Source organism: Saimiri boliviensis, chromosome 7 (genome assembly GCF_048565385.1).
Source record: "Saimiri boliviensis isolate mSaiBol1 chromosome 7, mSaiBol1.pri, whole genome shotgun sequence".
Classification (NCBI taxonomy): Eukaryota; Metazoa; Chordata; class Mammalia; order Primates; family Cebidae; genus Saimiri; species Saimiri boliviensis.
Window position 1 is genome coordinate 125100602 of NC_133455.1, and position 427288 is coordinate 125527889.

A 427288-nucleotide genomic window follows, 5' to 3' on the forward strand; every position below is an offset into this window, starting at 1 on the left:
CACTCACTTCCCTTCTCTGAGCATTTGTTTTTCCCTCTTCAGAATAAGTAAAACCATCCCCCTCCCCTCCCAACCTAAAAGTCAGGTACGATAGTTACTGCCATTTTACCAATGAGAGAACTGAGGCCCAGAAAAGGTCAAGTCAGTCTTTGCTGTCTCAGAAAGAGGGTTTAGGAGGTCAATTCTGCCCAGGAATTGAGAGCAGAGAAAAACACTTTGTGGATACGTTTTGAACAAGAATCTCAGCAAGTTGTGTTCTCACTTCTTGTAACAGAGAGGAAAGTGCCCCTACGCTCAGCTGGGCCCCCATCCCCTGGTAGGGCAGAGTGGGACTTCCATCTGTTCCGTGCACAGGCTCTGTTCACGTGGGTCTCTGGTTTACTAGAAGAACTTTCAGCCTCTAGGAGCTCCAAGGCCTGCACTTCCCAGAGCCTTCTCATGACGCACAAATAAACAGTTGTTAATGTTTTCCTGGGCTTATGTGCTTGAGGTCATCACAGCTAGGATCTCTGAACTTGGCACAGGCCAGGGTGCAGACACCCAAGGCCTCCAGGCTGGCAGCTGCGTGGAGTCATTTTCAATTAGAGAATAACTTGGAAAAGAAAAAAATCCAGCCTCAAAGCCTATCCTGAAGCCTGCCTGCCCAAGGCCTGAGGACTCCCAGGTGGAGCCAGGGCCCTGTCACTCCTCTGCTTGCAAGGAAAACAGCCCATACTGTGCACAGCAGGGAAGGGGCAGGGGAGGTTTGTAGAATCCTGCCCCTGGTGCAGGCTCTGTTTCCAGACAGGAGAAGAAGGCACAGGTGCCTTGGTAGGCCAGCTCACTTGGGAGGAGAGGCTCACTTTCCGCAAGCCCTGGTTCTCCCAAAGGCGGTCACAGCCAAGAGGAGTGAGCTAGAAATGTAGAATTCTACAGAATTGAATGTGAGCACTGGCCTTGCTACATGCTGGCAGTGTGACCTTAAGGCACACGCGTAGGGAAGATGCCATAGCTTAGAGCCAGAAACAACAGGCACCGTTACCCAGCGCTGGGACCAGGGTAACACAAGTGAGGCGTTTGCCTTGGGTATAAAATTTAAGGAAACTTCAAAAAACTCAGGAATCAGATAAATTATATTTTAAGTCAATATTTTTTTAAGTTAAAATTTATGTTAAAAAAAATCCATGATGAAGAAAATATCAAAATTTTAAATAAAAACAGGCTCTAGCAATGCCGTGCCAAGCCATATTGGAGCCTGAGGCAAAAGGAGAAACCGTGCTTCCCTAGATATGTGTATTTGTGCATTTTTAATGGTTACTATTTTCCCAGAACATTAAATGAGTTTTTAAATATATTGAGAGGAAAGTGTATAAAACTCACAACATTATTTTAAATTTAAATATTGTATTTATATCAAAACCAGAATGCATTATAATTTTACTTTCCTGGCTTAAAACAGAAGCAAACTCATCAATACTATTTTCAAAACCTACTTACTTAGGCCATTTTCAGTCGAAAGAATTGCTGTTTAAAAATTCCTACTGATCAACTACCTTAAATACTTGTTAATTAACTTTAACTCACTCAAATTTCTTTTTTTTCTTTTTCTTTTCTTTTTTTTTTTTTTTTTTTTTTTTTTTTTGAGACAGAGTTTCACTCTTGTTACCCAGGCTCAAGTGCAATTCAAGTGCAATGGCACGATCTCGGCTCACCGCAACCTCCGCCTCCTGGGTTCAGGCAAGTCTCCTGCCTCAGCCTCCCGAGTAGCTGGGATTACAGGCACGTGCCACCATGCCCAGCTAATTTTTTGTATTTTTAGTAGAGACGGGGTTTCACCATGTTGACCAGGATGGTCTCGATCTCTTGACCTCGTGATCCACCCTCCTCGGCCTCCCAAAGTGCTGGGATTACAGGCTTGAGCCACCGCGCCGGGCCCAAACTTCTTTCCCCGATAACACTGTAACTAGTATTGTTTAGAAAAAGGATTCTCGAGGCCATGTCCAAGTTTAGATAAGATGACACTAAGCAAAATTCTCAAAAATCTGTTTTAGAGATTTAAATCTAATACTGATTTCGTATCGTCAATTATTGGTATTATATGTTAGTTAAAATTATTTCGGATGAAATTTCAACAGGACTTAAATTACCAGAATATTTAGGAGCCCAATCAGTGACTGATTTTAGTAAGTAAGATCTATTCATGAAAATGTTTCTGCAGTTTTCTGACTTTTCTACACTTAAAAATTCAAAATCTGAAGATAATGTTCGCATGTCTATTTCAAAGGTGAAATTAAGACATTTAAAATTTTAATTTCTATTTGATCTGAGCTGGTTTCATTGCAATTGATACTCTTAGCCATGAATCATATATTTCCAGGGTTTTTTTTTGTACTTTTCTAAAATTTATTTCCAAATTCAGGAAGCATGTTTATATCTCATGCTAAAGTTTAACTTTCATCCAACATGTCTTTAAAGTTATTTATTCTCATTTGTTATAACTCACAACTCTCATCTGAAAAAAGTTGAGCAAAGTAGATTTTGAAAGTGCTGTTGATGAATTTGCTTCCGTTAAAGTGAGGAAAATAAAATTATAACACATTCAGTTTGGTATAAAATAAAATATCTAAGCTTAAAATAATGCTGTGAGTTTTGAGACATCTACTTCCCAGATTTTCAATATTTTTTCAAGTCGTTCTGGAGGCGGGGGAAACCATTTTACAAACATGTATGCGGGGGCACTCAGTTTTCCTGTAGCCTCAGGCTCCAATGTGACCCTGCAGCACACTGCCATTTCCACTAGGAGAAGAAGGGTGTTTACCGGAATTGCAGACACTGCAGGGAGTGTGGAGGGGGGTCATTGGCAGGAGCTGAGACCTCTTCAGGGAAGGGAAAAGAGCTGGGGGACATCCTGACCTCACTCTCCGCCCTCCCTTGCATCTCCTGCTGGTGTTCTGCTTGGGCTGGACCAACTGCATGCCAGCGGGCACCGGGGCCTGTTGGTGTGGTCCAAATGGGTGCTCCGGCAGCACCAAGCAGGTGGAAAAGGGTGGAGAGTAGATCTGGAGCAGCAAATATAAACTCCACAGGACACTCTTGATCTCCGTGGATTGACTCAAAAGCAGAAGATGATGATAACTACCTTGCAAAGTTTTCCCAGGAGGGAAATAGGGAAATATATGTAAATTGCCTCAAACGGTTTGGCATCTCCGCAATCAGGGCCTACATTACAGCTGAACGACAGGCGGAAGCAGGCGCTGCCGGTGGGAGGGGAGAGTGAGGGGGAGGCGGGGCGGGACACCTGACGTGGTGTCACTTGCTCCTCACTCAGCCCGAGGCCGCATGGGGCCACCTGGGCAGGACCGAGCCCAGCAGGACCAGCTCTGTTTTCAGAGAAACAGAGTGGTGGGATGGAAGAAACTTTAATTTCCTGAGCCAGCTTCCGTTTCCTAAGAGTCTAACAGTGACAGAATGATGCCTATCTTGCAGGATTTGGGGGGCTGAGAGATAACGTGTGTTAAAGTATTTTGTAAACTGTGAAACATGTCAATGTTGTACTTGGGGTGGGACGGCTGGCGCCCATTTCATCCTCAAAACAGAAAACCACGAAAGACCTGTGCGGACATACTGTCTTCTTTACTATGAAATCAGATGCAGAAAAAAAGTCCTCACTTTAGGAGGCCATGTGTATTGTCCTTGTTTGACAGACTATTCAATTTACACAAGTAAGGAATTAAGAGATTCTAATACCAACTCTGTCCCTGTTTCACTTGAGATACTTTAAATCTGGGTGCTCCTTTTGTCTCTCAACTTTTCTGGATTCAAAACATGGACTGTGATATTCCACAGAGTGCTTTGTACCTTGCAGAAGATAAAGAGAGTCATCTTGACAGCTTAAGCCTTTGCCGGCCCAAGTGACCTGGCCCCAGAGGAGCATGCACTCCAGGGCAGAGTTCAGAACTACACAAGAATGCAGACACATTTAAAAAGTTTCAAAACTTGGAATGGCACATGGAATTATTTTCCGTGGCCTGTTCTCTTGGAGACAAAATTAGCTGGAAAGATCCCATGCTGGGATCCCACTGGCAGAGCCCAGCACCAAGCCCCCTGCGCAGAATCAGAGGAAAGGTGAAACTGCATGGCCACTCACCATTTACAGATGGAAGATGGGACCTACAGTTGCTACATGATCTCAGAGCCCAGCCCTCGTGGCCATAAGCACACCTGTGCACAGGAATAATCTGACAAGCTGAGGGCAGACGCTTTGCAGGGCAAGAGAAGTGGGATCATGGGGCAGGAAGGGGAGCCAGGGGACCTCTCTCTGGGTTCACCCGGTTCTGCCGTGCTTGAACCCGGCCATGTCAGCCGCTGCTCCCCATGGCCTCCATGCCTCACCTGGACGGTGAGGGGTTTGGACGAGCAAAGCAGTTCCACAGTCTGGGTGCTCTGGAGAATGACCTGGGAGTCTTTTAAAAATTCCATTTCCTAGCCTTCTTCTTCTGAAAATTCAGTTCCTAGATAAGGAACACAACCCAGGAATCTGCATTTTTCACAATCAGCTGTAGTGCTTTTGATCAGCCCAAGTGTTCTCTAGGGTCCTGCCAGCTTGGCACCATGGCAACCTCTTGCTCCATGGGTGAAAGGTCTAGAGATAATAGGCTGGAACAGCATTTCAGTGGAAGGGTGAGGAGGGAGGTAGGGCCCCCCAGGCACAGGAATGTGCAGCTAGCAGAGGGGCAATGACGGGACCTTTTTTTACCTATTCCCTGAGTCCTTGCTGGGTCTTATTACTGACATCATCTGAGATTGTTATACTGTCTTGGCTGTGCCTGTACGTCAGATACCATAATGTCTCACCTAACCCCAGTAAAATTCAACCTTCATTGACCAAAACAGGTTGTAATCATATGGACGCTCAAAATGTTCTTCTGCACCTTCTCAGTCTGCCAAGAATTCCACTGAAAACAACTTACAAGGTCCTCGTGTTTGGCTCTCGGTCCTTCCTCAAAGGATCTGCTTCATAGACAAGCAGGTGCTCCCGGGGGCTGTGTCTGCACATGAGCAGTGGTCTGTTTCCATGGGGAGACTGCAAGAGCTAGAGTGACAGGGGTGAGAACGCAGAAGATGGAACAAAGTAATCACACTGTGGGAGAATGCAGAGGCCCAGGGGTGAGGTCTGGGTGTGGGTAGGACAGCTTGGTCCCCCAGGGCAAGTCAGGAGGCTGCAGTCCTACAGGGGATGGGACTCATGCTGCAGAGACAAGCCCTAGAGAGGTATTAGGAGGCCAGAGGCACACATCAGTTGGGCTCCGTCCTGAAGACACATCGGTGGACAGGGCTTCCAGGCAGCAGGCAGTGATAAATGTCACTGCCCCAGCCCATGACTGGACATGAAGGTCTAGCCCCAGACGTAATGACTGCTGTACCCCGGGCTCTAGGTCTGGGCTTTCTGGAGAGGGAGGTCAGTGAGAGGAGTTCCCCTTAGCCAGTCCTACCTCATGCAATGACTGTGTTGAGCTGCTTTGTCTTTTACACACTCTGAAGGGCTGTTTCCCACTGCCTGGGGGAAGAACTGAGGGTGGAGAAGCTCCAGGATAGAGCAGAGTGGTGCTGGTGTTGAAAACTGAGACGATGTGACTACCAAGCCTGTGCCCTTGGCTGGGAGGCTAATCAGAATCTAGGAGTGAGAGGCTGGGAAGAAACCAGGCCAGGGTGCGTCCCCTGAGGCAGGCTGGAGGTGCTGATGGGAGTGGGGACTCCGCAGCAGGTGTGAGTCTCCTCAGCCTTCCAGGCCTTGGGTGGTGTTAGCTACACAAAGACAGGGAAGCTGGGGTGAGGGACCAGAGCCAATGTGGCTTCTGGATCTCTCTCCAGTGGGATGTGCACTGCATCCCAGGCTTGGTGGGCAGATCTGGGTGCAGGAAATCGAGACAGTGGGGAGGTCAGCAGGGCCACACACGTGTCCAACCTCTCCCAACTGCAGATGAGAAAATACCACCCAGGATCTGGCTGAGACCCCGTCTGGCATCAGTCCACATTAACCCAGTGTCTGCAGGGAAATTTTGCAGTAAAGACCTGCACAGTCTGGTACGAACCAAGGAATAAGGAGGCTGCTGGAAAAGCCATCACTTTGCCGAACTGTTGATGTTGTTAAGAGTTGATCACAGTTTGAAAGGTGGAGAAGGCCCTGCCTGGCAAAGACACAGATGGGAGACCTCTCTGGTTGGGGCGAGAATGGTGTGTGGGATGGCTCAGGGTGGAGGTCAGCAAGCCTGTGCTGGAGCCCGGCCAACCGAGGGTCAAATCTCAGGCTGCCGCATGTCAAGTGCGGTGCCCATGGGTCCATCTGTGACTTCTCTGAGTCCCCAGTTCATTACCTGTAAAAATGGAAGCAATAACACAGACATCTTAGGTTGTTTTTTTTTTTTTTTTTTTTTTAGAAATAAGATAGATCACATGTGTAAGGCATTCATCACAGTGCTTGGCTTGTGTAGCGCTCCCAAAGCGAAGCTATAATTGGGTAATTACTGATGGTGGTCAGATTCCAAGGTGAAAGGAGAAGAGACGCAGGGATGCTGAGGGGGAGTTGAGGAGAGGTCGCTGCACAGTCCAGGAGGACCATACAGAACATGACAGAGGAGGCACGTGGCGGCTGCCTCACACTGAGCAGGGAGGGCAGAGCCAGGGCATGCAGCTGGCTCACAGAGGTGGGCTTTCAAATCCCAGTGGACTGGGCTGACAGAACGGCCCGGGCTGTGGTTGCTCCACACTGAGGACTTGGGATACCCACCTGCCTCAGCTTCTTGGATGATCTCCAGAATGCCAGGCAGCCAGACATGAGGTCATGTATTTAATGTAGGGAGCCATGCAGCTGGGTGAGGGGAGGGGGCTATGAGGCACGGGCTCTGCCTGCCCTAAATTGCTCCAGAGGTGCTGGGTGGGCCCCAGAGTGTTCAGAGGGACTTGTTCAGAGGCCCTTGAGCAAAGTATGCCTTAGGTGTCAGGTCAGAGGAAAGGGCCCAGCCTCTCTGCCCTCCCATCTCCAGCCTTATTTACTTCTCACAGGCCTGGGCCACATGGCTGCTCCTGAATGAAGCTCCTGAGCTGGGCGCCTGTTGGTGCAGACACAATGAAGGGGTCTGACCCGCACGTGTAAGAACACACGCTGCTCCAGCAGCCTTGCTGTTACACACCCAGCACCTCACGCAATGGAAACCCCCCAGGAAATAGCTTTGTGTGGGAAGGAGGGCTTGACCCCAATCTCAAACACAACCTCCAGGTTTGAGAAGAGAGGCAGGACCAGGGAAAGCCTGCCCCAGCAGACTGGGTTTTGAGATGAGGCAAACAGAGTCATCGTGACAAAAGGGCTTCTAACCCAGCCCTCTCTATTCACAAGTGGGGACATTGGCCCAGAGAGGGCAAGTAAACACACAGCATGAGGAGTTTGTGGTTGTGAAAGGTTGAGAAATAACCTCTCAAAAGATACCCACGTTCTAATACCTGAAACTTGCCAGCATTACCTTGCATGGGGGAAAACAGCAGTGTTTGCCAACGTGAGCAAACAAAGGCTCTTGTGATGGGAAGATTATCCCAGGGTATCCAGGTGGGCTGTAAATACAGACACATGCATCCTTATAATCAGAAGGCAAAGAGAGTTCTAAAAACGCACAGAGGAGGTCCCAACGTGAAGACAAGTAGAAAGAGGCTTGAGAACGCTGACCTCGACATCAGAGTTGATGTGGCCATGAGCCACCGGACCCCGGAAGGGCCACTCCCCTCCAGCCTCTGAGTGGGTGCAGGTCTGCCAACTCTTGATGTTGGCCCACTGAAACTGATTTCAGACTTCCAGCCCTTAGAACTGCGAGAGACTAAATTACTGTTGTTTTAAGCTACTACGGTTGTAGCAATTTATTACAGCAGCCACAGGAAACTAATACAGTGCTTTTTCCCGGCCTGGCCCAGCCTTGAAACTGTGCCATCCTATCATGACCCTGGACCCAGAAGAGGGAGGATGTCAGGGGCAGAGAAGGCAGGGACTCCGTTTTCCATCACAAGCCCTATCCACCAGCCCCGCTAAGGGATGGTGATGGAGAAGTACCACTTGGAGGAAGTGGGACGGGCTGGTGGAGAAGCCAGAGGAAAGTAACGGCAAACGTGTGTTGATTCCACCCTGCGTGTGCAGCGAGACAGCCGGCAAGCCCAGGGTGCAGGCGGGGCCCTAAACCCCAGCTTCCTGCTGCTAACTGGGCCTTTTATGTTGTCTAAACACAGTTCGGGGTTTTTACAGTTGATGTGGCTACTGTGCAGCAGGTAGCATTTGGAGTGTTGCGTTCAGTATCTCTCTGTGGCCCAAGGGGGAGCCCCTGGGATTGATTGGGAAAGAGCCGTTTGGGGAAGGCATTGTTGAAACTGTTTGGTTTTTTCTGACTGCTGGCTAAGATGGCCCTGAAGGGGTCCTGCTGACAGGGTAGGGTCCTGGGCCAGAGAACTGGCTTAGAACTCAAGGTAGCAGCCAGTGTGCATTTCCACTCCCAAGAAAAAGGCAGGGTCAGTGAGCTTCAGAATATCTGAAAGAATGGTGATGTCAACTCAGAAGACAGGAAATGAAACCTGCCTCAGTGGCCCACCAGCCGCGTGGCCTTGGGCAGGGTGCTCAGCCTCCTGGAGGTGGGCACAGTGAGATGGAAAAGTGGATGTGAAAGGGCTTTTGTCAGCTGTGCCGGTCCAGACCGCCATGTGAGCGTGTGGGTTCTCCTCCACAGCTTCTACTCCACCCTGCTCAGGTCCGCCGCCATGGAGAGAGAGAGCTGGGACCGGAAGGTCCTCGGGGCTGGCTCTCTCAAGACTGACAAATCGCAGAGCAAACGTCATCCTAGGGCACACGCACACATTTTCAAGGAATTGGGGATGGGATGGCCTTGTCCCTTGAGAGCTATCAGTCTAGCAAGGGACACTAAACACATATTCAGGAAATGATTTTATGAGAAAGCAACACACTGGGAAGAGCCAAGTGACACAGCTCAGACCCAACATGGAAATGCTCGAAGCCCACACAGCCAGAACGCAGGAGCAGGCCAGGCCAGGGCAGAGGACACTCACACTCTCCTGAAGTCTGACCCTGTGAACGTCAAGGCCCAGGGCCAGGCCTGTGTGTGAGCCGGAGAATGGGAGTCCGGTGTGGTGTCCGGGAGAAGACTCTCTTATCCAGCTTAGGGCAAAAAGCGGGAAGGGCAACTCTCTTCTAGTTACTAGGATGGAAAGGAAAAGGGACGTTCTGGGTTGGTGACACTGTGGTCCTCTGAGCAGGGGAGAGCCCAGCAGTAAAATATGGACAGTCATTCTGCTGGGAGGAACCGGCTGAACTTAGCACCAGGTGCGTGGGGTAGAGTGGGGTAGGGCCTTGGCAGGGAGGAGCTGGGCTCCCCTGGAGCATATCTCTGGTGGGGCAGAGCCCAGCATCAGCTTTGGTCACTGTGGACAGAGGCCTAGCCCCAGGTGGGAGTCTTTGATCAAGCCCAGGGTTCCGCCTTTTAGGGCTCACATAGCTAAGGGGAGCCCCAGCCTCAAAGAAGCCACAGCAGCCAGACAGAAATCACGGGACTGGCCCATATGGGCAGGCAGCTTCAGAGCCATGGCCTGCCATTCTTGGGGACAGGGTCATGGACCATTAAGGATAGAAGTGATGGTTAATCATACTCCTCAGATTGTGGTAAAATATGTTTGTGCAAAGGCTGTTACTGCTTCATTCTATTCATCTGTCCTCTCCGTTCTTGGTTACCTGTTCTCTTACCCAGTCCTGATGTGTTCGGCATAAATCTTTGAATGGGAACATACTTTAAAAATTACATTTTAAATGGAGTGTGTGTGTATGTGTATGTGTGTGTGTGTGTGTGTGTGTGTGTGTATTAGAGAGAGAGCGCTACATAAATGACATTGTGCTATGGACTTTCTGGTTTTTTTTTTTCCTTTTTTAAAGAAACTTAGCATTATTTTTAAAGATCTGCTTATGATGCTGTATGACCTGTAAGTCTTGATTTTAACTGTGGCTGCCTGGTGTTCCATGGTCCACCCACCTCCTTCTGTCTTAGCCACACCCCTGGGGATAGGTACCTTGTCTGCACCCAACTTCTTGTTCGCATCCCCTGGTGAACAGGGCTTGAGTCCTCCGGTCACAGGATACTTAGTTGAGCTTGACTTTCCCAGGCTTATCTCAAGGACACCTGTACCAGTCTATACTCTGCCAGCAAGGCATGAAACTTGGCTTCCCTGGTCCTTACCAAGCGCGGGTTCCAGTCTTCACTCCATCACTCAGCAGCTATGTGACCACATAAAAGCAGATAAGCCCCATCTACATGCCTCAGTGTTTGCATCTATAAAATGGTGGTATTAATATAATTACCATGTGGGGTGGTTGTGGAGATCTAATAAATTAATGAAAAATGTGGTGTCCATAAGTGTTCAGTAATTACCACTACTAGGAGTAGTACAGGTAGTACTTGGTATTGCTACTAACATTATCAGTTTTAATGAGGTTTACCATCCCTTCTTATACTTGTTACCCATTTGGCTTTTCTCTATTGTGAATTGTCTGGTTATACCCTTTTCCCATTATTCCACTGGGTCGCCATGTTTTTGTTGCTTATTTGCAAGTGTTTGTGGAACGTTCTGGACACCAATACCTTGCTTATTTTTGGTTCTTGCAAACCATCTCTCAATCTGTTACTGGTTTGTTAACATTGACAGTGCTATCTTTTGTTGAACAAAAATTCTGATAAAGTTAAATCTGTCAGTTTTTTATTTCCTTGTGCTTTGCATTTTTGGAGTGTTGCTTTGTAAGTCTCTTTCCAAGACAAAGTTACAAATACATTGTCTGTTTCTGCTATTAATATTATGATTTTATTTTTCATATATAGATCCCTATTAAAAGTTAACATTTATTTTTGGTCAGGGAGGTATATAATTTTATTTTTCTCAATATAATTCCTTTTATCTTCATGATTTTGTAGTGATTAATATGTGTGAATCAAAGTAAGGAATATACAATATGCATATAAGTAGCTTTTTTATCACTTAATTCTATTGCACTGTTCTCATCATCTATCACACTGATTTTGTTACTACATTACTATGGATCTGTCGAAATTTCTTATTTTCCCATTGAGTAAGATGACCTGTCCTAATTGTTTTTTTTTTTTTTTACAAAATATAATTAGCTATTTTTGGATCTATATTATTTGATACATGTTTGGAATAAATGTGTCACGTTCCTTAAAAGATCCATATGAGATTTATATTGAAATTGCAATGAATTTATAGACCATGTTGGGGGGAGTTGGCATCTTTACAACATCAGATTGTACATTCATGAACAAAATACATTTCTTCATTTATTTTAAGTCTTTCTTACTTAATTGAATTTTAACATATCTACATGAAGATCTTAGACATCTGTTTTAAAAGGCTAATCCTAGTTCTTACTGCTATTTTAGTTGTGTCTCACTTATTTCTATACATTTCTAATTAGATTTTTACAGAAATTATATAATACTACTGCTTTTTATTAATTGACCTTTTATCTGTAAGACTTGGTGAACTCCCTTGTTAGAGCCAACAGGTTGACTGATGGTTCTGTTGGTATCTCTGTGGTTGATTCTACCACCAACCAATAGTGTAGTTTTGGTCTCCTCTCTTTCTAGTGTCACTTCTCATACTTTTTGTTGTTGTTTTATCGCATAGGTCGGTCATTTCAGTACATGTTAAAGAGTAGCAAGGACAAGCATTCCTTATGCTGAGCCTCAGCTTAAACACAACCTGTCTAAATTTTCTCTCTTGGGAATGTTTATTGTAGAATTTTCGTATATATTCTTAATCAAGTAAAGAGATTTCTATTACTAGTTTTGGGGAGAACTATTACTATTTTTATGATTATTCTAAAAAGTAGTTGAAGGTTATTTAACCCTTTTTTTTTTGCATTTACCAAAGATTGCATTTACCAATAATCATATCATTTTATTTTCTTTAGTCCATTAATTTTGTGAGTTTTAGTATATGTTCTTAATCAAATAAGGAGATTTTTATTACTAGTATTTGAGAGAACTATTACTATTTTTATGATTTTTCTAAATAGTTGTTGAAATTTATTTAATGCTTTTTCTGCATCTATCAAAGATATTATTTTATTCCGTTTAGTCCATTAATTTTGTGAATTACTTTGAAATAACTTTTATATTGTTACTCTTTCCTGGAAATAATCACTTTAATCATGATATTTAAAAATATGGAGCTGGATTCAGCTAACAAATACTTTTTGTGATAGAGTAATCATATACATGTTCAAAAATGAAATGAGTCATTTGAACTATCATTTGCTGACTTTGGAATCAGGGTTATAGCAGCCTCATAAAAAGTTGGGCAGCTTTCTCTCTTCTTTTTCCTGGAACAACTTGCATAAGATAGATTATTTATATGTTGTTTGAGGTTTAATAGCACTCTCTTCTATAAAACTTTCTGAGTTTGATCTTTGTTGAAGTGTGTGAATTTGGGAGACCATTTAGTATTTCAATTTCTAAAATTAAAGTCTGGGCACGGTGGCTCATGCCTGTAATCCCAGCACTTTGGGAGGCCAAAGTGGGTGGATTTCTTCGGTCTAGGAGTTCCAGACCAGCCTGGCAACATTGCAAAACCCCATCTCTACAAAAAATACAAAAAGTCAGCCAGGTGTGGTGGCATGCGTCTGCAGTCCCAACTACTCACGAGACTGGGGTTGGAGGATCACCTGTCTCGATCATTTTTTTAAAATTATGACTTATTTATTTAACTTTTCTCCTGCCAGTTTTGCTTTATTTATCAGGATTTTGTTAATCATACCTAAGTTTTCAAATGTTTTTCTATAATAACTTATGATAGTCTTTTTATTGTTTTTAAAACCAGTCTTTTTTTCATTCATTTTGTATTTTTTCATTTGTATATTTTTTTTCTTAAAATTTGAATGGCTTGACAGAGACTTATCAGAAATGTAAACTTCTTCATAAAACCAACTTTGGGCTTTGTTTTTCCACTTTTGCCCTCATTTTTATTTTCTCCTTCTTTGTCATTTGGATTCACTCAACCTTTCTTTTTCTAACTTCTGAAGCTGAAATCTTAGATCATTTGTTTTTGTTCTTTCTTGCTTAGTGATAAATACACTTAAAGCTATAAATTTTTCTCAAAGAAATGATTTTGTTGCATTTCATAAGTTTTGAAGTAACAGTGCTTTTATTTTGTTCAATTCCAAGTATTTCATATTTTTCCCTATGATTTCCTCTTTAACCAAGCGTTATTTATTAGTATGGTTTTTAGTTTCCAGGCATATGGGATTTTCTTAAAGTTATCCTTTTGTTATCGACTTCTAATTTTATAGCATTATGGTCAGAGAGTATAGTCTATGAGGTGATGTTGGCTCTTTGGAATTTATTGAGACTCCTTTGTCACCCAAGTTCAATGTTGACTTTTGTGAATGTTCCATGTTTTCTTTAAAAGAATATGCATTCTATATTTATTAGGTGTGAAATACATGTGTATTAGTTCAGGCTTACTAATTGTGTAATTCAAACCTACCATTTCTTTTCTTTTCTTTTTGTTGGTTTAATTGATTAGTTTCACAGAGGAAAATGTTAAAATTACCAACTATAATAAATGATTTACCTGCTTATTCCTATAGTTATGGTATTAGTCCATTTTCATACTGCTGTGAAGAAATTCTTGAGACTGGGTAATTTATAAAGAAAAAGAGGTTTAATGGACTCATAGTTCCTCATGGCTGGGAGGCCTCACAATCATAGCAGAAGGGGAAGGAGGAACAGAGGCACATCTTACATGGCGGCAGGCAAGAGAGTGTGTGCAGGGGGATCTCCTCTTATAAAGCCATCAGGTCTCTTGAGACTTATTCACTGCCATGAGGATAGCATGGAAAAACCCTGCCCCCGTGATTCGGTTATCTCCCATAGGGTCCCTCCCACAACACATGGGAATTATGGGAGCTGTAATTCAAGATGAGATTCGAGTGGGGACACAATGAAATCATGTAAGTTATGTCTCAGTTTTTAAATTTATGTACTTCAAGACTTTATTATTAGGTACCTATATGTTAGGGGCCGTTGTATTGTCTGTAGTACCAGGTACTATTTTACTGCTATACAGTAGCTTTCTTTGTTCCTTTTGATAATATTTACCTCAAAATCCATTTTGTCTGATAACACTGACACCCTTGCTATGTTTTTGGTACATATTTGCTTGATACATATCTTCCATACATTATCATATATTGAATATATACAAAGGTATTTCTAACATAATGAGGGTATAAAAATAAAAAAGAAATACTTACAAAGCCACTACTAAGCTAAAGTAGTAGAACATTAGCTCCCTGTGTGCTTCTCCCTGATCCCATTACTCTCCCTCAGCTTCTAAAGGTAACCTGAATTTTATCTATTGTTTCTTCACTTTTCTTTATGCCTTTCAAATATTCATATATTCCTACACAGTAAATCATTCTATTTTTCATTCTTTTGAACTTTGTATGGATGAAAAAATATCATATATATCTTTCTGTGACTTCCTTTTTGGTTAATATTATTTCAAATTTGCTTATGTTTATGTGTAAAATAGTAGTTCATTAATTTTCCCTTCTAGATAGTATTACATAATCACAATGTGATATATATATAATATATACATATAAAATAACTATCACAATTGATTTATCTGCTTTTCTATTTTTTTTTTTTTTTTGGTTTTGATGTTTTAGTGGTGTTGCCTTTGCTATTTCAGCATTGATGCGATGAATATTTTTGTCTGTCTCTACTAATGTACATGTGCAAGAGCTCTTCTACCATGGTTGAGATTTATTGGATTAACTACAGCTTAGACTGTAATTGCTGGGTATGCAATTCCTCAAAGGTAAGAACATCCTCAAAATACCATTTGAGTATCCCTTATCCTAAATTCCTGGGACCAAAAGCATTTTGGATTTTGGAATTTTTTTGTTTTATTTTCAGAACACTTATATTATTACAGTTTTAGAATTGAGCATCCCAATCCTAAAATCTGAAATCCAAAATGCTCCCATGGACATTTCCTTTGAGTGTCACATCAGCACTCAGTTTCAGATTTTGGACCATTTTGAATTTTGGATTCTCAAATTAGGGATGCTCAACCTATAGTATAAGTATTGCAATTTCTTATTCCATATATTTTGACCTACCTTTCCTAAATTGTTTTTGACTTTCTATGCCTCGTTTTGGAAAAAGTTTTTGAATCTGCCTTCTGAGTCACTAATTATCTCCTCAGCTGTCTAATTTACTGTTTTATCCATCCAATGAGTTTTACTTTTAATTGTTATATTTTTCAGTTTCTAAAAGTTTTATTCGACTCACTTTTTAAATCTAGTTGGAACCTTTATAATCTTTGGTTGCTAATTTTTTAAAGTCCAATTTTCATTTCTTTAAGCATAGCAAACTTTTCTTTCTATGCTTCACATGATGATTCCAATATCTAAAGCATTTTCAGATGTGATTTTGATATTTTTTTCTGAGGCTATAGATTAATACAGAGAGAAGCAGTAGTTTGCTGTGTGAGATTATTCCAAAGAAAAGAGCCTCTTTCTGGGATGGAATTCCAGCCTGGAGTGGAGAGTATAATCCTAGAAACTAGGTTTGAGAAGAAGGTCAAAGGACCCCAGCTGGGCCTTTCTGTCCTTTTCTCCTTCCTTATCATATCTACATTGAAAAGCATAAAATGGGCAAGCCATTTATCTCTTAGACCACTGGGCCAGGCTCTCTGATCCTCTAAGAAATAGTCATCCTTTGGAGCCTGAGAATGCTTCCTGATTGACTCTTTACTGAAACACTCAAAAATAAATGAAACTCGCAGAGCCTAGGATTCATCTTATTTTCTATTTGCAGAGTCACATGGGGAAGAAGTATGTCATTTTCATGCTGGTGATATCTTTCCAGTACTCTTAGAGTTCTGCTAGAGAAATATCACATTCCCCACCTCTGCTAGCCAGGTAGCAAAAAGAACCAGGGGTGGGAAATGTCTTAGGAAGAGCTAATTCTTTTTCTTATTGATTGATTGATTGATTTAATATTTTACTTTAGGTTCATACTACATCTGGTATTTCTCTCCATGTTATCCCTCCCCACCCGCCCTACCCCCTGCTGTCTCCCCTACCTCACTCCAACTGCCCCCAGTGTATGATGCTCCTTTACCTGAGTCCATGTGTTCAACACCTACCTGTGAGTCAGAACATGCAGTGTTTGGCTTTCTGTTCTTGTGTCAGTTTGCTGAGAATGACGGTTTCCAGATTCATCCAAGTCCCTACAAAGGACATGAACTCATCATTTTTTATGGCTGCGTACTATTCCATGGTGTATATGCGCCACATTTTCTTTGTCCAGCCTATTATTAACTGGCATTTGGATTGGTTCCAGGTCTTTGCTATTGTACACAGGGCTGCAATGAACATATGTGTGCATGTGTCTTTATAGTAGAATGATTTATAGTTCTTTGGGTATATATTCAGTAATGGGATTGCTGGGTCAAATGGAATTTCTACTTCTAGATCCTTGAGAAATCGCCACACTGTCTTCCACAATGGTTGAACTAATTTACACTTTTAAATGGGAACTGTAAGCAAAGCTTGTTTAACGCCTGTCCAACAGTCATTTCGTCTTTGACCCTCCTAAAAGAACCTGACATTGTTCAGCTATCCACCTTCAGATGGCTTATTCTTCAGGAGAGACTATGACATTTTCTTCATTCTTGACAAGAGATACCAGATTCTTCTTTTGGACGTTGTTGTGTCTGGAGAGGATGCCTGGAAGGACTGCAGCCAACTCTGACCACAAGAGGAATCAGCCTGAAGAAGTAGCCAACCAGTGGAAGAGATCAGAGCCAGGAGAATAACAAGGAGAGGGACCAGGGTCCCCACAAACTAAGCTGACTCTGCCTGCAGCTTCCCAGGTCAGAAAATAGATCCCCTTATTGTTTAAAAGTCCTGAGTCAGGATTGTTGTGTGACTTGTAACAAAAACATCCTAACTGATTTAGAGGTAGGCAAGAACAGTTTAAAATCAGAGCCATAGAATGGAAGAGAACTAAGAGACTGGTTAATGCCCCACAGACTTTACATATCGGGAAACTGAGACTGGGTCCATTGCTAATTCCTCTCACCACAGTTACTACTGGATTTGACCATATGACTGGTTTGGCCCACGGAAACCATTGTAAACATTTGGCCATTGTCAGCTGAAGTGATATATGCTGCCACTGAGCAGGAACTGGAAGAACGAGTGTGTGCTTTCAGAACTGCCTTTTATCCTCTTCTACAAGAAAGAGATGATTCCATTAACCTGGTTCAGAAGTGAAGACTGACATAGAGAATGGCAACCTTCCTACCCTGTGAATGACAGGTATCATGGGTAAGAAATAAACCTTCATAAATGTAAGATACTGAGATTTTGGGGAGAGTGTTGTTACTGAAGCAAAATCCAGTGAAAGCTGATCTATACATTAATTAATAGGTCAATGAATTATGTTTTCTTGAACTAGCCTGAATTGTATTCTGTTAATTCAGCTATAAAGTTGTCATTAACATACTCTTTTATGTTGTTCTCTTTTCATTTGTTTATGTTTCACATTCCCCTTCAGAGTCTGAGCAGAGACATCCTCTGGCTCATCGTATCTCCAGGGCCAAGGATGGTGTGAGCTCCTTATGTGTCTGTGTTTTGATCACTTGTTCCCTGCCTGTACAGTGAAGCCATTAGAGATGGAGGCAGGTGAGGGATCTTTCTGCTCTTCTGTAACTCCATATCACAGGTAGTCACGATCAGCTCTGGACATCATTCCACTCTGCCATTTTTGTCTCTTATCTCCACTGACCCAATCCATCTGATTGAAATGACAAAACAAACAAACCAACAAAAAGCAGCCAAGGTGGCGTCTCAAGCAGCTTCAGATTGAGCAGTTCTGTTCGTGTGGTCACGGAAGCACGGATGGAGAGGTCACGGAAGCACCTGGAGACAGACATCAGTAAAGCTTCCTGGGCTCTTCAGAAACACCCACCTCTTTATATAGGGACCTAACAATTGACCAGTTTTCTACTGAGGGTGCCATATTTTGTTTTTCTAAGCGGAGTGAAGTTCTTGGATCGAAAAAGAAGCTCAGCCCTTCTGTGTAACAGATGGGGAAAGATGAGCAAGCTCAGGGGGATAATCAGTGCCAGTGTGGTCCTGGTGAATGGATGATGACAGCACCAGAGAGATGGGCCCAGGGAGAAGGAGTCCACTGGCCATGCCAGGCAGCTGGGGAAGGAGCCAGCGATGTCACAGCAGTCTGGGGACACTAGGACACGATGGGCAGCAGAGTTATCCTCCAGGTCCGCTGACACCAGGCAACCTAGTTTGCAGCAGGAAGAAGGGATCAAAGTTTGACATGTAGGACAGTGTTCCTGAAATTAGATTCATGGTTTGTTTCTGGGTCTGAAAACAAGCACATCTATGTGAGTGTACAGTATACACATGTACACACAGCACAATAAACATCTGCCTGTCCCTTTGCGATGGTTTAGAGAACGGTTTTGAGCCATGGATCACTCTGGCAGTATGCTGAAGTCCACAGACCCTTCTTAAAATGATGTATTTAAAATATATGGAATATATTCACACACACAGGATTAAAAATGAAACCAATGACATTAAAATACAATTGTCAATATAACAGCAAAGTATGATGAAAAATCTATTTAGTAATGTATTAGGTAAAAAAATATTGCAATGATTCTCTACAATTCCATTATTTCAAAGTAATGATAAATATGAATTATATTTTGAAATATCAGCAACAACTAGAATATGATATGGAACTATCTCCAAATTCTACTGCTGACAAAGACATCAGTGCCCCAAATCATAGTGTGACTTGTTGCCTATATTCAAAATAGAAGTATAGGCCAGGCGTGGTGGCTCACGCCTGTAATCCCAGCACTTTGGGAGGCCGAGGCGGGTGGATCACGAGGTTGAGAGATCGAGACCATCCTGGTCAACATGGTGAAACCCCGTCTCTACTAAAAATACAAAAAAATTAGCCGGGCATGGTGGCGCGTGCCTGTAATTCCAGCTACTCAGGAGGCTGAGGCAGGAGACTTGCTTGAATCCAGGAGGCGGAGGTTGCAGTGAGCCGAGATGGCGCCATTGTACTCCAGCCTGGGTAACAAGAGCGAAACTCCGCCTCAAAAAAAAAAAAAAAAAAAAATAGACGTATATGCTATACTTAATTAGAGATTAGTAAAAATAAGGGTTTTTTTTTAACCATTTTAATTTTGGGGCCTTCTGAAATCTATTCTAAGGTGCCTGGGGAGTCACCAACTTTTGGATATAAATTCTGGATTTAGAGATAGTCCATCTAAATTTTTTTCTTAAAAAAGGAAGATGCCATATATTCTTGGGGTCACATCCTGCCCTATTAGTTCAGACCTGAAAGGCCCAGTTTCTCAGAACACTATTCAAGGAGGCAAGCTGTTACCTGCTTTCTTGCTCTGGCCTGTTGTGCCAGGGAACCAGACCGGGCTTTGAATATGCATGATTTGGGTTAGCACTTGTCACTACTCCCAGAGCATCACAGAAGGGCTGGTGGCACAGATGGGGTCTGCTCTGTGCCCTCCAACTCGGCAGGCCTGGGAGCCATCCCAGCAGGAGCAATGGCACCAATCCCTGCCTCTACCCGCTTCTCCGACCCTTGCCTAACTCTATGTCTTACACCTACTCTTGAGTCCTTGAAGCCCTATGTCCTTCTGAGGGCCACCAAATGCCTGCGAGGGTGAGAGAAGGTGTGGGGGAGGAAATCAGGACTTATTATGCACCTAATATGTACTGAGCATTGCGATAAGCACTTTGTGTACAGGGTTGCCACAACCCTGTGGCATGGGTGCTAGTACCCCATCTTGCAGAAGAGAGCACATAGGCCATGATGAAGTATGTTGCATACGGTGAATCCCAGGTTAAAGGAGCCCTGATTTCCCAACATAATGCACAAATTCCCAGAAGTCAGAGCACACCGGCTCTGTGAAACAGCACATTCCATCTTTGGGTAGCTCTGGCTCTCCTAAAGCTCTTCTTTATTCTGAGCAGTAGCTTTAGGAGAGGGGTGGATGGCACTAATGATTAGCTTTACTTGATGACAAAGTGCTCATTTATCTATAATTCATTCAATAATGTATATGAGTGTTTATTAGGTGCAGGCACTGGAGATGCAGAAGAGAAAAGTCAACCCTTTCCCCCTGAAATTCACATTCTAGTATGGAAAGACAGGGAACAGAAAATAAGCAAGTAAATACACAGTATGCCAGGTTGTTGGTAGACTTCTGAAGAACAATGCCCATAGAGAAGACATCAGTGGTGGGAATGCTTTAGTGGCCACTATGGGCTCTTCTGAGGGAGGTGAAACTTGAGCAGAGATCCTCAGGGATGAGGGAAAAGCATAATGGGAGAGGAGCCTTCCACACAGAGGGACACCTGCCAAATGACAGTACGGAAGCCAGCGGAGCAGGCGTGAGCAAACGAGGAGGAAGCAGGTAGCAGCAAGGCTGGTGTCTGGCCAGGGTGCACCTATGTGAGAGCACTGATGGTTGCACCACTGACAAATTTCCACACTGGCTGGAAGAAAGCCACTCTTCTGAGCCCTCACATGCCCCCACCTTAGACTCCTCATATCCCACAGGTATAGGACGTGATATTGTGAAACATATATTTGGTCTTCATCCCATTTCCTGGCATACCACTCCTAACATCCTCGGAATATCCAACATGAAGTCTTTTTGAATACTAATGAGTTGACTGAGGGCTGGCGGCCCCGGGGCAGCTTCAGGTTGAGGGCTGATCACAGGAAAGACGAAGGCAGGACTAGAGGTTGGAGACTTTCAGCCCCACTCTTTAACCTCTTGGAAGGGGAGAGGGGCTGCAGGTTTGGTTGACCACCAATGGCCAGTGGTTTAGTCAACCGTGTCTACATATTGAAACTTCCCTTTAAAAAACCCAAAAAAAGGATTGGTTTCTGGGAACATCCAGATGGTTGAATACAGAGATGTTCCCTGGAAGGTGGCACCCAGAAAGGGCATGGAAACTCTGTGCTGCTTCCCCATCCCTCACCCTATGCATCTTTTCATCTGCATCCTTTGTAATATCCCCCTCCCCCCCCCCTTTTTTTTTTTTTTTTTTTTTTTTTTAAGGCAGTGTTTTGCTCTTGGTGTCCAGGCTGGAGTGCAATGGTGCTATCTCAGCTCACTGCAACCTCCACCTTCCAATTCAAGTGATTCTCCTGCCTCAACCTCTCAAGTAGCTGGAATTACAGGTGCCTGTAACCACACCTGGCCAATTTTAGTACAGATGGGGCTTCACCACATTGGCCAGCCCGATCTTGAACTCCTGACCTCAGGTAATCTGCCTGCCTCGGCTTCCCAAAGTGCTGGGATTATAAGCGTGAGCCACAGCGCCTGGACTGTAATATTCTTTGCAATAAACTAGTAAATATAAGTGTTTCCCTGAGTTCTGTGAGTCACTCTAGAAAATTAATCCAACTGAAAGAGGGGGTAGGGAATCCCAACTTGAAACTGCTAGGTCAGAAGTTGGGGACAGAGACCAGCACTTGTGATGTGTATGGAAAGGAGACAGACAGTCACGGGGACTGAGCACTCAACCTTGAGAAACCCCCACACATTTGGTCACAGAAGTCTTTTGTGTTGATTGCTGTGGTGTGAAAGCAGAGGAAAAATGGTCTGTGTTTCCGCACTCCTCCATGGTCATGCCTGGCAGAGCTGGAACGCTTCAGAACCCTCCTCAAGACCTGTAGTGGGCACCACTTTTGAGCTGCTTGGTGTCCCGGCCATACCATTTTGTACTGTTTAGGATTTTGAATATCACCCAAAGTGAGGGAGGAAGTTGGAGTCCAGATGGGGTGGTAAGACTGTTGTTCTTCCCTTTGAACAATCAGGGAATCCCTCTGTGGTTATGAGCAGGCGTACAGTATGGGCGCTTCCACGTTCAGATGGCCACCCTGGCTGCCAGGAGGAGAACACAGAGAATGGTCTGTAAGGGGTAAGGACAAGCAAGGAGGCCAGGAGGCAGCTGTTATAGTCCTGCAGAGACAGCAAGGGCTTAGGCAGGGTACTGTTGATAAAAAAATAAAAAATAAATAGTAAAAAGTCAAATTCTGGATATTTTTTGCAAATAGAGCTTACAGAATTGGCTAAAGAGAAAAATGCAGAGTATAAAGAAAGACAGGAGGTAAGGATGATGCCAAAGGTTTTTATCTGAGCAACTGAAAGGATGGAGTTTCCATGAACACACACGGGGAAAACTGTGGGTGGCCTTTTTAGCTTCGTCTGGCACTTGGACGAAAGACTGACCCCTGGACTGAGAAAGGCATTACAGGGTTGAGACAATTAAATGTTTTTGAACTAAGCAATTGGAAATCAGAGTGGCCATTTACTGTGATAGGAATCCTGTGGGAGGAATTTGGTTTGGGACACATTAAATTTGAGATCAAAGTAGATATTCTTAGAATGTCCAGTAGACAGGTTTCAAATCTGGAGTTTGTGTTTAAAACCCTGAAACTGGATGAGAAATAATGGAGTAAAGGTAGGGAAGAGAAAAGACCCAAGGAATAAGCCCTGGGGCAACTTAGATGAAACTGGGAAAGGACATAGTGCAGAGCAATCAGTGAGGAAAAAGAACAAAGAGAGAGGGATGCCTTGGTGGCCAAATGAAGAAAGTGTATCAGGAAGGCGCAAAGGGTGACCAGCTGTCCCACCTGCCACGCCACTGGTTATTCACTCAGACAGTGGCTTCTAACCTTGACAAGAGCTGTTTAGAGGAAGTAGTGGGGATAAATGCCTGATGGGTGAGACTTCAAGAGAACATAAGAGAAAAATTGTTCCCAGGGAAATTACAATTTAAAACTCTGTGGATGAATTTTACTGTAAAGAGGAGCAGATAAATGGGGTAATAGAGTAAGAAAGTTTCTTAGATTTTTATTTAAATATGGGAGATATTAGGTCTTCTTGTATGCTGATAGGAATGATCTAAGAGACAGAGGAATGTAGTGATGCAGAAGAAGAGAGGCCGGCTGCCTCCTGGAGAAGGATATGGAATCTGAGGCCAGGGAGGGGCACAGATGTGACCATGCAGAGGACAGGAGGGCAGGCTGTGCAGGCTCAAGGCAGGCAGGCTGGAGGACCCGGGTCCAGAGAGGAGAGAGGTTATCCACCATGGCTCCCACTCCCTCAGTGAAAGAGAATCATGGTGAGGGAGGAGGTGTTGAGGGCTTGAGGCGAGAAGAAAGACAATGAAACTTTTACTCTGGAGAGTGAATAGACTAGGGAAACACACTGGGCCTGGGAAAGAGACACTTCCAACCCGAATTTCCAGGATCCATAGAACAGGGCAAGGAAAAAGTCTGCCGAGGAAAGCAACGGGATGGAATGGGATGGAGTGGTGGAAAAGGGGGAAAAAAAAATAAACAGAAAGAGGACTGAAGATTCAGGGACTGCAGATCCCATCCTTTGCACAGTTGGACAGAGGCTGTTGCATGGGCAACATGAGAATATGGGCTTTGGAATCAGAGACAAACAGGAAAAAGAACCGGCTGCGCTACTTATTACCTTCAGCAAGACACTGGACGGCCTCTATTTCTTTATCTGTAAGATGAAAACCATAAAGCTTACCTCACGGCATTGTTATTAGGATTAAATGAAATCAAGGCCCTTGAACAATATTGAATTGCACACATCCAATTATTTTCTTCTGCCTCTGTCACCCCGGAGACAGCAAGACTAACCCCTCCTCTTTCTCCGCCTTCTCAGCCTACCCAACTTAAAGATGACAAGGATGATAAGGTTTATGCTGACCCGCTTCCACTTAATGAATGGTAAATATATTTTTCTTATGATTTTCTTAATAGCATTTTCTTTTTCTCTAGCTTACTTCATGGTAAAATACAGTATATGATACATATACAAAATGTGTGCTAACTTTTTTGGCACTATGGACTTTTTAAATTTTTGATTATTTTTATTGCAATAGTTTTGGGAGAACAAGTGGTGTTTGGTTGCATGGAAAAGTTCTTTAATTGTGATTTCTGAGATTTTGGTTTACCTGTCAGCTGTGAGCAATGTACACTGTACCTAATGTGTAGTTTATCCCTCAACCAGCTCCCACCTTTTTCCTCAAGTCCCCAAAATCCATTATATCATTCTTATGAATTTGCATCTTCATAGCGTAGCTCTGACTCATAAATGAGACCATATGATGTTTGGTTTTTCTATTCCTGGGTTACTTCACTTAGAATCACAGTCTCCAACTCCATCCAGTTTCCTGTAAATGCCTTATTTCATTTCTTTTTATGGCTGAGTAGTATTCCAATATATACATTAATACATAAATATATGCCACATTTTCTTTATCCACTTATTGGGTGATGGGCATTAGTCCCATAGTTTTTCAATTGTAAATTGAGATACTATAAACCTGTGTGTGCATGTGTCCTTTTCATATAATACTTCTTTTACTCTGAGTAGATGCCCAGGAGTTGGATTGCTGGATTGAGTGGTCATTCTACTTTTAGTTCTTTAAGGAATTTCCATACTGTTTTCCACACTCATTGTACTAGTTTATATTTTCTGTTCCCTTTTCACCACATCTGCACCAATATCTGTTATTTTTATATTTTTAAATTATAGCCATTGTAACATTGCAGAAGTAAGGTGATATCTCATTGTGGTTTTAATTTGCATTTTCCTGATGATTAGGGATGTTGAACATTTTTTTCATATGCTTGTTGGCCATTTGCATATCTGCTTTTGAGAAATGTCTATTCGTGTCCTTTGCCCACTTTTTCATGGGATTATTTGTTTTTTCTCACTGATTTGTTTGAGTTCCCTGTAGATTCTAGAAATTAGTCTTTTGTCAGATGCATAGTTAATGAATATTTTCTCTCACTGTGTGGGGTGTCTGTTTACTCTGCTAATTATTTCTTTTTCTGTGCAGAAGCTTTTTAATTTAATTAGGTCCCATCTGTTTGTCTTTGCTTTTATTGCATTTGCTTTTGGGTTCTTGGCCATAAACTCTGCCTAAGGCAAGGTCTAAAAGAGTTCTTCCAATGTTATCTTCCAGAATTTTTATGACTTCAGGTCATAGATTTGAGTCTTTGATGTATCTTCAGTTGATTTTGTGTAAGGCAAGAGGTTAGGATCCAGCTTCATTCTTCTACTTGTGGCTTGCCAATTATCCCAACACCATTTGTTGAATAGGGTATCCTTTCCCCATTTTATGTTTTTGTTTACTTTGTTGAAGATCAGTTGGCTGTACATATTTGGCTTTATTTCGGGGTTCTATATTATGTTTCCTTGGTCTACATGCCTATTTTTATACTAGTACCATACTGTTTTGGTAACTATGGCCTTGTAGTATAGTTTGAAGTTGATAATGTCATGCCTCTAGATTTGTTATTTTTGCTTAGTCTCTCTTTGGTTATGTTGGCTCTTCTTTGGTTCCATACAAATTTTAGAATTGTTTTTCCTAGTTCTGTGAAGAATGATCATAATATTTTGATGGGAATTACATTGATTTTATAGATTGCTTTTGACAGTATGATCATTTTCACATTACTGATTTTACCAATCCATGAGCATGAGATGTGTTTCTATTTGTTTGTGTCAGCTATGATTTCTTTCAGCAGTGTTTTGTAGTTTTCCTTGTAGAGATCTTTCACCTCCTTTCCTAGGCATAGTCTTAAGTATTAAGTATTTTATTGTTTGGAAAATGGGTTCAGTTTTTAATTTGATTCTCAGCTTACTTGCTGTTGATGTATAGCAGTGCTACTGATTTGGGTACATTGATTTTTTATCCTGAAATTTTACTAAATTTATTTATCAGATCTAGAAGCTTTTGGATATCTTTAGGGTTTTCTAGGTATATGATTATATCATTGGCAAATAACAACAGTTTGACTTCCTTTTTACCTATTTGTATGCCCTTTATTTCTCTCTCTTGTGTCATTGCTGTGTCTAGAACTTCCAGTACAATGTTGAATAGTGGTGGTGAAAGTGGGCATCCTTGTCTTATTATAGTTCTCAGGGGTAATTCTTTCAACTTTTTCACTTTCAGTATATTGGCTGTGGATTTGTCATAAATGGCTTTTATTTCATTGAGGTATGTCCCTTCTATGCCAATTGTGCTGAGGATTTTAATCATAAAAGGATGCTGGATTTTATCAAGTGCTTTTTCTGCATCTATTGAAATAATCATATGATTTTTAATTCTGTTTATGTAATGTATCATATTTATTGATTTGGATATGTTAAACCATTCCTGCATCCCTTGCATGAAACCCACTTGATCATGGTGTATTGTCTTTTTGATATGCTGTTGGATTCAGTTAGCTAGTATTTTGTTGAGGATTTCTACATTTATGTTCATCAGGAATACTGGTCTGTAGTTTTCTTTTTTTGTTATGTCCTTTCCTGGTTTTTGTATTAGGGTGATACTGGCTTCATAGACTAATTTAGGGAGAATTCCCTCTTTCTATCTTTTGAAATAGTTTCAGTAAGGCATTCAGTTCTTTGAATGCCTTACAGAATTTAGCTGTAAATCCATCTTGTCCTGAACTTTTTTTTTCTTGGTTATTTTTAAATTATTGTTTCAATCTCTCTATGTGTTATTGGTCTGTTCAGAGTTTCTATTTCTTCCTTATTTAATCTAGGAAGTTAGTATATGCCCAGGAATTAATCCAATTCCTCTTGATTTTCTAGTTTGTGTGCATAGAGGTGTTTATACTAGTCTTGAATGATCCTTGTATTTCTGTGCTATTGATTGTAATATCTCCTGTTTCATTTCTAATTGATCTTATTTTAATCTTCTCTCTTCTTTTCTTAGCTAATCTTGCTAACGGTCTACCAATTTTGTTTACCTTTTCAAAGAACCAGCTTTTTGTTTCATTTATCTTTTGCATTATTTTTTGCTTGTTTGTTTCAATTCCATTTAGTTCTTTTGTTATTTCTTTTCTTCTGTTGGGTTTGGGTTTGGTTTGTTCTTGTTTCCATAGTTCCTTGAGGTGTGACCTTGATTGTCTGTTTTTTCCCTTTCAGACTTTTATGTAGGCATTTAATGCTATCAACTTTTTTTTTTTTTTTTTTTTTTTTTTTTTTTTTTTTTGTCTTTTTGTGGAGAATGGGATCTTGCTATATTGCCCGGGCAGGTCTCGAACTCCTGGGCTCAAGCTATCCTCCTGCCTCTGCCTCCCTAAGAGCTGGGATTACAGGCATGAGCCACAGCACCCTGCAATGCTATGAACTTTCATCTTAGCAACACTTTTGTTGCTTCCTAGAGGTTTTGGTAAGTTGTGTCACTATTATTATTCAGTTCAAAGAATTTTTAAAATTTCCATCTTGATTTTATCTTTGACCCAAAGATCATTTAGGAGCAGATTATTTAATTTCTGTATATTTGTATAGTTTTGAGGGTTCTTATTGGAGTTAATTTCTAGTTTTATTCCATTGCAGTCTGAGAGGATACTTGATATAATTTTGAAGGAATCAGGAAGGTAATTCTGGTAATATGACAAAAACAAGGTTCTGTAACACCCCCAAAAGAGCACACCAGCTCCCCATCAGTAGAACCAAATCAAGAAAAAAAACTCTGAATTGCCAGATAAATAATTCAGAAGGTTAATTACTAAGCTACAAGGAGATACCAGAGAAAGTTGAAAAACAACTTAAAGAAATTTAAAACAATACAGAATATTGATTTTAAAATTCTCCAAAGAAATAGATAACATAAAGAAAAAAAACAATCACAACTTCTGTAATTAAAAGGCACAGTTAGAGAAATACAAAATGCACTAGAAAGTATCAACAACAGACTAGAACAAGTAAGAAAGAACTGCAGAGTTCAAAGACAGGGCTTTCAAATTAACCCACTCAAAGAAAAAAGATGTAAAAAATGAGCCAAGCCTCCAAGAAATTTGGGATTATGCTAAACAGCCAAACCTAAGAATAATTGGTGTTACTGAGGAAGGAGAGAAATCTGAAAGTCTGGAAAACTTATTTGAGGGAATAATTGAGGAAAACATCCCTGGCATCGCTAGAGATCTAGACATCCAAATACAAGAAGCTCAAAGAACACCTGGGAAATTTATTACAAAAATAGTCATCTCCTAAGCCCAGTCATCAGGTTATCAAAAGTCAAGATGAAGGAAAGAATATCAAGAGCCATGAGGCAAAAGCATCAGGTAACCTATAAAGGAAAACCTATTAGATTAATAGCAGATTTATCAGCAGAAATTCTACAAGCCAGAAGGAATTGGGGTCCTATTTTTAGCCTCCTAAACCAAAATAATTGCCACCCAAGAATTCTGTATTCAGTAAAATGAAGCTTCATAAATGAAGGAGAGATAAAGTCTTTTTCAGACAAACAAATGCTGAGAGAATTCACCACAACCAAGCCAGCACTATCAGAAATGATAAGAGTTTAAAATCTTGACACAAAACTTTGAAATACACTAAAATACAACCTTATTAAAGCATCTCACAGGGCCTATAAAGCAATAACACAATAAAAAAAAAACCTAAAATATTCAGGCAACAAGTAGCAAGATGAATAAAACAGTAAGTACCTCACATCTTAATACCAATCATGAATGTAAATGGCCTAAATGCTCCACTTAAAAGATACAGAATGGTAAAATAGAAAAATATCCACCAACCAAGTATTTGCAGTCTTCAAGAGAGTCACCTAACACATAAAGACTCACAAAACTTAAGGTAAAAGGATGAAAAAAAATACTCCATGCAAATGGAAAACAAAAATGAGCAGGAGTAGCTATTTTGATCGCAGGCAAAACAGACTTTAAAGCAGCAACAGTTAAAGAAGACAAAGAGTGGCATTATACAATGATAAAAGAATTAGTTCAATAGGAAAATATCACAATCATAAACATATGTATACCTAACACTGGAGGTCCCAAATTTATAAAACAATTATTACTAGACCTAAAAAATCAGATCGATAGCAACACAATAATATTGGGGGACTTTAGTACTCCACTGATAGCACTAGACCAGTCATCAAGGCAGAAAGTCAACAAAGAAACAATGGACTTAATCTATACCCCAGAACAAATGGACTCAGCAGATATGTACAGAACATTCTACCCAATAACTTGGGAATATACATTCTTTTCATCAGCATATGGAACATTCTCCAAGACAGACTACATCATTGGCCACAAAACAAGTCTCAATAAACTTAAGAAAACTGAAATTATATCAACGACCCTGTTAATCAACTTTTCATGTTATTAGTAAGGTTTCTGGTCAACAGTAAGCTGTTAAGTTTTGGGGAAGTCCAAAGTGATACACAGATTTTCAACTATGCAAGGGGTTGACACCCCTAACTTCCATGTTGTTCAAGAGTCAGCTGCATATAAAAGTCCTTGACACAGTGAGTTCACAGCACAAGAGCTATGCATCTACCTGAAGCTTGATGAGCCAATCCTGGAGTGCCTCTGACTCTGACCATGGCGTCAGCATTTGATGTGACCTCCTTTCTCCTGGATTGGCAAGCTCACCTCCCACTAGCATTTCTGTCTCATTTACCCTCAAGTTCAAGCTCGGCCTTTTCCTCCTATATTGAAAGGCCCAGAAGTAGAAGGAGGAGGGCAGAGACTACTGCTTGCCTCTGCAAAACCTATCTTCCTCTTTCCCTCTTCAGTAGACCCCTCCTGTGTAGGGAGATGGGGAAATGTGTCCTGCAAATAAAATTACTGTTCCCAGACTCCCATTAAGAGACAGGTGGCTGTGTTACTAAGTCCTGGACAGTAATATGTAGATAGAAATTATCAGGTGGGGCTTCCAGAAAACTCGTTTGGAAATGAGTCTTACTCAGCAGGCAGTCTCCTGTTTCACTCCCCACTTCTTCCTTTCTTTTCTGTGGAATGAGGGATGACTGAAGCAGAGGCCACCTGGCAACCCTGATGTAGCCTTGAGGAGAGGAGTCGGCACCACGACTACTTCTTGATCCCTGCCAGAGGAGCTGTGTGTTTGTTCCAGCTGCCTTCCAGCCGTGCCCCTACCCACACAGTGAGAAGTGCCCCCTTCTAAACCACTTGGCATATACTCAGGACCTGAGAATTTCCTGACTGTGTGGCTCCAAGCCCATTTGCAAGGCTGCGTGGTCTTCCCTGGGTCTGTCTTCCCAGTATGGGCCATGTCCTCAGTGTGTGCACTCCTAAGTCCCAAGAGGTACCCTGGGAAGATGGCCAGGGAAGCCCTCCCTAAGAAAATAATATTTGAGCAGCGAACCAAATAAGGCACAGAAACAAACAATGTGAAGATCTCAGCAAAAGACCCTAGAGCAGAGAGGCCCTACGTGCAGGAGATTGGCAAGCCTGAGGAGGCAATGGGGCGTGCCCCTCTTGGGTGCTGGCACTGCAGGATTCACCTCAGAACCCACCCCTCCTGCTTTCCAAGCAAGCCAGCCCATACCCCTAGACCTTCTTCATAGTGGCCATGGAATTCCATTTCCTAAAAACAATTTTGAATCAAATAAATTCTGAATTTAAGTTCAAAATGTTAGTTTTTCACCCTCTCCAAATATTTCAAGTATTCTGAACACTGCTCCCACCCTTGCCAAGGTTATAATGATACTGGCTGAAGGCTGGGGCAAGTTGGTGTTGGAAGGCTGGTCTGTTTTATCTGTCCCAGTTGCCATTCTCTCTTACTCAGAACATGGTTTCCTTTCATCTCAGACTAATTTATCCCAGGTACTGAGCTCATTTGTCCATTTAGTCTCTGTCATGCCAGTCTCGGATGACTTTGATATAGTTCCTGGCCTGGAGGCAGGAGGATGAATGAGGTGACCTCCAGATAAATCCACAAGCTGCTGGAATCATCGGTGTCTCTGAGTCATGCCACCACCAACTGGGCCAGAGTTTGGCACATTTCAGCATCTTGGGGTCCTTTCTTAGCAGGAGGGAGAGAATTAAGTGTAAGCAGGGAAAATGCTGTGAGTGCTGTCCTCCCACTCCTGGAAACAATTTACTGCATGGAGAAGATAGCAGGTGTTCATTAAAGTGGGCTTCTCGGCACATAAATCCATGAGGTAGCGTTGAGACAACGTAAGCTGCCATCAGTGCAGATGTACCTTAGCTACTTTGTCACCCTTGGGGAAGACCCCAATTGACTCTGAGTAAATTCACTTGAACATAATAAAGGCCGAGGCTGTCTAGGGCTCTGAGGCTGTAATTAACACATCTCCACAGGATCACATTAGAAATGATAAGTACTTGCATTTGGGGAGGTGGGATGGGGAAGGGGGGGACATAAGGGAAGCACACAAACCTTTGTCTTCACCTCTAGTCTTAACAGGAAATCGGGAAGGTCCAAAATTTTTTTGTAAGATTTCCACCAAGAAGCCAAGTTTATAGACATCAAAGGTTTTCCCATCTTGGATCTAATTTATGTTCTGTAATCAAAGCACAGGTAGGCAGCTACCCCACTTGTTTCCTTTGGAATGAGCTCAGGTACAATCCTCACGGTTTTGTTTATGTTGACTGCCTGCAGTGACTTAAGAGCCTTGAGCCAAGAGGCGGCAACTCTCCAGTGCGTGGTGGGGCAGGGCAGAGGGAGAGTTGGGAATTGATGGGACTTCCAGGATTAGGTATTCAAAACTTGGTAGCTTTGAGTGTGGAGATATTTTAACATTTTGCACTTGGTGCAGTTAAACACCTAGCAATTAAACACCTTCCTTTCTTACAGCAATTAAACACCAGAGCCTACCTGCTGTGACAAGCATCACTCCTTCCTCTACTTCCAGTATCCCAGAGAGGACCAGGGGGCGTCCAGGGAGGAGCTGGGATGGGCTAGGGGCAAGCCTGGAGAACTTGTGGGATGACAACAATTTACAATCTAACACAGAAATATTTCCGTAGTCATAGACCCTGGTATGCTCCTGCTGTTACGCGTCAGCCAAATTTCAATCTCCCTGATATAGCAAGGAAGAGAGGCATTGAGCCTGGGAAGAGGAGAGCACTGTTACTTCCCGATGAAAACCTCATCACAGAGCCATCTCCTAAATACCCCACAGCCAACTCCAGCCCCACATTTCCTCTTCCCTCCCTCCCTCCTTTCCTGCCTGCCTTTCTTACAGCAACCAACCTTTACTGAGCATCAGCCATGTGACTGTGTTCCAGGGACGATATCAGGCTTTGGATCCTATTGATAATGAATGTACGCCCACTTCCCTTAAGGGAAGTCACGCAGATGAGTGGGCTGTGTGTGCCTTTCCACTGAGTGGGAGCTCTGCTGGGAAGCCTGCCAGTGCTCAGGCACAGCTGCAGGGATTTGGTGGAAGAAGGTGGAAGAGTGGGAATATGTGAGAAGGCTGTGGCTGAGTCTGTGAAATCTGGTAGAAAGGAAGGAGCCGGCTATGCACTGTGGAGCCGAGAAGTGAGCGGCCTTGAGTCAGGTTGGTGTAAAATCATAGGCTGTGACTTGGCAGCAACCCAGAGACAAGCACTCCAGATGCAGTGAGGGCACAGGGAAAGAACGGGAGGCAACAGCAGAGGCTTTATGTAATTAAACAGTGGAAAACAGGACAGGAAGAAAATTGGTAGCAGGCTGGTACTGAGGAAATGGCATGGCCTGTGAGACAGACCGAGTTTCGCTTCTGGCTCTTGAATGTATTAGCTACCTGCCTGTGGGTGAGTTACAGAATGTTTTAGAGCATTAGCTTTTCCATCCTTAAAACAGAGTTAATATGTAACTTCCGGGTGTTGCAGGGATTATAAATAGTGATATGATGTGCCTCCTACAAAACGTCCCAATGCATCGGTCCCTATCTACCTACCTCACTCTCAGTACACGGCCTTTCCAACCCCCCACCCACACTCGCTATGGAGTTTCCCTCACAGAATGAAGGAGGTGATGGGGAAGGAGTTTATTGAGGGAGTTGGTAGAGCCTCAAGCCTGTGCCACATGGACATGACCACAGCAGATCTGAAGTCTCCCTCTAGTCCTAAGGAGCACGCGGGAAGGGCATGCCCAGGGACGGAGGATGAGGCTGGCATAAGACTGTGGAAGGAGCCCTGGGCATGGAGCTGAGGGAAGGCACAGAGCTTAGCTGAGTGAAGACGATACAGATGCAGAGGGAGGCCAGGTCTGGGATGGGAACAAATGAAAGCTGGGCACTGGGGAAAGCTCAGCAGCAGGACCCACAGCTGAGCCTTTGGAGTGGCACTGCTCCTGCTGGAACAAGAGGGATGGTGTCCTCAAAGGGCCCAGCTAGATATTCAGCAAAGCAGTGTAACCTCTATTGTTTTAGTGAACTTAGTGAATTGATAACCCTGTTGTCAATCACCTGACACGCTCGGTATATAGTCTCTTATCTCTCTCTCTAGTTCAACTATCTTCTTTTTGTTTGTTTTTAGTCTAGAGATGGGATCTTGCTACATTGCCCAGGCTGGAGTACATGGCAATTCACAGGTGCCATCATTGTGCTCTACAGCCTTGAACTCCTGGGCTCAAGGGATCCCCCACCTCAGCCTCCCATGTAGCTGGATTTTGCTTATTTTAACAGCAACTTCAAAATTTATTATAATAGCAACTTCAAATCTCTTTTGAAAGTGGATAATCTATTTTAAAAAGGATATTCTGTTCTTAAAAATCTCTTTAACAATGAGACGTGCTTTCATCTGATCCTTTGCTTTCAGAACCGCATCCCAGCCACTTCATATCCCACTAAAAAGGGGCAGAGAGATACCTACATAATATCTATTCAAATGTAAATTCTTATCTGAGTTGGTGCTTTTTAATGTGCGTCTGATCCTTCATTTCCGCCTTTACTAGGAGTGAATTTGACACTGCAGACCCTCACTGATCAATGGAAGACACTTTGTCAGGAAGTCAAGACGCTCTTCCTCAGTCACCAACTCTCTAAAGGTGCTTGAGCGTTTTCTGACTAAGAGATCCTGGAAAGTAACTGCACCTGTGTGGCATCTGATATGGGTTGGATGTGTGTCCCACCCAAAACTTCTGTTGAAATCTGACCTTCAGTGTTGGAGGTGGGGCCGGGTGGGAGGTGTTTGGATTATGAAGGCAGATCCCTCACGAATAGCTGGTGCCATCCTCACAGTAAAGAGGGAGTTCTCCCTCTGACTTTACACAAGATCTGGTTGTTTAAAAGAGTGTGGCACGTCCTCCCTCTCTCTCTTGCTCTCTCCCTTGCCATGTGATACCTGCTCCCCCTTCACCTTCCTCTATGAGTGGAAGCTTCCTGAGGACCTCACCAGAAGCACATGCCAGTACCGCACTTCCTGTACAGCCTACAGAACCATGAGCCCAAATTGACCTCTTTTCTTTATAAATTACCCAATCTTGGCTATTTCTTTATAGCAATACAAACGCACTAACACAGCATCTCTAACAAGTGGTGGTGTGTCTAAAGTCACCTCTTGTTTTTTAGATGTCTCATGAAATTACAGAGAAATCACTCCAAAATCAGTAGAAAAGCTGATTTCCTTCTGAGGGAGTTCAGTCTTGATGAAGCTTTTCAATACAGAAGTTACCCTTTCCCACAGTAAGCTCTCTTTTCTTTGGTCGATATTTATAAGGAGCCACTCAAGGAAACCACAAAACCGTGAAAAATTAGTTTAAATTAATGTATTTTCTGAAAATCATGGTCTAGTGACTGAAATTTATACTTGAGCACCACTCAATATGTTTTTAATGAAGTCACTGCAATGTTTTTAAGAAACCCCTACATATTTATTCGACGTCAAAGCAAGGCATTTGTTTTAAAAGTCAAGGCATTGTTAACAGAAGTTGGGGAGAAAGACAACAATTATTTAGTGAATCCTGGGCCATGTCATTGCATGTGAGGTCTTCCTCAATATTGACTGATCTGGAAACCCAATCCTGAAATAGAGTTTAGCAAGCATAGTGATGGCAAGAATATTAACCAGGCGGGGTCATGGCCTCTGCAGAGATGGTTCTCGCACACAAATGTTTCATTTCCTGGCACTTACACTCACCGCTTGAACTCACATCACCTGGACTTGAAGCTCATCATGGGCCACAGCAGTCTCTACCAATGGATCTTATCCTAGACATTAACTTATTTTGGTCATTGACAATAACGTTTGTCTTCTTTGATTTGCACCTGTTCATTACAGTACCCCTCCTCATATTGATCTAGTGCTCTATGGCTTACCAAAGGCAGCCGTGAGAAGAAGGCAGGGAAGGGATTTCCGTGCTCCAGTTGGGGAAAGCAGCTCAGAGAAATTATGGCATTTGCCTCAATGGAGAGCAGGAACTAGGACCCAAGTCTGACTCCAAAACGGAGTGCATTTTCCACTAGAGAATGCTTCCTCATCACCACATATGAAAACCTGCTGCCATACTTCACCCAAACAGGGACAGCTTTAGAAAGGCTTTATGCCTTTCTCTTTTCTCCAGTGAGTGTCAGGGCTGTGCTATTCACTGGCTTTGGGTTCTTGAGCAGAGACGGAATTTCTCTGAGCCTCTATTGCCTCACCTGCCTGTGTGTGACAGAGTGTTAGAATTCTCTCCTCCCACCCCATGCACCATCCCTGCCCAGTCAGATGAGACACTCTAGGTTCAGTGAGGGCTGCCATTTACATAACTGTGGGATAATACACCACCCAGAGTGGAGAGAGAGTGGGATCTTCTGTAGCTTGAGATGGGCAATCTCTTAAGATTCATCTTGGTTTGGAGAGCTGCTTGCTGGGAAGGAACTAGACTGATTCTCCTGGACACTGTGAGATCCCCAACTCCTAATCTAAAAGCAGTCTTTATCAGAGTGAATCCACCTCAAAGGGGATGTCTCTGCATAGAAGAGGAGTTTAGGCTAGTGAACTTGGCTTAATACAAAGATCTGGGAGTTCCTGGGGAAGAGCTAAATTTGGGATGGTATGTGGTGAGGCCAAGACCATCCAGGATCTGGTCCTTGTGGTACAACCTTGGAGCTCAAGTGTGGCTCATGACTCCTTGTGATTAGAAATCTATTCCTCAAGATGGGACCTAATTAAACTAAAAAACTTCTGTACAGCAAAATAAATAATCGGCAGAGTAAACAGACAACCCACAAAGTCGGAGAAAATATTCACAATCTATGCATCTGACAAAAGATGAATATCCAGACTCCACAAGGAACTCAAACAAAGCAGCAAGAAAACAAATAATGATAATAATAATAATAATAATAATAATCACATCAAAAAGTGGGCAAAGTACATGAATAGACAATTCTCAAACAAAAATATACAAATGGCCAACACACATATGAAAAAATGCTCAACATCACTAAAGATAAGGAAAATACAAATTAAAACCACAATGAGATACCACCTTATTCCTGCAAGAATGGCCATAACTGGAAAATGGAAAAATAATAGATGTTGGCATGGATGTAGTGAAAAGGGAACGCTTTTACACTGCTGGTGGGATTGTAAACCAGTGCAAGCACCATGGAAAACAATGTGAAGATTCCTTAAAGAACTGAAAGTAGATCTACCATTTGATCCAGCAATCCCACTCCTGGGTATCCACCCAGAGGAAAAGAAGTCGTTATACGAAAAAGATACTTGCACACGCATGTTTACAGCAGCACAATTCACAATTGCAAAAATTCAGAACCAGCCCGAATGCCCATCAAACAACAAGTGGATAAAGAAAATGTGGCGTATAAACACCATGCAATACTACTCAGCCATAAAAAGGAATGAAACTAATGGCATTCACAGCAACTTGGATGGAACTGGAGATCATTATTCCAAGTGAAGTAACTCAGGAATGGAAAACAAACATGGTGTGTTCTCACTCATAAGTAGGAGCTAAGCTATGAGCACACAAAGGCGTAAGAATGACACAGTGGACTTGGGGACTCAGGGGGAAAGGGTGGTGGGGTAAGGGATAAAAGACTACACATTGGGTGCAGTGTACACTACTTAGGTGGCAGGTGCACCAAAATTTCAGAAATCACCACTGCAGAACTTATCCATGTAACAGAAAAAGAAGAATAAGAAGAAGAAGAAGAAGAAGAAGAAGAAGAAGAAGAAGAAGAAGAAGAAGAAGAAGAAGAAGAAGAAGAAGAAGAAGAAGAAAGGAGAGGAGAGGAGAGGAGAGGAGAGGAGAGGAGAGGAGGAAGAGGAAGAGGAAGAGGAAGAGGAAGAGGAAGAGGAAGAGGAAGAGGAAGAAGAAAAACAATCTGTTCATCAAGAGCATCAACATGGAGAGGGCAAATGTCTCCAAAGTGCCACACAGAGAAGTTGCCAAAGAGGACTGAAGACTCTTCTGATATTTCTTTAGGGCAGTCTCTGAAAACCTCCTCTGAATGAAGTATGCCCTGGGGAGTTTGGATGAATCCAGGACATGAGACCTCAAGAGGGAAATGTGCATGACGTCTTGATCTAGCTTTACTGAAAACCATGTGAGCATGCATGTGATGAATAGGGGAAATGGGCTTGTAATCCAAGTCGGTGGTGTGGATCACACTAGGTAAGTGTAAAATGAGCCATAAAAACTGTTCATGGGATCTTGTGAGGCTGAACGAGGAGATGAGTGGGGAGTTCTCAGCACAGAAAATGGCTCCTTGTAGATGGCATTGTGGTGGTACTAGCGTTACTCCAGCCTGTCCATTGGCATTTCTCCACGGGCCTACAGCAGAGAACCCAAGGGTGGGCATGTTCAGTCCAAGGTGGGCAACCTATTCATAATCCCAGGCCAGCGTCTAAACCCTAGCGTGAAAGTCCCTGTAGCTGTGTGACTTGGGTAAGTTGCTTACCCTCTCCAGGCTTCAATTCAGTGACTATTCAAACAGAGTTAATGATGACAGGTAAATTTACAGTGAAGCTAGTATAGCTTTGGCTTCAAGGTGCCTTTCAAGGGTGCCCAGCACTCTGAGGACATATGGATAGTGGAGGAGAAACAACTTTCTTAGAGCTTATATAGGGGGAAAAAAAATTGATAGACATTTTCCCAAATTTGACAATAAGATTCACATGAAATTACCAATAATGAGTTGTGGAATGGAAAGAAAATTTTCTAAGTTGATATTTTCTCCAGAAATACAAAGCAAATATTGATCAAACTTCCTAGAAGACTGAATTATCTTTTCTTTTCCTTATTGAAAATATCATCATGAAAAAGCAATCAAAAAGCAAGGTGCCAAAGATGTGGAGGGGAAAGCACTGAAATATTATAAACATATGTGTCAGTTAATCAAACGTGAAGTTATTTGTTTTCTGATGACATGTGTGATATTAGTCTAAAATTTATATTTTGTTGCGACTTCTATTTTCACGCTAAATAAATATTCATAATTGTACCTTATCCTATTTTATAATTATAGGTAGTTTTTTTTAAAAAAGTCTCTAAGATTGTAGCAACTTCCATCCCCGCAAAATCAGGACCTGCCCACGTTAGCGATACTACCTGCTTTTGACATAATGTACGTGGAGAAGTGCTATACCTCTGCCGTCCACATACATGCTGTAAAGAAAAACTCTATAGGGGTATCTAGAAGGAGACTAGGGTCACTAAGAAGACAGATAAAATCAAGGAAGGAAAAAAGAATCATAAGAGACAAGTAGATCTAGAGAAGCCTGGTGTTGGCAGATGAGAGAGTCAAGTCTGAAGCTGACAGGGCAGGGAATGAGAAGAGTTTCCCAGAGGCACAGGAAGGAGGCTGGTCGGAAAGCCACAGGAAGGCCTATGCTAGCGCCTCATCTGTTTCTCAGCTAGCAGCCTCACCCAGGCCAAGCACATGTGGTTCTTGATGGAAGCTGACATATGCTCTCTGAAGAATTCGATGCAGGCCCACCAGAGTCCATCATGGTGGGAGAAAACTAGGAGCAGGTTATGATGCGGGATCCATGTCAAAGGAATGTCTCTTTCGTTTAGGGCCTGTGGCTTCATCCCCCCAGTTAGAGAGAACATCTTAGCTCCGAAGCCTCAGTCCTCTCCTCTGGGCCGACAGGAAGTGAGGAAAGGAGGGACAATCCGACATGAAGGTTCCTGAACTCATGTGCAGAGCTGCCTTTTTGAATTCCCCTCTGGCTCTTGCCTTGTACTTCCTTTCTGGAGATAAAGCCACACAAGCCTTGGAAATGTCAAAGAGTTAAGTGGGTTCCACTGGGTCAGGTCGCAGATTCCCGAGAATGACTTCCAGCCTGGCTCGGAAGGGACCAGTCCCCGGGGACACTACCATTTGCTGCTGTGGAGGAGGAAAGAAGCGGATGGGAGCAGGAGGCTCACTAGATGTGCAAGCAGAGCTGCCTTCTTTTGATGATGATGATGATCATCATCATAGTTTCAGGTGCCGTTGGGTTTCATGGATATGTTTTTAGGTGTGATTTCTGAGATTTTCGTGCATCCAGTACCTGCACAGCATACGCTGCACCCAGTGAGTAGTCTTTTAACCCTCCCTCACCCTTCCCCCCAAGTCCCTAGAGTCCATTATTTCATTCTTACGCCTTTGTTTCCTCATAGCTTGGCTCCCACTTGTAAACGAAAACATGTGAAGTTTGGTTTTCCATTCCCGAGTTACTTCACTTAGAATCATAATCTCCAACTCCACCCAGGTTGCTGCGAATGCCATGAGTTCATTCCTTTTTATGGCTGAGTAGTATTCCATGGCATATATGTACCACATTTTCTTTATCCACTTGTTGGTCGATGGGCGTTTGGGTTCCAGATTTTTGCAATTGCTAATTGTGCTGCTAGAAACATGTGTGTGCAAGTGTCTTTTTAATATAATGACTTCTTTTCTCTGGGTCAATACCCAGCACAGGGATTGCCAGATGGATTGGTAGATCTACTTTTAGTTCCTTAAGGAAACTCCATAACTGTTTTCCATAGTGGTTGTACGAGTTTACATTTCCATCACCAGTGTAAAAGTGTTCCTTTTTCACCACATCCACAGCAACATCTATTATTTTTTAATTTTTAAATTATGGCTGCCCTCTGAAGAAACGTCTGCTGTTCTTTCCAGACCTCCCGGCTGAGCCTGAAGGGGCGGGTTCTGTTCTCTGGCGCCCCCTGCAGAACGGATCAGATACTGCGATAGGCAGGGTAAGGCGGAAAATCGTGGTCAATTATTACCTCCGCTTATTTGGGTAGGGATAGCTCAGACACAAATGCCCGGGACCTGAGTTGCAGAAGACAATGGAAGTGTAGAAGGTCAGACTGAGTCATTGACAGTGATCCACACTCTTCACTTTGGCCATACTATAGAGAACCTGTAGGATTGTACCTGACAGAACAGGAATGAATATTAGAGCTTACCCAGCCCAACCTCCTGATTCACTAAGCAAGGAATGTGTTTTGGAAAATACACACTGCAGGTACATGTTAGGGCATCATCAACAAAGGAAGTGCAGGCTAGTGGGGCTACAGGTGGTTAGCCCTATTCTCTTCCAGAGGAACTGTGAGAGTTGCATATGAGTAAGAGTTTAGATGCTGCTTGGAAAACATAGTTGAGAGGATAGATGGATTGATTCAGGGGAACGGGACAGAGAAAAGAGTAACATTGGGAGGAGTGTGATCCTGAAGTTTAGGGGAATGGGACAAGGATATCACATGTTGAGAAAGAAGATGGTGGGCTGAAGATTAAAAACTGGAGAACCGGCTAAAACTGGTGTTTTCCCAAAGTATCCAAAACAGTCAGAACAGGTATGCTGAAATCCATTCCTGTACTGGAGGAATACTTTTCAGAGATGAAAAATAAGTGACTGCAGACCAAATATGATCATTACATTTTAGGCACATTAAATAAAAGAAACTCACATGGAGACATATCCCAGTGAAATTTTTGAGTTACAAGAATAAATTTCAAACCCTGCTAGCACCAAAGCAGTAGGGAGACAAGGCTTACAAAGGCACGTCAATCAGGCTTCTTCCAGAGGCTCTTCCTCTGAAATCCTAGAAGAGCATGGATTAATCACCATAGCCACAGTGTTTTGAAAGGAAGGATGGTGACCTGAGAATGGTAAATCAGTCAAGTCATTGTTCCAACATAAAAGCAATTTCAGAGATGTGTATGCTCAGAGAATATACCACCCAAATACCCTGTGTCTTAGGTCAGTTTCTCTGGAAAGCAGAGTCTAAGACCCACAGAGCTTGCATGCAGGAGATGACTGGGGCATGCGCTTAGTGAGGGAAGCAGAATTAAGCAGAGGGAGAAGCTGAACTGCAATAAGTTGCAACAGAGGCGTCAGCCAATCCCACAGAAAGCTCTGCAGCAGGAGTAGCCTTTAGAGTTGGACTCAAGGCAAAGTGGGCCCAATCCCCCTGCAGCGCTGTCACTGGATGTGGGCTGCCCCAGAGTGGGACAGTGACGTTCCCTTACACTGGAGGCAATTCCAGAGCGACACTCACCTGTGGCCATCACCAGCCTGAGGGACTTGGGTGGCGTCCTTAACACCGCCTTATTAATTTTTTTCATCCTGAAGGCATGCTCAGGTGACCTAAGGGATAGATATGACAATATAAAAAGACCAAAGAGTTTTTCTAATTCATTTTTAACCATAAACCCTGCATGGCTATATGTTTCAAAGAAGCCATGGAGCAAAGATTGGCTCCTTCGTTTCCCGTCTCTTTCTTTTCCTTGCTCCTAGAAATACCTTTCACAACCTGCTGGAATTGTAGGGAAAAAAAAACAAAAAACAAAAAACAAAAAAACAAAACAACAACAACAAAAAAAACGGTTCTTGTCACATGATCGGGATAATTTAGGCATGTGGACACATTGTAGGGTGAGTAGGGCAGGGTTTATTGGGTGAAAAGGAAAGAATCTCTCAGCAAAGTGAGAGGGGTTCCTGTTAACAGATCTGCATCTCACAGATTGAACTTCAGGTCACCACCCAGAACTGGAGAGGCCAGGCTCTTTCCCTCTGCAGACTGCGTGAATTCCCAGGCCCCCACCCACTCCTCCCAGTGCACAGGCCGGTGGAAGATTCTCCAGGGACCTTCTCCCTTATCTTCTTCCTGCATCTATCAGAATGTCCTACTACAATTTATGACCACTCAAAAGGGTCACTGGCACATTCCCTTTCTATTTTTCTTGACAAAGACTTTTTACAGAGTTAGAACGTTGGGCTGGGAGGATTAGCAAAACAGAAGACTTCCATTTCTCTCACAGAAAAGCAAAATCAGGCCATTTTATTGAGCAGAGATTTAATGGTAATTTTCTGCATCTTTAAAAGCTTTCTTGAGGATAGAATAATTCTATCATCACAAGTGGGATATAGAAGGCCAGGTAGATCTGGAAGGGCTGTGAAGGAGGGCACGTGAAGGAAAGCCTCATCCCTTACTTGATGCTATTCTTTTTCACAAAGAGCACATAAAGAAAAATACCCCCAAGATTATTTATTTGAATCAACCATCAAGTTGATTCCATTTATTTTTGTTTTTCGTAAGAAAAGATTGATGAAACCACTCAGTGACAGACACCATTTGTCAATAAACCCTCCATAATAGCCTTTACATGGGGCTGGTAGATGTTTCTCGTTAACTAAGTCTAAAAGTTAGTGTGTGTGGAGTGACTGCAATTGTACATGAAAATACGTGAAAAACAGCACAAAAAGGCTGATTGCAAATTAGTTCTTGGAGGTAAAACTTCAGGTAATTTAAACTTTTTAATTGACATTTTACTTCTTGCATTTTCTAAGTGTTCTTCAATGAGCATGAATCACTTAAACAAAATAAATGCTGTTCCAAATCAATGTACGTTATCGTACATGCACCATGGAGACACAATTAATCTTAAACCTAAATATTAGTTACTATTATTTTCAGAAAGGAGGAATTGGATAATGAGCAATTTCTTTTTCTTTCTTCAGTGTTTCAGATTTTTGCTCACAATTTTTTTTTTTTTTTTTTGCGTGTCACAATGGAATAAAAAATTTTCATTATTTCCTTTATTCTTAGCTTTATTTTTAAATTAAAAGTGCACCCAGGTTAGTAAGTCCTTCAGAAGGTTCTCCTTACTTAGCCCAAACCCCTGCCACTGCTGGGGTAAAGCAATCACATCTGGTTGTCAGGCTAGCAGCATGAGTGCTACTGAGACTTCAGACCTGGGATGGGGGCAAATTATAAAATTCCTGTATTACTTCTAGTGGAAGAGGGGAAGAAAGTTGAATCCCTCCAGAGTGTAAATCTATGGTCTGTAATATGGTGAAGTACATATTTCATCTTCAACCTTGTTTCTTGACATACAACTCCTAAAATCAGTGGAACCCCAAAGAAAAGTGTCATTTTGTATGCCAATGAGCTGACTGATGGCTGGCAGACCCTGGGTAGCTTCAGAATGGGGCTGGTCACCAGAAAGACTGAGGCAGCATTAGAGGGTTGAGACTTTCAGCCCCACCCTCAACATCTGGAGAGGGGAGAGGGGCTGTAGGTTAAATTAGTCATCTGTGGGCCATGATTTAACTAATCCTGCCTACTAATGAAGCTTTCATAAAAACCAAAAACAGCTGGGTTCCAGAGCTGCCAGAGAGCTGAACACTTGGAGTTCCTGAAGGTGGCACCCAGAGAGCCCACACCCCCACTACCAATACCCCTACCCTGCTCGTCTTTTTCTTTTCGCACAGCAGTGATCACCTTCTGACACACTGTGTATTAATAGTTTGCTCTGTCTCTCTGACCCACACCCAGAGCATAAGCTCCTGAGGGCAGGAATCTGTGTTTTGTTGGGTGATGTACCCAAAGCACCTTACAGAGACTGACACATAGTAGGGACTCAGTCATACTTTTGAATGAATCTATGTTTACTGAAATGAAAGGACTGAGGAGATACATGAAGCGAAAAAAGATAACAAGACAGCATATATAGCATGAAAGGAAAATAAAAACTCAGGACCCCAATGCACTCTGCCAAAAGGAAAAAATTAAGCTGAAAGCTGAGTCATGCAAGAAGCTGCCTTTCCTTTTGTTCCTAAGAAGCGAGTTACAGAGAAAAGGCTACATATCTCCACAGGGACTCGACGTTCACCTTATCTTATGGAAAATGTTGATTTACTGAGTACCAAAAACACACATGATCGACCGCTCTCCTACCCGCTCCTTTTCCCTTGTAATGTGGATTCAGTAATGAGCTCATACACCCTCCCTCTTACCCCTCCAGCCCACTTTTCTTCTTTAAATACCGAAGCCCTCAACATCATCTTCAGAAAAAGGCAGAGACCACAGACGTTCTGTGATCCCATGTTCTTTCCTTCTGGGAATGTCCTTCAGCTTGGCAAAATAATCTTCCAAGTTGATTGAGACTTGTCTCAGATATTTTCTGCTTTAAAATAGCATAACTGTGATTAAAATAAATTAGATGTGTGTGAGGGGGACTGACAGCAGGTGCCAATGTTGATTATAGATTTGGGGATTGTGGGTGATTTTATTTGCTTCACAGTTTGTTGGACTATCTGAGTATTTCTTGCAAGGTATGCAAGCTTAACCTTTACGATAATACAAAAATTCTTTTAATTTAAACATGAGGAAGAAAAACGGGTGTGTCCTGAACCAGCCATGAACAGCCAATGGGCCTGAAGATGGCACAGTTGGAACCAAGTGGGTGTCTTGGTGGTGGAGGCAGCCCTTGACCTTGACCATGGATTGTCACCGCTTCCTGCAAATGTCAACGCCACCCACACTGGCAGTCATCCCTGGGAACTGCTTCCTTTGATAGACCTGGAATCTCCATGTCATCAACGCTCCTTGAAATAACATCTTCCTCCCACTGATCACCGTACTCTCCCCAAATCAGGTGAAGCCTGTTGTCAGATGACGCAGTGTTCTATACTGCTGTAGTCTGAACATCAGCACAAGTGGTGAGTTTGCATATTAAGATGAGAGGAAATTAAAACTGGTTGTAAGATTTCCTGTACAGCAGTGGCCTGGAGCATGGTAGCCTACTGCTCTCACTAAGAGCTGTATCTGTGCCCGATTAACCCCACAAAAGAAGAAGCCTCTTTCCTGAGCAAGGGTTGGCAGTCAGTGCAATTCTGCATGTTCCTACGCGGGAACCAAAAATGTGATGGGCAGCTCTGGTGACCAGCCAGCACCTACAGGCCCACACATTGCCAGGTGTGCTGAAAGAGCAGAACCATAGCTCTCGTTTTTCCTCTGGAGTACCATTCCCCCTGCAGCTTCGGCTTCCACTTAGGCATTCAGGGTGACCTGCAAGGAACTAGGATGAAGCAATCGTACAACAGGTTTCTGGGCAGCAGGTGGGCCTGAGGTGTATGAATGGCAATGATGAGTGATGTTTGGCCAGCTTTACATGATGATCTCAGCATAGAACTCTGGGAAGCTGCTACCAGTTGATTATGTTAGTATTGCCAGATACAACCTCTTCACCATCCAGGGTTTTTCATTAAATTGTATTTAGAATGGCAAACTCCTTACCTCCTGGGCTTTCACAGTTCCTATTTGCCTTACCTAATATTTCTCCACAGCATTTATTACTATCCAAAACTCTGGACATTTACTACCCTATTGCCTGTCTTTCCCCAGATTGTAAGCTTCATGAGGCAGGGGTTTTGTCTCCTTCATCCTCTGCTGTATCTCTAGTCTGATAACAGTGTCTGGTACATAGTAGAAGCTCAATAAATATCCAAAAGAAAGGAAAGGAAAGGAAGGAATGGGAGGGAGACAGAGAGGGAGAGACAAGGCACCAAAGACAACAGATGCATCTTTACAAATAATGTGTCCATTTATTTTATTATTTTAAATCTGAACTTTCGTAAAATGATGTTTACTTGCATTTAGCTCCAAGCATCCTTGTGACGTGCACTGGAGACAAGCCCAGGTTTGGACCTTTGTACCTCACTATCAGGTCCAGTGGCTGCACCATTCAGCCCTTCAACTTAATTTGCATCTGCTGGGACTGTGGCAGCCCCACAGTCTGGGGTCACTTCTGCAAGTGACTCCGCTTTCTTATAGTGGTAGCAGGCGGGAGATGCAGTGCTCCTGAATGTATTTCTCTTGCAGCTGGCTGAAGTCACAAATGATGGTGAAGTATAAGAGGGCACCCCAGGGCACATGGGAATGCTCACAATGCCTGAGAACTCCGGGGTGAAGAGACCCCAAAGGGGGTCCAATCCCTCAAAAGGATACAGCTTAAAAGAGGACCTAAAAGAAACCTAAGCTTGAAGTTTCTGAGATGTAGCATCGTTTCTCTTCCTTCGGGCACTCTTTCTCTCAGGCTCTCTCTTCTTACACACACTCCCTCTTCAAGACCCCATCAAGCCAGGTCCCTGCAGACAGACAGCACGCCGTGTGGGTGTAGGAACATGCTTGTATGCGCGTGTGTGTCTCTGCTGCCGTACCCTCCTCTGCAGGAGGCCAGACTGCTCACACGTTGGTGTGCTGAGAGCCTGATGACATCACACTGCCCGGCTGGCTTTGGCCCGAGGGTGCTGAGCTGGCTGCCCGGCTCCTGCTTCGATCCCCACCTCCTGGGCTCCTCAGCGCCGGCTCATCCATCAGCTTGAGCTTCTCGTGCTCCTCTTTCAGGAAGAAGTCCACTAATAAGCTCTTCTCTTTCTTGATCTGGTCGCTGATGTCTGTGGGGATATCTGGAATCATCCAGTCCACGAGGACGCTCAGGAACATCACGAGATTCTGCGAAAAGCCAAGGAGAGAGGTGCTGAGTGGAGAGGCCTGGCCTGGCGGGGTGGCAACAATGGAGCAGCATGCCTCCATGTCAATCCTGGCTCTGCAACTTACCAGCCCAGTGATCACAACCAATGAGCATAACTCTACCTCGATGTCCTCGCCCATAATAAGACGGGGCGGCAGCAGTGCCTACCCTGGAGTGGTTGTCAGGATGGAATGGGTTAATACACGTGGAGCATCTGCAGCAGCGCCTGGCAGAGCAGGGCACCATCATTAGTAGCTGCTGCTTCCTGCCTTCACCAGGACTTGTGCCCCACACTACCCTCGGAGCGCCCCCACGTGTCCAGTTCTTGCTTCTTGGCTTCTAAGCCTCCAGGCCCTCCCTGCTTTAGAAAATGGAAAGTGACTTTCTAGAGAGTGGCCACAAAGCCCAGTGGCTTCTCCTGGGCTGTCACTGTGCCACTTGCTCCTGCTGTCCCTCCATCTGGCTCTCTCTATCCTCTACACCAGAGACGAACTTTTCTGCATTAACTCTGGGCCTTTGCTGACCCCGCCCACTGCTGACATTGACTTTGTACCACTCTCATTCACTGCAGCCGCCCCGGCTAACCCAGCCTGTCTGGGAATCCCTGCATCCAGCTTGCCTCGAGCAAGTCTCGGCTTTGGTGCACACTTGCCGTCCTTCTGGCTGCTGAGCCACATCCCTTTGCTGGTACAAGCAGTAGGCTAGGACTACCTTTCCCCGGAGCGCTTACTGTCTCAGTGAATGAATACATGACAACAGTGCCTGGCCTGGCTCAATGAATGCATCTGATTCCCATCCATTTCCCCAAGCCACACTTCACCCAGCTTTACCCAATACACCCACTCCCATTGTGATATTCTTCTCTGGCTGCCAGTTTCATGCTCACGTGCTTTCCGCTCTGAGACTGGGACTGAGCCCTTGAACCCTGTTTGTTCCTAGAGGCTCAGGGGAAGACGCTGGGCACCAACTGCTGCTTCCAGAGGCTCCTGGGCATCTTGGGCACTTGGGAGCTGCTTCACCAAGTCACAACTCTTTCTCTGAATCCACTCCTTCCGGTGGGAGTGAAATGTGACATGTGACATATGTGAAAGTGAGGAGACTCCTGGGGGTGGGGCAGCACGGGATGTCTGAGCGATCATTCAAACGTATCAGCCCCATCTCTTCAGAGGAAGAATGGTTGTCTTCTTTAGGTGAAAGACTAGCCGATGGGCTTCTCCACTTTCTGGGCTGGGGTCTGGCGGCAAGATACTTTAGAGCCCCCCAGAGACCAGCCTTCAGGGAATACAAAAGCCTGAGGGAGCTGAAGAGAAAAGGATCTGCGCTTGTTCTCCAGCCCTGCTTGAAGACTGGGGGCACCCAGAGTGGGAATTGGGGGCCCTCGAGCTTGGAGAATCTCAGTGATGCAATTGGAGCTGTGGCTATTGTCTCAGATAGGAATCACTGGGCTCGAGTTTGCTATTCATTCAGGGATGGCTCGATGGCTCTGGGGGCCCTTCCCACCAGATGTCTCAGTGGCTAAAGCAACACTAACAAAGGAGGGAGCCCAGAGTGCAAGAAGAAAGGTTCCAAACCTGAGCTCTTTTGTGGCTGCAGAGATGAGATGGGGCTGTTTGTCTGCCCCAGGCTGGGACTCTGGTTTCAGGGGCTCTTCCCCCTTTCCATTCTTTGCCTCAGGTTTAAACAGGAATCCATATCCACACTGCAACTTACTCCACATCTGTCTTGTAACCTTACTCCGTGTTTTATTCTCTGTCTGCAAAGTCCACCCATTAAAGAAAGCCCTCTCGAGAGTCCTGCTTCACCCAGGAAAGGAGCCCTCACTTTCGCCTGCCACACATGAAGCTTTCTCATGTCCCAGGGTACCACGGGAACCTGGAGGGAGGTGCAAGCGGTGAGTGCAGTGTCCTACCCCTGCAGCCTGGATTCGAATGGGCTGGTCCTATGCCAGCAACTCACCTGGAAGATTATGACAAAAGCCAGACGGGCGGACAGAACAAACCAGTACTGTTTGGAAAACTCATAAGGGTTCGGGGCCCATGGCGGCTCTCGGTAATCCTTAAACCTGCCCGAAGAGAAATGTGGTGTTAAGATGGGGAGGAGATAGAGAACAGGATGGTAATTCTCTGCGTGAAACCTCGAGGGCAGGCTGGAGCATCGGGCACGCCCTCGGCGCTGACTTGGGAACTAAAGGGAAGTGGGGGGAATCTGTGGTATAACCAATGAATGTCCAAAAAAGACTAAAGTTCAAAAAAGCCACGGTCAGCCTAGAAATGACCTAAAAAGATGTTTCCACTCTCCAATAGCTCCCAAAGCTTACTCTGGTGTCAAGCTTCAACTCCCCGAGGAGCCCAGGGCATCTGAGGGTAGACCAGGCCAGTGGGTCCACCAGGGCCTCCCGCTAGCCTGTGGCCTCTGCGAGGGTAGGGGAGAGGCAGACACCCTGCAGGGTGCTCTGTAGCCCGGGATTCGGGGAAGATGCAGGCACCAGCAGGCAGCCTTGGACTTCTTCCCTTTCCAGCTGCTTCAGGACTACGGCCACCAGAGGGGCTGGCCTTGCTTCATGGACGCATTTGTGAACCAAAAAGAAGTCTTATCCAGACCAAGCTGGAGGCTGAGTGAATTTGGGATGGGAGCCTCATCAAATATCACAGTCCCTCAGTATTCTGTTTTGCTAATCATCTTCCTGATCTGTCTGCACGGTTGAAACAAAATGTTAATGCCTGACCTGAGCTCATGGCTCTTTCTCAGACCCATAGAGAAAGCTTGGGTTTTCCCTCACCCTTTTCACCCCCATTCCAGAATGATTCATGTGAAAACTAGTTCATTTTCTCAGACTCATTTTTCTAAGACTGGAAAAATGACAAGGGGCTGGTACTAGATCTGTGACCCTTCCTGGAACCGTCTTCTCCATGGAATTTCAACAAATCTTTGCTGCTCAATGAAAGCAAAGCAAGTCCTGGGCTGGAGGAAGACGCAGGCGGTGTGAGGCCACCAAGCAGTGATAGTCACTGCCAAGGAAGGCAGGTAGGGACTGTGCCCAGCTCAGTCCCTGAGCAAAGGGCTTTTCTGGAAGGTTTCACATTTCATCTTCACTACAACATTCTCAGGCAGGCGCTGTTACCCCCAGCATAACATAGGAGGAACCTGAGCTTTGGAGAAGCCGAAGTGTGTGGCCAGGGTCTCATGACCAATAAAGGTGGAGTCAGAATAGGAACACAAGTCTGACCGAATCTGGGGTTTCTTCCCATTACCACAAAGTACCTTACCAAGGGGGGGCATTCAGAAGTGGGTGCTCTTTGATCCTCTCCCCTGCCATAAACGAATTAGCTGCTCTAAAAGGCCCATATAAAAGCCTGCTTGTTTCCCATTGCCCAAAGAGAGATGAGAGAAGAAGAGAGGAGAAAAAGGAGGAAAAGAGATGTACACAGGAAGATGGAGAAGGGCACAGTGACAGTCAGCAGCAGAAAGACGCAGCTGAGAGGCAGCCACTGAGCACGCACTAGGGTTTGGCAGGAGGCCAGGAGCTACCCCCTCCCTGCCCGACTCCCCCTCTCCCAACAGCTGATCACAGCTGCCACAAGCTTGGTTTGACATCCAGATGAAAAGCAAAGCTAACTGCAGCCCAGTGGAGCACCACGGGATTCATGACAACCATCCTCAGCTGAGGACAGAAACACGGCCAGTCGCATATCATCCTTGCTGAAGGGAGAGAGGGAGAGCATGGCTAAATGAGTAAGGACATCTTGGGGTGGGAAAAACCTCAGACTCACCTACCTCCTGTTGCCCCCAGACAGGATGCCACAGCAGAAGGCAATTTATCTCTCTTCTAGAGACCCCCAGAGGAGGGTGCTACACACACACACACACACACACACACACACACACACACACACTCTCCTTACCATGGGGAAATCCTTCCCCAGGTTCAGCCCAATCCCTACTGCTGCAATGAAAGTCTATTTCTCTTGTTCTCTAGCTCCATCTCTGCAGGAACAGCTGCTCACTGACCTCAGTATGCGAGCCACTGCTCACCCCTCTTTTTTCCAGTCTGAAAAGAATCCATAAATAATCTAATTCTGGTTCCACCTCTGCTATTAACTCACCCTAGCTTTTGGAAATGTCACTTTGTTCTCCCTCAGTGTCTAAAACATGTTTTGAGTCTCACAAGCATATCCATCTAATCGAGGATCTGCAGAAAGATTACCACAGAGATCTGTTCAGAAAACTCTACTTGAAAATTCCTCGATGGAGATGGGCTAAGTGTGGCTGCGTTAGGAGCTAAGGGTAAGCCATGCTACAGAAAAGAAGAGTGAGCAATTTAATATTCGTCTGTTCACATTTCTTTACAATGCTAACTTTATAAAAACTATGACTTACAGTGAGAAATATATTTCGTATTCATCCACATACACATACCACAATAAAAATTACACCAAACATACTTTGCTATGCTCAATGCACTAGTATTTTCCTATGCTACTCTATCCTAGTCTAACTCCCACCCCTATTCTTTAAAATGCCAATCATGACCCACTAAAGTGATTTCATGATTTGCTAATGAACCATGACTCACAGTTTGTAAAACCTTGATTCTCATAAGCCTCTACTACCAGGTAAATGACTGGTTGTTTAAATTCCAACAGAAATTCAGATTTCACAATTGTTTTTAAATTTTACCCTAAGAAGTTGGGCTTATCAAATGTTTCACTGAGTAACTTAGAAGACACTGATTAAATGAAGAGATAATTAGCTTTAAGAATAGAAGTGTTCACCAAAGAGAGTGGCTAATCAACCTAATTATTTCCATCACTGTGATGCTGAGTGTTTTGTTTCTAAACCCAGAGCTTAGCACTGACAACGCTTTGTGCTTTGGAGGCAGCAGGTGAGGGGTTGAAAGCCCTGTCCAGCACTGTAGTCCTCTGTCCTCTTGCAAGTTACTTGTGTTCTGAGGCCCAGCTTTCTCATCTATAAAATGGGCCTGAACTTTCTACCACAGCTGTTCCGAAAACGGAGGGTCAACCCTAAGAGCTCCACACGGTATCTGGCCCTTCAGAGGAACCCAATAAATAGCAACTATTCTTTCTCTTTTTACTGGAGGTTACTTATGGAATACATCTTTTCTGTTAAAAGAGGACAGAGCATGTAGCTGGCAGGTCCCAATTCCTCCCAGCTTTCCAGGAGAATTTTCAGCACACAAGCACTAAATACTGCAAGCTTTAGTGCAAATCAGGAGTCAGCCAAGGGCACAGCTACATGGAGCTTCTCTCAGGACCTCTGTCCAGGTAAATAGCATGAAATGGGCAAGCACTGGCTGCTGGGTGGAGGCCATGAGACAGCTCCAGACCAGACCAGATCCTATGGCTCTGGGAGCTCGAGGCTCCCGAAGTCCCACTGAGTGGCCCCAGCACTGGGTGAGTCCTGACACCTGGTCAGCCTCCTGCATCTGCCGACTGTGGCCCCCAAAGAGAAGCAGTGTTTTATTCCTGAGCATGTCATTTTAGAGAGAGTCCTGGGTCTCACCCTCACCTCTCCAGTCCTCCTTCATTTTCCTTGGGGCTTAACATAAATTTTGAGAGTTCCCCTGAATTTTCTAATAAGGAGAGACTTCCAATAATGAGACAACTAGCCTGTCTAAAAAGCTAGCCTGCACCTGGAGTGGCTCTGCCACTTACTACCTGTAAGACCCAGAGGAAGTCATTCCACATTTCTGAACCTAGGTCCCTGATTACAGAGTGGAACTCCCAAAATGTGTATCGCAGTGCTGAGCATATATGAGCTGTCACAACCCTAGCCAGGAGTGAATGAAGAGATGTGCGTGCATGTGTGTCTGCGTGTGTATATGCCTCACATGTTAAAGGAAGACACCGTGAGAATTAAGTAAGACAATATATGTGAATATGATTTCTGGAGCTTTTGCAGAAAATGAACACAACAGTTTCTTCTGGGATACAACAGCTGTGGTGAGGGCTGAGAAGAGACCCTTTTCTTCTTATATACAGACACAATATGTGTCTATGGGATTACTTTTATAATTAAAAAGTTGAAAATTGTAAAACATGAATGTAATTAATGGCAATACACAGTGGATTCAAGTGCATTTTTGTAGTAAGCTTTGCTGAGCAAAATTATAGTGTTAATTTGGACAGACTCATATAATAAATGAAACTGATATGGAAATCAACATATTTTAGCTTTAAAATTATGTTAATATTTTATCTAGATTGTTCTAACTTTGTAAAAAATCACATTGATTGAAGTTGTATACGACTTAAATAAGATTTCCATTAACTCAAAATATATTTGATTATAAAACAAACCCATGAAACAATACCTTAAAAGTTCTACAAGTTAATATGATGTTAATGCATAGAAAAATGCTTGGAAAACATTCACCTATAAGTATGACCCTATTTCTCTTGGAAGGGTGCCTGGGATTGGGCAGGGGTCAGGGTGGAGGCATGGCAGAGGTGGGGTGGTTACCTGTAATGTTTAGAATTTTTGTAGGACTAGATTAATAAATGACATGTTAGTAAACCCAACGTTTAAAAAAGAAAAGAAAAGAAAAGAATCTTTGAAGATGTTTTACTCCAAAGCCCCATTTTTACAGATGAAAAAACTGAGGTACAGAGAGGAGAGAGAGACTCAGGGCTCAGATGTCCTCATCCTGTCCTCACTTGCAGGGTGACAAGTGACAGTGATATCTGCCACAATTCATCACAACACAAAATCACTGAAGTCAACAATCAGTAACGGCCTTTTAATGAGCTTTTGTTATGTAATGAATCAGCTAGTGAATGCATTTCCCAACTCCAAATAATGGCACATTAAAAAAACTTTAATAGCCCCAGTGGAAATTAATGTCATGTTAATGCTGAACACAATTACATACAATATTTTCATACCATCTGAGCTACTTAAAACGGAGTTCTGGAATTGGCCCTTAACAAAGGAAAACAGTCCAGGCAATTAGGAACTAATGAGCAGCATGTCAATCCAGCGTTTGATAAGAATCAGGAAAGGTGACACCCAGAAAAGCTGACAGCCTCTGGTTTTGGTGGGGAGCAGATGGAAGGCAGCTGTGGGGCTAAGTGGGAGCACACTTCTTCAAAGACTTTTCTCAGGACGTGGGGTATGCGAGCCCTCAGGACCTGCAGGAAAACCTGGCAGGAGCCACCCAACCAAGCTGCTGCTGGATGCTCAACAAACATATTCAAGCAGACCCGCTGGGCTGACAATGCCCAGGTAGGCTCTGAGCTCTGGGACAAGATCTCCCTGCTCCCTTCCAGCTGAGCTGAGAAGTCAAGCCCACATTTGTCCTCCAGGCCATGGTGGTCCCTCGACCCTGTCAAATGGCTGCTAATGATGCCTGCAGATTGATGTCACGGGACTGTTTATGGAGCTGCTCTGCCAGAGCAGTCAGAGGACTGAGGCAAGCATCGCTCCAAAATGCTGGGAATGCATCTCAAACGGGCAGCCAGAGACTTGTCCTAACTTTTACTGCTATTTTTAAGATACCTCTATCCCTGGCAAGGCTGGAGACCTCGGTTTTATTTGACCACATTTATCTCCAGAGGTCACTGAAAGCTAAGAATAAGAAGGGTCAACAAGTTCCCAACGCTATTTGCCAGAAAAGCATGGCAAACCTCGCTTCCCACCGCGGAAGCAGTTTTAACTGGCTCTAGGATTAGCTGAAGAGTTATCTCTGTTTCTCAAAATATTTCTCTATCATAGTCCCTTCTCGTCTTCCTCCTCCTCCTCCTCCTGCTTCTTCTTTCTTTCTCTCTCTCTCTCTCTGTCTCCCCCACGTACATATATATGTATATGAAATTATCTCAAGTATCTCAATTCCTGGCCCAGAAAGACATCCTTAGAGGTTATGGCTCTGCTTTCTAAATCCCCAGAGAATTGAGTGACCCAGACAAGTTCACACAGCATGCAGTGGGCAGGAATCACATGAGGCAGAGATTTCTAGCAACAACCCTTAACAATCTAGGAAATGTAGCCCCCAAAGCACACCTGTTTGACATATTATGTCTAGATCACATGCTGACCCTATTTTCTGGACATCTACCTATATTTCACAGTAGGGCATCTCTTTACGTTAAATGTAACCCTCCGTGTAACCCAACAGTCTTCACACTGTAGGCAAACACATAATACCAGTAAAAAGCTTGATCTCATCACTGTCCTCTGAGACCCCTGCCGTGGTACCCCATGGCCCTAAGAGAGATTCCATGCATCTCAACAGGACCAGCATCCTCTCCTTAATATGGAGTTTGTTTCTTCTTTCGGCCCCTCTCTCATAGCTTACCCCTCACGCCTGAGCCTATCTTTCTGGAATACAGTGTTCTCTCTGAACCTCCGTCACCCTCTGACATTTCCCTTGCTGCCTCATGGCCCGCCACCCTCCCCACCCTGCTTACCAGCCAGACTGACTTGGCCATATGAATGAGGAGTTTCAATGGGCTCATCTCCATGGCCATTCTTGTACTGTTCGTTCTTCAGGCTTCGTCTCCCTTGAAACATCCTTGGAACACTTAAGTCTGGGTTAGGTACAGGGCCCCCCTCCTCGGGGATCCCATAGCTCTCTGCAGTTACCCTATTGCCAATCACTTTAAAGCTATGTTTTAATTTTAATTCCTTATTTACTTACGTGTCTGCTCCATCTAGACTTCTTGAGGGAGGCACTGTATCTTGCTCTCTATTATATAACCAGTGCCAAGCCTTTAGTAGAGCCTCAAAAATACTTGCCTAATGAATCTGTAATCCTCACTGGTACTGAGAGGGAGAAGGAAAAATGATGGATGCTTCAAAGTCACTTCAGCTTGATCTTGGAATGATTTATTTTCTGCAGATAAATTTTCTTGGCAGAAATATAGAATGAAAGTCCACTTTCTATGCATGTGCCCACTGATAACTCCGTCATTCAGTGTCAGATTTTCTTCCAAAACAGGCCACAAGTAAGTCATGGCTCTTGTCTGCTTACATGGGAATAATGAGGAGACGACTATCAGAGCTTTACAGCTGGCTGCAAAAGCCAGTGACTCTGAAGGCAGATACAAGAAAGCTCAATCTCATCTGCACATACTCAATACCTGGTGTTCTGGGCACTGGTGTCTTGGCTGAGCAGCACCCACTTGCCTTCTTTCTCACCACAGTTCCTGGCAATCATGTGGAGCTTTAAAATGCAGTCACCGTTGATTGAGTGGAGCTGAGAGGTGGGGAGAGACTGGATTTGGGCAGACTGGATTGAATGAAAGCTTGCCTAAGATTAGACTTACCCTCCACTTCCCACAGGGACCATTACAATCCCTATTAATTTAAGGAAGTTTAAGCCAGTGATATATCTGCAAAGCATATTCGTAAGTGTTGGTGGAAAATCTGATGGTCAAGGGCAAGATCAGAGATCCTTGTGGTCTGTTGAGGACAACTGCTACTAGAGCAACTGAAGAAACAGATGATGTGAGCCTGACTGTCTCACATGACAAGCCGCACTGGTGCTGCTTCCCACCGCATACGGAGGTGGAGACCTGGGCTCTAAGACGGATGTGAGTTTTAGACCCTGCTAGAGAAGACCTAGATGCTACTGGAAAGGCCTTGAGCTGGTCCAGAACCGCCGTGCTGTGGAACTATGTCACTGGGGTCTGCAGACCCAAGTCCGACACCATGGACAGTCTAGAATGCCAGCCATACAGAGGGGTCCCTGGGCAGTGCATGGCCGTCAGCAAATCTCCCTGCAATGTGATTTTAGTATAAGAGTCAGATTCTTTATAGGCCCAGATGCAAAAAATCCTGAAATACCTAGGCTAATAAAAACTGATCCTTATGAGTAAATTTATTCACCCATTCTGGGGTCTGGTTCCTCATTTTTTATCTTTCCTTGGTTGGCTAGAATAGAAATCTGAAGTTATCATTCCTGGAACCAGAATATCCTTCTGTTTAAACCATAGATTGGTACAATTGTTTTACTCAGCCACCCAGGCTGGGAAAACCAATGGGTGTTCTCTCGCTCATGGTCTCAGACTGTGAATCTGAACCTAAGTGGCTGTCTTACAAAAGGCTGGCCTTGGACACCAGGGTCCCAGGTGGGAAAGCACAGCAGACATGTCCAGGGCCATCACTGCTGCAAACACAACTAAAAACACCACTTTCACGTCAAACATTATTGGGGATAGTCTAAGAAAGCCCTATATTGGTCCTGCAATACCTTCTTCTAGATTTCTGTTATTGTTGTACTTAATTATTCTGTTTTATATATATGAGGTAGGATCCTTGATCAAGTGCTTCATTGGGACTATCTTTTAACCAGGGTACAAATGGGTTGAATAAATTATTCCCCTTTCCTCTTCTTCTCTTTATTTGCCCTTCTTGGGTAAGTAGTGGAGAGTTCTCCATTATTTGGCTTCAGTGACCCTTGTGGTGATGACCTTCAATCAGGACTCTAAGCTGGATGTCCCCAGAAGTCCAGCTTAGTTTGTCAAAGAGTTGGGTGAAAATGGCCACTTGGAATTTTTAACATCGTTTTAAATGTAACATGATTGAAATCAAATCATCATATGTAGCATAAAGTTAGACTCTCTCTGCATCTTCCCTATAAATGTAACCGCTTCCCAGTCCTCTGACTTCAGTCCAAACTTTGGAGATTATCCTAGCCCAGCCACACCCGTACGTCTCCCGTCACCAACTCTGCCATGCTTCATGTGAAACGGCACGTCTTCCCTCTTCCTTTTGATTCTTCCCACCACCCTGGTCTGTGCCCAGCACAGTTTGTGTCTAAGTGATGCAGCAGACCAGCTGCCCTCTCTGGGTCCTACCAACGCTATCCCATCGTCCTCACTGTGACCAGATCAATTTCTCTAAACCTACCCTTTATCCTATCATTCCCTGACACTAAAAAGTCCAGTATCTTTCTACTGCATCACATTATAATTTCTATCACATTTCAGGACTTCCCATTATGTACCTCATCCCATCTATTCAAATTCAACAACCTTATGGCTTATGATGTCATAGGAGTTTCTACATTTACTGTAATTCCTTTTTAATCCCTTTACTATGTCTCCTTGCTAGCCATATTGCCTAACCCCAAGTGTTTATCCAACAGCCCACATTTATCCCCACCCCATGACTTTGCCCATGACAACTCCCCACCTAGAATGGGTTCCTTTTCTGTCTTACAACTCCCAGCAGCCCCTCCAGGAGGTCCGCCCTTTCCATTCTGGTCCCTCAAGTAACCTCCCTCTCCTCTGGGCATCCACAGTGCTCATGAGTCACACAGCAGCTCACTGAATAACCTGCTATTTCCTATCTGTTCTGCTTGTTTTCTTCTCAACCAGACCATAACTCCCTTGATGGTGAGGACAGGGCTCTTTGTCTGCTCCATAGTGTCTAGAAAAAAGCAGTCAATAAATACTTTTTGAGTCATCAAAACTGATTTATAACAATTGATTATAAATAGAATCAATTGTTATAAATTGGTTTATAACACAGCAGGAGACAGAGGGAAAGGAGAATGAGGTACAGTCATGTGTTGCTTCACGACGGGGATATATTTTGAGACATGCATCATTAGGTGACTTTGCAAGCATCGCAGAGTGTGCTTATATAAATCTAGTTGCTGTATAAGCTGCAACACACCTAGGTTGTAAGGTATAGCCTATGGCTCCCAGGCTACAAACGTGTACGGCATGTTACTGTACTGAATACTGTAGGCAGCTGTAATACAGTGGTATTTGTGTACCTCAAGATATCTAAACACAGAGGAGGTATAGTAAAAACATGGCATTATAATCTTATGGGACAATTGCCATATATGTGGTCTGTTGTTGTCCAAACCATCATCACGCTGTGCAGGGTTGTAATTCTAGGTCATCCCCGTAATTATTTGGATCTATTGCATCTGGTCCTCCGCTGCTCTCCTCCTAAAGGTTACTTTACCTGCAGAACTGAACCTCCTGGTCAAACTGTGAGTTTTCTGGCTGTGTCCCCTCCTTCAGCTGGCTGACGTTGAAAAACGAGAGGGTGTGGTTGACAAAGCCATGCAGAGTCCCATTGTGACTGTAGGAGTACTGGTACACCAGGCGAGGGATAAAGTCGGAGGTGATCGCAATGACAAAAGCCTGAGGGACAGAACCGTAAGTACTGAGTAGCCAGGATTGATGCTCAAAAGGACTGTCCACTCTTAGGTTCTCCATCAGAAGGAGCTGCTCTGATAGACACAGAAGCTCATGCAGCATGCTCAGGTCCCTGAGCTCGTGCAACTGAGTCACCTGGCTCTTCCATCTTCGATGTGTCTCAGTATAATAAGTCCACCAGACAGTGGCTATCAAAAGAACACAAGTCAACCACTGCAGCAAAGGATGCTAAGTCCGTCTGGACCGTCTGGTGCTGGAAGGATTAAACCACTTCTGAGATATCTAACATTGCTGTTGAGCAAGCCAAAACAGAGTGCACGCTTTCCTGAGAAGATTACCTATAGTGACGAGGGTACTATGTAAGCATAATGGGCAAGGAAATAGAATGCCCATGTCCATCTGCCCCTGAGTGGTACCAGAAAGCCAGGAACACCAAGCATAGGATTCCACAGTTCGCTTAATTTGACCATTATCGCTCAATGCTTTTCAGCATGTCATGTAACAGACGCTATTCTTGTATCCATTTTACTTAAGAAAACTGAGACACAGCAGAGAAAGAAGCAGGTCCTGCTAGATGGAGCCACACACACCCAACATAGCGTCTGGCACATCTAAGTGCTCTATAAATGTCTGTGGAGCAAACCAAACGACAAATGAATGATTGCGTGTTTGAACACAGAGGTACTTTCTGCAAAGAAAGTCTTAAATCTTGTTGGCAGGTGTTTATACTGCATCCTGCTCCAACAATGAAAGCCCTTTACCAAAATGCAGTTCAGATATTGTTCTCTAAAAGTGTATGTGAATGTGAATGGCCATAACCATATTTGAGAACAAATAGCATCACAATCTTAGCTACAACTTACTGGACACTTGTTATATGTCCTTTCATCATCACATTTAGTTTCTCAAATGATCTTATTTGGTGGGTACTATTATTATCTCCTGTTCGACAGATAAGTAAGCAAGTCTTAAAGAGGCTAGGGAGGTGAGACTGCACGTCATTTCATTCTGCGCATGGAAAGTGATTCATACTCAGGGATCCTGTTCTAGCAGTCACAACTTCAAAGTAGCGGACTGATCTGTTTTCCAAATTGCACCTTCTAAGCCTCAAGATGTGCACTGCCTACATCACAACATTCAAAATACAGTGGGCTGATTTTCTCTGCCTCACCTCACACCTCTCCAGCCATTTTTTGTGATCTCAGTAGGAAATCAGGTCAGAGCCAAATCCCTGTTTGCCTCCCAAGGGAAAAAGGCTGCGGCTTTCCTGGTGTGCACTGAGCTGGCTGATACATTCCTGGGAGGTGGGACAGGAGGCCCTGCCTGGCCACTGTTCATAAAGAACACAGTAGAAAAGAAGCTGGCTGGGGCCCAGCAGGATTTCCTCTGCAGTGTAGACACGTCTGGCAAGGGAGTTAAGGAGGTCACTACAGGTGGGACCCTTCTTCTGTGTCCTACCTTAACCTACGCAGTGCCAGAGTCCATGGGATAATTAAGACTTTGCACTGACAACCTGGAGGAATCGTAATTAGGGATTACAGCCTGGGCAATGCTCCAGGTATTGTTTAACTTGGGAGTAGAATAAGAAAGGAAAGAGATGAATAGATATGTAGAATTCTTTCCCCATTATTCTTGGCTCCGAAGAAAGATCTGATTTTGACTGCCAGGGCCAAGGTACGCATTCTGATGGATAATTGCCTTTCGTTCTCTTTGCGAAATTAAAAATAAACCTGCACAGCCTCGGCGACAGCACGATGAGTTACAAGGCATTTGTGAGCCGTTAACCCGAGCACTGTCACCCATAAAGCTCCAGATGGAAAAGACTGGGAGGTGCAAGGTCCGGCTTCCCACTTTGAAGACCTCAGCTTCTCTGGAAGCCCTCCCCACAAAGCGAGTGTGTCATGGATATAAGTACTTACATTGCTGATAACAGAGAACTTGCCGATTCCAGAGAGAATGTCAAACCAGATTCCTGCAAGACAGAAGGGAGAGCGTCTGGCTCACTCCCCGCCTCGGCCCAATGATGATGCCACTGAAGCTCCAGGTGATGTTTCGCAGGTGAACTACCGGGCAGCTTTGCTGGGCCCCCCAGATGGGCTCGTCTGGAAAGGCTTAGGTGCCCCCCTGTCTGGAAGCTTGGGGCACAAGTCGGGGTGGCTAATGTGGCCTCAGAAGGCCTCCCTGCACTTCAGGATCTGAGGATGAGGGACCCAAAGGGAAGGGAGGCTTTCCCAGCCCTCTTGATTCCTGGTGTGGTGTGACTGTGGCCAGAGAGGACAGAATGGAGGGCCTGGTGGGACCTCTGAGTGGGGCACATACCGATGTCTTTGGTTCTTACAGCATCCGGCCGTCTCAGCTCTGTAACAAACTTCTTCGCATCGAGCCGCACTTCAATGACATTGTTGAGGAGGGCGAACACAGGTGCCAGGGGAAAGGAGGCCACGAAGAGGGTGACGAAACCAAACTGGATGACTGCGAGAGAGAACAGCACGAGGGCTTCGGCAGGGACAAGTAGGACTCAGGTCCCTTCTGTCTTGTAGCTATAGGCCCTTGTCCTTTCTCCCTTGGGTCTCTTTCCCATGTGGGGTGCTTCTTAGTCTCCCTTCCCCTCCTGTGCCACATATACGATACTTCTTTCCAAGTACCTGCTGGCCTGTTGGTCAATGCCATCACTTGGTAGCAATGCTCTGGATTAGGCACGGTGGGAAGATATGTGAAAAAACAGTCTTAACTCCTCCCTTCCCGCTTTACCGCCAGTCACTAATCCTACTGATCCAACTCAGGGGTTGGTAAACTTTTTTAGTAAAAGGCCAGATAGCAATAAACATTTTTGGATTTGCGGGCCATATGGTTTTGTCACAACGACTCAACTCTGCCATTATAGAGTAAAAGCAGCTATAGACAGCACGTCGACAAGTAGGCTTGGATGCATACCAATAAAACTTTATTTACAAAAGCAATAAATAAAGCAGGCTGGATTTAGCCCATAGGCCACAGTTTGCCTATCCTTGACATAGCTTTTAAAACCACCTCCCAAATTTGGACTCTTCTTTCCACGTCTACAGTCACTGACTTTGTTTAGAAAGTTTATTCATCCATCATGCATTTATGGAGAGCTAGCTGAATGCCAGACCCTGTACGAAGTATTTAAGGAGGCAAGGGTCTGGTCTTGGCTGCAAGAAGCTGGGTTTGAAAGGGGAGAGGTAAATGTAGGCAAACACGTGCAACAAGGTTTTATGTGTGCCAAGCAAGAAGAAAGAATGTACTAGTGCTAGAGAGGACCCAAAGGGAGGAGAACACACATCTGTTCAGGGCATGGACTGAGTGCGGTTTCCACATGGAGCCCCTGAGCACAGTCTTGAACAATGGGCATGCAGTTTTCATTAGGATTAAGTCAAAGAGGCCTTGCAAGCTGCAGAAGCAGTGTGAGCAAAGGCATGGTGGGGCAGCCCATGCCCATCAGACAGTTGGAAAGAGTCCTGCCCTACCTGGACCATCGCCAACAGCCTTCTGATGGGGTTTCTTGTCACCAAGCTCCCAGGATGCTAGAGAATCTATCCAGCACACAGCTCCTGTCATGATTCTGCTATACACCTGCTTATAAAAACTCCTGTTGGCTCCGCTCTGTTCACTGAATGTAATCCAAATTCCCTAGCTGGGCATACAGGTGCTTTACAATCTGCCTCCAGCCTGCCTCCCTAGCTTCATCTCCCAGCATCTCCCCAGCAATGACTGTGGTCCTGCCTTCTCACCCTCTGAACTCCTCAGTCTCCTGATTATTCCCTGCCACATTAGTTACCTGCGCTCATTTGTGCAGAAGCATCCACTCTCCAGCTGGCAAGCTTCTATGCATCCCCAAGATCACTCAAATGCCACCTCCTTGGTGATGCCCAATTCCTCCCACTCTGGACCCCACCACCTGTGTTCAGGCCTCTGTTGCAGCACCACTGTGTGCTTCTGTAACTGATTTGCTCACACCTCTTTATTTCTCACTGAGAAGGCAAGGCCTCCATCCCTTCTAGGAGTTCAGTACATATTTGCTGATGGAAACACAGCCCAGAGTCCTGGAGAGTTACAGTCCACTAGGACTTCCCTACATACTAAGGGCAAATTATTAAACTTGTCTGTACCTCAGATATTCAACTGTAAATTGAAGATAATAGTAATACCCACCCATTAGGGGTCCCAGAAGGGTAAATGATATTATACACAAAATATACTCAAAACAATATCAGATACATAATAACTGTTTAGTAAATAGTATTTACTAGAGGTATGACTATTTACTAAAGGTATAACTTTGGCCAACCCTGTCTGTTTCAAGGGGCATCAGCATCCTCATTGATAAATTGAAGGGACTGGTTTAAATCCCCTCCAAGTCTGATTTGCTATGATGCTATGATTCTCATTGCCTAAGAGAATGAGTCTGAGATGAGTCTCATGAGTCTGAGATGTTCAAATACAGAATGAAAAAACACAACCCGAATGGGAAAAAAATTCCGTTTCTACAGAGGGATAAGAGTAACCACAGTAGAAGTTTCAGGAAAGGGAACAGGCATGGAACTCTCTGCAGGCCAAACTGCTTTTGATCTGGCAGTTTGCTCAGCCCGCAGCTGTGGGTCACTGCTCTTGCTGATACAACCTCGTCCACTGCCATTGTCCTTGGTGCCCAGTAGCCAGACACTCGCACTGAAAGACACAGATTTGTCAAGGTTGGGACCTTAGAGTGACCACCTGGCCAGCTGGCTGGCCAACAGGGATTGGAGGATGGTGGAGAAATCCCCGAAAACCAGCTCTGGGAGCCCAGTTCAAAATGCAGGATCCCGCCCATCTTTTAAATAAGGCTTTGCCGAGGAATTCACTTTGGAGTCAGGGATGGGCTAAGGCCAGGGGGGTGTGGGGATGAATGGAATTAACAAGGAAAGCAAAACAGATGTTAGACTAGCATTCTGTAGTAAATGCATGTCTGTGTTTAAGTGTATGGATGAATGTGTTTTTATGGAGTTCTAAGTTGGTCTTCTTGACTCTAATGAGCTCAGTTCAGCAGGGCAAATGTTCTTATCATGAGTGACTTCCTCCAGCAGAATTGTGCAAACTCCCCAGAGCCTCTGCAAGTCTTTGGCAAGGAGACTGAGGGGGAGGGAGAGGGGTAGTTTACTTCTGAGGGGTTGCAAATATACACAGCATGCCCTTACCACATTCGTGCACGTGGTGCTCGGAAATCAAACTTCCTTCCAGGGTTATAGGGAAAATGGGACTTTCCACTTCCTCTTACTCTCTTTATATGAACTCCTGGGGCAGACATGAATGCTGTCTTCTAGGGCTTCCCTGCTGGTTTGCTTCTTTACCTTCACAAACTCTCCAGACATGGGCTTTCTATTGTCCCTCTTCTGTCAACACAAACATCTTCCATTGCTGGCTGGATGCTCTCTAATAGCTCCTGTTAATTACTCCACTCCCATAACAAAATGTCCCTCCTCTTTTCCCTTGCCATCTAAGTCTCTATGTTCAGCACTGAATGACCTCAAGAGACTGGGCTCAGCAAAGGCTATGATGCTGGACCTGAGTGACAGGATCCTCCTGTTCCCTCCTCTGGTGTTATTCCAGGGTATCATGGGCCAAGAATAGTCCCACCCTGCAGGAATCCCACTGCTGCAGGTGTTGCCTGCTCAGGCTGGGTAACCTGAGCACTGCCAAGATTCAACCCAAAGATGCAGAAACAAATAGGAAGTTTTGCTTTATTTTGGGGAGATAAAAACATAAAACCATAACTCTCTAGTATGCAAATTCCAAATCCAAGACTTGATCTTTTCAGTCAAAGGTTTAAAATGCTCTATCAGATGGAAGTCCTTCTGGGCTCACTTCAGAGGACACAGTGATACTGGCCTTTGCCAACACAAAGAATTGTTTCTAAAAGCAGCAAGCCTCCATTAGGATAAGAGCAAGACCAGAAATCCTCAGTGCACTGCATAGCAGAAGCCAGCTTGGCCTGACCAATAACATATTAAACCTGGCCAAGCCAATTAGGGAGGAACCTTTGAGTTGATTCTCAACCAAATCTTTATAAAGCCTTCTGTAAAGTGCTCCGGTAATGCTGACCTCAAAGACTAGAAACTTCTCCATGTAAACCCCATTGTTTTTCTCTTCTCTCCCTCCAGCAGCCAAAGATCTTCTAGAATAACCAGCAGCCCTACACTGCCTGATGCTGGAGACATTTCCTGCATCCGTGATTTCCTGAGCTTAGGTTAAAATAACAAGGAGGAGTGGGTGAAACTAACCACGACAACATTCAGCAAGGACACTTCAGGACAATCTGCTTAGAGAAGACAAACAGTATAGTAGATAAAATAGAATGGACTTGCCAGGATTGGTGGAGAAGATTTTAACGGAACACAATTCTGATTTTTTATTCATTTATTTAAAAATTTTCAGTAAGCATATCTACCCTCTCACAGTGTGATGATAAAGTCCAGACCCTTGGCCCAGCATTCAAGGCCCCTTGTGATCTGACTCGAACTTATTTTTGCAGACCCATTTCCTCCCCACCCACTTTCTGTGCTAGGGGCAAATACTTAGCGAGTGTGTTGGAGATCAACTCTGCCTGGCTCCCAACCATTCCAAAACCATGTGTACTTCCTCAATCTCACCACCCACCATGATTTCTACACTTCTGAGCCTTGGTACGTGCCACTACTGACTGTAATTTTCCTTCTTTTCTGGTTTGCTGAGTAGCATGCTGTTCATATCTCAGGCTCAACTCAAACTTCACCTTCTGTGTGAAGACTCTCCTCCACCACCATTTCCCACGAGCACACCCAAGTGGAACTGGGTACCGTGGGCAGCTCTCCTCCTCACTCCCATAATGCCTTGCACGTGTCTCTCTGTTTATTTGACCTGCTCCCTAGATGGAAAGCTCCTTGAGACCAGGGACCTTATTTGATTCTTTCCCAAGTCCTTGCTCACCCTCTTTGGTGATGCCTATCACATAGCAGATGCTCAAAGGTTTCATAAATCTGAACTGATTTTCACCAGCTGTGAAACATACACACAGACACACACACGCACACACACAAAAGGCCAAAAATGAAAATGTGGGAACTGAAAGCGTTGCACTTGATGATGGTGAAAAGAGATGTAGACATGAAGTATTAACACCTCTACGTCATAATTCTTATTGCTGCATTCTGCACAGAAGACTTTGAAGGAAGTTACTGTCAAAACAGTTGGTTAGGAGAGTCCAATTCTAATAAAAATGATTATAGTTTTTTTTTAAGAAAACCTTTCTATTATTTAATAAAAAGCAACACAGTCTGCTTAAATAAATTGAACACTGGGGGCTTAAGAATCCTCCTTTTTGAGTGCTGGCAATGCAGGGCTACCGGATCAGCCATAAACATCAGAGGCGGAGGAGACTCTGAAGTGACTTCAGTACCAGAGGGGAGTGCAGAGAATCATTGTGGTGAACACAGGAGGCATTCCCATCAAGAGCACCATGGACCACCCCACCAACCACACAGTATGCCAGCCGCATGCACAGCTTCATTCTGAAGGCACAAAGCACTGTGCTCGAAATTGACCCCCAGAATGATCTCACCTTCTGTCAAATTTGCTCCAAGAAAAATAAAATTATGGTTGCACCAGATAAAGACAATTTCCTGATTGTGATTCGGAATCCAACCAAATAAGTAGCTCTCTTGGCTCCCTGTATCATTCCTTAATTTAATGTCTCCGAAGATTACTAATGTCAACCATGTCAACAGACTGGCACGTGACAGTCCCCTTAGAGCCCACTCCAACCAACCCAGTGACCACGTGTGGGCTGGCAGCTCTGCCTACCCCACCAAAGGAAGCCCTGTGCTGCGCCAACCTTCCCCAGAGCTCCAGGAGGGCCCTATCTCCTCACTACCAGGTTTTGGAGCGAGAGCTTATGAGAAACCCACACTCAGCTTCCTTCTGACCTTTGGTTTACTTTGTTGCCCTTGGAGAAGGCTGTTTCTCTTTAGTTTAAAATAACCGAAATGCTTAAAAAAAAAAAGAATCCTCCTTTTGGTGAGCCATTAATGAGCAGTGCTAGGGAATCATGGAAGAACATACTGCTATGAGCTTGTCTTTTCACTCAGGAGGCAGTGAGTGAAAGATTCAGCTAGAAACAGCCCATTAATAAATACTTACGTAAGATCACAGCAGAGGAAGGTCATCACTGTTTATTTCATCAGACAGTATTTTAAGGCTGTGCCCAGAGATCCCCTTTTCCCAAGAGCAAGGGAACCCAACTATGCTCTGGGCTGACAGTATCTGGCATGAAAAAAGTTGCACGTGTCAGTTGAACACATAAATAGGAAGAGACAGTGAGAAGAAAAGGCATGAGCTATTACAGATCCTCAACACGGACCTCCACTGCTTAGGAAAATGGCAAAACCTTGACAGAAACGTAAGAGAGTTCTTAGTGTCCATCACTCCCCATCCACTCACTCATGCATTCATTCAACAAGCATTTATTGAGCATATTCCATATAGTGGAGACCATGTGCATTGCTAGAAAACAAAGACGAGCAGATTACTGTGGCATCCTTCCAAGGGCTCAGAGTATGCTGTGGGAAAGATGGGCATGGAAACAATCCTTGACAGCCTCACGTGGTGAGAACAAAACGCCAGCATTAACAGTGCTGTAAACTGCTGGGCAGGGGTAACTGACTCTCACCAGGAGACCCACGGAGGCTTCACGGCATTTATCACTGGGCTGCACGTGAAAGACAAGTAGAAGAGGCATATGAAGGTTTGCCATATGGTTGGTAGTTAGGGTTGTTCCTGCAAATTCACTGATCTAAATTCACAAACAAACTACTTAGGAAATAAAGACAATATGTGGAATTCCCTTTCAGTCTGCATGGAGTCACCTGGGGGTTTACACAATGGATCGGGTCTAAATCAGAAAGCCTGGGAAGTCATAACAGGAAGGGACAGGCTTGAAGTCACAGCTTAGGTATTAAGAGTTTACTCATGCAAAGCAAAGCAACACTGGGACAGATCAGCAAGGCACATTGGCTCTGAGTTTTCATTTCTTTGTGTTTAAGGCAGACTCAGTCCCTGCTTTTTCTCTAGCCCCCACAGCAAAACTAAAAAGACTTGAGTTGGCAAGATCTACTGATTCACTTCCTAGAGCACACACTGGTGAATTTCCAGTAAATATTTACAGAAAGAACAAATGAATGGCCTGGCTTTCTCACTTCTTGTTTACATTATCCACCTGCAAGACAGGAGTGTGAGGGACAGTTATTCATTCATCCTTCCTCCTAGCCCTCCACCCTCTCATTTGGACTGTGGTAATGTAGTGTGTGAGTTAGAAGGACAATAAAACCACTCATGACTGGAAAGAATTTCCCAAGCGACAAATTATTACTGAGCAGCTTTCTTTGCTTTCTTCTTTTTCCTCTACCTCTTCCCAAAAGGTTTGTGCAAAAGTGAACAAAATGAAAATAAAACTAGGCTTGTAGGATTTTAGAAAAAGGAAATAAAGAGCACAGAGAAGAGGACCAAACAAATAAGCACACTTGGGGAACCACAATGTAGCTATGTTTGCGCAATAAAGTTTACCCTGAGCTTCCTGGCTGTTAGAGCAAGAACAGAAATGGGGCAGCAGTAGAGGTCTTCATCAGTTTTAAACTAAAAGGCCGCCTTCTCTCTGTTCCTTCCTTTCCTCCTCAAGCACCGACTAGGCATCTTCTGCATCCCAGAAGCGGTCTGTGGTACACTGAGAGCTGTGCTATCCAGATACACTTTAGCCCTTTTTCTTAAGTATGCCTGGGGAAGGAGTCTGGTGCAGGTAACCACCAAGCAATGTATGCCTCAGCAGCAAAAGGAGAGACATGACCGGGGACTCAACCTACTTCCCAGAAATGCTGGAAGCAGCCCCTGGGTGCTGCCTCAATTGTGTTTCAATGCCGTTTGGAGAAGACAGCAGGAGCCTCATCATCCAGCGGAATGACTCAGCGGATGTAAACAGGATGCCCAGGGAAAGGAATTTCCTGGCTCTTTGAGACGTTGGCTTGTAGCACACACACACTTGGAGTTCTCTGTGACAGACTATGTGGGCCTCAATCCTGATGGTTTCTTAGATATTCCAGAAAATCTGGGTCACTTGCATCTAGCCTCTGTTGGAAATTTGGAAATTAACCATTGAAGCCTTCACCATCCACTACCGAAGAATATCAGAGTTGAAAGGGAATGTGGTGTCACCTAAGTTACTCCTCCATCTGAAGCTCAGGCCATCCGACTCCTTTAATAAGTGGCCACTTTCACCTGATCATTGTCAGGCAGGGAACTCGGTACCAGAGCCTGTCATTTTCATTGTTCCTGATTCTCTGTCTCAGTTTTAAGTCACCGGGACTTTGGAGTATTTGCTATAAAGCATTATCATAGCAGTAGTTGTCTGATACATGGGGTAGTTTGCCTGAACTACCAGATAATTTTATAAGTTCATCAGTTTATGCTGCTATAGGAGACCTGCTCTAAAGATGACAGCATTCTCTAATTACCAGCACTTCAAAATAAGGAGACTTTGCACTGCAAGGGGTGGAATAGGTTGTCCCAACTAAATCCATACCACAAGGATACCTGGAGAGTTTCAATGAAAGGTACTGTCTGTAGGGTCCACCGACAGCATGTCCCCACCCCCACTCGGCCCAGAAGGTCCTCACTACAGGAGAACTTCTTACAGTCTTCCTTCTTAAGCAAACATTTATGGAGCACTTACTGTATGCCAGGCCTTGTGGTTAAGTGCTGTGAATCAATAGGACACAAATCTCACCCTCAAGAAGCTTCCGTCACAATTTAGTGAGTATCATGACCCTGGGCCACTGGTCTTCGGGTGAGAAGAACTAACAATCACATCATTTATTTATCTGAATAAAAACAGTGATAAAACTTTTCCAAGAGATTCTTTTGGGACTTGTCACTAAACTCTTACGGGATTAAACTTGAACCTACATCTTTCTCTTCTGGAGGAAAAGTCAAATGGCTGCAAGTGTGCAGAGAACGTAAGCTTGCAGCTCTTAAAGCAAATGAAGAATTTCCTTTCATCAGGCTCTGAGGAAAAGCCCATGATAGGGCTGGAAGAGGCCTGTGGCAATGGAGCTTTGAAGCCCCACTTTGGGATCAGGGACAGTGATGATTAATGTCATGGCAAACTCCTGGGCCAGCTTTCTTTCCTCCCCTCCGAGATGGGGGAGTGGGAGACTATTCCTGAAGTCCTTCTTAGTAAGCTCTTCAGGAAAAGGTTTGATATTGGAGATTCCCTCGAAAGCCCGCTGCTCCCCTCCCAGGTTTCTCCAGCCTAATCCCTCACTCTCAGGTTTCCCTTTGTCTGGAGCCAGCCCATCCCCACACCCACTGGCCCAAGGGGGCTCTCGGCCCCCAAACCCCTCCTCAGGCTGATCCCAGCCTCCCTTCACCTCACAGCCCCTCCCCCAAGCCTGCTAGGTCCCAGCCCAGGTTCCAGCTCAATTTAGAAAAATGTAAATATAATACATCTCCCCCTGCTGCCTCCCTCCGCTGACGACCTGCCCCACCATTCCTACTGACAGGCCGGAGTGGGCTCAGCGCACTTCCTGTCTGCATGGGTGGTCCTGGAAATCTCAGGGAAGTAGGCTGACAGCTGAGAGCAGGGCCAGGGATCACCATGTCAGGCACACCAGAGGCAGTGGGCAGCTTTGGTTTCATTGCTCTCATTTTTGTTCAAAGTCTAAGACACAGGCCCTTCTGGAATTGGTGAGGTCTGGCCAGTTGGGAAGGAAGGAAGAAACGTCACTCCATTCCATCCTTCCACGGAAGCCCAAGTTCCTATAGGGCTTGAAGAAGGTCTTCCATAGGAGGGTCTGGAGAGGGACTCTAGGCTCAATTCCGCTAGTGAGCCATCTGGGTGACCTTAGGCAACTCACGTCACCCCTGGACCTCTTGGCTTCAAGGTGCATTGTTCAACCAGGATGTATGAACTAGGATATCATCACTGGAAGGGTCCCTGCATGTCATCCGGCTACCTGGTTTGAAACTTATTATTCCTGTCAAGACACTCAATGAAAAATGATGACATGCACTTCCATTTGTGTATGCTGAAACTTCTCTTGCTCAAAAAACATCTAGAAATCTAAGAAAGAGGGTGACACTGACTCTGTTTGGCCTTATATTTCTAAAACATTGGCAGTAGTGAATTACTCGTGGCACACTGCACAGTTGGGTTTGACCACAGACCAGTGGGTTGCATCACTGCAGGGGAAACCTCCTTCTCTGGTCGATTTCTTTATGATTTCCAGGAAGAAAGGGAAGCCCAGGGAGATGATACGGTGTCATGCCCAAGGCCGCACTGCTAGATAGAAGCAGAGCCGGATGTGCACCCGACTCTCACCTGACACCCTGGGAGCATGGGAAGGAGAGACGCTCGCCCTGCCTACACTGATCATCTAAAGATAAAAGAGGCAGCAGATGTGAAAGGGCTTTTACTTCAAAGACAAGGGTGCAGAGAAATCAGAAGTCGTGATACGGTGACCAAGTTTTAGTTATCCACGGAGATGGCAGAAACTATTGCCCCCAACGAGGTTTTGACATCTGCTGTGGACTTCAGTCTTCTCTCCCACCAAGCTATTTCCCAGAGCTGCTATCGATGAACTGCGCGGGTGGGTTCACGTTACACCTTCTCTTATTTCCCTGGCTTACTCTCCAGAAAGGAGTGCTTAACAGGCCTAGGGTGGGGGAGGGGAGGGAGCCGAGGAAGGAAAGGGGTGGCAGGAGAGGGGGACAGGGAAGGAGGAAGAGGAGAAAGAGAAACAAGGATAACCACCTCTCTTGATAATCCACTCACTGGATTATCAGCCCATAAATGAATGAGAATTGACCGCAGCTCAGCATCCCTAGAAACTGAGATTCTGTTAGCCTAGCTAAGAGAAAGCTGGCGACATCAATGATTCGCTCATTTATTCAGTTACCCCTTCACAGGCTGACACAATAAGTTTTAAGTGCCCATGCCCTAGGAGGGCACTGGGCAAGGCCCTGCAATTTGAAGAATCTGTCCTTGGGAAATTAATTACCAAAGGCATCTCTATTTTAGGAAACAGCTTATCTGAAACCGTGTGGGGCAGGGGCGGGGGGGAGGGGTGAGGAGCAGGTGACATGAGAGCCGGCTTTGGATACCTGCATGAGACAGTGCAGGCAGGTCCAGGGCCAGGAGCGCACTCAGGACAAGCAGGACGGGAGGGAGCTGTAGGATGCGGAGGATTCACTTTCCTGGACCACAGGACATGCGGAAGGACCTAGGATTAAATAAAGGGGAAGCATGCTCTGGGAGAGCCTCACTAGGAGCACGGGAACCCTGATGGTTTTGGACAGTGGAGGATATGACCAACACTACACCTCAGAAAGAATAAATGAGGCAGACGAGAGACGGTGGTGGCTGCAAGTGGCTGCACTGAGGATGTAGTTTATTTTTTTATTTTTTCCTTAAAAACAAAGCACCGCAGAGGAGGCAGAGCAGATAAGAGCAGATTCCTAAGATACTCTAGAGCAAGCTTGTCCAACCCTGGCCCACAGGCCGCACCGCATGCAGCCCAGAACAGCTTTGAATGTGGCTCAACACAAATTCACAAACTTTCTTAAAACATTATGAGATCTTCCTTTGCAATTTGTTTTAGCTCATCAGCTATCATTAGTGTTACTGTATTTATGTGTGGCCCAAGACAATTCTTCCTCTTCCAGTGCAGCCCAGGAAAGCCAGACAATTGGACACCTCAGCTCTAGAGGAAAGATCGTCGACACAGCAAACCCACTGGATGGGAGGCATATGGAGACAGAACGGAGAATGAACCGTGATGTTAGATTTCTCAGCCAGGGGCCTGGAGGATGGCGGGGCCAGTAATGTGGCAGAGAACTCAGAAAGGAGTTAAGGGGATGAAACCTGCAGGCAGAAAGCCTTCGGAATGTCTCCCCTGAAAGGGATTCTCCTCTGGGCCCTTTCCTGCCTTGTCTGAAGTCTTGAGGCAAGCCTGGGGCAGTGAGAGGGAGAAGAGCCTCCTGTTCAGAGTTTGCTCGGCCAAAAGAATGAGAAGAACAGGCGACCGTTGAGAACAATCTGCTGGTCAGCTGGAAGCTGCAAAGGCCTAGCCTCTGCAGCAAGCATCACCAGGCAAACCATTTTCCAGAATAGTAAGGTCCTTTCTTGTAACTGTCTGTTTGGCCATATGAGGGGCCAATGGAATTTCTCCTTTGTCCTTGGAAGGTCTGCTGAAAAATCAACTCACAATAAGGCAGATTAATAAGAGAAAAAACTACCGGCCGGGCACTGTGGCTCATGCCTGTAAACCCAGCACTTTGGGAGGCCAAGGGGTGCAGATCACCTGAGATCAGGAGTTCAAGACCTAGCCATGGTGAAACCGTATCTCTACTAAAAATACAAAAATTAGCTCGGCATGGTTGCGGGTGCCTGTAGTCCCAGTTACTCAGGAAGCCAAGGCAGGAGAATCGCTTGAACCCAAGAGGCAGAGGTTGCAGTGAGCCGAGATTGTGCCATTGCGCTCCAGCCTGGGCAACGAGAGTGAAACTCTGTCTCAAAACAAAACAAAAACTACCAATTTATTACTGCTATACACACGGGGAAAATCACAGAGCGATTGCCCGGTGTCCCAGCGCAGCACAGGTACTTACGTACCCTGCTTCTTAGGGGAAAGGGGGTGAAGAAGTGTGATGATTTTAGGAGGACAGTAAGTGATTTCAGGGGAATTTCATGGGCTTAAAGAACACGCAATGGTTTGGGCCAAAGTCCGGTGGGTCTGCAGATCAGACAATGATTTGTGACAAAAGTCTGTCCAGGTTTGTTGGCCAACTTTAGTTTTCTTTCCTGCAATATGGGTTCAGTTCATGAAAACTCAGGGAAGGGATTAGTGTAATTGTTATTTCCTTTGGTAGGTGCAGACTTCTAGGTGGCTAAGGGAAATTCAGCCTGTGTTTCGGGAGAGGTAGAGGATGGAAAGAAGAGTGGGAGAGATTGTTTTCCTTGGTGCGTCTGTCTGGTCTTATGTAGATAGGAGAAAAATCTCTTCTAGCATTTGTTCATCTCTAGGGTCTTCAAATCAAAATAGTTACTATGCCAGAGTGTCAGACTTTGGGGTAAAGTTCCCTGAGCCCCTCCACACATCTCTCTCTGACACCAGACCCTTAAATGCTGGAAGTCACAGGCCATGTCTGTTGTCTCTGTGTCCCCAGTGCCTGGCAGCAGTGCAGACACCACAGCACTGCCCTGGGGAAGGGCAGGAGTGGGGGTCACCGTAGAGGGAGGGATGTGGCCTTGGAGTTGAGGTCAGGCCAAGTCTGAAAGAGATCATCCCATCCTGTCCACTCACACTAATGACTTGACCCCTTAAGTGAAAGGAATAAATTAAGATCAGAGGTGACTTTTCTGATAATAAACAATAAACATGGTTCACTTTGGTCTTGGGAAACTAAATTTTAAAAATACACAAATACGTCCACAGTGAAGAAGGTGGCCCACATGTCATGGAATCAAAAGAAGCAAGGCTGCTTCTATTTTCTTCTACCAAGGAAGAAAAAAGACTTACGGGGCCATTCATTGAATAATCATTTGATTGAGTTACTAGGTTCTAGTACCCATGCTGAGTGTTGTGACTACAGAGGAATAAGCCACCGCCCCGTCTCCAAAGCACTCACATTTTGAAAGTGTGCAGGTATGGGAAAAGACGGGAAGAGACAAACTGAGGATGGGAGAATGAGAAAATGGTGTCGAGAGCAAACGTGTCTGAGCCTGAAACACTCAGCAGGAATTCACAGGTAGGCGGCATGGCATAGGCAGATTGGACATGGGAGTGTGAGATGACCAGGCACACACACGAAGGCCTGTCGAAGATGCGAAACAAGAGCCAGCTGGGGGGTGCTCGCATCTGCTGCACTGACGGTGCGAACTTTACCTGAAAAGAAGTCAGTAGCATTGAAGGATATTAAGTAGAAAAATGGATACAGTCTGGTTTGCATTTTTTTTTTTGAGATGAAATCTCACTCTTCCACCCAGGCTGAACTGCAGTGGCATGATATCAGCTCACTGCAACCTCCATCTCCTGGGTTCAAGCGATTCTCCTGCCTCAGCGTCCTGCGTAGCTGGGATTCAGGCACATACCACCATGCTTGGCTAATTTTTGTATTTTTAGTAGAGAATGGGTTTTATCACATTGGTCAGGCTGGTCTCAAACTCCTGATCTCATGATCTGCCCACCTCGGCCTCTTAATGTGCTATTACAGACATAAGCCATGGTTTGCATTAAAAAAAAAAAATTCTAAAAAACAAGAAGGAAAGGTAGAAGGAGCGAAATTTTAAAAAGCCGGGAGACAACTTAGAGGGTATTTGCAGTAACTCCAAAGAGAAATGGTGAGAGTTCAAGTAAGAATCCAAAATTCTCAGTAGAGACAAAGTCAGCGAGGTAAGTATTCACAAATAGAAACTCTCCCCAGTTAGAGCTGATGCAGAGTCAGAAAGAAGTCACGGAGATTAACACCAGTCCACGGACATTTCTCCTGAACCCGGAGGCTCAGACTTGCCATTTCAGGAGCCAACTCGAATGCGACCACAAGGTCTTTAATGCCTGGTCTCTGAGAGGAAACTGCCTCATGTATTTCCCTGCCAGGGTGATTTCTGCCTGGTGCACATTTCCAGAGAACAGTAGAGACTGGGGGCCCTTCGCCCTTTAAAGCAATTATCTGGCTTTTACTCCAAATAAATGAATCAGTAAACATACAATCACTGAGGCACTTCCCTTTCTGTTAGGGTTTAACAGCTCATGACCAAGAAAAGTAAGATCTGCTCTCATGACTGTGTGAATGACAAGAAATTCATCTCATCACCTACAGAAATAGCCCAAAGGCTTCAAAATTCTGGTTACATTTAAGAAGCTGGGGGAGGAGGCATCCCAAGATGGCTGAATAAGAGGCAGGTCCGGAAAGCTTGCAGCAAGAGAGATGCAGAAACCGAGTGGTCTCCACAATTCCAAACAAGGTACCCGGTTCATTTTGTGGGTCCAGTTGGACAGTGGGTATAAACCAAATAGGGCAAGTTGAGGCAAGGCGGGGCACTGCCCCACCCAGGAAGTGCATGCAACAGACCGGAGGACCGGGAACCTTCCCCTATGGGACTTCGGTTTGGATACAGTCCTCCTCCCAAGCCCTCTACAACCCACAGAACAGGAGATCTTTGTCAGGCTTAAAAGCCTCAGCGAGCTGCCTGAACAGGGCAGAACAGCAGCTTCGGCCAGTGCCGGGGCTGTCAGCACAGATCTAGGCAGAAGCACTGAAAAGCCAGAAAGCTGGCTGGATGGAGTCACCCGCCCCTGAGAAGGAAGGGGAACTGAAAACAGGGAAACAGCCCATATGGCAGGACAGGCCCCCTGCACAAAGCCCAGAGGCTAAAAAACTCTCACTCCAGAGTTTTGCACCCAGAACATCAGTTAGAGAGTGACCAGGAATGATGGAGTTCGGCGGGGGGATGGGCAGCCGCCACTGCAGAAGCCAGCCTAATTTTCCTTAGTAAATAAAAGACACAGCAGCTCCACTGAATCCATGGCAGCCCAGCAGTGCCTCTGCAGGCAGACAAAGGAAAGGCCACCTCCCCAAGCAGCTACCTGAGATCAACACTATTTAAACCCAACAAGATGAGAAGAAACAAGCACAAGAAGAATGAAACCATCAAAAACAAGAACGCCTCTCCTCCACCACGAGATCACAGCTCCTCACCAGCAAGGGAACAAAGCTGGACAGAAAACGAATTTGATGAATTGGCAGAAGCAGGCTTCAGAAGGTGGGTAATAACAAACTTCTCTGAGTTAAAGGAATATGTTCTATCCCAATGCAAAGAAACTAAAAACCTTGAGAAACGGTGAGACAAAATGCTAACTAGAATAACCAGCTTAGAGAAGAACATAAACGACTTGATGGAGCCGAAAAACACAGCACAAGAACTTCGAGAAACATACACAAGTTTCAATAGCTGAATAGATCAAGCAAAGGAAAGGATATCAGATATTGAATATCAACTTAATGAAATAAAATGAGATGGCAATAAAAGAACAAAGAGTGAAAAGAAATGAACAAAGCCTTCAAGAAATATGGGGTTATGTGAAAAGACCTAATCTACACTTGATCGGTGTACCGGAAGATGACGGGGAAAAAGAATCCAAGCTAGAAAACACTCTTCAGGATACTATCCAGGAGAACTTCCCCAACCTAGCAAGGCAGGCCAACATTCAAATACAGGAAATACAAAGAACACCACAACAATACTCCTCTAGAAGAGCAACCCTAAGGTTTGAAACGAAGGAAAAAATGCTAAAGACAGCCAGAGAGAAAGGTCAGGTCACCCACAAAGGGCAGCATATCAGACTCACAGTGGATCTCTCAGCAGAAACCCTACAAGCCAGAAAACAGTGGAAGCCAATATTCAACATCCTTAAAGAAAAAACTTTCAACCCAGAGTTTCATATCCAGGCAAACTAAGCTTCCTAAGTGATAGAGAAATAAAATCCTTTACAGACAAGCAATTGCTGAGAGATTTTGTCACTACTAGACCTGCCCTACCAGAGCTCCTGAAGGAAGCACTAAACACAGAAAGGAAAAATCAGTTCCAGCCACTGCAAAAAAGAACCAAATGGTAAAGACCAATGACGCAATGAAGAAATTACGTCAACCAAAGGGCAAAACAACCAACCAGTAATAAAATGGCAGGATTAAATTCACACATAACAATATTAACATTAAATGTAAATGGACTAAATGCCCCAATCAAAAGACAGAGACTGGCAAATTGGATAAAAAACCAAGAACCATCGGTGTGCTGTATTCAGAAGACCCATCTCATGTGCAAAGACACAAAGAGACTCAAAATAAAGGGATGGAAAAAGATTTACCAAGCAAATGGAGAGCAAAAAAAAGCAGGGGTGGTGATCCTAGTCTCTGATAAAACAGACTTTAAACCAAAAAAAATCAAAAGAGACAACAAAGGGCATTGCATAATGGTAAAAAGACAAATACAACAACAAGAGCTAACTATTCTAAATATATATGCACCTAATACAGGAGCACCCAGATACATAAAGCAAGTCCTTAATGACCTACAAAGAGACTTAGACTCCCACACAATAATAGTGGGAGACTTTAACACTCCACTGTCAATATTAGACAGATCAACAAGACAGAAAATCAGCAAGGAAATCCAGGACTTGAACGCAGATCTGGACCAAGCAAACTTAATAGACATTTACAGAACTCACAACCCCAAATCCACAGAATATACATTCTTCTCAGCACCACATCTCACTTACTCTAAAATCAACCACATAATTGGAAGTAAATCACTCCTCAGCAAATGCAAAAGAATGGAAATCATAACAAACAGTCTCTCAGACCACAATGCAATCAAATTAGAACTCAGGATTAAGAAACTAACTCAAAACCTCACAACTTCATGGAAAATGAACAACTGGCTCCTGAATGTTGACTGGATAAGCAATGAAATGAAGGCAGAAATAAAGATGTTCTTCAAAGCCAACAAGAATGAAGACACAACACACCAGAATCTCTGGGACACATTTAAAGCAGTGTCTAGAGGGAAATTCATAGCAATAAATGCCCACAGGAGGAGCAACATTTTAGGATCAAAATTTAAAGAGTTAGAGGAGCAAAATCAAAAAACTCAAAAGCTAGCAGAAGATAAGAAAAAAGTAAGATCAGAGCAGAACTGAAGGAGATAGAGACACAAAAAAACCTTCAAAAAAATCAACAAATCCAGAAGCTGGTTTTTTGAAAAGATCAACAAAATAGATAGACCACTAGCCAGACTAATAAAAAAGAAAAGAGAGAAGAATCAAATAGATACAATAAAAAACGACAAAGGGGACATCACCACTGATCCCACAGAAATATAAACTACCATCAGAGATTACTAAAAACAACTCTATGAACACAAACCAGTAAATCTGGAAGAAATGGATAAATCCCTGGACACTTGCACTCTCCCAAGACTAAACAGGGAAGAAGTTGAAACCCTGAATAGACCAATAACAAGGGCTGAAGTTGAGGCAGCAATTAATAGCCTATCAACTAAAAAAAGCCCAGGTCCAGATGAGTTTACAGCCAAATTCTACCAGAGGTACAAAAAAGAGCTGGTACCATTCCTTCTGAAACTATTCCAAATAATGCAAAAAGAAGGAATCGTCCCCAACTCATTTTATGAGACCAACATCATCCTAATACCAAAACTGCACAGAGACACAACTAAAAAAGAAAACTTCAGGCCAATATCCACGATGCACATCAACGCATAAGTCTTCAGTAAAATACTGGCAAACAGAATGCAACAGCAAATCAAAAAGCTTATTCATCATGATCAGGTAGGCTTCATCCCAGGGATGCAAGGCTGGTTCAACATATGCAAGTCTATAAATATAACCCATCACATAAACAGAACCAAAGACAAAAAAACACATGATTATCTGAATAGATGCAGAGAAGGCCTTCGACAAAGTTAAACAGCCCTTTATGCTAAAAACCCTCAATAAATTAGGTATCGATAGAACATATCACAAAATAATAAAAGCTATTTATGACAAACTCACAGCCAATATCATACTGAATGGGCAAAAACTGGAAGCATTTCCTTTGAAATCTGGCACAAGACAAGGATGCCCTCTCTCACCATTCTTATTCAATATAGGATTGGAAGTTCTAGCCAGAGCAATCAGGCAAGAAAAATAAATAAAGGGTATTCAATTAGGAAAAGAGGAAGCCAAACTGTCTCTATTTGCAGATGACATGATTGTATATTTAGAAGACCCCATCATCTCAGCCCAAAATCTCGTGAAACTGATAAGCAACTTCAGCAAAGTTTCAGGATACAAAATCAATGTGCAGAAACCACAGGCATTTCTATACACCAATAACAGACAAATCAAGAGCCAAATCAAAGTGAACTCCCATTCACAATTGCTACAAAGAGAATAAAATACCTAGGAATACAACTAACAAAGGATGTAAAGGATCTCTTCAAGGAGAATTACAAACCACTGTTCAATGAAATAAGAGAGGACACAAACAGAAAAACATTCCATGCTCATGATTGGGAAGAATCAACATCGTGAAAATGGCCATACTGCCCAAAGTAATTTATAGATTCAACACTATCCCCATCAAGCTACCAATAACCTTCTTCACAGAATGGGAGAAAACCACTTCTAACTTCGTAAGTAACCAAAAGAGAGCCTGCATAGCTAAAACAATCCTAAGCAAGAAGAACAAAGCTGGATGCATCATGCTGTCTGACTTCAAACTATACTACAAGGCCACAGTAATCAAAACAGCATGGTACTGGTACCAAAACAAAGACATAGACCAATGGAACATAACAGAAGCCTCAGAAGTAACACCACACATCTACAATCATCTGATCTTTGACAAACCTGAGAAAAACAAGCAATGGGGAAAGGATTCCCTGTTTAATAAATGATATTGAGAAAACTGGCCAGCCATGTGCAGAAAGCAGAAACTGGACCCCTTTCTGATACCTTACACTAAAATTAACTCCAGATGGATTAAAGATCTAAACATGGCCGGGTGCGGTGGCTCAAGCCTGTAATCCCAGCACTTTGGGAGGCCAAGGCGGGTGGATCACGAGGTCAAGAGATCGAAACCATCCTGGTCAACAAGGTGAAACCCCGTCTCTACTAAAAATACAAAAAATCAGCTGGGCATGGTGGTGTGTGCCTGTAATCGCAGCTACTCAGGAAGCTGAGGCAGGAGAATTGCCTGAACCCAGGAGGCAGAGGTTGCGGTGAGCCGAGATCGCACCATTGCACTCCAGCCTGGGTAACAAGGGTGAAACTCCGTCTCAAAAAAAAAAAAAAAAAAAAAAAAATCTAAACATAAGACCTAACACCATAAAAACCCTAGAAGAAAACCTAGGCAAAACCATTCAGGACATAAGCATAGGCATAGGCAAGGACTTCATGACTAAAACACCAAAAGCAATAGCAACAAAAGCCATAGACAAATGGGACCTAATCAAACTCCAGAGCTTCTGCACAGCAAAAGAAGTAAATATTAGAGTGAATTGGCAACCAACGGAATGGGAAAGAAATTTTGCAATCTACCCATCTGGCAAAGTGCCAATATCCAGAATCTACAAAGAACTAAAACAGATTTACAAGAAGAAAACAAACAAACTCATTCAAAAGTGGGCAAAGGATATGAACAGAGACTTTACAAAAGAAGACATCTATGAGGCCAACAAACATATGAAAAAATGCTCATCACCACTGGTCATTAGAGAAATGCAAATCAAAACCGCATTGAGATACCATCTCACACCAGTTAGAATGGCAATCATTAAAAAATCAGGAGACAATAGATGCTGGAGAAGATGTGGAGAAATAGGAGGAACAGTTTTACACTGTTGGTGAGAGTGCAAATTTGTGCAACCATTGTGGAAGACAGTGTGGTGATTCCTCAAGGACCTAGAAATAGAAATACCATTTGACCCAGTAATCTCATTACAGACATATACCCAAATAATTATAAATTGTTCTATTATAAAGACACATGCACACATATGTTTGTTGCAGCACTGTTTACAATAGCAAAGATCTGGAAACAAACTAAATGTCCATCAACAATAGACTGGATAAAGAAAATGTGGCACATGAACACCATAGAATACTACAGAGCCATAAAAAATGATGAGTTCATGTCCTTCAAAGGGACATGGATGAATCTGGAAACCATCATTCTCAGCAAACTGACACAAAAACAGAAAACCAAATACCACATGTTCTCACTCATAGGTGGGTGTTGAACAATTAGAACACGTGGACACAGGGAGGGGAGCATCACACACTGTGGTCAGTTTGAGAGGGCTAAGGGAGGAACAGCAGGGCATGGGGAGGGTGGGAAGGAATAATGTGGGGAGAAATACCAGATATAGGTGATGAGGGGATGAAGGCAGCAAACCACCTTGCCTTGTATGTACCTATGCAACAATCCTGCATGATCTGCACATGTACCCAGAACCTAAAGTACAATTCAAAAAAAAAGAAGAAGCAGCAGCTGGAGGAAGGCTCCAAGGGAGATAATTGAATTCCTGAGACAGGATTATAATAGGGATTACTTTCTGGATGGCTACAGAAACAAAAGCTTATGTGTTTTAGATAAACAGATGACAAAGAGAGCCCATTTGAGATTCCAGACTTGTCAACAGAGCCCTAAGGGCTTAGCGTTTTCTGAAAGGACAAACATCCTGGAGTGCTTAGAGCTCAGGCTTCTGATTCTTAGGGGTGCCTTGGGGTCTGGTATGCTCATTCTTTAACCATTAGGGGACAGACTACACTAATGGGATGGGAAGAACCTTCAAGGTCACTATATTCAGGAGCTTCAAACTGTTTTGAGTCAAAAACTTTCTAGATATGAGAGAAACTGAACTCTGACAATAACCACGGTGGCCAATGTTCATTGAGAGTCTACATGTGCAAGCACTGTTTATCACTCTGCATGCGTCACCTGATTCCCAGAATAGTCCTATGGGGTAGGTGCTATTATCATAAAACTTGTTTTTCAGATGGGAAAAACTGGGCCTCCCTTACTTTAAGCCTCAAAACCAGAGTCATGTAGCTAGAATGCAGCAGGGTTAGGATCAAAAGCCTAGTAGTTCAACTGCAGCGCCCATCCCAATCACGCTTAGCTGCTCGATGAACTTTGAAGAGGTTATTCTGCAGCCCAGTCTTTGATTGTACATGAAGAAAAGTAAGTTCTTAAAGTGTTAAGAGGATAGTTCAGAGATGAAAGAGATGAAAGAAACCTAATTCAGAAAGCATTGTCCTCACACTTAAATAAAATACAAAACAAAATAGCCCTGTCTCTAGAACACGTCTCTAAGATTGAAAGTCACAGCAAAATGAACTAAAGAATTCTGTGAGTGAATCCAATTTGAAAAATCCCTGTGTGATTCCTCTTCCAGATAAGACCGCATCAATATCAACTGAAATTTACTCAGTCAGTATCAGGAACAACCCAAATTGCTAAAGAGACTGTCCGGTCTCCAGACTTGTTCCTCCCTTTAGGGGCTTAATAAATGTTTGATGAATAAATAGATAAATGATTTGTGCACCTGTGTTTTCTGTTTTCCTCCCAAGCCTTACTATGCCTCTTCTGCACTTGCTGTCCAATTCCCAAGCAAAGAGTATGCAGTCACAACATTGGCCAAGATTTTACAACTGCTCCATATGGCCTGATGTGAAATGCAAGCCTGTCTGGTCTTCAGAGTTCTCCACTAATCCCAGGTCTGTATCTGAAACCTCCATACCTCAAAACTACCATTTGCTTTTCTTTGTCAACAGTTACTCGTGGCAGGGTATAGTGGCTCATGCCTGTAATTCCTGCAATTTCAGAGGCCAAGGTGGAAGGCTTGCTTGAGTTCTGGAGTTAGAGACCAATCTGGGCAACACAGTGAACCCTCACTGCTACAAAAAAATCAAACAAATTAGCCGAGCTTGGTGGTGCATGCCTATAATGCCAGTTACTAGGGGGGCTGAGGAGAGAGGGTCGCTTGAGCCTGGGAGGTCAAGGCTACAGTGAGCCATGATAGCGCCACTGCACTCCATCCTGGGTGACGTAGAAAGACCCTGTCTCCAAACAAACAAAAACAAACAGTTCTTCATGGCCAGGAGACTCACTGCACTTGCCAGTCCTTGTCCTTGGAATGCTCTTCTCCGTTCTTATCATCTATATGGAGATCTCCAGAATCAGAAGAGATCTTGGGGATCACTAAATTAACCTCCCACCTACAGCCGGAAACCTCTTCGGAATATCTGTCGTTCACCATCAACCAAGCCCTATTTTGAAAGTGTAAACTTTCAAACCTTGTCTTGTAAAGTTATTATTATAGAGTTACCTCTGTCGAGAAAACTTCTCTCATTAATTAATACATGCAGTTATTCATTCATTCTCTCAGCTTTGTGTATCAGACATAGCGAGGGTTTGTTGTTGTTGTTGTTGTTGTTGTTGGAGATAGGGTGTCACTCTGCCACCTAAGCTGGAGTGCAGTGGTACAATCATAGCTTGCTACAACCTCAAACTCCTGGGCTCAAGCAATTCTTCCACCTCAACCTCCCCAAGTGGCTAGGACTATAGGTGTACCACACTACAGTCTACTATTTTTCTTCTTTTTTTCTTTTTTCCTTTTTGTAGAGACAGGGTCTCACTATGTTGCTCAGGTTGATCCTGAGCTCCCGGCCTCAAGCAATCCTCCTGCCTCGGCCTCCCAAACTGCTGGGTTTACAAGCGTGAGCCACTGCACCTGGCCTGCAGTGTCTGTTATACGGCAGGAAATGTGCCAGACTCTGGAGGCTGTGAAGATTAATAAGCCATGGTCCCTACTCACTGCGCTTTAGAATCTAGTAGACTGGGTCTGTTGAAGAACATATATGTAAGCAATACTATCATAATTCAGTAAGATCCATCAGCATGTGTACCAAACACAATATTAGGACTGCAACAAATAATGATTTCTCTCAAGAGAAACCGGGGCTTACCTGGGAAGACTTCCTAGAGGAAGCACCATGTCAAACTAAGCTAAGGATGAGTCTAGAATATTCAGGTCAACAACATGGAATGGAGTGGCGTAGGGGGCTGGTAATCTCAAGCTTCCCATATGCTGATAATTCTTTCATATCACATCACTTCAGGATATTAAGTTTTTTACACTCACTGAAAGAGTATTCTCATAGATTGTCCATGCCTGGGTGAGCTGGTCTTATTCTTTCAGAAAGCAGTTTGGTAAAATGAATCAAGAACCATATAATGACCACACCTAATCATACCTGTGTGAATCCATCTGGATGAAATAATACTATAAATAAAGATTATATGCACAAAGGTAACGCTTATGAGAGGACTGAAACAGGAGAATTGTGAAAAAAGCCTCCACCGGAAGACAGGCAAGTGAACTATGGCATGCCTACTCAAGGGATTATTACACAGCTATTCATTTTGAATGTTACGTGACAACTTGGAAATATTTATTTGTATAATGGTAAAAAAAATAATAAATGTGTGAGTGTGATCACAATTTTATTTTTAAATTCATGTACATAACAAAAAGGGTCTAAGAAATGGCACCAAAATGCTAAAAAAAAAAGTTAAAAAGTTGGATTTGGGAGACATGTTCTCTTCTTTTCTCTTTTCAAGATTCCAGGTATAAGATTGTTTTATTCATTTAAGTTGTGGGGTTTGTTTTTGTTTTTGCTTTTTCAGTCTATGGTCCGAACCTCACTCTCTACAATCTTGGTGTAAATTCCTTCCCAATGTCACCAAGTAAATCTTCTAGTTCTTTACTTTTATTTCACTCTTCTCATTTCTTTGTAAGCACTCGAGTTTAAACACATAATAACATGGTAGATGTGTATTCAGTGGCATAGCCCTGATACAACAGAGCATATTTCCCTAACTCTGCCTTCCTCAGGCTTCAAAACCATTAAGATAAATAACACTGGACACTTAATACACAGTTTTTATATGTGCTAGGCCTTCTTCTAAGCACTACATTAGCACTAAGCACTAAGACCCTCTTCCATTCATTAATTACTCACAACAGCCCTATGAGGGAATATTATTATCTTTTTTAATAGCCAAGCAAATTGGGAGACACAGCGGTCTTGATAAGAGTAAGTGGATAACTTACTCAGGGTTATCCAGCTAGTTGGTCAAAAGCTGGGATTTGAGCCCAGAAACTATGGTGCAAGAGTCTCCTCTCCTTTTTGTTGTATTTTAATGTTTTATTTCTCTTTTTTCAACTCTAAAGTTCAGGAGTGCAAGTGCAGGCTTGTTGCATAGGTAAACTTGTGCCATGGGATTTGTTGCACAGATTATTTTATCACCCAGGTATTAAGCTTAGTATCCATTAGTTATTTTTCCTGATCCTCTCCCTCCTCTCATCCTCCACCCTCCAACAGGCTGCAGTGTGTGCTGTTCCCCTCTGCAGGTCCATGTGTTCTCGTGGTTTAGCTTCCACTTATAAGTGAAAACATCCGGTACTTGTTTTTCTGTTCCTGCATTAGTGTGCTAAAGATAATGGCTTCCAGCTCCATCCATGTTCCTTCAAAGGATATAAGCTCATTCTTTTTCATGGCTACATGGTAGTCCACAGTGTATATGTACCACATTTTCTTTATCCAGTCTATCATTGATGGGCATTTAGGTTGAATGCATTCTTTGCTATTATGAACACTTCTATGTACATAAACTAGAAAACTTTAGGGTCTCTGCTGTAATCGCTCAAAAGAGGAAGCTGTGAAATAGCTGAACAGACAGGCTGACAGACATATAAAACCCACACATCTACTTGGTGGTGGCGACGGTGAGACCACTGGGTCAGAGGGTGGAGGCAGACAGACAGAGCTCAGGGATTCTTAACGTAAGCCCCTTCTCAAATGGAAGTCTCAATCTCTAGCAGCACTTTCTTTCTGGGTAACAGGATGGCAGATGAAGAATGGCATCTGAAATATGAGCAATCACCTTTGTGTAAATACAGCATCAGAGAGGGATTAGAGGTAGCTCTTAGCCAAACATGAAAAGCATAAAGGAGCTACACGTTTTCTTAAACCAGGTCTTGATATTTTCTTCATCTATTATTTCTGAAGCAGACATAATGATGGTTTCTTCTCTGGTGAGTTGTTCCAGATTACCACACTGAGGCTTTGCCTAGAATTTTAGAAATCCCAGGGCTAGGACAAAATTTTCATGGCCATCTGATCTAGGCCCTGCCCGTTACTCCACTGTTAACATATGCATGCAACTTCTTATAAGAGAATAGGAGAAATGTCCATTAGAAATGATGAGTGAGGTATCCTGTGCACACAAAGGTACTGAGGCCCTCTGCTGCTGTCTCAAACCCCTGACCTCAGGTGATCCTGAGGGTACTGAGGGTACCGAGGGTACTGAGGTCCTCTGCTGCTGTCTCAAACCCCTGACCTCAGGTGATCCTGAGGGTACTGAGGGTACCGAGGGTACTGAGGCCCTCTGCTGCTGTCTCAAACCCCTGACCTCAGGTGATCCACCCATCTTGGCCTCCCAAAGAGCTGGGATTACAGGCGTGAGCCGCTGCACACAGCCTATACCTAAGCTCCTAATCTTTGGTATCCTATGCTTCCAATTCATTAGCTCCAAGTCTTGGAAAGAGGCTTCTCAAACACCCATTCCAATAGATGATCAGGATTATGGTCAAGTAGTCAAGCGTGCAAAGGCAGAGAATTCATGGCTTCCAAGCCACATTTAACACGATTGTGTTCCATAAGCCTGCAGTGACTAGGGGAAGGGAGCGGGAGCCAAATGCAAACACAATGATAGGTGCAATGACACTAAGTATTGAATTAAATATTGAGTGATTCTTTTGTGGGATCTTATTGATGTTTCCCTATAAACCGAAGATTGAGTACAGCTAGTGCTCGACTTATGACCACGGTCGGGACCGCGGAACGGTCGTAACACGATTTGGTCGTAAGTTGAGTAGGCTATATGTACAGTTGAAATGGTGCATGCGGAGATGGTAGTGCTGCCGGAAGCTGGTCCGCACTGTCGTATGCCCAGCTGGGCAACGTTTGCGCTGCCAGACACGGAGCAGTCGGGACTAGCGATTGTGGTCGTAAAGTCGAGTGGTCGTAAGTTGCATAGGTCGTAAGTTGATCAATACCTGCAAATATTTAGATGCTATACCTAAGATCTTTCTTTTTTTCTTTTTCACTCTGTTGGCCAGGCTGGAGCATAGTGATGCAATCTCGGGTCACTGCAACCTCCATCTCTCAGGCTCAAGCAATTCTCGTGCCTCAGCCTCCCGACTAGCTGGGATTACAGGCGACCGTTACCAAGCCCGGCTATTTTTTGTATTTTTAGTAGAGACAAGGTTTCACCATGTTGGCCAGGCTGGTCTCAAACCCCTGACCTCAGGTGATCCACCCGTCTTAGCCTCCCAAAGTGCTGGGATTACAGGTGTGAGCCACTGCACACAGCCTATACCTAAGCTTCTAATCTTTGGTATCCTATACTTTTAATTCATTAGCTCCAAGTCTTGGAAAGAGGCTTCTCAAACATCCATTCCAATAGATGATCAGGATTATAGTCAAGTAGTCAAGTGTGCAAAGGCAGAGAACTCATGGCTTCCAAGCCACATTTAAAATGATTGTGTTCCATAAGCCTGTACTGATGGATGCTCCTGCCTTCGAGCCTTATCCAAAACAATTAGAGGCTCTGCAACTAAAAATACACCTCTCACTCCCTACCGAAATAGACCCAACTTTTTATTTAAAAGCTTTAATCTTACCCAACCTTGTCTGATCAAAGTAGGGGACTCTCCTATATTCTCCAAGTCAAGGTGTAGATATCCTTGACCCAAGTGTCATCGGATACTTTACTCTTCTTTCATGGAAACTGTATTTTTAAATTTCAGATTTTACTATTTCCCTTTCAGCTTTATCAGTAATAGAAAACACGGGAAGGGGCCTGAGAGATCGAACTTCATTTTACAGATAAGGAGAGGCGTGCCAAGGAAAAGAGAGCATCATCCGAGAATCATCCCCCAAACTGTTGACTGAGCTGCTCCGGGTTCTCCTTCCAGGGCTCTTTTTGCCCCATCCTTCTCAACTTTCATGTGGCACAGAAGGGGGCACTGAATAGCCATGAAGCTCATGAAGAAGCAAAGGCTGTCCCAGTCATTTTCCCCCGTCCTCTACCTTCCCCGCTCAACCCCACAGATCACATGTCTGAACCCGCCCCCCGTGGAAGGCAGGACCATGGGGTCTCACTCATTTCCATGTACTCTGGAGTCAGCCCGGTGTATGGTTCCAAGCTGTAGTCCAGGTCCCACTGCTCTGGATGTTTTGAATGGGCAGAGTCAGTTTCTCCAGCTTCTGTCTCATCTTTCAGCTTTCGAAATAGTTTCTTCAGCTTCCTAGAAAAGAAATGGATTAAGTTACGAAAAGCCTCTGGAGAACAGGGTTGGTTTTGCAGACAGAAAGAAGGAAAACAACACGAAGTTTTCACACTAAAGCCATCTCTGATCCAAGAACAAGTAGAGATAGAGAGACACTAAAGAGATTACTTTTCTCCTAAAGACAACCTGAGGAAGTCCTTTATGAAGATCACGCAGACTCCCTCCACAGAGGATCAGGTTTTTTCAAATCCCAGAAACCTTTGAATTCTTCCTGCTGTTTGACAAGCCACAGGAGAGTTGGCCCTTCCTGCTACTACTGAGACTGCTCCGGTCCTACTGTCCGACAGGTGACCTATTTGCCTCCTTCATGAGGGAGCACAGGAGTATCCAGTAAATAATGAAAAGATGGTCTCCTCCCAGGTGAAACGTTTTTCAAGTCTCAGTAACATTAACAGTGTCATGTTTCCACTAAAGCCAAGCTAAACATTGCCCACCATTGCTATGGACTGACTGATGTCCCCCCAAAATTCATTTGTTGAAGCTCTAACCCCTAATATGACTGTATTTGGAATTTTGACTTTTAGGAGGTAATTTAGATTAAATGAGGTCAAAAAGGTGGGGTCCTGATCCAATAGGATTGGTGGCTTTATGAATAGAGGAAGAGAGAAAAAGATACCTCACCACCATGTGAGGACAAGGGAAAAGGGCGGCTACCTGTAAGCCAGGAAGAGCCCTCATCACAAATTCAACTCTTTTCGACCTTGATCTTGGCCCTTTTAGCCTCTAGAACTATGAGAAAATAAATCTTTGTTAGTTAAGCCTACAGCACTTTGTTACAGCAGCCTGAGCAGACTAAGACAACCACATTCAGGATTTTTTTTTTTTTTTTTTTTTTTTTTGGTCTAGAATGATAATAATGGCCCACCTTCTCAGAATTAAGTGAAACAATGTTTAGACAGTCCTTAGCACAATAACTGGACACTGTGAGCAGTGAATAGATGATACCTATTATTATTTTTAATACTAAATACTAAAATATGCCTTAGGATTGAGTTATTTCATACTGCCCATTGATGCACGATGTATACAGGATGAATATAGGCAAATGAGTAAGGTCCCAGTTCTCCTAATTGATCTAACAGAAAGGTTCCAGGAGATATTGTGTCGGTGCAAAAGTAATTGCAGTTTTTGCAATTACTTTTTAATGGCAAAAAAAAAAAAAAAAAAAAAAAAAAAAAAAAAAAAAAATCAGTTACTTTAGCAGCAACCTAATAGTTGGGGGACCTAACAGTAAAATAGTCAGAATCACAGACTTGAAGAGTTTAAATGGAATTTTGAAGTCCATGTTTCATCTGGATGTAGGAAACTCCCCAAGTCCCCCAACACTCTTCACCCAAAACCACCCAACCCCTGTGTAGATATTTCCAGAGGAGCATTCCTGGTATGATTAGGCATCCCGCCCTTGTTTGAAAGTGCCTTTAACAGTTAATGGAAATCTAATAGTTCAAAATAATGTTTTAATCTCTGGTCTAATATTTCCCATCAAGAGCACGTAGTAGAATATAGTGGATAAAAGTCTAATCTTTGGTGGCAGAAATTGTATAAAACTAGATTTCACAACTCACCAATTATATGCCCATGGGCAAGTTATTAGTACTCTATAAGCTTTAGTTTTCTTATCTTTAAAATGAAGAAATAAATATTAACTTGCTCATAGGGTTAGTTAAAAGATATAATCTATATAGCATATTTAATTTCGAGCTTGATAGATGTTAAGAGCATGTTAATCAGATGGCTGGGTAAAGAATTAGTGATTTTGATTATATGTAGAAAATTGAATATAAACATATATTAATCCACTGCTAAAATGCCACTAAAATTACAATGAATGAATAAAAAATGTATAAAACCAAAGGTTAATGAAAATAGTCATGAATATGGTAGTGTGTGAGGAATTTTAATGAATATCTTGAAGATGGACAGTGTATGAGGGAGTTCACAAAGCTGTGTGGCTGATACCAACTGTACACAGTGGAGATGGCAGAGAGAAGCCAACTCATGCTGTAAAATTTCAGAAAGGCTCTGGAGTTGGAGGCACTAGGTATCCCCAAGGCAAGGGGTGGTGACTTGTCAAAGCTCTGCTTAAGGAACAGTAGGCCCCAATGTCTCTGTACACGTGCTACTTAGCTGACTAGCACTTCCCAATACCAACAGGAGCAAGAAGTTTATTCTGAAGAAAAAATGAACGAGGAAAAATCTATAAATTCAATAAAATGACAGGAAGACAAAAATCAACAGGCTCTCTCAGAAAAAAAGTGGAACAGACATAGAAATTAATAACAGAAAAAAAAGATTAAAAAATAATTGATCAACCAGCCTGACCAACAGGGTGAAACACTGTCTCTACTAAAAATATGAAAATTAGCCAGACATGGTGGTGGGTGCCTATATTACCAGCTACTCAGGAGGCTGAGGCAGGAAAATCACTTGAACCTGGGAGGTGGTTGCAGTGAGCTGCGATCATACCACTGCACTTCAGCCTGGGTAACAGAGCAAGACTCTGTCTCAAACAACAACAAAAACAGGAACAGACTCATGCTCATGAGGCTTAAATGATCTACTGCAACCAAAGGACTGAGCTGAGTGTTTGGTACACAGTATGCTGCTACTGCAGGTACAGAGTTACCACGATTACTTCTACACAGGTACCTGGCTTGAAATGAAGAAAAACCTATTCCAGTATACTAAAGTTTCAAGAGACAATTTATAATTCTTTATGTGCCAGCTTCTCAGATCCAGAATTTAGGAAGTAGGTTAAGAACAGTTACAACGTTTCGTTTCCAAATGATGGAGATAGGTTCTGTCAAAAAGAAATGCCTTTAAGTGAATTATATATAAATGTGGACACATCAATAAAATATATCTTTATGACAAAAAAAATAATTGATCTAGGAACTCCTTATTTTTTTTGAGATGCAGTCTTGCTCCATAGCCCAGGATGGGGTGCAGAGGTGTGGTCTCGGCTCACTGCAACCTCTATCTTCCAGGCTCAAGTGATCCTCCCACCTCAACCTCCCAAGTAGCTGAGACTACAGGCATGCACTACCATGCCCAGCTAGTATTTTTTGTATTTTTAGTAGAGACAGGGTTTCACCATGTTACCCTGGCTGGTCTTGAATTCCTCAGGTGTTCCACCCACTCGGGCCTCCCAAAGTACCAGAATTAAAAGCATGAGCCGCCACACCCGGCCTGAAACTCCAAAACTTAATCAGAAAAAGAAGATGAAGAAAATGATGGGGAAGAAAGTACAAAAGTCATATAAGAAAATGTCCCAGAGGTGAAGAACACGCATTTTCTGATAGGAAAGATCCACTCAGCATAAAGGTGATAAAAAAAAAGCCTCCAGCAAAACACATCATCATAAGATTTCAGAACTCTAGGAATGATGAAAAGGATTCTAAAAGCTTCCAGGTTTAGAGAAATAAACATAGATCCTCTACAAGTAATTGGGAATCAAAAATAGGCTACAATTCTCCAGATCAGTCCCTTGACACTAGAAGACTGCAGAAATGTATTCTCATTCAGAAGGCAAATAATTTTCATCATAGAATCCTTTACCCAGCCGAAGTATACAAGAAAGCCAAAGACAGACTCAAGACACTTTTAAATATGCAAAGTTTAAAAAAAATTAACTTTCTATGCATCCATTCTCATGAAGTTCCTGGAGGATGAATTTCATCAAGGATACAAAGCAAGGAAGAAAACATACAGAATCCAGCGAACAGAAACCCAATCAAAGAAAGAAAGTATTGAAGCTCATTAAGATTGATAGCTCTGCAGAAGGTATAGCGAATGAGGAGTTCTGGTTTGAACAGGAGAACAGAGGATTTCTAGAAATCATTTCCAGTAAAAAAAAAAAAGGGGGGGGGGACTAATAAGACATCTGGTGTGTTTCGTGAAGCAATCTCACTGGGAATGGGGACATTTAAACAAACGTGACCAATAATGTGTAATGGGTGTCATAAAGGGAGAAGTTTAAGTGATTATGAGAACATGAAATAGAGAGTCCTAACCTGACCTAAGGCAGCAAAGTTCTCTTTGAGGAAGAGACGTGTGAACTCATTTAATTTATTAAATAAACAATTTAGTCTTATTATTTAATAATGAAAGATGGTAGAAGACAGAGAAATGTGGAGAGAGTGTGCGGGGGGAAGGGGTTATTCTACGCAGCTGGATTTACTTATGCAACGGCCAAAGGCAAATGTGAAAGCAGCTCATAGAAGGAACTGAAGGGAATGCAAAATGCTTGGAGCATAAAGTAAAGACGAGAAAGTGAAGAAAGGCAGTGTAGGCTCATGTCAAAGGCCTTGTACACCATATTACGCAGTGGTTCAGGTGAGGGATTATGACAGCAGAGTCTGGGGTGATAGCAGCGGACATGAAGGGAGGCAGACATATTTGAGACACGCATGAGAGGTAGAATTAAAAAGTGGATGGTGAATCGGACACAGAAGGGCAAGGACAATGAGGAATCAGCGATGATTCTCATGGTCTTAGAGCAAATGTGTGGAGGGTGGTGCCAACTGCCATGATAGAGAACACAACGGAAAGAGGCAGTTCTGAGGAGGATAAGGAGGAGGAGGGGGAGTAGTTCTTGTCATGTCTAAGTGGAGGAACCCACGAGACGACTAAGCAGATATGTCCAGTAGGCAATTGCATATCTGTGCCTGGAGCCCCGGAACAGTCTGGGACTGATGGAGATCTGAGAATCATCTTGGAGAGAGCAGCGGAAGCCCTAGCAATGAACAACGCCCACTGTGGATAGAGCATGCGTCAGAGAAGTTATGGGATGCGGTAGAGGGAAAGGAGCCTTCAAAGGACAAGGAAGAAGAGTCATGGGAACAGAAGGCCAACTAAGTGCAAGACTGGGAAAGGCAAGGGGAGACACAGGGGCTGCGGGAGGGGCTTTGTGGTCAAAGTGCCATCAAGTGTGGGTAGGTCAAAACGAATGCGGGGGGAAATATCCACAAATAGTCCTGTGAATTTATCATTCCCAGATTTCCTCCTGGATATCTCAGTGACCATTAAAAAAATTAATAAAGTCCCTCCAGAGCAGAATTTAACAGGAATCCCACAAGTTGTATAACATACAGATGGGCTATTGGAAAACCCCAGATTATGATTCCGACTGTATGATTCACTCACTCATTAAAATATCTCCTTTGATATTACCCCCCCTTTTTTTTTTTTTAATTTGCTATTTTTCCATCCCTTTTCAATGACAAATCTGAGAAACTCTTTCTGGAAAGCTCAGAGCTTTCTCTCTGCCTGTGCCCCACAGGGTCACCCCAGGACCATAGTGAGTGTCCGTCACACCTCGAGCGTCCCTGCAGCAGGAATCTGGGCCCCAGACAGGTTCCTACAAACCTGGCTCCACAGATCTTTAACCTCATTAAATAAAGAAGGCAGAACCTAGCCCTACACGACCAAAGATGAGGAACACATCAGCCTCTAAGCCTATGTATTCCTATTCCTTTTCCTGATACCTGACAAAGTTCAAATTTGTTCCTTAAACTTCTGATTTATGGCCAGATTCCAGTGTATTTGAGGAGAACACAGACCTCCCTCCTGTGACAGCTTTAAAGAGAGACTGTTTTATGTCTGGAAATATAACATTTATCACATTTACAAAAAGAAAGCAGAAAGTTTATGAAATCTTACTAGCTGTGTCCAGGGGTATATTTAACAGCTATTTTTGGATATGATCTGGAGCTTTTAGTCAGAATAGGGATGGCAAGACATTTTGACCGTGGAAGTATTGATCTATTTGCTCTGTCTATCTCAAAGCATGCCCAGGAAAGAACCTAGCACATGAAAAAGGTAGCATTTATCCTTTCACCAAAAACCAATCTCTCTGAATGAGAAGAGGCTGATTTCCAAATTTGCTTCAATGTGTACTGGAACTAAATTTGAGACAGAATTACTGCAAGGAGTTTGGCTGTGGTATGGTGTGTGTTTCAGGGGCACTCTGCAGTTTGTATCCAAAGTTTATTTTGCATGAACATATATGGGAAAGGCATGGTGCAGGGAGGGGAGGAGGGAAATCTCCATCTATGAATTCAGATAATAAATAGCACAAGGTCAGATTCAGCCATGCTGCTCGCCATGTTTGAAGTAATCTCAGAAGAAGATGCCTATGAACATGATACTGGGGGACCCATAATGTTTAAAACCACCCGATTCTCTCTGGGAAGCATCTGTCACAACTCCATCAGGCTCCAGAAGCCTGGAGATGCTTGAGTGGGAACTGTCCAAAGCCAGATCACTCAACCAAGTTTCATCTGTTATCACGGCATTAGTCACAGAGCTGCCTTTCAACTCAGTGACCCCATTGTACTGTCTTCATTTGAAGCATTTTGTTTTCCATCTCCAGGGTCTCTGAGCCAGGCCTAGCAATGGTCGGGGCGACTGCTGCCTGATGGAAGATTCCTGGACAGAGTGGGGTTTCCACAGTGGTCCTGTCTGGGGCACCTGCCAGAAGTAGAGGTGGCCATGTGACCCTTTGGACGATCCTTGCATCTCATTAGAGCCCCTTGGGAAGGAGTTATTTAGTTATTTCCTTTGCTGCCCTTGTTAAGTCTCTCTCATTACCGTCAAGAAAAAAAACTTTGGATTGCTACTGGTATGCCTTTGACAACTCTCTAGACTGGAATATTTTTCACAAAGAAAAGACAGATCTTAGTCTAAAATCATTGGCAAGGAAATGTCATTGATTGCTTAATAATAATGGTTTGTTTTTGTTGCTTTTCTTTTCACATTATTTCCTATTTATGAAAATTGATGGTGTTACTTTTCCAATTTCAGAAATGTTAAGATTTTAATTAAAAAGCGAGTTGGTTTAGAGGATACTAATATGCAAATAGCAGATGGGGGAGGAGAATTTAAAAGCTGGTTCAAAAATGACTGAAGAGTGAGAAGCAATGTTCTAACTCAAGAAGCCTGATAGATTGTAAGGTTCTCAAGGCCTTCCAAATTATGTTGTTATTTTTTCAATATACATACATGCACACACACTTGCACGTTTGTGCACAAGCACATACAGAATCTAATGAGGATGTTGCACCCTCAGGGAGAGAGATAAATTATAGCTGACCACCTCGCCTATTAATAAGGATCAATTAGACACTCTTCAATCAACATTTAAAAATTTTCTTGGAAGAATCTTAGAAAATTGCTTTCAGAAGTAAAGGATCAACTAAAGATGATAAATCTTATAATTGTATATTCTTAATACATTTTTATTCAAAAATATTCTTATCCAGCACAATCACCCATCTAACTCCCCAGACTTGCCTCTGTTTAAAAAAAAAAAAAAAGTCAAATCTGGCCTTTAAAATGAATATGTACCTCCCTTGGGGAAAGAATTCCATGTAGGCTCCGAAGGGACATAAGAGCTACACTGCCCACTAAAAGTCGCTGAGCCAGGAACAGAAGAGAAAACAATTGTCCCTGAGTTGCTCTTTCCGGTTTCACTTCCTGGAGTTGAAACACTTCCAAAGCATCACCTTTAATCATAAAAGCCTATGCCACAGAGTAAAATGCTGGCTGCCCGGAAACCCCAAGAGTGGGTCTTCCTTTCTCAGATGTCCACATTTTATGTTTGTAGATAGCTACACATTTATCCAAGCTGGTTTTCAGTTTTGTTTTGTTTTGTTTTAATGTAAAAACCTATTTTCTTTTAAGTTGGATGGAAATCTTTCTAGTATAACTTTGCCAAGGTCACAGAGTGAGTATATTGTAAAGCCTGGGTTAAAACCCAGATCCGGTAGGCCAGGGATCCCCAATCCCTGGGACACAGACCAGTACCAGTCCTTGGCCACACAGCAGCCAGGACACACAGCAGCAGGTGAGCAGCAGGTGAGTGAGTGAAGCTTCATCTGTATTTACAGCCACTTCCCATCACTCGCATTACCACCTGAGCTCCACCTCTTGTGAGATCAGTGGTGGCATTAGATTCTCATAGGAGGGGGAACCCTATTGTGAATTGCACAAGTGAGGGATCTAGGTTGCTGGCTCCGTATGAGAATCTAATGCCTGATGATCTGCCACTGCCTCCCATCACCCCCAGATGGGACTGTCTAGTTGCAGAAAAACAAGCTCAGGTCTCCCACGGAGTCTACATTATGGTGAGCTGTATAATTATTTCATTATATATTACAATGCAATAATAACAGAAATGAAGTGTACAATAAATGAAAGGCACTTGAATCATCCAGAAATCACACCCAACCCCTCTGGTCCATGGAAAAACTGTCTTCCACAAACCTGTCCCTGGTGCCAAAAAGGTTGGGGACCACTTTGTTAAACTACCAAATCTTTGCCCTACAGATATGTTAAAAACTACCGGGTCCAATTTGTATAATCTACGTGATTCCTTCCTCACTGGCAGGCTCAACCACCATTTCTCTTCTGACTATGGAAGACTTTTTTTCTTGTTTATGTGTCATCTGTGTCATCCATGCCAGGGACCTGACCTCTGAATGGAAGGAGTCTGATCAATTGAGAGTGGAGGATTCAGTAATAATAATCATAGTGATCTCATAGGACCAAACTCGAAATATCACCTTCATAATTATACAAATTATAAAGAACTTTGGAAATAAAAGACCCTAGTATTTGGTAGAAGACTTTTTGTTCTACAACCTTGAATTTAACTACATAATTATCATGCTCTAGCAGAGCAGAAATGGAAAGAAAACATCTTTTGAAAGAGGAGTGGCTTCTATTTGCAATCAGCAGTGACCAGCTTCACTCATTAGAGAGAAGTTCATAGGGTGTTAGAGCTTGAAGACACCTTACATATGATCTTAAGGCCACCATATTCATTAAGAGATGAGGACATTTAGACTTGGAGAAGCAGCTTGCCCATGGCTTTATGAGTTACTAAGCAATTGTCATTGTTTAAAGCGGGGCACATTTTAAAACATCCAAAGTATTAGGTGCACATCCATCATAAACAAGAAAATTTAGCTTTCAAGGCATTCAGCCATGTGTTATTTTCATCTGTTATGGAGTGGATGGAGTTGGGGGATGGGACATGCCAACATGTTTTCCAAACACATGCCTGAGTTCATGCCTCCCTTGTATTCTATAAAAGTCATCTGGGTCCAGAGAAAATGGGCTAAGTGGTAGACCAGATGACCAGGGATGAAAAAAGGGGCATTCCATGCTCACAAGCTGTAAATAATTCTACCCAGAGCAACATAACAATATACTGAGAAGGCAGGTGTTTTTCCCAGATATTTGAATGGGGACGAAGACTTTCCCTTGTAGCAGTTGTGGAGGGGCTGGCCTCATGGCTTCAAAGGGGCTGAATGTGGCTTTAGATGTGGCCTTAGATGTATTCTCTGTGTATTGTCTGGGTGTTTTTCCATAGCAAATGATGTCTCTCTAAGATGGCGAGCTCCTAGGGCACAAGTGTCATCTGTGTGTAACAAGAACAAGCATCATCTAACTTTGCTCGACTTTATCACTGAGTGACTTTCTGTCAGAAGTTGGGGAACAGGGCAGAGCTTCAGAGGCTGAATTTCTTGAGGTTGCTGAGTTCCTGACTGGTGACTAGAGGCTGGTTTAGGCAGGGAGGTAGAGCGAGGCACCCAGACACCAATGATTCCGCCAATGCTCCCCAAAGAAAAGCACGTGCCAAGTGCCCTCTGAAGCTGTCCCAGTACGTGGTCAGAAAAACACCCTGCATGCTTAGATGACACAGTGTTATAAGAGAATGTTGTGGATTCTCATTCCTCAAAGTAGGGCTCTTATTTAAAATAATATTCTTTCCAGGTAAATTGAATTTTCTCCATTATGACTTTAGCTCTAAAAATATCTTTCTGAGGAAGACCAAAAGGTAGCTTTCTTTGGGGACCTTTCAAATAGTCACAGCCCCCAAGGGAGCAGGTGGCTCTAGTATAATTTTAAATGGAAAAGGTGATATACATCCTCTAGTGATTCCATTAGGCCCAAGGCACCTAGGACTCCACAATCTTTAAATAGATTTAGAGGGATTCTGGGCTCTTGCTCTTGCCAGATCCCTGATATGACCCAAGACCCTGGTCAGAGAACTGCCAGCTCACTGGGCCTTACTTTCTCCACCTGTAGCACCAACTGGGTCATAGGTGTTTGTGATAAAACCAAAATCAGCCTGTTGTTCATTTCAAAAATTTATATATATATACATATATATACGTATATATATATGTATATATATATATGGAAAGAGAGAGAAAGAGAGATGTTTTATATATACACACACACACATATATATATGTTTTATATATATAAAAATTTGTGACCAGGTATAGTAGCTCACGCCTGTAATCTCAGCACTTTGGGAGGCTGAGGCAGGTGGATGATCACAAGGTCAGGAGATCAAGACCATCTCAATCTAAAAAATTAGCCAAGTGTGGTGGTTCATGCCTGTAGTCCCAGCTACACAGAAGGCTGAGGCAGGAGAATCACTTGAACCTGGGAGGCGGAGGTTGCAGTGAGCCAAGATCATGCCACTGCACTCCAGACTGGGCAACAAGGAAAAAAACTTATTCTCAAAAAAAATAAATTGTATCTATTTATATACAAATAAATATATGTATATATTTATATACATAAATGTATATATATACACATTATATATATATAATTATATATTTATATATATAAATATCTACAAATGCATATATTTATGCATAAATCTCTGACCAGGGTTTTGGGACATGTCAGGGGCATGTAAGAGCAAATATATGTATGTGTACATACGTGTGTGTGTGTGTATGTGTGTGTATATATATATATATATACATATATGTAGACAAATAATACGGAAAAGGCCCAGCCTATCAGAGTTTCCCATACACACACACACACACACACACACACACACACACACACCCCTAAGGGAAATTGTTTTTTTGAAGAAAATAGCCCATCTTATAACATGTGATGATGGCAGTCTTCTTTCAAAACACAGACACACCCTGGAAGAAACCTCTCTGCTTTGAAGGCTTCTTTGGCTACTCCCAAACTCCTGACCTTTACTTACTCTGAATTCTCAATTCAAACACAGAATATGCAGTTATATGTAGTCCATTTTGTCTCCCAAACTAAAACGGTAAGCTCTGAGAACACGGGGGCCATTTCATCTACATTTTTCTTTTGCGTCTTAGCCACATGAGCCGTGAGGTAGAGGCAGTGGTATCTCCTGCAAGTCACCCTGCAGTGAAGACAGTGTTATTTCTAGTTATGTAGCCTAGGGCCTCCTCTCTGGCCTTTAAAGAACACAGTATTCTCTGTCAGTCACTTTATTCTGAAACAAACACCTTTGCTGCTTAAAGTAGCCACACAGACTTCCAATACCTGTAGCTAAGAACTGTGGGCAAACATGAAGAAATATCTTTGGAAAGAAAGGGATTTTAAAAGGTTCATGATTGGAGGGATAAATAAAGGGATTTTTAAAATCCCTTTATCCCATTATTCTCAAAACAATTCATGTATATATAAGAAGGTGAAAAGTGTGTCACAGAATCTTATGGCTACTGTCTGACAATTACTTCCATCCCAGAATGGTCATCTTTAAAGTGATTTACAAAGAACCCCAGGCCTGGAACAAGCTGTCCATCCTATCGTCCTAAGCAGAACAGGCCCAGCCTCTCAGTTACCCTTGAGCATCTCTGTCATTCCCTAGCTCTCTGATGCTGGGCTGCCTAAAAGCATCGCCTGAAACAGATTCTTCTTCAAAACCGCAAGGCGATAGGAAGGAAAGGCAGCGGCGGTTACAATTTTCTTTGACCTGTAAGCATATTCTAACTTGCTCCATCCTTCTTTCTTTTAGGTCCAGTACAAAGTGAGTTTGTGTTTATTTTTGTGACTATCTCAATGCAAAACCTAATTGAAAGAAGTTCAATGACATTTTCATAAAACCCTGGGGAGCATGCGGGGAATCCACATGATAACTCATTCTGTATTTCATCAGCGGTCCCACCCTCCCCTCCTAAGATTAGGTATTCCACATTTTCTTCTTAGAGATTGTCCTAAATGATTCCATTACATTTCAATCATTCATATTCATCTATCCACCATTCTGAAAATCTCTTTTACTCCCTTACTGGAAGGACAAATCACATTAAAATATTATGCAGTCTGGGGACCAAGAGATCCAACTTCTGGCTCTGCTACTTACTAGCTGTGTGTACTTAAGCAAAGGGCAAATCTTTCTGAGCCTCCAACCATCCCAAATCAGACTGGCAAGCAAGGTTTGCCCCATGGGGAAAGCGACTGGCAAATTGGTAGAGAAGTAAATCGCCAAGCTATCTAAGAACAGGAAAGGCCATAGATATCCTGCTGGAAGCCTCGCACTTCTGGGCTAACCCCTGGCAGCAAGGAGAGAGGTCAGAGGAGTTCATTACGTACGGGACTCCAATCTCAAAGATGTTGTTCTGGATCAGCTGCTTCCCCAACATGATGATGCTGAGCTGAATGCAGAGCTCCATGAGACAGCCCCCTGGAGCACACTGCAGGGAGAAGATAAGGAAAGGACCCGTTAGAACAAGGAGAGCTCTGAGAAGTAGGGGCATGGATGAATGAAGCCATGCTGTGCTGGATATAAGAATGGGGCTGGGTTGGGGTGCCAGGCATGAAACCCCAGTGGCTATACTTGCCTCTTCCATGCGGTAACCATCGAATACATAGACGTAACTTCCAGGCCTGCCCACAAACCTGCAATCAAACAGTGTGGGAAGAGTTAGGGGAAGAGAAAGCACGCAGGGGTGCTTGAGGACAAGTCTTCTGGGGGCAATATCACCACCAACGTCCTCTTTGAAAGCACTGGTCAGGGGGAGTGCTAGATCACTCAGGGATAGGATTGCACACCATTATCAACAAGTAATCCCCTATAACACTTTGGATTCACTTCTCAACCCAGTCAAATGTCAGAGGATAGGGGTAAGCTGGGCAGAGAATAAAGCTGGGCCTGGAGTGAGTGAGTGAGTGAGTGAGTGTGTGTGTGTGTGTGTGTGTGTGTGTGTGTGACTTCTGAGCCTAAACACCATGCAGTCTGGATTATCTCTAAGTGTGCTGTCATCACACCTTCTTCCCTATCTAGTGTCCAGAACTTAGCTCTGGTTTCAACTCCTTAGTAAGAGTTTCTGATTCCCAGCAAAGGGAGGGTGAGACAGACTAAAGTTGCAAATAGAGATTCCTGGAGTCAGAAAAGAAAAAATCTTGATGTCTTGCTGAAAATATTCAAAGGAATAAAAGAAGCTTGTCTCATTCCTCTTCTAAGGAGAGTCTAGTTTATTGCGGGATAGTAAGACTGTGCAGCTAAGGGAAGCAAAATGCTAAAAGCCCACCGTGGAACCAGACAAACAATCAAAATAGTCCTACTTACTTACAATGACATCCCCTTGTTCGCCTGTTGAAATCCTACTCATCCATTTAAGGCTGAGTGGGAGCCTTTCCTTCGCTGAAGTCTTCTTGCTGTCTCCATTCATAACTGTTCTCCCAACGATTTCTTTACACCTCCTATTATATCACTTACTGGGTATAATCACTTACTGGAGATTACAGTGTGCTGTTGCTAAGACTATCTCTTCCAATACACCACAGTTTATCTAAGGGTCAGGATCCTTTTTTCTTGCCTAGAATGTCATATGCATGTAATTTGCTCTTGCCATTAAATCTACACTGAAAGCACCAGTGAAGTATGTACTTATTAATATGGACAGTCTCTCTGCTTCTATAATTTTAGGACAGCCAAGGGCAGAGGTCCTGAGAAGGGGGCTACGGTTTGGATGAGAAACACCTCTATAAGAAACTACCAAGTGTGGATGACGACAGTTTGCGCTATTAGTGCCTGCTTAATGAGCTTTTAGTTCCAGGGAAGCTTTCCTGATGTTGCTGGTTGATATCTACTGGGATATTTCCTTGTAGGCAGCCAACTGGCTTACCATAAAAAACATTCATCAAAGTGATTTTACATCCAGACCGATTGTATAATAAAGAATTTCACTGGCCTTTGTCCCTGGTTTCTGCAGGAGCATCTAAATCCTTAAAATTTCCCTTGATGGGAGTATCTTTGTTATTCCTGGTAGGTTCCTAGGAGTATACCTAAATTTATGCTAATGAGATTACTCAGGATGGGGGCAGGCCATGCCAGAAAGATCAACCATGTTGGTTGAGGCTTTGAGTCATGTGATGCTAGCCCAATCTCAGGGCAAGGAAAGGGCACTGGAAGATTCAGTTCACTCAGATGGCAAATGATTCTGTCAATCACGCCTGAGGAATGACACTCCAATGTGCCCAGAGGGTGATACATTTTGAGGACACAGAAGCTTCATGATTAAGAACCTCCTAAACCTAGCTCTATTTCCCTCTCCCATTTACAGGATTGGATTTACATCCCTCTACTACTATGAAACTTCAGTTGTAAGTATAGCACATTTCTGAGTTCTGTAAGTCGTTCTAGTGAATGATTGAATCTGATGGACTAATGAGAACTCTGTAACTCTACAGCGAGTGGGTCACAACTGCCAGTGGCCTGAGAACCCCAGAGCTTGTCACTGGTGTTTAAAGTGAGGGAAGTCTTGTAAGGGGCTGGGCCCTTAACCTATGAAATCTGTATTAACTCCAGGTAGTTGGCATCAGAATTGCACTACAAGACCCAGGAGCCACCGGCTCGATGTGAAATTCCCTCCTGCCTCACCCTCAAAGTTCAGAGACACAAATTCTATCAAAACTTGAAAAGGCCACATAGAAGATGGAGGAGTAGGCCCCTTCAGGGCCCAGAGTCAGATTCCTGTAAAGTGCCAGGGTCATCAGAACCTGAAGATGCTAATTCAAAATCTCTGTGTGCTAACATTCCTGCTTCATGGAAAGTCCGATGGAAGTGGCGTGGAGAAGGGACTTAAGATGAGTGGAAAATGGGGAGAGGCTGACCCTATTTTCCTGACAGTAGAGAACCCAGCCTCAGTGACAAGTTGCCTTTCTACTCATGACACCGTTATACTCACCTCCCCTTGAAAAAGGCCACATAGAAGATGGGGGAGTAGGCATTAACGAACTTGAGCAAGAAAGCTTTGAGGATCAGGCGCTCTTCGAAAGTCTGTTCTGTTTTTGGAACCTCTGCAAGAGAAGAGTGAGGCTGATGAGATTGGGGTAAGATTTCTCACCTCTCCAGAGTTTTGACCTAGACACGAGCTACTGTGTCTTAGCTGACTCCTTCAGAGCAAAAACCACGGGACTCACCCCTCTGGCACATTAGAACTGAAGTCATCCGCGAGGCCTCAGGTGGTCTGCCAGGTTATACAAGGTTACAGAAGGGTAAGAAATATAGGATCACCACCTTTCTCCATCCACCTCCCTCCTCTTGCCCACTCAAGCAGTGGTTTCACATCATGCTCCTCAAAAAGGTGCATGAGCTTGCAGTCACCACCTCTACTTCATCAAGGGGAATTCAGTTTTCACCTGTGTCATTCCCACTTCCATGAGATTTTACTTGAGCCAAGGCCCCTGGTCAAAAAGCTTCCTAGCCACTGAACTAGAGTTACAAGGGCACCATGACATGATTCCTCTTTCTCTCCTTCATTTTTAGCAGGAAAAGTGCTAAATAAATTTTAGCATGAATTTGGATAAATGCAGAAAAGCATTCATCTGTGTGTCCTCTAGGTAACCTAAGACATTTTCTGGTCATTCCTTCAAATGATGAAGGCTTGTTAGACAAGATAAGTGAAACAAACAGCTTGAGCCTAAGGTCTCAGACTCACAGGTCATAGGCCCAGCGTGTTCTATCAGGTCCAAGCAGAGGAGTCAGCTTGCATTCCCAGAAGGACTCAGAAACAGAGCAGAAACTTCATAGGTGCCTCCCGAAGTCTAGAGACCCAGGAAGCTCCAGTGGACAACTATGCAGGCCGCTTAGGAGGGACTCCACAGACCATGACAAATGGCATGGCAAGGATAAGAGGTGACAGGGTATTCTTAGTCCATCTTGGCTGCTGTAACAAACACCGTAAACTGAGTGTTTGTGAAAGCCTGACATTTACTTCTCAAATCCTGGAGGTTTGGAAGTCCAAGATCAAAGTAGATTTGGCGTCTGCTGAGGGCCTGTCTTCTGGTTCATAGACATCTCTTTCTCACTGTGTCCTCTCACGGTCAAGGGGAAAGGCATCTCTCCCAGGCCGCTCTCATAAGGACTCTTTCCTATGTATGTGTGCTCTACCCTCAGGACCTCATCACCTCCCAAAGACCACACCTCCTAATATCATCACTCTGGGGGTTAGAATTTCAGCATAGACATTTTGGGGAACACAAATATCAGGCTTATACCACAGGGCCACAGTCTTCAGAGTCAGAAGAAAAGCACTAATGTAACATCATATGGACCAAGAAGCATAGCTTGAAAGTATGCTGAGCACAGAGGCCTGACGACACGGCCATGCCAGCTGAGGAGTTCTGCGTCCAGGTGAGACTGGTGTATGGGCCCCCGCAACTTGCCTGCTGCACAAATTCACATTTAGCTTTTGTAAGAATCACTGAAGAAACGGACACAAAACCTTGTTTCTTCTGTGGAATACCCTTCCATGATCCATCTGCTTATGCACAAATCCTTTATATCCTGTATTATCCAGGTGAATTACTACCACACTCTCCAGATCAAACAGTACAACACTCTCCAGACCACACAGTACCACACTCTCCAACTCACACCATAACAAACTCTCCAGTTTACACAGTGCCGTGCTCTCCAGATCACACCATAACACGCTCTCCAGATCACATTGTACCACCCTTTCCAGATTACACAATACCACACCCTCCAGACCACACAATACCACACTCTCCAACTCACACCATAACATGCTCTCCAGATCACACCATAACACATTCTCCAGATCACATTGTACCACCCTCTCCAGATTACACCATACCACACTCTTCAGATCACACTGTACCTCACCATCAAGATCACACCATACTACATTCTCTGGATCACAGTGTACCACACTCTCCAGATCACACAGTGCCACACTTTCTTTCCAGAAGCATTGCTAGATGTCTTCAGCAGGTAGTTATTTTTTGTTTCCTTCTGTTATGCTTTATATGTCCCTCTGTTAACTACCCACACCCATGCCCTTTGAAAATTTATAATAGTCATTATCTTTGATTCTTCCAGTCCATGAGTTAGGATTCTCCCTAAGGCAAGGATTTAGGAGTAAGCAGTTAATATTTGAGAGGGGCTCCCAGGAAGCTTTGTGAGGGAGTGAGATGGTGAGAACGAGGAGAGTAGAAACCTAAGAAAATGTGCTCATAAACGGGTTAACACTGCATCAACTGGGGTTCAGTCCCACTGGAGATCTCCTAAGAAACTGTGTGAAGCACAAATGTGCACACTGAGGGGAGATCTAACAGGAAGCCCTTCCTGGCTGAAGGTCACCTTTGGGCCTAACTCCCTGGTTCTTCCAGCCTGTCCTATGCACGGGTGAACCTGCTCCCACAATCAGAGAACTCCCATTGACAGAGAGTGGCAGGAAGTCATTGGTGCAAAAAGGAAACATCTGAAGGTCACCTCCAGGGCAGGCCAATGGCAGGTGGGTGCTGCACAAAACCATCTGCTCCCATCCTCTGTGTATCACAGAAGACATCACACATAGGCGTGCACTGTCATTATCTCACTTAATCCTCACCTCCCTGTGTGAGGAAGGTATTACATTTCACTTCTATAGATGAAGCGAATTGAGACCCAGACAGGTTACAGCCTTGCTCAAGATCACAGGTAAATGACAGATGTAAGATGTGAACACAGATCTGTCTGCTTCAAAAAACAGTTTTTAACAACAGCACCCTTTGCAATCAGAATGTCTGACCCATTATTGTTTTCATCACACCCTCTCTTTCACCTCCCTACCTTCCACTCCCAGGCTAACGCAATGCGCCTAAGAAATATTTGTCACTTGCAGGCCACACTCATCAAACACAAGCTGTGTATCAGATGCCAGGCCCAGAGGAATAAAGGCTTCCCCCTTCCTTCAAGGAGCTTCACTGAGCAAGGTCTCTGTGGAGAGGTTTTGCTCACCGCCAAGTCTCTCCCAAATTGACCTGTCAGCAGCAGAGCGTCATCTCCCATCTCACAGCAGAAAGAGTCTTAGAAGGAGGCTGCATTGCTGTGTTCCAGTTTCCCACACACGACAGTGAGCCCCTCATTCACTGCCAGTCCTGCAAAGCTGTCTTCAGTATTAGGAGATGATGTCACTGGCAGCGATTTCTGCTATTACTGGTTCATTACCAACAACCTTCTCGCACTGCACAACTGCACGTGTAAAGATGGCCCTTTAGAGGAAGACCAAAGCACCTAGGACTCCGCTGAGTCTTGGAGAGCCTCCATTGTGTCCAAGGCTTGAAGACCACCAACTTAGGGGTCTCTGGGTGGGGACTAAGCTGCCAGAGAAAACTCAATGGGATTGAGAACCATAGTGAACAGGATTACTTTGCTGAGCATCTTAAACTGCACAATGCATTATTTAGGAAATACTGTAGTTGGTAAAAACGTTGTAAAAGATTTAATAAAAACATATGTAGACACGTACAGATTTTAATATTAAAAATTCATCTATAGCAAGAGTTACTGCAGAAAGAAGAATGCTGAATAACAAGATCAGACCCCCAAGAATGACACTTGTATGAGGTCTCCCTGGCCTCCTGGGTGAGACAGGGAGGCAGAGACAGCCAGGAGCTCATCACACACATTCCTTCCCCCTAGATACACAGCTATATGGAGCAATATGAAGAAGCTGTGGCCAGCGAGACATGAGTGGAGGTGACATATGCCGCTTCCAAGCCTGGCCCTCAGTGTTTCCCGTGAGGTCCTCTGCTCTCTCTCTCTCCCCTCATCTCCCGGGGAAAATGTCGATAGTATCACTGGAAAGAGAAAGCCCAGATTCCTGAATCGCCATGTCGAAGGCTGTCCTCCAAATGTTTGGCTTAACTACAACAGGAGCAAAAACGAAATTTTCGAGGCTTACAACATTTCTCCTGAACGTGCTACAACATCTAGACTTGCTGAAACTGACTACTGCAGGTGGCGAGGGAAACAGGGACAGGCAGGTCCTGAGATAACGCTTGTAACTTTTCTAAATGGAGAGAAAGACTTGCCCCAACTCAAGCCCTTGGGAAGTACGGATGGTGTTTCTGAGCAGGCCCAGAGGCCACTGAGCGTGACTAGAGCCCAAGTCCAAGGTCTGTATGCCTGTTGAGCCAATGATCAGTTGTCGTTGAGGAGACGTGTGTTAGAGAGAAACAGTATTTGAGTGTGACACTCTAATACCCTCCAGTATAAATCACTGGGAATTGATTCCAATATCTTCCAAATAGCACATCCTCCAAATTGAGCAAGGTAAACAACATCTGGAGTTCTAAGAAAGACCTGCGGTAACTCAAAGAGGAAATTTCTAAGCTGTAGAAGCAGCAGTTTAAACAGTATTAGTGGAGAATGGCAGCAGAGCTGGGGTACCAAAGCATCTGACACAGTACAAGCCTGATCAGAGACCTATTAAAGAGACAGGCAGGGGTGAGACCCCAGGACTCACGGCCCTGGAAAGGGAAAGCTAAGCGATCCTTTGGTGCTATTTTGCAAAGAGCATTGCCCACAAGGGAATCTGGAGACAGCAGCATAATTCTATAGAAGTTGAACTGGAATTCTATAGGGGTTGAACTGGAATTCTACAGGAGTTGAATTGGAATTCTACAGCAGGAATTAAATTGGAATTCTACAGGAGCTGAACTAGAATTCTACAGGAGCTGAACTAGAATTCTGTAGGTGTTGAACTAGAATTCTACAGGAGCTGAACTAGAATTCTGTAGGTGTTGAACTAGAATTCTACAGGAGCTGAACTAGAATTCCACAGGAGTTGAACTAGAATTCCACAGGAGTTGGAAAAGCCTTCCGTGATAGTCCTCTGCTGGTAGAAAGCTTTGTGGTTTTCTCCTTCCTGGCCCACCTGGGTGGGCACGGCCCCCTGAGATAAAAGACCTGGGCGATCCTGCACTGCTTCACCAAATAATCACCTGGATAATGATTTGTGCTCACCGTTTACAGCTAGCACTGCTGCTTCCGTCATTTCTTCTTTAGTTATGCATGTTAACAAACACCCCATGAGATCTTTCGCTTCTTGGGCCTTTCCCCTCCCTGCCACCAAGAGGCCAGGTCCTCCCTGCCTGATTTGTGCATATCAGGTCCTCACCTGCCTGAAGGCGCCACATCCCCATCTTCGGCCTGATTCTCATTTCCCCTAACTACAGAAGACAATTCCGAGGCCCGGTGGAAGTGTCTGCCATTGAAAGGTCACTTTCGGTTTCGAGATCTCATAACTCTGCACCCTCATGTGGCTCTGAACCCTCTGACTCACCACACTCCCACTCTTGCCCACCCCCATGTACATGATGAGCAAGGTCCCGAAGAGACAGCTTCCAGGCAGACCCCACCTGTTGCCAGCTGTGCTCTACTATAAACATGCATGAATGAATGTGTGAACGGATGACAGGAAAAGTTTGCAAGAATAAAAAAATTTTTTGGTCCATATTAAAAATTCCCTGTCACATTTCAAGAAGGACAAATTTTAAGGAGGGACTGTTTATCTGAGCAGATGACAGGTGTAACCATACAGGACAGGAGCAGCCGAAAGACTCAAACTCTCTGACCTAACGTAAGAGACGGGGATGCTGTAGTTGGAACCAGGACCCAGAAGGGTGAGAGCCAGTGCGATGGGAGGGGCAGGGCAGGGAAGAAATTGACTGACAGGTGTGGGGAGGGCCCAGTGGGCGTTTTCATTAAGTGCTGCTGCGAGGTTTGCAGTGTGAACTCTTCCTGTGCCTCTCCACAGACTCTTCCACAATGATTCCTTGGAAGTGTTCTGAATTTGCTCTTGGGCAACTGTTGAAGAACTGGGTTCTACTTCAAGGTGAGCACAGGGAAAGGAGCAGGGACTGCCTTTCGGGTCTTGCTGGATCTGGGTGACAAATGAGAGAGATTAGGGAAAGAGGTAGACACCACAGGAGAGCGGAAGGCAGGGAGGGAAGGAAGTGTTCCCAGAGGCCAGGTGGGGCGGGTGACGTCTGAAGGTCAGGACTGGCTGTCTGCATTTAGGCAGGACTCCTCACAAGACAGACTTCTGGAGGGGTCTCAATCAGAGAGCCCCATGAAAAAAATGGTCCAGGCTTGTGGTTTGAACAACTCCAAATAAAGTGCCTTTGGATTCCATGGCTATGGGGATATGAAGGAGGGGAGCCTAATGGAGAGGGTGAGGAGGTAGACAGGCAACCTTCTCTATTATTCATGTGCCCCTAACATCTCACTTCCCCCAGGAAGCACCCCAGGTTGATTAGAGGCCATCTGGAAGTTTCACCTGCTTCCAACCTGCAGAGCAAGATCACGACAAAGAGGGCAGACTCCCCTTCCAGCCACAAAGGACAATCAGAGGGAATTTCTGTGCAGCCATTCCCACCATCAGCCCTTTTCTCTTAAGTGTTAATCCTCTGCTGCATCATGTCATGAAAAAATACGAGTGCAAAGGACCCAGCTGTAAACTACCTTGGAAAACAATTAATATAAAAGCCCAGCTTCATCCCAGGGGGCCAGCTCAGGACTGAAAGTCCCCAGAGCTCCATCTTAACAGCACGGCCAGAAGAGAACTCCTGCTGCAGACTCTGAATCTTGGAAAAGCAGCTCCTCCTGACCGGTGTCTTCAACAGCCCAGCTGGCAAATGCATAGCAATGGGAGCACAACAGAACAAGAAGATGGTCAAGCAAGAGAGCCTGCTCTTCCCTTACCTCTCCCTAAGGCAGGCCAAGCCTTTGCAAACAGCAGTGTTTGCTGACATCACAACCATGCCCTTCATTTGGGAATGGGGGGCGGGTGGAGGGACTGTCTGGGTACCTGGTGTGCCACTATTGCCTTATCAGTGCCATGGGCAGGGTGGGAACCACCCTAGGAGAAGCCAGCCAGCTGTGCAATGAGGTGGCCGGTGCATGGCCTGAGGGAGCTGAGAGCCCCTGAACTGGGGATCCTGAGGGCGTGCCTGTGATATTCCTGCAGCCCCAGAGAGCTTCCTAGCACAGGGGGGCCTATCCCTCAGAGTCAGGAAGGTAACTCTTGTCCCTAAGCAAAGGAGCACGAGACCTAGTATGCTGGCTAGCAGCCTAGGCCAGGATGAGAGCACCCCAGCACATCTCCTTTTAAGAAAAAGGACCTACACAGGAAGGGAGCACTAGAGAGAGACACAGACAGACAGACAGAGAGTGAGGCAGAGAGACATATTCTATTATGGGCCAATCATGAGAATCCTACTATATTCAGCACCTACTCTTTGCCAAGCACCACACCAGCACTTGACAACTTCCCTAAGATTTTCTCCCAGTAGCAAGGACAGGAGTGAGGAGAGAGCAGGAAGGTGTGCCCTATCCCTGATCACAGAACACCCCCCACACCCCTAGGTCATCTGGCAAATGCACACACTGCTCTAGAACCAGAGGGAGAAGCTGTATAGTCACTCCATCCTCAGCCCACCCCTCATGTCTTCCCAGGGGGGATTCTCCTTCCTTTCCCGCTATTATCTTTTCTCATTCAACAAATACCTATTCAGGATGATAAAAGGCCAGGTGCCGGGCCCCGGGTGTGCAGTGGTGGACAATCCAATAAGCTCCCGCCGTGTGGAGCTCCCAGTCTAGAAAAGGGAGGGAGACAACTGCAACCATTTTGGAGAGTGGGGAGAATTGAAGGGATACATAGTGAAATGAGAAGCAGAAGGAGGGGGTGATGGGAAGGCTGTTTGAGTCAGAGCGGTCAGGAAAGGCCTCTGAGAAGGTGACCTCTAAGCTGAAACCTTCAGGGTAAGGAGGAACCAGACCCCTGGGGCTGAAGAGAGTGCCAGGGAGAGGCATGAGCCTGGGCAAAGTCCTGATGGAGAGCCCCCAGGCTGTGCAAGGAATAGGCCGGTCCACACAGCCAGAGCCTCCTGAGCCAGGTGGAAGTAAGTACTGGGATGGGGGATTGGAGAGGAAGGCGGGAGAGTCAATATGGAGCTCTGTGAGCCATGGGAAGTACAATGGGAAGCAGAGAAGGGATGTGATGAGATTACATTTTTAAAAAATCACAGAAAGTGAACTGTGGGTGGGGAGGGGTGGAGTGCGGCTGGGAGGCAGAAGCAGAAGCAGAGACAAATTGTGAGTGTGTCTTCCAGGCACAAGCCAGCCAATGTGAGGATAAAACTTGAAAAGTAGTCAGATCTGGGATATGTTTGAATGTAGAATGAAGAATACTTACAAGCAGACTGGATCCTAGGGGTAAGAGAGCTTGCTCCAGGGAGCGAGAGTGCCAGGGAGAGAGAGAGAGATAGCCAGGATGGTGCTTGGGCTTTGAACTGAGCATTTGGGTGGCTGGTGGTGCCATCTTCCGAGATGGGAAGAAATGGGTGAAAGGCACCAGGTTTAGGGGGAAAATTAAGTGCTCAAATTTGGACACATTACATTTTTAGCCCCTGTGTTCTCCTTGGCCCCTGTGATTCTGCCTCCCATAAACCCAAAAACCCCCAAACCCTGACTCATGACTCATGGCCATTAGAACATTGTATGAACTGAGAACCATTCTTCAAAGTACCCGGACAGCTTGGAGGAGTCAGCACCGCAAGCAAGTCCAAGTCTCAATGTCAAGGTTGGATTGGGGGATTTCCTGGGTCCTTCCCACTTCCGGTCCTCTGTGCTCTACAATATGATTCAGGAGGCTTTGATGGAAGAATAGAAGGCGACCCTGGGCTGGAAGTCAAAAACCTTTCTGTCCAAGAGTCCCCAGATGAGGGAATTTGTCTTTCTGAGCTTCAGTGTCCTAATTCATAACATGAGACCTTCCTTCAACATGTGTTGGGAAATACAGTATGGAAAGCAGCAAGCATGGCATAAGGGCTCAAAGATTTGTTCTTATTATGACGGCACAGCAAGGCATTCCAGCAGAGATTTGTACATTTATGTCCACTTCTTTACTGAAAGAGATGATAGCAAGTTAGCTTAAAATCTCCTACAGAGCTTAGAAGGTTGGGTGGGCGGTGCATTTTGGTATCAGCTGGGGTGATGAGGTCCCTAGGAATCACTGAGGGCCAGGGAAGTGAAATAGGCAATCGTAGGATCTGTTGCATTTTAAAGATTTAAGGTGGCAAGCTGAGGGCTTCCAGAGTGGGCTCCCAGGGAGAGCAGGGGCCCTTGCTCTGGGTCTATGTGTCGGATGGCATCCTGGAGATGAGGGTGGAGGTAACACACGCGTCCTAGAAACAGGAAACCCTGACAGCTGCAGTCCCTAGACTGAGCCCAGCCTAAAGGAGAAGAGTGTCCTCCCTTAACAAGCCCGTGCCGTCCAAGCCTGGCGTAAGGAGGGGCCAGCTTAGCAGCAGTCCAGCCTCTCCCATCAGAGGGGTGGGGCCAATATCCAGCAGCAATGTGGCAGTGAGACCCGAGGAGTGAAGGGCAGGTTCTACACAGGCATCTCCCTGTTTAACTTTGGGTGCTGGCCTGACCTCTCTACCACTCAGGATTGCAGCGGGAAACAATTCCCCTTGGATGGTTCAAAGGAAGTAACTCTCAGGAAGCCCTTAACTCACAGCAGTGAAGAGACAAGGAGAGGAAACGGCACAGCTGATGCCCAAGAAGAACCAAGAGGGAGAACTCATCCTGCGAGAACTGCAGTCAGGAAGAGATGCAGCTTCTCCAGAGGTGTGGGAGGACCAGGGAGAGGCACAGGAAAGCATCCCAATTCCCTAGTGTGATGGAGGGGGATCTGAGGAGAAAAGGTGCAAACAGGAGGAGCCCCATAGCCCTTCCTTCTCTTCTGAACGTTTCAGTCCCTGGCCTCCTAGAAAATCCAAAGAGAGGGAGAGGAAGATATTGGACTTCTTGCTAACAGGAGAGATGAGTGCTCCAAGGACTTAGCAGGGAAATGAGAGACGTGTTGATGGTCACAGCTCATGTGTGGAAGAAACTCTTAGCAGTTATGCTAAGTGTTCTAAACAGCAGGACTACGGACGGTAGTCTCATATAACTGGTAGGGGGCTCCACAAACGTGGGCTATGACCGCGCTCCCATCGTCTTAGTCGTGACAGCCTTCTGCCATCCTCTCTCTTTCCCAGACAACGTTTAGAATAATTTAAGCCAACATCGTGGAGGGCCACCCCACCAACAATCATAGAATAACCCCTGGCCACACCCTGGGAGGCTCTTTCTCCCACACTGCCTGAGGCCACCCAGAGAGCCAGGATCCCGGCGCAAAGCAGGAAGAGAATACAAACCAGCAGACCTCACTCTCAGGCCGGACTGCAAATGACCAGCATTGTGGTGTCCCCCCAGGAAGGCATAAGGCCCCACTCTCCTCTCCAGCCCACGCCAGCCAGACCCACCCGTGTCCTGTGCTGAACTCTGGCCATGATCAGCCTCCAATGCAGAGAGCAGAACCCCCCATCCCAGAGCACCACATCCAATAAAGCCAACACTTTCACCTCATGCTCCAAAAAGCACACACTATGCGCATTTAGAAAATTAGATTCATCCATTCATGCCCAAATGTTCTTTTTTAAAGAATGTTTTGTGCCCCGGCAGCCATTTTACCTGTGATACTGATTTTTTTCCCCATTCTTTTCCTTTCTTCCCGCTCTTCTCTGCTCAGTAATAATATATTGTCTTTGTTAGAGTAGCTTAAGTTTGGAGGAAAGGTTTAGTCTCAAGACTTCCTGGTCAGGGTCAGGAATGCGGGTTCACACCAGTAGTCCCAGCACTTTGGGAGGCTGAGGCAGGAAAATCCCTTGCGCCCAAGAGTTCGAGACCAGCCTGGGAAATAAAATGAGATCCCCTTCTCTATAAAAAGTTTAAAAAAAAAATTAGCCAGACGCTGTGGCACACACCAGTCGTCCCAGCTACTCAGGAGGCTGAGGCGGGAGGATCGCTTGAGCCCAGGAGTTCAGAGCTGTTGAGAGCTAGGATTATGCCACTGTGTCCCAGTCTGGGCAACAGAGTGAGACCCTGCCTATTTTTTTTTTTAAGAGATTCCTGCCTTTCAAATTTTTAAAAAATGTCTTTCTTTTTTTAAAAACTTATGAAGCATGCAGGACCCCAATGCCTGCGGAGCTCCGCGCTCTCTGTGCATGTGGGACAGGAGGCTGCACTCAGAGCTTGCCTCCCTGCTGTCCTCCCGGCCTGGGGCATCTGACCCACATGGCTGTCCCCAGCCCCAGAAACACCGGACCTCTTGTCATTCACCTATGTGAGTGCACTCCATTTTAAATCTTCTGGAGCCTTAGTGGTGTTTCCTTTTGCTTTCCCAATACATTTAAATTTTTCTGGGGAACAAGGACAGCTACGTATTAACAGAGAGCAGAGTGTCATGGTTTCAGCAAGGACAATGAGGCCAGGCTCACCACTTCTCAGTTCCATGACCTTGGGCCTCACAGTTTCTGCTGTGTCCTCAGTCTTCCTGTCTCTAAATGGGAGTGTTAAGATTGCCTGCCCCGCTGGGGCTGTTTTAAGGATTAAAGGTGCCGATATATATAAAGTGCTTAGAACAGTGTTTGGTACAGGGTAAGCCGTGTGTGTGTGTGTGCATGTGTGTGAGATACGGGGTAGGCAGGGTGTACATCAACACACACTCATGCACACCACTAACTGCCTGCTTCAGGCAAGTTTCTAAACCTCTCCAGCCTTCTCGTAAGTAAAATGAAAGCAATGACCCATCCCCAGTGTTACTGTCATCGTGCGGGACAAAGTATGCCAGCCAGTGTTGGTATGAAGTGGGCACTCAGTAGGACTCAGGGCCGTTCCCCATCAGTCCTTTCACTCCCACCCCCGGTCCTGCTTCAGGAGCATCCGGGGCAGTGACACTCAGAAGCAGGCTCTCAGCAACGGCTAAGCACCTCCCAAGCACAGATATTCTCCTAAGAACCTTGACTTAATACTCTTTTTTCAAGCACCTACCATGAGCCCAATCCTGTGACTTGGGAGAGGCTGGACGACGAGAAAGGGGTGAAGTGCACCACCCCACACACCAGTCAGCCTTCTGCACAGAGTTTTGAAAGAAAAGACAGGAAGAAAAGGAGGTAGCAAGCCAGCGGCATTTTGAGTATTCAGTCCAGAAGCCTCCCATCAGCTGCGCCTCCTCCACCCTGCTTCCTATTTGAAGACTTCTCCAAAGCTAGAGTTCAGACAGGCCCTCTTTCCTGGCCAAGCCTGACCACTGCCTGTGTTGGACATGCTAAGAGCCTATAGTTTTCCTGCTCCCAGATGTATGGCTCAAAGGCACAATACAACCCTGGGTCCTGACCCGAGAGGGAAGCACGCCTTGCAGCAGTCAGCTCCATTACTCTTTCTTTTTGCCTCACGCCCTATCCTCCCACCATGCTGCAGCCCTGTCCTGTATGTCCAGAGGTCCAGCGACCGGCCCAGATTTTGCCTGTTTCCTCCTGCAGGACCTGGACCCTTTCTCTACAGCCACCACCTGTATCCCTCCTGGAGTGAAAAGATCACTGGGAACTCAGAAACCTTGTCCCACCCATCCACTGGAATCCTACCCCCGCTGTACTCAAACTCCGATACTGATGCTTGCTAAAGCTGGCAACACACTCTGTACACTGTGCCTTGGCCAGCCGGACTCCCTCTCGGACACAGTTCCAAAGTTTCGTGCATTTACCTAGAAAGCCCCGTTCCCACCGCCCCAGGGTTCAGCTTAGCCCTGCTTCACCAGTGCCGTGCTGCCTCCAGATTCCAGCATGCCTTGCACCCCAGCTCCCGACCATTGTTATGGCAGCCAGGGGGATAATCATTGTTTTTATCTGCCACTGCTGCTAGCGTTAGACATCATTTTCAAGGAAATTAACAAATTCTGCCTTTTGTGATATATATCTGTAGCAAGAATGGATCTCAGATAGGCCTGACACCTCAACCTCGTGAGGGATACTCCCAGGAAATGGGTCTTCCATTATTCAGCCCTGTGGGAAACACTTGGGAACTTATTGGGGTTGTTGACACCAGCTGTTTGCACCTGGTGAGCAAAGGGTAGACTCACAGCCTCCTCAACTATCAAGAGATCTGGGGCAGGAAGCCAAGTGAGTGTTAAACCCAGCGTGAGAATGGCAAAGGAAGTCTTAAGCCTGGCTGACTTCTCATTCCATTAGGTGGCATTATCCATAGCTTTATGTCCCCATGGAGCCTGGGGGACCCCTGAAACTGTATCTCTGCCTGCAGAGATACTGCTGATCTCCTATTTTATGGGACCATCTCTGTTTTGTGAGTATTCTTTGCCATTAAGAAAACTTCAAGTCTTCTGATACCCTGGGTGCGTCTTTCAGTCACTATCACATCGTGTCAACTATGCACTGGTCTCATTCCTCTCAATAAGATCACATTCTTCTGCAGGCAGACAGAGTTGAAATAAGGAATACATAAATGCTCGCTGTAGCCTTTACTGTGACTTAAAAGATACCTAGCCTTTGGGCATTCCTTGAAAATTTTCTTTGTCCTGCATGAATGAAGAGAGAGACTTATTTCACTAATAACTGCATGGACAAAACTGTGCTAAGATCTGCCATGGGCCAGGCACTGTGCAGGAAATAAAAATAAATGAAAGGCAGGGTCACTGTTTTCAAGAGCCTTGAAGCCTGGTTGGGAGCAAGTGGCAGAGACCTTTCCTGCTTACAGAATGACCATGTACTTCCACACATTTCCCAATTTCTTCATAATTCGGCTGATTCTAGCCAGTGAGCTGTGAGTAGACGGGATGAATGATGACTCTTGGAGTCTGAAGCATTTAACAGCCCCAGTCAACTCTCCAGCTGTCTTTCCCTGACATAGTGTCCAAGGCAGCCCCCATCAGTCTGGGTCCCTGAGCAACTGTGTGCAACAGAGACCTCTGCCTGATTGCACTAGATATGTGGGCTGAGCAAGAACACAGATGATTTTTTGTGATGCAACCAAGATTTTAAGACAAAGTTATTATGCCAGCAGAGCCTAGTGGGAACACACATGTATGTGCAATGCAAAAAGATCAGACAGTACCTTATCAGCACCCAATAAATGGTGTGAATAAGACACTCCAAGCTTAGCCTTCATCTGTAGGCTTTGCCTGTGCTGTTCCATCTTCCTAGAGTTCTTCCAGATCTTTCTGTGGCTGGCGCACTCCTACCATCCAGGTCTCAGCTATAAGGTTATCACCTTGATCCGCCTTTCCTGATCACCTGCTCCAGAGTGCACAAACCCAAACCACTGTCTATCTCATCACACCTCCCTGATATTCTATGGAATGCGTCTGCTCGCCGTCCATCTTTCTCTTGCCACAGTGTAAGCACAATGTGAACAGGGACCTTGTTGCTTGTCATTGCTGTGTTTCCTAGAACCGTGCCTGGCATAGAGCAATTACTCTATCAGGAGATGACGGATGAACCCATGAACAGAGAGTGTGTGCCAGGGGAGTCTGGAAGATGAGGGTTTATGAAGGAGGAGGCCTTGAGAAGCCCTTTAAAGGAGGGTCACTGAGGTTGTTTTGGCTGTCACAACAGCATGAGCAGGGCCGGGGCAGGGACACAGGGGAGGCTGGGATGGCCATGAGCTGAGCGGGTCAGTTGGGGTGAAGGAGCATAGTGGGAAGAAAATGGCAGAGAGCCTCAAATGCTAACTATAGCTGACCTAGGGCCAAGAGAAGCTATCTGAGGGTGCTGGCTGGGAGCAATGTCCCCAAACCTACTGTTCGGGCAAGGTTGACTGGATGGGGATTTCCTAGCTAGAGATCCATTGAAAGGGGCTGAGGACAACAGCATAGGTATTAAGCTGCGAAAAACCGTCCAGAGAGGGGTGATGGCCAGAGGACAAAAGGCGGAAAATGATAAAGGAAGGATCGGGAAAGCTTTGTCTAAAAACGTCCCCTGATGCCCAGTGCCACGCAGTTGCGGGGCAGGAAGAGAAGGAGCCAGGTCTAGAGCTCAAAGGTTCTTTCCACTAGACTCTCAAATTCAGCAGTCCTTCCACAGACTGCAGTCCCTCTCTGAGCCCTCTGAGGTACCCAGGCTAAAGGAAACAAGAGCAATGTCCCAGAACAATGCCCGCTCAGGTTCCTGAGAGAGACCCAACAGACATACCACTTCAGTACAGACGGTGAGAAACTGACATCAAACGCACACGAAAGAGATTCACATTTTCGAGGCAGAATCCGAGTCTGAACCTTAGTAAAGTGAGGGTATAATGCTTCCCTCGCTGGCCATGCAGTTTTTGTGAAGATGAAATGGGGTTACAAATTTTAAGTTTAAAAATACTTTACGAGTATCACTCTCATAAAAAACAAACTGTACTTGTTAGGATTTTTTCTCTTTTCCAGGGCACAGACTTTCTTATGGAGTCCTGGGCATTGATTTGACAGTCCAGGGTAGCTGCTTTGTTCTGGGCAAGGGGGTTGTGCCAGTAGAAACTGAACATAGTTTCATGATGTGAAAGCTGTGTTACAGCCCATTTTGTTTATGACTTTAAACAGGAGAGTTAAGGCCACGCCTTGCACATGGGAAGTACTCACTAAATACTTATTAATGAGTTTTCTATCGTTGCCCACTCTATCTGTCTTCCTTCTCTATCACTATCTAAAGCAGTGCAAGAAATCATGTCACACAAATGAACAGCAAGAAGAAAGGTCTACATCACCATTGACTTCCTGTCTCTCTTCTCCCTACGTCCTGCCCACACACTCAGCGATGCCCTTTACATTGGATCTCCTGTCTCTCCCTATTCTGTCACATCCTATTTCCCCGCTAAGTAATGTTGCAAACAGCTCCCATCATGCCACGTTCTTAAAACGATCCTCAGTGGTGCTACATCAGGACCTCACGCAGAGGGTAGGGAATTTATTTCTACTCCCGATGTTTCCTCCACGTGGTGGGAGTGTGCTTAATTGTAATGCCTCAGCTTGTCTTCCCCAAGTTTAGCCATTTCTCCTCTTGGGGGAGAAGGGGAATTGCTTATCTTATTGTTGAGTCTGGTAGAGGATGCTGGCCATTCCTTGCGTAGCCTCTTTTTCTGCCCTTCCTTGGTGGAGCAGTGGGCCTCCAGGAAACAGGTGTTCTTCTATGCCCCTCCAAGTTCTTAGTTCACAGGGCTGGCCCATCCACCACTGCCTGCCATGGAGAGAGAATGTCTATTTGGCTCTCCACCTAAGCTACCACCTCCCATGTAGCCTTTCTCAGTTTTACAGCTGATATTTTGGCTTTGTCTACTCTTGCCTTGATCTAATTTCTCAGCTGGCTCATCAGGCCAGGAAGATGATACTGTTTTATTGTTGAATGCCCCTGGGAATTCCAGCAAACATCCATGGTCTGTGAAAAACTCTGGAGTCCTCAGCCTGGCATTTTACATTTTGCATCAAAAAGCAAAACAAGATAAAACAAAACAAAAAAACACGTATCGGTCGACTCCGCGGGCCCAGTTCCCACTCCATCATGCCCTAGATGTGTCCTGGACATAGAGCCCGGTGCTGGGCTCCCCTGGCATCCTGAGCACGCTTCATGCTTTCTTGCTCCCACACACTGAGCTCAGCTCCCGTCCACCGGTGTTTAGCTCCACCAACACTCTCCCAACCACCCAAGTGGCTCATGTGCCACTTTCCTGCGTGCCTTTCCTGACCCCGGAGATCTGATCACCGTATTTCTCACTTGGTTTCCTTTGTCAGGAATCTTCCTGTCCTCCTGCCCAGGCTCTCCTCCCTATACACATGCCTGTCTGACTCTCACTCATCTCTGAGCTCTCCAGTTAAATGCCTCCCCCTCCAAAGCCTCCTGAGTCCCCAGGAGTGTTGGATGTTCTTCCAAAGTGCTTCCATAGAACCCTGTCTATCATTAAACATGCTGACTTAAAATGCTCTGCTGATTTTTCTCAAGAAACTTATGAAGAAACACAGATGACACTCATAAATATGCACATGCTGGAAAGAGCGGAGCTGCCCCTGAGGATGGTGAGCTGCCGACAGCAACACAGAAGTCAAAGGAAAGTGCTCACCATGGGTACTGTTACACCAGAGGCCAAGCAGGGGAAAGGCACAGACAGATCAACTTTCCAGAATTCTCTAGTCATCAGGAGAAGGCTCTTGAGGAGGTGATTATCCTATCAAGGGTCCGTGAATTAAAGGTATCATACATACCATGAATGCAACCCCCCTATGAGGTTAACACGAAGCTGGGACTCTTCGTCCCTAGAGTCAAGGAGGGAAATCCCTACATTCAGAGAGGCAAAGGATGAATCCAGGCCACCCAGAATAAATACAATGGGACAGGGTCTCGACTGTCAGCCTCCCCCCATCCAGTAAGCGCGAATGCCAAATGCCAAAACGTGGTGCTCAGGCAACAGGGGCTTGCAGCTCAAATGACACGTCTGAATATTGAGGCGATTGCGTTTTTCTCACCGGCTTGAAGCTTGGGAAGTCTGATACGCCTCTTTGAAGTCTACTCAGTGCCTGGGGAATGTGTGGATTTTCTGGGGCCTTTGACAATACAGGGATAGATAAGACCGATAAGACCCTCTTGGGCTCAAGTATCAAGAGGCTTTCCTCAACTTTATAGATGCTGCTGGGAAAGTGGGAGCTAAAGCTCTGTAATTTTTAACAGGAAGTCTTGAGTCTGCCTTGCTTCTAGGTTAGGCTAAAAAGAACAGACGCCATGGTTTATCCTTAGGGGACAGTGAGCGTCCTGTCACATGAGACAGTAAGCATAGGCTAGAGGGCTTGATCGAGAATGTTACAGGAAGGATTCCTGCCTTTAGAGAAAGCCCTTTGGGAGCCCTACAAATACACACACACTGTACTTCCCCATTCCTCCAATTAAAATGCGTGGTACAGAGCAACTCATGCCTGTTCCTTTTTAAAAAAATTTGGGGTCATTATCACCAAAAGCTTTTCACACGTTGACTTAAAGAGGGCCTAGGACAGCCAGAAGGTTTGGTGACACAGTACCAATTTTGGTGAGCCACTTGGCCACAGCGCCGTAGATCTCGTCCAGGATGAGGATGACCACGAGGTTGATGATGACTGCTGTTGCTGTCACTGTCACCCGGACATTAGAGCGTGTAGCCTTATTGAGAGACAGAGCGGCTGCAGTTGTTATTCGATACACAATCACCCCAAAGACAATTGAGAACGTCAGGGCAATCTGTTGAGGGGAAACAGAGAGAAGAGCACATCAGCAGACAATTAGTGAGCACCTACTATTTGCTCTACCAACAGTAGCATTTGCTGTTATCAGATGTTATTAGTCTGGAATCTTTCAGTGGGTAACAAATTTTTAGGCAGAATTCTGAGTGGAGGTGCATTTACCAGGGCAGGATGTATTTAGTTTTTTATCGGATTCCAAATGGTTTATCTCACACACACACACACACACACACACACACACACACACACACAATAAAGATGAACATGCTGGACCCTGTGGAGTGTTCAACACACATAATGCACTTTCTTTCATTCGGGAGCTTTCCCTCTTCTATGGAAATAACATGAACTCCTTTTAAATAAACGATAGTAAATAATGCCCAAGAATGTCTTAAGTGCTAAATGAACAGTGCAATTGCTGAAGGAACGCCACGTACATGGGAGCAAGGAAATCTGTGTGGTCAGGGAAGAGTTTGTGGAGAAAGCAGGATTTAGAATGGAGTTTCCATGAGAAGAAACAGAGAGCCATTGAAGGTGTCTGAGCTGAGAAGGGATGAGTTACAGCTTGGCAAGTAGAGGCAAGAAGGTCACTTAAAGAAGAAAAGAGGAAATACATCGGGAGCGAGATTTTAGGAATCTCAGTCCTCAGGATGAACAAAATATCATTGTAAGATTTCTCTACCAGGTGACTTGAAGTGGAGGACTCAGATTTCTCATTTGGTACAGAAATCTCTAGGTGCTATGCCCCAAAAGGAGGCTTGTAGCCACATGGCCTCTAAGGGTCCCCTCATTTCCTCTGTCTAGAACCAGGAATAATAAGGGCCTCTCCTAGACCTAGATCTGCCCAACAGTCCCTCTCCCTTTTTCTTCCCCACATCCCTTCCTGTCCTCATCACAACCAAGGAAGAATCATATCCAGGAAGCACAAAGATGCTATGAGAAGAAAGTGCCCTGAGTCAGCCTCTTAGAGCAGACAGAAAGAGGAGAGACAGACGCTAGGTGCATGCCCCGCTCAGAGCAAATTCTAACTTGCTTCAGTCAAGCCAAGACTTCTTCATGAAAGTCTTCCTTCCTAGTTTCTGTAAAGAAAGCTGTGCTGTTTCCTCTGTGGGACACGGACTGGGCACTGGCTATAAAGGACTAATAGAAAATGTGGCCAGAGAAAACAGCAGGTGGAAGACTCCCCTGAAAAAGAATGAGCTGTGCTGGACTACACACACACACACACACACACACACACACACACACACACACACACGCCTGCTGGGAGGGGGCGGGAAAGATGGAAGGAGAGGCACAGGAGGAAAGGGGAGGGGACGAAGGGGACTCTGGCTTGGGCAGTTCTTTGCAAGTGGTGTGAATGACACTGTAGTGGCTTGCCAATGGGTTGCAGACGTGTCCAGGTATAAATGTTTTCAGACCTCTGGTGGGTGCCTGGGGTGTGCCGGTGGCACACTCAGCTCTTTATCCTGGCAAGCTTCGGAAATACCAGTCGTTGCCCCAGGGCCATGATGTGAAAAAGAAGCCCTTGATAAGGAAGGCAGAAAGGTGGCGTTCTCTGGGTAGAGGAAGGCTGTGTGTGTTTGGGTGTGTGTGGGTGTGGGGAGAGGAGAGGTTAGATGGGAAAAGCACTCTGTGTGAGGCCCCTCTTCTGCTGCAGGGTGGGGGTGGGGAGCGGCAGAAACACCAGCCTCCAGGACTAAGTAAGGACTACTACTGTGTAACTGGGAAAACCTGGACATGACATCACCCACTCCAACAATGTAGACATTTTCACTTCCCACTCCTCTGGGATTGTCACTGCCAGACAGTCAGGGCCTAGAAAATGTGGTGTGAGATTCTTTTCCCAAAAAATCGCTTTTGCAGTGAAGACCAGTGATGAAAGTATTGATGAGGCTGGAGAGGTGAGGGTATCGAGGAGTGAGTAAGTGTGTGTGTGTGTGTGTGTGTGTGTGTGTGTGTGCGTGCGTGTGTGTGTGTGGGGGGGGGTGTATTTGGGGTTGGGATTGGGAGGACAAGTGGGAAAAAAAATGGTAAAAACATCCTTTTGCTTTAGGGTCTTGCGGGAGGGAAATGGAGGAAGACGTGGAGAGAAGATCAGCTTCTGTTCTTCTCTAAGAGGCCCAGCTGCTAAGCTAGAGAAGGAAGAACACTCTTTGCTACTCAAAGTGTGGTCCAGGAACCAGCTGAACCAGCTGGAAGCTTGCTTAAAATGCAGAATCTCAAGCACAACTCCAGAACTACTGACCTGGAACCTGCATTTTAACAGGATTCCTATTCAAATTCAAGGAGCACTGTTTTACTTACCTAGGAAAGCCTTATTTCCCATCCCCTCTTCCTCCCTAGCTATAGCCCCAGCACACCTCACTTCAGCTCTCTGGTTCTTTGCAGGCTTACCTTCTCTGGTCTTGATTTCCTAACCCACTATAGAAATCAAGCTCTGAACCTCTCCTTTGTTTTTTTCCAGAGTATCTCGAGATTCACAGAGCATTCAAGCTGCAGGGACTTGCAGACCACCAACCCAGCCACGTGACCATTTTGCGGATGAAGAAACAGGCATGGAAAAGTGAAGTGATTTGCTCAAGGCCACAAGGGTTGGACTACAACTCTAGTCTTCCGGAATATGTTAGAAATTTTTAAATCTTAGCGGTTAGGAATCATCTCCATACAGTCTTACGTACAGTCTCATATATAAGAAAACTAAAGCCCAGGAGGCAACAATGTGATTGATCCAAGGTCTGGAGGGTATATGGCAGAGCTGAGATGTTAATGGTAATAACATCACCAACACCAGCTGATCCATTTGTGTCTTCTAGATGTCTTTATTCGATGCATATCTTCACTAGCACTGATTCTTTTAACAACCATGCAAGATATGCCTTTAATAAATGAGATTTAACGATGATCTAGGATTTGAGCCCTGCTCCATGCTTCCAAAGTCTACACTGCCATCCCGACATTAGAACCCAGGTTTTCTGGCACTATATCCAGTACTATTTCACCACTTCTGGCTACATTCCTGACTTTCTTGATTAAGTTCAATGCATGTTTTCTGGTCGCTTATTGTGCAAACCTCTGCACTGGGTATATTCCATGTTTGTGATCAGTATCCTCCAACTAGGTCGAAAGGAAATTTGTCTTGTACCACACATTCTGTGCCTTAAGCCACTTCATAGCAGCGCCTCCTGTAGAACTGGTTTGGTAAAGATTTGCTGGTCAGCAGCTCTAGGGGATCTGGCTGCCGTGTACATGGTCATTTTATTATGGTTTCTGTTGCTTTTGGTGTTTTCATATCATAACTTTATTTCATGGGCATAAACGAAGTGCAACATAAGCCAGGCTACAGAGTCTGGAGTCCTATGTGACACTGAGGGAGACAGGAAAGAGAGGGGCCTCTTCACCACCCTCCAGAACTTGCATTCTGAAGCAAAGTTGAGAAAATCATTGCACACACACAACAAAGATGAGCCTAGTAGCAGCTGGATGGAGTCACGGGCCTCCATTCACAAGCTTCTGGTATGCTCTCAGCAGAGAGCAGGGGAATAAGTCAGAGAAAACACCACAGAAAAAGTTTTGGGACAGTTTCCTATGGGAAAGACTCAGAGGAAAGAACAAGAATGAAGGACTTTCCAGAAAAGGGAAGAGGAGCAAGTTGCAATGCACGAGGCACAAGTAACCCCTGTGATCCAGTGGCGCAGCGCCCAGGGCATGGCACACGACAGTAGCTCAAGTATAAAAATACAAGCACGTGCACGCACCAGCAACTTCATCACTGACATAATCTGCTCCCTATGACATCCACCTAGTGTATTTACTCACTCAGTCATTCATAACATGTGTCTTAAGCTCCTCCTTGTGCCAGTCTCAGTTCTAGGTTCCAGTGGAAAAAAGCAACAGTGGATCTTCTAGTGGGAAAATATACACAATAAACTAATAATAGTAAAATATGTAGTACCTTCAGTGTGAGAAATACTGTGTAGACAAAGAAAGCAAACGGTATAGGGTTCAGTTGTAATTTAAAATAGGGTGGTTGGGAAAGAGACAGGTGAGAAAGTGACCTTTACCAAGGACCTAAAGGAGGGGTTTGAGGGAAGGGTGTTTCAGGCAGGCAGTGGCTCACACTGAGTGAGCAAGGGGACAGATGGAGTGGGAGATGGGCGTGCAACCAGGAGGGGAGCTCTGCAGTGTGAGGATGTTGGCTTCCACACCTCAGGAGATGGGAAGCCATCAGAGAGTTGAGCAGAGGAGTGATGTGAGTTGGTTTCGTTTTTTGTTTGTTGTTTGTTTTTTGAGATGAAGTTTTGCTTTGTTGCCAGGCTGGAGTACAGTGGCTCACTGCAACCTCTGCCTCTCGGGCCCAAGCAATTCCCCTGCCTCGGCCTCCCAAGTAGCTGGGACTACAGGCTTGTGCCACCACGCCCAGCTAATTGTTTTTAAAATATGTTTTAGTAGAGATGGGATTTCACCATGTTGGCCAGGATGGTCTCGATCTCCTCACCTCGTGATCTGCCTGCCTCAGCCTCGCAAAGTGCTGGGATTACATGTCCCTCCCGGCCAGTTTCATTTTTTACAAATGAGCATGCTGATGATCTGTCAGGGACAGTGTGCAAACAGAGAGTTCGGTGAGGGGGCTATGGTGAGAATCCAGGCTGTGGAGGGGGATTTCTGACGGTGGACTCCCGATATCCAAGTGTAAGGAAATGACTATCTGGGGCACAGGAGGAAAGCTCAGGCACCTAGCTCTAGAGGAGGGACATCGCCTCTGACAATCCCCTCCTTTGCAAGAAGAAAACAGGAGGGCTCATTCAAAAAGGAAACTTTAGCTGAACACACTGGATTGGAGAAGAGAGAAAATTCATCTTTGTCCATGCTGGCCACTAACACAAGGAGGCAGATGAAATAGCACTGGGCCCTGTCTTTGCTCTCATCACCCCATTAAAAGCATTCCCAACTGACTTGGTAGACTGGCATGCCTGAAGCCTTCCTAATGTCCATGGTCCTGGCATCTTCTGCACAGGTTCAGGCACAGGGGTGAAGAAAGGAATGAGATGAGAGATATAGTAGGTGTCTTTGGCTTACCCTAACTTCATGACAGAAAATTAAGTTCCTAAGCACCATCCTGACCCCTTCATCTCAGGCCCCACACCTTGTTCTAGGGTAATGCCAAGCTCCTTTTCTTTAGAAAACTGGGCTTTTATTAAGTGGGAAAAAGAAATGAGGACAAGTTAGTGTCAAATAAGGATTCTCAAAAACCACATAAGCAGGAAACAATATAATGTATTGTTCAATCTGGAACACCTTTTTTTTGAGAGCAAAAAAGAAGTGCTAGTAACAATTCTCCCTGGTCTGGAAGCTTAAGCCTGGAAAAGCTTGAGCACCTGACTGTGAAGGATGATGTGTAAAGGGGGCGCCCCTCGTTCCCACCACTCTGCTCCCAGCTCCTGCCCAAATGGTCCAGTCCCCAGAACTTGCTGGTGGCAGTTGTGGGACCCCAGACATAGTGAGGTTCTCAATTAGTTATTGGTTCTGATACAGAATCTTGCATTTCTATCAAGATTTGGAGTTGGGTGGGGTTGGGAAAGGGAAGATTCTACAAAGGAAATATAATTATATATTATTTCTGAACAATTAAAAAATTTCTACTTTCCAGTCTAGGAGGTATCAATGGAATTTTTTTAAAAAAGAAAAAACTTAGAACTTTGGCAAGATGACCCACCATTGACTCCGTTTCTAGTATTTGTTGAATGGTGGTTCAGTGATCTATTTGTTGCTTAATGATGATGGTGATGATGATGACGATGACAATGATACAGCTTTTTTTCTCAGGCAGCAGACAAGCTCCTAGTTTCAGTCCTCTCCTTGCCTGACTTGTCAGCAGCATCTGATACCATTGATTGCCCTGCCCCTTTGAAACGCCTTCTTGACTTCTGAGACTCCCTGTTCTCTCCCGTCCCTTTTCAATTCTCCTTTCTGGCTCCTCGTCATTCTCCCAAACTTCAGCACTGCAGTGTCCTGGGACTTGGTCCTGGTGCATTTTCTCTATCTACTCTCATTCCCTTGGTGATCTCGTTCTATCTTATAGCTTTAACTGCCTTCTATAGGGATTAGGTCTCCGGCCTGGATGTCTTCTCTGAACTCCAGATTCATGTCCATCATGAGGGCAGCTGAGTAAGGAATAACTGCAGATTTGGGGCTGCCCAGAACAAAAGCCTTAGAATCATCCTTGACTTCCTTTCAGTTTCATACCACATGATCAAATTCTTTCAGTCCACTTTCCAAATAGAACTAGCATCTAAACACTCTTCACTCTCACCCTGCCCAGGCCACCACACTTCCTGCATCATCACGACAGATTCCTACTTGATCTCCCTCTTCCCACCCTTGCCTTTCTCCCAGCATTTTCTCACTCCAGCAGCCAGAATGATCCTGTTGAAATGCATGTCAGGTCATGTCACTCCTTGTAGAACTAGAAGTTCTCATCTCACATAGAATTAGCCCACATCCTAACTGTGGCCTCCAGGGCCCTGCTACAGGGCTCCTCAATACTTCTCTAACTGTGTCCCACTCTGCACTCCCCTCTGCAGGGTGCTGGCTCCAGCCACACTGTGGCTCTTTCTTGCTGTCCCTCCTGACCCCAGGCATTGCTCCCCTTGGGCTTTTCCTCTTGCTGTTTCCTCTGCCCAGAATGTCCTTCCTAGAATATCCGTGTGGCTGGCTCCTGCTCCTCCTCCAGATCTTTGATAAAAACATCATCTTAATGAGAACTTACCTGACCAAACTATGTAACATATGCATTTTGTGCTTTCTAAATTTTATTGTGAACATGCAGAAAAATCCATTTTACAGACACACACACACACACACACATGCACACACACACATACACACACACACACACACAGAGTTTAATGAATAAAATAAACACAAGTATAGCCCAGACCAGCACTGCCAGCAGCTCTGAATGCCCTTCTCCCTGGCACACACACATGATCTCCCATCCCTCCTTTGACCCAATCACTGTGCAGAATTTTGTGATAATCATTCTCTTGCTCATTTGATAGTTTTAACACTGAGGTATGCATCCTTAAACAATGTAGTTGAGTGTTGTCTCTGAACTCTCAACGAGTAGAATCAAACTGTAAATATTCTTTCATCTTGTTTATTTTTCATCCTTGATATTGTATATATACAACATTACTTTGCTCATTTTCATGACTATGTAGTATTTAATTGTATAAATATGCCTCAATTTATATATCTATTCTGGTGGTGACAGGCTTTGTGAACTATAGTTGTTGCAAATACATTATCCCATTTGGATAATTTGTCTTGTCACAGAGTTCATCAGGTCTTTTATGAACTTAAATTCTGAATTTTAATCTAGTCAAATGTACCAGCATTTTATTATTTGGATTGTTTCCAGGTTGAGTTATTGTAAGCAGAGCTTCCATAGACATTCTTCTACATGTATTTCGCCACTCACATAGACGAGTTTTTCTAAGGCAGATAGCCAGGAGTAGAATTTCTGGGCCCCAGGATATACGTATTTTCAGTTTCACTAGATAATGCCAAACTGTATCCAAGGTGTTTTTGCTTTTTCAACTTATACTCCTACAAGGAGAGCATAAGATTTTTTTTTTAATCTATATCTTTTCCAACACTTGTTATTGACATAATTTTGGGTGTATATGGTATCTCACTGTGGTTGAAATTAGAATTTCCAGGATTACTAATGAGATTGGATACTCTTCTATAGGCTTACTGGCCATTTAGATTTCCTCTTTCGTGAAGTACATATTCATCTTTTTCCTATTTTGTACTGAATTACCTTCTTCTATGTTTTATATTCTTTATATATGTTGAGAATAATTCTTTGTGAGTTACAGTTGTTGCAGATATATTATCCCATTCTGAAAATGTGTCTTCTCGCAGAGTTTATGAGGTCTTTGGTGAAATTAAATTCTTAATTTTAATATAGTCAAATGTACCAGCATTATATTACAGCTGTACTTCTTGCATCTTGCTCAAGAAATTCTTCCCTGCCCCAACGTCATGAAAATATTTTTTCTTATATATTTAAAAACTCTATTTTTTGCCTTTCACAGTTGATCTTTAAGGCCCAGTTTTATTTTCTTCTGTATGGACACCCAAGTGTCCCAGAAGCACTGACTGAGAAGTTCATTCTTATACCCACTAACATACAGTGCCAGTTGCATTAATCTGGTTCTTTATTTTCTATTTTGTTCCATTGGGCTAATTAACTCTTCCCACAAGAATATGGCATTATCTTACTTATTGTAGTTTTATAATTACAGTAACATATAATAGTCAACAAACTCTTGAACATCCTTCAAGAGTTTGTTGACTATTCTTGGCCTTTGTGCTTCCATATAAATCTTAAAATCTGTTTATCGAGTGGACAGTATAAAGACCTTAGAAAATTACTATTCTATTTACTGCCCACTAAACTTACATATTATTGTTGTGTACACTTTAGTTCTATCTTTTTTACTCTCACGAGAATTGGCATTATTATTTTCACAGTCAAGGTCTTCAATCTTCTATGGAAGACCGTGGTTCAGTATACGATCCCTGGTCTTCCATATAAGATCCCTGGTCTTCCATATACGATCCCTGGTCTTCCATATACGATCCCTGGTCTTCCATATAAGATCCCTGGTCTTCCATATAAGATCCCTGGCCACTTCTTAAGGACAGAATTTTGTTTCCCTTTTTCTCCCTTCTCTGCTTAGATCCGTAATAATATTTTTCTGTAGTCTCATACATGCTCTGGAGATGGCCCTTTGGAGTTCAGACTTAATTTGGTGAGGATGCCCTGTTAAAATTCCCATTCTGAGCCATCCGTCATCCCTGATTTCTGCCCTCCTTGCTCCCATAAAACCACCAAAACCAAAGTCTGAGTTTGCCAAGATGGGAAAACGTTCTCGAGGTAAAAGCAGCTCTAGTGCTCAGGTATTTGTTTCCTTGGGTCCCACGTTTCTTTAGATTTTAGGCCAGTATTTCTTCCTGTCCTGTCAGCCCTTTGAGGCCTTGAGAAGACTGAAAAATGCATTTATCCAATATTTTTTGTGAATTTTAGCAAAATGGGATGTTAAAAATACCCTAACCTACCACAACTGGGGATAGAAGTCTATTTTATCTATTTTTTTATTTACTTATTTATTGTCTGTACATTTTTTAAGAGAGGGACTATTTTGTTTTGTTTTCTGCTGTATACCAAGTGTCTAAGAATGGTGTCAAGCCCATCATCTGACTCATTAAATATTTCTTGAATGAATGAATAAACTCTTTGACAATTATATGCATATTGTGGGAGGCTTTGAAGTGCTAAATTAAACTTTATATCATTACAGCTTAACACACTGCAACTAACCACATATTCTTGAATAAATTCCACATTCCTTGCACTTGTGAAGCAATGAGAAGAAAACAAATTTAGACTTCTAAGCTTTTGCAAGTCACCTATCAACTCTGAACTTCACCTGCAAAATGAGAAGTTGAATTGGTGGGATCTAAGTTTCCTTCACATTTTAAATTTCTGAGACAAAAACACAGCTCCTGTATTTAATGGTCATGATGGCAAACATAACAGCAGTGGTAATCTCAGGCCAGAGTCAGAGTTACAACAATTTCCAGGCCAATTTTTGGAATAAGTAATCCCTCTTCCCCCCTGAAACTAATGTGCAGGTCTACTAAGAAATGCTCTGAGCTGTGAGTACACACACTTCTTTACAAAGCAGAGCCTCCAATCTTGAGTACTGTAAGGAATATTTCCATAAAGAGATATGAGGTATTAGTAACCCTAACTTAGTCCTCTGACTTTTGCCTTCTTCTAGGTCCTCTAGCTCCCTACGCTGCTGTCTTGCCCATGCTGGCAACCAAGAATGCACTATACACAAAAGTCAGAGAGAACCGCCCCGAAGCCCAAACAGGCTGCTGCAATTGCAGCCATCCTACCTGATTCCTTCTCCAAGTTCTTGGGTTGTCTCGATGTGGAAGCACCATCTCCCTACCCACTCCCTGGAAGTTCCAACTTCTAGCATGTGTGGTCAATGGCTTCGCTATCCCACAAGATCCCACCCGTCTTTACAGGACTGTGGCTTCCCCTTTACCAGCCTCTCCTTATTTTCATAGCAGAATATAATATCCACAAGTAGTCACATGACAGCAACTACATGCTTGCAGTCACAGGCAAGTGGTCCCTCAAAGAAATTACCATGAATAAGATGGAGGCAAAGTTCATCAGGTAACCAGGGAAACGATCCTTCCATGTCAGTTTGTCTTCATCATCCTAGGGAGACATGGGAGAGCAGAGACAATCAGAAGACACAAATAACAGATACTAATTTGCTCTCGATTTGCATATATTTGCATATGATTGATCATTATCACTCTATATAGATCTATTTCTCTCGTCATTGATGCCTTACTCTCCATATCAACAACAGCTCTCCTAATTTTGAAATTTCTAGATAAGCCGGCATAGCCTGGAAAAATCACAATAAAAAAACAACAAGATTTGATTTCAGCCTCACAGTGGGCTAAAGTTCTAGTTCACCCACTTATCAGCTGTGTGATCCTGGATATGTCTCTTACTCACATTTCTGACCTTTTATTTCTTCATCTGTAAATTGGGCATGATGGCGATACCTGCCCTGCCTATTGCACAGGACAGTTTTGTTTGTTTTGTTTTAGTGAGAAACATGTGACTGCGGTAAAGAAATAGACAAATGACAGATACGCCCCATCCCCAAGGCAGCATCTTATAAATAGGTCATTTGTTAAATAAAATATCAACCACTCATCTTAGAGCCTAGCAATTGTGTAAATCACCCACAATGTTGTTCTTCAAAGAAGCTACATGTAGTGTTATGTGCTCCCCCTTGTCACAATCCATACACTTTGAGGCACAGATTAAGCTGATCCATTCAATCAACTTAGCTGAGAATCCTGCCTTTTTCCCCTCAGACAGGGTCCAGTTCACCCAGGTCATTACCCTGGGACGATCACATCACTAACCACAGTCCTCCTTCAGCATGCTCTGAGGATCCTCATTTGATAGGGGGGTGGGGTGCCAAGCCAGCAGCTATGAATGGTAAACAGCTCTGCTAATTAAACAGCTCTTCTGTATAAATTTAGTTCAGGCACTTGATTTTTCTGAGCTGCAGTTCTATAAAATTAGAATTGATACAGCTGTCCTGCCTGCTACACAAGGTAGCTGGGAAGACCATCTGAAGCCGTGTTTATGAAGGCACAGAGAATATGGCAGAGCGCTCCCTGCCAGGAAGGCAAGAATCCACCAGTACTTCTGCAAGGTGTCTGAGCGCGGCTCAGCAGTGAGTACTCCAGGGCCCCTGCTCTCTCCTTTCCCCTCCTCACCACTGACATTCAGAGCACACCTGATTTGGTGCTAGCAACAGTGCCATCTAGCCTTTGAAAGCTTGTACTGTAAGCGAAGGACCTCCTTATCCTAATTGATTTCTTTCTAAAAATCATTCTTGGGCCCACAGTGCGTGGATCTTGGTGCCAGGCACAGGGAAGACAAAAGAAAATTGACATGATCACTACTTCTGTGGAGCTCACAGGCTGAGGAAACAGAGGCGACATCCACACGCCAAAAGGTTTAAGAATCCCTGGCCAGTTTGGGAGTGAGGGTTATCTTGGGAGTGAGCCTGAGGAGATCTGAGAAGAGGAACAATTCTCAGTGCATGCCTGGAACTGAGTAAAGGGTCGAGTTGGCTTAATAAATTGTAATAGAAACGAGTGTTATAGCTGAATTCATTTAGTAATTAGCACTTGCATTTACAGATTATGTAAACAAGCAATAGATTCAGATTTGCACACTTAGTGATAGAATCCGGTTTCTGGACTCTTATAGTGCAACAAGCTGTCCGTCACACAGCGCATGCCTGGAACTGAGTGAAGGGTCGAGTTCTACCTAGTTGTAGAACAAGGTAATTACATCTTGTGGCCATTCTAAAGAAACGGGCACATAGAAACCTACTTCTAATGGGATTGGAACAAGACTCATTCACATTCTGTTTTTTGTTTGTTTGTTTGTTTGTTTGTTTGTTTTTTGAGACAGTCTTGCTCTGTCACCAGGCTGGAGTGCAGTGGTGCAATCTCAGCTCACTGTAATCTTCGCCTCCTGGGTTCAAGCAATTCTTCCGCCTCAGCCTCCCAAGTAGCTGTAGCTGGGACCACAGGCCTGCGCCACCACACCCAGCCAATTTTTGTATTTTTAGTAGAGACGAGGTTTCACCATGTTGACCAGGATGGTCTGAATCTCTTGACCTCGTGATCCGCCTGCCTCGGCCTCCCAAAGTGCTGGGACTACAGGCATGAGCCATCGCACCCGTCCCCATATTCTTCTAAATTGGGCCAAACATCAAGAGGGGATAGAATTTCTTTCATTTTCCTTCAGTATTAATTCTTAGTTTAACTCACACACTAGCATTTTCCTTAAGGGTATTTTTGAAGATTTTTCATTAAGATGTCGACACGGAAAACTGAAGATGGGCTAGCGGATGATAACACTCGACAGGAATTCTGAAGAGAAATGTGAGGGGCCACGGAGGGACTTTTCCTGAGGCCCCCTAATCATGGTTAAGGTTTTGATGAATGAGTTTTGGTTCCGTTCTACTCAACAAACACAGTCTGAACAGTACCCATGGGCCGGGCTCTGTGCTAGATACCGAGGACACGCTGAGGAGAAGGTTCAGCGCTGCCCAGGAGGAGCTCAGAGACCACCAAGGAAACAAGGAAAAGCGTTTCTAAGCTGAACCCAATTAGGAAGGTGGCACTACTATTTTGCATAAAAATGAGACATCACTAAAAAGCAACCGAATTAAAAGTCCTCTCAAACCAACTAAAAGAAAACAATGCTCATTTTGATATCACGTTCTAGTGTGTGTTGAAAAATCACCCCTTCGCATGTTTACATTGCTGATCTCTTTTTTTCTGGAAGTCATAACTTCCAATGCACATGCAGTACTCCTGCATTCAGACACTTTCCCAACATAAGAAGCCAAGAGAAATGCAAACATTGCACCACTGTTTTCCAAGCTCCCAGAGTCACTAGTAAAAATGACAGTTTGAGTAAAGTAGTTTTTACTTAAAACAATCTGGCTCTAATAATGGAAGCCAATTATAATTCTCCACTCACTGATACATTACCAATATGAAGATTTGTAGCAAAATATCCTTAACTTAAATACACTCTGCATAAAAATCCCATAACCAGCATGTAAGACAGTACAAAGAGAAGCAGACTCGGAACAGAACATCCGAGTCCTGAACTCTTGGCTCTGGTACTTCTTAGGTGAATAACCTTGGGAAATTCCCAGATCCTCCGCTTCCTTTTCTGTAAAATAATTTATATTCCCTATCTGTAAAGTATATAAAATAGTTACATCTATCACATCAAATTACCACACATTTAAAATCACCCCATCTATGAAGCAGGTCACGAGAGTGCAGGCACACAGAGGGATGAGAACTCTTAGTACCTCACTCTTCTTTTAAAATGGAAATAGCAAGGCTTGTCCCATCTAAGCGGCCCAGGTATTGTGGATCACTTGAGAGCAGGCATATGAGAGAGCTTTGTAGGAAGGCTCATAAAAGTAAGGCCTAATCAGCTTCATGATTATATCAAAAGCAGGTGTCTATAAAGCACTTAGCTAATGCACTCATTGTTAAGCCAGGAGCCTAGCTGTCCTCTGTGCTAGCTTCTTTGTCTCAGCTCTTTGTGTCTGTGTCCCTTGATGATGGCTCCCATTTTTGAGCCTCCAGACAGCAAGTAGCATAGTAATAAAACCACGTAAGTGCCCTTTTGGCAAGCTAAACATTTGGAAAGAAAATCACCAATCACCAAAAAGGCAACAGGTGAGAGTGCTATTTAAAAAAATCCCTTGGAGAATAATTTTGTAAAGTGGCAATCATCCTTGAGTTGTTTTCATTTTTCTGGTTTTTTTTTTTTTCTTTCTCTTGTTTTAGAGACAGAGCGCACTCCGCCACCCAGGCTGAAGTGCAGTGGCACAATCATGGCTCACTGCAACCTCAAAGTCCTGGGCTCAAGTGATCCTCCCACCTCAGCCTCCAGATTAGCTGAAATCACAGGCACAGGACACCACACCTGGCTTCCTTTTTAACTAAGACATAATTTACACATAGTAAAATTCATTCCTTGTGCAACCCTCATCAGTGTGCAGTTCTGTAAGTTTTGATAAATGTATAGTCATATAAAACCACAACCACAATGAAGACACAGAACAGTACCATCACTTCCCATCATTTTCCCACGTCCCTCTGTAGTCTATCACCTCCCACAATCCCCAGAATGTGGAGGATCTGTTTTACGCCCCTCTAGTTTTATCTTTTCCAAAATGTCATATAAGCGGATTCATAAAGTATGTTGAGTCTGGCTTCTTTGACTTAGTGCATTTGAGATTCATGTCGTCTATGTCACTGCATGTCTCAGTAGTTTGTTCCTTTCTATTGTCGAACAATATTCCACCGTAGGGACGTACCATAGTTCATTTATCCTTTCACGATTTGAGGGATGTTTGAATTGTTTCTGGTTTTCGGCAATTATGAATAAAGCCGTCGTAAAAGTATTTGTGCACTGGTTTTGGTCTTCATTTCCCTTGGGTAATTACCAAAGACTGGAATTACCAACTCACAGGGTACGTATATGTTTGACTTTATAAGAGACTGCCAGACAACTTCCCAAACTGGCTGTACCATTTTGCAGTTCCATGAATAAGACATGGTATTTCTTTCCTCTGTTTTCTTTCTTCCTTAAAATAAATTTTTATTTTAGAATAGTTTTAGATTTACAGAAAGACTTCAAAGACAATACAGAGAGTTCCCATATATGCTACACCCAGTCTCCCCTATTAAGTCCATTTTTTTCACAACCAATGAACGAATATTGTACATTATTATTAAAGTTTATACTTCCTTCATAATTTCTTATAAATATAAAATCTAATATGATTTAAGTTTAATAATATACAATTTTATTAGTTTTTGCCTAATATCAATCCGCTTTTCCAGGGTCCCCTCCAAGATAACACATCACAATTAGTCGCCATGTCCCCTTACACTCCTCTAGACTGTGATAGCTTCTCAGACTTTTCTTGTTGTTGGTAACTTTGTCAGTTTTGAGGTGTACTGGTCAAGTATTTTGTAGAGTGTCCCTCAATACGGGCTTGTCTGAAGTTTTTCCCATGATTAGACTAAAGCTATGTGTTTGGGGGAGGAAGGCCACAGAGGAAAGGGGCCATTTTCACCACATCATATCAAGGGTACAGGCGAGAATATGACTGATCACTGATGATGCCAACCTTGATCTCCTGGTGGAGATGGTATCTGTCAGATTTCTCTATTTTAAAGTTTCTTTTTTTCTCCTTTCCATACTTTACTCTTCAGAAGAAAGTCATAAAATGTGCACATTGAAGCTGTGGGAATTATACTTCACCTCTCTGAAGAGGCAGTATCTACAGATCCCCCTAGGATTTTAATCCAGATTTTTCTATTTTGAATTTTCTTAAAGGAAGACTTAAAGAAGAGATACTCAGTCATACCAATGTTAAACCAATGCAGGTTACTCCTGACCCCAAAAGAAGAATGAAGATGGTAAATGCTAAGTGATGAGGCCTGGAGTGGAACTGGGTTTGGGCATCAAAAGAAGCAAGCTGTGGTCTTCGTTCTTTGGGGAAGCCCACAAAGGGCAGGAAGCCAAGCTTTGTCACCCTCAATGGCAGCTTCATTATCATCATCATCCTCAGTCCTCCAGATAATAACAAGAGGGTCAGGAATCGGTCAGACTGGCTTCCGTTAAAATGTTCAGATATTGACCCTATGTTCTGGCAAATATTTTGGGGACAGTGTTAAAGAGGAGAGAAATACAATGGACTTGGAAATACAGGACATGGGCTTCACTCCCTGTCTCCACTTCTTTATTAGCTGAGCAGCCTAGGGCATATTGTTCAAATAATCCTCAAATAATCATTTCTAATGGGATAACAGATAACCTCCCTTACCGAGCACTCCATGAGGATACCACATATGTGATAGTACTTGGAAAACTGTAAGTTCTGTATAATTGTGAGTTGTGGTACTCTTGTTTCTATACAGGAAGCATACACTGAACATTAAATAGGTACCAAGCATCATGCTAGCACCAGGCACTAGGTATACATAGAAGAACAACTTACATTCTTGGCCCTAACTAGTAGCAGAAACCGACAAAGATAAACACAAATTACAACATGATGTGATATACAAAGTGTCATGGAAACACAGAGGCAGGAGTGACTTCCAGCCCAGAGGAATAAGGAGAGACGTCAATGGCCAGGAGACATTTCAATTGTGATTAAAGAATGATTCGAGTTTCCCAGGATAAAAAGGGGGATGAGGGTATTCCAGAGAAAGCACCATGTGCAGAAGCATGGAGATACCAGAACACGCAGTCCGATTGAATGGCTCAGTGTAGCGAGAGGGTAGGATGTATACAGAGCAGCAGGGTTTTAGGTAGATAAGGTTAACTCAAATTCCTGCCTACCTGTTAATCTACAGTGCATCTTTCGTTATGACATGAAGGATCAAAACTCAGAACAGAATGACATTTCTAGCTAGCAGATAGCAAGTCATCTGATAGAAGGCTGGCAGGGGTCATAGAGGACAAATAATCCAGTTCCTTACTGCTCAGATCAATCCTGAGGTAGAGGAGGAGAGGTGACAGGCCATGGCTAGCCAGCGACTGACTTCCAGGCAACAGCAGCAGGGCCTCTGACATTTCTGCTCAGTTTTTTGTTTTGTTTTGTTTTGTTTTTGTTTTTTATTGCATTTTAGGTTTTGGGGTACATGTGAAGAACATGCAAGATTGTTGCATAGGTACACACATGGCAGTGTGGTTTGCTGCCTTCTGTATCTGTCATTTCTCCCCATGCTCTCTCTTCCCACCTCCCCACCCCCCTCCGCCCCCATCTTGAGAAGGCTGTTGCTGATTCCTTCATAAGGAATGGTTGCTTCTAGATTTTTAATTCTAAATAATACTCAGGTGCCTTTAAAACATGAATTATGTTTTAATGCCATAGTGGATTTATTCTGATAGTGGAAAACACTGAAACCAATTGTTTATTTGCATTCAGTTCCGTGTACTGTTTGAGGAGCGGAGCTGAGATGCTGTCTGTCTATCACTTCTAAGCCTTTACTCTTCTGTCTATGAGAGCCTCTCCTTTGAGGGGGCACACCACTCAGCCACAAGGACTTGTTCTTTGTGACTGCCATCTGCACTGCCATCTTCTCCAATCCTATCATCATCACAAGCAACTCAGATCCAGAAACTCACTTGCTCCTCAATGTCCTAATGTCAATCCTGCTTCACTTTGGCCAGCAGCTCCTCACCGCAGTCCAAGTAATGTTGATATTTGGAACTCTTCACTTCCCATTCTTCCAACACTCTTTCTTATTTCCAGTCTGGCCCATCGCTCCAGTCATACTCAACATCACACACATGCTTCCGTGCCTGAGTTCATCCAATGAAGCCACGCAACGGAGCATCACATTGAATCAGAGCAGCATCCCCCTCCTCTATAAGAAGATAAGGGATTTTGAGTGCCACTGAAAAAAATTACACAACTGCATGGATTGGCATCACTATGAAGTCAAAACTGGCAGTGTCAGCTATGCCCCCGTTGCCGCCTGGCCATACTTTTCCTCATTCTCCTATACTCTCAAACAGTTGAGTCCAAATTGTCCCTCTCTCTGTACAAGCCCACTACTCTTCTAACCCTTTTCTCCTGCTCATTACATAACCTACACTTCTTTCTTGGAAAAAAAATCAAGGTTGTCACACGAGAATCTCAATTTCTCCTTTTGCCATCTAAAATCTGATCTTCATTTTTCCATCTAAAATCTGATCTTCATTTTTCCACATCTGACCTTTCTGTCCCATTTGAAGAGGTGACTTTCCCTCTCATTGACTGCCAGTCTTTCCGCCTTTCCTTTAAATCTCACTCTCTCCTCAAGGACTTTGTTCTCCTTTATCTTAAAACTGTGTAGCCCAGAATTTAAAGTATAATAATAAAAGAAGAAAAGGAAAATAAATAAATAAATAGTCAAACAAAATTTATTGAGCATGCACACATACACACACACACACACACACACACACACAAAACACTGTGTTTTCATAGTTTTGCAGGTACCTTCAAAATCATCTGCAAGACTTGTTAAAATTTCTGGGCTCCAGTCCCAAAGATTCTGATTCAGTGGCTCTGGAATGGGACCTGAGAATTTGCATTTTTAACAAGTTTTTAAGTACAGTGAGTGGTGCTGCTGCTGCTGCTGCTGCTGCTGCTGCTGCTGCTGCTGCTGCTGCTGCTGGTGGTGATCAGAAAACTAACTGTATTAACTCTTTTAAACCATTTCTTTCTGCTGGGTATGGCCACCCAGCCTGCAGCCACACCAAACAATAAGAGCCACCAGTTTTAAACAGCTTGCAATGTGACTGACTATTGGCTATGTGCCTTAGACATACCCCATTTAATTACTGCAGTAACCCTTGAGTTGCGATTATTATTCCCATTCTATAGCTGTGGGACCTGAAGTTTCCAGAAGGTTATGGAACTCATTCAGAAGTAAATAAGCTGCAGCTCTGGAATCCAATGCACGTGAATCCAGTCCTCTGTACACCACAGCCTCTCATGTGGTACAATGCTCTGTCATCTAAAAAATACATGAACCATGAAGTAGCCACAATGTTGGAAGGAATCAAAAGGGAGTAGCGTGACCAAAACTCAGGAGGAACATTTCAAGAAGACGGCACAGCTCTTCTCGACAGAGAGATCAAGTAAGTTAAGAGCAGAGCAGCAAGGCATCCATGAGAACTTGCCGTAAAGATCATCTGCAACCTTTGTGGGGAAGTTTTAAGAGAATAGTGGGAGCAAAACCAAGACTGCAGATGATGAGGAAATGGATGGAAGGTGAGGGGAGAGCAGCTATCCTGTGCTTTCCTAAGAAGTTGGAGGGAACACAGAGTTGCAGCCGAGTTTAATAACAGCCCTCCCCCATACTCTCCACCTAGCTAAAAGTGACCACTCACCTGTTGAGGACCCTCAAATTCTTATCACCAGCCCAGATCTCGTTGTTAAGCTCCAAACTCATTTGTCCAACTGCCTAGTGAGCATCTTCAGTGGAATGTCCTAAGCTCAAATGTCCCAAAATGAATGGATCATCTTGTTCCTTAAACCTTTTATATCCTAACTCCACCATGTGAACTGAACCATGACCCTTTGAGCAAGCAACATGTGAAACAGAGGCATTCCCTTGGATGATTTCCTCCCACACACTCACCTTTGATCAGCCCCAAGTGCAGTGGGGTCCACTTCTTAAACCTTCTCCTGATCTTCCCTCCTGTCCATTAGTACTTCTAATGGCTTAGTTCAGGCCCTGCACAGCTGACTCATTCCCCATCCACTGTACCTGTTGATTTTCTTGTCTTTCCTTTTCATGAACTGTCAGCTCCAGGAGAGCAGAGGCCATATAGCTGGTGTCTAAGCATAGTGTCGGGTACATAGTGTAAGCTCTTTATTGTTCAACCAGTGTGTCTCCTATCAGGTCCTATCAGGACCTCAACTCTAAAAACCATCTTGGTAAGATTTAACCAGCCTCGCTTATATGTAAGGAGGCATGCAGGGCATGGCCTGGGCAATATTAGAATTCACTGAAGCCAGTGGCAGGTAGAAATAAAATGGACAGTTCTTCATCCCTGTCTTCAGGGACATTCTGTCTGCCTGCATTTCCCAGGACAGAGGATCCCGCCATTGCAGCAGGCAAAGGTCTTCTATGGAGGGAAGTGACTGAAGCCAAATGCCTCTGGTGAGAGACAACACCATGAAGAACTGTGGATGGAGAGGGTTGGCAGGGCCAGGATGGGGTTTCTGGGAGCAGTCATTTGGGGGAGCCTGTTTCCAAGAATGACTTTGTTAAACCTGGGTTGGTTAAACTGCATTACATACAGATAGGAGCTGGTCCCAGACAAAAGGACTCATGGCAGAGTGAGATTTAGAGATTGACTTGGTTGGGGGTGCGGTGGTGGTGGAAGACTAAAGCCTAGGTTCAACTGTGTCTGAGAAAGAGTCAAATAGCAGTGGTTTCTTCCAAAGGCCTCGTCAAGAATGCAAGTTCCTAAAGTTGATCAAGTACCACTTGTGAGATTCCTGTGCTGGGTGCCTCCATGACATGTTGCGATTTAATATGGCTGGCTTGAGGAGACATGACCATGTGCGGGGCTTAGAGGAGGAAGGGTTGAGAAACAGTGAAACTCCAGAAAGAGAGGAACAATGTAGAGAAGTGCAATATATTTTTCCATTTTAGTTTTGGTTTCTTACGCTTTTTTGAGACGGCGTCTTCCTCTGTTGCCCAGGTTGAAATACAGTGTACTTTTCCATTTGAGGGCCCTTGGTACATTGTCAGAGATGAGAATCAAGGAAAACCTATCAGCTCCTGGGCTCAGGGAGGAGGGGTGAGTGGCCACCTGGTCTCACATGGCTGAAGGTCTCTGGTTAATGATTTTTATGTATTTTTATGAGCCAGCCCACTGTGTGCATCAGTTGCTCTGGGTGTGGGGGATTCCTCAGTGCAATTTCAAGTGGAGATTGATAATTCTGCCAGCCAATGCCATGAACTCAGCCACTCAAGAATGGCACATGTTTGAGGGCAGAGACGGGACTCTGGCTGCTTTCACGAAATAAATATAAGCCATAAACTCAGAGGAGTTATGCTGTTATCTCCTGTCTTGTGACTTCATGCCACATTAGCCATCCACACATAGGCTGAGTGAAACAAAGGAGAAAGAGATAGTGAGGCTCAGGGCCAGCAATCTGTGAAAAGGGATCATCAAGTTACATCTGAGAAAATAATATTCTCTGCTCATTTGTTTTTCTCTCTCTCTCCTCATCCCCCTTTTCTTCTTCCTTGCTAGAACTGGGTATCTCACCATGTCCTGGGAATACTGTTTGGTCTAGCCTGGGGCAGCTGCTGGGGTTCAATTCCCAGCTTGCACACTTATTGACTTTGTGACTCCAGGAATCCTACTAACTTCTCTACACCTCCATTTCCCATAACAAAGAGATTGAAAACAGTGCCAACAGTATGAGATTGCTGCTGTGGGGATGAAATGAGGTAATCCAAGGAATAGGCATAGAACTGTGTCTGGTTCGTGGTTAGAACCCAATACTTGTTACCTAATATCATCATCATCATCATCTACATCATCATTATCATCATCAATAATCGTATCATCATCATCACCAACATCATCATCAATATCACCATATCATCAACATCATCATCATCAAAATCAATATCATCATCACCATCATCATATCATCAACATACCATCACCAACATCATCATCATCGATATCATTATATCATCAATATCATATCATCATCAATATCATCATATCATCAGAATCAACATCATCATCAACATCATCACCATCGTCATCATATCATCATCACCATCAATATCATCATCAATATCATCATATCATCAAAATCAACATCATCATCATCACCATCATCATATCATCAACATCACATCACCACCATCATCATCATCAATATCATCATATCATCAATATCATATCAAAATCAACATCATCATATCAAAATCAACATCATCATCATCAACATCATCATATCAAAATCAACATCATCATCATCAACATCATCAATGTCACCATCATCATCATATCATCAACATTGCCATCACCAACAACATCATCATATCATCATCACCCTCACCAACATCATGATCATATCATCAAAATCAACATCATCATCGCCATCATCAACATCATCATCATGAGATTGCTGCTGTGGAGATGAAATGAGGTAATCCATGGAATATGCATAGAACTGTGTCTGGCACATGGTTAGAACCCAATACTTGTTACCTAATATCATCATCATGAACATCATCATTATCATTGTCATCATCATCATAATCATATAATCGAAATCAACATCATCATCACCATTGTCATCATATCATTAACATCACCATTACCATCATCATCAATATCATCATATCATCAGAATCAACATCATCATCATCGTCATCAACATCATCGCTGTCATCATCATGTCATCAATATCACCATCACCAACATCATCATCATCATCAGTATCATCATATCATCAAAATCAGTATCATCATCATCAATATCATCATCATTATCATCGTCATCAACATCATCATCATTAAAATCATCATCATCATTGCTTTATCCACCAGGAACCCTGTGACCCTAACTGACAAGGAAACCCAGTTCATTATGGGCAATGTTTTCTACAGCACAAACCCAGGGGCCGCTCTTCTTGGCCTAAAGTCACACGACTGCCTTGTGTGACCTCATTCTACCACCTGGTCCCATATTTCCCTCAGACTCAAGCTGCTCAATGCTCTCTCTGGTGGGTGAGCTTTCAAGGCCTCTCACAAACAGCACCTACTATGGCGGCAGAGGTTTCCCCCACCAGCTTCATCAACTTTCTCTCTTTAGTTCTCCCTCTTAAAATACTTCCTCCTCCAGGAAGCCTTCATGGCCTAACCGGAGGAATGAGGCCAGTATTTGAGTGCATATCCCTCCCTTCATTGACCGTTAACCTCCCACAGCTTCTGTTACCACAATGTCAGCCTGCAGAATTGCCCAAGCACATACAGGCTCCCTGGAGTTGAGCCTCCAGGCTCCACCCCTCAGCCCTGTAGACTCGCCCATGACTGACCCTCAGTGCCTTCCAGCAGTAGAGAAAGACTTTAGGGTCAGGGCCTCAGTCTAGAAGGGTAATCTTGGCAAAGAGGCACGAGACTGTCATGTGGCACAGCACCTAAGTCTACAGGCATGCCTAAAGCCCAGGACAGAACGCAGTGTAATTTGTGGCTAAAATGGAAAACATTCTCTGTTCCTCCCACTGCTTGGTTTTCCTAGCAGACACAGAAAAACACTCTGGCTCCCTCTCTCCCCTCCTGGGGTCCGGCTCACTTACTCTGCTCTTTCTGGCTCCCCAGAGAGCTTGTGGCTCCACTTTTCTGTTTCTCAGGTGGCCACCTTGTCTTCCCTGGGTTCCAGTAGTGGGCCGAGCTTCTCTGCAGCCATTCCCTAAATCCCAGCTGTTCTGCTGTGTGCCCTGCCTGCATTGGGATTGGAGACGCCCCTTCCCAGTCACTCTCAAGGGAGGCCCTTCTATTTTGTGATAGTGGTACAGTGAGTCTTTGCTGGATTGCTCCTAATGAGGTGAGAATGCCTGAGGCAAGCAAGTCCACAGCCCTCTCGGAGCCTTCCTGTCTGCAAAAGGGGGAGGCTGGCCTAAAGCTATCAGCAACTTCCATTAGCACTGCAGAAGGTCCCTGACTTACTGATGGTTCAACCTACAATTTTTCAACTTTACAGCAGGTTTATCAGGCCATTAAATGCATTTTCTACTTATAATATTTCTGGCTTATGACGGATTTATCCATCATAACCCCCTGTAAGTCAAGGAACATTTCAACATATGAATCCTTGATACACAGTCTTGTCTATACCATCACATGAACATCTTAAGCCAAATGACTATGAACTTTGAACACATCTAAATGCTGTGCTGTGGCTTCCAATGCTTACCATGATCTGGGCTCTGATTCCTCTCCAACTTCACCTCCTGCCATGCAATCTTTTGTGTACTCCATGTCAGCCACACTGGCTTCCTTCCTGTTCTTAGAACAGGCCAAGCTGGCTTCCACAGCAAAACCTTAGCATGACTCCTCTCTTCTCTCTCCACCCAGCTGTAGCCTCAGCTCAGCCTTCAATTCTTGATTCCAGCATCACTCCCACGGTGAGAACTTTCCGCTGCCCCTTGTCCATCCCTGGTCCTTGTTATTCTTTACCACAGCACTTATTGCTACCCAGAGTGACCTTGTTTATTTATTCATCCCCTATCTGGCTTATTAAAGAAAATATCAGCGCCATACAGGCAGGGAACTCCAAGTCTCATTCAACATGGATCCAGCACTTGGGTCACAACGGTCACAGAATTCTTTTGCATGGATTACTCAGAGAGTGGGTATCAGTTTAAAAACAATAGCCATGGTCATTTTGGCGGTGCTCCACGCTCTTAATATTGGGAATGAGTATTTCGTTGTTGGGTTGATCAAATCTAGTTTTGCCTAGGAAGAACCCCACCAAGCAATTTTGTGCCACTGCTTCAGGTTACACACCAGTGCCAATCTCTCAGGGATCTGAGGAAAAGCAAAGAGAAAAATGTAAGAGGTTCACAGCAACCTCTCAACACTTTAAGAAAAATAGTCCATGCGTGCCCCACAGACTTTAAGAGCAGTTTTTCTCATACGCATTGCAGCAAGAAGTATAAGTGACACTCAGCTATGACCTGATCTTTCCTCCCGCCTCTAGCGAGCAGGCCATGAGCCCCCTGTGCTGATCTTAAGGACCCCTACAACAGCGATCCTGCAGCCACACTTAGCCCCTCTGTCTAGTGCTTCCTGTCCCTTTAGGTCACATAGAACTTCTTAGTCTGATCTACAGGTCTGCAGCTTAACTTGGATCCTTTTCTTCATGTTCTAGCCCACAGACTGGAGAACGAATCCCTTGAGCATTTGTTAGAGTTAAAGTTCTTTGTCAAATCTCTTATTCTTATTTTCTTCAGGCTCAATACTCCTAGTTCCTACCATTAGTTTTCCTACTAAATAAACATGGAAGGGAATCAGCATCCTTTGCATCTGTCTGTATCGACTCCCTTCTGTGCCTTGATGGAGCTCTAAGGGGTTCCCACAGCTTACTGAGCTAGGGGTGGGTGGGGACTTGAAAATCAGACCTTCAGCCCAGGAGAATGGGAAGAGGAGAGCTGGGACTTGGCACCCAGTGAGGCTCAGGCCATGGGGAAGACAGGCCACCATGATGACAGGCAGATGCTGGGATGGGACCTGAGGGTGATACCACTGGGTCCCACATCAGCTAATCCTTGGAATCACATGGGTGGTGGCGGGGGGACTTTTAAAAATACACCGATTCCCGGGCCTTCCCTGGATCTTCCAAATTAGAACCTGGAGGAGGGCTAGGAATCTGTTTTTGAAAATCCTTCGTGGGCAATGCTGGGAAATGCTGTTCTTTAACTCCCCCTTCCTCGCTGTGTTTGCTCCAGGGCCTGTACTCCTGTGGCTTGTTCCTCTGTGAACAGATTCTCTGAGAGGAGTTCACTGGGTGGAAACCCGCTTGGAGACAATTCCCTCATGCACGGTGTCAACACAGAATCCGCCATGTCATCTGTCGGGCAGTCCCGCCAACTTGCCAACTGGCTCCCATGGCGCCCCTCCCTTCTCCCCCACCTGCAAGCTGATTACAGGGCGAGGGCAGAGGCTGATTACACTCAGTCGAGGGATGAACTTCAGACCCACCGCACGCTCTCGGTAGCTCAAGGAGTAAGAAGGGCAAGAACCGAAGGTGGGCGTGCCGCCTGACCAGCAGCCAAAGCTTGTTTTGATTTTCAAAGCATCTGCTTGACACAACAGAGAAGACCTAGACCTCTACAGTTACCTTGCATTTTGTGAATTTATCGGGTTTTAAAATTCCTCACTACATACAAAGCACTTTAATAAATACCTTCGATCCTACACCTTAAGAGATGGTTGGTGTCCTCCACTCAAAGCAGAGGTACCAGGCTTCTCAGTATGAAAAAAAAAATGACATTTTTATTTAAAGATTATGCCCTTTGAAATTGATTTCACATGCATAATAATGAGTCTTGCCAACACCCATGTGTTCTGGTCAGAACACTAATGGAACGTTGTTCAGTGTTTTGTTAACAACATCAATCAGTTCTAACCTCAACCCATGGATAGTAATCTCTCTTATGCCAGGGTGCAGACAGCATACATCTAAAATAGTGTTTGTTTTTAACTAAAATGGCAGAAGAAAAACATTTTGAGGAACTTGCGACACCAGTAAACCAGCCCAAAAAAAGACACTGCAATTAGCCTTCATCATGGTATTTGATAACACTGAACTCCCCTAGCATGCAATGTTTGTTGGTTTGGTTTCAGATTTTGTTAACTAATAGAGAATGGCGGTTAGCTTTTCTTCTTTATTAACAATGAGGGGCCAGAACAAATGGGATGGGACCCCAAAAAAGGCAAATTAAGTAAGACATGGGGAAGCACTTCCTAGATCTCCTCCAAACCTGGGAATACCCCAAGGGATGAGTTCTCCATTACGTTTCAGAGGAACAGAATCATTTCCAAAGGCAGGCCCTGGTACTTCCTGCAGACACACTCAGAGCCACTATAACAAATACTGCTCAGTAACCAGTTCTGAAATGAGTAAGTGAAATGACCCATAAGAAAGATCCCTCCTTTCTGTGTGGCCTGCGGGCGAAGAGACACCACACCCTACACACACCTGCCTCTTGTTTGGGCCCAGTGCTCTCTGTGTCCAGGAGTCTGTCCCATCCTGCTAGACTGAGGGCAGCCTAGACAGAACCACAGCTCAGTGGCAGAAGAAAGTCTGTCTCCTTGGCATGAGTGGCTTCCGCTGGGCATGGGCCTCAACTCAATAAACCCTGGTACAGAGGAATATTGGAGCTAAAGAGAAGAAAAAGCCATTAAAGGAAGGAAATGAAGCAGAGAGAGAAAAGAATAGTTCCACTGTGGGTGAATGAGCAGGTAGAGTCTCTATCCAGCTTTCTCCTTTCTCACTATCATTCACAAAGTCGAAGACTAGGCCCTGTGCACAGGGGACTACTGAATACAGCAGCACGTGCAGGTCTTAGCATGGGAGAGCAGACTTAATGAACTCCACAAATCCAACTAAGACTCAGCTTCAGCACATCATCACCCACCCACCATCCCACGTGGTGAAGAAGGGAAGCACCTGGGACCCGAGTCCAGGTCCATGAAATGCTGAAACACTCAGTCCGTATCCTGAAATGCTGACTGCAGGAACCACTGCACTGCTAGGGCTCCCAGAGCTCATCTCATCCTATTCCAGACACCAGCCCTGTCATCAGCCCCCTCCAGTTCCTTAGTGAGTGCTGAGTACATACAGAGGAATTCGTTTTGACCCTCAAGAGGTGTTAAGATACACTGAAAGGCTGGTCAGGTCAGGCCTCTCAGATGCCACTGGTGCAGTGGCCCTACCTGCCTAGACAGTTGAGAAGGATCATTTTACAATAATTTTATAAGCATGTATGCTTATATTCCAGGAAGTGGGCTGTGATCTTTGTGGTCCAGGATGCTTGGTGTCCTGAGAGAGATAGATGGGTAATGAAACAGTTACAGTGCAGTGGAGTCGTCGTTGTGATGTAGCCATGGCCAGGATATTATGGAAGCATGGTGGAAGAGCTTCTACCTTTTCTGTCTTTGGGAAAGACTCAGGAAAATTCATGCATGAGTGCCTACATGTACTTGTGCACATATGTGAACATACATGCATGTGCATACACACAAACTCAGGCTTGGTGGTCTGGGTATGCCCTAGAACAAAGACCCTCTCTAGCTAAGGTAGTGGGCGAAGATTAATCATTCCATCCATCTATCTACCCATCCATCCTTCCATCTATCCACCCATCCATCTACCCATCCATCAGACATTCATCCATCCACTCAGTCATATACCCATCCATCCATCCATCCATCCACGCATGCATCCATTTCTTACGTGCTTGCTATTTTACAGGCTCTTTTTAGGATTCTCTACATATCTGATTTCATTTATTCCTCTCAATAACTTTATGAGATAGGAATTATTAATCTGATACATAAGAAAATTAAGACCCAAGAAGGTTGGTTGCTTGACCAGGGTTACACTAGTACACTAGTAAACAGCTGAACCAGGATTCTCATCCAGATCTGAATAATTCCAATCATATGTTCTTTCAGTCTCTTCTGAATTCCCGATACTGTGTTCAGAGGAATTTGTTTCGACCCTCTTTGAGGGTCTGTTCTTCCCCATACCGAAAAACAGAAAACTGGATTTTCCAGGTACTAACAGATATTCCATACACATAACCTCTCTCTCCTTTAGGAAATTTAAAGGGCCAGTTCATATTAAAGGCTCTGAGAAGTCCCTTACTATTTTCAGTTTAATCCAGCATTCACTGATCATGATCATCACTATTTGATCATGAAACATTTTGGTGGCAAAATACCCAGATCCATGACAGCTGGAAAAGAGTTGCTTTACCCCCTCACCTGACCTAAGATCAGAACAAGGACTTCTGTCCCTCAGCAAGGTCTTTATTTTTTCCTCAGGCAACAATTAATAATTTGACCTTAAACCATTAACCCAACCTTGCATTCTCCATGACATTCTTCTTCCCAATCTCCATGACATGCTTCTTCCACATGCCCTTCAGCTCCATTCCTTCCCTGAACTGCAGGATGTCTCTGCAAAGCATAGAGGGTGCAGGGGCTGCTCACCTCCAAGAAGTGATGGATTTGGTCTCCGAGGTGACCCCTTAAGAGATAGCTGCTGCCCACTATGGGTCTCATCACTGCGACCTTCTCATCCTGTCTCCTGGCTCTGAGTCTCAAATGTTTGCTGGCTCAGGGCAAGGACCCATCCTCATGGTATTCTAGATTCATGCCATCTACTTCCAACTCTGCTGCTGGGTGGCAAGACAAGGCCTTGCTTCTATGCTTCTACTCCCAGCTTCTGCCTCAGTGAGGAATCCATCTGTACTTATTTCTCTAGATTCTTTTCCTCCCTCTTATAGTTCTTTGTAAAAATAGAGACGGACTGGCATAACCAACCAGCCATGAGCACTCCTGTGCCCAGAGGGATTTTATTTGTTGTCCCAGAAAGAGAAACTGCCTCTCCCTATCTGGAGCCAGGAACCAGGAGCCAGTGGTGACACAGTAGTGCCTTGACCTGAAGGAGCCTCTCCACCCTGCAGCCTGCCCCACATTCTGATCCTGCCATCCCCCACCCTAGTCCCACCACCACCCTCAACCCTACCCCACCCAGGGAGTCATCACATCATCTCTTTGCACTACAGGCCCTGACTCACTGCATGGTTGAGGAGTGACAGCCAGGGAATCTGCAGCCTCAGCTGACCCAGCCAGGCTTCCTACTCTGCACCACAGGCTACAGAGCCTCCCCCGGCCATGTCACTGGCTGGGGGATTCTTTCCAATGAGCTCAAGTCATAACAAATGCTTAACACACAGAAGTGGCTGGAGTCGGCCTCCAGAAAACGCACAGGGCAACCCTTTACTTAGTGAACAAAATGCACAGCTTAATGTAAAAGTTCGCCCTCTCCTTGGTCTCACCATCATCACCCAACTGCAGGCCCTGGGCAAAGGGTAACCAGGGCTCTCTGGAATCCTGCACATGCCAGGTCAGAATTTACGGATGTTGCGTTAGCTTTTGATGGTCCGATACAGAAACAGAATAGCGAAGGTTGAGGCTGGGAAAGAGAAGGGAAATCTACCTCACTGAAAAGTGTAGGCAACCTGGAAAAAGCTACCAGGACAACAAATGCATAATAGAAATGAAGAGACTCTTTCTCTCTTTTCCACTCATCTTTATTCATCATGCAGTAGAGAAATATTGATGGTAGGGAAGGAGTGAAGACAGGAAAGATGGAACAAAAGCCTCAACTTCTGCTCTTCCCAAAGGGCCACTCTTGTGTCCTCTTCTTTCACCTGTTGTTTGGTCTGGGAAGAAAGACATTGAGCAGGTACCCCAGGACTGCCTGAGTCAGGGCTCACCATCACCACTGGTTAACAAGCACTCATGAAATCCACAGCAGACCTGAGCTCTGCCATTATTTACTTGCTGTGTGACTTTCCATGACCCAGAAGGGGAAAAAAAATTGTTTAAGCTCCTCCTTACCAAATTTTACCTTGAAAAAGTAAAATGATTTTCAGAACTATGCTCATTACTCGTTCCACCCCTTTCTTCCCCATGGTCTTTAAAAGCTGGCCACTTAGATCTTCTCAGATGAAGACTCTTTGGTGGCTGTGGGGCAAAGAATTAACCTGAACCAAAAGAGTAGCTTTGCAGCAACTGGCCCCTGCCCTCAGCTTCTGGGAAGTGATCTCCAGGACGATGGAATGCCCTGCCTGATGGGAATGTCTCTGTTTGCCCTGTTGCCACTGGACAATCTAACAAGATCTATGAAGGGGGTTTTGAGCCACGTCGTATCAGGTCTACCCCCGGAAAGGCCAGTGACTGACGGTCAACCATGCAGGTGGAATGTGATGAAGCCACAGTAAAAACTCTGGACACATGGCTTGGATGAGTGTCCCTGGCTGACAATATTCTGCACATACTGTCATATTGGCAATGCTGAGAAAGTAACACTGTCCTGGCTCGATGGGAGGAAGACTTCTGGAAGCTCCGTGTTTGCTGCTTTCTGGGACCCTACCCTATGCATTTCTTCCCTTGGCTGAAAAAGGGACCTGCATCCCTTCCCTGTAATAAACCATAACCTTAAGTACAACAGACTTCAGTGAGTTCTATGAGTCCTTCTAGCAAATTATCAGGACCTCTGAATTTGCAACTGGTGTCAGAAGTATAGATCAAGTTCCCAAACTTCACAGTTCATTAGCCCTTTACAGTTGGCCTAAATTTTCACAGTGTTAATACTGATGAATAGATAAATAAATGGCACCTCTCCTGGTGTGGCCATTCTTAATCTAGTCATCTGGTACATTGACCTAAGAAAGACCCCTAGTTCATGAAAAGATTAAACCTAATAGTCAGCTTCTAGGATTGTATAAGTGTGAGTACAAATTGCCATGGTTCCAGGGTCACAATTTTTGGAAGTATTAGTACTTTTTTTAAAATATTGATTTTTACTTCAAGTTCCAGGGTACATGTGAAGCATGTGCAGGTTTGTTACATTGGTAAATGTGTGCCATCGTGTTTTGCTACACCTATCAACCAAACACCTGGGTATTAAGTCCAGCATGCATTAGATATTTTTCCTAATGCTCTCCCTACACCCTTCTGCCCCCCAACAGGCCCCAGTGTGTGTTGTTCCCCTCCCTGTGTCCATGCATTCTCATTTGCTCAGCTCCCACTTATAAGAGAGAACATGCAGTGTTCAGTTTTCTGTTCCTGTGTTAGTTTGCTGAGGATAATGGCTTCCAGTTCTATCCATGTCCCTGCAAAGAACATAGTATTATTCCTTTCTATGGCTGCGTAGCATTCCATGGCATATAGGTACCACATTTTCTTTATCCAGTCTATCATTGATGGGCATTTGGATTGATTCTATGTCTTTGCTATTGTGAATAGTGCTGCAATAAACGTACATGTGTATGTATCTTTGTAATAAAATGATTTATATTCCTCTGGGTATATACCCAGTAATGGGATTGCTGGGTCAAATGGTATTTCTGGTTCTAGATCTCTGAGGAATCACCACACCACCTTTTACAATGGTTGAACTAATTTACATTCTCACCAATGGTGTAAAGCATTCCTTTTTCTCTGGAACCTCACCAGCATCTGTTGTTTTTTGACTTTTTAATAGTAGCCATTCTGACTGGCAAGAAACAGTATCTCATTGTGATTTTGATTTGCATTTTTCTAATGATCAGTGATGTTGAGCTTTTATTCATATGTTTATTGACTGCACAAATGTCTTCTTTTGCAAAGTGTCTGTTCCCATCCTTTGCCCACTTTTTAATGTGTGTTTTTTTCTTGTAAATTTAGTTAAGCTCTTTGTAGATTCTGGATATCAGCTTTTCTCAGATGGCTAAGTTGCAAAAGTTTTCTCCCACTCTGTAGGTTGCCTGTTCACTCTGATGATAGTTTCTTATACTGTGCAGAAGATCTTTAGATTAATTAGATCTAGTCAATTTTTGCTTTCATTGAAATTGCTTTGTCATGAAATCTTTGCCCATGCCTATGTCCTGAATGGTACTGCCTAGATTTTCTTCTATGGTTTTACAGTTTTGGGGTTTACATTTAAGTATTTACTCCATCTTGAGTTAATTTTGTATAAGGTGTAAGAAAGGGGTCCAGTTTCAATTTTCTGAATATGGCTGGCAAGATATCCCAGCACCATTTATTAACTAGGGAATCCTTTCCCCATTGCTTGTTTTTGTCAGGTTTGTTGAAGATCAGATGGTTGTAGATATGTGGTCTTGTTTCTGAGTATTATATCCTGTTCCATTGGTCTATGTGCCTTTTTTTGTACCAGTTCCATGGTGTTTTGGTTACTGTAGCTTCATAGAGTAGTTTGACATTGGGTAGTGTGATGCTTCCAGCTTTGTTCTTTTTGCTTAGGATTGTCTTGATCATATAAGCTCTTTTTAAGTACCATACAAATTTTAAAACAGTTTCCTCTAATTCTGTGAAGAACCTCAATGGTAGCTTAATTAGAATAGCATTGAGTCTACAAATTACTTTGGGCCATTTCCACAATATTGATTGGTCCTATCCATGGGAATTGAATGTTTTTCTGTTTGTTTGTGTCCTCTCTGATTTCCTTGAGCTGTGGTTTGCAGTTCTCCTTGAAGAGGTCCTTCTCTTCCCTTTGTTAACTGTATTCCTAGGTATTTTATTATCTTTGTAGAAATTGTGAATGGGAATTCTTTCATGATTTGGCTCTCTGCTTGTCTGTTATTAGTGTATAGGAATGCTTGTGACTTTTGCACCTTGATTTTGTATCCTGAGACTTCTGAAGTTGCTTATCAGCTTAAGAAGCTTTTGGGCTGAGATGATGGGGTATTCTAGATACAGGATCATGTCATCAGCAAACAAAGACTATTTAATTTCCTCTCTTCCTATTTGAATACCTTTATTTCTTTCTCTTGCCTGATTGACCTAGTCAGAACTTCCAATACTATGTTGAATAGGAGTGGTGAGAGAGAATATCCTTGTCTTGTGTCGGATTTCAAGGGGAATGCCTCCAGCTTTTGCCCATTCAGGATGATATTGCCTGTGGGTTTGTCATAAATGGCTGGAAGTATTAATAATTCTTAATGAAGACAGAAGCCAGGAATTAAACAACCTTCCTCCATGCACCCTCAGCACTTGGTTCATGCTGTTGCCATTATGCTCATCATTCTCCACTCTATTTCATGTGGCTCAGTGCATATGACTATGAGCTCCCTGAGAGCAGAGATCTTACTCATCTTATACTCTGACAATCAGAGCAGAAAGTAACCCATTAAGGGCTGATGAATTGCTGATTCTTTGCAGACATAAGCAGTTGTGTCCATGAATACATGGTTATTACAACCCCATAAACAGGTTGTCTTTAAACTGTGAGTCCACATAAAACTTTACAAGTCTCCTGGTCCTCTCTAAGAAGATATCCAAAAGGAAAAATCAACAGAGGAAGCAGAGCATAAAGCCAAGAGTGTAAGTGTGGGAATTGGGAGCCATAGTTCTAGGATAGTACCATATTCCTAGATGGCTGCATGACCTTAGGCAAGTCACTTGACCCACGACTAGGTCTTCTCATCTATAAGGCAGTGAGAAATATTGTACCCTCTGGCCATGCTACAGGAGGTAATAATTATAAAGCATATACTATTATAAAGTTCAAATTCTACAAACATTTTCTAAGCATCTGTTATGTGTTAGGTGCTCTGGAGGGCATTTCCATGTCACTGTTTCATCCTGTGAAGTCCTCATATTCTGAGATTGAGGGATAATAATGGGAATGGGCTGGGGCAAAATTAGAGATGACATAAAACTGGGAGCTGATAATTACTGAAGTTGGATGAGAGAACATGAAAGTTCCCTATAGTGTTTTACCTATTATTTCACATTTTTGAAATGTTCCACATGTATTTGTTTTCCATTTATTTATTTTAGAGATGGGATCTCACTCTATTGCTCAGGCTGGAGTACAGCGACACAATCATAGCTCACAGCAGCCTTGAACTTCTGGACTCAATTGTTCTTCCCACCACAGCCTCCCAAGTAGTTGGGACTAGAGGCTGTTACCACCATTCCTGGGTAAGTTTTTAAAAATTTTTTATAGAAACATCTCTTTATGTTGCCCACGCTGGTCTCAAACTCCTGAACTCAAGTGATCCTCCTTCCTCAGCCTCCCAAATCACTGGGATTACAGGTGTGAGCCACCATGCCTGGCCCAAACATGTATTTTAAACAATTCTCTTGACAACTACATGAGATGGATCTCCATGGTCTCACTTTCCCCATGGAAAACCAAGGCTCAAAGCGACAGAAGCTTGAGGTTTCCACAGAATGTTAGAGGCAGAGTCATGCTTAGAGCCCGGGTTCCCTACCTCCATGCAACTTCACACTTGCAAGCTTCCCAGATTGTGATGCATGGCTGGTACCTGCCCTCTCAGAAGCACACTTGCACTCAGAAAGGGGCTCCTCAAGGTGAGGTGTGTGTCTACAACAGGTAGACCACTGTAAGCAATGAGGGAAAAGAGCTCTCCACCTTCCTTTCCAGTGCTGGGACCTCTTTCTATGCATCATTATGAAAAATTCAAGAAATATGGGGGTTCTTGAAAGTCACTATCATCATCTGTGAACATCTGCTGAGTCCCCAAGGCACTGGACAGGCATTGCTGAAGGATGAAAAGGTACATATAGCACACAGGGCTTCCGTCAGCAACTTCCTCCCACCCATTCACGATAACTTATTTTTAAATGCATAAGCGAACTTTGCAGAGACAAAAAGATCACTGCAACAGTCTTGGTCCTCCAAACAAATTGCTCTAGAGTGGAGAGAAAGAGAGATTTTCCCATCATTTCTGCAAAGGAAGGATCTGTGTGCATGTGTGTGTGTGACTGTGGTGTGTGTGTGTGTGTGTGTGTGTGTATGTGTGTGTTGTGCACCTCAGGGCAGACGGGGCAGATGGAGCAATGGAGCTGAGCACAGAGAGAACTATGCTTTTCTAAGGCCACCCTAGGAACATGCCCATCTGCAGCTCTGGGGCTGGCTGCAGCTTGCATTTGTTTGGAAGTTCAACCCCAGGATATATACAATTTTCCCCAAATAACCCCTTGCAGGGAAAAATAACAAAGTGCAAATGATAGTACTTGAAAACCTAGGGACACACTCAGCCATTTTCTTCATGATGACTGTATTTTGCCAAAGTCTGTGTCCTGGAAGTCTCTTCCCATCCATTAAGGTAGTCACCCAATGGATTGCTTTCTCTTCCCATGCGTTAACTTTTCCTTGAGCTCTTGCAGCAACACATTGCTTGGCCAAACCAGAATACACCAGGGAGCTTGGAAAATATGGCGCAGTCACCTCTGCAACCTCAGAAACTCCCTCTGGTGCCTGTGGTGTGACACGCCACAGCCACATAGCATTGAACACGGTGATCCCCAGGTTCTCCTCCTGCTGGGGGCTGGGATGGGCAGCCTAAAGATTTCATCCAGGTTTCCACCTTAAGCTCTATCCTGGTCTGTAAGTCAATTAACCACCTTAAGCTCTATCTTGGTCTGTAAGTCAATTAACTCTTCAAGCCTTGATTCCCCACCACACCAATTCCCCACAGCACTGCCAAGGTTTATCAAAGAGCAAAGAGATAATCAGCAGAGCAAAAGTTAAGCCCAAAGCTATGCCCCTTACCCTCCAATCCAGGGAAACGTAAGAATATATCAACTTTAAGGTCCTGGAAAAAAAAAGTCAAAACCATGGTCTATAATTGTGGTCTGTTTACAAGGCATGCTGAGTTGTTGGTGCATTCTCATGGAGCCAGAGGACTATGTTAATGGTAACAGACGCCTTCATGTTCTGCAGATGCCTTCATGTTCTGCAGTCTGTGTCCTTCTGAACACTCCTGGTTTAAAAGTCAGAGTTCTTAGGTTGGAGAATCAAGCTCACAAATGCTTCCTTCAGTTCACTTTCCTTCAGGTGGAGTTTGGACCCAGTGTGGACCCGTGGAGCTCAGCTACCTGGTTTAAGGGAGTCCGCTCAACGCCGGGTGCAGTGGCTTATGCCTCTAATCCCAGCACTTTGGGAGGCTGAGGCGGGAGGATCAACTGAGGTCAGGAGTTCAAGACCAGCCTGGCTAACGTGGTGAAACCCCGCCTCTACTACAAATACAAAAATTAGCCAGGCATGGTGGTGCACGCTTGTAGTACCAGCTATTTGGGAGGCTGAGACAGAAGAATCACTTGAACCCAGGAGGCGGAGGTTGCAGTGAGCCAAGATTGTGCCATTGCTCTCCAGCCTGGATGACAGAGCGAGACCCTGTCTCAAAAAAAAAAAAAAGGGAGTCACCATTTCTGTGTGTGTGTGTGTGTGTGTGTGTGTGTATGCGCGTGTGTGTATGCATATGTGTACATGTGCATGTCTCTGAATATGCACACATATTTTCAAGAATAAGAAAGTAGAGAAAGCAGAAAAGATCTAGTGCATTGAAAATCTCTGCCCAGTGACCCAGCACCGAGGAATATCATCCAATGCACGCAAGAGTCTAGAAATTAACAATTTAAAAATCATTTGGGAGCACTTAGAAAAAAAAAAAAACTATGATTAGGAAGAGCCAACATTGGTATAACAGAACAAGTAATGCCAATGTAACTTTCTTTTTGTTTGGAAGTTCTACATACGTTACGTCTGGATTTCAGGAAGCCCTTCCCAGGAATTAAATTTTCAACAAAACCCAATATGTCCATGGGGAGGCGTCTTCCTCCCATCTCTGTCTCCATCTGCCCAGGTCTCCTACCTCTCCACTCCCCACAGGTAATCATGATTATTAATTCATTCCATAAGTTTACAGGATGTCTCTATGAACACAGAAGCAAATACACACGTGTGTGCATGTTTATTCTTACTTTCTCCCATTTTTATGCAAAAGGGGCACACTGAACTCCTGGCTTAGCAAGGCTTTTGTGGAGGGCTCATGAGAGTTTTGTGGACAGAACTCGGGGGACTCGATGACACCGTGCAATAACAGACATGCGGCTAAGTCAGTGAAGAACCGGAGGTGAAATCTAGCCTGCTGACTTTTTGTCCTGGGCCCTTTCCACTTCATGGCTTTGTCTCCCGGATCTGTGTTTACCCACACAAGTACTTAAGAAGCATTGGCAGGCTTCTGGGAAGCAGTTTGTCCTTGTAAGTGGTTTAAAACCTCCCCTTGGCAATCATGCATGCAGCACTCGTTGTTTGATAAACCTTTTTTCTCATAGATCATGGAAAGGTAAACTTTGAGCTCTTTGATCTTTAAGTGACTAAATGGCCTAACTGTACTAAAGCTTTATCTCAGCGCTTGGTTCATGGTAGCCACTTCATAAAATAAACATTAGTTGAATCTGAATGATCACTATATTCCAATTTAATGGTACTTGTGTTAAAGAGATTCATCATAAGAGACAGGGAACTGAACCATTTCAGATCCAGCCCCGTCGTGGTTTACATTACGATGGTAGGACAGCCCTTCTCAAGCCAGTGGTCACTTCCTATTCTCCTGCCAGAGAAGCAGAAATAACAGCTTTCTTTGTATTCAATATTAATTTTGGGGATCGCATGGGTCCTCATGGCTACTACCTGCTGGCAATATTCAGTGCAGCCCGTGGACAAAGCTCAGCTAAAGAGCAGGGAGTCAGGGGAGGTCCAGAGACAGGGCAAGGCTTGAAGAAGGAGTGAGAAGTCCTCTTCCAGGGCCGACTTTCCTGCTCCTCTTCTGGTTCCCTGAGCCGACCCTCCTCCCCTTTTCAACCCTGAGGCATCATTGCCAACTAGCAGTTCCTTTGCTCTGAGATCAGCTTGATCCCATGGAAGTTATATGCAAAAGACGGTGATCCCATAGAGAAAAAAAAATATATTTATTTAAGATTCCAAAAGGGAAGGAGAATGTCTAGGCATTTGCTGTTTTTGATGTAGACTATTACTGTAGCTAATTTTAAGTTTACATTAAGTAATAGGCAAAAGAAAGGAGTATAAAATAAAATTGCCATGGAATGGTAACTTCCTACATTAATCTGCAAGGTGTCCATCTTTTCCAGGCCACCAGAGGCTCTCAGTTCAAGTCCCCAAACAGGGAACTGGGCTCCCATCCTAATTCTTCCTTAGGGAGCCAACACAGTCATTACCTCCACATAAACATGTCAACCCTCCCCACGCACAACCCTGAGAAATCTCTCCCAGCCAGCCAAAATGGAAGGAAATAATAGCTTCTGGCAAGCAGCAGGGTCTCACATGCCGAAAGTGGCTGGCACGAGGCTCACACTCAGATCACAGCCTTCTATCGGCTGTGGTGGCCACCTCATGCTAGAAGAAGCTCTCCCCAGAAAAGGGAGAGCTCTCCCCAGAAGCTATTCCTCAGTTCCAGCCACCCCCAACACACTTCAGGTGGGCCACCTCGAATGCAGTGGCTATGACTGCTGAGTTTGAATCCCATCTCTGTCACTTGATTCTGGGTCATTATTTCAATTCTCTAAGCCTCAGTTTCCACATTGGGAAAACCCTGTCCCCTGGGGAAGTTATGAAGAGTAGAGGATATTATCCTTGCAAATGCTTAGCAGAGTACTGGTATGTTGTTAATGCTGAATAAATAGTACTTATTTTTATCATCATCATATGGCTCTTAGGAACTCATAGCCTGTGAGGTCGGAGGCAGTACTCCATCTTGAAAGCTAAGGGATGGGCAGGTGAGTTGCCCAACATCATTCTGCAGCCTTACCAGAATGAAAGCTCTATAGAACAGAGGGGTTGTCTGCTGTGTTTCCCAAAACTACAACAGTTCCTGACCCTCCATCAATATTAGCTGAATGAATGAATAGATGGGTGGATGAATGAATGTAACTGAGAAGCTGGAATTTGAGCCTAGGTCAGTGTGACTCCATGGTCAGATGCTACACTCTTCCTGCTATGTTTACACACACACACACACACACACACACACACACACACACACACATCCTGTTTGTCCTTGTAAAACCGGCGTCTTCCAAGAGTTTTCTGCCAGCTGCAGCTCATTATACCCGTCTTTTTCCATTGTGCTTCCATTACACACACAGTCTCTGCCATACAACATAACAATTTATTAGATCTCAAACCCTGTGGGAGCAGGGACCACTTCTTAGCCATTGGATTTCTTAGTCTCAGTTTCAGCTTAAAGCAGGCTCGTAAGAAACCCTTTCTGGTTGGCTGGCTTTTTTGAGGGGAAAGAAAGCCAGTCACCACCTCCTCCACACCCCCGTATTTCCAACCCCTAGACTTTCTTATAGGAAAGAGGAAGGAAACTCAACTTTACACTTGACATTTTTCCCAGAGGAGCTACACTTGCCCTTGGTCTCCTAACCCAATCCCTCTCCTTCCTGTCATCAGTTCTCAGATCTGCCTTAAAGGTGGGATACAGGAAAACTCTGTCTTGAGAGACAGGAGATGTGACTCCAAGACTCAGCTCTGCTGTTATTTGCTATAGGAATGTTCTCCTTCTGAGAGTTAGTTTTTCATCTGTAAAATAAAGGTCTCGATGATCTCTGCATCCTCAGCTGCTCTGGCCATTTGTGCAACTCATGTGCTTGCCAAAGTCTCAGGGCCATGAGAATAGGACACATGTACTTCCAGCAGTATGGCCCTTCTGAGGCTGGGAGGTCTGTCTATGTCCCACTCCAGCCTCTTCCTTCCATTAGTTTCCACACTATTTCTCTCCAGGCCTCTCCTGGACACAGGGCTCCAGGACTCAGAGCCACATCGCATCTTCCAGGCTGACAACCTCCAGGCACCACTTTGCTCCCCTTCCTCATCTGCGTTTCTCTCCTCACCAGGGATGAGATATGCTGACCTTCCCAGTCATGGGATTGAGAACACACAAAGTTGCAGCAAAAGTCACTAATGGCCTCTCCTGGAGGGGAAGGTGTCCTCTGGGCACCCAGATATCAAAGTAAGGAATACACATTTAGAACGGCATTAAGCCACAGAAACAAGATCTCATGGACATATGGAGAGAAATAAAAAGAACACTCAGCCATGGCTTAGATAAGAGGCAAACATGCTGGGCAGTCACTTGAACAGGCAGAGGATGAACAACAAAAGGTGGCCTCTCTGTCTGGATTTAGAAGCATCATGCCAAAATGCCAGGCTAAGTGTGGCTCCCTGCTCACAATAATTATTAAGCAGAAAACTCAGTTCACAAAACGTACAGTACATCTCATCTTATTTACATCCACAGACACACACATGCATGCAAGGATTAGAAAAAACTATACCAAAATATTAATGGCGGTCAAATTTAAAACAATTATTCTTTGCTTTTTTTCTAAAGCACTTATCTGAGTTTCCATTTTTTTCCTGCAGTAAACAAAGATTATTTTGTAAAGACAAAAAATATAGTAAGTTATTTTTAAATGCCCCTCATCCCAAGTTTTTGAAAGTAGAATACTAAAAATAAAAGGTTTGTCCCTTTACACATGCACTGCAAAGACAACATGCAATCAAAAAGAAGGAAACAGGCCGGGCACGGTGGCTCACTCCTGTAATACTAGCACTTTGGGAGGCTGAGGTGGGTGGATCACTTGACGTCAGGAGTTCGAGATCAGCCAGGCCAACATGGTGAAACCTTGTCTCTATTGAAAGTACAAAAATTAGCCAGGTGTGATGGTGCACACCTGTAATCCCAGCTCCTTGGGAGGCTGAGAAAGGATAATCGCTTAAACCTGGCAGGTGGAGGTTGCAGTAAGCCAAAAATCACATTACTGCACTCTGGCCTGGGTGACAGAGTAAGCCTCTGTCTCAAAAAATAAATAAATAAATAAAAGAATGAAACAGAAGGAAACATAGGAACTTCAGGCATAAGAGAAGAGATGGGGGTCTCAGGATTGAGGGGAGAGAATGATGCAGGAAAAGGAAGAGGCTCCAAGATTCGCAATGGGAACAGTGGGTGGTGCTGGGGGGTGGCCTTTAGCACTCACCGGGAAGGAGAAGGTAGTCTGGAGGACAAATTGCTGTCACAAATGGGAAATGCAAACCATTACATCCCCAAAGGCCACAGTGTCAAGCCACTCACTATTTCAGGATATAAGCAAAGAAATTATTCTGTCCCTAAAATCTGGAGACTCAAAAAGGTAAAGCGGTGTTACTATTCATGTGGAGCTGATGTCCTCCTTTGAGGAAGAAAAGAATTCACAGCATCCACAGCCCCTCTCTATCCCTACTTTTCTCCCTGCTTAGCAAGAGACAAATTTGCAGAAAGGGCAGCAGCAGATGTTCTGATTCTGCTGAGACCCTGGGTAAGTGCCTCTGATGAGCTGAGAAACTTCTTTATGCTGTTCCCCACTCCGAGGAGCAGAGGTCATGAGAATCCCACCCACCTCCACCCCTGACCACACCACTGCCCCACCCATGCCAACTGGAGGTCAAGCATTGGGAGAGAGAAAGGTTCAGCTACGATACCAAAAGGAAATGACTACCAATGAGGATTTACACTTTTCAAAGGGTGTTTCATCCCTGGGAAAGAGAAAAGAAGCATTTGTCCCAGCTTTTCTTCAGTGGAAAATAGGGCCCTCTTCCCTGCCATTCCCACTTCCAGCATGGGGGCAATCTCTCTAGATGGCTCCCCGTCTCCCAGAGGGCACAACCTCTTGGCACCTTTGGGAGGGGTGAGCAGCAGAGAAAGTAGAGTGACATTTCAATGAATGAAAGGTTGTGAAAACAAACTCGTAGTTTGGACAAGATAAGCAGAAGGGAAGATCAGAGAGGTAGGGAAGAAATGTACCCCAGGGAAAGAGTGAGAATGAGGGCACCCAGCTTCACACCCCTAAGCCATCAAACCCCTCAGGTCTGATGTGGACCAAGCTCCTTTGTGAGGAGCGCTACTTTTCAGTCCTGATTCAGAGGTAGTTGTCCCTAGATAATTGATGCTGTCAGGTTTTTACATGTAGGTTCCTGGAGTGGCCTTAAAGATGTCCTGACGCTGATTGAGAAAGACTTAGTTTGGAACATGGGTTGCAGAGTTTGATCGCTCTATCTGTACCCTCCACCAGATGTGACGGCATCATTTACATGAGGAATTCTGCAGGGCTGTCCAACCAGAAATCTGGACAACTGCCTGGACGCTGGCTCTAAGCCTGCCCACACTCGAGCCGAAATCCTCAGGGCGCCAACTGTATGGCAGGGGTATCTCCAAGCTCTGGGTTATGAAGCCAAATCCTCAGCCTTCTCTCTGCCAGAGGAAAGATGGACACATTTGGGGCCACAGTTTTTACGTAAAAGATACATAAAGGCAAAGACTGGGGACTGGGTTCAAAGTTTTCCAAGGGATTTACTGGAAGGCATTTCTGAGGGGGGTTGAATGCCATTTTCTATGCTACGTGGAATTAGAAGGACTTGCAACTGGTGAAGTAAGCACCCCTAAAGTGTATGGATTAATGAAATAATGAAAGAAAATCCTTGACAGTATGCTACTCTCCTTCACAATCTCCTGGTCACTATTTTTATCAGTGATTTGGATAAAGAAAAATCAAGCGTAATATTTGCAGGTATCACTAGGTTGGAAAGCAGATAAAATGCTGCTTGGCAGTAGGTGTATCGATGAAGATCTCAGGTGACTAGCAAGGCTAGCTGAAATTAACAAGGGGCATTTGAACTAGTCAACTGTTAGGATCTACATTTAGATTCAGAAAAGCATGTGAGTGAGTATAGCCCATGCCAGTGGCAGCTCAGATGAACAAGCGTTCAGGGAGCCAGTTGAATCTGAGCTCAGCATAAGCCAAAAGTGTGACATGACCTCTAAAACTCAGATAGCACTGACGTATGTGTAACATTTGGAGCAAATTAAGTAAGAGTCCTTCCTTACACTTTATACAAAAATTAACTCAAGATGGATTAAATACTTAAACGTAAAACCCAAAACTATAAAAACCCTAAAAGAAAATCTAGGCAATACCATTCAAAACACAGACATGAGCAACGATTTTACGGTGAAAATGCCAAAGGCAATTGCAACGAAAGCAAAAATTGACAGATAAGATCTAATTAAACCAAAGAGCTTCTGCACAGCAAAAGAAACTCATCAGAGTAAACAGACAACCTGCAGAATAGGAGAAATTTTTTGCAACCTATTCGTCTGGCAAAGGTCTAATATCCAGAATCTACAAGGAACTCAAGCAAATTTACAAGAAGAAAACAAACAACCCCATCAAAAAGTAGGCAAAAGACATGAATAGACACTTTTCAAAAGAAGACATACATATAGCAAAAAAATATACATATGGAAAAAGCTCAACATCATTGATCATTAGAGAAATGCAAATCAAGCCCACAGTGGGAGCTTGTCAGTCAGAATGGCTATCATTAAAAAGTCAAAAAACAACAGATGCTGCTGAGGTTACAGAGAAATAGGAACACTGATTTACACTGTTCATGGGAGTGTAAATTAGTTCAACCATTGTGAAAGACAGTGTAGCAATTCCTCAAAGATCTAGAACCAGAAATACCATTTGATCCTACAGACCCATTACAGGATGTATAACCCAAGGAATATAAATCATTCTGTTATAAAGATACATGCACGCATGTGTTCATTGTAGCACTATTCACAATAGCAAAGACATGGAGTCAACCTAGGCTGGATAAGGAAAATGTGGCAAATATACACCATAGAACACTATGCAGCCATAAAAATGAATAAGATCGTGCCCTTTGCAGGGATATGGATGAAGCTGGAAGCTATCATCCTCAGCAAACTAACGCAGGGACAGAAAACCAAACTCTGCATATCCTCACTTATAAGTGGAAGCTGAATGATGAGAGCGTATGAACACATGGGGAACAACACACACTGGGGCCTGTTAGGGGTGGTTATGGTGGGAGGGAGCGCATCAGGAAAAATAGCTAATGGATGCTGAGCTTAATTCCTCAGTGATAGGATGATCTGTGCAGCAAACCACCACGGAACACTTTTACCTATGTAACAAACCTGTACATTCTGCACATGGGCCCCAGAACTTAAAGCAAAAGTCAAAAGAAAAAGAGTCCAGCTGCACCCACTTTGGGAGTTTTTATCTGGGACCTACAATTAAGAGAGATATTGAAAAAAAAGGAAAGAGGGACCAGACTAGGAGAGGGTTTGGAAACATCGTCAAGTTAAGGAATGGCTAAAATAAGTGGGAGTACTCTGGTAGGAATGGAGGATGCTCAAGCAAGGCAGAACAGCTGCTTTCAAACATCAGAAGAATGGCCCTGTGGAGCTGGCTCTGCCTTCTCTGTGTGGGTTCAGAGAGCAGCCTTAGGAATTGTGGAAATTGTGGGCTCCCTGATCAAAAGGGGGAACAAGCTTCATTATAAAGTAGTAAATTTGTCATCCTTAGAAGTATTCAAACACACTAAATGAGCACCTGCCAGAAATATGTAGAAACTTTATTGGAAGCCCCTAAATTGTCCCTTCCTTCCAACTGGGACTCTAAATTCAGGGTCATGCAATGATGAAAGAAAAGGTCCCAGGGAACAATATGAAGCAGATAGGGGATAAGTGGTGGCTAGCACCTGCTGGAATCTGGTCAGGGGTGGATTAATGGAAGGTGACTCACAGGTGGTCTTAGGGTATAGGAGGGAAACAAGGTTAATCTTTTTTAAGAACCAATCTCTGAATGACATACCTGCTCTACAGGGAAGAGCAAAAGAGTTTTTGTGCCACAGACTCAAGGTGAGACAAAAGCAGAATGAAGGGGGACATGGGTACTTATCCCAGGCCCTGGTAATAGCAGTGTCCTCTCTCCTACTGACGTTGTTTCTTGCCACACAATCTGCACACAGGGCTTTGCACAGGGCACTGCCTTCTGCTCCGTGTGGGAAGGTGATTGCTAAGCAGGAAAGAGATTCCAGGTAAACCCAGAGCTACAGCATTTCAGGCAAAAGATCTGGGCCGGAAACAGCTTGCCAGCCATCTGATTTCAAGGAAGTCACCTGCCCTATGTGGCCTCAGTGTTATTTCCTGTAAAGTGAGGGCAGGATTGGTGAAATGTAAGGCTGGCCCCTCTACCGCTCACATTTTTTATGAATCGTGCATTTCACAACTTCTGTTTCAACGGCACTAAACAGAAGACTTGGGGAGGGGCAGAGTGCCCAAGGTGTAGACAATTTCCCACCAGGACGAGGCCAAAGCAGAGTGTCCCGGGAGACAAGGTCCTTGAGGAATTTTTGGAGTTGGGGCCAGGCATGGAGGAGACTTGATGGCTGAGAAATCCTGACCCCCATTCATTTTCCCACTCACATCCCTGGGAATAATGTTAAAAGTGCAAGTCACTTTAAAAGTTAATGAACAAATGCCCTACTGTTCTCTGGGTCACTTCCACCCTGGAGGAAATTTACTCTCTTCTTCTAACCTTTTCCTTCCTTATTCAGTTTCATATCCTCTTCTTACTCCCTGGAGTCCATTACTACTTATAGACCTCTGTGGTTATTTTTTGAGTCAACAGGCTATTAAGCTCTTACATCTTTTCCTTGATGGCCCGACTTTTCTCTCATTATCCTATTTGACCCACAAATCTATACTTCCCTTTCACTAAGCTCCCAAGAAAGCAAAAGGGTCTATCTTGGAAGTTCTCTTCATGGGTCCAGAGGATAAGAATAGATTCTTCTGGAAAACAGAAGAGTAGAAGGGATAATTGGAGACAATTATGGAAGAAAAAGAAGATGTCCATTCCTTTCCCTTTCAGCTTATTTTAAAAATGGTACCAATTTCTTCTCTTTAATCAAATTTCCCTTTAGCCAAGGAAGAAGGGAAGAAATGAATGCATAGAGATGCATGTATACCAATGGCTCTTGAATTCTTTATCCTAAGACTTGTGTCTCATTCTATTCTTCCTATCCCACAGTTTCGTATTCTTAAATTTTCCCAACTCCTATATCTATCAAAAAGTGGGCCGAGAATTCTGGTCTTTTGAGATTTTAAGAGATAAATGAGTATTTCTACTGGATTGAATTATGGACTCTTGATGAATTATAAACTATATTATCTGATCTTTGTCTCTCTCAGGCTGGGGGGCTTTGCAAAGGGTGAGGAATATGGAAGGTCAATGGTGATACTGGGGCTGGAGGCCTGGGCAGTAATGAGTCTGAGATAAAAAGAACTATGCTTATGACAGTCAAGGGTTCCAGCTGGAGGCAAGGTTAAGAGCTCCTGCAGTTCATACTGTTCAGTTTCAGTGTCCGGGGAACTTTCTGTCCCCAGCTCAGGTCATGTCCTGCAAACGAGAAACACCATGTTAGGCACTGGAAGAGCCCTGTGCGTGAAAGCAGTTAAGCTCAGTAACAGGTGACAGAGAATAACTCAGCCATCTCTTCCCCTGTGTGTTAAGGATTTTTTGAGCTGCTGCTGTATGTCTACTGCCATGCCAACTGAAGTGAGAAATGAAGAGATAAACTGTGGATCTGAAACTTTAAGGCGCTAACCATCCAGCAGATATCTTTGAGCATTCAAGACAGATGCTCATCTGGGTGGAATGGGTCAAATGTGATCTTATTTGGGAGCAGACAGAAGGACAAGATGACATTGGGTTGTTCTTTTCCACACTCAGGAGAAAGCAGAGAGGAATGGTGACCATGAATACTGGGGTCCATGGACCCCATGTGTACTGGGGGCTGTGGTGATGTCACCAAAACCCCCAAACCTGCCTCTTCTCTGCCACACTCTTGGACCCAGTGGAGGCTGGGTACCGTGCACTCTGTATGCCCTGTGCACTCTGAAGTAGATGCCAATCCTGGATTGTATGACATCCTACCTCCAGCTCTACCCCCTATTATCATCATAAGCCTTCTCATGTCCTTCTCTCTATTTAACTCCACAATTAAAGATGGAAAATGGAGCTCAGGTAAGAGCCTGAATTATCTTATTTTGGGGAAAAAGAAAAATTGAGAAACAGGAAGAGGATTCATGTGTCTCTCTCCCACCATCAAAAGCAGGGATGAACTGGCAGAGGTCTTAAAGAGATTCAAAAATAGCAAGGAGGTCCAGGCACGGTGGCTCACGCCTGTAATTCCAGCACTTTGGGAGACAGGGGGGGCAGATCATGAGGTCAAGAGATCAAGACCATCCTGGCCAACATGGTGAAACCCTGTCTCTACTAAAATTACAAAAATTAGCTAAGAGCTACTCGGGAGGCCGAAGCAGGAGAACCACTTGAACTTGGGAGGCAGAGGTTACAACGAGCCAAGATCACACCACTGCACTATAGCCTGGTGACAGAGCGAGACTCCATCTCAAAAACAAGACAAAACAAAACAAAACAAAACAAAAACAAGGAAATGTAATGTACACCCTTTGGTGCACAAAAAAACCCCAAGGGACTTTAATCCAAATGAAGACCCAAGGCTTAGACAAGTGAGTTAAAAAACAGACGAACAAATAACAACAGATTTAAATAGGCCAATCAGACCTTGGAGGAGGACCATGGAGCCATCTCTGTGTTGGCCACATACACTGTATTTTTCTGAACAACAGCCCACATCCAGTCTTGTGTCCTGTCACATGTCCGTGTCCCAATTTTTAGCTCAGAAAACAGTGTCACCATACTGCTTACTTATTTTCATTTTCCCTAAGAAATCTTAGAGGCAACCTGGTGCCGAAACTGTGATAGACTACAGAGTCACCAGAAAGTCAAACAGATGATGGGCCAGGAGAACTTTAGGGGAGGGAGGAGCAAAACTCAGTGAGGACAGGGGAGGGCAGAGAGGGCTTCCTGGAAGCAGCAGAGCAGGGCTTGGAGGATGCCGCAGTGAGCACGCTGGCCTGACCAGGTAGCCTGGCTCTTCCAAGGCTTGGCCTCCCAGCTTCTTGCTTCCCCTCCTCCTTTCATCTCCCTCTTGAGTCTGCTCCATTTGGGTCCTTCCTGGGTAGCGCAGTGTTCCAACCTCTGTAACTCACCATGGCAGATGTGCGCAGGGACAGGACGGAGTGCAGGGGGCACTGTAATCCACTTCCCTCCCGACCACCACTGCAGTCACAGGCAGGCCAAGTATATGCCCTGGGGCCCTTCATGCTGGGTTTCCATCCCACACCTCCACCGAGCCCTGGGGCATCTCTGCTCACCATGTGCCACCAACATCTGGCAGTAAGCAGCCACACCAGAAATGCCAGCTGCCATGCGATTTTCACAGCCTGGGTCACAGCTAACACCAGGATTGCTGCTCCTCAGAAAGATAGGGATCAGGGCACCAGTTCAAAAATAGTCCTTGAGTCCCTGCCACGGACTCTATATAGGCAATCTAATAATGAGCAGGAGAAGGTCTCTGCCACGGAGAAGTTGATCATGCAGTGGGGGTACAAGAAGTACAACAGATGAGTACAAGAAATCCGTGCACAGACCTCAGGCACTGTATGGGGAGCTGCCCTTCTCTGGGGGCAGGGGGAGGACAAGAGGTCTTGGCTGAAAGTGAGCGGCTGTCCATCTAGAAATGTCAGTCTTCCACAGAGTGTAGCGTCTTCTCAGCAACACTACCTGTCTTTGAGCCAGCCTTCAAAGTCTTGCTGAAAAACATCACTTCATCTAGGAAACCTACCCCATCAAGCCATATTCCCCTCTAAACCTCTGAGCATTTGTGACACAGCATGCCACCCTTCTCTGCAGATATTGTTGGTGTCTCTTTCCTGTGCGCTATATTGACTCCCATTCTGGTCATGACTCCCTTGAGAAGGCAGCCCATATTGTTTACATCTATGCCCACCTTGGCTTGGGTATGAGACATGAGCACTGTCCACTCCTAGGCTGGTCAGTGGAAGGAAAGGCCAAGAAAGGTACAAGTATTTGCTCGGCCACTTGGAGACGGGCCCGGTCCTCAGATAGTCCGGCTCAAGGGGCTGTCTCTGAACTTGGCCATTCTCAGAGGATTGGAGAAGAGTGCTAGGGAAGCAGGGGCTTACAGGGTAGCAATAAGACTCTAGGCATGGCCCCAGAGGTCTCCGCGAGCCTCCACAATAGGGAAGGATGGGAGGGGCAAGGTCCCAGGACAGCCTGGCCCTCCCACCCAAATCAAGTTCTTTCCTTCACTCCCAGAGCTGACCTCACCGTTCCATCTCCTCCTAACTGGAACAGAGAAGAGAAGCCACAGGAAGAGCCTGCGACTGGGCACAGTGGCTCAGGCCTGTAATCCCAAAACTTTGGGAGGCAGAGTCGGGTAGATCACTTGAGCCCCAGAGTTCAAGAGCAGCCTGGGCAACATGGCAAATGCTGTTTCTATAAAAAATACAAAAAGTCGCTGGGCATGGTGGTGCATGCCATCCATAGTCCAGCTACTTGGGAAGCTGGGTCACTTGAGTCCAGGAAGTTAAGGCTGCAATGTGCTGTGATCGTGCCACTGCACTCAGCCTGGGCAACGAAGTGAGACCCTGTCTCAAACAAAACAAAACAAAATAAAAAAAAGCAGGATGGCTGCCAACTGCCAGGCTTGGCCAACAGAGTGGCAACGCAGGCATCTCTCATCCACCTGACATCTGGAAATAGCTGCTCTGCCCACAGAGGGCTAGCCACTTCCCCAGCCCTGCAGCTGGAGCAGCACTCCCCTCAAGGGGCAGAAGAGAACATTCTCTTAAAACCAGCTGGCTGCTTCCCATCCTGAAAAGGATCAGCTTTGCTATCAGGCAGCAGACACAAGCCAGCCCCTAGGCAAGGGGGAAAATCTCCTAGCAAGCTGCTGGGGAAACTTCCCCAGGAGAAGGTCCCGGGTAGCTCTTGAGAACAGAAAGGTCCCCTTCTCTTCCCAACTCTCTCCACTTTCCTCTGCACCGCCCCCCAACATGGAAAGCATACTTGGGCTCTTACAGGCTGTCAGCCAAACCTGTCGACCCTGCAGGACCACTGCCTACACCATCAGCATCTTTCTTAAACCCCTATTTTCTGTGGTGCTAACTAGATATCATGGACTGAAATTTCCAGAGCTCCCCTTAGATGAACTTCCGTGTATAAAATTCCTATATTCCTCTTTCCTTCCCAAATATTTATTAAGCACATACTATGTGCTGAATTACCAGGGAGACAAAGATAAATCAGACACAATTCCTTCCCTCAATGAGGGGAAACAGACTCCTACTGTTAAGGAGTGTCCCAAACCATAGTTGGCTGTCACTCATCATGAAATAGAGGTGCATTTAAGGATCATGGAAGCACACAGGGGAGCAATTAATCCTGGTGAAGGTGTCGCGACATGTTAAGAGAAGCCTGGGGGGCCTTTACTCTAGAGGCCACCCTTCCCTCCCTGGGCCCCTCTGGGAAGTGGGCATGTGGCACCAAGGCAGGCAGCAAGCGGCCACCCAAGGACACCAGCTGCGCTGATGTTCACAGGCTGCCTCATGGCAGTGGTGGGAGCCCTGCTGTCCTAAGGGCTTGCGATACCCATTTCATCAATGCCCTTAGTTCCTTCCTCACACAGACAACGGAAACATTACGAGCCCGCCTTCTCACTTTGGCCTCATGTGAGTACACCAAGTTCCTTAGCGCTTCTGGAAACCTGGGTAAATTTTGCAAAACAGACTGGACAGCACAGGTGAAAGATCCCAGCCCTAACAGAGGACATGTGGGTGTGCCTGCATGTGCCCTAACATAGATGGGGGGGAAGGGTGACGGACACCCACTGGATGAAGGAGAAAGTGAGAAAAAAGAGGGATGCCATCTAGAAAACACAGAAAATCATTTTAACCAACTGAGTTAAGCACTTGGCACATCAGAATAGTTGAGGAACAGCGTTTTAACCAACTGAGTTAAGCTAGGTTACCAAAGGGTCGGACAAAGCGCTGTCTCCACTTATTAGAATTACACACATTTCCTCTTCTACACCCTTGAGTTATTTTCCACCAGTCCCACAACTCCGTAAGGATTGCACTGTTCACCACCTCATCCTGTGCCTGGTGAGAAAAGTCGCTAAGTAAATATGAATGAACGCCCTGCAATTCTTTCACCCCATTGAATACAGGACAAAATAAAGTGGGAGTTAGCTCAGCTCCACACTAGGAAGACCTCCCTAAAGGGAGGATTCTTGAAAGCCTGGATATACTTCCAATGAAGCATGTGCAATTTCCTTGCTTAAGAAACTCTATGGATAGAGTTGGCATCCATCAGTCTGGGCTGGTCAGGTGGGGTCCTGATGGAGGCTTGGGGACACCCAGTCCCTCTTGCACGTTATGGATGCTTTGGCTCCAGGCCAGATGCTAGCAGCGTGCAAGGTGTCCTCTGCATGAGGCCCTGTTTCTGAGAACTTGGAGTGCTGCACAAATACCCAACATCTGTGCACTTCCACAGCACCTTTCTCTAAGGAATTCAACATGCTTACAGACATGATCTCATTCATCCTCTCATTCCCTCTGAGGCAGGGAGGGGACCAGCACGATTACCTCTGTTTAGTATGTGGGGGAACAAGGCCCAGAGATGGAGAGAAAGTTTCTCAAGGTGACACAGCAAACACAGGACTGTCAAAACAACAATAACTACAGCACCAGGAGGTCTTGCCCAATGTCCCACGCTGTTGCCTCTCCTGACTTTGCCTTGACCTTGTGTTGAGATTTAAAAGAATTAAAGAAAGGGACATATTATAAGGACTGCTGAATTAGCATCGTGAACACCCTGTAAAATCTGACGAGGCCACTGAAAAATGATATTTTCTCTTCTTCTATCAGGTTCCTAGTTCAGTCTTTAGGACATTGCAGGGGAACAGAAACGAAGAATCAAACGAAACCTAGAGACAACAACTGTGGAAGAAAATACGCCAAAACCACACTCCGAATCGGGGCCTGGGCAGTGGGGCTGAGCTCAACCATTCTCTTGGGGAACGGGGATGGCTTTAAAATGTTCAGTGCTTTGGGAAATTCACAAAGGGAAGGAAGCCTGGCCTGAACTGGAGCCAGGAGGCAAAGGCTGGCTGAGTGCTACAAGGGGCGGAAGCAAGGACAACCCGCCACCAGCAGGACTGGTCACCCCTCTCTGCTCTAATCAGAGGGCTTTCTTAATTAATCCAAAGCCTCAGCTATAACCCTCACAAAGGATTTTCTTCCAGTCAATCCTTAAAGCCCCAGCTGTCTTCAAACAAAGCTTCTGACTCTTGTACTCCCTTTTGAGGGAGGCTTAAAATATTGACTAATCCTATCTGCAACTACTCAAATCCTCGTGAACCCAGATGTAATGAGCTGAGACCCAAAAGGTGAAAATCTCAATTAGGCACACTGCTTTATCTACACCTAAGAAACAATGGCACACAGTTTAATCCAAACTTGCCTATTACTCTGCAAACAGTTCAAAGTGTAAAACGGCCTGGGCAGTACCCCATTCGTCTAAGTCTAGGGTGCCTCTAACTCAGGCCTTCACGTTCCTTCACTTAGTTAGAGACAAAACCCTGACCCATGGGAGTGTCCTTTGTCAGAGCTTCTCAAGGGCCAAGGAAGACTGTGTCTCCTACCTAACGCAGGACAATCCGCACATCTGCCTCAATGTCCTTTCCCTGCTGTTGTGCACAGGAAGTGCAAGTCTTATGATCTCACTAGGCGTGAAAGGAGAGGGCGTGGAAGAATGAGGAAAGAGAAGGTGAAAGCCACAGGGTGCACTGATTAGAAAGATAACTAATTATTGATTAGGAAGGTAACTAGTGATCTCTAGAGAGATCAGTTTCAGGAGATTTGGGGGAAAAATTATAAGATGATTAAAGAACCAATGGAAGGTGAGGAAACCAAAGTGGAAATTTCAAGAAGAACGTTCTTGAGAAAAGGAAGAGTTTGGTACCAAGGCAAGGGAACTTGAGGCAGGTACATATTTAAGGGAGAATTTAATTATGAAGGCAGAATCTCTGACATAATTTTGTTTAGATAACAGGAGATATGAGGAGTTAGAGATCATAAATGCAAAAGAAAAGAGATCATTTTAGAGTAAAAGCCCAGGAGTAGACAAGGAGAGATGAAGTTGTTAGCACAGGAGGCATAAATTGGCTTCACTTCAGTGTAGTCTCGCTGAAACCTAGGATCTGCTGTTCTAAATGGGGGCCTGGTCTCTCAGCTCCTAGATGTGACATCCAGGCCAGGTTTCCTGGTTCATTTATGGCGACCTGGTGAACGAGATTCTGCTTCCAAGCTCTCACTGATGCTGGCTCACTGCTGTGACTGGCTCTATCTTTCCTTCGAAACTCACCTAGCATCTCTGATTTTGGTCTGCTTTCCTTCCATCCCAGTGTAACACACAAGCAGGTGGATACAGACTCCTGCAGGGAAACCAACAGCACTGGATAGGCTTAACGAGTGACACTTGTCCTTCCATGGTCTTTCATCTTCCTGGTGGCTCAGCTTAAGTTGTGTTGTGACCTTATTGAGTCCCCAGCCAAATGTCTGGCACATAGTAAGCACTCAAGAAATAGTTGCCTTTGGCTTCCCTTCTTTGAGTCTTCTAATGGGAAATGATGTCTCCCAAAGCAAAGCAGATAAAATGTTTCTTATGCAAGATGCTAACAGTAAGACAAACTCCTACGGTGACTGCCCCATGTGGGCAGTGTGAGTACAGCAGTGGCACGTGTAAGTCTCAGACTACTTGCAGAAGCTGGCTCTCCACAGACCCTGCACAAGCAGGCGCAGCAGAGCAACATCAATTCTGCAGAGACTCAAGCAGATTTTGGTTCTGAGAATCAGCTGGCTGCCTGGAGTTAATGGTGAAGTCACTCCCTAACACAGGCATTCTCAACCGAGCTTATGGGATTGAAGGGGATACCAACACACTACTGAAGGTGGCAAAGGTCTAAAAACTACTCAGAATCCAGTCCCAATGTCAGCATCAAAACCTCTGGCTTTGAAATTTCCCTACTCTGAGCCTCTGTATTTTCTCACTTTGGATTTGCCTGAAGAAACATACTCTTAAAAGGACAAAGCCAAATAAGATTGGGTGCCCTGACATTGGAGGATCCACAGCTGCTACAGACTTTGGATCTTCAGGAGGAAACAAGGCAACCAAAGCTCTTGGCCAGGTTCACGTTAACACAACTTGGCCAGCTCTGCAGATTCCTGAAAGTCTGCAACCTCAGCACAGTGAATGCCTCCTTTGCTCTGGGCCTGGGCTCTTCTGATGCCAGCTGGGGCATCAGCCAAGTCACCCTGGGGCAAGAGTTCCAAAGAGTGATTGTCCAAGGCTTCCTCCTGTCCCAAGGAGACCTTAAGCACCCAAGTATCACCTCGTATTGTGGCATGGGTTGCCAAGAACACGTAGGCTGGGAGTGGAGGGTGGGCGCAGCCTCTGATCCCTTCCTTGAGAAGGAGGGTCTCTCGCTGTAGGTCTCAACTAACTCACAGGCTCAGGAAGAATCACCTCCTTTCATTACATTTGGATTGTTACCCCATCCTCAGCATAAAAATGAAGAGCAATAAAAATGAGAAACCTAACAAAAATCAGAAATTAGGCCTAAAGTAATTTTTTAACTTCAGATTGTCAGTCAGCAGCCATTTATTGAACGCCTACTAAGTGCTATGCATATGTCATAGAGAGCATATGACAATGACAAGTCCAACAGAGTCCCCATCTCACCGGAGCTTACATACTAAAGCAGAGAGACAGCCGGCAAAGAAATAAGTGAATAAAAAAGGCCACTGCAGGTCCTGGGAGGTGGATTGAGGCAGATTCCACAGATGAAGTTAGGAAGATGGATCACTGCAAGCAGGGATGAGAGGGTGATGAGGCGAAGGCAGAGTGAGGAGCAGGCAGCCAAAGGCATCACTGAGAAAGAGACTTCCAGAAGAAAGGAGAGCCAGCTGAAGACCTAGGGGTGGATATGCACCGGTGTGTGTGAGGAACAGACAGAAGAGTGAATGCAGGCCAGGAACGGTGGCTCGTGCCTGTAATTCTGGCACTTTGGGAGGCCGACAGGCAGATCACTTGAGCCCAGGAGTTCAAGACCAGCCAGGGAAACATGGAGAAACCCTGTCTCTACTAAAAACACAAAAACTACCCAGGCGTGATGGTGCACACCTGTAATCCCAGCTACTTAGGAGACTGAGGCGGGAGAATCATTTGAACCCCAGAGCAGAGGTTGCAGTGGGCCGAGATTATGTCCCACTGCAGTCCAGCCTGAGGGACAGAGCGAGACTAAGGAAAAAAAAGTGAATGTAGTTCAAGAGTGATGAGTAAGGTAAAACACGGAAGGAAAGAGAGATGGGAGCCAGATCTTGTGAGGCCTGGTGGGCTATGATGGAGGAAGTCCCTGGTGGGTTTCATGTGGATGAGTGATGTGATCGGATTTACAGTTCAGAACGCTCACTGCAGCTAATGTATGGAGACTAGACTCTAAGAGAATGGGGCCTCCAGACAGAGCAGGCAGGAGGAGATGCAATGCCCCGGCAAGAGCTGCTGAGGCTCTGGACTAGGTTTGCCATATGAACAGCGTGAAAGGTGTTCAGATCATGGATAGATTTTAGTAGCAGAGTCAAAGGCACTTGTCTGTGGATTAACTACGGGGTATGAGGGAACACAGAGAATCTAGGATGCCTCCTAGGCGTTTGTCCTCCTCATTTTCTTTACGTAAGATATTCAAGGAAGATCTATGTTTAAGCTGGAGATACGTGTTAAATTAAGTAAGATATTTATGGTCTTTACGCCAACGACTTGTTTGCTGGTTGATGTCGGGATGATAGTGAATGCTAAATTCAAGAATATGTATATACTCCTGGTTGGCATGAATTCTTGGCTTCACATGAGCCCTTCCCCCATGGCCAAGGACTCAAAGAGCCTACCTCCAGGCCTGGTCTTAGGCCATATGCAGGCTCAGAAAACGGCAAGAATCCAAGTCTAGGTCTCGGCAGCAGTTTACACTGTCCAAGTGCAGGGTACCATGTGCCTGCCATGCAGTTTTCCTGCGAAACCCTCACATCAAGCAATAGCCTGATTTTGCAGCGAGGTGTCAGTAGCCTAGATGGTCTGTGGGTATGGTGGCACAAGGCCGTCCCTTGTGCCCTGTAGCCAGGCCTAAAGGTCAGGAGGCAGACAGTGCGAGGGAACGGCTCCACCAGGCAAAGGAGAAGAGAGACGGAGAACAAAGCAGACTGAAAAGCAATGTTTCTGAGGGCCAATCACCTTGTAAATTCCTTGTTTATTAGCAACAACTGGAGCCATTAGTAACTCCCCTCATCCTGAGACACGTTCCTCACATGCCCCCTCGGACTCCACTTTTTCTTGTTCTTCTTCTTACCTCACTGGCCACTTCTGCTCAGTTACTTCAGTGCCTCCATCACTATCCCATCTCTAACCTTCAAACGGACTGAGGCTTCATTTGGGGGTATCTCTCTTCTCTATCTGCATCTGCCCATTTGGTGAGCTCAGAGGGTCTCATGGCTGAAAAATCATCTAAATGTCAGTGACTCTCCAGCTAAGAGATTCCCTTGAATGTTACACGTTCCTACATGGATATGTAACAGCTGTCACAAAGGTAACATGTTCACAAGTAAATGCCCGATGTCTTCCCTCAGCGATATTCTTCAAGTTCATGTCAACACCCTTGGAGTCATCCTAGACCTCTCTCTTTTTGTCACACCTCACACTCACTCCATGAACAAATGTTGCCTTTGAAATATAGCCAGCATCTGAACCCGTCTCACCATCTCCTTGGCTCCTACCCTAGTTCTGGCCACTGTCACCTCCCCTTGACCACTGCAATGGCCTCCACTGGCTCCCCACTCCACTCCTTCCCCCACAGTCTAGTCTTCACTAGCAACCAGAGTGGGCATTCAGAAATGTTAGCCGGACCCTGTGGTCTTCTGCTCAGAACCCTGGTGACTTATCTCAATCAGAGTCAATCCAAAGTCCTCAAAATATCCAGAGGCCCCCTCACCGTACCCTGGCCCAGACACCCCTCCTTCCTGCTTCTCCAGCCACGGCCTCTCTCAAGGCTGCTCTGGCCACACTGGCCTCTTTGCTGTTCCTGGCATGAGTTTGCTCTACCTCAGGACCTTTGCACTTGCTGCTTCCTCTGCCTAGAATCCTTTCCCCTGCATGCCGTGTGACCAGCTCCCCCACTTACATCCAGCTTTGCTCAGCTGCCATGTGCCAGAGAGACACTCGCAGAGCAGCCCCACCAGCCTCTTCAATTTCTACTGCTTCACTCTGCTTTGTTTTTCCTTATAGTACATATTGCTAGTGAACACATTATCCAGTATTTATCTTCATGTGTGGTCTGTCACTTCTTACTAGACTGAAAACCTCTTGAGGGCAGGGATTTGTTTTCAATGCTGCAGCTCCAGAGTCTGTGCCTGGCACAGAGTGAGGCCTCCATCAACAGGTGGTGGTAGTGCTGTCACCGTGAGCTAAGCAGTTTGCAAGTATGCCTTCATTTAGGCACCTCAGTGATGCTACAAGGTAGGTATTCATTATTATGCCACATTTATAAAGAAGAAATATGAGAGGGAGTAAGTCACAGCCTGATATGGCAAAACTAGAAAGTGGCTGTTCTGGGACCTGAACCAACTCTGTTTGATTCCAAAACTCTCCACTACAAAAAAAAAAAAAAAAAAAAAAAAAAAAAAAAAAAAAAAAAAAAAAAAAATGTGTGCCACCAGCCTGTGCCAATCCCCAAAGCTTCCAGGATCTCTGCTTCAGTTCCTTAGCAGAAGGCTTTACAAGACAAGGGGGGGGGGGGCGGGGAGAGGGAGAGAGAGAGAGAGAGAGAGAGAGAGTCAAACAGACACACATAGGGACAGAGGGAGAAAGCCAGAGGAGAGAAGGAGTGTCAGACACAGGCAACAGATGTGCGTCCTCTTTGGGAATGGATGAGTGGTTCAGACCCACGAGCGAGTGGTGAGCCAGGCCTCCTAAGGACCCTGCTAGGATCACCAGCTTCCCAGTGTCCCCACAAAGACTTCACAGAGAAGCAAGTTCAAGGAACCAGATTTTTCCTTCATATGCCACTAACTAGTGAACAAATTCCTTCCCCCTATCGGCCTCAGTTTCCCCATCTATAAAATGAAGAGGGTAGCCTGACAGTAGTTCTAAAATCTGTCTATTCATCAGAATATCAATTTCAAAATTTAATTCTGTAAGAATTTAATTCTGGAAGTCTGCAGCGGAGCAAAGGAGTAGGTTTTTGCTTTTATTTGTTTTTTGGGTGTTTTTTTTTTTTTTTTTTTTTTTTTTTTTTTTTTTTTTTTTTAAACTAGCATTAATTTCCATGTGGGAGGCAGCATCGGTGGCCGGGCTGAGAGGATGGCCCTGGGTCAGAGATGGCCTGAATTCAGTCCTGACACTGCCACTTACCATTTGTGAGCCCTTAGTCCCTAATCTCTCTGTGGTCCAGTTTCCTCATCAGAGAAACAGGGATAATACCTAATTCCATCAAGTCCTGGTATGAAGATGAAGTGAGTGGGCACTTGTAAAGCCACCCAGAACATTGCCTGGTGCATACTTCAGTGCTACATAAGTGTCTGCTGAATAGTTCCTCAAGCAGCTACTTTGCTGCTGGCTGTGGACGACTTTTAACAGATTTTTCTGATATTCCATGATTCTCTGCCCTACACTCCCTAGAAGAAAAAGGAAATGGTCCTCATTAAATTCTTGTGTTAGAGTAGAGAGCACTCCAAGCACCGATTCTGACTCAATACTGAATTGGCCTCAACAGGAATTAGGCCCTTTTAACTACGACTTTGAACAACATGCCAGATCAGGCAGGGTTATTTGACATTGACACGGAACCACTGACTTGCCAAGTTGAAAAGACTCTTAAGATCATTGGTTAGCATTCTTTTCAAGTACAAATGGAACCTTTGCAAAAAAAAAAAAAAAAAAAAAAAAAAAAAAGCACATTCCAGGTCACAAATCGAATCTCAAAAGTACCAAAAAAATCAACATCATACATTCCACATTCTCCAAACAAAATGCAAGTAAATTAGAAATAGCCAAGATACAAACCTACCCACCCCCACATCAATGGAAATGTAAAACACGCTTCTAAATAACTCATAGAGGACTGAGCATGGTGGGTCACCCCTGTAATCACAGAACTTTAGGAAGGTGAAGTGGGTGGATCACCTAAGGTCCAAAGTTCAAAATCAGTCTGGCCAACATGGCAAAACCCCATCTCTACTAAAAATACAAAAATTAGCTAGGCCCAGTGGCACGCACCTGTAATCTCAGCTACTCAGGAAACTCAGGCATGAGAATCGCTTGAACCTGGGAGGCAGAGGTTTCGGTGAACCAAGATCATGCCACTGCACTCCAGCCTGGGCAATAAGCGAGACTCTGTCTCAAGTTAACTAATTGATTAATTAAATGACTTCTAAAATAAAGAATTCATAATTGAATTTTAAGATATGAGCACAGGGCTTTTTGACTATTTTGCTCAGTGATAAATCCATGGAACCTAAAACAGTGCCTGGCACATAAATATGTGCTGAATTATGGGGGCGGGGGCGGAATTAGTAAATGAAAAAGCTAAATGATAAAAAGTTTACATGCTTTTATTTTTCTTAATGTCTGCAAATTAATGAGTTAAACATTCAACAACACAGAACAATAGAGGTCAGTCCAAAGAAAGAAGAAGGGGGGCCACGCATGGTGGCTCAGGTCTGTAATCCCAGCACTTTGGGACACCAAGGTGGGTGGATCTCCTGATGTCAGGAGTTTGAGACCAGCTTGGCCAACATGACAAAACCCTGTCTGCGTTTACTAAAAATATAAAAATTAGTTGGTCATGGTGGTGAGTGCCTGTAATCCCAGTTACTCAGGAGGCTGAGGCAGGAGAATCACTTGAACCCAAGAGGCAGAGGTTGTAGTGAGCTGAGATTGTGCCATTGCACAATCCAGCCTGGGAAACAAGAGCTTTCCAGGCTCAGAAACAAGAGTAAGAAAGAAGGAAAGAAAGAAGGAAAGACGAAAAGAAGAAAAGAAAGAAAGAAAAAAGGAAGGAAGGAAGGAAGGACATAATAAATAGAAGAGCCTGAATAAATGAAATAGAAGACAAACAATAGGAAGAGTGAACAAAACCAAAAACTGGCTTCTTGAAAAGATTAATAAAGGAGATAAAATAGATAAAAATCTAACACATTGATCAGACCTTTAAAGAGAAAGAAGACACAAACAATATTTAAAATTACAAAGGCAACATCACTGCAGATGTAGCAAAGATGTAGAAATTCTTCAAAAGACAATTCTATGAAGAATTTCATACCAATAACTTGAAAATACATAAATAGGAAAACAGAAGTTAACAGTACGGAATCAAAAAGAAAATGAAAACATGAATATAACAAAACCACTAAAAAAGCCTGAAATGAAAAATATACCCACGAAACCCAGAAGTTGGCACACATTTTTTAAAATTAGTTTTATCAAACTCTCAAGAAACATATAATCCTGCCTTTCTATAATGTATTCCAGAGAACAGAAAAAGAAGGAATGCTCCAAACTCACATGGTGTGGCTTGTACAATCTTGGCACCGAAACCAGACACAAAGTACAAGAAAGAAAAACTCTAGCTCAACCTCACTAATAAGGAGAGATGCAAAAATCCTAAGTGGAATATAGGCATAGCAAACATAGCAATATATCAAAATAAGTATATGATGACCAAGTTGGCTTGTGTCAGGAGTACATGAAGAGTTTAAGATTTTTGTTAATGAAGTTTGGTAACTTCACAGGTTAAAGGAGAAAAGCTACATAATTATTTAAATTGATGCAGAAAAAGCATTTCATAGTGTAGCTTAATTTAAATTGTGGTAGCAAAATAGAAACAGATGGAAACTTTCCTTAATCTGATAAATGGTATCAACAGAAAAACTATAGCAAATATCCTATTTTGTCAGTAAAATACTAAAAGCAGTCCATTTAAAATCAGGAAATCAAATAAAGATACCTACCACCTACATTTTTATTCAACACTGTACTAAAGCCAGTGGCCACACAGTAGAACTAGAAAAGGAAACAAAATGTAAGAACTGATAAAGAAAAGAACAACATTATCATTGTTTGCAGAAAATGTGATTGTCTAGCCAGAGAACATAAGAGAAACTCCTATTTCTGGCAGTATGGAGAATTAAATGTGGAGGAGACCCTATCCCAGCTCAGCAAACACACAAATCCTTGTTAGAAATGTATTAAATAACATTTTCTTTGAAGATGGCTAATCTGGTGGTAACAGTAACATAGGAAAGAGCCAATTCTAAATGAATGCACCAATCTACCAGTTCTATTAATAAATGAATATGCAACTAATAACAAATAAAATTATTAGAACTACAGGATAAATTAACAATCCAATGCTTGATTGTTATCATTAAATTCCAATTGTTTTTCCATTTTTTTGAATGAAATTGTTTTAATTTCAAACTTAAGAAGTTTTTTGAAAGAAATCGTTTTAATTTCAAATTTAAGAAGGTAATTTTGGCAACCTTTTTAAATGTATGTCTAAATTAATTTAATTGAGGGTCAAATAATGTGATTTTTATAATGGAAATTCCATGAAACGTGTTCAGACCTGCTTCTGGCTTGGTGTATAGTCAATTTTCACAAATATTCCATCATAGGGAAGATTTCAGCACAACACATTCAGCAATTGATAACGTAAGAAGACAAAAAATCAGCAGGTATACAGAAGATTTGAAAACCACAATTAGCAAACTTGATCTAAAAAAAACAATAAATAACACTACACTGACTACTGCAGAATGCATATCAAGCCCATATTTTACAAGTAAATTCCGTTTAAAAAAAACAAAAGAATATCAATTGGATTCAACATATGATACCACAGTCATAGTAAAAACAAGCCACAGACTGGGAGAAAATACGTGTAACTCATATGATTAACAATGGATAGTATTCATAATATATAAAGAACTCCTATAAACCAATAAGCAAACAATGCAACAGCAAAATGAGCAAAACAGAACAACAAACAACTCACATGGCCAACAAACATAGGCGAAAATGATTATTCTTACTGGTAACCTAGAAAATGCAAAACAAAACCATCATACAGAAGACAATGAAATTGATCCCTACTGAACACCATACACAAAAATTAATTCCAGGTAGTTACAAGATTCATGTGGAAAAGCAATCTTCCAAACATTTTAGGCAAAAAAAAAAAAATAGAATAGCTTTATGGTTTTTCTGTATAAAGAGACTTTAAACAAGACACAAAAATGTACAAATCAGAGAAAAGATCAACACATTTGACTGCATTTAAGTTAAAATGAAATATCATTTAATAATCATCAATTGCAAAAACTTAAAATCTACTATCAGCAAGAGCTGGTAGGGATACAGAATAAGAAGAATTTTCATACAGTGCTGATGGGACTATAAATTTATTCAATTATTTTAGAAAATAATTTGATTATATCCTGTAAATATGTGCATATTCCAAGAGTAATTCCCTTCATTGAGAAATTCTAACATAAACGTCTCCAAAACACATATGTAAGAGGATTCACAACTGCATCCCTGGTAGTAAAAAATAAGAAATCAATCGCAATGTTCTTAAACAGGAAACTGGATAAATAAATGATGGAATATTAATCTATGGAATATGGTAATTCAGTTGAGATGAATGCGCTAGGCCTACATATATCAAAACGAATACATCTAAGAAACAACCTCAAGAAAAAGAGCAAGCTACTAAATGTATAGTATGATACAATTTAGATAAAGTTTACAAACACGCAAAAATGTCATATAGTATTTAGTGTAGGTATGCTCAATAAAAGTACAAAAATATCATAAAATGGTAAACACAAAGTTAAGAGCAGTGGTAATGTCTAGAAAGGGAAGGAACAGGGTGAGAAACTAAGGACTACATTCATGCTTCATTTATATTTGTAATGGCATTTTTCTTTACAAATGATCTGAGGCTAATAGGACAAAATGTTTTTTATGGGCAAAGCTGTGTCATGGTTCCATGCGCATTCATTAGGTTTGTTTGTTTGTTTGTTTGTTTGTTTGTTGAGATAGAGTCTCTCTCTGCTGTCACCCAGGCTGGAGTGCAGTGACACATCCATGGCTCACTGCAGCTTCTACCTCCTAGGCTCAAGTAATCCTCCCAACTCAGCCTCCCGAGTAGCTGGAACTACAGGTGTGCTGTAGTCCCAGCTACAACACCTGGAGAGTTTTTCTATTTTTATTTTTTGTAGAGACAGGGTCTCCCTATGTTGCCCAGGCTGGTCTTGAAATCCTGGGCTCAGGCATTCAGCCCACTTCACCCACCGAAAACGCTGTGATTACTGGCGTGAGCCAATGTGCCTGGAAGCTTATTCTTCAGACTTTTCTGTGTATACAAATATGTCCCACCTTTTTAAAAATAGTAACAGTTTCCTCTAGCCAACTAATGCAGAAATTCCTCACTTAATATTTTTGACAATATCCCTTCACCTGTGTGACAAATAGTGGTCTATTTGATCACTTCCAGAATTGGGGAGCTCACTACAATGGAAGATTACTTATTCAGAATGTCCAGGCTCTGATCTGAAAAGAGTAAGTGCTATTTTTGAGGTTTTTCACTCTTAGATCAAAAGAACAAAAAGACTGTGTGTGGGGGTGGGGAAGAGGGACTCCAGCATATAATACATTGTAGAATTGCAATGAAATATTTCAAAGCCTTAGCTACTTGACAAAATGGAGAAACGTCTGGGACCCCTCACGACTCCTGCGTTATAAAGGTTGCCATAATGTCTATTACAATCTGCCTCCACCCCCGCCCATGTGCCTTCTGCAGCATCACCAACCAGTCATTCACAGCTCAGCAGGGCACACATGTGCCCTGGTGAGAGCAACTCGTTCTTTACTTTTTATAATAGCGTAGTTTTTAAATGGGTGGGCATAAAAGAATGCTGTTTTTATAAAAATTCTGTCATTGGAAGCTTCTGGTATTCTCAAAATCCTAGGGAGGTGGGGGTGGGGGGTGGGGAGAACAGCCTTTTACTGAACTTTGTAATGCAGCCAATTCTGTTGGTGGGCAGATTTGACAGTTAAAAAAGTTCTTCCCCAAAGAATCTGAAATCTGTCTTCCCTGAAGGCATTTGGACCTGATTCTGCCCTTGGAAGTTCCCACAGTACGCTTCTTTAGCAAGAGTAAGTGCACGGGGTGTGTGTGTGTGTGTGTGTGTGTGTGTGTGTGTGTGTGTGTTTGTACCCAAAACACATCTTACACATATTTCCAATTGTGCCCCATATTTTCTAAGCTTTCTGATGAAACATTTTAATTTCTGAGTCTGCCAAGATTCAGATATGATGGAACTGCATGCAAAGAAATTATAGATTATAATAAGAATTATTTGAAAAATATGTAGACCTTAAGGTGGTTACATTTAAAAAAAACATAACCTACTTAAACTAATTAAAGTTGATATATCAATTGTCTGTCACTTCTGGGAAACTTGTACCTTAGGGTCAGAAATATAATTTCACTAACAGATTGTACATTATTATGGTTTACCTACACAGTTGGAACCCAACAAGGTTTCATTGAAAACAATTACGACACTCTATATTCTTAAGAGCTGGTAATTTGTGAAGACTGCTTAGTTGGCACATAGGATGTGTTTTATGAGGAATGGAGATTCCATGATAATACTGTCTTTTTAGGGGGTTTATGTTGTGGGTAGTTAACTTATAAACAATTATAAATCTAATAGAGAGCAAATCCAACATTGCTCATCTGCTGATGGCAAGAAAGGAGAAAAAAGAAAAAAGAGAAAGAGAAAGAAGAAAAAAGGAGAGCAGAAAGAAAAGAGGGGAAGAGCATGAATGCTACACATTTTAAACAAACAGCAAAGATACGGGGGCATCAGATTCTGTCCACGGGCTCCCAGGCCAAGAATCACAGTTGCACGTCCCCTCCTCACCCACCAGGATCACGTGAATCTACACACACAGAGGGAAGGCCGGGCTGCACCCTTGGCCAGACACACTCATCTGTAGGAGCTGGTCCTCCAAAGGGAATGTATGCAATACAAGGTCACTTCTGGGTACCCCAATGCATGCACTATTGTATCTCCTTAATCCACGTCTAATCCTATACAAACGACTATAAATTCTTACAAACTCCAACACTATTGCTTTTGGCCACTCTATGGCTTCCTAACTAGATATTAATGGCGTTCTCCAAAACCTATCATAACTGTTGGTTTTTCCTCTTAAATCCTGATGTTTTTGCTTCTCTAGTCCAGGCTTCAGCAGACAAGGTCTGTATTTAATTTATGACAAATTCTACTGCCCAGGCTCAAACTGCCTCAGACTGTTCCAACTCTCCTCCTTCTACCATTTAAGATCACAAGCTCCTGTGGTTCCTTCCAAAAGCCAAATACTGTCAGGTCGACAAGGTTCACAAAGCCCTGTGGCTTGGGAGGAGGGAGGAGTCTTTGACCTTGCTCAAGGGTTTGAGCTCTTTCTAGGTTGACACCGTGCCCTTTCGGGGGAGATTCAGGATGCCATGGAAAGATGTGTGGCCGAGGGTCAGAGACACTGCATTCTATGCTGGCTTTGCAATTGCTTGGCCTGTTACATGACCCTGGAAATATTCTTCATCTTAACTTCCCGGTTCACAAAGCAATTTCATGCACATTACCTTATTTGCTCCTCACAAAACCTCTACCAAGAGAACAAATATAATCACTTCTGTCTCTGTATAAAACCCTGAAGTAACTGTCCATCTCGCTTGGACGAAAATCCCAAGTTCTGACTGAGGTTGATGAGGCCCTACATGACCCTGTCTCCAGCTGCCTCTCAGACCTCACCCCCTCCCCACTCCCTTTTGGTCCTTCCCTTCCTGTCACACTGGCCTCCTGACTGCTCCTCTAATACATCAGGAAGATACCTGCCCGGGGCCTTTGCACTACCATCTCTGTCTGTGCACTCTTTCCCCAAATATGCATACTTTGTGATGCTGTCTGCTCAAACATGCCCTTATCAGAGAGATCTTCCCTGTCCACCCTATTAAAAAGTACTGCCTTTCCCCCCAGCCACTGCCCCACTTCTCTTTGTCCCCTTACTTTGCTTCATCTTTCCTCACAGTACTTATCACATCCTGATACATCACTTATTCATTTCTTTATCTCTGTCACTGCCTGTCCTCCTGCCACTGGAACATAAAAGCTCCTTGAGAACAGGCACTTGGCTTTGCTCACTGCTGTAACCCCATGGTCTAGAGCAGCACCTGGTACATGGTAAATACTCAAGAGATTGTTGACATTTGAGTTAACGGTGTTACCTCCTAAGTTGTATGTGAGGAAATTGAGAAGTCAAGGAGGTTAAATAACTTTCCTCAGGATATAGAGCTACTAATTCACAGCCAATGCTTACGCTTCTCACTGAAATTTGTAAGACCGGGATTCTACTCCCAACTTCTGCACTTGCTAGCCAGGTGACCTTGGGACAATGACACCACTTTGAATTTTGAATTTTATTTAACAGTATATGATATGGTCTGCCTCTGTGTCCCCACCCAAATCTCATCTTGAATTGCAATCCCCACGTATAGAGGGAGGTACCTGGTGAGAGGTGATTGAATCATCGGGATAGTCTCCCCCACGTTGTTCTCATGATAGTGAGGGAGTTCTCACCAGATTTGATCATTGAAAACTGGTAGTTTCCCCTGCACTCTCCCTCTCTCCTGCCACCATGTAAGATGCGTTTTGCCTCCATTTCACCTTCGGCCATGATTGTAAGTTTCGTGAGGCCTCCCGAGCCATGTGAAACTGAGTCAATTAAATCTCCTTCCTTCATAAATTCCCAGTCTCGAGTAGTTCTTTATAGCAGTGTGAAAGCAGACTAATACAATATAGCTTTTCAAATTTGCACAGCTTTACAATTTTCATAATTCCTTTAGGTCTAGATCATGTCTGTTCTATACAGTCATCATCACTCTGTGGGTGAGGTAGGATGGGTCCATAGTATCCTTTATAAAGGTGAGAAGTTCACAGGAGTCAAGGTGGTGCATTCAGAAAGCATCAGAAGCAAGTCTTCTGACCGAATTCAGGACTCTGAAGTCCTCTCTAGAGCTAATGTGTTCCCAGTTTTCCCCATCCCTAGAGGATACCCAATCAACTTTCTAGAACATCAATTCAATTATCCAAATTAAACATACCTTCCGAGTTTATCTTTGAAACATTTCCAACTTTTGCAGCCAGCCCAGCTTTCCCCTGGTCTCTCCTTCCTCTGAACAGATGGCATGTGTGGAATTTGCACCACTCTATCTGATGCTGGTAAACTGTCTTGTGTTCATTTTTTCTAAATGATACATTCTAAACAATATTTGTTGACAAACAAGACTTCTCAATATTGTCCACTCCCATGTGTCCAGTGCCATCTGAATGCCAAATTTCTATTTCTGGCCCAGACTTCTCTTCTGAGCTCTGGACCCAACTGCCCAAATGACTTCTCCACATGGATATTTTATAAATAGCTGGGTTCAACACATCCAGAACTGAACTCATGATCTTTCCCCTAAGCTGCTTCTTTTCCAGTCTTCCCACTATTAGTAAATAAAATCACTACCTACCAGTTGTTCAAACTAGACACCTACACATATTTCTTTGCTCTTCACCAAACCCAGTGAATGATCTCCTGAGTAATATTCAGTCATATCTACAGTTCCTTTTTATCCCAGAGGACACTGTCATCATCTGCTGATGGAATCCCCACTAATGTCTCTGAACATGGTGTTATATCCTCCAACATCCTCCACAGAGCATTTTACAATGCAAATCTGATTATGTAGTGCCCCTGTTTGTAAAATATTCCAGTAACTTTCCACTGGCCTTAAGAAAATGGTCAAATTCTTAGCCAGGGCTACAAAGCTCTGCCTCTCTGCATGATCTAGCTCCTCTTTGACCTTCAATCTCATCTGGAGGAACTCTCCCAACCCTTCTCCCCACCATGAAGGCATTGTCTCACCTCCCCCACCTGCTGAATGCACTCCCAGTTAAGTGTGACATAGCAAAGTGGTTCAGGGAATGTGCCTCAAAGTGAAAATGCCTTGGGGCCAAGCCATGCTCTACCAGCTAACGCACTGTGACCTTACAGCCATTGTTTAATCAGTGTCCTTATCTGCAAGGTAGGGATAATAAAGGTGCCTACCTCATAAGCCCCATGTTATAAAGATTAAAACTGCTTCAGAGAGGGCCTAGCACTTGGTAAGACAAGCAGCACATGCTAGGTCCTCTCAGCTCCTCTCTTCTCTCTGCCTTGCCAACTCCTACTAAGTTTTAGTTAAATGTCAGTCCGCACAGCCTTTCTCAACCTTTAAGACTAGGCTAGCTTCTCCTGTTACACAATCCCACACCATTTGTATTACTGAATAAAATGATGCTATAAATCATTATTTCCTTGTTTAATGCCAGTCTTTCCCATGGACTGTAAGCTTCAGGAAGGTGGGAATACACCTGTCTTACTCACTTTTGCATCCACAGCTGCCAGTACAGCGATTGACACATAGCAGGTGCTCAATAAGCACTTATTAGATACAATATTTAATAAAATATCACCTGAGACCATTTGCAAATCCCCTTCAGTTTCACTTTTCCAAAAGCCGCCTCTTATGCACTATACCGAATAAATGATCCACCAAATGTATTGTCCCACACAGCTTGCTTGTTGTTCCCCATTACCCAGTTTCCTCCCTCATGGCGTTGGAGTTCCTGGCTTTAACAGAGTCCATAGCTTCCCAGAAGAAAAACTATACTCTCCAACCTCCTTTCCTTTCGGGACTGGCCATTGCCTAAGTTCTGGGCCATGAAATACAAGATGTGCAAATTCCAGATCTTGCCTTTGAGAGGAAGGAGAGTGCCCTCCCCTTCAGTAATCCCCCTCCTCCTCAGTGTATTTTTTCTCAAAATATTTTTAGCTTCAAATCTTTCTGAGTACTTAAACCTCACCACTACCACAATCAGAAAGGAATCATATCCTGGACCAGACTCAGGATCCACTTGCCCCTGGGCTTTGTGCCAACCAGAGGCCTTCCAGGTAAGCCATGGGGAGCAGGAAGCTCCTCCTTGGCATCCTCGCCCCTTAGGCTTCCCCAACTCTTTATGCCATTATACCCGGCTCTGTGTTCATTCACAATCTGGTCAATCCTTTTGAGAGTCTATTTATATTTTCTACAAGCAACAGTTTTAGGACAAATGAGTGAAGCCATTAGCCTCACTCCTGCTCTCCTCTCCTTATCCTCTCTACATCAGCTGTTCTGTAAGGACAGAGCATCTTAGGCCAGAAAGTCTTGGGGTCATGGATGAAACTGCAAAAGGAAATGGATGGGGGTGGAGAGATGGTCCAGGGGTCCAGCACAGTGGTGGGAAATAGAAAAACTGCAAATGAAAATGAGAATAGAATTAGAGAGCAGGGCCTTGAACATGCTTTGGGTGAGTGACCTGAGTTGGGTAATTTGGGTTGAGGATTCAATAGGGGAGGAGAAGTACTAGCCAGGAGGCTGGTGAGTCAATAAAAGTGTTAGGAAGAGACAAGAATTTAAAAGTGAGATTAGGGTAATTACAAGTGTTTGCTGCAGATTGAAAGACTTCTATGAAAGCCAAAGAATATAGAGACTTTGTTTCCAAAAAGGAGGGCCAATTGGTAATAGGTGATTGCTGTGGAGAGAGGGGACAGGTCCTGGCTGCTGCAAGAGCAGTTCAGAGAAACTAATGCTGGAGTCAGCTCTACAAAAGAAAGAGGCCTGAGGCCTGACACTCAGGTCTCCTCGTTGTCAGTGACGCAGGGCAGAGATGACCAAGAACATTTCAGCCTTTTGTAAATAGTTTACCCAGCACCAAGAATGAGTTTGCATCCCCTACCCACACATTTCCAAAAGAACACTTGATTTCATAGGTTGCTTCACATAAGCAGACTTGTTAATGTCAGCTGGGATGGAGGCAGTGGTTAAACAGGAGCTGGAAGTCTCTTGCCAAATGCCTTTCATATTTGCCTTCTGTAAACAAAGATGAAAACCCTCTGAGTAATGTAAACTTCATGTTCCAAAGTACAATGAGATCTTCAAAGGATGGCTTTACTTATCCAGGCCTATGGATAAATAAAGAGCACACAGTAGGGCCGCATGAATTATTTGGAGACTGACTGGTACATGGGAGTTCTGACTCCTAGGGAAAAGCTACCCACAAGTAGAGAGAGAAAATCAAGAAGTTGGGAGTTCATGTTCTTATCAATTCTGTTTAAAGAAAAAATGAACTGAGGCTGATGTGGTTTTTGAATGTTTGTCTCCTGCAAATCTTACTCTGAAATTGATCCTTAATGCTGGAGGTGGAGCCTGGTGGGAGGTATTTGGTTATGGAGGTGGATCCCTCATGATTGGTTTGGTGCCATCTTCATGGTGATCAGTGAGTTCACTCTATTAGTTCATGTGAGAGCTGGTTAAAGAGACTGAGACCTCCCTCTGCTCTCTCTTGCTTTCTCTCTGGCCATGTGACATGCCTGCTCCTCCTTCACCTTCCTCTGTGAAAGCTTCCTGAGGCTTCCCCAGAAGCCAAGCAGACTGGCACCGGGCTTGTACAGCCTGCAGAACCATGAGCGAAATAAATCTCTTTTCTTTATAAATTATCCAGTCTCAGATATTCCTTTAGAGCAATGCAAAACAAATTCACACAGAGGCCCAGAGAATAAAAGTCGCAAGTCTCCTATATGTAAGACACTTTAATTTACTGACCAGTTCCCCAAGACCTGCACCTCTTTTGAAATCTAAGCTCTCATTTGAAATATGAGGAATCCAGACAGTGCCTGTACATGCTCAAAAATATTAAACTGCTCCCTTTCAGCCACTTGGGAACTTTAAAAATGATGTGCATACAATCCTCATACACTTGTCAATACGGACTAGAATGCAGATTAACGAGTTTGGGTTCCTCCCCGTGATTTGTGATATTCTAAGGCCTTCCTTTGGATGTTCCTTGAAATCAATTAGCCTAAAAACGTATTTCTGAAGCAAAAAAAACTGCAGAAGCAGAATTCTTGGCTGAACAGACTTTTCAGAGGTCATGGCGTCCAAATCCTACCTCCAAGCACACCTATATCAGCCCAAGTTAATGCTAAGGACCTACTAATGGCCCTTAGGTAGTTATTTCTTACATTTAACTGAAATGTTGTGCCGAGATGCAGTGAGACCATGTGCTAAAAGCCAAAGAAACAAGGACAAACAGGAGCTCTCAAAGATAGTTCATTTGGACAGAAAGAGAGGAATATCAGTTAATGCTTTAAAAACATCTATAGTAAAATTTATCCTAAGAGGAATATACAGTCTGCTACAGGGTGGTAAGCAGTCGAATTGTGCTCCAACCCGCAAATGATAGGCCCAGGTCCCAACCCCAAAAACCTCTGAATACAACCTGATATGGAAAAAAAAAAAAAAAAAAAGGTCTTTGCAAATGTAACCAAGTTAAGGATCTCAACATGAGATCATCATGGATTTTGTGTAGGCCCTGAATCTACTTCCCAAAGACACATGCGCACGAATGTTCATTGCAGCACTGTTCACAGTAGCAAAGACTTGGAATCAACCCAAATGCCCATCAACGATAGACTGGACAAAGAAAATGTGGCACACATACACCATGGAATACTATGCAGCCATAAAAAATGATGAGTTCATGTCCTTTGTAGGGACATGGATGAATCTGAAAACCATCATTCTCAGCAAACTGACACAAGAGCAGAAAATCAAACACCGCATGTTCTCACTCACAGGCGGGTGTTGGACAATGAAAACACATGGATGCAGGGAGGGAAACATCACACACTGGGGTCTGTTGGGGTGTGGGGGGGTTAGGAGAGGAACAGCAGCGAGCGGGGAGGTTGGGGAGGGATAACACTGGGAGAAATGCCTGATGTAGGTGATGGGGGATGGAGGAGGCAAACCACCACGGCATGTGTGTGCCTATGCAACAATCCTGCAAGATCTGCACGTGTACCCCAGAACTTAAAGCACAATAAAAATAAATAAATAAAAGAGGAGATAAGAGACAGACATAGGAGAGAGCCATGTAAAGATGGAAGCAGCAATCAGAGTGATTTAGCCACAAGCTAAGGAATGCCTGCAACCACCAAGGGCTGGAAGAAGAAAGGATAGACTCTCCACTAGAAACTTCAGAGGGAGTGCGGCCCTGATGACACCTTGAGCTTGGACTTCTGGCCTCCAGAACTGTGAGAGTTTGTGGTCATTTGTTGCAGCGGCCCCTGCCCAGAGAGTGAGAGACGAGCTCCCATAGCAGATGACATTAGCCCTATGTTTTCTAAGACAAAAAGGAGTGCGCTGGACAGAAAGAGAGAGAGCAGATTCCAAGCAAAGAGGCTTGCATGCACACAGCCACCGGGGCATGACACAGCAAGATACACTCGAAGAGCTGCCAGGAGCTGGGAAACGTTTGGCAGAAGGGGCTCACATCAGGGATTAGGAGGTGAAGTGGGAATGGTGGGCCCCATAGGGCCTCGTGGGTAAAGCCAAGAAATTTGAAAATAATCTCCCAAACTCTGGAGAGCATGAGAGGATTTTAATCAAGGGAGTGCCGTAATCAGATCTGCATTCTGGATGGATCCCTGTGACACAGTGTGGAGAATGGGCTGGAAGGGGGCCTGCCAAAGGTGGAGAGACCAGTTAGGGGTCACTGAAGTAGGCAAGGCAAGCGGTGATGAGGGGCTGAACTCAGGGGATGAGCAGGAAGGGGTAAAGGCCAGAGATGATGAGTGGCTAGACCCTGTAGACCCTGCCACGGGGTTCATCAGGTGTGGCAGGTAAGAGGAAAGGGGCAATTCAAAACAGCTCCCAAGTTTCTGGTGTAGACAACTGCGTTGTTAAAAGTGGTATCACTTAACAAGAGCAAACCACACACATTTAATTCTTTTTACTTCTTCAACGTTATTTTTACTCCATGTATACAGACATGAGATAAACTTCAGTGTCTTAAGATCTCTCTGGGTCTCGGAGTTCTTTAAACATTCTCTTCCAGAAAGCAGAGGGCTAGGCGATGGTGCGTGTTTGGAGAAACCTTGGCAGGTGGCTAAGGGCAATGCTAAATCCGCCCTACCCTCGGTGCCAACGTTGCCATCAGCATTGTGACAACACAGGAATTAGGTAGCCAAGAGGGCTCAGTGTAAAGAGAGAAAGTTTATAAACCTTCCTGGAAGAAAGCTGGAAGAGGACACATGGTGGGCTCTGGGGAACTGGGAACTCCTGGCTTGTTTATAGAACTGTTGTTACCAAGACGCAAACCAGCAGTCCAACCACCTTCCAGATCTCAAGTTGCTAGACTCTTCTGCTGAATCCAATACAAGGGAAACTCAGCTAGTCTTGAATCCTTGGTCTACCCAACAGGCTGAAAGGACTGAGGAGAATGCATGTTCCCATCCCCACCCTTCCCCTCAGGACTCAGCTGGCCCAAAGATGCAAACCTCATTTTTCTGGTGACCCAGCTCGGGCCCTCCCTCTATCTGCCAGCTCCCCAGTTCTGCCAGAGAAAGGAGACAGAGGAGAGATGTTAAAACTGGAAGAAACAAAATCCAATATCAGGATCTGGCCCAGAGCCGTAACTCTGAGTAACCCCGCTGCTTCTCCTAGTCCTGCCTCTTACACTGCCAATTGTTTAAAGCTCTGGCCCATTCTTTTCACTTTCCCACAAGTAGATTATCTGCCACTCTACCAGATCACTCTAGAGTGAGCTTTGTCTGGCAAAGGCTCGAAGAACACAGAGTCATTTTAGCCTCATTCACAATCTTTGCTTATGTGTCCAAGTCTCCGAGTCTAGAGGAAGGTCAAGGAGGAGCCTCAGATACAACACACTCCCCTTCCTATCCTCCAAATATGGATTAAATTAGAACAGAGAAAGCAGGGAGATTGGCCCCAGCATCTCTCGCTGGAGCTGAGAAGTCGGCAGGTCATATACCAAGCACAAGAAACATCAGCCAAGCACCACGACCAACAAGCTGGGTGCCACTGCCATCTTTGTTTCCTGCCTGTATCTCCAGAGAGCTGGAAATGGAATAGAATACTCCAGTTATGAGATAAAGGCTAAAAAAATGCACAATTGGGTTTTGATATGGTGCTCACTGTGGTCCATGTGGAGGAGTAGTTACTGTTATTCCTTCCGCTCCTTTTTCTCCTCCTATTCTTTCTCTTTATTCTCCTCCTCCTCCTTCTTCCTCCGCTTCTTCTGCTCTTTTAATAAGGTCTGCTTATTTGAGACGTGATTAGGAATTTACATTTTCAGAATTTCAAAGGTGCCCAGTTTAGATCCACAACATGAAACTGTTAAGAATGTGAAAAAGAGCCACTAGCCTAAACTGTGTAAGACTGGGAAAAGCACAAAACACATTCCAGATTCAAAGGGCCCTATCTGATTTGTTTTGGGGTTTCTGCTGCATTTTCGTGATTCAACAAAAGGGTGTGCCTTCACACCCTAGGTTCTGTGGGAAGATAAAGTGACTATCTATGGGAGTTCCCTGTCAAATGAAGAATGATACTAAAGTAAAGAACATCATATTAAAGCATTTATCAAGTGCTCTTCTGCAGATTAATAATATTTTCCATAGGTCAACACTGTTTGTGTGTACATGTTGTAAAGCTGAAAAAAAAAAATCGGCATCCAAACAATAAGAAAAATGTTCCCTTTCTCGGAAGTCGGACTGACCCTACTTGTCCTCTAAATTGTTTCCAGAAGTTAAAGTTATTGAAGGGAGGTTCATACATTTTTTGGTTGATCATTTACCAACCAGGACACATTTCCTCTTGCAGCTAACGCCACCGCTCACCATTTGTCTCATTGATTCCCCTGCCAAAACCTGGCCTTAGTCCAAACGATAAATGTCTTCTTTGAAGAGTTCTTGATCCATCCATTGTCCAGAATCCTCTTTATACACTAGTGATGGGATCAGAAGATGTGGACAGTTCCAGGATTTGATACAAGTGACCCATCCATTCCCAAGATGAGATAAATTTCTCCCTGGACAGAACTGGACCCCAACATCTAAGATGATGACCCATCTATACTCCAGAACATCTGTTCTCCCCATGACACATGCAAAAGAGCAATGGCCTCCTGTTCTCCAGGAGAGGCACCTGTCAATGGGAGAGCTCTTGGATGTGAATTAAGTGGCCTGATTCAACTTCACTCAAAAAGGCAATTATATTAAAGCTGCCGCTCCATACTGGTGAAATGTTGAAGGTCAAATCCGTGTAGTTCCTTGCACCAAGCACAAAAAAATAGGCAAAGAGGAACCCAGAAACCAAATAAAGATCTTGAGCTTCTGGTAATCTAACCCCCTGATATAGCACTCCTGAAATAGCCCAAAATTCAGGAAATAACATAAGCACAAATGTGTTAATGACATGTCTAACCATTGGGCAAGGGCTAATAAATCCATATGATAAAATATCAGGCAGTTATTAAAATCATACTAATAAATCATATTAGTAAGATTGATAACCTCTTATGTTTTGAGACTGATTTTAAAAATCATGATACAAAATTAATTACTCAACGTTTCAATTTACATTAAAAAAGGGTCACAATGGTCTGTCTAGGAGATGAAATAATAGCTGATTTACTTCTCTTCTTTATACTTTACTTCCCTTCTTAGGTTTTCCACACTTAGCATATATTACTTTTATACTCTAAGAAATAAAAGCTATTTAATTGGACTAAGCCATGGTCTAGGGGGCAGGTGATAAACTCCTTGAAGGACGATGTGCTGAGCCAAAAGGTGGCCAGATCCCAGATTTATTGTGCTGAACCCTTCCCCACACTCAAAGCACGGGAGGTGGGAGGCTCCAGTGTGGCCCCTGGCTCTTTCCATCCTGCAGCGCAGTCTCTCTGGTTGCCAGCAAGCTGTTTCATGACTCACTACAGGCTGCTGGGTTGGTCACTTCCCTTGAAATAACCCAGCTGGCAAAGAGCACACAGTGGTGCCGCGAGGATTAATTCATTCATGTTTATAGACAAGCTTGCTGAGATTCTTGGATGGGAGTCTTTCCATGCTAAGGAGTGCAAGTATTCAGCTGAGTACATTTCTGGGGCAAATTTCCTGCCACAAATTCTCTAAACTCAATGCAGATGCCCAAATTCAGGACAAAATTTATGTAAGCTGGCTGACAGACCATGCGCCATTATAATAAAAATGAATTGGATGTCAAATGTCTACAGGCAACTGAACACTACCATGTCTAGCCTTCCTGGAGAATCACAAAGCTGGATCTAACAGGCCCAGAGATGGACGAACTCTGGGCCATTGATGGGCAGAAGAATTTCTTGGCCCTGGTTGGGCAGTAACTCTTCCAAGCTTATGTAAAATATCTCCCACCACAGTCACATAAAGGGTCCAAAGGTGCCATGGAAATCAATACAGGTCCCTGGCCCTAGACCAAGCATAAATGAAATGACAATGCAAAGAAGCATAAATGTAGCATCAGAATACTGGGGAAACAAGGGAAGTATTTTTTAAGAAAAGTACCAGCACCAGCTCCCCAGATGCAGAATTGACTGTGGACAATCTGTAGATGAAGAATGACTGGTGAAGCAAATCGTTCCATTGCAAAGGGCAGCATTCAGCTCAGGCTGTGCCGCAGCCAGCTTCTGACAGGCAGAAATGACAGGCATGAAGAGTACGTGGGAACTGTGCAGAGGCCCAGCACAGAGCAAGGCCTGGGATGGCTCTTCCTTCCCCCATCTCCTACCAGTTGGAGGACAAGCTGGCGCACGTCTGTCAGAGAAGATGGAATGCTCACATTGACCCAGAGGGTATGGCATTGCATAGCAGAGGTTCTCTTCTAACTGTACCTCAGGGATTTCAGCTGAAAGCCAAGGTAGCAGAATTAAGGAAGACCCCAAGGGAGTTGGTTTTGGACATCTCGTCTCAGAGGCCTAGTTAAATGACAGATCACCTCCCTCTCTGCAGCAACACCCTGATCCTGTTCCCCAAACTTGAAGGCTGCATAAGACACATGAGTATCTTAACATCCTGGGCTTACCCATCCCATGAAAGCAGCTACTGCTCCTGCCTCCAGAAGTTGCCTCTAGCACCTCCACTGACCCCATTTTCAGGGCATGTTTCACTTTGTACTCCAGATCTGCCTGGATGAAATGACAGCACATCATTCTCCTTTCAGGCAGGAGCCTAGAAATATTAAACACATTCATTGATCTGATCTTGGATGTTCAAAATAAAAATGGAAATACAGACCATGTGTTCTTGGGGAATATCATGGATTAAGTTAGCTCCCAAATGAAACCAACTCTAAGGAAGTAACCCAGGGAACTGCTGACTTATATCAGCTTTCCTCTGGACTTCGTGCCCAATTATTCATGACAATCTCATTTGGGCTGCCCCATCTGAAGGAAGAGCAGACTACATGGGCAGGCTTCTTTCTTTCCAGTAAGGTTGGGAGAATCAGTAAGGAAACCACTAAACACATGGGGAGTCCGGGGTTGGGGAGTTGAATGTTAGCACAGATTCAGATTGCTATTTCTTGTCATCTTGGCATTTGGGTTTATGGAATAAATAAAAAGCCAACATGTCTAAATGGCAATAGCTTGAAAGAGAAAGAACACAAATGTGCTCCAGGTTCTGAAGCATATTCTTCAGAATATAAGGACACGTCCCTCACTGAAACAGAGCAAAAACGTCAAACGTTGGCAAACCTAACTAAGGGGAAACAGCCAAAGGGCATCTTTAAGATGTGGTGCCTCCTCTAAGACCCCATAGGATCAAGGTAGGCAATTTATGGTCCCTCTGCTGCTGAACAGAAGGACACAAGGACACAAGGCACAGGAACAGCCCCTGGGATACCTCAGAGCAGGAGTGAACACAGGTGTGGAGTATGTTCCCCATTCTATCAACTATCCCTTCCCAAGTTCCTGGAGTCTGCTTTGGAGATGACCAAGCCAACGGTCATGTAGTAAGAAGAGCAAAGGAGTGGGAGGAGGAAAGCATGTTTATCTCAGGTAAAGGATTACAATTAGTGCCAATCATTTTTCTGTTTACCCCCACACCTACCATTTCCTGGTCTAATACGTCGTGCAAGGGGAGTGGATCTCTGAAGGTCCATTTCTCAGAATTCCTTTCCAACTGGCTTCTGGTTAGATTCAGTCAATGGAAGGTACTAGTGCAAGACTGGCAGGTAGATAGATGGAAGAGGAACCGAGAGCATCTCTCTCCTGTCTCTATCTGCTTCATGCAGTGGCTGCAACTCCTCATACTCCATTACCTGGTAGACTGCCCTTCCCTTGGTGGCCCCAACTTCCACCATGCAGTTTCCTGCATGGTTCCAGTTCCCACCAGGCCACCTCCTACTGATGGGAGGTACCCCAGCTTCCTGCTGATGCTGTCTCTGGGTTGCTTCCCCAGCCTTGTTTAGCTTGTCGGCCTTTCTGACACCTTCCTAGCTAGCTCTTTATATTAAATTCCCTCTACTGAACTCCAGGATTTCTGATTTCAGATTCCGGATCTGGACTCATGCGCTTTAGGTCTTAGGAGACCCTGATTCAGTAGGTGTCTGCCCTAAATCCCCTCAAGGCTTACCAGGATAATTTTGAGTCCAACTTCCAACTGCCAGCACCTTCATTTCTTTGCCTAGAGGTTTCTTTTTGGTGGCCTGAGCCTTCTCTTCCCATGTGTGTGTTCAAGGAAGACTAGACGTGCAGGGGAATTAAGATACACACACTCACACTCAGAGCTGCCCACAACAATGACTGACAGGACCTCAGATAAACTCAGCTCTCTCCCTGCTCTGGTGTGTGTCCCTGCAGAATTCGTATGTTGGAACTTAAACCCCAAGGTGACGGTGTTAAGAGATAGGGTCTTTGAGAAGTGTTTAAGTCCTGAGAACCTCTGCCCTCATGAACGGATTCATGATCTGAAAAAAGAAGGAAGCACTCTAGTGTCCTTCTACTCTTCAATCTTCTGCCACGTGAGAACACAGCAACAAGGCACCATCTTGGAAGCAGGCAGCAGCCCTCATCAGATATTCAATCTGCCATGTCTTGATCTTAGACTTCCCTGCCTCCAGAACTGTGAGAAATAAGTTTCTGTTGTCTAGAAATTACTCAGTCTAAAGTATTTCACTATAGCAAAAGAGACCAACTAAGACACTCACCCCTCATCCAATACCACCCTAAGGTGCACATTCTAAATCGGCTCCCAGAATTCCCAGAAGAACTAAGCTCCAGTTGTCCACAGCGGTAACCTGATTGACCAGGTACCCCTTCTGGGCTGCCTTCCCTTGTTTCTCTGGCTTGCTCACTCCACTGCTGGGGTGTCTACCTTCCCCAGAATTTTGCACTTGAATCACTGGCTCAGGGTCTGCATCTGGGGGAATCTAAAGGAAGGACACTTTTTTTTTTCCTTTTTGTGCTAGTTCTTTATTCTTCATGAAAGTTAAAGTAATGCTTGGAAAGAATGTGGGGTTCACTTAGTGACAGGACTGCAGACGATGTGGGCAGTGGGCCCCTTCTCACCAGAGACAGCATGGCTGAGCAGGCTGTGGTGGTGGATGAAGAGGGAGGTTTCTGCAACCTCTAGCTGGGCGATGACTGTCAGAAGGGCATAGTCTCAAGGCCTCTGCTTCCCCATCCACAAAAGGGAAATCCCATCAGTGTTCTTTGAAAGCTCCTTTTGACCATCATGTCAAAAGAATTGCAGGGAGCCAGAACACATTTTGACCCTGAAGGAATCTTTTAAACCAGCACTTTTGAGTTTCTGGCACATTAGGGGAGAAAGAGCAAGGGACCCTGAAGGGCATGTGTGTGCTTCCAGTGAATTCTAAGGAAGTGAAATAATGACCTTGGCCCAGGCAGCAAAAGACAGATTTAATTTACGTGCTTCTGGCCATATTTGGAAAAATCATTTAAACCAAGAAAAGAAAAGTCCAAACTGCAAGTCAATTGTGCCTAACATCACACATCCCAATGGTATGTGCTGGCCTCTCCTAGCAACTACGCTATTCCAACATTCCCGATCACTGCACATATTTGGACCTTGTGTTTTCCCAGAAGCCATGTAGGTCTGGTCTGAAATACCATCCTGAATCTGCCCAGCCTTAGCTCCGAAGCTGGCTCCACTGCTTCTCCTCCCCCACCACACTCTCATTTCGAAGGCTGCCCTGTCTCTCTCTAGCTTTGCTTCCATAACCGAGGCCTCAGGGCTCTCCTTATTTGTAACTTCTTAATTTAGACCCCGGCCAGTAGAAATGTATACAGTGAGCAGAGGAGAAGGTCTTATTTTATCCACAACTCCTGATGCTGAGAATCGACTCTCAGTTGAAGCAGGCCAGAGCCCCCAGTCTGATGGCCTAGGCCACCAGAGGAGTCCACTTGGGATGCATAATTCACACGCTCCGTGCAGGGAGATGTTTATGGACATATTCTACGCATCTCTAGTATCCTGCTCCACAGAGCCCGAACCACACTGAAGACTGTAAGTAAGGCAACGTCCCCTGGATTAGAAGTTGTCGGGTTTATTTTTAAATCCCAAGGATTTGTAAGGATGCCCATGATGAGAAACCTCAGTGCCCTCCTTCCATGCACACTCACACACACACGCATGCACAAACATGCAGAGGCGACAAGGAGAAAGAGAGAGAATATATGCACGGGGGCGGATGCGCTGTAAGGCCCGAGACAGAAGTCCGTGGGAGGCCCAAAGAGAGAGTGTGCGGGAAGCCAGCCTACCTGGCGCTTTGCTAGCCCACAGTTTCCACTGGCTGTTGCCATCCCCAAATAAATTCCTGCAACTTTAAGACTCACTATTTATCTCTTTAAGCTTTCTGCTCTTGGCTGTCTGCTGTACTCTTAAATCTCTGTCGAACGTAAAAAGTTTTTTTGCTTTTTTGTTTCATTTGTGGTGGTTGTTGTTGTTGTTTAAGAGACAGAGTCTCGCTTTGTCACCCAGGTTTCAGTGCTGTGGCACAATTACAGCTTACTGCAGCCTCTAACTCCTGGGCTCAAGCCATCTTCCTGCTTTAGGCTCCCGAGTAGCTGGAACTACAGGCCAATGCCACCATGCTAATTTTTTTATTATTATTTATAGAGACAGGGTCTTACTATGTTGCCCAGGCTGGTCTCAAACTCCTGGGCTCAAGTAATCTACCCACCTCAGCCTCCCAAAGTACTGGGATTACAGGTGTGAGCCACTGTGCCCAACCTAGGGAGTTCATTACGCAGCAGTTCCCAAACTTTCTTGGTTCACATTACCCTTAAGGTCCCAGCAATTTTTATGCAATGCTCCTAGGCTAAAACAAATACTTACTAGTTCCATGTATTAAGTAGTTAAGTCCAAATAACTTAATAAGTAATTATGTCCTAACAACTCAATAGCCGTTGGGGAAAATACACATAAATTGACATAAATAAAAATACTTTATTTCATTCTTAAACCTAAGTACTAGCTAACAGGATGTGTGCACCTGTTAGACAACTTCGAGTTTTCTAATCTTGGTATCAGATTGAACAGCAAAACTCACCATTCTTGTTCCACAATGATTTCGTGCAGTTCTCACCGGCTACAACCACTGAAAATTCAGCTTCACTAAAACATGATGACATTGAAAAACATAGTACTACATAACACTGGCAATATTGTGTGGTGGTGGCGTACAGAGGTCAAGCATTGCTGGGCTTCCCTAAGAAGTGTTTAGTAATTCCACATCACTTCTCTGAGTTTGCTGTGGCACCCTGGGGTGTCTTGGGTTATGGGAACCACAGTCTGATGAAATCATTTGTCCACAGTTTGTGTGTGTGTGTGTGTGTGTGTGTGTGTGTGTGTGTGTGTAAATGAACCCGTGACCAGAGCCCAGAACAAATACGAATTTTTACATGAATAAAGATGCATAGGACAAGACCTGGAAGGGTGCATACCAAACCGCTCGCTCTGGCTACTTCTATGGAGACAACATTGGGGGTAAAGAGGTCCAGGGAGACTTTTGTCAGAATTTTTCTGAAGATGCTTTCATGTATAATTTGTGTAATTATAAACAAAACAAAACAAAAAATCCTTGCCATGTAAGAGTGCTAAATTCTGTTCAGAAAGGGTCAATGCCAAACTCCAGCACACTGTGGGTACGCTGCGGATGAGCGTTTCTCCCTCAGTCGCTGAAACTATTTTTTTTTTTTTTTGAGACGGAGTTTCGCTCTTGTTACCCAGGCTGGAGTGCAATGGCGCGATCTCGGCTCACTGCAACCTCCGCCTCCTGGGTTCAGGCAATTCTCCTGCCTCAGCCTCCTGAGTAGCTGGGATTACAGGCAGGCGCCACCATGCCCAGCTAATTTTTTGTATTTTTAGTAGAGACGGGGTTTCACCATGTTGACCAGGATGGTCTCGATATCTTGACCTCGTGATCCACCCGCCTCGGCCTCCCAGAGTGCTGGGATTACAGGTGTGAGCCACCGCGCCCAGCCGCTGAAACTCTTTATGGCATTTTTTTCAAGAGTCTTTCTTCCTTCCTCATTGCCCACGGCAGCAATTGTCAAGAGGTGGTAGTCAATCAGAATCACCAGTAGTTGTTCCCAAACTACCCCCCAAACAACCTCCCCAGAGTCCAGCTGCTCACTGTTCACTCACAGCGCTGTGTGACATTGGTGGCTGTTAAGGCTGGCTGTCCCTTTGGTAGTTTGGAGCCTCTGCTTGGAGGCTGCTGGGCAAAGACTGTATTTACCTGCCTTCTGTTCATCTAAGTGGAGCCTGGTGGCTAGTTTCCACCAATGAGGGGAAGGGAGGCAGGATCCAGGTCTAAATTTAAGCCCTAAAGTACCCCTAAGAAGATCCACACCCTACCCCCACACTTCCTTGCAACATCCATTTCTCTGCTCCTTTGCTCACCCATTTCTCTTGGCTGGCATGCCCCAGGGGCAGGGCAGGGGGTGTGACTGGGACTAGAGGTGAAAAAGGAAGTCACTCCATGAGAGATTACAGAGATGAGGAGGGGCAGGGACAGGTAGAGCAAGAAAGAGACAGAGAAGCCAGAGCCAGAAATTATGCATTGTCAAAAATCAAAAAACAAAGTAAAAATTTAAAAAATAGCACATAAAATTGTCAGGGGGCAGCCTTCAGTAGCAATTCTACTTTTGTGACATAGGTTCCAGGGAGCTATATTTCCTCTGAAACGAAGTGACCTGTTTCATCGTCCTCATTACCAAACGTGAGAAGGGCAAGGGCAGCGTGCACAGATCCTCTGAAGCGCAGGACTGCAGAGCTGAACCAACCGACAGTCTCTCAGCCCTTATCAAATGGGCTCAGAGACTGGTCAGAGAACACAGGGGCCTGACTCCCCGAACGCCCTTCGGTTTGGGACAGAACCCAGGCCATTCTCTGCCAGTTATTCTTCAGCTCATGCAGGAGTCCAGGAGAGAACAAAGGTCCCAGCTGTCCTAACTCAGCCCTTAACAGAGTTCTGCAGGGCAGAGTGGCTCATGCCTGTAATCCCAGCACTTGGGAGGCTGAGGCGGGTGGTCATGAGGTCAGTCGTTAGAGACCAGCCTAACCAACATGGAGAACACCTCCTAAAAATACAAAAATTAGCCGGGAGTGGTGGCGCGCGCCTGTAGTCCCAGCTATTCAGCAGGCTGAGGCAGGAGAATCACTAGAACCTGGGAAGCAGAGGATGCAGTGGGCCGAGATCATGCCACTGCACTCTAGCCTAGGTGACAGAACGAGACTCCATCTCAAAAAAAAAAAAAAAAAAAAAAAAAAAAAAAAAAAAAAAAAAAGCCAGAGTCCATGAAATGCCCATATAATAAGAATGCTTTAGAGCCCTTAAGCACCAGGGCATAAACAGATTTCAGAAATGGAGCCACACTCATATCTCGTCTCAGCTTCTCTTAATACAAGAATCTCTGGCAAATTGAGTCCCTTTCTGTGCCCCAGGGTTTCCCTTTGCCAGTGAGAAACCCTAAGACAAGGCTGTGATAATTATTTTGATTCTTTATGTTTTTGACCCTCAAATGGTTATTCAGTCATTTAGTGCCTCAAAAGAAGGCCAGAAGGAACTTCACTCTGCTCGAAGTTCGTTCTGATAAACCACCTAAGGCCTGCATGGAAAGCCTGGACCCTGTCCCCCTCGTCACAGAGTGAGAGGCAAGAGGGACCCTCGTGCCCTACTGGCTGAGCCTTCCTTCTCCACACACCCGCACGCTCCTTCGGACAATGTCTCAGCTTCTCGTTGCTGTTGTCCCAGCCTCCGCAGAGACCCTGCAATTACGCATAATTTATTCCATGTGTTTGTTGTGCCTGCCAGAGGCGTCTGTTGTAAATGTTTCAGTGCTTTAACTTTTCTTTTGAAATAATTGTCCCCAGGGTGATGAACTGAGCAGTAAATTAACACCCCTCTATCTAAGGCCTCCTCTGGGTTCCTGTTCCCTTCTAGCTGCAGTGATCCCCATAAAACATTCATTAAATACAGTGCCACAGGTGGCACAGGCAGGGATGGGAGCGCCCAGGCCTGCGAACTGACTAACTCAATAGGTGGGTGACAAGTTTCATGAAGAAACTCCCAGGACTAGTTGAATAGGAGTTTGTTTTAAAGACCTTTTCAGTGATATGTTTCACAGAAGACTCCTTTAACCCACATTTGCCATCAGCCCCCAACTCTGCTTGGTCATGTTCTTTGGATCTTGACACAAAAATACGTTTTTGCTCCTCTTGGAAGCCTTCTGTTATCTGAGCCCATCTGTGTCACTGCAATGACACTATCACTCAGGTGTGCTCCCTCCCCTTGTCTCACACACACACATACACACACACACACACACACACACACACAGAGTAACATAATCTCACACCACTGGCACACTCTCACACACCCACGCGCGCACACACACACACAAACACAATCTCACACACGCTCACGCCACTGACACACCCACTCACTCACACAAACACTCTCAACAGTTTAGGAATGGTCTAACAAGCTGACTATTGGTCTAGTTATTCATTATGTCGGTGGTGAGCATTCCTTTGTTTCTTGTGAAATTTTTATTTCTCTTCCCCGATAGCAAGGACTCCACTTGTAAATGATAGCGGCTAGTGCATTCTAAAGTGACATCGGCTTATGGCCTGGACTTCTGTGCCGGCACTTTGCTGGTCGCTCTCAGATCGATTCTCCTGTTCCTTTCCTCTGCTCCGCGCTGCAGGGAACTGATCCCCAAAACTGTGTTTCCTGGAATAACTCATCAACTGACTTTAGGTTAGGTCTGGCCAGTGGGAGGTACTGATGAGAGCCTGGGAAGCAGAAGAGGGAAATTCAGAGTATTTCTCCCTCACTTTTTCTATCTGCTTCAGATGGCATCTCTTCCAGGATTCTAGCTCCCACTGGGTGGTCCTGGCTCCTGAGCTCTGGTAAGACCATTTCCACTCCTGTCTTTAGAGCCCAAAGGTGGTGCCCACTTCCTGCCATGCTCATCTCCGCTGCCTCACTGTCTTTCTTGCCTCAGCATTCCTTCTTTTAACACCTGCAGGATTAGCTCTTCGTAATGTCCCGCTGCTGACCTGCGTGGCCTGAGCTTTGCCTTCTTACTGTACTCTACCTGATACAAAGTTTATTGGAAGCAAAGGAGGCCTGGGCTGAGAAAGCACTGAGTGAAAGGTTAGAGGGATGAGAGGCAAAGACCAGCACTGCTCCTCAACCTGCCAGCTCTAGCACCTTGCCATCTGCACTCAGCTTTAAGCTTTGCCAACTTGTGGGAACAGAGAGAAATGGTGCCCTGCTGGGTAACTTAAGAAAACCTCCAAATCTGTCCAGGATAGAGCAGTCAAAAATATTTAGACTGATTTAGGGGGGGAAAAAATCCAGGCTATTCTTTTATTAAAAATTCCAGATTCAGTATTCTTTCTTTAAAGTACGATACATATCTGTGTTTATATTCCTGAATTTTCCCTACTGTCTGTTGAACCTCGAGCTGTAAACTGAGCTGATTTTCCCCACTGTTGTCCTCAGTGGAAACAGAGCTTCACCCCACTAAAATTTATACAAAACCACTAATGTAGGGTGGCTAGTTTGTCTTTCACCCATCCTTCCAGTGAATACCACAGCCCTTTTGCCTTTACTTTAGGAAAGAAGAATCAAACATGACTTTATAGGATTGTTTAAGGATCCGTTGAGGGAAAACGTTCAATAGACACAGGAGCAACAAGTTAAAAGCATTGCTTTTGAGTCAGACTGCCTGGCATGGACTCTGGCTCTGCCATGCATTATCACTGAGCAAGTTATGTTTCCCTGTAGACCTCAGTCTTCTCATCCGTGAGCTGGGGATCATAACAGTTTTGAGACTTAAAGGAAATAATACCTGTAAGGCTTTGCATATTATGTATAAGCACTCCGTAAATGTTACTTATAATTTTATCATTGTCAACATCTTTCTATGCCCACATCCTTGAAAATCAATGAGAAGGTATAAGAGCCAAGTTACTACCATATAAGATAAATAAGGGACAGTCCAATACCCCAGACTGATGAGTTGATGACCAACATCATCTCTGCACATCAGCAAAGAAAGTTGCTGACTCTCAGAACTGGAGAGACTGTATAATCTAGTATAATCTCCCTGCATGACAGCTGAGATGGAAGAGACGCAGAAGGCTCAGCTGCATGGTGATGGTACCGTAACTCCTATCCCAGGGTCCTAATATATGGGTATTACGTCATTACAGTTCAGAACATTTCATTTCAGATCAGCATCATGTTGATGTGATGTGAATTGCTCTCAAGGAAGCTGATACAGTTTGGATACGTGTTTCCCCCCAAATGTCATGTTGAATAGAAATCCTCAATGCAGGAGGTGGAGACTGGTGTTTGGATCGGGGGTGGGGGGGGATCCATCATGGCCTGGTGCTTTCTTGGCAAAGGTGAGTGTGTTCCTGTCAGATCTGGTCATTTTAAAGTGTGTGGCACCTCATCCCCATAACCCACTCCTGCTTTCACCAAGTGACATGCCTGCTCCTCCTTCGCCTTCTACAATGATTATAAGCTTCCTGAGGCCTCCTTAGAACCCTAGAAGATGCCAACACCATGGCTTCTGTAAATCCTACAGAACCATCACCCAGTTAAACTTCTCTTTTTAATAAATTACTCAGTCTCAGGTTATTTATTTATAGCAATACGAGAATGGCCTTAGAGAGAAATCTTATAGAGACAGCTTAAAACAAACCAAAAAAAAAAAAAAAAAGAAGAAGAAGGAAAGAAATTGCCTACAGCTAACATGAGACTTAATGGTGACTTAATAGTGAAAGACTACATTTTTTTCTCATATGATCAAAAACAAAGCAAGGAAGTCCATTATCACCACTGCTATTCAGCATTGGACAGGAGATTCTAATCAGGGCAATTAGGAAATGGGCAGAGGGGGTGGGGACAAAATATATCCCAATTGGCAAAAAGAAGTAAAACTATCTCTATTCAGATGACACGATCTCATAAATGCAAAATCCTAAGGAATCCATTAAAAATTATCAGAAAAGTTGTGGGATACAAGATCAAATATAGAAAAATCAATTATATTTCTATATTCTGTCAATGAACAATACAAAAATAAAATTTTTTAAAAAACTACATTTTTAAATTTATTTATTTTACTTCAGGTGCACACTGTATCTGGCATTTCTCCCCGTGTTATCCCTCTCCACCCCTCCTTCCCTCCCCTTCTCCCACTGTCGCTCCCTTACCCCCCACAACTACCCCCAATGTGTGATGCTCCTCTCCCTGAGTCCTTCTTTCTAAATTAGTCTATAGATTCAGCTCAATCCCCACCAAAATCCCAGCTTATTTTCTTATAGATATGGACAAGCTAGTCATGAAGTTCATATGGAAATGCAAAGCAACCAAAATTGTCAAAACCGTTTTGAAAGAAAAGTACAAAGTCAAAGGACTTACGCCTCAATTTCAAAACTTAATAAGCAGGCACAGTAACCAAGACAGGGTGGTACTGCATAAGAACAGACATAGAGATCAATGGAATAGAATTGATGTCCAGAAAGAAACTCTTACATTTATGGTCAACTGACTTTTGATAAGGGTGTCAAGATCATTCAGTGAGGAAAACAGTCTATTCAACAAATGGTACTGGGACAACTGAATATCTACATGCGGAAAAATACATTTGAATCCCCTCCTTAAATCTCACACAAAAATCAACTCAAAATTGACCATAGTCCTAACTGTAAGTGTTAAAACCATAAAAGTTAGAAGAAAAACTAGAAATATCTTAATGATATTGGATTAGGCAACGGTTCCTTAGATATAACACAAAAGCATAAGTGACAAAACTAGATAAATTGACCTATTTCAAAATTAAAACTTATGCTTCAAATAATCTCAAAAAATGAAAAGACAATCTACAGAATTAAAGAAACTATTTCTACATCATATTACTTGAGAAGACTGGTATTCTAAACAGATAAAGAACTTCATATATCCCAAATATATAAAGAACTTCATATATTCCAAATACACAAATAACTCTTTCAACCTGACAATCAAAAGCCAATTAACCCAGTATGTTTAAGAGGCAAAGGATGTGAACAGATGTTTTTCCAGAGAAGACACGCAAATGACCAGTAAGCACATGAAAAGATGATCACATCATTAGTCATTAGGGAAATGCAAGTTAAAACTGCAGTGAAATACCACGTCACACCACTAGGATGGTTAAGTTCAAAAAGCAGAAAATCAGTGTTGGTGAGGATGTGGAGATGCTGAAAACCTCATAAGCTGCTGGCTGGAATGTAAAACAATACGGCCACTTTGGAAAATAGTACGGCAGTTCTTTAAAAGGTTAAACACAGAGTTACCATATGACCCAGCAATTCTACTCCTAGGTATATACCCAAGAGAAATGAAAGCATATAGCCAAAAAAAAAAAAAAAAAAACTTGTACACAAACATTTATTGCAGCATTATTCATAATAGCCCGAAAATGGAGACCTCTCAAATGTCCATCAACTGCATGGATAAATAAAATGAGGCAAATCCAAAATATGGAGTATTATTTGGCAATAAAAAAGAATGAAGTGCTGATATATGCCACAGCATGGATCAATCCTTAAAAAAGTGTTGCTAAATGAAAGAAGCAAAGGACCGCATATTCTATGATTCCATTTATGTGAAAGTCCAGAATAGGCAAATCTACAGAGACAGAAAGTAGGTTAGTTGTTACCCAAGGCTTGGCAATTACTGGGTACAGGATTTCTTTTTGGGATAATAAAAATGTTTTAAACATAAATTGTGTAGATAATTGCACAAATCTGTGAATACATTAAAAACAACTGAATTGTATACTTTAAACAGGTGAATTTTGGGGTATAAAATTAAATCTCAATAGAGATGTTTACAAAGTCAATGGACTTGGTATCTTTAAAATTAGAGAGCAGAAAAAAAGCTAATAGGACTTGGGGATCAGGCAGAGCTGGGTTTGATTACCAGCTTCTACACAACTAGCTATGTGGTCTTAAGCAAATTCCTGTACCACTCTGGGCCTCAGTAAGGTAGCTTTTTTTTCTATTCAGCAGGAAGGAAAGTAAGGAAAGGTAGGGATATGCAGCATCAGGGTTGCAGTGAAGGCAGAACCAAGGTGACCTTCTGGAGTGAAGCAAGAACATCCAAGACCACCCGCTAGAATTTGATTCTTTAGTCCCTGTCTATTCCCTGGAAGAAAAGATGCCTTTCCTAAATATTCCATATGCAATGGTGGCCCGGCAGCAATGTTATGCAGTGGATAGTGACTATAACACTTCCTGCAGACAAGAGCAGCACCCATCCTTACCTCTCACCTATGGCTGGATTTGGCAAGAAAGAAGCATTCACGATGTTAAAGAAACTGAGGGAACACAAGAAGGATCCTGACAATCAAATTCTAGGCCGTTTGTATCTTACACTGCTCATCTGAGAAGGTCATTTCCCCCCAGTGCCCATAAGGCATTAGATGCTTTGAGCTTTGCATTCTCAACACTGTAATGAAAATAGATGTTGAATGCTACAACATAAACATATGTATCATTCATAATGCATTCAGATGTCTTTTAATTATTCATGGTTCCTGAAAGTTATTTGACCAATCATGCATATATACCCAAGCAATGTTTATATTAGAACCACAGCCTCCGTGTATGCAGTTCCTGCTCCTTGGCATTCCCGTCTATGGAATTAAAATTAAATGAGTCAGTGGTCAATAAAAGTTACATGTGATTTCCATAAAATTATCCATTGTATATTTCTACGGGGTGGAGAAAGAAGTTTGCATGGCATTGCCGAAGCTGACAGAACACAGAATGCTTGCTTTCTGATGAGGGTGGCAGTGAGGATTAGTCTTTCCTAAGAATTAATTTCATTATTTCCCTGAATAATTGGTGGTCTTGGATTTGCTCTTCATCTAGGAAAAAAATAACTCAGAGGGCCACCCTCTCTGTTCTGTATAAGTTGTTTTCTTTAAAAAAAAAAAAAAAATGCCAGTATTCTGGGCTCGAAAACACCACATTCTTCTGTTTTGATGCTTGCATAAATTTGCATGTTAACACGAATGGTTCCAACTTAAAGAATGTAAAATGAAATGAAATTTGAATTCAAATCCAAGATGGAGACAAGATACATCTAAAAGCAACAGATTTTCAATCTAGTGGATTTTTTTCAAGAACCAGATTAAGAAAGACATAAACTTTCTCTCTCTCCCTCTCTCTCTCTCTCTCTCTTAAAAAAAAGGGTGGCACACAGAGACAGGTATCCCAAAGCGCACCCCCATGCCCCTTCAAGATACATACTTTGAGTATTTTATGGACCACAGCACAAATTCTAAAGCTGTTTTAATGACTGCATGCCACCCTAAAACTCAGAGACATGACCCAGAGGACATGGTCACCATTATGTTTCCACTTTTGGAGGCCCACCAAGATAAAATGAAATGTAAAAAATATAGCGTGAGTATCTTGACCAAATACAGGGCATGGATTTGCCTCTGCAGGCCCTAGGAGCCATTTCTTGCTTTATCCTTTGATTTTCCCATTGCAGTTGAAGGCTGTATGATACAGCGGTTAGGTACACAGACTAATAGACCTGCACTGGAATCCCAGATCCACCTACAATTTACTGGCTGTGTGACCTCTAGCAAATGCCTTAATCTTTTTTCATGAGTCTTCATTTACCTAGCAATAGTACCTGCTTCACAGACTTATTGTGAGATCACGTAATGCCACTTAGAACAGTGTCTAACACAGAGCAAGCACTCAAAAAGGGTTAGCCTCAGTGAGTGGTTGGGATGGTGGGGTATTGAATATTACTCAATATTTAGATGATGGTAGGAGCCAGGCCTGAAACTGTTTCTCCTCCAACCTGCCTTCCCATTTTGACCAGATAGCACTGCCCTGGAAAGAAAGGTCAAGTCATATGAAAGCCCATTTGCCCATGATCTCTGGCTGTAGGACAATGAGGGATGTCACGCTCTTATCTATCCTGCCCCACATCAACCCCTCTCAAGCCCAGTCTCTCTTCACTAAGGTATGCCAAACGAAACGACAACAGATGTCAATAAGTAAGGAGGACCATGATGAGCAAGCGCTGTCTCGTACCTCGTCACACTCCGTCGTGTTTGTGTCCAATTTCTGGACAGCTGACTTGTTGCTCTCCTTCAGCATTTTCTCTCGAACTTTAGTTTCATACTCAGGCCTGGAATGTTCCTAAACCAAAGAGCAGAGAGTGGTTAGTAAGCAGAAGGAAGAGCGGCCTTGGCCTGCAGGTAATAACCAGACACAAGTACGTTAACGTCAGCATTTAGGATTGGACACTATTGGATATGAACACAATCACAAGGCGTCTAGATGTCACATCCTAACAAGAACACAACGTGAGGAAGAGACAGGGGACACACAACATTCGTCATCACACTGAAAACCAAACCTGGGCACGTTCCTGGGGACAGCGTCGGTGTTGAGAAAAGAGAGAGGAAATGTTAACTGGATGATTGATACGAAGAGAGGCCCAGTGCTTTGCAGAGCAGTCTGACCAGAGGCACAGGGATATCCCTGGTCATCCCACCAACTATCATCAGACCTCAAACTTTAACTTTCAACAAGCCAAGTCCCAGCTGGAGAAACAGATGTGCCCCACAGCTGGAAGTGAGGGCAACAACAAAACTCCTTCCCTGCATCATTATTCTGTGAGCTAAAATGGCGACCATTAAACATCAAAGTCAAGGGTGGCCATAGGGAATCTTAAAACTCACTTGTCTGGACCTGTTTCCTGTACAGCCTCAGTGAGTAAGTCATTGGCAAGTACACCAATGCTCAAGAGACCTAGCTGGGCCATGCAGCAACACAAACCTGAATTGTGAGTCATCAGGCATGGGAAAGAGCACCTAACGAATCCAGAGGACCATGGTCAAATCAGCGCAGATGCTGGGGGAGGAAGATACATGACTCACTTCAAAGAAAATTTAACTGTGTACACCTGGCCTCACTGGCAGGTCTTCCTTACAGTTTCCAGCTCAAGAACAGACATCTACAGGTGTAAGGCCTTTATGTTCCTGCATCAATAGCTCCTGGGCAAGGATTCAGGTACTGGCTCACAATGGGCTCTGCTATTCAGGGAACACACAGGTCCTTATCGCTGTCCACATGTCAGAGATTCCAAAGGTCAACAGGCCAGGCTCTTGACCTGTCTCTGACTTTCCCAAGACATGCCATGATGCAGGAGAGGACAGAACACGTAAGTGACTAACAAGCGTAACTAAAACAACAGCAGGTGGTATCATTCAAGTGTTTTTAAGGCTTTCAATCGTCACCCATTCTCCAAGGGGACGGCACTCCTCCCACCCCTTCCAGGAGCCCTTCTCCAACTGCTGCAGCACACCTCTCAGGTGGGGGTCTCCTCCCTCTCTGAATTCCTAGATTTTTATAGCTTACACCACACACTGCAGCTCGTCCTAGCTGTTTTGCACGTGAGAGTCTTCTTATCCTAACATAAGGATCGGCTACCTGCGCTGTATTACTCTGCGTTTTATTATTGTGTATTATTCTTGGCACCATGCAGAACACATAGAAATCTCTAAATGCTTGTGAAGTGCACTTGATTTTGTCTCTCACCTTCATCCACTCTCCAACACAGCATTTCTTAAGGTGTGTGCCAAGATAATTTCGGCTAAAAAAGGATTCCGAGATCTAAAAGACTGGAAAACACTATAACGTATCGACTTCCTGAGAGTCACAATGAGCATATTAAAAACTCTGAAAAGTACTACTGTCAACATGCTTGCTTCATTTTCCTAAGCCCGTCATTTCCCACAGAGCAACTTTTGCCTGTAACCATTAATATCCTGCAGGAATACTTAGGGAAGTATGGTTTGAGGTTTTCCCCCGTGGCCTCTGAAATTTGGTTGCTTTTCTTCTACATTATTCCAATGGGATATTTTAATTAAAAACTGCAGTAGTACCTTTCAGTGAGTTCCAGAACATGGACTCTAAATCTCTTCAGGCCAGAGGAGCCTCTCCCACTTCATACCCTACACAGGGGCTGAGGGAGGCACTCCAGCTGACTGGCAGGATGTTTCTGATGGTCTCTGGCTTTCCTGGACACACCGTGGCAGCACACAGAGGAGTTTCCTGGAATGCCTCTAGATGTGCCTGTGGCTTACCTCCCCCCATGCTGGGCCCCAGTGCAGAGCCCCCACATCTTTTTGTTTGTTTGTTTCTTTTTGGGACAGAGTCTCACTCTGTCACCCAGGCTGGAATGCAGTGGCACAATCTCAGCTCACTACAACCTCTACCTCCCAAGCTCAAGGGGTTCTCCTGCCTCAGCCTCCAGAGTAGCTGGGACTACAGGCACACGCCACCATGCCCAGCTGATTTTTCTGTATTTTTAGTAAAGACAGGGTTTCAGCATGTTGGTCAGGTTGGTCTCCAACTCCCAAAGTGCTGGGATTATAGGCATGTGTCACTGCACCCGGTCATAACCCTCACCTTTTGAAAACAAGCTTAGCTTTCTCAGCACTCGGACAGGAGTCTGAAACTCAAAGCAGAGACAAGCTGCACTACACTCAACTGAAGCAGGCCTCACAAGGACCTCCCTGTTGCAGCCAAGCAAGTGGGCTGAGATTATAGAATCCCTCAAAAGTGAACAAGTAAGCTCCTGGCCAGAGCAGAATCCAGCCCCTGTGAGTGCTTCTTTGACACACCCAGCCACGGGCAGACCAGCCTTATTCCTGATGTCCCCCAAAGACAACAGCGCTGGATGGGTAATCTGATGCCAAGTCTTCATAGGCCACCACGCCTCCCACCGAGACTCTGGGAACTGTTTCCATTTGGTCAGTCTACTCAGGAGCCAGCTGGGAGGAAGAACGCAAGCCTGCTCAGGACCACGCTTGTCTGATCTAAAGAGGAAAGTCCAGAGATACATCCAAAAAATGGCTTCAACCAAGAGTCATCAAGCACCTGCTGTGCTCTGAGTTCTTTCCAAGCACTGAGACTATAGTGCTGGTCCTAGACACAAGATCCCTCATTCCCCGGAACTCATCTCCAAGAAGAGGAAAGTTATAGTGAGGAAACCAGCACACAAATGAGAAACTAGCAGATGAGGGTAAGAACGGCAGAAGAAATAAAGCAGGATGGCTGATTCAGATTGGGGAGCTGGGGAAGGCCAGTCTGAAGATGGCAATGTTTTCACTGAGACACAGAAGTCCAGAAAAGACAGGCGTCACAGAGTCTGAGGGAAAAGCATTCTGTGCAGCAGGAACAGCCAGGGCAAAGACTGGAATGAGCTCAAGACAGAATGAAGGCCGAGGTAGCTGGAAGGTCTAAACAAGGAGGAAAATGACACGAGCTGAGGTTGGAAAGGTAGGCAGAGGATTTGGTTTCCTATGAAACCAAAAAGATGTCACTGAGGATATCTAAGCTTTGATGTGATACATGAGAGCTGGGAGAGAGACGGGTGGGCAGGATATCTGTGTTCAGATAAGGCCACACTGTCTAAAAGGCCCAGGATATTCCTGATGCGACAGAGGGTAAAGGGCAAGAGAGGTCCACTGAGTTGAAGATTATCCCATTTTAGAGGATAAAACTCTGGAGGTCTAGCAGATCTCTCTGCAACGAAGACAAACAGGATCAGAGGAATCCGTCAATGAGTCCCATGTTGTTTCTGGGCGAAAACCTTGAAGCGATCCAAGCCGCAGCAAATGGACAGATCAAAGAACTGTCCGGGACCAAACGGGCTGTAGGAAATGTTCCTCTCCTCAGATCCCCACGAGCCATTCGCCAGGCTGTTCTGGACCACAGTACGGTCACCGATACGGGGATTAATGTGCAAAGCTATGTCCCCTGAGGAGCCTGCGGTGTCCACAGGTGCACCCATAGGCGGGCCTGCACCTGCCCAGGGCGTGGGCTCTTGGGCTTGCTTGCTGCCTTCCTTCCCTACCCTCATAAGAAAGCAGTCTCCAGTCTTCTTCTGGCTTCTCTCTGGTTTCCTAGCTGGACTCAGGCCCCACTGCTTGTTCTACTCCTCTTGGGGTGTCCCACCTGCTGGAGGCACCCAAATGGGAGTACTAGAGGGTGCACAAGCTTTGGTGTATGTCAGCTGGCACCCTCCTTTCCCCTGGGAAGCAAGTGTTTCCTAGGAAATACCGTGGGGAACAATGATGTCTTAAGGTTATAGACAGCTAGACTTGCAAGTACTCCTGATACTGGGAGGTGTCTGGTTAAAACAGAAAAAAACTTGTAATCATGACTTTAAAGGGTCCCTGCCTCCCTCCCTCCCAAGTAACGTCTCCCTTCTACTCACCCCTCATTTGAATGTAAGTTAAACACTTCATGTAAGTCCTAGGACCCTTGTTCAAGTCATTGGTACCTTGCTATCCTGACCTTCATGCTTTCCCATGGCCTGGGAGACACAGATTAGCAATCAGGACCCTCCCTGACCTGGCCACCAAACTATACTTTTTCCTTGTCACCACTGCATACTGAGTCCTGTCCCCTGCAGCCAACTTGGCTTTCAAGATACCTTGTTGTTGCCTATCTACACCCCTCACTTTCCAAGGCCAAGGCTTCTGCTGCTGTTTCTTTCTTGTGGGCACCCCTTCTTCCCTTTGCTGCCCATTAAAAGTCAACCAGTCTTCAAAACCCTGATTTTTTTAAGTATTTCCTCTCTACATTAGCCAGAGCAATTTCTCTCTCACACTCTCCATTCTATTCTAAATATTTATAGACCAAAGAGCACCCTGCTGAATGCAGCTTCCTTGGAGATCAGACACTATGCCTGAGATAGTTCCATATTCCATACAAAAACCTAGTATGTAGTAGATGCTTAATGGCCATATAAAGAATTGAACTGAAATGTATGTGTGCTGATCCAAACTAGAAATGCATTAAAGGAGAAGTTGAGGCTGGCCTGTGCACATGTGGGGCACACCAATCATGCTACAGAACCAACCAGCCCTGCAGCAACCTCACACAGCGCTCTCATCCGGAATGTCTCCTTAGGCCCTGGGTAAACCCAGTCTTGGCCAGGCGCCTCTCAGCCAGCACATGAGCTCCTCAAATCGTGTACCTCCCAGGAAGTTACCATGGCTCATTGGGTTAAACAGATAAACAGGAAACCTGGCTACAGAAAGAAAAATGGATTATAATCTCACTCCTGCCAGGGGCTTGTTACAGAGATTTCAAGGGTATTGAGTTATAACTGATGCTTTTCTGATGGAGAGCGTGTGTTTACACTTGCTCTCTAACAGAGAGACGTGAGGGCTTCCCGGACTCGACTCAGCAGACACACTTAGCTTGTCTCTGGCCCCACACAGACTTGGATGCCAGGAGGCATCATCTTCTCTTTGTTGGAAATATTCTAGCCCCCAGCATTAGAGGAGAAGGCACTGTACCCTACCCACCTCCCCCAACCTCCCTCTCTCTGTCTCTCTCTTATATATGAGACATGTTTCAGCTAAACCAAATGGGACCAATAATACAAAGATGTCCCTGCTAGATCACCCACATTCAAACTTCTACAGTGCTTCCTATTGGAAGGACCAGCTTGGCCATTTTCCTGCAAGAAATGCAACTGTCTTTATTATTCTCTGTTGCTTACCTTCTTAAATAATTTGAATCCTCTCCGAAGGCAGAATACATACGTATATTCTCTCCCTCACCACATAGTTCATGACAGTATTAGTCTCAGGGTATATGCTCAATACCTAGGACTGGAGTAGAGTGGGTGCGTGTACCCAATATACCGTAATGCAGTGGGGAGGAGTAGGATGGGGGTGCAACTGAGTGAGGACCCATGGGAGGTGGAGACAGGCTACATCATTGCACTCTCCTTCCAGCACTCTCAGGCAGCACAACGTGCACTGGTAGATTCCATTCCACACAGCTGCCCTGTGGCTCCTACCATTCCTTGGCCCACCTGCTCAAAGGCAAGTAGACTACTTACAGCGTTAAGGAGAAGAAATGGTAATATTCCACAGACATGGGGACATACAGGCTGGGGAAGAGACTAAATTAGGAATTTCATTTTTTCTCATAAAGTATCAGAGTCACAAGGTCTGAGGTCCCGAGTCCAAGGCAATAACTGTAGGAGAGTAAGAAGCAGGCTTGTGTTCCACAGAGCCACCTTACTGCTGTGGCCAGATCTTGCAAGCTGAAAGTGCCTCCTGGTCCTTCTAGACACAGCTCTCAGCCCCTCACCCATGATCTCCTCACTATTGAGACTCTCTGCCTGATATTCCATCCATGGTGGCACACGGTATCAGGAGGCCTTGAAGGTTTTAGTGGTCAGAACAGAGGAGTTTGCTGAGCTTGGAACTGAAAGAAGAGGGAAGGAGGGCTGAGTGGCAGTGCAGTTGCTGTCTGGAGGAGCAGGAGTTATGGTGGGAATAGATCACAGGAGCAAACACGACACACTACCCATCATCAGCTCACCAGCATCCAGAATGGGGGGCTAGTCCTCAGAAGAGCCATGAGGGAAGGCTGATGTATTTGCATTACTTAAAGATCATCTGTCCAGAACACTGCTCTAGAAGAACCCACCCTTTTCCCTTAGCTCACGCCTCCCCCAACACCAGTTTCACACTCAGTGCACAGGCTTATACCACAGAGGTTTAGTGGTTCTTCCTTCTTTCCCAGACATCAAAGGCAACCAGTACCTGACACCCCTGCCTCTCCTTTGGCCCTCAGGAGGCTCTCAGGGCATTTTCACATATACCTGATTCTCCAGCTTTATGATCTCAAGATTACCTCTTGCCTCTTGTTCGTGCATCTTCTGCCCCCTCTTTCCCCAGAGGAGGGCACTGGGACATCTGCCCAAACATCAGGCTCAATGCCGTCCAGCTCAAGGGAAGAGGGGGTGCTTGAACTCTTGGCCTCAGTACATGTTCACCATGGCCCAGCCCATGGAGCCAAGCTACACAGGCAGCCACTGTGAGACCCAGGCGGTGACAGCAGACAAACACGGGTATCTCACTCAAGAGAGTCCACTTCCAAGGTCAAAGTAGAGCAAAAGCCCACAGAAATACGTGAGAGAACTCACTTCTTCTTCCTCTATGCCAGTCAGGTCCCAAAAGTAGCCCAGTCGCATCTGTAGCCTCTTCCAGTTTTCCAGGAACATGGTAGCTTAAAAAGAACAACAACAGAAACTCAATTATTTTCGAAGAGTGGATTCAATACCCTTTGGGCTCACCAGTGGAGATTGAAGATCAACTAATATATTTTAAGTTTAGGAGCTCTCTTTAATGTTTAGCCTCTTTTTCTTGCTTCTAGTTGAAACTGCTGAAAATACTCCACATCCTTGAGAGCCAATTGATACATTAAACACACACACACACACACACACACACACACACACAAAACACTAATGACCTGGAGAAGTGAAGTAAGGATGGAAGGATGAAGAAAATAAAAAGGGAGGGACGTGTAGCACTTTTTGACAAACCTCATCTTGCCTATGTGCACATGCTTTCTTCTTTCACCTTCATCAGCACTCTCACTTTTTCCCTACGTTTTCTTTCTTTCTGTCCCCAGCACCATTTGCTTCATCTGGACCCTAATCACCTCATTCTGAGGTTACATAACACTACCTGACTCCAGATTTTCAACCTTCCAACCCATCCTGCATGCAGCTGATAGAATAATCCCTGTAAAGTAGTAGTACGCATTCATTCTTCCTTTGCTTAGCAAATAATTGTAGAATCCCTTCCACAACTACACATCCATCAGTTTGCCTGTCCCACCCATGGCCCTTTGAAGGACTGGCATGCCTTTCTCAGCGTGCTCTAGGAAGAGCCTGATACCCCCACCAGCACAAACCTACAGCCACAGTTTCTTAGACCAGGGCTGAACGTCTGATCCAAGGCCTGCTGATGGAACAGTCAGACTCCCTCTTTTGAAAATTGCAACTAGAAGACACAAAGAAGATCAGGGAAGGGAGAGACCACGCAGCACCCGAAAGGAGGGAAGACCACGGTTTCTGACAGCATCTCCAGCTCCAGTTCCCTAGAGGCCTGCCTGTATTTCATTTCCTATACCCAGGAGCTTGCCTCTTGCTTTCTTAAAACGAATCTCTTGTTATTTGAGTATGTTTGAGTGAATCGTTAATCCTGCAAAAGTACCAGGCCCAACGAAGGTATCTGCAATGTACGAAACACCATTCTAGGCATTGTCGGGGAGATTGGGTGAACTTCGTGTAGATTTTGCTTCTCAAGTGGTTTACAGTCTGTGAGAAGAGATTGTAAACAACCACGATACACGGCATAAAGCAATCAGGGCCTTAAGAATGACACAGCTGAAAAAGCTGTGGGCCTGTGATGAGAAGTGCTACCTGCCAGAGGAGGCATCCGAGCTGATTTTTGAAGGACAATGGCATTTAAGCACTAAAGAAGAAGTGGGCAGAGGAAGCATGCCAACACCCCCTGCCTGGATGTTCAATGGCCCCTTACAGTCTACATTCTTCTCTCTGGATTCCAGGACTATGTATGTTGAGCCTGAACCATCTATCTGAATCTCATCCTGCCATTTGTCAACATACAGCTCATGCCCACATTGCAGCTGGGTCACCCCTTACCGTCCTCTCCATACTCAGCTTGCACACATTGTCCCTCTCTCCTTGCCATCCTCCAGCTTCTACCCTCATCCTATCCGGACCCAGCTCAAGTCCCCCCTTCCATAAGATCAGTCCCCCTGGCACCCTGTCCCCCTCACTCCTACTGCCCTACCTTCATGACACCCTGAAAAGGGAGGGGACATGACATTCCCTGAGGCCACACCTATAGATCCACCACTAGCAGGAGCCTGGGCACACTTCACTGCATGTTGTGCCTGATTATTGGCCGGCACTTCATGTCTGTAAAGTCATAACAGGGCTGTAAACTTGTCCCAGGTCTTAGCTGCCTATGTCTACCTCGGGCACAGCACAGAACTGAGAATAACAAACACCTAAGCACTGGTTGAATACACAGTTACTTCAAGCTGTATTCATTTTCCTTGTAGCTACATTATGGTGCCCTGATTTGCATGTTTTCATCTGACATGACATTTTGCATGCACTGATTTGCATGTTTTTCTTTCTTGGATTTGAGGCTTTTCTGGAGTGAGTGTATTCTGACCTCCCAACACTGGCATTGGACTGGGGATGCTAAGAATGGTGGAAAGTCCCTCCTCTTCCTACCGGTCCTTCCTTGGTACCTGAGGAGGCCTGTGCATACAGCAGTGCCCAAAGTTCTGACCTACTGGTATCTCCTTGAAGGGAGGAAGTCAGACTGAAGGAAAGATGAGAGAGGCAAAAGAGTCATGAAAAAATATGTTGTGAGGGCAAGGGAGGGCCACCATACTGCTAGAGAATGGCTCCCAGTTCCGGGTGCACATCTATGCCAGGGACCATGTCACATGCTCTGCACACACACCTCATTCACCTGTCGCAAGAACATTGTTGGGTAGGTAATATTTCTCTCAATTTACAGATGAGGACCACAGTGCTCAAAGATTAAGTCATCTGCCCAAGGTAACTGGGCACCTTGGTCAAGAGCATTGACTTTAGTGACACAGAGCTAGGTTCATGTTTACCCTCCATGGGATCCCCCGCTGGGAAGGAACAGAACTGAGACACACATGAGGTCTGCCTAGGTCAGTTAACCTCTATTCAGAAAATAGTTCAGAAAACCTGCCTCTTTCCTTCCCTTTTCAGTAGGACTTCACTCTCTTTCTCAATGTTCCCTGCAGTTTGAAGTCAGAGCTGGGTCTGAAGACTCCAACAGACTCAGGTCCTACCCACTGGTATCTCCCAAGACCCCCTGACTCTACACCGCCTCTTCCCTGCCACCAGCAGCCCAAGCCGCTCTCTGTGTAGGGCCATTTCTTCCCAGCCTTATTCCTGGCAGGCCTGGGCCTTGGCCCAGGCCCATAGCACAGCACCACTAATCATAATAATCATGGTAATGAGAGGCATTACTATTATTTTTAATTGTAATTTGTAGACAGTCTTGCCTAAGGGCTCTTGGCTGCTGGCACTGAATACACAATCACATAAAGCACAGCAAGGCTGTCAACAAACAAAACCCAGTCCTACCCTGTGCCAGGAAGCTCTGGTGCTACCCCACCCCCGGGTACTTTCCCCGTACTGTGACGTGAGAGGAAGGCAGTGGGTCCAGGGGTGGGTAGGACTGAGGAGCTCAGAAGGGGCAGGAGGCAGCTGTTCATTACAGCTGTGGAGGGAAGAGAAGAGGCAGTTGTTGGAACTTGAAACTAGGGAGCACAATTGAAAACCAGGTTTCTCTACAACAGGGGATTATGTGTCCCAAGAAAGTTCTTGAAGGATCATAGACCTGGAGTTATTAGGCTTCAGCTACTCAATGGTGGTAATTAGCTGCAAGACAAATTGTGGGAATTAGGGTTGTAATATATCAAAAAATAAATAGGTATTCCGGGTTCCAAATCAGTTCGGCTGGATCTTGGGGTAATTCCACCACACTCCTGGTTGATAAGGAGACACGGAGCTGCCAGTGACTTCCCAGGCAACAGGTCCCAACTTCAGTGGGCTCTAAAGGCCCCTGCTGGGAACAGGTCCAGGACTCTACAGTGAGAATTCGATTTTCGGGCCGGGTGCGGTGGCTCAAGCCTGTAATCCCAGCACTTTGGGAGGCCGAGGCGGGTGGATCACAAAGTCGAGATATCGAGACCATCATGGTCAACAAGGTGAAACCCTGTCTCTACTAAAAAAAATACAAAAAATTAGCTGGGCATGGTGGTGCGTGCCTGTAATCCCAGCTACTCAGGAGGCTGAGACAGAAGAATTGCCTGAACCCAGGAGGCAGAGGTTGCGGTGAGCCGATATCGCGCCATTGCACTCCGGCCTGGGTAACAAGAGCAAAACTCCGTCTCAAAAAAAAAAAAAAAAAAAAAAAAGAATTCGATTTTCTCTGCTCCCTGCCCCAACTCTCCATGGGCCGAATACTGCCCATGAGCTCCCGGGACACAGCTGCTCTCCCTGATGATAAAGAATAGAGTGTACCCTGGACATTTTTCTTGGTGGCTAGCAATACAGGAATCTTTCCAGTCAAGTTCTGTCTCCACCCAAGTGAAGGTCCCCACAGGGAATGAAGGAAAGTTGTGTTCCAGTTCTCCTAAGAACCACTGAGAACAGGCCTCTCCCTCTCCTCCTTCTCTTCATACTCTCCGGGACGTGTGACTCAGGACCCATCCTGGCATATCCTTCGGGTCCCATGGAGTTAGTGATAAATCAAGCAGCCACTGCAGCAAGACCATGGTCCAGCCAGCCTGTGATCCAATGTGCAAACCACAGACCTGCATATTCAGTGATGAGTAAAGGAGCAGGTGGCTACTCAGATGGGCTGAAATCTGTTGACTTGGTCCCTTTTCCTAATACTCATGGGTGTGTCTTCTTAGAAATGCTCAGTTACTATAGGGTAGTTATTCCACATTAGTCCAGCTTGCGAGAATAGGTGAGAGAGAGAGAGAGAGAGAGAGAGAGAGACAGAGAGACAGACAGAGAGAGAGAGAGAGAGAGAGAGAGAGAGAGTCTGTGTGTGTCTGTATGTGTTTACAGTCAGATAGCTATGGCTCAGAGCAAGTTTATTATCCCCATTCTATAGGAGGAAGGGAAGAGGAGAAAGATGAAGAAACTATTTTTTCCTTCACAAATCCCTTTGGTGGGAATATTGAAAGCATGACTCTGGCATTAAATAAAATCTCTACGGTCTATACTTATGATGTCCTAACAATAACACTGAACTGGAGTCAGGAAACCAAATCTCAGCCCACCTTTACCATGAGCTAACACTGTGACCACAGCAGTCACTCCACCATTCTGAGTATTATGCTGCATGACATCTATAAGCTCACCTAAGTCCGTGTACCTAGGGGAGCCTTACAGGCATGCTAGGGGTTTTCAAAGCATGCATTGGTTCAAATTATGAATATATCATACATGGGGCTAGTACACGGTTAGCAGGACTACATCTGAGAGAAAACAGATAAAGACATGAAGGATATTCCTAATTCTATTCACACATATGAGTAAAGAAGAGAAAGATATTATCCTTAAAATACTTCTTGGGATAGGAAGGAAAAATGCAAAAGTAAATAACCTAAAGGGAATGAGCTTTAGAGTTTCATGGTTGTACCCATTTAAAGTAACCACCCATATCAGCAAGCCTGGTGATGGCCACATACCCCACAGAGCCATGAAGATGGAGAAGAAGACGGTGGCAGGGTTGTCAAACAGGTGGCTGGCCCGCGCAGTCCCACATGCTGAGCTGAGGTTCCAGTAATCACAGGACTTGTCGCACAGGGGACACATGGTGAAGGCATTCTGCTGGTCACACATCTCTCTGCTGCAATAGATGGAGGTTGTTGGGTAGGTGGAGCTCAAGCGTGGTCCACTCCAAGAAAAAACCATCCCCAAAAAGCTCCTCTTTTCAAATCGATGGTTGAGCTTTTCAACTCCATAAGTAAGGAATGTTAAGGAAGTTAGCATTGGATTCTTCACCTGGAGAGTGTTACTCATATTTTGTCCAAAAACAGCAACAAAAAGACAGAGTATAGTGCTCCCTGTCACTACACATGTCCTGGAAAGTGAGTGACATCTGTCAGAGATATCGGGCATTAAATTAAGCCCCATAAAGTCCCATCGGAACATGTTGGGTCCATGAGGTTGGTGGAATGGGAAGCGTCAACAGCTGTGAATAAATCATAGCCTGAGGCTCAGTCCAGGCTGTTTTTGTAAGCCTACTGGCTGTCTCACAAGCAGGTCATACTGGTCCCAAGTAGAAACAAACACAAGTGTGTGGCTAGACCTACACATGCTCTCATCTCTAGAAGGAGAAGCTACATGGGGAAGAATGGAGTGGATCTGAGTGGAAAGCCCTTTCCTAAGAGAATGAGCTGTATAGCCACTTGCAGAATGGAGAATAATAACCTCAACCTAATAAGAATTATTATAACCATGAAATAAGATTAGAGAGAATAAAAGAGCAAGGCAAAGTCTTCCAAGGTCTAGATTCTTTCATACTTGGAGCATGAACCAAATCATCTCCAGTGGCCTGTATTCCAACCTGTTCTTAGTGTTATTTCCCTTTAATGGGCTGAAGAATATATTTGAAATTCCATTCATTAGCTGACTAGCTCAATCAACAGATTTAGGCTCATATAAATGCTTGGAAATAAGAACCAAAGAATTACCAGCCCTGACTGGCTTTCCCAATAACCCTCTATATCATACACTGATAGGAAAATGAATGAATTTATCCCTCTGTTGTGTAATATTCTCCTGGGGAGATGGGAGGATGGTTAAGCTCATGGTTCAGGGGGAAAGGGTCGAGAACTCAATATTTCATGAAAGCAAAGCGTTGGCTGTTCTTACAGGGCAGCTGGAGACAGTGATGGGTAGGCAGGGGATCCAGCAATGAGAACCGCAGCTGTGTTTCCCACAGAAAGCAGCAGCAGAGGGTGCTACAGAGCATGGCTCACATGTGGGAGCCGCTGCCGGGGTGAGCAAGCCGGTGCCCTGTGTGCTGAAGCCAGTGCTCGGATGAAACCTGCGAAGTTCAAAGAATGCCTGGGTCTATTTCTCCCTTCATGAAGAAGTTGAAGGGTGGGAGATTCACTCAGGGTTGTCACTTTCTGTCAAGTCTCAGTTTCTAGGCTTCTGGGTTTTTTGTTTGTTTGTTTGTTTTAATTATTTTATTTTTTTATTGCATTTTAGGTTTGGGGGTACATGTGAAGAACATGCAAGACTGTTGCCTAGGTACACACATAGCAGTGTGATGTGCTGCCTTCCTCCCCTTCACCTATATCTGGCATTTCTCCCCATGCTCTCTCTCCCCAACTCCCCACCCCTCGCTGTCCCTCCCCTAGTTCCCTCCAACAGACCCCAGTGTGCAGTGCTCCCCTCCCTGTGTCCATGTGTTCTCATTGTTCAACACCCGCCTATGAGTGAGAACATGCGGTGTTTGATTTTCTGCTCTTGTGTCAGTTTGCTGAGAATGATGATTTCCAGATTCATCCATGTCCCTATAAAGGACACGAACTCATCGTTTTTGATGGCTGCATAATATTCCATGGTGTATATGTGCCACATTTTCCCTGTCCAGTCTATCATCGATGGGCATTTGGGTTGGTTTCAGGTCTTTGCTATTGTAAACTGTGCTGCAATGTTTTTAATGAGCTAAGTCCACAGGAGGGAAAGGTCTTCTGTGTGAGAGAATGGAAAGTCTTGGTCTCTGAGGATAAATCCCAGTTCTTCTGCTGACTCACTGCTAAGCTCTCCACTGGCAAAGGTCAATAAAAATGACTTATCCACATCGAAAATATTAAATAGTAATATCTTAATAATACATTCAGCTGTGCTGGTCTCACCTGGGCATGTTCTTCTTGGTGACTAGAGAGGCCAGTTTAAGTCTTCTGGGTCAGACCTGTGTTCGCTATGTAGTTGAGAAGGAGTTGCTACTTTCAGAGAGGAAAGTACCCCTTTCAAAACAGATTTACACAAAAAATCACTTGTCTGTATAAATTCTAGTAAAAGACTTTGGCTTTTAAGTCACGTCCAAGAACATATGAGTTCCCCAATGCTGCTCTTAAGAGTTTGTGTGTTAGAGACTTCATTTAACTCAGGGTTGGGTTTTGTTTTGTTTTGTTTGGTTTGGTTTGGTTTTTTTGTTTGTTTGTTTGTTTTGTTTTTTGTTTTTAAGCATGGACTAAAGAGAGACAGAAACCTAGTCAACTGAATCCTAGTGGAAACTAGTCAATGCTAAAAGGTCAGGCATGAAAAACATATTAGCAGCCAGGCAGGTGCAAAGCACTTTGAAACCTAAGTGCTGTGCCAATTATTGGTTTTTAAATTAGAGTGCAGGCAGCTATCCATCACTTGTACAAGATGGCAGCCACCATGGCACGGATCCTCCTCAAATCATATAAGTGTGAAGTCAGAATGCTTTATATATGTATTGGAGGGTTTTTGATGTAATCAATTTTAACAGAATTCTAGAGAAATCCTGGCTCAGAATGACATCAAAATGACTTTGTATTTTCTGAGAGAGGCTGCCTCTAGACAGGCTGAATGATGAGGGAAGCCCGCTGAGAATAGAAATCAGGTCTAGGGTACGCGCTAAGCTGCACAATCCACAGGTTTCTAGTGAGAAGTAACTGTGGCTATAAATTCAATGGCGTATTCCTTTAATTTATTATTTTCTCAAGAAAGCACAAGAAGCTTGACAAATGGCTTGACAGTCCATTGAACCTAGACCCTAAAGTGAGCAACGTTCTTTAGGGTGAATCATTGCTCATGGATTAGGTGATTCAGAACCCTGTTAGCACAGTGGGAGGAGGTACAAAGAGGCAATCATTCAGGAAATTCAGATTAAACAGCTGCTATTAAGGTCTCAGACCCAAAGTAGCCAATCTTTCTTCAATATGGTTTCGATGAATCAGCTTTAAAAAGAATGTCATAATCTTCTCTGTTCATGTAAGTGCTTAACAAATAAAACAAATCCCCTGGTGGGTAGAAAGAGGGAAGTTCCATAGATGTATCACGCACACATGGAAGTACTACTTACAAGCTTATGCTTATATCTCACATATCAAAGTGAAATTACTGGAAATCAAAGGTACCATTTAAAATTCCACCTAATCAATGTCAGTTTTCTGGTTTTGATATTGTGCCGTAGTTACATAAGACATAACCATCAAGGGAAAACTAGATGAAGGGTACGCTGGGCCCCTCTTTGCAAGTTCCTGTGCTGTTAATCTAAAATTTTTCAAATTAAAAAAGTTTTATTTAAAAAGTGAGAGACAGTAAATTTCAGGCTTGATGACAAAATCACAGTTATGAGTGGCTGACAGAAACACACCCTTAGACTATGTGTTTATTTAGATTCAATATTGGTTTTAGAGAGTACCCCTCTGTTTATGAGGAGTGGTATTTTGAGAGTTTCCATAGACCCACAGAAGTTGGACTTCTGATGAATTTTAAATTATCTTTAAAAAATGGTTCTTCAATGAGAACACATGGACACAGGGAGGGGAGCACTACATACTGGGGTCCATTGGGGGGAAAAGCGGGAGGGACGGGGGGTGGGGAGGTGGGAAGAGATACTATGGGGAGAAATGACAGATACAGGCAAGGGGACGGAAGGCAGAAAACCACACTGCCATGTGTGTATCTATGCAACAATCTTGCATGTTCTTCACATGTACCCCAAAACCTAAAATGCAATAAAAATAATAATAATAATAATAATAATAATTTTTTTTAAATGGTTCTTTTGGCCAGGCTCTGTGGCATATGCCTGTTTAATCCCATCACTTTGGGAGGCCGAGGCAGGTGGATCATGAGGTTAGGAGATTAAAACCAGCCTGGCCAATATGGTGAAACTCCATCTCTACTAAAATACAAAAAATTAGCCAGGTGTGGTGGCAGGCACCTATAGTCTCAGCTGCTCGGGAGGCTGAGGCAGGAGAATCACTTGAACCTGGGAGGCAGAGGTTGTGGTGAGCCGAGATCATGCCACTGCACTCCAGCCTGGGTGACAGAGCAAGACTCTATCTTAAAACAAAACAAAACAACAAAAAAAGAAGGTTACTTGGTTTCTAAATAAATCTATTAAAATGTTTATTTTTTTCTGGTATTTACACCTTCCTGATTTGCTAAACCTCATCCTGAGTCTGAAAAACCAACTTGCAAAACTTCAATTCTGTAGCAATTTCAAACTTTTTTGACCGTGACCTACAGTTAAAACAATTTGTGACATCAGATTTCAGTATGCAAATACATACCCTCACTCTCACACTTATAAAACTAAAACAAAATCTCACAGAGCAACGCTTACACATCCTTCTTATAGGAATACTAATATTTATTTCACTATTATTCCTATTAGTATTCTTATAGGAATACTAATATTTATCCTATCTTATCCCATCTTATTCTAGTCCACTTAAAAGCCCATTAAATTGACTCCACAACCCACCAGTGGTTGTTGTTATATCCACAGCTGTAGAACACTATCCACACTGACAGGCAGTGTGACACATCTGCAGTAACAACTGCACTTTACACTTGAAGATCCTGCACTTGCATGAGTGTGTGTGAATGTGGGGTGTGTGCGTCTGTGTGTAAACATCTATCTGCATGTGCATAAAGATGTGTGAATGTGGGGTGTGTGCATCTATGTGTAGACATCCACCTGTGCATGCATGAGTGTGTGGGGTGTGTGCGTCTGTGTGCAGACATCTACCTGCACGTGCATGAGTGTATGTAAATGTAGGGTGTGTGCATCTGTGTGTGGAAATCCATGTGCATGTGCATGAGTGTATGTAAATGTAGAGTGTGTGCATCTGTGTGTGGACATCCATGTGCACATGCATGAGTGTATGTGAATGTGGGGTGTGTGCGTCTGTGTGCAGACATCTACCTGCACATGCATGAGTGTGTGAATGTGGGGTGTGTGCATCTGTATGTAGACATGTACCTGCACATGCATGAGTGTGTGGGGTGTGTGCGTCTGTGTGTAGACATCTGCCTGTGCGTGCATGAGTGTGTGGGGTGTGTGCGTCTGTGTGCAGACATCTACCTGCATGTGCATGAGTGTGTGTGAATGTGGGGTGTGTGCGCCTGTGTGTAGACATCTACCTGCACATGCATGAGTGTATGTGAATGTGGCATGTGTGTATCTGTGTGTGGACATCCACATGCATGTGCATGAGTGTGTGTGAATGTGGGGTGTGTGCGTCTGTGTATAGACATCTACATGCACATGCATGAGTGTGTGTGAATGTGGGGTGTGTGCATCTGTGTGTAGACATCCACCTGCACGTGCATGAGTGTGTGCATCTGTGTGTATACATCTACTTGCATGTGTATGAGTGTATATAAATTTAGGATGTGTGCATCTGTGTGTGGACATCCACGTGTACGTGCATGTGTGTGGGGTGTATGCATCTGTGTGTAGACATCTACCTGCATGTGTGCATGAGTGTATATAAATTTAGGATGTGTGCGTCTGTGTGTGGACATCCACATGTATGTGCATGAGTGTGTATGAATGTGGGGTATGTGCATCTGTGTGTAGACATCTACCTGCACATGCATGAGTCTGTGTGAATGTGGCATGTGTGCATCTGTGTGTCGACATCCACGTGTACGTGCATGAGTGTGTGTGAATGTGGGGTGTGTGCGTCTATGTGTAGACATCTACCTGCACATGCATGAGTGTGTGTGAATGTGGGGTATGTGCATCTGTGTGTAGACATCCACCTGCACATGCATGAGTGTGTGGGGTGTGTGCATCTGTGTGTATACATCTACCTGCATGTGTATGAGTGTATATAAATTTAGGATGTGTGCATCTGTGTGTGGACATCCACGTGTACGTGCATGTGTGTGGGGTGTATGCATCTGTGTGTAGACATCTACCTGCATGTGTGCATGAGTGTATATAAATTTAGGATGTGTGCGTCTGTGTGTGGACATCCACCTGCATGTGTATGAGTGTGTGGGGTGTGTGCATCTGTGTGTAGACATCCACCTGCACGTGCATGAGTGTGTGGGGTGTGTGCATCTGTGTCTAGACATCTATCTTTGCAGCATGTGCAGAACATGTCCTTTCCAGCTGTAGAGTTACTGCACATGTATTACCATGTGGGGACCTGGGGCACAAGTTCTAAGTCTGAATGCAAACCAGCCCACTGGTGTCCCACCCACTGCACTGGCACTGGTTCCCTATGCACAATATGAGGTTTTCCACCCCTGATCAAACTGAGGCCAGATGTCTAGGGATCTCCAAGGGAAACCCAAAAGCCATGTTTTCTTAGAACACACCTAGGCAAGCTCAGGTGAAGCTACTGAGTTGTAGAGGAGCAAATGAGCCCTCTGGAAAACTCTGCTTATTAGAAAAGGAGCAGAAGGTGACAGAGTTCAACTCCCAGCCCTACTATATTAAATAGGGACTCCATTTATCTCCTGCCTCTGACTCTTTCTAGCATTTGTTGGTTTCACTATGCATTTTATCCACTTGAATTAAACATTGCTGCTAGTAGCTCCTGAGAGCTTTGTACTCGATTGGTCTAAAGTGAAAAAGTCCGATGACTCCATTTGACTTAGATGGAGTAGTTGACAACTACTAAAATAGTTGTCAACTCCCAGACAACTACTAGTTGTTGAAATTGGATAATTTATGTGACCTCATGTAGCACGGTTTCTCATCTCTGTTCAGTGGAAAAAAGAATGCCTATTTATGGAGTGTATAATATTAATCTCTTACAGGATCAAAAAACAGTTTATAAAAATCACCTAGAATTATGAGCATTATGCCCAGCACAAGGTAGAAATTTCACAAGTATTCGTTCTTACCTCATGCTAGATGCTCTGGAGAAAGCAGAGCCCTAAAACCCATCTCCTGTGATAAAGGTCCCAGAACTCCCAATCAAGAACACTTGCCCTCTGTCTCTCTCCCTCTTCCCCCTTCCTTTTCCCCTTCTCCCTGGGGGAAAAAAAAACTTGACAATGATACTAGAGTTTTATGCAAAAAAATATATAAACTCTTGTCTCTTACATCAAGTGACTTAGCTTTATTCTAGATACTGACAATATAATCTTCAGTTGATTTGATTTGCAAGGCCATTTGCATAGATTGACATAAATTTAATTTTATTCTACTTATTGACAATATCAGCTCAAGGTGATGTGATTTGCAAGACCATTTTTATAGGGTATGCAAGAAGCAGGTAAGCCAGAAAACAGGTTTCTGCCCACTGATGCACACATACCCTTTCATAAAATGTGCAGTTTTTGGCTTTTTCTTTAGAATGGCTATTACTTCCCCCATTACCACCCCCAACTCTAAAGATCCACCCAGTGTCCTCATCCACCTGGCTATGGAAGGAACATCATGTTGGTACAAAGCTATCCTGCCCCCTAGCCACAATGAATTGGTTCAGGGCCTCCACCTAAGTCAAATGGAGTCATAGGACTTTTTCACTTTAGACCAATCGAGTATAAAGCTCTCAGGAGTAACACCCATGAGCTACTAGCAGCAATGTTTAATTCAAGTGTATAAACTACATAGTGAAACCAACAAATGCTAGAAAGAGTCAGAGGTGGGAGATAAATGGAGTCCCTATTCCAGAGTTCCTTGAATGCTTATAATAAATTCCCTCTTTTGCTTAATCTAGCTCAAGTTGCATTTCCATCACTTGCATCCAAAAGTATATTAAAACATACTAACCATGCTTCCGTTTGCAAAGACAATTCTGAAGACGGCAAGAGGTTTAAATTCTAAATATTAACTAAGTGTCTGTTTTGTTCCTTGTACTCTATTTCCACATATTTGATTTATTCAACAACTATTTATCAATTTTCTGTGCCAGACAGAGTCTCCTTTAATCCTCACAACACCCCGAGGTAGGCGTTGAGATTATCATTTTACAGTCAAGAACCTAAGCTTCAGGGAGAAAACTGTCCCAAAGCTAATAGGTCACAAAGCTAATAGGTCACAAAGCTAATAGGTCATTGTCAGTCTAAAGAACCCTGTTTGTAAGTGCTTCTCTTCTTTTCTTTTCTTTTCTCCTTTTTTTTTTTTCGGTCTTGCTCATTTGCCCAGTCTAGAGTGCAGTGGCACAACCAATCACAGCTCACTGCAAGCTCAAGCTCCTGGGCTCAAGCAGTTCTCCTGCCTCAGCCTCCCAAGTAGCTGGGACTACAGATGCATGCCACCATGCCCAGTTATTTCTTTTTTTTTTTTTTTTTGAGAGAGAGAGATAGGGTCTCACCATGTTGCCCAGACTGGTCTCAAATTCCTGGGCTCCAACGATACTCCCTTCTTGGCCTCCCAAAGCACTGGGATCACAGGTGTGAGCCACCATGCCCAACCTATATTTCCTTTGTGGGTTCTCTCTTCCCCATAAAAACTAGCGTTGATTCTATGTCTTGGTGTTCCAAGAGCCTTGCCCTGGGGCTACCCCTCTCTGGAGTTTCTGACTTCTTGAAACAGAGGCTGTGCCTTCCTCAGCATTAGAGCTGCCTGCTTTCTCTGCATGCTTCATTCTAGCAGTGTCTGACCACACAGATGTGATTTCTACCCAGTGTCACTCCCCACACCTTGCCTTGGGTCTTATAGGAAACCAGAGGAAAAAAAAGTGATGAATCAGAGAAACAGGAAAAAAAGTATTTCTCTGGCATGATTTTTCTTACCAGGAATTATCCCCCTGCCCACATGAAACACATCCCCCTACCCTGGAGAAGAGCTTGACTAGAAGAGGAAGTGGGCCTCACCTAGCGTGGCTCTGAAGCCATTCCCAGAATCTGCAGCTCCTAGATCTGTCTCTGGAGGAAAGTTACATATGTCATAGGAAAGGAGAATAATAGAGGGTGAGGGCTTTGGAAGGAGGCATGTGAAAAGTCCTTTACTAAGTTGAGACTCCAAATTACTAACATATGGCAAGTGAGCCTTTTTCTTTAAAACTGATTTACCTGGGAATATCTTCTTCAATTGTTGCACATCCATAAAGAAACACAATCACCCCAATTACAGAAGATGGGATGAGGAATGATGTATATAATCCCAGCCAGGCAAAGTACAGTCCAATTTTTTCTCCAAAATACTTTCTGGAAAAGAAAGAAAGAAAAGAAAACGAAACACATATTAAGAACATCATATACTTTCCTTATTTCTGTTTGTTCCATGCCTAAGGATGGGTCAACATCCATATTCATTCCCCTTGTAATGAAAACAAAGGGATGGAGGTTACACGGGGAAGGAGAGGCCTCAGCACAAGGAATCGACAACTGAGCTTTTCTGAAATGAAGTGCATTCCATTGGAATCACATACACACACCTGTCTTGGCTGTTTATGTGAAATAAATAGCCACGAGAAAGAATCCAGTTCCAACAGCAAACTAAAAATATGCCATATATTTTGGCACCTTTACCAAATATGAATAACACATCATCATTTCATAAGTGCCATAGCACTCAACCCATAAGAAGACACGCCTTTTTGGAAATAGCTTATTTAAACAAAATACACAGATCATATACTTGGGCATATATACTGGTGTATGCAAACCAACATACACACACTTATTGAAAAACTACTAGAAGAAATCCAGTAAAATCTTAGTAATGGTTTTTTTGGATGATAGACTTATGGATGGCTTTTATTTCTTTATTTTTTAGCCACTTTACTGAGGCATATTGGCATACAAAGAGCTGTACATGTTGAACATATACAACTTGATGAGTTTGCAGATAAGTATACACCCATGAGAACATCACCAATCAGGCCATAAAGTTATCCAGCACCTCCAAGTTTCCTTTTGCTCTCAGCCTTGTTTTGTTTAATTAAAAAATTCTTTTCTCTGTGTTAAGAGCAATTAATGAAGATCTACTCTCTTTGCAGATTTTTAAGTATACAATATAGTATTGTTAACTATAGGCTCTATATTTTACAGATCTCCAAGCATATATGTACTGCATAACTGAGATTTTGTACCTCTTGACCAACATCTCCTTGCGTCTCCCTCTCTGCAGCCCTGTTAACCACTATTCTATTCTTTGGATCTATGAGTCTGGTGGTTTTAGATTCCTCATAGAGGTGGGATCATGAAGTATTTGTCCTTCTGTGCCTGGCTTATTTCACTTAGCATAATGTCCTCCATGTTTCAGCAAATGGCAGGATTTCCTTTTTTTTTTTGAGACGGAGTTTCACTCTTGTTACCCAGGCTGGAGTGCAATGGCGCGATCATTGCTCACCGCAACCTCCGCCTCCTGGGTTAAAGCAATTCTCCTGCCTCAGCCTCCCGAGTAGCTGGGACTACAGGCGCGTGCCACCATGCCCAGTTAATTTTTGTATTTTTAGTAGAGACGGGGTTTCACCTTGTTGACCAGGATGGTCTCAATCTCTTGACCTAGTGATCCACCCACCTCGGCCTCCCAAAGTGCTGGGATTACAGGAGTGAGCCACCGCGCCCGGCCAGGATTTTTTTATTTTTAAGGCTGAAGAATAGCCATTGTGTGTCCACATTTTGTTTATCCATGTATCTGTCAATGGACATTTGAGTTGCTTATACCTTTTTGCAATTGTGAATAATGCAGGAGTGCAGATATCTCCTCAGGATGTTGAATTTAATTCCTTAAGACATATATCCAAAAGGAGGATTGTTGTGTCAAATGGTAATTATATTTTTAATTTTTTAAAGAACCTCCATACTATTTTCCACAACAATGCCTGCATTGCCACCAACAGTGAACAAGGGTTCCCTTTTCTCCACATCTGCATCAACCTTTTTATCTTTTGTTACCTGATAATAGCATTCTAATAAGTGTAAAGTGATGTCTCATTGCGGTTTTGATTTGCATTTTCCCGATGAATAGTGATGTTAAACACTTTCTCATAGACCTCTTAGTCATTTGTATGTCTTCTTTAGTGAAGTATCTAAAGATAGGTCCTTCACTAAATTTTTAATCAGGTGATTTCTTTTGTGGGTTGTTTTTTTGTTGTTGTTTTTTGGATTTTTTTTTTTTTTTTTTTTTTTTTTGCTTTGCTATTGAGTTGTAGAAGTTCCTTATATTTTTTGGATGTCAATCCTTTACCAGATATATGGTTTGCAAATATTTTCTTCCATTCTGCATATTGACCTTCACTCTGTTGATGATTTCCTTTGCTGTGTAGAAGCATTTTAGTTTGATATTTTCCTACTTTATTTTTGCTTTTGTTGCTGGTGCTGTTGGTGCCATATCTAAGAAATAATTGCCAAATCTAATGTGTAGAAGCTCTTTTCCCTGTTTCCTTTTAAGAGTTCTGTTGTTTCTGGTTTTACATTTAAGTCTTTAATCCATTTTAAACTGAGTTTTTGTATGGTATACAATAAAGGTCCGACTCATTCTTATGCATATGGATATCCAGTTTTCCCAATATCATTTATTGAAAAGTAATATGAACAGTTTAACAATATTGATTCTTCTGATTTATGAACACAAGATATACTTGGTAAACCAAAACGTATTCTGAGACAGGTCTCAATCAATTTATAAGTTTATTTTGCTAAGGTTTACAGGCCTGGAAGAAAAAAACATGGAGTCACAGAAACAGCCTACGGTGTATGTCTTTATCCAGAGAAGAATTTAAGGGTTTCAATATTTATCGGTGACTTTCTCAAAGATGAATTTAAGGGCTTCAGTATTTAAAGGGGAAATATTGGGCTAGTGGGCTAGAGGGGAAAGAGGGAGGGTATGATCATTCACAAGTTATAGGAGAAAAGGAGCAGGTGGGAGAATAGTCAATTAACTATTCCTCTTGTGCTCAGCAAATCGTCACTTAATATAAGGAGAACATAGAGCAGCTGCCTGTGGAGATACCCTTTTTTCTGTGGCTATCTGCTTAGGAACAAAAGGAAGGGCAACTTCTTGCATCACGCAGCTTTCAGCTTAATTTTTTCTCATTTTGTCAGAATGAATTGAGGTCCCAAGTTTTTATTTTCCCTTCACACCTTCCTTTTATTTATGTTCTCTTTAATTCTTTTAGCAGTGTTTTATAGTTTTCAGTGTGCACATCTTTCACCCTCTTGGTTAAACTTATTTCTGGGTATTTTATTCTTTTTGATGCTATTGTGAATCAGACTTTTTTTTTTTAATTGGAGTTTCTGTGGCCCAGGCTGGAGTGCAGTGGCATGATCTCAGCTCAGTGCAGTCTCTGCCTCCCAGGTTCAAGTGATTCTCCTGACTCAGCCTCCCAAGTAGCTGGGATTATAGGCCCCCTGCACTGCGCCTGGCTAATTTTTGTATTTTTAGTACAGATGGGGTTTCACCCTCTTAGCCAGGCTGGTTTCGAACTCCTGACCTCATGATCCACCTGCCTTGGCCTCCCAAAGTGGTGGGATTACAGACCTGAGCCACTGCACCTGGCCGACTTTTTTCTTAATTTTCTTTTAAGATAGGTTGCTAGTGTACAGAAATGCAAATGATTTTTATATGTTGATTTAGTATCCTGCAACTTTCCTGAATTTACTATTTCTGAAAGTTTTTTTTAATAGAGTCTTCACGGTTTTCTACATATGAGATCCTGTCATCTGGAAACTAATGCAATTTTACTTCTTCCTTTTCAATTTGATGCCTTTTATTTCTTTTTCTTGCCTAATTGCTCTTGTTAGAACTACTACGTTGAATGTGAGAGGTAAAAATGGTCATTTTTGCCGTATTCCAGATCTTAGAAGAAAAACTTTTTTTACTATTAAATATGATGTTACTTGAGATTTTCATAATGGTTTTTATTGTGTTGATGTTAGTTCCTTCTATTCCAAACTCATTGACAGTTATGTTCCTTCTATTTCTAATTTGTTGAGATGTAAGTTCCTTCTTTTTTTTCTTTTTTTGAAACAAAGTTTTGCTCTTGTTGCCCAGGCTGGAGTGCAATGCCACAATCTCAGCTCACTGCAACCTCCACCTCCCAGGTTCAAGCAGTTCTCCTTCCTCAGCCTCCAGAGTAGCTGAGATTGCAGGTGTGTGCCACCAAGCCTGGCTAATTTTTGTATTTTTAGTAAAGACAGGGTTTCACTGTGTTAGTCAGGCAGTCTTGAACTCCTGATCTCAGGTGATCCACCCGCCTTGGCCATCCAAAGTGCTGGGATTACAGGCATGAGCCACTGCACCTGGCCAATTCCTTCTACTTTTAATTTGTTGAGAGTTTTAAATTGTAAACAGTGTTGATTTTTGTCAATTTTTTTCTGCATCTATTGAGATGTTCATGTGATTTTTATCTTCATTTATTGATTAGCATATGTTGAACTATCTTTGTATAACAAGGAAAAAAAACCACCTGTAATCCCAGCATTTTGGGAGGCCCAGGCGGGTGAATCACAAGGTCAAGAGATCGAGACCATCCTGGTCAACATGGTGAAACCCTGTCTCTACTAAAAATACAAAAAATTAGCTGGGCATGGTGGCATGTGCCTGTAATCCCAGCTACTCAGGAGGCTGAGGCAGGAGAATTGCCTGAACCCAGGAGGCGGAGGTTGCGGTGAGCTGAGATCACGCCATTGCACTCCAGCCTGGGTAACAAGAGCGAAACTCCATCTCAAAAAGAAAAAAAATTAATTTAAAAAAAAGAAAAAAACCTACTTGGTCATGGGGTATGATCCTTTTAAAGTGCTGTTGAGTTTGATTTACTAGCATTTTGTTGAATATTTTTGCATCTATGTTCATCAGGGATGTTGACCTATAGTTCTCTTTTCTTGTGGTTTCTCTGTCTGGATTTGACATCAGGGTGGTGCTGACCTCAGAAAGACTTTGTAAGTTTTCCCTCTTTTCCTGTTTTTTTTTTAAGAAGACTTTAAGAAGTATTGGTTATTAATTTTTCTTTACATGATTGAAAGGATTCATCCATGAAACTATCTGTTCCTTGACTTTGCTGGGAGTTTTGTTTTGTTTTGTTTGTTTTTTTATTAATTGCTTGAATCTGCTTATTTGTCATTGGTCTGTTCAGGCTTCCTATTTCTTCTTGATTCAATCTTGTTAGATTGTATGTTTCTAAGCATTCTATCCATTTATTCTAAATTGACCAATTTGTTGGTGTATAATTGTTCATAAGTCCTCATAATCCTTTTGTTTCTGTAACATCAGGTATAAAGTCTCATCTTTCATTTCTGGCTGTATTTATTTTAAACTTCTCTCTTTTTCATTAGTTAGTCTAACTAAGCATTTGTCACCAAACTGTTAGCTTCCTCAATTTTTTGGTTTTGTTTTCATATTCTGTCTTATATTTATCACCTAATCTTTATTATTTTCTTCCCTCTGCTAATTTAGTGCTTAGTTTTTTTCTTCTTTTGTAGTTGCTTGAGATGTAAAATTAATTATTTGAGATCTTCTTCTTCTTAAATGTAGGCATTTACCACTATAAACTTCCTTTTAGTATTGCTTTTGCTGCATCTCATATGTTTTAATATGTTGTGCTTTCATTTTCATTTGTCTTGAGATATTTTCTAATTTCCTTTTTGATTTATTCTTTGACCTAGGCATAGTACTCTTGGTTGGCAGGTTTTTTAAATTTCAGTACTTTGACTATATCATCCCACTTTTTCCTTGCCTGCAAGGTTTCTGCTGAAAAGTCTACTAGTAGCCTTATCATGGTTCCCTTGTTTGTGATAAGTCATTTTTTTCTTGTTGCTTTTAAAATTCTCTACTTGACTTTTGAGAATTCAATTTTAAGGTGGCTCACTGTTAACCTCTTTGGGTTCAATTTATTTGGGTACACTGAAACTTGATGAATTTGGATGTTCATTTCTCTTCCTAGATTTGGCAAGTTTTTAGCAATTATTCCCTTGGAAAAGCTTCCTTCCTCTTTCTCTTTCTTTCTTCTCTTCTGAGTCTCCCAGAATGCATATATTGGTTCAGTTCATGGTATCCCATAAATCCTTAGGCTTTTTTCACTTTTCAACTTTTCTGTTCCTCCAATTGGATAATTTCAAGTGACCTGTCTTTAAGTACAATGATTCTTTCTTCTGCTTGACCAAGTATGCTATTGAAGTTCTATACTATGTTTTTTAGTTCAGTCATTGTATTCTTCAGTTCTAGGATTTCACTTTGGCTCTTTTTCTATTATTTCTATTTGTTTGTTGAACTTCTGATTTTGTTCACATGTTATACTCTTAATTTTGTTTAGGTGTCCGTTCTCTTGCAGCTCATTTAAGACAATTATTTCGAATTATTTGTCAAGCAGATTATGGGTATCAATTTATTTAGAGTAAGTTACTGGAGCTTTTTTCAGTTCCTGATAAGGTACTGTCATGTATTCCCGATTCTTTGTGATCCCTGTAGCCTTAAGCTGGTGTCTGTGCATTTGAAAAGCAGTCACCTCTTCCGGTTCATACTGACTGGTTTCATCAGGCAAAGACCTTCATCAGTCACGCTGGTAAGTGATTGTGGGTGAAATCAGCTGCCAGGGTCAGCAGGCAGAGTCTGTGGGCAGACAAGCTGGGTAGGGTCCAAGGGTGGATCAGCTTCCATGGTCCGTGGGTGGGCCTGTTATCAGAGTCTGTGGGTGGGCTGGCCTGCTGCTGGGTATGTGGGCAGGTGGGCCTGCTTCCAAGATCTACTAGAGGACTGGGCTGCTGCAGCACAGATAGAGATTCTGTTGAGATCTGCATGAGGGTAGGGCTGCATTTTATCTCCATAAGCAGGCAAGGTTGCTGCTGGGTCCACGGGCAGATGAGCAGGGCTGCCCTGGGTCCGTGGGAGAGTGGGTGGACCTGTCACTGGGTCCCCTGCTCTGTGGAAGTGGTCATGCCTTTGGGGGCATGGGAAGCTAGGTTCCTGTAGGGTCTGTACATGGGCAGAGTTCCTCATGAGCAGCGAACAGGCAGAGCTGTCACTAGGTCTTCAAGTGAGCAAGGTTGCTTCCAGGCCCATGGTTGGTGGGTCTGCTACCAGAAAGCATGAGCCTGCATTCTCAATGAAGTTTTCCTAGGTTTTGAGCTCCACAGGGTTCTGCAACCTCTTACCTGAAAACCAGAGCTCTCATATAGGTATATTTTGTATACAGATAGTTGTTAAATAGGTGTTTCAGTAAAAGGTGAGGCCTGGGGACATTCTATTTTGCCATCTTGCTGATGTCACTTTATTTCTTTATTTCTACCTTTGTGCATTTATTATTTTAAATTTTTAAATTTTTAAAATTTTTCTACCTTGTTAATAAATTACTTTTATAGTGAAAAGTGATTTCTTCTAAAAAGAAAATTTACCAACTCATATATTTTTGATTCCCAGATTATAAAGTTTGTAAATTACCAGTTAAGCCTCTAACTGGCATCATCTCTTACTCAAATCAGAAGTCTTAAACAATCGGAAGAGACCTGACTCTAGGACCTAGGCAGACCCAGTACTTCTGACACCAGAAGTAGGTTGCACACACAGCCCTGGGTGGAAAGGTTGGAAACTCTCTTGGGCCCGAGATTCTGCAAAATTACAAGTTAGGAGTCTGTTACTGCTGAGGAAGGGCAGGAAACTGTCTCCTACCCAAGAATCCCTACCAGTAGAGGCAGAGTTTAATTGTGAGGAACAGAGGGAGTACATGAATTCTAAGATAGCCTCATTTCTTGCTCATCATCATTGGTCATTAGAGAAATACAAATCAAAACCACACTGAGATACCCTCTCACACCAGTTAGAATGGCAATCATTAAAAAATCTGGAGACAACAGATGCTGGAGAGGATGTGGAGAAAAAGGAACACTTTTGCTCTGCTGAAGGGAGTGTAAATTAGTTCAACCATTATGGAAGACAGTGTGGTGATTCCTGAAGGATCTAGAAATAGAAATTCCATTTACCCAGCAATCCCATTACTTGGTATACACCCAAAGGATTATAAATCTTTCTATCATAAAGACACATGCACACATATGTTCATTGCAGCACTGTTTACAAGAGCAAAGACTTGGAACCAACCCAAATGCCCATCAATGATAGACTGGACAAAGAAAATGTGGCACACATACACCATGGAATACTGTGCAGCCATAAAAAAAAAAAAACAATGAGTTTGTGTCCTTTGTAGGGACATGGATGAACCTAGAAACCATCATTCTCAGCAAACTGACACAAGAATAGAAAATCAAACACCACATGTTCTCACTTATAGACGGGTGATGAACGATGAAAACACTTGGGCACCGGGAAGGGAACAACACTCACAGGGTTAGGTGGGGGAGTTGGGGGGGAGGGGAGGGGAGGGACAGCAGGTGGTGTGAGAGGATGGGGAGGGATAACACCAGGAAAAATGCCTGATGTAGGCGATGGCAGGGGGTGGATGGAGACAGCAAACCACCATGGCATGTATGTACCTATGCAACAATCCTGCAGGATACAGGATGTGCACATGTACCCCAGAGCCCACATACAATTTAAAAAAAAAAAAAGAAAGAAAGAAAGCCTCATTTCTGAGGCTCAAGTGCACAGAGCCTGCCTAAGACTGAGAAAGGTCTGAGAACAAAAACTCCCTGTTTCCCTCCACAGCCCCACTTATAAGTAAGTGACAAGCTCCACTTATCACTGAGCAACAAATATCAACAGTCTGATGCTAGGGTAGTGGGAGGGGCATGGAGAAAGACCCCTTTGTAGCACAGGCATGCAAGGACTGCTGAAATCTGAGAGTGAAAAAGAAATAATGAGGACAAATTTTCAGCATTACAGGGCTCACACAAAGCAGAAGGCAATATCATACTATCACCGAAGGAATCTGAAGTTTGTGGTGCCCTGCAGGTGATTTTTGCAAACAACAAAACCCCACTCAACTAGATTGACTCAATCCTCCTCAGTACTGACCTGATGGAATGCAAAAGGCATAAATACTATGTACCTCAGTTTCCACTGTCATTTTATACACAATGTTTGGCATTCAATAAACAATTATAACGTACAAATAAAATAAAATAAAATCCCATTGTCAGGAAATAAGACAATCAATGAAGCTACACTTGATTTGGATGTCAGCATGATGCAATAGGGCTTTTTAAAATAACTCAAATTCATATATAAAAGCAGAATCTACTATAAAAGATGTATCAAAAGAAAATACAAAGGCAAAAAGGAGTGAGGAAAAACAAATCTAGCATTCGAGAGTAGCAGGACAGTATCAAAGGATCTATCACACATATAATTAGAGTCCCAAAAGGATAAAAGAAAGAAGAGAGAAGAATATTTAAATATGTTATGGCTAAGAATTTTCCAAAAGTTACCAAAAAACAACAAAACACACATCGACAATGTTCAAAGAACCCCATGAAGAATAAATACAAAAACAAAATGAATCCCCACATGCTTAGATACATCATAGTCAAATTTCTGAAAACCAAAGATAGAAAATCTTTAATTAAGCTTGCAGAGTAAGGAAGTAAGATACAACAGAAGATCAAAGTGATTATATAGAATTCATAGCCGAATTTTTGGCAGAAACTATGCAAGCCAAAACATAATAAAGTGACACCTTAGAGCAGGGGTCCTCAACCTCCAGACCACAGACCAATACCTGTCCGTGGCCAGTTAGGAACTAGGCCACAGAGCAGGAGGTGAGCAGCAGGGTGAGCCAGCATGACTGCCTGAGCTCTGCCTCCTGTCAGATCAGCAGCAGCATTAGGTTCTCAGAGACGCATGAACCCTATTGTGAACTGCACATGGGAGGGATCTAGGTGGTGCACTCCTCATGAGAATCTAATGCCAGATGATCCGAGGTGGAATGATCTCATCCCAAAACCATCCTTCCCCCTGCCCCCAGTCTGTGGAAAATTATCTTCCACAGAACTGATCCCTGGTGCCAAAAAGGTTGGGGAATGCTGCCTTAAAGTATGGAAAGCATATCAATGAAACACCTTTCAAAAATGAAGGCAAAACAATATCTGTTTTAGGGAGTAAAAGCCAAGAAAATTTATTACCAGCAAATATGAACTGTAAACAATGTTAAAGAAAGCTCTTTGGGCAAAAGAAATGTAATCTCAGTAGAAATTTGGATCTACACAATGAAACAGAGACTACCAGAAATGGTGAAAATGATGACAAGAAAGAGACATTTTCCTATTAATTCCTTTAAAAGGCAATTCACTATTTAAAGTGTGCTTTCTCAATCACCATTTCTCAAACACCATCACCATTATTTCTTCATTTCTTTCTGCATTTAAATTTTTTCTACTTTGTTAATAAATCGCTTTTATAATAAAAATGATTTCTTTTGAAAACAAAATTTACCAACTCATTATATTTTTTATTCCAAGTTTATAAAGTTTGTGAATTACCAGTTAAGCCTCTAAAAATCAATTTTCCCTTAGACAATATTGATTATGCATGCCTGAGGAGAAAAATGCAATCTACCAAGATGCAATGTATTTCATTTCTCAAAAGCCTGTGACATAAAACACAAGAGGGAAAGGAGAGCTCTGTCTACACTTTGAAGGAAGGATTAAAGGTAAGAACAGTGAATAGAATCTTGTTTCAACTTTTATATTTTAGAAAGAAATTTTTCTGGCTATCTCTCATCCTAATCAACTGTTTTAATGGTACCTATGGTAAAATCAAATTGAAAAGAGGGCAAGGAAGAGTGTAAATGCTAGCTTTTAGGGGCTCTGGTAAAAAAGATTAAACAATAGAAATGAAAGCAAAAGTCAAATTACATACCCAGTATAAATCCTCCTTCTCCATCTAATTTTACCTCCAACTCCCTGTCCCTGGCCCCCCAGAAGCTCTTTTGCACATCTGGGCCCCTAGCTTAAACCCTTCTCCTCAAAATTGGGTCCCATCCCCTCAACAGATTTCTTTAACACCTAAAACTCTTCCAACTTATCCAGAAAATCCTTTAAACGTTCAGCTGCTTGCTTTAACTTCCATGCAAGATTTACAAAAAGCATTCTTGCCTGATCTCCAGACCAAGGGTATACAGGTTACTTGTGTAAAAGCTGACAGCCAGGAAATAAATTGGACACAGATTGAGATGACTTGCAGCCTGGCAGGCTCTGCACTACCTTCCCACTCCTCTTACTTCTGTGGGGCTCTAATAAAACTTCATCAGCTTCAGGACTTCCCAAATTTTGGATGCCCCACTGAAAAAAAAAAAAATCCTTACACTGTCCTACACTTAAGGAGAAAACAACTTTAAAAGTTAACCTCGATCTCTGATAATAAGCAAATATGCACCCAAAACTCCTCCTTAGAGAAAACCTACATTTTTTTTCCAGTCCTTTGGAATTGTAAATCTTACCATGTCTCTGAAATGTAAACATCTAAGGAGTTAACTAAAACAATGTCTACACCCGTTTGAGACTAAAAAAAAAGAAGAAAGGAGAAAGAAGAGGCTTTTTATTTTAAAAATCAAACAAACAGCTATAAAAACTCCTATAACCCAAATTTAGTCTATAGCCCCCATAAGATTACCTAGCCAGGGCAAATGACAATTTTTGATGTATTTTTCACAAATACTGGTTTTAAAAAATTTGGCCATCTAAGCAGGTAACCTTAACTTGTCCCACAGGCAAAAACATAATTTGCATCCTACTATCCTTTTATAAGCTAGTGAGCTTTATATTATTGTATCTGTCTTATCATTAAAATTTTAGAATGAAAACTATAAGCTTTCTTTGTGTTTTTCTATATGTTCACATGTTTATGCATGTGTTCGTCTCTGTTTGTATGTTATGTTTACATGATATAAAATCCCTTTTAAAAAGTTATATTAGGCCGAGTGTGGTGGCTCAAGCCTGTAATCCCAGCACTTTGGGAGGCCGAGGTGGGTGGACCACAAGGTCAAAGATTGAGACCATCCTGGTCAACATGGTGAAACCCAGTCTCTACTAAAAATACAAAACATTAGCTGGGCATGGTGGCGCGTGCCTGTAATCCCAGCTACCCAGGAGGCTGAGGCAGGAGAATTGCCTGGACCCGGGAGGCGGAGGTTGCGGTGAGCCGAGATCGTGCGATTGCACTCCAGCTTGGGTAACAAGAGCGAAACTCCATTTCAAAAAAAAAAAAAAAAGTTATATTAAAATTGGGTATAGAGATAAATCAGTATTCATATAAACTAAATGCTCCTAAAATTGTTAGAACTATATAAACTAACCCAAAATTTTTTTTTAAGTTTACACGACTTGTGTGCTCTTTGGTAAATAAGGTTAGTTTAATATCATTAGATTAATGAGAACAGCTCTGTCTTCTGAGTTAACAGCAAGCAAAACAAAACAAAACAAAAACATGTATTTAACTTCAGAGATCTTGCTTTGCCAATAATAGTCTGAAAGTTTGTGCTGTAAAAATAGTTAACAGGAAAATAACTTGAGATAATGGTTAGCTTTGTCTGATGTTTTATGAAATTTTCATGCATAATCCAAGCATAATTGTTAAGAATGAGTAAATTAAATAGATGTAAGTAGAATAAAATTTTATAAATGTATTTTAAATAAGAAGTTTGCTTTATTATATGTTTAAATGTTTTTCAAATCTCTTTGGTAACTACATTCTTAGGGTGTTGCTAAGTTAAATTAAATGATGGATATTCACTGCATATCTAGATCATTTCCAAGTGAAGGAAAATACTGAAACATTAATCGCTGAACATAAGGTTTAAGTTTACCTACTTTTGGCTTCCTATTACAAAGGAACTAAAATATTTGGGTCTGTTAGTAAATATATCCTGTTTGACATTGAAAAAATATTCTAAGAGGAAGCATATGTTTCTAGAAATTATGAAATGTGTATTTATGTTATATAACAATTTGAAACTGTTTACTTCTTAGGTTTTCACTAGAAAATCAGGTTACTAAGAGTTAAAATTTCTAATTAATATATAAAATAATAAGAAACAACACTATATGCAAATATAAAATGAAAAATGTTAAATGGTATAAGGATGTTGAGTTTATGTTAAACAAAAAGTAATTTTGTCTAGCTGAGAGGTTACTTAAAGGTAGTTTCAGAATGAATGAAGGAAGAAAGGATATAGGTAAAACTTTGCGATGATAGAACGTTGCGAAGAGATAGAAAGTGAAGAAAATATTTTATGCTCAAACTCACTAAAATTGAATGAATTTATTATGAAGGTATTAAAATGAGCCTTAATATCAAAAGTATACTGATACAAAACTAGAATTTGATCTTTACCTTTAAAATGTCAAGATTTTCTTGGAGTATTGATAAGAGATAGTGAAAATGATTTCTTCACATTTTAAGTTAAACAAAACGTTGTGTCTTATCAAAATAATGTATTGTGCTTCATGTTGTCTTTTATTGGGTCTTTAATTAAGAAAACTGAGTCTTCTCAATAGTAAAATAGTTAAGGTTTTTCCTAAAGCTATGTCACTTTCTGCATTTACCTTGAAGTCTTTCAATTGTCACTCTGGTTAAATGAATGACATAGTAACTTCTGATACTATTTATTCAAGTGTTTTAAACTTTTGGTATTTTTGACAAATATTTTTCTAAAATCAAATTCAAAATTAAGTCTTTTGGAACTTGAACCAACTTTTGGACATCCCACAGAGACCCAAAACTCTCAAAAGATCTGTAAAAAAATAAGAAGTAAAATAGGCTTATTTGATATGTTATATTACATGGAAAGTATTGTCAAATAAGAAAAACCTTCTTTGAATTATATGGGCATATTACTAATATGTGTTCCAGAAGTTGTGTGAAATTCCTACAAATATGATATGTCTTAGCATAATGCTATTAGTCATAATTTTGGTTATTATGTTAAAATGGTGTATGTATACCATAGCAATAACCAAATTTTCTTGTCAATTGTGCCTTGCTTTTCTCTTTTTAATTCGTGTCTTGTTACCTGATCTGTCTCCACTACAAATGTATGAGAGTTGAGGAGGAATTGTACTTCCCCCAGACACTAATAATCAGTACCAGAAAGAATCTGGGAAAAAAATCCCTAAATATTTGGAAATTAAACAACATCTTTCTAAATAACCTAGAGATCAAAGATGAAATCACAAAGAAAATTAGAAAATATTTTCAATACAGTGAAAAGTAAAAAAACAAAATATCAAGATTTGTAGGATCCTGTTAAAGCTATGCATAGAAAAAAAAACAGGAAAATTTTGAAACAATAATCAAAGTTTATACTTTAGGTAAAGTATTAAAAAACATGAAAGTTTTGAAACAGTACTCAAACTCTGAACTTTAGGGAAAAGGATAAAATTCAACCCAAAGCAAGCAGAAGGAAAGAAATAGTAAAGACTAGAGCATAAATCAATGAAATTAATAGAAAAAAGTCAATGAAACTAAAAACTGGTTGTTCAAAACGATCAATAAAACTAATCAAGCAAATAATAGATAAGACGGAAATTACCAATATTAGGAACATCAGTACAGTTCTCGTTTATTCATTATGATGTGCTCATATTAGTTATCCATTTTTTCATGAGCTCATCTTATGTTCTTCACTATTCCCCAATATCTATGAAAGACGAAAAATGATGGGAAAAGATAGGAGAGAGATAAAAGGTAACGAACACAAACTTCCCTAATGCTTTCATCTTGATAATCTTGTTTGACTGCACTTCTAATTCTCACATCTTTTTGAGGCAAGAAAACTGAAGATTCCTGGTCAAATAGTCTTGTCCAATGTCCCACAGCTAGTACATGGGAGAGCAAGAATTTTCTCTTTTCATCTAACCCTTCCGTGTCAACATAGTAATAGCAGCAAAAGTAACTGAGGTGTATTGAGGACTAATTGCCAAACTGTGTTGTAAGGAAATTACAAATCTTATCTTGCTTTTTAGTTCTCACAGCTCTACAAGGTAGTATATTATTATCCTTAAATTATAGATGAGAAAACTGATGTACAAAAGCATTCACTAACCCAAAGGTGCACAGCTCGTAAGATGCAGAGACAAGATTCAAATCGAGCAAGTCTAATAAGATTCCAGCTTTTAACTTCCACATTATACTGACTTTTAGGAAGGATTTAGAGAGAAAAGAAAGTGGTTGGGCATGAGACACGTCCATGACAAATCTGTTCATTAGACAGGACTACACATGACTACCCGTCCATTACCAACACCACCACTGCTACCATCATTCACTCCCCCAGCCCTGCCCTCCCCTGTTTTCTGGCTTTCTTTCAAACCTGAAGTTGTACCACCACAGCATCTCAACTGAGGCATTCAATCGTTCAGAGACAGATTTCCCTAACCACTCTCTCCACTCACACAACTTATGAATTTCTCCCGTTACCTCTTAGGCCTGTGCTTAAGGAGCCCATCTGGTAAGTCAAAGCTTAGTGGAGTACTTTGTCACTTCTCTCAGGAAAACGTTTACATTTACAGAGATATGATGCCTTCACCCCTCAAAGGAAGAAGCAGGATAATGTGAAAGACTCTTCTAACTCTCCATATAAACAGTTGAATATTCTGTCTACGCATAAAAATGTTATCAGCCAGAGAGGTGGACCAGGAGCCTGAGCACTGAGTCTAGATACTTGGAAAAGGAAGGAAGAAAGGGCAGAATGAATTCAAGTAAGCATGGAAAAAACAGAAAAATAATTACACCGTTTAAGGGAAACCGTAGCAGGGTTAAAAATTCCATGCCCACAGGAGCCAGGCAGAAAACAAAACGATTGAAGCTGACTAGGCACAACCAACTGTACACAGCATCTCTCAAATGGAAAACTAGAACCCAGGTACCCAGGAACAGTAACTACTCAGCTCCAGCAGTCCGGTGTGACTTGTGGAAAAATGAGACCAGCATTGCCAGATCCTACAATTTGCTAAGAAAAGCTGGAAATCTTTACTTTTAATTTTTAAACATTAGCATCTAATTCAATGGACAAAAAATTGTGGCCAAGTGCAATGGCTCACGTCTGTAATCCCCGCACTTTGGGAGGCCAAAGTGGGCGATCACAAGGTCAGGAGTTTGAGCCCAGCCTGACCAACATGATAAAACCCTGTCTCTCCTAAAAATGTAAAAAAAATTAGCTGGGTGTGGTGGCACACACCTATAATCCCAGCTACTCAGGAGGCTGAGGCAGGGGAAATGCTTGAACCAGGGAGGTGGAGGTTGCAGTTAGCTGAGATCATACCACTGCACTCCAGCCTGGGTGACAGAGGAAGACTCTGTCTCAAAAAGAAAAAATTGTGTAAGTCAAATAAAAGACATCCGATCTGAGAACTGGATTTTGTTTATGGGATATAAATTGGTATCTTTTTGTGGTGTAACAGAGATCACAGAACACAAGCTCTGGTGTGGGAAGAGCTGGGCATGAATCTTGCCTCTGCTGTTTCCTAACTTTGGAAAGTCTCTCAAGTTCTCTCAGCCTTATTTTTCCAATTTAAAATTAAGCTGATGTGAAATTGGATAAGCAAGGTATATGAGGACACAATAAGCAAGTAGTAAAAGTTCACTGTTGATTATCTTATTCTGAAGATCCCTTAAAACGGAAATTTTGTTCATTAAACATTAGCAACTAATTGAATTGAAAAAAAAAATGTGTAAGCCAAACAAAAGATATCTGAGAACTGGACATTGTCAAACACCACCCTGCTCTGAGTGACAAAAACAGGCCACATAATGGGAACAGATATTTGCATACATATATCCAAGAAGGGATTTGTACTCACAATACATAAGAACTTCTACATGTCATTAAGAAATAGACAGATAATCCAGTAGAAAAATGGATAGAAGACTAGAACACTTCAAAATAATGACATCCAAGTAATTGATAAATAGGCAAGGTGTTCAATTCCCTTAATCATCAGGGAAGTACCAATTAAATCATAATGCAGTATCTTTACACACCCATCGAAGCAGCAAAATGAAAAAAGACAAAAAATGCCAAACATTGGCCAAAATGTGGAGAAACCAGAACTCCCACATAGTGCTGGTAAGCTATGAACATTTTGGAAGAACTGCTCTCAGCATCTGCTAGAGCTGAACATAAGTATCCTCCGACCCAGCAACTCTACTCCCAAGCCTATGCCCAACAGAAACATACATATGTGCACCAAAAGACACGTATAGGAAAGTTCAGAGCAACACTGCTTATAATAGCCCCAACTGGAAGCTGCCCAAGTGACTGTAAGCAACAGAATGGATAAGTGCATTTTGGTATAGTCACCCAGTGGAATATTATACATCCGTGAGAATGAACAAAGTACAATTACACATGACAACACAAGTGAATTCCACAAATATACTGTTGGAAATGGAACCCAAAGTATATAGGTATTGTATTATTCTATTTATATTGAGTTCAAAAGTAAAATAATTTCAACACATACAATGTTGAAAATGGAACATATATATATGTACATATATAGTATTCTTCTATGCACATTAAGTTCAAAAATAAAATAATTCTTGTGTTAGAAGTTGGATCGTGGCCAACCCTAAGGAGGTACTAATGGAGAGCATGGGATCTGGAGTTTCCTGGGGTGCTGATAATGCTTTTCCTTCATCTGGGTATCGGTTGCATGGAAGATGCAGGAAGCTGTATACTTATGGCACACACACCTTTCCATCTGTATAGTATACTCTGATTTTAAAAGGTTTTAAAAGAGACAGCACATGTCACATAATACGTACACCAGCAGATTCCCTAGAGGTCATCTTGTTTGTCCCTCTGCTCTCAGGCCAGACGACATTCAATTTAGGTCAAGCATATGTAACATTCCGGCTCAGTTGGAGACTGACCTGCAAGGGGAGTTCTCACTGAAGAAAGCACAGGAGGCCAAGCTAACAAAAGACAAGGCTTTCAAGAACAAGGCAGTAGGCCCTAAAACACAAGGCTGACATTCAGCGGCATAGCCCAAAGCAGGATGGAAGCCTACAATAGCTGCAGCATTCTTAGGAGATCAGAACAGCAGAGCTGAGCAGGGGCTGATTACAACGGAGCAGGCTGATTACAACGGTACATGCCAACAAAACATGTACCTGGAGAGGCAGCCCTGTCATGTGTAGGGGCAGTTTCTGCTCCCAACTCTGCCAAGATGACCACAGGCCCAGATCCTTCCTCCTTGGGCTTAGAGAAAGATATCAGGAGTCCCTCAGGAGACAGATGAAAGGCAAACAAATGTGGGTGTTCTTAGCAGTGCCCTGCAGGTGCAGACATGCCAGAGAGGAGGTTCTGGGTCTTTAATTAAAGTTCCCAATGCTTGCTTCTCTGGAAGACAGCCTGGAAAATCTCAGTGACAGAAGAAGCCAGGCAAGATTGCAAAAGTATCTCCTTGGTGAACTGAAGAGATGGGGGCGACATGGTTTTTGCATGCAAAATCACTAATGTTCTTTTCCTCCACCCTTAACCTCCAAGATACTACAGATGGACTGGTGAATAAGGAGTGAGGACTGGAGAGAAACAGAGAAATGAAACGGGCCCTTTCCCCCTGCCCCCATCTGCTTTACAAGGTAGCAGTTAGGTGCAGGTGGAAGTGAAATTTTATCCTTCTGATGGAAAAGTGGAGGGTCCCTCTGGCCCAAGGACTGTGGCTGGGAATTTTCCTTGTCTAGACCCTGAAGGCTAAGTCTATCTCTGCTTCAAGACTGAGCTGGGGTGTCCCTTCCTTGTTCCACCTAGTCCCTTCCAGTCCATGGGTTCATGAGAACCTCAAGATCCTCCAGACCCCATATGTGGACTGCAGGGGTTGCAGGTATTATATCATATCTATGTACCTACATGTCTCCCTCAGCCTTCCTACTCTACCACCTGGGCAATGCCAAGGCACCCTAACATCGTACTAGACCCTGGGCTTCTCTAAAGGACCTGTAATTTTTTAAGGCTGCTCTCTTGCAAACACTGTGCCCTAGGATTCACCCCAAAATATCTGTTTTCCTACTCCCCTTGCTTCCACAACCCAGCCTCACACCAGGGTTTGACCCCAAGGGCAAGAATAATCAGCCCTCAACCCTCCCCTTCTAAGGATCTTCCCTCATCGGAAAGGCTTGTTCTCCCTTTCTGATCAGGGGGAATTTCCCCAAGTCATATCCCCGCAACCCCACTCCTAGGGAGTATTTGTCTTTTCTTTCTTTCCCTGGGGGCAAAGGGAAAAAAGCAGAAGGGTTGTTGGAAAAGAAGAGAGTCTGTAGCAAAGCAGATTTTTAAAACTTTTGTGAGCAGAGATATTTTATATTCATTAAACAATGCCACTAATCAGTCTCCTTTCTCAAGACCCACACCTCAGGACGCAAGGCCCTCCTCTCCAGTGAGCATGGACAAGCCCAGAGGACTCACAGCCACAGCCCCTCAGACCTGGGCCCCTCCACTCGGCCCTCTCCCACCACCTCTTGCCTTCTCATCACCAGCCTGGCCATCAAGGGTCTGACCCATGCTTATACTGTAGGTCTCCCGGCTGGCTGTGGAACACCAGCAGCTGGATTGTCACCACTCTGCCAAAACCGACAGCAGGACCCTGGCTGCCTGCCCCTGAGCTGGGTAAGGGCCAGCGGATGCACTAGCTACTCCTCAGATCAACAGTGGGATGAGGAGTTCTTGAGAACTGGGAAATTCTTGAGAACTCACAAGGTCTCTGAGTTCTTGGTCCTCCCAGGAAGGCCAAGAGAAGGCCTCTTGCTAAAAAGAACATTTTGCTACTATGGAGCTAGTTCAGAAAGTACAGTAAAGAGAGGGCTGGGCTTGGAATGGCACCACTGTGGAAGCCAGGCTTAGCTTATGTCCTGACGGCTGGAAACAACACAGCAAATGGGATGAGAATGGCTCAGAAATTCCAGATAGGAAAAAAAAAAAAAAAAAAACCACACCATTTGCAATGAAAGGACCCTAGATCTATGATACTCCCCTGTGATGTGCCACTTTTAACAAGATGTTCACTCTCCCCAACCAAGTCCTCTCTTTAAGAAAGTTTCCGAATAAAGAGCCACTGTGTGGAGCAAGGGAGGCTGCAGGGCCAGGCTGATGGGACGCAGGTAGGACCAGGAACCAGGACTGGCTGGCCTGGTATGGCCTCTCACTGGGCCTGCAAGCAGCAGATGCATTCAGAGGAGCAAACAGGCCCAAAGACCAAGAAAGAGGGCCAGGGGCCAGAGAAGCAAACCCTGAGTCCAGGATCAACCAGAGAAAGGAGGTGACAAGTAAGTAAGGCATAGAAGGGATGAGACCTAGGAAAGTAAATTACAGCAAGAAAAGCAAAGCAGGAAGAAACCAAGTCACAGCACTGGCAGAATCCTCATCTGAATCCAAGAGAAACCGTAAAGGCAAGTCCTGATCCCAGGTCTCTCTACCTGCCTGTACCGTCTTATCAGTGGGTGGTGGATGGACTGCCGTTAACAGCCATGCCTCCCCATCCAGAAAGCGAGGAAGATCTCAGAGTGAAATAAAATCACTCTATTTCTGCATCTGCTGTTCATTCCAGGTACTCTGTTGAATGTTTTGCATGCATCATCTCTTAGGAGCCTCACGAGAATCCTCTAAGTGGATACAGGTCTCGGCAAACAAATGGCTTGTGAAGGGTCCTTCCCCTGAGTATTAAACACAGCCCCACCTAAGGGTAAATTGGAGAGCAGTGTGGTCTATGTTTCAGCCTCCACTTACCTCCTCAGTTGGACACCTATGGGCAATACATAAAATTCACAAGCCTGTGTGGCAGCCCCAGAAGGAGCGATGCTGTCTACGTTTAACAGATAAGGGAATGGAAGCTTAAAGGTGAAACACCTTGCCCAAGTTGACAAGTCCTTAGGTCACAGACCCAATATTCAAACTCTAACCTATTGAGGGTGAAAAGCCCCTGCTCTTAATTATGGGGCCACTCGACAGAAGCAGAGAGAAATGCCTTACAGGAGCTCACAGCCATGGAAATAGATTCCCAACGACCCTAAAATAGCCAAGAAACCCCACTTGCTAGCTGTATGACTTGCCCCCAGTTCATGGGATGGAACCACAGAAAAGCAAAGTGAATCATATTCTTCCAGTTCATTGGTTTCCAATCTCATGAATCTGCCGGTCTACTTGACACTTCCCTGTGAGTGGCTAACAAGAGTCTCAAGGTTAACAAGATAAAAGTGGAACTCTTGGTTTCCTTGCTGCACTGGAACGACTCCTCCCCAGTCTTCCATATTTCAGCGTGCAGAACCACATCCAGTTGCTTAGGACAAAAACATGGAAGTAATCGTCTTTGGCTTTTTTTAAAAATGAAATTGTCCTTTGACATCTCTTAAAAGTTGGAGGTGGGGGGTCAGAGCCGGTTATTGGGCTTCTATTTTGTTGATTGCTTAGATTTGTTCCTGTTGTCAAAATTGTTGCCCCCAAAATTGGTGTGGCACATACTCATGCATAAAATGTTAAAATGAGTACATCCTCGTATTTGTATTTGTTTCAACATTGCTAAGGTGCTATGGGAAATTAAAGTAACAAAATTAGAAAAAAAAGTAAAATTATTAAAAAGCAAAAAAAAAATCAAATTCCACTTCCAATTTTAAATCCTATAGATGCTACTTTCAAAAATACACCAAATCCAACCATGCTTCAGCATCTCTACCACCAACACCGTGGCCCAACATGGTCCTTGCAAAGATCTCCCTGCTTCTACCCATGCCCCTGCAATCTTTTCACTACACGTCTGTCAGATTCTTTCTTCCTCTGCTCAGGATGATTTTCTGACTTTATATCACACGTAGAAGGAAACCCCAAATAAGTTTTCAGGATCAACAAGGTCCTGTTGAATCTGGCCCCCTCTTTGGCTCTGCTCCAGTTATATGAGGCCTCTCACCATTCCTCAGACACACCACACCTGCTCCCACCTCCAGACCTTTGCCATGGCTGTGCCTTCTTCTCATGCTCACTCCCCTGCTTCCTCCAACTGCTCCGATGTCACCACCTCAGAAAGGCCTTCTGTGATCACCCCATCCCACATGGCCCCAACCCCTCATCCTGCTTCATCTTTCTTCATGACAATTACCATTATCTAACACTGCTTTCTAAACTTGTGTTTTTGTCCCTCTCTGTTGCTAAAACGTAAGCTCCATGAGAGCAGAGAGTTGTTCACTGTTGTATTCTTAGCGCCTAGAATGTACCTGGTGCATAGCAGAGGCATAATAATCATTTGTTCAATGGATGACTAAATCCTCACCAAAACCCCATCAGGTGGTTCTAAAGCCTATCCTTATTCTATGCATGAGGTGAGTGCAGCTCAGAGAGATTGGGTAGCTTATGTCAGATCACACAGCTAAGGAGAAGAATTCAGACTCAAAGCTGCCTAATTCCAACCTAGCCTTACTTATAACATATGTCTTTAAGTAACAGGGTAGATGATAATGTAGTTTTAAGCCTCCCAGCTTAAAAAGTATTATCATTTATTTTCTATTTTATAAAAAGATGGAAGGTACCCTAAGGATCATCTAAAACAGAATTCTCAGCTGGGTGCCATGGCTCATGCCTATAATCCAAGTACTTTGGGAGGCCAAGGCAGGGGGATCACTTAAGGTCAGAAGCTCAAGACCAGCCTGGCCATCAAGATGAAACCTCACCTCTATTAAAAATACAAAAATTAGCTGGGCATGGTGGTGGGTGCCTGTAATCCCAGCTACTCTGGAGGCTGAGGCAGGAGAATGGCTTGAACTCAGGAGGCAGGAGTTACAGTGAGCTGAGATCACACCACTGCACTCCAGCCTGGGCGCCAGAGCAAGGCTGTCTCAAAAATAAAATAGAATTCTTCATTGAATAGTTTATAAAACCTTGTGACCTCCAAAACGGGATTCACATCAGAAAAAGACAGTGATGGTATCTGTTCCAGTTTCTATTTGTAAGAAAGCAATAAATGAAATTATTTAAACATCATCTGTTTATTAATAAACAGCATGAGAGCTTCCAAGTACACGTCAAATGGTGATTAGAGACACATGCTCATGCCCTAGCTAGCCCTGCAATCGTTTGTAGCCTGATGGTTTGGGTTTCATTGTTTTCATTCTCATTATTAAATACTGCTTTACTTTTTATCCACAACAGATTTTTTTAATAAAGAAGAAAACATAAAGAACACTGATGGTGAAAAATAGCATATTAATGAAGAGCATAAAGTGATAAGAAAGAAATCAATAAATTTTGCCTCTAGATGATGTTCACACAGATCCATAAATTGCATGCAACTGATCAAAAGTATCATATAACAGAGAACAAATTCCATTGTGAAAACCCAGTTTTAAAAGGGAAGGGAGTTATTACATCAATTACATCCAATTGGCTTTTCATTATTGGTAAAGATTGTCTCCACCTACCAAGTGTAATCTATACAGAAGTCCTTGCAGTAGCAGCCTAAACCTTCTCTTTCAGCTTATCATTTTGGAATAAAAGATAATTACTAGATTAAAAACAAGGTAAATGTTTGAATCAAAGGGCAAACGAATCAAATTTCATGTTAAAATAGTAGGTTTTGTCTAATTTGAGGTTGTAATATGATGATAAATTTTAATCTAAGTTTTTATATACATCATTACCCAAACCAAAGATGATATACTCTGCTATTTAAAAATGTATTTGTTGGAACATCTTGTTTTTTTCTTACATAATTTAATGTGACAGCATAAACAGCATGTGCCACACTTGTTAAAAAAGAAAAGGATAGACTCGTCTTTATGTATAGTGAATATTATAAAAGATTGTATGCAAGTGAACTTTGTAGCATAATATCTCCTAATATACAGACTTAAATTAAAATACTTTTGCTGCAAATCATTTCTTCATCATATACCACATAATATGGGCGTTAATAGCCACTCCCAAGGGAGTCCAAGAAATTAAACACGAACTGTCATGAAGGTGGTTTGTGTGGAGCTGCTGACCTCCAAAAGGGGATTCTTCTGATGTGAATCCCCTTTCGGAGGTCTCTGCCTTGCTCCACTTGGCCTGTGCCCCAAGAGGCTGATGTCTGTGGATTGCAACAACCACCCCTGGCTGTCTGGGTTGGCCAACAGCAGCCATGAGCAGGAGTCAGCAGGTGAGAGAGTAAAGAGAGTGGGGCGTTGATTTCTCCCAGTTCTCTGGCTATGAAGCCCTGCTTTGGCAGTGGGTGCCACAGCTTCTATCAGAGCTTTTCTTTGTGCACCCACTCTGGCCACAGCCCTCTCTGGATTCTGTAGTCACTCCTTCTCTTGTCCCTTCCTGCCAGAGGCGTTGACAGTCCTCCCACTGTTGCTGATCTCTGGGGTGCTTCCCCATTTTTTGTTGACTGCCTTTAGTGTTCAGTTACCCGTTTGAGTGTGTCACCTCTTCCCTGCCAAGTCTCTAAATAATCCAAGATTCAAAAGTCTAAAAAGGGGCCAGGGGGAGGTAGAAGCTACTGGTCTGTTATAATTGCCTCATTTTACAGACTAGGGACCTGAGCCTAAGGGAGATTACAAGACGTGCCTCAAGTCGCCACCAACAGCAAGGCAGAGCTACAGTTAGAAACCAGATCTTAGATTAGAAGATTTACATGAGTTAATATAGATCAAGTGCTTGAAATAGCACTTGACAAATGGAAATACTCAGAAATGTTAGCTACCATTATTATTATCATTATCATCACGTGCTATTCAGTTATGGATTAGAAAAGGGGGGATTCGATCAAAAATTCATAAGCTTTCTAGCTTAAAGATTTAAAAATCAATCTTATTTGGTAGATGGAGAGAAATCAAAGCCCATAAAGGTTCTCTCCGAGGCTGAGCCACCACCCCCTACAGCAGGAATGAGAAAGAGGCACCAAGACTCACAACTTGGTGAGAGCATGAGATGCATTCCAGCCTCTCACACTCCCTTGGTCTGGTGCCTTGTTCAGTGAACAACCGGCACAACTGTCATACGATGGCCCTGGTTCAGGTCCCCCAGCAAGTTAGTGTCACTGTTAAATGAGAATGACCTTATCTCATTGAGTTGCTGTGACTATCCACTAAGCAGCATACAAAAAGTGCTTTAAAAACTCTAAAGTAGGCCGGGCGCGGTGGCTCAAGCCTGTAATCCCAGCACTTTGGGAGGCCGAGGCGGGTGGATCACAAGGTCGAGAGATCGAGACCAACCTGGTCAACATGGTGAAACCCCGTCTCTACTAAAAATACAAAAAATTAGCTGGGCATGGTGGCACGTGCCTGTAATCCCAGCTACTCAGGAGGCTGAGGCAGGAGAATTGCCTGAACCCAGGAGGCGGAGGTTGCGGTGAGCCGAGATCGCGCCATTGCACTCCAGCCTGGGTAACAAGAGCGAAACTCCGTCTAAAAAAAAAAAAAAAAAAAAAAAAAAAACAACTCTAAAGCAGAGGATTCCAAGATGAATTACTATGGTCTTCCTACTCCACTTTCTTCCAAAATGAAAAGTGGCCAGAGATTAGAATGAGAAGAGCTTGAATAATTCTCTGACTTTGCTATTCCATAATGTGTGGAGATGGCAGAAAAAAAATAATAAACCTTTTCCCCCTTATACAAAAAGTTGTTCTTGGGCAGTGCACAGTGGCTCACATCTATAATCCCAGCACTTCGGGAGGGTAAGGTGGGCAGATTGCTTGAGCCCAGGAGTTTGAGACCAGCACAGGGAAAATTGCAAAACCCCATCTCTGCAAGACACATAAAAATTATCCAGGTGTGGTGGCATGCACCTGTAGTCCCAGCTACTCAGGGGCTGAGGTGGGAGGATGCCTTGTGCCTGAGATGGAGAGGCTGCAGTGAGTCGAGATCACATCACCAGACTCCAGCCTGGGACACAGTGTGAGACCATCTCAAAAATAAAAAATGAAAAAATGAAACATAGTTTTGTTCTTCAATGTTTTCAAGAAGAAAGAAAGAAGAGCACTATGCCGTGTAAGAACTGTGCTAAGGAAAGAGTTGTATGTTATGTAAAAAGTCTAATGAAGAAATGCCTTGGTACAAAGCACATCCTTTGCTTTTAAGCTCATGCGCAATGTTGTTGTTAATGTTTCCGAGGACACCTGATGCCTTGTTGGAACTTCATGGAGAGCTGTGTCCCCATAGCCCTCCCAGGGACAGGGCAGCTCTTCACCAAGACAGGCTGTGCCCATCCTGAGCTTCCAAAGCCCAGGTCTTGCCCCCAGGTTCATCTATGTGAAATTTCAACTGAGCCCTCATCTGTACTTCTTCCAAATTCAAGGTGCATTTCTCATCTTAGAAAAAACCTGTCCATTCTGCACCTTGGCATTGCACCTCCTTTTGATGACTTTCTTTTTCCCAAATTTGCTCCCCTCTCCACCACCAAGCAAGGAAAGAAAAACAGCATGTATTGAGAACCTGTGCTGCTTTTTACATACATAGATGGTTTAATCCCTACTCTGTGAGTTAGAAACTATTCCCCCAATTTGCAGATCAGGAAAACAATTTTCAAAGAAGTGCTAAATTCCTTGCCTAAGGTCACACATGCAGTTAGCTACACATCTGGGTTTCCAACTCGAGTCTATTTTGAGAGCCTTTGATCTCTTCCACTGCCCTACATTTTGCCAAACTTTTTCTTTCCACTGTTAATTTCACCTCCCTTTTCTACCACTAGAATATTAGTAATAGATAAGAGAATAGAAATGATTGTGTGCCCACAGAGAAAGAGAGAGAGAGAAATAAATTCTACAAAACAGGAACAATCTCCATTGTCTCATCTTAACCTAAAAGGTCACATATGCCCCTATGAGTCATGTTTAAAAGTATAAAAGAATAAAGATGAAACATTTCCCAATGGTTTTTCCAAATATCAAGATGCCTCATCCTGAGCACCACAAATCTTTTCTTTATAAGTTTGTCAGAACAATTCTCTCCTTCTAATTCTCTCCATGGTAGACTTCATTTGCTTCTGACACTGTGTACTAATGCAGAAGCTCTTCCCACCCAAAGTCTTGCCCAGCATCGACTACAGTTTTCGCTGTGCTGACAGTAAAGGACAGTAGTAAACAGAGGAGCATGGTTGAACACTGACACAAAAGCAGCTGTAAAAGCTGTCAATACAGACACCAGCTAGAAGCCATTCTCACACATCATGATTGAGGGGGAAGATTTAGATTTGCCAAGGCTGTTTACACGAGAGTCAATTTAAAAAGTCCACCTTCTATCTCCAAACCATTTAATCCTTCCTCAGACCACACATCAGCAATGAGCACCGTTGGCAACATGTCCCCATGCCTCACCTGTCACATTCTAGGACTTGCACGGTACCACCGTTTTATCACTACTATCCACAGTATTGACACTGTGCACAGCACTTGATAGTACCTTCTTACATCTGACCACATGCAATTTTCCCAACCACTCTTTGTAAAAGAAAGTGAAGGTCACAGGTGTCCAATGATGGGCTCAGAGCTAAGCAGCTGTGATCGGTGAATAGGGAGACTCATGCTATGCCTTTGGCTACCACTGCCTGCTCTCTTGTTATTTATCTGGTTGTGTCCTGTCTACTTGACCTCATTGAAAGGACCTCAAGGACTTATACATCTTTTTATTCCCACACAGGCATTGTGCAAGGGTCTGTCCTTTCCACACACTTGGCAAATTCCTGTTGAATGCATGAACGAATGAATGTATGACATGAGCATCTTCCATTTGTCAAGTAACGGCAAGTGGAAGAACACATCAGCTGATGCGCTGTGAGACATTTAAGAAGAAAGCCATTCAGGGACAGCACCAGTTTCTGTCACCAGGAACCTGGTTACCTGGAAGAATCTAAATGTGAGTAACCTTTGCCTGGACTTGGCCACGAGCTTTCTCCCCGCATTTTTCAATGTAAGAACTGGAGAATGAGAATCTCCTTTGATTTTAGATACCGTCTTGGGCTCACTGACTTCTTCTCATTGGTATCCACGTGCAGAATTTGTTGAGGGTTAAGTCTGAGGTCGCATACTTTCCCAACCTTGGACTGGCTCTGGAGGTGTCTGGAGTCAGAACAATGCCGTTACCTGGAGGACAACTCGAAAGTTGGAGGAGGGGAGCCCCTACATCTGACAGGCCCCAAAGAACTCAGCCTCTAGATCTTAGGAAAGAGTGAACCCTCCGTTTAAACCTACCTGAAATTCCTTCAGAACCAGGGATGCCTGTGTTTATATGCAAATACACAAAGAATAAATACTAAGAGGTAAGAAAATCAATGAGCTTAAAAATAATTAAACGTGGAAACTGATAAAAGCCCAGGAGCCTGAGGTTGGAGGAAATTAAAAAGCCACTTTTTAACAGTCAAGAAGTTTACAGGAACCAGTTAGCTGGAGCTGAGGCACCAGCTTTAACCAAGAGTCCTCAGCTTTATTTAAAGATGACAAGAAGATATATTTTGCTAAGATAGTGAGGTTTTAGGGTGGCAAAAAACAGTATGTCTCATTGAGCTCTGCAGAGAAGTGAAGATTCAAGCATTTGTTCTTCACTTCATGTTGATGATACAGAGGAGAAGACAAGGTCATTGGGAGCAAAGGCTGCAAAAATTCAGGAGAAGAGAGGAGAGTAGCATCCCCATGAGAACTTGGTCCTCTCAAAGCCTGGCAGGTGGCAGCATGAACTGAGGGGACCAAAAGGCCAATGTGGGGCTTGTAAAAATGGTTCCAAAGACATCCAAAGGCTCTTTCCCAGCAATGCTTTCTTATTATTTCAGGGCAAATGCATCACAAACATATGGATTTGATTCCACCTCCCCACCCCCATCTTCCTCTCCTTATGCCAGAAAAACACATACAGATTTCAAAACGAAAAGGAAAAAGAAAAAAAAAAAAGAACGGCCAGGGACCAAAATGCGTAGTATGGTTCTCAGAGAGCTTGGAACATGCTAGGAAGATCATTGTAGCTGGTCAGCAAATCCAAATGGCAGTGGCACCCAGCCCTGTCATGAACATTCACAGCCAGGAAAGTGACTGCAAAGGGGTAGGAGCAGACATTCGGTCTACCCAAGGGGACAGAAAAGAAATAGCCCCCAAATGTCAAACACTGGGACGGGTAAGGTGACTCATGTAAGGGTGACTCCACCTCTGTCCTCAGACTTTATCAAAGGGATGGTGTCCAGCTGTTCCCCATCTCCTCTGGAAATGGAACAGAACGGCTTCCATTAGACAGAAGGGAATGCAATTTAGACATCAAAAGGAATGCCCAGTTGTAATGTACTCTTATAACAAAGCAGATTAATTTCATGCCTACAAGCCAATCTATTTATTAATATTTATTGCCTACTCTGATAAGACTAGCATTATGTGTCAGACACTAATCTAAGTAGTTTTCAAATATTATTTCCAGTCTTCAGAACAGCACCACAAGATGGGTGTTATTAACTCTATAGATGAGGACTGAGAAACAGAGACTTTAAAAGAGCATCATAAAGCTAGGAAATAATGGAAAACTAGGATCCAGACTCAAGTATTTCTAATTCCATATTTTTCCCTCATTCTTTTTTTTTTTTTTTTTTTTTTTTGAGACGGAGTTTCGCTCTCGTTACCCAGGCTGGACTGCAATGGCGCGATCTCGGCTCACCGCAACCTCCGCCTCCTGGGTTCAGGCAATTCTCCTGTCTCAGCCTCCTGAGTAGCTGGGATTACAGGTACGAGCCACCATGTCCAGCTAATTTTTTGTATTTTTAGTAGAGACGGGGTTTCACCTTGTTGACCAAGATGGTCTCGATCTCTTGACCTTGTGATCCACCCGCCTCGGCCTCCCAAAGTGCTGGGATTACAGGCTTGAGCCACTGAGCCCGGCCTCCTTCATTCATTTTAATTTGGCTCAGTGCTAAAGGAGATTCCTTGTACCACCCTGCAGAAAATGTCACATTATTTTACATCTGAATGAATAACTAAATGAAAGAATAAATGAACAAGTATAAATGATGGGTCTTTGCTGCTGATGTTTATACTGTGTTTCATCAATGTAAATATGCACTTTCCCTACATCTTAACATATCTAAAATTGAAATGCAATTTCAATAGATGGCATGACATCATGTAATTAGCAATGCTCTTTTTTGTTAGTGTTACAGAAAATAAATGTATATCTTACAATCAGCAGACTCTTAGACTCTTAGAATCAATGAAATATGGTCATCTCGAAACAAGACCAGTTCCACATGAAAGTGTGAAGAACAGTATGGAGCAGTGGATGTTAAGTACCAAACAAGGTGTGTGTCACAGGAGATCAAGTGAGAGGAAAAAGAATTTGAGTCCAGAGTAATCCAAAAACAGTAGGATCAATTGTAAATTTAAAGGCTTACAGAACTTTGATAGAGGTGTGGAATGATTAGGTAAGGCATCTCTCTCAGAAGAGCATATATTTCTTAAAGATATGGACCTTGTCTGATTTATTTTTTGGCTCCCAAGTTCCCAGTTCTGCACTATTCAAGAAAGAATGGGAGTATCTCCTTCCTGGAAGTATTGCAAAGGAAGGAAAACCCAACCCAGCCAACATTTCTGATGATTACTGCCTAAGGGTAATAAGAGTTGAATAAAATGACCTCTGGAGAATTCTTCTAGATCCAGAATTCTACATCTAAAATGTGAAACCTGATTGCTTGCTAATCTGATTAACCGTGAAAATGTAGTGTGCATTGACAGTGTCCAATCAAGAGCATACTCAATAAGACTTTGTTCACTCCCTTTTCTTTGGTCAAACTGAAGTGTCTTTCTCCCATTTCTTCACTTCTAATCTCTTATTCTCTCCCCAAACCCCACAAAACATACAATCACTGTCATTTAAAGATAAATCAATCTCCCTTCTCCATTCTCAATTTAAATAACCTAAAAATATTCCATGGTTTTAGAAAACAGGGACAAAAAGCCTTTAATAAGGAGTTCCTCCAAACGCTCTTCTTTTTTTTTTTTTTTTAATTGTACTTTAGGTTCTGGGGTACATGTGCAGATCATGCAGGATTGTTGCACAGGTACATACATGGCAATGTGGTTTGCTGCCTTCCTTTTCATCACCTACATCTGTCATTTCTCCCCATGTTATCCCTCCCCGACCTCCCCAGCGACCCCCTCGCTGTCGCTCCCTTGGCCCTTCACAGCAGACCCCAGTGTGTGATGCTCTTCCCCTGTGTCCATGTGTTCTCATTGTTCAACACCCACCTATGAGTGAGAACATGCGGTGTTTGATTTTCTGTTCTTGTGTCAGTTTGCGGAGAATGATGGTCTCCAGATTCATCCATGTCCCTACAAAGGACACGAACTCATCGTTTCTTATGGCTGCATAGTATTCCATGGTGTATATGTGCCACATTTTCCTTGTCCAGTCTATTGTCAATGGGCATTTGGGTTGGTTCCAGGTCTTTGCTATTGTAAACAGTGCTGCAATGAACATATGAGTGCATGTGTCCTCATAATAGAATGATTTATAATCCTTTGGGTATATACCCAGTAATGGGATTGCTGCAAACCCTCTTCTTTCTAAATGCTATTGCAATAGATGTAAAACTGCATGCAAAAAGTCATGGGGGAAAATCTGTGGAGGAACAGGAAATTCACATAGTCTCAAGGACCCTCCTCATAAATTACTTAATAAGCACAAACGAAGACCAGTAGCCTGACAGTGGAGGAATCTGGCAGAGACTGTTATAATCCAAACGAGAGCTAACATCACCAAAAAAGAGACACAGCAACAGCACACACCTCCTCTCAGGATGTTTTGGAAGGAACGAAGTGACTTATGTAGGGTTTCTGCTAAAAATGCATCATCTAAATGCAATCATGAGAAAACATCAGACAAAGCCAGATTGATAGACCTTCTATAAAACGATCCTTTAGTCCTCAAAAATTTCAATGTTATGAAAGACAAAGAAAGGATTCTAGATTAAAGGAGGCTGTAGAGATATAACAACTAAATGTGACATGTGAAGCTTGGTTGACTCTCGGACTAAAAAAGCTTAAATGCTAATACAGGACATAATTGGGTCAACTGATTTCAAAATGGATTGTAGAATAGGTAATGGTATTGCATCACTGTTAAATTTCCTGATTTTGAAAATCAGATGTCAGAAAAAGTCTTTGTTTTTGGAAAACACATACATATATTAGATTATTTCAACAATAAAGGGGTACAATGTCTGCCACATACTCTTAAATGGTTCAATAATAACATGTCCACATTATTAATTGTATACCTTTATGCATATATTCCTGTATATTCATATATAGTCATATGCATCAGAGGAGTAAATGTGGCAAATGTGAACAACTGATGAATCTGAGTGCCAATAATAGGGAGTTCTTCATATTATTTTTTAAATATCATTAATTTTTAATGACAAAAACCACAATTACTTTTTTGCACCAACCTAATACATCTTATAAATCTGAAATTGTTTCAAAATAAAAAGTAAAAACCCAATAAAAACAGTATCTCTTTATTTATTACAGTGGTTATTTGTTCCACGCCCTGGCTTCTAAGCAGCAATGTCTGGTTTCTTCGGCTCCAAAAGTCATCACAGAAGAAAACAGAGAAACTTCCGTTAGAACATCCTAGCTCTTAACACGTTCAGTCATTCCTTTGATTTCAGTAGAGACTCCAAGTAAACAAAGTGCTAGTTGGAAATAATTATCTGAGCATGAAACAATTAGTGCTGCAACCACAGAGAGAGAGTCACTGGCCGTGTACATGGCTGCAGGAGGATCCTTCCCTTGTAAACACACCAACTGGGAAACTCAGCCAAACCCTCTCTGCCCTCAGGAACTGCGAGTCTTAAATCAAAGTTACAAGGAAGGGCAGGCAGTGGGGCTGTGCATATTTTGAAGGAGGCCGTGCATACAAGAATAAATTTGTTCCTGGAAACAGCTTTTGGAAAGGAAAAAAGGAAACCTTGATGACTTTGTGAGATATTGGGATGGCTTACAAGGAGAAGCCAACGGGCATCCTTCCCTGGACATCTTTAAAAGATGGGAAAGCCATCTAGGAAAATGTTACAATGTGTAAAATTTTCTTTCAAGTACTTCATCATATAAAGTGTGAGAGTTTTGTCTGACTGGACTGAAGATATGGCTCAGGTAGCAATCAAAAAGGCTCAGGGCCAGGTGTTCAGAAAGCCCAGGCTCAGAGGCCACTGCTATGAGCATTGCTGCCCTGTATCACTATCAATGACCAGAATTTGGTTAATTAGCATAGTAAGTGTCAAAAATTGATTTTTATGGGTGAAAGTAATGACCTGTTGACTAGCATCATGAAAGTTAGAAAACAGCTCCCATTTGGTGAAATTAGAGGTATTCAAATAATATGAACTGTCCAGACATATTCCATACCTACTCCTCACTCTTGCTAATTAATATCTATGAGGCCTATACTCTTTGAACTCAGGGGTGGTGCCCCAGACTAAGCCACTAAATGGCCCTGTGCCTAGCTGAGTCTCTGTATTCTGTTTCTCTGACACTGGTTCTAAGACTGACAAAGTTCTATCTCTAGGATTGAGATGTTTACCTGGAGTAAATCTTTTAGGGAAAGGGATGATCAGAGAATATAAAAGAACAGTAAATTTGGGCACCCTAAAAAGGTCATACGAACTACTTCTTTTTCATGCTTGCTAATAAATGTTTAGTCAATAAATGTAACTTCTTTTAATACTTCTTAAAGGATCGCCACTGTCTGTCAAAAAGGATTGTGCATAACTACCATGGTTTTAGGTCCACTTGCAACAGATAAAAGAGATACGGTCTGAATAAATGCAAGGTAGCAGGTAAGATGACCTGTTTTTTTGGCCTTTTTGTTCATGATCTCTGATTTAATTCCACAGTGGTCTGCGGATATATGCTGTATGATCTCAATTCTTTAAAATCACTGGAACTTGTTTTATAGGCTAGAATATGTTCTATCTTGGTAAATGGTCCACGTGCATGTGAAAATAATACTGCTGCTGCAGTCTGGGTGTAGTACTCTCTAAATATCAATGAGGACAAGCTCATTCATAATGTTGGTCAAGGCTTCCCTATCCTTACTGATCACCTACTTGATCTATCAACTAATGAAAAAGATGGACACACCAAATGTAACTGATTTGTCTACTTCTCCTTTTTGTTTTGTCAATTACTGTTCCATCTATTTTGAAATGTTATGAGGTACCCACACATTTAGAATTTTTATGACTTCTTAATGGATTAACCCCATTTGTCAACATAAATATTATCCATATGTCTGATAAGAATTCTTTTCCCAGACCCTACTATCTGATATTATCATAGCCACTTCAGCTTTCTTTTAATTAGTGTTTATATGGTAGAACTTTTTTCAACCTTTTTATTTTAACATATCTCTTTGCCTGTATGTTTAAAGTGAGTTTCTAGTAAAGACCATATAATTGAGTATTGCATTTTTATCAAATCTGGCAATGTCTATCCCTTAATTTTGATGTTTAGATCATTTATACTTAATGTAATTATCATTATGGATTTAAATCTCCTAACTATTGCTATTTTATTGTGCACCTGTTCAGAGCCACTGTAGGACTAAACTTGATTTCTGGGGGATTACCTGCCTATTGTCTAATGTCTGAAAACAGTTATTATATATCTTTTAAGCAGGTTTCCAATTATTTACGGCAGAAAAGCTAGTCCTGAACCAGTTACTGCAGCACGGCCAGATGCAGATGTAGGAAATCCGTATTTTACAGGTTTCTCAGGTGATTCTGGTGTGCTGCTAGATCTGGGACCCATTGCTTTAACCCAGAGGTCACAGTTTAAATGGAATCATGGAAACGTGAGCCACTGGATTGGATATAAGACAACAGGGGATGTTGGGATTGAAGAGTCCTAGAGAGCATGGGCTCCAGTGGAAAATAGTCACATCTAATGTTTTTAGAACATCCTTTGAGCCAAATCTTAAAAATGTCTACTAGCTGAAATCTTCCTTAGGATCACAGAGTGCCACATCTGTGCATCTTCCTAGTGCCAATCTACCACTTCAAATGGGGTGCCTGGAACGGAGCAGAATCCTTCATGGTGGACTGACAGCTCAAAGGCAGTGACCCACAGTTACCTGTAATCCACATCCAACAAGTTCTTTACTTCAGTGTTAGACAAGTTCGTGTTTTGGCAACACACTGAGAGCTCATGCTCAGGGGTGCTTAACTCACCTACGTTCCCCATCTCTCACACAAATGCCTGCCAAATCAGACCTTTCTGTCCTGCATGCTGCCAACTGACTTTACACTTACCATGATTACATTTCACCTTATTGGTTTCGGCTCAGAGTTTCATCTTGTCAAACACATTTCAAATCTTGATTCTGTTATCTCTCAAGGTAACCTTTACCCAGATGGACATCAGTTGAAAATCTGGTAGGTATGCCTCCTATTCTCAAGGACCCAGAGCTAATGACTAGAGCCCATGACACAGCCCTCTTGACTGATGCTGGAGAATCAGTCCCACCTTTGTTCTTCATAATCTCTACCCCTAGGGGAACAGAGAACAGAACAAGATGAAACACAAACAAGCCAACCCAGCTCTTAGGAAGCATCATGGCAAACTGCCAGGGTGATGGTGAATGTATAGTCTGCATGAGCACTTTGTGTAAACATTCCCAGGTGTACTCCTGCCGCTCATTTCCCCAGGTAACAGGTAATGTTAAAAATGGAGAAGACAGGGCCACCCTTGAGCAGGGCTGTGAAGTCATCATTTCTGTTTGGCTGTCACTCAAAAGCCCCAGCTCTGGTACTAATTAGCTATGTGGTCCTGAGCTACAGTTTCCTTTCCTAAGCCATGGCTTCCTCATCTGAGGTTTCCTTCTCAAGAAGCTATCATTCTTCTCTCATTCTGGAACCCCTTCTCCCACTACGGGTCCAGCCTGTGCCCCACTTCCACAAAGCCTTACTTTGCACTGCCTATGACCTACTTCTGGGAAAAGTAACTAGAAGCCACTTTTCCTATTGCTCAAATAGCATCCTTAAAGTTTTATCTTACAAGTTTCCTACTTAAAATCCTTCCACATCACTTTAGCTGAGTAGCCACAATCTGACCTTGCCTGCCTTTCCTGCCTCACATCCCACCCTAAACTCATGAACACTCTTCATTCCAGCCACAGTCAGCTACTTGCAACCCCTCGACAACTGTGCTTTTTCAACCCTTCATGCCTTAATTCATGCTATTCCCCCTATCTGGAATGTCCACTCCCTTCTGTATACCCAACTCATAACTATTCATTATTCAAAACAGCTCAGCCATTGACCCTTCCAGGAGGCCTCCTCTGATGGATTCAGAAGCCCCTCTTACGTCTGTTCAAGAGCCACTCTACATATTACATCTCAGCATTCATCGTGCTGTTAGCTAACTTATCAATCATTTTCTCCAACTTGACTATAAGCTCCTTGAGGCCATGACTTTTTGTTACCACTGTCTGAGCTGGTCCCTGCCACATGTAGGTATTTGTTGGATCATTGAGTAGAAGGAATGATGAGTGAGTTAATGAGTGAGCCAGTTACACCACAAGGGTGGCTGCTTACCTCCTGCAATGGAGGGGCCAGGCCAGGAAAACTTAAGCCCCCATCAAAGCATCCTGGGCTCAGGCTCGGCCTCTTGGACTTTGCTTCAAAGCAGAAATCTAAATGTCAGAGACTTCAATGATGTGACTCTCTGGGCCTTTTACTGAGTTCTCCACCCTCTTCCTAAAACTCCTCCCTAAGCAGGACAAATTAAATGAAAGACGGGTGAGAAGTCTCCCCTCCCTGCCTTACAACCAAGGAGGAGACACACTCCCCAGATGTGCTGTTCAAGAGAAGTTCTCTAGTCCCTGGAATCCAAGAAGTCAGGGAAGCCTCCTGGAAAAACATTGGTTGGAAAAATCCATCGCCAACCAGCCCTTCACCAGGCCTCTCCCCCGCCGAGTTTGCTCATTGCTTGAAATCTGCAACTCACCAGTTGTTTATGTTCCTAACCCCAAGTTCAGGGGCATCTGCAATTTAATTTGAGCCATGGATAGACGGCTGCTCTTTGTTGGAGTTGCAAGGGCATAAACAACCTTCCAGGCTGAACTCTGCATGGCATTCCCCAGCTCCATCCCTACCCTGGGCCTATAAATACCTTCTATCACTTTCTAAGATCACCTCCAGCAGGCCCAGACGGTGGTGACTTGTCTCCAAAGCTGGAAGATGTCACTTGAAGTGAATGGAGTGTAGCTGGGATGGTAAAGACAGCAGATGAGAGGAAAAAGGTGTGAAGGCTTAGGGTTATTGAAAGAGGGAGGAGAAAAAAAGTTCAAGAGGACCAGCAAGAGGCTTTGAAGGAGAAAAAGACAGCTACAAAGCCTGAGGATAAATCCCCAGGTGGGTACCAGGGGACAGCAAAGAGGGTTCTGATCAGGGGACACAGGGGTGGACACGTTCCCAGCACATTCACCACAAAAAGCCCGCTTTATGTCTCATCCTTCTTCACTGCTCACTGGTCCTGCCAGCCCATGCTGGAGGTTAGTGTCACTTCTCACAGACGGAGCACCCCATATTACATTTATCACTTACTGTCCACCTGTAGGTGACACATCATTGGTTTATGTCACTGGTTGTGCAGATAAAAGCCCCAGCTTCCATGAAGAGCAAATCTTGAAGGCAGCATCAAATAACAACAAGACAAGGGAGCCCTTCCAGTCCTCTTGCACACACACACACACACACACACACACACACACACACGAGCACACATACACAGTTCCCATGCATCACCCCCACATGACAACTCAAAGCCATTTGGAGGAGCAGTCCCCAGGGTGGGCCCCTGGGCCTTCCCAGAGAGTATCGTGACCCTCATACCAGGTCCCCTTGCCATGCAGCTGCCATATACCCTCCAGGCCAGCAGCCCCTGAGATGCCACACAGACTTTTCCATTCGTCCTCCAGAGCTCCTTAAGTGCCTCTGATATACACCATGTGTCCCAACAGGAAAACACATACTCATCAACTCTACAAAATGCTCCAGATGTGATCAAAGCCAGAAAGGCAAAAGAAAACAGAGATGGGGTGTCCAGGAATGGGGAGAGGCTGGGGAAGAGAGAAATCCAGGGACTTGGTGAGGGGTTAGTGGGTGGTGCCCCTGGGGTGGTGCTTCCCATGGTTAAAGTCCAGAACCAGGTCCAGACTCCTTGGTTCCAATCCCCAGTTCAACTTGGCCTCCCTGTGAGATCCTAGGCCCTGCCCCGACACCAGCTTCAGGATTGCGATTCTATCTCTGAAGAACCATAGAAAGTTAGTCCTGGAAGGAATGCACCAGAGCACCTGGCCTGCTCTTCCTTTTTAGATGAGGAAGGAAATGTGTAAGTAGACCTGCCTGGAGCGTCATGCACCACGTCTGAACCCACTCATCCTTCTACCTCCCGGGTCAGCACTGTCCGTATTAAACTTCAGTGGCACACATTAAAGACCCTTCATTTGGAAGTGACCTCAGACATGATATCCTTGCCCTTTGCCTCCTTAGAGCTATTAGAGGATTTCATTCTCTTATAGAGTGAGGGGAGGAGTCTGGATGGCTTTTTCAGACCCCTCCCAGACCTAAAATTCCTAAGCCTTCAAGATCTATGGCAAGCTCCCCTCACTTAAGGAACCGGTCTGTCTTTCTCTAAAACCTCCTAGTGTCCCTTCGCCATTCAATCGTGCATCCAGCTGCACGTCCAATCACATTTTCCACCTCCCCACCACCTCCCCTGGAGTTGTCCGCATGCCTCATCAACACAGTGCTCTTCCCTGATAGTAGAGCAAGGCAGTTAAGATAATAGGCTCTGGTGTCAAACTGCCCAGGATTTGGGGCAAGCGACTTGTCTACTCTGTGTGTCATCTTGAAAATGATGAAGATGAGGGTTGTGCCAAGTCTGTAGGGTTACCATGACAATTCAGTTAGGTCCTGCACACAAAAGGCATGGTAAACTGGTCCTTGGTGAGTGCAGGCTGAGTGACATGTTCACAGCTGTCATTAACATTCCCACTAACACAGCCACCATGGATGAGCAGGGAGAGATGCCTCTTGTCCACTGGAGCACAACCTGATGAGACCATGGGTTAGTTAGGATGCAGGGAGAATGAGGAGAAGAAGAGAAAAGGGACTCTGGGCTCAGATTCGTGGTGGCCAAGCTGCCTACAAGTTCTTCTGAAGGACAAGGGCACATCGGAGGAAACCATCCTGTTAGATATGAAAAGCATGATCCCAGGTCCTTTCCAGTGCTTCAACTGATGACAAGGGACCATGCCAGCACCACCCATACACAGGCACCCACATAAGCCAAAACTTTCAAACCCCAAACAGTCCAAAAGCTCCTCCATGACCTGGCTCCCCACCAGCACTCCCACTGCAGAGGTGAAGCTCCAGCACCCCAGTGCCCTCCCCCAGCAGTGGGGTTCCCCAAGCAGCCAGACTCGGGGGTTCAGATTCTGCTGCTCTTAGTAGCCATGTGACCTTGTGCTTCAATTTCCTCTTCTGTAGCATGAGGATAATAGTATCTATCTCAACAGGGCATTGTGAGTTAGCAAATGCAAAGGAGTAGAACAGTGCCTACCACACAGCAAGCATTGTGTAACTGTTTGCTGTTGTCATTATTCTCATCTTTGCCTGGCTCATTTTTGTTTTGACCCATCCAGCCAATCTTATTAGTTTAAATGTTGCTTCCTCAGGGAGATCTCCAATTAGGTTGGATAGTCTTATATCTCTATTTCCATTACACTTCTGTCCTTCTCTCTAGCAACATGTGTCACACTTGCAATTAACTATGCACTGTCAAAACTCTGCGAGGCCAGACCCAGGTGGACCATAGGTTCAGATGTGCCCGAGACAGTCCTGCCTCTTACCTGTTGGTTGTCGCAGTGTGGTAGACTTGACTGGTGTCAGTAAACACTAACTCCTTTGCTAGCCTTCCCAGCTCCACGGATTTGTGCTTGGCCACATGACTTGCTTTGGCCAATGGAATGCTAGCAAATGTGATGTCGGTAGGTGCTGCAAGAAGTTCTGTTAGGTTTCCATTCTTTCCCGGGCTCTGATGATTCTCCATGAGCAGAATGTGTCCCAGAACTTGCTGATCTAAGCAAAATGTGCAGACCTGGAGCAAACAACACAATCCACAACCCGGAGCCAGGCCCAACTAACTCTCAGCCTGAAGCAGAGCTTTTCCACTCAACCCAAAGACACATGAACACAATATAGAAGTGACCTGTGTTATAAGATGCTGACCTTGGGATGGGTTGTTATGCAATATTAATGTAACAATAGCTGACTAGTACACACAGCATCATTATTAATAGCTCTCACTTTCACTCAAAAAAGTGTCCGCAGTTAGATGATAAATTATCTAACTGCCCACTGTCAGTCTATATCTATCTTATTCATCACTTTAATTCCAGCACCTAAAACAGTGCCTGGCACAGAGAAGGTGTTTCATGAATAGACTAGATTAAGTCAAACCAAATATATATATATATATTTGGAGACAGAGTCTCACTCTGTCACCCAGGCTGGAGTGCAGTAGAGTAACCTCGACTCACTGCAAACTCTGCCTCCAGGGTTCAAGTGATTCTCCTGCCTTACCTTCCCAAGTCGCTGGGATGACAGATGCCCACCACCACACAGAGCTAATTTTTGTATTTTTAGTAGAGAAATGGTTTCATCCTGTTGGCCAGGATGGTCTCAAACTCCTGACCTCAGGTGATCTGCCCATCTTCGCCTCTCAAAGTGCTGGGATCACAGGCATGAGCCACTTTGCCTGGCCTGAAGTATGTTTCTTAAATTTCTTTCCTAAAACATCAAGTTCTTTGTCCCACCAAGATGCTGAGAAGTCTGAGTCTGGGGGCTCTGCCTTCTTTTCCTTTCACATAGTCACCATAGACATTCTCCTGATGCTGCTTGCTGGCTGCCAGAGCATCGGAGACCTAACTTTCTTAATCCACAGAAGTCAAAAGAGCTAGTATTTCCAAATGGGATGTAATCTCACAGGACTGGACAAAGAAGGGATCACTGAAGGATGAACCAAAGGAGAGGGACTGAAGCACAGCAAGAGAGATCTACGCAAGGCACCAGCTGGGGATGTCAGGAGATGCAGTGCCCCTGAGTTGGGCAAGGATAGTACATGCCCGATTCGGTTCTCTCTGCCATGCAGCTTGCCTTCCGACCCCAGGGCTGACGACTGGGCAGAATATCAGCCTAAGGAATTGCTGCCATTTTATTAGAGTTGATAACAGCTGGAAATTATACCATTGCCCTCCTCCAGACTAAAATGCTCAAATGAAAAGTTCAAAATCTCAGTCCTTCCATCGCCTCTCTGTCTCTCTGGACTGGATTCAGTTGAAAATGGACTCTACGAAAGAAACCAGTAAGGCTGAGCCAACAGCTCTGAGGGTTTCCCGAGTCCCTGCTGCAGGCTGAGTGACTATGTATGAGCTCCCCTGTCTCTTCGTGGCTGAGTCAATTTACCAGAGGCAGGCGATAATTCTTGGCAGCTATCTAACTGTCAACATCTTTGAATACCTTGAGATAATCCCAAGAATGTACTAGAAGACAGCAGTCTCTCAGGCAGGAATCTTGAAGGGTTGTGTATTTTTCTTTTTTTCCTTGCTTGTGTTTGTGACTTTCAGACCCACAAAATGCTGTGGTTTTCCGTTTCTAAAACAGAGGCATGTGCCTGTACTAAAAGCCCAGGCATGCTGGGCTAATTAAATTTAGCTATCTTGTGGTGGTTGTTGTAACGTGTGTTCTGCCGATGTTATTCAATGTGTTAAGACGTTTTCTGTTTATGTTGGTTACATAGCCATGTGGTGTGGGTGGAGAACACCACTCCAGGGAATATTATTAGCAGGACTGAGGCGCTCAGGGGTTCCAGAGACACGTGGTCAAACAGTGGCTCACAGGATCAAACAGTTGGGCCGTAACTCACCCAATGCCAGTCCCCTCACTCCTTCTAAGGCAAGACCAGTCCCTCAGATCTACCTGAGAGCTTGATTCCCACAGACAGAACTGCACCTGCCATTATGTAGCCTAGAGATTTTGTAGAAGAGATGCAACTATAGGGAGAGAATCTGCAGGGGCTAAATGACTTGCCCAGAGACTCCCCAGGAAAGATGAGGGAAGAAATGAAACTCCTTGTGCCCACTCTTACCTGTCCAGCCGGGAATACAATGAGACATAAACCCTTCCTTAAGCCCTCTGTTTTGCCACCTGCCTAAATTCCAGAGAAACTACCTGAGATCCTCTCCTGAGATTCCCCTCTATCGTGTCCCTTGTGCTTTGAAAGCTCAGCCCCGGTGCTTTCTTCTCAGCCATTCTTTTCCCTTCTCAAGTCTCTTCTCTCAACATCTCCTGACTCAGAATGCTTAAATCCCAATCTTGTAAATCCCCCAACCATATTTCTTCTCTCTCAAATCTCCACTTTCTGCTTAAAACTCACCTATCCCATGTCTCATTTTTGTGTACTCTGCCACCCCGAAGCCAGTTACTAAGCCCTTTAAAACCTCTCCCTGTACCTTGCCAACACTGCTACCCACAGCTTTGTGCGTTAGTTACCTGTTGGGGGCTATTTGACAGTTCTGTGATCTACCCAAGAAGTTTTCTTTTGTGAGTACCTTGTGTCCCATCAGTACCCTTCAAGCTCCCACTTTCCTCCTTCTTTGAGGCTTCAAGACTACACCCAATAGAAAGCTCTGCATTCAGCAGATCCTGACTCTTGCACTGTTAACAGACTTAGCGCTCTGTTTTTAAGAAAAATCTCTGATAGGCTGGATTTCCCATGACCTCTGTAAAAAGCAAGGAGCAAAATACAGCTCTTCACAGTGAGGGTCCCCTGCTGTAGCATCCTCACTCTGGTCCCTTGCCGAGACCCCTTGAGCTTCAGAAACATCATTTCACTCTCACTGGGAAGCAAAAGAAGGCATTTCCACTACAAAAGCAGGCCCTGTACAAGTTGCCCCACCCCAACAGAAGCCAGACTCCAGGACAAACCGTGGAAGCGTCTTACTTTGTGCACAGTGCTAACTTGCTTGGGTGTCTGGTTGCTGAAGCTGCAACTGAGACAAAGCAGCAAATTAGAATTGGGAACAGAAGCTACTCAGTTGACAAAAGCAAGAAGTGACAGCTGACAATCTGACAACATGGAAGGAGTCAGAAAAAAAAAGATCATAAAAAATAGAAATGAAAAATCAAAATCATGGCATTCTGGGGTTGCTGAACAGAGGCCCTGAGACTCATACGTTACTCCTGCAAGGCACAAAGACGGGTGTTCATAAAGACGGCTCCATCGTAAGCCGAGGTCAACTACGGTCAGCATGCGACCCATACCGGAAGACCACACCACGGTTTTCCCTGGGAGATGGGTAATTGAAGGGTTTAGCACTAGAGGTCTGGAAACCCAGCTAGCCTGACATCCGCTGAATGCAACTCTGTGGCACCTTCAGCTACAGAGTACTGTGAAAAAAAAACAAAAGTTTCTAGAGTTAGACAGGTCTGGATTTGAATCCCAGATGAGCTTGCTCTGTGGCTCTGAGAAGCGTTTGCTTCACTGACCTCAGCAACCTTGTCAATGAAATGGAGATAACAATATCCACTTCCCAGGGTCGCTGTGAGGGACAGAAGCCACACACAGAAAGAGCATGCAGTGCATTGATTTACAGTCGTAAAATGTGATTATGCAACATTGGTCAAAGCTCTTGAGCTAAGGAACCATATGAAACTCCACCACTTTAATGAATATTATAATTTACCCCACAGGGAGTAGAAACATTTTTATTTATTTAACTAGATCTATGTCCATCATCACAGGTTTTGTACAGCTCTTCATCTGAATCCTCACAGTGACACTGTACCACAGGAGCTATCATCCCTGTTTCACAGCTGAGAAAACTGAGGCTGGAGAGAGAATGGCTTGCCCAAATATTACATCAACTGGAAACAAACCTGGAGTTCTTTTCACTCTTAAATCACTGTTCCTGGTCTAAAGGAATATCCCTGGGCAAGTGCATCAGGGTTTGATGAACACACACACAGGCACATTCTCCATCTTTTGACTGTCAAAGTCTCACTCCTTCTCCATTTTCATTCATTCTTCTCCGAGAACAGGGAACTCTGACTTGTGTAAGTCTGACTTTATAGAGACGCCTCTCCCAATCTTTGCTCACATTACTTTTCCTTCTGTGAAACAGTCCCAGCCTGGTTATGTTTTCTTTAGGTGTGATGACCTAAGTCAGACACATGTGTGGTTTTACCATGATTTGGTAAATCACTGAGTGATGCAATCCCAGTTTGGCTTTTAAATGTATTTTGAGAATTCGAGGGGTCTGTGGTGCTGCATCACATCGCATGGATGTTTCTACAAAGAGTTACAATCATCCCCAGAGACCTCTGTCTGATACATGGTTGACACCTCCAAGCCCATCATCACAAATGACTAGTCGGGGGCCAATTTTCCCTCATGATCTTTTCCATATGATATTTTCCTACAGCCTCACAGCTACTTGCTATAAATTTTCTCTATTAGCCTGTCCCTTCATTTCCAGAAAACCCAGTGGTCATCTGCAAGCAGGGGGATTTCACTTTGAACTCCAGCTCCTTGAGAGTGGGGTCATGCTTACATCATCTCCATACCCCCAGGGCCAGTGTCTGACAATGCAAAATACGTATGTGTTGGCTTAAGTGCTTCACTGAGGTGTACGTAAGTTTCCTCCTCTTCCAAGTTTCCCCACCACTGAGTCCCAAGAAAGACGATCATGAAGATAAGACTTTGTGGGGAGCCTGTGTTGTTGTGAAAATGCAGAAAGGCCTAGGAGTGTTTGGGGTGGAGGAAAGAAAGCTTAGGTATGAGTACTGCTGTGGACACAATCATCATTTTCAAATATTTAAATGGTTGACCTATACAACAGGGAACTCTTGTTCTGCGCAGCTCCAGGAAGCAGAACTGAGACCAAAAGGAGGGAAATCAGCAGTTTTCCTTCTAGTTTCATGACTTCCTAGGGGCTAGAAATGCCCAACAGAAAAACAAACTGTCCAAGCAGTAAGGTCCTCCCTATTCCAAGAAAAATCTAGGAGAGACTGGGCATTTGCCAGATGGTATGCTGCAAGAAAAATCCTTCGTTCCTTCCTTCCAGGGCCAGGTATGCAACTGTCTGACCTCTAAGCTTCCTTTGCCTCTGTGATGCTATGGTTTGTTCCTAAAGGTTCTGGATAATTGATAGCTTATTGTACAACAGGATCAAGAGGGCACAAATACATAGTTTGTCATATTTTTCAGACTAATATCAGCTTTTCCTCTTGGATCATGACATAAGCTGATCAAGGAGGCCATGAGCTGATGCCAGACAGCTCCTTCCTTCCCCAGCTCTGCCCTGGAATTCCAGATGGCCATGGGAAACTTGTGGAGTTTCTTGGTGCCTTGGGGTCCACCATCTGTACCATGTGGCTGATGTGACAGGAAGGAGGATGAAAAGTTTAAAACAGGACCCACCATCTCTGGAAGGCTGTTGTGAGGCTAGGAGGCCACCCTCAAGAGCAACATAGTCATTGGCTGTACCTTGAACTGGAACTGGTAGCATTGTACTGCTTCCACTGGTCAACCATGAGACCAACTCCTGTTTCCATTGTTCAACCACAAGACCAACAGCCTTCCCGCTGAAAGAGTACAATGGGAGGAGAGTAGCACTCCGTGGAGGAAATGAGAGAAAGGAGACTGGGGCAGAGGCTTTTCCTGGCTTGATGGGATTAACAGCATGACTTATATCCTGATCTATAAAATGGACCAGAATGTAACAGCACAGAGCATAATCATCCTTGTTTCTGCCTCACCTCAACCAGCTGCTGTTGCTTTTCTCTGTCTACCCTTCTCTCACACCCTCAGAGGTGAAAGAGTCATCTTCAGACCCATGAGGTACTATTTCCTTCCAGGCTGCAAAATGTTTTTCAGCTAAACCCAACCCTCAACTGGTAAGACCCATGCAAATGCCATGGTGCTGATCCCACGTTTCATCCTTCCTTAACTTTCCCTCATGCATCCAGCCTCATTTCCTTCCAAACCTGGATTCCCTGCTAATTCATGGGGCAGAGCAAGGGACTTGGGCCAGGTTGGCAGAGAATCCTTACAGACAGGGTCTGCAAGCCAAGTTGTTGATCTCACCACTCCCTATCAACAATGAGGAAGGATCTGGCTCTGAGTCAATGTGATTTTCAGTCATTAATATCAGGCTAAACTATAAATCCTTATACAAGGCAGTCCAGACTGGTAATAAAGACACGCTCTTTCACCTCAGTCATCCCTCAGAAAGCAACATTTCTGATTCAAGGGCCACCTCTTCCAGGAAGTCTTGTCTTACTCCTCTAGCAGCAATTGCTCTCCAACTGTTACCCCATACTGATAGGTTTGAACATTACTGTAGTACCTTGAACTGGAACTGGTAGCATTGTACTATTTCCGGTGGTCAACCACGAGACCAAGTCCTGTTTCCATTGGTCAACTGAGAGCCCTCACTACCTCCTGTCTTGCAGACACCTGTCTCCCTACATAACTGCTAGATGCCAAAGGCCATAAGCTCTCCTTTCATCATTGTTGCACCTTCCCATACTGCCACGCAAAGAGACTTGCTCATTGTAAGCATCGGTGAATGTGTATTGTGTTGAGCTAAATTCCCTTTCTCAATCCCAAAGAAAGATCAAGGAGAAAGCATCTTGGCTATGGAAATAAGTAATCACAGGTTGATCAATATTTTTCTCTCTCCATTCCCTCCTCTAACCCAGGTATGGCCTGTCCTTCCACAGCCTGGCCTGCTGAGAAGCCTCCTAAGAACATGGCCTCCTCGGTCTCCGGCAGGTAGGGCGGGGGTGGCTCAGATGGGTCACAGTTCAGGAGAGTGGAAGCAGAGCCCAGAGACAAGGAGGGATGGCTCAAACCACACAGCCTCTGGCGGCAATGCTGGGAAACCCAGGCAAGGACAGTGACCTGTGCCTTGCAGTAGGAAGGAGATCCCATTCCTGGCATGTCAGGGCTTTGGGTGGCCTCACCAGAGCCAGGGCCAAAGAGAGGTGGGATTCTAAGATGGTAGAGATGTATAGCAAGGCTGGAGCACAGTGCCACCCAAGGGGTCCTGAAATGGTAACCCCATGGAGATCACTCTCAGATCCTTGTGGAAGCTGTTCCATGTCTCAAGGCTCCAAGCTGGGACATTTCTAAGAGACCTCCAGATCTGCCACATGGGTAGGCTTCATGTCTGGGGCCTGACTTTAAGTGCAGGAAGCCTCACTCATGAAGTGAGCATCCCTGGAGCAGGTGGGAGTGAGGAAGGACCATGACCCCTCTTCAGACTACAGGCCTGCTTTGGTACAGTGATATCCCCTAAGTCAACGGGCTGCAATGCCCCTAAGCTGAATACAGTTTTAGAACCCTCTCTTTCTCATGCCGTCACAGGCAGGCAGTAGCAGCTGCTTTAGAATAAACTTTTTGTACATAAGTTTCAGCAGAGTATAGTCAGAAGATAAATCAAACTCAGAAGATGCTTAAGGCCTATTGTTTTGTCTCATTCATATCAAAACATCCAAGCTAAGAAAATCAGCCTGGGAGCAGATATTAATTTTAGTAAAAAGACAGATTGTGGCCCTGACTGTACAGATCAGAACTGTACAAATCCAAAAGGCCTCCAGTCCTCAGGTTTTCCCAGAAAATAAGGGCTGTTTTCCTCCTGGGTTTTAGGGCATTGGACCAAAGAAGTGCAGGCAGAAATGTCCTCCTCCAGCTGTGAGGACCCTCTTCCAGCTCCCTAAAGGACCAGAAGGGCCATTTTGCTCTAGCTCAGGAATCCTTCCTCATATTACCAGCCACAAGCTGTGTTTCCACCAGGGCACAAGTGCTGCTGGCTAGAAGTGCCCAGGGGATCTTCCGGATTGGGTCGCACTCATTCATCTAGATTCCTGCTAGATACCTCCCTAAGGAACCTTCCAGAGAGCTCTCTCTCTCTCTCTCTCTCACACACACACACACACACACACACTCGCACACTCACACACACTCACACAATTGCTCATTCATACACATACTCATACACACACTCATACAGTCTCACACTGACATACACAGACACGCTGATATATTCACGCACACACACACACTCATTCACACACTCATATACACTCACACTCACACACTCAGGCACACTTACACACACACACCCTTGCATACACACACTATCCCAGACACATGTATTCCCTGGCACACACATGCTCATATTCTCTCACACCCACACACATGCACTCACACACATACACTCTCTCACATACAAACTCACAACACACACACAGACACACTCTCACACTAACACAGTCTCAAACTCACACACTAACACACACTCTCACACAGGCTCATAGGCACACTCAGGCCTGCAGGCCCCAGGTCTCCAGAGCAGAGGCAGGATCCGGAGGAGAGCCCTGTGGGCTGGAGGCCATCAGCAGTCTCACAGTGCAGCCTGCTGGGCACAGAGGATGCTGCAGCCAGGTGCAGGCAGGGGCCTAGGGTGCAGGGAAAGGCATCTGGCCTCAACATCCAGGACCGGTATCTCAGACCCTAAGACTCAAGATGAGGCCAGAAGGCCTGCGGAAGGGGAAGGAGAGCTAGTCCCAGGGCCTTCCACATACAAACAGGTCTCCTGCCCCATGAGGTCTCAATGGCTCACACAGCTGTTTCAGAAATCTTCCAAACAATTGGCACAGAGGAGTAGCACCAGGGCCCCAGAGGACGAACAGAAGCTTGGTGCTAAAAATGAGGCGTTGAATACCCAAAGAAATGGATGGGAAAGACCTTGGCCAGGACTGTGCATGAATTATCATATTTCGCCTGTGCCAGATTCCCCTGCTCCGTCACTCTTCCAACACAGACCATATGAGGGCACTTCTCTGTGAGGCACACGGAGGTGCCATGCACGGTAGTAGGTAGTCATGGAGCAACACTGTCCTGGTGTGGGGCCTGCGATGGCTCAGGAAGGGGGCCACAGGCTGGACTCTGTTGGCATGTGGGCCCCGACAGGAGGTGGCAGGAAAGATGGATGGGAAGTGGCGAAAGAGAGCAATCAGGTGCTGACGAAGAATCCCCATGACTCAGAGTTCGACTGGGAAGTCAGAGTGAGGCCAGCCAGGGATGACTGAGGTCTTGGGTTATGTCACGGTGAAGAGGAGGAAGGGGAGGACTTGGATGGCATCAGAGAAAGCAAGCTGGGGCCACTTGGTAAAAGAGCGTAAAATGAGGAGCTCTGTGGGGAGCTTGCCGAGTGTAAGTAGCTGCTCCCTGCACACTCCAGCCCAGATTTCTCTCTACAAGTTCTTCAGGTACCTGCCCACCTCTGCCTCTCATGCCCCCAACCACCATCCCTTCCATTACTTCTCTTTCCAGCAGTATCTTGAGGTCAGAGAGTTCCTTATGCCACTGGGCTGACACCACCGCCACCATCTGCCTTGATTCCCCACACACATGCCGCCCAGTGTCCCCTTCTCCTGAGCCTCCTCTGTCTCCTCCCTCCTCACCAAGCCTTGGCCTTGCCCAGGGGCTGTAGGAGTGTTCCGGACCATCTGATCGGTGAGGAGCCGCGGACAGCCTCTGACCCAGCTCCAGTACACCGTGCCCTGTCTAGACAAATTCGAGCTCTCCATTCTCAGGAACCGCCAGGCCCCAGAGCAGAGCTCTGCTCCAAAGGCAATATTCCCCTGCAGGTGAGGCTGCTTTGGTGGCCAAAACCGAGTGCATATTGGAGCCATTTCCCACTTAGCTGGCGGCGAGTCACCTGAAGTCTCTGGGGGAAAAGACAGGGCTCTCTGGTAGGGAGAATTTTTATTTTTTAATCATGCTTTAAAAGAAGAAAAGAATGAGTAGTTGGAGAAAACAGGCGACAGAGTGGGTGGCCACTTGAGATCCAGAGAGAAAGATCAAAGCCCACCAAGAATGGAACGATCAGCCTTAGTGTGGCCCAGAGAACAGTCTAGGTGGCCCATGCCACATGAACGGCAGCCAGAGGACGGGAGATGGGGTGAGGGTGCCTTGGTCACAGGCTCCACATGTCCCTGCTGCCCCACCCAAGACCTTGGTTCACAGTCCTCAGCTGGAACAAACACCTGCTTCCAAGAGACATCCAACCAAGCTCTGCCTGCTGGCAGGGCCACGGCATCTCTGTGTAGGAGGTGAGCTGCCCAAGCTCTGGCATCCAGGTGGCTTTCTCTTTCCAAGAAGAAGCTGTAATTCCTCCCTCTAGACTCGATTCTCCTGGCTGCTGCCCCTCTCACAATCCCAGCCCAGGGCAGCCAGCCAAGAACATGCTCTATTCTCAGGCGGTCTGATTAGCTCATTAGGTGTCTGCTGGGCAGTGAGTCCACCATGTCCACCACGGAACAGCTTCTCCTGTGGGCTCCAGAGCCCCATCTTTTCCAAATGAGCATGTTTCACCAGGGAAACTCACAGACCCCTCAGCTCAGCCTCCCGAGTTAGGACAACCAGGACCGTGAAGATCAGAGGAACTGGGGCTTGCCCAAAGAAACGGTAGCACTTAGTGGCCAGGCCTGGACCAGAACCCACACCTCCAGACTCTCCGCCCAGGGCTCTCCCACTTCGCAGTGCTGCTACCCAACATTTCCGCCAGAAGACTGAGTTTCTAGAACCCCGAACCTATTTTCAACTAGTCAGACCTATGGCATTCCAGTAAGTTCTTTCAAAGGACTTCTCATGTTCAACAGAAGCTAGGGAAATGTCCAAAGTGCCAGACCACAGGACTTCATTCCTTGACAGCATGGAAGAGAGGAATCCCAGGACCCAGTTGCCCCTCCCTTCTAATTTGGAAAAGCCATACAAAGTCCACATTCTATTAGGCCAGCCAGCATATTCCTCATGTGATTTGCCAAATCTACCTTCTCCTTGATCAACACTGGCACTTGGGCATAACGCAAAAATCACCTTCCTCCAGGTTCTTCTCTAGGACAAAACTAAGCAAAGGAAATGAGGCAGCTCCAGGCAACTCTTCCAAAGAACAGGCAGGGAGAGAGGCCACAGTGCAGAAGACCTCTGGGTGGAGGTCACGGTCTATCAATCTACAGTATCTTTTGCCTCACACACTTTCCATTTCCCTCCCATGTCCCCAGCTGCTTCCCCACGCATAAGACACAGAGGAAGAGATCATAAAAGTTAAAAAAGAAGATTCCTCCACTTGAACAAAAGACTGCCAGAGTCAAAAGAGTTGATGAGATATCTTTCAGGACTGGCATCTCCAGGATCCCTCCAAAAGTCCCCTCCCACATCTTACCTGATGAGGTCAATAGGTTGGAACTTATAGAACACTCCGTAGCGCGCCCATTCTTGATACAGCAGCTAAACAAAATACAGAAACAGGTTAGAGGTAGAGGTGGGAAACTTCACCTGATTTTGTTCATCCTAACAAGTCATAATTTTACTCCCAAGCCCAGATTCTAAGAAATTCTCATAAGACATCCACAGGCAGCTGTGCAGAATCAGGAAGCTCAAGTTTGTGATACTCTGAGGCAGTCCTGCACCTGACCAGCAGAACCTCACCTTCTTTATTCCCTTGTCTTGTCTAGTCCAGCAAAATGAGCCCTGGTGTTCATGATTCACTCATTTAACAAGTTTGTTTTTTTGTTTTTGTTTTTGTTTTTTGAGATGGAGTTTCGCTCTTGTTACCCAGGCTGGAGTGCAATGGCGCGATCTCGGCTCACCGCAACCTCCGCCTCCTGGGTTCAGGCAATTCTCCTGCCTCAGCCTCCTGAGTACCTGGGATTACAGGCACGTGCCACCAAGCCCAGCTAATTTTTTGTATTTTTTTTAGTCGGGACGGGGTTTCACCATGTTGACCAGGATGGTCTCGATATCTTGACCTCATGATCCACCCGCCTCGGCCTCCCAAAGTGTTGGGATTACAGGCTTGAGGCACTGCGCCCGGCAGTTAACAAGTATTTACTGACATCTCCTATGTGCCAAGCACTGTCCCCACACAGAATACAGCAGTAATCCACAGTCTGCTTACACCTTGGTGTGGACAGACCAATATAAACATATAAACAGATAATATTTGGAAATCGTAATGAAGAAAACTTAATCAAGGTCAGGGGGTAGAATGTGAAAGAAGGGAGAGGAGTGGGTACTATTTTAGACAGGATGGCCAGGAAAGGCCTCTTTGAGGGGGTGTCATTGAGCTGAGACACAAAGGAAAGGGGGAGGGTGTCCCAGGCAGGATACTCTTCCTGGGTAAATGCCCCAAGGCAAGAGCATATGGCACCTCCTAGGAAGAACAGGGAACCAGTGTGGCCGGGGCACAGTGAGCACGGGGAGAACATGGCAGACAAAGAACGTCAGAAAGAACCAGGATGGCCAGATCATCCAGGGATTTGCAGGCCATGCTAAAATCTTTATATCAATACTGGGTGGAATTTGGATTTTGAAGGAAGCCACTGGGAGATTTGTAGCAGAGGGGCGAAACAATCTGACTGAGATTGCAGGAGGCTCACTCTGGCTGCCATGTGGAGAACAGACTGAAGAGTGATCAGAGGCGCAGGGAAGCTACTGTAATGGTCAGGGAGGAGACGATGATGGCTTACACCATCGGGGCAGCAGCAGATATAATAAGAACGAGGTGATTCTGCTCAGATTTTAAAAGCAAAGCCTATAAGATTTACTGTTGGATTGGATGTGGGATGAGAGGAAATAAGAACTTGGCCTGAGCCACTGAGTCATGGTGATGCCTTTTACTAAAACGAGAAAGACTGGGGGAAGGACAGGTTAGTGGGGGTGCAATCAAGAGCTCACTTGGGGGTACATATTTTTGAAATGTTCTTTGGGTGTTCAGGGGCACGGTGAGCAGCTGGATAGAAAAATCTGACGTTGAAAGAAGAGTCCTACACACTTGGGAGTTATTGAAGAGGAGACAATTTATAAAGTCTCCTATAGGAGACTTTATTTCCAAGGAAGAGATAGTGAGTATAGAAGAAGCCTGAGGTCTGGACCCTGGGCACATCACCATTTAGAGATCAAGAGGGTGATAAAGAACAGTAAAGGAGACAGAAGGAGCGGCCAGTGGCCTTCCCTGGCCATCTTGTCTAACATTTCAAAGAACATTTCATAGACGACAATCTATGTCAAAAGTTGCTAATGGGTCAGGTCAGATAAGCAGTGGCCACTGGACTCAGTGGCTTTGAGGTCACTGATCACCTTGACAAGAGTGGCTCCAGGGGAGGGGTGGGGGCAAAACCTGAGTGGAAAACACATACAAGAGATTAAGAAGGGAAACCCTGCAACCAACACGCCAGGACATCTTGGAATATTTCTGCAGCAACTGTAGCAGAAGTAGCATGTGTCCTACTAAACCTGTGTGTCAATCCCAGTAAATAAAATCATTCAGTAAGGGATCATCATTAGACCTCATCTGCATACCCACGCGGAATCAATACTGGCACTCTATCAAATTATATGTCAAGGATTGACAAATTTATAATACAGCTGCTATTTTGTTACATTCTTTATGCTCCTATCACATCACACACAATTCACAAGGAAATCTATCAAGGAGAACCCACTCTAATCATGTACTTCAGATGCCCATCTGGACATCAGCCTTACAGGGAGCCATCCTGCTTACCAAAGAATCTTTAAAGACATGTTATTAAAATGGAAATGCGAACCAGCGTTCTTACTTAAGGGTGATGAACTTTTATTGTCACAATGTAACCCAACAACTACAAAACAGGACCAGAAACTAGACGGGCCCTGAAGGGGCCCACTGCACCAGCAATCACCACCACTTGCAATGGAGGAAACCCAGATACAAAAAGGGGTTATTCAGTGCATGAAGGCAGAGGGACATCTGAATTCATGAGCCCTGCTGCTGCTCACTCCAGGGTGGTGGCTAACCTCATCTTGTTGTCATTAGTACATCTCCTCCCACAGCCTGGGTGCTTCTACTGCCTGAGTTTTCACTCCCTCCCTTGAGGGCAAACCCTGGGCTCTCCAGGACCCGGCTGTCACAGTGACATCATTGTGGCCCAAAGGGAGACAAGCTTGCATCAGGAGATGCAGGCAGGGCACCCCTCGAGAGCTGTGGGACGCCACTGTGTGCCTCACAGGCTCTGACCTCCAGAGCACATTCCTCCCCAAGTTGTACGTCCAGCCAAAACCTGAGCCTGAGAACACCTATCTGCCACTTGCCTGGAGCAAAAAACTAAAAATGTTCCGAGAATCCAGTGTGGCCCCAACTGAGAACTGACCTCCTAAGCCTTTTCCCTGGTTGAATCCCAGACCTGCTGAAAAAGACTTCCAGAAGGTCCCTCTCTCACCGTGGTCTCTTCTAAGCACAAAGCTGTATCCACTGCTTGTGGATGTAGATGAGGAGGAGCCAAGAGAACTACCTGGGCTTCATATAGAAGAGCTAGAAGCATACGGAGGAGGTGGTGATCAGGCAGACCCTGACACAGAGAGTTGGAGGGAGTGACAGAGCACCAAAGCTGGGAGGCGGTGCAGCAATCATGCCTGGATGCCCAGGCCAGCTCCCAGGCCTTCTGCCACCTGCAGGAGGTAGGGAGGGTGGGGAGAGTGCTGTAGACCCTTCCCAATCTTTAAGAAGGTTTAATCACACGTAGCATGGTTAAGGGCACATGGATTGTGCTGAACTCAAGCTTGTGGGGTTCCAGAAGGAACCAGCAGTCAGGGTGAAGGGAGACATACTCTGGAGTCCTGCCTCGTAAGGACCAGCATGGTGTGAGTAAAACATGGAGGGAGAACCATGGAAACAGTCCCTCTAAACCTGTAGAGTCTGGAGCCTTCTAATACAGCTTAGAGCAAATCCATTTTCTCCCTTAGAGGTTCACCATGCCTCTCTTCATCAACTGGCCAAGCCAGCAAATATACCAGGGAGAGACTATAGCTCCTTCTTAATGGACAGTGCCTGATTCCAGAGCCCTGGATGTAACTCCAGATGTGTCTGTCTGCCCCAGGCCTTTACAGCAGGAACCATCCCACGTGATGGATCAGAGCATAGAAGCAGCAAGTTTGGCTCCCCAGGGACCACATTTGACAGAGGTCATCAATTTAAGGATTTCATGAGACTGTAAAGGAACTCAAGTGTTAAAAACCTTTTGCAACAAGCTTTGCAATGACAGAGAACATCAAGGTGTTTGTGATTCGTGGGCCTCTCTGAGGTCACAAGCTCCTCAGAGAGCAGCTAGACCTGAGACAGGCAGAAAGACACTATAGCCCCCTTGGAGGCATTTAAGGGACAAGGGCAGCCTGAATGGAAGAGACTTGGACACTACTCCCAGACCCTACCCTAACCTGTTTGAACAAGTAACATCACCTCTCTAGGTCTCAGCTTCTCCTTACAGTAACATGAAAGTCGTGCAGCAGGGCAAAATGAATCCTCAGGTGAAACCAAGAAGAAAAGTCCCTTTCTTGCAAGTTTTAAAATGCAGGACTGAATCTCTCCACAGTTTTCAGCGGGTCATTTCTTAACTATCCGCTAGGGAAGACAGCCACCTGCAGAGGCTGGGAAATCCAGGCCTAAGTGTTTCTAGAATGCTAAAGAAAGTCACAGTCCAAAGCACTAAGCACTACTCTTGGTTCTCCCCTGTAAGTGAGTGAAGAAACCCCAGACAGCCAGTGGGAGCTGGGCAGCCCTGAGCAGATGGTAACAGCCACTTCTCTGGGAACCTCCAAAACTCTAAGCAGCTTTGGCAAATGGAAAACTAGGCAGCTGCTGGAAGCCAGGAGGGACCCATCTACCCCCAGGCTGCTCCCTCTTCTGGTTGCCCTTGCTTCTAGGAAGGCAGGAAACTCTTGTTCTCCAGAAGGAGGAAGCCTTTTCTTAAAGACCCTCCAGGAAGGAAGAGAAAGAGACTTCCAGCTCCTGTCGGGGGCTGAGTCATGGAGACTGCATAATAGCACCAGTTGGGCTTCAGGAGAGGGAGACCGGCATTCTCCAGGGCCTCGAGACTTGCCTACAATTTGCCTGCAATGAGCCTGGGCCTTGGGGAGATCATGGGAACAGCCACAAATCACAAGGAAGAGTGAAGAAGAACATCCAGGTGCTGGCAGGATGGGCAGGTTGGGACACCATGGCAGATCATCCCTAGAGGCCCCAGAGAGGCCACCCTACACTGCGGCTCCCAAGCCTGCGCCACATCCTTCAGCTCCAAACGCAGAGTCTTCCCTTACACCTAAGCAAACTGCTTCCTGCAACCACCTCAAAGAACACTTGACAGTTATATTAGAATGAAAACAAATAAATATGCAGCACACATTTGGGCGTTTTTGCTCTTTCTCCTTCAGGGTACATTGCAGGCACCACCCACATACCACGGAAACTATAGAAACAAATCCAGCCTTGTCGTGAGAATCCCTCTTGCTGAACAGAACAAGCTGTGTCAACATGACCACGCAGCACTAGGATTCGGACACTAGGATTTTAGTCCTGACATCACAAACGTTCACGGACATTAAAACCCGTCTCCTCTGCTGGCTAGGTGCCAACTTCCCAACTCAGATGGACAGCAAAAGGCTGGCACTCTTCCTCCTGGCTTCTCTCGGGGCCCATCAAGGCAAAGCTCACTTTCCTAACCATGGCCCTGCCTTCTGCAGGTAAGGACACCAAGACTGGCCAGCAAGCCCAAGGAAAGGCCACGAGAAAGGGTCATCTTGTCCTTCAAAGAGTGTTCACCTTCATGAAGCATCTTTCTGACATCAACTTTAGGAGTTATCCACGGAGATGCAATTCCATCCTGGCTGGGCTCTCCCTGCCTCCTAGTTCCCACCTATTCTACCAGATGGAGTGGACCCTGACTTCATTAAATCGGCCAAAGAGAAACATTTTTTGATGAGAAAGTTCTTTGTCAAAAGGCATTCTGTGGTTAACAGCAATCTAATATATTTCCAAAGACAAATACATATTTCTTATATCTACAACATACATATTATAAATAGTCCACAATTTACTTCTTCTGTTAGTGCAGGTAACAGAAGGCTGACTGATGACTCCTATGAGTTGGGGTATGTTCCGGGTCTCCGTAATGTTCCTAGACAGGGGGTCACCACCACCCAACAGGAGTTTTCTTAGGCGGGTAATGGATGGTGATCACCATTTAAAGGGAAGGAAGGAAAAATTAGAAAGTGGGAGGACAGAAAATGGTTGGGTAAGAGAGGTGAGATGTGGGGAGACATGCTTCCTCCTTTTCCTTTAAATCTGATGCGGGACTTTTCAGGAAATTAAACGCCGAGACTATTAGCATCGGATAGAAAACAGATGAGGTTAAGACATGGCAATACTACAGCAGATTCCCTGGGCCCGCAGAGAGGGGACATGTGTAAGCAATCACCGCAGTATTTCTGGAAAGGACCTTTTATGTTTTTAATACTTAACACTTCATAACAGGGACTAATAGGCAGGATAAAAAGAAGCCTGCTCAAAAGGCAACTTGGGGCATGAATGATTTTCCAGACAACATAGTGGGGGAGGGAAGCTCCTTGAGCTTCAGCTCTTCATCCCTCCCACCGTTGCCCACCCTCCTCTGCTCACTACAGTTGCTGAAGGTGGGGAGAAGCCAGCAGGAGGATTGCATGAGGGGATTGTGGATGCATCCCCACTAAAGAGGTTGGGACCATTTTCCTTCCCCTAAGCATAACCTCCAATTCCTAGCTTCTTGAACTACAAAACACAATGGAGGCTCCCTCACACTCAGATTGCGCATCTATAATTTGGGAGTGGCTATACTCCACTTGCCTGCCTGAAAGAAAAGAAGAGTCACCTAAAATGGACTCTCCAAAAGCTATAATGGCATGGATCAACACATGTTTTAAGCAAGGACCCTGGATTTGAGGGCTAAAGGTGCTCCGAGCCCCCTCTCTGTTCCCTGTGGCAGTGTGATCGCAGGCAAGTGCTCAGCCTTTCTGTGTCTCCGTTTCTGCATTCATCAGTTAAGGAATTTGGACAGCCAGTGTTTCTCAACTGATGCTCTCTTGCCATGGGAGGGTGGGATGAGAGCTGCGGGGGGGTGGGCACTGGATATATTTCAGGACAGTTGGCATTGTGGCTCTCCAGGCACTAAACGCAGAAGCAACCACGCTCACATTTCCAAATACCTGGGTAGGGGAAAGAGGGGAGCTGGAAAAACTGTTGGAAAGTGGACAAGCAGGTAAATAGAACACTTCTAAGACCCTTCTAGCCACTTCCACACACCAACCCCCATAGTCTCGCATGCCCAAAGCTCTGGATGCTGTGTGAGGCAGGCTTACCTTCCTGTCATTCATATCATCCTCTGGACTATCGTATTCACCCTGTGTGGGAAAAAGGGATGCTGGATTAAGCCAATGAAACTACCAAAAACAGGTGCCAAAGGAGAAAGGATTTTCTTTTTTATTTTCTAATATCATTGCTTTTACAGGTAGTGCTCGACTTATGACCACGGTCGGGACCACGGAACGGTCGTAACACGATTTGGTCGTAAGTTGAGTAGGCTATATGTACAGTTGAAATGGTGCACACGGAGATGGTAGCGCTGCCGGAAGCTGGTCCGCACTGTTGTATGCCCAGCTGGGCAACGTTTGCGCTGCCAGACGCGGAGCAGTCGTGGCTAGCGATTGTGGTCGTAAAGTCGAATGGTCGTAAGTTGCATAGGTCGTAAGTCGATCAATACCTGTATTTTCATTCCCATATAAGGAAGGTCGAAAGCACAGCATAGTAAGGAGCTGATATTCCAGTTTCTTAGCCACCAACACTTGTCATGTTTCCTGGGATTACTTCTCACACGAAGATGCGCCCCCTCATGCACTTGAGAGATCAGCCTATGCCCCCTCGTAGCAATGCAATGGCAGCATTCCAGACTTTAAATGGGTTAGTCCATCACGTGAAAATCACCCGGCCATGACATGCTCACTCTGTCCATAACTGCAGAACTTAGCAGTGCCTATGCCACTGCAAATACGTCAGGAATGAGAGGATTCCCATGCGAAAAATTCAGGGAGCCCCACCTCAGCAGGCTCAAACGGCACTGCTGCATGGCAAGTGTCCAAGAACTGACGAGCCTGATGAAGTGAAGCCACGGAGCATTTAGTTCAAGGGCCAGTTACATTTTCATGAATTATCTTGAAGAATATCATTGCATTGTATCACAGGATGTTCATAACAACATCTCCAGTCAAGGAGAGCTTTCATTACAGTCATTCTGTTTTCTTTACTTTAACCAAACCATTGTACAAGGAATTTGGGGAGATTTTCTTCAAAAGTTTTTTTTGAATTGCGTTTTAGGTTTTGGGGTACATGTGAAGAACATGCAGGACTGTTGCATAGGTACACACATGGCAGTGTGGTTTGCTGCCTGCCTCCCCATCACCTGTATCTGGCATTTCTCCCCATGCTATCCCTCCCCAACTCCGCACCACCCCATCCCTCCCCTAGTTCTCCTCCCCACAGACCTCAGTGTGTGATGCTCCCCTCCCTGTGTCCATGTTTTTTTTAAATAATAGTCTTATATTAATATGTACCTGCATGTTAAAGAGGAATTTCACATCTGCACGAAACCCTCACATACAAAATTTCACTGGCAGGCAGCTATGGGTCTGACAGTCCAAGTTAGGGATTACCCAGGCCTTTTAGTTTCCTTCACCACCCGCTCCAGTATCTTCTCCCTTTATGCCACATCTGTAGAGTCACACTTTTGCTAAAAAGAAAGCCAGGGAGTACTGGGAAAGCTCAAGCAAAGCCTAGTTTATTTTGTTGTCTGGGGAAATCATAGGTGAGACAGTGTGAGGTGACTGGCAAAACTCAAACTGGGGATAACTGTCAGCAATGAGCAGTCCAGGGGCAGCCTAGATATTTTAACGTCATGATTCGCTCCTACCTCACCCTGCAGGTATTCACCCATTTCATTGCCACGGAAAAGTTGTGGTTTTCAACTTTTGAAGGCTATAGAGAGCATGCTATGAAAATAGTACTTACATCATGAAGAGGGTAGGCAGCCTCATAGATATTGTTTGCGATCAGAGAGTTAATACCTATGGAAGAAAAGAAAGGAAGATGAAAATAGTAACTCCAGGGCAGGAGTTTCTCAACTTAACCCTTGTTTTTTGATCAAGATTAAGCTCTCACTCGCCCCCCAGCTGAGAATCACTGCATTGTCCTCTATACCTTCCAGGCTAGAACTCTTTGTCAAGCTCTGGTTCTTAGTATAAGAGCAACATTATTTCATTCCCTAAATACAAAATGATGTTCTAATATCAAATATGCTGTCTCAAAGTTCACATTCCTCCTATCTTCAAAGATTCCAATCATTCCAGTCCAATAACCTTCTACCACTACGACCATCAGGTGAGAATCTCTGTGCTCCATGACAGCATAGGAACTGTTATATGGATAATTTTAATCACGATCTATAAAAGTATGTGTGAGAGCATCCGACTGCACTTTGAGCTCCTTCCTGCTGTTTCACAAGGCAGTGCTGGCTGTGACTGATCTGTCGCCTGGACCATGACATCCCTGAGGAAGCAGCAGGGCAGCGGTTCTCAAAATGTGGTCTGGGGAACCCTGGAAGTCCTCATGAGCCTTTCAGAGGGTTCCTGGAGGCAAAACCAGTTTTCTAATCACACTAAGAAGACCTGATTTGCTTTATCACTCTTCTGTCACAAGTGCATAGTGGCGTGTGCTGACATCATCCCCCATCGCTAATGGCACGTGTGTTTGTGTATTCTCCCACTTTCACAATGTCTCAGCCTTAACTTCTCATACAGTAAACATTGGTTGATATAACCACACAGACACCCTTTGGGTGTTCCCAATAATTTTAAAAAGTGTGAAGTTACCCTGAGACCAAAAAGTTTGAAAACTGTACCACGGATTTCTGTTTCAGTTCCAACAGTGTCTCACACCACTTGCACATAGCAGACCCTACTAAACAAATGTGAAATGAACAAATGGCTCTGTCCCTCCAACTCCATTGCACTCACAACAGAGACGCTTCTGCGCAGCCTAAAGTCGTCGTTATTTACTTGTTTCATTCTTGGTTTTATTCAGAGACTATAAAGTGGTTTGTGTGTTCTGTCTGAGTCGGGATGGTCTGTCCTGGGTCGCTGGCTTCCAGATGGGAGGGATTATGTCTCACCAACTCGTAGTACCAAGGATCCCGCCATACGAGGATCCACATTTAATCATGGAGGGGGAGGAGAGGGGGAGTTTCTGGTACACAATGATTTCCCTTGTCTCGCACTTACTTTCTGCCCTGAACCATTCTTTCCAAAGAGACTGTAGACTGTAGTGAGATGAGGAGATAATTGGTTTTGGAGGGAAAGATGTATGATGTCCAAATGCTAAGAAATCTGCATTTGCATGGCTCTGAATAAACGCCGAGGTTGGATAACAAATCTAGACAACATTTACTCATTAAAATTCATGGCTTTCCACCTCCCGCTCCTACCCAATGCCCCACCCACATGCTCAGAGACCGCAGAGGATCTCAGACAATCCTCTCCCTGCCATCAGCTTCCTCTTCCTCAAACCTTGCCCCTATCTGCCACAGTTCCAGGGCGTAGGATGGCACAAAGACTAGTCTCTGGGCCCCTCGTGGGAGCGGAGGCCCGAGGGAAGCTGCTGGGGGTGCCCGGTAGAAGCGGCTGCTCTTCCAATGAGTTGAAAGCTGAGCGTTTTGGTACTGCTGCCTTACCAAAGGGCCAGTCCTTTCCTGATTTTAAGTTTCCTCCTTGGCATGCACCTAAAACATGAGAAATAACTTTGTTGGGTGAGAGGAGCAGAGGGTGGGGAGAGGGAGCGCAGATGGGGGAAGGGTGCCCTGGAGGTTCACTGAGCTGCAGATCTGTCTGACTCACAAGACTACAATTTCACTCTGAGCATCATTAATCAGTTCAAGAGCCATAACCAAAGCAATGTGAAGCCACCCTACTGTAATCAAAGGGAGGAGTCTCAAAACGGGAGGGGAGTTAGTGGGAGTTTACCGTTAAGAGCTACAAAGTGCTGTCGGCATGGATAGAGGCTGAAGCATCACAGGCGGGTAGGGCCCCAGCCAGACTGCACCCCAGAACGCACCCCACCCTGTCCCTATAGTCACACCCCATGCTTGCCGTGGCAGCTGTGTGCACCCTGAAGATAGCCCCGAACTCCATGAAAAAGTCCAGCAGGTGTTTCACCTACTTAGCTCTTCTGCTAATGCTCAGCTTGGCTTTGCACAGTAGCCGAGTGTCTGGAGGCATTAGACCAATTAGACCGACGACCTGAACTCCTGGGGTTGCCAGATCCTCAGAAATGTCTCGAGTTATTGGGACACGAAAGCTATGTGCCCTAACCCTCATCTCAAACAAAGCTTCCTGTGCACCGTGCAGCCGGAAGTGGGCAGCTGCTTGCTTCACTTCCGGGATTAGGTTTGCTCATCATTTTGTGTTCCCCAGAGGCCTGACCCGGGTCAGAGAGCACTCCTCTCACCTGCATGTCTCGCAGCACTTAGCTCCCAGCTGGAAACACAGAAGGGACGGCAGCCCTAACAGTCAGTCACCGGCCTACGGCTGCAGTTATCTTAGGACTCTTCTTATTCAACGCCTTCCTCACTGATAGGTTAAGCATCTTATGCTCATGAAGAAACTTTTAAACTCCAGCTGATTTTTCTGCCTCCTAAGACAGAAAGTCAAGGTAAGAGGTTCTTCGCTCTAAGGCAAAGACTCAAGTTATAAAACCAGAGTTATCCTAACTCAGATAACCAGAGCCCCCAAAATGCTGCAACTGGTGTTTCTCTGTTCCCTCTAGCTGTGTACCCCTCACTTTTCAGGTGGGATTCTATGGGCGATCCCAATCAGTGGCTGCTGGGAAAGGGAGGAGAAAGTACATTCAAGGAGGACTGGGGCGGGAGAGGCATGTTGAAAAGTAGGCATCCATCCACAACTCTACCCAACAACAGGGATTGCTTTGACCTCCCGGTTCACCCACAAACTTCAGAAACCAAGATTCTACCCCCAAACAAGCATGGAAATCAGTTTGAACGAAGAAGAAAATAATCAAACGTTTTTTAAAAAGAGTCCCTGCTTTGAAAATTGAAATTCTGGGTTTTTTTTTTTTCTTTCTTTTCAGCAAAAATGGGCTAATTGGTTCCATCATGTGCCATCCATCTGGCCATAATGGCAAAGCTTTCTTCTTCAGGATTGCATCTATATTCTTTCCCCTCAGCTCTAGACCCGGGGAGAGACGGAGAGGCCCAATCTTTTATCCTATTATTCCCAGGATGGGGGACAGTGAGAAGGAGAAAGCGCTGAGGACATTTCCCTTTCCCTGCCTCCCTTAAGAGGAATGAAGTCTCAGCTCAAACAAAGTATAGCCCCTAAGGAGCCGGTCACTGATCCCCGAAGCTGATAAATCACCAAGTCCTTCAAATCACCAGGTACTTCATGCCTGGTGCTTAGTTAGAACTAGAAACCTCCAAAGGAAAAGGCTCACGCTTGCTCCCTGCCCAGCATGGACCACACGTCTGTGCAGCCTGACATAACCAGGCCTAGCAACACTGTCCCACATCCACAGGGGCAGGGCCGAGAAACATGACCAGGGCGGGCTCAGAACTCAGGACCGGTACCTAAAAACACACATTCGTCATACAAAGCCTGAGCCCGCTCATTGAGCTTCATCCACATCTCTGGCTTCCTGGACACAGAGGAACAACCAAACCACAGAAGTTTATGGTCTGCCTCCCACAGAGATCTCATTAAATCTACAAGTGCTGCTGGGTGACAGGGACTGCAGTGCTATTCCCTCCAGGCCAAACTCAAAGGAAACTTTTATCCACTGGGACAGGTACTTAGAGGAATGATGCCATACTCCTGAAAACCCATTTGGTTTTTATTCTCCCCAGAACAGGGCCCAGTCCACCCGGCACTGTGCTTTCATCCCTGCGCTCCAGCCGGACGTAAATCTAAACCAGAGCTCCCAGACGGTGCGTTTAACAGAGACTATATTTACCCATCACCAAATTGTCTTGACGTGTGCTTAATTACTTAAATGCCTTTAATCCCAAGCCTTTTCTTCTAAGAAAATGTAAACCAGTTCAGCTGGATGAATGATAAACCAGATGTTTACAGCATACAACACGGTCTGGCTTCAGTCAAAATAATTAAGACATCATCTCCTGAGTGGGGAGGGGAGGTGCCCAAAGCATACATTTGTTTAAAGGCTCTGACACCAAGATGTCCATAAAAGTATAGTTCTATCAACCTGTAATTTTTGTGAAAAAGCAACAATAACTTTCAATGTGAAGGAGCAAGAAAGGCATTTACCCTCCCTCTGATATGGTCAACGGGGCTTGGGTTTCTTTCCACAGTAAAGTGCACTTAAAAGTCATTGGATGGTAGAGTTAACTCCCAGGGCCCTGACAACTGACCTTAGAAAACATGGCATTGATTAAGGAGGCATCATGGGCTGGACCAAGTTTATGATCACTCACACACTTCCACCACCATGCAGAACCCAAACTCACAGATATTTTCAGTCTCTGCATGTGGTGGCCATCAATCCATAATCTCCCATTTCCAGGGGTAAATAAGAGAGAAAACAGAGGCAGAGGTTGAGTTGTTCCTCTTGAGATTATGGAAAAATTCTAAAAGTTAAGCGTTTGATCATTAGTTCACCCATACTTTTCCAAGGTCAACTCCTCCTGCTTTGTCTTTGTATACTAATTTTAACCACCACCCCCCAAAAAAAGAGACAGGGAAACGGAGGAGAGAGTAAGCGAGGGGACAGGAGGGAGGGGAAGGGCAAAGAAAATAGCACAGGGCAGGGCAGGGGAGGGCAGAGGAAAGAAAAAAGGAGAGGAAAAGAAAAAGAAAGAAAGAAAGAAAGAAAGAAGTGAGGAAGGGAAGGAGGGAGGGAGGGAAGGAAGACAAAGAGAATAAAGGAAAGAAGTTCCAGAGGCATAGCTGGTGGCTAGGACATTAAAAGGGACTGAATGCCAAATGTTCATACAATGTTAGAAAAATTAAAAATAGGCCCTTCACAGAGAGACTTGGTTATCTTTGGCTGGTCAGAACCCCAGTGATCGAATCCCCAAGAGGCAGGAGGCAGAGAACTTTGCAGTAAGCCTACAACAGTGCACGCTATCTTTATTTTTATCTTTTTCTTTCGTTCACTCTAGCATTCCTAAAAATTAGTTGGGTAGATTATTAAAAATTCAGATATTTGGACCTTCCCCCTGCAGATTCTGATTCAGCAAATGTGGCATAGGACCTGGCCTGCCAGGGTTTTACCAAGCACGCCAGGTGATTCTGATACCAATTGCCTGCAACCACACCTGAGCAATGTCGCCCATAATCACGTGCAAAGAATTGCTATAGGACTACAAACATTTTCCAAGCAGCCTCACCAATTGCTCTGGATACTCCTTGTCCTCATCTTCCCTTTCACTGTAACTGTCTGCTCTCAACCTCTCTGAGGCCCACGGACATCACGTAACCCCAAGTCCTGGCCACAGCCCAGGTACCCGCTCTCTGTGAACTTTCAGGAAAGCTAGTCCCCTTCCTGGGCCTCATTGGCTCATATGTACAGGAGATCATGTGGCTCCTTTGAATCACAGAGTCTGAGAAATGTTGGAGCCAGAAAGAAGCTTAGAGAGCGCTGGGAGGCCCCATTTGTTTTATGAAGGGAGGTACAGGCTCAGACAGGGAACACAGCTTGACCGAGGTTTTACAACTTGTTCATCCCAGAGCTGGAACTGGCACCCGCTTCTCCAGCCTTGCCAGGTGTGTGCCCATCCTCCATCTTCCCCTTCCAGATACACTCTCTGCTCTCCACTATGTGCCATCAACAGGCTGCTGTGTTCTCTGGCTTCCTACTGCCATCAGCAGCATTGAGATCCCTGGCCTTCTGGCTAAATAGTCAAGTGCTCAAGGCCACTTCCTCTACCCAATTCCATGTTGCAGTGACCTTCTCTCTGCGGGTCTAGGGGTGGTAAGAGTTCTACTATTGTTAACTCCAGGTACAACGCCATCCCTGGCATTCCCCAACTCCCTGTCTATCCCTTTGTAAAGAGTTTCTCTGTACACATGCCCACCTTTGATCACCCTAATGGGGGTCTGCTATTTGTTCCTATGAGGACCCTAGCTGATTCTCTGGAATTGCTCCCCCATGTCTTCTGTGTTATTTGCGTTCCTTGCATGTATCTGTCTTCTCACAGCCACGTGGTTTGCTCCCTGTTTTCCTCCAATATTACATCAGGAAGGCCTTCTCTGACTCCTCTATTTAAAACACCTTCTCACTCTCACTTCATGTTCATCTTCTTAGATTGCTTCATTCTTTCTCCTGACCCTTATTCGTACATGACATCTTATCCATTGTAGTCACTTCTTGGTTTATTTTCTGTCTTCTATAACTAGACTGTAAGCCCCTTAAGGGCAGGAATTTGTGTCTATTGGATTCACTACTCCATTCCCCGGGTCCAGAACATGAATGTCACATAGTAGGTGCTCAGTAAACATGTCAAATGAGTGAATGGATGTTACATTGGGAAGGGCTCAACTTCCACATCTTCTGGGAAACTTTTTCCAATAACTTTGTCCAGTTACTAATTAAATGAGTTTAAAAACAATGATGAAGAGCCAAGAAACCTAAGTTCTAAATCTAACTCCAAAGTTCTAATTGGGAGTGCGCCAGTTAATCTCTGTTGTGAAGTTAATTAATATCTGCTGAAACTACTTTGCATGGCAATTCAAAGGATCAAATAAGACAACAAGTGTTAAAGTGTTTTGAAAAATGTACAACTGCACGCATGCAAGGAGTCCTATTACTTTGATAACAGTAACACCTCATGTGTAAGAGGCCTCTTATCTGGTTATCTCAGCTCTCACAACAGAAAACTCGGAAACAAAAAAATAAATGAGCAGCTAAAGTAGATCTCACTAAATCTACTTTCTAATGGGATGTCCCTTTTCGGCAGCAGAATCCTTCAGATCTTCCTGCCACGCATTTTACGCTCTCTTTACCCAAAACACTAATGAGCTTATTTTTCTGTCTCTCAAACTGCAAAGCAAAACTGAGACAGCAAAACTCAGGGAAGGAGGTTACCAGAGTCAAGAATTCACAAAACCAGAGCACTGTGGGGCAAACAATCCCAATAATGCTTTGATAATTCTTGAGAGAATATGAAAATCATTATGTCCATAATGATGATTTTGAATCATTCAGAAAATGTTCCATATGCTTTTATGTGGAGAATATATGTAGACATCTTCTACATAAGCAAACAGGGAATTGTGTGATAGATTTTAGAAAGATATCTGTACAGAAAGATATTGCTATAGAAAGCAAGAGCTACCTACACCCATGACCATATTTCCCTTTCACTTTGGTTAAAGGTTAAATCTGCAGCTCAACTGCAGAAACTAGAGGACATTTTAGTTTTAATATGTGTTCTATTTTCTTCCTCCTAGTTTCGACATTCTATTTTAATTTATTTTCTCTGGTTCTTATTTTTCAATTTATTTTTTATACTACGTCGTCTTATCATTTTTCCTGTAAGCCAACCCAGAAATTTTGTGGAACAAGGCAAGGATACAAATATATCAATAAATACTACTTGTATATAGGTTAAAGCTTTGCAAAAGTAGGCATTCAATAAAGATGTATTGTCTACAAAGAAAACAGTGACATGACCAGATCAACAGGAATGTTTCCAAGTTGTTACTATCTTTAGTATCCTTTCCATTTTCTAATATTTAAATTGGGTATAATGGCAAAGGGAATAAAGCTTTGTAAGTTGGCTGCAAAAGAAATGACCATATAAAAGATAATCTCGAGGGTGAAGGATCAATGAAAACACCTACAATTCCAAATCCAGTTCTAGTCTCTTGTTCTCTCTCTTTTTTTTAATGGGGAAACAATCTTCTGGAGGAATAGAAGCTGATTCTAGTCACTCATGCTTCTCCTCCATCCCTTATAAGCTAGAAAGAAAGGCAACAAAATCTAAATTTACCCTGTGGCTCAGGGCTCCATATTATCTTGAGACCTCATGGAGTTATCACGTTCCCCATTTTCTTTATATTCTAAATAAGATTGGTAAGTTGGCCAAATTGCTTAGAGGACACTTGGTCTTCATAGGCAGAAGTCAACCCACTAGAAAGCTGACCTTCAGGGTTCTCCTCTGCTGAGAAGCAGAGAAGTTCCGTGACGTGTCCCTTGTTACAAAGCTAGTAAGTCCTCAGTGGCTCCTGTGAAATTAACAGACTCTAAAGACTCAGCTTAACTCCACTCCTAGTCAGTAGCATCCCAAAGGTAGTAGAAATAAGATCACAGCAAGGGTACCCAAGTTCCAGACTCAGTTCTGACTCAAGATGTTACCCTGGACAAGTCACGTACCCTCTTTGTGCCCATCTGTAATTGGAGATGATCACTCTGACACACCTAACTTTCCTGGGAGCAGTGATTTATATTGGTACTTAGACATACAGAGACATACACATGGACATCGATTGCCTCCTCCCCTGTGTTCCAACTGCACTCTGTATGTGTCTCTATTATAGCACCTACCACACTGCCTCATCACAATCTGTTTCCACGTCTGTCTGCATGGCTAAACTAAGAGCCCCTCAAGGGTAGAAATTATGCTAAATTCAGCTTGGCATCCCTCCATTTCTATAACATCATTTGACACATAGCAGGTGCTCATTAAATGTTTTTTGAATGTCAAAAAGGAAAGAAAAATTTATAAACGCAACTCAACAACAACACAATCCTGACATTTGACTTTGAGACATCACCAAAAACCCTCATATTCTCACAAACACAGTAAAAAACTTCAGTGTTAAAACAGAGGGCCTCTAGTCTCTAGCGGTCTTTCAACAACCTGAAGATTGTCCCCCAAAATAAACTTTCGTTTTTGAGACTTTCGTTTTACAAAACAAGCTAAGTGCCGCTTATTTAATCTTTACAAAAACTCTGAAAGATAGATACTATCATCCCTACTTCGTATAAAAGTAAACTGAGATGCAGAGAGGTTAAGTCATTTGTTCATGAACACACATAGTCAGAAACTGACCAGCAGCCACTGTGGGACCGGCAGGCTAGGCATTTTTATATTTATCCACTCCATCAAATCAACTGAGTAGAATGTGTGAGACAGGCGGAGAGGTGCACTGGGGCATAAACGATGACTCAGAAACATCTCAAGGACCCACTGCCTTAGGAGTCTAAGCCATAGGTATAGAAAACAAGCAAGAAAGAGATTCCGTTTGATAAGAGTTCCAAGGAAAGGGCTTCAAGGGAGAATCTGGAGGACAGTGATGCATGATCTGAGGATGGGCCGCACTGAGATTGGGGAAAAACATAGGACATTCAGGTGAAGGAAACAGCATGAGCAAAGACGGAGAAGACAGTGGTCACATTAACAGGAAGAGGAGCAAGAGAGAGGGAGAGAGGGAGAGAGGGAGAGAGAGAGAGAGAGAGAGAGAGAGAGAGAGAGACAGACAGACAAGTGGACATACTGATTTTGAGGTTCTGGTGAATATCTAAGTGGAGGTATCCATTCAGCAGTTGGAAAGGCAGGGCTGCAGTTGGTGAATGAGGAGCAAAAATAGATGGTTGCAAGTCATCTATATAGAGGAAACAGAGAGTCTAAAAGCCAAAGAAACTTGGAAGTTGACAACATCTAAAATGTGGAAGAATAAAGAGAAATCAAATAAAATGTGTCACATGAGGAACAAACAGAACAGCAGCTGAGTAGGTCAACAGCACCTTCCGACAACTATCAGAAGATGCAGGTGCAGTAAAGAAGGCTTGGAAGAATGTAGGAAGTTATGGAAGATGAAGCCTGAGAAGGAAAAAAACATTAACTACAGAAGGTGTGATAGTTAATACTGAGTGTCAACTTGACTGGACCAAAGGATGCAAAGTATGGATCCTGAGTATGTGTGCGGAGTGTTGCCAAAGGATATTAACGTTTGAGCTAGTGGGCTGGGAGAGGCAGACCCACCCTTAATCTGGGTGGGCACAATCTAATCAGTTGCCAGTGTGGCTACAATATAAAGCAGGAAGAAAAATGTGAAAAGACGAGACCGGCCTACATCATTCTCCCGTGCTGGACCCTTCCTGCCCTCAAACATCGAACTCCAGTTCTCAGACTGGTTTTCCTTTCTCCTCAGCTTGTGAGACCATGTGATCATGTGAGTTAATACTTAATAAACTCATATATATATATATATATATACACACACACACACACATATATATATCCTATTAGTTCTGTCCCTCTAGAGAACACTAATACAAATTTTGATACCATAGTTCTAAAGGAAAAGAATACTAAGAATGGAGTTCTTTCATTGGTGTTTCTGGAATTAGATGCTTAATATAATTAGATCCCAAAATGCTAAGGACTCTACTTCTAATAGTATAGAGAACACTGACAGTCCTAGGCATGAACTGTTTACAGAGTTATGCAAAATAAATGCATTTGCCACTCCTGATTCACTACTTATGAGAGGCAAGGAGTTTAGTGACTCTGTACATAATACCTTTGACTATACGCGGAGAACCAAGGAACATAATGAAGCTGGTCGGTTGCTCCTAAGTTCAGTGGACAACGTGATGAAAGGAAATTATGAAACCCAGGAACTCTCACTCCCAGCTCCAGAAGCAGATACTGAGCCTCAAATATGCTAAGATTGCCCTGAGTGAGAGTCTTGCATCCTGTAGAGCAGGCATCCCCAAACTTTTTACACAGGGGGCCAGTTCATTGTCCCTCAGACCGTTGGAGGGCCGCCACATACTGTGCTCCTCTCACTGACCACCAATGAAAGAGGTGCCCCTTCCTGAAATGCGGCGGGGGGCTGGATAAATGGCCTCAGGGGGCCGCATGCGGCCCACGGGCCGTAGTTTGGGGATGCCTGCTGTACAGAAAGAGAGCTGAAATTCTGGAAAAAGAAACACAAGCTCTTATCATGCAAGTGGCTGACCTGCAATGAAAGGTGCATGCACAGCCTCACCAGGTGCCTACTGTTAAAGTGAGGGCATTGATTGGAAAAGCATGAGTCAACAGTGATGGCCTCCCCTGAGGCAGTTGCCAGGCAAGATAATGTTGATTCTCCTCAGGAGCCACCCCCAACCCCGCTGTTTGCTGCTAGACCTATAACTAAAGTCCCAGTGGGTCCCTAGAGGTGAGGTTAAGAGTGTGACCCATAAGGAGGTGCACTACACTCAAAAAGAACTACTTGAGTTTTCTAATTTATATAAACAGGCATCTGGGTAATAGGCATGAGAATGGATATTAAGGATGTGGGATAATGGTGGAAGGAACATTGAGTTGGATCAGGCTGAACTTATTGATTTGGACCCACTAAATAGGGACTCTGCATTTAATGTTGCAGCTCAGGGAGTTAATAGTTTATTTGCTTGGTTAGCTGAAATATGGATTAAAACATGGCCCACTGTGGTGAGCCGAAAATGCCTGATCTCCCTCGGTTTAACGTAGAGGAAGGGATCCAAAGGCTTAGGGAGACTGGGATGGTGGAGTGGATTAGTCACTTTAGACATACTCATCCCAGCTGGGAAGCACAGAAATATCCCCTTGACAAATGCCTTGTGAAATAGATTTGTGAGGGCAGCACCTGCATCTCTGAAGGGCCCTGGAGTTGCTCTTCTCTGTATGTCAGATCTAACAGTGGGAACCACAGTCACTCAACTACAAATTTTAAATACAGTGGGAATAAGTGGACCCTGAGGTGGCAGGGGCCAAGTGGCAGCACTCAACCATCAAAGGCAAGGTGGGCATAGCTACTGTAATGGACAGCAGAGGCAAAGCAGCAATCAGAATAGTCTGACTCATGTAGAGCTCTGGCATTGGCTAATTAATCACGGTGTTCCTAGAAGTAAAATTGATAGGAAGTCTACTGCATTTCTATTTAATTTATATAAGCAGAAAACTTCTAGGCTGAACGGACAAAAGACTAATTTGAACTTTATAATTTGAATTATAAAAACAGAGAATCATAACCCCTCAATCAATTTCTGGACTTAAGCCAGTTTATAGACCCAGAATCCCTTGACTGAAGGGGAGGCCAGGCCCCCTTGAGGAAGGACCCCACTATAGTACTCACGATTTTTGCTGTTAATCTTTCTCCCCTCCTTACCCAAGGAGACCTCCAGCCTTTATCAGGGTAATTGTGCATTGGGGAAAGGGAAATGATAAGACATTTTGGGGACTACTGGACACTGGCTCTGAGCTGACATCGATTCCAAAGGACCCAAAACGTCACTGTGATACTCCAGTTAAAGTAGGGGCTTATGGAGGTCAGGTAATTGATGGAGTTTTAGGTCAGGTCTGACTTACAATGGGTCCAGTGGGTCCCCAGACTCATTCTGTGGTCATTTCTCCAGTGCCAGAATGCATAATTAGCATAGACATACTTAGAAGCTGGCAGAACCCCCCACATTGGCTCCCTGTCTGGTAGAGTGGCGACATCATGATGGGAAAAGCCAAATGAAAGCCATTAGAACAGCCTCTACCTAGACAAAGAGTAAATCAAAAAGAATATTGCATCCCTGGAGGGATTGCAGAGATTATTGCCACCATCAAGGACTCGAAAGACACAGGAATGGTGATTCCCACTACATCCCCATTCGACTTTCCAATTTGGCCTGTGCAGGAGACAGATGGATCTTGGAGAATGACAGCGGATTACTGTAAGCTTAACCAAGTGGTGACTTCAATTGCAGCTGCTGCACCAGATGTGGTTTTATTGCTTGAGCAAATTAACACACTTCCGGGTACCTGGTATGCAGCCATTGACTTGGCAAATACCTTTTTCTCCATTCCTGTTCATAAGGCCCACCTGAAGCAATTTGCCTTCAGCAGGCAAGGCCATTAACATATTCTTACTGTCCTCAGGGGTATATCAACTCTCCGGCTTTGTATCATGATCTTATTTGGAGAGATCTTCGTCGCTTTTGGCTCCCGCAAGATATCACACTGGTCCATTATATTGATCACATTATACTGATTGGATCCAGTGAGCAAGAAGTAACAAACGCACTGGACTTATTGGTGAGACATTTGCATGTCAGAGGATGGGAAATAAATCTGACTAAAATTCAGGGACCTTTTACCTCAACAAAATTTCTAAGGGTCCAGTGGTGTGGGGCCTGTCAAGATATTCCTTCTAAGGTGAAGGATAAGCTGCTGCATTTGGCGCCTCCTACAACCAAGAAAGAAGCACAATGCCTAGTGGGCCTATTTGGATTTTGGAAGCAACACATTCCTCATGTGGGTGTGTTTCTTCAGTCCATTTATCAAGTTACCCAAAAGGCTGCCAGTTTTGAGTGGGGTCCAGACAGAACAGGAGGAGGTTCTGTAACAGGTCCAGGCTGCTGTGCAAGCTGCTCTGCCACTTGGGCCACATGACTCACCAGATCCAATAGTGCTTGAGGGGTCAGTGGCTGATAGGAATACTGTTTGGAGCCTTCAGCAGTTGAGACACAGCACAGGCCTCTAGAATTTTGGAGCAAGGTGCTGCCATCTTCTGCAGATAACTACTCTCTTTCTGAGAGACAGCTCTTGGCCTGTTACTTGGCTTTGGTGGAAACTGAACATTTGACTGTGGGTCATCAAGCCACCATGTGACCTGAACTGCCCATGTGACCTGAACTGGGTGCTTTCTGACCCATCTAGCCATAAAGTGGGTCATACACAGCAGCATTCCATCATCAGTTTGAAGTGGTACATATGTGATTGAACTCAAGCAGGTCCTGAAGGTACAGGTAAGTTACATGAGGAAGTGGTCTCCACTCCTGCCACCCTGCCTTCTCTTCCCAGCCTGCACCAGTGGCCTCATGGGGAGCTCCCTATGGTCAGTTGACAGAGGAAGAGAAGACTAGGGCCTGGTTCATAGATGGTTCTTCATGATATGCAGGCACCGCCCAAAAGTGGACAGCTGCAGCACGACAGCCCCTTTCTAGAACATCCCTGAAAGACAGTGGTGAAGAAAATTTTCCCAGTGGACAGAACGTGGAACAATGCATCTGGTTGTGCACTTTGCACGGAAGGAGAAATGGCCAGATGTGCAATTATATACTGATTCATGAGCTGTAGCCAATGGTTTGGCTGGATGGTCAGGGACTTGGAAGAAGCATGATTGGAAAACTGATGCCAAAAAAATGTGGGGAAGAGGATGTGGGTGGACCTCTCTGAATGGTCAAAACCTGTGAAGGTATTTGTATATCATGTCAGTGTTCACCAATGGATGGCCTCAGCAGTGGAGGATTTTAATAAACAAGTGGATAGGATGACTTATTCTGTGGACATCACTCAGTCTCTTTCCCCAGCCACCCTTGTCATCACCCAAAGGGCCTGTGAACAAAGTGGCCATGGTAGTAGAGATGAAGGTTATGCATGGGCTCAGCAACATGGACGTCCACTCACCAAGGCTGGCCTGGCTACAGACACTGCTGTGTGCCCAATTTGCCAGCAGCAGAGGCCAACACTGAGCCCTCAATACGGCACCATTCCTGGGGATGATCAACCAACTACCTGATGGCAGGTTGATTATATTGGACGTCTCCCATCATGGAACAGGCAGAGGTGTGTCCTCACTGGAATAGACACTTACTCAGGATATGGGTTTTCCTATCCTGCATGCAGTGCTTCTGCCAAGGCCACTGTATTAGTCCATTTTCACACTGCTGATAAAAACATACCTGAGACTGGGAAAAATACTAGATTTAATTGAACTTACAGTTCCACATGGTTGGGGAGGGCTCAGAATCATGGAGAAGGCACTTCTTACATGGCAGCAACAAGAGAGAACGAGGAAGAAGCCAAAGAGGAAACCCCTGAAAACCCATCAGATCTCATGAGATGTATTCACTACCAGGAGAATAGCATGGGAAAGACCAGCCCCCATGATACAGTTAACTCCCCCTGGGTCCCTCCCATGACACATGGGAATTCTGGCTGATACAACTCAAGTTGAGATTTGAGTGGGGACACAGCTAAACCATATCATTCCACCCCTGGCCCCTCCAAATCTCACATCCTCACATTTCAAAACCAATCATGCCTTCCCAACAGTCCCTCAAAGTATTAACTCATTTCAGCATTAACCCAAAAGTCCACAGTTCAAAGTCTCATAGGCAGAGGAACAATGAGCTCCACCTATGAGCCTGTAAAATCAAAAGCAAGCTAGTTATTTTCTAGATATAAAGGGCGTACAGGTATTGGGTACATACAGCCATTCCAAATGGGAGAAACTGCCCAAAACAAAGAGGTTACAGGGCCCATGCAAATCCTAAATCCAGCAGGGCAATAAAATTTTAAAGCTCCAAAATGATCTCCTTTGACTCCAGGTCATGCTGATGTGTGGTTCCCATAGTCTTGGGCAGTTCCACTCCTGTGGCTTTGCAGGGTATGGCCTCCCTCCCTGCTGCTTTCATGGGCTGGCATTGAGCATCTGCAGCTTTTCCAGGCACATGATGCAAGCTGTCAATGGATCTACTATTCTGGGTTCTGGAGGGCAGTGGCCCTCTTCTCACAGCTCCACTAGGCAGTGTCCTGGTAGAGACTCAGTGTGAGAGCTTCAACTCCACATTTCCCCTCCACACTGCCCTAGCAGTGTGGTCCCCAACCCACAGCAAACTTTGCCTATACATCTAGGCATCTCCATGTATCTTCTGAAACCTAGGCAGAGATTCTCAAACCTCAGTTCTTGACTTCTGTGCACCCACAGGCTCAACACCACGTGGAAGCTGCCAAGGCTGAGGGTTTCCACCCTCTGAAGCCACAGCTCGAGCTGTATGTTGGACCCTTTCAGCCACAGCTGGAGTGGCTGGGACACAGGGTTTCAAGTCCCTAGGCTGCACACAGCACAGGGACCCTAGGCCCAGCCCACGAAACCATTTTTTCCTCCTGGGACTATGGGTCTGTGATGAGAGGGGCTGTCATAAAGTTCTCCAACATGGGCTGGAGACATTTTCCCCATGGTCTTAGGGATTAACAATAGGCTCCTTGCTACTTATGCAAATTTCTGCAGCCAGCTGGCATTTCTCCCCAGAAAATGGGTTTTTCTTTTTATTGTATAGTCAGGCTGCACATTTTCCAAACTTTCATTTTCTGCTTCCCTTATAAAACTGAATGCCTTTAACAGTATCCAAGTCACCTCTTGAATGTTTTACTACTTAGAAATTTCTTCTGCCAGATACCCTATATTATCTTTCTCAAGTTCATAGTTCCACAGATCTCTAGGACAGGGGAAAATGCCACCAGTCTCTTTGCTCAAACATAACAAGAGTCACCTTCACACCAGTTCCCAATAAGTTGCTCACCTCCATCTGAGACCACCTCAGCCTGGACTTTATTGTCCATATCGCTATCAGCATTTTGGGCAAAGCCATTCAAGAAGTCTCTAGGAAGTTCCAAACTTTCCCACATTTTCCCATCTTCTTCTGAGCCCTCCAAACTGTTTCAACCTCTGCCTGTTACCCAGTTCCAATGTCGCTTCCACATTTTTGGGTATATTTTCAGCAACACCCCACTCAACTGGTACCAACTTACTGTATTAGTCTATTTTCACACTGCTGATAGACAAACCCAAGACTGGGAAGAAAAAGAGGTTTAATTGGGCTTACAGTTCCACATGGCTGGAAAAGCCTCAGAATCATGGTGCGAGGCAAAAGGCACTTCTTACATGGTGGCAGCAGGGAATAATGGGGAAGAAGAAAAAGCAGACATCTCTGACAAACCCATCAGATCTCATGAGACTTATTCACTATTATGAGAATAGCATGGGAAAGACCAGCCCCCATGATTCAATTAACTTGCCCTGGGTCCCTCCCACAACATGTGGGAATTCTGGGAGATAAAATTCAAGATATACCTCATTTGGGTGCGGACACAGTCAAACCGTATCAACTACCCTCCATGGAATCATGGATTCCACCATCATGGTATCCACCATCATGGTATTCCACACAGCATTGCCTCTGACCAAGGCACTCACTTTACAGCTATAGACGTGTGGCAGTGCACTCATGCTCATGGAATTCACTGGTGTTACCATGTTTCCCATCATCCTGAAGCAGCTGGACTGACAGAAATGTGGAATGGCCTTTTGAAGTCACAATTATACCAACTAGGTGACAATACTTTGCAGAGCTATGGCAAAGTTCCTCAGAAAGCTATGTATGCTTTGAATCAGCATCCAATACATGGTACTGTTTCTCCCATAGCCAGGATTCATGGGTCCAGGAATCAAGGTATTGAAGTGGAAGTGGCCCAACTCACCATCACACCTAGTGATCCACTAGCGAAATTTTTGTTTCCTGTTCCCACAACATTGCATTCTGCTGGCCTACAGGTCTTAGTCTCAGAAGGACAAATGTTGCCACCAGGAGACAACAATGATTTCATTAAACTGGAAGTTAACATATCCACCTGAACACATTGGGCTCCTCCTACCTTTAAGTCAACAGGCTAAGAAGAGAGTTACAGTATTGGCTGGGGTGATTGACCCAGACTATCAGGATGAAATTAGTCTACTACTCCACAACAGAGCTAAGGAATAGCATGCATGGAATGCAGGAGATCTATTAAGACATCTCTTAGCATTACCATGTCCTGTGATTAAGGTCAATGGGAAACTACAGCAGCCCAATCCAGGCAGGACTACAAATGACCCAGACCCCTCAGGAATGGCTGGGGTCACTCTACCAGGAAAAAAAACCACGACCTGCTGAGGTGCTTGCTGAAGGCAAAGGGAATATAAAGTGGGTAGTAAAAGAAGGTCGTCATCAATCCCAGCTACTACCACATGACCAGCTGCAGAAATGAGGACTGTAATTGTCATGAGTATTTCCTCTTTCTTTTGTTGAAAACGTGTTTGCCCATGTATACACTTGTACTACGTAAATATCTTCATTTTATTTCCTTTTTCCTTTGTCATGTCACATAAGATTTATCAACTTCCTATCAGCATTTGAGTACTGTCAACTTTATGTAACAGTATTTGGATTGGGGATTGGTGCATTTCTGGGTGTACAAAGGAGAGCTGTATTATGTTAGGTGTAATTACGACCTTATTATTGTCTGTATTTGAAGATTATGTATGCTCTCAGGAGATGTGTATGGATTCAAGGTGACAATGAGTGGACTTGTGATGTTTAATAATAAGTGTCAACTTGATTGGACTGAAAGATGCAAAGTATTGATCCTGGGTATGTCTGTGAGGGTGTCGCCAAAGGAGATGAACATTTGAGTCAGTGGGCTGGGAAAGGCAGACCCACCCTCAATCTGGGTGGGCACCATTTAATCAGCTGCCAGTGTGGCTGGAATATAAAGCAGGCAGAAAAGCATGAAAAGACTAGACTGGCCTAGCCTCGCAGCCTACACCGGTCTTTCGTGCCAGACCCCTCCTGCCCTCAAACATCGGACTCCAAGTTCTTCAGTTTTGGGACTCGAACTGGCTTTCCTTGCTTCTGAGTTTGCAAACGGCCTATTGTGGGACCCTGTGATCATGTGATTAATACTTAATAAATTCCCCTTTGACATATGTGTGTGTGTGTATGTGTACACATATATATGTATATATGTGTATATGTATATTTATCTGCTTTTTGGGGATATATATATATATATATATATATACATCCTATTAGTCTGTTCCTCTAGAGAACCCTGACTAATACTGGAGGTGAGAAGCCTGAGGGAGCAACTTTGGTCAACTTGGGGACAGTGTGAAAGGGCAGAAGTCAAGTTAATGAAATTGAGAAGTAAGTTGGTCAAGAAGTAAGGATAAATTCAGGAAATTTGATAAAGGCTCTGAGGAAATTTTAAAAATACGTTTTAAAAATCTCTTGACACATCTGGTTGTTCTTGAGACAAACCAGCTGCTCGGAGAGGAAGGGCTTCAGTCCATTCCACGAGACTGTTCTGGGCTATTTCCCTCCCCCGCTTACTCAGCCTCGCCTCATCAGCACCAAGTTCCAGATAGCTAACATGACACAGAAGAGCTGATTTTTTAAATGTGCATTGTTGTTTGGAATCTTGTAGCAAGATGAATATATCAAAGCAAATTTAAGCAGACATAAGTGCCCTGTTGAGAGGTTAAGCACTATTCTGAAAAGACTGTCATGGCATAAAACCCACTGTGATTCCTTCTCCAGCACTGTGCCCTGGGTACCCAGGCAGCTTACGAGCCCACAATACACTCCCAAATATCAGCTAGCCATCATTATCGCTGTTACTCCTGAGCCGAATCACCGCCTCTATTCAGTAGACGGGACTCCAAATGACTCTGAACTCTTTACAACCCAAAGCTGCCTCAAAAGCCGAAGATTTGCCATTCCAGAGTGCATTCTGAAGGCAGCTCTCCCAAAGCTGTCAGAAGCCACCTGGAGATGGTAGCACCTGGGGAATGAGGGTTCAACATGCCAGGCTGACTCCTGTGCAAAAAATGTTTGTGTGTGACGTTCTGGCACATTTTTTTCAAAATGTAGTCTCACGGGGGTTATGGGCACAGCTCACATTGTACCTGGGGCATCACAGATGTCTTCTACACAATCTGTCAGGATCTGGACTGCCTGCCTTATACTTGATCCCAAATGCTTCCAAGACAATTACTCTAATATTTAAGAAACAAATCACAAGGCAAACAGACTCAGCCAGATATGGTGAGAAGAATGCTAAGCTTAGAAGAGGCTCTCTCCGACACCACGTGCTGCGTGGGCTTAGGCCAGTCATGCACCCTCTCTGGAGGTTCATCTCTTCTTAAATAGTATGAGGAGGTTGGACTAAAGGATCTCTAAAATGCTTTTCTTCTTACAAAAAAAAAAAAAAATCTAAGAACTCACCGTGTTTGGGGTGATTATTAAAAACTATTGGAAATGGTGAAAAACAGAGGAGCCACAAAATTATCCAGATAAAGTGGCAGGTGTGGGAGGTACAGGAAAAAGGGAAGGAGGAAGCCGGAGACCTGCAATGGAGGCCTGGGAGAAGTTACAACAGCCTGGGAGCAGCCCCACTGAGCAATGGGACCCCCTGGGGCCAAGGCAGGCTTCTCAGCCTACGCGAAAGCAGCCTCTCCGTGGGGGACTTCTGTTTGCTTTGTTCTTTGCTGCCCACCAAGTGAGCTGCTGAAAGCAGGGGGCGGGAGCCATCAGCACCCGGCCCAAGGGCTGGGGAAGGGGTTCTTACCCATCGTGTTGTTGGCTCTGGAGCAGGCTGTGCGCTTCAGGATCTCGTGCACCTAAAAGGGGCCGACAGCAGAGCCGTGAGCGCCTTGTCCCCTCCCCGCTCCCCCCCCTTCCCTACACCATGCGTCACCCTCACCACTGCCGGGCAGGGGTGGGAGGCGCCTGGTCCCATTTGGAGTGAGGGGAAGCCAAGCATGTGCCTGGCTCTTGACCCGCACATCAACCCTGCTCAGACTTGAAGACTTGGAGGGAACAAGGGATGTAAGCCCCGCGCACACGTCCTCCGCGCACACGTCCCCTGCCCCTTCGCCCCACCCTGAAAAAAACAAATGAATAAAAGGCTAGAAATAGGCTGCAGTTACAGGAGGTGAGGAAAACAGAGGAGCCCAGCCCAGACCACAAAGCCTCAGGAGGGCCCGGAGGAAGCCCTGGGTCTGTGGGGTAGGGGCAGTGTCTGCCGCCCTTCCTGGGGGAACCTTGGGGAAGGCGGGGTTCTGCCTGGAGGGTCCCGGGGAGGGGCAGGCCCCCTCTCCCAGCCTGGGAGCCAGGCTGACAGAGAAATTCAGTGTGGCAGCAGAAAGCTCTGGATGTGGAGGTATATGCAGAAGGTCCTGAGCAAACGTCAGGAGGGTCAGCTTGGGTCTGTAATGGGGTCATCTCGCGGAGCTGCGGTGAGGCCAGCCAGACTGTGAACAGGAAAGTGCTCTGAAACGGCAAAGGGGCTACCTATATGTTGTCACTGATGTCTTTATTTCTCCGTTTTTTCCCTGGGTCCTCATCTTGCCTCCCTGATCAGGGCATATCATACACTTCCTCGAAGATTCATGTCTTAGAGCACAATACCAGGCATACAGTAGCTGCTGACTCGGTGGCTTCGCCTGTCTGAAGCTCCACATGCCCAAAACAGCCTACAGAATCCCCTGGCCTATGGGGCTTTCAGGGGACTCTGTTTCTTACATAGGAGGAAAGGGGTGCTTCCCACAAAAGAATCAGGGAGGGACAAAGGTGGGTCCTTGTAAACCTGCTGGCCAAGTAGTGACTTCCCAAGTCCCAAGCCTATGCCAGGCTATAAAGAGATTCCCAGCAATGAAGTCTGCTTTGCAACAAACAGCTGAGGTGCTCAGACACCCGCAAAGAAGCAGGCGCAAGGAAGACATCCATAGATGTAGGTGAAGTCCTCCAACCAAAGTCCAGGGCAGAGTAGACCCCAGGAAAAAAACCCAAAGCTCTTTTCCCCTGTTCTCAGTGTGGGGTGGATTGAGGAAAGGAAGGAAGATGCTTCCAGAAAGAGAGATAAATGCTAGAAGATGTGTTATTCCATCATTATTTATACTCCCATAGCCACAGCCTAAAGGGAGCAGTAAATAAATAACTGCAGGGCCCAAGAGTTTAATTCTGCTCCTAATATAGTGCAGTAATTCAATAGCAATAATAATTGAGAACAGCCTTTATATGGCATTGTTTTATTTTACCAGCACTTTGCAATTATCAAGTGATCTCCCCAACACCCTATAAGTCCCCCACAGTCATGGAACCCAAGCCACAGTGACATTTAATTGGCTTGTAATAGCATCAACCAAGAAAATGGGACATTAATGTCTCTTTCCATTGGAAGAAAAAAGAAATTTTATGCCTATGTTAATTCTGCCTAAAACACTAGGCTAAGGTATCTGAGATTTCCTTGCCCAGCCTGCAAGTAAGAGTTAATGCCTTGTTTGCAGGGTGCCTGGGAAATATCCTAGCCTCCTCTAGTTGCCTGTCCCTTCGTATTCACATATTTTCCTACCACCCTATTAGCTGGGAGGTCCTTTCAGGTATCTAACCCTTATTCCTCCTGTGGAAACTTCAGTTCTTTTGTAAGGATCAATGGAAATGCACTTCCATGCTTCCCATGTGGGCCTGTGTGTGTTTCTGGCATTCCCTGGGCCCCTGTTTCTCTCTTCTGCCCACAGGCTAAGTGACCTCCAGGGTGATAGAGAACTGATGGGTGAATGGAGATGTTCTACAGATCATGCAGGACCACAGAAACACAGGTCATATGCAGATTTTCGTTAGAATTGATCATCCTACAAAATTCAAACACTTGACATCAAGACAAAACGACTGTAAAAGAAGGGCTATGGTCATGAGTGTTTGCTTTCTTTTTTGTTTTTAGATGGAATCCCACTCTGTCATCTTGCCTCAGCCGCCCAACTAGCTGGGATTGCAGGCACCCGCGACCACACCAAGTTAATTTTTTTGTATTTTTAGTAGGAATGGGATTTCACCATGTTGGCCAGGATGGTCTGAATTCCGGACCTCATCATGATCCACCCACCTCGACCTCGCGAAGTACCAGGATGATAGGCGTGAGCCGATGCACCCGACCAAGTGTTGACTTTCTAGTGAATGGGCTGGTAGTATTATCCTTGGGCAAACTGCCTGACTAGCATTCCTTGTTATATAAATTCACATGACTCTGTCAGGGAAGTTGAAAGAAGGGAAAATACAAAAACACAGTAGCCCAACAATCAGGACTATTTCTAGTCCTTGTTCTGACACTAACGATCTATATGATTTATTTTCAATGTGTTGCTTCTCAGAGCCTCAGTTTCCTCAATTGTAAATCCAGGGGTTCACCTAAATAACCCCTCTCCACCAGCCATGACATTCCCTGCTTTTTTTTTAATTCTAAGAAGAACTTTATAGAGAACTCATAAAAAGAAGATACTCCTCTCAAACCACGAGTGAGGGCAGTTATTTGCTATTTCTTTTGGGGAACCGGGAAGCTCTTGAGTACTCTTCTCAGTTGCCAGGCAACTCCAAGCAGATAACGGTGTGAGGTGGCAGGGAGGGTAAGAGAATGCCCTGCCAACTAGGGACTCAGCCCTTCCCCCACCCTCTTTCCTAACACAATACATCCATTTACTTACAATGCGGCTGCGGGTGGCATTATCAAAGAAGGTGTCCTTTTCCTGGATGTTGTACCTGGAGACGTCAAGAGAGCGGATGGCAAATTCATTTCATTACCTTTGGCCTGAGACCACCGCCACCCAAGGCCCACAGCAAACCTTTAGAAAGCAACATAGCAAGACGTTTGAGATACACACACACACACACACACACACACACACACACACACAGAGACACACAATGTTTATGCTCTTCTGGATCCAGGAATTCTAAAAACTCATCCTAGAAATTTATTCTATGGAACAAATTAAACACAAAGAGAAAAAATAACATAAACAATGCAAATGTATTTATAATAAATATTACAGCAATAAAATGCAATGCCAAAATCAATAGAATAGAGTATCATGGCAGCCATTGAAATTTATAATTATGAAAACTTTGTGTATAGAGAAAGATTACACCATGTTAGAAAAATATTATACGATGATAAGTTTCCAAATGGAAAGTAGGTAAAAAAGATACCAGTGTATGAACAAAGACGGTAAAAAACACAAAACAAAAAGAGTATCATTTCAGGGTGTTGGATTATCACTCTGATTCTTCAAATTTCACTTGATGTCACTGTCATCTCATTCGTTAGACACCACAATCTTACTTGTGCAAGGGCTGTGTCTGTTTTTAACTTCACACACTGAGCTTTCACTCAGAAAAGAGCCCATGGGGAATGTTTGTCATGCTAGAGGATGCACTGGTGAAGGAAGGAGATACGCTCCCAGTGCCCCAGAAGTCCCAGTCACCGGGATGTACATTTCTCCAAGTAACTGACGCAGAGTAGAAGATGGTAATATGCCGACTATTGCTATGAAAGCTCAGCGGGTGAAGCATGTGCTTCTGGTTGGGAAGAGCAGAATATCCTTCAAAAGGAAATTGTGGATGAACCAGTCTTGAAGGACAGCAGAAGTGAAACAAATGGAGATGCATGGGAGGTGACCATTCAGATGTCAGCGCCAGCATAAATGAGGCCCAGGAATGGGGACAGAGGGAAGCAGCACAGGAGCAGCAAGCCGTCATGCAAGGCCCAGCTCAGCCACGTAGGGTGGTGTGACCCTGGACAGACCTAGACTTCGGCTTCCTCTCTAAAATAGAAGACAGATCTAGATAGAGCAAGATAGATTAGATCTGGGTGGCCACCCCACAAGGGGGCATGAGGACTCAACGAGAGGGTAAATACATGCAGAAGAAATAGCATATGCATGTGTGCAGGATAATATCAAACACAGCAAAGATGGACAGGAGATGGTCTGTCATGGACAGCAGAAACTTCCACCTCCTAAAAAGAGAAGGTCCTTCCTCCTATCACTGTGAGAGCATGCTTCCTTGCATTCTTCCATGCCCGTGCCTTTCCCTCTCTTGCTCCATTTTTTCATCACCCTTGATGGTGGTTTATTTTCTCATTAGCTCCTAAGCAAAGCTGATGCTTGGCAGCTGCATCTCCCACTTCCCAGCCGTGGCTCCCCCTTACAAATGTTTCCCAAGTAGCTATCTCTGTGAAGAGCTTTTGTTCACTTTTCCCAGGCAGGGTTCGGGGCAGGAGAAGACTGCTGAGAGTCAATGAGTGTATAAGTAGGTAGCTGGGATCCAGACACCCAGAAGCTTCATTCACCTTCTCTCTGGTTTATCATATCCTATTGAAACCCTATTAGGCTGGCAATGGGGCAGAAGGTTTTCCTACAGAAGATACACAGGTGTCTGAGCATTTTCTCACAGACTTCCATAGTTTATTGCTGGCTGCTGCCTGGTTTGCCCTCCATCCTGCAAAATGGCCAAATGGCAGATTTCTCACTGGACAAACACCCAGAGCTGTTTGGGATAATCTCACATGGGGAGGAAGTTCACAAAGCAGGCACAGGGACAATGTCACCATAAGAACATGCTTCCTACTGTCCCTCCCAGACACTGGGGCACCCATTTTGTGAGCCCCATGGCTGAGGCATAGAACAGTGTTCAATTTTCCTTCCCGTCCCCTCCCACATCCTTGCTTCACCAGCTTCAATACTCACAGGTACATCTTCTCCCTGGAGAATGGGTAGGAGAGATTTTTCATCTTGTTGCTGTGTTCTGGAACTCGGGGCTGCAGGGGCGAGCTCAGCTTCTGCAAAACCGCGCTGAACTTCTTTGCAATGCTGCCTCCTGCTTTGATCTCGTACATCTATGAAAGGAAAAGCCACACGTCTGAAAAGGAGGACACTCCCAGCAGAGAGGAATGGGTTCACAAAAGCTGCATGGATACAGGTTCCTAGAGGTGAACATTGGAGAGAGGAAGAGACTGGGAGAAACAAGAAGGAGGGCCTTCCCCTTTTCCCTAATGCTTTCCCAAGGACCTGGACTCTGGACTCCTCTCAATCCTTTGTGCTCATGGAGGTGAGCAGTGCAGAGAGGTAAGTGAGGAGTCCAGACTTTCTATAACACTTGATACCATCTTAAGAGAAACTGCAGACCTACTATGTGACCCTACTAGGTGCTTGACACAAATTAACTCCAATGATTACAGCAACCCTGCTGGCTAGGTAATACTAATTCTCTATCATGATGAGGCAATTAAGGCTCAGAGAGGTGAAGCGAATTAACAAAGTCCACATAGATAGGAACTGGGTGACAGAGCCTGGATTTTACTCATGTCAACCTAATCCAAAGTCTATAGTCTGAAACCGCACCACACCTCTATGTGACCATCCAGCAACAAGTTCTTTGTGTTTTTCTTAGGAAACATCTGTGTTTAAATGAGTTTGCTTTCAAAGTATTAAACATTTCATGAGTACGGCATAGATTTAGTACCAAGGTAATTATTAATATTTATAGTGCATACAGTCCTTTTTCATAATGCATAGCATGTTTAGCATACATTATAGTTTTTGGTCTTTATGATTTGCAAATGGAGTTATTGAGACACAGAAGTTGTATTTCTCATAGCAAAGCTGTGATAAATTGATGATGGCCACACATTTTTTATATAAATTATTTTAAGAAGTAACATCTCTGTTCCCAACCCCTTTGAATCTGTGTGGGCTCTCTGGATGCTTAACCAGTGGAGTATAGCAGGAGTGACACTATGCCAGTTCTATCTTTTAGAATAGAGGTCCCCAATCCCCAGAGCCACAGACTGACTAGTACTGGGCCATGGCCTGGTAGGAACCAGACCACACAACAGGAGGTGAGTGGTGGGTGAGCATTACCACCTGAGCTCTGCCTCTTGTCAGATCAGCGGTGGCATCAGACTCTCATAGGAGCATGAATCCTACTGTGAACTGCTCATGCGAGGGATCTAGGTTGCATGCTCCTTATGAGAATCTAATGTTTGATGATCTGAAGTGGAACAGTTTAATCCTGAAACTATCCCTGCTGCCAACCCACACCCTTGGTCCATGGCAATATTGTCTTCCATGAAACCAATCCCTGATGCCAAAAAGATTGGGGACCACTGCTTTAGAAAATGGGCAGCTCAGCCTTGGTCTGCCTTATCCCTTGAAGCTCTGAGTCACACCATAAAAAGTCTACAGAGGTGCCCTGAGAGTACCCAGTGAGGGAAAGACACTCACCTGAGCCCAGTCTTCCAGCTGCCCTGCCAAGCAGTGGGCATGCAACTGAAGCCTTCCTGAACCCTCCCATCCAGCCTCCCCACAAGTTGGCTACCACCAAATGGCCCCAGAAGACACCATGTGAAGCAGAATAATCAACCAGCCCAGCTCTACCCAAGTTCCCGACCAAAAAAATCATGAGATAAAATAAAATGCCTGTTGCTTCAAGCTACTAAGTGTGAGCTACTCTGCCAGACTGCGATAGATATTCAGAACAAGAGGCAACATCTAGACCTTCTGACTTGAAATCCCATTTCCTTCTCTACTATGGTAGGTTCATGTTACTTCAGTGTAGACGGGCAGTAAGACCGGTATGAAATACTTGTCTTCATACTTGGGTACCTGAAATACTCACTAAGATAGAGTGAGAAAATGTCACAGAAGATATGTAAAGTGCTTTGAGGGTTCAAAGAGAGGAGGCGGCACATTCAGTTGAGGAATTAGGAAAATGTTTCATTGAGGGAGTAGCATTTCAGTTGGATTTAGTAAAAGGGTAATCTTCTTCCATTACCATTTTGTTCTTTAGTAAAATAATGGTAAGTAAGGATAGGGCAAGAGCCTCCCCAGTCTAACAACTAAAACAAAACCACCATTTATTTAGTTCTTCTAAAGTTTTTTCTACGCATTTTGATTTAATTCCAATTGCAAAATTAACACAGTTCAGGTAAACAAAGAAGCTGAAACCATTAAAGTATATTAACTAAATATTAGGAGTTTCCTTTGACTTCCAGCCCAATTCCCCACCTCCTTTCCAAAGGAAACCTCTCTTAACTGTTTGGAATATATTCATGTCTACACAGTAGACATGAATACTAATTTGTTTAGCCATTTCCCCAGTGACAAGCATTTCTTTCATTTTCTATGCATGCTTCATATCTTGTTTTCATCAAATTTCTGTTAACATCAACTTATAAATACTTTTGATGAATAAGGTTTGAACAGATACAGGCAAAGACATTCTAGGCACACAAAAAAATGTGGAAAAGGTCAAGCTGAGTTTAAAGAGGGTCACATGGGCTGGTTTGCTTGCAGAAAGGGGTTCTGATGGGCAATGGTGGCAATCACCTGTGCTTCCACTGCCTGCAGATCCCCATGCACTGGTTTCAGTTGGCAAACTCAGCTGGGACAAACTGAGTCGAGTGCATGAAGATCTATTGCACGAGGCAACAGAAGATAGTGAAGGGTGTGAACAGGGACAAAACCGGAGCTGTGAATTCAGAAGATAATCAAGTGAGTTGTGTGAGAAGAAGGGTAAGCCTGCTTTCTGAAACAAGGGGATTATTGTTTCTGGTAGCATATAGCATTTATTAAGCATCTCCTGTGGGCCTGGCTTTGCATGTACTTTAGTGCTAATCTTAAAATATGTTGCAAAGCCAAGAAAGTTAAGTATCTCAGCCAAGATCACACACATAGTGTCGATAAGCTAATAAGTTATGGGATTTAAACCCTTGGCAAAGCCTGCGCTCTTGACTGATTTACTATTCCATTTCACTTGCTAAAATGTGAGTTGTCATGGGGAACAGCAGTGTACAACTTACAATACTGCCCCTATTGTCACAAAGGTCTTTACCTTTCTACCAAACCTCATCGATCACTACGATGCACAGAACTCACCTCTCAGGTGTCTTTGGCCTAGCGGTATGGAGACAGAAAGAAGACAACCTCACACTGTCACAGCACACCTCTTCATTCAGTGCAGGTCATTCAGTGCAGGTTCTGACCAGCCACCTGACCTGCACTGAGACTATGGAGTTCACCATACCCATACCCATGTATCTTTAAATAGCATGTGTGCAGAAATTAAAGTTTCAGAATGGGAGGGAAGCTGATGGCCTCTGTCCTCCAGATGCCTTTCAATGGCAGATTTGGACCAGCCATGGCTATTCCTTTTCTGTCCACTCCTCTCCAACCCCACCTCTGCTATCCTAACGTAAGCAACTTTTAATCGTTTACAACAATAACTGGTCTATAACCAGTCTCTCCACAGTTTCTCTTCTAAGGGTTGCCAGATGTGACAAATAAAAATACAGGATGTTGAGTTAAATGTGAATTTCACATAAACAATGAATAATCTTTAGCATAATTAGGTCCCATGCAATATTTACAACCTACTTAAAACTTTTTTTTAAAAAAGTAAAAACAATAATTTTTAAATGTAATTATGTCCCACGTGGTATTTGGGACATACATATACTCAAAAGGTATGCATTCTTTATCTGAAATTGAAATTTAACTAGTCATCTTGTGTTCTATCTGACAATTCTACTCTTGCCCACCTTCAATTCAGTCTCTACACTGAAGCTCAAGTGAGGTTTTTGAAGCAAAAACCTAATCCTCTTGCCTCCTCATTAAAAAGCCTTCAACAGTCACCCATTACTCCTAGGAAAAAGACCAAAACTCTTAACACATCCCATGGAACCTGTAGACGTCTCCATATTTACCTTTCCATGTAGTTCCTGCTGACTGCACCCAGATACTGGCTGAGCTGAGCACATTTCCTCCCAATTCCCTACAGCCCACACCTCCTGACACCCAACCTGCTGGGTCACCAATCTCTGTTCACGGTGAGGTCTCACGTTATTGTCACTTCCTGGGAAAAGATTTTCTTCGCTTCCAAACAATGGCAAGTCCCACCTTCACAGTATTTCATGAGCCCTAATTCCCCTTTTTCGTAACACTTATCACAGTTTTAATTTTACACTTATTTGAGTGATTGTTTGATGAATGTCCAGCCATGCCTACCAAACCATAGTCCCATGAGGACAGGATACTGTCCAAAATGTTCACTACTGTTTTATGAATGACTGAGTGAATGAATGAATGAATGAGAAATCTCTGGGGAACCACCATTGACGAGAGCATTTGCTGTCATTGGAGGAGCCCAGACTGGGATCCAAAGAGTCATAAGACAACTGGTTTGGTCTTGGCAGAAATAAACCAGGCTAGAGGTGAGCCAAAAGCCTAAGGCCTTGAATAGGCCAAAAGGCTCTCCCCCTCCTCCTACCAAGCACAAAAGCACCCAGGAGTGCAGCACCCACTGAGGCTAGAAATGCATGCATTTAGTTGATGCAGATTTCTAACTCAGCAATTGTCTCAGGGCCTGGCTCTGGCAGACATTCGGCTGAGAACCTTCAGGCAGTTCCGGGAGGTTCCACCTATTGTCCACCTTGGCAATGGATCTGGTAGGGCTCACCTAGAAACGTGGGCTAAAGGGTGTAGGCTCCCGTGCTGTTTTACTGGGACCAGGAGTGGGACTGGGGTAAGTTTCGACTGTGTCTTGATAGAGGATGCTCCGTATCACTGAAAGGAATACTGTTGGAAGACCAGAGTACCACCAGAAACCTCATGGTAACATCAACTGCATAGCCCTGAGCAAGACCCTATACAAACTTCCCCAGGCTGAAACACCACAGCAGACTTGTGTTGGAAGAAATTTCCAGACTTCAGGGACTCAGTGTGGGGATGAAGCAGGAGCATACCCACAATAAAACACACATAGGTGTCCCCCATGGTACCACACCATCTGAGGCAAAGGACCTACTTCCTGCCTCCAAGCTGTTGTGTGTTTTACCTGTTCCTGAGACTTCCTCCCTCCCCTCCACCTGGATGACACCTACCTCTCCTTCCCAACAAGGCTCATGTACCAACCCTCCCAGGAGCCCTTCCTTGCCCTCTCACTTCCTGCCATGCTTCCTTGGTACCCTGTAGATGAATAACCACCTCAAAGAATATATTGTGGTTTACTCTTCTTGACTTATGCATCCATCTCAAATTCTCAGTTGATTTGTCCATCTCCCTAACAAACCAGGGACTTATGGAGAGCAGGGACCCCGACTGCGTGCTGGCACACAGTGAGTGCAGGAAGATGCCACCTTGCTGACACCAGTGAGATGTGCAGCTCTGGGAGAGTCACTCCCCTCTCCCAGCTTCTTCATCTCCGAAGAGAAAACAAGGGAATCTCTACTTCCTTTCATGATGTAGTAACAAGGACCCATTTACTCTCCTGCCCGAAACAACCAAAACACCCAAACAAAATATATAAAATAATGATTTTCAAGATACTGGACATCAGGCAATAAAAGGCAGTGATCCCTGAGAGATGGGAGACGGAAAAGAAGAACCCCGTGAGTCCGGCTTGCTGCCTTGAGAGATGAGGGGAGACAGGTGGAGCCCAGGAAACTCCGAGTTGAGAAGACCAAGCTCTAAGTCTGGGAGACAAGGGAACTAGAGTTCACAGGACAGAGCACCCCAGAGAGCTACAGAAGGTCCCCTTTGAGTACTCAGCAGCATGAATGTGAGGAAAGTACCCAAGATAGGAGAGGGAACCATCTGAAATAGCACTTAGGCCCACCAGCTGGATGGGAAAGTCCCCTAATTCACAGGGCATTGAGTAGCATACTCAGACTGACTCAGCAATGGAGGATAATTCGCCTTAGACTGAGCCCTGCTCCAGACCCACCTAAGAAATCATAAAGGAGGAAACTGAACCAAATGCTTTAAAAAGCATTGTCCGATGGCTTTGAACATTTAACGAATAAGAAACATTCATGGCACAAGCATCTCTGAGCACCTCCTAGATGTCCAGTCCTGAGCTTGGTGGTTGATTGTGGCAAGCGCTAGAGAAACACAAGGATGATGACAACCCCTTCTGTGTATGGAATGCTTTGCAGCGGACCCAGCACTTCCCTGAGCATCATTTCATCCAGTCTATACAAACTCAGTAAGATGTGCCTGCCAGGTAGCAGTAGCATCTCTACTTCATAGATGAGAACACTGAGACTCAGAGGGGCTGGGAATGGCCACATTCAGGGGTAAAATCATGTCAGGAACCCAGGCTTCCTGCCTTCCCCTTCTAGAGACCTTTCCTTCAACCTAATGCCCTTTGATCCTTGGCTGGCTCCATGGACTACCCGTGAGAAGGAAGCAGGCTGCAGTGCCCCTTTCTGCCCTGGTCAAACCCAGCAGCCCAGGCTCTCCTCTTGCCGTCAGCAGGATTCAGGAAAGACATCCCAACCCTCTTTATTATTATTAATACAATCAGCAGAGGCATCATTATTACAGTTATTCTTGGACATCAGAGAATTATGAACAGCCTCAGAAATGGCGAGACACATGTTAGCCAGCTGTGCCCCATTACGCCCTCCCTGGGTACATGATACGTCTTTCATGTGCTTAAAATCATAAATAATTTTTAAAGTATGTTGCTCTTATTTTTTATTCCAGGGCTAAATGTGGTTCTCATGAAAGCTCACTTTGGCCTCACGGCCACAGTCTGAGGGGTTTACTGTCTTTTCTTACTTTTTTCTTCCTCCCTGTCTCCCTCAGCCTCTCCCCTCCAGAGGGGCACAGCAGTGTGGTCCGAGGGATGATTTGTTTCCTTTTTATATTAAAATCATGTGCTTCCCTCAGGTGCAGGGAATGAAACCGCATATATTGGACAGTCTATAAGGCACTGTTCCCATTTTACAGACAAAAAAACTGAGGCACAGAAAGTTTCACTAACATGCGCGAGGTGCACAAACATTGGGAGATCCAATGATCCTGAAGATCAAGGAAAAGGTCTAACAGCATAAAATAGAAACAACATAATCTTAATGACCCATGAGTCACTAATGTCTGCAGTGGCCTAAGAGTGTCTCTCCCAGCAGCAAGTAGGAAAGGTCACCCAGGAAGAATGCAGACCGGGCATAAAAACGGAACACATGCCGCAGCTGGAAGCACATGTGTCGACAGAAATTAACGCCCGTCAGCTGCCTCTTTTTATTTATTGGTGCTTTCCTCTGCTCCTCCGCCAGTCACTAGATCACCGAAGTTCAGTGGTTATGACTTACGGCATCTCACTCATCTTGAGAGGTAGCCCTGGGCTGAAGATGATCATCACACCTTTTTACTCATCCTGAAGACTCAGACACACAGAGAAGACAAACAGTGTGAATGGGTACAAGTCACTAGCTGGCCAAGGATGGAAGATTCTGGAGCTGAAGAAGAGAGGACCAAGAAAAGCCAAGTTTCCGTGGAATTCACCCACTGCTCTCCCCCCGCTCCCCAGGAGGTGCCTGTGAGAGGCACACACGCACGCACTGAGGAGGACCTGAGGGTTCCATGCTGCTAAACGTCTGTCCCCAGTCACTTGTTGCACATTCACCCATGCAAATGAGCGTTAAGCCGTTCACCAATCAAAAGGGAAACAGTGCCAGGAGCAGCCAAGGTCAGCTACAACCTGGAGCCAAAGGGACACTTTCTCTGTACACACCAAGAACAGCAAGAACAGGGGCTGCCCATTCCCCTCGCCCCCTACCCCCCTGCACGGAGTCCACAGGTAAATTTCCCAATGGCAGCAACACTGAGTGTAGACAGACAGCAATATATTTACACAATGTACATTCTCTAGTGTCTCATTCTGTATCTACGGTTTTTGATTCTGTTGTCAGGAGGTCCTCTACACATGAATGAATGTTTGCTGACTTATAAAATTTGGGATTAAAACCAAACTTTTAAAATTACATGGCTGACAAGGCCGCTTAGGCACCATGCCTCCTGCCCTCCTTGGCAGCCTCAGCCCCTGCCCTGCTCTCTAAGCTGCTCCCACCCTAGCTCCCCTCAGTTCCACACGCAGTCCAGGGTTTTCCTACCTTGGGGCCTGTGGGCATGTCCTTCCCTCTTCTGGAAGGTTCTCACCTGCTCTTCCCACTCGCAGACTCCTACCCAGTGCTCACATCTCAGCTTAAATGGTGCCTTCCCTTCCTCTCCCCCGCTACCATCTAAATGAATCTCCTCTGGTTGGCTCTCTCATCATACCTCAGCCTTTTTCTTCTGTTGGTGCCTCCTAATTTATTTCACTTTTAATTTTTTTTTTTATTTTATTTTTTGAGACAAGATCTCACTCTGTCACCCAGGCTGGAGTGCAGTGGTACGATTATAGCTCACTGCAGCCTCAACCCTCTGGGCTCAAGCGATTTTCCCACCTCAGCCTCCTGAGTTTCAGGGAACACAGGTATATGCCACTGTGCCCAGCTACTTTTTTAAATTTTTGTTTAGTTTTAGTAGAGATGATGTCTTGCTATGTTGGCCAGGCTGGTCTTGAACTCCTGGCCTCAAGTGACCTTCCTGCCTTGGCCTCCCAAAGTGCTGAGATTACAGGTGTGAGCCACCATGCCCAGCCTTGCCTCCAAATTTATAACTAGCCATATAACATCTGAATCCTCCCCACACCAATGGGTCCAGGGAACAGTTGTAAGTTTAGTGTAACCACTAAATCACCAGCCCTCAGCAAAGTATCTGGTACATGGTAATACTCAATAAATATTCACTGGATGGCCAGATGGCTGCATGTAAAATATAACTTTCCAAACCTCTTATATATAATCTAGCCCCATTAACTGAAGGGATGCCAAGGACCCAGATCAGGGCAACTATAACAATACACGTACCACCATGATGCCCTGTCCTTTTCTGGCAGGAAGCCCTCAGGGAGCACAGGATTTCTGCCTATTGCCCTTGGATGGAGCCTCAGAATCATCTCAGCACCACCACCGGGTGAGATCTGGTATGCATGACTCTTCTTCACCCTTTCGTTCACTACCGGCATTTATTTAGTGCCTACTATACACCAGGCACTGTTGTGGGTGCTGCTGATAAAATGGTTTAGAATAACTTGCTATTATGACACATTTTTATATTTTTAACTTCACTGCTTCTGGGCTCTGAGTCACACTTGACCACGCACAGGCCTCCACTGAGTCATTCAGGCCTGAGATCTTCCCAGGCCTATGCACCCATCCAGAACATGGCCATGACCATCTCAGGTTCCTCACCGGAACTGCAGCACTTAGGAACCACCAATTATTTTTTCTTATTTTTGACAGTGAGAAGCATTACAGAAAACAAAATGAATAAGAGCATTCTGCACTCTTTCCAGTCTATTTAAATAGCAATCAAAGAGCAAGCACCGAAAAGCCCAAAAAGGTATCAAATATAAACCCTATCCTCCCCGCTGTGCCTTTATTGAAAACAAATGTTAGAGAACAGGCAATGACAGAAAGAGGAAGACCCCACCTATAGCCGAACAACTCCATGTAAACGGCATCAGTTCTAGCTCATTTAAAAGTTCCTGACAATAATCATAAGAAGAATCTGTCCAGTAAGTCATGTTGAAGGCTAAGTAGGCAGCAAGCCTCCTTTCCACCACCAAGAATCTACAAGTTCTCTATTCTTAATAAAACTCAGGCCAGGTGCAAAGGCTCATGCCTGTAATCCCAGAACTTTGGGACCACAAGGCAGGTGCATCTCTTGTGGTCAGGAGCTTGAGACCAGCCTGGCCAACGTGGTGAAACCCCATCTCTACTAAAAATACAAAAATTAGCTGAGTGTGGTGGCACACGCCCGTAACCCCAGTTACTCGGGAGGCTGAGGTATGAGAATCGCTTGAATCTAGGAGGCAGAGGTTGCATCAAGATTGCACCACTGCAATCCAGCCTGGGCGACAGAGTGAGACTCCATCTCAAACAAATAACAACTCAGAGAGTTTCTCCTAATTTTTCTTTCTAGATTTACTGAACTATCAAAAACAGTTCTGATAAAGGAAGGAGTTGGTCAGGGTGAGGAGGAAACGTGGGGCAACTCCTGTTGCCGAATTCCACATGAGCTATGCGCAGCTGTGAGTGGACACATCTCTCATCACGCTGAGCGGCTCTGCTAGGGATCACAATGCAAACAAGCAGCTGGGCGGGGGAAGCATCAGTGGGTTAATCAACCTGGTGTTTATTGAGCAAATATTATTTGAGGAACACCATGCTAGAATTTGCAGGGAACGCGTAAGAGATATAAACTGTAGAACTGCTTTTAGGGGGGTTATGATATATTTGGAAACACAACAATAAGGCACCCAAAGAAGTTGAAGAAAAACTAACAGATAAGATAAACACCGGCTGTTAACTAAGAGTCCAGAAAAGGTCAGATCCGTTCAGGCTGAAGGAATATGAAAGAATAAGAAAGGTCTATGAGGGAAGTGAGATCTAGGCTGGGGAGCAAAGGATGAGAACTATCTGTTTATTCAGGCAGGAATGGGAAGACCATTCTAGGACCAGGGACAACTACATAAAGCATCTGAAAAGGCTCCAGCCCATGGAAGAAAGAGCGAAGTACGCTGCTTTGACAAGAGTCTGAATCAGGGAGCTCTGTTGAGGCTACACAGAGAGGTGTGGTTTGGAGAAGGGCGGTCCAACATGGGTGAACCCAGAAAACGCCCGGTGATGTTACCAGGCTCAGAGACACAGGGCAGCTTCGGAACAGGCACTGCAGGTTAAGTGTACTACCACATTTACAGCAATGCTCGAAGGGCTGACAGACATAGGACTCTATTACCCTCAGATATCTGTGAACAATCAGAATGTAGCTGACCCTACTGGCTAACTGTCCTCAGGCCCCTCAGCCAACATCAACAACAAGGGAAAAAATAAATTCACACACTGTCATTTGCTTTACATGTAGACCACAGCATTTAAAAGCTATGGCATATAATTTAGGAACCGACCTGCTTATTTTACAGATGAGAAAGCTGTAATCCAGGAATGTGGAATAACTCACTGAGCTACATAACATCATTTTAAAAATTGAACATTGAAATATGTTGCCTCTCCTAGTCCAGGATTATTTAATCTAGGAGGGAATTCCCCAGAGTATGTTCTGTGGAAAGTTGGTTCCCCAGGATGTTAAAAGGAGTTCAAGTGTTCAACAAAAAAAAAGGCATTAAAAAAATTGAGTGGCCAGGCTCCATCTCAAAAAAAAAAATTGAGCCAGCTTTTGTTTCTGTGTTTGTTTGCTATTTTATTTTTTACTATGAGGCTTCTCAAAACTTTTGACTGTTCTGATAAATTGTAATCATTAGTGTTTTTTGAACTTGTTCAACCATGAAAAAAAAATTGTAAAACCAAAGACTAGGCTGGGCATGGCACCTCACACCTGTAATCCCAGCACTTTGGGAGGCAGAGGTGGGGGGACAACTTGCATCCAGGAGTTCAAGACCAGCCTGGGCAACATGGGGGAATCCCATCTCTACCAACAATTAGCCAGGCATGGTGGTGTGTGCCTGTAGTCCCAGCTACTCAGGAGGTTGAGGTGGGAGAAACGCCTGAGCCCAGGAAATCAAGGTTGCAATAAGCCATGACTGCACCACTCACTGCACTCCAGACTGGATAACAGAGCAAGACCTTGTCTCAAAAAAAAAAAAAAAAAAAAAAAATCCGAAAGGAAAACAAAGACTATCATTGTACAGAATACACTTTAAGAAGTGCCATTCTACACCACACTATCCACTACCTCAAGTCCAGTTACAGATTTTTCAGTCAAGTGAGAGAGTAGGAGCATGGCTTTGGAGATAGACAGACATGATTTCGAGTCCCTGACTCTATCTCCTTCAAGCTGTTTGACCTTGGGTAAGTTTATTAACCTCTTTAAGTTTGTTTTCTCAACTATAAAATAAAGCCGATGCTCATACCTACCTCATATCGTTGTTGTGAAGGTAAAAACAAATCATGTACATAAGGCTCTTACGAGATGGCCTAGCATGTGGGATGCATTATTAGCTATATTTAAAACTCAATTAATTTATCTGTTTATCAACTTATACCTATGGCTATATGTCTTTTGATCTCCAGATAATTTTTGACTGGCATAATTTAAAGTGGTTTTATGAACCTTTTTCCTCAAAGTCAAATGTAAGAATCATGAAATGTGGACAAGCTTTAAGACATGCTAACATCGTTCTCTGCAGACACCTCTTACCAAGGCAGACGTTGTTACTTAAGCCAATGACTGTCTTCAAAAATAGAAGTAGAAATAGGAAAATAATTCTTGAGAGGAGTAAGCTCTTCTTGACATTAGCCACACTGGGTTTCCTTCTATCATTCATAACAAAGCGAGCGTCTACGACACACTTCTATTTCATCAAAACAGGGATGGAACAGGAAAACGTAGTCATTGACATGCCAAGGTCATGTAGGAAGATCCACGCAAGAAGACTCTTCCGTACGACTCCCAAACTCAAAGGCAGTAAATAAACAAGACCAACACCACATGTTCTCACTCATAGGCGGGTGTTGAACAATGAGAACACATGGACACGGGGAGGGGAGCACTACACACTGGGGTCTGTTGGGGGGAAATGGGGGAGGGACAGGGGGATGGGGAATTGGGGAGAGAGAGCATGGGGAGAAATGCCAGATACAGGTGAAGGGGACGGAAGGCAGCAAATCACACTGCCATGTGTGTACCTATGCAACAATCTTGCATGTTCTTCACATGTACCCCAAAACCTAAAATGCAATTAAAAAAAGAGTAAAAAACAAAAAAGAAACTACAAAGTGGATTCTTGGAATACAAAGAAAGCCAACAAGCCTACCACAGACCTAGGTTCTGAATTGTCTGCTTACTGCTTCCTGCCCAGAAGACGAGTGTATTAGTTTCATACTGCTGCCATAACAAATTATCACAACACAAATTTATTCTGTAACAGTTGTGAAGGTCACGGGTCTGAAATCAAGGTATCAGTGGGGCTGCACACACTCTGAAGCCTATAAGGGAAAATTATTTCTTGCCTCTTCCAGCTGTTGATGGCCTCAGGCTTCTTTACTTTGAACCTGCATAACCCCCAATCTCTGCCTTCTTCACATAGTCTCAAATTTCTTTCTGCCTTTCTCTTATAAGGATAGCTGTCATTGGATTTAAGGTCTATTCTAAATCCAGGATGATCTCATCCTGAGATCCTTAAATAATTATATCTGCAAAGATCTATTTTCCAGATAAGATTATATTCACAGGTCCCAGGGACAGTACTTGGACACATCTTTTTGAATGCCACTATTCATTCCATTATAAATGGACTTTGAAAGTACAAGCCTTGTGATGGTTCATTTTATGTGTCAATTTGACTGGGCCATTGGGTGCCCAGATATTTGGTCAAACATTCTGGGTGTATCTATGAGGGTGTTTTGGGATGAGATGAGCATTTGAGTCAGTAGACTGCACAGAGCAGATTACCCTCCCTACCGTGTGGGCCTCATCCAATCACTTGAAGGCCTGAATAGAGCAAAAAGGCTGACCCTCCCACAGGTAAGGGGAGACTCTTCCTGCCTGACTGCATGAGCTGGGACATCAGTCTTTTCCTGCCTTCAAACTTGAACTGTCTTGAGGCTGCTGGAGCTTATTCATTGGCTCTCCCAGTTCTCCAGTCTTTGGACATAGACTGGAACTATACCATGAGCTCTCCTGGGTCTCCATCTCATGGACTGCAGATCTTGGGACTTCCCAGCCCCCATAATTGTATGAACTAATTCCTCATAACACCTCTCTCTCTCTCTCTCTCTCTCTCTCTCTCTCTCTCTCTCTCTCTGTGTGTGTGTGTGTGTGTGTGTGTGTGTGTATCCTGTTGGTTCTGTTTCTATGGAGAACCCTAACTAATACAATACTACAAGCCTTAAATCTGGATAACTGAGAAACAAGGGATGCTACAGTCCTGGCTGAGTAGAATCCCTGAGGCCAGGCAGGCACCATGAGCCAGGAAGACGTTCTCCTCTGCAGCTTTTGCAAAAGCCAGGGCTACCAAATCAGAATCTCTAGACACAATCACAAGGACATGAGACCAGTTTCCAATCATTTCCAAAGCTAAATGGAATTACCTTTTCCTCCTAAGGGGTGACTCAAACTAACTAAAATGCCAAGTTTCTTTGCTTTTTAACTGGAATTCTATCAGCTCAGTGTGGAAACACCAATGTTTTTCACCCTGAGACATAAGGCTTAATCGCAATTATATATGTTATCTGTTCAAGAAAAGAAGTTAAATTTATCTTTAATAAATGCAGTTTAGTAAACATAAACATTTCAAAACATGGTTCAATGGAAAAGAAAAGTGTCAGTGGCATTTCTGCTTGAACCCTTATCTTTGAACCCAGTTAGATCCTCAGAAATTTGCAGACATTACTCTGTATTCAACCCTCCCTCAACTACAATTTAACATTATTACATCCTCAGTTATATCCAGACTCAGTTGTATCCAGACTCAGTGTAAGCAATGGCCACAGGAAGAGCATTCCAGAAGTTTGTGGGAACTTATTACTGAAATCATAGTCCCTTCTATTGTTCGTGTCCTTTACAACAGGAAAAATTTGCCTCCTTTGGCAAAATAGATGCTGATTCCTATCAACCATGTGAGCCACAGTCCCTTCTGCCTTGGCTACCAGGAAGTCCAGCATGCAACTCTGTCTCATTTGCACCCATCACCCTTATTTTTAGTTTCTACTATCATTATTTCCCTTGCACTTTCTTACTTCCCTGCCGCCCCTCCCCGTCACCCAGTTACATGATTCTTTTTATCTGTCCTTTTAAAAAAATGATCCACTGTATTCCCTCCTTTGGTTGTAATCCATCTTAATCCATTTTAGGAAACAAACTAAGATATGAATCAAGAAACCCCAGGTTAATGAGGGCAGACCCAACAGTAGGACTCCAGGTGGACCACTTGTCATGTCTGCTGCCTCTCCCTTAAAATGGGTGCCTTCAGGCTCTGCCTCCTGCACCACAGGACCTCAGCATTCTCCTGACTTTCCCAGCAACTGCACTGCAGACCTCGCACATGGAGCCACCGTGTTTACAGATGCCCCAAGGACCTGTGCTCTAGGAAACGGAAATCCCCAGCACATAGTCCAAAGGCCATCTGTTCCTGCATCTCTGCAGATTTCTGGCTGCTCTGGCAGAGTTCAGGGACTGGGCTTGCTTCCCCTAACTCTGCAGAGAAGGGAGAAGAAAGTTAAAGAGCAGAAACAGCCCCACTCTTGTACCAACGATGCTACCTGCACACCTTGCTATGAAAAACAATATCAACAGCAGTAATAATGGCAGTTCTCACGTGTTGTGTGTGCGTCTCTGCCAGGAATTCAGAGGACATCATTACCACTTCCCTCCACGGCATATATTACTCCTGTTTTGGAGAAGCATAGAGCTCTAAGCCTGCATTCCTAAAAAGGTATGACCTGCTAGAAGTTTACAGCATCTACTTGCATGCAAAGGACACAAAAGCTGAAGTTCTGGCATGCTCCGAGGGACAGCAACAGAGAGCCCTGCAATATCAGTCTCTCTATTAATAATTGCTATGAAAGTTCTGACAGATCGGACAAAAGAGATTTTTGCCCATCCCAGTCATGTCACTTATGGCAAATTTAGTGGACTCTGGATTAATGGATTAATATGATTTCCTTGACAAGAAAGTCATCCCTAAGAGCCTGCCCCGACCTTGTCTCTGCTAGAGACTCGAAGAATAACAGAATGTAAGGCATGAGAAACGGAATGTTCATTCATATATACAAAAAAGCAAATGAGAAATCAACAGAGATGCTGACCACAATCTCTGGAAGAGCCATCTTGGTATTGAGCAGACGTGAGAAAGCACCTGCTCCCATACCCCTATTTCAAACCTTCTCAGGCTGCTCGGGGCCAAAGGTCAGGCCTTCCCACACCCTCCTGTGCATGGATCCTGAGTGTCCCTCACAAAATGCTGGCTCTTCTGTTGTTGTTTTTGGAAAACAAATGTTTCCTTCCAAGTTTCTCCCTCCCAGTTAATATCTGTGCTCAGGACTTGGAGTCCCTGGACACATTACAATGGATTTGTCCAGGTTTGAGATCTTGATTTCGTGATTTCCTCCCAATCTTCCTGGTCTCACCGGACCCCACTGAGATATGCTCCAAGCCTCCACTGCCTGGAGGATGATTAACTGATCCCACGTCACGCCTCATTCTTCCTCCACGCTCCCCTGACCGCCAGGATGTGGCTCTCAGCAAATGTGGGGTTTATTTCTCATTTTGGTCACTTCCCAAACCCATTTTAAAAACAGAGCATGCCGGCCCGGCGCGGTGGCTCAAGCTTGTAATCCCAGCACTTTGGGAGGCCGAGGCGGGTGGATCACGAGGTCGAGAGATCGAGACCATCCTGGTCAACATGGTGAAACCCCGTCTCTACTAAAAATACAAAAAATTAGCTGGGCATGGTGGCACGTCCCTGTAATCCCAGCTACTCAGGAGGCTGAGGCAGGAGAATTGCCTGAACCCCGGAGGTGGAGGTTGCAGTGAGCCGAGATCGTGCCATTGCACTCCAGCCTGGGTAACAAGAGTGAAACTCCGTCTCAAAAAAAAAAAAAAACAGAGCATGCCACCAGCCCCATCACTAGTCGTTCACAGTCCATGAGTCTTGTCCTTCACTGTCCACACTCCTCCGTCAACTCAGGAACCGGGTATAACACAGATTCCCAACCCTGGGATCAGAGCCTCAGATTAATTTTTACAAACATAGCATCCTGCCCAGCATGCCAAGTTTTATCCCCCCTCACCTGTGTATGGTACTCTCTGTGAGCTCCACTACAAGCCATTGTATTCTATGATACAAAGAAGATCTGGGGCCAGGTGCGGTGGCTCACACCTGTAATCACAGCACTTTGGAAGGCCAAGGTGGGAGGATCACTTAAGGTCAGGAGTTCAAGACCATCCTGGCCAACATGATGAAACCTTGTCTCTACGAAAAATACAAAAAATAGCCGGGCATGGTGGTGCGCACCAGTAGTCCCAGCTACTTGGAAGGCTGAGGCAGGAGAATCGCTTCAGCCCAGGAGGCAGAGGTTGCAGTGAGCTGAGATTACACCACTGCACTGCAGCCTGGGCGACAGATGGAGACTCAAGGAAGGAAGGAAGGAAGGGTGGGAGGGAGGGAGGGAGGGAGGGAGGGAGGAAGGAAGGGAGGGAGGGAGGGAGGGAAAAAGAAGATATGGGGCCATGTGGCAAAAGGAAGCCAAAACAGTCCACCTGTGTTGAGTCTGGGACCAAGAAACTTTGGGAAAAAAGTTCTTTCTGTTTTGTCTGTAGCCTTGGAGGGGCAACCACATGGCTTTGCCTCTCCCCACTCCCTAACCCACCACACTGACCAATAGAATTAGTGCTGAACGAATGAGTTACTACTTGACACAGTATCCCATCAACGCATTGATGTCCAGGCACCTGCACTCCTCTGTTAGCACCCTGAGGGCACGGGTCGTCTCTGTTTCCTCAGCACCTCTCCAGGGACTTTCTTACAGAGGGAGCACTATCAGTGCTGCCTGCCTCTTTGGTCTGAAAGGAAGTTGACTGGGGGACTAAGAATTGAGAATACACATTAAAATATTTCAGAAAGCAGACACAACAAACTCCTGCATTTACACAGCACTGGTTAAGAATCAGATCCTTATAATAACCGCCTAAGAAAAATAGGGCAGGTATCAACATGCCCATATCACAGATGAAGCAACTGGACCTCTGAGAGATGAGATGATATCCCCAAATCACACATCAAACCATCGTGGAACACAGGCTAGAAAGTCTCTTCTTCCAAGGACTCAACTAGCAGCATGTCTACCAAAATGGAAAGGGGGAGAGAAAACCAGAGATGGCTGCTTAAAAATATGTTCTCACCCTGGCCAACTCATCTACAAATTCAAGTGCAGGTACTTCCTAAACTACATATTTAAGTCCCCAACAGCTAATATATAGGGGCACTGAAACGCTGAAGGCCAATGTTATTTGTGCAAAACGATGCTCTAAAAAGCATAAGCCTATGAAAGGACAAAGGAGAGACCAGAGGGACCAAAGGCAAGCACTACTGGAGGAGCCAAGTCTGGAACTGAGGAGGAGAAGGGGGCAGAAAGACAAGAGATGTGGAGGTATCTGGCCAGGTGCAGTAGCTCACACCCGTAATCCCAACACTTTGGGAGGCCAAGGTGGGTGGATCACAAGGTCAGAAATTCGAGACCAGCCTGGCCAACACAGAGAAACCCCATCTCTACTAAAACTACGAAAATTAGCCAGGTATGGTGATGCACACCTGTAATCCCAGCTACTGGGGAGGCTGAGGCAGGAGCATTGTTTGAACCTGGGAGGCGGAGATTGCAGTGAGCCAAGATGGCAGCACTGCACTCCAACCTGGGTGGCAGAGCAAGACTCCATCTCAAAAAAAAAAAAAAAGAAGAAGAAAGATGTGGAGGTGTCATAGGGTGTACAAAGAACAGAGAGGGAGGCTGGGAGGAGGTATCAGAAGAGGAAGGTGGAAGGAAGAGAGAAGAAAAGGAAAAGCAAGAGAGTGGAAAGATGGGAAGGAATGCAACGAAGGAAAATAAGCAAGGGCTGGTTGAAAAAGGACATGCTTTTGCTATGTCTCTAGGTTTTCTCCTGAAAGGATCACCCTGGGGAATAGAAATTACAACATGGGCATTAGAGTTTTGCTCACCTCCTTTCCAAGGATCAGCAGCAGAGATTAAAACATAGGAAACAAGACACAAGTAAAATGATATTAAGAGAACATTACACATTCAGATAAACCAAAGAAAGGAGAACAATATATTGGAGTTAGACAGAAGACAGAAAAAAGAGGAATGATAGGGTTGGCCAAAACGGGACCCCACCAGCAGGAAGCAGAAGCTTCCACCCAAAATTGAAACTAGTATCATGCTGCCAAGGAAATCCAGAGAACATTAGTTAAGGAGGATCAGAGATCCAAAACAAAGATGGCACCCACATTTGAGGGCAGCAGCATTAGAAGTGAGAGGACTGAAACTAGGAGACAAAAAACACAGCAGTGCAATTGAAGGAGAAAGACATAGTGTGGTCCTTGTGAAACTAAGACACTTCAGGTATGTGCCACCCCCCCAAAAAATCACCTTTTCTTGGGAAAACGTTCGTAGCTAATATTCATGTTTGTGTTTGTTCGTTGTTTAAACGGCATTAGTCCACCTGCCGTGGACTTATTATCCATTGTAATAAATCTCTAAGAACAGAACCCATAGACTTTATTCTTCTGAAGTAGGGGACTCATGATGGTTTCAGACACATGCTGGTATTTGATGAGTGGTTTTTGATGGAGGTAGCAGATCTGTTGGTGGTGAAGATGGTGTTAGCCAACAATGTAAATCAGATGGCACTGAGAGTGGGCGTGGTGATGTGGGGGCAGGTGATCATAGTGATGGTACAGAAGGCAACAAATACGGAATTCTGTTCATGGTGGGGAGCATGAAAATTATGGTGATGATAGTTACAATGAGCAACATGATCTTTGTCGTGATAAGTCGCCACATATACAACTACACTATGGAGGGGTGTGGGGGGCTGTGGCGTGTGTATGAGAAAGAGAGAGAAAGAAGAGGGGGTGGAGGGAGAGGAAGAGAGAGAGAGAGACCACCCCCAGTTCACCCATGGTTAAACTAGAGTGCCATCTGCCACAGGACCCTCCCAAGAGACATCACAGATGGTCAAAATCAATAGCCACTCCTTTCCCCTAAAATACCTAAAGAATGGAGTATCTGTGAGCACACGCCTCTTCTGCTAGATTTTGTTACACAAGGAGCATGTCACCTGGAAATTCCCTGGGTAGATTTTTTTTTTTTTTTTTTTTTTTTTGGGTAGAGGCAGGGTTTTGCTCTGTTGCCCAGGCTGGTCTCAAACTTCTGACCTCAGATCCTCCACTTCTCCCATATCTAACCAGAGGCCAGGCACAGTGGCTCACACCTATAACTCTAAAGTGCTGGAATTTTTGATGGAGGTGGCAGATCTGTTGGTAGTGAAGATGGTGTTAACCAACAATGTAAATCAGAATAGTGTTGCTGACTATAACAATGGCACTGCGAGTGGACATGGTGATGAGGGGGCAGGTGCTGGAATTCCAAAGTGCTGGAATTACAGGTGTGAGCCACTGTCCCTGGCCTCTGGATAGATTTTGTTTACTTATAGACTATCCTGGATTAATTTAAAAAAAAAAAAAAAAACTACCTCAAACCTCATCACTGAATCAAACTGTGTGGCTGTCAACCCAGATGTGCATCAGAACCTCCTGGGGAATTTTTTGCCTAACACTGATGAGAACCTCATTCTGTACCAACCAAGTAGCTCAAATTCCCAGAGATGGGACACTGGCATGAAAATGCTGACAACACCTACCAGGTGATCTTAATCAATTCACCTGATTAAGAACCTTCTGAGTTACAGAAGAGACAGGTGAAGCTCACCACCACACAATATTTAGTGGCAGAATCCTAATCAGAATAGGTATCCTCACAGCAAATTTGGTGCTGTTTCCCTGCATGCTATGACGCCGTCCGCATGGCTTGCAGCCTGCTCTCTCATTATTCTGTTTACTAAAGCGCCTGGCCATACTAGGACCCTGAGAAGAGAGAGAAAGGAGGTGAAACAGAAAAATGAAGAACACGGACAGGGACAGTGTATTGCTTCCCATGGAGCAAACCCAGGCAGTGATCTGAGGTGGGAGGATCTCTCCACACCAACTGTTCCCTGTTCCCCCCCCCCGCCCCCCCGCATCACGGGCCCCTGGGGAGGCAAGCGTGATTTCAATTCCACAAAACCCACATCCCACCTGGCCCTATTCCCAAACTATCTGCATCCATCCGGCCCTCGGGAGGCCCAGAACCCAGGAGAAACATGCTCATACTTTCTTGGTAGGAACTTTGATCTTCAAGAATTCTGCCTCTCTGGCCAGCACCTGCCACGGGGCGTGTATCCGGACAAAGATCGATCCCTGGCTTTTATTCTGCAAGGTACAAAGAAAGAACAAACGGAAACACTTGTAAGGACATAGCTTAAATTCCTGGTTCTCCAACTCTTCCACACAAGAAGCCCGACCCATTGTTTCTTCAGTTTCTGGTTTTTGTTCTCTTTAAAATTCACCAGGGACCAGTCCCTTCCTACCCGTACCCAGTTCACCAGTCTATTTCAAAGATGCTGTCATCGAAAACAGTAGGACGATGTTCCCAAAGTGTGGCCCCTGGAAGTTTGGTAGCTTCAGAGGAATAAAAGACAAGTTAAAACAATTTTGCTCACAGATTTGAAATGTAAGCAATTATGATTTTCACAGAAATCTCATTACACTCTTAATAACAAGTGTTTGGTTTTCCTCTGCCCGCATTCAGTGAATAGCCTGCAACTTGTCTCCATTCACACATTTTTATCCTTCATTGTTCCAGTTTGTATTTTTATTCTACTATCCTGCTGTTGTTATAGCCCCAAACCACAAAAAGTGATCCACAGAAGCCTAGAAATAATACTATAAACCATAATGGCAATGGTACAATGCAAAATAATATTATAAACATAAATCATAAACAGGGCTCCTGTATAAATACAGAACATGAACCTATGTCCCAGGATAAGTGATCGTGTTGTGTGTTGATTTCTCTCAAAAGTGAAAACTAAGGAAAGCAAATGCAGTGATGAGTATTTGAAAGTCAGGTTTGATTGACCCAGCAATTTGTCTGGCCCTTGTCACCATATCTGTTACAAGTAAGTGTCAGCTTAGGAGAGAAAGGCAGCCTTAGCTTCAAGCAAACACTCTTTTTTTTTTTCCAGAAAATCAAGCACAAACAGGGGAAAAATACTTTCTGATATAAATTTAATTCATTTTGTCACTAAAGAACTAAAGAGGACCGAAACCAAGTAGGAAAAACTGTGATAGCACAATCCTTCATTAAGTACATCCTCTGACCTTGGTTTGGTGTTGAAGATTACACAGAAAGTCTTCGACTCACAGGCGCTGACTGTCTGCGTTTTCAGTGTGCCTGGCAGAGAGATGGATGGCAAACAGAAGGCTACTTCCCCTCACTGAAGGGCATCGTCTATGGAGGTGCTCACATGTGTTTTTGAAACGATGAACGAAATAAAAAGATACTTTATGGCACTCATTAATGCAAGTGAAAACTATTTCTATTATTTTTCAATGGCAGCTCCAAAATACGTGCAGTAATTCAAACGTTCGGAACCAAACCTCACTTTGAGGAAGAAAGCTCGTGACTTACAAGGCACAAAAACGAAGAATAAACCAAGATTTCACAAGGAGATTGGATGATGCTGTGAAAGGCTTGGATAGTCTCGAGTTTGAAAATACTGGAAAATAACACTCACCCCAATGCTTATTTACTGAGTGTGTTTTATGTGCCAGCTCTGAGTTAGGTGGTCACATGCATCAGCTCACACAATATTCACAACTATGCTGTTTAAGGCCAGTACTACCACTACCTCTATTCCACAGCTGAGGAAACCCAGGCAGGGAAAATGGAAATGACTTGCCCAAACATAGACAGATAGTGCAATAAAAATAGCTTTCAGACATGACACAGTCACCCAGCATAATTAGGAAACACGCCCAGGGACTGTAATGCAACACAAAGACATGCTTTTAGGCTAAAATCAACTCAAAGGGTTGATAAGGCACCTATGTGGCAGCCCTAAGATGAAACCTTCCCAATCCCAAGTGTGGCAACATTCTGACAGAGTACCGGAAGTGGCCTTCAGCAAGAAATTGCCCCGATTTTCATGACCATCTTTGGTTATGCAGAACTACTAGACAGAATCATCAATCATTTGCTGCTACTTCTAACTGTAATTTAAGCTTTTCCAATTTAGTGAAAATAAAGGGTAAGAAAAGAAACCATCTGTGAAGCTGACCTGGAAGCCCTCCATCACAGCCCCAGAAATCATGTTTTTGATGAAAGATGGCAAACAGTATCATCCCTCTCACTGAGATGAGTTCATGACTACTATGAATGTTAACATATTACCCTTTTTCTTTATTTTCAAATTGCGATGAATGCTTTTCTAACTTTCTTTAGAGTTGGTCGCTCAAGTGTGTAACAACTGTCCACTAACTGGGTACAGATGTTCAAAGTTTGAGGAAGGGTTGGGAGGGCCAAGGGTCAAATTCTAAGACCTTGGTGGCAGACTGCTAGGTGTCCCCTGACAGCCGTTCTCATGTCCTTCTTGTTTTTTTCTTTTGTTTGTTTTTGAGATGGAGCCTCACTCTGTCACCCAGGCTAGAGTGCCGTGGGGCAATCTCAGCTCACTGCAAACTTCGCCTCCCAAGTTCTAGCAATTCTCCTGTCTCAGCCTCCCAAGTGGCTGCGATTATAAGCATGCACCACCACACCTGGCAAATTCTGTATCCCTAGCAAAGATGGGGTTTCATCCTGTTGATCAGGCTGGTCTTAAACTACTGACCTCGTGATCAGCCTGCCTCAGCCTCCCAAAGTGCTGGAATTACAAGCGTAAGCCAACGCACCCATCATGTCCTTCATTTTTAACAAAGCACATGGCCGTCCAGCATTAAGACCACATCTCCCTTGCAACGAGGTGTTTCCATAACAATATTTCTGGCCAATGTCTCGGAGGTGGAAGTATCTGATAACCTTCTTCAAAAACAGCGAGTAGGTGCTTTTTGCTCCTTCATTGTCTTCCGTCCCCTTAACCTGCTGCCTGGAAGATGGACTCACACATTTTAGACCTTGAGGTTAAAGTCCAGGCCAGACAACAAACATATAAAAAAAAAGCTCATCATCACTCGTCATTAGAGAAATGCAAATTAAAACCACATTGAGATACCATCTCATGCCCATTAGAAAGGTGATCATTAAAACATCTGGAGACAACAGACGCTGGAGAGGATATGGAGAAATAGGAACATTTTTACACTGTTGGTGGGAGTGAAAATTAGTTCAACCATTGTGGAAGACAGTGTGGCAATTCCTCAAGGAATCTTCTCATAAAAATGAAAACATACCCTCCAATGTGAAATATTAGCTGGTGTGGCTGGCTAGGTCTCCAAAGAAAAAAACAAAGCCTTGAAAGCTCCAGAGCACAACCATCACCGAATGCATCACCCAGGAATCTGAACTTGAAGGTTAACATGTATCGACTTTCAAAAAATTTTCCTCGTCCCCTAAGCCAGTCTGACAGCCCTTCTGCTATGTGTGTGGATGTGAGTTCTTTCAAGCATAGTAGAAGAGTGGAAGAGCTTGGATGGAGCTTCCAAGTCAGACAGAATAAGATCTGGTCCCTAGTTATTGTGAATAGTCCTGCAATAAAATAGGGATGCAGGTATCCCCTTGACATACTGATTTCTTTTCCTTTGGATGCATACCCAGGAATGGGATTGCTAAGTCATATGCTAGTTCTGTTTTTCGTTTTTGAGGCACCTCCATTCTGCTTTCCATAATGGCTATGCTAATTTACATTCCCACCAGCAATATATGAGTTGCCTTTTCACTGCATCCTTGTCAGCATTGATTTTTTTCTCTATTTTATAAGAGCCATTCTAACTAGGGTGAGATGATATTTCATTGTGATTTTGATTTACATTCCTCCATGATCAATGATGTTAAGCATTTTTTCATATACCTGTTGTCCATTTCTATGTCTTCCTTTGTGAAGTGTCTATTTAGATCCTTTGTCTAATTTTTAATTAGATTATTTGTTTTTTGCTTTTGATGAATCAACCTAAATGTCCATCAAGAGAGGAATGGATAAAGGAAATGTGAGCTATAGATAGATGATAGATAGATGGATGGATAGATAGATAGAGAGATAGATAGATAGATAGATAGATAGATAGATAACCACCCACTGGAATAGTATTCAGCCATAAAAAGAGTGATATCCTGTCATTCACAGCAATATGGATGAGCGTGAAGGACATCATGTTAAGTGAAATAAGCCAGACACAGAAAGACAAATGCCACATGTTCTCGCTCATATGTGGAAACAAAAAAATATTTTAGCTTATGGAAGTAGAGCACAGAATTGTGGGTATTACAGGCGGGGGGAAATGTGGGGAGGGGAGGATGGGGAGAGGTTGATCAATGGATCCAAAGTTAAGCTAGATGAGAGGACTACCTTCTAGTGTTCTGCAGCACTGTAGGGTAAATAGGATTAATATAATTTATTGCATGTTTCCAAAAATTTAGAAGAGAGAATGGTGAATGTTTACAACACAATGAAATTATATGTTAGGGGTGACAGATATGCTAACTACCCTGATTTAATCATTACATGTTGCATACATGTACCAAAATATCACTCTGTATCCCATATGTAGTTACAGCAATTAAAAATAAAAGGGAAAAACATATTTGTGACAGCATTATTTCTAATGGCAAACTACTGGAAACCACCAAAATAAATCATGGAACAAGGCCAGAAAGGGGAAAAAATTATCTAGGTGTATAGCTTGCCTCATAGTTTAGAGAATCAAACACAATCAGTATTTCCATTAATTCCAGACTCCTCACAACCTGAAAATTAATGGAGACCTAGGCCTCAATGATTTTTTTAAAATGATTTGCCTCTGAAATTTTGCAGCTGTCGGAGCTTTGGCAAGTCACTTAACCAAATGAGCCTCACTTTCTTTGCCTGAATAAGGAGGGTGAAAAATGTTACAGGGCTGTTTTGAGAATTGCAGATGAAGTAGGTGAAGTCCCTGCCAGTGTGACTGGAATGGGGAATGTTCAATAAACATCAGGCATTACTATAACGATTGGCTCTACCCAGGTAAAATGACTGCTTCTTGACTGCAGGACAGTGTCTGAAACCTGTTCTGTGTTCTTCAACACCTAGCACGAGGCTGCACACACAGCAGCTCCTCACTGGGGAAAGCCAGCTCCCATTAGATTAAAATTACGAACAAGTAATCCTGGTTCCTTTATTGCCTTGCACTTTTTAAATTAGGTACAAGATTTTCAATATGTCCCACATATCCTAAAGGAAATCACAGATTCAAAACATAGTGCATCTCCAGAATTTGAGGGCAAGGTCAGAAAACATAACCTTTTGAAATGGACAGGAAATTTAATACAATATTAAGAGATTAGCCATCAGAGGCTGTAACCCATCCCTAAAGAAAATGTTAGAAATAAGTAATCAATATGACTGGAGGGGCTCCCAAATCTCAAAAGGCAACTAAAACTCCAGTTCATGTAAAATGAGCTGTAACATATAATTTGGTCCTTGTCATCACAGAAGGGAGAAACAGGGCATAGATATTTCTGTAGGAAGGCCCAGGCCGTCACTCTAGGGTAGGTAATTTTTCCAGGGGCAAGAAATGTGAAATATATAATAGAGCAGGAAATGTCTCTAGCTCAGTTGAAATGTCTCAAAAAAAAAAAAAAAAAAAACTATGCAATCCTTTCACTGTGACTCCATTTTCATAAAGTCCTACAAACCCTGCTTCTCTACTTCTTGGTATCAGGGAGTGTTACCCAAGAAATGAGAGTGAGGACTACGGCCAAGGGAAATGAATATTCCTCAATCAGAGGCTGACTTCTGACTTTGCCAGTCTCTCTCTCTCTCTCTCTCTCTCTCTCTCTCTCTTTTTTTTTTTTTTTTTTTTTTTTCCACAATGGGGTCTCGCTTTGTCTCCCAGTCTGGCGTGCAATGGCATGATCTTGGCTCACTGCAACTGCCTCCCAGGCTCAAGCAGTCCTCTCACCTCAGCCTCCCAAGTAGTTCAAACTACAGGTGTGCACCACCATACCCAGCTAATTTTTTAACGTTTTTTTAGAGATGGGGTTTTGCCATTTTCCCCAGGCTGGTCTCAAACTCTTGGACTCAAGTAATTCACCTGCCTCAGCCTCCCAAAGTGCTAGAATTACAGGCATGAATCACAACACCTGACCTGTCCATTTCTTTTAACTCATGATGTCCACTGGTTTCCCAGACCTCTCCTTCACTAAGTAAACTGGTAGATAACTGAGTTCACGAAAAGGCTAAGACAGGCGCCATCTTGAACCTGTGCCCTGCCAGGTCTGCTGACATCTCACTCCCTTCCTCTCTAAAGTTGGCTGGACAGCAAGCCTGATAATTTGCACGTGATCTAAGGCACCAGCCCCTGCTTCCCTCCTCCCCAGGCTCCAGCACCCATCCCTTCTCACTGTCATCTGACTGTCCCACCAGCTTCCCACCCTGGAGCCTCTTCACACTCTATCCCTGCAAAGCTCTCATCATCTCCTGTGCCACCCAACTCCTATTTGAGTCTCAGCTTAAACAGCATTCCTTCCTCAGGGAGGCTCTTCCTGAGCCGTGGATCATGCTTAGTCCCTTCCTCTTGCTTATACAATTCTTTGTCTTTCTCCTTCAGAGCACAGACCCACTATCACAATCATTGGGTCATTAGGCATCTCCTACCCTTCTTCTCTGCTAGACCCGTAGCTCCATGAGGACAAAAAACGAGTCTGTCTTGTTGATTGCTTTGTCCTCAGCAGCCACCACAGTACCTGACATATAGTAAGTGCTCAGTAAATATTTCTGGCAACTTCAGTATACATATACTGTATTCTTATATGTGGATTCCATTTAGATCCTGTGACCAATTTATAAAAATTGGCTACCATGGCCCACAAAGTAACTGGTGACCTTTGGCCAACAGAACTTAAATCTAATTCAGTTTTGAGAAAACAATTCAGTTACCCCTAAGTGTCACTTCTGAATGTTTCTCTCATGTTAACAGCTAAAGTTATCAAGTTTCCACCTGGCCAGGAGCCATTTAAAGATGGTGGGGGCCTCTCCATCCTCTTGGTAGCCCCTGGTGCTCACTGCATTGGCAGACCACCGTTCCCTTTCCTAGAGGCCAAAGGAATTGACATAGCCTTACTTGTGCTCACAAAACACAACCTGAACTGGGTATATCTTAAAACTTTTCTGCCTCCTAGGCGTCTGGGGGTGTTGCAGCATTAAGAAGAATCGGTAATACCCTGGAAAATAAACAAGACTTTAAATGTCAATCTTTAGTGTCTTCACTCAGCAAGCGCTAGACTGCCATGGTACCAGTCAGCATCCCATGCTGACAGTTCAAGGCAGGGCCAGCTTAGGGTCACAGAGGAATTTCAGAATGGTAAACTGATTTGCCCACAGGACTCTGGAGTTAGAAGTACCTCCGAGCACACCTAACACATCTTTCTCCAGTAACAAAGGAAGACCGGCAGCCCAGGAGACTGAACTGCATGAGCATAGACATACAGCTAATCACTAGCAGAACCAGGCCTCCTGGCACCAACATTCATCCCACACTGCCATCCCCGAGGGCTGCTAAGCATCCATGGCAATCCCGCAGCCCCTCCCCCCACAAGAAATTAGGGAGGGAGGGGAAGAAGGAGTGGGCTAGGGAGTGAGGGAAAGAAGGCGCTCACACCCCCAGCCACCTCTCTCCAGCACTCCAGACCCCTAGCAGAGACTGGAGGCTGCTCTCCTGGTAAAGTTATCCTCATTGTTTATGTCTTACTGTTGTTATCCAAAGCTCGCATGTGGCTTCACAAGACCACGTCCTCTCTCTAGAGAGACAAGAGTGAGCGGGAGGCAGCCCCAGCCAAACACTGGAAACTGATACTCCTCAGGCCTCCTTCCCCACAGCCCTGCCAAGCCACCTCCATACTGACCCCAGGGGCCTCAGTGTACTCTGGTCCCAGGCCCTGCTGTGAGCCGAGAACATCAGCTGCAGCACATCAGGGCCTGGGAATGCCACTGTGAGGAAGGGTAGGGGGTTAGACCTGTAGGTGATGGAGGGACAGAGAGGAGACAGACTCCCCTGGACTCCCCTCAGGCATCATCAGCGTCCCACCACGCCTGCTGGGAACCCCACACTCTCAGATCATCATGACTGAGGCTCACACAGCTAGAGGATGGGGGTGCTGAAATACGGCCATGGCAGCCATTATCACGGGCAAAGGAGGACAGTCAAGTATAGCCTTGAGGCAGAGGGCTTTTGAAATGAGAGCAGGAATTCGTTTGAGACAGGCCTCTTGTCCGCTCCATTCGAGGAACACCACAGTCTACCTGTGTCATCGTGAAGACTGAAGCCTTAACTTCCCTTTGACTCTCAGGAACTTCCAGCCTCTGATCAGGGGAAGGATCTGCCTGGTCCTCCTGAGACACAGCGGTTTGGGATTAAGCACAAGGAAGAGCTTCCTGCCTAGGGAAGGAAAGATGGAAATTCGCTCTCCTAGAAACTCCTGGATGAGAGCAGGAGTTTCTCTCCAACCCTGTCCTCCATAAGCCAAGGTGAAGGTGGCCAATAATCAGCAGAGGCAGAAAACAGGGCCAAATGCCCACCAAGCTCCATCCCAGAGACCCACCAAGGCCAACAGCAGGACCCTTCCTTCTTACGGAAAAGATTTCACCTGCTTCCCAACCAACAACGGGGGACAACCCAGCCAGGTCCTATGGACACACTCAGCCACTCTTGTCATATTTCTGGGTGCCAACCTGGGCAGACACCCAAAAGGGGTGATCTCTGGACCTATCTCTGGACCTATTGCCACAGCCTCCACGCTGTATAACACACATCATTGCACTCCAGCCAGAGGCAGCCCAGGAACAAATCCTCAAAGCCCAGGTAAAGAGGAAGCAGTGATGGGGAGCCCAGGGAGACTGAGGAGTCAAATCCTCTGATATGGCCTGACTTTGTCCCTGCCCAAATCTCATCTTGAATGGTAGCTCCCATAATTCCCATGTGCTGTGGGAGAGATGGAGTGGGAGGAAATTGAATCATGGAGGCGATTTCTCCCATACTGTTCTCATGGTAGTGAGTAAGTTCACAAGATCTGATGGTTTTTTAAGGGGAAACCCTCCTTTTTTCTTGAGATGAAATTATGCTCTTGTTGCCCAGGCTGGAGTGCAATGGCACCATCCTGGCTCACTGCAACCTCTGCTTCCCCAGTTCAAGCAATTCTCCTGCCTCAGCCTTCCAAGTGGCTGGGATTGCAGGTGACCACCACCATGCCTGGCCAATTTTTGTATTTTTTTTTTAGTAGAGTCAGAGAGGGGAAACCCCTCATAGGCTTCTGGGGGTGTTGTAGCATTCATTTTGTTCTCAATTCTCTCTTGTCTGTCACCATGTAAACATGTGCCTTTCACCTTCCCCCATGATTGTTAGGCCTTCCCAGTTACGTGGAACTGTGAGCCCACTAACCTCTTTTTCTTGATAAATTACCCAGTCTCAGGTATGTCTTTTTTAGCAGCCTGAGAACAAACTAATACACCCTGCAATATATCAAGGGCGAGAAAACCTCCTCCTCGCTCAGTCCTGAGCTCCAGAGGCCCCCAAAGGCAGCATGGCACCTTGAAAGACCTAACCTATGGGGAGTCAGCAACAGAGTGTGACTAAGGGTTCTCCAGGCATCATCCTCACCATGTAAGATGGGTCCTGGGAAGGCCATGGGTTCTGGAGCCTAAGGACCAGGCCGTGGGCCCCAGCTCTGCCACTTACCAGCTGCACCTTTTCCAACAAGCCACCAAAGCTCTCTGGGACTGACGGGCAATGTTAAAAATGATTGTAAAAATTAATAATAATACCACTTGGAGGAAAGAAGGATAGACTTTACAAAAGGACCTGTGGAAATGTTTGGGGGAGGTAGATATGTTCATTATCATGATTACAGATGGTGACAGTTTCACAGGGATGGTTTTGTATACATGTCAAAACTCAACAGATTGGATACTTCAAGTATGTGCAGTTTATTGTACATATACCTCAATCAGACTAGAGGGAAAAGATATACAAAAATGTAAAACAATGCAACACTTCCTGTAACCTTTTCGTAAAAAAAATCATCATTTTTAATTAAAATATTTTATGTGAAATAAACATTATTTACTTAACATATGTGTTATATATGTGTTAGCTTTTAATTAATAATAAATATTCAAAAGTGAATGATGATTTCGTGCTATCTCAGAATCAAATGAGGTTGTACAGATGAAGGTATTTTGTAAACGATGAAGTGTCTACAAAAGGATTTTTAAAGAGCAAGTGTAGGGGTAGGCACTGTGGAAGCTCTGCCTTGGTACTCAAAGCACAGGGCATGCCCATGGCCCTTAGGCCACAAAACACACGTCACTGACCCCCACGGGAGTCCCACCGTGCTTCCTGGATCCCACATGAGGAAATCATAGCTGAGTCCACGAAGGCAACAGCCTCTAGCATGTAACTGAACAACACCAAGTGAGGTTGAAAATAAAAGTGAACGTTTTTCTTGGGAGTCCGTGATGCTAAAAGTCAACAGGCTGAAAGCAACCAGACACAACATTTCTACCAAAAATGAGACGATGACAATCCATAAGCCCCAAAGATGTTGGCAGAAAGAACAGGGCGTCTCCCAAAACTCAGGGAGGCCAGGAGGCTGGCGGGCACACACAACCGGCCCAAACACAGGATCCCGGATGAACTGTGAGGAAAGATCCGAGGAAAATGCTGCCCTTTCCTATTCATCACAGTGAGACTGTTCTGGACAGTCACCATCCTGCAAGTGAATCAGATGCTGTGGATCCTAACTCTCAGCCACGGGTGTGTCTCTCCCTCGCCCCCTCCAGGACACGGACAGCATTTCAGTGCCTGAGGAATGGAAGGCAAGAGAGTGATGGGCAAAGGGGTGCCCCAGCTGGTCATTAGTAGATACTCAGACCACAGATGATCAATAGGTCCTGGCTGGCCTAAAACAGTCCCTGTTTATTTCTCCTGCCTCATCATCCCATCAAATTTAGCATTCTCAAAAATGTCCCAGGCTGGACAAATAAATCATAGAGTAACCCTATGATCAGCAATGCACACCACTACATTTAATAGCCGTCAAACCTTTGAGCAGGAATGCCAGGTATCCCCTTCCTGTCCTTCATTTATTTGGCCCATATGAAATATGTCCCACTCAGAGAGAAGCATTCCCAGGCATTTAAAAGCTCATCATATAACCTCTAAAAGTATCCCTATCTCTAATGTCTCTCCTGACTTAAAATTTGCATGATTACTTGATTTTGCTACTTTTCTCCCAACCTCAAGACACTTCTCTGAACCCTTCGTGTTATCAGTAATTAACTCCCCTCCCACACAAAGAAGCACCCCTGCCTTCTCTTAGCAGTGATTCATCTCTCCCTTAAAGAATCTCTACACTATTTTCCTATGATTCAATCATCCCAACGAAGTTCAATTCAACAAGTATTCATTGGGCAATGACTGTGTGCTTAGCAATGTGCTAAACGTTAAGGGCATACAGAAGAAATATAAGCTGTCATGCCACCACACCATCATGACATCACACCATTATGCATTTACACCATCATGCCATCACAACATCATGCATTCATACCATCATGCCACCACACCATCATGCCATCATACCATCATACATTCATACCATCATGCATTCACACCATCCTGCATTCACACCATCATGTATTCACACCATCATGCATTCACACCATCATGTATTCACCATCATGCATTCACACCATCATGCCACCACACCATCATGCCACCACACCATCATGCCATCATACCATCATACATTCAAACCATCATGCATTCACACCATCATGCATTCACATCATCATGAATTAACATCATCATGCCACCACACCATCATGCCATCACACCATGCCACCACACCATCATGCCATCATACCATTATGCATTCACACCATCATGCCATCATATCATGCATTCATACCATCATGCCACCACACCATCATGCCATCATACTATCATACATTCATCCCATCATACCATCATACATTCATACCATCATACCATCAAACCATCATGCATTCACATCATCATGCATTCACACCACCATGCATTCACACCACCATGCATTCACACCATCACGCATTCATACCATCATGCCACCATACCATCATGCATTCATACCATCATGCCACCACACCATCATGCCACCACACCATCATGCCACCACACCATCATGCCACCACACCATCATGCATTCATACCATCATGCCACCACACCATCATGCCACCATACCATCATGCCACCACACCATCATGCATTCATACCATCATGCCGCCACACCATCATGCCATCACACCATCATGCCACCACACCATCATGTCATCATACAATCATGCATTCACATCATGCATTCATACCATCATGCCACCACACCATCATGCCATCATACCATCATACATTCATACCATCATACCATCAAACCATCATGCATTCACACCATCATGCATTCACATCACCATGCATTCACACCATCATGCATTCATACCATCATGCCACCACACCATCATGCATTCATACCATCATGCCACCACACCATCATGCCATCACACCATCATGCATTCACACCATCATGCATTCACACCACCATGCATTCACACCATCATGCATTCACACCACCATGCATTCACACCATCATGCCATCACACCATTTTCATTCTCTTTGGAAACCAGATAAATGGTACCTAACACCTGAGACAGATGAATAATATCACGACAGGGGCAATTAATGTCCAAAGGGACAGGACAACTATGAATGGTCATTTGTTATCTCCCCTTTCAATCATCAATAGTTACCAAATTTCACTCTGAGAAAAACACCCCTTCTAGATCTCAGCCATATGTTTTTAGCAGAATTGATTCCACCCCAAATCCAAGGCTATGCCCAATTAGTTTGAGCCAATCAGCATATCCAACCCCCTGCCACAGTGACTGCTTCTGGAATATGCTTGTAATTTGGTCAAAACCAATAAGATGTGAGGAAATGATGGCCAGGGTTTCTAGGGAAAGCAGCTTTCTCTTTCTGTCAGACTCTGGAAGATAACAGTGACCATCAATTCACTCCATAAAGGGAAGTCCTGGGTCAGCAAGGGGGATCAGTGAGAAAATATGAAGGATGAAGTGGACCCTGCAGATGGTTGAACAGAAAGACAGCAAAATTGGTTGTCTTTAGGGACAACATGGGAGCTGAGGGATCAAGCCTCACCAAATCTGCTTATGGGCTTCCTGATCACATGAGCTTATAAATTCCCTTTGTTGTTTGAGCTGGTTTGCATTGGATGTTCTGTCAATGTGACCAAGCATTCTTCCTGATATAAGAAACCAGTGGAAAGAGCTGACTCTGGGCTAGAGGAGCCAGAGGGCATGTTATGGAGGAGAGGGAGCTTGAGCTGTACTTTGACCACTTTATGATGGGATTTGCACATGTCGTTTGAGTGGCATGGAAGAGAACAAGTGGATGCACGTAGGTGCAGAGAGGAATCTGCAGCATGTGAAGTCCAGCCAACTGAATCCGAGTGGTGTCTGGGGAGCCAGAGGGCTGAGACTGGCCTGTGCTGGCCATACTGCCCACTATGCTGCTGCTGCCAGTGCACCTCCCAACAGTGACCTTGGCAGATCAACCCCATCCTTTCACTCAGACTCATTATATTTTCAACCAGAGAAAAAATGAAAAGAGAGTCCACCTAGTCACAGAACCCTTGAGAAAATGCTTTCCTCCTTTCCCAGTGGAGCGCAAATTAGAAACTTCTTCCCATTCTCCAGTGAGACCAACAGATACAAGTGATAGCAGGGAGTGTCCATCTGCTCTGGGGTTGGTGTAGGCTGTGCTCAAACCGAATAAAGGAACAAGCCTCCCACGTGCCACAGATCCAGGCTGTGACCTTCGGAGGCAGCCGTTTTCTAAAGACAGGGCTCTGGCCTTCCTTCAAGGGGCCATTAATCTTTCATAACAGAGATCTTACATAGGGACGCAGTGTAGACTTTGAACATGTACAGAGAAGTTATAAAACCTTCTACGACACTGGTCACAAGCTTTCTTCAGCTCAGTAACTCTTTCTTCAAATATTTCAAGGGGCTACTTGGTTGTGTTCCAGAGAACTACAGCCCCACCTGCTCTGCCCCAATTCGGGCTCTGAGTGATTTCTGTGGCACTTGCATGCAAACCCCAAGAACTGTACTTCTTAGAAAAGGGTGAGGTTTTTGACTGTCACAATACAGGAAAGCACCACTCATATTCAATTGATGCAGTGAGGGGCATCAAACACGCTTCAATGTACTGCAATATCCTAGAAAAGAAATACCCTTCCTGAAATATGCAGTGCTTCACTAGACTTCCCTAGGACTCAGGGAGGTGAAGTTTAAAATTACTGTGCTGCCCTGCACATCTGTTCGGCCTGATATAGAAGGCTGGATTAGCAATCATCACACAGGACCCATGGCCCTGACTCCACCAGAGTCAGCCTTGAGAGGTATTAAGGTAGAGCTTAAAGAACCTAGATTATGAATAAAAGCTATTGAATTAGATAAAATCTAGATCTGAGAGCTGGTGTTGATGAACTAAGGGACACAGAAAAAGACCTATCACTATAATGAAAAAGTAAAAACAAAAACTAATGGCTTTGATTACTTTGTGAGCTTCCAAAAATATCCAGATCAGCCCAGCTGCCAAGAGCACGATGAAAATAATCCAAGAAGCGTAAAAGGATGGTTATCAGAGACTGGGAAGGATAGTAGGGGAGTGGGCGGGAAGTGGGAATGGTTAATGGGTATGAAATAAAAATAGAAAAAATAAGACATAGTATTCAATAGCACAATGGGTAGCTGTAATCAATAATAATTTAATTGTACATTTTACAATAACTAAAAGAGTATAATTGGATTGCTTGTTACACAAAGGATACATGTTTGAAGGGACAGATACCCCACTGTCCATGATGTGATTATTATGAATTATGTACCTATATCAGGGTATCTAATGTACCCCATTAATACATACATGTACTGTGTACCCACAAAAAAATTAAAAGTGTTTTTAAAATAAGGAAAAGTAATAATCTGTTAGCTTAAAATGTTCTGGAGGCCAGAGGCTGAAGGTCACATAGCCTCTGAGCAGCAGGGCACGTTGAAGGAAGAGCTCAGAGAGACCCTGCTGAAAATCCCAGCTCTGCCACTTATTCTCTGTGTGGCATGGATATGCAAAATGATCTCTCTGAGGCTCAGTCTCCTTTCTGATCAAGCAGAAAGCTAAGAATCTGAAAGCAATAGTGACCTCATAGAGTGCTTGTGAAGATCAGCAATAATGGAAGAAAGACACCTAGCACAATGTCTGGCATGAAGCTGGTGCTCAATGTTAATAATAATTGGATTCTGCAGATGGCGTCTTCTGGCCAGGAGAATTTGAATTAAGGGGGTTTATGCAATCGTGTTTCCAGCATTCTCTCTTTTTTCTCAGAAAAAGCTGGCTCCTGGGGCACTTTTCCCCCCTCTATGAGGCGAAAGTCCAGTCTGGATCGTGTCCCCTCTACGCAGCCCAAACGTGCTTTTCCGCGGCCATGACCCTGTGTACACACCGTGAGGAACTGGTCCTGCCTGAGACTGCAGGTCTGGAAGAGAAGGGGTCATCAGCCCTGCTAATTAAATCTGCAGATGATAACAAACTGGGCGGCTCTGCAAATAGCACCAGAGAGGACGGGGATGTAAATGAGAAGGGACCTGGGGAGTTTACAAAATATGGGACAGGAAATCACAAAATGAGATTCAATGCAGAAGAATGCAAGGAACTCCAACTGGAGGGAATAATCAGAAACATAGACCCTGGAGGGGAAGGGGAAGCTGGAAAACGGCAGAGGTGATGAGGGCTTGGAGCGGATGGAAGACAGGTGGCAAATGAGAGAATGGGCGCAGGAGGCGAGCAGGAAGTAGGGGTCGAGAATCCTGGAGGGAAGTCCAGATGGAAACTGTGGGTCCCATCCAGCAGGGTCATTCGCACTCTCCCAGGCTCACTTCCAAAGGTCATCCTCCACTCCAGCACCAGCCCAAGTCACACCTCCTCCAAGAAGCCTTTCTGGATGCCTACAGCAAGCCCTACCAGTCTCCCCGCTCATCACTCTTCTGTGTTCGGCAGGGCCATGTTTGACCGTGGGCATCATTCCACATCTGACTCTTTTATCTCCAACCAAACTCTCAGCTCCAGGGGGACAAGGACTCAGCCCTGTGGCTCACTCTGCTCCTCCCCACATCCAACTCAGGGCAAAGCCTGGGGTGGATCTTCAATAAAAATGAGGATGGGCATCACCTCCAATAACATGACAAAGAGAAGAATTTCCCTCTCCAAACACTGCTGGGTCAAAATTCTATCTGAGTTCTCTCTGTCCTTATTTCTAGGCCCTCGGTCCTAGCCCAATGCTTCATGTGTGGCACCCCTGAGTCAATTGCTTGTTTAACCCTTACTCATGCCAGAACACAAGCCAGAGATGGCTCAGGAACCAGGGAAAAGGAAGACACATCATAAGTCAAGGGGAATGACGAGGCAGATGTGCTCCTCGTGTGACGGGGACTCTCCTGACATAGCCATGGTGCTGAGTCTTCTGCAAGACGACAGTGGCTTCCCCAAGACACCTGCTTCCTTTCAGCTGACAACTTCATGGTCAATAAGCATGACACAAATAATCAGAAGAACGAGGTATAACTCCTTCGCAGGAAACTTGAGTAAGGCTTACCAGGCCCTAGGAAGAAATGTAACTGCTGCCTTGAGCCACTGTCAAATCCAGCTCCTCTGACGAAAGGCAGGAGCCCTCCCTCTGCACCATCAGCCCACGAACACCATCACTCTCACTAAACGTGCATGTCTTAGGAAATGAAGAGAGCAAGTACCAAAAACGTGTTTTGACGCTCAGCCCACCATGGCACCAGGGACAACGGAGGGGAAAGTAAAAAGCCAAAAGTTCAGGGCAATCCGTCTGCAGAGAAGCCTGGGGAGGAAGGTGTCTTTAGGGTACCTGATGTTCATGGCAGGTTCACTATAGCCCAAGCCAACAGGATGCTGACTATTCTGAGAGGCCTCTGGAGAAAGGAAGCCCACAGTGTTTCCTGCTCATCTGGACCCACACTCTTATAGGGGTGCTTTCCCCCAGCCCAGGGCAGTGGGGGAGACACATACACCAGGTTCTGGTGTCAGCACTGCCACTTCTCATCTTCAGCACCTTAACAACATCACACTGAGCTACCCTGGGCGCTGCCTTCTGCTTCCCTACGTAATGACAGCATTGAACACTGAAGGTCCCCTCCCTCTGAAAGATCCTGTGACTTCATGAAGGGCAGGAATTCGCTCAGCACCTCAGCCTTAGCCTGAAAAACTAGGCTTAGTCATTCTACTCCAAATGTACTTTGATGGGCTGCAAAGCTCCAGCCTCCCAGGAGAACCCAGAAGTGAGCTAGAGCACAGAGTCACAAGGATTTCCACCATGTAAACAGAACTGCATCTCTTCTTGTCTTCTTTCCCTAAAGGTCCCTTTCCTCTTCTCATATTCTAAAACTTGAAGGGATCAAAGATCCTACCCAAGACGAGGTACCTCCCTGCTGAAAGAGAAATCCAGCACATCCCAGCTGCTGAATGTCAGTATTTACAGAAGTTTGGCACCTGCTATCCTAACCAAGGTGGCCAAATGCAGTGGCGCAGGTCACGCCCTGCAGAAAGCGGGCACCACCATGGAGAAGATGGTTTATATTCAACAGCATGATTGCTATGACAGTTCTCTGGAAGATGACAAAGTGTTTTGATCTAACAGAATCAGAATTAAGGTAATTTTTTTAAAAAATGATTTTTTATTAAAAAAACAACTTGAGGAAGGGAGAACTTTTTCTAATTGGCACAAAGGTACCGCATGGACTCACCACAGTCCCAATCTTTAGCCTGGATACCGACTCATAGGAAGACGGCCAGAGAGAAGATGGGAGCACTTAATGGCCTCTCTGCTACTCCAAAGCAGAACCTACGGTCAAGAATGAAATCTGCAAAAGTCATCCACAAGGGTTGTAAATGACAGAGAGGCCCAAGAAGAATCCCTCCTGGGGATATTTATATTTTTAAAGGTCAAATAAAAGAACAATTTCTTAAAGACTGGGTCCTTATTTTGTTCATCACGAAGTCCTAAGCATTTGGATACCTATCACAGTGTCCAAGTGTCCACTGGACACTCTACTCCTAGAATAGAGTATGGACTCTAAACCAGGGGTTCCCAAGCTGGTAGCAGTCTGTGGCCTGTTAGGAACCAGGCTGCAGAGCCGGAGGTGAAGGGCAGGAGAGCAAGCATCCCCTCCTGTCAGATCAGCAGCGGTATTATAACTCACAGGAGCACAGACCCTATTGTGAACTGTGCATGCGAGGGACCTAGGTCGCACACTCCTTATGAGAATTTAATGCCTGATGATCTGAGGTGGAAGTTTCACCCCAAAACCATCCCCCCACCCACCAGTCCATGGAAAAACTGTCTTCCATGAAACCAGTCCCTGGTGCCAAAGAGGTTGGAGACCACTGCTCTAAATGGCTTGATGGGATAAGGAAACCAATGGATACCATCTCTGCTGTTTTTGCTTATGTCAGAAACCTACTGGCAGGGAGTGCAACCATCCGTGTCTCCTAAACTCATATCCCAGAAAGAGACCCACAGTGGCTGGGCTGGAAAGTCCAGCCTGTCCTACTCAGAATCCTTCACAGGCCTTCCCACAGGACATACTCAGGAAAGCTGCATGAACACTTCTGAGACGGAGAAAACTGGAAATGCACAATCTTCTAAGTTCTTTTTATTCATCCTGCAACCGACAGAATCAGAGAAGCAGTCCAGAAACTAGCTCTAAGATGTCAGCCAGCTCTTAACGGGGCCAGGTAAACAAGACAGGAGCAAAATACATTTTCCATTTTCCTTCTTCCCCATCGTGACCCCCAGCTTTTTCCCAGAGCCCTTCTTAGGAGTGCCCACCTGCCTCTGGCCTCGCTCTGACGGGTCTATGTCCTGGACATCCCCTCATCCTGGCTTACCTGTCATTCAACCCACATCCTTTCCAGGTTAAGAAGTCCTTGGGATGGTCTCAAGGAGCTCATAGCCTAACCCAGGGTCCCTTTTTCAGGGACTACCATGTGGCTGTTTTTCAACCTATGACGAGCAACTCTTTTAAGGTATTGAAGCAACCCTCATACGATACTGATGAATATCTGACCACACCCAGCTCTACTGTGACAGGGCTTCGAAGGCTTTATCTCAAACCAGTGACTAACTTGCAGAGATCAGGCCCACCAGGAGGTCCAGGGGACTTTCTGAAGAGTCTCAAATCATGCCACCTACATGCTCTTTGCACAAGTTTGTGAATATACTAAAAACCACTCAATTCTACATTTTAGAAGCGTGCATTTAATAGTATTAAAAATTACATCTTCGATTTAAAAAAAAATACTACCTGGACCTCCATTTCAGCCCACAAAGACGGCCATCCATACTAGGGGTCTAAAAAAGCCTTCTAAATAGTCCTTTATGTAGAGAAAAGATGTGTCCACAGTTCTGGGAGGAGGCATTGTGTGATGAAAATGAATGGACTCTGGAACCTGTCAGCCCTCCAAGTTCCTATCGGTGTCACCTGGGTAGTTACTTAACAGGCTGAGCCCTGGCTCACAGACAGAAAAACACCACCTTTCATGGGACCATTGTGAAGATCCAGCCTGCAGAGGTGTGGGAAACACCACTCCCTAGTGCACACGTGGCAGGTGCACATGCATGTTAGTTTCCTTCAGCAATAGGGGACCGTTTGCACTGAGGGCTCCCTTTGTTTCAACATTTGGTAATCTGGGCTGGACAACACTCCATCCTTATTTGCAAGGCTACTGTAAATTGCTAATTTCCATATTGCTGTAAATAAAACAGATAAAGATGGGGTTTATAGGCCCTACGGGGATTATAACTTTGTTACTTTTGCCTGAAAGTGCCTAAGACAGTTCTCTCTCTCTGTCTCTCTCTCTCTCTCTCTCTCTCTCTCTCTCTCTCTGTCTCTCTCTCTCTCTCTCTCTCTCTCTCTCTCTCTCTTTCCCCCCTCCCCTCTCTGCACCTGGTGTCCCCAGGCTCTTGAACTTTGGCCTCATGTTGCTCTCTGGATCTGTTGCTAGGCCAGCTAAGCCACAGACTCGGGACAACCGTGGGTTGCTGTGCAGATGACAAATGAATCTGGGACTCTGTGGGCAAATAGCATCCAACTCACTTCATACCTTATGCCCCGCTACACTCCAGGACCCATCGACATCCCCAACCCGTCCCTGCCTCGCTGGAGGAATTTGGGCTGGGGCCCATCGAGCAGGCTAGAGGAAGCCAAGGAGGGCCTGCTCAAAGCCTGAACGAGGCCGGGAGAAGCATGTCCTGGCAGTTAACGATGGGCTGAGCTGGAGAGCCTTCTCTGGCTGTTCTCGCAGCCTTTCCGTCAACACGTCAGGACAAATGAGGTGTTTCTGTCAATCACTGAAGATGTATGGCATCCCGACTGAATCCTCCCTGAGCTAATGGGGTTGCTTGGGAGACATTCAGCATTGAAAGACACTCTTTGTTCAGGGGTGGTGAAGTGTTTTGCAGGAAAGCCTCAGCAGGTGGCCGTGAAGTATGTGACAGCTGCACGTGGGAGCTGCAAAGCCCCTCCAGGGCTAGTGGCTGCCTCACAGCCCTTTAGAGGAACCTCTCAGCTCTCGGGACACCAGCCAGAGCTGGTGTACCCCACCCCAACCAAGAGATGCCCAGAGAAGCCCAGACCTCCCATCTGCATGCTTGGGAAGACCAGGATGGAGCCCTCAATGCTCAGTGCTTTTACATACATCTGTGGAGTCCCCAGTATGAACAAGGAGGAACTCAAAGAGCTGGACCAGACACAGACTTTGCCCTCGAACAGCTTTTAAACTGGGGAATCATAAAAGAGGCTAGAAAAAAAAGACCAGGAGGCTGACAGCTACAGAAAATTTATGAGAGAGGGGTTGTGGGGGATGGAGCTTGAACCTCCCAGCTCTTTCTCCTAAAGAGCTAGGCCACAAGGTCAATGTCTGAGGGCTCAGTTCACAACCAGGGAAGAGTGTCCTGGGTTGGGTCAGGACAGGACTGAGCCCTGATCTGCCCAATTCACTAGCTGAGTGAGCACAGGGAAATCACCTCCCTTCCTCTCCCTTCTCTTCCCCTATGCAGGCAAGAGCTTAGGTTAGAGGACCTCTGAGGGCCTTTCCAACTCCAGAGCTGTGCGCTTCTTTGATGCTTCATATCCAGTCACTTTTGTCACCTCAACAGGGCCTCAAATCCATACAAGCCTCTCTGTTGTCACAGCCTGCTGCCCCTTGCTTGACTCTGTCCCCACTCTCTGCCCTTCCGTGCAGCTGTGGGCCTGCACCTCTGGGCTCTCAGCTCTCTCCAAGCCCCCGTGCCTCATGCAACTTGCTGTGCCTTCTGGCATCTGCTTCCTAATCAGAAACCTCACACATGTCTCCAAAGCTGCCCCCAGCCAGATCCTCCAGCTCATCTTCCTCTGAATTGTGTGTGTTAGTTGAACAGACAGAAATCCAGAGAGCCTCCAAAGATTAGGGTCCATGTCTTTTTTTATTTAGAACTCTCACCTGCCGACCCTGAGGAGAGGGCCTGCACTCTTTTTCTGTAAAGTGCAGGCCACGTGGTTTCTGTGACAGCTACTCATCTCTGATGCTGAGTCACAAAAGGAGTCATAAACAATACATAAGTGAATGAGTATAGCTGAATTTCAGTAAAATTTTATTTACTAAAGTAGGTGGTAGGCTAGATTTGGCCTGTGGGTCACAGTTTGCTAACTCCTGCTCTAGGAGAGGCTTTAGCGGCAGACACATCTGCATTTGGCCCCTCTCTCTTCTCTGCAATTGTTTACATGTCTGTCTGCTATGCTGGGCTACCTGGAGGCCAGCTCTGTGTCTTTTACCTCTTGAACCCCAGTGTCTGATACTGTGCCTTATATATAATCGGTGTCCAATAAATGCTTGTCCTCTAAACGCCCTCATCTGGTGGTACCTGTTTCACGTCTCACAACCTAAGATCATCACCAGGACAGACCATGAGGTAACAAGAGGCACAGAAAGAAGACCCAGCCACACAAGTTTGGACCGTACCTGCCAGAGACTGCAGGAGAGGGCAAGCTGGTCTGCTGGCCTCAGCACTGCTCTTGGGGGGAACTCCTTTCTGCTACATCAAAGGGCACATCAACTGATCAAAAGCTTGGACCAGACACTCCACCTCCTGGACCCAGTCCTCCATCTCCTCCCACGCTGACCGTCTCCGACTGACGGCCCTCCAGGGACTGGGATAAACCATAGAAGGCAGACATCTGTGGGAGCTTCCAGTCTCTTTAATCTGAACCTGTAGCAGATGCCTAATATCCACCACTAACACATTCATCACACTGCACAGGTGACAGACACCAGCAAACACCTCAGGCCGCTTGGCTCTCTCAGTATTCTTGTGATTAAGCGCAGTGATCTCTAGCCTACACAAGAGCAGACTGAGCCCAGAGAGGCTGTAGATTGCTCAACATCACCGCAGTGAGCAGCACAATGTGGCCACTATAAAAAGATGATAGGACGCAGGCTACAGCTAGAACGACGGAGAGGAAGAGCCCCTCCCTGGATGGTTCACTTCAAGAAGGCAGGAAAATCAGAGATCATTCAGAGAAGAGAGGTGAGAAAGTCGCTCAAGGCCATAGCCAGTGAAAAATAAATGAAGCGGCTCGAATGATTTTATTGGGTAGAGAGAAGGCCAGGGCAGAGATGTGGGGAAAGAAGGATGATATCTGGCTTCAAAGTGCCTCTGCAGACTTAGTCTGGGTGGTGCCAAGGGGCAGGGCCAGCCTAGCCGAGGAGGAAGGAGGCATCCCCCTCAGTCCACTATTCTGGCCATGGCCCAAACACCCGTGGGAATTATGTCCTAGAATATTATGGGGTTCTAAGAGCATTATTTTAATTACTTAACCTGCCTTTTTGGAATAAGACAACATTTATCCACATCAGTCTTATTCCAAAAGGCAAGTGAAGCAACTTCACCTCCAGTATCAGCCCATGGCCCGGGGGTTGGGGACCCCTGGTTTAAAGCGTTAATATCTATGTAGCACTAAGAATCATGTCTGTTATCAGGGAGCATACCACTGTAAATTTTAGATAAGCCAAGGCAAGCAAAGTTTTGGTTTTCCATTTTACTACAATCACTACTGTGAATGTGAATAATAATTAAGACTCTGTCTATTAAATGTGAGGCACTGTACCAAGCAGACTGTGTTTGATGTATTTTCTCTCTAATTCTTACAATAATACTGTAAGGGAAGTAGAAAAATATTCATTTTACAGATGGAGAAATTGAGGCTCAGGAAGGCTGACTAATCTGGTGAGGATCAAACATTAAAAAGTGGTGGAATTGCGATTCATGCTCAGGTTTACAGGACTTAAAAGCCTTTCCGTAATACCATGCTGCCCCCTTGGGCAGGCACCAGTTCTGTTCCCCACTGTGTTACCAGCCCTAGCGCAATGCCTGGGCCATAGCAAGTATGTCCAAAACACTTGATCAATTAATTGATTCACTAATTATAAGATGGATGCATCCCCCTGATATTGTCGTTATGGATTTTCTCTTAAGCAGTATTCAAATAACATAGAAATCAGTAGCCAACACAACAAAGCTAGAGGTCATCTATCCCTAAATGAGCCGACAGGTTACTGGCAACATCACATTCCCACACTGATTTACACAGCATTTCACGTGGCCACACAAACTTGCTGGGAACAGACTCTGTTGTGACTTAGAGAAGCCAGGAAAGGCAGCACTGAGACATGAGGTTCCCTGAAGAAATACATTGGCCAGTACCTTCCGTGAGGGTGTGGTTTTCCATGGGAAATGGAGCAGGGAACAAAGGCATACCTTATAACATTTTATCCTCAAGCAGATTGCTAATCATGTCCTGATCAGGTTTCACATGTGGCTTGAAGAAAGAAAAAGTAATGGACCATCAGGAACACTAAAAGTGAGAGAGTTGGTGTGTCTACAAGTGCGGAAGGCCTGCGAGAACATGACAGTGTGCATCAACCTTCTCCACTTAAAACATGGCTTGATACTAAAGCTGTCTGCATTTCCTGCTCCCCAGGCACGAGGATGGGGAAAAGAGAAGGGAAGTAGAAGCAGGGTCAGGGCTAAGGAGCCAAATGAAGCTGATTCCAAATAAACAATTTTTTCTTCAAATAATCAATACTCAGCAGATGAAACTGCAGGCAGGTAAATAAGACGGGACTGTACCCAAGCCCAAGAAACAAAGCCAATTTCAGAAGCCCTTCGGTTTCCTGGTGAATTTCTGACATGATAAGATAAAAGAAAAAGTCTAAATAAACAAGTTATTATAGCTCAGATCCAGATCCGAAGTGGAAAAATAATCTTAGGGAATGATATAGTCGTAAACATCTGTTAAGTAAGCTCTCGCTCTCTCTCAATACAAGAGCTGTGAAGCACTAGGGTTACCAGGATAAAAGACACTATTCTCATTGTCAAGGAGCTCACTATCTAGGAGGGAAACAGACATGAAAAAAAATGATTGCAATATTTGCAGGGTGCAGTAGAAGTGGGGAAGAAGAAACTTAAGGATCAAGGAAGACTTCACAGAAGAGACAATGTTTGAGTTAAGACCAACACATTGAGAGGAAAGAGTATTCCAGATAGAGGAAGGAGCAGGGGCAGGGGCTGGAGATAAGAAGCAGCATGGCAGGTGGTTTGGCTCAACTGCAGCCTAGGGTGTGCATTTGGGGTCAAGTCAGAGAATGTAGAGACTTGCTGGAGATAAAGCAAAGAGGTAGGCAAGAGACTAATTGTGAAAGCCTGGTACAACGTGCTAAAGGTGTGTGAACTTGCTCTTAGGTGCTTAGAAACCATGGAAAGATTTCGAATGAGGAAATGGCTTAATCAGATTTGCATTTGGAAAGATCACTCAGATATAGCATGAAAATGGTTTAGAGGGGCAAATCTAGAAACCAGTTCAACCACACAAGGAGAGATAATGGGTGCTGGAATTAAATGGTGGCAATTGGGAAGGTAAGGTGGAAACAGATATGGAAAGTGGAACTGACATGACCTGGTGGCCACCCAAAGTCGAGAGGAGGGAGAATCTAAGGAGGCTTCCAGATTCTGTTGTATTTGACAGGGAGAATGGTTAAGACAACCAGGAAGACAAGGAATAAAGAAGGTGCAGATTTTATAGAGAAGATGCTGAGGTTTTTTATGAAGACCTTAAACTTGAGATGTTTCCAAAACATAAATCCAGGCATTTATGTTCAGGATATAGACATAAGAGCCTGGGGAACACAGGCTACGTGCCAGTTAAAGCAGAGCATTTGAGAGTCATCATAGGTAGTTAGATAGTAACTTAGGCCATATAAATGGGTGAAATTGCCTAGAAAATGTGTGTAAGAAGAGCAAAGAAAAGGTAAAAGGAGAGAAAAAAATCTGAAGACAGGACTCTGAGAACACTGATATTTCAGTGGTAGATAAGGAAGAAAGAACACATTTGAGAGAATAAGAGGAAGACCATAGAGGCAGAGGAGATTCAGGGAAGAATCATGGTCTCCCGGATACCTGAGGGTGGAAAAATGCCAAGTAGGAAGAAGAGGTCAACTGTTTCAAATGGAATAGGAAAATCAAGTCAAGTAAGGATTGACCGGGTCTCTCAATTAATAGAAATACCAAAATAAATTAAATAATAAGGAGCAGATTAGCAGCATTCCTAGAATTTAGTAGATATTTGATTAATGATAGGTGAGTGGATGAATGGATGAAGAGACAGATAGGTAGATGGATGAATAGATGGTGGGTGGATGGATGGATTGATGGGTGGGTGGATGGATGGATAGATGGATGAGTGGATGGATGGATGAGTGGGTGGGTGATGGATGGATGGATGGATGGATGGATGGATTGATGGATGGATGGATGGATCAATGGATTGGGAAGTGGATGGGTGGGTGGATGGATGGATGCACATCCATATTGGCTACCCCCAAATGAACCTACTCCCCTAATTATGGATTGGATTTGTGATGATTCTATCCAGAATCATAGAGATGGACAAAGATGGCCTCAGCACATCACTTCTAGGCTAAGTTGTCTAGTATTCTACATAAGTCTACAGAAAAAAAGAAATGTGCAGTCCACAGAAAAGCAAGAAAGCACTTTATAACTATTCTATTGAGAGGGGCCTTCCAAAGGTCACTCCATCTATCCCCTTGTCTGTGGCAGAATGTCAAGAGCAATTTTTAACACACACCATCTAATCTAAAGAAACCCACATATGCGTGCATCCAAATCAGACTTTCCAGAAGAAAGGGAGGAGTGCATATGCATCTACCCTACCACCTCCTGCCTTCTGGCGGGGGGAACGGAAAAACTCGTCATCAGCATAGCTGCTGCCCCTAAAGCCAACGGCACAGCCGCAGAGCCAAGTCTCTGTGAAATGCATCAGATCAAACTCCATGATCAATAATAAAATCAACAGCCTTCTCAAAGCCAAAGGGGTTGAAATTCAGAAGGGGCAATACTGTAATTTCTCCTGGGGCTATAGAGCATGCTCATTTTTGTGAGATTTACAGCTTTTAACCAAGCCTATGGATGCAGGCACCATGTTAAAGAAGTCAAAGTTTTTGACTAGGTGAGAGACCAGGTTCAGGTGAGTCACAATACAATTGAATAGACCCCCCAGCCCTCCACCACTCTCTCCAGCTCTAACAGGAGGAATATAAACCCCTTATGAGGGCTAGCCAATCAAACTGTAAAATCCAATAGCCATACAGTTCAGCTGGAAGAATGTTCCTTTGTTAAACAAACAATGTGTCTGGAACACTTTGTGGTCTTATTGTTCCATTCCAGGACAGAGATTGAAGCTATAGAAATAAATTAATTATTTGAATCATGCTCATCCCCTGGACTGATCCTACTGGCACATGGAAACTTTCTGGCTGGGGCTGGAGAACAAAATTAACCCTTTAAGGCAAAGGTTGGAGATGAGTGGGTAGGTGGCTAAGAGAGAATTCAAATAACTATGGCAAGAGAGAGACAGGGCTGAATGCCACTGAAAACAAACAAGAAGCTTTTTTTTTTCTTCAAGAGTCATTAAGAACAACTAGGAAAGGAACAATCAGAGCATCTCTAGGTTCATATTAAGATTTTATCTGACCTGCATCAACTCAGTCACTGAAATCTATCACCTCTCCTACGGTCTAAAGAAATAACGCCTTCCTCTAACTCAAGCTCCCATCGGGGCCCCAGGTGCCCTAAAAGGAGGTGGATATAAGACACTGGGTTTGTTGTCTTCATGCTACAAATGAGAAACTCAGTTTGGACTGATTATCTGGAATAAGACTCCATTCCTTGAGAAGCTTTTACGCTGCTCTATCTTCTCTACTTAAGGAAGAAAATTTTGAGAAGCATGAACCTTAATGGTATCTTCAAACAGAAAGGCCAGGAGCTGCTCTTCCCCTCCCACAGGCATAGAGTAGGGACAGAGTCAGCTTCAGGTCTTGGGCTGCTGGCTAGACAGAGGACATTCACAGCTTGGTCAGACATCAGAGGGACTACTGGCCAAAGGACTGGGGTCATGTGACGGGTCTTCTTTTCCAAGCTTTGGAGGAAACGTCAAAGATGGGAGAGGCATCAGCTGGGTGGTCTGAAAGAGCAATTCAGAGGCAGCAAAGGAATGGGGAAAAGGACATAGCCAAGTCGCCCACGTCCCCAAACAGAGCTGCCTTTGTTTTCCTGATGCAAAGGACACAGCAGCAGACTAAAGCCCCGGGAGAAAAGGTGGAGACCTTGGTCAAACCGGGGCCACAGGACATTGTATAGACCACTCAGGAGTCCTCAGAGCCAGAAAAGGGACAGATGCTGGACAGGAGGGCAGAGGAAGAGATAGAGGGGAAATTATAAGAAGGATGAGGCTAAGAACTGGATGGAGAGACGTGAGAGCATAGGCGTCTGCTAAGTGAGCAGAGACTTTTCCTGTGGCCTCCCTGCCAGGGTTCCAAGTGAGCCTGAACTCCCTATCACTAGACCATTCACCACCCACCACGTGCCCTGTTGGTAACCCCCAGCCCCACTAACACCCACAGCTTGTGTCAGCCTAAAATCTCATGAGTGGCTCCATTTTCCCTTTCTGGGCTCCCTGTCATTCCCTGCTTACCATGCTGAAAACTGAGCAAGTAAATATCCGAGGTGCAAGTGCAGAGCATACGCCCCCTCCATAGAATTGAGGTTCGCCTGAGGTAGAGGACATATGTCCCCCAGGATTTGGACCACCTACTCTATTGCTGAGCCAGACCTGGAGATGCCTTCTCATAAATACACAACCACTCTGTAAAAACACTCATGGAAATGTCATTTAGCTGTTTAATATGCATCCTGAGTAAGTTTCTCTTGCTCAGTCATTTACGCCACTGATTGGAAATAGCATAAGTCCTAGGGTGGTCTGTGCATGTGTGTGTGTTTGACACTACGGTGGTGTGTGTGTGTGTGTGTGTGTGTGTGTGTGTGTGTGACGTCTGCCCGGCTGCCGGGTCTCTAGATGTTCTGCATGACTTTCTGATCTCATAGGTCATTTCTAGCTCTGACATTTTCTGGATTTCTTAAATGCATTTTAAATAACACCAGGTACTTAGACTTAATTGTTATAATTGTTAACCATTAATCCAGCCACGTATGGCAGGAATTTCTCTAAGCCTTTTCTGTGCATTATCTAACTTAAACCTAACACCAGCCTAGTCAAGTATATTTTAAAATTTCTGTTTCACAGATCTAAAAAACCAAGTCTCAGAAAAGTTAAAAGTATGGCCCGGCTGGGCACAATGGCTCACACCTGTAATCCCAGCACTTTGGGAGACTGAGGTAGGCGGATCACGAGGTCAAGAGATGGAAACCATTCCGGCCAACGTGGTGAAACCCCGTCTCTACTAAAAACAAAACAAAAAAAAAATTAGCTGGGTGTGGTGACACATGCCTGTGATCCCAGCTACTCAGAAGGCTGAGGCAGTAAAATTGCCTGAATCCAGGATACGGAGTTTGCAATGAGCCGAGATCATGCCACTGTACTCCAGCCTGGTGAAAGAGAGAGACTCGGTCTAAAAAAAATTTTTAAGTGGCCCAAGGTCACATAGGTAATAAATAACAGAGATGGGAAACCTATAGAGAGGCAGTCTTCCTCCAGACCCTTAACTATGACATTATGTGGCCCCTCTAGCAGTCAGTAAAGGGAAGGACATTTGGAATCTGGCCCTCCCACCAGTCAAGGTGCAAGGCGATTCCAGATAACAGCCACTGTGGGCAGTGATTCTAGCTGCCCCCACCAGGACCTTGCAAAATTCATGAGAGAAGAAGATGAAATTACTAGCCTCCATTCAAAGCACAATGGCAGCTTCAGTTTCAGAGGTGTCATCCTTCTTCCCCGTCCACCTGACCAGCCTCAGGTATGGGCTGATGTGAATGCCAAGCACATACTTGAAAGCGTGTCCTTTCATCACCTTCCCCCATGGCCCTACCTCTGCCATACCTGCAAATCACTCCTGAAGAGTTGCAATCAGTGCATGATGGCAAGGTGGCCTGAAGGCAGGGTCTGATAGGGCCCCGTGGCCATCTTTGTACTGACCCAGGACAGCCTGCAATTCTGCACTGTTCCAGAGGTGGTGAGCAGGCAACAGCAACTGAAGCACCAGGAAATCCTTCCTGGTGCCCAGGCAAAGGTGCCAACCTGCTTTTGGAAGATGGTTCCACCTCGCCTGTGAGTATGCATTGGAAGGAAACAACCACCACTGAGATCCTTGAGCTCCTTTTTTTTGAGACAGAATCTCACTCTGACACCAGGCTAGAGTACAATGATGCAATCTTGGCTCACTGCAATCTCCACCTTCCAGGTTCAAGCAATTTTCCTGCCTCAACCTCCCAAGTAGCTTGGATTACAGGCACATGCCATCGTTCTCAGCTAATCTTTTGTATTTTTAGTAGAGACAGGGTTTTGCCATGTTGGCCAGGCTGGTCTTGAACTCCTGACCTTGTGACCCACCCACCTCGGCCTCCAAAGTGCTGGGATTTCAGGCATGAGCCACCGTACTGGGCCACCATTGAGATCCTTTTGTTCAACCCTATGACCTAGGACAACATGCTAGACCTGCAGATTGCTCTAGACTGTCTGGACAGAAAATGGACCAAACAAAAGTAAAAGGAAGCCAGCAGGCAAACCCACTCTCCTCCCACAGCATGATAAAGAAGAGAAAACACAGACCCCAGCCAGGACTGCTGATGGAGAGCAGAGGGGACCCTAAGGCAAGAACACCCCCCTGGCCATCCACGACCATCAGAACCCTGCACAGAAATCTGGTTCTGATTTGCTGCAGCCATCCATTGCCTGATTCTATCAGAAAGCACTACAACATTCTTACTCCACTATTTCATCTCCCTGTGGTCTAGCCTGCCCTGGCCTCATGTCAGATTAATATTCCTGTTCCGTGGAAGCTGAACAAAATTTCCTTTGGTGGGGTTGACTCCTCCAATTGGCTCTGGCTGCCTGGAAGCTATGAAGTCAGTGACAGCCACCACCCCTTCCCCACCCCTGGGGTCCGGAAGTATAAACGCTCAGGGTGGCCCCTGACTCATACAGAAAGTTATTAGGAAGGAGTGAGGCTTTACAAGGTGTCAGAGCTTTCACTGAGCTTTCAGGTTGAGTGAGCTGATCTCAAGGTTTTGCATAAAAAGAGCAACTGAATGAAAATCACACTAAAGATTCAGCCCAGGGTATGTCTGAGGTTCATTCTTACTGTTCAGTGACCAAAGCTAGCCAAAGAGAGGCAGCTGCAAGAATAAAAGCAGATGATAACAATAATAACTCACTTTCAATGGGCAGCTTACCATATATTAGGCACTGCACTTTGGGCTTCTAATGCACTATCTCACGAATTATCTCAATGAACTCAACAAGGAGACACTATTCTTTTTTCCACTTTAAAGATGAAAAAAGAGTGAACCTAAGAAAGGTTTGCCCAGAGTGGCAGAGCCAAGATTTGAATCCAGGCAGTCTAATTCAGAGTTCAAGCCCTTAACCACTGTGCAACATTACCTGAGTTCTATGAAATGCCCCTTAGCACCATGCAATCCTTAATGAGCCATGATAGGAATATTGAGGACTGTCCATAACTAATTAGGATTCCTGAGCTACTATATTTCTGCCTCCATCTGGAAAACAGACCCTGACCATAAATCAACACCTACTCATGAAATGAGTCATCAGTCCATCAAGACTAACTCCACTCAAATCCAAAGCCCGCTTTATCTGGTCAGTCTTCCTGGAGCTCTCCACCACTGCTCTTCTCTATGAGCATGGGAAACCAGAGCTAGCTGCAAACCCTACTGCCAGTGATGCCCAGGAGGTGTCTGGAGTAGGCCAAAAGGAATCCCCCAATAGAGTCCTGACCTGGGACTCAGGAACTATGTTTTAGAAGGAGAGGTCCTGAACAGAGGCCCTTCCCAGCACATAAATCTAAGCTTCCCAGACCATCTGAAGCAAGTTTAAAAGGAGAGAGGAAAAGGAGAGATTTGAACAGATATGTGTACACCTATGTTTAAAGCAGCATGATTCACAATAGCCAAAGCAAGTAGAAGCAAGCGTCTGTCAATGAACGAATGGATAAACAAAATGAGGTATACACACACAATGGAATACTATTCAGCCTTAAAGAGGAAGGAAATCCTGCCATTTGTGACATCAATGAACCTGGAGGACATTATGCTATGTGAAATAAGCCAGCCACAGAAGGGCAAATACTGCATAATTTAATTTTATGAGGAAATTAAAATAGACTCACAGAAGCAGAAAATATAATAGTGGTTGCCTGGGGCTGAGGGATACAGGCCATACAACATAGCTGCTATAGTTAAAAAAAAAAAAAACGGTATCATACACTTCAAAATGTGAGAGGCTAGACTGCATGTGAAATGTTCTTACCACAAATACAAAATGAAATTTAAACAATTAAAACACAGAGGGACACAAACTTTGGTAGACAGTGGATATGTCTATTACCTTGATTATGATGATGGTATCAAGGGTGTTTGCATGTGTTCAAACTTAACAAATTGTACATATTAATGTATTTCTTTGCATATTAATTATACCTTAATAAAGCCTTTTTTTTTTTTTGAGACAGAGTCTCACTCCATTGCCAAGTGCCAGGCTGGAGTGCAGTGGTGCGATCTCAGCTCACTGCAACCTCCACCTCCCAGGTTCAAGCAATTATCCCACCTCAGCCTCCTGAGTAGCAGGGACCACAGTTGCATACCACCACACCCAGCCAATTTTTGTATTTTTAGTAGAGATGGGGTTTCACCATGTTGGCCACGATGGTCTCGATCTCTTGACCTCGTGATCTGCCCGCCTCGGCCTCCCAAAGTGCTGGGATTACAGGTGTGAGCCATCGAGCCCGGCCAATAAAGCTGTTTTATAAGGAGATTCTGATACATGCTATACGACATGGATACACTTTGAAGACATTACGTTAAGCAAAATAAAAGGACACGAAAGGGCAAACATTGCATGATTCCACTTACGTGAGGTCCTTAGTCAAATTCATAAAGACAAAGTATGATGGTGGCTTCCAGGGCTGGGTTGAGGGTGGCTGGGGCATTAGTGTGTGGTGGGTACAGAGTTTCAGTTGAGGAAGATGAAAAGCTGTGGAGGTGGGTGGTGGTGATGGCTTCACTACAATGTGAATGTACTTAACGCCCCAGAACCATACATTTTAAAACAGCTAAAATGGTAAATTTATGTAACGTATATTTAACCACAATAAAAAAAATTCATAGTAAATAATATGTCTCTTGAATTTACATTCATAATTAAAACTTAGGCTAGGAATTTTTTTAAAGCAGAGAGGGATAAGAAATTCACAAAATCCATACATAAAGAGGAGTTACATTCACTAGCCCCAAACCTCAATGAAATATAAGGATGGATTCCGTGAAATATGGAAAGTGAAAGTTAAATCTTTTGATATTACATTTTTTAAGTAAGTAGCCTTACCCTCAGTAAAAATGTATGATTAGAGATCACTCACACAGGGCTCCCGAGCCCAGCCCTGGGGATAAACCACTTCCACTGTGGTGATGTTGCTCCCCAGGGCTGCCCATGTTCCCGTGCTCCACAGCAGAGCCCGCCAACAGCATCGAAGCAAATGAGGACCGGCCAGCCCCAGGAGGCTCAACTAGCCATATCACTAGGTCATACCTTATTTCTCTCTTCCATCATTTTCTCAGTCATCCAACTAATTTTTTTAGACATCAGTTGTTTTTGAACGCTATGTACGGCTTTAGAAATAAAGGAGGAGGGAGAGAGAGAAGGATTGAAACCCTTGGGAGGGAAGCGGAGGAGCTAACTCTTTTTTGAGCACTTGAAATACGCCAGGCACAGCTCTGAGCTTTTTACCAGCATTCTCCTCTGTGCCCCTCATGTAAGCTCTGTGGGGTAGATACTAACATGCCCCCCCTTTTTTTTAGTGGAAACCAAGTCTTATGAGAGAGACGAAGAAGCCTTCGGTGGTACACAGGGATTGAATTCAGGTTTGTCTGCCCACAAAGCAGGAGTGCTTAACCACTATGCTGCATGGTTCCGGGACAGAGGTGCAGAGGTTGATTCCACACGGTTCCTGCCCTCAGAGAGTTCACATGCTGCTGAGGAACACTTAGACAATAAGCAATTACATTACATTACAAAAAGTCCCCTGCTAAAACATGGGTCAGCATAACAAGTGCCCAGGAGCACAGGTGAGGGAATCAGTACAGCTTCACAAGGATGAGACTCTTAAACGAAACCTGTCTCACAATGTCCCATCTCCTTCCCCAGACTGAGAGTCTCTTGGGAGCCAGGACTGGGTCTCCTCTTTACACAGCCCCGGTGCTGGTGACAGCTGTGATATGCTGGCCACCAGACAGACCATTAACCCAGGAATGACAAAGTGGGGCTCTCAGGTAGAGGGGAAGTGAAACCTTTAAGGTCAGTGCCCGACTGAGAAGTCAACTCTTTCTTAAAGGAGATATAACTTCCTACAGATCACAGAGTTTCGCTCAGGGAAGCACCGCCTCCAAGGCTCTTTACCACTTCCTAGTGGCCTGGGGGACTCATGGGAGTTGCAGAAATAACGCAGGCCCTTACGGCTAACGGTCCAGACAGGAAACACAGTCAGAGGCAATGTGTCTGCAGACAAGCAAAAGCAGGTTCGCAGACGGAAAATAAGACTCACCAGGTCCCCACCAGTCTGTGGCCCCTGGAGCTTAAAATTCCTTTCTTTCTTTTTTTTTTTTTTTTTTTTTTTTCTGTCCATACCTGCATCTTGGAAAAAGCAGCACTGCCCAGAAGTGATCATTCTCACCAGTATTGAGCCCTTGGTGGCATGGAAAATTCCCCTCAGGGGCCTGAGGAAGGCAACAAGGCCTCCCACGGCCAGAGTTCATTCCCCTACTATGGCAGCTGCTCAGAGGCAATGGCAGCCTCAGGGCCAACCCACTGTCACATTCAGGCCAACGCAGAATGTGCCCCTACACTGTCACACTGGAGCAGCACAAGATGATGGAACAGACCCTGTCTTAAGCCCTTTGGGATCCTGTCAAAAGAGGTCCTTCTACTCAGCTCAGGGCAGAGGTTCAAACGTCAGAGTATGTCAAGAGACTGCCTTGTCTTTATAAATATCTTAATCTGAAGTTGAATATTCTTAAGTTACTCTATCTTCTAGGAGTTTCCTAAAGGCACACATTAAATGGTGAGATACAAAGAATTCAGCCCAACAGTTTCTTGCCGATTCCTGCATTAGGAACTTCTAGATTGAAAAAGATGCAGTCCTCACCATCAAGGTAGAGGTGAACATGCAGTTCAACTACAGCACAATTCAGTGATGTCCATCATAAAGACATGCATGGGAAACACGAGCATCCCTGAGAAGGCAGGAGGGGCAGAATTCACAAAGGTACAATATCTGAGTTGGCACACAATCAATTCATGGTTACTGCTAGATAAATATCTTGTATGGCCTTCTACACAAACCTGGGCTGATGTCTTTTCCTCCAGTGACTGCCTTCCTCCCCAGCACGGTGGAATATCTGCTATTCACTTACAGACTTGGTCACCTGCTGTCTTCTTCCCCTTGCAGTGACACAGAAAACTTTCTTTGCCTTTCCCATGTTTTACAAGCCACAGTTCATACAGAACTTGAATCTCCCAAACTTACTTTATTGAGTTTGACTTTTCGCTTGCATTCAGACCTCATCACATTGCACACTTTCCACCTTTTGAGTACGTCCATTTACAATCCTGATAGACTGTGTAGAACTCACGCATTTCTCTTCAAGTGCCTCCTCCTTCAATGCCACCTCAAAACTACTTTATTTTCCTCCAGGATCCCCCAGCTTAGACTCGGGCAGTCCAAAACCCAGAAGGGGTCATTAGCGCGAACAGAGAGAGCCGAGGAGAAGCCCTTTATTTCTGGCTTTAGAAAAAGAAAGGCATCTCTTAACACTCAGAGAAAGTGGAAGGAAGCTCCATTTTTTTCTCTCCATTCTTTCACATCCTAGACCACAAACCCTTAGGAGGAGAGGGACAGGAACCTTCATCTTTGCTCCCAAGAGGGTGGGGCAAACTCCTGTTGCCTTTTTTCTCTGTGTGTGTCTTCTCACCACTTGGCCCCAGACACAGGTACAGTTTGGGAAGTACGTGGCAGAGGAGGGTAAGTAGATTCCAAGATTTCCAACTGAAGGATGGCAAAGGGGGTCTCAGGGAACTGGAAGGTTCTGCAAAGATCATGGAAAGGCAAGAGCTCAGCAAAATGCCCCCGTAAGCTGTTCATAAACTCTTTGGCTTGCCCTAAAGCTGCACATGCATGGATCTGACCCAAAATAGCATACTATCTACCTTAGGGACTGAACTATATGATATATTACTAACCAGATCTCAAGTTGGCTACTTGGTAGCATCTGTAAGATAGACCCAAATAGCATAAGGCTGTGAAAGTGAAACTGATTTTGAAACTACCTACAGAATTCTGGTCAGAACTTGCAACCTGAACCCAACCAGATCAACTGCCTGCTAAAACACAAATAGGATTTAAGTTAAACCCAGATTCTCATAACATGATATTGAAAATGTCTAGGATACAATTTAAAATTACTGAACATACAAAGAACAAGGAAAAGTTTTGTAAGAAATAACAATAAACAAATGCCAACGCCAAGATGATGAAAATACTGGACTTACCTGACAAATGTTTTAAAGTAGTTACTCTAAAAATGACCCAAGAAACGGCAAGCACTCTTTAGATGAATAGAAAGAAACATTTCGGAAAAAAAAATATGGAAGACATAAAAATGATCCAAATGGAAATTTTAGAATTACAGAATAAAATAACCAAATAAAAAAATCTCACTGGATGAACTCAATAACAGAAATATCTAGAGATGACAAAAGAAAGACTCGATATGCTTGAAGAATCAGTAGAAATAATACAATCTGAAAAACAGAGAGAAAAAACATATTGAAAACAATGAACAAAATGTCAGAGACCTGTGAGACAATACCAAAAACATCTAACGTTATTGCCACTGAAGCTCCATAAGGTCAGAAGAATGAGTACTGCATAGAAAATAACTGGAAACATAATAGCTAAACACTTTCCAAATTTGATGAGAGGTACAAACCATAAACAGATTCATGAAGTTCAGCAAACGCCAAGTGGGATAAACCCAAAGAAATCCACACCTAGACACATCATAACCAAAGTATTGAAAAAGACAAAGGAAAAAGTATTGAAAACAGCCAGAGATAAACAATGCATTACTTACAGGGAAATAATGATTTGAATGACCACAGATTTCTCATGTGGAGCCATGAAGGCCAGAAGGTAGTGGAGCAACATTTTGAAAATGCTTAAAGAAAAGAATTGTCAGCCGGGCGCGGTGGCTCAAGCCTGTAATCCCAGCACTTTGGGAGGCCGAGGCGGGTGGATCACGAGGTCAAGAGATTGAGACCGTCCTGGTCAACATAGTGAAACCCTGTCTCCACTAAAAATACAAAAATTAGCTGGGCATGGTGGCGTGTGCCTGTAATCCCAGCTACTCAGGAGGCTGAGGCAGGAGAATTGCCTGAACCCAGGAGGCGGAGGTTGCGGTGAGCCGAGATCGCGCCATTGCACTCCAGCCTGGGTAACAAGAGCGAAACTCTGTCTCAAAAAAAAAAAAAAAAAAAAAAAAAAAAAGAAAAGAATTGTCAACCAAGGATTCTATAACCTGTGAAAATACCATTCGAGAATGAAAGTAAAGACTTCTTAGTGAGGAAAACTAAAATAATTTATTGCCAACAGACATAGTTCAAAGAATTACTAGAGGAAATTCTTCAGAAAAAAAAGGACAATGTACCAAAAGAAAACTTAGAACATCAAGAATAAAGAACCAGAAAAATGTGAACTATCTCAGCAAATAGACTATTCTCACTTCTTAATTTCTTTAAAATGTTTGACAGCTGAAAACAAAAATTATAACATTTTTGGATAGAGTTTTTAATTTGTGTAACTACAATACATAGGACAAATACAATTCAAAGGAGGAAAGGCAAAGGAACTTCTAAAATGGTAAGGTTTCTATACTTTATTTGAAATGGTAAAATAATTATTCTAAGTAGACTGTGAAAAAAAAGTATATCCAAAAATCAACTCAAGATGGATCAAATACTTAAATCTAAGACCTGAAACCACAACATTTCTAGCAAATAATATCAGAAAAACTCTTCTGGACATTGGCTTAGGCAAAGAATTCATGACTAAGAACCCAAAAGGAACAGCAACAATAACAAAAATAAATAAATAATAAATAAATAAATCCAATTAAAGAGCTTCTGCAGAGCAATACAAATAATCAGCAGAGTAAATAGATAACCTACAGAATGGGAGAAAATATTCACAAACTATGCATCCAATGAAAGAAAAGTATCCAGAATCTACAAGGAACTCAAACAAATCAGCAAGAAAAAAAAATGGTCCTATCAAAAAGTGGGCAAAGAATCTGAAGAGACATTTCTTAAGAGAAGATACACAAATAGCCAACAAACATATGAAAAATGTTCAGCATCACTAATCATGAGGGAAATGCAAATTAAAACCACAATGAGACACCACCTTACTCCCGCAAGAATAGCCATAGGAGAGAGAGATCCAAGATGGCTGATCACTAGCAGCTCGGGATTGTAGCTCCTAGTGAAAGCGCAAAGAACCAGAGGACACCACACCTTCACATGAATTCTTGTTGCTCACGCACCAGGAGATTCCCAGCGGAGGAGCCCCACGGGTTGCCAGCGCGACTCTTGGGACCGGCGAGGCGGTTTTGCCAGCGCCTAGGAGCGTCGGTTCTTGGTGCAGAGTCAGAAAAGCACCATCAATCTTAATGCCGCTGATTTAGTCGGCGCAGTGGGTTGCTCAGATTTTGGCGCTGAGAATCAATAAGTCGGACGTCCACTCAGAAACCCAATTACAAAGACGGTAAATACAAAGACCACAGATGGATAAATCTACAACGAAGGGAAGAAAACAGCCAAAAAAGGCTGAGAATACCCAAGATCAGAACGCCTCTTCCTCAGCAGGGGATCACAGTTCCTCATCAGCAACGGAACAAGGCTTGATGGAGAACGAGTGTGTTCCAATTACAGAAACAGGCTTCAAGATGTGGATAATAAGAAACTTCTGTGAATTAAAAGAACTTCTTTTAACTCAATCCAAAGAAACTAAGAACTTTGAAAAAAGATTTGACGAAATGTTAACAAGAATACACAATTTAAAGAGGAATATAAGTGAATTGATGGAGCTGAAAAACACAATACAAGAACTTCGTGAAGTATGCACAAGTTTTAACAGACGAATTGATCAAGCAGAAGAAAGGATATCAGAGATCGAAGACCAACTCAATGAAATAAAACAAGAAGACAAGATTAGAGAAAAAAGAATAAAAAGGAACGAGCAAAGTCTCCAAGAAATATGGGACTATGTGAAAAGACCTAATCTACGCTTGATAGGTGTACCTGAATGTGACGAAGAGAATGAATCCAAGCTGGAAAATACGCTTCAGGACATTATTCAGGAAAATTTTCCCAACCTAGTAAGGCAGGATAATATTCAACTCCAGGTAATACAGAGAACACCACAGAGATATTCGTCAAGAAGAGCAACTCCAAGGCACATAATCGTCAGATTCACCAGGGTTGAAATGAAGGAGAAAATACTAAGGGCAGCCAGAGAGAAAGGTCAGGTTACCCACAAAGGGAAGCCTATCAGACTTACAGCAGATCTCTCGGCAGAAACCCTACAAGCCAGAAGAGAGTGGGGACCAATATTCAACATCCTTAAAGAAAAGAACTTTTAACCCAGAATTTCACATCCAGCCAAACTAAGCTTCACAAGTGAAGGAAAAATAAAGTTTTTTGTGAACAAGCAAGCACTCAGAGATTTCATCACCACCAGGCCTGCTTTACAAGAGCTTCTGAAAGAACCACTACACATAGAAAGGAACAAACAGTATCAGCCTTTCTAAAAAAAATACTGAAAAGAGCATCAATATAATGAAGAATTTACATCAACTAATGGGCAAAATAGCCAGCTAATATTAAATGGCAGTATTAAACTCACATATATTATTATTAATTCTAAATTTAAATTGACTAAATCCCCCAATCCAAAGACAGACAGGCAATTTGAATAAAAAACTAAAACCCATCAGTATGCTGCATCCAGACCCATCTCACATTCAAGGATACACAAAGACTCAAAACAAGGGATGGAGAAGGATTTACCAACCAAATAGAGAGATAAAATAAATGAATAAAAAGCAGAAGTTACAATTAAGCAACAAAGATCAAAAGAAGCAAAGAAGGACATTCTATAATGATAAAAGGATCAATGCAACAACAAGAAGAGCTAAAGATCCTAAATATATATGCACCCAATACAGGAATACACAGATATACAAGACTTATAAAGAGACTTAGACTCCCACATAATAATAGTGGGAGACTTCAACATTAATATTAGACAGATCAATGGGACAGAAAATTAACAACGATATCCAGGACTTGAACTCAGATCTGGAACAAGTACATGTAATTAACATTTATAGAACTCTCCACTTTAAATATACAAAATATACACTCTTATCAGTACCACATCATATCAGCTTAGAAGTTTAAACGAAATGTTGGTTGGCTGCTTGTTTGTTATTCTCTTCCCTCATTTTCTTTTATATCTCCATTATTAAGGACAATTATAGGCATACCCATATTTAGATTGCATAGATTGCATTCTGGCCTGGGCAATAAAGCAATACCTCCATCCTCTCTCCCTCTTTCTCTTTCTCTCTCTCTCTCTCAAAAAAAAAAAAAAAAAAAAAAAAAAAAAAAAAAAAAAAGATACTCCTCTGTCAATTTCTGAAAAAGGCTAGCTATACATTCATCATTTAAAAATAATTGTTGATCACTAATATGTTCTTGGCACTATGCCAGATGCTGATAAAACAGAAAAGAATGAGAAAGGATACACATTTTCAAGGAGATCACAATCTCACATAGATTCCAAGTTAGTAAATGATTATTTGCAAGATGATGTGATAGATACTGTAATAAGTATAATGCAAATAGAATAAACACAATAAAGAAAATCTGATCAATCCCACTTGATAATGCGTCGTTAGGAACACAGAAAGTTTCACACACACACACACACACACACACACACACACACACACACAAAGGTGGCGTTTGAGCTGGATTTTGAAGAACCAAAGAATTTTGCAACAGAAAAAAAGAATAGCCATAATTAAAAAGTCAAAAAACAATAGAAGTCAGCATGGATGTGGTGAAAAGGAACACTTTTACACTGCTGGTGGGAATGTAAATTAATGTAATCACCATGAAAAACAATATAGAGATTTCTTAAAGAATTAAAAGTAGAACTACTATTGATCCAGCAATCCCATTTCTGGGTATCTACCCAAAGGAAAAACAAAAGTCATTTTATGGAAAAGAAACACACACATGTATGTTTATAGCAGCACAATTCACAATTGCAAAGATGGAAGCAACCTAAGTCCCCATGAACCAACATGGTATATATACCATGAAATAATACTCAGTCATAACAAGGAATCAAATAATAATGTCTTTTGCAGCAAATTGGATGGAGCTAGAGGCCATTATTCTAAGTGAAGTAACTCAGGAATGGAAAACCAAATATTCTATGCTCTCACTTATAAGTGGGAGCTAAGTTATGAGGACACAAAGACACAAGAATCATATAATGGGCTCTGGGGACTAGGAGAGGGGTGAGGTATAAAAGACTACCTATTAGGTACAGTGTACACTGCTCAGGTGACAGGTCTACTAAAATCTCAGAAGTAACCACTAAAGAATTTATCCATGTAACCAAAAACCAGCTGTACCCCCAAGACTATTGAAATAAAAAATATATATTTATCAAAACCAAAACAAAAAAGTATATCTCTTGTAATGCCTAGAGAAACAACTAATAAAACCACACAGAGATGTATTCATAAACAAGTTCTCCAGATGATTGTGATAATGCTCAAATTTGAGAACAAGTAGACTACAAAAAAGAACTTTAAATCTTATTAAAATCCTGATTCCTACCACTTATAACATTGAAACTCCAGCTTTAATAGATGCAGTGCCTTCAGATTTCCTCTCCTTTTAAGCCCCACCTTCTAAATGCCAGAATGAAGATGAAAACAGTAATAATGAAGAAGAAAATAGTAATATTGAAGATGATGGGTGCTTCATAGGAACCTAAATGGGATGGTAACCGTAAGGTGTATTGCTGAGTCGAAATGAGGAAACTGAGGCCAGTATATGAAAATGAAAATCCAATTTATTCAGCTCCCACGTGAGGTTCTATGGTCCAGGATGAGGCCAGAGAAGTCACACTTAACTTCTCAGGGCAGGGGGTTTTATAGAGGTTAGAGGCGATTGATTGGATATTGGGGAAATAAAGCATAGGCAATTTCATTAGTTGTAGGGAGGCAGGGCCCGGATGGGGCGAGCCACCATAGGTAGGGAGGTGGGACTTATTGCGAGTGGGCTGGCTAAGGACGTATTGAGCAAGCTGCCATTGGGTAAGGCATGGCGGGATTTCTTAAATTTTTGCAGGTTGAAATGTATAGTTTAGTGCTGAGAGTGCATAGTTTAGTGCTGAATATAGACCTGGGGGCAGAATGCAGAAGTTGGTCAGGGGAGCCCACATGGAGAAGCCAGATGCTGAGTAATGTGTCCTGGCTGATAAGCTGTTATCAGGCATGAAGAGGGGTGGGTGTTGTCTGTTGGGCTCCCAGCAAGGCCATCGACCTTACAGTAACTAACATTGTGTAGAGATATTATCTGTCTCTAAAGATAGGAAATAAATTTACAGAAATAATTTTGGTAATTCTCCAAATTTCCTTACAAAGGAGAGAAATAATTCCCCCTGTTAATGATTTTTGGCAACTGGATCGCAAAGAAATTAAATCCTTTATTTGAAGCCCCAATTGTTTGGGATCTGAGTGCACAGAGAAGAGGTAGAAAAGTTTTTTAAAAAGTATTTAAAACTGGACTAAAAGGGTAATTCAGAAAGAGTTTTAGAAGAAAACATTCCAATTGAGATAATTCAGTTTAAACTTTTGAAGAAAATTCTAACTGGAAATATAAATTTTGGAGCTCTCTTAAAAGATGGCAACAGAAATGTTGAAAATAAAATAAATCATTTTAAGAGTGACTGTAAAGTTACTCCTTGAGGTTTTTAGGATCTTAAATCTCTTTTTATGAAGAGAACCAAGAAATGAGCTTTGAAAAGGTCCAACATTTAATAATCAGATAGATGCAAAGACATGAAAACTATATAAAAAAGAAATAAATAAGAATTCAATACAGCAGGAAGACCCAGCCAAGAAGACTTGGAGGAAGCAGCCAGAGAAGCAGGAGGGAAGTCAGAAAAGTGTGGATGGCGTCAGGGGAGATGGTGTTCCAAACAGGAAGGAATGGTCTACTGTGCTGAATGTTGCTCGAAGGTTAAGAAAGCTGAGAACTAAAACAAAACAAAACAAAACAAAACTGCTCAGGTTATCACCTACCGGAGACCCTGGTCACCTGTACAAGAGTATCTGGGGCACAGTGGTGGAAGCAGAGGCAGATTGGAGTAGGGCTGAGTGAGAGGTAAAGAATAGGCATAGTAAGTAGAAATAACTTCCAAAAAAAGTGAGATACTAAAACCTATTATAAAATGCAGTAATTAAGATAATGAGGTACTGGCACAAGGACAGTCAAACAGACCAGCAGAATAAATAAAGTCCAGAAGCAGATCCCATACAAAGACAAACTCTTGATTTCTGGCTTCAATAATCCAGAAGAGCAATGAGGAAGAATGGTCCTTTCAATAAATGATGCTGGGTCCATGGGATATCCAAGAGAGGAAAAATTAATTTTGACTCATACTTCATGCCACACACACAGACCAAAAAAATATCAATTCTGTGTGGACTGTGGAATTAAATGGGAAAAGTTAGCCAACAAATGTTATGGAAGATAACATTAAATAATGCATTCGTAGTTTGGACAGGTGATAATTTTTTAAACAGGACATAAAAACACTGACATAAAGAAAACTATCAATAAAATGAACTAAAATAAAATCGAGAACCTTTATCCACCTTTTAAAAGAGTGAAAAGAAAAACAACAGAGTGGGAAGAAAATAGTTGCAAAATATAAACTCAACAAAAGATGTACCAAATATAGATGAAGATCCCTTCATATCAAAATGAAAAAGGGAGACAACCCATTTTTTTAATGATTGAAAGACTCAAACAGGCACTTTACAAAAGAGGATATCGAAATGACTGGGAAAAAATATGAAAACGTTTTCATCTTACTAGTAGTCATCAGATCATGCAAATTAAAACCACCCTGACATACCACTACACATGTACCAGAATGGCTAAAATTAAGATGACTGACAATACTAAGTGATGACAGGATGTAGGGAAACTGGAACTCTCGTACACTACTAATGGGGACTATAAATTGATGCAAACACTTTGGAAACGTTCCAGTAGTGTCCACTAAAGCTGGTCATCACCTACCATATGACCCAGCAATTCCACTCCTAGGTGTGTACCCTTTAGAAATGCATTTACCAAAACACCTGTAAAAGAATAGTCATAGCAACACTACTCATAATAGCCTAAAACAGAAAGCAACCTTAACCTCCATCAACAGTACAATGGATAAGGAAAATGTGGTACATTCGAACAATGAAATACTATCTGGTAATGCATAAACCACTACTACACACAACCATATATAGATTAATCTCACACACTTAATGTTGGGCAAAAACAAAAGCCAGACACAAAATGCATGTTATATGATTCCATTTACACAAAGTCAAAAACAGGCAACATTCATCTGTGATGCTACAAGTCAGAATAGTCATGATCTTTGGGCAGTGGAGGTGGGGTCGTGACTGGAAGGAGGCCCAGGAGAGACTCCTAGAAAGCTGGAAATGTTCTATTTCTTCATCTGGGTGGCAGTTACTCAAGTCTGTCCACTTAGTTTCAATTCACCAACTTGTACACTTTAAATCTGTGTACTTTTCAGATATATACTATACTTTAATAAGAGGCTTTTTTAAAAGCCTAGATAGAAAGGAGAGGAGAATGAGAAGGCCATAGCTGGAGGGGGTGATTGGATTTAGAAAGAGGACTTTCCCAAGGAAAAAAGTTGAGCCTGTAAAACCACACTGCAGACCAAAAAGCAGCTCATCTCTCAGTAAGATGGAAGAGACTCTCTCTGCTGTCCGCCGGAGCTGGGACTCCGGAGTCCGCCAACACCCTGGCCGTGCATAGTAAGTGCATAACAAACTCATTGATTGAGACAGTCACTTCTGGGCGATGCATCCAGCTTAGAGGGCTGGCAAATATCTAATTGTCATTCCTAATCACACCTCAGAGAACTAGAGACTGCATCTTATTAAGAATTCTAACAACTCGGCCAAACAGCCGAAGTGCATGATTCCCATCTTCAGAGAGGAAACAGACACACTTCATGGGTTAGCAGCTGTCCCCTAAAATCACATGGTCTCTCAGAGACATTAGATTCTGAAATGCTCAGTCAGGCAAGTCCACAGTGCCAGGGGAATAGGAAAGCAGCCCTGTGTCATGCAGAGTCACAGATCTCTACTGGAGCCCCAGCTTAACCTCCACAATCCTCTGTTTCTATAAAATGGGAATAATAATCTAACAATAATCACTACTTCACAACAATTTTGTTTAAAAAATACATGCTTGGCATGGACTCAGGTGACCAACAAATGTTTGTTCCCTTTCTCCTCTCCTTTCCCTAGGGAAATAGAAGGTTCTTAGAAAAGAGAAACAGCTCCATTTTGCAAAGCGCTCTGCAAATCAGGCATGCAGAGGTCCCTTGGATTCCAGATGACTGTTCTTAGAACCCTGCCGTCTGCTGGTACAGCACAGAATGTGCCAGTCTCTAGGGTAGCTCATCCCTTTTCCTTTGCACAGTGGTTGTTCAGCTTATTCACATGGGTTTCTGTGTTTCTATATGGTGTGTGCGCTTTTCCCAGATTAGGGAGGAGGGACGGTGGGAGGGGAACGCACAGCAGCACAGTGCCTGTGTTTGTGTTTCAAGCTGCAGCTGTTTATTTCCCCAGATGAATTTAAAAACCATTCCAAACTCATCAGCATCTTCTGAGGAACCCTCCTAACTAGCAACATGTTCAATACTCCAAAGCTGTAGTGGGTAGGAAGCAAGAGAATTGGGAAGGGGGACAGGAGGCGTGAGTTCAGTTTTTCAGCAGCTCACCTGACACCCAGGTTCGGATGGTCTCTCATAAGCAGCATCCAACTCAGCCCACATCACAGCCCCAGATTTCAACGTAATCGCAGACAACCAAGAGCCCTGAGAGGATGGAGAGGCACCACTGCACCCAGCTTCATCTTCCAGCTCTGGCTCAAGGTAAAGAGTGAGGAAAAACGCAGGCAAGCTGAGAGTTACTCCCTGGAAGACAGGGTTGTTTGGATCAGGCATCCATTTCCGAGCTCTTCCTAGTCACGAGAGATTTAACGTTCTATGCCCACTGTTTTGCACCCATCTAGCGGGCAGGGGACAATATAAAATGCATTTGTGAATTGGAGTATGTTACTGAGCTTCCCCGGGCCTCCATCTGTAAAATGAGACACCGATTAAAGACTCTCAAAGGTCCCTTCCAACTCTGACTTTCTGAGTCATCAAGGGCTTACCACAAAATAAAATCGGGGAAAAAAAAAAAAAAAAAAAAGCTAAAGTGAACTCTGCCTTTAAAAAATGGGGGAGCATTCACTCTGCCTCTGCATTTAACTTGTGGCCCCTGCCATCCTGGCACAGCCTGACCACAGCCCCCTCCCCCACAGGTGGGGCCAGGACAGGAAATGGTCAAGTACGCAGCATCTTTCCAACCTCCCCTCTGGACCTCGGTCACTTCATCTGCTGAGTATTTAATTAGAACTGGTGATGGCTGTTTGGAAAGAGTCAAGGCCAAGAGGGCAGGAAGGCGTCTCCTTGTTCTCGGCTCAGGAGACTCAGAGAAAGCCCAACAGCTGGGACAGGTCTCAGTCTAGGTCATCTCCCCGCCGGCAGCACTTTGATAGGTTTTTGTGTTCATCAATTCGGACGTTCTCCTGGGGAAGGCCTTGACTTCAGATGAGGTGGGGCCGCTCTCAGCAGGGTCATTGGCTCTCCTCATCCCATTCCCGACATGGCTTGCTTTCTGAAGCCTGGAAATACACATTTCCATGCTGAGCAAGGCTGCAGCGGTGGCTGCAAAAGGGACCTGGAGATGTTAGCAAACCCAGGCAGGAAGTAACAATGAGCAGATTCAACCTGGAAAAATGCAGCCTTTGCATCTGGGGATAAATAATCAGAAACACAAATACTCAGGTGGGAGGGAGATGCTTGGAACAGGAAGCAGCCAGACAGCATTTGGACGGGAGCTTGCAATGCGATCTGGTGACAAAGAAATTGCTGGGGGATTCATGAGCTGGATGCATGGAGGTGATACCCCAACAAGAACAAGGAAGAACAAGCGGGAGGCCAAGCAGCTGTTCTTTGCCTCCCTGGAGGCCAGCACTACGTGGACCAAGGGTTTGAGATGGCAGCAAGAAAGGCTCAGGTCAGACTCTAGAAACATAAGGAGATACTAGGTGAGGGCATGGGCAAGCCCCCTGGGAAGAAGTTTGAAGGACCCTGACATGCACAGCCTGTCCAGAGCTGGGGCTGTGGACGAGGTGACCTTCAAGCATCTGATGCATGAGACTGCATGATTCTGCAGAATACAGTGACATGACCTGCTCAGTAGGTGTTGCTGGAGACAGGAGATGGAGCAACTCAAACCAGCCAAAAACTGAATGGAAATTCAAGAGCTGGGAAAAACCGCATGACCTATCCTGACTTGGAGACAAAGCTGGGAAAGGAACTCCTATTTGCAGAGACACAGAATCCCTCCTCCTCAGGCCCACAAGAAACGTATTTTCCAATCCTCCTGTCGTTCCATTGCCTAGGACATCAGAGCCTCAAAATGAGGCTCCAGAGACAATTTCCCATGTACCTTAGACTCCGAGGGGCCAATCAAACAGATTCCATTTGACCTGTTCCTTTGCCAACATAGTTGCTCTGGAGGGATGTTGGTTAGATCTTAGGAAGAACTTCCCTCCTGAGTTTTGAGATGCTGCACGAGCCAGCAAAAGAGGCAGTTTATATTCTCTCCTGCTACAGTCAGTGTATCGGCTAGATTACACTCAGAGATGTATAGAAAGAAAACATCCCCTTCAACTACAGTGTAGTGAGAAAGTTACAGGTGCACCTCACTTCACACAAACTCAATACCTGAAAGTCCAGGCTTAAAAAGCAGATCCATTTGGTTGCTTGTTTGCTTTTTTGAAAAGCTCACTTTAACCAGCTATAGTAATACACTTAAATTTGGATGTGAATTTTAAGAATGGCATTCAAAATAGCTAGGCCAGACGAGATGGTTCAAGCCTTTAATCCCCGCACTTTGGGTGGCTGAGGCAGGAGGATGGCTTGAAGCCAGAAGTTTAAAACAAGCCTTAGTCATAAAGTGAGACCCCATCTCTACGAAAGAAAAAATTAAAAATTAGCTAGGCATAGTGGCACGCACCTGTAGTCCCAGATACCCAGGAGGCCAAGGCAGAGGATGACTTCAGCCCAGGAGTTAGGGACTTCAGTGAGCCAAGATCACACCACTTCATTCAAGCCTGGCCAATAGAACCAGACTTAATCAGAGAAGAGGGGAGAAGAGGGGAGGGGAGAGGAACCCAGGAATGCAAAGGTCTCACAATTCCCACTGAGTCTTCCTGGGGACCATCCAGCTTCCTGATGCGGTACGTGGCATGGGAGTCTTAGCTCTTGGAAGAGCTTTAGAGACTCTAGAAAGAAGGAAGAACAAAGGCAGCTGTCTTTCTGAGTGGAGACTCTCACCAGCACCAGACAATAAGGCAGTGTTGAAGTCTCATGGTGACCTCTAAAGCCAGGCCAGAAGAGGGAATAATGGGGAATAATTAGGATGAGAGATTACATCTACCTTACAGGTAGGTCATTCCAGAGGCCAGAGAAAGATAAAAGAGTTTGAAGGATCTTTGGGCCTGATATTAAGAAACTAAGAACAACTGATCCTGAGCTTCTGATACATCCCAGGCACTGCACTGGATCCTTTAACATACATTATATCATTTAATTATTTGTTTCCTTGACAAATATTAAGCACCCACTCTGTGCCAGCCTTCTTCAAAACAATTCAACCATATTACTTTTGCAGAGAAGAAAAGTGAAGTGATGTGAAGTATTATATAATTTGTCCATGGTTATATATCCTTTAGTGGCTCAGCTGAAACTCAGATTCTGGCTGGCATTCACACTGCTTTATACCAGAACATTCTTCATCAAGAAACCTTCCCAGCTCTGCCACTCTTGATTCCACAGCTAGGATATGCATAGACGCGTGTGTGTGTGTGTAGACAGCAAGGTCTGTGTAGACAATTTGCAATTACCCAAACTGGATGAGTGGTAGCTCAGATAGACCACAGCCCTTGGGTCCTCTGGTCTTTTGGTCCTGGAGGGATTTGTACTCTGCATTTGGTGGAGGAAGATCCTAGCACATCTGTGTAATTCAGCTTGGCTTAGGCTAAGACTAACGATTGAATTAGCTGCCACTTCTGAGCATCCTAGCAGCAGGAGAGAGTGACCCAGAATGAAAGAGGCAGTGAACAGATTAAGCACCCACCATCCATTAGTAACCCCACATGGAGGAAACCCACACATGTACATGGGTCGTCCTGCATGACGCTGGGCAATTTCCTGCCTTCTGCTTTCTTCGTTAAACGCTGACCTCCCTTAACATGCCTACCACATGATCGTCCTCCTTCTTCATCCGAGAGCAATGCAGACCCTGCACTTGAGGGGTGTTCCATCCCAAATGTTTCCTGGTTGCTGCAGCATTAGTCTCCAGTGTAAGCAGCTTATGGAAGCTGGAGTAGAGAAGGGGGGACCGTCCTCTGGGACCGCGGTCCTTGAGAAAGGAAAGAGCCAATATGATGTGATTTCCAGAGCCTGCTCCACCTGCTGGTGCCCAGTACACCACCATTCACCTAAGGCTTTGACCCCTGAGAAAAAATGCAGCTGCCACAAAGCAGGGTTACGTTGAAGGGTCTGAATGAGCAGGCACTGGAAAGAGGAAGAGTAATGGGAAAACCACACGGAAGGGAAGACACAGAAGAGGAAGGGTGAGTGTGCCCAGTGCAGACGCCTCCTGGGCCCACCATCACCTCTCCTGATGCCCGGAGCAGGAATGAACAGCACACACACCAGTGGGTTTGTCCCAGCACTGCCCCCGGGGGTAGCTGACATTCCACACCGTCCCGTCCTCCCTGCCAGATCCCCAGGTGGCTCAGGTGGCTCCTGGCACCACATGGCCTTGACCCACCACAGCACCCAGTGCTCCTTCCCAGTCTTCAAATTCTGCAGTGTTATCCTCTAGCCTTGCCACCCTGGGAAGCCTTGCTACCTCTCACCCCTGCCTGCTGGCTCCAGACCCATCCACCTGTCTCAGGGGTAGTCCTGAGCAGATTGATTCTCACCACAAACACGGCCCATGGGTAATTAAAAGGTATCTGAAGGGATCCTGCTCTTCCCTAACCCACAGTCTCCCACCTAGGCTGATAAGAGGGAAGACAGGGTCAGCAGAACAGAGGGAGCAGGGAAGAAAATGCTAAGTGGAGGACACTCTCCAGTCTGGAGGTGTTCTTCGCTTCCCCTGAACCTTCTTAAGTGGCTGACAATCCAAATGGTGGAAGCTAGGACTCCCCTTTCCCTATCCCAAGCTCAGACAGCAGGAACCTCACCCCCTGGAGAGGCAGGACATGGTAGTGACTGAGAGCTCAGGCTCAGGGTCTGAACCCCTCACTGGCAGCAAGGGCTCCCAGGGGCGTGAGGCTGGGGGATGACACTTAAAGAATTAAAGGGAACACCATTTTTTATTTTGGTATAGACTACCTCGGTCCAAACCATGGGAAGACAGTACTGTCAGATACACAGCTGGAGAATCCGATTTCACACCCAACCTTCTCCTTTTCCAGAATAGAAGTCAAGATCCAGAAAAAAGCCGGTTGGCAGCAGACGTGGTCCTAGAACCCAAGTCTTCTGATGCTCAGCTCCCTTCTTGAGTTCAGGCACACCATGGACTGAACCACATGCTTCCAAAGTGCACTCAGCTGTGCACGTGGGGCGGCAGCCGCACACAGCATGCAGGAGCCCAGCGTCATCCCGTGGCCCACAAGTGCGCCTACAGCAGGACTCTTCAGGAGCGCTCTCCGGACAGCGCATCCCCACAGAGCAGCCGGTGGGTGTCCCTATTTGATCTCCCTTCATACAGCAGCCAGGCAGGACTGCCACGCTCTGCCTAAGCCTTCTCCTAGGCTTTGGGGAGTATATTCAAGGGTTTGTAAGCATTTTTGGGCCATGGAACCTCAGGACAGTCGGATGAAATCTATGGAGCCCCCTCTCAGAATGTTTTTAAATGCATACAATAATTATCCAGGGCAACAAGGAGACTAAATGTATAGAAATAGGGCTATCCAAATATTTAAATATAAATTTGTGATACAGTAATAGACTTCCTTCTCTATCAACACATGAAATATCGAGACCTAGAAATGCATCTAAAAATTGGCATAATTTCTAAGTAGAAATTAGTGTGATTTGTTTTTGAGATCTGTGCAACAAATTCGACGTGATACAAACCTGTGTTCTTGTTGTTGTCTTGTTTTTTCAGACAGTCTCACTCTGTCACCCAGGCTGGAGTGCAGTGGCGCAGTCTCAGCTCACTGCAATCTCTGCCTCCTGGGTTCAAGTGATTCTTGTGCCTCAGCCTCTGAAGTAGCTGGGATTACAGGCACACCCCCCCCACCGCCCCACCATGCCTGGTTAGTTTTTATATTTTTAGTGGAGACAGGGTTTCACCATGTTGGCCAGGCCGGTCTCAAACTCCTGACCTCAGGTGATCCACCCACTTTGGCCTCCCAAAGTGCTGGGATTAGAGGCGCGAGCCACTGTGCCTGGCCTCTGTGTGTTATTTCTATTAGTGACAGTCACAGGAATCCATCATTATGTAATCATAATTTTGCCTATATCATTAATTGAAGTAAATGCTAAATGTCAGTTAAATGTTGGTGAAAACAAAGATGTAACTTTCTATCATTCAAGTTTATGCATTCTACCCCTGAATTCAAACCACAAAACCCTCAAGATTCAAGAACCCCTGATGCTGCCACGTGGCCCCAGGAGTCATCAGATATAAGCACCCTAAGAGGCTGTCCAGGGGTAGCAGAGAGACTCTGTCTGCAGTAAAGGGACACTTAAGGCTGAAGTGGCCCTGAGAACCACCCTTGTCATCTGTCAAGCCCAGATATAACCACTCTGTGCATCGTCAGACCTCAAAGGCCCAAAGACTCTGTTTACCACGTACACCACCCACTTCAGCTAACCCTTTCAAACTTGGACAGTCCACACCAGCATCTCAGCATCCTGAGGGTGAATTCTTCCTGGAAATCTAACAAGGGTAGGAAATACAGCTCACCCACTCCTGCTGGACCCCAGCATCTGGGGACAGCGTGAGGGAAGGTGATTTTGCCCGGAGCTTCAAGACAGAGTTAGGCCTTCCCAATCCGTCAGACCATCAGTCACTCCCAGGACCCTCTTCTCACCTCTGTTACTGTACTTTTAGACCCTACTGTGTGATTCTCCCAGATCAGGTCTGCTTCCCTTAAAAGCAGGGGCCATGTCTCATTCACCTCTTCATCCTCAGCTCCCAGCCCACCCAGGACCCAGCACCTAGTAGGTGCCCAGTAAATATCTGCTAAATGAGAAGCAGGAGACAGGGACCAGAGACAGCCTGGCAGGTCACTCCTGGCAGCTACTTTATAGCTGCTGTGACTGCCCAACCAGTCTCAGACCAACAAAGGCCCTGAACTTTTCAAATGACAAATGGAGAAGGGCTTTCCTTCTCGATGTGTCTCAGAGCCCAAAACATCTAGCAGTGCCATGACGAGGGACGATTAGCAACATAGAGACTAACTGTCCCCTGAGTCTCTCTTCACCAAATACAGACACTGATGTGCATGACAGTAAGAAGCATGGGTGACACTCAAGATGTTTAACAACCAGCATAGGATATTGCAAATCAGGGCAGGTACCAGCCATAAACACCAGGTACGGTCAGACCAGGAATACCAGTCAGAGAGGGGGATAATAACTTTGCTACAAAGAAGACAGACTAATGCAAGGAAGCCAGACTCCCTTGGTGTATTTGCATAGACTCTATAATGTCAGCATTTAATCTGATGAAGGCATTAACCAGCAGTCTGACCTTGTGCCAGTCACATCCTCTCTCTAGGCTTCAGTGCCCGCCCTCTGATGAAATTGAAAGAAATGATCTCAAGTCGTTACAACTGTAATGTCCTCTGATCTCATCTTCTCACACATCACAGGTGGCACCTGGTTACAAAGAAAATCAGCAAAGCATGCAGCTGGCTGTGGTGATGAACAGACCAAAAATCCTTGACAGGGACAACCTCGATATTCACTGAGCTGTGTCATCTGCTATTGCAGGATGGGATATGGTAGATCAAAGCCCAGAAATCTCCTTCCAGGCCTTTTGAGGAATCCTAGAGCTCTCCAGAAGCACCTTGTCAGTCGGTAAAAGAGGTCAGACATAAAGGACTTGGAAAAGAGCCGCACCCAGCTCCCTTCCTCCTCCATGTAAACCCTCAGCCTGCTTTTCACTAGACCCACTGCCCAATTTTGTGCAAAACCTGGACAGTGCTCATTTCCATGGCTGAGTGAGTGCCACCCCCAGGTGAGCACAAGGGAATAAAGAACAAGAGGAGCAGAAGTGAGGAGACCTTGTTTCAAAGTCCAGCCCTGCTAATCGCCTGATTGACAAGGTGGTTTACGTTCCCTAGTCCGTGAGAGAGAACATTAGCTGCTCTAACCTCCTCGGGGTTGGGGAGGTGGAGGAGGGCAGGTGCTGAAATGAGCATCAGATGAAAATGCTGAAGGTTAATGTTTTCATTATAGAATATTTTAAGATGGAAATAGACATGTACCTGGGTTTGGGGGTTTTCCTTGCCCCTCCCTGCTTTCCTGTGCCTCCCCACCCCAGGCTGCCCGGAGCCTCCCCTCTGAAATCAAATCCAGCCAGCCCTACTGTCCCTCCCTCTCCTCAGCTGTGCAGTCCCAGAGGCCGGGGCTGCAGGCTCTTTGTTGTGCTCCCCAAAGATCCCCCGGGGTAGGAAAGAGGCAAGGGAGAAGCCCAAGGCCCCAGTCTGCTGCCTCAGGGTGGGACAACTGGGACAGGAACACAGCCAAGGCCAGGGGGAAATCATCGCATCTTCCCCAGTCATTAGTGCAAGCAGCTGCAGCAGCATGACTGCTCCCTACACTCGGGAGAGCACAGCAACGTCACCAACAAACAGTGGAGACCGGCAGCATTAAAACTCAAATTTGCATTTTCCCTGCATTTGCCATATCCCTTCCTAGGAACACAAGCCCCCATTCCACTCCAGAGGAGTAAACAGACTCATTTTATAATGGCGTCAGCGGTGGCCTGGGGATCCACATCCCACGGAAATATACCGCTCCCTGCTCCAGCACCAGCAGCCCACCCTCTGTGGATGCCCAAGGCAGAGCAATGGGCAGGAAGGCCTCCAGGGGACGCTGTCACCCTGGAAAACCAAACAGCAAGGTTTTCCTAAGGATTCCAAGCCCTAGTTTTCCCAGCAAAGCAAAACCAAAGCCAGATTTGAGAATTTTAAGAGAGCTGCTTCAAGACAACTTTTATAAGAGCGAGAAAGACACCGGCAAGTCTGAGTGTTCGCTCTCTGAGGTGATGGACTGATGTGGATCCCAATAAATGATCACCCAGGGCCAGCCTGTGCGTCAGAAGCCACAGAGCAGCCCCAAGGGAGAGCAAAAGGCCCAGAGTCCAGTGGGCTCGCGGCCCTGACGCCACACATTCCTCCTGGAAAGGGAGAATAGGTACTCCATAAATCAGTCCCCCTTTGAATAAGTAGCTCCTGGCCTCTGCAGAGAATCTCCATGAATTCTGGGGAGCGGGGAAGAGGAAAGTACTATAAAGTGCTTGGTTGGTTCTCCCTGGGATGACAAGGATCCCAGAAGCTCCGAAACTCAGACAGGGTTCAAATCCCTGCAGGACCCCTTAGTGGCAGTGTGACCTTGGCCAAGCCACGTGTCTTCTCTGGGCCTCATCTCCTCCGAGATGGGTATTCATGAAGACTGAATGCGCACAAGTGAAAGCAAAACCACACGTGATGAAGCTCACAAAAGGCACTCCAAAAAATCAGTTTTCTTCTTTAAAACCTAGATTAAATCTCACTCTAAAGACAGAATTTCTGAAAGCCACCCTGCCTCTTCCTGAAAAGGAGGTGGGAACGTGGGATGGTAACAGAGGCCGAGAAACAGTGGCAAATGGTTTAAGAAAGTGAGGCAACATTCTGATTTTCCTCAGTCCTCCCTGCTAAATGGGCCTCACTGGGAAGGCACGATGTCACACACCCAAGATGTCACCCTGCCACCTTTGACTCAGTGCCGAAATTCGAGTTGAGATGCCGGACATCCAGGCTCTGTCAGACCTACAGGGTGAGAAGTCAGGGCTCAGAGACAGCTCCTAGCACGGGAGGAGGGAGTCTCCTCTCTGCAGAGAAAGAATTTGGGCCATTCCTGGATTCGCACCTGATACCAAGACAGAGAGGAGAGCTCCACTTCCCAAATGCAGCTGTGGGGCCCCAGGCTTCCCTGATGCTATGCTGTCCCTTCCAAGAACAGCCCACAGAACTGCTGGAGATGTCAGGCCACACTGAATTTTAAAGCCAACTTCTGCTATCAGTTCCCTGGTCCCCCAATCCCAGGAAAGCCAGCCTCAAACAAGGGGGCACCTGGCCTGGCTGTCATGCCGTCTTCTCCATTGCCAATTTCAGATATCTAGCTGCCCACAAGGATAGAGTCTGGGGCCATGACAGCTAGGATTTCAGGGCCTGCAAGGTGAGAGAAGGCCTTTAACTCAAAGTTAACAAACATGCCCTCCTGGCTTCCACAGGACTGCACTGTGCCTGGTTCTCAGACTCTTCCCCCAGTACCCCTGGTGACAGCCATGCATGTGAGTCTCTGAATCTGCCCTGCTCCCTCTCTGGGTCAAAGTGGGAGGTTTGTTTAAGAGACAGTGCGAGGAGGTGGGCCGTCCAGACCTCCCCAAAGCTGTGTTAGAGCCTGTTCAGCTCACCCACTCCCAGCCCTGCCAGGACTACAGGAAACTCTCTGGAAGCTCCAGGCTGGGGCAGCCTCCTGAACTGCTTAAGTTAGCCTCGCGCTCTGACACGGTGCACAGCACCAACAGGTGGCCCTCATTTATGTGAAGCGGTAGTAAGGGCGCAGATGTCTCTGTCACCCATAAGCATTTCCAAGGATGTCTTTAAATGAAATTCTAATCAAATGGTCAAACTAAAAAAGCAAATGTTCATACTTTAAAGATAATTTAGTATTTTATCAAATGACCTATAAAGGCATTTGATAAAATACCGAATTACCTTTAAAATATGAACATGGACAATATCAATACATGGAAATATGCACAAAAAAATGAAAAAGTGAAATACCAAATGCAGGACATGCACCAATATCATCCTGTCAAAAGCACGCCCAGATATCAAGGAGGGTGGGAAATGAATTCACTGATATTTAAACAGAGTTCAGGGGATGCAAAGTTCTTTTGATCTGTAAGTGAATCATTTTTAATGGGTCTCTGGTAGGAGCCCCTTTCCTCTCCACTTGTCTTAAAGTCAGTGAACCCAGAGCCTAAAAGAGCCCAGCTCAGAGGGGTGGGACGGCTGAGCAGGTGGGGCCCCCGCACCTACTCTTCAAAAACTGCCACCAGGTGCAGTCAGACAAGTCTCCCTCTCCTGCATGGCCCCTTTCCAGGCTGCTTCTCACAGCCAAGGCCAAGCATCTTAACGTGGCAAAAAGTTGTTCAGAACCTCACAGGCGCCAGCTGATGAATCTCCAACCAGGGCTTAAAACAAACATGGCATGGAAGTGGGGGGGGGGTGCGGTATTAAAGAATGCTGGCCCCAAGGGAGGTGACGATTCATTCTCAATCTTTTGTGCCGTGGCACACAACTGGAGGCAACCTAAGTGTTCGTTATTACTAGGGGAGTGAAGGGGAGGGACTAGGTACACTGCGGTGGCTGCAAACTGCTCATGCACTAAAATAATGGAGTCTGCCAGGCACCGTGGCTCACCCCTCTAATCCCAGCACTTTGGGAGGCTGAGGTGGGTGGATCTCTTGAGGTCAGGAATTCAAGGACAGCCTGGGCAACATAGCAAAGCCCCGTCTCTACAAAAAAACACAAAAATTAGCGGGGCGTGGTGGCACACACCAGTGGTCCCAGCTACTTAGGAGGCTAAGGCAGGAGGATCACGGGCACCTGGGAAGTTGAGGCTGCAGTGAGCTGAAATCACACTGCTGCACTCCAGCCTAGCTGACACTGAGACCTGGTCTCAAAAATAAAAATAAAATAAAACAATGGAGTAAATGTCCATGCAGAATGTGAATGGATATGAAAAATAAAGTGCTAGAGAAAGAAGTAAGAAACAGAATGGGCTAGAAAACAGTGCCTTCTATATAAGTTAAGAATGCATACAGTTCCGAGAAACTGTCACCACCAAGAGAAGTCTAAAGAGACACAACAACTCAAAACAGAAAAAATCACAGCATGTTAAAAAAAAAAAAAAGGCAGTAAGGAAATCTGAATAAAGTGTAAATTTTAGTTAAGCATGATGTGTCAATATTAGTTCATTAATTGCAGCAAATGTATCCTATTAATATAAGGTGTTAATAACACAGGAAACTGGGAATGGGGAAGATGGAAACTGTACAATCTTCCAATTTTTCTGTAAGTCTAAAACTGTTCTAAACAATAAAGTCTATTTTTTTTTATTTAAAAAAAGCACACGGTATACCTTTTCCAGAATGATGATGCCTTGGAAACACTGCCTGCTACCTCGCAGTGGTAGGTATTTAAATAAAAAATCCAAGAGTTCTCGTGCAGGCTAGTGATAGCAATGTGCTGCGGCCGAAAAGGAGGGTAAACTCAGCCCTTTGCATGAGAGGTCCCAACACTCATCAGAATAACTACCTTTTGGAAGCGAGAGGCAACACTGCAGGACAGTAGGCCACAATTAGAGGTGGAGGCTCTGGTGACAGGGACGCTGGGGGAGGCTGCGCCATCTGGAATAGCCTCATGAATTGTTGAGTGGCCTTGATGCCACGGGTGGGGGCTGGGAGGGAAGAGTTTGGGTGGTTACACAGCAGGAACAACAACCCAGGACCCCAGTCTAACACTGGTCAGTCCCAAGAGCCAACTCTGTGCCCTCCAAATTCCCAGCCAAAGCAAGGACCATCCGAAGGAAACCAGAATGAAGTGTGGTGGGGGATGAGGGGCACAGGGCAGCCAAGACGGGCAGTGGTGCTGAAAGCGGCAGTACAAGTGCCCGGGGAACATTGCATTTTCTTTTTTTTTTTTCTTTGAGAAGGAGTTTCGCTCTTGTTACCCAGGCTGGAGTGCAATGGCGCGATCTCGGCTCACCACAACCTCCGCCTCCTGGGTTCAGGCAATTCTCCTGCCTCAGCCTCCTGAGTAGCTGGGATTACAGGCACGTGCCACCATGCCCAGCTAATGTTTTGTATTTTTAGTAGAGATGGGGCTCTACTATGTTAACCAGGATGGTCTCGATCTCTTGACCTCGTGATCCACCCTCCTCGGCCTCCCAAAGTGCTGGGATTACAGGCTTGAGCCACCGCGCCCAGCTGCATTTTCATTTCAGATCCATAATGAATAATTTTTAGTGTTGTCCCCAATATTTCATTGTACATGCTAAGAAACAAAAAAGTCTTCACATTTGAACTGAAATTCAAATTTCACTAGGCATGCTGCATTTTTGTTTGCTAAATCTGCAACTGTAAATAATAATAATAGTAGTAACATTCATCGTTACTGTTCTAGGTACTTTATTTAGTTGCCTTGTTTCATTCATCTTCATAATAACCTAGTGAAGAAGGTACTGTTATTATTCTCTTTATTCTTTTTTTTTTTTTTTTTTTTTTTTTTTTTGGAGTCAGAATCTTGCTCTGTTGCCCAGGCTGGAGTGCAGTGGTGTGATCTCGGCTCACTGCAACTTCTACCTCCAGGGTTCAAGCGATTCTCTTGCCTTAGCCTCCAGACAATCTGGAACTACAGACACACACCACCATGCCCAGCTAATTTTTTGTATTTTTGGTACAGATGGGTTTTCACCATATTGGCCAGGCTGGTCTCAAACTCCTGATCTCAAGCAATCCACCTGCCTCAGTCTACAAAAGTGCTGAGATTACAGATGTGAGCCACCACACCCAGCCCTGTTATTTCCTTTTAATAGACCAGGAAGTTTTACTGAAAGCATGAGGTAACCTGCCCAAGGTCATGAGCTAGTAGGTCAGGCCTGGAATGTGAACATACGTAATTGGCCTTAAGAGCTCACCCTCTGGAGCACAGATACACTGCTTCCCAACTGAGCAGCTGAATGAAGCCCAGGCCCCTGCTCCCTAAGACCCAACAACAGAAATATGCACTGAAGTTCCCACAGTGGTAAGTTCCAGGAACTCAAGACGCAACTTTACCCTAGAGAGAGCATCTTAGCAGACCCCATTTGAAGCCACTAAGTGAGCTTTGGGTTTCAAAAAGTGAAAATCAGTACTCGCATGGCAAGGAAGCCTAAAAGATCCTAAGAGAGCACCCTCTTCCTACAGGAATGGAAAGACTAACCTAAGAAGAATGCGAAGACACTGGCAAAGCAGCATAGGCCAGCACCACAAGGCATGAGCCAAGACACAGGCCATTCTGCCTGGGGACAGGAGCAAGGATGAATGACCTCTGAAGATCTCTTCCAGTGCGAGGAGAGCATTAACCTGAATCTTATAAGGCAGACTTCTGATGAAAATGGCACCTCAGGGCTTAGCATCACACCTTTTAAAATCATGAGGAGCATTTATTAAGCATCTGCTATGTATTAGACATTGTGCTGGAATTTTCGTTGCCTTATCTAATGATGAGGCATGTTTAAGTACAACCCACCAAGACATCTATTATTTTGCTGATAAGGGACCTGAGGCTCAGGGAGGTCTCTCATATACTCAACTGATACTTATTAAGTACCTATATGTGCCAGAGTCTGTCCTAGGTGCTGGGATGTGCAATGAACCAAGCAAGATCTCTGCCTTCATGGAGCTAGTGGGAGCATGAAAAGAAAACAAAACAAAAAAAAAATGTCTCTCATTGTTATTCCAGGTAGCAATGCTAATTGTGATGAAGAAAAGTAAGGCAGGATCCTGGCCAACATGGTGACACCCCGTCTCTACTAAAAATACAAAAATTAGCCAGATGTGGTGGCGTGCGCCTGTAGTCTTAGCTACTCGGGAGGCTGAGGCAGGAGAATCACTTGAACCCAAAAGGCAGAGGTTGCAGTGAGCTGAGATCTGCACTCCAGCCTGGCAACAGAGCAAGATTCCATCTCAAAAAAAAAAAAAAAGAAAAGTATGGCAGTATCAAGGGACAGAGAGGGACAGGTTAGGGGTATTTTGGCTAGGATGTTCAGGGAAGATATCTGGAAGGAGGTGACATTTGAGCAAAGAACTGAAGAGAGGGAATGTGATACACAGGTCTGAGGAAGAGTGCCCAAAGCTGAGAGTGCAGTAGCACAAAGACCTGAGGTCACAGTGACCGGTCCACACCCAGCATAAGGCTGGTGGCCTGGAAGAGGGTAGGGAGGGTGGGAAAGGTAGGAATGAGTTTGGGGGAGATGGCAAGGGAAGGTCATTTTTAAAGGATCGCTGTGGTGTGGAGAAATGGATGGATATATGAATGGGCAGATGAATGGGCAGGTGGATGGATGCATGGATGGATGGATGGATGGATGCATGGGTGGATAGATGGGTGAATGGATGGATGCGTGAGTGGACAGATGGGTAAATGGATGGATGGATGGGTGGATACGTGAATGAATGAATTTCTACGGATTCCCTTGCACTGACTGGAGGTGACAGTATCTATAGGTTATAAGTTGATAAAATATGTCCTATGCATGTCCCAACTCAGTTTCCAAATACATCTCAAATCAGCTCCCTCAGGAGGCCCCAGAAAAGCACATTCCTTAGTAAAAGAGACTGATATAGAGGAACTTTGTTCCAAAATCAACAAGGAGACTAGGTCTTTGTCCCAAGGAAACCATATTGAGAAGGCCACCAGATGTGGCCTGAGAATGCCAAGAAGAAATTTCTTGGCTTTAATCTCTAACTAGGCCAACTCCCAACTACCAAAGAACAGACTGGCAAACCACCACCACCACCACCACTACTACCTGGAATGCCCCAGGCAGGACCACAAGCAATGTAAGACTCTTTCTCAAGTGCTTGGGAAAGAAAATCTGGTTTCTCCAGCAGAAAAAAAAAAAAAAAAAAAAAAAAAGTCCACCTGCCAGAACAAAGCCTAGGGTCTGTCAAGTGGCACTGCTCACCAGGAGCCCAGTTCTGTGGGACCATTCTATCTCTAAGACCCTGACCACCCGCCTGACTCACCTCCGAGTCCTTCTCAAGCTCCAGCCCAGCCTCCATCAGATTGTGCTCAAATTCCTCCCGCTGCTCCTTCCTCTCCTCCTCCAGGGCATTGAGTGGCCCCAGCTCAATGTCACCTGGGCCCCCAGCATGGGGCTCCTTGCCCGTCTCCCCGTTGGAGATGACAGCCAGTGAGTGACCCAGGGAGCCTTGGGCCAGGTGCGCCCCACGTTTCCGGTAGTGGTAGGCGAGCACATAGTCGACCTTCCTCTGGTTGTCATGGAAGTGCATGCGGCTAAGACAGGCCTCTGAGGACACAGGCTCACTGGCATCCAGATAGTTGTTGATGACCTGACCAGAAAGAGAGGAGAGGCAGGGAAAGGTCTGGTGAGCAAGTGGTGAGAGACAGAGGAGGCTGACCTATGCTCTAGACCCAGGGAAATGGACTCAGAAGCAAGCCCCTCAGGTCCAGAGGCCCCCAGAGCCCCCAGTAAAAGGTCCAAGTGACCTAAGCTGATCTGTCACACTAGTTCGCAAAGCCTTCCACCCACCTGTTGACAGTCTGGGCATCAGTGCCTTCATCAGTGCCTCCAGCATCCATGCATACACACACACACACACACACACACACACAGACACACACACACACACAGAGCAAACCCCTCACAATTGCACCTCCTGCCTCCTCACACAAACGCGCGCCCATGCCTGCACACACACACATGCAAACACCTGTGAATGCCCACAGTCACGTCCACCCTTGCCTCCCTGCACCATACGGGTGAAGGAGGCTGTGTACACATGTATCCACCCGAGTGCACTCTAACACACCACACCCTTCCACAGGGGCCGTGGCCCACACACGCTCACCTCCTTGCAGATCTGCACCTCTGCCTGCAAATACGCTACGTATTTAAACACACACAATACTCACGGGCAGGTTCTCTGGATCCATTAGAACAAAGGCCAATTTCTAGTTGCCTGGCCCGCCCCCTACCCTCCCACCCACGGGAATTCACCAAGCACTATTCACAGCCCCACATCCTCCTCTCCAGCCACTGGTGAGGACCCTGTCAAAGACAGCAGCAGGGAACTGACTTCTGCTCTCTTCCACTCCAGAGGTGGGGAGGTAGAAAGAAGAGGAGGAGAGAGAACACGGCGAAGCATGGGAGGGACCCGCCTCTCCCCGTGGGTGTTTCCCTGTTTATTACTGGTTTGAAACCCAGCTGCCTCTGCAGCCACCTGAGAGGTCACCTGGGCAACCAGATGAAGCTCCAGGCACAGGGGAGAGACTCGGAGCCACCACAGCAGAGAAGACTGTCGCTGGGGCCTGCGGGAGGGGAGCCAGGGGGTCTGCAGCCCAACAGGCAGCTTCGGCTGGCCTCCCTCGCCTTCTGCTTTCCCGCCGCTGCTCTGACCAGAACAGTGCGCTGGGAAAGTATGCCTGACTTGGAGAAAGAGAAGAGAGAAGGCCCTACTCAAACCCTAGGCCTCTGTCTCTTATGCCCCCACGTGCTCCCAGTTGGAGGGTCCCCAGTCCAGAGGCTCCGTGGGGGCCTCCAACAGCACTGGCCTGTCCCGCCACCCCGCCCCTGCCCAGTACTCACAGAGATGCTGCGGGTGCTCTCTCCACCGCAGGGCTGGCCGGGATCTCTGCTGGAACTGCCCTGCAGACCTGGGGCCGGGGGACTCGGCATCTTGAGATACTGCTGTCCATGTTTGGGGCCCTGGCCCCCTCTGGCCCCTGCCTGGGGGCTCAGCCGGCGTGGGGAGCCAGGGAGCAGGGGGATATCTGTGAGACGGAAGGACAGGGAGGCCAAACAACCTCAGATGAAGGAAGCGCGAGACACCGAGGTGCTGAGTAGCTCAGGAGCCCACTTTGCTTCACAGCTGCCTCCCTGGTTAGTCACTACAGCCCAGGTTCACACTGGCCACAGGGGAGGGAGCATGGAAAAGGAAGTGAGGCCCCTGATTGCAGACACACGCACACACACACGCGCACGCACACACATGCACACACACGCACACGCACGCACGCGTACGCACACGCACGCACGCGCGCACACACGCGCATGCACGCGCGCGCGCGCGCACACACACACACACACACACACACACACACACACTCCTGGCCGCCTGGAGCCACCGGCAGGAGCTCCTTCGGATCAAGGCTGTCATAATCTCTCATAATTCCCAGACAGGAAAGGGGTGGCATGGAGCAAGCCAGGGTGGTGGGGGGGCACTGCCTGGAGAGACACCTTGAATTAATGCCAAAGGCTTAGGCTTTGGGTGTCTACCGCAGCAGCAGCAGCAGCCAGCACCCCAGCCAGCCCCCACGTGCCTCGGGGAGACAGCAAGGACAAACCAATGGGGCCCTCTGAACAAAGGACTGTCCTTCAGTGTCCTTTCAGCGTCCTCACGCACCTGCTGCCTCTACCCAGTGTGATCTTCTTCTCAGCAGGAGTGCAGGGCCATTTCAGAAAAATTCCAGCGCTGTCCCTGAAGGGAAAGGTCCTCAGTAGGCGGAATGACTGAACGTTAGAATTGTAGGGGACTGCGAGATTAGATACTCCAGCTGCACTTTGCATAGACCCCACTGGAACCGTCAGTTGCCAAGGTCTCAAGGCAGGTCAGACTCAATCTATTCTCCCCTCTGAGAAACACTTTCTAGCAAAGCGGCACAGCCAGTACCCCAGGCTTAAACCTCAGCTCTGCCACTTGCCAGCTCTGTGACCTCTTTGTGCCTGTTCTCCAGCTGTAAAATGAGAATCTCAAACTTACAGGATTGCAGTGAGAATGAGAACAAGAGATAAAGCCTGCAAAGCATCCTGGGCAGTGATTAGCCTGAGGGCATGTGATCAAAGGCTGTGATCAGAATCGTTAGTGTTTGCATTCTAACCTCCAAGTGAGCAGAAGTAGCACCCCATGCCTCCAACTCAGCCCTGAGCACCCGCTCAGTGAATGAATGAACACAAGGCATCTCTTCAGGTCTGTTGAAACAGAACTCCTGGCCCTTTGCCAACTTGTGGAGCTGCCCCTTAGGTGCTCAGCCCTCCAACGCAGTTTCAGGGGGCCTAAAACATTGGGTCCCTGCACTTGAGAAACATAATCTCTTTATGAAGACAGAGCTGACATGCACGAAACACAATTGTGACCAGCAGAGGAAAGCTTTCATCATTTCTTCCTATACTGTGAGCGCTAGTCCGCACTGTGGGAGGCCAGAAAGACTAAGAAGTCCACATGGGCTTCCACGATAATTGAGCCAGAGCTGGATCCTGGAGGGTGGGTAGCTTCTGAAAAGCCAGGAGGCAGGGGAGGCACTCCCTAGGGAGACAGCACGGAAGGGCAGGCGTGGGCACGCCTTGTGGGAGGAAAACGAAAACTCAGGACCCCATAACACGCTGCCAAAAGGAAAATACTGAGCCGAAAGCTGAGTCAGGCAAGACGGCCGCCTTTCCTTTTGTTCCTAAGCAGACAGCTACAGATAAAAGGCTAGATAGCTCCACAGGCAGCCACTCTATATTCACCTTGTCCAAAGTGCAAGACGAATATATCATTGACAATCCCCTTAGCTGCTCCTTTTCTCTTGCAACAGGCAGATTCCCACAGCCTCCCTCTTTCCCCTCCAGCCTGCTTTTCACCTTTAAATCTTTAAGCCCTCTTTGGAGGAAGACACAGACCTCTCTCCCAATCGCATCCTTACTGTTGGCAAAATAAACTAAATTGATTGAGGATTGGTTTACATGTGATAAGGGCTCAGGCTCAGGGCTCTAAAAAAGGGGCTTCCTCCTTATGCCCAATCTTGCCTCCTCCCACTTCCCTTGAGTCTTTCTGCCTGAGAACAGAACTTGGAACAGAAGGACTCTACCCCAGAGAAGACCTCGAAACCTCTAGAGACATGTCTGAAAAGCCCAAGGCCACTGGATACATCGCTGGGGCACATGATAAAGATGATGCTCACCCAAGGGCCACCTTGCCCTGGCAGCAGCATTCAGATTTGCCCCAGTGGCTCAGGGCAGCTCAGATTCAGGAGCAATGCAAAGCTTTGGTCCAGCTGCTGTCCAGGAAGCACCATCCCCTAAAGGTGACACCTGGAGTCTGAGGCTGGCATTCAGGGCCTTCAACTAGCCACCACAGCTGCTCCCCCCGCTCTCTCTCTGACACATGGATCTGGCCACCTGGGGACTCCGCTTCCCTTCCCTCCTTCTCCCCACAAGTGATTAGAGCGCACGACATGGTTCAGCCGTCCCAGCGCTGGAGAAGCACTCCAGGCAATAAACACACAGATGTGGAGAGACACAAGAGAGCTGGCTTCACACATGAGAGGCCAAGGGGAACGTGAGTGACGCCTGCCCTCAGGAAGGGTGGGGCAGGTGAGCACGCGCCTCGAGAACTCCCTAAGAAGCTTAGACAAGGTGAATGAGGTCAATGAGAAGTAAAGGCCGTTGTACACAGCCTGTGGAACATGTCACCCACTGGGAAAGAATCTTTCCGTCACTCACCGTTGCCTCGGCTCTCCTTCCATGCTGCCGTGAACAGCAGGTCCTTGGGTGTTCAGGACAGTGATGCTGTGAAGGTGGGGGCATGCCTTACCCATCTCTGGACTGAGGAGCTGGATGTTCCCAAGGCTGGGGCCTGGGCCTTTCTCCAGGCTCCGACTCTCTCCCTGGCACTCCCATCCACTCCAGGGTCCCTCATTGTCACCTCTCGCTGACGACACCTTGCTCCCCTGCAGGCACCAGCTCCACACATTCCCCTGCCTGCTGCCTGCCTGGCTTCTACACTTGGATGTTGCCCAGCCCCTCCAAGTCGACATGCCCAAATCCAAATGTATGGTCTTCTCCGAAACGGGATTCTTTTTCAGCAGTTCCTGCTCCTGCAAATACTTCACCCCACACTCAGTCGATGAGCCAGAAATCTAGAAGCAGCTTGGATAGCCGTTTTTCCTCATGCCCCACCAGTCCTACAAACTGTACCCCTGAAATATCTGCCAAAGCCCTCTGTTCTTCACCCCTCCACGAGTCCCACCCTAGTGCCGGCTCTCTGCCTCCTTCACCTGGAGGACACGATGCTGTCCTAACAAGTCTCCCTGCTCCCTGTCCCTGTTCCCCACAAGGCAGCCAGGGGCCCTTACAACACGTCCATCTGGCCATGGCACCCTCAAGAGCAGAAACTTCGGGGGCTCCCATGGCTCTGGGGCTGTGACCCTGCATGCTGCCCTCCAATCTCCACCCCCTCTCTCCTGGGTGGCTCCGCCATACAGCTCAGCTCTAGCACAGCACGCTCCCCAGCCCAGCATCCTACACGCATTCTTCCCTCTGCCTGGACCACGCCTCCCAACCCACTCTTCATCTAGTTGCGGGCCACCTGCTACTTTGGTCCTTAGGGACCCAGAAAATCCAAAGCAATCCATTCTTGTTTCAGAAAGCTGTTCATCAAGGTGTAAGGTGGGAATATCCAAATACTACTAGCAAAGCTAATTTCCTTCCAACCCAGATGTAAGTAAGGTTCCACAAACTGCGTGGTGCAGGACTGGGAGGAGGTGCAGGCCACGAGGACGCACGTGGTGTTGTGGGAGGAAGCCTTCACCACCAGCACCCTGCCCCAAGGCAAGCCCACGCGGAGCCAGGGACTCCTGCGTCCTGGTCACTACACTGCCACAATTTTGGGAAAAGAATGCATTTTCTCTGAACTTAGTTTTTACTTCCATGATTAGGGGGAGGGTGTCATGATTATATCTTTACCTCATAAAGTGAGTGTGATGACACAGTAAGAGGAAAAAATAACATTCCTTGGAATTACTTGAGCTACGAAAAATGCACGGGACGATTATCCAAGCCTGCTTCAGGGCTTCCGGGCTGCCTCCGTCACCCGTCTCTTCTCCACTTCACTCCAGCTGCTCCGCTCCAAGTCCCTGGAATTCCCTTTCTCTCCCACCCCACTGCCTGCTCGCCACCCACTGCCTCCTGGACGCTTCCCCCAGACTAAGCAGGAGAAGCACTGGCTGGCTGTCCCCACCGTTAATACAAGCGGATTTCCTCATCAGGGATGACCACACCCTTTTCAATCCTTCAGGTAGTCTTGGCCGTTTTGTATCAGGGGCCTCAGGCAAGAGCTCTGTCTCTTCTAACTGGAGCCAGCCTCACCACCTCGCAGGACTGCAGGTACCTTAGGTCACTCTACGGAGGGAGATGAAGGGGCAGGATCAGAAATGTTGAGAGGAAAGAGCAGAGACTGAAGGATGGAGAGGCCCAAATCTCAATGAAAAAATAGGTGGAGTTTGTTTTCAGAGTCTCCCTGCACCAACCCTTCCGCAATCTCCTTCCTGAGCCTGCCTGAAGCCCCTTTTCAGCTTCTATCCTCCGTCCACTGTCCATCTACCCTCAGGGTCATCCAACACCCATTTCCTCATTTAACCACTGGCTTTCTTGCTTATTAGCTAATTTACACCAAAGTACAAACAGTCCATGCTGATGTCCTGAGATGATACTGATAAAAAGCATATTGAGAATGTTAAAAGGCTCTGCAGATAGCAGGAGCCCGCATGCTGATGGGGCAGAGGTCGTAGCCTGAAGGCATCATCTCTAATGGGGTGAGGGGAGCGGGGCTGAGAGGCAGGAGTTCTGGCTGGGACCTCTAAATCATGCTACACCCCCAGACAGTCTGGCAGGAACTTCTAAGGTCACTGCATAGGTAGAGAGCTAGAAAGGCCCTTCTGAACAGGGGACAGGGGCAGGCACGGAATGTGGAGAGCTAGTCAGAGTGAGAAGCTTGGGCGTGTAGCCAACTGGAAACACCAAAGTCAAGGACACCAGGAGACACAGTCAGGAGCAAGACGGGGCCAGACTGTGCAGAGAAAGGGCAGGAGGTTAGTTCACTAGGCATGGTGCTGGGCCAAGGTGAGTCAGCAAGGACCGAGGCAGCTTCCGGAGCCTCCAAGAGAGACCAGCAGCAGCAGGAGCAGGTGTCTTGAGGAAGCTGGACTTCCAAGCGGTTGGGCTTTTCCTCCAAGTTTCCCTCTTGGCATCGTTACTGTCTCATTCCTAACTCCTGGCTGCTGAAGTATGAAGGGCCCTGAAATGAGGGGCCAGCTCCAACTCCAGCCTCCCAAAGCCACAGCTTCCAGCAAAACCAGACAGGCCCAGGGCTGCCCTGCAGGGAGACAGAGCGTCCGCACTCTCCCAGGCTAGCACCAGGGTCTAGGCAGCTGTGGTCATGCTGAAGGCATGCGCTGGTAGGAGCCTCAGAGAGCCCTGAGTGCTTTCAGATTTGAAGGCCTTCCTGCTGGACCCCTCCTCGATTGCCCTGGACACTTCATTCTAGATGGGATCGACATTTACGCCCTGCTTCCTGCATGAATTGGACCCAGGACAACAGTCAAAATTTGAGACTCAGGCACAGCACCTCCCTTAGCCTCTGCATACAGCCATGGTAAGAGGACTGCTTTCAAATTTCCTCCCTAAACACACACACACACACACACACACACACACACACACACACACACACCCCCATTTGCAAATGTGCCTCTCAGGTTCTGCTTGTCTGATAACTTTGGCTCAGAATCAGCCCTCTCTCTGCAGTGCTCATGGTCCCCTTTCCTGATGAAGCCACCAGCATAGTTTGCATCCTCACCTTGTTCCTCTCTGATACAAGCAAGCTGGCTCCCTATTGCTCATTTTTGCTTCTCTCCCATCCTGGGCTCACACCGCAACTACCATTATCATTTTGAAATCATCTGACCAAGTTATTCCCATTCTGGGACTTCCCACTCTTCTTAGGATGAAGACCAAATTGTCTAATATAACATACAGGATCTTTCATGATCGAGTCCACACCTACCTGTCTGGACCACTTCGTCTCCCAGCACTCATCCACTGCTGGCCTTCCCCTATACCCTCACTGCACACACCATCATGCCAGGCTCCAAGCACAGCAATTAAGTATTCTTTGGGAGGTTGGGGTGGAGATGATATATAAGCAATATTTCACATCTCTGTTCATTCATTGCAAACCCATTTAACTTGCCAGGCATTGTATAAAGCATTAGGAATTAAAGCTAAACAGAATGCGGTTCCTTCCATCAAGCCCGAGGAATCACAAAGAAGGAAGACTATAAGGATAGAAGGTAGACTAGTGAGGAAGAAAGACTAACAAGGAGATAACTGAATAGGAGGAGAGTCAACATGGAAGTATGAAGAAGGGCCCATGGAAGCAGAAGCACTCAGCTCTGCCTAGAACTGTCAGGGAGGTTTCCAGAGGACATGGCTTTTGCACGCATCTAGAGGAGTTAACTAGGCATCCACCAATGGGCAAGGGAGGAAAGGAGACTCCAGGGAGAAAGGCAGTGATTTGTATGATCCATTACAATGGACCTCAGGCTTGGCTGGCTGGGATCACGGCCCTCCTGAGAGCAAGGACCACCAGCCTCCTTACTCCCCTTTTCCGTCCAGAGTCCTCAAAAGGGGCCAGCTACCTGGTGGGATTTGAGGGGCACAGAAAGGGCTCTGTCTGGTGTATAGTGCACACTTTTTAACATGGCCTATGAGGCCATTCAGCATCTTTCTTGTCCACCTTCCCAGGGTCATCTCCTGCTAGTAACTCTTCACTTGTGCACACACAGAAACCTCCAGAGAGGATGAACTGCCTGCAGCTCCCAGGAGGTGACCGGCTTTTTTGTTTCTTTGGTCTTTGCAATTATTTGCCCTTCTGCCTCTAAACCTCTCTCCCCGACCCTGCAATGACCCCAAATCCCACTCTGTTAACAAGGTTCACAATTTATAATGACGTTAAAGGATTTTAAGCAAGAGAACAACATAATTAGATTGCATGAGAAAGACGGCCCTGGCTGTAGTGAGGATAAAGCGAGTGGCAGGAGAAGGATGGATAAATGGATGGGTGGACGGGTGGGTGGGTGAATAAATGGATGGACAGATTCATTTCTTTTAATTATTTTTTATTTTTTGTGGCCCTGTGTCTAGAAAGGATGGGCAGATTCCTAACTGCTTTTCTGATACAGGTACCCTTTATAAAATTCACAAAATTTGATTTCATTGGTCACACTGCTACTCGAAATTTTCATTGTCTTGAGGCTTACAAACGACTTGGCATCCAAAGACTTCCACACACAGCTTGGCTGGTTGGCTGTTACATGTCTCTGCTGCCAAATCCCTGTAAGAACATTCCTCTTTAGTCAACCCTGTCCCCAAACTGATGCTCACTTGGAACCTATGCAGTTACTTCTGTTTGGAATGTCCTCTCCACTCAGCTAAGTCCCACCCAGCTAAAGTCCTACTCCTATACCACGCCTTCCCTCACCACTGAAGAAAGTCCTCTAGAAGTTCAGAAGATTTGTCTTTTATATCTGTATTCCTAGCACAGGGCTCTGGATGCAATAAGAGCTCTAAAAGCTTTCTGAGGTGAGGATGTAGGGAAATGAGGAATCCTTTCTTATGAGTGAATTTTGAAACAGGATAGATCCCCCGTGCTGAACTGAACATAAAACTGCCCTCCTAACAACTACAACACCAATCGCTCACATCTTACATGGGTCAGACACTATTTTAAACACTGTACGTGTATCAGTTTATGCAATCTTCATGATAACCCTGTGAGATAGGTACCATTGTAGTCACCGTTTTACCGATGAGGAAACTGAAGCACAGAGAGGCCAGGTGAGTTGTCCAAGATCACCAGCACACTCACAGTCCACACTTTTCACCACTAAGCAATGCTGTGCAAAAGGAAGACAAATGGCCAACATTACTTGGTAAATCCCTTCCTGAATGGACATTCTTAACATCCCTCGCCGTTTAAAAAGACCTTTTTTACAAATAGCATTTGTAGTCACTGCTCAGACCCAAGACCCTAACAGATAAGACTAAGAAAATAAGAATAAGAGAGATTTATCTTATTGAGAATGCAATTGAATAAGAAATTCATTTCAGGAAGTACTTCCCTCAGTGACAAAATCTATAAACTGTATGGGTTGCCTAAATGAAACCTACTCGTTGGCAGCCCATCCTACAATGTGGTTTGGAGTGTGGCTGATGAGATTAAGGTACAAATGCCCCTCCTTGTATGTCATAAGGAAGCAGCCAGTCTACAGCACAAAATTGGTCAAAACTGGTCTGTTTGCTCATTAATCATCACCTGTTTAGCAACAGATTTGCTCTGACTGCTCTTCCATTGACATCCTGGGTGTACTCAGTGGGTTTCCTCCATGTCCCTCATCCCTCTCCACCACCCATAAACATTTCCCATCTCTTCCTCCTGGGTGTAGCCAAGATTGATGATGTCTTTCTTATTCTCATCTCTCCAAAGAAGGAACAGGTTTCTCCTACCCAAAATGGACTGGGACTGAGGTTAAAGCCTAAAACAGCTCTTCCAATCATGGCTCCCACTCTCAGCCTGCTGAGGCCTTTGGAACTGGGTGAGATGCTGGGGGTTATAGAAGGATGCAGCAGACATGAGGGATAGAAACAATCCTGAGAATTTTATAAAATATCCCAAATATATTTATTTATAATCTGTAGAAAAGTACTCAGAAAATGCCTTTGTTACAGCTTTTTTAACTGATATGAGTAAATTCATATTGTACAGATGGTGAGCTTAATGGGCTGGTTGCACACTGCCTGAGACAGTAGCACCCATCTTGTTCATCACTGTATCCCAAGCCCTGATCATATGGCCTAGCACATAATAATCTTTCAATTATTACTATTTCAAAGGAATTTCAATAGTGAATATCCACCACAATGGTAATAGCATGTAAAAGTTGAGAGAATTGTTTGTGACTGCACTGAAGACAACCCTAGGGACTCCCATTATTACTGGGTCAGACTTCAAGGGTGACTGGAGATAACTAGTCACGGGGGGAAACTTGAGGGATACATTTTTTATTTTCTCATAACTTCTCTTCCATCAAACTACTGTGGCCTAGCCAAATGCAGGTTGCTCTTACTTAAAACCAGGATATGTCCTCATTTGAGCATCTGTGAAGTTATGGTCGCCATATCCCAAAGGACAAAACTGGCAGAAAAGAAGTTCCGGAGAAGGGGCACAGAAACATACAAGACCTATTCTGTGGGGAGAAAGAGCCTGCCAGGGGAAGACAGACTTAAAATATTAGGATTCTGTAACTGGAAAAAGACAAGTGGGAACACAGAGTAGTAGTTCTCAACCTTGGATATTCATTGGAATCCTCCAAAAAGATTAAAATATTGATGTCTGGGTTTCACCTCCAGGGATTTGGACTTAATTTGTCTGGGGTGATTCTATGGTGTAACCAGGATTGAGACCACTGGACTAGAGAATCACTAACAGAATCAAAACAGTGAGCACAGATCTAGTCACAGATCTTGAAATATTAGAAGAAAGAAGCATCACCATTTGGGTGGGTTTATAGTTCCCTAATGACTAATGATGTTGAACATTGTTTTATGTGCTCATTTTAGCCATTTGAATATCTTCTTTGAAGAAATGTCTGTTCAGAGCCTTTGCTTATTTTAAAATTGGGTTCATCCCTTTATTGTTGAATTATAAGAGTTATTTCTATATTCCAGATAGAAGGCCTTTATCTGATATATAACTTACAAATATTTTCTCCCATTCTGTAGGTTGTCTGTTCAATTTTCTTGATGGTGTCAAGAAAAGCACCTGCAACCAAAAATGCTCTTTTGGAGCATTTTTAATTTTTATGAAGTCCAGTTTGTCTATTCTTTCTTTGATGTGTTATGGTTTGACTATTTGTGTCTCTTCCAAAATTCATGTTGAAACTTAACTCCGATGCAGCAAAATTAAGAAATGGGTCCCTCTGGGAAGTGATTCAGTCATGAGGGCTCTGCCTTCACAAATGGATTAGTACCATTATAAAAGGGCTCGAAGCAACTAGCTAGACTCTCTTTTTGCCCTTCTCCTCACAAAACAAAGTGCCATCTTAGAAGCAGGGAGCAGCTGTCACCAGACACTGAATGCTGACACCTTGATCTTGGACTTCCCAACCTAGAGAACTGTAAGAAATAAATTTCTGTGCTTCGTAAGTAAGCCAGCCTCTGGCATTTTGTTAGGAGTGAGCAAACTGAGACAGATGACTTGTTTTTTGGTGTAACATTAAGAAAACATCACCTAAACCAAGGTGTGAGGATTTACTCCTATGTTGTCTTCTAGTTTTACAGATTTAGCTATTATATTTACAGCTACCATTCACTTTGAGTTAATTTTTATGTATGAGTGAGGAAAGGGTCCAACTTCATTCTTTGCACGTGACTCTATAGTTGAATTCAACAGAATCAAAGCTCCAGAATTTTTATAGAATTATTTATGTTTTATTTGTTTTTTTTTGTTTTTTTCTGAGATGGAGTCTCACTCTATTGCTCAGGCTGGAGTGCAGTGGCACAATCTCAACTCATTGCAACCTCTGCTGCCCAGGTTCAAGCAATTCTCCTGCCTCAGCCTCCTAAGTAGCTGGGATTACAGGTGCCCACCACCATGTGTGGCTGATTTTTTGTATTTTTAATAGAGACGGAGTTTCATCAGCTTGGCCAGGATAGTCTTGAACTCCTGACCTCATCATGATCCACCCTCCTTGGCCTCCCAAAGTGCTGAGATTACAGGTGTGAGCCACGACGTCCAGCCTAGAATTTTATTTTCATAGAATATTTACTTGGATGCAACATAATCAAAGCTCCAGAATTCTATACCACAAAGTGATGGACACTGAGGTTGTTTCCATATCTTGACTACTGTGAATAATGTTTCAATGAAGATGGCAGAGCAGATGTCTTTACCAGGTAGTGATTTTACTTCCTTCAGTATACACCCAGAAGAGAAACTGCTGGGTCATATGGTCATTCCATTTTTTTACTTCTTTAGCAACTTCAAACTGTTTTCCACAACGACTGCATTCACACCAACAGTATATGAAGGCTCCTTTTTCTCTACATTTTTTCAAAGAGTTATCTCTTTTTTATAATAGCTATCCTAACATGTATGAGATGATATCTCAGTAGTTTTAATTTGCATTTCCCTAATGACTGGTGATGTCAGGCACCTTTTCATATACCTGTTGGCCATTTTTATGTCTTCTTTGGATCGTCTGCCTGTTTTTTAATTGGGTTATCTGTATATTGGCTATTGGGTTGTGCGAGTTCCTTATATACTGTGAATATTAACTTCTTATCTGATATATGGTTCACAGATATTTTCTTCCACCTCATTGGCGGCCTTTTCATTTTGGTTTGGTGGTGATGGTGGTGGTGGTGGTGGTGGTCTCTTTTTCATGGGTCACTTATTTCTATTTCGTTGTATGTCTAGCAAGTTGTATGGTATACTGCACATTATGAATGATACAACATTATCTTCCTATCAAGAAGGTTAGAATTTTTTTTTTTTTTTTTTTTTTTTTACTTTCTAGCAGGGAGCTGAATTACTGGCTGATCACTTTGAGCTGATGTAGGTGTTTGTTGTTATCATTAGGGTATGTTGTGGAAAATCCAAGGTGTTTCTCAAGATGCTGTAATCTGGTAGGGTTCAATCTCTAAACTCTGTCTTCCCTATTGATCTTTTCAAGGTTGGTCTTAGTGTTCTTCAGGGACCATCCAGAGTAAATTTTTCTTTACCATGTGGTTCTTACTCCTAAAACGAAGCCCCTGGGGGCCTCAGCTACATGCCTGGAGTGTTAGAACACATGTGTTAGGACTCGGTCATGAGGTCTTGCCACTCTGGCTGGGAGGGACTCTCAACATCTCCCAGAACCGTTCAACCTCTAGCATTTCTGTTCTGATCTCAGTGCTGTATAGCAGCTTCTCTCTGGCAAACTTCATGTGCCTCACCCTGTGCATGTGAAGCCTCACTCTTAGCGAGGGACTCATGAAGGGTCCCCAAAGAGAACTCTGGGCACCTCCTTTCACACACGTTCCTCCTCTCATGTGTTCTTCCCCATAATTTCCAGCCATTTAAGCTGCTCCAAATTTTTATCTCTATCTCCTCAGTTCAGTGGGATCCCTTCCTCCACATGGACTCCAGATCCCTGGACCCCAGTAAATAGCCTGCACTGAGAGGGTTAAATTTCTGTTCTCTCAGGGATTGTACTTCCATGCTGGTTGTTGTTCAGTGCCTGAAAATAATTGACTTACATATTTTCTCCAGTTTTACAATGTATGACAGAATGTCTATCATACCAGGACGAGTTATTCCATTATTTCTGGAAGCAGAGGTTCATGACAGTCAGGTTTTTAATCAAAAGGTATTTCGTTAGCAAATAGTTTCAAATTTAGATCATCGGCAAGGGCCAAAAATAACAGGACTTTCTGATGTCAATTCAAAAGTGATCCTAATACTTTTTTTTAAAAAAGTAATTATTTTATTTTATTTATTCATTTATTTTTGAAACAGAGTCTCACTCTGTTGCCCAGGCTAGAGTGCAGTGGTGTGATCTCGGCTCACTGCAACCTCCACCTCCTAGGTTCAAGTGATTCTCCTGCCTCCCAAATAGCTAGGATTACAGCTACATGCCTGGCTAATTTTTGTTTTTTTAGTAGTGATGGGGTTTCACCATGTTGGCCATGGTTGGCCAGGCTGGTCTCAAACTCTTGACCTCAGATAATCTGCCACCCTCCTTGGCCTCCCAAGGTGCTGATTACAGGCGTGAGCCACCACACCTGGCCTATTTTTTTTTTTTATTAAGATAAGCTAAGATCCCAACCTTATTTCTTGTCCTGAGGTAGGCCACAGGAGTACCCGTAACCAAGACCAAGACTTTTCTTTAAAAATAACTTTGTTTCCTCAAGAATACTTGATTCAACATAATCAAAAGCTCCAGAATTCTGAACCACAAAGCACAGAAGAGATGACTTTGCCTAGAGATGTCTCTCTGCTCCTCTTTTCAACATTTCAATTTGAGCACCTACTCAATGAAACACCCATTCACTGAGCACCTACCATGTGTCAGGATGCAGTACGGATCAAAGATGAATTATATCCATCCATCCCTACCTTTGAGTTTCTCTCCCCACCTATGGTATGCAGAAGTGTGAGGGGAGTTACATCTGTCAGGTTAGTGGAAATTTGGGAGAGGCTCTGTTGAGCAAGGCTTTGAAGTGTGGGGATTTCCCATGGACAGTCTCTCAGTGGACTGAGTTAATCTCTTCTAAGTAGTTTATTATTATCCACACTGATGGTGAAGGATACCATACGAGTTGGAGTAATGCTCAGCTAGCTGATACAACACATAGACTAAAAAATAAATGAGACTGAGACATAACAACAGTTCATTTCTTGCTAAAGTAATAGTTCTAACTGGGTAAACAATTTGGTGGGATGGCTCTTTTGCACATTGTTTTTTAGAAACTCAGCGTGATGGAGGCTCTGCCAACTTTAACTGTGACTTCCAAGGTGGCCCTGAAAACTTCCACGCCTGTTTTCTGAAAGGTAGAAAGATCATGGAGGAACAGGTCTGGAAGACTTCCAGGGATCAGGCTAGAGTAGCACATGTCACTGTTCAGATTCCTCTGGATAAAATTCAATGTCAAAACCAATTGCAAGGGGGGCTAGGAAATAAGATCGAGATGTGTGTTCAGGAAGAAGAGGAGAGCATGGATTTTGGTAAGCAGCTAATAGTCTATCACAGGGCCCTACCAAAAATGAAAAGCTTGGTGTGTCATATTCACACCTTATATTGTGTTAAAGTTATAGATTTCCACAGCTGTTTCCCCAAGTAGGCTCTGAGATCTCACTTCAGCACCCAGGACAGGACAGGGATGTGGTAAATGCTTATTAAATGGTTTTTGGATGGATGGATGGGTGGATGGTGAGCTGCGTGACAGTAGTTGGCCAACAAATTCTGTTGCTCCTTGAGGTTCCTCCTGGAATGCCACAGATAGATGTTGTCAATTTAGAGAAAGATGCTTGCCTTCCCATTTGATATGGAAGGTGGGCATGCCTCCAGTACACCTATAAATTGGATCAAATCATTTAGGCACAAGTTAACTAAATTTAGCAGCATTTAGCATTTGAATTTAGTTAGATTCTGTAGAGCCCATTCCTGCCCATCTGATTCTTTTTTTTTTTTTTTTTTTTTTGAGATGGAGTCTCATTCTGTCACCCAGGCTGGAGTGCAGTGGTGTGATCTCAGCCTACCATACCACAACCTCCATCTCCCAGGTTCAAGTGATTCTCCTGCCTCAGCTTCCTGAGTAGCTGTGATCACAGGCGTATGCCACCATGCCTAGCTAATTTTTGTACGTTTTTAGTAGAGACAGGGTTTCACCATGTTGGTCAAGCTGGTCTCAAACTCCTAACCTCGTGATCCGCCTGCCTCAGCCTCCCAAAGTGCTAGGACTAAAGGCGTAAGCCACCATGGATAGCTGCCCCTCTGATTCTTAAACTGGCATTATGATCAATTCTCTAACATGTGTTTTAGAAGTTGAAGAGCCACACAAAAGCCGTGCAAGTGGAGGGTCCCTGCCCCCATCATTGAGGCACACACTTCTATAGCCAGGGAGCCTAAGCATGCTTGCAGATTTGCAGGCAGAGGAGATTTTCCTTCTCCAATGACAGGCTTGTCTCGCTCCTGGGTTCATACAAAACCATAATAACATACCACTTCACATCCATGAGGATGGCGATAATCAAAAAGATAAATAATAACAACTGCTGGTGAGTTTGTGGAAAAATCAGAACTCTCCTAAATTGCTGGTGGGAATGTAAAATGGTACATCCACTTTGGAAAATAGTCTGATAGCCAAAGTTAATTCCTCTCCTAGGTATATGCCCAAGAAAAATAAAAAGCATGTACACACAAAAACCTGTACTTGAGAGTTCACAGCATTATCATTTATAGCAATCAAAAATAGGACACACAGCCACTTCAGAAAATAGTCTGATAGCCAAAGTTAAACTTATGACCCAGCAACTCCTCTCCTAGGTATATGCCCAAGAAAAATAAAAAGCATGTACACATAAAAACTTGCACTTCAAAGTTCATGGCAGTATTATTTATAGTAAAAACAAAAATAGGACACACAAAGGCCCGTGCACTGGCAAATGGATACACAATATGTGGTCTGTCCACCCAAGGAAATATCCTTCAGCTATAAAAAGGAATGAAGTCCTGATACCTGTGACAATTACACCTTAACCTTGAAAGCACTATAAGTGAAAGAACACAGACACAAAAGGCCACATATTGCATGGTTCCACTTACATAAAATCTGTAGAACGGGCAAATCCATAGAGAGAGAAAGTGGATTTGCAGTTGCCAAGGGCTAGGCGGAGGGAGGAAAAATGAGTGACTGCCCTTGAGTGTGAGGTTTCTCTTTAGGACAATGCAAATGCTTTAAACTAGATTGTGGCAATGGTTGCACAATTCTGTGAATACACCAAAAGACACGGAACTGTACCCCTTGAAAGGTGGTACAGCTGGTATTTGAATTGTGTCTCAATAAAGCTGTTTTTCAACGGAACTCCTAGAATTAAAAATTACAATTAGAGAAAGAAAAATCTGTCGGGTGGAATTCACAGCAAACTGGAGAAGGCAGAGAAAGGATCAGTGAAGTTAAAGATGGATCCCCTAAAAGGAATCAAAGCTAGAGAGCAGGGAACTAAAGACTGGAAAAGTTCAACAGCACCTCAGGAACCGGTGCAGCAATACCACACAATCTAACATTCATGTGACTGAAGCTCCACAAAAAAGAGATGAAAAACAGACCAAAAAATCGTTGAAGAAGGAAAAATATAAAAAATAAAAATAAAAAAATAGTTGAATAAATAGTGACTGAAGTCGTCTCAAAACTGGATAAAATACAACGACTTGGAATAACAGATTTAAGAAGTCCAGCAAACCCAAGTTAAAAAAAAAAAAAAAAAAAACACCTAGATACATCAGAGTCAAACTACTAACAATCAAAACTGAATATCAAATCTTGAACACTACCATATTAAAAAGAGATTATACATTAATAAGATAATGAAGAATATTTAAATACGAATTTAGGCTAGCTTCTCATCAAAACAATGGAGGACCAAAAGAGGGATACCCAGAAAGCTGGGGGGGAAGGTGGAAAAAAAGCTGTAAAACCATTCGTCTATATCCCGTGAAGTCTCTTTCAAAAATAAGGATGAAATAAAGATATTTTTCATAAAAACACAAGCTGAGAGAATGTCACCAGCAGAACCGCACCTCAAACAATGCTGCAGGGTGTTCTCCAGCTGAAGGAAAAAGATAACAAACGGAAATGTGATTAATAATTCTTCCTGAGAACTCTTCCTACACAGGGAAGGAAAAAGAGACTCAGAGTCACTGCTCCAAAGGGACTATTAGCCATTGAGTGCTCCCTATGACTAAGTCACTACTTTTAGAATTACAAGTTTAACCTATTAATTAGTTATGATACAAATTTCATGGTTTTCTTTTTTTTTTTTTTTTTTTTTTTGAGACGGAGTTTCGCTCTTGTTACCCAGGCTGGAGTGCAGTGGCAGGATCTCGGCTCACCGCAACCTCCGCCTCCTGGGTTCAGGCGATTCACCTGCCTCAGCCTCCTGAGTAGCTGGGATTACAGGCACGCGCCACCATGCCCAGCTAATTTTTGTATTTTTAGTAGAGACGGGGTTTCACCATGTTGACCAGGATGGTCTCGATCTCTTGACCTTGTGATCCACCCGCCTCGGCCTCCCAAAGTGCTGGGATTACAGGCTTGAGCCACCGCGCCTGGCCTCATGGTTTTCAAATAGCATTTTTTAAAGTCTAATAGGGTAGAATGGACCAGAAAAGAATAAAACAAAAATACCCCTCTTTTAAATTGAAAAATAATATAATAAATGCCCATGTGATAATTAATACTCACTTTAAAAGCCTACTGAGGAAAATGCAGCTCATTATGTTCTTGGGCAATCTTTTACATCAATATCACCATGAACTCGTGATATTTAGTGCAGATGAACCAGTATCCTTTTATCAGACAATGAGAGCCATGTTACTCAATGTCTTCCCTTTCCCTTTGAATGTCAAGAACACATGGCCTGAGCCACAAGACCCACACCACCTGGCTGGCTCTCATCTCTCTCCCTGTTGATCCCTCTGCTGCAGCCACTTGGCTTCCCCAAACTATTCCTCCACAGCCCAAGCATCCCCTTGCCATGGGTTCTTTTACCTTTACTTCCTTTACCAGATAATTCACCAGATATCTGCCTGGGTTGTCCCTTCATTTAATGCAATTTCTGTTCAAATTCATCTCCTCAGAGAGGCCTTCCCTAACCACTTGGTTACAAATAGTGATGGAGAATAGACATTTCTCAATAGAAGATATATCAACAGCCAATAAACATGAAAAAATGCTCAAAATCACTAATCATCAGGGAAATGCAAATGAAAACCACAAGGAGATACCGCCTTACTCCTGCAAGAATGGCTATAACTAAAAAGTCAAAACTTATCATAGATGCCGGCATGGATGTGGTGAAAAGGGAACACTTTCACACTGCTGGTGAGCATGTAAACTAGCACAACCACTGTGGAAAACATTACGGAGATTCTTTAAAGAGCTACAAGCAGAACTACCATTAGATCCAGCAATCCCACTACTGCAATATCTACCCAAAGGAAATGAAGTCATTATATAAAAAAGACACATGCATATGCATGTTTACAGCAGCTCAATATACAGTTACAAAGATAAGGAGCCAAACTAAGTGACCATTAACCAATGCAAGGATAAAGAAAATGTGTGTGGGGTGTGTGTGTGTGTGTGTGTGTGTGTGTGTGTGTGTGTAGTACAACTCAGCCATGAAAAGGAAAAAAGTAAGTCTTTTGCAACAGATGAATGGAGGTAGAGGCCATTATTCTAAGTGCAGTAACTCAGGAATGGGAAACTAAATATCATATGTTCTCACTTACAAGTGGGAGCTAAGCTATGAGGATGCAAAGGCAGAAGAATGATACCATGGACGTTGGGGACTCTGGAGGTAAGGGCTGGAGGAGGGGTAAGGGATAAAAGACTGCATATTGTGTACAATGCATACTGTCCAGGTGACGGGTACACTAAAATCTCAGAATTTACCACCAAAGAACTTACCCATGTAACCAAAAAAATCCTGTACCCTAAAAACTATTGAAATTTTTTTTATACAATTTTTAAACAAATACAGATAGATTCTATTGTGTATTAGAGGCAAGGTCACTGTCCCTGGCAGTCAAATACCTGCTATCCGTATGCTCTAGCAATGTCATGCATAGGGTGGGATGGGCTTCTCTCAGCCCACAGAAAGGGTCCATAGGATGGGTAGCTTTCCAGGAAATTAGACCCTTGTTACAAAAAATTATAGACACACTCCACAGTAGGCCCAAATGCCTCTCACCCTGCAGCCCTGCCCCAAAATGGAAGATGAAGAGATGGCACACCTAGAAACTGGACTAGAACCTGAGGCGTCTGTTTGGATCCCACCCTTACCCCTCACACGGCCTCCACAGTAAACCAGCAAAGTGGCTCTGGTTCCCACATAGAAGCAACTCAGAGCAGAAGCAGTTGCTGGAAAGTAACGAATCAGGGGCTTGGCTCCAGAAATGCTGGGTGCACAGCAAGACACACTGAGAGGAGAGCATGAGCCCTGGATGCCCAGCAGCTGAGCCCGGGTGACAGAGCTGGGCAGGGGCTCTGATGCCAGGTCCTAAGGACAAAGGCCAGGCAGGTGGAGAGCCAAGAGGACCACAGTCCTCTGGAAGCACCTTCGCCTTGGGCGCCATCTGCTACCTGCCTTTGGGCTGAGATCTGACCTTGCTCAACGGGACGGGACCTTCTGCCCCAAGCGAGGTTCCACATGGTTCCGGCGGGGGTGGGACGGGGTGGGACGGGGTGGAGGTTATTTCTCCACATCTGCTCACAAAGTATCAGGCCTGTGACTGACACCACCTCCCAGTCCACTCAGCTCATTGTTCATGCCAAAGGAGCGGGCACCTCCCTCTTCATGCCTCTCTCAAGAATTACCAGAAACCCAACACCAACACCCGACAAAGTCCCTGTCTGTCCCAGGCAAAGTCAGTCCTGCCCAAAAGCAGTAGAATAACGCTTCCTTCTCCATACTCCACCTCAGTTCGCTTTTCTTCTTAGAAGAAAAAGTTCCTGGGGAAGGTATAGCTGGGTTTCCCCACAGCCTGGGGTGTAAAGGACAGATCTGGGGACCCTTCCTGAATGCGGTTTGCGGTAAGATGCTTGAAGACATTTCTGAAACTGACAGGCCACTCCAGGGGTGCCAAAGTCAAATCTGCTCTGTCCTCAGCGGACTGTCGCGGAGTTAAACCCACTCTGCCTGGCTGTTTTCTTACCCTCAGGAGTCTAGGCTAACAGTCCCCAGGACTTTCTTGTTACAAGTAACAAGAAACGACAACACTGGAAATCAATAACCAATCACCGAGAAGCGGCCGCCGCAAACCTCCATTGTCCTACCTTCCCTCTCCTTGATTACAAAAAAAAAAAAAAAAAGTCTCGGAAATTATATAGACGACCCTCAGAGACCCTACCCTGGGAAAACGGGGTCAACTTCCCGCACCACCCCGCCCAAGCTCCCTTGGGGGTCACCAGTCCCCAAGGGTGGAAGTTCCGACGCCGCCTCCTTCACTCCCTCCCTCCTCCCACCTGTCGGATGCCGGGACCAGGGTCCAGCTGGGAAACTCACCGCGCGGCCCGGGAGTGGCCATGGTGCGGACGCAGACCCCGCCGGCCGGCGGCCGCGCGCTCCCGGGCAGGCTTATGCCTCCGCGGGGCTAATTCCACCGCGGCTCAGCTGCGTCCCGGCGCCCGCCCCTCGCCGGCTGCCGCCTCTCCTCCCCCATCCCTCCGGCCGCCGGCGCCGCGCCGTCCGAGCCCGGCTCTCCCCACTGCGCTCTGGGCGCCCAGAAAGGAGCGCGGTCCCGCAGCCGGGCTGAGTCCAGGATTCGCTCGGGTCCGCGGGGGCTTAGGGGCGAGACAGGAAACGCTGCCTTCTTCCCCCAGGCCCGGGCGACGCCCCACAACCTGCTTCCAGTGTAAAAATTCAGCCGGATTATCTCATGAACTGTCTGACTGATTAGTTTCCAATCCCGCCAGCAAAGCCTCCTTCCCGCCGCCCCAAAGGGTCATCCACTGTCCAGGGGTTATCCCAGGGACAGGAGTGGGGGCGAGCCCCTTGACAGCGGATCCCCCACACCTACCTTCACGCTAGGTGGAGACCAGCTGTCCTCGCCTTCCCCTAGGTTAAGCAGGACAAAAGGGAGAAGAGGCAGGTAGTAGGTGCACGAGGGACCCCAGAACAGAAGGAGGGGCTGCCAGAGGCAGGAGGAGGGGTCCGTTTTATAAGAGCTCCCCCAGAGACGCTGGGAGGGTTAAGGAGGGTTGAGAGCATAGATTATGAAAGCTACATCCATCCCCAGAGAGCAAGAGAAGCGCTGCCTCCCCGGGATGGTGCAGGCACCTGGGCAGTGGGGTGGGAGAGAAAACTTCCAAAGAGCCATTCTGGATGATGGAATCTGCAACTCCAAGATGCCCAGAAGCAAAACCAGTTCCTTAATACCATGGACCCTCAAAGTGAAGAAGTGCTACTTAAGGTCAAGTATGCCGTTTGTGATCACTGACCTTCAGGCATGAAGATTTTCTCTCCTATATTGGTAAGGTAGGTTGGTCATGACAGATTCCACTTTATGGAGAAGGAGCCTGGGGCAGCAAAGGGGAGTAAGTGACACCACAGCTGAGGGCAGAGCCCAAGGAAAACCACGAGATGTGCTGTTCCCACCCACGGCTTTATTCTGCCCACCGAAAGTACAACCAGCTCTGGCTAATGCTTCTGCAGGACTTCCTCCCTGCCCAACACCCTTCTCAGTGCCTTCCCTATGGTAGTTATTTTAATCCTAACGGTATGCATATGAGGCAATCACTGCAGCGTGCCCATTTTACAGATGAGAGGACTGCAGTGTTAAATGTCAAGTAACTTGCCTCTAAGAGGATCCCAGGATTCCAAAGCAAGCCACCTGCCCCGGAGCCCATGACCTAACACTCTGCTATTCTGCTCCTTTCTGTCCCTAACAACACCTTTCTCCCTACTTCCAGGGACCGTTCTCATGTCCCTTCAATCCCGAAACAATTAAAAAATGTTCTCACCGTTGCTCCTTCATTCATTCCCTTTCTTCTTTCCCTCCAGCAGTTTCTTAGTCCCTGTATACTCCTTCCTTGAGACTCCCCTTAAAACATCCACTTTGGGGCACTCTGTCTTGCCTGGTCTGAGGGTGAGTAAAAAAACAGGGTGCCTGAAACCAGATGCACATTGCACCTTTGGAATACCTGTAAATAAAGGAAGATTGCCAAGATGCTGCCCTGCACTCACTACCTCCTCCAGGTTCTCTTCCTGCATCCTTTTTTACCCAGCTCCTTTCCATTGTTTTGGGGTTTTTTTTTTAATAATCCAAATGTGCAGTTTTCCAGTGCAGCTTTTTTCTTGATGGTAAAGTGTCATATCAGTGAACATGAGAAATTCAAGCTAGCAAGACACAGGCAGTTGGAAAATCAACAGCCTATGCTGCAGAGGTAGCCTTCCTGCTGAATGTCTCTGGGGCTGACGCCTCCAATAACACCTTGTCCCCAGCTAGAGTGTTAGGCGATCAGGCAGAAGAGTGACAGTTAATTCCCTGTCCCTGGATCTGGTTTCCTGCCAAGAGAGACCTTAGAGGCTACTCAAAATTGGGAGTGGGGTGATAGATGGAGAGACAGCAACCTTTGAATTATTGAGTAGTTATATAAAACTTTTATCCATTCTTCCTCCCCTCTGCCCACTAAACTCCCCGCCAAACCTGTTCAGCATAATCTGTGCCATTTTCCTGTAATGTGGCTTCTCTTGAGGTTAAGCTCAAGCAATAACAGAAGTGGTGGAAACTCAAGGAGGCAGCAGCCACTGGTCCCCATGTCGGCAAGGGAAGAGTGTAAGTGACAGGGATCGTGTGGCTCTGATGGAGTGGCCTGGGAGCTCTGACCCAAGTTCTGCCACCCAGCAGTTGTGACCTTTGGCAAGTCACTTGAGTTCTCTGAGCTGCTTTCATCCTTTGTAAAGGAGTGGAGGAGGGGCAGTGGACTAGATAATGTCTAAGGCCCTTTCGGCTCCATCATCCAGTACTTTCAATGAGCTGAGTCTCTCTATGTCAGAAGTATTTGGAATGAAAATCAATTCTTCATCAAATTCCTGTAACCCAGGACATCCCCTTCCTTCTCATGGGCATTCTCCCCAGTAAGAGTCCCCACCATCTTGCCAGCATGAACATGAAAACTCTTCTGTAAATTTTAAGGAGGGACCATCTCTAACTGCAGGTGATAGTACCAGTTAGTGATCTGGGGATAGAATGATGTTTGGTGTTATCTACACCACTTCCTCTTCCACTAAAGGATGTCTGGAGTACGTAGGGCCTTGGCATCAAGCATAAAGTCTGAAAGAAACCCAACTGGTCCAGCCTTCATGACCAAGGAAATCCCTAATGCTCTGCTGTTAACATGAGAGTCTCTTACTTCCCACTGCAAGCCTTGATTTCCCCACTGTTATTCTCACCACTTCTTACGTGATTATAGAGCAACTTCCAGTTACCTAAGGACTTGAAGGCCTCATTTTAGGCTGAGGTTGTTTATCTTCACCCCCTTATGAGTGAGACTAACATTCCTGTTTTCCAAATGAGGAAACTGAGTCTAAGAACTACTAATGGGCTTGTTTGAGGCCACACAGCTGAGCCAGGGCCATATGTGGAGCCCAGGTCTGCCTCCAAGTCTGGGGCTTAGTTGGGGGACCACACTGCTGCACCTACAGCACCCTGTTTCCACGTCCCTCTCAGTCCTCAGCGCCTCTCCCTCCCACAGGGGCCACTATGAATACCAGAAACTCTATGCACCACAGGCTCAGAGAAATCCTTGCCCACCTGGCCAGACACCTTCTCCACACTGCCAGCCATGTGGCAACAACAGTATCTATCTCAGCAGGAGCCTGGCTCCAGAGCCCACCCCTCTGCTATGCTCAAAAGCCCCTCCATTCAGAGATGAGAGAACCCAGTGTTC

The 427288-nt window shown here is 44.5% G+C and overlaps 1 protein-coding gene and 1 pseudogene across 1 annotated transcript; one reads left to right on the forward strand and one right to left on the reverse strand.

Annotated features, from left to right (window-relative positions):
- Positions 1-45782: 45782 nt before the first annotated feature.
- On the reverse strand, positions 45783-404424 carry ANO2 (anoctamin 2). The gene is made up of 25 exons (XM_074403486.1): positions 404361-404424; positions 403844-404061; positions 402261-402587; positions 340959-341057; positions 319877-320025; positions 317834-317888; positions 314923-314974; positions 294714-294769; positions 293012-293053; positions 286029-286093; positions 234914-235048; positions 225622-225782; positions 220469-220551; positions 213535-213642; positions 132332-132406; positions 121897-122092; positions 103912-104023; positions 101563-101620; positions 101315-101415; positions 88728-88873; positions 61168-61320; positions 60768-60820; positions 58652-58833; positions 48671-48776; positions 45783-46695 (listed from the first exon to the last, which is right to left on the reverse strand). The coding sequence occupies exons 1-25, from the start codon at positions 404422-404424 to the stop codon at positions 46426-46428; spliced, it is 3066 nt and encodes a 1021-aa protein (XP_074259587.1). The 3' UTR covers positions 45783-46425.
- LOC120360762 (dynein light chain roadblock-type 1 pseudogene) lies at positions 64399-66567 on the forward strand (annotated as a pseudogene).
- Positions 404425-427288: the final 22864 nt, after the last annotated feature.

Bases quoted from the DNA above. Each gene is read 5' to 3' on its own strand.
- ANO2 (XM_074403486.1), bottom strand. From the start codon at position 404,424: ATGAGAGATTATGACAGCCTTGATCCGAAGGAGCTCCTGCCGGTGGCT. The intron at 101,416-101,562 runs GCAAGTATAGCC...TTCTCCCTGCAG, and splicing joins ATGGTTACCGCATGGAAGAG to TGTGCTCCAGGGGGCTGTCT. The intron at 48,777-58,651 runs GTAAAGTAACCT...CTCTTCGGGCAG, and splicing joins CAGGAGGTTCAGTTCTGCAG to GTTTAAGGATTACCGAGAGC.